Here is a 576,716-nt window from a genome sequence, read left to right as displayed (position 1 = left end):
AACATTAGATTATTTGTATTATATTATTACTAGAGGCCCGTTGCACGAAGATTCGTGCAATAGGCCTTCCTTCCCCTGGCTGCCAGCACCGGTTTTCCTCTGGCACCCGGGACCCAGGCCTTCGCTCTGGCCGCCACCTTCCGTCTTCACTCTGGCTAGGGTCTTTGCTCCGGCCAGAGCCTTGAGTGTTCACTCCGGCCAGAGCACCACTCCTGTAGCTCCCTCCACCCCCTGCCCTTCCCCTCATAGCAGGCGTCCCGCCCCACCCAGCCACTCCGCGCCTGCATATGCAAATTAACCCACCATCTTTGTTGGGTTAATGTGCATACTCACTCCTGATTGGCTGGTGGGCATCACGGAGGTACAGTCAATTTGCATATTCCTCTTTTATTAGTGTAGATTATATAATTTTTGTTACTAGTATATAAAACTAATCTGTAACATAAAAGATCTTGGATTACCTATAAAATTAAGGGATATTATTACTCAGGGCAGGAATCATTTCCCAAATCATGGACACTGGTCCAAACCCTCTTCTGGAACCTGAGGTTAACTGGCTGTTACCTGGAGAGCCAAATTAGAGAACATCTGCAAACACACCCTCTATGGCCACATCCGTGCAGAGGACTCCCGCACACACCACGGGGAGAGCAGGCCCCTCTGCTGCTCAGGCCGGGTCAGAGGGAGAGGGCGGGGCCCAGGCACCCAAGGCATCGCGTCCAACCTCTTCATTTCACACCGAGCAACCTGAGGCCGGAGGGTCATGTGATGTGCGAAGGATTGGCTAATGCACGACATCTGCCGGTCTGCCTTGTGCCCACGGCAAGCACTGGTTACCAGTCATCACACTCCCCTCCTCAGCTGCAAGGCCCCTGCCACGATGCTCCTGCAGCCCCTCCGCCAGCTGCTCAGAACTGAGGGCCAGGCGGGAGCCATCCTCCCACTCTGGGCTTGACCGTGGTCCTAACACAACCTCTGCCATCCCTGCTCCGTGTACACCTGACCCAGCAGAGAGTGGCCAGCCAGCCCATCACACTAGCTCGCGGCTACTATGAGGCCTGTGGTGGGCAAGCAGAGCCCTGCGTGGTGCGGCCACGTGTCCAGGGTTGCCTGGGATGGCCTGGCTCACACCCCCTTCCCAGCTCACACCCCTCATCATTCTCCAAAGTGGTCCCAGTTTGGATAAACATGATATGGCCAACCAAATTCTGCGTCACACCTAATCACCTACAAAACACTTATATGTTTCCTTGTTTTGGGAATAGCTGACATGTCAGGAAAAAGAAACACTGAGCCAGTCACCAGTAGTTTTCTCATCCAAAGGGACTTTCAAGTAATACTGATGCACGTGGGCTTTGAAAGGGCCTGGGAGGGGGTGGGGGGACTGCTCCTGCCAAGCTCTCCTATAGGCTGAGCTTCAATGGGAGGAGCTTTGGGGAGACAAATGGGAGCCATCGCTGACACAAGTTTGAAACCAGAGGCTGATCCTGACTGCATGTCAATTGTTTCATGTTATACTTCAGCCCGTACAAATTCACATTACGTTGCTGAAAACGAAATCTCTGTAAAGAACGCTTCAGTTCTGTTTCTGGCACAAACAACTGGGCCTTTTGGGGTTTATATTTACTCCCTGTTTAGAGGAAAAGAGGAAGTTAAAAACTTTTTTTTTTAAGTTTCAATCAATCCAGGGCTAGACCTTGTGTGTGGCTGCAGCCAACTGTTTATTTCAGAGAAGCATAAATCCCGCCCACTTGGAAAAGCCACTGGTCTAGACAGCACAGATACTGGCTCTGTGTTCAAGAGAAAAATGCTGATCCTGCCGTGCAGAAAGGGAGAGTAGTACCTGGCAACCTACACTGGAGACGAGAAGGAAATACATCATGATGTCAAGAGGGGTTCTGGCTGAGTATAGCGACTTCAAAGGGTTTGAACTGTTTGTCTAGCTTTCTGATTTTCTATAATGATCCTAGTTTATATGCTAATCACCAAGCGGGGAGAAAAAATCACCAAGTTACCCACCAACACCTCACTCCCCGGGGGTAGGGGGAGAGGCTAACAGGTAAGCCAGGCACAGGTTAGGTAGGAGGAGCGGCTCGGAGCAGCTCCTGACCTCCCAGGCCTGGGGCCGGCCCAGGGCTCCGAGGAGTCAGGGAGCAGCTAACCTGTGGCTCCCGGGAGCGAGACAGACACCCGTGGGTCCAGTAGCCACACTGCCCTGTCAACTATTAAAAGGATAGCCTTGTGGTTAGGGCCCCACCTATGCCATCAAGGCTGCCAGGACAGATGGACACCTCGCTGGCTCTCCCACTGGGTGTGTGCCCTGGGACACGTCCATTCGCCTCTCTAGTCCTTTTTCTCATCTGCAACATAGGAATCACAGTACAGTGGCTGTGGGCACTGAGAGAGATGACTCACAGCAAGGGCCCGGCGTACAGTAAGATCAAGATAAATGTAAGCCATTATTAGGTCTCTGCCACGAAACGCCAGCCCTCAAGTGCACTCCCCAAACCATGTGACTGGGTCCCCAAACAACAACTGTCAGAGAATAAGGCCTTTCTCTCCCCTCTTCTCGGCTGAAGGCAGGCCTGGAGCACAGGGTCTGCTGTGAGCCCGGGGCGAGGGGGAGCGAAGGGGGTGGGGCAGCCCAAGGAGGTGGCCAACAGGCCCCAGGGCCCCACACCAGGGGCCAGAAACCCTGCCTTCCAAGTTGCAGGGATTCTCCATTCCTGCCTCCGCCAGGGCTGCCAGCCACTGCCTTGGACAAGGAGATGCGTAACTCAAGGGTGAGCCCTGGCTTGGCAAGGGGACACCAAGCCAGGACCTCCGGGCCGGAGCGCCAAGCAGGCCACCCGCGGAAACGGCGTGTCTGCACGCAGCCCTCACGCGGAGGTGGCATCCCGCTGTCACTGGCGAGTTCAGGTAAGAACAGCCGTGAGCATTCCCCAGCTGAACATTTCAGAGGCCCGACGAACTTCCGTCTGACTTCAAAACTTGGAAACCGTTTTAGGGGCCCACGCTGGAGAGATGGCCTCACGCTTAAAATCACTGCAGCGCTGCCCCGCCAGCGTGGCTCAGTCACGGAACCTCGACCTCTGAACCAGGAGGTCGTGGTTCGATTCCCTCTCCGGGCACATGCCCGGGTGGCGGCTCGATCCCCAGTGAGGGACGTGCAGGAGGCAGCCCACCAACGATTCTCTCTCATCATGGATGTTTCTATCTCTCTCTCTCCCTCTCCCTTCCTCTCTGGAATCAGTAAGTATCTGTGTGTGTGTTTAAATCGCTGCAGTGCCTCACTATGTGGCACCAAGGGCAGCCCCCCGAAGTTCAACAGCAAATCAAGCTGCAGAGCTTCATGGCTCTCTTGAGCCAAAATGCATTACATTCGTAGGTTAACAGAATTTTCTTTCCCAAACTTAAAATCATCTCTTTTTTTTTTTTCATCAAAGATACAAATAAACCGCCTGATGCCCCCTTGGAGACAATGATGACGTGGCTGTACTCATTACAGAGGTGAGCGTGCCCCGTGCTCCTTACGGAAACCCCCCCCTCCCCCCCCCCCCCCGTCCTACGAACACCCTCAGGCCCTGCAGACAGGATGGCGGTCCCCCTGTCGCTGGAGCATGATGTGTGTTGTGTGCAGAGGAAAGCAGCGCAGACACAGTGACAAATGCAGAACTGCCAAATGCCAGGTTTGTTTGTAGCAACAGCTTCCAGTTCCTTCTCGTAGTAAAAAAAAAAAAAAAAAAAACCACCAAAAACTGAAAACCACACTTGCCCCTCCCCCTCCCCGCCTCTCTTTTCACTCTTCCAAAACAGAGCCAGGAAGGGGGTCCTCTGTCCTCCTCCCGGGGTACCCCTGGATGAGGCGCAGGACTGACTGCTGAAGTGGTGACCCACCGCACAGCGCAGCCCAGCGAGCTCCGGACCAGCGTGGGCCAGACAGGAAATGTCAACCTCTATCACTCCCACTCCGGGCAAGTTCAAAACAAACCCAGACCACTCGCGATCTGGGCCATCCAGCGCCAGAATGTGTCCTCAAGCTCCAAATCCAAGAGCCTTGGCAAAAATCAAGCTTCACCACACACACACACACACACGCGCACGCACGCACACACACACACACACACACACACACGCACACACACACACACACACACACACACGCGCGCGCACACGGGGCATTACACAGATGAGGGAGGCGTTAAGAAAAGTCTGCATTACAGATCGCTGGACGGAGAGCGAGGCACTCACTCTTCTGCCCACCGCCCAGCAGGGACTCCAAGCGGGCTCCCACCCACCGTGGTGGAGCCCAGGAGCCCAGCTCGGTGGGAGGAGTTTAAACCACGGCTGTTTCAGCCTCTGGTGAGGCTAGGAACCCGCTTCTAAGAATCTCCAGTTTCAAACTGAAAGGTAAGGCTATATAAGGCAAGGAAGGTCACACACTTCCTGGACCCAAAGCCACACGGAAACCATGGCTGCCCACCACCCCACCCCACCCCACCCCACCCCACCCCACCCGAACACCTCCTCGGCCAGCCTTCCTCTGGCTTTGCCCAGAAATGGGCCGGCAAGTTACAGGTGCCAAGTTGTAGAACTCCTGGTCCTTTTCCGCATCAGGCATCAATGGAACCTCAGGAAGGCTGTTCAGCCCTTTCTTTCTCTCCATAGTAATAGCACTTGGTTGGGGGAAGGGAGGTATGTCTTCAGAAACATTTTAAAAGGGAAACATTTTTGAATGTCCTTGTCTGGTAAGTCCTGAAGAACAAGTAACTTTCTTTCTTGTAAGACCAAGTCACATACTTTTCACTAGTGCTGATGTCGATTCAGAAGACGATGCCTTCTGGTAACCCTTTCAACACATCCAATGTCAAGACAGGGGTGTCTTAACCTCCGCAGAAAGCACAGAGCCTGGAAGGCGAGCGACAGATGTACTTCCCTTCTCCAGAACTGTTCCTTCATGTTAAACATGAAGGATTTGGGCTAAGATGCTCTCTCTCTCTCTCTTTTTTTTTTTTTAATAATTTTTATTGATTTCAGAGAGGAAGAGAGAGAGAAACATCATTGATGAGAGAGAATCATTGATCGGCTGCCTCCTGCACATCCCCTACTGGGAATGGAGCCAGCAACCCCGGCATGTGCCCTGACCGGGAATCGAACCAGCCACCTCTTGGTTCCTAGGTCCATGCTCAACCGCTGAGCCACACAGGCCAGGCGAAGACGGTCTTTGGGGTCCCTTTCTACCCTAAAATTCTGTGTGAAATGCTGTGACTGTGATAACAACAATAATGAGCACTAGAAGTATTTTTGGTACTTTAAAAGATTCAGGAATAACGGACAAGGACAGTGAGTGGCATGTACTGGCAAAGATGACAAGACCGTGTCAGGCTGCAACTGGAAGATTTAAAACAAGCAAATGTCCAACAGTTGTCCCCGTTTGTGAGCAAAAGGTGGGGGAAATCCTAATATCAACTTACACACACTTTTCACTGCTCTGGGACCCGGGGGCAAGCCGATGCCTCACAAGGACCAGCTGCTCCTCCTGCTAAATTTAACGCGCGTCTCAATTCGGTGATCTATTCCCCACAAGGGCTGGGGGTGGGGTGGGGGGTAAATCCTTGGGGAAGCAAACCAAAGCTTTGACTCCACCAGGAGACAGGAGAGCAAACCCCTGCGGAGACATTGCACTTAAGTCTCGGGATGTTCTCAGGGCCGGACCCCGGCTGGGGAGGAGGCCCCAGGGCAGCCAGGCGGGGAGTCGGAGATGCTTGAAGCCGAGTGCGGGGACCGTTCCGCCGGGTGTCAGGACTGCCAGGCCCCCAAGACAATGTCCCTGCCCCACCCGCGAACAGACAGCAAGAGGGGGGGGCGAGCTGGGTCTTTCCTCCGTGGAAGGGGCTGCCAGGACTTCGGTCGTGCAACTTTGGTTGGGGCCCGCGAGTGTCCCTGCGCCGAGAGCAGCCGGGTCCGCCCAGGCGAGGCGCTTCCACTCCACGGCCGGACCCACGGCGAGGGCTGCCCACGGGCCAGCCGACAGCCCCGCCTCTGCACGCCGGGCTCCGCCAGGAAAGCCCCCGGGCTGGTGGGCACGGGCAGGGCAGGCGGCCCACCCCTGTGCGCGGGGCCCGGGGCTGGACTCCAGTCCCCCGCGGAGAGATGGGTCCGAGCCCAGAGGGCCGGTCCAGGTCCCCCCCGCGCCCCGCGCACAGCCCCGGGGCTGCTGAAGAGGAAGTCAGGCTGTCATGTCAAACGGCTGCAGACAGCTGACACCCGCGAGCGCGCCGTGGGCCGGGCGGGGGCCGGGCGGGGGGCAGGGTCCCCGGCTGCGGTCCTTGTCCCTCTCCATCCCACGTCCTCCGCCCGGCGGCGCGGACCGGCCAGCCCTCGGCGCCCCGGCCGCCCGGCGGAGCCCTGGCTGCGCAGCAGGCACCGAGCCTCCCATCCCCCTGCCCCGCGGGTCCGGGGACCGCACACCCGCGCGCCCCAGCACGCCAGCTCCCGGGCGCCCCCAGCCCCTTCCCCGAGCCGAGGCGCAGCCCCGACGGCCCAGGCGGCACGGCGCGGGGGACGGAGCCGGAGCCGGAGCCGGAGCCGCCGCGGCCGGAGCAGGGCGGCCGCACCCCCTCCCCTCGCGGAGTAAACAGCTCGCGGCGCCTCCGCCCCGCGCCCCCTCCCGCCGGGCCCGCGCCCCGCGCCCCGCGCCCCTGCCCGGCCCTACCTGGTCGCAGAGTTTGAGCACTGCCATCTTCCCCCGCGCGCCGCAGGTCCCGGCCGCGGAGGGGGCGCCGGCGCCGGGGAAGCGGAAGGGATCGCCGGGGGCAGGGAGCAATCCGGCTCCCGAATTTGACAGCCCTCCCCCGGCTCCTCCTCCGCCGCCGCCGAGAGGCCGACACTGGCGATGGGGCCCGCGGCGGAGCCCGCCCGCCCGCCTTCGCACAGGAAGTACCGGCCGCCGCCGGCCCGGCCGCCACTGACATCACCGCGGCCGCCCGCCCGCCGCCGGGCCGACGCTGCCTCCTGCCGCCCGCCCCGCGCCTCGCACCCGCCGTCCCCCGACCCGCACCGGCGCCGCGGGGCAGACTGCCGCCTGCTCCCCGCACCTGCTCGCCGCGCCCGGGCCCCGGAGCCGGGAGGGGCGCCCCCCGAGGCTGCTCCTGACCCACCCGGGACCACACCCCGAGGGGGCGAGGAAGGCTGCCCTTCGCATGCCACCTGCTTTCCCTGGGAGATGGGGCCCCGGCCTCTCCCCCGGCCTCTCCCCCAGCCTCTCCCCTAATCTGACACCGAGCTGCCCGGCGCTCCGCGGCGGGGAGGGGGTCCCCCGGGTCAGAGCCGTCGCTCCGATGCTCTTTGTTTCCCGCGGGGAGGCCCTGGACACATGGTCCTTCCTTAGCAGGTGATGCCAGACACCCCTTGAGGAATGGGGCACAGGGGCTCGGCCCTCCCACCTCGTCTCCATCCACCTCCCCGCTAGACGCACGCCCTCCAGCGTCAGCGGCCTCCGGGTTTGGTTTTGGGGAAGAAGCCAGGAGGGCCCGAAGCACCGCGCTGATGGGGCCTTGGAGGGGTTCTGCCTGTGCCGACTCACCCGTTTGTGCAAAACCCAGGTGCCATGCTCTTCCGCCGGCAGAAGGCTCAGCTGTCAAACGCACGGGCTACGGGTGCAATGGGTAACCCACATCGTCACCGCTCATGGCAGCAATCCCACACGGAGACCAGAGATCACAGGTGAGAACTGCCTCTGAAGGAACCCGTGGGCAAGGAACCAGACCAGGCTGGGGGGTGAGGGCAGGCTGCCCTGAGAGAGCTGAGATCCTGGAGGAGGAGTTGAGTAACAAGGGGGTTGGATACTTGCTCCCAGGCAGCCCTGTGTGCCCCCGGAAGGCCATAGAGCGATGCAGGCCCGTGGCATTGAGCCGCAGCCCAGAGCTAGAGTTCCTGGGTCAAGACCAAACACCTGCCTTCATTCACAAACCAAACGTGGACTCTTTCCCTCCACTTCGTCCCCAGAGATTCCACGTTGAAAGGAACTGGGATTCGGATCCTGCAGACCAGGGAGCGAAGAAAGCACACTCCTGCCCTCCACTCCCCACGCCTCAGGGATGCACAAAAGATTGCCTCTCCAAGGCTTTGTCAAGCACAAAACAGCTTGCTCTTGTGGCATCTATTAGGTAGCTCTTCGTTGCTACTGCCTATAGGCCTCCTTATTACTATCTTCCTGCGTGGCTCTGTAAGTGAATTGAGTAGGACACTGACTTCTCTACATAACCATAACCGCCTTTCAGAAGATTGATAACAAGTGATTCCATTGGAGGCTGTGCTCCAGGCCCACTGTGGTTCATCGTGGACGTGCCTATACAGACATGATTTCGGCCTGAAAGGCGGGGGGGAGCCATTCTCAACCCTTATCAGGCCCATCATCCCCTTTTATAACTAGCGTTTTAAATACTCCCCTGACTATCGTGAAATGCAATTCATAAATAATATTACCTACCTATGCAAATTTCAAAAAAAATCAATATAATGTTCTAATTGTATAATAAAGGAAAAATAAAGGAATGTGATTTATAATTAACTAGAGGCCCGATGCACGAAGATTCAGGCAAGAATGGGCCTTCCTTCCCCTGGCTGCTGGCACCTTTCCGCTCCGGCCAGGAGCCACCTTGCCACCTTCCCACGCTGCTCAGAGGCCAGAGCAGCTGGGGTGGTGCCGAACGCCTGCCTTGTCCCCATGTCCTGCCCTGCCCCCAGCCGCTCAGCGCTTGTGTATGCAAATTAACCCACCATCTTTGTTGGGTTAATTTGCATACTCACTCCTGACTGGCTGGTGGACATCACGAAGGTACGGTCAATTAGCATGTTACTCTTTTATTAGTTATATATGTAGTTCCGTAAGTAACTGCTATCGCACAACTCTATTAGAAGACCAAATAAAAATCAGATGCTTGCACCTGTTCGTGGAACCACTGTGAACAAGAGAACTACAAATGCAGACCGATATCAACATGCTGTATTAGCGCCTCAAATATCAGCATCGATGTCCAAGGTGACATGACCTGTGAAAGGCGGAAAGGCTCCTGGTCAAGTTCCAAACAAAACAAAGGGCAAAGGATTGGGCTAAATGTGTTGATGTGGGTGCATTTACCAGGAAGGCTGGCTTTCACGTGTTAGCTCAAGCACTGAAAGTGACTCTGGAGGCTTCCTTAGTTGGTTAAATGGAACTCTGACTCGGTGGTTGTCCATATTCAATGAGATGACAGAACGTCCCTGGTATGAGGTAGAGAAAGAAACCCGAAATGCTATGGAGAGGAGACTGTTGGAGTTATGTTAGCATGTCTACCCATGCGATCTGTATACCCAGCCCCAATCTCCAAGCCCCTAGAGGCCCAGATGATGGTCTCTACACGCGGGCATTGGAAAATACATTCATTAGTAAGGGGAGCAACAGAAAAGCTCCATGGTGGCCGGATATGGTCGGGTAGACGCTTTCATAAAGATGGCTCCCTGATTTCCATGATAATTGGGTCCTAGGATGGCAGGGACAAGGGGCAGCATATAACTGGCAGGGACAAGGGGGACACGTTGGATGGGAAGCACAAATTAGCGCCCAGAGGTCTTGGCCTACAGGGATCTTCGGTAACATCCTAAGTGGCCCCGGGCAGACTTCTGAAATATCCCTTGATCTCTAAAACTGTAGCTCTGCTGTCTGAAGCCTGACTGGGGCCATCAAAATAAGAAGGCATTCTTCTCACCCAGTTTCCATGTGCTGCGCCAGTTCACAGACACAGCCCCTTTTTTAAAGGACAGGTGGGGCCCAGCCAGCGTGGCTCAGTGGTAGAGTGCCAACCTATGAACCAGGAGGTCACGGTTCAATTCCCAGCCAGGGCACATGCCCAGGCTGCAGGCTCAATCCCCAGTGGGGAGAGTGCAGGAGGCAACCGATCAATGATTCTCTCTCCTCATTGATGTTTGTCTCTCTCTCCCTCTCCCTTCCTTTCTAAATCAATAAAAGTATATTAAAAAAAAAACAAAAGACAGGCTGGTGCCCCTGAGGAAAAACCTTGCAGCATCACCATAAACATACACTACCAATCTACATGCAAGCCTTTCCCAACGGAAGCAAATGATGTCATTGCTAGGGTGAGCATGCCCTGGGAAAAAGGAAATACCTACCCAGATGTTTCAGGGATGACCAGACACTGCTTCACAATTAATGGGCCAACGCTCTTTTTTTTTTTTTTAATAAATCTTTATTGTTCAGATTATTACAATTGTTTCTCCTTTTTTCCCCCCATATCTCCCCATCACCCGGTTCCCTCCCCCCTCGTTGTCCTTATCCATAGGTGTATGATTTTTGTCCAGTCTCTTCCCATACCCCCCACACAGACACCTCTTTCCCCCTGAGAATTATTAATCCACTCCCATTCTATGCCTCTGATTCTATTATGTTCACCAGTTTATTCTGTTTCTCAGATTTTTAATTCACTTGATTTTTAGAATCACTTGTTGATAGATATGTATTTGTTGTTCATAATTTTTATCTTTACTTTTTTCTTCTTTTTCCTCTTTTTAAAGAATATCTTTCAGCATTTCATATAATACTGGTTTGGTGGTGATGAACTCCTTTAGCTTTTTCTTATCTGTGAAGCTCTTTATCTGCCCTTCAATTCTGAATGATAACTTTGCTGGGTAGAGTAGTCTTGGTTGTAGGTTCTTGCTATTCATCACTTTGAATATTTCTTGCCATTCCCGTCTGGCCTGCATGGTTTCTGTTGAGAAATCAGCTGACAGTCATATGGGTGCTCCCTTGTAGGTAACTAACTGTTTTTCTCTTGCTGCTTGTAAGATTCTCTCTTTGTCTTTTGCCCTTGGCATTTTAATTATGATGTGTCTTGGTGTGGTCCTCTTTGGATTCCTCTTGTTTGGGGTTCTGTGCGCTTCCTGAACCTGTAAGTCTATTTCTTTCACCAGGTGGGGGAAGTTTTCAGTCATTATTTCTTCAAATAGGTTTTCAGTATCTTGCTCTCTCTCTTCTGGCACCCCAAAAATTCGGATATTGGTACGCTTAAAGCCATCCCTGAGGCTCCTTATGCTATCCTCACACTTTTGGATTCTTCTTTCTTTCCGCCTCTCTGGTTGGGTGTTTTATTCTTCCTCATATTCCAGATCTTTGGTTTGACTCCCAACGCTCTTATCCCCCCAACTGCTGGGGATGTTGCCTGCTGACAGCTTGACATTGACACCCTTGGACCTCCGGTCGCTTGACGGTTCAGTCAGAGGCCACAACGGCTTCAACATAGCAAAGTTCCCACGCTGAGGTAGTGATGTGACCCATTCAACGTTTTCCCTCACCCAGCCATCAGTTTTCACAGCCCCGCAGTGGTTTTCGCCTTGGCCAGGAAGGTGCTTCTGATTTACTTACAAACTCTCTAAACTACCAGCGTGAAGTCGAAGTACGTGACTATGTTGGGTTGGGCTCCTTGGAAACAGGCTCTGAGATGGAGATTGGGGGCAGGCTATTGGAGCGTGGCTCTAGGACCACCCCCTGTGGGGAGCCAGGGGGCAGGCAGGCTGGGCAGAGGTGGTCTGCGATGCAGTTGCAGCAAGGATTCGGCTGATCCTAGGGGGCGACCTGGAGCTAAGATGCCCTTTAGAGGTGTCCTGTACTGAGACCAGGGGTGCTTGCCATTGCACCCTTGCACTGGTTGGATATGAAAAGCGCCCAGGGAGGGGCTGTCACCTTAGAGGAGGCAATGACTTTTGACGGAGGGCAATCCCTGGGGGATGATTCAATGACAAACATCTGAGTTTGCTCGGTTTGCACGGTCCTCCACTTTCCCCACCCATCGCTCTCCTTGCAGGGAAGCCAAACTGCTCACCTCTGCCCTCATCTCCCAGTGGGTGTGAGTGATCGCCGCTGGTGTGGTGCCCTACACAACCCGGGAGGCCAAGCAGGGCGGCCGGGCCTCGTTATCACGCCTTCCACACCGCGCCCGAAGCAGCTTCCCCGCCCCGGGCATCACCTGCCTCTCTCGGAGCCTGTGACTATTGCTCTTTTCTGTCTGTCATTTCATCTTCTCCGTGGTTGGGCAAACTGCGGCTCGCGAGCCACATGTGGCTCCCGAGCCGTGGTTTGCCGCTCTGTTGACTAATGAGTTTGCCAACCACTGCCTTAGGGAAAAACACTTAAAAAACATTTTAATAATGTACTAATGTCTTTAACCTGAAGTCAAAACTTCTGGGTAAGGGTAATGCCTTACAGCAGTGGTCGGCAAACTCATTAGTCAACAGAGCGGCAAACCGCGGCTCGGGAGCCGCTTGTGGCTCGCGAGCCACAGTTTGCCGACCACTGACCTAGACTCTCAATTCCAATAATTACAGGCTGTTGTTGTTCCTTGTGATTAAGCTCCTATCCCAGTGGTCAGCAAACTCATTAGTCAACAGAGCAGCAAACCGCGGCTCGCGAGCCACAGTTTGCCGACCACTGGTCTAGGTAATCCTGCTTGTCCTTCGGATCTCAGTGTCGATGGAACTCACCCCAGGAAGCTCTCACACCACCTCCCAGGTGTGGATGAGGAGTTTCCTCTGAGGCTTCTGTTTGGTGCCCTCTGCTTAGCCCCTCTTGCTGCACGCCGCCCTCGATCCTGTAATTGCTGTTTACTTTCCTGACTCCTCTTTCAGGGCAGGAACTGTGTTTTATTCACCTTTCCGTCTCCAGCTCATTGTATAGTGTCTGACGCAAGGTAGATACAAAACAGAGACTTCTGAATGAATGCAACTTTGAGTTTAACCTGGATAAACCTCCGTTTATTCCTGGTCAAATAAGGCTGAGGATGTCTGTCCTCGATGCCATACCGAGTGATATGGCAGGGGTGGGGTGGGATGGAGGTGGAAGAGGGTATGGGGGAATAGTACATGGTGATGGACATTCGTAAGTCAAATTAAAATGTAAAGGAAGATATAAAAAAACGTGTGTGAAAATGCTTTGGAAAGTGGAAAGAAGGAATGAGAGAGAGAACAGTTGGCATGGCACTGTCGGAAAGAGAAAGCGGCGAGGGGAGGCGTGAGAGACTTGCCACGCTATCATGTGCAAGCCCCATGCCTGTGCCGCTGAAGTGAGCAGGCTCTGTGTCTGGTCTTGAACTAGAACGAGCAGCCAGAATGCTTCAAATGAAGGGCAAGAGGGAAATGATGAGTGTAGTCATGAAGCCATGAGGTCAGTCCATTAACTGATCGGACAGTCTGTGAGTTACACATAATTATTTCTCCCTTTAAGACAAAGTTGTTCAAAATGTTGTAGCCAGGGCTCAGGTAGTCACAGGTTAAGCACACTTCTTCCTGGAATGTCAGTTTTGCTTGGGGACTCAGGGAGGTAGCGTATTTTCCGGCGTATAAGACGACTTTTTAACCCAGGAAAATCTTATAAGCCCAGTCGTCTTATACGCCCAGTCGTCTTATAGTAAAAAAATGTTACCATTTAACCGGAACCGGTTTGGCTCAGTGGATAGAGCGTCAGCCTGCAGACTGAAAGGTCCCAGGTTCGATTCCGGTCAAGGGCATGTACCTTGGTTGTGAGCACATCCCCAGTAGGGGGTGTGCAGGAGGCAGCTGATCGATGTTTCTAACTCTCTATCTCTCTCCCTTCCTCTCTGTAAAAAAAAAAAGTCAATAAAATATATTTTTTTAAAAAATGTTACCATTTAAACCATTGTTAAGTGTACAGTTCAGTGGCATTAAGCATATTCGCACTGTTGTACATCCTAAGTAATTTATTAATTTTCTAATGTGTTTAACCCTTTGCACTTGCTTGCTTTTTTTCTCGATTCCTTTATTCTACTTGGGATTTAATTTTTTAAATACCCCAGATTTTACAAAGCGCGGCAGTAGCATAAAAAACTGGAGTTTCTTTTCATACAAACTTATTTATTTGGATTTTTTTATATTTCAAATTATTGATACATTCAAAGAGTAATTTTAATCTCGACATCCGAGTGCAAAAGGTTAAAGGTGTTACTCATTGTAAGAACTCTATTTTATATTGTGTTCACATGCAGACACACATATAGATCTAATGGAAACAAACATTTTATCTTCAAGGTGGGGTATGTACCAACAATAGGAGCTATTGTAGGTTTTCACCAAAGACTAGCCAGAGAGCTCTTGGGTGGCTTTGCTATTTGCCAGCATATTTTTCACCATGGACATGTGCTGGCAATGACACAGCAGAGAAACAGCCAATGTAAAACATGCACGCAAGTCTCTAGGTCCTTTGGCTTTGTTCTGGATTTCCTGATTAATGATGCATCCAACTACCCAAGGACCAGACACAAAATCTTAGTTCTTTCCTGTTTCTACAAAGAGTTGAGGGTCCTTTCCTATGGGCTCCACCATCACTGCTGGATAGCTGTGCTCTGCAGACTGGACGGGAAACCCCGCTGTGTCTTTGTGTCTCTGAATGTCATGAACTAATTTCCAAGTATCCAGTGAAACCACAGGTAGACTTGGCCAAGCATTTTCCCCCTGAGTTTTTGAAAACATTGCAGATCTTAAGAAATGTACTGCATATGCTCCTCGTTCATTTGCCATTAAATGCTCCAAATCTTGCATTGCAGGAGCTTTACACCGTCCAAAAAAAGCTTACTGAACCATTTCTGAAATTGCTTTCTACAAAAACAGGAAGTCCCAATATACCAAAAGTTAAGTGAATGTGAACTTGAGAGGAGTTGGATTAGGTTCAAAACGTTTGAATTCGTATATCTGAGCAGGATCTAAACCAGGACATTGATTGTCCTTCCTCTTCTGTGTGTGTGTGTGTGTGTGTGTGTGTGTGTGTGTGTGTGTGTGTGTGTGTGTGTGTTTGTGTGTGTGTGTGTGTGTGTGGTATGTTGTGTGTGTGTGTTTGTGTGTTGTGTTGTGTGTGTGTTTGTGTGTGTGTGTGTGTGTGTGTGGTGTATGTGTTGTGTGTGTGTGTGTTGTGTTTGTGTGTGTGTGTGTGTGTTATGTGGTGTGTGGTGTGTGTTTGTGTTTGTGTGTGTGTGTTGTGTGTGTGTGTGTGTGTGTGTGTGTGTACAGTACCTACTCTGTATGCACTCTAAAGTGCAGTGATGAGAAGAAGAAATTCCTGTGTTTTGATTACATTGGATTTGGGGAGGAAAGAAAAGTGATCTTGAGGTTGCCGACTTGGAAATTGAGAATGCACATTGAATCCAGTGACTCTGGTCTTGTTTTTTTGTTTTGGTCCTGTTCTGTGCCACTTGTTAAGGCCACTGAAATGGGGGACATTTACACTTAATGATTCATTTTAAAAATGTATTTCATAGATGACAACATTTTATTGAAAAGAGTGCTTTGCAAAGACAATTAAAAAGTGTGTATAGTGTATGTGATAGACTAATCTTATCTTCTCCCCCCCATTTTGGTTGGGGGTCAGGAGGGAGACTTGAAACTCTTCCAGCACCTAAAAACATAGCAAAAACCTGACATAATTGCTGTGTTCCATAGTTCTTTGGTGGATGATGCAAGATGGTTTAGAGGAAGACATTTTTTGGAGTAGGAAGGCAATGACTTCTTAACAATGTCCTATACATGAGAAGAGGTACTTTTTAGTTCAGTTAATAAAAATTTAACTGAGGGCATCTTATGTGACCAGGTACTGAATGTACTTGGCATCTAAAGATGAATTTGAAATGGGCCCTGCCCTCAAGGAGTTCACAGTAGGGTAACAGGCAAACAAACCATCAGTATTCAAAGGGCTATGTCCAGTAGTGAAAGCTTGTGTAAAATGTGGATTTCGTACCGAGGAGGGCAGGATTACTGTGCCTGGAGTGGCGGGAGAGGATGGTGGTGTGTACAGCACGTGGCACAGTGCCTGGCACACGGTAGAGGCTCAGTAGGTTAGCTCCTTCCTCTCCTTCTTATAGACATAGGGGCTGATCTTTATGTGCAAAGACTATGATGCCACTTGCCAAACATCAAGGGGATATGGAGTTAGGATTCTTTCTTTGGGGAGTAAGTTAGTACTGATTCCTCTGCATTACATTTTTTTTTCATTCTCCTTCTGGGACTAGTGACCAATATTTACGAAATTGCTTACCCGTGCAATGGGCAAGCTGGGAGCAGACAACAGATCTACAAATCAATGCTCAGTGGTAAACTTGGCCCCTGATGTAAGTGTACCGGCCACATTTGCTGAAGGTTCTTCTGTCCTCCTTTCGTTTCAGCAGCAGGAAGCCTATCAAACTTCTACAAGCGGTGCTTGTTAAACTTCCCTTGGGCGTCCCAAGAGCAAAGTGGGTGATGGCTTACTCCTAGGGCTTGGGCGTGGGAGAGGTCGGTAGGGGAATACAGGCAGACTGTGGATTTTCTATCGCAAACACAAAATGTTGGAAGTCTCAGGCTTACTTAAGAGATGTGTGCGCGTGCTATAGCCCCAGATAAGACGGTAAGATACCCATTTGTGTATGTGAACATGCAAATACTGCTTCCAGTTACTTACGGAGCTAAACCAGGTAACATTTTTTTACTATAAAGATAGAATCATAATTAACAAAAGAAGAAACCTTGAATAGCCAATAAGCACATAAAAAAGATGCTTGAGCCGAAACCGGTTTGGCTCAGTGGATAGAGCGTCAGCCTGTGGACTGGAAGGTCCCAGGTTTGATTCTGGTCAAGGGCATGTACCTTGGTTGCGGGCACATCCCCGGTGGGGGGTGTGCAGGAGGCAGCTGGTCGATGTTTCTCTCTCATCGACATTTCTAGCTCTCTATCCCTCTCCCTTCCTCCCTGTAAAAATCAATAAAATATATATTTTTTTAAAAAAGATGCTTGATATCAGCAGTAATCAGAAGAATACAATTTAAAGTCCTAATGAGTTCCTCTTCACACTCATCAGATGCGCAAATACTCTAAGAGTCTAACAATGCCAAATGTTGCTAAGAATGTGAGGCAACGGAACTGGCCTGCTTACACCTGGGATTATGCACACCAGGTAATGCGTAGGAAAGTCACCTAGCAATCCCACTCCCACATGTGAATAAAAAATGCTCATTGCAGTACTGTTTATGGCAGTAAAAAAAAAAAAAAAAGGATACAACCTAGATCCTCATTAACAAGAGAATAAACACAATTAAATACTGAACAACAGTGACAATGAATAAACTAGTCTCAGGCAGCAACATGGATAAATTCCCATAACATTAGGCCAACAGAGCTCTAAAAATATACAACAGTATAATATATTTTATATGAAGTTTGAGACATTCAAAGGACTACTCCATAATATTAAAAATCTAAATATACTCATTGGAATGACAACTATAAAACTGAAGGCAATGACTGTGTTTGGGGAAGGAGGGGTGGAGATGGGAGCATGGAGGGTACTCGGAAGATTAAAATTTTATCTCTAAATTCTACTTCTTAAGCTGGGTGGCTGGTATACAGATCATTATTTATATTTCTGCAATGCTTTTTTCTTGCATGCTTGAAATGTTTCATTAATGGAAAAGAAGAACCCGTTAACAGGAGATCTTTGATAGTTAATTCTATGCCAAGCACTGGGCTAAGCAATGAGACATGTATCTCCAGGTTAATAGAATGCCCAATGACAGGTACTCAATAAACAGTCGGTTCACCCATGAAATGAATAACTATAAGGTAAGACACAGTCAATTCCTAATTGTGGGAACTAGAGTAATAGACATGAAACAAATAGAGAAACGCCGGTGGCTCTCAGCAGTCGCTGACAGAGGGATTCGGGACAAGGATAGGTTTGGGGAGGCAGACATTGAGCTCAGCTGAGTAGCAGGTGCCCTGGGACATCCACGTTGAGAAATATGTAGACGGAGTTGGAAAATAGGAGGATCTTCACCTTGGAGGTTTGTCAGCGGAAGGTGGGCAATGAAAGCCATGGGAGCAAGTGGGGTAATAAGGGGACAGGAACGGATGAAAAGCAAGGAGGCCCTGCAGAGGACTGACAGTGAAGCCTGGGGAACAGGCTGGAAGAGAGACTCACTCCCAGAGTCAACTCCTTGAAAAGTAATTCTAAGGTGAAGTTCATCCTAAATGCTGCCAAAGCACAGAAACAATATTTTTAGCTTTGTTTTTATAGTCATTTTTAAACAAGTACTAAAACAGAACAGTGAAATGAACTCTCATTTACCCATCACCTGCGTTCAACAGCTCTCAACTCAGGGATAATTGCCCTTGTGTAGAGCCCCGTCCACTACATCACCCCTTATTATTCTGAAGCAATCCCAGATATCCCATTATTCCATCCACAAGCGCTTCAACATGGCTCCCTAAAAGGTAATGGCTCTCTTTCCTAAGCACAACCACAATACTATTGCCTTTTAAAAAACCAACAGTAATTCTTTAGTATCATCAAATATTCAGCAGTTGTTAAAATTTCCAGTCATTTCACAAGGATCATAAATGTATTTTACAATTTGTTTGTTTGGTTAAGGTCTACACATTGCTATTGGGTGATAATGTCACTCAAAACCGCAAGTCCCTCCTCCCCCCACCCCATCATCTCTTCTTATTTTTTTTTTTTTTTTTAATATATTTTATTGATTTCAGAGAGGGAGAGGGCAAGAGAGATAGAAACATCAACGATGAGAGAGAATCACTAATCGGCTACCTCTAGCACACCCCACGCTGGGGATTGAGCCCAAAACCTGGGCATGTGCTCTGACTGGAATCGAACCATGACCACCTGGTTCATAGATTGATGCTCAACCACTGAGCCACCCAGGCTGGGCTTTTTTTTTTTTCTTGTCAATTACAGTTGACATTCAATATTATTCTACATTAGCTTCAGGTGTACAGCATAGTAGTTAGACATTCATGTAAAATACCAAGTGGTCCTCCCATAAGTCTAGTTCCACACCTAGTTATCACAGCACTATTAACTACATTCCCCAGGCTGTGCTTTCCATCCCCTTTCCGTCATCTCTTCCTTTTTTCCTTGCAACATTAAACTACGATTTTAACGTCCCATGGAACTAGATCAGGACACCAAGAGGCCATCCAAGGATTTCCTGGGGAGCCATTGATGCTTGGTGGGCTGGCCACGCTCACCTTTGAGCTGAAGTTGGAGCGCAGGTCGGCGCACCCTCTTGCCTGTTGTTGGACGGTCTTGGGAAATCTGTGAGTGCTGTGGGAGAACTTCCATCGCTACAGCTACTTCTGACCAGTAAGGGCCAAGCATCCAAGAACAGGAGCGACCGGCCTTTGGGGGTGCCTTTCACACGGACAGATTTCCTGAGGAGTCATGTCCGTAGATGAAGCAGCCAAGCGTATGTACGGTAGACAGTTGTCCTCAGTCAGAACCGTGACCCTAACATGAAACTCAGAGTCATTGTGAATTATTGACTAAAACTGTGGACAGAAACCCAGCCCCACACAGTCGTTCTTAACACACATTTGATATTCTCGGCGTTTTAGGCAATAATGATGGTTTACTTTTAGCATTTTATCCAGGTGTGTTTGTTTTTTAAAGATGCTGAAACATATGTTTATTTTAGCAGGTTTCCATGAATCCTTGGAAACACCACACAGCTACGTGGGTTTCTTCACGGATGCTGCATTCTGGATTTTCGTTCCTGGAATCAGTCAGTATCGTTAAAATTCTTATTCCTTAAAATCGGAGTTCTATGTAATGCACCTTTGAGGTGATAAATTATGAACGTTTTTTCCTCGGGGCTCGGAGGGATTTCCACGTTGGGACCCACCGAGCCCGTTCTGCTGTGTTTGCACGATGGATGGCAGGGTTTCACGGGATTGGTCCCTTTCTCTGTTGCATTTCTCTGAACTGCCTCATAGTTTACTAATAACGTCACGTGTGCTCTCCAGGAAGCAGATGTCAAAATGAAGCTGAAGGTGACCGACTGAGGTTCGCTGGGAGTGCTGCCTGTGAAAATAAAGGGGAGAAGAACCTCGATGTCAGTCTGGTGGCTATGGAAAAAGAGGGGACGGCGGAAGATGCGGAGAAGCATGCAGCACAGTCCTGAGGCCGTGGCACATGTCCCGGGGCCACCGCACACATTGCTCACGCAGGAGTCCTGTGTTGGCAGAAAGGCGGGGCCTCGTCCCCGGCTGTGCTCAGGGACAGGCTGTGAGCTGCTGGGAAGAGAGTGGTCTGGGTCCGATGCTGGGGTTGCAGCTCAAGAGCCAGCTGGGCTCACAGCTGGGCTGTGAGCTCCTTCTTGAAGGGAGGGCCAGGCCGAGAGGGCCTCCATGGCCGCCACACCACCTCTGTGGGATTCCTACTTTTAAAAGTCACTGCCTTTCAACAATAAAGATTTAAAATAAAATTAAAAAGTAATTTCCTGCCCTAACAGGTTTGGCTCAGTGGGTAGAGCGTCGGCCTGCAGACTGAAAGGTTCCAGGTTCAATTCCGGTCAAGGGCATGTACCTTGGTTGCAGGCACATCCCCAGTAGGAGGTGTGCAGGAGGCAGCTGATCAATGTTTCTCTCTCATCGATGTTTCTAACTCTCTATCCCTCTCCCTTCTTCTCTGTAAAAAAATCAATAAAATATATATATTTTTAAAAAGTCATTTCCTGAGAGAGAAACCAAGATGGCAGCATAGGTAAACACCTGAACTTGCTGCCTCGCACAATCACTTCAAAACTACAACTAAAGACAAAACGGACATCATTCAGAACCACAGGAAGGCTGAGTGGAAATTCTACAACTAAAAGGGAAGAGAAAAGCACACTGAGACTCAGAGGAGCTGCAGAAGTAAAATGCAGAGGTCCAGAGGCGTGCACGTGCGGAAAGGGCTGGCAACTGAGTACGTGGCTGGCTTTTTCAATCTGCAGGGAGACACAAGCTCCTGACTGCTCTGAACTCCAGTTCCGGGTGAGACTCTGGGGACCCAGACTCATACGGGGAGAAACTGGACTGTCTGGCAGCGGGCGGAACGCTAGGGCGGCTTTCTCTCAGAGGTGCTTGCAGCGATTACCGAGGGACACTGAGACCCAGGGGCCTCTTAGGGCAGGGCTGAAGGTCAGCCATTGCTGTTTGCTCCACCCTGTTGATTCTCTGAGACCCCGCCCCACCCAATTTACAACCCCACCCCAGCTGTGTGGAGAGGCTTTTGCATATGAATGGCCTGGCCCTTTGCAATCTAAAATTACCTAACAAACTGCAGCTGGGTCAGAGAGCCCCAGATCTTCCAAAATAAGGCCCAAGGCTCCACAGCAGCTTGCATTGCTTCACAGATGGGCCTCATCTGGGCACCTCCAAATCCCAAACAAAGAAGAGGAATCTGCAGATCTCTCCATAGCCCCTGCTGGGTGGCCTCAGGCAGAGCTAAATTTGTACCTCCTTGGAGATCCAAGAGCCAGTGTACCCAGTGGTCAGAGTGGGACCATCCAGGTTACAACTCCTCAGATCCATAAGGGACACACTCAGGGGGCAGACTCAGTGAGTACCAAAGCCCCACTGAAGCAAGTCCTGCCCCATTAGGGTGTCTCCAGCACAGAAGTTCTCCCATCGTAGACACAACTGATCCTCACAGCCAATTGGCCTGGAGGTCAATTCCTCCCAGTGATACCAACAACAATCAAGGCTTAACTACAACAAGACGGTGTACACAGCCCACAAAGGGGTGCACCAAGAGTGTCCACCTCAGGTAATTAGGGTGGCTGAGCCACTGAGCCCTATAGGACACCTAGCACACAAAGTCACTCTATCAACACAGGGAAGCAGCCAAAATGCAGAGACAAAAAAACAGGTCACAAATGACAGAAATGGAGGAAAGCAAACAACTGGATATAGAGTTCAAAACCACAGTTATAAGGTTACTCAAGAATCTTCTAGAAATTGCCGATAAATTTAGTGAGTCCCTCGAGGGTATGAAAAAGGAACAACTAGAAATTAAGCATACACTGACTGAAATAAAGAATAATATACAGAGATCCAACAGCAGACTAGGGGATCGTAAGAATCAAGTCAAAGATTTGAAATACAAAAAAGCAAAAAACACCCAACCAGAAAAGCCAAAAGAAAAAAGAATCCAAAAGTATGAAGATAGTGTAAGGAGCCTCTGGGACAACTTCAAGCGTACCAACATCAGAATTATGGGGGTGCCAGAAGAAGAGAGAGAGTGCAAAATATTGAAAATCTATTTGAAGAAATAATGACAGAAAACTTCCCCTACCTGCTGAAAGAAATAGACTTAACAAATCCAGGAAGCGCAGAGAACCCCAAACAAAAGGAATCCAAAGAGGACCACACCAAGACACATCATAATTAAAATGCAAGAGCAAAAGACAAAGAGAGAATATTAAAAGCAGTAAGAGAAAAACAGTTAGTTACCTACAAGGGAGTACCCATACGATTATCAGCTGATTTCTCAACAGAAACTATGCAAGCCAGAAGGGAGTGGAAAGAAATATTCAAAGTGATGAATAGCAAGAACCTACAACCAAGATTACTCTACCCAGCAAAAGCTATCATTCAGAATTGAAGGGCAGATAAAGAGCTTCACAGATAAGAAAAAGCTAAAGGAGTTCATCACCGCCAAACCAGTATTATATGAAATGCTGAAAGGTATTCTTTAAGAGGAAAAAGAAGAAAAAGATAAAGATAAAAATTATGAACAACAAATACATATCTATCAACAAGTGAATCTAAAAATCAGGTAAATAAAAAATCTGATGAACAGAATAAACTGGTGAATATAATAGAATCAGGGACACAGAAAGGGAGTGGACTGACAATTATCAGGGGGAAAGGGGTGTGGGGGGTGCGGGAAGAGACTGGACAAAAATCGTACACCTATGGATGAGGACAGTGGGGTGGGGGGTAAGGGCAGAGGGTGGGGTGGGAACCGAGTGGAGGGGAGCTATGGAGGGGAAAAAGAGGAACAACTGTAATAATCTGAACAATAAAGATTTATTTAAAAAAAAAAAAGTCATTTCCTGCCCTGGCAGAAGTGGCTCAGTTGGTTGAGCATCGTCCTGGGCATGGAAAGGTTTCTGGTTCTATTCCTGGTCAGGGCACATGCCTGGGTTGAGGGCTGGATCCCCAGTAGGAGGCGTACAAGAGGTAGCTGATGGATGTTTCACTCTCACATTGATGTTTCTCTCTCCCTTCCCCTTGTTCTCTCTCTAAAAATAAATAAATAAGTCATTTCTTTTGTGTGGGATTGAATTTTCATTAGAACCAAATTATCCCTAGTAGAGTGGAAAATAATTCTGTATGTAGAGTTTTTTAAAGTTTTTTTTTTTTAAGTTTTGTAGCTAAAAATTGGTCTGCTTTGTTTTCTACCAAATTTAAGAGCTAGGAAAGAAAACACAAATTGAACTATATAACATTTTATAATTTCTATATTTCTAAAAGAACAGTAAACAGAATTCAGAGCAAGTAACCAAGCTGGGGAAATAAATATGACAGGCAAGTTAACAGTCTTTTAGCTGGAAAGAAATCATACAACTTGATTAAAAGAAAAACAAAAAAGACATTTGGACCCCAACAAATAGGTAAAAGATATAATTAGATAAGTCTCAAAAAAGAAAGTCTAAAACAAATAGATTGGAATATTTTCAGCCTCACCAGTAATTAAAAATAAGTAATGTTAAATAAGATTATTTTTAACCTAAGAAAGTTACAGAGGTTTAAACACTTATATTACTCAATATTCGTAAGAGTATGATGAAGTAAGTTATTCTTATACATTTCTGGAGATGTGTAAATTGGTGATAATTATGGAGCTCTTATTTTCCCTTAAGAATACATGCTAAGGAAATAATTTAAAATAGAAAAAGGCCTTTAGGCACAAAAATGTTATTTCAGTCAGGACTCTTGATTAGGAGAAACTCTGCTCAAGCGGCTTAAGCCAAAAAGGGTAAATTACATGTTCATATAAATAAACCATCAAACCCTGGAAGGCAGGGTTTAGAGCAGGGCTGGGCAGATTAGATGCAAGAACTCACAGCCTCTCTCTCTCTCTCTCTCTCTCACACACACACACACACACACACACACACACACACACACACACCATACCCCTCAGCATATGATGTGTGTTGGCCTTGTTCTTGTAGCTCTGGGAGAAAACAAAACAAAAACAATGGTGTATAAATAAATTCTTTTTTAATATATATTTTTTAATTGATTTCAGAGAGAGAAAGGGAGAAGGAGAGAGAGAAACATCAGTGATGAGAGGGAATCATGGATCGGCTGCTTCCTGCACGCCCCACATTGGGGATGGAGCGCCCAACCCAGGCATGTGCCCTGACCGGGAATGGAACCGTGACCTCCTGGTTCATAGGTTGATACTCAACCCCTGAGCCATGCCAGCCAGGCTGCACATGAATTCCTAAGTATTGAAGGACTGTGTATCCCAACAATAACCGGAGCTCAGGGACCGTCTCCCACATGGTGACGTGTGGAGAGCGAGGCAGCAAGCGTCTTTGGGGTCACCTCCTTACAGCTGTGCTCCCAAGGGAATGGACTCTGCTCTCCTCCGCCTGGGTCCTGAGCCCGTCACAGAACCAATCCAGGGCCAGCCTCTCCCTGGCCATCTCTCAGCAAACCGCTACCTGCAGCCTTATTTCAGGTCCTCACAGTCCCTCACCTGGACAGCCTGTATTGGCTCCTAACGGGCCTCACAGATGCCATGATAACCCCCACCCCACCCCCACAGGCCACCCACCCCCATTAGTCCACCCTGCACACTGTCACCAGTGCGGCTAGCATTCTTTTCTAAAACACAAATCTGAGGGGGTCCCTCTTGCACCAGCTTTTCGCATTGCTTGCTTTCGAGATGAAGTCCGAGTCCTTGGGCTCGGCCCACGAGCTGGAGGCTGGCTCACCATGCCCTCTCCCTCTGCTTGAGGCTGGCCCACCATGCCCTCTCCCTCTGCTTGAGACTGGCCCACCATGCCCTCTCCCTCTGCTTGAGGCTGGCTCACCATGCCCTCTCCCTCTGCTTGAGGCTGGCTCACCATGCCCTCTCCCTCTGCTCCGACGCGCAGTCAGCAGACACAGCCTGTCGGAGACTCTGTCCTTGCACGTGCTGCTCTCCATGCCTCGGCTGGGCAACCCGTCCGGGCAAGTCCCGCCAGGCTCCTCGTCGGGGTTCCACCAGGGCCTTTGCTTCTGCCTGGGGGCGTCTCTAATCTCCGAAAGCAGATGCCCAGGGAGCCTGCTCTTAGGGGCTCACACAGGTGGCTCTAAGGGCACGGGGCCTACTAAGCAAACCAAAGTCTAAGCCTGTACGCACTCAAGGTTACAAAATCAACACCTAGACAGTCCATCTCAGTCAACAAGGCTCTAAAGCAGGCGTCCTCAAACTACGGCCCGCGGGCCACATGCGGGTGTTTTTGCCGTTTTGTTTTTTTACTTCAAAATAAGATATGCGCAGTGTGCATAGGAATTTGTTCATAGTGTTTTTTAAAACTATAGTCCGGCCCTCCCACGGTCTGAGGGACAGTGAACTGGGCCCCTGTTTAAAAAGTTTGAGGACCCCTGTTCTAAATGATCGCCAATCAAATAATGTCCTTGCTTTGCTCCTGCATCTTCTCTATAAATCTCTCTCCCAGCTCCTGCTGGCAAAGCGCTCCTAACCACTTCTGGTTTGGCACTGCCAGATTCCAATCAGTCTTTGCGCAAATAAGCTCGCCGTGTTTAATGTGCCTCGGTTTATCTTTTCACACGGCTCAGCTCTCACGCAGGCACCCACCAGCCAAAAGCCCAGGACAACGGGAGCCTCAGAGGCCGCCCGGACCAGGAGACCAGAGGGAACGAGCTTTCAGGAACATTCCCTAAGGCTCCTAGAAGGTCCCCCGGGATCAGCAGCCACCACCCACACCAGGGCCACAGCGGGGCTGTGGCTGCCTCGCCCCTGTTTCACTTCCCCTGGCAGGGCACCCACAAAGAATCCGCCTGAACTCCAATCTCTGCCTCGGGATCTCCTTGGGGAAAACCCAGGCTAAGACGCCCAGCTGTGTTCAGGCCGACGATTTCCTGCAAGGTCATAATCTGACCAAAGCAGGTCCGAAGACCCAAAGCCCGAGGGAGGATGGGCGGCTGTTCAGGGAGCAAATCGCCTGTTCCAATATCCCCCTCCCCACCCCCAGGTCTTCACTACCCTATTGTCCAACATCTAATTCTGTTAGGGGCAAAAATAGAATATTGGGGACTAGCTATGGGTACGGGAAATATTAATCACGCTCTGTCAACCGTGATTGCCTTGTTCTGGTTAAAGAAAGGACATTCTAACCTGGCAGGGAGTTGTACCCCACCCCACCCCCTCCTGGGACCTGGCAGTCAACCTTGGCCCTGGGAGTCAACTTAGAACTGCCTATTATCATGGAAAGATTAACTAACAATGGAGTCTCACCCCAGCCTGCACAGCCTACTTCCCCGTGTAATCTTTGTCCTACCCCAGTGGTCGGCAAACTGCGGCTCTCGAGCCACATGCTGCTCTTTGGCCCCTTGAGTTTTTAGCAAAGGCCAGCTTAGGAGTACCCTAATTAAGTTAATAACAATGTACCTACCTATATAGTTTGGCTCTCAAAAGAAATTTCAATCGTTGTACTGTTGATATTTGGCTCTGTTGACTAATGAGTTTGCCGACCACTGTCCTACCCTATATAAGCAACTGGCTTATGGGGGGCTGCAGAGCAGATTGGATGACCTGCTGCTCTCCCATACTCCCCGCAGGATTGGAATAAACTCCCAAATAATTCAACCCTGTCCCTGCTGAATTGGCTCAGGTAGTGACAGGCAGCCCGGAGCCCTTGGTTGTCTGGTTACATATTCTAACTCAGCTAGAACCGGCTTCTCAGGAAGCGGGACCTCAGCGCAGCGTGGCGGTCAAAGCAACACTCAGTCCAGTGTGGACACAAAAGGGGCCGCCTGCTGACCTGGCAAGCTCAGGGGAGGCCTGCGTGGCAGCCTCACAAGCTCAGAGACCTGGGTAACCGCATCGGAGGGTCACTTTCTAACTTAAACAGGCCATGGCAGGTGGTCATGTCCTAGGCCAGGCTCTTTCCTGACAAAGGCGGATGTTTATGTTAACTGTCTATTGTCTTTTTGCATCTAAGATTACATATATTTGGAATGCCAAGGTAATTTCCTTTTTTATTTTTGACTGGTAAGTACCCTATACCCACCTACGTAAAAGAAGTATGTGGCTTTTCCCTTTCCTTTTTATCCAGTCCCAGAGATTTCCCCGTTTTGCTTTCTCCCACCAATGGATTTCATGTAACCCCCTTCCCCTTTCTCCTTTGACTGTAATGTATAAAATAAGGAGCAAGCCCATAGGTGTGGCTCCCTGGTTGAGGGTCAACCCATAAACCAAGAGGTTGAGGTTCAATTCCTGGTCAGGGCACATGCAGGAGGCAGCCGATCGATGATTCTCTCTCATCACTGTTGTTTCTCCCTCTCTCCCTTCCTCTCTGAAATCAATAAAAACATATTTTTAAAAATAAAATAAAATAAAAATAAGGTGCAAAACTGCCATTCCTGGGAGCATCTTCCCAATCCATTGAGATTTTGCTTCCTGGTAATTGTCAGCAGTTTGGCTCAAATTCAGAAAAATTCTCTCAGGTTTGGACATTTCTTACGTTTACACCAGCAACCAAACTAATGCAGATGAAATCGTTACTATCATTTCTCTCCATTAGTGTGGGAATATGTTAACATTCAGGGAATCACTGCAGCCACACTGGTGTTGACGAGTTGAATATCAGCCCTGGGACAACTCTTTGTTCTGTCTCCTGTTCTCTGCACAAAGCAGAGACCGTGCAACGTGGAAAGTAAGAGCCAGGCTGTGGGGTCTGCCATCGGCCTGCGTCCCTGCTAGGTGACCTTGAGGAAGCCACTAACTTCTCACAGTCTCAACTCTTTCAAGTATAGAATGGAGAGCACTCGATTCTATAGGTGTCTTTTTTGTTTTAAATATATTTTTATTGATTTCAGAGAGGAAGGGAGAGGGGGAGAGAGATAGAAACATCAATGATGAGAGAACCATTGATCAGCTGCTTCCAGCACTGCCCTCTCCCCCACCCCCCACCCCCGCAAGGGGAGCCCGCAACCTGGGCATGTGCCCTGATGGAGAATCCAACCATGACCTCCTGGATTCATAGGTGGGCACTCAACCACTGAGCCACGCAGACCGGGCAGTTTCTTAGGATTAAGTGATCAGTGAGAGAAGGTGGAGAGAGTGCGTAAGCATGGGGCCCAACGCATCGCACATTCTCTCCAGACCGAAGCGACTAGTGTAGGATAGTGATCTCCTTCTCCTGCACAAAGGCACCAGGTACAGTCCGTTCTCCAGACAGGAGTGGATGCTTCGCTGTAGCCGGGCCCTGCTGAAGACCTGGGCTTTCGGATTTGACTGCCCATAGCCATTAAAATACAACCAACCACATGAGAACATCTGGTTTCAATTGAAATGATCGTCCCTGTGTCCTTCGAATCAGTGTAGGGTTTTTTATTTTTTCTCCTCTCCAAAACAAGTGAGAGCTTTGTGCTAAATTTGCCATTGCTAAGTGGGTTGAAAACGTTCTTTATTAAAAAGCAAATCGGCCCAAGACGGCCTGGAGGAGAGCGGTCTATCTTGGCAGGTTGCCTTCACGTTAAGTGCATATTTCACAGTCAACTCACCGTGGTAGAGCAGCTGAGACATTTCTCCTGGCCCTTCTGGCCCCAATGATCTAATGCCGAGCCACGCTTCTATGGAAAATATCGCCGTTTACCATTGATGAGTGGGCCGAGCACTGTCTTTAAAATGAGCTGCCTCAACCCAAGAAAGCCTGAGAACGCCTTTCTAACCACGTTAACAATCATCAGATGTACGGTAATATTACCTGGGGAAAACGGGGAAGTGTTTTGGACTTATGCTCCTGACCCTTATGGGTAAGACCCCTTACATGGGCTGAGCCCCTGACTAATGTAGTCACCAATAATACCAAACACCTTGGTCTCCCAGGAGGACCATGGGTGGGGCAAGAAAGTATAATTACACAGGGGTCTCCACCCAGCTTCCCTTTTGTATGACACAAAATCAAACCACTGCTCCTTAGTATGTAAAATTAAAGAGAGGTTTTTGGCTTGTGTGGACACCAAAGAAAGGAACTATCACTACTTGCTCCTGGGAGAGGTGTAGAAAATGTAGCTAAGACCTTGTCTATACAAAAATAAATGGACAGCCAGTTTGAAAGGGAATTGCCATGGCCTACAGCAAAGAATATCCTTACATGATATTATTCTACAATGTCATTATAATTTTTCCCAGATTTGGATTACCCCCATTACTTATAATAGTACCTCCCACCCTTGGGGATCAATAAAAAAAAAAATAAAATAAAATAAATAAAATGAGCCACCTCTCCCTATCAACGCTCACTGAGTCCTATTTGTCGCTATCAGATGTGCTGTTACAATAAACACGCTGCAGTTACATCTTTGCACCTTGTCTAATTATTGCCTTAATAATTCTTAGAAATAGGACGCCTAGCCTATATGGTATACATACTTCTTAAGTGAACATATATTGCCCTCCAGAAAATTCTTCCCCACCTATACTTTCAGCAACAGGGTACAGAAGTATCTTTCCTCCTACTCTCATCAACATGTACATCTTGACCAGTTTGGTAGGTGCAAATGTCATCTTACTGTTTTACTAGAGGCCCAGTGCATAGATTCGTGCACCGGTGGGGTCCCTCGGCCTGGCCTGCGCCCTCTCGCAATCTGGGACCCCACCAGTGCACATTCGGGGCTGGGGAAAGACTGAAGGAGGTTGGCCGACTGGGGAGGGACCTCAGGAGGACTCCAGGGCATGTCTAGCCTGTCTCACCCAGTCCCGATGGGCTGGACCCCAGCAGCAAGCTAACCTACCGGTTGGAGCAGCTGCCCTTTGGTGGTCAGTGCATGTCATAGCTACCGGTCAATGATCAAATGGTCACTTAGGCTTTTATATATATAGATTTGCATTTCTTTAGTTACTCATTAGTTAAGCATCTTTATGTTTGCTTATTAACCACATAGATCCATTAGTCTATTTGAATCTTTTGCTCTTTTTTCTATAGACTGCTGGCATTGTTATTGACTTATATGCATTCTTTTGTTGTTGTTGTTAATCCTACCCCACTAATGGGATTTATGCTCATTCTAAATCAATGAAGGCCCAAATAATGGGACTCTACTTTATTTCAGAATTAGAGAGTCCTATAATAGGAAGGGAACTTCAGCCCAGCTGGCACGGCTCAGTGGTTGAGCATTGACTTATGAACCAGGAAGTCACGATTCAATTCCTGGTCAGGGCACATACCCAGGTTGTGGCTCCATCCCCAGTGTGGGGTGTGCAGGAGGCAGCCAATCAATGATTCTCTCTCATCATTGATGTTTCTATCTCTCTTTCCCTCTCCCTTCCTCTCTGAAATCAATACAAAAATGTTCTTTAAAAAAAGAACTACTTAATTCAACACACCAATTCAACAGCCAGATCCCCTCCAGCAGCTCCACCACAGAGCTTAGAACTTCACAGTAAACATACAGTGACAAAGAAAGAGAGAGAGAAAGAGAGAGAAAGAAAGAGAAAGAAAGAAAGGAAGAAAGAGAGAGAGAGAGAGAGAGAGGAAGAGAGAGGAAGGAAGGAAGGAAGGAAGGAAGGAAGGAAGGAAGGAAGGAAGGAAGGAAGGAAGGAAGGAAGGAAGGAAGGAAGGAAGGAAGGAAGGAAGGAAGGAAGGAAGGACGATACAGTGACAGGGGAGCCACTCCTGAAGGCAGCTCCGTCCAAAAGGCTTCCTTGTGCTGATATAAAACCCACTGCCCCGCAGCTGCCTCCCAGGCGTCCTAGCACTACCCTGGGGACGAAGCAGAACGTCTACTCTCGCACTTGGCAGTGCCCTGGTGTTTGGAGACAGCTATGAGGGCCTCTCCCATCCTGTCCGGCCCCACCTTCTCCACACTAAACCTCCGAATTCCTCATCTGGTGGCCATTGTTGCTGTTCCCTTGGGTGGTTTTTTTTTTTTATGTTCAAGAATGTTTTTTCATTGTCTGCAATAGCAAAAAAAGTGGAAGCAACACACATTTCTCTCTTCATAGAGAACTATTTAAATAAACAGAATATTCATAAATAAAACTCAATTGCTGTGTTGTTTTTTCCTAATATGATCCAGTTTTTCCATGCTCCTCAAAGGGTGAGCCCACAGATTCAGATACTTCCCCAGACCAGACCTTAACTAAAGGTAAGCATGTGGCTATGGCCCAGTGCAAACGCGTAAGGCTGGACATAAGCCCTGACTTACGGCTTTTATATTAAAACCTTCCAACCTACAAGCAATGGCGAAATAACATTGGGGTGTGTGAGCCAGATTTGCCCTCTGAGCCACCAGTTATCTGACTGAGGTAAAGCTAACTGTCACCTCCCTGATACTAAAGGGGCATTATATTATACTAGTATGTTTGTGTACATAAAATATGCATAATATGTATGTCATATATTATATATGTTCTATATAATACATATTTATAAATAATATATTTATATTATAACACATTTATAATTTATACATATCCACACTATTAAAATAGAAATATGCAAATTGACTGTACCTCCACAACACCCACCAGCCAATCAGGAGTGTGTATGCAAATTAACCCAACAAAGATGGCAGGTTAATTTGCATACACAGGCACGGAGCAAAGACTGAAGACTGAAGACGACTGAAGACTGAAGACTGAAGACGACTGAAGACTGAAGAGGCTTGGCTTATCTGCTTTGGCCAGAGCCGCAGTTTGCTGCTCTGTTGACTAATGAGTTTGCCGACCACTGGGCCAGAGCGAAGGCCTGTGTCCCGGGTGCCAGAGGAAAACCGGTGCCGGCAGCCAGGAAAAGGAAGGCCTATTGCACGAATCTTCATGCAATGGGCCTCTAGAGTATTATATAAATGTTGAATTTTACCTATGATCCTAGAAAAACAATGAAGGTTAAGAAACCTACCTCCTGACATACAGATGGCCAACAGACATATGAAAAGATGCTCAAGGTCACTAATCACCAGATAAATTCAAATTACAATTACAATGAATAATTGTAATAAATTCAAATCACACATGTCAGGATGACTATCATCAATAATCAACAAACAACAAGTGTTGGCGAGGATGTAGAAAAAAGGGAACCCTCGTGCACTGTTGGTGGGAATACAGACTGGTGCAGCCACTGTGGAGAACAGTATGGAGTTTCCTCAAAAAATTAAATGTGGAACTGCCTTTTGACCCAGCAATTCCACTTCTGGGAATATATAACCGAAGAAACTCAAAACACTAATTCTAAAGAATATATGTGGGTGGGGGGTGGCAATGGTAAGATATGTACACATATAATACCTTAATAAAAATAAAAAATAAAAATTAAAAAAAAGAAAGAAAGAAAGAATATATGCACCCCTATGTTCATCGCAGCCTTATACACAATAGCCAAGGTCTGGCAATGGCCCAAGTGCCCACCAGTAGATGAGTGGACAAAAAAGCTGTGGTACATCTACACAATGGAATACTACTTTGCCGTAAAGAAGAAGGAAATCTTACCTTTCACAATAGCATGGATGAACCTGGAGAATAGTATGCTAAGTGAAATAAGCCAGTCAGAGAAAGACACATATCATATGACCTCACTTATATGTGGAATCTAATGAACAATGTAAGTTAACAAACAAAATAGAAACAGAAGCATAGATACAGAGAACAGACTGACAGTTGTCAGTGGGGAGAGGGGGCTGGGTGAAAAAGGTAAAGGGATTAAGCAAAAAAAAATACACACACATACACACACACACACACAGAGACAAGTGTGGTGATAGCCAGCGAGAATTGGGGGTGAGGGAAGGGGGAGGTGGGCAAAGGGGGAAATGGCGATGGAACGAGACTTGGCTTGGGCCCGTGGGCGCACAATGCAGTGTGTGGATGATGTTTTATTGAGTTGTACACTTGAAACCCGTATGGTTTTGTTAACCAATGTCACCCAGTGAATTCAACTTTTTAAAAAAAGAAAGACAGACACCTTCCCTCTTGGTGTTCTGGAGAAAGTTTACTGCAAAGAACCACCTTTCCCCTGTGACTTCGATGGCTCACAGGGGTCCCCCTGTTTACACGCAGGGCCCGGAAAGCCGTGTAAGGACGTTGGATTCGGTCACAGTATGAGTAGTAGGGCTGGGAACCGGCCCGACACAATCTACATTTTGTTTGGAAGGATCGCTTTGGCTGTGGTGTGGAGAATCCACTGACTGAGCGGAGAGGGGCCGGAGGAGGCATGGTTTCTTGTGTGTGCCTTTCTTGTTTCTCTTTTACAACTCGGGTAAGAACCTTTTGAGAGTTTTTAAAAATTTCAGCACTGGTGAAATGGACGGGATTAGTCAAGTGTCCAATCAAAGATGCATGAGCTTTAGAATAGTTGCTTCAAAAGTTATTGTAAAGTTCACTCACCCATGAAATGTGAAACGCGTAGGTTGGAAATTACTTCCAGCTGCTCGTGAAGATATATATACACCAGGAGACGAACGGAGCTCTGCGCATGTCGGAGCCCTGGAGGCCAGCAGCTGGGCTCGTCTTCACCGTGCTGCCTTTAAGAAAGTAGGAGTCAGTGACCTTTTCCAAGAAAACCTTATGGAAACTACAAGGCTAGCAAGACAGAGGGAAAGAAGCAAGGGTAAATGCCGTGGTAAGAATGTCTGCCTTTTAGGGATACTTGGTGTGCTCTTAGCAGTAACAATTACACTTGCACATGTATTACACTGGAACTCCACCGTATGATACATACTGCTGGCGATTACACAAAATCTACCACTTCCTGCCTCATTGGTTCAGAGAAGCAATATACCCCATCTCAGTTGGACCAAAATTGGTCTAAAGTAATCATAATCATCCTTCTCACTTTCGGCCCTCCTACCCAAATGGAGGTGGCATGTGACCCACTTCTGGCCAGCGAGGCCTCAGGAGGCATCTGCCTGAGAAAGGTTCCGCTTTCCTGAGTGACAGGGTGCACGCAGCTGGGCTCCCCTTCCCCACTGCTTTCTGCTTTGTACTTGGGCGTGCTGGTACTCCATGTACGACAGCTATGTTCTCCATGTACGACAGCTATGTTCTCCATGTACTACAGCTATGTACGCCATGTACTACAGCTATGTTCTCCATGTACTACAGCTATGTACTCCATGTACTACAGCTATGTTCTCCATGTACTCCATGTACTCTATGTACTACAGCTATGTTCTCCATGTACTACAGCTATGTACGCCATGTACTACAGCTATGTACTCCATGTACTACAGCTATGTACGCCATGTACTACAGCTATGTACTCCATGTACTACAGCTATGTACGCCATGTACTACAGCTATGTTCTCCATGTACTCCATGTACTCCATGTACTACAGCTATGTACTCCATGTACTACAGCTATGTACGCCATGTACGCCATGTACTACAACTATGTACTCCATGTACTCCAACTATGTACTCCATGTACTACAGCTATGTTCTCCATGTACTCCATGTACTACAGCTATGTACGCCATGTACGCCATGTACTACAACTATGTACTCCATGTACTCCAACTATGTACTCCATGTACTCCATGTACTACAGCTATGTACTCCATGTACTACAACTATGTACTCCATGTACTCCATGTACTACAACTATGTACTCCATGTACTACAACAATGGAAAGCCTGGGCTTACCAGGTGGCTGGTCATCCTCGTGAGCCACCAAACCAACATCATCAGACTCTTACCTCCAGACTTTTTAAGTAAGAAATTGAAACTCATATGTTTAAGTCTCTGCAAACTGAGTTTTCTATTACTTGCAGTCAAACACATTTAAAAAAATTTTTTTTTCTTGATTTCAGAGAGGAAAGGAGAGGGAGAGAGAGACAGAAACATCAATGATGAGAGAGAATCATTGATCCTGCACGCCTCCTATTGGAGATCAAGCCGGCAACCTAGGCATGTGCTCTGACCAGGAATCGAACAGGTGACCTCCTGGTTCGTAGGTCAATGCTCAACCACTGAGCCATACCGGCCAGGTGTCAAATACATTTTTAATTGAGACCCTTCCAATGACCAATATTCTAGGGAAACAAAATACCCATCATTATAACTTACAACCTAAAGTGAACGAAATGTACCTGCCCGTGTTCAGCAGCCACTGGAAAAGCTCACTCCTCCTAACTCCCTCCCTTCCGGTTATCACCCAGGAGCATCCCTCCTGACCCCCCCCCCCCCCCCGGCTTCTCTGAGATGGGCCCTGGCTCTTTGTCTTGGTTTGTGTGTAGTGTCTACTGGGAAAGGTAGCTGACGATGGTGGGAGTTCACGGCCAGGCTGAGTAGGGAGTGAGAACCTGGAGCAACGAGATGGACAAACCCAAGAGTACATCTGTCTGCTTTCTCCAGGTGGGCAAGTTCAAGGGCGCGTACTCTGCCAGCAGCCAGTCACGTGCCAGCCCCTCCCTGTGCGTGGATTCCAAGTCTGATTCTGGGTTTGTGAAGAGAGAGCCTGCAGGACGAGAGCGTCCACCTTGATTAGCTCAGCACCAGGGTGAAGCACAAAAACTTCTGAATACAAGCACGTGTTACACATGCCCCGCGGTCTCCGTGTCACGTGACTGACACTGAAGAGGGATTCCGGGACATATTACCTATTAGCCTCCGATCTCTTTCACCTGGTTGGTGTGGAAGGTAAAGAGGTACACCTGGCTTGAGACGCTTTTCCTCTGTGTTTTCTTCTCCTTCCTTCTTTCCTTCCCTCCTTCCTTCCTTCCCTCCTTTCCTTCCCTCCTTCCCTCCTTCCTTCCCTCCTTCCCTCCTTCCTTCCCTCCTTCCCTCCTTCCCTCCTTCCTTCTTTCCTTCCTTCCTTCCCTCCTTCCCTCCTTCCCTCCTTCTTTCCTTCCTTCCTTCCCTCCTTCCCTCCTTCCCTCCTTCCTTCCCTCCTTCCCTCCTTCCCTCCTTCCCTCCTTCCCTCCTTCCCTTCCTTCCCTCCTTCCCTCCTTCCTTCCCTCCTTCCCCCCTTCCCCTCTCCCCTCCTTCTGGTGGCATCTGTAAAGCATTTCGCTTTCTAATTGTGGATCACACAGGGCTTTCATGGCTCATGTTACTGTCTTTCAACTTCCAGCCCCTCTTTCCACCCCCACTCTTAAGTGAAAAATAAAACAAAGGGAAAAAAAGGAGGCCAGTTGGAATTTATTTTCCTCTCTCTGTAGCAGATGTTAAGTTTAAACTTTTTAAATGAGGGAATATTAAAAGAGCTTCTCTTTATCACAGAGCAATAACTCCTGCATCTGAAGTACCAGCCTCAGGGGGGGAACCTCCTGATTTTTGTACTCCGGGTGTGGACGGAGGACTGTGGAACGGGGGACTGGGGGATGGAGGACTGGGGGACGGGGGACTGTGGGACGGGGGACTGTGGGACGGGGGACTGTGGGATGGAGGACTGGGGGACGGGGGACTGTGGGACGGGGGACTGTGGGATGGGGGACTGGGGGACAGGGGACTGGGGGACGCAGCTGGCTCAGCATTTTCCCCATCTCGGGCCTCAGGCAACACTGCACCTCTCGGGGTCTCGGCTTACTCACTGAGGGGGTTCAGAGAAAGAATCCTTGAAGTTGTTCCATCTCCTAAAGAGTCAGTGAACTGCCTCAAAAATTCAAATGCGGAACCACTGACCATTTTTATGGGAAAAGTCACTTTCCCCCTTTTTTTTCAGTTCCTTTTCTCAATAATCAGGGATTAGCTCATTCATCTGGTTTTACGAGGGGTTTATTGCCAATCTCAGTCAGTTGGGTGAAAGCTGTTAAAGTGGATGATTGAGAAGCTGCCCCTTTAATTCGGATGTGGCTTTAATCTGCTTAGAGAGCTGCACGTGACAATGCTATCTGCTTCTCTGCGTTCTCTCCCCTGGCCCACCTTTCTCCCTCCCTCCTCCCTCCCTCCCCCTTCCCTCCCTCCTCCCTGCCTCCCATGTACACCCACACATTTATGATCCTTTTAACTAATTCAGTTTTCCAAACTGAGGTCAAGAATCCTTAGACTCGCCTCCTGCCCAGCAGCTCCTCCGATTCACAAATGCCCCCACCCCCACCCCACCCCACACACCCCACCCCCCACCCCCGTCTCCAGTCACACTCTGACGAATGGCATTGCCCACCCCCTCAGGCTACCGATCCTTGTGGTGGGAACTTGAGTTCCAAGCAGGTGCCTTTCTGGACAACCCAGCTAGACCCTTCCTGCAACCAACAGGGAAGGCTCTGGGAGAGCAAGGGACGAGTTAAAAGAATTTCTTCCGCGCTTTCTCCTCAAAGACTGGCAAGATCCCTGTGCACCCTGCCCCCCCCCCCCCCCCAGAGGACAGAGAGAAAAAGCGAGATCCAAGGTCACACCTCCTCTGTTTAACTCCAGAAAACGCCTGGGGCCATCTATTGAAGACTTCTTTACATTTTACAGCGTCCTGAGCCTCTGATCCTCCCCAGTGCTGTCATATTTCAACAGGTGACAGGCGACTTCGCTGTTGAGCTGTCTAACGAACGGAAACCTGTGCCGGGAGAAACCCGGCAGCCCAGGCACCTGCGCTGGGTTCCTGGTTCTCCCCATCAGCCCCCACCGTCTAGCACACTTTTCTCTCCTTCCCTGGGGGCAGCTCGAAGCTAAGGAGCCACCTGGTTTTCATTTCCGGCCCCCCCCCCCCCCTCGCCCCCCAGACACCCCCACACAGGCCTCTCCGCTGTGTGCAGACACACGCGGTCCCGGGCACATTCTTTCACGGGCCCATGAGGCATAGGAGCCAGCGCTGCCCTGCATGTGAGCTCACAGCGGCGGCCGGCACCCGGGCCGCACTCGCCTTTCGCTTTGCTCGCCCTGCGCAGCCCACAGAGCTGCCACCCGGACTTTGGAGGCCTCACCCCAGCCAGGGCACCTCTCTTCACCGTACACACCGCCAGCGGCTGCGCGGCGGACCCAGGACCCAAACTCAGGTCTCCGACCCCAAGTCCAGTTTATTTTCTCTCCACAGCTAGAACCGGTGCCAGGCGCTCGCGCTCTCTCTCTCTCTCTCTCTCTCTCTCTCTCTCTCTCTCTCTCTTAATATGTCTCTCTCTTAATATGTCTCTCTCTTAATATGTCTTTATTGATTTTAGAGCTAGAGAGAAGGAGAGATAGAAACATCGATGAGAGAGAAATATTAGCATGGATTGGCTGCCTCCTGCACGCCCCCCACCAGGGATCAAGCCCACAACCTGGTGCATGCTCCACCCTCAACCACTGAGCCCCACCGGCCGGGCGAGGCTCTCTTGTGAGATTGGAGACAGGCATGGATCCGGGCCTGGCTGGGCGATGCCGCTCCAGCGAAGGCTGTCTGGGAAGACGCACTGTGACGGGTGCTGAGAGCCAGGCCGTGGGGCCAGGCAGCCCTGCAGTCTGGGCCCTGCCTCCAGCAGCCTGTGCTATGGCATTATCACTGGGGTTGCCCTCCCACGGTGCTTCACGGAGCCACGCCCCGGTGTAAATGTCCTGCAAGGTCTTCAGTGCAGCCGTCCTGGGAATTACTTGACTGCATTGTGACTCAGTAGTGCCATCTGAGAAATGGGCATAATGGCACCCACTTCCAAGGCTGCTGTGGCGCCTGGATAAAACCAAGTCTGTCAAGAGCATAGAAAGCCTGGCCAAGACCCCAAACGCTGTCCCTTTTGAAGCATATCCCCCTCATCCCCGTCTCCTTGGCTCTGTCTCCACCCACTTCTCCTTCTGTGGAAACGTTTGCCTCTAATGAAAATCTTCCCCTCAAGTCCTCCCCATTATCTGCCACTCACATGGCCAAGCCCCCCGTAACCCGCACTATGGCAGTCTGCCATTAACAGTGCAGGTGACCAGCAGGCCCAGGGCACCCCTTCTCTGAGCCTCATCTAACTCATCTGCCAGGAAAGGTTTCCTGTCTGTCCCTTAGGACCGTGGTCGGCAAACCGCGGCTCGAGAGCCACATGCGGCTCTTTGGCCCCTTGAGTGTGGCTCTTCCACAAAACACCACGGCCTGGGCGAGTCTATTTTGAAGAAGTGGCATTAGAAGAAGTTTAAGTTTAAAAAATTCAGCTCTCAAAAGAAATTTCAATCGTTGTCCTGTTGATATTTGGCTCTGTGGACTAATGAGTTTGCCGACCACTGGTCTAGGAGACATGCGATCTCTACCCTCAGGTGAATCATATGAAGCGGCCATTATGCAAATGAGTAAAAAAAGGTGAAGTCGATGTAAGAGGCCCCAAGTTATTATTAAAAGAAATGGCCAGGCTCTGATTAATGCCAAGAACCCATGGGGCTTTTTGTTGTTGTTGTTTTTAAATCCTCACCTGAGGATATTTCTCCATTGATTTTTAGAGAGAGTGGAAGGAGGGAGGAGGGGGAAGAGAGAGACATGGATGTGAGAGAGATACATGGATTGGTTGCCTCCCACATGCACCCTGGTTGAGACTGGGGATCGAGCCTGCAACCGAGGTACATGCCCTTGACTGGAATCGAACCCACAACCCTTCGGTCCGAGGGCTGACACTCTAACCACTGAGAAGAACCGGCCAGGGCAAGAACCCAGTTTTAAATCTGCCTCTGGGAAGGGCAAACCAAATCTAGCCGACAGGGATGGGGAAGAGACCTACACTCCGACACGATAAGAACACGGAAAGCCGCGGTCCCGAAGGCACGGCAGCCACGCTGGCGCCGACCACCCCAGGACTCCGAGGTGAGGAGGGAGAAGGACGGCCGAGAGCCTCCAGGGGGCAACCACCTGGAATCTTCTCCATGTTCTCGCCCCGCTCTTCTCCGTCCAATTTCAAACGAAGAACAGGAGCGGAGTCCTGAAGTCAGACGTGGTGTAGCACACGCCTGGGGTGACCACGGTTCTGCCCCAATGTCTCACCCGTGTGTTTACACGTGGACGCGGCGTACACCCCGGACATCCCCCTGGAGAACCTCCCTGTGATCAGGCCAGAGACGTCCGTTCAATTCCCAACACACAGGCGGCACCTGCCCTGGGCACTGGCCCGAGAGAGACAGGTGGGGCCTGAGACTGGCCCCCGAGACTCACCATGATGGGTGGGGGCGGGGCGGGGGGGCTCTGGCTCTTTGCTTTAGTTTCCATCTCAGTCGCTTTCTTTGCTGTTGCTGTTTCCTTATCTACTTTGTCTTTTCTCCCCTCAAGGTGGGTGAGCGGAAGATGCGTAGATCCAGCATCTGGTAGGAATTTGTAACTCCTGACACTCTCCCTCACCAGCGGGGATGTCTAGTGATCTAGCATTATTTTACAAATTGCTGGCAACAAAGAAAGTACCCACCTCGTTTAAGACTCAGTAATTGTGAGATCACAGAAATAGCCTCTGCCCTCCATCCTGGCTCGGCGCTCTGAACCCCTTGGGATGTGCTGGCTGATAGGAGTGTCTTCTATTCCGATGAGGCAAGGCTGGGTGGCTCCTGGGGTGGGGGGGAGGGGAGGGCTGGTTCAGAAAGCAGCTTGGCACTTTAGCCCCATCCGCTATCCTCCAGGAGGAGACAGGAACCGGAAATAATGGAGTTAATGATCGATCACACCGTGTGACGGAGCCTCCACAAAAGTCCCAGATGCATGGGCTCGGAGCTCCCCAGGTGGTGACGGGGGCAGGGGGCTGGGGCGGGGGGGGGGGGGGGGGTGCTGAGTGGTGCGCCACACCCCTGCCCGCATTCCTCGCCTCTGCTCCTCTTCCATGTGGCTGTTCATCTGTGTCCTTCATCGCGTCCTTCTATAATAAACTGGGAAGAGTGTGTCCCCGAGTTCTGTGAGCTAGCCTAGCAAACTGTCAACCCCAGCGAGGGGGTTGCGGGAGTCTCAATTTATAGCCAGTTGGTCAAAAGCACCGATGACAACACGGGACTTGAATTATATGCAGCTGGTGTCACAGAGAACTGCTTGGCGGGGGAACAGCCCTCACATTTGGTGACCAGAAGTGTCACCGGTGAAGAACAGTAAAGGAGAAACACAGCAGAGGGAAAGGGAGATTTTCCTCCTCAGGAATGAAGTGAGGGAGAGGACTCTTTGCATTTAAAAATGTTGTTGTGGTGCCTTCAAAGAATATTACATTAATAAAAGCCAAAAAACAAAAAATAAAAAAGAGAGAGAAAAAAATAAATAATAAAAAAATTTAAAAAGAAAAAATAAATAAAAAAATAAAAGCCGGCCTTTACCTCTTACAGCCTTTAGTCCACGGTGAGTTTGCCAGACCTCAGGGCTGGTTTCTGCGGAAAAGTCAGTCTGGGTCCAAAGGCTGCCCAGCCTCCAGCCCCGGGCCCGGCCGCTGTTTTCCTGGGCTCTGCTGCCCCCTGCCAGAAGCTAAGCCTGTTACAGAAACAGAATTTTTTTTTTTTTTTTAACAAAGCAGCGGTTTGTATGATTTCCTCAATCACAGGATGAAATAGGATGTCCTTACGCCTTGTGAAAAAGAGCAAAGCATTACTGGCTGTAAAATGTGCCTGCTTGCTTTGCTGCCTGGAGGTTCCTGCACCACAGTCGTCCGAGTCGCAGCGGCAATAATCTGTCTGCAGTAATTCAGGGCGGCGACCCCTCCCCGAGTCCCTCCAGCTGAGCGGCAGGCGGCTGGGCCCTGGGCCGCCGCTGTCCACAGCCCTCCGGGCCAACGGCGACTCCACCTGGAGCAGGGGGGCACGTGGGGCAGGTGCTGGCAGCACACCAATGCAGCACCTCCGCCAGGAGGTTCCAAATGGCGTAAAAGGAGCTCATTCTTTTTTTAAAAAAATACATATTTTTTTAATTGATTTCAGAGAGGAGGGAGAGGGAGAGAGAAACATCAATGATGAGAATCATTGATTGGCTGCCTCCTGCACACCCCCAACTGGGGATGGAGCCCACAACCCAGGCATGTGCCCTTGACTGGAATCAAACCTGGGACCCCCCAGTCCGCAGGCCGACGCTCTATCCACTGAGCCAAACCAGCTAGGGCAGGAGCTCATTCTTGAAGAAAGAGCAGGCGCCAGCCAAGTGAAGAAGGAAGCAAAAGGCTTTTTTATTTTTTTTAACCAATCTTCATTCCCTCTAATTTCAGCAGTGACGGCAGAGGGCTTCTCCCTCATAATAATAAAAACAACAACAAGCCGAAACCGGTTTGGCTCAGCGGACTGAAAGGTCCCAGGTTCGATTCCGGTCAAAGGGCATGTACATTGGTTTTGGGCACATCCCCAGTAGGGGGTGTGCAGGAGGCAGCTGATCGATGTTTCTCTCTCATCGATGTTTCTAGCTCTCTCTATCCCTCTCCCTTCCTCTCTGTAAAAAATCAATAAAATATATTTTTTTTAAAAAAAAACACAACAACAGCAAGCTATATCAATAGCAACAGCTATTACATTTACTGGGCACTATGCCTGGACCTTTTACGTTATAAGCATTATCTCAGCTCATCTTTGCAAGGACCACCACTTACGAAAGGAGATAGATTTGTTACCAAATTCTGTAAGTGAGGAAACAAGCATAGAGAGATCAGGTAACTTGCTCAAGGTCACAAAGCCTCTAAGTGGCACATCCAGGTTATAATCAAGAACTTGAATTTACAACCAACCTGGTTTTGACAAACTCCAGAGCCAACCGGTAAGCCCATACTATATTGAACCCTGTGCTCTCCCCTCAGCACAGGAAAAGCAGGGAGAGGATTCTCAACAGGCGTCTGGCTCCAGCTCCCATCCATAGCACACTGGCCTCAGAAGAGTGAGCCTCCCTCTCTTAGTCCAAGGCTCTACAACCAATGTCAGGTAAGTAGAAGGAGAAGCAATATGGATATATGCCTTCGAGGTTTATGAACCGCATTGACCTAACCAGCCTGTTCAGTTCAGGCTGTTAGAACAGAATACCAGACTGGGTGGCCTCAACAACAAAATTATTCCTCAGTCTGGAGGCTGGGAAGTCCAAGATCAAGGTGCCAGCAAGATCCATTGTCTGGTGAGGGCCCGCTGCTTCCTGGTTTACAGATGACCATCTTCTCATTGTATCCTGACAAGGCAGAGAGCAGAAAGAGACGACCAGCTCTCACATCTCTTCTTCAGAAGGGCACTAATCCCATTCGTAAGGGCTCCACCCTCATGACCTCATGACTTCCCAAAGGCCTCATCTCCTCATAGCCATCACATAAGGGATTGGTTTCAACATATGAATTTTGGAGGACACAAACATTCAGTCTATTCCATAGCCTTATTGGAAAAATCAATTGATTTTCTGCAATAAACGTCATCCTTCTCTTGTTCCTTCATTCTTCATCCTCCCTTTTGGTCTCACCCAGGTTTCAGTGAAGTACCATCCTAGCGGTACTGACCACCTCTTGGCTATCTGTATCTATGCTTAAATAGGTACCTCCATGTGAAGGTATGTTATTATTGATTTGAGTAAAAGAGGGAAGGGAGAAGGGAGGGAGGGAAGGAGGGAGGGAGGGAGGGAGGGAGGGAGGGAGGGAGGGAGGGAGGAAAACATCAATTGGTTGCCTCCTATACATGCCTCGATTGGGGATCGAACCCATAACCTTTTTGGTGTAGAGGACGACACTCCAACAGAGCCACCCAGCTGGAGTGGTACTCCTGTACCTTTTATTATTATTTTCAATATGTTTTTATTGATTTTAGAGAGAAAGGGAGAGGGAAGAAACATCAATATGAGAAACATTAATCGGTTGCCACCCCATGTGCCTCAACTGGGGATCGAACCTGCAGCCTAGGTATGTGCCCTGACTGGGACTTGAACTGTGACCTTCCTGTGCATGGGACAACACTCAACCAGGCACACCGGCCAGGGCTCCATGCCTTTTATGACTGTGTCACGGCCACACCGCAATGGATGGAGTTGCACCCTAGACTATCGCTTCTCAAACTTCCATGTCCTTACGAACCCGAGCATTTACTGAAAGGCAGACCCTTCTTCGGGAGGCCTGGAACGCTACCCAAGAGTCTATTTCTAAAAAGCTCCAAGGACTTTGCAGCTGCCGATGGCCAGACCACCTTTGAGTAGCAATGACCAAGACAGACACTGGCACGTGAGCAGTTCTTCCTTGATCATGCTGCGCTGAGAGATTATCTTCCCAAATGGGCGAAGTATATTCTGCGCTTTGTGACAAAACTGTGCACAGCATCCAGCCGCACAGTACACATTACACACATTACATCCTGTAGACACCAGCTGTCACACTCTACCAGATTTTCACTGTTTGAATTTTCTGAACATGCCTGATTCATTTAGGTCTACTTGTTTCTAAAGTAGCAGTAAAACTATATTTTTATATTCTTTGACATATTCATAGGCAAAATTTTCATGCCTACATTCCACATTATCTTCTTTACGGACTCGGGAAAAGGTATTTCTCTGTCAAAAAATAAAAATAAAAAATCCCTCCATATGCGTCCTGACTCCCACACCTCTACCTCATCAAAAACTCACTCAAGCTACTATCTACTTTTGCTCATCAGCCTCCTTCTGTCAAATCCCAAATTCCTAGTCTACAGTAATAGTGATAAATTGTTTTATGAAATTACACTATTTAAAAACAGCAAATTTAGCCAAATTGGAGGGGGAGTTAGCCATAGAAATAATTAACAACTTAACCTATTTATATATTCCTAGCACAAATTTCAGGATAACATTTCAGACCAAATTGCAAAGCCTCACTCACTAACATGTTAAAAATCTCCTTAAAAATTGTAATACTAGGCCAGTGGTCGGCAAACTCTGGCTCAAGAGCTGCAGTTTGCCGCTCTGTTGACTAATGAATTTGCCGACCACTATACTAGGCCATTAAAAAGTCTATTTGTCCATATGACATGAAAACATGTCCTTTATAATCTTTTTAGATTGTAAAATAACTACTAAAAATAAATTTTTAGCCCTAGCTGGTTTGGCTCAGTGGATAGAGCGTTGGCCTGCAGATTGAAGGGTCCCGGGTTCAATTCCAGTCAAGGGCACATGCCTGGGTTGCAGGATCGATCCACAGTAGGGAGCATGCAGGAGGCAGCCGATCAATGACTGTCTCTCATCATTTATGTTTCTATCTTTCCCTTCCTCTCTCAAGTCAATAAATTTAAAAATAATTTTTAAAACTTAGTTTTTCCAGCATAAACACTAGAAATGTCGCTGGCCTATGCTGGAAGCTAATTCCAGCATGTCATAAATGCAAGAAGTTTCATCAAAAGGTTGATGGAACCTTGAGGATTGCCTGCTGGAAATGGCTAAGGGCATTTCCCCACACCTAAAAATTTGTATAGATGATTGCTTGCTGCCAGAGAGCTGAGTGCATTTTAATCTACATGTTATTGCCTCCTACTGGCCAAACACCTGAACAGCCATAGGCAGTTCCCCCAATCTGACAATGGATTCTGTATACCAAACCTTACCCTTTGATGTATATATCTACCTTGCCTTGGGACAATTTGTGTTAATAAAAAGCAAGGGGTCCAGAGAGACAGGAGGACTTGGTTTCTTTAGCTAAGTCTTCTCTGGCTCCCCAAAATGCCTTCCAAAATTGTTTCATCTCTGGACTCTAAGAATTTACAGCAGCCCCTTCTCCAGATTCCTGAGCCCTTTCTAGATGCTGGAACAAGACCCCTGTCAGGCCTACACTTGTTACTTACTCCCTCCTGCCTATAAATCCCCTTGACTGTCCTGCTAATCATTCCATTTTGTGGCTTCCTAACCACACTCTTTTAAGGAGAAAGGGTCTCTGCCCTGCCTGTCCTCCTCCTCCAGCCATACCACACCCCCTCCCAGAGAACCCAGCCACCAGCCACCCGCTGCTCCCGCCGCCCCCACACTGGCTTCTGCAGAGGACCAACAGCGATGAACACATTTTCAGCTTGCTTTCCCTGGGACTATGCAGAGCTTTACCCGAGGTGTGTCTTAAGTATTTGTGAAATAGTACTTCTAGTTACTTCCTAGGCAATGGCCGACTAAATATGCTCTCATTTTACCCATCCTATGAGTCCTGCTTAATCAATCATCTCAATTTAGGCTGTTAGAGATTTTGCCCTCCAGACAGTATCTGGAGCCACGTTTGGTAGTCACAGCTGGTGGGGATGCTACTGGCATCTAGTATGTAAAGATCAGTGATGCTGCTCACCACCCTGCAACGCCCACGATAGCACCCCCCAATGAGGATTTATCTGGCCCAAATGACGATAATGCCAAGGTTGAAAAGCCCTGTGATAATTGTAGCTTCTGTTCCTTTTAACCTTTTGGGATTTAAAAGGCATTAGAAACCTATATGACTGCAATTTTTTCAGTTTCTTATTTGGTTTTTCAACATTAAGTTTCCTTGTTTGGAAAAACAACCCAGAGGTATTATTTTTAAAATGGCACAACCACAACAGAGTGTAATACGACAGTAACAGAGTCAACTACAATAAAAAACTGGTCTAAAGACTTTAGATATAAGTTTATTCGTTTGGTGGTACGTGATGCTCACATGGCACCATACAACAAATTTTAAAAATACAATATGAAAAAAATTGAACAGCCAAAGAGACCAATTCCATTAGAGGGCCTACAGAAAAACCAACAAAAGCCCACAGAAAGACCCACCCAAGGTTCCCTTAAGAACATTAATTTCTTCCTGTTTAAGTTTGGCTTTAAGAAACACCAAAAGAAAGTGCAAAAGGAAGTTTCTGAAAGATAGTTAAACTTCACATAGCGTCTTTCACGTATCACAAAATGCTTTCGTTATTCAACAAGCATATAAAATAATGCAAATATCTGTGAGCCTCTATTTGGTCCCAACTATGAAGGTCGTAGCCTTCAGTATTTCCTTCATCTCTGTCCTCAAACTATTTGCATCAGTAAAAAGTCACTTAAGGTGGCTAGTAGTCTCTCTTGCTCCACAGTGCCTCTGTCTGCAAAGCATTGATGTTTTCCATAAAAACATGGGCCCAAGCAAACTGAAGTTATAGAAGTACTTGACGTGAAAATATAACTAAATTCCCCCAAGACTGATTTAAAATCAAAGTTTGGCTTGGAGATCTAATTGTGTTCTTTCATTTTCATGATTACTAATTCCTGAAGGCCATCTGTCAGAAACTATAGAGAATAGCAAGATTTCAAGTTGCAAAAACTTCTTAGAAAAATGATTTTGGAAATTGTGGTTTAGTACATACTGACCTGTTGTTACAAAGTTATTTTCTACAAGGAACGTAAGAAGTTACAAATTCTTCCTGGAGAGTCAACTAACGCTCAATGTTGATTTTGTAAGTCAGCCAATTACAAACTGTTTCTCATGGAAGCCTTCAAAGCAGGGGTCCTGGGCGTTAGCAGGTCAAGGAACAAACCTCCTAGTCCCGGTGAGATTCTACTTACAGGGGCAGTCTCCTACGCATGTGCTGCTGCAGAACCTTAGTTCCCCTTAAGAGTTCACAGAAGGGCTAGCATAGGGAGACAAAACAGAACAGCCATGGGTAGAAAAGGACTAAAGCCAGGAAATTAGGAAAAACTAAAAATATACTTAAAATACTTGCCAAAAAAACACTAATTATTGCCTAAATGCTTGGTTCCTCTAGACCTTCATGGCATTTCAGTTTATGCTTGACCTCTATACATCAATTTATCTAAATTACTAAATGCAAAACTAAGCAGACAGACATTTCAGCGGCTGCAATTGTGTATCACAGCACGGAATACATAACATGTACCTAGATGTCTCTCCCCTTCCCCATTAGACTGCATCCAGGGCCAGGGGCAGGTCAAAGGCACCTTTGCATCCCCTACACTAAGCACAGTGGCTGGTACACAGTAGGTGCTCAGCAGGTATTAACTGAACACATTGTTGAGCAGTGGCTTATGACATGGAAAAGAGCCCAAAGACTGGCTTATTCCAGTAGCATTCCTTAGGTAGCCTCACTCCGAATAGGTAGAAAGCAGTTTTAAAAGATACCTTCTCCACTTCCTAAACAAAGACTCCTCAACAGCTGGACATGACTTGAATCACTTTCCTTAAACGTGTTCATAAAGCATTTTGAGAATTCAAGAGATGAAAGGCGCTATGTAAGTGCAAAATAATAATATTCAAGACAGTTCAGCAAAGGTGATATATTTTCTATGGTGATGGAACAGTTGTGCTAATTTGAGATGAACACCCCAATAGCTACTCTTCTCATTGTCATTACCAACAGAACAATAACATTTGACAAAGACACCATATCACTTTATATAGTTTATATTCTGCTACTTTCTATAAACCAGGTGACAGAAAATGAAATTAAGCCATTTATGCTACACAAACCAATACTTTATCAAAGTTCCCGCATTTTACAAGTCATGTTCAAAAAACACACACAAGTTAGCATTTTGTACACAAATGTTTTATTTCTCAATTAAACATTCCCTTTAAACATAGGAATGAATTCTAAATCTTCATAAAGAGGAATTAAAAATGAGATCCCTCCAGAATAGTGTGTGTAGTCCCAGTTTTCTTGGTCACTACTGGCATTTACAGTTTAACATCAACAACAAAGACAGGTTATTTAAAAATCATGCTACTGGATGCCTAGCTCTTCCTCTACGACCAGTTTTATGCTCATCTGCAATGTTTACAAGTGTACATCACCAAGTCAAAGCAAGTATAAGGTGTGAAATAGCTGTGCATTAAACACAAAATAAACAAGAGAATTATAAGATATAGTCAAGTTCATAACGAATATAGGTGTTCTTATCATCATTGTAGATTCTTGGGTAATGTGCTATGAGAGCATCCTGTGAACCAATGTAGATGGAGTTGTAAATTTTCCAATACACATCTCTGACCTTCCGGGCTGGGTGAAACAAACCCTAGAATAAAAGATTCATTATTTCAATTTTCAAAGAACATACACAACCTCAACACAACAAACCATAAATACATGATTCCAAACATTTCCCTTTAAGACAGAACTGCACAAAACTGCAGTGAGCAAAAACAAAAATCTAATTCCCCCGCCCCCACAACTGTTGTCCCATTTGGTACAATGTACCCTATTAAAAATTAGGAACAGTGACTTAATTCAAATAAATTACTTTTCTCATTGAGTAATCTTTTCAAAATCTTTAACCTACCTGTAAACAATACTGCAACATTCTACATGGTCCAATAGCAACTCTCAAGCCCTCCAGGGCTCCCATAACTGCCTGAATCACATGGGGAGAGGTCTCAAACACATTGGGCCATACATAGTTCAACAAGTGATTCAGCGAATCTTCACAACCAAATCCATAAACCCCCAGGGACATGTGTTGCACCACCGCACTAGCCGTCTGTCTGTGTACAAGATCTCTGCGATGGAAAAAAGCTCTGTTAGATACAGTCTTCGTTTTACTGGAAGTATTCACCAGCCCATTCATTAGAAACTAACTGAAGTCAAAATTAAGAAAAAAAGAAACTGAAGTCCAGTGCATGGAGGAGACTCCTCTTCACACCTGACATCTGATATGGAAAGCTTTTAGAGTGACTAATGGTTCTACTTGAGAACTTCTAATAAATCAAATCTCACCAAAGCTAAAAATAAAAAATAAGCCATTATTTTCTAACAGACCTTTGGAAAGAGTAAGACTGTGAGAGCCTTGTGCAGCGTACATTTTAGTGGGCTACTGAATGAATAACAATAATATCTCATCTTAAACTCTATAAATGGAAAATCTTTAAAAGTAATTCAATACTGGGATAAAATAGGTAACAAAATTAAAATCAAATCCCTGACCTCATATGTTTTAAGTTTCATTCAAGAACGCAATTTGGTGCCCTAGCTGTTTGGCCCAGTGAATAAAGTGTGAGCCTGCAGACTGAAGGGTCCCTGGTTCGATTCTAGTCAAGGGCACATATCTCAGTTGCAGACTCCTCCCCAGACTGGGCCCTGGTCAGGGTGCGTGCAGGAGGCAACCAATCAATGTTTCTCTCACATCGATATTTCTGTCTTTCCCTCTCTCTCAATATCAATGGAAAAAGTATCTTCAGGTAAAGATTTAAAATCCTATATAAAAGCCTAATATGCAAATCTACCGAACGGCAGAATGACTGGGACATAAAAATGAGTTCATGCTCTTTGCCCTCAAAGGTAGTAAGAGTATCTTAAAGATAGGAAAGAAAAAAAAAATACTTGAACTTTGCTAGTATCTTTATTTCTTTTATCTATAATAATAAAAGCGTAATATGCTAATTAGACCGGACATCCTTCTGGACAACCTTCCAAACGAAGCTAGGGCTGTGAGGGCTAAGGCAAGCCTCTGTGGCTGGAACCGACTGGCAGGCTGTGGCAGGTGAGAGGGGCCTCCCTCTGGGAGGGAAGCCCGGGTCCAGGTGCCAGAGGAAGCTTGTGCCGGCAGCCGGGGAAAGGAAGGCCTACTCTTGCACAAATTTTGTGCAATCGGGCCTCTAGTCTACTATAATAATCTTACTAAAAAGCCTAGGCCCTAACCAGTTTGGCTCAGTGGCTAGAATGTTGGCCTGCAGACTGAAGGGTCCCAGGTTCGATTCCAGTCAAGGGCATGTACCTTGGTTGCAGGCACATCCCCAGTAGGGAGTGTGCAGGAGGCAGCTGATGGATGGTTCTCTCTCATCTAACTCTCTATCCCTCTCCCTTCCTCTCTGTAAAAAAATCAATAAAATAAAAATAAAAAAAGCCTAGGTGGTCCTCATGCCATAATACCCTCACACCATCACAAGATGGCTGCACACACAGTGGAGGCGGGGCATGGCAGTCACTCCGCACAGCCTCCGCCAGGGTTCCCGTTTCAGGGTTCCCGGCTGCGGCCTACCTCTTTGGGGCAACCCATCGAGGAGCTCCGGATGGGTCAGCAGGGCCTACCTCTTTGGGCGATCGATTGCGGGGCTCCCACACTGTGAAAGGGCACAAGCCAGGCTGGAGAACCCCTCCCCCAGTGTACGAATTTCATGCACTGGGCCTTTAGTGTTTAATATAATAAGCTTCATACATAACAAGGCAGTATTCCTCATTAATAGATTTCCCAAATATTTTTCCTCTTCACTTAATTTTCTACACCTTTATCACCCCTCCACATGATTTTTAACCTCAGTCACACATCAGTGACTGCACTCTTCTCACTGAAGAATATGGAGTATGATTTACTCCTACTTTACTAGCTCCAGCTGGGCAGGCTTATAAAGAACATGATTCTTATTCCGTCCCCAGGCCTTACAAGTTACTTGTGGTAACTTATTGAGTCTGTTAAGTCTCCCTTTTGTAAGATCATTAATGAGTAACTTGAATTTCTAAACAAGTAACTAAATGAATGCGCTCTAATTTGAGTAACTTATTTTTCCTGAAAAATACTAGCAATGAAACAGTCCCTTACTACTTAGACCTTAAACTTTCCCTTACATGTCATTTTTGAGTTTAAAAACTATGTTAGTCCTAGATAGTTAAAGGTATCAGGAATCTACTGTCAAATACCTCAAGCAGTAGTATATCAGTGGTCAGCATCTGAATAATTTGGGGCATACAATGGGAACAGTGTGGCTCTGACCAGCTATGTTCAGTAGTTCAAAAGCCTAACAGAAATCTTTGCTTCATCTGCAGTAACAAAAGCTAAGAAGATCAGGTCTCTGCCACAGCAATAAGACCATGCTCCTCCTTCTCTAATTATTATGACTAGTTAATTTTTAGAACGAAAGTTGATCAATTGCTGATTTTCAAAATGTATTTAGTCTAACATATGAAAGGGAAGGGGGGCCTTGTAGCATTTATATTATTTGAAGATAACAATAGTCATATTTATAGTTTCATTCAGGGGAGCATTCCCCTTTAACTACATCATAACAAACAGGTCACATAATAATTATTTCCATAAATTCTAAAATAAAGCCAAGAATTATAACTATTTTCTTGCACTTCATTCAAGTCACTTACCTATCCATTAAAGCATCTTCAAGTAATGGTGTTACAGCATAAATGTAGTCCTTCCCCATTTCACCGATATATTCGAACAAGAAGGAGAGTGACTTTAACACTCCGTTTTGAACATTGAGTTCAGGAACTCTGTATTCATTCATTAAGGCAGGGAGCACTGTGAAGGGTGAACACGTTTCAGCGACAATAGCTATTGCTACAGTGGTACAAACTCTGTTCTGCCTTTCCTGAACTTTGAGGTTGTTTAAAAGTGTAGCCAACACATCATGAGGGCTGAAAAAAATAAATGTCAGCAAATGTTAGATCACAGGTCAAAACTTTTTTTTAGAGGGAGAAGAAAAATGCAAAGAAATGAAACTACGGTAAGTAATCACTGGGAACTTAGTAATTTTATGATAAAATACAATACTTTAAAGTCACTGGCATTGTTTCTACTTAAGAACTTCATTTAAATTAAAATGTCCCGTTTTAAAGAAAAATTCAAATGTATTCACTTTCGAATGTAATTTTGAGTCTTTAGTAAATTTCTTAAAATATAAAAAAATTTAATTAAATGTTCAGATTGATTGAGTGTTCAAACCATGGCCACTAGAGCAAGGCAACCTTACAGTAATACCCAAACTGAGGTCTCCTATGCCACAACACACACAAAATCTTTTCCTTTTCTATCTTCCCTCCCAAATACATTTACTATAAATACTCTCCTTCTTTAAGCATTATTTTACCACAAACTTAACACGTTAAGCACCCAGCCTGTTTTATCTTCCGGATGAAAAGTATAATGTGTTAAAGAGACACAGGGGCTAAACATTAGCACAACAGGTATTCATTGCGAATTTCTTGACTACATTAACGCTAAATAAATATACTGATGCCAAAAGAGGGGTGGTGTAAGACTTCATCTAATTAATATGACTTTAGCTATGTTTTATTGCTTGAAAATATTTTCTGTTACTAACAAGCCACATGGTACATGTAGTACCTCATTTTTTTCCAATGACTGTAGTTTGGTTCCGACAAAAATGGAAGCAAATAACCTTAGATTTATTAATAAAATAGCTATAATTCAGTTGTCTGTGGATTAATTTTTTAAAAATATTTTTAAAACACTAACATGAGCCCTGAATTATGCTGATTTTTACATTAAGAACGGGCCTTAATATTTCAAGCATTATCCAAAAAAGCACCAACAAAAATTTGAAATTATTTTGAGAGTTGTAGTTTCCCTCTCTGAAAATAACTGATTAAATGAAATTCAAAAACCTCCCATCTGTTTTAACTCAATTGAAAATTTCAATAACTGAAGGTTAGTGGTTAAATGAGGTACTTTCACAACTGCATTACTCACATTATGCCTTAAAAGAAATTTCTGCAGAAACAGAAGCATTTTTTCAACATCACAAGAGGTTTACTACAAAATACATACATACATACATGGATGCCCTGGCTGGTTTTGCTCAATGGTTAGAGTGTTGGCCCACAGACCGAAGGGTCAAGGGTTCGATTCTGGGCCCTGAGTCAGGGGTGTGCGGGAGGCAACCAATTGATGGGTCCCTCTCACATTGATGTTTCTCTTTCTCTATCTCCCCACTCCTCCTTCCCTTTAACTCTCTCCAAAAACAAATAGAAAAATATCCTTGGGTGAGGATTAAAAATATATACATATACATACATGGAAATAAATAGTACTCACCCGATGGCCTTTGCAATATAACCAAATGTGTTGACTGTGGCTCTACGAATAGCTTTTTTGTGAGCTTTTAAGAGCTCCAAAAGCTCAAAGCAAATCCTCATCCACTCCCTTGCTGACACATATTCAGCTCCCCTAAAAAAAAAAAAAAAAAAAAGTTAAATTTTTGTGACAGTAAGCCTTAAAAGGTAATTTACAAATCCAGTTCTCAAAACACAATTACCAACTCACTTTAAAAAATTATTACTCTTCAGAGAGTAGTCTTAAAACTATATTGCTAACCGCCCAGTACCATCTAAATTGAAATTTCACTGAAAATATTAATACTGATAACCTAACCATATATACTTACATTAGCAATGTTATGCAAAGTACATAAAGTGTTTAAATATGAAAACCAATAATGCCTATAAAAATGTTTAATCTCTTACCTGTCAGCAATACGCCCAACAAGATCAATACAATTCTCTTGTACTTTTTCATGCCTGTTCTTTAAGATGGGAGTGAGTCTAGGCAGCAGATCTTTAATTGGTGGAGTCATCTTATGCATACCTATTTAATAGAGCCAACGCACTGTCAATTAACATCTGAACCGCAATCTCTGTTCATTTTACCTTTTATTTAGCAATATAACATATGTGACCAGGCATAAATATAAACTTACAGCTGCCTATGAAAAGAGAAAGGCCCAGATTCTGACCAGACTTAGAATTGTCATTAACTCTTTATTAACAATTTCTGGTTATGCATAGAAATGAAAGAAATTAGTGAAGTGATTTAATAAATGATGGATATTCAACAACAAAATAAGTTTTATTTGGTTCTGAAATGTATTTTGTGCACTGACATTTAAATATGGGGACAGCTTATGTTCTGGCCATACACAATGTAAGCCAGAGGTAGACATGTAAATTACAGCAAAATTTTCCAGAAAGGGCCCCCTTACCCTTTAACTGCAAAACAAACAGATCTCCAGTCTCCCTGCAACGCAGGGCATACTTGGGTGGTATTTATACCTACGAAGAGAGAAAGGAGGCAGCTGGCAGGGGCTCCTGCTCGAACTAAAAGTGCTTGCTCGGATTCTCTCTCCATTGCCTTCCCCACATTTCCCTTTCCCACAATATGGTTTACAACCCCCTGCAAACTAGAGCCCCACAAGTGGCCAAGTAGCTACTATAAGTATAGAGGACAGGACTGAATTGGGGATTGTAGGTAAGTGCTATAGTTGAAAGATGTCCTATACTGCATAAAAACACCTTCCTAAAAGCAAACAGTGGCTGTCACAGCCAGCAATTTTAACTTCCTGCTAGGTTATTTATGCCCTACAGAAGTTACTTTTGCAACAGTCATATTCAATTACAGTGAAGGATTAAACACAAAAGACCATTTATTTCATCATATTAAACTTTAAAAATAAAATACCCAAAAGTAAATGTAATATACTTGTTTTTAGTTTGGGTTAGAAAACTGAATGATAGTTTTAAAGAATTGGATATAAATAAAAATAAAATAAACAACTTGAACGATTCACTTTTCTCCCTGGTTATGTTCCTAACACTTGAAAGAAAGCAGAAAAACCTGCCATTAGCACTTATTAATTTAAGGTTGAATAGATGTATACTTCATCCAAAAATTAAATTAAAACTTGAGCGTTGTCCTCCTGCTCCCAAATATATTTCAGGCAAGACACTTTTTGAGCTATGACTACTCCCACCTCTCCTGCAGACCCTAAAATTGCCCTCTTTTCTCTTTTAAAGTAAAATATAAATGGGTTTGGGAGATAAGACTATTATGACATCACCCCCTGACTTAACTATAATTTTGAAGTACTTTAAAAAAAAAGGTACCGGAAATCATTACTCAACCCCCAAGTATGATTCTATAATTTACTTAAAAAATAAATAAAAGAAAGTTAAAAACCAAAACAAGAAAATTCTTACATGATCAGCAAATTCCATACCTATTACATTTACAATGGCCTTCAGTGCTCCAAGAATGCTGCCCAATACTTCAGGGTACTCTTCACCCAAATACTCATACAAAACAACACCCAAGTGCCCCATCAATTTTTCCTGTAATAAAGAAAATAATGTTAAAAGGTTACTATTCACATTAAAATATATGGTGAAGAAATAAGAATCTGACATAAAAGTTTACCTCTTGGCAAGTCTTCATAACAACAGCAGTTCGAGAGATCAAGTCAGCTGCCTGTTGCCTAACTTTTGCGGATTTGTTATTTAAACGCCACAAAACTGTACCACAGATCTGAGGCAAGTAAGGTTTCACCCGTTTGCCAAGAGCATTGACCACTGTGCCAAACCCGTTCAACATTACTGAGTCCTAAAAAAAAAACATGAGAACAAAAAAATAAACAAAATGAAATCTAAAAATTTGAGGTAGAATGTTTCCACATAGCTAACTGAAAGAGAACATGAACATTTAAAAATTATTTCAAATTCAATTGCTCTTTAGTTATGTGCTGGTAAATAACATACGTTTTTATAGTATGAAAGTCAGTGGCAACTTGTCCTAATTAGTATCATTACCTCTGTAGTCTGTTCTTGAAAAGCATAAAGAATGCCATCAATCAGTTGTTCTTCAAGTTTGTGATCAATATCTGCTGCTCCCAAGTTGCCCATAATCTTCTCAATTGTCTCCATTACCATTTTTCTGTACTGTTCAGCTTCATCTTTCAGATCATCCACGATCCTGGATATAATTTCTGCTGCTCCTACTTTGTTAGCCAACTCCACAGTAGTATCAACTAACTAAAAGGGGGTTGGGGGGAAAACATTGAATTTATTGTTCTTCAAAGGAAATAGACAACATAAAAAGCAAAAATTCTAAAAATACTATTCAGCTAGTGAGCATGCTGAGAACGATCAACTTCTATTTCTAAAACTTTAAGAGAAAGATAACCAAAATAATTTACACTTGAATCTAAATCAAGGCGATTTAAGGTAAGATTACATTAATGTTTCCCTAGCCAGACCAATCATTTCATTAACTAGATAAAGACATCAATTCATAGTTGGGTTATGTACACTAGAATGCAAAATCAATATGGAAGTTAACCTGACTAAAACCCATCTCCTTTCACAATCAAGCACATACAAACTATGAGGTAATCAGGGCAAAAAATAGTATGTAACATGCATTCAAACTAAAACATTTAGTTGAAAGGATTTTAATTTTTTTTTATAATCAAAGCTTACCTGTCGATAATTTCTTCTATCTAAAGCCATTCTGTGTTGCCAGAAGTGTTTAAAAAAGGGAGGAAGAATCTCTGTTTTAATGTAGTTTGCTTCTACACCATCTGTCCCACAGCACTGCTTTACCACCTAAAAGGTTAAAAAACAATAATTGTAAACACAGTCCTGGTTTAATATTAAGTTTTTTAAAATGCTTTAAAACTCTGAACCATAAAACACACCCAACTTAGATAAACAAATCTGGAACAACAACAATTTGGGACAATTACCTTCAGCACAATTTTCTTCATTTCTTCATCAGGAGACTGGAATTCTCGAATAAGGATTAACATCACTTCTCTAGTATAGTAGTTGGCATATTCTGCATCCATGAGAGGAATAAGATACCCAATAGCCTTTAAGAAGGCAGCCAGACCCTATTTTAAAATAAACATGTACGTACTTAGTAAATTGGATTTAAGCTGCCTTAGCTTCAATGAGAAGGAAAAAGAAATAATTGGTGGATCTACCTTTCCTCTGTGCTGGCGGATACCCTTCCATAGAGGCTTTAACACAGAATCAAAAGATTCGATACCGTAAGGAGTTGCTGCTTCAGCCAAGGCAGCAATGGCCAAAGCACTAATGGTCCGAACTTTCTGCTGCTCATCCACAAGACCTATGAAACCAAATACACGTTTTAACTAAGCAACAATATTAATTGCCATATAATCTAACTGCAGAATCTGTTCACATTAGATAAAATTAGGCAAAAGCCATAATAAACTGCAGCCTATTAGCAGATAATATTATAAATCCCATTACAAACTTTATGGTGTTGATGCAGTTAAAGCCCTTCCATTTATCACTCCAAATCAGGAATCCAAATTTAGGACACCTGTCTTATAGACAAATTTATATAACCACTTACCGTGTTCAATGATTTCAACCAAACTTCTCAGATGTGGTAAGATGGCACAGCCCATAAGAATAGCTATCTGCTGTACAATCTTAATACCAGTGTGTCTCGCTTGCCAGGACTTCTTGCTTTTGCACACAGCTTTTAAGAAGGGCAACAGTGAAGGAATGCCCAGGGCAGAAGCTACAACAGCAAAAGCTCTAGCTGTTGTGTTACGAACATATTCATCCATATTATCTATATCGGGTCTCATGGTAGAGATCATAGTAGCCAGACCAGCAGCCTAAAAGGTTAAAAAAAAAAAAAAGGGATAGTCATGAGTTGATAACATTAACCCTCAACCATTTCTTTGCAAATCAAATAATCCCATCAACAGATACAAAACTTTCTTCTCTAGAAATATAATGCAAATACCTTTGCCAAATTAGAAATAATCTCTCGGCCTTCCACTCTAGCATAGTAATCTTCATCAATCAGCAATGGTTCAATGACCACAAGGATCTGAAAAAGAGAAGAAGCTAAATTAACACACCAATTACCGATGCCACCCTTGTAATAGAATTAAATACATTTAGGAAAATTTATTAAAGCATGTCATTTATGTAATCTAAAAACACAAGTACATAAAACTCATTTTACTAGAAAATTTATTTTGTTTTTTAAAAAAACCCATACATCTGCACTTTTTAATTCTACTGGTTTCAGAGAGAGGAAGGGAGAAGGAGAGATAGAAACATCAATGATGAGAATCATTGATAGGCTGCATGACCCCTACGGGGAGAGATGATCGTGACCTCCTGGTTCATGGGTCAATGCTCAATCACTGAGCACACGGGCAATTTAGAATTCTAATCCATAACTGCCACAAGCAAAAACAAATGGTTAACACTAAAAGCCATGCTATAGAAACAAATTTTCTCATCCTAATCAAATATCAATCAAGCAAATGATAAAAATTAGTAATATGAACCCATTTTAGTAAAGAGGGCAAAATGTTACGTCTATCTACACTTATTTTTATATGTGTGATGCATGTTACGTCTATGTACACTTATTTTTATATGTGTGATGCATGTTACGTCTATCTATACACTTATTTTTATATGTGTGATGCATGCTTGTGAAAAGAAAAATGTCTGGGAAGACATGTAAATTGAACATTGATAACTCGCTCTTGCAAGCCAGTAAAATTTCCCTTTTTATTGCGAATGTATAGCATTAGCTATTGCTTTCTAAAGAAATTTTAAATTGCACAAATACATGTAAGTTGGTAAAAAAATTCATTAATTCCTTTCATATTAAAAAAATCAAACCACTAGAAACACTACTTGAGAATAACAAACCTTATGCACATATGGTCGAACTAAGTCATCAAGTTTGTATAATATTCTATCAATAACTTTGACAAGTAAATGACGTTCTTGATCCTCAAGTGTAGGAGACATCAGTAGAGGAAGAATCTGATTAAACAAAGGACCAGCTCCAAATTCACGAGCTTTATCAGTGATCTGACGCAATGCAGCCTGGGGGAGAGAAAGAATAAAAGGTGTTTCTTTGTAATTAAACATTTTGAACAAACCAATTAATCCATAATTGTCTGTAACTTAATCTTTACAGGCATTTTACACAAAGTAGCTTAAGTTCATTCCCATCAAAATTACTCTGAAGTGTGAATTCCTATGACAGAAGTTCAATGTTTCAGTTAATAAAGGGTAACGGAACAATGGAGCCACTGGAGTTATAAAATTCCTTAATCTCCCTGTAAAAGATTGCCCATCTTCAAGCCATATAGGATATTATTACAATTCCTCACATAATCCCACTAATTTCCTTGAGTCTTCAGCATGTTTTAAATGACTTGAGGATAAAAAAAGAGAATCTCATTTTTCAATATCTCTATTAGCATAAAATTCCTTGATTAAAAAGCTAGGTCCTTCTTATTACATACCTTTATTTCACTAATACTATGCCCTTTGTAAAGCTGAAGAGGTTAATACATTTCTAAACATAAACTTATAATTAAGATGGTGACTTAATGAATTGGCACTTACCTTTCTCATTGGAGGTGTACCATTCTTAATTTTTAAAAGCAGTTTCATTATTTTTCTCTCTTTTTGCTCTTCTGGACTAAGTGTTGATTCATCAACATCAACCTAATACAGTAAAAAGAAAATAATTTAAAGGTGGACTGAGACATTATGATTTGAAATCCCTAAATAAAGGTATTATTTTATTTCTACTATTATCACTTACCAAAAGTTTATCAAAGTACTGAATATCATCAGGTTTTAAAAAGGGAAGATTTCCAGATGGTTGGTCGTTGACACTTTTCATAGTTCTATCTTCAGTTTGCATGTGGAAACCAGTCATGCCACCCAAAGGTGTTGGAGTGGCTGTGAGCTTTCGAGCTGGAGTTCGAATAGGAACATAACCAGCTGGAGGAGGAAGTACCTAAGATAGTTAAAAAGACAGTTTAAGATTTTCTTGACAAACTAAAGATGAATGTAATGAATAACAACATTTGCACTTAAAAAATAATTTACAGTTTATTAGCTAGGAAGCTTTTTGCTTGGAGATAGGAATTACTACTATCGACCCCATTTTTCTATCTTGATTGTAAGTTTAAAATATATATGACAAATATTCATATTTCTCATCTGTTAACAAAACTTAAGTATATTAGGACTGTGGGAAATTTAGGAAAATGAAGCATATTATAAAATTCTGATCACTTTCAAACATTAACATATATAAACATGTTGGTTTTAATAATAAAATAAAAATCATCACACCAAAAATCAAGTCTTAAATTAACTCACTTTACAGAAATCAATGCATGCAAACTAAAAACATTTACCAAAGCCTTGTAAAATACACACCATTTGAATAAGTCAAAGAAATTTCACTGAAGATTCAGTAAAGAGGATTTTTCCCCCTCCTGTTCCTATAAAGGAAATCAATGACTGCAACTGACAACACAGGCAGTCAACACAGGTGCAGAATATGTCTACACCCACTTTATGTGGAGACTACAAAACGTTATAAAGCAGAAATTCATAATACTTAAAACAAACCTAGTAAGAGGAAAAATACATATAAACTGTTAAAAAGCAATGGGCATTGGCAGAAAAGGCTCTGAAAAGGCCATAAATGATGTAGGTTCCAGCCCTGATTAGGACACCATCTACATGCCAAGACTGCCTTCAGACTAGCAAATGGTGACCTAGAGCCCCAGGGACCTAGAACTTCAAATTGCTATGGTAAAGAGAGAATATTCTGTGTTCACTGGCAATCCATGAACTTGTTAAGTTAAATACACAAAATCTTGTGAGGCACCAAGTTAAATAATCCTAACCCAATGTGAGCTTAATCCTGGGATCACTAATAAACTGAAGCAGCAAGCTATTCCATACCCACAAAGCAGCATTTCTCAAAGTATATGGTCCTAGAAGTCCATGAGATTTCTCACCTTCCAAAAGTACTAAAAAGTTCCATGTAATTTATTTTCACTCCTATTACTTTTTGGAACTGAAATATACTTGGAAACAGCTATAATGTAATGGTGCTAATAAGTTCAGACAAGGCCAGTGCAAACTTGACTTGTCAATTTCTTGAAAGAATACTTAAAATAAAATTCCTATTTTATATCCTAAAAACCATCACACTCATATTCCATGTTATTTACCTTATATCCTTCTGGAAACATAGCATCTAATTCTTCATCAGAAAGTGGGCGATTTCTCTCGTCAATTTCTCTCTCCCAACGCCAAGCCTGAAGCTGTTCAGGAGTCATACTCATTATGTGACCTACCGGAAAAGCAAACTTCTGTAACAATGCATAGGACAAGTATTTATCACTCCATTGGGTCCTTGGGACACGAGACAGCTAAGAGTTTTTACCTGGAGTAGGGGTAGCCATGTTCATGGCTGGTGTGCCAATTGGTGTTTTCCCAGGGGTCAGAACAGGAGTGCTTCCACCCATCTGACTAGCTGGTGTTTCATCCCAACGTGACTTTCTTTTACTGGCTCCAGGAGTGGGTGTTTCACCAATTGAATCTCCACCTCGATCTGTTCGAGGCGTCTCAGCCCATCCACTTCCATGCCCAGGAGTATCTTAAAAAAAAAAAAAAAAGTGTTTATGTCTCAAGTTTTAACCACTGTCAAAAATTTACTTTTTATTCTCAAACAGCTAACATACTCAAACTGATCAATTTCAAAAGCAGGATATTCCTAAAATGCAGGCCCATTTTAGGTTTAAATGTTTCATATTTATCCTCCCCCTTCACTATTTTTTGTTCCTTTTCCACTGACTTACAGAAACAATACCTGGCAAACATTAAGGAATGGGAAAACAAAGGATTTTTTTAACCACCCTTAATATCACAACCAGAGACAGCCACTCTGTCTCAAGTCACTTTTCATTTCCCCATACAGCTGAGATATACAGCTGAGCTTGTTCTGTATGTACAATTCTATACTGCTTCTTTCATCCATTACATGGCAAGTTCTCTCCTGTATCATTACATATTCTGCAAATAAATTTTTTAAAAATATTTTTATTGATTTCAGAGAGGAAAAGAGAGGGAGAGAGTGATAGAAACATCAATGATGAGAATCACTAATTGGCTGCCTCCTGCACGCTCCCAACTGGGGATCAAGTCTGCAAACTGGGCATGTGCCCTTGACTGGAATCTAACCCAGGACCCTTCAGTCTGCAGGCCAACGCTCTATACATTGAGCCAAACTGGCCAGGGCTGTAAATAAATTTTAATACAGCAGATATACTACAAAATCTTAACTTGCCACAGCTCTCATAAACAGCTTTAAATGGTTAACATAAAAAAATAAGATTTGGGCAAATTTATAAAGACAAAGTAGAATACAGTTTAAGGAGACAAAAATGGGGAGTTATTACTTCATGGATATAGAATTTCTGTTTGGGATGATGGAAAAGTTCTAGAAATGAATACTGGTGATGGTTGCACAACACTGTGAATGTACTTAATGCCACTTAATTGTACACTTAAAATGATGTTTCATGTTATATATACTTTATCACAAAAAAAAAAGGTTATGATCTACAAACTTTACTCCTTCCTAATGTTTTTCTTAAATTTTAATATCCTCAAGAAAGGAAAAGAATTAGGCATGTGATCTGCTCAGTTCTTTTTTTAAATATTTATTGTTGAAAGTATGACATATGTCCCCTTTATCCCTCCATTGACCCCTTCTGGCCTACCCCTGCCACCCGCCCACTGCTCAGTCATTCATCGATCCCTAAAGCAGCAGGTTATTTGCTTGTCTAACCAGAATTAGAAAGAACAGATTTGGAGCTATAAATATACCACTCATCAAGTCAATATTTCACCCAAACAATGCCCAGACTCCAGGAGAAGTACCTCTTTCTGTCTTGGGGGTCTCATCCCATCTGTTTTTACGAGCACTGGAAGTTGCGCCTCCATGGCCTGGTGTCGCATGGCCTGGTGTATCACCTCGTCCAGGAGTAGCAGCTCCCGCTGGTGTGTGACTTGGTGTAGGATCCCATATTTTTGAGCCTGGGGTTGCTCCAGGAGTCTCACTTCCCTTTGCACGACCTGGTGTCTCATCCCATCTTAAGGAAGGGGTATGTCCAGGGGTCTGAACAGAGCAAAAACATTTTATTTCACACACCTACACACCCTCATAAAAGTAACTAAAACATTCCTGTTAAATTTTAAATGTGATCTCACTTGTATGTGGAATCTAATGAACAAAATAAACAAACAAAATAGAAACAGACTCATAGATACTGAGAACAGACTGACAGCTGTCAGGGGAGGGACGTGTGGGGGGGGGGGAGCTGGGTCAACGGTATGATGATTACCAGAGGGAAAGGGGGATAAGGAAGGTAAGAAGAGGGTAAAGAGGAGATAAATGATGATAATGAAAGGAGACTTGATTTGGGGTGGTAAACACAATACAATATATAAGATGTTGTATTACAGAATTGTACACTTGAAACCTATATAACTTTATTAACCAATGTAACCCCAATACACACTAAAAAAATTTTTAACAAATGTTTTAGTTCCATTCTCTATAATTTTTTGTTTATTTATTTTTATTTATTTTTTGTTAATCCTCACCAGAGGATATTTTTCCACTGATATTTTATTTATGTATTTTTTTTTTAAATATATTTTATTGACTTTTTACAGAGAGGAAAGGAGAGGGACAGAGAGCTAGAAACATCGATGAGAGAGAAACATCGACCAGCTGCCTCTTGCACACCCCCTACCGGGGATGTGCCCGCAACCAAGGTACATGCCCTTGACCGGAATCGAACCTGGGACCTTTCAGTCCGCAGACCGACGCTCTATCCACTGAGCCAAACCGGTTTCGGCTATTTATGTATTTTATTATTTTTGTTAAGCCTCACCTGAGGACACTTTTCCATTGATTTTTAGGGAGAGTGGAAGACAGAGGGAAAGACAGAGAGAAACATCAATGTGAAACTCATCGATTGGCCGCCTCTGACCAGGGCCAGGGCCTGAGGAGCCTGCAACCAAGGTACATGCCGACCGGGATCGAACCCGGGACACTTGGGGCCAAACCAGCCAGAGGGACCCACCATCTTTGAGAGAGTGAAGGAGAGAGGAACATCGATGTGAGAGAAACACATCGATCGGTTGCCTCCTGCACGGCCCGGAATAAGGCCTGGGGCCAGGGAGAAGCCTGCAACGAGGTGTGCGCCCCTGACCGGAACTGAACCCGGACCTTTGGTCTGCAGGCCGACGCTCTATCCCAAGTATGTCAAACATGTGGCCCACAACGAATATTTCTGTGGCTCAGCCAATATAACGGTATGTAAGAAACGTTCTAATAAATATTTCATAACTTAATTTTTTACAATATCCTGTTATGCATAATTGTTACAATGTTCGCTAATGACTGATTACTATCATCGTGTTGCATTCATTTCCCGTATGCACAGGCGCACGGTTTCTCTCCACTAATACCAGCAGCAAATATTTTAGCAGCCACGCCATTAGTCTTGGCCTGACTTGTTTGGTGTGCACAACAGAAAATATTTCCCTTTCGGAAAATAAGAAAAATAGGTTTTTACTTGTGTTACGCTTATTAATTTGTGCGGTTATTCAGTGCCTGATAATTTAATGTTCAAGAAAAAATATTAATTTTTATTAAAATGTTCTATTACTTTATGTTAACGATGACTAATTTATTTCAGCCCCTTGTATTCAGCATGTCTCTATAGAAATAAACCTACGTTCCTATGAAAATTGAAGCTTTTGGGGTTTTTTTGCGGCCCACATAAACTTAAACCTTGTTTATTTGGCCCATGTTAGCCTTTGAGCTTGACATGCTTGCTCTATCCACTGAACCAAACTAGCTAGGGCTATTCTCTATAATTAAAAGTTCAAGTGGATTATCGTTCTGTTTAAAAGATACGTACTTTCAAAAAAGAAAAATAAATAATACGTACTTTCTAGCAAATATGTTTACGACTAAACACAATTTAAAGTTTTAACCTTTTGCACTCGGATGTCGAGTGTAACTCGACAGGGTTAGCATCGGTAGCAGCTCGTATGTCGAATTGTATTGAATGTATCAATAATTTGAAATATAAAAAAATCCAAATAAATAAGTTTGTATGAAAAGAAACTCGTTTTTTATTCTACTGCCGTGCTTTGTAAAATCTGGGGTATTTAAAAAATTAAAGCCCGAGTAGAATAAAGGAATCGAGAAAAAAGCAAGCGAGTGCAAAGGGTTAATTTGGAGCAGTGAAGAAAGCCCTCGTCTTAAAAACATTGCATTCTAAGTATGAATCTTAGTTTTGTCATTACTAGCTCTGTGACTTTGGGAAAGGCACGAAGGTTTCTCTGTCTAGATCTGCAACCAAAGAATTTCAGTATTATATAAATAGTTCTCAAAGCCATTGAATTCTAAGAAATACTACTTTTGTGTTTTCCTTCATTCTGTGTTTATATATTTAATTAATATAAGACATTTTGGATCACGTGGGTAATTATAACTAAATATTGCAACACGATTTCAATCCTTAATTTATAGCCCTAGGTGGTTTGGTCACTGGATAGAGCATTGGCCTGCAGACTGAAGGGGTCCCGGGTTCGATTCCAGTCAAGGGCACATGCCTGGGATGCAGGCTCAATCCTCAGTAGGGGGCGTGCAGAAGGCAGCCAATCAATGATTCTCTCTCATCATTGATGTTTCTCTCTCTCCCTCTCCCTTCCTCTCTGAAATCAATAAATATATATATATAAATTTATATTTACAATCACATTTGCATTGCTCCTCTGATGCTGGCAAGATCATTGAAAAAAAATTAGAAGTGGATTTCAGTAATCAAAGGTTCCACAGCAACTTACATAGAGACTAAGTAGTAGGTAAGGGAGGATAGAAGATAAGCAAGTGATAGCAAAAGAGCCTGCACAGTACAGATAATACCCTATGTAGCATCACATTAGGTGATTCAGTGTGATTTGTACTTAAATAATGACAATATTCTATAGGTTTTGTACTATACTTTTTATGTAGTTGTTTTAAAATTGGATGCTCTATCCAACATTGAGTTCTAGCTAGCTTTGTTTGCAAACTTGCATAAACACCATAATAAATTTAAAACTCATTATTTTTCCCTTTAAAAAGATTCTATATCTTACTTAGAGTTGGGAAATTTTCCATTAGGTGAGTAAAGCACATAATTTGTTCAAAATCTCAGTTGGCACCTTGATCTTCCAGAACTATAAGAAAATATATGTCTGGTTTTTAAGCCACCCAGTCTGTTTTGTCATGAGAGCAGACAATACATTTCATGTGAGAAAAACAAATTACAATAGTATTAAAAAATACAATGTAACCACCTCTGCTTGATCCCAACTTGACAGCTTTTTGGGAGTGGCACCAGGAGTCTGATCAGCTGTTTGATCCCAACGCCGTTTTCGTTTTGAGGGAGGCTGGGACGCTGCTGCTCCATTGACGACTTTCAGTTCTCCAGCTTTAGCTTTTTCTGCTAGTTGTTGCCTAATTTCTCTCTGAAAATATTCGAATAATCACTGAGTATCTTTAAAATGTTTTCAATATATTGTTATATCATTAGTACAAACATTTCTATTTAAGGTCATGTTATTCTTCACTCACTCTCCTTCCTATGCTAGTGGTAGTCCTGCTCCTTACCTCCCCTCTCTTCCCTGTATTTTCAGTTTCATACAATGTCTTTCTGCACAACAGATGAGCACGTACAGAATTTATCACAGAGCACCCTACTCTATATAGTGAAATAAACCTCCAGCCAATGGTAGAGAACTAAAATGCTTCCACTGAAAAATAGTTTTATTTAAAACTCATAAACAGCAATTCAGAATATGTAACAAAATAGAAAAGTGGTAAAAAGTGAAAATTTTTAAATTATGTTATGATTATAATTATGTAAATATTATCTACAACATCCCAACAAATGCATTTAATTTATCCTATGATTTTCAAGTGAAGTTCCATCACCCCCACTTAATTTAGACAATTTATTATATATTCATAATAAAGTTATGAAGGCTAACTACTGAAACAAAATGAAGCGATTTCTGTAAGCTAGCAGGAATTCTTCAGAATTCTCCAACCATATCCAAACTAAATTTTATGGGAGAATTAGAGGTTTTTCAATGAATGATTTAACTACTTGGCTTTTTCCTTACATGCTGGTTTCAGGTACACACTATCAATCCTCCACACGGACATATTCACTAGAAGAAACATATGTATGTATATGGCCAAGAGGCCAGGGAATAGGAAAAAAAGCTTTAACATGGGTGGGTGATAGAATTTTGGGTAAGGTTCTTTCTCAACTTTACTTTTATTAATACTACTGAATTACAGCAAATAAGTCTCTCAATCTCAGATTTATTTCTAGTCTTTCACAACCATTAAAATAAAGAGCAGGTTCATACCTCTTCTTTAGTCAAATGCTGCTCTCGCATTACATCCATGTAAGTTCTAGCATTCATTTTAGGATCAGGGGTCTTCCCTCCTGCAGAAAAGAACAGCAACAGGACAAGAGTACAATAAATAAACGATAATTAGGTTCAACTGATTTATCTGCCCTGCTCTAATATTATGTTATTCCATATCATTTAATTTATTTTTTGATGGAAAACTTTAATAATTATACATCTTACTTTTTATTGAGTTTGCTGATCAATTTAACCTGTTTGAACACAAACATCTACAGCAGTTTAAAACAAATATTTTAATGCATATAAAAGCAAAATGACAGCACAGTTTAGTCTTCAGAAGTGATGGGTTCCTGGGTTGCTAATCCGGAATACGTACACTTTCGTGCCTTTGTCTCCATCAGCAGTTCTGACTTCAAGCAGCAGAATAGAAGCCTAGAAAATTATCTCTTTACCATTAGTAACACTTTGGAAAGATATTTATATTCAAAACATTACCTGTTGCAAGCTGTTAAAATCCTATCTACAAATAACTATAACTAGATAAGTTCTCCATACAATGTTCTAGAACAGTCATAGTTTAGAAAATCTGATTTTTAAAAATATACCCATAATCTTATTCTCATGTCAGGTTACTAAAAAGGGCTTCATGCTTTTTAAAGTTTTGTTGACCCAGAAACATTTTTGTCTTCTTAGAAAGTATAGATTACAAATGAAAATATATTACTTGTATATATTACTTTCTACCAGTTATTACGATGCACATAGAAGAGAAGTGGCATACAAAGAGATGTGTTAGTCTCTTGGTTCAAGTTTCAATATTTGCTTTTCAAACTTCAAAATATCTTAAAGAAGCCCAAACAGTATATAACAAGATTCACAGAGGAACACTATGTTTTAGAAATGTGATAATTAGCTATACAGTAGTATAGCATCACAATTTAAGAAAAATAATAAAATTCTAAGACATTTCCTATGCTGAAGATCATGCCCAATTGGTAGTGTCATTCTTTCTGACACTAGCTCTGATAAGACTTCCTTTGGAATACTTTTTCACCATAATCTAGAGAGGATGTGTTGAACTGCACCCTTAAGAATGCAGACAGGACTGGCATATAGCAGTACTGCTGTAGGAAAGAAATTAAGGACAGTTAGTATGGGCCTGTGAATTCTGACATACATGTTTAAATCAATTACAATTATGCAAGTAAAAAAAGAATATCCCTACTAATTCATGCAGGCTGAAAGTCTAATTTGTAAACCTGCAGTAGAATCTCATTTTAAGAAACAGGCACCTAATGTTGATTTTGAACTCACCTGAGGAAAGCTTCCATCAGGCTCACTATGCCCCTTGTGCTGACCTGCACACTAAAATTAGCAAAACAGACTCCAACTATTAAAAATATCAAAGTCTTTGTATACATACTTTTGTTTTCATTTTAAGTATGCTTAAAGCAAAGTAGGTGCACTTACTAAACTATAGTTAGAGAAATATGAGGGGAGCTCTAATGTGAGCAAGTTTCTCAAAAGTAACAATCCTAAAATCTAGGATTTGGAATGAAATCTTTCAAGAATTTGAAAGTATTTTGACCAGAAAAACACATTTGTTCCAAGTATAGAAAGCGTACCCAAAACAAAAGTAAAAGAAAAACCTTTAACCCTTTGCGTTTCTATGGCATTGGCTCATTATTTTCTTGTCCTTCTACCTGGAAAGAAAACTTGTATTATAAAGATGAAGAATATGGCATCTTTGACTTCAACCAAATCTATACACATCTATAATAAGGGGGATTTTAAAAAAGAAAAGCAAATTCATAAGCATGCCAAAAAAAATCAAAGGGCTAAAGACAGCTTAATACAAGCAAATTCGTGAATACTAAAGAAAAGTGGGAAAGAATTACCATCTGCAAAAGGATCAAGACGCTCTGGGGAAATTATCATGGTCCGCCTGTGCTTTTTGTATTCATCTTCCCGGTCAGCAATCTTTGGAGGTCGGTGCTCAGCAAATGGATCATACTGAAAAGAGGGATGTCCAATTTAATACCCACTTTATTAAATAACCAAACAGAATATCTTAAAACAAAAATCAGAACATTATAAAGCATGTAAAATGTTTAATAAATGCCTATTAATAAAAGAAATATTGTTTAATTTTAGGGATAAGTGTTAACATGAAAAAATAATTTAGAAATGAAAAAAATACCCATCCATAGTTCAAGTCTTCATAAAACGATTACCTTTATAAAATTTACTAAGTATTGCCCTAGCTGGTTTGGCTCAATGGATAAAGCATTGGCCTGCAGACTAAACAGTCCCAGGTTCGATTCCAGTCAAGGGCACATGCCTCAGTTGCAAGCTTGATTCCTAGCCCTGGTCAGGGCACAGGCAGGAGGCAACCAATCGATGTGTCTCTCTGTCTCTTGTCCTCCCTTCCACTCTCTCTAAAATCAATGGAAAAATATCCTTGGGTCAGGATTTAAAAGGAAATTAATAAGTATTATTTCTAATTTTCCCAAAATCAACTCTCCTCAAAACATTCTAATAACTTGACTCTTAAAATATAAGGGCTTCCATGGGAATTGAGACAGTTTTCTTTAGCTGAGTAAACTCTGGTTTTAACAAAAACTAAAAAAAAAAGTCACCTGTTCTGTTGACTGTGGTATATCATTAAGCAATGCCACAGGGGCATGATATCCTGGCTTCTTCTGACCGAGCAAACTTGTAGATGATGAGTAGTCATCGTCATCCTGCAATAAAATACCACCAAAAAGCCATAAACAAAACATCAGAATTTAAAAAATTATACTAAGATTCAACATGAAATCAAAAGACTTACTGACAGTGTGAGGTCTAAACCCTTGTTCACAAAACTTACAAACATGTGAGCTTTCAACTCAAAAAAAGTTATTAAAGACGTTAACCTTAGTTTTTACTCATTTAAAAATATTAAATAAGGAATACTTCCTGTGGAAGCCAATTAAAATAAAGTAAGTATGAACTAGAAAAACCTGAGCATTTTGTTTTCTCAGAGAAGACATGATGAAATTTGTTTTTCAAATTTGGAAACTACAGTTTAAAAATCTCCACTTTCCTTGTTTGTTTTTTAACATGATTTAGCCACAGAAACAAGTAAAAGATGTTTTAAATGTACTTGTTTCCCTTATAGTAATATTTAAGCAGAAAAGTGTTGCATTATTTTACTAGTGTAATAAGTACAACAGTGGGTAACTCAAGAACTTACCACTGATTTAAAAATGAAACAACAATTTCTCCTTCAGTTTCTGGAACATATGCACCACTATCTCTTACCAGAAGGTATGATAGGCTTCTAGAAATTTTACCTTTGCGACTTTCTAATTTACTTTTTAAAAAGTGCCAACTACAAAAAATGTGGCTTGTGTGTCATAAAAATAACAAGTTTGATTACCTATATCCATAAAATGTCTGTTACTGAATCATACAAAAAGGGATAGCTATTTCACCAAATTTGGATGTTTGAGATGATCTGACAAAATGTAAGCTATGGGAATATATATAAACACTCAGATGTATTTCAAAATGAAAGTGGTCATCCTCCAGAATAACTGAAACAGGCACGAAGAATCCATTAATAATATCAGTAACAAAACAGCACTGAGCACGCGTCAGATTCAGGTCACAAGGACAGATGGCTGCTCACTATGAAGTCACTTCCCATGTGAGTTACTCTAAATAGATCTCAGTAGTAAGGATTTACTTTATAACAATTAATGATTTGTAGGTGCTTTGCTAAATAAATAAACATAATGGTTCAGAACTAAGAGGAAGGATTCTTTCAACAGTTTTATCCTCCAAAACGAAGATCTCACAATTTCAAAAATGTCTGCATTATTAAGCCAGATGACTCAAACAGAAAATGCCTTTATATTTCTTGGCTCTCCACCAAAAAAATAAAAATAAAAATGCTTGACTCTTGTATAGTTTGTACTTACATCTTCAAGTTCAGTTGCAGCAATTGATGTCACGTACCCAGCAAATCTGCTGTCACTTCCACCATATATTTCCTGGTCATAATAACCTGTAGAATCAAGGCCCACTCCTTGAGCTTCATCAAGAGCTGCCTTCTTGCCTTGAATTTCTCGAATCTGTGCTTCGATATCTGTAAGAAAGTTAACACAGACTTTAATTTCATTTTCCAAAGAGCATGCAACACAATGCATTTACCTACTAGGTATTATTTAGGATACTCTTCTAAATATAGAAACTAAAATAATTATACCACATAAGGGGTTAGAACTATAACTATATAAAGCACTGATCTTTAATACATTTAATGTATCTCCAAATCAATAGACAATACTCACATACAGAACAACAAATTACTCTTACAGTAAGAATGGATTACCAAAGTTTATTAAATTACTGTTGAATTCTAAACCTTTCCCCAACTTAAAAAATAATACAGTCAGTATTGACTAGGGACCAAGAATTAGCACTCAAGGTTATTTTAAACTCAACACTATCAGAAATATAAAAACAGCACTATGGAAAGTGCTCCTCAAACATGAACGTAAAACAAATTGTCTACAGATTTTGTTAAAATGCAGTAGGCCAGGATCACACTCACGTTTCTGCATTCCTAACGCGCTCCCAAATCAAGTCCTAAACAGCTAGACTCACACTGTGAACAGTAAAACAATAAAGGGCAGTCTAAATTCTTAAGCATTGGAATTCAGAACTCTGCATAATTCAGCTGCAACCATCATTACACTTATTAGTTCATGATGATTAGAGTCTGAGATCTGGCCCTGGCCGGGTAGAACTCGGTTGATTAGAGCACCGTCCTGATGCGATCAAGTTGCCTGATACGATAAAGTTGCGGGGTTCAATCCGAAGTCAGGGCACAAAGAAGAATCAACAAACAAATGCAGAAATAAGTGAAGCAACAAATCAATGTTTCTCTTTCTCTTCCTCTCTCTAAAATCAATACACAAGAAATAAACCTGGGGAAAAAGTGTGTATAACTATGGTTTTTAAAAAAGTCTGAGATCTGTAATCAAAACATTTGCCTTCAAAGAAAGGTTCTTTCTCTACTAATTAATACTTCATTTAAACATGTGTGCCTCGCCCTAACTGGTTTGGCTCAGTGGATAGAGCGTTGGCCTGCGGACTCAAGGGTCCCAGGTTCGATTCTGGTCAAGGGCATGTACCTTGACTGCGGGCACATCCCCAGTAGGAGGTGTGCAGGAGGCAGCTGCTCGATGTTTCTCTCTCATCGATGTTTCTACCTCTCTATCCCTCTCCCTTCCTCTCTGTGAAGAATCAATAAAATATATTATTTTAATAAAAAATAAACAAACATGTGTGCCTCGGTTTCCTACAACATAAAGGCTTTTTTTAAGGATTAAATCACCACCACCCCCAAGCACCATGTTTTCTAGCCAAAGGTCTAATATTTAGAAGACGGACATTTGGTGAATGACGAATCAACTCTCCTCAACTGCCCCCCCAAACTTCTCCAATTTTTAATTTTGTCAAGAGTAAGAAAAATTAAAATACAGTGAATACCCATGTATGCTTCACCTGTATTCATCAACTGTGTATATATGAGATAAAGCAAATGTATGTACATATAACTTTTCTAAACCATTTAAAACTCCTAACATTTCTGCATCTATTTCCAGATCCAGGACATTCTCTTATATAAATAACCACAACAGATTTAACATGCTCAAGAAATGAGCATGTTAAACCTTAGTAACATTATCATCTATTATCTAGCTTCCTATCTCGCCAATTGTCCTAGTAACACCCTTTTCCACAATTCAAGCCAGAACCAGGCATTGCACTTAGTTGTCATGTCTTTAGTGTCCTTCAAATACAGACTACTAGTCCTCCCAATTTTTTTTAGTCTTTCCTGACACCAGGTAACTTTAAGTTATAAATTTAAATGTTTCATTGTAATTATCTGGATAACACAGGGGTGTGGAAAAAAACAAAGTTTCTACTGCCAGTGATTTCTGCAGCCTAACAAATGCTTTCATTTTTTCCAGATCATTACCTTCAACTGAATTACACCTTAATACCAGGCACTTTAAAAAGCTAATTTATTAGTTTGCAATGATCCAAAAGGGAAAAGATTCAAATGCTCATCCCAACCCCAAGCTAAGGGAGAAAACCCTCTGTAGTTCCAAAGATGGGTGCGGAAAAAAGGGAGTAACAGTACCTAGACTAAGGCACAGCTGGGGCACATTTCCCTACAAGAGCGAGAGCAAGTCTCAGAAACTCAAATAGAACAGGTTTACTACTGAACTAGCAGCCCCAGTATGTACCCAAATCTCAAAATTCTTAGATCTTTCATAAAATATCTTTAACCTACAAAGTTCCAACTCCTCTGAATCTTTGTCTTTTTTTTCTTTTCTGGCTTTACTGATCTTGCTAATTGATAGGTAATGTAAAATCTTCTACATGTTAAGATATAGACATGCTTTTTAAAAACTAAACTTGCTCCAATTATCTACAGAAATGTCATTATTCAACTGGAAACCTCCCCCCCTTTTTTTGGAGAATTCTGATCTTAGAAACATTTTCAACTACCAGAGAACAAATCCTTCCCTAGAAGGTTGATATTAAGTGAATTAATTAATAAATTTGTGAGCTAGCCAATTTGAAATCTCAACTCATTCAAAAAATTATTTCCAGCCCTTGACCTGGCCTGCGGGATCCGGCTAAAACCAGCTCTCCGACATCCCCTGAGGGATCCTGGGTTGCAAGAGGGTGCAGGCCAGGCTGAGGGACCCCACTGGTGCACGATCGGGGCCAGGGAGAGACTGCAGGAGGACTCCAGGGCGTGTCCAGCCCGTCTCACTCAGTCCTGATCTGCTGGACCCCAGGAGCAAGCTAACCTACCAGTTGGAGCATCTGCCCACTGGTGGTCAGTGCATGTCATACTGAATGGTTGAGCAGCCTTAGCATACCATTAGCATATTATGCTTTGATTGGTTGAACGGATGACTGGAAGACCAGACACTTAGCATATTAGGCTTTTATTAAATAGGATTTGCATTTTAAACTAAGACCTAAATAAACTGAGATTAACCACCACTGGTCACACCTCATACAACCAAATTCTATCCCTCTACTCATTTATCCTTCTGTGCCTTTTATTTCTATGCCTCAGATACTGCTAACTCCAGCTTGTAGCATTTCCTCCTCCTTAATGTGTTTTTATTCTTAATTTTAAATTTATATTGTTTGCAATCTTTTAATCACTGTTCGTTACATATTGCAAAGCATAGACTTTGGATGTTAACCATTCACTGACACTTTTTAGTCAGGTCCATAAGTATCATCTATTCTGCACAGCCAGAAGCAAGCGATGAGCAACGATTTTTCAAATGAGACTTCTAAAAGACATCCAGAAAAATATCTCAACTCTCAGTCTTGTCCTTAAAATTCCAATAAGACAGCTAACTACAATGGTAAATTATTTTACTAAACATTACAGATATCAATTCCTAAAGGATGAACTCGTGATTAACATTAATTCAATAAATTCCTAAATAATTCTAAAGAAAAAATCCTTTTCAAAATCCTCAAGCAACTTTTCCCCTTTTTATTATACTAGCAACATTCATACCCAAGTCCATAAAAGTATACAAAGTAATAACTATCTGAACATAGGAAAATAAAAATCTCAGAATATGCAGAAAAAATAACTATCCCAAACATTCTGCAAGCAAAAAATTAGAGAAAAAAACTTTTCAGCTTTGTGATGCCAAAAAATATCTACTCAAGGGATAGCGGCAAAACAAGCCACGGGAATTTTTGGATAATCCATTTTACCTTTTCAAAACATGAAAGTGTTCACTCACTTGCCAAAGTCAGCAATATCTGAAGAACTGCTGGATAGCAAGATCATGCACACTAATAATTGTCTACATTTGACACATGCAAAAAGGTCCAAAAATTTTTATTTCATTTTAATATTTCAATACTGGAAAGCGTAAGCCACACTGATCAAGGTAAGAAATAATCAAGTTGGTTAAAGAGGATGTTAAAGGCCCTGGCCAGTTTGGCTCAGAGAATAGAAGAGAGAGCTAGAAACATCAATGATGAGAGAGAATCACTGATCGGCTGCCTCCTGCACATCCCCTATTGGGGATGGAGCCCACAACCCTGGGCATGTGCCCTGACCAGGAATCGAACCATAACCTCCTCCTGGTTCATAGCTTGACACTCAACCACTGAGCCACGCTGGCCTGGCAATAAAAGTATTTTTTTTTAAATTTTTAAGTGACAAGATACAACAAAGAAATGTCTTTACCAGCAGCATTATTTAGGATAAAAAGATTATATGGACTTCTTAAACAACATGATGATGAACAACTCTAAATCAAAAATTGCCGGTTTGGCTCAGTGGATAGAGCTTCGGCTTGTGGACTGAAGGGTACCAGTTTCGATTTCGGTCAAGGGCACGTACCTTGGTTGCAGGCTCCTCGCTGGCCCCAGGCCCTGGTCGGGGGCTAGGGCAGGAGGCAACAACCAATCTACACGTTTCTCTCACATTGATATTTCTCTATCTTTCCCTCTCTCTTCCACTCTGAAAATCAATGGAAAAACATCCTCGGGTGAGGATTAACAAAAACCAAAAACATCTCTTCAACAAATGGTGTTGGGAAAATTGGACAGATATATGCAAAAAAATGAAACTAGACCACCAACTTACACCATACACAAAAATGAACTCAAAATGAATAAAGGACTTAAACATAAGACAGGAAACCATAAAAATACTAGAGGAATCCAGAGGCAGCGAAATCTCAGACATACGCCGAAGCAATTTCTTCACTAATACTGCTCCTAGGGCAATGGAAACTGAAGAGAAAATGAACAAATGGGACTACATCAAAATAAAAAGCTTTTGCACAGCAAAAGAAACCATCAACAAAACAAGAAAGCCCACTGCATGGGACAACATATTTGCCAATGTCATCACCGATAAGGGTTTAATCTCCAACATTTACAGGGAACTTACACAACTTAACAAAAGGAAGATAAACAAACCAATCAAAAAAATGGGCAACAGACCTAAACATACTTTTCAAAAGAAGACAGAAGGAAGGCCAAGAGACCATATGAAAACATGCTCAAAGTCACTGATCATCCAAGTGATGCAAATCAAAACGACAATGCGGTATCATCTCACACCTGTCAGAATGGCTATCATCAACAAATCAACAAATGACAAGTGTTGGCGAGGATGTGGAGAAAAAGGAACCCTTGTGCACTGCTGGTGGGAATGCAGACTGGTGCAGCCACTGTGGAGAACAGTATGGAGCTTCCTCAAAAAACTGAAAATGGGACTCCCATTTGACCCAGTGATCCCACTTCAAGGACTATATCCCAAGAAACTAGAAACACCAATCAGAAAGGATATATGCACCCCTATGTTCATAGCAGCACAATTCACCATAGCTAAGACTTGGAAACAGCCTAAGTGCCCACCAGCAGATGAGTGAATTAGAAAACTGTGGTACATCTACACAATGGAATACTACGCTGCGGTAAAAAAGAAGGAACTCTTACCATTTGCAGCAGCATGGATGGAACTGGAGAGCATTATGCTAAGCAAAATAAGTCAGTCAGAGAAAGATAAATACCACATGATCTCACTCATTTGTGGAATATAATGAACAACATAAACTGATGAACAGGGACAGATCCAGAGACAGAGAAGCATCCAGACTGTCAAACCTCAGAGGGAAGGTAGGGGAGGGTGGGGGTAAGGAGGAGAGGTCAACCAAAGGACTTGTATGCATGCATATAAGCCTAATCAATGGACACAGACACCAGGGGGGTGAGGGCATGGGGGGGGGGTTGGGAGGTTAATGGAGGGATGAGGACACATATGTAATACCTTAATCAATAAAGAAATTAAACACACACACACACACACAACACACACACACCAATAACAAAAAAAAATTCAAGTCCTCCTATGAACTACCTCAATTGCATTCCTGTTATATCCTGGATTTACCACAATCATGACTTTCCTAAAATAGAGTAATCTGTTACCTGGGAGAAGGAGGAGGGCATTTTATTCCGTATTCAGTGGAAAGCCAAAGTCAAACCTAGTTCAGCATGCAAAGCCTTCCCTAATTTTATGTTAATCTTAAATTTCTTCTTCTCAGCTCAGGAGGTATCTAATATATGAAAAAGTCCCACTTCCCACTTATCTCAGCCAAATAGATGTATACAAACCTACCCAATTGTTCAAAGGTCATTTCTGTAAAACTATTTTAATACTTCCAGTACAAATTAATCTCCTAGTGAATGCTGATAAAATATTCAGCACCCACATTTACCAGGTATTGGGGATACCAAGGTACAGTTCCTGCACTCAACAATCTCAAAGTGGAAGAGAAAACCTTGACACGATAGAATATTCTAGGTAATATAATAAAGACTTATAGAAGTCTGTAACAGCCAGCATTTTAAAAAACAAACAAAACTAATTCCGTTCCAGGTTACCAAAGATGACTTAAAAAGTGAAAACAGAAATGGGCCATGAAGGACTAGAAGTTCTGGCAAGAAACTATGTAACGACTATGTGTATTTCCACTAAACATTTATCTAAACTCCATAGTGATGAACGGCGTCTTTTACACAGTGCTCAGGTGTTAAACTGAATGTTCCAACGCTTCCTTTATGGCATCAGTTCATTCACATTGACAAAGCCTAATCCCAAATACATCCATTTTGGCCAATCAATGTCAATCTTCCATAGCCCAAAGCTTTTAACTAGGTTTCTAAAACGCAGGAAAACTGATCAGAACTTTGATTCCCTGTCCAAAAGTACCTTCTGATGAAGACCCCAATAAACAAGCACTCAAAGCCACAAACACCCCAAATGAATACTCTACTCCTGGATAAACAAAAATAGCAACGTCTTCACATTTTCTAATTATTCTGCAAAAGGCACGACTGAGGTAGTCTTAAAGATAGAAAAATAAATGCCTCATACACACGTCTCGATTAAGGCCCTGTTTAAATCTTAAATACCCAACAACAAGAATAGCCAAGTCTCTGCCACTCAGGGGCATGTTTCATAAACTGCAGAGAGTTGGACTTCCGTTCCCAACTATTCAAGGCCATACACATTGTGGTCCTCATCAACCTCTCCAGATTCATCCTATTTTTTTCTGACCACAGCCCACTCCTCCAACACCTTCCAGGACTCCCTGCCGAGCTACCGGACGCCATCTCCGGCTCCAATGGGCACCCCTCATCTCACACCGATGACCCTGTTAGACCAGGGACAAGCCATCTCCTCGGGGACACAGCCCCAAGCATAAGTTAGCCACTCCGCTACCCGGGTTCCCAGAACTTCTGCTTTCTAGGGAAGCCTGCATTTGTCTCGTAAAAGAATGACAAGGCCTCCCCATCGGCCTGTAAAACTCTGGGCGGCCTTCGTCTTCACGGCCGCTCACGACTAACCCAGCCAGGCACCCAGAAACGACGGGTGAAACCCAAGTGACTCTCTTGGAAAGCTGGTGTTTTGATGAAAATTTCAGATCGATTACAAGTCGGAACACCAGGAATGGCAGCTCCATTTCCCACGCCTCGTCTTTTCTAAAAGGTGACCCTGTTTCCTGTCATTTCTGGATGCTCCCTACTGAACTCCGGCCTACTCCCACCGTTTTCCTAAGTGTGTGTGCTCCGCGTTCCACAAAACGATCCACTTCCTCAAAAGCTCTGTCCATCATTAATAAACGGTGTCTTTCCCTCTCCCAACAGTGAGTCTCGAAAGAAAAAAAAATGTTTACTAAAAGCAATCGAGAGAGAGGAAAAAAAAAACACATTTTATTCCCAACTCCTTTCACACCAAAAATAAAAATAAAAAAATGGAGACACAGATGAGCCAAGGTTCGGAGTCACGGGCCCCGGCCTGACTATGAACTCGACTCCGGGGCTGCGGAGAGCGGCCGCCGGGCTCGGTGTTTTCCTGCCTCCCGGGGCGCACACGGAGCCGACAGCGGCCGGAGACCAGCCAGCCCCGCTCCCACGCCCGCCCCCGCCCCCGCGCCCCGAAACCCTCCTCGGCGAGCCGGGGGAACAAGGCCCTCCGGTCCGCGAGGAGAAGCCAGCCCGAAGCCGCAGCCCCCGGACACGGAACAAAGAGCCTGTCGGGTGCAAAGGCAGGACGCCATTACGTGGGCCGTGGCCTGCGCCGACGAGACGAGCTGGGCGGCGAGCGCGGGCTCGGCCTCCGCCCTGGGAGCCCCAGGGAGAGGCAGAAACCCCGGGAGGCACCACTCCAGCGGGCTCGGCGGCGGGGAAGGCGTGGGGCTGGCGGGAGGCCGCTTACCTTCGTGAGTCTTGGCAATCTTCGCCATTTTGTCCACTCGAACACACAGGCGGAACTGGCGCTCCCAAGCCCTTCCGCTCGCCGCCGCTGCCACGGAGGAAAATAGCTGGGGGGAGGGGGGAGCGCTGGCCTCTGCGCATGCGCCCCGCGGGAGCGCGCGCCGCCGAGTGCCACGTGACAGAGCGGCTACCGGGATGGAATGGAGCGGTGCATTGTGGGCGGGGGAGGAGCCAGGGTTGGGCCGCGCGGCGGTGTTCGTGGGGGATGCGGGACCGGACTGGCCGGAGGGGCCATCGTGCCTCCGAGGAACTGCCGTGGAGGAAGGTTCCACGGGGACAGTTAGGAACGGCCACTGGGAAAAAACGAGGCTTCCGGGGCTAGAGGGGAGCTCAGGCCTCCTCCCCGCCCCCCAGGCTCCCGGGGAGGCAGCCGGCTGGGGATCAGACAAAGGCTCTCCCTAGCATCTGTCTCAGCTGTTGCAGGGCTTCGCTGTGGAAACATTCCTTCTTGGCGCCGTCATTCAAGGTCTTTTTGGTTTTAAATAAGTGCTCACCATGTGGGTAGGAGTTTTGTTTACAACATGTTCCCAAACCCTATTAACCCTTTGCACTCGCTTGCTTTTTTCTCGATTCCTGTATTCTACTCGGGATTTAATTTTTTAAATACCCCAGATTTTACAAAGCGCGGCAGTAGAACAAAAAACTGGAGTTTCTTTATTTGGATTTTTTTATATTTCAAATTATTGATACATTCAAAGAGTAATTTTAGTCTCGACATCCGAGTGCAAAAGGTTTTATTTAAAGTGGGCAACTGTTGCTAAGCCCATTTAAAACGAGAGGATAACTAGGGAGCGGGGGAGGGGTATATATAAAATGTGCAAGGTCACACAGTTGCTAAATGGCACAGCTGGAACTTTGCCACCCTTTTAAATTGTAAAGCCTTTTAACTATATGGGTTCTTAGAAAACCACTGGTCGTCAGCATTCACGCGGATGAAATGCCTCTCAATCCGACCTAAGAAAAATAAATCCGGAGCTTGTGGATTGGGGAAGACGGGACGCTGGGGAGATGGGACTCTCCGAGAACACGGAAGCTCCAAGCCCTTTCCACACACCTTGCCCCTACACACTTGTGTCCGGCTGTTCCTGAGTTGTATCCTTTTAGAATAAACTGGATCCGAAACCCACCTTAACATACAAGCCCTACAGGAAGAGGACAATGAAGGCAACAAACACCACAGTGTCTGTAGCAAGCCATTCAAACTCGAGGCCGGAGGGCCGCGTGCCTCATTTAGAGGTAGACATCCTTGAGGAAAAGCAGTTGTGTGTGGCTGGATGCCGCTATGTGTGGCAGGGAGCAGCAAAAGGGGATTTAATAAGAGGCTGGTCATATAACCAGGAAGAATCCATTTTTAAAAGATAAACTGAGTGCTCTAAACTAATAATTTCTGGATCAGGAAAGCTGAAAGAGCCCTGTATGATGTCAAACTTTGTAGCCCTCCCTGGATAGCCAATTACCCTCTTTTCTCTTGTTCAAATTTCCGGTTTTCATCACTTGCTCCAATTTCTAGGTTGACTCACTCTAATTGAGCTGTTTTTAAAATCAGCTCATATTTTAGCATAAGCGAGATTGCTGCTACTCCTTCAAGAAGTCATATAGTGCTCTGGCCGGTGTGGCTCAGTTAGTTGAGGGTCATCCCATGCACCACGAAGTCGCTGGTTGGATTCCCAGCCCAGATTGTGAGCTCAATCCCCAGTAGGGGATGTGCAGGAGGCAGCTGATTGATGTTTCTCTCTCTTCCTCTCTCTCCCCCCACACATACAGGAGTGTCTGTATGTCTTTAAAAAATCACAAAAACATCTTTTTAAAAGACTGAATCAAAAAGGTCTCATTGAACGACTGCAGAGGCTAAAACCAATAGTAGTTAGCATATTAATGCAAAAAGACCCGTTGGAAGGCTAATGGACTTTAATATTCAGCAGGGCTGAAAATCAGCAAAATATTGCCCTGCTGTGGGCTCAATGGCTCAAGGCAATTCCCTAACCTGATAATCCTTTACTGTTTACCAAACTTTACCTTTGATATGCCTGTATGTATTGCTAAAGGGCAAATGCGTATTCAAGTGAATAAAAGCAGACAGGACCCAGTTTCAGTATGCTCTTCACGAAAGACACACCCTGGGCCCCAATGCCTTCTAAATTCATATTTCTTGTATAGCATTTTCATTTGTGGGTCGGCCCCTCCTTCAGATCCTGAACCCTCACCACAAAAGGTTGCAGCAAACCACCTCAGATGAACCAATACCAATCGCTGCTGCTTCTTCCGGTATCTTGAGCCCTAGCTCCATGGGGTTTGGGAGTAGTGTCTGCTCCACACTTCTCAGGCACTAGTACCAGCCAAGCAGCGCCCTCCTCCCTTCAGAGACCTAGGTTCCAGCATTTCAGGACCCCTCCACCAAGTCTGTTAGTTCTAATAATTCCAACTTCTTGTTACCCCAGTGCTAGGGGAGTGTGCAGAAGAGTCAGGCCTACCTGCTCTCTCTTTTTTTTTTAATATATATTTTTTATTGATTTTTTACAGAGAGGAAGGGAGAGGGATAGAGAGCTAGAAACACCGATGAGAGAGAAACATCGATCAGCAGCCTCCTGCACACCCCCTACTGGGGATGTGCCCGCAACCAAGGTACATGCCCTTGACTGGAATCGAACCTGGGACCTTTCAGTCCGCAGGCCAACGCTCTATCCACGGAGCCAAACCGATTAGGGCTACCTGCTCTCTTTTGAAAGACTTGCTTCCAAGGTTGGCTGTTGGCTAGCATTTGGGAACTTGGGTTTCAGGAGGGTCCCCCCCACCCCCAGAACCAATAAGACTGTCTCACTAGGCCTAAACTGCAAGCAATATGGTTTATGCTGACCATCAGCTTTCCTTGTGGAGCCTGAAATTTGGATACATGCCAGGTAGAGGGTGCCTATGTGATCAGCTCCAAACAAAAACCCTGGGCAGAGCGTCTCGAATGTTGGCAACAGTCTCTGGTTGGCAACATGTCAGAACTTGTCAGGAGAATTAAGCATGTCCTTGTGATTCCAGGACTTCACTGGGAAAGGGCCTGTGAAGCTTGCACCTGGCTCCCCAGACACCCCACATGCTCCTTTTCCCTGGGCTGATTTTCCTTTGCAGCCTCTCACTGGGAAAGGTCATAGCTGAGTACATCCAGAGGTTGGGTCCTGTGAACCCCCTTAGCAACAACCGAACCGACCAGTGGGCCTGGGAGCCTGAGGTGGTACCTACTTCTTGCAGTTACTATTACTTTCTTATCTCAGTATCCTAGTTTTGTCACTGTAGTTCTCCAATCCCTGTTTAACAACGTCCTTATATTAAATTTTCTTTTAAAATAACCTGTGTAATTTTCCTGACTGGGTCCCTGACTGGCAAAGCCAGCCAGTAAGGGCAAGCTATCTAGTTAATCTCCTTTGATAGTCCGATTTTTATCAGAAATCAACATCTGTAACAGCAGTAATCTATGTAACTCAGTTCCAGATTCAGTCAAGGAAGGTTTGTTCTTTAAAAAATATATTTTATTGGTTTTTTACAGAGAGGAAGAGAGAGGGATAGAGTGTTAAAAACATCAATGAGAAACATCAATCAGCTGCCTCCTGCATACCCCCTACTGGGAATGTGCCCTTGACCCGGATCGAACCTGGGACCCTTCAGTCCGCAGGCTGACGCTCTATCTACTGAGCCAAACCGGTTAGGGTTAGGAAGGTGTTTTTTCTTTTTTCAACCAAACATTTCACAAAGATAGTCCCTGTGTAAAATCATTGAGCATGCTAGGAAGGTTATTCTATTGATCTAAACAGTGAAAGATAGAAAAAAATACATATGGTTTTTATTACAAAAGATTTCAAGCATCCATAAAAATTAGATATAATACTATTATAAACTCTTCATGTACCCATCATCCAGTTCAATTATTATCAACACATGGATTTTATTTCACTTACTTTATTCCTCCACCCACACTGGATTAAAGCAAATTGCAGATATATTTCACCTCTAAGAACCTCAGTATGACTTTCTACTGAAGTAGAAATTTCAGTCGAATTTCCCAGTCTTGTATACTTCTTTTTATAGTCTGTTCAAAATAAAATCCAAATAATGCCCCTTAAATCTTTTAAATCTACAGCAGTGTGCTCTTCCTCCTCCTTCACTTGGCATTTATTTGAGGAAATTGGATCATTGGTCTTACAGAACTTCCCATGTTCTGTATTTGGCGGATTATAATCCCATTGATGTCATTTAACCTGTTCTTCTATTCCCTTTGTAAACTAGCACATCTAAAAGCTTGACCAGATTCAGATTCAATTATTTTGGCAAGAACATTTACTATGTAATATTGTGTCAAATACATTTGACAGCATAGTTGGTTTGGACTCTAAGATACTGTTTCTCATAGGTCTGGGTTGTCTTTAATTTACTACCAATCTTTTCAGATTGTATAGAGACCTTTTAACCCCAATTCATGTTGGCAACAGTCTCTGGTTGGCAACATGTCAGAACTTGTCAGGAGCACTGAAGCTGAACCAGAGTTTACTAACACCTTGAAGCTTATGAAATATTATTCTTTCCTTTGCTGAGAAGTCAAATGAGTACCACACACTGCCATCTATTATAAAGATTCCTTTGTTTGCCTTTTTTTTTTTTTTAAATTGGCAAACTATTCAATTGGGTGGCCTAATTCAGTAGGTATTTTCATATGTCTGGGTAGAGGTGAATGAGAAAATGTTTGGTTAATTTAATAAAAGGAGGCCTTATATTAAGCACATAAGCACATCACGTACTAAAAAATGTTTAACAGGCCTTCTAGTTAACAATCGTTTGAAATAGAACTTAGTAGAAGGTAGCAGTATAATGCCTATATTTTGTAGGCACTGGTAACCACTGTGGTTTTTGAGCAGGGAAGTTATCTGATGAAAATGTGTTTTAATGCAAGACATTACTGGGAATATTTAGGATTTAAGGCAAGAAGAGCAGGAATTGTGAATTTGAAGGTAATCTGATCTAGAATTGTTTGGATACAGCTACAGAACCACCTGAATCGACAAGTTCATCTGTTTTGTATTGAAAGATGTTTGACAAACTTTGTAGTTGGGGATTTCAACTCCACAAAGCATCTAGTGACTGCAATGAACAAAGCAAGAATGGAAAATAACAACCATACATACACACAGCAGCTAATATTTCTGTAAACATAAATAAAACCAAGCCACCATTCTACCCTCAAACTCAAACGCCTTCCCTTTACACATGGGCTAAAACCCAGAGCTGGTCCCATGACCTCCCAGGCACTCTGAGAAAGCCCGCATTGCCTGACCTCATTGGCTACCACTCTCCTCACTCGCTGTGATCCAAAGCCCTTGCTTTTCAACAAGCAGGGCGAGGTTGTTCCTGCCAGGGCCCTTTGCACTTGCTCTTGCCTCCACCTGAAGTAACTTTCCCCCAAATGTTCACATAATTCACTTCCTCGCTTCATTTAGGCCTTTGTTTTTCCCCGACCTGCGGGGTCTTCTAACGGGGGTACCGAGGCGGCGCACCTAAGAGAATGAGAAACAGACAAGGGACGCAAAGAATGGAGGCAAGACAAAGGGGTTTCTGATCAAGCCTCAAAATTTTATTTTTACAGCGTTCCTTATATGTGATTTCTAGAAGGGTGGATGCCTAGAAGGGGTGGGGGCTGACTTAGATAATCAGCTAAAGTCGTAACTATAGATAAAGGGTGTGGCGGTTGAAGGGCGGCTACAGAAGAAATGCTTTGTCCTCAGGCAAGAGGAAGTGGGCCTAGTTTCAGTAACTTACTGAAGGTCAGAGTTAATCCTTTGACCGACTCTTGGTTCCTGACATTTGTTCTCTATGGCCTCCTCAGAGGCCCACCTGCCCACCCTACAGAAAATAGCACCCTGCCTGACCCCGTTCCATCTCCTTGCCCTGCTTTTCCCTACAGCGCATGGCTATCTGACATTGTGTTACATACTAGTTCATGGATTTCCCCCTCTAAAATTCACTTCTATGATAGTCCGGCTGGCTTGGCTTAGTGGTTGATCGTCAACCTATGAACCAGGAGGTCACAGTTAGATTCCTGGTCGGGGTACGTGCTGGGTTGCGGGGGCGTGTAAGCAGCAGCTGATCAATGATTCTCTCTCATCATTGATGGTTCTCTCTCTCTACCTCTCCCTTCCTCTCTGAAATCAATAAAAATATGTATTAAAAACATAAAAGGGCCCTGACCGGTTTGGCTCAGTGGATAGAGCATCCCCAGCCTGCGGACTGAAGGGTCCCGGGTTCGATTCCAGTCAGGGGCATGTACCTTGGTTACAGGCATATCCCAGTAGGGGGTGTGCAGGAGGCAGCTGATCTGTGTTTCTCTCTCATCGATGTTTCTAACTTTCTAGCCCTCTCCCTCTCTAAAAAATCAATAAAATATATATTTTTTAAAAACATAAAAGGGACAGAAATTCCCTGTGGATACACATGTTTAAAAAAAATAGACTTGTTCATTTATCCAGCACCTAAAGTGCCAAAGAGTAAGCGCGCCCCCCCCCCCCCCAACTATTTGTTGATACATTAATCAACTATTTCATTTACCAGGTGTACCGGTTAATAAAGCGGATTTTGTAATCAAAGAAAATAGGATAATTTCAAGAGAAACATCAAAAGTGCTTTATTCGCCCTAGCTGGTTTGGCTCAGTGGATGGAGCGTCAGTCTGTGGACTGAAGGGTCTTGGGTTCGATTCCGGTCAAGGGCACATGCCCAGGTTCCGGGCTCGATCCACAGTACAGGGCGTGCAGGAGGCAGCCAATCAATGATTCTCTCTCATCATTGATGCTTTTATCTCTCCCTTCCTCTCTGAAATCAATAAAAATACTAATTTTAAAAAAGTGCTTTATTCAAAGTAATGTCCATCGCTAGCTAGACATTTCCCCATCTTTCAGGTAATTTGTGGATACCGTCCCAATAGAACTTTTCTTGTTTTAACCATTCAGAGACCCAATTTTCCACTTCTTTGTATGTTTTGAAGTGCTGCTCAGAAAGTGCGTGTGCCAGCGATTGGAAAAAGTGGGAATCTGAAGGAGCAAGATCTGGTGAATATGGCAGGTGGGTTAATACTTCCCAGGCAAGATCTTTTAACGGGTCTTTTAACTGGTTTTGAAGTGTGTGATGGTGCATCATCATGAAGCAAAATTACTTTGCCATGTCTTCTGGCCCCTTCTGGTCGTTTTACGATCAAAACGTGGTTCAAATTGATTATTTGTTATTGGTAGTGATCAGTATTAACGGCTTCACCTGGTTTTAGAAGCTCACAATACACCACACCTTCCTGATCCCACCAAACACAGAGCATTGTCTTCTTTCCGAAGCGATTTGGCCTTGCAGTCTATGTTGATGGTTGACCTGGATCAATCCATGATTTTGTGCGTTTGGGATTCTCAAAATAAATCCATTTTTCACCCCCAGTCACAATTTGATGCAAAAACGACTTTCTTTCATGCCGTTGAAGCAACATTTTACTGATGACTTTTCGGTTTTCCATTTGTCTTTCGTTCAATTGATATGGCACCCATTCTCCTTCCTTTAAAATCTTTCCCATTGCTGGTAAATGATCGGAAATTGTTTGCTGAGCAATGCTTAATCTTTCTGCAAGTTGTTTTTGAGTTTGACATACATCTTCATCCAATAATGCTTCTAATTGTTGGTCTTCAAACTTTCTGGGTTGACTTGGACGTTCTTTGTCTTTCACATATAAATCATCGTTCACCATAAGCTTCTCGAAGTATACGATAACTTTCAACGGTAACTTTCAGCAGCACGTTTCTTCAAAATAATGAATTAAAACTTCCCGCAAATGCTCTTTTTTTGGCACGAAATTCCACATTTTTAAGCGTAAAAATATCTATGTTAACACCTTCAGCAAATTTGACATATGAAGTTTTGAAGCTTGTCAATACAACAAGCTCCTGACCTCGCTGGAGATGGGCGGCGCCGCGAGTTTGGTCCTGGAGGTGGGTACCGGCTTCAGTGAGACGATCATGGCAGCTCGAACCGGTCAGAGTATCCTGAGAAAGGGGGTCTCGGTCTCGGGATGTCGTCCAAAGTCGTCCAAAATAGCATACACATCAAATCACATATATATCAACATATGTGTCACTCCATCTAGTGAAAAAAATCCGCATTATTAGGCAGGAGGTAGTGGTGCTATCCTCCGTTTACAGGAAACTATGGTGTACGAAGGTTCAAGAAGGACCTGGGAACAAAAGGAGGGGGAAATGTCAGGACTTGGTAACTGATTCCCCGAAATGAGTGAACGGAAGCAGTGGCTGTCGGGTTTGTACACAACCAGGGAAACCCCAACCACCCAGGATCGCCCACTCAATACGCTGTTGGCCACGCAGGAGGAAGGCACAAGGAACCAACGTCCCTTCCCTAAGGACGTGGCTCGAGGTTGCCCCCCCGCCACCCTCCCGGGGCTGGCACGGCAGGTACCGGACAGAGGACAGACAATCATTAACAGCAAGCCTGCCCGCCGGACCTGGCACCGGGAGCGACGGCGGGGCGGGCCCGGCACTCACCGGTTTGGACGGTTACACAATTAACCCGGGGAACATCCGGCTTCCTCCCACCCCCGGGCGGCGCTCACGTGCCCGGCCTCGCGACCCGCAGCGGCGCCCTGGAGAAGCGAGGCGGCCGGCGGGTCTCGGGCGGAGGCGGGGTCCACAGTCTGCGAGCGGGAAGCGCGGCGACTCCCGGGGGGCCTGCCAGGGGGTGGGTGTGTCCGCAGCCCGGCGCTCCCTCTGATTGGCCGGCGGGATGACGTGCGCGCTGACTCTCGGCCCTGAGGCGCTGGGAACGTGCGTCAGCTTTACGCAATCGGAGAGGAAGAAGGGGCGGGCCCGGAGGCTCAGGACGGCCGCCCATTGGCTGGGAGGCGCCGGAGCCGGGCGGGACCTGGCCTCGCCGGAGATGGGCGGCGCCGCGAGTTTGGTCCAGGAGGTGGGTACCGGCTTCAGTGAGACGATCATGGCAGCTCGAACCGGTCAGAGTATCCTGAGAAAGGGGGTCTCGGTCTCGGGATGTCGTCCAAAGTCGCCGGTAGCAGCTGGACCCCCGGTTTCGGCGCAGGGGCCTACGCGGAACGTCAGGTAATAAACAACAGGGGCGCCGCGGCCAGGGAAGTTTTCCGCCCGGACCCACGGAGTTGGGGGGGGGGGGGCCGGAGGGGGTCTGTGAGTGGATGCGGACCCGGACCCGGTCTCGGTCCCGGAGAGAAAGGCTTCTTGGTTTCTCCATCGGAGAGACTGGGGCGCCGCGTTGATCCGCGGGGGCCCGGCGCCCGCCAGCCTATCCGGCCGCCCCGCTGCCTCGGTGGCTCCCTGGCCTCGCGAGAGGCGGTGAATCATGGGGCGCAGCCACTCCGGGAGCAGCTGATAAACCGGGCGGCCTCGCCGGCCTGGGGCTTTTCCGCTTTCCTTCCCTCCGCGGGGCTCGGCGCCGGGAGCGAACCCCTCCTCCTGCTGCTCCCGCCCCGCGTGCCGGAGGACCGGGCGTGCGCTCCCAGGTTCTGGTAGAGGTCTTTGCCCCCGCCCTTTGGTTCTTGCAAAACTAAAGGCAGCCGACGTAAGGGACTTGAATTTTTTTCCGCTCCCCTGTAACTTGCAGGTCCTGTAACCTTGAACCAGAGTCTGTCTTCGATTTTCCCGGTTGGTTCCTTTTTTTGGGGGGAGGGGGGGAGGAGGATGGAGATGGGGGGAGGGGGTGGAGAAGGACGTGAACCGTGAAAAATTCCCTGCTTCCACCCCTTAGTTTCTTCTTCCTTACGACAATGTCATGAATGATGCTCGAAAATTGAAACCGGTTGTAAACAATACGGAACGGAAGGGAGGAATCACACATCTTAGTTGAGCTCCAGGGCGTTTAGATTCTATGAAGAATTTTTTTAAAGGCCAACGCATCCTTTTCAGACAAATACTGGTTGAAATGGAAATAAGATCATCTTAACAACGTTTACCCCTGCTTCAGGAAATAACCTGAGGAAGTAGTTCCAAACAAAACACACCGTATGGTGCTTTAGATCTGCTTGTATTACTCTTACAAAACGTTTGGATGGCAAAGAAAACAGTCGCTTTTAGGAAGACAAGTACAATTGCTTTAGTGTCATAATGAAGGCTTACATTTCAAGATAAATATCTACTGTTGATGATAATGAAGATGGAGGGAGTTTGTGAGTTCTTTGCTAGGCAGAAGCATTAACATAGATTCTGGCCTATGAATCATTAACATAGATGGTTATGATTATATTAGTAGATAATACATAGTTATGATACTATTGTACTTACCTAGTTATTAATAATAGTAAAGGAGCAAAGGGAAGGCCAGACATTATCGGCATGTTCCCTGAAAATATTGGGAAGATAGACCTGCCCGGTAAGGTTGGGGTGGCAGGGAAGGTGTTGCCTTTCTCACCCACCTGGGAACAGAGGTCTTTGGCCAGAATGGGCGTAGCCGCTGCCAGCATGCAGAACTCTGGGGAAATGTAATCCCCTAAACAAAGAAGCTTGCTCTCCCATGTTCTTGGCCCTCTTGGGACTCACGTGACTCTGGGCTTATGCGCCTGCTTCCCCGCATTTGCCCCCACACAATGGACTAACGGACTACAGCTGGCCTGATGCTGAACTGGACCCAGCTCCAGCCTGGACAGGGAACTCTGGACACTGGCTTTGCTTCTAGCTTCACTGAATCCCAGCTGCACTTCTACAACTGGACGCAGGGACATGGGGCTTTAGAAACCCGGGAGCGTGATTCCACGGAGGCAAAGGCAAAGCTTTCTACCGTATCTCAGCCTCCCGTGGGGGCCTCCGGAAATTCTTCCAGCGGCACCCCAAAAACCTCACTCCCACTACCAATGGGGGAAGACGAGGTGCATTTTTCTCCGGTAACAGTTATATGTAATTACAATAAATACATATTTAATAATTGTATTATTATAGAGTATTATACATACTCTAACATTTGAGATGTAATATTGGAAGATGAATGACCAAAAAAGCTGTCCTTCATCTGGTCCAGTTTTTATTTCATGGTTTAACCATATATATGATTGTGTGTCTTCTCATATTGCAGTTGAAGACACGTTATTCTTGATAGTGTATGAAAATAGATGTGCTGTCCAGGGCATTGTTTCCATAGTCTGAAAACTGAGCAGGTAAACTCCTATAAGCTTGCTTTAAACACAGGTGTTTCGCTTATGATTATAATTGGATTGTGTACGGGTTTCTCTGAGTGACTGAAGGGATGGTATTACATGAACCTACTACCAAACTCAAAACCATATATAGTTAGAAGTAAGCATCCTATTAACCAGACCCTCAGTTCACCTTTTCAGAGCAGTGATCTCTTTTTTTAATAAAAGTTTATCTCATAGAAGCTTTTTTTCCTGATATTGATTTATCAGAAAATTAGTAAAATTGTGCACAATATCTTTACATAATTGGTTTTTATAATAGATAACAAGGTATTTAACAAAAAGTGGGGAAAGTAGGTAAAACTGTTACAGCAGTTAAAGACATCTAAAAATGTCTTAGAAGGGAAACAGATAATAAGGCATTTTGTACACCAAATTTGGATTTAAGTGTGGCTAACAGATTCTAAATTATTTTTGTGGCTTCTTTTTAAAAGAGGAAGCTAAATTAACTTCCTAATTATTATTTTTTTTATTTTTTAGAGAGAGAGTGGAAGGGAGGGGGGAAGAGAGAGGAGGAGAGAGAGAGAGAGAGAGAGGAGAGAGAGAGAGAGAGAGAGAGACATGAGTGTGAAAGAAACACATCAATTGGCTGTCCCTTGCATGCACCCTGACCAGGGCCAGGAATCGAGCGAGAGAGAGAGAGAGAGAGAGAGAGACATGAGTGTGAAAGAAACACATCAATTGGCTGTCCCTTGCATGCACCCTGACCAGGGCCAGGAATCGAGCCTGCAACCAAGGTATGTGCCCTTGACCGGAATCAAACCTTGGACTCTAGTCTGCAGGCCAACACTCTGTCCATTGAGCCATACTGGCTAGGGTCTAATTATTTTATTTCCACTGCTCTACTTTATTTAGCAGAATATGTGCCATTCACTTTTATTGGTATAATCCCACTTTAAAGTAAACTATAGATTTACTAAAAAAAAAAAAAAAAATCACTTCTTTTAGTATTATCTTCACCTTTAAAATAAGATTTGCATAACACCCTTACCCTCTCTAGGAGAGGAATCTATCTAAAATCTCTTACTAAAAAAGAATATCATGGATATCTTTGAAATATGTTCTTACCATTTATTATAAAATCAACTACTACTTGTGATGTCTTAAGAAAACTTGGAATTCACAAAGCAATCTTGTTTTACCATGTTTTCCTCATTATTTAATTTCTTGAAATGTTCCATCCTTTTGTCCCAGGATGATGGAACAACCGTTCGGATAAGGTCACCCGGTCTCCAATCTGAGAGTGAGACCTAATTTCAAATCTAATAGAGTAGATAAAAAATTAAGGAACCCTGCCCTGGCCGGTATAACTCAGTTGGTTGGAGCCTCATCCTATAAAGCAAAAGATGTCAGGTTTGATTCCTGGACAAGGCACATATCCAGGTTGTAGGTTCAATCCCCAGTTGGAGGCAACTGATCACATCGATGTTTCTCTCTCCCCTCTCTTAAAAAAAAAAAAAAAAAAGGAGAAGAATTAAGGAGGCTCTATGGTTCCAGCTGGGAAAACAACCTCGGTAGATAAGATGAGGTGAAAAATAAACAATGAATATTGTAGCAAGTGTGTGGCAACATTTTGTTGTAATGTGACCACCGACTGAAAGCCAGCGTTTTGGGATTTGGGGAGATTCCCTTTGTGCCAGGAGCTTCGAAGCCTAACTAAGCTGTTATTTTAGTTATGGTGCTTAAGAAGCTTGTTGTTGTGTGTGTGTGTGTGCGCGCGTGCGTGCGTGTGCACTTCAGGAATATTGTAAAGTGGCAGAGCCTTCTAAAGTGTGATAGTCATTTTACAAGCTCTATCATTTGTTTCTCTTAATTTTTAATGTAATCTAAATCACATACTGTTTGTCTTTGTAGATACTTAGCTTCCTGTGGTATACTGATGAGCAGAAATCTCCTACTACATACCTCAGTTTTGCCCAAGGAGATATATGCAAGAACTTTCTTCAAAATTGCTGCACCGTTAATAAACAAGAGGAAAGAGTATTCAGAGAGGAGAATTATAGGGTTTGTATACAGTAATAGTTCTACTAAAGAGCACGTTCTTTTCTACCGAGTATTGTGCCTCTTTTTTCTGGATTCTCTGCTTGTAGGCTAAGTGCTGGCTCTTCTAGAGTGGCCTTTCCATAGCCGTTGCTTTCTATAAACGTATTTTAAGTGGATATAATTACATGGTAATTTTATAGGATATATTTCAACCTTGACATGTAAAGAAAATAATTAAGCTCTTATGACCTGCATTGTTATTGTACATTATTCTTTTCTACAGTGGCACCATTACTAATATCTAGGCCCCAAATAAGTTTAACTAGCTCCCTCACATACACACATACAGAGATAAGTACACACAGACATGCTAAGAGGCCCCTACCATCTAGAATCTTTTTTGTAAAGGGCCAGATAGTAAATATGTTAGGCTTTGTGGGCTATACTGGCTCTGTTGCAACTACTCAACTCTCATTGTAGCCTCAAAGTAGCCATAGAAAATATATAATAAGTAAACGGGCATGGCTATGTTCTAATAGAACTTTATTTACAAAAAGAAGCATTGGGGCCCTGATCTAGGGGTATATGTAGCATAGGATAGAGATTCTGCAGTTCTGGTACCATACATAGTTATTACAATATTATTAACTATATTCCATATCCTGTACCTTAGGTCCCTGTGATTATTTTGTGACTACCAATTTGTAGTTCTTAATCCCTTCACCTTTTTTACCCAGCTCCCAAGCCCCCAACCCTCTGGAAACCATCAGTCTGATCTCTGTATCTATGAGTCTGTTTTTTAAAAAAATATTTTATGATTTCAGAGAGGAAAGGAGAGGGAGAGAGAGATAGAAAGATCAGTAACGAGAGAGACTCACTGATTGACTGCCTCCTGCATGTCTCCTACTGGGGATTGAGCCCATAACCTAGGCATGTACCCTGACCGGGAATCAAACTGTGACCTTTTGGTTCATAGGTCGACGCTCAGCCACTGAGCCATGCTGGCCGGGCATGAAATGTGCTTTTTTAATATAACAATTTATGATAAATCTCTTTGCTCTAGAGCAAGCATGTCAAACTCAAAGGCTAACACGGGCCAAATAAACAAGGTGTAAGTTTATGTGGCCGCAAAAAAACAAAAGCTTCAATTTTCATAGAAACGTAGGTTTATTTCGATAGAGACATGCTGAATACAAAGGGCTGAAATAAATGAGTAATCGCTAACATAAAATAACAGAACATTTTAATAAAAATTAATATTTTTTCTTTGAACATTAACTTACTAGACACTGAATAACTGCACAAATTAATAAGCATAACACAAATAAAATTATTTTTCTCATTCTTCGAAAGTGAAATATTTCCTGTTGCGCACACCAAACAAGTCAGTACAAGACTAATAATGTGGCAATTGGCTGCTAAAATATTCGCTGCTGGTATTAGTGGAGAGAAACGGTGCGCCTGCATGTAAGGGTAATGAATGCAACACAATTATAGTAATCAGTCATTAGCGGACATTGTAGTTCGTTATTAATAATTATGTATAGCAGGATATTATAAAAATTAAGTTACGAAATTTTTATTAAAAATTTCTTACATACCATTATATTGGCTGGGCAGCAAAAATATTCGTTGTGGGCCGTGAATTCGACATGCTTGCAAGTCTAAAGTATATATTTGATCTTTTAAATAACTGAGACAGAGTTCCACATTGATGTACCAGAATTTATTAATCATTTATTACTATCATATTAAGCATTTATTAATGTGTAATCACTGGTAAACATTAAGTTTTTTTTCCTCACAAACTCAATTTTTAAGTGCTGGCCATTAATTAAAATTATAAAAAGTACATCTGCAAGCCAGATCCAGTCTGTGGTGTGCCAAATTATGACCTCTGCTATATCTGTATATTTAGTTCCCTTTCATTTTGTGTTGCTTTGAGGTCACTCATTTCAGAGTATGTATGGTTCAACGTGTCCCAAGTATTTATTGTCTCATTTGCAATAAGTCTTATTTATATTTAATCTAAAGTATATGTATACCATATAACTAAATGCAGTTAACGGTTCTTTTTTTTTTCTTTAAAGATACTCTATGCAGGAAATGTATGATGTTGTAGCAGGAATGGAAGATTACAAGCATTTTGTTCCATGGTGCAAAAAATCCAATATAATATCAAAGAGATCCGGATACTGCAAAACACAATTAGAAATTGGGTTTCCACCTGTATTGGAGCGCTATACATCCGTAGTAACCATGGTGAAACCACATTTAGTAAAGGTAATTGGTTTATTTCTTTTAAATATTCCCAACATATTAATTATATAAAATGGGTTCAAGTGTAATTGATTTAAAAGATTTTCCTAAACTAAAAGAAGAGGAGGAAAATAACCACTAAAATAGGAAAATGAGAAGCTTTTTTTTTTTTCTTCTTTCTGTTGAAGACTACTCACTCACAGGAAAGACTAGGCCACACAGTGAGAAATGTTTTAAGTTAATCTTTGCACTGTTTTGTTTTTTTTTAAAGTGAAGGAAGGGAAAGCTGTGAAAGGATGAAGGAAGGTAGAAAAGATAAATGTGGAGGGTATAAATATTACTGTGGTCCTGCCATGTTCCAGGTACTGAAATGCCAGCTGCTGTGACATGTGTTACATTAACCCTCTCACCCTTGTCAGCAGAGGGTACATGTATAGGAAAGGTACCGACTGCAACACACAAAAAGGCAGGCTCCATAGGGTAATACCCATTTCTTTTGAATTCCTAGAGTGCAGTGACACAGACTTTTACAGCTGAGTTATGTTTTGTGCCCACAGGATTTGGTGGTGATACCATTTTTTGGTATCGGCCAGAGCTAAGCACCTTTGTCATTTCTTTGTCAGGCACTGAATGAATTGTAACTCAGTAGAAAGCGTATGCTTGTTCAGTGAAGCTAAGACCTTCAAGTCCACCCTAGTCTCACTCTCAAAACTTGAACTCCACTTAAAAGACTGTGTTCCATTCTGGGATTTTGCCATTATTGTGAATGTTTTAGAGTTTTTACATACTATACTTAATTGCCTAACTTATAATAGCTATAATTTAAATAGCTACTGATTGGGCTATTTGTAATACTTCATTTGAATTACTCATTTAATCTTCACCACATCCCTTTGAGATTCAAATGTTATTATTCTCATTGTATAGTTGAGCAAAATAAAGCTCAGAAGAGTTAGATAACTTGCCCAAAGTTAAAAGTTTTTATAAGACTCTATAACTCAGTCTTTCTGATATCAATGAATATTTCTATAATCTTTATTCCCTGACTTCAATCTCCTACCACTTAAACTCTTATAACTTAAATCTTAAAATACTGTAGGTGTCTAAAAGAACTTTAAAAATAAAATCGCATTTTCTCCCTCTGGCTTTCTACTCTTCCAGGCTTCTTAACACAAACAGGATAAAGTCAATCGTTTTATTGATCATGGGCCCATCTACTCCACCATCCTTTCTCACACACATAACATTACAATTAATGTCAGGCAGTACCATACATCTTCAAGTTCCATGAATGTACCATACAGTACTTATTCCACAGCCCCATGCCTTTGCATGCTGTTCACTCTTCTTCCTGTAATGAACTTGACTCCTTGCCTGTTAATTCATCAAATTCCAGCTGTCTGATGTTGCTTCCTCCCTTTCCTTTCATATGGAAATCAGCTCCACCTCTGATTTCTCTGGGCTTTTTACATGCTTTATTTATCTCTTAACACTCTAGTATAATTAGTTCTTCATCTGGATTTCTACTTGACAAGATTGAGCTACTTGAGGGAATGGGACGTCCTCTTTTTCCTCTCAATCCTCAGGAACAACACTAAAATGATGGGAGCTATGAGGGTTCCTTGCTTACGAAGATCTCACTCTGCGTTCCTGGGTTATTGCAGATCTAGAGATGCTAATAATAACGTCAGGAAATTTCAACACTGTGGAGGAGGGAGGAAACCATTAGAAAAAGTGATAATAGATGTATTAGATGATCATTGCTAGGTCAGTTTTATGAGGCTTAGAGAAATTAAGAACCTTACACAAATTCACTGTATGTGTCATATTCCAAAACTTTTTCCATTAAAGTAAGCTGCCTCACTTAATGTGCTAATTGTTTTAAGATATACTTGAGAATAACACAACTATATATGCTCGGTTTTCAGTTATCCATGGCTCAAGTACTGAATTATAATACCTAATACACCTTTACTTATAACATGCAATAAAAATCATTATAACCAAGGGAGGAGCAGAAGCCCTGTGACATTTTCTGTGAATTATTAGCTTCCCTAAATGTGCCTGTGACTTTATGTGCCAGTTATAATGTGTTTGTCTACATGAGTCTGTAATGGCCTGAAGCCCTGAGAGTTCTCAGCAGATTTAATAGAGGCAACAGGCCAGTGACTCTTACTGCCTAGTTCAGAACAGAAACATTTTATGTGGCCTAGTTTCTATGGCCAGGGTCTGGTCCGTCAGAACCACCAGCTGAAGGTCATCATCAGAACACCTACTGTGTTCAGCCTCTCTGCTGTTAGGAATGAGGTCTTTGGTCGTGATATCCCTTTCAACATGTAGCCGTAAACATCTGTCCTGGGGCTAGATGACCCGCATGAGTGCACCACTGCCACATTTTGTATCCAGGTAGTCAGAGGAAGGTGCTGTATTGTATTGAGTCTTCTCAGCAGCTGGTTCTCCTACATTGTTACATTCCCTGTAAGCTGCTTATGTGGTTGTAAGAAAGGTAGAATGTATTATCTTAAAATTGGCCAGCTGAAATAAAGATTTTATTACAGACTTTTGGTGTGCTTAGAAATGAGCTGGTCATTATTGAACTATATATATAAAGCCGAACTTAAAAAAAATTTTTTTAATGTTTTTATTGATTTCAAAGAGGGAGAGAGAGGGAGAGAGAGATAGAAACATCAATGATGAGAGAGAATAATTGATCAACTGCCTTTTTTTAAAAAAATATATTTTATTGATTTTTTACAGAGAGGAAAGAGAGAGGGATAGAGAGTTAGAAACATCGATGAGAGAGAAACATTTGCATACCCCCTATTGGGGATGTGCCCGCAACCGAGGTACATGTCCTTGACCGGAATCGAACCTGGGACCCTTGAGTCCGAAGGCCGACGCTCTATCCACTGAGCCAAACCGGTTTCGGCTGATCAACTGCCTCTTGCACACCCCTCCTGGGGATCGATCCTGAAACCTGGGCATGTGCCCTGACCGGGAATCAAACGATGACCTCCTGGTTCATGGGTTGATGCTCAACCACTGAGCCGCACCAGCTAGACTAAATTCAGCTATTAAAGTAGTTAGTATTTCTGAAATCATTAAAAAATACATTTTTTAAAAGTAGTATTTTAATGACTACTATTTTACAATTTACAAATTGTAAAATATTTACAAATATTAAGACATTCACTTGTTTCCATTTTAATAATTAAATTATATTTTTGATAAGCATGTAAATAGAGCATTTCTTTATAAATACCGTACTTGTTATTATGGATGTAGTTGATCTTTGTAATGATTCTACCATGTTAACATCTGATAATTGATTCAAAGGGAATTCAATGAAGAGGAACTGAGGCATAAACTGCAAATCAATTTTTAACTCTTTGGCTCCCAGTTTGAACTATCTGTGGAGAGATCCAGAATGGTCAGAAATTCTGTGCTTGGGGAGGCTATAGCTAGGGAAGAAAAAGTGATTTGTTACTTTGCGGAAGATAAGTTTACCTATGCAAGTCCTTATTTTGCTAATCTGTAGTGTATAGCATTGGGAAGGGACATTATAAACTCTTGAGGGAATAAGTTATCAAAGAGAAAAGGGGTAGAGGAGCTTTATCATTTATTGGCTCCAATAAATGCCAGAAGAGCTGAACACTTAAGGCTTAATTGAGGAGGGTTGTTTTTTTTTAATGGTCTGCTGCTGGGGAAAGTGGTATGTATTCTTGAGGTCAGTTGTCTACTAGTATAATAAGGCCCACATAGCATCTTAGGATAGTAAATAACTTCATCCAAGGTCATAACCCACCCTAACAATGGACTAATGACTGCGGTCTGGCCTCCAATTTTCACACAGCAGAAGGCAAACTCTTCAGTGGGTCTCAGTCAGCATTTTTAGTGCTATGGAATGGGGGCTAGGATGCTCTGCACTGAATCTCACTAAGTGTTGCATTTCAGTGTGCACACAGAAAATAAACGTGCGCACTGGAGAGGTCAGAGGTCAGGCACAAGAGTCAGGGCCAGGCTTCCATAAAGACTGGAGCCATAGAGGCCTCTAGAAATAAAGGATGAGTGAAGGATGTGATTGATCAGAGAAAAATCTTTGGGTAGGAAAGAAGATAAAATTTTCATAGGGATCTGTGCCAGATACCTTAAAATGTTTTAGCCATCTTAGAGTGATGGTATAAGATAGATATTATACTCATTTTGTAGATTAAGGAATTAACTTGTTCAGGATAACTTTTAAGGGGCAGAGCTGGAAATAAACATCCAGAAAACCACTCCGTTTTGCTGCTGGAGGAGAGAACTCCGAATAGCTCAGTGGGTGAGACGATGGAAGAGAGAACAGCCGGCAGCCTTGAGGGTCCCAGGGGAAAAGAAAATGCTTATATTGGCAAGAAGTCGCTTCCTAGTACCAAGCTAAAAGAAGTGTTCATCACCGGTGGTCTGACTATAAAAATATTTGCCTTTCAAAGAAGTCATCCTCCATTATAGATTCTGGACAATCCAAGTGGTATTTATTGCAGCTGTATTTTTTCATTTTGTTCTAGGCATCCTGCACTGATGGGAAGCTTTTCAATCACTTGGAGACTGTTTGGCGTTTCAGCCCAGGTCTGCCTGGCTACCCAAGGACTTGTACCTTGGATTTTTCAGTAAGTCTCTCATATCACAAAGCCCTTCATTTGCTCCAAATATCAGGTGAAGTTGGTAAAAAAAAAAGAAAAAAAAAAGGAATAATCCACTTATTAGAGCCCATTAATATGTCATTATTAATAATCTTACTGAAAACCGTTTTTAAAATCTCAAATTTTTGAGTATTGAATTTCTTTTTCTCTACTAATTTTTTTTAAATATTTTATTGATTTTTTTACAGAGAGGAAGGGAGAGGGATAGTTAGAAACACCGATGAGAAACATCAATCAGCTGCCTCCTGCACACTCCCCACTGGGGATGAGCCCGCAACCAAGGCACATGCCCCTGACCAGAATTGAACCTGGGACCCCTGAGTCCACAGGCCGACGCTCTATCCACTGAGCTAAACCAGTTAGGGCTCTCTACTAATTTTTTTAAAATATATTTTATTGATTTTTTTACAGAGAGGAAGGGAGAGGGAGAGGGAGTTAGAAACATTGATGAGAGAGAAACATCAATCAGCTGCCTCCTGCACACTCCCCCACTGGGGATGTGCCCGCAACCAAGGCACATGCCCTTGACCGGAATCGAACCTGGGACCCTTGAATCCGCAGGCCGATGCTCTATCCACTGAGCCAAACCGGTTAGGGTTTCTCTACTAATTTTATAAGAAAGAATATTAATGAATCTTTCTATTGTATTTCTTGAGACCTTGAATAACAATTCCTTCTCTACTTTCTAATTTTTACAAGTCCATAGGTTATAAGACGTATGCTGACTTTACTGCCAGTTTAATCACTTATTAACACCAAATGAAATTTACACATTGATCTGTATCTTATGATGCAGAAATAAAATGCAAAAGAAACAAATTATGTTTTTAGAATCTAGGAACTGAGATATTTTCTTGTTCACATCACCTTAGCTATAGCACTGTGGCTTTTTCTTTGCCAACAGAATATATTTGCTGCTTATATTTTGCAATTCAGGCATTCCATTTTAAGAAATGATCATATTAATGGTCATAAATTTCTACATGCTGTTCTCAGCTCTTAAATTGCTTTCATTAAAATATTAGTGGACATCAATGGGACAGTTGGGGACATTTGAATTAGACCTGTGTAGATTAATAGCATTATTATCTAATAATATTAACTCCCTCTGTTAATTTCCTGATTTTAATAATTGCACTGTGGTTATAGAATATATTAAGGGAATCTGGTTGCCGAAACCGGTTTGGCTCAGTGGATAGAGCGTCGGCCTGCGGACTGAAGGGTCCCGGGTTCGATTCCGGTCAAGGGCATGTACCTTGGTTGCGGGCACATCCCCAGTTGGGGGTGTGCAGGAGGCAGCTGATCAATGTTTCTCTCTCATCGATGTTTCTAACTCTCTATCCCTCTCTCTTCCTCTCTGTAAAAAATCAATAAAATATATTTTTTTAAAAAAAGGGAATCTGGTTGATGGGTTTATGAGAAATCTTTGTACTGTTTTGCAACTTTTTTGTAAATCTTAAATTATTTCAAAATTAAAAATTAAAACTTAGTAGATATTTGCTCCTTTATATACTACTTCTCAAAGCTTACCTGAGTTCTATCTTGAGGGGATATAAGTTCGTTGTCTACTTTGACATTGAGCCACCTACCCCATCTGTTTTGTGGATCAGTCTTACCTCCTTGCTGCTACTTCAGGTGAGGAAGATTGCTTCTCTTCCTTATTTCCTACTGGGAGGTAGGGAGATCTAAAAGGGGCCCCTTAATAGGAAGCCAGAGTAATAAACATGGGATTCAGCAAAGACTTTTTCCATTTTTTAAACTTAATAAAAGCTGGCTCTGCCTTGAAATGAGTCATTGGTCTTGTTCACTTGTTTGTTTTGCCCACAGTTGTGCTTTTTGCAGTAAATATGATTCCCTCTTCCGGGAGGTGTTCAAAATCTCATCTAGATAGTCCCATCCAGCTCTGCCTTCCACACTGGGCCAAAGAGCCCATTGCCCAGTGTGAACACAGTGCCCTAAGTAGAGATTTCGTGAGAGAAAGACCTTCCCGAGTTAATTGTGAACATTTTCCTACAGGTTTCTTTTGAATTCCGCTCACTTCTACATTCTCAGCTTGCCACATTGTTTTTCGATGAAGTCGTAAAGCAGATGGTAGCGGCCTTCGAAAGAAGAGCGTGTAAGCTGTATGGTCCAGAAACAAATATACCTCGGGAGCTAATGTTTCATGAAGTTCATCACACGTAAAAAGAGGAAAGGACTGAACTGTCACCTACTTGTGACTTCAGTGTATTCACTTTTAGAGCGTGCTTTTATCATTTGCTTTCAGAAGCCAGAAAGCATTTGTTCAGCCCAGCTTTGATTATAAACCTGCACCATCGAAAATTTGCACTTGGAATGTGGAAGCACATGTACATAGAATTCAATCACGTATGATTCAAAGTAATGTGTACATTCGCATATTTACCGTCAATGGGATGTCATCACTATTGCTAGAATACTGACGTCACTCTTCTGAGAGAAATTGAAACTAAATTTAAACCTTTTAGTTATCGCTTTATCCAAAAGAGGCTAGTTGAGATACTCATGTAGTATTACAATGACCGTATCACGTTTAAGTTATTAAATTCAGACTATTTATAACTGTCATAGGGCCTGTGTCATGGGTTAGGATATTTGTGTAATCATCAGATACTTACAGTAAAAACGTTGACTTAACAATACTGTTAATGAAGGTTCCTTGGCACCTTTTTAAAATTGTCCTCATGGTAGCAGGAGATAATTCAATGCTATAGTGAGGTTAGCTCCCCTGATAAACTCCTGGCTTTTTTTGGTGAGTGGTCCAGAGCTTTAAGCTACATTTTTTAGTTTGCAACCCTCTCCCAGGTACTTTGCTCTTTCAACAATGCTGATTGTGTATCAAATTGTGTCTACAACAGTGGCAACGTGAAGAGAAGTCGGCTGCTGTCTCCAGCACCACGCATCCCTATTTTCTATTTATTGTGTATACTCACTTTCAATAATGTATTTCAAACTGGTATTTTTGTATACAAATCAATGTCAGGACTGAAGTGGTAACTTAATAAAGTTAATTTGTTTATTTTTTGTAGTTATTCCGGTTATTGAAATCTTCCTGTCTCAATGTGTATTTACATAGACATAGTAAAGTTTAGTTATAGCATTTAAATCTTTAAAATACTTTCACAGAAACAAATCTGGACAAAATTCAGACTTTTAATCAATGTTGATCACCTTCCCTCCTTTCACTCCATACCCAGTAGCCCTCTTGCATTACCTTTCCAGTTACAGTGCTATTAACTTTGTTTCCTCAGATCAATTAGGGGCCTCGATACTTAGTTCCCTGCATAAATGCATCTTTGCATCACTTTATTGAATACGTTGGTTTGGAGTACCTGATGTATACAGCGGTGAAGGACTCCTATGCCACTCACATGGAACATGGTTGTGCCCTCAACACAGGTGAAGCAGTACCTTCCCACTTACAGGTGAGTTCTCTCCCAGAGCTTCAGCAGTTTGTATGTAATTTGATTAACAGTTTTTTAAAAATGCCAAAGACCCAGTTATCATTTTTCTCTACAGTACTTCTCTTTTGGTGGAAATAGAATTTGTACTTTACCATACTCTTCCAAACACCATGGGTAAATTCTTAGGTTTAGAATCTAACTTGGTGCTTAGGCTGATATTCCAGCATGTAGCTGGTGTTTCGGTGAGGGAACCCTGGAATATGTAAATATTGCCTTGATCTAGCCATCCCTTTGACCCATGAGGTTCATGTCCAGAACCCAGGTCACAGGAAGTGTAGACAGGATATAAACCCGAGCCTTCTGGCTCCACTATCCGGGCCCCTGGGTTCACTCCATCTAGTCCAGCAGTCTAGAGGCCATAACTGTGACCTACAATCGGGCAGCTACGCTTTCTGTATCATAAGGGGGAAGCAACACCCCCTTAACTTCGTGAAGTGGCACCTGGTGAGTGGAATTGGGGTGGGGAGGGAATGCTACTGAGATGAAACCGGTAAGACTTCTCTGTGGAAACGTCCTTGGTTTTTGCCTGGTTGAGTGAGGACATGAAGTTGGCAGCTACATCTGCCATCCTCACCAAGAGGGAAAAGGTAATTTTTCCAGAGAAGCCAACTCAGAACTCTCTAAACCAACCTTGTAGTTGTCAACCTGGCTTGTACATAATTGTTGCAAAAGTTTAACAAGTATTCCCTAATCCAAGGTTGTTCATAGGTTTACAATAATCCATTCAGTCCTAGCACTTAATTTTTTCTCCTGCTAATCTCTAGGCTCCTGTCATTCTGAAAGCAACTAGAAATCTCAAGTCCAGGTGTTTCCCATTCTGTTTCTTCTAATCAGCTAGCTGCAAAATTCTTTTTAGGTGCAGGATTTCAAGTGACTTAGGCTTTTGACCTGTGGTGGATTGTATTTTTCCATTTCTGCCCAAGCAATGTGTGTATAAGATAAGGACAGCGGAAACATTTGCCTCAATGCCCAGCTTACACCAGACTACGCAGCAGGCCCAGGACCTTACTGAGGAGGAGTTCCACCAGAGATCAGGTGCTACAGCTCCAAGATAGACTAGGCTAGTCCCTGGCCCAGATGAAAATAAAAATTCAATGAACTTTAAAACAAATTTTTATTACACAAAGGTCACATAATTGGATATTTCTCTACTTTGTACACAATTATTCTTACTCTCCACAGAAAGGCTGCTTCACTTCTCATCGGGTGATGGCAAGCACTAAAATCCTGATTGTAACAGAATAGTAGTAAACAGGCCTCAGTGATTTACGTTGAAAGCAGTACATTGGTACATGGCTCTTGCACTTATCAGGAATGTACAAATGTATTTTTATTCAAAAATACAAAATAAATTATCTGTAGGCATGGACAATGACAGCAGTAAACCATTGTGTGTTGTCAACTGAAACCAGTAACTGATGGTTAGAGTGATTTTCTTGAACATCAGCCAGCCTTTTCTTCAGTCATTTCCTTCAACTGACTTCTCTGAAGTTATAGGTGAGGAGATGCCCTGAGCTTCCTCTCAGTTCTCAGTAAGACGGTAAAGCACTATTCCAGGGCTAGAACATGCCGCCTCCCATCCCTCCTCCCATTCCACCCATCCCACCCATCCCAGGGTCCTTCTCCTCTTTAGGAATTTCTGTGACCACAACTTCCGCTGTTGTTAACAGAGAGGCCACGCCAGCAGCATCCAGTAAAGCAGTTCTTACAACCTAGGAAAAAGAGTTTGATAAATACCACTTTTTACTTAGTAAAAAACTAAAACTGAGGACTATTAAAAGAATTTTTAGAAAGTGATCAACTACTTACCTTAGTTGGATCAATGATTCCTTTTTCCACCATATTCACAAATTCTCCAAGCATGGCGTCATAACCAATTTCTGAGGAACTTTGCAAAATTTTCTCAACTATCAATGATCCCTCAACACCTGCATTCTTAGCAATGGTCATTGCAGGAATTTTTAGTGCTTTCTTAATAATTTCTATACCTATAAAAAAAAAACAAATTTTAACCACCTTAATTCTTTCTTTTATAAATATTACAACACAATTCAACTCATGAGAGTACTGACATAGGCCAAATCATTTCCCCTGAATATGATGATGCATCTTCATCTCTCGACATCAGTGCTATTGTACTTTTGTTATTCTGGAAATTGCTGTGTGATTTATTGTCCCATTTAGCGGGCAACATTATTCTAACAGACTAACAACAGGCTGCAAATAAACTCAGTTATAAGTTAACGTTTTACCAATTTTTTGATCTTCATTAGTTGGAGTTAATGAGTCCAAGGCTGGAATGCACCGAAGCAGGGCACAGCCCCCTCCCAGGACAATGCCTTCCTCCACAGCAGCGCGGGTGGCATTGAGGGCATCTGTGACTCTGTCTTTCTTCTCATTCACTTCAACATCACTTGTCCCACCAACCTGAAGATTACAATCAGCCCAGTTAGTACGGCTTCTCTGATTCAAGATGCTGACAGCCAAGAGTTAGCACCTAGTTTACTTAAAAGCTTAAATAATAAATATCTCCAAGCAGAAGCTAATCCTCTGAACAAGAGCCCAAGAAGTCAAGCATGACCTCTTTCTTACCTTCAGCACAGCTACCCCATCTGAGAGTTTGGCCAGGCGTTCATTTAGTTTTTCCTTTTCATATTCACTAGTTGTGGTATCTAACTGCTCGATGATTTCTTGAATACGTTTTTCAATCTGAGCCTTGTCTCCTTTTCCTTTCAAGAGCATGGCATCATCTTTGGTCACAATGACCTCTCCAACTTTTCCTAGGTCATGAGGCTGAACGTCTTCGAGGTTGAGAGTCAATCCTTCTTCTCCAAACACCTACAAAAACATCGAAAAAGGAGGTCTCAGTGATGGTTTTTCTATTATACTAAACGTTTATTAATAACACAGCATGCAGTGTCTTAATGAAGAAAAAAATCTTGTTTTACTGTTATTTCTTTGAAATGTGAGATTCTAAGACCACTGAATATAGTATTTTATTGCATTTCCAACTTCTCACTTAACCCTCAATATTTGAGCTTTATGTGAAAAAAGCATAAACTCAGGAAATTCATCGAAGGTCACACTTTTGGTGGAACCAGAACTAACTCTTAAGTCCCCTGTCTTTTTACTGTATTCCTAAAAACAGATTGTGAATAAGGTGGAGAAGGGACTGTGGCACAGCTTAACCCAGCCTGCACCTCCCAGACATGCAACAGAAACAGAGATTAAGCAAGCAGTTCATGTGGCAGTTCTGTGATTGTAAAAAGTGTAAATTCTACATATTAACTTTAGACCTGAAGTGTAAGTAACATTCAGTAAACCACACCCCATTTATGTTACTTACGGCACCACCAGTAGCAATAGCCATGTCTTTAAGCTGGTTCTTCCTATTGTCCCCAAAACCTGGAGCTTTGACTGCTACAACCTGAAGACCAACTTTTAGCCTGTTAAGAACAGTAATTATAACAGTTAAGTTAAAAACAAAGGTAACTATTTGACAGACTGAATAGAGAATAATCATTAAATTTGAGGGTCATCTAATCAGCACTTACCCCATGGGTTCCATATAGTATTAGATTAAGTTGCTATTAAAGTTGGAGCAAGCAGTGCTCTTAATTTAGTGCCTTTTTAAATGTCAATATTGCTAATAGCAATTTGAGCAGGTAATGAATACTTAGACTAGAATACACAATCAAAGAAATGCCCTCTTTAGACCAGATTGAGAAACAAAAGGAATACACAAACGTTAAGACAGCTGGTCTATTTCATTAAAAAGCCAAATAAAAATCAGAGGGGATGCCCTAACTGGTTTGGCTCAGTGGATAGAGCGTTGGTTGGCCTGCGAACTGAAGGGTTCCAGGTTCAATTCTGGTGAAGGGCATGTACTTTGGTTGCGGGCACATCCCCAGTGCAGGGTGTGTAGGAGGCAGCTTATCAATGTTTCTCTCTCATAGATGTTTCTAACTCTATCCCTCTCCCTTCCTCTGTGTAAAAAAAATCAATAAAATATATATTTCAAAAAAAATAAATAAATAAAATCAGAGTGAATAAGTTCTAATGATATGGCAAGTAAATCAGACATCCAACTTTTCAGCTACCAATAAAATGGCCCAATGAAAACTCTGTAAGCCTATTGTTTTTGTTATGTTAAATTTTACAATCTCTAAGGCTTTTTTTAATCCAAAAAGCAAATCCAAGCTAACAATCATTCCAGGATAAGTAAACTCAGAGCTTCTGGATCAGGTCAGGGTGTACAATCTCTAATGCATACATACCTATTTCGTGTGTGCATTTCCATTAAAATAAAATTGGAAAATCTTATGTCTGATATACTTCAATTCTTACATTAAGAGTACATAATTTAGCCCTAACTGGTTTGGCTCATTGGATAGAGCATCAGCCTGCGGACTGAAAGGTCCCAGGTTCAATTCCGGTCAAGGGCATGTACCTTGGTTGCGGGCACATCCCCATTAGGAGATGTGCAGGAGGCAGCTGATTGATGTTTCTCTCCCATCAATGTTTCTAACTCTCTATCGCTCTCCCTTCCTCTCTGTAAAAACTCAATAAAATATATATATATAAAAAAGAGTACATAATTTAGTAATGCCCTAAGATTCTATTTATAGCATTAACATTACCTATCTTAAACTCAAAAATAATGCATTGAACTATAGATTTTAAAAATTAAGTGAATAGACCTAATTTTATTTTGAGTGCCTATTTCTGGTTCAGACTATTCACTCTTTAAAATTTTCTTTTGCCACGGTCAGTCTGCAGGCTCCATCCCAAGTAGGGAGCATGCAGGAGGCAGCCTCTCATCAATGTTTCTCTTCCCTCTCTCTAAAAATCAATAAGAAAACATTATACACATATACACACACACACACACAAATTTTCTTTTAACAGATTATGTAAAACACTGCTGAATACACTTAGATCTGAAACTTTTGATACGGCAGTTGTTTACTGATCTTTTCCCATGCAAAATTATAATTGTGAACATAGTTTCCCAGGAAAATCTTTCTTTAAGAAAATGAAAAAAATTTAATCATTTACCTACAAAATAACTGTAAACACTTATAAAAATAGAAAGATACCACATACAAAATTAGGCTATGAGAAAGTTGCACAAAATATTAAGGACTTTAAGGCCCAATTAAAAAATACACCACCATTCTAACTGGACTAAGGGTACATGAAGCACACATGTGTTACACAGAACTCTAGATACAAACACAGTGGGCGGAGGCACATAATGGAGATTCCTAACATCAATATAAATTATTCACCTAGAAATGTAAACCAAGTATCACTGCTATTACCTATTCAAAACGAGTGTGCTGAGAGCTTCTCCATCAACATCTTCAGCAATTATGACCAGGGGCTTGCGGTGAGCATTGGCAATTTCAAGAGCAGGTACAATGGACTGAACACTAGAAATTTTCTTTTCACTCAAGAGAACGTATGCATCTTGGAATTCACATTTCTGACCTGCAAAACAATGAATGTTTCAAACCAACTTTAGAACTTTAATATTCTGAAAACGACTGAAATTTATGTAATGGAAAAAGCTATAAATCAAAGTTCCGTACACTTCACTAGTAAAAGTCACCGATAAGTTCACGTTTTTCCTCCATTTCTTATGCTTTTTAACTTCAGTAACATACGAATTTATGTTTTCAGAGATATGACACCAACTAATGCCAACAGTCTGACACATAGCAACTTTAAAATATTTCCGTCATTGACTTGCTCTTACCTTTTGCTGTGTTAATAAAGTATGGAGAAATATAACCTCGATCAAACTTCATGCCTTCAATAATTTCTAATTCATCATTCAGTGTTTTTCCATCCTATGAAAATGATCAGAGTTATCTGTATGAATTTCATTAAAGAAACACAAAGACTAACTATAGACCAGGCTAACAAGTTGACCCACTTGTCTTACTTAAGGGATCCAGGTAGGAGTATGTAAATGCCCCATGGCATCCTACTCTACTTCTGAAAAAATTCTCAGAATGCATATCTGAATTAACTGTTACAGCTGGAAGACAGTACCACTTACGTTAGGATGGATTCATTCCTGACAGTAAAGGCTAATAATGCACACAAAGCAGAGTTAAGAACTCTATTCTATATAGGTGCAGACAGTACACATGAAGGAGTAAAATAGAACACTTTTAGAAACATAGAATTTTTTAGCTGACATCTCATTTCAGGCTATCATGGAAAACACACTTGCCTTTACAGTGATGACGCCTTTCCTTCCAACCTTTTTCATTGCGTCAGAAATTATGTTGCCAATTTCTTGGTCTCCATTTGCAGAAATTGTAGCAACCTGAAACAATCAAGTTACCTTTTCAAATTACAAGGTAAGGCTAGTGTTCTCCATCAACTCCCCCTCCTTTTCCTATAACTTCCAAATGGATACATATTGGGGGGGGGAGGGGGCAACAGAGGAAGGGGACTTTGTTTTCAATTTATTATTTGGCTACATTATTTTCAAAAGACATGAAACAAACATGCAATTATTCTTTTAAACAAAACAGTGAAGTAAAGAGGCTGACCCCATTATTTTGTTTCCTTTGGCAAACATGGCAATGCTACAACATACACACAAATGTGTCTTACAGCATGCAGAAATAACATCGCAGCCCATTAAGACTCACATCATGATCACTGAATTATTTTTAAATGTTTTAGCAAGCATTTAGTAAGAAAAATGCTTCCAATGTAGGTGATTGAGTAGTATTATTTTGAAATTGGTCTATGATTTCCATGAAATATTATTAAAATTTTTTACTTTACCACAAAATATTATGAAAAATCCCTACCTGAGCTATTTCTTCAGGGGTTGTCACAGGTTTAGACTGCTTCTTAAGTTCAGAAATCACAGCATCAACAGCTAACATCACACCTGGGTCAAGAATAAACATCATTACAATGCTTCTTCTCTTATGTCTACATGTCACATAAAAATTTTGATTTATATAAATGTTTCCATGCCTTAACAGCCTACACACTGCTTCTGTGCCAGAATTTTTCCAAATCCCATGGAGCTGGATGGCATGCACTGAAACAGGAACTTTAATCAAGTCCCACAATGCCAAAATATTTTGAAAATTATAGGCTAAAAAAATTGAGGTGTACAATTTGCAAAAATCTAAGCATTCCACTCATTCTGTATAAATCATTCCCAATCCAATGTGCCTCTGGAAGGGCACGTGTGGGAGGCAATCAATTGCTGTGTCTGTCACATGGATCTCTCTCTCTCCCCCCATTCCGTCCACACTCTCTCTTAAAAAAAAAAAATCAATGGGAAAAATATCCTCACTCCTCTGGTGAGGACTCAATTAAATAAATAACAAATAGTGGTCTAGCTTCCTGAAACAAGCAATAATAAATGAAATGCAGACCAATAAAGTATGTGTTGTTTAAGAGGTAAGAAAAGGCCCTGATCAGGTGTCTCAGTTGCTCAAGAGTGTAGGCCAAGGTTGCTGGTTCATTTCCTGATCAGGGCACATACAAGCAGCCAATGAATGCATAAATAAGTGGAACAGCAAAATCAATTAAAAAAAAAAAAAAAAAGGAGAGAAGTAAAAATCTGCTGTATTGGGGACAATGGGGGGGTGGGGGCATGTGTGGGGAGGGGTGTGGGATGGGAATGGGGGGATGAGGACAAATATGTGATACCTTAATCAATAAATAAATTTAAAAATAAAATAAAATAAGAAAAATCTGCTGTAAAAAATCCTGTGACATCCTGGGTGACTTAGCTGCTTATTAGGCCCTCGTGACTAAGGTAAAACATCAGAACTGTATAATCTCCCTCTGCTCTAATCCCCAGAAGTTTACTGTTTTCAAGGTACACAGTACATACTGTATCTTCCATTATAATTACTGGCTTTCAGGGTGGTGGGGGAGGTGTAACGAAGACTGACAACAGGAAACGTCTTAGTCACATTCTCCTCCGTAACTCCCTGTACAGTGCCCACCACACGGCCAGGCATTCAATCACTATTTGCTGAAGGAATATCCAACATGAGAATTTTTTATTTTATTGATTTTTTACAGAGAGGAAGGGAGAGGGATAGAGAGCTAGAAACATCGATGAGAGAGAAACATCGACCAGCTGCCTCCTGCACACCCCCTACCAGGGATGTGCCCGCAACCAATGTACATGCCCTTGACCAGAATCGAACCTGGGACCCTTCAGTCCGCAGGCCGACACTCTATCCACTGAGCCAAACCGGTTTTGGCCCAACATGAGAATTTTTAGGAAGGGAAATGAGAATCAACTTCCGAATTTAATGGACAGTTGGAAACAATGCCGGACAATGCAGAGCATCCTACCTCTCCTGATTTCCACCGGATTGGCCCCTTTACTGATCTTCTCAAAGCCTTCCTTGGCAATGGAGCGTGCCAGCACAGTAGCGGTGGTGGTGCCATCCCCAGCCTCTTCGTTTGTGTTATTGGCAACATCCTGAACAAGTCTGGCGCCAATGTTTTTATATTTATCTTTTAAGTCAATGGACTTTGCAACGGTCACACCATCTTTTGTTACTTTGGGACTTCCCCAGCTCTGTTCAATAATCACTGTCCTTCCCTGTAATTGCAGAGGTAACAAGTTACAGAACCACACACTTGAAAGCCTCAACGTATTACCAGATCTACAGCATAAATCTCAGGGCAAGTTCATCAATGATCTTTGTTTACAGAGATCTTCCTGGCAATTGTAATCAGTTATGCTCAAATAAACTCATAAAAACTCAAAATATGAAATTCTTCACGTTATTTATACTTAAGGTTTTCCCAGTGCCTGCTACCTTTAAAGTCATGTGAAAACTTACTTTTAACTTGCTTTAAAATGTAGTTACTAAAATATTAACTGCAAGGCGAGCACAGTGCACTCTTGCAGGGCCATTGAACATTGAATCTCAAGTATGGTGCAGAGTATTGGCAGCTTTTGGTTTGAACCAAAGCTGCTATTAGGGAGGCATGCTAATGTCTTATTTTTTTAAATTCTTTATTGTTTAAAGCATTACATGTCTCCTTTCCAATGCCTTATTTATACAGTTTGGATCACTTTGATATTTGAATTGTTTTCAAACTAAAATGAACCATCACTCCACTGTGCACAACCTTCAAAGGCCTCTTCAATTTATTACCACTCACTCAGCAGTCTCATGTTAAGCGAGACAAAATTTCCAATGTGCTCTGGAACAGAAGGGACAGCAGAAAAAAGTAGGTAAGACTAGAACCTTCACGGACATAATTTAGGTATTACAGGAGATAAGTACCATCCTTCCCTCTACACTTGGTATTTACTGGGAAACAATTCAAAATGGAACAAAAGCTGGCAAGCAAGGTTAACCCTACCTGGAGTTTAAGAATCCATCTTAAACTCTGAGTTACCAATGGATTACATCACACATTATACAAAATGAAGTGTCCCAAATTTAAGTAAGACTCTTACATATAAGAAGAAAAAAAAAAAGATTAACCATTAATGTGGAACTTACATGTAACTTGGGTTCTCTCAAAAACGGATACCCACGTACTGTCCAAGTTCAGCGTGACTATTTGCCATCAGTAAAATATTAATTAACTCACAGAACTATAAATGACAATAAAATTAGAATACGGATACCTTTGGCCCCATAGTAACGGCTACAGCATCGGCTAAAAGGTCTACCCCTTGAAGCATTAAGGCTCGAGCCTCTGCACCAAATTTTACGTCTTTGGCGTAAGCCCGAGTGAGATGAGGAGCCAGCGCCCTGGACACGGGCCGCATCTGGCGCAGGACTGTGTGTAATCGAAGCATTTCTGGGGAGAGGAGGAAACAGGCATGTCAGCAGCGCATCAACACCCGCATCCCCCGAGGTGACGCCCGAGCCACAGAACCAACGTCAGGTGTGAGCCGGGCTGACCTGGGCCCGCCACGATGCCTGGGCCACGGATCGCGCCACGGCTCCAGAACGCCGGGCACCGGCGCCAGGGCCGCCCCCACGCCTGCCCTGCAGCCCCAGCGCCCAGCACCCCTCTCCCCACCCAGGGCCCTAGCCCTGCAGCTCCCGGGGAAAACGTGTTCCCCTTCCACGGCTAAAATGGCCTGCAGAGCCAGCCCGCTCCACACGGGCCCCTGATACGCCGAGGCCGCGGGAAAGGAGCAGGTTACAAACCCGGCGGCCGGCGGAGTAAAAACGTTCCTGACTCTGCAGAAACCTCGGCAAAATGGGTCTGCGAGCCCCGGCGAGGCCGCCCCGCGGGCTGCGGCGGCCCGACCCACCCCGCGCGGCCCCACGTGTCTTCCCATCCGAACGCCCCGAGCAAGGTCAAGGGTGCCGGCGCCGTCCCCCGCCCAGCCCGCGGGGCCCGCGGAAGTCCGCACGCGGCCGCGACCCCCCTCCCCGCGGCCCTGCAGGCGGCCTGCCGTGGGCTGCAGCGGAAGGCCCGAGGGGATGCCCTCCCCCGACCCCACACGCGCTCCGGGCCCGCCCTCCCTCCCTCCCGCGCCGGCCCGGCGAGCGATCCGCGCCGCACGTGACGGGCACCGCATGGACCCGACCCGACCCGACCCGCGAGGCCTGGGCCAGCCGATCCGAGCCTGCGGCGCCGGCGGGAACCCCAGGCTCTCCCGGGCCGACCCGCCCAGGCCCCATCGCCGGAGCGGGAGGGCGGCCCCGGGGCCCAGGGCGGCCGCATACCTGCGGGGCAGCGGCAGGGCGTGCGGGCGGCGAGGCGGGCCGTCGGCGGCGAGTGAGGGACAGAGTGCAGGGCGCACACGGCCAAGAGCGGGGCCCCTCCCTCCGGGCTCCCCGCCCCGCGGCCACGCGTGCGCGGGCGCCGCCCCCGCCTCCCGTCGGCCCCGGCCCGGCAATCGGCACCGCGGCGCGCAGGCCCCGCCCCTCCCTACCCGCGCGGGGGCCCGGCCGGCGGCCCCAGCCTTCTCGGCCGACTTAGGCTAGTTCCGGGGCGGCGCTCGCTTCTAGAACTTTCCGGAAAGGGCCGCGCTCTCGGTGGGTCAAGGGTTAAGTGGCGTCACTTCCGGGAGGGGGCGCGGGGGAGCGTCCTTTCCCCCGGGGCAGGCGGCCTGGAAAAGCCTAGAAGGAGCTCCGCTGTTCTCCCGCCTCCCGGTCGCCGCGGAAGTGGGCTGCGCCGAGGCCTCGGGGCGAATCGCGGCGCGCGGCGCGGCTGCCGCCCTCCGGGGGGCGGGGCGGCGGGGCGGGCGCCTGCGCGCTGGGCGGCCTCGGGCTCACGTGGTGACCGGCGGCGACTGCGGCTCTCTCCTTGCGGCCGCGGCGCGACAGCGGAGCACAGGCGGCGGCGGCGGCGGTCGGAGTCATGGTGAGACCCGCGTGGGCACCGGCCGGCCCGGGGCGTGGGCAGCCCGGCCGGTTCTCGTTGGCAGCGGGAAGGAGTCACTCAGGGACCCGCACCTGCCCGAAGCCTGGGGTCGCCGGCCCCCCCGACCTTTCCCTCCGCCCAGGGCTCTTTGCACGCGCGTGTGCCGCGGGCGTGGGGCGTGGGGCCTCGGGGGGCGGGAGCCGGGACGGCCGCGCGGCCGCCCACCCGCTCTCCCCTGCAGGGCCTTCGTAGGTGGGCAGTGTCGGGCAGAAAGCATGGCCTGGGGCGGCGAGGTGGACTTCAGTGTCTGCTGCAGAGGTCCTGAGCCGGGAGGGGACACATTTGACCTTGGAACAAACGGAGGTTGCCTTGTAGAGCTGGTCTGGCTGATGACCCTGCAGAGGGGATGGGGCCTGGACGGGGCCTGGACAGCGGGACAGTCGGTGGGCTTCCTGCGCGCTCTCCGGGACCACGCGGCGCGTTGGCCGTGGCATTGCCCGCGCGCAGCATCGTGGCGTGCTGTGGTTTCAGACCCGGCCTCTCTCTCCCTCCAGGCAGGACAGGCCTTTAGGAAGTTCCTCCCCCTCTTCGACCGAGTCCTGGTGGAGAGGAGCGCCGCGGAAACGGTCACCAAAGGAGGCATCATGCTTCCAGAAAAGGCTCAAGGGAAAGTATTGCAAGCCACAGTGGTCGCTGTTGGATCGGGCTCCAAAGGAAAGGTAAGCGGGAGCCACGTTGGAACTATTTTTTTATGTGAAGTGGAAGGAAAAAAATAATTCTTGGTTGTTATTAAAAGTAGCCTTTTTAAGTAGCTTGTGTTGTTTTCGGGTCGTTTCCTTAAGTTCAGTCACGTCTGATCTGGCCCTTTAATGAAAATGATTGTAAAATGAGATTGCTCGTTTTATGTAGAGAGTTCGAGAATATGAAAACAAAATGATGCTTTAATATTGCTGAAGGAGGGCTTTTATTTAAGAATCGGTCTCATCTCTAACTCTGAAATTGCCCTGCCTAACCCACTAACCACCTTTTTACCTTCCTTGGCTCACCTGTGAAACTAACAGGTTGGACTGTTCCTTCCAGGTATCCTCCAGTTAACGGGTTAGATCTCAGGCCTCCCCAAGGGTCACCCAGAATACACAAATCATGCCCTTGGGGTCAAATATGTGAACTGCATTGTTGCAAGTTGCCTCCAAGAAAGTTCTAGCAAGGAGCCAGGAATAGGAAGCCCTGTGCTTCAGTCCCTCTCTCCAGATCTGTTTTTGACAAAAGGAAATTGAATCCCAAAAGCAGTATGTTCCAACTCAGGACATTTTTCTTACATTTTTGAATGCTGACTTAAACATGAGCGTGTATATATACATGGTTTTAAAAACTGGCTTATTTCAAACGGTCCATAGGTTATGTTAATATTTACCCATTAAAAAATTAGCTCAAGTTAGCTTTTTCCCTGTGTAACTTCTTGAACTTTTACACTGAAATCAGGTTTTAGTTTAAGCCACCGTGTGGGCATTGTTTCAAAATGTAACTAACTCTCCAGCGATACTTGGCTTGAAGAAACTACAGTTGTAGATATATCACTTCACTACCAAGTCCTTTTTCAACAGTGGGTTTGAGTGAGCACATTTGATTAACCACAGTTCGGTGTGAGTGTTCGGTGAGCCACATGGCTTTGCTAATGCATATCCTTATTTCCTTAAGGGTGGAGAGGTTCAGCCTGTTAGCGTGAAGGTTGGAGATAAAGTTCTCCTCCCAGAATATGGCGGCACCAAAGTAGTTATAGACGACAAGGTGTGTAAACTTAATATATTTCCTTAAAAACTTAGTAATTTAAAAAAGTTACATGTTTGCTATTTTTTTCTTAACTAATGGTTTCTCTATTTGCAGGACTATTTCTTATTTAGAGATGGTGACATTCTTGGAAAGTATGTAGACTGAAATAAATCACTATTGAACTGGCATCATGTGAAGCTGCCCATTCCATTGAAGTTCTGAAATCTTTCATCATGTAAATAATTTCCGTGTCTCTTTTATAATAAACTAATGATATCCAAACTGATGACATCCAGTGTCTCTTAAAATTTAGTTTCACTGTACTGATATAAACATTTCCAAATAAAAATATATAAATAAATGGTTTTAGGGTTCTCTAGTTTATGCTTTTTTTTTTTTCTTAAGTAACCTGCAGAGAATTCTGGGAAGGCTTCAATTTTCACATTGAATTTAGCCTTACTGCATAAATATTTGCTACTGATACAAAGCCATGGATTTACAGTTACATTTCTTTGAGAGGCAATAGGCACTTATTTGAGATGCGAAAGAACAGAATCCATTGACATAAACATCCCAACCTATAAGAGTTGATACTCCCAGAATGGTGGTTTGCAGGTTTTTTTTAATGCATTGGAGAGGAAGGAAGATTACATGCAGGTGGGAGAAGGCAAGATGGGGATTGGATTACAGAATAGTTAAGGCTGGCCTTGAGGTTGAGGGTGGTTGGCTTTAGAGGGGAGTTTGAAAAGAAGCATTTCAAAGGTGTGTGGACCTATTTAGATGCACACAAACAAGACAGGGTTTGCTTAGGCAAAGATAAGCCTTTTTCCTACTATCTGCCTGGGTTGTGACTAGCCACCTTGACCTGCCCAGTTAGGAATTTATGATCAGATCACCCTGTGAGATTTGCCATAGAACCACTATTCTGTCCACAAAGCTGCTGTACACCCATTCAGACAAACCCAAATGGTGTTCCAAAAGAAGGTGAACAGTTGAACAGAAGAAATTTCTGCAGGTGCAGGTAAGCTAACTGATGCTAATTCTAAAGAATGTTAGTGGGGTATGATGTCTGCTTTTTGGTAGCTTTCCAAACAATTTGGAATAAAAACTGCTTTGGGCCCAGTACAAAGATTAATTTCCCCACTTGGAACATTCTAAAGGGTTGAAGAGTAAGATGTAAGGCAGTTCCCCTGTGATGGCAGCTTCAACCTCTAAAAGTACCTCCGTTTGTATTTTCACAATGTTACGGTCTAGTGAGGTGAGCTGGGGAGGGCACTGCCACACAGTCATTTAGGGTCCCAGACTACCTAGGAGCCCAGCTGTCCTGGGGCGGTTGGAGCCACTGCATAGAGGAGGCGTTTATGGTCCAGGTCGAGAACTTCATCCCTCACTAGTGTTAGGAGATTCCAGAGTGGTGTAAAATTTCACTCCTGGGAGAGGCTGAACCATGAAAATGTCTAAGAAACATTTTTTTTAATATATTTTATTGATTTTTTACAGAGAGGAAGAGAGAGGGATAGAGAGCCAGAAACATCGATGAGAGAGAAACATCGATCAAATGCCTCTTGCACACCCCCTACTAGGGATGTGCCCGCAACCAAGGTACATGCCTTGACCGGAATCGAACCCGGGACCCTTGAGTCCGCAGGCTGACGCTCTATCCACTGAGCCAAACCAGTTTCGGCTAAGAAACATTTTTAAAAAGTAAAGTCAACAGGCCCTGGCCAGATAGCTCACTTGGTTAGAGCCATGGTCCTTCTATGCCAAGGTTGCTGGTTCAATCCCTGGTCAGGGCACATAAAGAAGTAACCAATGAATATAAAAATAAGTGGAATAACAAATCAATGTTTCCCTATCAAAAAAAAAAAATATATATATATATATATATATATACTTTATATATAAAGTCAACTAGCAACCTTAACTATATATAACTATATAACAAGCTTATATTGAACTATAATTCATTTGTGGGATCTAGTGTCATATTTTTAAGTTTTATATTTAGAAAAATTTAATGAACATTTCCAGTTTTTAAATGTTAATACAGGAGGGGGCGGGGAGAACAGGAGTGGGCTGGAAGAGGTTAATGGGGGAAAAAGGAGGACCTGTGTAATACTTTCAACAATAAAGATTAAAAGAAAAAGGCCCTAGCTGGTTTGGCTCAGTGGATAGAGCGCCGGCCTGCGGACTAAAGGGTCCCGGGTTTGATTCCAGTCAAGGGCACATGCCTGGTTGCTGGCTTGATCCCCAGTAGGGGGCGTGCAGGAGGCAACCAATCAATGATTCTCTCTCCCTCTCTCTTCCTCTCTGAAATCAATAATAATAAAATACATGATTAAAGATTAAAAGAAAAAGGTTAATACTACCACATAATTAATTTACTTGGCCAAAAAAATCCGAGGCAAGGTGTATAATAGCAACCAGTGGCTGAGTGCCTTCTGTATGCCGGCATGGGCACTGCTCGATAAAAACTACAGGTAACGCCGAAGCCGGTTTGGCTCAGTGGATAGAGCGTCCGTCTGCGGACTGGAAGGTCCCAGCTTCGATTCCGGTCGGGGGCATGTACTTTGGTTGCGGGCACATCCCCCGGTTGGGGGGTGTGCAGGAGGCAGCTGGTTGATGTCTCTCTCTCATCGATGTTTCTGGCTCTCTATCCCTCTCCCTCTCTGTGAAAAATCAAAATATATATTAAAAAAAAGACACTACAGGTAACACGTCAGGAGCATTTTCTAGGTTCTGGCTACTGTGGCCGGTACTTTGCATGTATCAATTGGTTTAATCTTTCAACAACCCCATGAGCTAGGCTACTATCACTCTCATCTTGTCCATGAGGAAGGTGAGGCACAGAGGGATTAAGTGATAGCCAAGATCACCTAGTAGGAAGCCAGGATTTGGATTTAGGTGGTCAACCCCCAGCTGCTACTGTCTAAAACTTCATCCTCTATGGACTTTGGTACTGTTGTCAGCTAATTCTAAGCACTCGGTACACACTTAAATCCTGGTGGTAACCACTGTGGCATGGGAAGGGTGTGTGTGTGTGTGTGTGTGTGTGTGTGTGTGTGTGTAAATATCTGGCAATTAGTAGGTATCTAATACATAGTTTGTTGAATTTAACAAATAGGAAACTGAGTCACAGAACTGGTTAAATAGCTTGATTTAGCTATAGCAGCTAGGGAGAATTAAGATGTGAACCCAGACAATCCTACTCGAGTTGATTACCACCCCCTAAAATCAGCTACAAGCTATTTCTGTATTGGTGATCAAATTTAAGTTTCTTATAAACTAGTCTGATCACGTCTTAAAAGTTGTGTCCCGAAAAATAAAAAATAAATTAAAAGTTGTGTCCCATATTTTCCTTGTAAAATTGAAATCTAAAGGAAGTTGTAAATGGCATGGAATATGGTCTCAACTTTTGATAATGCTCCTATCAGTAAAGTAGTAAGTGTAGGTATTTGCATTTATGTGCAAGGCGTTCCATGGCATTTGTTATACTGAGGGTTAACTTTTGTTTAGGTACAAGAATTATGATTAAAAGCTCTTTTTACAGCACCCAAGTGGGTCATCAGTTTCCTACGTGCAAAGCTAGATAAAGGGCTTTGCAGATCCTAACCTTGTAAGCTCCGGTTTCGCTCTGTTATCAGTGAGATAGCTGAGTGGGAAGAGATGAAGAAACTTGTTCAAGGCCAAACTTGTTCATGGGGCTGGTAACTTGCAGAGTTAGGAATCCAGGCCAAAGGCCCTGGCTTTCCCATGATCCCCCCAATGTTGCTTTCTGAAGACCCAAGTAAATAAAAGAGTTTGAGATCTAAGATGACAGTTTCCAAATCTTGGTTCATCCAAACCTGGTGTACTTAACATTTCAGAGCTCCATTCATAACCTAAATCAGAAGGATGAGAGAATTTAAAAACTTTTTTTCGTTTTGTTTTTTTGCACCACAGAAGTAGGCCTGTGATGCTTGTTTAGCAGAATTGGTAAAGAAAGAATTTTATGCTGAGATTATATTGGGAATAGGCAAAAAAAAATTGTGACACGAGAAAGGCCAAAAATAAGGGCATTGGGGGCATGGGATCAGATTTCAGAACAATATGTTATGTACTGTTTGTTCAACAGAAAAATAAGAATGATGGTAAAAGGTAAACAAACTAGGTATAATTCTAACTGGAATTTCCATAATATAATTTTTGAGCATTTGCCAGGCCTTGTGCTAGCACTTCACATGTCATCTTGCTCAATTGTAATCATAGCAACCCTGTGAGGCAGATCCTCTTTGCCTCATGGGTGCAAGATGTACAGGGAAGTAGAGGAACTTGTTCAAGGTGACAGAAGTTTTAAGTCATAGGTGGGAATTGAACTCAGGTTTGTCTGCCTTCCACTATTCTACACACACACACAAAAAGGGAAACTGAAAATAAAATTACCCAGGGAACTATTCTATTGTTTCAGAAAATATATGTTACAAAAATATCTTATTTTAAAAAATGGGAAATAGGATTTTTTTTTCATTTTTTTATTTCATTGTGGCAAGAACACTTAATATGAGATCGACCCTCAATAGATTTTTTAAAAAATCCTCACCAGAGGATATTTTTCCATTGCTTTTCAGAGGGAGCAGAAGGGAGAGAGGGAGGAACAGAGAGAGAGAGAAGCATAGATGTGAGAGAGATGCATCGACTGGTTGCCTCTGCACATGCCCCCTGACCGGGGCATTGGAAGCGAACCAGAAACCCAGGCACCTGTCCTTGACCAGGAATTGGATTCGAGACTCTTCAGTGCAAGGGCTGGCACTCTAACCATTGTGCAAAACTGGTCAGGACTACCCTCAATAGATTTTTAACTGTAATATTGTGGATTATAGGCACATTGTTGAACAACAGATATCTAGAACTTTTTCATCTTGCTTAACTGAAACATTATGTCAGTTAATTAACTTTCTGTTCCCTCTCCCCCTTTCTCTAGCAACCATCATTCTACCATTTGCTTCTACGAGTTTGACTACTTTATTTTCTTTTTTAAATATATTTTTTATTGATTTCAGAGAGGAAGGGAGAGGGAGGGAGAGATAGAAATATCAGTGATGAGAGAGAATCATTGGCTCTAGCTGGTTTGGCTCAGTGGATAGAGTGTCAGCCTGTGGACTGAAAGGTCCCAGGTTTGATTCCAGTCAAGGGCACATGCCTGGGTTGCAGGCTTGATCCCCAGTTGGGGGCGTGCAGGAAGCAGCCAGTCAATGATTATCTCTCATCATTGATGTTTCTATCTCTCTCTCCCTCACACTTCCTCTCTGAAATCAATAAAAATTAAAAAAAAAAAAAAAAAAAAAAAAAAAAAAAAACAGCCGAAACCGGTTTGGCTCAGTGGATAGAGCATCGGCCTGCGGACTCAAGGGTCCCAGGTTCGATTCCGGTCAAGGGCATGTACCTTGGTTGCGGGCACATCCCCAGTAGGGGGTGTGCAGGAGGCAGCTGATCGATGTTTCTCTCTCATGTTTCTAACTCTCTATCCCTCTCTCTTCCTCTCTGTAAAAAATCAATAAAATATATTTAAAAAAAAAAAAAAACAGTAAAGAGAGAGAGAGACAGAGAGACAGAGAGAGAGACAGAGAGATTCATGGGTTGGCTGCTTCCTGCACACCCCCCACTGGGGACTGAGCCCACAACCCAGGCATGTGCCCTGACCAGAAATGGAACGGTGACCTCCTGGTACATAGGTTGACACTCTACCACTGAGCCACACCAGTCAGGCAAGAGTTTGACTATTTTAGATACTGACCTCCTGTAAGTGGAATCATGCAGTATTTGACTTATGATTGGCTTTTTTCACTTAGCACAGTGTGCTCAAGGTTCATCCATGTTTTCACATGACAGGGTTTCACATATATTCCCCCTAAAATGTATACACACTTTAACAGCTGATAGCTCAATTTTGAAAATGAAATGTATTTTAATAGAAACTGCCATTATAATTATTCAGTGTGTATACATTTTTGGGGACACAATATATATATTGGTTTACTGTTGACTTATCTATATATATAAAAAGCCAGCAACCATAACACAGTAATGACCATAACAACTGGTCGCTATGACGCCCACTGTGGCCAGCAAACCAGCCCCATCAGGCACATATGTCTCCTTTTTTCCCCATTGACCCAAGAGCTCTCTGTGTGGTTAGCTGAGGCTGATCCCTGGCCAGCATTGCAGCTTTACTTATTCCTCTGCTCAAACCTGCTCTTTTCCCATTCTTCCCAGTTTCTGTTCTCAAAAGTATCCTTTAGTAAGTACTGCCCACTACCGGACTCTCCCACCTGGATCAGGGGCAGGGCCGGTTGGCCAAATGCCCCACTCCCTTCCCCCTGGCCAGCCCCGCCCCCCATCGGCCCGCCCCTGATCACCCCCCCACCCCAATAGGATGGCCAACCTCCTGAAGCCCCTCCCCCTGCTTGGCCCCTCCCCAGACCACTGGCCCCCCTCATTAGCACCCCCCACCCCACTCAGGGGTGGGGCTGGCTGGATCACCACCAACAGCCCCTCCCCATGGCCATCCCCACCCCCAATCAGCCTCCCAACCCCAATTGGGGGTGGGGCCCGCCAGCCAATCACCTGCAGCCAATTCCCCCAACCGGGTCTGCCCTGTCATCTCCTCCTCTCGACAGGCCCAGCCCCAATCCGCCCTGATTGGGGGCAGGCTGGCCAGACCCCACCAGTGCATGAATTTGTGCACTGGGCCTCTAGTCTATATAATAAAAGCCTAAGCGACCAATATGGTGGAACGATCGGTTGCTATGATGTGCACTGACCACCAGGGGGCAGATGCTGTGCATTGACCACCAGGGGGCAGACACTCAATGCAGGAGCTGCCCCCTGGTGGTCAGTGCACTCCCACAGGAGGAGCACTGCTCCGCCAGAAGCTGGCCTCATGGCTGGCAAGCACAGCAGTGGTGGCGGGAGCCTCTCCTGGCTCTGCGGCAGCACTAAGGAAGGAGCAGCGAACGGTAAGGAGTGAGGGGTCCCAGACTGCGAGAGGGATGTCTGACTGCCAGTATAGGCCCGATCCCTGTGGAGAGTGGGCCTAAGCCAGCAGGTCAACATCCCCTGAGGGGTCCCGGACTGCGAGAGGGATGTCTGACTGCTGGCATAGGCCTCATCCCCGCAGGGAGCGGGCCTAAGCTGGCAGTCGGACATCCCTCGAGGGGTCCTGGACTGCGAGAGGACGCAGGCCGGGCTAAAGGACCCACCCCCCAGTGCACGAAATTCGTGCACTGGGCCTCTAGTTTTAAATATATTAGTATTACTATGTGATAGGCAGTTAGATATGAGCAGAGCAAGGAGCATGGGTCAAGTACAGAAGGTCACCAGGGTGGAAAGCCCCGGGTGCCAGGGGCAACATGGGAAAACAAGACCTTTTCTCCAGGAAAACCTTTCTTTCCCAGCATATTGGTGGTCATGTGGTTTAGACCTGACCTTTCATATCACTGGTCATTCAGTTCAGATCACCCCCCCTCCCACCTGCCATGTTGCTAGTCATGTGGGTTAGACCCTTAGAGGGGGAACCAACAAGGAGGCCAGAAAATAGCCCCTCAGCATGAAGCCCCCAAGACAATGAGATTTGGACCGACATCAAATACATCTGGACCTCAGCTGTGTTTCAGCTCCAGGCCCAGAAAAGCAGCAAAACCAAATAAGCCACGCCATGGCTGACGTCAGGACCAGCTGCACTGACTAATGACCCCCTGTCCTGGTGTGGACCAATCAGTGATCAACACTGATCCTGAAAGGGCACACCTGGAAAGCTGATACCCATTCTCTCGGGATCCTCTCCCGAGGCCTCCAGACACTCTCCAGGAGAACCCAGCGTGGCCATCTTTCAGGAACACTCGGGGGCCTTTCTCCACCCGCTTCATCCAGGTGCCGTTTCCTCGCCTCTCTCTTTTTCCTGAGCTCCAAGGGCCCTTCTGTGGCCTGCGAAAGTTGTTCTCCGAAGCCCATTCCTTCTACCTCTGTGACTTCCTACAAAGAAAGGGGAGAGTGTTGAGTCTTGCCTCTGAAGTCTTTCTTAGCCAGAGCTCAGGTAGGGAGGTGGCTGAACCAAGGTCTGGCCTGACTCCCCCACCTCACTCTCATCACTCGGTGCTGGTTAGCGCCGCCATAATAACTACGTGCAACTGTCTCCTGTAGTTGACAGCCTTTCCTTTTATTTACCTTCCTGCGACCAGCTCCACCTCCAGAACGTGACAGGTGGGCAGGCAGAAGGTTACCTATTCTCCGTGAAACCGTGAAACCGAATGCAAGGTTTTTTAGACACTGGCCGGGACCATGCTGGATGGCCATCTCAGCGCGGGGAAATAGTCACATGGATGCCCAGATTGCCGTTCTCTGCAAAAAGAGGTGCGATCCTGGTGTCGAAGATGAGACGGTCGCTGCTCAGAATGGCTCTCGCGATTCCCTCATGAATCGACCCAGGGGTGTCTTCCCAAGTCATGCGCCGCCGGTGGCCACTGAACTCCAGCCGATAAGCAAACTTCTCCGCCTGCCGGCGTCCCCATCAGCTGCACGAGGGCGAAGAACCGCTGGTGCCCGGCGCACTTGTCCTGCTTCTCCAGGACCAGCAGGAAGTGGCAGCCGTAGCGGGACTGCAGCATCACCCAGTCCACGGCCCGGGGCAGGTGGATGTCCGAGGCGAGGAAGACGATGTCCTCCCCTTGCAGGGCGGTGACGGCCTGGTGCTGGCGCATCAGGTGGGGCGTCACGGCGTCCAGCGAGCCTTGCCACCGGCAGGCCGCGCCGGGGCACGGGCAGGCGCACCGCCGGAGCGCGCACAGCTCCTCGTGGTCCGCCTTCTGCGTGGGCGCCAGGGCCCTCTCGCAGCCCGAGCCGGCGTGCTTGCACGGGAAGAGGACGGAGTTGGCCACTTTCTCCGTGGCCAGGCTGCGGATGGACCCCCGGGGGCCCCGGCAGGTGGGACAGCAGGTGAGCTTCGGCCGGCAGCTGCTGCAGACCAGGTGGCCGCTCTGGCACTGCAGCGCGGGCGGCACTCGGGGCACTCGAAGAGGCCGGCCAGGTCTAATACTTTTGGTATTTCCTCAAGAGCAAGAAAATCTTTCCCCAAAGTGCTCCATCAGATATCCTTTCATATCTCTTTAGGCTAAATTGAAGTCACATGCTTATTCTTTAAGAAACAAACGAACTGATTTTAGAGGGAGTGAGAGAGAGACTATTGGTCTAAGCCAGTGGTTTTCAAGCTGATATACAAGCTGAGAAACATGAATAAGAAGTATAAGCTCCTTTCCTCAAAGAATAAACATGTCCCTAGTCAGAGAGCTCAATTGGTTAGAGTGTCATCCCCATATACCAAAGATGTGGGTCCAAACCCTGGGCAGGGCATATACCAGAATCAACCACCAAATGCATAAATAAGTGGAACAATAAATTGATATTTCTCTCTCTCTCTCTCTCTCTCTTTTTGAAATTCCTTATGCTACTTTGGATTTATAAAATATTTTCTTCTAAAACTCTTAAGAGACTTCCAGGAATATTTACTTTTATATTTGCTTTCATACTCTAAGACAGTGGTTCTCAACCTTTCTAATGCCACGACCCTTTAATACAGTTCCTCATGTTGTGGTGACCCCCAACCATAAAATTATTTTCGTTGCTACTTCATAACTGTAATTTTGCTACTGTTATGAATCGTAATGTCTAGAGCTGATGGTTTTAGGCTCTAGAACCGCCAGCAGGGTTGCCTAAGACCATCGGAAAACACAGATATTTACATTACGATTAACAGTAGCAAAATTACAGTTATGAAGTAGCAACGAAAATAATGTTATGGTTGGGGGTCACCACAACATGAGGAACTGTATTAAAGGGTCGCGGCATTAGGAAGGTTGAGAACCACTGCTCTAAGAGGTAGAGAGAAAGAACCGCTGTGCAATATTTTCATTAAAAAAAAAAAAAGAAGAAAAGAAACTTTTATCCCTGACCAGGTAGATCAGTTGGCTAGAGCGTCGTCCCAGAACACCAAGGTTGTGGGTTCGATCTCTGGTTAGGGCACATGCCAGAATCAATCAAGTGGGGGCATCGGTAAACCCTGGGTGCTCGAGGGTTTGCTGAAATGATCGCCATTGTGCAAGCTGGGTCAGCCCAAGTGGAACAATACATTGATGTTCCTCTCTCTCCCTCCCCCTCTCTCTAAAATCAATTAAATTTTTTTAATAAAAAAAGGAAACTTATTTGATAGCTTGTTCAAAGTCTTTGGTCAACAGGCAAGACCATCTAGATTTTCTAGTCCCAGCCCAGAGTTATTTTAAATTTTCTATATTGCCTTTGGGAACTCTCCTCCTCCTTTAACCAAAATATTCCAGTTTTCACATTATTACATGTAGCTTATTATTGCTCATGCTCTGTTTTTCTTTTTCTTCTCCCCCCTCCCAATGAACCCTGGTTATAAAAAGATTTTTGCTTAAAGGTCATAATCTGCAGACACAGAGGAAGTAAAATGTGAAGGTTATGAGCTAGAGATATTTCAACCCTAAAGAACAAGGTTTTTCCTCTGAACAAGGCCAGAGTTGACATCGCATGAAACTTTTTGGACTTTTCAAAGAGACGAATGTGTACTTTGTTTCTGAATTAAAAAGCTAACTTATTCCTTTTTTCTCTTGTTCTTATCAGATGCACTGAAACAGTATAACAAATATGGACGTAAGAAAATATTAAGGTGAGCCCCTCGACTATGGGTACCTGATATTTACTGCTCAGAGGCACAGAACATGAGAAATTTTTTTAAAAATATATTTTATTGATTTTTTACAGAGAGGAAAGGAGAGGGATAGAGAGCTAGAAACATCGATGAGAGAGAAACATCGACCAGCTGCCTCCTGCACACTCCCTACTGGGGATGTGCCCGCAACCAATGTACATGCCCTTGACCTGAATCGAACCTGGGACCTTTCAGTCCGCAGACCGACGCTCTATCCACTGAGCCAAACCGGTTTCGGCCAGAACATGAGAAATTTTAACTTAATCCTTGGAGATGGGTTGTCCACAGACCTACTTAGGACTCTGCTCCTCACACTCACCCCATGTCTCTTAGGGAGATAACATTTGGGTGTGACTTGTCACTGTATCTAGTAAGAGAACTGGTGATTTGCACATGTCCCATTGCTAGACACTAAGCAATTTCTGATTACGGACTGGGTCTTTGCATTCTCCTACTTCAGTGCTGAATACATAGTGGGGATCCTATATAATAAAGAGGAAATGTGCTAATTGACCATCACACCCTCACAAAGGTGGCGGTGCCCACAGCCAATAAGGAGGGAATATGCTAATTGACTGTCACGCCCTCAAAAGATGGCAGTGCCCACAGCCACAAGATGGAGGCGCCCAGTCCCCTCAGCCCCGCCGGGGCAGCAGGCGTGCGGCACGGCTGGGCCCACCCCGCACACCTGCCTCCAGTGTCCCCCAGTCCCCTCAGCCCCCAGCTGCCCAGCTGACGCCCGAGGTATAGGCAAGCCTTGGATGGCAGCTGCCCAGCCACCCAGGACTGGCCTGAGGCTCAGGCAAGTCTCAGATGGTGGCTGCCCAGCTGCCCAGGGCAGGCCCGAGGCTCAGGTAACCAGGGCCGGCCAAAGCTCGCGCTGCCAGCAGTAGCAGCAGCAGAGGTGTGATGGGGGTGTCACCTTCCCCTGATGGCTGGGTCACCTCCCACCCCTGAGGGCTCCTGACTGTGAGAGGGGGCAGGCTGGGCTGAGGGACGCCCCCTCCAGTGCATGAATTTTCATGCATCGGGCCTCTAGTTAATAAATATTTGTTGAATGAATAAACCTTTTGTATCTAGAAGATGGTGATGAAATTAAGAATTAAGTCTTGCCGAAACCGGTTTGGCTCAGTGGATAGAGCGTCGGCCTGAGGACTCAAGGGTCCCAGGTTTGATTCTGGTCAAGGGCATGTACCTTGGTTGCAGGCACATCCCCAGTAGGGGGGGTGCAGGAGGTGGCAGATCGATGCTTCTCTCTCATCGATGTTTCTAATTCTCTATCCCTCTCTCTTCCTCTCTGTAAAAAATCAATAAAATATATTAAAAAAAAAAAAGAATTAAGTCTTTGCTCTTGAAAAGTTACCAGTCTATACATCTTCAATAAAACAGTAATCTTACTTAAGGCAAACCAACTTCCTATTGTTAAAACTCTCTGAGCCCATGTTCCAAGTATCTGACAGTTATTCAGTTTTGCACACACTCAGTTTAACCCACCTCTCCTCCGGTCCTCACACCTTCGGATGATGTCTGTGACATGGTTCTCTCTGCATTCTCAATATACCTTTTCGTGTATTTGATAAGATATCTGATGTTTTCTTCTCTTGGAAATCACCCTACTGCATGCACTCTTCACCCACTGTATTCCCATGAGGCATCTATCCTAAAGGCCTCTCTCATCTCAGATCAAAGATTTAAGGTTTCTAAGCAGGGAACAAAAAAAGCTTGCCCAAACTGCCATGATTTCATGACTAAAGAGAACACTTAAAACTTGCAACAAAGAACATTTGACATCCTGTAAGATGTACAACTCCCACCAAGGGGCATTCGGTTGCTCCTCCAGCTTTCTGGCTTGCAACACGAGCTGATTTTGTCTAAGGCTCCATACCAGATGTCCACTGGGTCTCGGATCATTGGCATCTGGGGCCTTGACGCAAACGAACTTGTCATTGAACAAGTCCTTGGCTTTGAAGACGGCGGAGGGTGGAAACATCCTTGGACACGCTGAGCCCCAGTGCAGTCTGATCTGAGAGTGGGTCGATTTCATGCAGGGTCTTTGGAGTTCCAACAGGGTGTCGGCCCGTTTTCCACTTTGCATGCCTAGGGGGATTTCGGGACAGAGTTATGCTTCCGTAGGCATGTGTTAGCGCAAGGTTTACTCAAACAGTCGCCCTCGTTCAAGCTCGGTCCGACTAATGGAACTAACGTAAGCCCGAGGAGACGCGCTCCTGCCCGCAGCGCCGGCCTCCCCACCGCTCTGGGTCCCCCCGCCGCCCCCTCGCCGCCCCCGCGGGGCAGCCGCCGGCTGTTCCTCCTTCTAACCGCCTCCCGCCGCCAGCCGGCCCTTTCCGGGCCTCCTCCCCGCCCTCCCGCCCTGCCCCGCGCGGATCGCGCTGTTCCGCCAGGCACCGCCCCTCCCCGGCTCCCGTACTCGGGGCGCCGCTCGGCCCCGCCCCCCGCGCAGGCAGCGTCCCCACATCCGGGTACCGACTCCAGCCGCCCAGACTCTGGCACTATGGTCATGGCGGAGGGGACGGCAGTGCTGAGGCGGAACAGGCCGGGCACCAAGGCGCAGGTACCGTCTTTGCACCTTTCCTGCGGGGGGGCTCTCGGCGCCGAGCGGCGCCGCGGCTGGAAGTCGGCGGCCCCCGAGAGGAGGTGGGGCCGGGGCGCGGGCCGGGGCCCGGGTGCCGGGCCTGCTCTTCCGGAGCCGCAGCCCCTGGGTCTGGCTGCGCCGCGGCGGCCCGCGAGGCCTGCGGAGCCCCTTTCGGAGGGTGGGCGTGAGCGGCGGGCGGGGGTCGCCGAGGCCCGGGGCTGGGAACCTGTCAGGAGGTTCCGCTGGTGCTGGCCTCTCCCCTGAACCCCAGTTGACCTGCGTCGGAGCGGCGCCGCCGGCCAGGGGGACACCTCCGGGCTTTCGGGAGGGTCGGGGCTGCCAGGGAGGGAGGGCGTGTGAACGCAGCCTTCCTCGTCCTGGCGTCCAGGTCCTACCTGGTGTAGGGTCCTACCTGGTGTAGGGTCCTACCTGGCGGTCCTACCTGGTGTATGGTCCTACCTGGTGTATGGTCCTACCTGGCGGTCCTACCTGGCGTCTAGCGTCCAGGTCCTACCTGGTGTAAGGTCCTACCTGGCGGTCCTACCTGGTGTATGGTCCTACCTGGCGACTACTAGGTCCTACCTGGCGGTGACGTTCCTGCCCGGCCTCCCCGGTCCAGCTGGTGTAGCCGGATCCGGGTGGCATCCTTGACTCTGCGCCTCCTCCTGCTGTTTGCCTTTGGCTACCGCTCTCTGCAGCTGTTCTCTGGTCCAGCAAGTTCTCATCCTCGGGCTGCGACTCGTCAGGGATCATTCCTTGTGAATTTCCTTGTGGTTACGGGTGAAGCACAGGGAATGAACTGATGATCATTTTATTCGCTTTCCGTAGGGCCATAGTTGGGTGAGTTGGTGCTTATTTAGGTCTTGGTTCTTGGGATTTGCAAAAGAGGGATGCCTCACCTTCTCTAAAAAAACCCAAATAGGCATTTAGACTTCATCTGACGAATCTGCCAGCCGAAATGGCTTGCTCTTGAGTAGATGCTCTAAAATTAGAAGAGGTGTGTTAAAATGAAATTTTAAAGAAAAAGGTGGTACAAGTGAAAACAACAACAGCAAAACAACACAGAAACCCATAGAGCTGTGACCCTGTCCCGGAGAATAGCTTTTGGTAGCTTGCACAGAATTTGGGAAAGGGAGTCCTTGCGAAGGAATCTTTGAGATCCAGACACCTGCCCAGATGCATGTTACAGATATGAAAACCGCAGCCCCGAGAATCCACTGCGTTTGCTCAAGGTTCCATAGCTTTGCATTCTTAGTGCACTGGTAACTTTTTCTCTTTAAACAAGTTGCTTCTAGGATTGACTTTTAGAGACTTTGGTTTGAAAGTCCTTATTAGAGTCACATTAAGCTATCAGTTGCTCTGGCAGTTTCGTTGTCATATTACTGGACATTTTAAAAATATATATATTTTATTGATTTTTACAGAGAGGAAGGGAGAGGGACAGAGAGTTAGAAACATCAATGAGAGAGAAACACTGATCAGCTGCCTCCTGCACACCCCCTACTGGGGATGTGCCCTTGACCGGAATCGAACCCCGGGACCTTTCAGTACACAGGCCCACGCTCTATCCACTGAGCCAAACCAGTTTCGGCTACTGGACATTTTTATTTAGGCTTTTTACCCTTTCCAAAATTTCTTTACCTACAAATACTCTCTTAGATATCTTTACTTCTTATCCTGTGGAAACATTGTTTTTTCTTTTATTAAATGATCAACTTTTATATTTTGTATTAAAAAAATAAGAAGTGAACTCACATTCTGATCATTGTCATCCATTTGTATTTACTCAAAAGTTATGAAGTTTGAAAGGAAAGAAAATAATATATTTTAAATTAATGTAATACATCTATCTGCTATGAGTAAGTCATATATAAGAAAGCTCCTTTTGCTTTTTCCATGCTGTCATAGATCAAGGTTGTTAAATAAAATGTGGCAGAAAAGATTAGGGTTAAAAAAAAAAAAAAGACTGCTTACACAGCATGCTGGCTTGTCACATTAATTTCCTTCAGTGAAATGAGTCTATTCCAACATGACTTATTTAGAGCTATCAGAGTAGTGGAGTATCTTCCTACTTTTTTTAAGATTGGTTAGAATGGGAATTGGCACATAGTTGGTTTTCAATAAATGTTTGTTGACTGAATTAGATGAGAACATTCATTAAACCGGATTTTTGGTTCCTCCTTTCAGTGTTTAAAGTATATCACAGGTGTGATGAGGCAGAATATTTAATTCCCAGTTAACTTTTTTTACATCTTTTCTGTATATTACTATGTGTTTTCTAACATTTTAATAACAAATGTTATACAAACTAAAACATTTAAAGGCAAGTATATGCAGAGTGTATTGATAGAAACATTTTTTGAGTATGAATCATATAGGAAGAATTTTAAAATTAATCTTTAATACTATTTAGATGATGTCTAGGAAAAGACATCCTGGAATAATTTCCAGAAAGTTTTCTAAAATTTCATAACAATTAAAAATAAAGTTAGTTCATTTTCATTAATATAGGGAAACTATTTTAAAAAGTGAACAGTCTAAGACACTTACAAAGGTATACCCATCACCTACCTTCAGAACGAAAACATTACTAATATAGTTGAATGCCTATGTATTACATTCTCTATCTTCTACCCACTCCTCCCAACCGATAATGGTGATCATCCTTTTTCTTTATACTTGTGTTATATATGCATTATATCCATAAGCATGCTTTAGACTTTCTTAAACTTTTTTCATGTGGTATCATACACTGTATTCTTTAATTTGCTCCAATTTTTGCTCAAAGTCTTTGGAGACTTATCTATGTTGATTGATACTTATCCATGTTTACCTATAGGGTATAGATAATTTGTTTACAACTACTTTCTCCCCTATTTTTACCTCAGAGACATTTATTGAATACCTACTATGTATTAGGCATTGTGCTACTACAAAGGATGCATAGGTAAATTTTGCTGAAAAATCAAATGGAAAGGTTCTTAATCATTTAGGGAAATGTTTATGAACTGGATTATTTACAGAGGAATTCAGAACCAATGCAAGATGATCCACAAAAATATCCCCCTTATGAGAAGGCTGTTCTATTTGGTGGCTGTTCTATTTTTGATGGAGCTCATATTTTGTTTATATATATTTTATTTTTAAAATATATTTTTATTGATTTCAGAGAGGAAGGGAGAGGAAGAGAGAGATAGAAACATCAACGATGAGAGAGAATCATTGATTGGCTGCCTCCTGCACACCCCACACTGGGGATCAAGCCCACAACCCGGGCATGTGCTCTTGACTGGACTCGAACCGGGACACTTTGGTCCACAGGCCGGCCGATGCTCTATCCACTGACCCAAACCAGCTAGGGCTGTTTAGATATTTAAAACATCATTAGAATTGGAATAATAATTTATAATGTCTGTCTAAAATAAAATAACACTTGTGCTACTAACACTAGCTATTCTCTAGATAAAAACTGATCTGATCAGTGTTATGGTGCCCTGAGATTTTTTTATTTTTATTTTTATTTTTATTAATCCTCACCCAAGGATATTTTTCCATTGATTTTTAGAGGGAGTGGTAGGGAGGGGGAGAGACACAGAGAGAGAAACATCAATGTGGAGAGAGACAGCTATTGGTTGGGGCCAGGAATGGAGCCAGTAACTGAGCTACAAGCCAAGCTGGCAAATCTTCAGGTGCCTGGAGACTTTTAAGTGTAACTTTTTTAGAAGATATTTAACCACCGTAAACAAAAAAGTGGTACTTATCTCCTCAAGTGATACATAAAAGGTTTATGGGAGCCATATTGAAGGATTTGTGGTTGAAAAAATGTAACTTGTAGTTCAATTAAATAAAATCTTGGTGCTCACTTAAAATCCTTGAGTAAAATTTCTTAACTTATTGACTAGAGGCCTGGTGCATGAAATCGTGCATTTGGGGAGGGGAGGGCGCGTCCCTCAGCCCGCCTTGTGCCCTCTCACAGTCCCGGAGCCCTGTGATTGATGGCCCCAAAGAGGTAGGCCCCACCCACCTGCTGCAGCATTGCCGCCTGGTATCCTGGGCCTCCCTCTTTGGGGTGATCTATTGCGCCCCACAGAAGAAGGCCCCACCCACCCGCCGCAGCCCACTGATTGGCCTCCCTCTGCAGGGTGATCATGGGGCAATGCCCAGGCCCCTGACCAATCGCATTGCACCCGCCTTGGTGCCAGAGAGTGTCATAGTGTGGTCGTCCAGATGGTCATTCTGCTATTTGGTAGTTCGGTTGATTTGCATGTTACACTTTTATTATTATAGGTTATTATAGACTAGTGGCTTGGTGCACTAAAGTTATGCGTGGGCCCTAGCCAGTTTGGCTCAGTGGATATAGCGTCGGCCTGCAGACTCAAGGGTCCCAGTTTCGATTCCGGTCAAGGGCATGTACCTTGGTTGTGGGCACATCCCCAGTAGGGAGTGTGCAGGAGGCAGCTGATCGATGTTTCTCTCTCATCGATGTTTCTAACTCTCTATCCCTCTCCTTTCCTCTCTGTAAAAAATCAATAAAATATAAAAAAAGAAAATAAAAAAATAAAGTCGTGCAGGGGTACCGTCCCTAGGCCTAGCCCACGATTAGGGCCATCTTCCCCGGCAGCTGGCCCCACCCCCTGCCACCACCCATCTGGGTTCCCAGTTTGCCATCGGGTGATTGGAACCTGACGGCCGGGGGGCGAGGGACCGAGAGGTAGGCTGGTTCCGCCCCCTCGTGGCCCTGTCTCCGCCACGGGTCGCCCTCTGTGTGTGGGGCGACTGGTGGAGTGAGGGCCTTGACCTGGCGCTGCCTGCATCCCCCGCCATCCACCCCCGAGTCTCTGTTTGCCATCAGGCGATCAGAGCCTGCCGGACGGATGGAAAGACCAAGAGGTCAGCCCTTCTGCCTGCTTGCCAATCCCGCCGCCCGCCACCACCCACCCTGGTTCCCCGTTTGCCATTGGGCGATTGGAGCCTGTCAGATGGGGGAGAAGGGACCAAGAGGTCGGCCGTTCTCACCCGCTTGCTGGCCCCACCCCTGCCATGGGTTGCCTTCTGTGTAGGGCGACCGGTGGGGTGGGGATCTTGGTCTGGCGCTGCCCGCATCTGCCGCCACCCACCCCCAGGTCCCTGTTCGCCATCGGGCAATCGGGGCCTGTGGGCCAGGGGGAGGGACCAAGAGGTGGTCAGTGGCTGGTCAAGCGGTCATTCTGGTCATTCTGCCGTTATGGCCTCTGGGCTTTTATTATATAGGATAACCACAATGCTTACAATATGAGCGCTTTTCCTCTCCTCTAGTATAACTTTGGATTTTTATTAAGAATTGAAGTTAATCATAATGGTGTTGCATCTTGTGTTTTAACCATAAATTTTTTTATAGGATTTCTATAACTGGCCTGATGAATCCTTTGATGAAATGGACAGTACACTAGCTGTGCAGCAGGTAATAACAATAGTTTCTTTTGCAACACCAATAAACTCGTCATTTGACCTTCCTTGGAATAGTTAAGTATTCCTATGTCTTTTCTTTTTTTAAGTAAATCTTTATTGTTCAGATTATTACAATTGTTTCTCTTTTCCCCCCCATAGCTCCCCTCCACTAGGTTCCCACCCCAACCCTATGCCCTTACCACCCCCCCCTGCGCTGTCCTCATCCATAAGTGTACGATTTTTGTCCAGTCTCTTCCTGCACCCCCCACACCCTTTTCCCCCTGAGAATTTTCAGTCCACTCCCTCTCTATGCCCCTGATTCTATTATATTCACCGGTTTATTCTGTTCTTCAGATTTTTTATTCACTTGATTTTTAGATTCACTTGTTGATAGATATGTATTTGTTGTTCATAATTTTTATTTTTACCTTTTTCTTCTTCTTCCTCTTCTTAAAGAATACCTTTCCGCATTTCATATAATACTGGTCTGGCGGTGATGAACTCCTTTAGCTTTTAATTATCTGTGAAGCTCTTTATCTGACCTTCAGTTCTGAATGATAGCTTTGCTGGGTAGAGTAATCTTGGTTGTAGGTTCTTGCTGTTCATCACTTTGAATATTTCTTGCCATTTCCGTCTGGCCTGCATAGTTTCTGTTGAGAAATCAGCTGACAGTCGTATGGGTGCTCCCTTGTAGGTAACTAACTGTTTTTCTCTTGCTGCTTTTAATATTCTCTCTTTGTCATTTGCCCTTGGCATTTTAATTATGATGTGTCTTGGTGTGGTCCTCTTTGGATTCCTTTAGTTTGGGATTCTGTGTGCTTCCTGGACTTGTAAGTCTATTTCTTTCACCAGGTGGGGGGAGTTTTCTGTCATTATTTCTTCAAATAGGTTTTCAATATCTTGCTCTCTCTCTTCTTCTGGCACCCCCATAATTCTGATGTTGGTACGCTTGAAGTTGTCCCAGAGGCTTCTTACACTATCTTCATATTTTTGGATTCTTTTTTCTTTTTGCTTTTCTGGTTGGGTGTTTTTTGCTTCTTTGTATTTCAAATCTTTGACTTGATTCTTGCGTTCCTCTAGTCTGCTGTTGGATCTCTGTATATTATTTTTTATTTCAGTCAGTATATGCTTAATTTCTAGTTGGTCCTTTTTCATATCCTCGAGGGTCTCGCTAAATTTATCAGCCTTTTCTAGGAAATTCTTGAAAAACCTTATAACCGTGGTTTTGAACTCTATATCCAGTCGTTTGCTTTCCTCCATTTCTTTCATTTTGGCTGCTTCCCTGTGTTGATAGAGTGGCTTTGTGTGCTAGGTGTCCTATAGGGCCCAGTGGCTCAGCCTCCCCAGTTACCTGAGGTGGACACTCTTGGTGCACCCCTTTGTGGGCTGTGTGCACAGTCTTGTTGTAGTTAAGTCTTGATTGTTGTTGGTATCACTGGGAGGAATTGACCTCCAGGCCAATTGGCTGTGAGGATCAGCCATGTCTACAATGGGAGATCTGTGCTGGAGACACCCTTATGAGACAAGACTTGCAAAAGCCTCTGTGCTCAGCTTGGATGGGGCGGAGTCTCAGGGTGGAGCAGACAGCAATGGCTTCCTGTCAGCCTTGGCCTAAGAGGTCCCTGGGTCTCAGTGTCCCGTGGTAATCGCTGCAAGCACCTCTGAGAGAAAGCTGCCCTCAAGTTTCGCCTGCTGCCAGACAGTCCAATTTCTCCCCGAATGGGTCTGGGTCCCCAGAGTCTCGCCTGGAACTGGAGTGCAGAGCAGTCGGGAGCTTTTGTCTCCCTCCCGATTGAGAAAGCCAGCCGCGTACTCAGTTGTCAGCCCTCCATGCGCACGCCTTCATACCTCTGCCTTCCGCAGCTCCTGTGAGTCTCAGTGTGCTTTTCTCTTTCCTTCTAGTTGTAGAATTTCCATTCAGCCAGCCTTCCTGTGGTTCTGGATGATGTCTGTTTTGTCTTTTAGTTGTAGTTTTGAAATTGTTGTGCAAGGCAGCAATTTAGGTGTTTTCCCCTGCTGCCTTCTTGATTTCTCCTCATTCCTATGTCTTTTAGCACAAACCAGAATCCATGGAATTAATGGATGGCTATTTAAAACGGTGTTGCTCAGTGGTTGAGTGTCAAACTGTAAACCAGGAGGTCACAGTTTGATTCCCGGGCGGGGCATATGCCTGGTTGCGGGCTCAGTCCCAGTATGGGGCGTGCAGGAGGCGGCCAATCAGTGATTCTTTCTCATCATTGATGTTTCTATCTCTCTCTCCCTCTCCCTTCTCTGAAATCAATAAAAATATATTTTAAAAAAAGGAATAAAAATCACTGTAGCAATAGAAAATTTAAAAAAAAATTCCATTTTGCTCTTTTTATCTTTATTGATACTTTTGTTTCAAGTGTTTGTAATTTTACATTCAAGTAGTTTTTTTTTTATTTTTTTTTATTTTTTAAATTACTTTATTGATTAAGGTATCACATATTTGTCCTCAACCCCCTCCCCCCATTCCCTTCCCAATCCCCCCCACACGCAAGCCCCCCTCCCCCTGTTGTCCGTGATCACTGGTTAGGCTCATATGCAAGCACACAAGTCCTTTGGTTGATCTATCTCCCTTGTCCCCACCCTCCCCTACTTTCCCTCTGAGGTCTGACAGTCTGATGGATGCTGTTCTTGTTCTTCAGTCTATGTTGTTCATCTTTTCCCCTAGATGAGTGAGCTCATGTGATACTAGGAATACACTTATAGGGACTGAAAATGAGACAAGCAATAATGGTTATGCTGAGAGGCAAATGAATCAGTCTGTAGTGAGTTTCTTTCTGGGCCAACAGTTCTTTTGAGTCCCGGTTTCTATGTCCAGCAGTTGTTAATGTGTTCATAACAGCAATGATATTTCAGTTCTGGATGGTGGACAAATGGTGGTATTGCAGGTCCGACCCTCTCTGGTTTGGTCCTGGGCAATCTGCAGTGACGCATATCTGCTGACTGCTAGTATGGCAAGGCATTGTCAGCGTCTTCCATCTCTGGACTGTTTCTCTTCTGACTTCATGGCTGGAGCACTCCTGTCAATTCCTCTCTATTGCAGGAATCCACATGTCTCAGAGTTGTTTTCTTACATCTGATGATTGCTAGCATGGCTGGAAAGGCGTTCTCGTGCATTCTTGGGTTTCTGGTTACCTCACAACTTCTTCCCTGAGGTTTGACATTCTGATTGATGTTTCTCTGTTTCTGGATCTATTTTTTCCCCCATCAGTTTATGTTGTTCCTTATATTCCACAAATGAGTGAGATCATGTGATATTTATCTTTCTCTGCCTGGCTTATTTCACTAAGCATTATGTTCTCCATCTCCATCCATATTGTTGCAAATGGTAAGAGCTCCTTCTTTTTTACCGCAGCATAGTACTCCATTGTGTAGATGTACCACAGTTTTTTAATCCATTCATCTGCTGATGGGCACTTAGGCTGTTTCCAAATCTTAGCTATGGTGAATTGTGCTGCTATGAACATACGGGTGCATATATCCTTTCTGATTGATGTTTCCAGTTTCTTAGGATATATTCCTAGAAGAGGGATCACTGGGTCAAATGGGAGTTCTATTTTTAGTTTTTTAAGGAAACTCCATACTGTTCTCCACAGTGGCTGCACCAGTCTGCATTCCCACCAGCAGTGCACGAGGGTTCCTTTTTCGCCACATCCTCGCCAGCACTTGTCATTTGTTGACTTGTTGATAATGGCCATTCTGACAGGTGTGAGATGGTACCGCATTGTTGTTTTGATTTGCATCTCTCTGATGATTAGTGATTTAGAGCAGGTTTTCATATGTCTCTTGGCCTTCCTTCTGTCTTCTTTCGAAAAGTTTCTATTTAGATCAGTTGCCCATATTTTGATTGGGTTGTTTATCTTCTTTTTGTTAAGCTTCATGAGTTCCCTGTAAATGTTGGAGATTAAACCCTTATCGTTGATACCATTGGCAAATATGTTCTCCCATACAGTGGGCTTTCTTGTTGTTTTATTGATGGTTTCTCTTGCTGTGCAAAAGCTTTTTATTTTGATGTAATCCCATTTGTTTATTTTCTCTTTAGCTTCCATTGCCCTAGGAGCAGTATCAGTGAAGAAGTTCTTTTGGCATATGTCAGAGATTTTTCTGCCTGTAGATTCCTCTAGTATTTTTATGGTTTCCTGTCTTATGTTTAACTCCTTGATCCATTTTGAGTTTATTTTTGTGTATGGTGTAAGTTGGTGGTCTAGTTTCATTTTTTTGCATGTATCTGTCCAATTTTCCCAACACCATTTATTGAAGAGACTGTCTTGACTCCATTGTATGTTCATGCCTCCTTTATCAAATATTAATTGAGCATAGCGATTTGGATCGATTTCTGGGTTCTCTATTCTATTCCATTGGTCTATATGTCTGTTCTTGTGCCAATACCAGGCAGTTTTGAGAACAGTGGCTTTGTAATATAGCTTGAAATCTGGTATTGAGATCCCTCCTACTTTATTCTTCTTTCTCAGGATTGCTGTGGCTATTCGGGGTCTTTTTTTATTCCAGATGAATTTTTGAAAAGTTCGTTCTAGGTCTGTGAAGTATGCCATTGGAATTTTAATGGGAAGTGCATTGAAAGTATAGATTGCTTTGGGTAGTATGGACATTTTGATTATGTTGATTCTACTAATCCATGAACATGGTATGTTCCTCCATTTGTTTATGTCTTCCTCTATCTGTTTTTTCAGTGTTGTATAGTTTTCCGTGTATAGGTCTTTTACCTCCTTAGTTAAGTTTATTCCTAGGTATCTTAATTTTTTTGGTGTGATGGTAAATGGGATTGCTTTTTTAGTCTCTCTTTCTGTAAGATCATTATTGGTGTATATAAATGCCATAGATTTCTTAGCGTTTATTTTGTATCCTGCTACTCTGCCAAATTCATTTATTAAGTCTAATAATTTTTTGATGGAGTCTTTAGGGTTTTCTATGTACAGTATCATGTCATCTGCAAATAAGGACAGTTTTACTTCTTCTTTTCCAATTTGGATGCCTTTTATTTCTTCTTCTTGTCTGATTGCAATGGCTAGTATTTCCAACACTATGTTGAATAGGAGTGGTGAGAGTGGGCATCCCTGTCTTGTTCCTGTTCTTAGGGGAAATGGTTTTAGTTTTTGCCCATTGAGTATGATGTTGGCTGTGGGTTTGTCATATATGGCTTTTATTATGTTGAGGTATGATCCTTCTATTCCCATCTTGCTGAGAGTTTTTATCAAGAAAGGGTGTTGGATTTTGTCAAATGCTTTTTCTGCATCAATTGATATGACTATATGGTTTTTATCTCTCAATTTGTTTATGTGATGTATCACGTTTATTGATTTGCGAATATTGTACCATCCTTGCATCCCAGGGATAAATCCTACTTGGTCATGGTGTATGATCTTTCTGATATACTGCTGGATTCAATTTGCTAGAATTTTGTTGAGGATTTTGGCATCTATGTTCATGAGGGATATTGGCCTGTAATTCTCTTTCATTGTGTTATCTTTATCTGGTTTTGGTATTAGGGTGATGCTGGCTTCATAGAAGGGAGCTTGGGAGTGTCCCTTCTTCTTGAATTTTCTGGAATAGTCTAAGGAGGATAGGTTTTAGCTCTTCCTTGAATGTTTTGTAAAACTCCCCTGTGAACCCGTCTGGCCCTGGACTTTTGTTTGCTGGAAGTTTTTTTTTTTTTTTTTTTTTTTTTTTAAATATTTTTATTGAGGTATTATATGTGTACATATCTTACTATTACCCCCCCCACCCCACACCCACACATGCCCTCCCCCCCAGAGTTTTGCGTCCATTGTTTATGCTTATATGCATGCATACAAGTCCTTCGTTTGATTTCATAACTCCCCCACCTTTCCCAAACTTTCCCCCTGTACTTTGAAAGTCTGTTTGATGCTTTACTGTCTCTGTATCTATCTTTTTGTTCACCACTTTATAATGTTCTTTACTATCCCTAAATGAGTGAGATCATGTGGTATTTTTCTTTCATTGACTGGCTTATTTCACTTAGCATAATGTTCTCCAATTCCATCCAGGTTGCTGCAAATGGTAAGAGTTCCTTCTTTTTTTACCGCAGCATAGTACTCCATTGTGTAGATGTACCACAGTTTTTTAATCCATTCATCTGCTGATGGGCACTTAGGCTGTTTCCAAATCTTAGCTATGGTGAATTGTGCTGCTATGAACATACGGGTGCATATATCCTTTCTGATTGATGTTTCCAGTTTCTTAGGATATATTCCTAGAAGAGGGATCACTGGGTCAAATGGGAGTTCTATTTTTAGTTTTTTAAGGAAACTCCATACTGTTCTCCACAGTGGCTGCACCAGTCTGCATTCCCACCAGCAGTGCACGAGGGTTCCTTTTTCGCCACATCCTCGCCAGCACTTGTCATTTGTTGACTTGTTGATAATGGCCATTCTGACAGGTGTGAGATGGTACCGCATTGTTGTTTTGATTTGCATCTCTCTGATGATTAGTGATTTAGAGCAGGTTTTCATATGTCTCTTGGCCTTCCTTCTGTCTTCTTTCGAAAAGTTTCTATTTAGATCAGTTGCCCATATTTTGATTGGGTTGTTTATCTTCTTTTTGTTAAGCTTCATGAGTTCCCTGTAAATGTTGGAGATTAAACCCTTATCGTTGATACCATTGGCAAATATGTTCTCCCATACAGTGGGCTTTCTTGTTGTTTTATTGATGGTTTCTCTTGCTGTGCAAAAGCTTTTTATTTTGATGTAATCCCATTTGTTTATTTTCTCTTTAGCTTCCATTGCCCTAGGAGCAGTATCAGTGAAGAAGTTCTTTTGGCATATGTCAGAGATTTTTCTGCCTGTAGATTCCTCTAGTATTTTTATGGTTTCCTGTCTTATGTTTAACTCCTTGATCCATTTTGAGTTTATTTTTGTGTATGGTGTAAGTTGGTGGTCTAGTTTCATTTTTTTGCATGTATCTGTCCAATTTTCCCAACACCATTTATTGAAGAGACTGTCTTGACTCCATTGTATGTTCATGCCTCCTTTATCAAATATTAATTGAGCATAGCGATTTGGATCGATTTCTGGGTTCTCTATTCTATTCCATTGGTCTATATGTCTGTTCTTGTGCCAATACCAGGCAGTTTTGAGAACAGTGGCTTTGTAATATAGCTTGAAATCTGGTATTGAGATCCCTCCTACTTTATTCTTCTTTCTCAGGATTGCTGTGGCTATTCGGGGTCTTTTTTTATTCCAGATGAATTTTTGAAAAGTTCGTTCTAGGTCTGTGAAGTATGCCATTGGAATTTTAATGGGAAGTGCATTGAAAGTATAGATTGCTTTGGGTAGTATGGACATTTTGATTATGTTGATTCTACTAATCCATGAACATGGTATGTTCCTCCATTTGTTTATGTCTTCCTCTATCTGTTTTTTCAGTGTTGTATAGTTTTCCGTGTATAGGTCTTTTACCTCCTTAGTTAAGTTTATTCCTAGGTATCTTAATTTTTTTGGTGTGATGGTAAATGGGATTGCTTTTTTAGTCTCTCTTTCTGTAAGATCATTATTGGTGTATATAAATGCCATAGATTTCTTAGCGTTTATTTTGTATCCTGCTACTCTGCCAAATTCATTTATTAAGTCTAATAATTTTTTGATGGAGTCTTTAGGGTTTTCTATGTACAGTATCATGTCATCTGCAAATAAGGACAGTTTTACTTCTTCTTTTCCAATTTGGATGCCTTTTATTTCTTCTTCTTGTCTGATTGCAATGGCTAGTATTTCCAACACTATGTTGAATAGGAGTGGTGAGAGTGGGCATCCCTGTCTTGTTCCTGTTCTTAGGGGAAATGGTTTTAGTTTTTGCCCATTGAGTATGATGTTGGCTGTGGGTTTGTCATATATGGCTTTTATTATGTTGAGGTATGATCCTTCTATTCCCATCTTGCTGAGAGTTTTTATCAAGAAAGGGTGTTGGATTTTGTCAAATGCTTTTTCTGCATCAATTGATATGACTATATGGTTTTTATCTCTCAATTTGTTTATGTGATGTATGACGTTTATTGATTTGCGAATATTGTACCATCCTTGCATCCCAGGGATAAATCCTACTTGGTCATGGTGTATGAGCTTTCTGATGTACTGCTGGATTCAATTTGCTAGAATTTTGTTGAGGATTTTGGCATCTATGTTCATGAGGGATATTGGCCTGTAATTCTCTTTCATTGTGTTATCTTTATCTGGTTTTGGTATTAGGGTGATGCTGGCTTCATAGAAGGGAGCTTGGGAGTGTCCCTTCTTCTTGAATTTTCTGGAATAGTCTAAGGAGGATAGGTTTTAGCTCTTCCTTGAATGTTTTGTAAAACTCCCCTGTGAACCCGTCTGGCCCTGGACTTTTGTTTGCTGGAAGTTTTTTGATGACTGCTTCAATTTCTTCCATAGTTATCAACCTATTGAGATTTTTAGTCTCTTCCTGAGTAAGTTTTGGAAGGTTGTGTTTTTCTAAGAATGTGTCCATTTCCTCCAGGTTGTCTAGTTTGTTGGAATAGAGTTGTTCATAGTATTTTTTGACAATCCTTTGTATTTCTTTGGGGTCTGTTGTTATTTCACCTCTTTCATTTCTGATTTTGTTTATTTGGGTCCTCTCTCTTTGCTTCTTGGTGAGCCTGGCTAGAGGTTCATCAATCTTGTTTATCCTTTCAAAGAACCAGCTCTTGGTTTTGTTGATCTTGTGTATTGTATTTTTGGTCTCTATGTCATTCATTTCTGCTCTGATCTTTATTATTTCCTTTCTTCTGCTCACTGTGGGCTTTTCTTGTTGCTCCCTTTCTAATTCTTTGAGTTGTTGAGTTAGATGATCTATTAGCATTTTTTCTTGTTTTTTGAGATAGGCCTGTAGAGCTATATACTTCCCTCTCAGGACTGCTTTCATTGTGTCCCATAGGATTTGCAATGTTGTGTTTTCATTGTCATTCATTTCCAGGATGTTTTTAATTTCTTCTTTGATCTCATTGATAACCCAATCATTGTTTAGTAGCATGCTATTCAGTTTCCAAGTGTTTGAATTTTCAGGAATGTTTTTATTGTAGTTTATTTCTAATATTATGCCATTATGATCTGAGAAAATGCTTGATATGATTTCAATCTTTTTGAATTTGGGGAGACTTTGCTTGTTACCCAAAATGTGGTCTATTTTTGAGAATGTCCCATGTGCACTTGAGAAGAACGTATATTCCATGGCTTTGGGGTGAAATACTCTGAAGATGTCAATTAGGTCCATCTGATCTAGTGTGTCATTTAGAATTGCTGTTCCTTTGCTGATTTTTTGTCCAGAGGATTTATCCATTGATGTCAGTGGTGTATTAAAGTCCCCTACTATGATTGTATTGATGTCGATCTCTCCCTTGATATCTTCCAGGAGATTTTTTTATGTATTTGGGCGCTCCTGCATTAGGTGCATAAATGTTTACCAGAGTTATATCTTCTTGCTGGATTTCTCCCTTTAGTATTATGTAGTGGCCTTCCTTATCTCTTATTATGGCCTTTACTTTGAGGTCTATTTTATCTGATATAAGTATCGCAACCCCGGCTTTTTTCTCATTTCCATTTGCCTGAAAAATGTTTTTCCATCCCTTCACTCTCAGTCTGTGTGAATCTTTTGCTCTAAGGTGGGTCTCTTGTAGACAGCAAATATATGGGTCATGTTTTCTTATCCATTCAGCTACCCTATGTCTTTTGATTGGTTCAAGCAGTTTTTAAATAGCTGCTTTAAAGTCTTTGTCAGGTAATTTCAATATCTGTGTCACCTTGTCATTCGTGTCTTGTGCTTGTTTTTCCCCATGATAATTGAGATTTTCATGTATTCTTTGTATGCCAACTAATTTTGGATTATATCCTGGACATTTTGAATACTATGTTTACATTCTGGTCTTATTTAACCCAATGGAGAATGTGATGTTTTTGTTATAGCAGGCGTTTGACTTTGTTAGATACAGGTTGCAAGTTCCAACTGAACTGAGATTCCAGTGTCAGTTTAGTTTTCAAAACCTTTTGCATCTGTTGTGTGTGCGTGCGCACCAACCTGTTGTCGGCGTAGGTGGAGGTATATCCATTAGCTCAGTTCTCAAAGTCTGTCAGATATTAATTAGGATAAGATCCATGCATGCACTGTGCACACATCAGGATTGCACCCAGGAATTCATAACCAGCTTTATGGGATTATTTACTTTTAAAAAATGTTTTCATTGATTTTTAGAGAAAGGAAGAGGGGAGAGAGAGAGGGAAAGAAAGAAAGAAAACCATGCCTCCTGCACACCCCCTATTGGGGATCGAGCCCAAAACCTGGGTATGTGCCCTGACCAGGAATTGAACCATGACCTCCTGGTTCATAAGTAAATGCTCAACCACTGAGCCATGCTGGCCAGGCAAGAGCAGTTTTTTTTAAAAAATATATTTTATTGATTTTTTTACAGAGAGGAAGGGAGAGGGATAGAGAGTTAGAAACATTGATCAGCTGCCTCCTGCACACTCCCCACTGGGTATGTGCCCACAACCAAGGTACATGCCCTTGACTGAAATCGAACCCGGGACCCTTGAGTCCACGGGCCGACGCTCTATCCACTGAGCCAAACTGGTCAAGGCAGTTTTTTTGTTTTTAAAAAAATATATTTTATTGAGTTTTTACAGAGAGGAAGGGAGCGGGATAGAGAGTTAGAAACATCGATGAGAGAGAAACATCGATTAGCTGCCTCCTGCACACTCTGTACTGGGGATGTGCCTGCAACCAAGGTACATGCCCTTGACTGGAATCGAACCTGGGACCCTTCAGTCCTCAGGCTTACACTCTATCCACTGAGCCAAACTGATTAGGGCAAGCAGTTTTTATATGTTAAAAAATTATATATGTTTAATATAAGATTTTCCATGTAGTGTAATATTTTAATTAACTATAAGAACTTCTTTGTTTATAGTATATTCAACAGAACATAAGAGCAGATTGTTCCAATATTGACAAAATTCTTGAACCACCTGAAGGCCAAGATGAAGGTGTATGGAAGTATGAACATTTAAGGTAAGTCCTTATGGTATATCAAAATAGTAATAATACTTATTAGTAAAAAACTAGAGGCCTGGTGCACGAAATTCGTGCACTCGGGGGGGTGGGTGTGCCCCTCAGCCTGACCTGTGCCCTCTTGCAGTCAGGGAGCCCTTGGGGAATGTCCGACTGACGGCTTAGGTCTGCTCCTCCGGGGGAGCAGGCCTAAGCCGGCAGTCGGACATCCTTAGCGCTGCCGCGGAGGTGGGAGAGGCTCCCACCACCGCCACTGTGCTCGCCAGCCATGAGCCCGGCTCCTGTGTTGAGTATATGCCCCCTGGTGGTCAGTGTACGTCATAGTGACCAGTCATTCCGCTGTTTGGTCAATTTGCATATTAGCCTTTTATTATATAGGATAATCTTTAATATTAATTATGAGTTACAAATAAAATCATTATTAATTGCAGATCAAAAAGCAACTTCTAAAGCTTTTATATTTTCACTGTTATAAAATTTTCAACTTTGATATTTACTGATTATTTTTTACATTTATGGATTTGGGCCTTATGTTTTTACACAGTTTTCCTTAATCATATCCTTTAACCACAAATGCATTATTTCTATTTACCTACTCATGAATAGCTATCTCTCTCTAGAGGATCATGTCAAGCTCCGGGTATAAGCTTGGTGTCTGATGAGTTACCTATTAACTACTGTGAACTTTAGTCTTCCCTTTGGAAAATATAGATTAATTGTAATCCTGCAATAAGGAGTTTTGGAGCTTTTCATAATATCCTTTGAATGAGAAAACTGATGATGAGTGAAGGACTAGTTAACTAGAATTAACTTTAGAAGCAGCTATATCCTGAAGTTACTAGATGGTTTCTTGAATTTATCAACTTTCTAGTATAAATGGGAGTTGGGATGAGTTGATAGGTTAAATACGGAGAATGCAGAATGAATATATGTTCGTCGGGGTTTGTTACTTTTGAGTTGATTTAAACATAATAAATGTAGCATGACTTTTCTCCAGTAACTTAGACCACGTTTCCTGTGATGAGCGCCTCAGTTTGTCGATGAGGTACTTGTTAGAACTGATGGTGCAGGCATGTTGTCTAGATTGTGTCTGATGGGGAGACACAGTAGTGAGTAACTAATTCGATAGAAGTTTTGAGGGAACATTTAGTATTTTGACCGTTAATGAAGTGAGTTCTTTTTGTGTCATAAAATAGTTTTTGAGCACTTAACAATGTTCCAAAAATTGTTCTGGGCTTGTAATTTAATTCTCAATTTGGAAATTTTAGAAGGAAAAGATGTCATGAAAAAAATGCCCATGATCTGTTCAGTGACAAAAAAGCAAGTTACAGAATTGTGTATATGATCCCAATATATTTAAAATCATCATTATATATAAAATCAAATTTGCTATAAACAATAATTATATTTTCGGAGGAGGTGGTGGAATTATGGAAGACGTTCTTCTATGTTATGATTGAAGGTTTTACGAAGACATGTTTGTAGTCATAACAAAACTTGTAAAATATGTAGGAGTATTAAAAGAAAAAGTGTAGTCTTTTTTGTGTATCTGTTTGTATATGGATATATAAACGCATATAATTTTATACGTAACTGGAATCTTACTGTGAGTATAAATATATATCCTTTGCCAACATTTTATTACTCTTCAGTTGCTAATCATTTAGAATGTTAAAAAAAGTTTTTTATGTATATGGTTTCTGTGAACATCTTTGTACATATATCTGCATATTATTCCGATTATTTAATTAGAATTGGTTCTTAAGAGAATGACTTAATAAAAAAATATACATTTTCTAAGTGTCCTGGTAAATTTTTCTAAAATACTTCTCAGTAAAATTGTATCAATTTTCAGTGTTAAGAGTGATCAAGTTCTTGAACTCTGATATTGAACTTTTTTACGATCATTTGGTTTGAATTTTGAGGGAGGATGGATGGTATTGGTAGGGTTCTGTATTTTAAATTAATATTCTAAATATAATGTGGAAAATACAAATATATTTCATTTATATATTTGAATTTTTAGGCAATTCTGTCTTGAGCTCAATGGACTTGCTGTCAAACTTCAGGTAATATTTTCAAATTAAAGTTATAATAGAAAGTTCTCATTATTCCCCTAATTTTATAACTTAATGTGCTTACAAGACTTATCTAAGATTTCTAATTAGAATTGTACATGGAAATGTAGTAACCCCAATGATAAACTTTTTAATTGCTTTACGTATTAAATGTAACATTTTAACAGAGCGAATGCCATCCAGACACATGTACTCAGATGACAGCGACTGAGCAGTGGATTTTTCTTTGTGCAGCTCATAAAACTCCAAAAGAGGTGAGAATTCATAAAGCAGAATGACTAATAAAATGGCCATAACCTAAATTTGTACAGACTGTGGTAGACAAGTTTTTAGGGGCTTTAGTTCACTCTTTATTTTGCCAGTTGGTTTCGTGTTCTTTGCTGCAAAGTTATTGCCATAGTGCTGTTTTAGAATTTCTTTTTTTTTTTAAATGTATTTTTATTGACTTCAGAGAGGAAGGGAGAAGGAGAGAGAGATAGAAACATCAGTGATGAGAGAGAATCATTGATTGGCTGCCTCCTACATGTCCCCTACTAGGGATTGAGCCCGCAACCTGGGCATGTGCCCTTGACTGGAATTAAATCCGGGATCCTTCAGTCCGAAGGCTGACACTCTATCCTCTGAGCCAAACAAGCTAGGGCAGGATTACTTATAATTAGTATCATTTTTCATAATTGGGCAGTTATATGGAGAATGGATAAACAGATTGTGGTATATACATACAAGGGAATATTTTTTAGCCATGAAAAGGAATGAAGTTCAGATATATGCTACAGCATGGATGAACCTTGAGGACATTATACTGAGCCAAATAAGCCAGACACAAAGGGACAGCTATTTTACGATTCTACTTATATGAAATATCTTGAAAGGGCAAATTTATAGAGACAATAGATTAGAGAGGTTACCAGGGACCGGGGGGTGAGGAGCATGGGAAGGTATTGATTGATGGTATAGAGTTTCTGTTTGGGATGATGAAAAACCTTTGGTTAGAAACAATGGTGTTGGTTGCATGACACTGAATGTAATTAATGCCACCGACTATACATTTAAAAATAGTTACAATGGCAAATGTTGTGTTCTATATATTTTACCACAATTTTTAAATCCTCACCGGGGGATATTTTTTCCACTGTTTTTTAGAGAGAGTGGAAGTTAGAGAGGGATGAGGGGAAAGAGAGAAACATCTCACCTGAACCTGGGCAGGGATTGAAACCTGGGACCCAGGTATCTGCCCTTGACCGGAAATCGAACCCAAGACCCTTTGGTACACCCTCTGCCCAGGCCTTCACCACGCTATTGTCTGTGGCCATGGGTTATGCATATATGCATACAAGTTCTTTGGTTGATCTCTTCCCACCTACCCACCCACCCACACCTTCCCTCGGAGATTCCACATTCTGTTCAATGCTTCTGTGTCTGGATTTATTTTGTTCATGAGAGTCCACATATGAGTGAGGCCATGTGATACTTGTGTTTTTTTGTTTGTTAGATAATTTTTGTTTATTTACCATCACACTGTAATAAGCTGTATTTAGTAGTTACTAATTTAAGTTTCTAAATCCAGTTCATTTTTTCCTTCAAGTGGATCCCTGGTTCATTCTCACTGCTCCTTTCCTTTGATCCTTCTCCCTTTCTGCCTTCAAAAGAACTGAGTGAGGAGATTCCTTTGCAGTTTTATTTTTCCTTTAGTCGGTTTGCTGATTTGCCATGAGACAATAGGTTTTGTTGTTTCTGATAAGTGGAATAGGATAAGACAGGTTTATTAAAATGTAAAGATATAAATTTCATGTTTAATTTCAAAGGAGGTTAAGGAGAAAATTCTTTAGAAAGCTGCTAGGATAATAGGGTGCCAGACACATAATAAAGGATGCTTGTAGGATGTTAGAAGGCAGTGATCCCTCGAGGTATTTGTGAAGAGAAGGAGGCTTCTGGGTCCTTGGTAAAGTATAAGTCAGTGGACGGAGGGCCCAGTATATTCCTACCATAAACATGTTTTTGAGTCCTGCCTAACTGTATGATCTTGCCTGAGTCATTGGCCATGAGTCACTGATAGTCCCTGGTGCTGTGCACCATTCTCCAGGGCTCTCTGTCTTAGGCTATAGAGCTGGGATATTTACATGCTTGCTTACTTGCTAGTAAATCTGTGATCTTTTCTGAACTGGCTGCTTGTTTTGAAAGATTCCTTATCTTTGCCCACAGATAATTTTAAGACCTGGAAGAAGCCTGTGCAGACTCTGCAAACTGACCAGCTTCCGTCTCCTCATTTGTAAAGTCAGGGTTAATGAGCTAATCAGGTGTTCTTTCCAGTGTTGGGAGTGAGAAATTAGGAGATTGGTTCATGGATCTTCTAGAGTCTGATATAGTTCATGGGGATAGTAGTCTTATTTATTGATGTAACACTGAATTTTAGTCATTCTGATATTATAAGGCAATTCTTTTTTAGGATATATTAGGTTTTCGGAATAAGACACACATATAATAAATACACCTAAACTAAGAGGCAGAGCTCTTGGTTGATGCATTTTTCTGTTCTTTCTTTTACAGTGTCCTGCTATAGACTATACTAGACACACACTTGATGGTGCTGCATGTCTTCTGAATAGCAATAAGTATTTTCCCAGCAGGTAAACAAACTTTTAAACATGGCATTAAACTTTTTGGATTTAATTTAAAAGATTGTTGTTTTTAAAATTAAAACTAGGTTCCTGGTTAATGCATTGTATTCTTTAAGCTTTATCTTTTATTCAAGTTTTGAAATTATGGTTATAGTTAAACTAAAGGTAGCAGGACTTAGTTCCCAAAGCTCACAGGCCAGTTCAGTCAAGGCTAGTCCCGGCTGCTGTGTCCTTGTCCAGGGCTCGCTCTCTGACGCTTTAGAGTTGGGATATTTGCACACTTACTTACTGGAATCTCTGTGACAGTCCGCCTCTTAGACAGCATGCCTCAGGAGCAGACTTTTCTTTTTTTTTTTTTAAATATATTTTATTGATTTTTTACAGAGAGGAAGAGAGAGGGATAGAGAGTTAGAAACATCGATGAGAGAGAAACATCGATCAGCTGCCTCTTGCACACCCCCACTGGGGATGTGCCCGCAACCAAGGTACATGCCCTTGACCGGAATTGAACCTGGGACCCTTGAGTCTGCAGGCCGACGCTCTATCCACTGAGCCAAACCGGTTTCGGCTAGACTTTTCTTAGCTGGACTGCTTGTTTTTGAAGGATTCCTTGTCCTTGCCTATTACAGTCCTCATCAAATAAGATCTGGGAAGAAGCCTGTGTATACTGTCTTATATTATTGGTGAGGTTTGTGACTGATCTTTTATTCTATTAAGATATTTGTTATCAGGTGGATCAGTTTGGAAATTTTATTTCCCCCAAATATCATTAACTCTAAAGAGCTCAGATAAAATATGTAAAAAATACTGTTTTTTGCCTCAGAATCCAAATACATTAAAAAAAATATATCCAAAATATGCTGGCAGTTTTTATTTCTCAAAAAAAAAAAAAAAAATCAAGTTTTATGGAATAAAACAATAATTCCTTTTAGTAGTTTTAATCATCTCTAGAGAACAAACTGTTAATGTCATATGTGTATGTTTTAGTAGGTTTTGATTTGTCAGGGATTTGTTTTAATTGCATTAAACTACAACGTTTCAAAACCATGATACTAAATTTCTTAGGCACTGTGGTTACATGGAAGGACCTGGCTCAGGAGCGAACAGGGGTTCTAGTCCTGCTCTTGCCACTTACTAGCACTTGGACCTTTTCCCTAGGTGTCTGTTTCCACACTTGTGAATTTAGGAGATTGGAATACTGTATATTTTTCATAAGATCTGTCAAGCTCTATGAATCTCTGATTTCTGTTTCTAGGGTTAGCATAAAGGAATCATCTGTAGCAAAACTAGGATCAGTATGCCGTAGGATTTACAGAATATTTTCACATGCTTATTTTCATCATCGGCAGATATTTGATGAATATGAAGTAAGTATGTTTTACTAATTATCCTGATGCATTTTTATCAGAATGATGACAATATGTGCTGATATTATATCTCATTTTTTTAGTTTGGGTAGTAAATTAAAATAACATTTTTTCTTCTTCTCTACAGAATGAAACATTTTTGTGTCATCGGTTTACTAAATTTGTGATGAAATATAATTTGATGTCCAAGGATAACCTGATTGTACCAATTTTAGAAGAGGAAGTTCAGAATTCAGTTTCTGGGGAAAGTGAAGCATGAAGGGAATCATATAGAAAAAAAATGTACTGATCACATAATTAACATTAATTATGTACTGTATATATATCATTTTAGACACATCAATCATGTATCCATATTATAGCCTCTTTGTTTAGTATAGGTTTTTGTATGCTGAGTGTTGCCTTTTAAAATGGGAAATACTTTTTAAGTTATTCATGAGCTGTATATTCACCGGTGTGGCACTCATGGTTTTTAAATAAGATTAGTACTATCTGTTTATAATGCCTGTTAATAAAAGAATTTACAGTTTGGTAAAATTGCTGCTAAACAATCATTGGATCACAATCCTCATCAAATAAACCCATCTATAAAAAGATGAGTGAGCTTGAGGTTTCACACAAGCCATTTACTAAAGAAATAGTAATGTTTTTCTTTTGGTTTTACTCCTGAGTTTAGTTAGTCTAGAAAATTCTGTAGCACATAGTTTAGTCTTAACTATTAACTTTTCAAAAATTAGCTAAAAGTGTTTTAAAATTCTGTTTATAGTTTTTGATATACATATATGATTATGTGTATGTCCAAATATAAATCAAATGAAGCATTAGTAATACTGAAATAATCTTAATACTACATAAAGTAAATTCTAGACCCGTATACTTGGAGAGGATTTACTTTTTGCTACAGTGGACTGTTACATACAAGATGGTGATAGTAGTAAGTGCGTGAATAATGTTCCCACTGCAAACCTGCCCTGTCCTTCCCCTCTCATTTTCCTTCACTCCCTCCCCAACTACCTGGCTGAGAAGCTTTTCACCAGACTGAGCTAGTGGTAGCTTATACCTATTTATATTGTATTAATTGCTTACAGACTATACCTCATATTAGCAATTACACTACAGGAGAAATGTATCTGCATAGGCTCTTGCTTATCTTTGTTTTGCTAAATTGCTCTAACTACTTGGAAAAGTTTTAAAACTAGTTTGATTCTCTCTGTTAGTAATATTATTCTTTTTATCTAACCATCAAGGCAGCATTTAAATTGAGTTGAAAAATATTGTAGTATTTATTTTATGACCCCCTCCCTACAAAGTTTATGTTTGAATTATATGCACATGTGATGTTTTTTTGCAAGAATTTACAGGTTCCAGGGGTATTACATATTTTAGACTTTGTAATAATTCAGTGTCTTAAGGATTCGACTGCAAATTTTACAGTCTTATACTGAATGCAGTTTTTAATAAGGCACTGGAGTTCTGATTGCTAAACTGGTTGTAATGAGGCACTGTGATAGGCTAAAAAAATTGTACATGTAGTGAAGAAAATGTATAAATCCATCTCTTGAACAGAGTTAAGCATGGGGAACTTTTTATTTAAAATGGTTATTTTGAAATGAAGATGAAAATGTATTCATCTTGGTTTGTTTATTTTTTTCAAATTTGAGGACATATTTTACATCATATAATGAGACAAGTCTGTACCGCGGAAACGGGAATAGCAGCATTCTGAGGGTGTGTGTGTATCGACGCCTTTCCGAGCTGCCGGTGTGTTTGGTTTGGAAGCAGCTCTGTCCTCGTAGCCAGTCATTCCTTTACCCCAACCCACAGCTATCCTCCAAGAACTTTTACGTCACAGTGAAAGGAGTGTTGACTCTGAAATTATACATTTCTATTAATGTCACTATAAACCTATAGGGATATTAATTTTTACACAAACTTGCTAAATATTGAGAGACTAAACTACTAAGTTAATAAATTATATACAGCAATGTAGCTGTTCTCTCAGATGGTGTCTCAGTGGATTTGTGTTGCAGTGGCTGGGGTTGGCAATCTGGCTAAGTATTTTAAAACACATTTTGAATAAAACGGCTTAGTGCTAATGGGGAAATAAAATACGTTTTTTTAAATTACTCATTCCATCTTCCCTGTGCTGTGTTTGGAATCAATCATAAAAAAAGGGTTGGGTGGTTAACATCAGTTTGTAGTCTTGCTTTTGTACTCATTGACATCCTTGTACTCATACTCACTGCATGTGAAGTTGACTCACTGTACTGGGCAGATCTGAATGGAACAGTCACTGTTTTTCCTTAATACTGTTTACAGACTTTAGAAAATATACATGTACCTAAGTGGTAGTGAAAAAATTATTGGCCCTGGCAAACCATTGATTTTTAAAGTAAGTGTTCTAAAAAGAGGGGAATAGAACACTCAGTTTCGTGTAATGAGGAAGTTAAGCTCCACTTTTTGTTTGGATTATCCAATATAGAGCCAAAAGTTAAATTTTTCTTTGTATAAAGTTACTTTGACTAGTCAATTCAGTCTTCTATCATATTTGGGAAGGTAGCTAACTTAATTATGTTCCTGTAAGTATCATAGTTCTTTTGTGTGTCTATATTTTCTCTGATTTGAGGTCAATTTTGCATTTCTAGAACAGCTCCTCAATTAAATTCTTAATAAGTTAACACTTTTCTTTTTAAATGTGTTCTTTTTTTTAAAAATATATATATATGTATATATATATATATTTTTTTTATTTTATTGATTTTTTACAGAGAGGAAGGGAGAGGAATAGAGAGTTAGAAACATAGATGAGAGAGAAACATCAATCAGCTGCCTCCTGCACACCCCCTACTGGGGATGTGCCCACAACCAAGGTACATGCCCTTGACCGGAATTGAACTTGGGACCCTTCAGTCCACAGGCCGACACTCTATCCACTGAGCCAAACCAGTTTTGGCTAAGTTAACACTTTTTAAAAATCAAAATAAGCCCTAGCTGGTTTTGCTCAGTGGATAGAGCATCAGCCTGTGGACTGAAGGGTCCCGGATTTGATTCCAGTCAAGGGCATATGCCTGGGTTGCAGGGCTCAATCCCCAGTAGGGAGCGTGCAGGAGACAGCCAATCAATGATTCTTCTCATCATTGATGTTTCTATCTCTCTCTCCCTCCCCTTCCTCTCTGAAATCAATACAAATATATTTAAAAAAATCAGAATAACATTAAAAATCCCATGATTACATTGTTAGTAAGGACTGTGCTATGGTTTAAACACATTTACTGACTGATGCCAAATTTATTGTAATAGAACTAATTATCTCTTCCCTGTGTACTTTGCTCACACTAATCACTAAACAATGACACCCTTTTGTCTGAAGGCTTCCTATAATTTTATTTGCACAGTTAAATTCTACATTGTATATGCTTTGTTTTTGCATACTCTTTGGATGTGCTAATGGTTTCTTTGTGTAGTTCTTCCGTGCTATGCAAATGTTTTAGTAAAAGTAGTTGATTTTCATTTCTTGAATGCAGCATATTGTTAACTACAGACACTACAGAGGTATTAGTACAACACATTTAGCAGCTTGAGATAGTCAAAATATCAAATTTGTTTTCTGAAAAAATATGTATTATTTGTAGAGTACACTGTACAACCAGATAATACCAAGCGAATCTGTCAGAGCAGTGATTTTCAGCTGGCGTGCCATAAGAGGTACACTGGTGTGCTGCAGAATTGTGAAAACATGCAGTACCTGACTGTTTAGTCGGGGGCACTGACTGCTTTCCCCTTAGATTGTCGAAGGAAAATAGGACAACAGCCAACACAACAATAGCTGTCTGGTGTGAATGAATCAAAACTGGCACGGCCAGCGTTCAAGGTCCGGAGAAGAGGCTGACGCACAAATGGGCACACTAGACAATAACTGTGAACTTAGAAGGCATGGGGGGCCAGCGGAGGCCTCACTCTCCAGTGGAGTGGCTCCCGGAATGCCCGGACCATTAGCTTTTTATTTACTAGAATACACATTTGCCCTTTAACAAAGCAAACAGACATATCAATGGTGGTTTGGTAAACAACAAAGGGTTATCAGGTTAGGGGATTGCCTTCAGCCATTCAGCCAGCAGCAGGGTAACAATGCTGATTGATTTTCAGCTCTGGCTGAATATCGAAGTCCATTAGCCTTCTAACGGCCTTCTCGCATAATTATGCTAACTACTTGTTGGTCAAGTAGTTAGCATAATTTTACCAATTTTTTTGTCGGCAAAAAATGATTTTTTTGGTGAGCCACAGAATTTTAATAATTTCTTTGTGCCGTGAGATGAACAAGGCTGACAATCGCTGTACCAGAGGGTTATGTTACCTAAAAGATTCAACTAGGAGCCTCCCTCTGAACACAGGGTGCGTATTTTACAGGACATTTTATGTGGGCTGGGAACCTAGTGTTTGGTGCTGTATTTATGTGCAGTTATTTTGAACATCTGAACATAGTTAAGTGTACGAATACAACAAGATAAAATAACGTGATGATTTGAGGGAATTGGACTTTTCAAGCATTGCTTGGAGCAGGGGAAATGTATGATGAATGCAAACGAGCTTGTTAGCTGTTAGTGGGAGGATCATGGGGGAAATGAATGGGCTGCACTAATTCTGAATAAGATGCCAACTTTTAGAGCAAGGGTAGAGACTAAGTCCTTGTTTTTTTTTTTTTTTTAAAAATACATATTTTATTGATTTTTACAGAGAGGAAGGGAGAGGGATAGAGTTAGAAACCGATCAGCTGCCTCCTGCACACTCCCTACTGGGGATGTACTCACAACCAAGGTACATGCCCTTGACAGGAATGGAACCTGGGACCCTTCATTCCGCAGACCGACACTCTATCCACTGAGCCAAACCGGTTAGGGCAGTCCTTGTTATTTTAATTAAATACCAGTGCCCAGATATAGTGCAGTCACTGGGAAGAACCCATCGGTAGAGAGTGAAAGCTCAGGTTTAACAGGATAATAAGTGGAATATGACCCTACTGGTTGGTGTCACATTTCTGAGGCGCAGGGAGAGGCCACAGTCTGTGAAGTGTCAGAGGCGGGGCCTCTTGAGTGGATCTTTCTGGCTGTCAACCTTCTGCAAAGCCGAGGCCTCACGTCCTCAGCCACTCCTCAGACTCCACTTGTTTGCAAGATTTGCAAGATTCCAGGGCTCACCAGAACCTTAGCTCGTTGCTCAGAAGTGAAAATCTTCGCTCAGACGTGGAATGGGGTGTGGAAAGGGGCCAACGTGGTGGCCTGGAAATGTGATGGTGGAGGGGGCCAGGCGGAGGGCCACACACAGGAATAGATTTCTCTTGATGCAAATGTTCTCGACCTGCAGGAGAAGACTTTCATCTGTGAGTTCCCTGCTCTCCCACTGCCTGTGACACCCAACCCTACCGATAAGGACCCATCTGCTCTCACCTCAGCCCTGACAGCCATTGCTCCTCGGCAGGACCTGAGACCCTCTGCTCTGATTGCCCTGAGAGCTTTCCCCCCCAATAATTTATTGTTGAAAGGGTTACATATGTCCCCCTTTTCCCCCCATTTGCCCCCTCCAGGCGTCCTGAGATCTTAAAATCAGACAATTTTAAGGTCTTTGTAGGCCCCAGATTCCACCCACATAAGATTAAAATGTAGCCCCATTTCATATTAAATATAAAACAATTTTTTAAAAAATATTTTTTATTGATTTCAGAGAGGAAGGAAAGGAACATCAATGGTGAGAGAATCGTTGATCAGCTTCCTCCTGCACCTCCCTACTGGGGATCCAGCCTGCAGTCTGGGCGTGTGCCCTGACAGTGACCTGGCTCAGGTCGACACTCAGCCAGTGAGCCACTGGGCCCTTTTTGTTTTGCAGTTTTCTTATTGAGTTGAACTCTTGTGTTTATTTGATTGTTTGTTTGTTTTTTTTTTTAAATAAAATATTTGTGTCACTTGCAGTTTTTTCTCCTTGGCTGTATATTGCTTTCTGTTAACATCTCTGAGTACTTAAATATTGGCCCTTTGTCATGTGATCATTTCTTGATTTCAGTTTTTGTGTACCTTTTGAGGTTGTTTATGGAGTGTTTTTCTGTGTAGAAGTTTTAAGTATTTAGCCTTAGTATTTAGGCAGTCTGTTGTGGCTTCTGTGGTTTGAATTATCTAAATATTTGCTCATACATTACTTGACTATTTTATAGTTTTGTTGTTTACATTTAAATATTTCATCTGGGCCCTAGCTGATTTGGCTCAGTCGATAGAGCGTCAGCCTGCGGACTGAAGGGTCCCAGGTTCGACTCCAGTCAAGGGCACATGCCTGAGTTGTGGGCTCGATCCCCAGTGCGGGGTGTGCAGGAGGCAGCCAACCGATGATTCTTTCACATCATTGATGTTTCTGTCTCTCCCTCTTTCTCTCTGAAATAAAAAATATATTTAAAAAATATTTCATCTGGAATGTATTTTGGAATGAGGAATGAATCGCATTCATTTTAACTTGGGTCGGGCTAATTCTCTCTACATGACGAGGTGGGAAGGAAGGGAGAAACATAGGATGTCAGACTGCAACTGTCTGAGAAGCTGCAAGTGTTAAAAAATGGAATTCTGACATACTTTTGGAAGGGGTTACAAAAGGAGGAAAATCTCAAGACACATGGTTTCCCAGAAGAACAAATTCAAAAGAATGACATGTGGTTAAGGGTCGAATGTTCACAGAAAAACGGCAGAAATGTTAAAACCCACTTTTTGTATGTGTGGCATAAACATTAAACTGTGTGCCTCTAGTCGGGGACAGAAAAAGGAGATGTAAGTGAGATATCCAGATCTGGTCTTTCAGTTTTATAAAGTCACTGAAGTTAAAGACACGCTATTCTCGCTGTGAGAAATGAAGCCATTTTACTTAGCACTCTGTGACGGTGGCCACTGATGCGTTGAGAACACCGTCTCAGGATTAGTGTGCCCAGGAAGACACAAAGAAGTTTACATGTATTTAGTTTTGTGTTTTTTCATAACCAACAAAAGAAATGCTCACGTTAGACGTCAGACTTCCAGCTGTCCATTTGGGTGGCTCTCGGCCAGCCCCCGCCCGGGGCCAGCACTCCTCCGGGCAGCACCGAGTCCAGCACCCGGTGGGAACGCGTGGTCGGTTCACGCTGCCTTCCATGCAGGCACGTTCTCCAATTCCCCTCGCTGTTTATTTAGTGATCTCATTTTTGACGAAAAAAGAATTACTTGATGTTCATGCCTTACTGGTTTGCTTCATGGACCGTCTAGGCCAGTGGTCGGCAAACTCATTAGTCAACCGAGCCAAATATCAACAGTACAACGGTTGAAATTTCTTTTCAGAGCCAAATTTTTTAAACTTAAACTTCTTCTAACACCACTTCTTCAAAACAGACTCGCCCAGGCTGTGGAAGAGCCACACTCAAGGGGCCAAAGAGCCGCATGTGGCTCGCGAGCCGCAGTTTGCCGACCACTGGTCTAGGCCTGAGTGCTCCCTTTGAAACATTTTTTTGAAGCAATTGAGTTCATGGTTTTCAGGGAAGTGACTCTAGATAAAGGGACTTCAAGTGGCTCTCGTGTTCCTGGACTCAGAATTTCCCTTTGGAGCTTCTCTGGAGGAATACAACAACAAAACGTGCAGGGCTGAGTGTGCCATCCTCAGTGGGGCCCCGTGCAACCGGCACCCTTCCCTTCCCCATTTGACAGGGAAGTGACTCTCAGAGAGGTTAAGCAACTTGTTCAAGATCACACAGCTGGCAAAGATGGATGCACCTCCCACCCGTTCCCAGCTGGGGATCTCCTGTGGCTATTTTTTTTTTTTTTTTTAATGTCCTAAATGTAGCCTACCCTTCATTCTTTTCCTTTTACTGCTAGGGAATGGCCAGTCACCTTGTCCTCGAGTTTCTTCCTCATCAGTCACCAGTACTGACTAGCTTTTGCAGTGGGCGTCCTGCTCTCCTGCAGCCTCGCTGTGGCCCGACGGGCCTGAGGGAGCTGGAGGGTCAGAGAGGAGCATCCTGAGGTCAGGTTTCTGTTAACTTCGATTTGCAGACGGGGGTGGTGGCGAGGAAAGACCTGGCAGGCGAGGCAGGCTCTGTGGATCGCCGCTGTAGCTTGAGCGTTGGAGCAGGGGGGCCGAGGAAACGTTAGGTAGGAGAGACTCTGTTTGACGGGGAGGATCTCACCTCTTCTCAGCGAGCAGCGAGCTGGGAACCAAGCGGAGGTCTGACCTCGTTGCCCCATGTGGAAGCTGCGCACGATTACAATGAGTCCTTCGGGCTCTTTCCCATTAGCCGCTCAGGGCTTCAGCCTCCTGCCATCTGCAAGCTGTAGGGTTTACGACGACACGTGATCGCGTTTGTCATGTCCGTCCGTGCCCTCTTCGCCGCTCCAAGAACGCTGAGCCCTCAGCTGAGCCAGTCGGTCGGGGGGAGAAGCCGCAGCAGGCACATCATCCCAGCAGCCACACCATGCGGGCCTTCTCCACACGGGATGTGAGCTCTGATCATGGGCTGAGGCCCAATCGAGGAATGACTTGCGGCATGAAGGACACGCGTGCTCTGCCAGGGCAGCTTGAGCCCCGCCAGTCTGCCCGCGGGGCCCCCATGCTCTTCCCGTGCGGCAGCGCCGGGGTGCACCTGCCCCAGCCGGAGGCGAGCTGCCCACGGGAGGCCGAGTCCCAAGTCAGGGGTGAGGGGAGGGAGGCTGAGTGAGGGCGCCTGTTTTGCTGAAAAGGCGGCAGCGGAGACATTTGGGTCGTGGAGGGTGCGAGGTCCTGCGAAAAGCCGCTGCTGTGCCCTGGAAAGGGGGGTTCCTGGCAGCGGGCTGGGGACTGGCCACGGCGGGCTTTTCTCTTGTGTAGGTTTGCGCATTGTTCCTGTCAGCTGAGCGCTGAGCTAGGGGCTCCCACCAATTCTGGGAACTCGCCAATAAATATTTCTTCTATTAAAATACAGGTTAGCCCTGGCTGTGGGGCTCAGTTGATTGGAGGTTGGCCCATGCACCAAAAGGTTGCTGGTTTGATTCTGGTCAGGGCGTAGGGGGCTTGCAGGAGGCAGCTGATGGATGTTTTGCTCTCACATCGATGTTTTTCTCCCTCTCCCTCTCCCTCTCCCTCTCCCTCTCCCTCTCCCTCTCCCTCTCCCTCTCCCTCTCCCTCTCCCTCTCCCTCTCCCTCTCTCTCTCGCTCTCCCTGTCCCTCTCCCTCTCCCTCTCCCTCCCTCTCTCTTTAAAATATATATATTTAAAATACAATGTACACATAGTAAAATGTCCCTATCCTAAGTGTACAGTTCAATGAGTTTTGACAATTGTATACACTTGTGTTATTTTCAACCAAATAAAGATATAGGAGATTTCTATCACCCCAGGAGGTTCCCCAGGCGCCTGTACAGTTGCTGTACATGAAATGTGTCCCTCAGAAAGGCCTGTGTCGACATCCTGACCCCCAAGGCGGTGGTGTCCAGGAGGTGGGGCCTCTGGCAGGTTTTTGGGTGGAGGCCATGAGGGTGGAGGCCCCACGAGTGGGATTGATGTCCATGTAAAGAGCCCTGCCCCATCCACAGGTGAAGTTATATTGAGAAGACGCCGGAGATTCAGATGGACCACAGCTCTGCCTGCTGCTGTGTGGGTGTCTGAAGACCCCTGAAAGCCCTGGGCGCTCACAAAGAGCGACCTTCTTGTTTCTCCTCATGCAGAGACCTGCCGTGACATTGACAGAACTGGTCCTTAGCTCAGTGGTGAATCCCGGGTGATTAGGTGTTAATGTCCATGAGAGACAAGAGGGTGACATTCAATCCAAATGGGATGGAACCAGCAAGGAGTTACTGAACCCTAAGACAGCAGTGCCACAGCTGCTGTACCAAGGGAAACGGCTGAACTTCACCCCCTCCACCTCTAGGATCTGAGTCTTTTTCATCCTAACTTACAGGTATTAAAAGTTCAGATAATGATAAGGTCAGTCACATTCAACTCCTTAGGCACAGAGTCCAAGTTTTGTTACCTTTTCTTAAAAGAATAGACTAAAGCTGTATGTACTCTAGAACCACTTGGTCATTATTCACTACTGGAGGCCCAGTGCACGAAATTCGTGCACGGGGGCGGGGGTGTGTGTGTCCCTCAGCCCAGCTTGCACCCTCTCCAATCTGGGACCGACTCAAGGGATGTCCGACTGCCCATTTAGGCCCGATCCCACCGGACATCCCTCTGACAATCCAGGACTGCTGGCTCCCAACTGCTCGCCTGCCTGCCTTCCTGATTTCCCCTAACTGCTTCTGCCTACCAGCCTGATCACCCCCTAACCACTCCCATGCCAGTCTGGTTGATGTCTAACTGCTCCCCTGCCAGCCTGTTTGCCCCCAACTTCCCTCCTCTGCCGGCCTGGTCACCCTAACTGCCCTCCTCTGCAGGGTTGATTGCCTCCAACTGCCCTCCCTTGCAGGCCTGGTCCCTCTCAACTGCCTTCCCTTGCAAGCCTGGTCCCTCCCAACTGTCCTCCCCTGCTGGCCATCTTGTGGTGGCCATCTTGTGTCCACATGGGGGCAGGATCTTTGACCACATGGGGGCAGCTATCTTGATCTTGTGTGTTGGAATGATGATCAATCTGCATATTACTCTTTTATTAGATAGGATAGAGGCCTGGTGCACAGGTGGGGACCAGCTGGTTTGCCCTGAAGGGTGTCCTGGATCAGGGTGGGGTTCCCTTGGGGTGTGGAGAGGCCTGGGTGAGGGGCCTGTGGTGGTTTGCAGTCCGGCCACGCCCCCTGGCGACCCAAGCAGAGGCCCTGGTATCTGGAATTTATTTACCTTCTACAATTGAAACTTTGTATCCTGGAGCAGAGCCAAGCCTCCTGCTCGCTCGGAGGAGGCCGGCAGCCATTTCTGTTTGGATTTGTTTACCTTCTATAATTGAAACTTTGTATCCTTGAGTGGAGGCCTGGGCCCGCCAGAGTGTGTGGAAAGCTTGTCTTCCTCTGTTGCTGTGGAAACCCAAGCCTCCCTTCTGGTAGCCATCTTGGTTGGGGTTAATTTGCTTACTCGCCCTGATTGGCTGGTGGGCATGGCTTGGCTGGTGGGCATGGCTTATGTAGCAGTGATGGTTAATTTGCATATTACTCTTTTATTAGAGAGGATAATACAAATGTGCCATGTAACTTAAGGATAATTGTTAGAATAAATGCTTATGAAATAGATTTTAAGGATATGACTGCTAAGTTTATTCTAATAAGACATTTTTTATTTAATTTATTTATTTTAATATATTTTTATTGATTTCAGAGAGGAAGTGAGAGGGAGAGATAGAAACATCAAAACATCAATGATGAGAATCATTGATCGGCTGCCTCCTGCATACCCCCTATTGGGAATGGAGCCTGCAACCCGGGCATATGCCCTTAACCAGAATTGAACCCGGGACCCTTCAGTCTGCAGGCCAATGCTCTATCCACTGAGCCAAACCAGCTAGGGCAAAACTTTTTTTTTTTTTAGATTTTTAAAAAATATATATATTTTATTGATTGTTTTTTACAGAGAGGAAGAGAGAGGGATAGAGAGTTAGAGACATCAATCAGCTGCCTCCTGCACACTCCCTACTGGGGATGGGCCCACAACCAAGGTACATGCCTGACTGGAATCGAACCATGGACCCTTTAGTCCGCAGGCTGACACTCTATCCACTGAGCCAAACGGGTTAGGGCAAAATGTTTTTTAATAAACGTTAAAAGCAAACTGTACAAAGAAAGTAAACTTACACAAATCAAATAAAATGAAAAGTGACTGGTGTCTGCCTCGGTGTTCCTTTAGTCACGTACAAATGTCTAGCCCTGCTTTTGATGTTGCGAATCCCCTGCGGGCAGCGTGGCACCGGAGTCTGCCTGGGGGCACCTGGCCCGGGAGGAGCTGTCTGGCGGTTCTGAGTCCCTTTTCTGTGTCTCGTCACCAGCTCATGGCGTGTTGTGGCTCAGAAGTCATGCTTGTCTTTACCAAAAATCCAACTCTTGGATATGGAGCTGAGGTTCACCTAAAAACCCAACAAAATTATTTCTGCAAAGATTGTGGCTAGCTGTTTCCACAGAATAATTCTGAGCAGAATATTCTTAAGAGCCTTTATACCTGCAAAGGTGAGGGTTCTGCATACGGTACAGGTGGAATAACACTGTGCCAGTCCCATCCACAGTCCATGGAGAAGGGCCCCGTCAGTCACACCAGATGCATGAGAACACACATACAGAAATGTATACAGCACATTGTAAACACTTGTACTCAATAAAATGATAGCCCAATAACAAATGACATTTTATTATTCAAGTGATCTTCTAATGTCAACACCAACGCTAATAAAGATATAGAATACGTTGAATCCGTCAATGGCAAAGCCAGCTGTCCTTCCCTTGAAGGTGCCCACATTTCAAAGCCAGCTTCCATGGAGAGCTGCGGAGCCTCTGTTCTGTAGGCTTTCCGTCTTTTCCTGCTGAAGTCGGGGCGAGGCGCGGGCACCCCCCCCCTGCCCCCCGAGCAGAGCACGGAGGCAGAGAGGGACCCGCTGGGCCACCAGACTCACCCCCGTGCTCTGGGCGCCTCACTCCTGCCGGATGCCGGGCTCTGGGTCCCCACCTGCTCCTGACAGCAGCCGCGAAACAGAAGCGCCGTTCACATCTGGGCGGGTGATGTCTCCCCGTTTCCTACTGTTCACAACGTAAAGGAAATCAGATCCACTCTGCCTGTCAACTGGGTTTTTAAAGGTTGAGATTGGGCTCTTTCCACACTGAGTGGTGAGGGACGCTGCTCTCTCTCTCTCTCTCTCTCTCTCTCTCTCTCTCTCTCTCTCTCTCTCTCTGTAGTCTATTAGGAAGCACAACGTTGAAGCTCAATGGGTTAGCACAGGGCAGGAACATGGCGACCCTTGAAAGCAACGACAACAAAAAGGACTTTTTTCAGAGAACGTTTTAACCAGGAAGGTTTTAACCGCTCTGTGTGCACACCACGGCTGGGCCCGCGGTTCCATCCGGGAGAGAGGCGTTCCTTCGTGAGCCCGTGCCTGCGTGCAGGGCGGGCGCTGCTGTCAGTGTCATTAGGACTCGCTCTCTGAGACCCTCCAGCGGGGTACAGGGCTGGCTGAGCCCTCCCGTCTTCTCGCCGGGTGATCACGAGAGTCCGCCTTGTCCATTCGTGAGAAGATGACGCGGGGCCTCCGTCAGCGCCCTACGGCGGCGTCTGTGCACACAGGTGCTTTTGTGTGGGAGCAGCGTAAACATGCGTCTAGATGTACAGATGTGTTGATTATTCTTCCTTGTCTGGGAGGCTGAGCCCACGTGTGCGCGGTTAGGAGGAGCCCGAGCCTGGGAAAATCCGAGGTGTCACATACATGCAGACGGAGGCCCACAGAGAGCCGTGGCCGGTGGGTGAAGGACCGTGTGCAGGGCCCTGGGCCGGCTCCCTGTCACATACACGTGACCTGCGTCACTCCGTCCTCCTGGTCCAGCGGCCCGTCGTCCAGGTCCCGCAGGAGGCCCAGCCCCGACAGGGCGGGCCCCGGCATCCAGGGCGCCCTGGAAGGAGGGGGGAGGCCCTCGGGCGGGGCGCCGTGCTCGGTGGGCTGGGACGTGGCCGTGTCCAGGCCGATGCTCCTGCTGCCGACTTTGTGCCTGTCTTCGCCTTTCCCGTGCCGGCTGGCCTTCCTCTGGAACACAGACAGGCAGCGGGAGTTAGAGAGATGGTGCCTCCTGTCCCTCTGCCCGCCGCCCGCGGCCTCCGCCCCGATGTCCTTTCCCTGCTTCTCGTCCGGGCCCTGCTCATCCCAGGGCCAGCTCAGCCCTTCCCGGCCCCCCAGCCCCATCCCCGCTCTGTCTCACACCCCTGGGGAGCTTCCGGGCGCATCATTCTCATCACTGGCCCCTCGGTTCTCTGTCGACACGTCTGGGCCCCTAACGACACTTCAGAATAGAGAAACCGGTTGAGATCACACCTCGGGGAGCAAAGAAGGGTCGAGATACACGAAAGGTTCCATTTTTCTTCTTGGTGTTAGTTGGGGTCTAACCATAGAAAAAGTGTTCTAGTTGCCCAGCCAGGGTGGCTCAGTGGTTGAGTGCTGACCTATGAACCAGGAGGTCATGGTTCGATTCCCGGTCAGGGGACATGCCTGGGTTGTGGACTTGATCCCCAGTAAGGGACGTGCAGGAGGCAGCCGATCAATGATTCTCTCTCCTCATTGATGTTTCTCTCTCTCTCCCTCTCCCTTCCTCCCTGAAATCAATAAAAATATATTAAAAAAAGAAAAGAAAAGGCGTTCCAGTGGCCGCCTCACACCCATTTCACTTAGGAATGGGCTGCACAGAAGGTCACGGCGCGGTCAGGCCGAGTGGTGGCGTTCAGAGTGTTCACTGCGAACTGGGGATGCTCTTGGTGCCATTCAGAGAATTTCCTGAGGGCTGGGATGCTCATCGGGATGCTTGCTGAGGGCTGGGGATGTTCTTGGTGCCGTCAGAACAGAGAGGAGAACGTGGTCTCTGCCCAGGAGACGCAAGTCGTAAGGGGTCTGAGTAAGAGGAAAGCTCAGAGAGAGCTGGTGGCCGTGCAGTGTGTGGCTGTTCAGACTCCTGATGGCATGTCCACCCAGGGCTTCCTTAGTGAAGGACCGATACCATGACGTGGACTAGAATACCATCAGGTACTCTTAGGCACAAACAACGGGAAGTAAAAAAAAAAAAAGATAAAAAGTTAAAAAGAAAACCAAGGCCTGGCCGGCATGGCTCAGTGGTTGAGTGTTGTTGACCTATGAACCAGGGGGTCACAGTTCGATTCCCGGTCAGGCCACATGCCCGGGCTGCAGGCTTGGTCCATAGCTGGGGGCGTGCAGGAGGCAGCTGATCAATGTTCTCTCTCATCATTGATGCTTCTATCTCTCTCTCCCTTCCTCTCTGAAATCAATAAAAATATTTAAAATAAAATAAATAAAAAGAAAACTAAAAGGGATAGATTTAAAAAATATTTATTTATTTACTTTTTTAGAGAGAGAGAGGAAGGGAGAGGGTGAGAGAGAGAGAAACATTGATGAGAGAGAGAAACATCCATCAGTTGCCTCCTGTACGTGCCCTGACCAGGAATCAATCCAGGACCGGAAAGACGCTCCAACCAACGGAGCCCACCCCGCCAGGGAGAAGGGACACATTTAAAGAGCCATTTCCCAGTTTACAAAGAAGGTATTTGCGGAAAGTTCACTTGTATGTTATTTGGGAACTAGGATTACGTTTTCTTAAATGTAAGAGCTAAAATTATAAAACTCTTAGGAAAAAACCCCACAAACCCTGCAAGTCAGGTGCCTAGTCTTGCAAAAGTTGGCTAACCCACAGGTCTGTTGAACTGCAGTGTACAAAGTACACAAGTATTTTCTGCTGGTTTTCAAGGCAAACACACAAAGCAAACAGCTTTATGAAAGCGGGCTTTGTGGGCTCCCACGGAACGTAACGGCTGTCCAGGGGACGGTTTGTGCAGGAAGCTGAGCGTGGCCCCGGAGCCCTCGGGCAAGTTCAAGGGAACGAGCCCACTCTGGGCCGCTTCCCCACAGAAAGGCCCGGCTTCCCGGTCCCGAATCAGACGCAGTTGGGAGGTGCTGGCATTTCCCAGCGCCCCCCTCGACTTCATCCAGTGCAGACACTAGATGGCAAGCCCTATTCCTTTTCTCTCATGCACCAAATGCGTTGAGTTTAATGTGCGGAGTGGAGCGGGCAGATTCACTCTTCCCCCGGGCACAGGGTTTGAGCAAGGCCTGTTCTCCTGGCACGGGGACACCAGCCGGCGAGGAGCCAGCCTTTGGGCTGCAGGCAGCGCCGATGGGCCCTGCCAGACGGGGCTCCTTTCCCAGGCCTGGCTGCCCGCGCCCTTTCCCACGTGCACAAAGCGCCCATTCATCGCGAACGCCCTCCTGACGCTGCATGAATGAACACAAACGGGAGGGCGAGGGCCTGGGCACTTGGCTGCCGGGCCTTTCCTGCCTCCTCAGCACAGAGCCAGAGGTCGCTTCCGCAACAAATTCCCGATTGTGTCCCCGCCAACAGAGGCCCGCCCTCACCCATCAGTGCGGACTTTCTGAGTGAAAACGGGTACCAGTCAGAGCAACGCGCTATTCCGAGCGATTCCCTTTCAGGTAAGTATTCAGGGAACGGCCACCACATGTAAAGGTCAGGTATCAGAAGATGACAAATCCTTCCCCCGGGAACTCTAAAAATGATTTCAGAACACTTCCCTTTTTCCTCCCGTGACTCTTAATAAGTACATCTTCAGCAGAGACAGTGCCTCCCCCACCCCACCCTCCCTCCAGCCTATCTAATAAAAGAGTAATATGCAAATTGACCATCACTCCAACACACAAGATGGCTGCCACAAGATGGCCAGCAGGGGAGGCAGTTGTAGGCAATCAGGTCAGCAGGGGAGAGCAGTTGGGGGGACAAGGCCTGCAGGGGAGGGCAGTTAGGGGCAATCGGGCAGGCAGACAGGTGAGCGGTTGGGAGCCAGCAGTTGATTGGAGAGGGTGCAGGCTAGGCTGAAGGACACACACACACACACACACACACCGTGCACGAATTTTGTGCACCGGGCCTCTAGTGTGAAATAATAGCTTTTCCAGTCAATCCAACTGCAGGGCCTGAGGACTGAGCACGCCGGAGCCTGCAGCCCGGCCGGCCTTGGGGAGCACCTCCTCGAACCCCTCACTCGACAGAGGGAGGACCCAGGCCCAGAAAGAAGGCGGGCTTGGTCCAAGGTCGGGGCAGGGCTGGCCTCGAACTGCAGGCCCAGCGTTTCACCTTATTCTTCCCACACGCATCTCACCCACACCTACCGAACATACGAGGCGAGTTAACCATCTGCGTGTTCCCAAACGAAAACTTCCAGGTATCTTACAAAATACACGTTCGGTGTGGAAGACCTGGCAGGACCAGAGGGAAAAGCAAAACCCACCCACAACCCCATCTTGCAAGAAATCGCTGTTAAAATGGGGTGCGTTTTACTGTTTTCTTCTCTAAAGAGCTACGTATTTGCGTTTGCACACGGGTGTGCAGCTCACCTTTCCTCTGAGCACAATATTTCTTTTTATAACTTCTTTTCTAATATATATATATATATATATATATATATAGTTATTATTGACTTCAGAGAGGAAGGGAGAGGGAAAGAGAAACATCAATGATGAGAGAGAATCATTGATCGGCTGCCTCCTGCACGCCCACTGCTGGGGATTGAGCCCACAACCTGGGCTTGTGCCCTTAACGGGAATTGAACCCGGGACCCTTCAGTCTGCCCTCTATCCACTGAGCACCCAGCCAGGGTGCATGTGTAGGTCTATTACTGTCTTGGAAACGTCTCTAAGACATGGCGTGGAGGGAGAGGGGGACTGAGGGAGCTTGTTGGTGCAGACTCGTCAGTGCGGTCCCTGGGGACGGGCCACCTCTGGCGACTGTCTCCTCCTGGTCCTGGTGAGGAGAGGGAGCCGCCCGCACAGGGACACGCCCCCGCCGGCCTGAGGACGTGCACACCTGCTCCTGTCAGGAAGGAGGCGGGAGCGGTTCCTCCTCCGTCGGTCGGTCGGTCGGTTGGTTGGTCGCCTTCAGCTCAAAGTGATCCTGCTGCCCCAGGGGCCGTTCTGAGAGGCCATCCCAGTCCCCTGGGCCCCGGCTCAGGGCGGGCGGCCTGCACTGGCATGCCTCGGGCGAGAAGACCATTTCCATACCAACACCACGCTTCCCACCTGTGCTCCCCCAAATGCTCCAGTGTAACAGCCAGCCCCGTGGTCGGCAAACTGCGGCTCGCGAGCCACACGCGGCTCTCTGGCCCCTTGAGTGTGGCTCTTCCACAAAATACCACGGCCTGGGCGAGTCTATTTTGAAGAAGTGGCGTTAGAAGAAGTTTAAGTTTAAATAATTTGGCTCTCAAAAGACATGTCAATCGTTGTGCTGTTGATATTTGGCTCTGTTGGCGATTGAGTGTGCCGACCACGGAGCCAGCCTGTCCAGCACCGTATTACTCACCTCTGGGGTCTGAGCCGCTGAGTTCCACATAGCGGGCCTCTGAAGAAACACCACCTGCTTCGTAGCCAAATTCCCTTCGCTGCAAATTAAAACAACAGCATTAGTCTTTGCGGATTAGTAATTCCTTTTTTTAACTGTAAGAGGACATGTATTTGGTTAGTCACAGAGGTATAAAAAGGGATTCCTGGAAGATGAGTTCAGGAAACAGGTTATAGAGGGAAAGGAAGGGCCCCAGGAGCTGGGGAGTGAGGAGGCTCCTGTAGCCTGCCTGGGGCAGCGGGGGAGAGGGGGGGAGCGGGAGGGGAGAGGCAGGGGCAGGCGTGCTCCCGGGATGCGGCACTGGGTCCTCCATCCGAAGGGTTTAAGGTGGAGAGTTTAGGGGAGGTCCCAGGAGATCTCAACAGAACATTCAGCAGTTTCACAGGTGTGTCCTCTCAGGGTTGTGGTCTCCACCGATGGCTCGGCCGGCACCGGGCCGGGGGTCTTTATTCAACGCAGCTGGTCCTGCGGGCAGCTGTGACAAGCCTGGAGCTGAAATGCAACGTCCCATCCTGACTGGCAAAGCAGGGCGGTGGGGCGCAGCTGGATGCTGGGGGCGGCTGGCTGCCAGTCATCCCCGCCAGCGGCCGGCTTTGGACGCGCTGCAGCATCTCAAGGCCTCGGGCCTGCTGGTCGGAGTCCCCACTCGCCAGGCTCCCGATCCTGAGGCACGGCCACTGGGTGGTCCGACACAGTGACACGTCTGGCCTGTGGCTCTGAACCAGCGCTCCCGCGGAGCGAGGGTGAGGCTGTGCACCTCCGTGATGAAGGTCTGCGTCGCGATGCTCTCCTCCGCCGCCTCCTCCATGTAGAACGCCCATGGGAGGTAACCATTCTCAGGCACGGCCCCCTGGCTCCTCGCTGCCAGCCCTGGCTTCCATGTTCTGATTCAGAATCAGGGCGAGCTCAAGAAACCTGTCAAAAAAGGACTTGGGCTCCAGCTGGTTTGGCTCGGTGGATAGAGCGTCGGCCTGTGGACTGAAGGGTCCCGGGTTCGATTCTAGTCAAGGGCACATGCCTGGGTTGTGGGCTCCAACCCCAGTGCAGGGCGTGCAGGAGGCAGACGATCAATCAGTCATTCTCTATGTTCCACACTTGGCAGGAATGTTCCTTTGTAAAACAGTCCTTTGTAAAAAACCTTCCAGTCCAAATAATTAAGAAATCTACATATATAAAAAGGCTAATATGCAAATTGTCCGCTTGGGAGTTCGTCCAGGAGAACGGGAGTTCAGTCACTCGTTATGACGTATGCTGACCACCAAGGGGCAGCGCGGAACATGGTGGGCGACCAGCGGCGGCAGCGGGGAGCTGAGGGAGTGAGGGAAGGAGGAGGCAGGGAGGTGGGGAGGCCAGGCCTAGGGACCCTACCCTGCACAAATTTCGTGCACCAGGCCTCTAGTAGTTTTATACAAGTTGCAGCTGGAACAAGGAAAAAAAATTCCTTAAAACTGAATGTGGGTCCAGCTGGTGTGGCTCAGTGGTTGATCATCAATCCAGGAACCAAGAGGTCGACAGTTCGATTCCTGGTCAGGGGACATGCCTGGGTTGTGGGCTTGATCCCCAGCAGGGGGTGTGCAGGAGGCAGCCGATGGATGATGTTTCTCTCTCATCGATGTTTCTATCTCTCTATACCTCTCCCTTCCTCTCTCTCTAAAAATCCATGGGAAAATATCCTGGGGTGAGGATTAAAAAAACAAAACGGAATATGGTCATTACCAAAGAAAATGTGAATGTTGAGAATGTGTAACCTCACCTGCTAACATCACTACTTTCACCTCTATGTCCCCTCCTAGTCCTTATCACATGTGTGCTTCTGCATGTCTGTAACCGTCGCATATTTGCATTTCTGTGTTCTATGCTCCTCACGTAACACCCTTTCCTTGTTTGTGCACTTGATCAGATTCTTAGCAGCTGGATAGTGTCTCAAAGACTTAAGATACTGAAATGTACTCTCTTTCTTTATTATTGAACAATTAGGTTGTTTCCAGTTTCCTGCTAATTATACAAAATGCTGCCATAGAAATATGTCTCGTCTTTCTAGTCTTATGACTCGAGGAAATCTTTTGAAGTAAATTCTCAGAAGCGGGATTATTAGGCCAAGAATGTTTAATTAGAATTTTTGTTTGCATTGTCAAATCTGCCTTTTAAGAAGAAGAAGAGGCGGACTTGGGCCGCGCGTGAGGAACTTGACGTAGATTTTCAGTCGAGGGGCTGGAGCCGGAGCTAGTTTTCTCTCCAGATGCTCCTTTGTGGGAGCTACTCAGTATTCCCCTTAGTCAACCACCCTCGTGGTGAGTGCCCTTTGCCAAAGACCGTGTGGGGTTTGGGTTTCTCTGAAGTGTATTCAGAGTCTCCATGGATTTAGGGGAAGGAGTCTGCAGCTAATGTTGCTCAGTTACGACTTTTATTATGCAAAAAACCAAAACCAAAACCCAAACCTCACTATCAGCTCTTTTTTTCTGGAAAACAAATGCAACATTGAAACTCTGGCCCCATACCATTGAGTGCCCCACACTTAGTGATTCTGCTGAATTTTGAGAAACAAGCAAATCTTCTGTCAAAGTGGTCTTCGAGACTTCCTCCTCTTCCTCCTCCTCCTCCTCCCTCTTCCCCTTGTCCTCCTCCCCCTCCTCCTCCTTCCTCTTCCCCTTGTCCTCCTCCCCCTCCTCCTTCCTCTTCCCCTTGTCCTCCTCCCCCTCCTCCTTCCTCTTCCCTTTGTCCTCCTCCCCCCCTCCTCCTCCTTCCTCTTCCCCTTGTCCTCTTCCGTCCTCTTCCCCTTGTCCTCCTCCTTCCTCTTCCCCTTGTCCTCCTCCCCCTCCCCCTCTTCCTCCTTCCTCCTTCCCCTCCTCCTCCTTCCTCTTCCTCCTCCTCCTCCATCCTCTTCCCCTTGTCCTCCTCCCCCCTCCTCCTTCCTCTTCCCCTTGTCCTCCTCCTTCCTCTTCCCCTTGTCCTCCTTCTCCCCCTCCTCCTCTCCCTTCCCCTCCTCCCCTTCCTCTTCCTCCTCCTCCCCTCCTCCTCCTCCTTCCTCTTCCCCTTGTCCTCCTCCCTCTCCTCCTCCTCCCTCTTCCCCTTGTCCTCCTCCTTCCTCTTCCCCTTGTCCTCCTCCCTCTCCTCCTCCTCCCTCTTCCCCTTGTCCTCCTCCTTCCTCTTCCCCTTGTCCTCCTCCCCCCCTCCTCCTTCCTCTTCCCCTTGTCCTCCTCCTTCCTCTTCCCCTTGTCCTCCTCCCCCTCCTCCTCCTTCCTCTTCCCCTTGTCCTCTTCCCCTCGTCCTCCTCCTCCTCCCTTAAAATCCTCACATATATATCCAGTCTTGAATTTTTTGGATTTTAAGTTAGGAGAGGTCTTCAAGAATTCATTTACTTGTACTTCCTTTAAAAAAATTTTTTTTTTATTGCTTTGAGAGAGAGAGGAAGGTGGGGGGAGAGAGACGGGTTGTTGTTCCACTCATTTATGCATTCATGGGTCTACTCTTGTCTGTGCCCTGACGGGGCTCAAACCCACAACCTGGCATTGGCGTCTGGGACGATGCTCTACCCACTGAGGACCGGCCAGGGCTGTGCTCACTGTTCCTTGGCTCACCCTCCTGGCTGCGTGTTGCTTCAGGTTGCCAGAGGGAGGAAGTGTCCTTGGCGTTCATGCTGCCACTTCCCACCTCTGCGTGCCTGCGGGCACCGCTAACGGGCACCGCGTTCTGGCCTCAGAGCCTTCGCTGCGGACCGGGTGGCCACTGCAGGACCAGCGCAGCCGTGCGATGGAGGCCACTGCCCGCCAGCCCTGCCTGCCGCCTGGAACCTTCTCTCTGAACCTGCCTGGGAGCTCTGCTCTCTTATAATCCGACACCACAGCCTTCACACACCGCTCCCCTCCTCACCCACGGCCTTTACCATGTTCCCTGCCTTCCTCTCAGCGCTGCTTCCTCTGGGAGCCTTTTCAGATCTCTCCCCTCCCCTCCCCTCCCCTCCCCTTCCCTCCCCTCCCCCTTTAAGTGTTAACACCTGAGATACGCTACGTGTCTGCCGTGCACTGTGGCCTTTTGAAGGACCACAAGCCGCTATGATGCCCAAGATTCTCTCGCCCCAGCGGAGCTGATGCTCACCCCTCGGGGCCGGGTCCCCGGCTGTGCGGACCCCAGTGCAGGACTCTCGGTCTGTCTGCTCTGCATTAGCTATTTGTGACCGTGCTTTCTCCCCAGCAGTGAGCTCCCGGCAGCCGGAGTCTGCCCCTAGAGAGGGTAAAACACGGCCTGTACACACCAGGCACTCAGTCAACACTTGAGCTGAAGCGAAGAAGCATGCTGTTTACTAGTAAATAAGACGCAAGAGCGAGGATCAGGTGGAACGTAAGTGAGCTGGTTTCCGAGGGGCTGGTGGGCAGCTGCTTGGCCACGAGGGACACAAACCCGCTCCCAGGAAGCTGCCCGCGAGGCCCCCGCCTCCCGTCAGCCCAGAGGGAGCGGGACTGGCTTTTCTGATCGGTTTGGCGTCACCGTGTACATTCATGAATTGCCGTGGCTTAGTGATTGCCACTTGGAAATGAGATATGAAACCAACGTTAACTTGCTAAAAGCAGAATCATCAAGTTAAACTTTAGCTTGCCCCTTTGTGGTTGGTGGTGTGTGTGGTCGGGAAGCCGGTGCCCGGGGACCCCGCCCTGGTTCTCAGGTGTGTGTGGGGGGAAGCCACAAAGGGCGCCGCACGCTCGGCTCCTCCAGCCCTTCCCCCGGGACAAGGTTCACATTGATGCAGAAGAGTGATTGCTGCGAGTGCACACGGCAGACAAAGGGGCTATTTTAAAAAGCGCGGCCTTATCAGAACGCTGCTCCCGGCCAGGTGACACTGAGGGTAGGTCACCGTGATTACACCATGCCGCCCAGAACTTCAATCAGAGGGGGCGGGGAGGTGCGTGAGAGGGCCCGCAGGGGCCCCAGCCCCCCTCCCCGTGCACACGGCAGCTCCTGCTCCGGCTGGCACTCAGGGTCAGGAGCGGGTCTCAGACACGCCAGGGCCTTCGCTGCTTCTGGGCTCAGGGGTCAGGAGGCCGGGAGCCTTTCTTAGAGGGGCGCGGAGTCTGACCTCACAGTGAAAGGCCACCATTCTCTCTTGTTGTTTATACCTTGTCCTTAAGGAGCAGAATTTTATATTCTCAGTGAAGTGTCACTGGATTCTAGCATTCTTTCTTTAAAAAAAAAATTTTTTTTTTAATTGATTTCAGAGAGAAGAAGAGAGAGAGAGAGAAACGTCAATGATGAGAGAGAATCATTGATCCGCTGCCTCCTGCACGCCCCACACTGGGGACCAAGCCCACCACTCGGGCATGTGCTCTGACCGGGAATCGAACCGTGATCTCCTGGTTTATAGGTCACCGCTCAACCACTGACCCCTGCTGGCCGGGCTCTCTTTCTCTCTACTGTAAGGTTATAATCCAGTGCTTATGAACGTGCATTCTAATCACCTTGGGTTCTTGTTTAATTGCACGACCCTGCCCCCTCCCCCACTGGTATTTGGGGAGAGGGGAGTGACTGTGTTTTGAGGTAGCCACACAGCGGGAACTCTGGCTCACTTCCATTGTACTCCTGGGGTTATGTTCAGATCAGCAATATTAGCTCCTAGTTCCGCTAATTTGATCCTCTACCAGATTTGCCCTAAAGAGATTGTCAATTTTCACCTTGTTTTCTTTTTTAAAGGAAAAGAATCGGGCCCAGTTGTATAATTGCACAGCGACAACGATTAAGAAGGGATTCTGGTAAGTTCTCCGGGCGGACAACGATCATCTTGGACCAACGTAGTGATATCAGATGACCACACTGAGGTTTCCATGGTAACCAGCTTTGACCGTTGGTGGTGTGATATTGCTGAGGATAGTGAAGTAACACCCTTCACCTGGAAACCCGCTGAGACAATGCCTTCATGCAATCTGGTAACGGGATATGCGGGAGTAATTAAGGAAAGAAGGAGAAATCACCTAATGAATAGACCATTCAGGTAGGGCTTAGGTAAGAGAAGAGCAGGGGAGGTGAAATGGTTTAAGACAACGATTGCACATGAGACAAAGGTACGTGAGGAAGAGCCTTTCACTGGTGTTTGCACAGACAGGTGGGCTCCCAGGGAAGAGGGTGTGTTGGGAGCTGCCTTCACCAGCAGAAAGAGGTGGACATGGAGTCCGGAGGGCTGGTCAACCTGGAAGGCTCTGGCAAGGGTCAGAGCCAAGCACCCACTGTCTAGTGGAGACAAAGGGAGCGGAAGCAATTTCTACCTTTTAGTCTCATGTAAATCCTTGCTGATGGGCTATCATCGAGCTATTATTGGAATTGCCTGCTTAAGGGCTATGGTGTATCCCACAATCTGAATAAAAGGGATCGCAAGGCCAGAGCAAAGCGGAGTCCTTCCTCTTGAGCTGGGCTCCCGCCTGGCCCCCAGTATTTCCAAATTAATATTTTCTTGTCTAGTCTCTTTTATTTGTGTGAGGCCTCCTCCAGAACCTGAACCCTGAACCTGAACCCTGAACCACATGGGACATGGCAGGGGTGGGGGACACTCGCAACTGGCAGCCCAACGTGGGGTATTCGCAATGGTGACAGGTACCGGTCTTTCTGGGTGTGAGCATGCGTGTAAGTGTGCATCTTCATAGCGTCGTTAATTACCGCTGTTTCTTCTACTGGCTTGTAAGCCTCAGTGCTGATTTCATGTAGCGTGAGCTACGCTATTGACGTCTGCTGAAATATCACGATGTGGGACAAGCTGGGTTATCATCCTTGCCCAGGGTTTCAACTTCATAGGGACTTTGGTTCTGCTAAAGAATTAGGTCCCGTCCTAGCCGGTTTGGCTCAGTGGGTTGAACATCAGCCTGTGGACTGAAGGTCCTGGGTTTGATTCTGGTCAAGGGCACATGCCCGGGTTGTGGGTTCAATCCCCAGTAGGAGGTGTGCAGAAGGCAGCCGATCAATGATTCTTCCTCATCATTAATTAATTAAATAAAAAAGAAAAAGTAATAGTGTCATAGAGCTCGTTCCTGGTGATACTGTGATTACAATGAGATTTGTTTCGTTCTGGCTCGAGAGATCGGTTGGATAGAGTCGTCCCCTTACGCCAAGGTTGTGGGTTTGATCCCCGGTCAGGGCACCAAAAAACGAGAGATTCGTTAAGCTCAAAGCCTGGACCATTCTTCTAGTTTCAGAGACTAAACTCTTTCAGGCTCTATCGTCCACCCCACCAGGTTGACCTGGATGCAGTCTTTTTCTTTATGTAAAGATGACACGGCCAACTGTCAGGACTGGCTGTGCGCCCCGTGACAGCCACAGGGCCAGCGCGTGTGAACAGGAATCCACAGGCCGAGGATAAACAGGTTTCGGCAGCCATCTTCGCGGTCAGATCCCGGCGAACCTTTACCCTCATCCTATACTGTCTACCGTGCAGCCGCTTACCCAACACAAAGGAACAAAGTAGGATGATGTGATGATGTTGCAAAATGTTCCTGGCACAGGAGAGAACAGTTGGCCTGGGGGTTCTAGTGTTCCTTGTTGCATAAGGGCGATTACGGTTGAAATACATTTTTCTTCTGCCTTCTATCCGGGGTCAACGGCAGATTCCTAACTGGGGCCCTGCCCACTGGGGACGCTGCCTTTTAACCTCAGTGCTACTGAGGGTTCCATCTAACTTTGGCAGTCTACACGCCCCCCTTATTGGTTTATTTTTTATAAACTAATTTTGTTTTATTGAATCCATTGGGGTGACTTTGGTTAATAAAGCCATACAGATTCAAGTGTACAGTTCAATAAAACATCTGCACACTGCATCGTGCACTCGGCACCCAGAATCAAGTCTCTTCCCATTTATCCCCCCTTGACTACGCCCGCCTCCCCCACCCCATGTACCTCTGTCGCCATACTGTCACCCGTCTCCGTATTTTTGTTGCTGAATCCCTTGTTTCAGCCTGCTCTGCAACCCCCCGCCCTCTACGCTCTCTTATTTTTCATACGACTATGGAGCGTACAGACGAAAGGACTCCATAGCCCTCGACTGGTGACTGTATTATACGACACAGTACATAACCCGGCCTGGCCCAGCCCGAAGGCAAGCCCCTGGTTATGGACGGGGTGTACCTTGGGGCAGGCTCTATATGCAGCGTCCACATCTTTTCATTCACTGACGGATGCTTTGCTTCTTATTTGTGTGTGGAGTTTACTGGGGTGACATTGGTTAATGAGATGATATAGGTTTCAGGTGCGCAGTTCTACGACTCATCACCTGTACACTGTATTGTGTGTTCACCACCCCAAGTCAAGTCCCCTTCCGTCACCATCACCCCCCATTACAGCCTCTTCCACCTCCCCTCCCCCTCCCTCTGGCATTCACCACACTGCTGTCTGTGTCCATGAGTCTTCTTTTTTCTTTGCTTAATCCCTTCACTCTTCTCCCCCAGCCCCCAGCCCCCTCCCCTCTGACAGCTGGCAGTGTGTTCCCCGTCTCCCCGAGTCTGTCTCCACGTTGTCAGTTTACCGTGCTCACCGGATGCCACACCGAAGTGTGTCCGATGGCCCTGGCCCCTCCCTGACGAGTCTAAGTCACCCAGGGTCTGGTCATGTGGGGGATGTCAGCCTAACCAGCTCCTGTCTGTCCACTGGGCGCGCTCCCGGCGACTCAGGTTGCTTGGTTTGAAGACAGAATCCTGAGCGTGACCGCCGTACTGAGATCTGACAGGGATGTCACAGCGTTTGAAAAGGTGGGGAATGACGCTCCGGGGAGCTGTCACTCACAATGGGAGCCGTTACCAACAGATCTCTGAGAAGAAAAGCAGGTGAACCGCTCTGATTCCTTCTAATCCCCCTTTCAAAGCTTGAGCTGGTTCACGCCGTACCCGCCTCTGTCCCTCTCCCCACCTGTGTTATAAAGCCACGTCAATCAAATGCCTTTGGAGTGGGGGGGACCTGGGACACGGGGAGGCTGCTAAGCTGGGAACACCAGAGACGCAGGAGGCTGGGCGAGGCGGGAGGGAGCGGCCTCCCTCGGCCACACCAGCCCAGGTGCAGTGCTGCCCCTGCAGGGAGCCACCAGCCCCGCAGGACAGCCAGCTGTCAGTCAAGTCCTGGATGCCAAATAGGGCAGAGGGCACGCCTCCGCCCAGGACAGGAAAGCACTTCCCACAGAGGACTTAACAGGTCTCCCCCTCTCGCTCGCTCTCAAAAAAAAAAAGACTACAATTCATGTTTTCCTTCCCTGGGACGGAAATAGGAAAAGGTAGTAAAAGGAGACAAGGGCAAGTTGGTGTCCATGAAGGGATGACATTTTGGTCCTAACTTTCTAACGTAGGCACTTGTTTCGGGGGGAACAGCTAACAAGCCCATGCTCAGGGGAAAAGGAACCCATCACACTGCAGGACGAATGGAGGCAGGACGCCGCCTCCTCCATGCCGGCCTCCAGGGTTCTGCAGGCCTGGCCCCAGCTGTGTGCTGGGTGGGGGCAGCTGTGCACGGGCAGAGCAGAAGGGCAGGACCTGGGGCCCCACAGCGTGGGCTGTGCCTCTCTGACTGCAGGTTTATGTCGACTCAGTGTTCACTCTGGGGAAGAGTCAACCAGCACCCTGAGTAGGAAAAGGGGAGTGCGGCCTTCTGGTGGGGTGCCGAGGCTGAGGCTGCGAGGGGCTGGGAGGCAGGCGGCTGGCCTGAACTCGCCTGCCCTGGGGGAGAGGGCGGAGCCGCTGGCACACACCTGACCGAGGGGGTGAGATCTGCCCATCTCCAAGGCCTGAGAGGAGAGGAGAAGTCAGGGGATGCCTTTGGGGGCTTTACATAGGATTCCTTCAGCGGAGTTCGCTGACGCGGAGCTCTGACTTAGAGCGAGAAGGGAGTGCGGGAGGAGGCGGGCGTTACCTGTCCTGTCTCAGGATCGGTGTGGGCAGCACGCCTGTCAGGAGCCACCCAAACTCGGCCAGCGTGTGCAGCAGGGGCGCGTAGTCCGTCTTGATCTCGCAGCCCTGCGGGACAGCCAGAGCTCAGGGCCACGGCCGGCAGCCGCGAGGGGGTCAGGCCAGGGCGTGGGGGTGCTGATGGGCGCCCCCTCCGGCAAGTTCACTTTTGCTGGTGCCGGCTTCCTGGCTGCCTCGAACCCTGGCCCAGCGGAGACACTGGGGTGGGGGTGGGGAGGTGTCAGGGCCTCCGGCTGCTCCCCAGAATCTGGGCTTTCCTGGGTCCATCCCCTGGGCCTGGTCTGGCCTCCAACACTAACGGGGGTGGGAGTGGGAACCTGTGTTTTCAATGAGCTCCAGGTGGTTTGGATGCCGGTAACGTGCAGGCCCCGCGCTCAGAAACACGTGCTGGGACCGAGGCCGGGACCGAGGGCCGGAGCGGAGAGCGGGAGCCGGGAGTGAGAGGTGAGAGGGGCTTGCGACTGGTTTTGATTTATTTTGAGCTTAAAACTGGAATGGGTTTTACTGGGCGCATTACCTCTTCCCCCAACCCTGTCCCCTCCTCTCCCTGGGATTTCTGGCTTCCTGGAAACAGGGACTGTGTCTCCGCCCTTGTGAGGCCAGAAAGGCAAACGCGTCCACAAAAGAGCCGCACACAGTGTGCCTGAATTCGGCCTGTCCCCTCGGGAGGCCTGTCCCCTCGGGAGGCCTGTCCCCCTCGGTTCGGAGGGCGGCGGTGGAGGTTCGGCTGCTGAGAGGGAACACCCTCCGGACACCTTTGCCTCTGGGAGTTCACAAGGTCAGACCCCAGGTCCATTGGTTGCTGGAGACGAACGCCAGCCATCGTGGGAATTTGTTCCCGTCCCACCAGGCGCGGGCACTGCGTAGAGAGCCTCAGGGCCCGGGACTCTGTTTGGGTTCAGGCCAGCCTTTGGGGACACACTGCCATTCATGCCCAGATCATGGTTGTGCTGTCTTTTCACCAGGTGGGCGTCGGGTACAGCACTGCTCCCCCAGCGGAGAGCGGTTTGCTCCTGCGTCGAAGGCTGCACAGACGGCGGGAGGGGCGCACCGTGCCAGCCGGTGAAGGCCGTTAACGTAATATAAGGCTGGCCAGGCCGGCCCGGCTCCGTGGTGGAGCGTCAACCTAGGAACCAGGAGGTCACGGTTCGATTCCCAGGCCGGGCACATGCCCAGGGTGCGGGCTCGATCCCCAGTGTGGGGCGTGTAGGAGGCAGCCGATCCATGATTCTCTCTCATCATGGATGTTTCTATCTCTCTCTCCCTTCCTCTCTGAGATCGGTAAAAATATAGTTAAAATAATAATAGGAAACTAAATATAAAAGTAAAGCCGAGTGGCCAGCCCACGGCCGTTTACCTCGATAACAGTCCACTGCTCCACCACGATGGCGTCATTTCCTGTGTGGCTGGACCCGGGCAGCCTGGAGCCTTCTTCTTCGTAGACGAAGAACCCGTCCAGCGCTTTAGGCACGTGGTCCCCTGCGAGGAAGAGGATGCAGGTGAGAAGAGTTGCAAATACGAAGTGTTTTTTAAAAAAAATATATTTTATTGATTATTTTACAGAGAGGAAGGGAGAGGGAGAGAGAGTTAGAAACATCGATGACAGAGAAACATCGACCAGCTGCCTCCTGCACACCCCCCACTGGGGATGTGCCCGCAACCAAGGCACATGCCCTTGACCGGAATCGAACCTGGGACCCTTGAGTCCGCAGGCCGACGCTCTATCCACTGAGCCACACCCGTCAGGGCCAAAGTGTTTCTTAAGACCAGGGGTCCTCAAACTTTTTAAACAGGGGGGCCAGTTCACTGTCCCTCAGACCGTTGGAGGGCCGGACTATAGTTTAAAAAAAACTATGAACAAATTCCTATGCACACTGCACATACCTTATTTTGAAGTAAAAAAAACAAAACGGCTAAAACACCCGCATGTGGCCCGCGGGCCGTAGTTTGAGGACGCCTGGTTTAGAGCGTCCCAATCCTTAACCCTCGTAGGAAGCAGAAAGGCCAACAGCAGATCCCTTAGTAAACACTTGTTATGGCTCCATCAGCAACACCCCCCTCCTCTCTGAGGGTTAAATTTTTGTTGCCAAGGTCAAGACAGTGTTATACGTCAGCGAGTTAAAATCAAACTGTAAACACGAAAGCGACAACAACCAAAACAAGATAAAATAATACCCTCCGCGGAGAGGCAAGTCGATTCCCTAAGCCCAAGGAGCGCCTGGGAAGAAACCACACCGCGCGTTGTGGTCTCTGATCTGTCTGCTGTCTGCACGTTGGTTCTACTCTTGAGAGAAACAACATCAACCCTATTAACCCTGGACATGTACGGGTGGGATAGGAACACGAATGTGAGGCAAGATTACCTCAAAAATACAAACGTGGAACAATGCTTTACTTCAATGACGCTTTAAAAAAAAAAGAATGGTGACAGGAAGATCCTGAACGGAAGGCATTGTGGAAAGGACGCCTGCTGGCAGGCAGTTTCCGGGGAGGGCCCCTCGGACCTTTTCTTGAACGGCTCCCAGGGACCACCTGGCCCCAGCTGAACTGACTTTATGGGGGTTCTTTTGTCTCCAGTTTTGCAATCGGACGCAGTTTTCCCACGGTCACGTGTGGGTTGGACGTTCTGGCTTTCACGTGGCGCGATGTCACATCCACGCTGGCCTGGCGGACCGTTATCCCAGGAACACAGGCCTGCGAAGGTTTCAGGGCTCTGCTAAGCTTAAATACAAGCGAGGCAAGGGTGCTTTCCATGTAATTCGCAGTTTTAACGAGCAGGCTTATCCACCTCAAGAGGAAATCGTTGTGCCACCATCTGCCCATCGCTGACAGTTGAGGCGGACCATCACGAAGGGTTTATGCTGTTCCGAGTGGTGTGCGGGACAGTTTAAGGTACTAGTTGGAAATGGTTTTCTGAGGACAGGAGAGGCCCTATTTCCTTTTAAATGTACCTGACCATTGTCACACCAAAGTGACCCGAAGAATCTTTTTACTTTTTAAATATATTTTTATTGATTTCAGAGAGGAAGGGAGGAAAGAGAGAGAGAAACATCAATGATGAGAGAGAATCACTGATCGGCTGCCTCCTCCACGCCCCCCTACTGGGGATCGAGCCCACAACCCAGGCATGTGCCCTTGACCAGAATCGAACCCAGGATCCTTTAGTCCCCAGGCCAGCGCTCTATCCACTGAGCCAAACCGGCTAAGTCTCTTTCTGATTGTAAGTGCAGGGCATCACTAACCACCATAAGAAATGGCTACGTCCTAAGTCCTTTAGTTAGAATGGGCGTATGAATTTTAAAAATAATGATCTACTTTGATAACAATGTCGTTATTTGTGACCCGTCTCCTTGGGGATTCTGTGACATGAGACCCGTGGGTTTTTGTGGCTCTGCCTCTGTTTTCTTGTTCTGAGTACCAGGGCTCCCGGGACTGGTATACTTCACTATACACTAAACTATACACTTCACTCGAGAGAGACCGGCGTCCGGGTGTGCCAAGGCCCGGAGCGCCGCCTCCGGCCGAGCAGCTGTCTTTGCTGGGGCCGTGCGCCCTGCAGTATTCCCATGTCCTCTGGTGCCTGATATGGAAAAGGCGCAAAGCACGGACCCACCACTTCTCAAAAAACCCACAAAAAACCTTTTAAAAGCCAAATGCCACCCGTGGCAAAGGAAAGTGTATCGATGAAGGATGGTCTCCAGGCGCAGTCCTAGTGAGTGCAAACCTGGCGTCCTTTCCAGGTTGTCCATGTGATGTAAGGAAACGGGTCCCCCTCTGCCCTCCAGAGGCGAGCGTCACCCTCGGGGGAGGTTCGTCTGTGAATTCTGTGCGCCCCGGCACAGGCCACACCCCTCGGGGCCCTGGCACAGGCCACACCCCACAAGGCCCTGGCACAGGCCACACCCCTCGGGGCCCTGGCACAGGCCACACCCTGCAAGGCCCTGGCACAGGCCACACCCCTCGGGGCCCTGGCACAGGCCACACCCCGCTGGGCCCCGGGCCCTGGCTGGAGAAGCACACGCTTGAAGGGTTCCCAGGGAAGAGTTTACGTGTCTGGACAGGTGATCTGACATGTTCCCTTCGGCCAGAGGTCGATGTCACCTCCAGCCGGACGGGGAACATGCCACGGCAGTCTCCCACAGGCCCACGTGCCACTGTTGGCATTAACCTGAGGGCGGGGGCCCGACGGAAGACATGGCGGGCAAGCCCATGGGGACTGTGTTTCCTCAGGAGCTCTGTCTGCAGAAGGAATGTCAGCCCGTCTCTGCCCTCCCCGCACCGCCCCTCCCTGCGTCATGGCAGCAGCTCTCACTCCTCCCCCCTCCTCACCCCGCTGTGACCCACTTCGCTGGGTGAGGCCAGAGAGGTTCTTTCAGGCCAGACTCCTCCTTTTCATGTTTAAGGAATAATTGGAATAAAAGTCCTGACCGGATGGCAAACTGCCTAAGAGCATCCTCTCCACTCGGATACCCCCTTCTGGCTGTGTGCGGGGCACACGCGTAGCTCTGGGCCTCAGTTTCCTCATCGGTGAAAGGGGAGCAAGCAGCCCTCGCTCAGAGCGCCGCTGTGGGAGTGACCTGAGTTAGTGAGTGGGAACTGCTGAGAGCAGTGCCGGCACATAGTGGGTGGCACACAGTAGGGACGCGTGTCAGCGCTCGTTGCACTGGTTGTCGGTGAGACTGCGCGGAGGGGCCCTGCTCCTCTCCCATCCCTGGGCGCCGTTCTCTCCGCGACTGGCCTCCCAGCTCCTCTCCCCCCCAGAGCTCGTCCACATCGGGCCCCCTCCCAGCCTTCCGGCTCCGGGGTGGTCACAGACTCCTGACACCCTCCACGCACTCTGCCCGTCACGCTCATCACCACGCCCTGCGGGTCCCATCACCACACTCTGCTCCATTAGGACAGTGTTTGTCCCTGCCGGGTGCCCCGTGGCCGGCTCTGCGTGTCCTCACCATCGTGAGCCCGGGGCCTGGCACACACATGTATGTGACGTGAGTAAGTGCACGTGTCAGTGTCTTGACCTCACTCCTCGTTCTGACACACACACCCCATTCCACGCGAGCATTGCCACAGGCGACGTTGGCACTGGCTACCAAGTGAGGCCAACGGAATTCACCTGGCGGAGCGGGAGCTGCAGGTGCGGGTGGTGCTGACGCCGGGAGGAGGCTGTGCTCTGAGGACAGTGGGGCTGGTGAAGTGAGTGTGTGTGTGTGTGTGTGAGTGTATGTGTGTGTGTGAGTGTGTGTGTGTGTGTGAGTGTGTGTGTGTGTGTGTGTGTGTGTGAATGTGTGTGTGAGTGTGTGTGAGTGTGTGAATGTGTGTGAGTGCGTGTGTGTGTGAGTGTGTGAATGTGTGTCAGTGTGTGTGTGAGTGTGAGTGTGTGTTTGTGAGTGTGTGTGTGTGTGTGAGTGTGAGTGTGTGAGTGTGTGTTTGTGTGTGTGTGTGTGTGTGTCAATGTGAGTGTGTGTGTGTGTGTGTGTGTTTGTGAATGTGTGTGAGTGTGTGTGTGTGTGTGTGTGTGTGTGAATGTGTGTGTGTTAGTGTGTGTATGTGTGTGTGTGTGAGTGTGTGAATGTGTGTGTTTGTGTTTGTGAGTGTGAGTGTGTGTGTATGTGTGAATGTGTGTGTGTGTGTGTGTGAGTTTGTGAATGTGTGTGAGTGTGTGTGTGTGTGTGTGTGTTTGTGAGTGTGAGTGTGTGTGTGTGTGTGTGTGTGTGTGACCAGCGGGCAAAGCTGCCCAAAGCTGCCGTCTCCTCCCACGGCGGCTGCCCGCGGAGCCTCTATGCTCCAGACCAGGCATCCTCAAACTGCGGCCCGCGGGCCACATGCGGGTGTTTTTGCCGTTTTGTTTTTTTACTTCAAAATAAGGTATGTGCGGTGTGCATAGGAATTTGTTCATAGTTTTTTTTTTAACTATAGTCCGGCCCTCCAGCGGTCTGAGGGACAGTGACCTGGCCCCTGTTTAAAAAGTTTGAGGACCCCTGCTCCAGAGGACCAAGCGTCTGTCTGTTGTGCAGTGGTTGGTGCTCCTGGGTCCATCTGGGGGTGTTACCCCACCGGGGCGCCCACGTGAGTGTGCGGTGGCCCAGCTGAGCATGCTGGCAGAGGCCCGCAGCGCTGGGCCGGGGTGCAGGGCCTGGGCAGTGGGAACCCTCGGCCGCAGGGAGGGGCTTTCCCGAGAAGAGGCTTGGAGGTTGGGGAGGGCTCGGAAGGGGACTGGCACTCCCCCGCAGCCTCCCACCGCCCTGCCCACGGGAACCGTGAAGTTCCTGGTCCTCTCTGACCCGAGGAAGGTAATGAAATGCCAGCCGTGGGGTGACATTTCCAGCCTGAGCGTGCCTGCTTTGCTCCTCATTGCTGTGGTGGGCTGACTCCTGACAGCGTCTTGGAAGAGGGTGGAAGGGACGAAGGCAAGGTGCCCTGTCCCCGGGCTTCCCTGTCGCCCCAACAAAGCCACCAGCCCAGCCCTGCTCCCTCCTGCCAGAGCCACACAGGCCCTGGTCCTTGGTCACCACCCCCCACTGCTCCCAGTCAGGGTGACACACCCAGGGGCTGCGCGGGGTGTGTGTGTGTGTGTGTGTGTGTGTGTGTGTGTGTGTGTGTGTGGTGGTGGAAAATGTCCTGAGACATTCCCCTGCCAAGGAGAGAGCCCCCCACCCCCTCCCCACCCCCACCCCACCCCCAGGATCCAGGATCTCTAAATAGCCTCGGAGCTCTCGGAACAAAGCCCTCCCGGCCTCTCACTGGCAACTGCTGTGGCTAATTTTATGTTCATGGGCAAGGGCCTGGAAGGGGCGTGAAAGGAGTCTTTCTCGTTCTGCCTGCAGCCGTTAGTCACAACCCACAATTTGAAATGGCTCCAACTCAGACTCTTTGGAGGGGAAGAGAAGGGAGAGGCAGGGGGAGAGGGGGAGGGGGAGGGAGGGAGAGAAATATGAAGCATGACCGCCCCCCAAATAGGAGGTCCGGGCGAAGAGCACTGTGACTGCACAGAACCAGCGCCGGGAAAGAAAGCCTCAGACCAGGAACTCCGAGGGCGGGCGCTGGCAGTGTGTGTGTGTGTGTGTGTGTGTGTGTGTGTGTGTGTGTATGTGTGTGTATGTGTGTGTATGTGTGTGTGTATGTGTGTGTGTGCGCGCGCGCGTGTGTGTGTGTGTGTGTGTGTGTCCCTGTGCACATGCTGTGGCTTACGGAGTTCTCACAGCGATCCAGTGGGGGTATTGGTTAAGTTTTAATGAACTGATTTGAGTACAGTTGGTATACAGTCTTAAACGGGTTATATTGGTTTCGGGTATGCAATATAGCGATTGGACATGTTTATGTCTTACCGTGTGACTGCCCCCCAATTCTAGTGACCATCTGTCCCTGTGCAAACTCATCCCAGTGATACTGACCATTTCCCCTTCACTCCCCCTCCCCCTCCCTTCTGGTAGCCTTCCCTGTGGGTCTCTGAGTTAAAGGAGGACTGTTTTTATCCCCCTTTGAGGAAACGGGCTCCGTGAGCTCAACTAACGTCTCCAGATCCCACAGCTAATAAGGAGGGAGCATCGCTCCGCTAATGAGGAGAGAAGCTCGGATTTACACCTGGCCTGTCTGACCTGAAAGCCCATGCTCTTCCTATTAGATCAGCTTGGAAGAAGTTCCCAAGAACCAAAAAATTCCAAGACATCTTCCTTGAGCAGCTGCTGTGCCCAGCGCTCTGCCAGCGGCCGCGTTTCCGGGTGCTGCCGTGGGCTCGGCCCTCATCTTGGTTGCTGGTTAGAAGGCTCCACTGGAACATACGACTCTTGCTAATTCAAAATATTCATCCAAAGTCTTTAGTTGTATTAGTGAAGTTATCACTACGCTGATTTAATGATAATAAGGTATATCGAGATCTCATCTTATTTACTTCTTCATTCTTTTCTCTAACCTCATTGAGTTAGGGTCCCCAATTATTGTTTTTCGTTTTAAAAAATGTTTTTATTGATTTTAGAGAGAGAGGAAGAAAGAGGGAGAGAGAGAAACATTGATCGGCTGCCTCCTGCACACCTCCCTGCTGGGGATCGAGTTCACTACCCGGGCATGTGCCCTGACCGGGAATCGAACCGTGACCTCCTGGTGCAGGGTCGACACTCAACCACTGAGCCACATGGGTAGGGCCCTATTCTGGTTTTCATGGCCCCCATCCTTCTATGTTTCCAGCGTCCTTAATATCTATTTTTCTTTTCTTTTAGCTCTAATCTCTTTTTAAAAACACTTTCCCTAGAAAGTCATTTTTGGAGTTTTGTTTGTTTCTTTGTTGTTTTTGTGATGTAGATGGATGACTACAGATTCCTTTGTAACTAAAAGAGGAAGGCTAGAGACAGATGAAAGATGGGGGAAGGCAGAAATGAACATAAGATCAATATCATTTTCTGAAGCAAAAGTTACTTTTCAAGACAAAGTATAGAAAGAATCAGGTAGGTAGTGTCCAAAATTGGGATAGTGTCATCGTTTGGATAGTAATTCTCAAATGCCATCGTAAGCCCCGATTGGGTTGTTGGAGTACATTCATTTGGCAAGTCCTAGTCCATCACACAATGGTCTGTCTAGTCCTGACAGTTACAACCCAACAGCAAACATCACGTTAAATTCTACCACCGGGATTTAAGATTTTACATGGAAGCTACAGAGCTGTGTGAGGACTGGAATCTATTTCCCCAGGAATAGTATCTGTCCTTTCAGCCACAGAACTTGAGAGGCAAACACATTTCTACCCACTCGAACGTCAGGTCTATTTTTAAAGAATCTAACATATCATAATTGAAAACTTACCTTTTGGTGTTTCCCAGCACACAAAGCAGTCAATTAGAGACAAGCCTTGCTTATAATAGAATGTCGTTAACTCCAGCCAGTCGGCATCAAGTGTGCTAATGACGGGTCCTTTCCTCGTGACCTTCATGGACAGGACGCCCTCCTGGTAGGTCCAGCCGGTGGGTTCATCATCAAACACGTTGAAGACTATATACAACTTGTTATCTGAGGGTAGGCATTCAGAAGGAAGAAAGAGGGAAGAGCTGTAGTTTCATTGAAAAGATTCTTAAAATGTTTTTTATTAATCACGAGCTATTTCAAGCACAGAACAAGCATAGAGAATAACAAAATGACCTACCACTCACCTTTTTCAAATCTTAACCATGTTTCAAATGAAGTCATGTTTGCTTCAGACTTTTTTTAAGGGGTTGAGAAACGGATATAGCTGAGGCTCACTATGTAATCTTCTCTTATCCTATTCTCCAGAAATAGCTACTATAGTGAACTTGGTGTTTATCACTCTCATGCAAGCTTTTATTCTTTTAATATAGATTTATATGCCCACAGATGGTATACAATATTTTACAGTTAAAAAACTTCTAAAAAATGGCACCATACTATACATGCCAATCTTTAAATTGATTTTCTTGTTCAATATTATGCTTTTGAAGTATAGCTAACACTTCATAGATCTTAGTCATTTAGTTTACATAGTATTCCAGTCTACTATTCTCTATTGATGGACATATACACTGCTTCCAAATTTTTGTTACTACAATGATTACTCATGTCTCCTTGGACACGTGTGAGAGCCGCCCTAGAACACATACTTAGACATGGAATTGCTGGGTCATGTCTTACTCTTTACTGTAAGTTGGTAAATTCTTAATTTGGGGGGCTGACGGACCCACATCCGTGATTGTGTTTTAGAAAGTCTAACACCACTTGCGGTACAGACACAAGTACTTGGTATGTGTGTTGTGTGCATTTTTCTGGGTTGAGTCTCATGAATTTCACCAGATTCTCTAAGAGGTCTTTTGTAGGTACCTGCTCCCCCCCCTCCCCCCGACCCCTCTCAGTGGTTCTGAGAACCCCTGCCACAGAAAGTTATTAGGAACGATATGATTTAAAAACAAGCTATTCAGAAAGTGGGATCTAAAGACGGACGCACATTAAGTAGGTAGCCCAGTGGTCGGCAAACTCATTAGTGAACAGAGCTGCAGTTTGCCGACCACTGAGGTAGCCTATTGGGTTTAGAACTTAAAGAACTGGAAAATGACTCTAATCAAGGTGACTGGGCACCAGCAGCTGAAAGGCCGCAGTGGGGGAAGCGAGCGGCATTCTGACCACAGCCCCGCCGCGTTCCCTCTTACACTCCTAAGGGTTTTACAGGAAGGCAGGGAGGAAGCCAGCGTGGTGGTGAGCTAGGGGCCCGTGGGAAAGGGCAGGGTGGTGTGGGGCGATGGGTGAGAGGGTGAGTTGGGAAATGCTCCTGGTTTTTTAAAGGTGATTGTGTGGACCGGGGTCCCATGGGTCTCTGTCAGGTACAGGATTTCAGCACGTCTCAGACCCACCCAGCGCGCTCCCGTCACCGCCGTGAGCAGCCGCAGCAGCTACCTTAGTGCAGAGCTGGGACAGCCAGGCCCCGGGCTCAGCGCTGGGCAGACTCTCTGGCTTACTTCTCACAGCCCCCTTTCCATAAGGGGGAAGTCCTCTTCTTATCCCAGAAGTTAAGCACATCCCTAACTCTAAGGTTATACACAGTCTTTGATTTTCTTTCCTAGTGCTTTTTTTAATTTGTTAAATATTTTTCCATTGATCTTTTAGAGAGAGTGGAGAGAGAGGGAAAGACAGAAACATCGACGTGAGAGAAACACATCGATTGGTTGCCTCCTGCACGCGCCCCGACCAGGGCCCCGGCCGGGTAGGAGCCTGCAACCAAGGTACGTGCCCTTGACCGGAATCGAACCTGGGACCCTTCGGTCCGCAGGCCGACGCTCTATCTGCTGAGCCACACCGGCCAGGGCTCTAATAGTGCTTTTTAAAACATGCCTGGCAAGGTCTCAGAAAACGCCAAACAGTCCAAACACGTGAGTAAAATACGCTCAGTTTCTCCCCAAAGACTTGCCAGTGGCTGAGAACAATAACAGGACCGTTTAAAGATACTTTAGGTGCGGGCACTGTTGTCACATGAATTGTTTCACCAGGACGCGCCATTTTCATGTTCTACGTGATGATCAAAGGAGGGAGTGAACTTCAAGGGTGAGCACCATCCACGCAATGGGAGAGGCCCGAACGAAAGTCCTCACACGCGGTTCACAAGGTCACACACCAGTCAGGGCAGCCTTCTTTAGAGAACCAGTCTCCCAACTCACAGGCACAGCTGGCGTCACAGGGGAGCTGGCGAGGGACTAAGTGGAAAGCAGTTCTCAACACAAAGTGTCCTTATGGGGGTGGCTGTCAGGCCACGCCAGAGACGGCTGTTGGAAAAACTGTCCTACCTTCTGACTGTAATGATTTTAAAGAATAAGACGAGTTTATACTCGTTTATTTAGTCCCCATAACCTTTAGAAACTTACTTTGCCTAAAAAACATACTTTGTAGCCCGGGACAGCGTGGCTCAGTGGTTGGAGCACTGGCCCTCACACTGGAGGGTTGCGGGTTCGATCTCTGGCCCCGGTTGGGGCACATGCAAGAGGCAACCAATCGAGGTGTCTCTCTCACATCAATGTTTCTTTCTCTCTCTCTAAAAAAAACAAAAAAAAACAAAAAAATCAATGGAAAAAAATATCCTTAGGTGAGAATGAACAACAAAAACCAACAACTGCCGAAACCGGTGTGGCTCAGTGGATAGAGCATTGGCCTGCGGACTGAAAGGTCCCAGGTTCGATTCCGGTCAAGGGCATGTACCTGGGTTGCAGGCACATCCCCAGTAGGGGGTGTGCAGGAGGCAGCTGATCGATGTTTCTCTATCATCGATGTTTCTAACTCTCTATCCCTCTCTCTTCCTCTCTGTGAAAAATCAATAAAATATAAAAAACAAACAAACAAACAAAAAACCAACAACTCATTTTGCTAGGTTTGACCGAACAGAGGTTGTTCGTACTCATCTTGTCTGTTACCTTCTCCCTTGGCCGTGGTGGAGGCCCTGGGGCTGCCGGGTGGCTCCCGCTGGCAGGGCCCGCCGTCCTGGTGGAGTTCTCCGTCCGCCCCACTCTCCCAGGGCTGCCCGCCGAGGGGGCCTTCGCTCCAGCTTCGCCCGTTCTCCTCCTCAGAGGAGTGGCGCCCCGGCAGGGCGGGCTCTCCGTCTCCGTGGAGGTCGGTCCCGGTCCCGTTGCAGAACGGCGCGGAATGCTGGGCTAGGAGTCCCACAAACCTCCGTCCTCGCCTAGAAGATTCATTGATCTGAGGTTTCAAAAGAGACGGTGGAACAACATAGGAATTTCATGTCAGTTGATTGCCAATTAACCTTTAGGCGCGTTAAGGAAGTCCATTAGAACAAGGAATCCGTTTGCTGGTGACTGAAGACTTCCTCATTAGCAAACCAGCAACCTGTGATGGAGCAGCCCTGACTGGGCCACACTACTAACGTGACTTCCTCAGACAGTTCAGACAATTTAGAAAGAGCGAAAGCAGGAGTCCTGCTTTTCTTTAAAAGGTTACTATTTGGGAAGAACTAGTAATTCTATAGCATGATTTTTTGCAGACCTTTTAACCAACGATCTCTCTAGTTGAGGCAAAATTAAAAACTATTCCAAGAAACCCTCAAAAATAACATTACCGCACACATCTGAATGAATACAAAGGACATTAATTAAAAAGCAAAAAGATATGCAGTCGTTCAAAAATAACATCTGACAATCCATTGTTTGATGTGGGTCAAGAAAATTGCTAACAGGCAGATCCTTGACCGACGTGTGTGCGTAATGCATGAACCCAACCCACACGCCCCGTCCGAGGAAGCCTCTGACTGCTCGTACCCTGACGCCAGGGTCGCCTGCCTGGGCCAACCAACACCATCAGCTTCCTCTGTCCGGGGAAGACGGGCCAGAACCCCCTGGCACGACCCCAGAGGCACATTCCGGACCCCGAGCGGCCTCTTCAGAGCACTCCTCCTTCCTCTGCCTGCGCTTCATTTCTCTGTTCCTTCTGTGCCCACGTCCCCCACCCCCCCCCCGACCCCCAGGGTGTGAAACGGGCAATTACGTGGAGGGCAGGATGAGTCTTACCACCTTTGTATTGGGATGTTTTGTACCTGTAGGTGCCTATAAGTACTCGTTAGAGAAGTTAAAGAAAGAGCAACGTCTTTTATGTGGTCACCGGTTTAAACATTCACATTAACGGTTTTATTTTTATATGTATGTACTATAGCCCTGCGCACGAATCCGTGCACCGGTAGCTCTCTGCGGGGCCTGGCAGCTCCGTGCCCGCTGTCCAGAGGCTCTCCGCGGCCCAGAGGCCCATCTGCGGCCGGGCGCGGAACGCTTGCCTCATCGCTGTGGCGACGGAGCAAGCATTCCGCCAGGTCGCTCACGCTGCCCGCTCTCAGCAGCCGCTCCCCAGGGACTGGGCGACTCCGGCGGGGCTGAGAGGACTGGGCTCCGCCATCTTGTGGCTATGGGCACTGCCATCTTTGTGACGGAGTGATGGTTAATTTGCATATTACCCTTTTATTAGATAGGATTTATTGATTTCAGAGAGGAAGGGAGAGGGAGAGAGAGACAGAAACATCAATGATGAGAGAGAATCATTGATTGGCTGCCTCCTGCACGCCCCCTACTGAGGCTGGCGGGCATGTGCCCTTGACTGGAATCGAACTGGGGACCCTTCAGTCCGCAGGCCGACGCTCAATCCATGAGCCAACCCAGCTAGGGCTACATGAACGGTTTTCAACGTTACCTGGGAGGGGAAGGGGAGGTCATGATGGAGGTTGCAACTCTGAACGTCTAGAGTCAGAAACGAAATGGCAGGAAGAAGGGGGTAACCCAGAGGGCAGTGTCCATTAGAGGGGGCGCCCATCCTGTCGCTCCGCTGAAGAGGAGAAGACGGCGGAGGGGGACGTGTGGGTGTGCGAGCTGGGACAAAGGACTACGCGGACACGACGCCACTGACTTAGTCCTGTGTGAGCTGGGACAAAGGACTACGCGGACACGACGCCATTGACTTAGTCCTGTACGTTAGCACCGACGGGGACCAGTGCTCGAAGCCTGAACAAAATCACAGGCTGTCTTCACATCAGGTGCCGGGGGAGGAGAGCGAGGCTCCAGCCGGGGAAACGGCCGTTCACCGCCAGGGCTTCCTCTAGTCTTACACGCGGATTTGGGTGAAAAAGCGAAGAAACCTCTTTCTATTATTAGAAAGTTTCATCTGGAAAAATCCGGTAACAAATAGACTCTGTTCATTGTTTTTTTTTTTTTTTTTTAAGTTGGAAGATTGATATTTTCCAATGTTATTTTTATTTAAAAATCCTGGGCAAAAAGCACTTGTGAACCTACGTTTAAAAACAGAGCAAACATTGATATAATGTTAACATGACTTAAAATCTAGCGGTTCAACAGCCAACTCTTTATACGACTCTTTACACGCCTGGCGTCCATCCACGGCTCCTGTGCGCACACGGGCGACGCTCCGTGTCCCAGGCGTGTTTCCTGAACCGTCTCTCTTTCTGAAACAACACGTTACTCTAATTGCTGGAATAACAGCACTTTCCTGTTTCAGTGGGTCTGGAACCGTCTCCAGGAAGTCAGATGCAAAACAAGAGCTCTGACGGTGATCCATTGAGACTAAATGAGTCGTTACATTTTTGTTTTCAAAAGAAATGTTCTGGAGTGGATTTACCCCCAGAAAAAAGAAGTTCCCAGAATAGTAGTAGTCAACAGTATGTGTACGTTGTTTATAAAAGCCCAGTCTCCAGGCCTGCTCCTGAAAAGCCTTTTTCATTGCCGGTGACTTTACATCAGCAGCGCTGTGACTGGCTGTGCGCAGCCCACAGCTGGTCCTGCCCACACCGTCACTCACAGCCTAGGAACAGTCATGGGAGCGTGAGCAAGTCCCGCCGTTTCTTCCTGGAAAGGAAATGTCTTCGTTTCTCGATTCTGTTCATTTAAATAAAAGCTAAAATCTTCCAAGTATGCCAATGCAACACAAAAGAAAACTTCAGAGTAAAACCCCATCACTTTGGAATACTTGTGTTAAGCTTTTTCCTTGATTTTAATCAACCTACATAGTGTTTCATTTTCAAGTTTCAATTAGGTGATACTGTATAGGGGCTTAATCTCAAGGAACAACAACAGCCTGTAATTATTGGAATCGAGAGTCTAGGTCAGTGGTCGGCAAACTCATTAGTCAACAGAGCGGCAAACCGCAGCTCATGAGCCGCATGTGGCTCGTGAGCCACAGTTTACCGACCACTGGTATAGACTGACGGTCAATATAGTTGCCATGCTCAGTAACCATAAATATTCCATTGTATTGGTGGGCCACTGCCTCCTTCTCAGTTTGCCAATTACTGAGAATTTGGCCTCTTATTCTCTATTCGTTAACATATTTTTGTATGGAAATGACTTTTCCCCTTCTCCATGAATCTCTTGGAATAGATTCCTACAGAGGAAATTATTGAGTCACAAAATAAAACAGGATTTATAATTTGTATTACCAAACTAATATTCAGGAACACCGTGCTAAGTTATTCCAATGCCAGTTGCAATGTATGGATCTTTCTTAAAGCTCACCTGACGCTGGAGTTCATACTTTCAGCGTAACTCCTCAGCGAGTCCTGGTGCAGTGGTTCTTCTCAGCTTTTACATTTACACTAAAAATGATCGGTTAGGCCCTAACCAGTGTGGCTCAGTGGATAGAGCGTCGGCCTGCGGACTGAAGGGTCCCAGGTTCGATTCCGGTCAAGGGCATGTACCTTGGTTGCGGGCACATCCCCAGTAGGAGGGTGTGCAGGAGGCAGCTGATCTGATGTTTCTCTCTCATCGATGTTTCTAACTCTCTCTCCCTCTCCCTTCCTCTCTGTAAAAAATCAATAAAATATATTAAAAAAAAAAAAGATCGGTCAGGCTGACCCTTTGGCCAAATGCCTCTTTGTGACTGTTTCCTTCTGTAGCCACTGCTGATGGATTCTGTGTATCCATTCAAGACTGGACATCGCTTCATATCGATTCTGAAACCAGGTCCCCAGAGGACACTTGTTGCAGAGTTCATCTGGATTCTTTAGTTTTAAGCTTAGTTTTCCTAGTATTTACTATATCTATATACGAAACTCAAACTCCTCAATCTATTTATAATTGACTACGTCTACTCTTTCATTTCCTTTCAGAGTTTTCACACTTAAAAATGACCTCTTTATCTCATTGGAAACCTGTGGCATGTGCTGCCTACAGAACAGTTGCCCACGTTCCCCGTGGCACTTACTAAGTAATGGTGGCTCCCGCTTTTATTTATTCAGGTTTGTCAGGAACCTTCTATGTGTCTAAGTTTATTTCTGGCATTTCCATTCTGTTTCATTGGCCTCTGTGTCTGTTTTTATACATGACAAAGTATAATATGTTGTTTAACTCTGCACAATTTGGTAACTTCGATATGTTTTAAATTCTGGTAGAATAAGTCACCTATTATTTCCCTGTTCTTTTTAAAAAATATATTTTATTGATTTTTTTTACAGAGAGGAAGGGAGAGGGAGAGAGAGTTAGAAACATCGATGAGAGAGAAACATCGATCAGCTGCCTCCTGCACACCCCCTACTGGGGATGTGCCCGCAACCAAGGTACATGCCCTTGACCAGAATCGAACCTGGGACCTTTCAGTCCAGGGCGCTCTATCTACTGGGCCAAACCAGTTAGGGCTTCCCTGTTCTTTTTAAACAAGAAAGGAAATTGATGGAGAAGAACTACCAACGATTTCTCAATATCCCATGAAAACAGTGTATACATTTCGTACCTTTTCTATCAGTTCTTTTGCTACGTCGTTTGCTTGGGTCTCATGCGTTAGAGGACATTCCTCAATCACCAGCCGTGGGCGTCTCTGTCTGCTGGGCGCTGCTGAGAGCTTCGGGCTGCAACAGAGAATAGTTCAGGGTCGGACGCCGGAAGCCGACTGCTGAGTTTAAGCTGATTTGCTCTCGTGAAAACGCATGAGCAACAAGTAAGGTCAAAGCAATCGTTTCTTTGTTTTGTCATTTCAAGCCTAACGGTTGTCTTCTTGGGCAAAAATACCAGAAAAACACCGTCACGTTTATTTATTCAAATTTCAATTTAAATCTCTATTAAATTAATTTCCAAAAACACAGTCACTTTTATTCATTTAAATTTCCTTAATTTAAATCTGTTACATTAATTTCCAGTTTAATATAGCAGAAAAATTTCACGTCTGTTGTTTTAGCAAATGCTCTGAGAAGTGATTTTGGGTGACTGGTATACCTCGTTATTGTACAAAAGCACAAGTGAAAATCTTACTCAAAGGCACATCAATATTGTCCCGTGTTTTTTTTTTTTCTTCTTCTTCTCTGAGTTTTACCCTTGCCTTAGTCCTCGCCTTGTCAGGGCACTACTGAGTCTATTTTAGGCGACGCTAAATGAGAAAAAACACTGTGTACGTGGCTAGTAAGGTCTGTAAGTAGGAAATGTGCTCCTACTGTGTGACAGGTGGCGTGTTTATCTGGGAATGCCCGAGGAGGCCGCCGCCTGTGCACCCCCTCGCACACGGGTCAGTGGGCAGTTACTCAGGGAGGACAGTGTCCCCTAAAAACACACCTAGAACATGTTTAAAATGTTCCCTTTCTTCAATTTTCCTGCTTTCCCTCTTTTCTCCTTATTTCATCTTTTCTTCTCTGCTGAGCCCTTTCATAGTAAAGGTGGTTGATTATTGGTCTACTACCAGAAAGAAGAAAACACAGGTTTTACCTTGGTCTTTGAGATGGGTTTGACAGAGTTGAAGAGCGGCTTCAAAAAATGAAATGGGAGCCAAAGAAAATGGGTCTGGTTATTCTCATCGCCGGAAGGAGCAACAGTCTCTGAAAACTTTCAAACTTACAAGCGAGTCTGGCAAAAAATGGTTGCAGTATTGTTTGGGAAAGTAACTATTGCAAAAAGTTCAAAAAATGAAGTAAAATAAATGGCTTTTACCTCCTATTTAAAAAAAAAAAAAAAAGCTGACAAGTCCAGCTGGTGTGACTCAGTGGTTGAGTGTTGACCTATGAACCAGAATTCCTGGTCAGGGCACATGCCTGGGTCGCGGGCTCAATCCCCAGTGTGGGGCTGATCAATGATTCTCTTCATCATTGATGTTTCTCTCTCTCCCCCTACCTTTCTCTCTGAAATCAATACTATATCTATCTATCTATCTATCTATCTATCTATCTATCTATCTATCTCTGATAAGAGCTCTATCCCGTTTGTAAGAACGTGGCATGGAGGCCTTGGGAAGAACCGTTTTAGAAGGCAGAGACGGTGTCTGTGCCCGTCACAGAACAACCCGGGCGGTTAAAAATGCTCAGGGAGAGCGGACCCGGTCCAGGCGTGCTCTCAGCCCCGGAGGACTCGGAGCTGCGCTGCCCTGTGAGCTCCACGTGCGTCTCCAGGCTGCTTCCCTCCCCTTTGTGGGGCTTCCTCACCTGGGACCTGCTTGTCTGCAGGCTCTGGACCCAGGGAGGCCTTGTAAGGGAGGGAGCGTAGCTTCCTCCCCCCACCCGGTTAACCACTGGAAACGTGCCTGAAGCCCCAGCCCCATGCGGACCCTTCATTCCCATCACGTGGCTCAGACTTTCTGTTCTTTTAGCCAAAGAACACTGCCCGTTAGCAGCCTCTTAGTGCGACGGCCTCCGTGGGCAGCAGGCTCACCTTAATTTCAGGCGCGACAGCACCACCCTGTACAGGTGGCTGGCGGGCAGGTGTCTCCGCTGGCGCACCGGCTGTAGGACAGGGTGGATCGCCCCCACCACGTAGCCTTTAAGGTAGAACTCCTCCACTTTTGTCACTATATCTGGGAGGGAATGGATCCTGATGACTTCCGGGTTTGGTGACGCTGAAATGTCAAATGCAGAGAGAAATGTGCACACCCATAAAATTGAATCATGTATTATTTCTATCTATGTGTGATAATACTAATGAGCAGGAAACCTATATTTTCTAAATTTATTTCAGAGAAAAGCAACAGTAACCTGATGAGCTGGAAGACATAGAATTATTACCACTATGTCTTTTTTGTTGTTAATCCTCACTGGAGGGTATTTTTTTCCATTGATTTTTTGAGAGTGGAGGGAGAGAGAGAGAGAGAGAAACACCAATGTGAGAGAGACACCTTGACTGGTTGCCTCCCACATGCACCCCAACCTGGGGGCCAGGGATGGAGCCTGCAACCAAGGTACATGCATGCCCTTGACTAGGAATCAAACCTGAGACCCTTCGGTCCAAAGGCTGATGCTCTAACCCAGTGGTCGGCAAGCTGCGGCTCGCGAGCCACATGCGGCTCTTTGGCCCCTTGAGTGTGGCTCTTGCACAAAATACCACGTGCGGGCGCGCACATACAGTGCGATTGAAACTTCGTGGCCCATGTGCAGAAGTCGGTTTTCGGCTCTCAGAAGAAATTTCAATCGTTGTACTGTTGATATTTGGCTCTGTTGACTAATGAGTTTGCCGACCACTGCTCTAATCACTGAGAAACAGGGCATCAGTATGTCTTCAAGTAAAGATATAATGCCTTAGCTGTTTGTTTGTTTTTTCCAATTAAGCAACTTTATTGCTTAGGAATTCATTTGACTATATTTCCATTAATAGATATTAAAGACATATACACAAGAAAAACAATACTAAGTTGAAGAGCCAACTGTTTTTATGATTCTGAACAAGATGAGATGCATAATTCTTAAGAATAAAATTCATACAAATCTAAAATTAAAAATGGGAGAAATAGTATTTGTTAAGCAAGAATTGTCATTTCCAATTACACTTCTAAAGCACCGTGTTCGCTTTGTTTTTTAATCTTCATCTGAGGATATGTTTTTATTGATTTTACAGAGAGGAGAGAGAGAGAGGGAGAGAGAGAGAGAGAGAGAGATCAATTGCCTCCCATACGTGCCCTGACTGGGGAAGGAACCCAAAATCTAGGCACGTGCCCTGACCAGGAATCGAACCCGCAACCTTTTAGTATATGACGCTCCAACCGACTGGGCCCCCTGACCAGGGCTAAATCACCGGGCTTTGTTTCTCTGGGAAGCTAAAAATATGTTTTTTTACAGCACTTATATAAATGGTCGAGTAAAGGAATTGAAAAAGTAGAGGAATCCAGAAGTTCTTTTCAAAAAGTAAGAATTCTAAATGCACAGGAAATTCTAAATTCACAGGAAATTCCCATGTAAAACTGAAATGCCACCCACGCCTCCCTCGGAACAGGGCAGATCTGTAGGCGCTGCACCGCGGTACCGTCTGCACAGCAGTTAGTCCAAGGGAAGGGGTGTTACCTGGACAACCTGTGTTCCGGCAGTACGAACCTACAAACAGCTCTCTGTCACGGCAGTTCCCATTTTCCGGAGAGCAATCGGGAACTGGTATCTAGAAGTAGACCTGCAGGTTGAGTACCTCTTGAGTCAGAGAACATCTGAAATCAATTCCAGGGGTGGGCATGGGCAGTGCCGGGGGCCGGCCTCCCTCAGCGGGGTCGGCGGCATCCAGCGAACACGGCTGCTGCTGGCCTGAGGACAGGAAGGAGGCCGAGGAGCAGACAAGGGGGAAGGCCGAGAGGAAATCCCCTCCTGGCCCGTGAACATCCAGGCCACGGGACAGAGATCCCCCCTCGGCGGGTGTCCCTGCCAACTTCTCACACGAGAGGCCAGCGCTCCATAGAACAGCCCTGTGGACCAGGATGGACCCACTTCCTCCGATGTCCATCCTCCCTGGCATGGGAACGGATCTATTCATAATGTTGTTCTCATCATTGTGAATAGGAAGAAGGCCGGCGCGGCCCTGGGCTTGGGAGAAACAGCTGGCTTTCATTGTGAAATGACCCAGTTCTGCCTGCCGTGTGGCAATCGCTCTGTGAGTCACTGGGTTTTACCATTTTCCAGTATTTTTATTCCCAACCCTGATTTCCAAACAAAGGAACTGAAAAACGATGCAACAGAACAAACTGTTAAGACTAGGAAACAAACATTAACCTAAACTTCTTTTTGGAACTGTATACAAAGTTTTAAAGAAAAGTTCAGTTTTTAGGGCATCTCACGGCTTATGGTAGAAAGTGGAAATGCGTGCGCATGACACGAAAGACTCCCCACCGCCGGGCCTCCGCCTACGCTCAGCTCCACGCCTGCCCCGCCTCCTGCACATCTGGCTTCGCAGGCCCGGCGCTGCCCTGCACTTCCTTCCCTGCGCCTGTCTCTCCCCATGCCCCCTGTTTTCCTCGGCCACAGGGCAGGTTGGAAATACGGTTCCTCGGGGGAACGAAGAGGTGAAGTGATTGCAGAACGGCGGGAGAGCCATCAAGGTTAGCGAGTGGAAATAAGAAAAGCCAGGTCAGCACGTTCAGGGCCACTGTACAGGTTATCTAGGCCTTCGAGGAGAGAGAACAGGGACAGGACACGCAGGCAGGCTGTGGAACTGCTACTCCTCTGCTCATAAAAGTGGAGAAGAGGGTGTGGGGGGATACATGGTGATGGAAGGAGATGACTTTGGGTGGAGAACACACAATACAACATACAGGTGATGTGTCACAGAATTGTGCCGCTGAAACCTGGATGGCGGATTTCTGTATAATTTTATTTACCGATGTCACCCCGATAAATTCAGTTAAAAATATTTTTTGTTGTTGAATGCCAACTGTAATTTAAAAAATAATTTTAAAAAAGTGACGTGGTCAAGAACCTAGTGAGAGTGCAGCTAGGGAGAGTTCAAGGTCATGCTCACTTCAGAAGGCTCTGGCTTCAGGCCGCACTTGACATGTCCCCGTTGATGATACTACAAGGAAAATCCCCGTTTGCGAATGAGGTGACAAGGAAGGAGGGGGAGCTCCGCTGGGTGGAATCAGCTCCATCTTGGAGTGAAATCCGGATGGATTTGGGAGGGGACGCAGCACAGACAGAGATCGGCCTGGGGGGCTGGGGGCGGGGGACCCTGCTCGCCTGGCTTCTCGGCGGACTCGTGTGGAGTCGCTGTTGGGTCCTGTGCCGTCTCAGCCAGTCTCCTCTGGCGGCATTGCTTAGAAGGAAACCCCAGAAACCGAGAACTCAGGGCTGGGGGACGTGCCCTCTCCGGAGCCCCGGGTTCGAGTCAGTGCTCTGCCTGGTCTCTGGACCTGGTCACTGTCCCAGAGGAGGGGGCAGTGCAGCAGCCAACATGCACAGGCATTTAATGAGTTCAACAGGCACTCGAGACATATCTTAAACATCTGTAAAGATCACGTTTGCTTGGGGCCCGTGCCATCTGATAAATAGCACTCAGCATAGATATGACCATTATGGTAAGTGCTTAGGAAATCTATAATAAAGAAAGCGTAACATGCTAATTAGACTAGACAGCCAAACGACCTTCCGGATGTCCTTCCAGACGTCCTTCCAGACATCCTTCCAGACGACCTTCTGGATGAAGCCAGGGTGGCGGGGGCCAAGGCAGAGGTGGTTAGGGGTGATCAGGCTGGCAAGTGAGTGGTTAGGTGCGATCAGGCAGGCAGGCAGAGACAGTTAGGGGCAATGAGGCAGGCAGGTTAGTAATTAGGGGCGATGAGGCAGGCAGGTAGAGTGGTTAGGGGCAATCAGGCAGGCAGGGGTGGTTAGGGGCGATCAGGCAGGCAGGTGAGTAATTAGGGGTGATCAGGCAGGCAGGCAGGCAAGTGGTTAGAGGCGATCAGGTGAGCAGGCAGGCAGGTGAGCGGTTAGGAGCTAGCGGTCCCGGATTGTGAGAGGGATGTCCGACTGCTGGTTTAGGCCCTATCCCTGCAGCAGTCGGACATCCCCCGAGGGGTCTCAGATTGCGAGAGGGTGCAGGCCGGGCTGAGGGACCCCCCACCTGTGCACGAATTTCATGCACCGGGCCTCTAGTACTTAATAAAAGACTAACTGAATAAAAAATTGGACAGGACACTTACATATTCAATGAACAGAGCTCCAGGGTTGCTAAGAGGGTTGAATACGTTAATGTTTGTTCCTAGAAGATACCTGGCAGGTAGTGAGTGCTTTGTCAGACGAGGCCCTCCCTGTTAGAGAGGGAACCCGTTATTTCACTAACAGCATGAGGCTCCAGGAGCAAATCGCCTGGGTTCCCATCCTGCTGTGCCATTTCCCAGGCAGTGATCTGAGGGAAGGTCTGTCCCTCTGAGACACGGGTAAATGACTGTATTAACTTCACAGAGTTGCTCTGATAGTAACTGTAAGACATGAGCCCAGTGCCTGGCACGCAGCACACACTCAAACATCAGTGAGGTCCCTGTCTGTTGGTGGCCCAGCTCTGAAAACGATCATTTCAAACGAAGCTGCCCTCAGAGATAAGTCACTGCTGGTTTAAAAAATCTCCAGGAAGAAGATCTTTGCAGGGATTTGGATTTGTTCCGAAAACATGGCCTGGCTCCCAACCTGCAGAGCTCTAATCAAGGCCCCTAACTCATACTCCAGGTTAGAGGTCAGGTCCCTAGCTCACACTCCAGGTCAGAGGTCAGGTCCCTAGCTCACACTCCAGGTCAGAGGTCAGGTCCCTAACTCACACTCCAGGTCAGAGGTCAGAGGTCAGGTCCCTAACTCACACTCCAGGTCAGAGGTCAGGTCCCTAACACAGGCCCTGAACCTCAGGTCCCTAACGCACACGGTAGATCACAGGTCAGGCCCCTGACTCATGCTCTGCATCTTGGGCCCCTAACTCACACTAATGTACCCTGTTGAGTGTCATGGACTCAAAGGCCCAAAGGTGCAACCAGGCCAATAACACAAAGAGAGGAGCTGTGCTGGATGAGGCTGGGGGACCCTCCAAACCTCATCAGAGAGGGCAGCAGCCCAGCCACGTGCTGCCGTGTGGGCGTGTGGGCCCCGTGTCATTAGATCTTACCCAAATCCACATTCTTTCGTAATATCTTTCCATTTTTAAAGGTAACAGTTAATTCAAATATTTTAACACTGCACACCAGTGAGACCTGTCCGACGGCTAAAACATGGCCCAGGTCTCGCTGGTTTGTGACTTCTGCCCTGGGTCAGCTCAGAGCCCTCCCAGGCCTCGGCCCGGCCTCCTAGACCATCTTAGCTCGGCACCTAGACACAGGGAAAGGGGTCCAGGGCCTCCTCGTTGGTGGGTGGGAGGGAGATGGTCACAGGAGGCTGCGGGCTACTCCATTCCTTATCCTACATCGGGACTTGCTTTAGACATGCCAGCATCGGTCAGGAAATCTAACCCAGGAGCAAGAAGAGGGGACATACACTGGGAACTGTATGTAGAACTGTCCTCCAGGTACTTCCCTCGATTCTTACTACTTCCCTCGATTTAAACTTACTAATGTTTTAAACGGTGCTGAGATGAGACAGGAGCTGCGAGGTGGGAAGAGCTGGGTGCAGGCAGGAGCCCTCTGTGCCGACCAGAGGGAATTACCCCGGCTCCGCGAGAGGCTCAAAGTGGGGCCAGGCCTTCGATTTGGTGTCTGAGACTTGGGCAGTGACATCAGAGGCTCTGCTACTCTTTAAACACGGGACACTAGCGGGGAGGTGGCAGTTGTTTTGGCTGGAATTTGAGCGGCACCGGCGGGCCCAGCAGCTGCAAGCCATCCTGCCCTCAGCTCCCTCCCATCGTCCTCAGTTCTTTGGGAGAAGGAACAAGTGGTGTCCTTACAGCATGAACGGGTGTGGCTGGGACTGTTCAGTGAATGCTGTATGGTTTGTAAAAGCTTTATTTCACCTCACCAGGCTCTTGTGAAGAGCCGATGGAAAGAAAGCATTTAGTAATTTGCGTTGAAAACGATACAGAGTGGAGTTTTATGATTAAAATCAAAACACGCTGAAGGTTAAGCAATAGCCTATATTTATCCTTATAGTTTCTAAAATAAAATAAACAATGGGCTTTTACATGCTCCTTTGCTTAAAGTCTTCATAGACAAGGCCACCTGTTAAAAACAGAGACGTCACCTCCCAGTGTAAAGCTCGGAGCGTGCTCGGACGATGTGGCGCCATGAAGACAGCCCATGGCATACACTTGCTTTGCCCGCAACTTACTTCTGAACATGAGTGTGCAGTTTTGAAATATTTGTGAAACATCGTTTCCTCAGATAAAATCCAATGTGCAAACACTGGCAAGTTATCTATCTATATAAAAGGCTAAGTGACTGACCATCCGTCCGCCTGCCCATCCAACTGACCGGTCAGTAGATATGATATGCACTGGCAATTTAAAAATAAACGTTGACTCGCGTATGCATGATATTTGTCCCCATCTGACGCTGGCCTCCCATTTAAATTAATTCGAAGACAGTTTCCTGTGATGCCAGCATTTGCGATGACTATTAATAAACCACAAGGACAAACTCTAGACAGAGTAGGAATATTCCTACCTGAGCCCGTTTTCGGACATGGTCAGTTATATGTTGCTTTCTCTCGAGTTCGAAGAGCATGTGACGTTACAGTTAAAGTTGTAAATACTTCATCACAAGGGAAATTAGTCAAGCATTCTGAAAGTGTTTTTACTCTTAATGTGGTATACAGGGAGATATTAGAATATGTTTAATCAATTTATCAGTCATTGTTTTTATCAATGTTGTTTTTATAACATGTTTTTGTTGTTTTTATATCATGTCTTTGTTGTTTTATCATGTTATTGTTTATTAATCAATTTATATATTATTTTCATATACATTTTTCTAATTTTCTTTCATCTCTGACACTTCTATTATAGAGAAAGGGCGGATAGCGATATTAAAATATTTCTTCTAATTATTTCCTTTCAATGTGCACGAATCTGTGCACCGGGCCATTAGTTTTACCATATTTTCGAAAAGGAACAGACTGTCAATGTCCTATATTCTGTCTAGGAATCAAAGTAAAAAAATACTAAGTAACATAGACCAAGTGCATAGTTTGTGCCAGGCACTATGCAAAATGCTCTACATGCCTGATCTTTGTTTTTGATTGTTGTTGTGGGTTTTGTTTTGTTTTTTGCAATTTTCAAAGGTTTACTGCTGATTGTATAATACAATAAATATGGCTATACATGTCTAATCTTAACGAATCCTTACAACACTCCATAAGGTAGACATCATTATTCTCAGATGAGGACACTCGGGAAGATAGAGATTTGATAAATTACCCAAATTGCCACTAGTGGTCAAACTGTCATTGAACTGACAGAAAGACTGCAGGGCACAGGGACCGACAGGAGAGTAGAACGTCATTGATTCGGATTGTGCTAACTCAGAATTTGTGAAAATTCAGACATGAGCTGGGATAAAGCTTTTGGACCACAAAAAATTGTTAAACAATTGGTGTGTGGGTATTAAAAGGAGCATCTGGTTAACTTATCAAAATGCTTTAAGTTACTTAGAAATATAAACTGCTGTATAAATAACATCCAAATGTGTAATCCTTTACGGTTTCTTAAATATATTTTTATTGATCTCAGAGAGGAAGGGAAAGGGAGAGAGAGAAACATCAATGATGAGAGAGAATCATTGATTGGCTGCCTGCCTCCTGCACGCCCCACACTGGGGATCGAGCCCACAACCCTGGCATATGCCCTGACTGGGAATCTAAGGTGACTTCCTGGTTCATAGGTCAATGCTCAACCACTGAGCCACACCCGCCGGGCCCTTTATGTTTTCAATGCAAGCTGCCATTTTTGTAGTCGCTCATTAATATATTTCATTGAAGCAATATAACTGCAGTTGTGAAATACACTAAAACTCTATTGAGCTCTGTGGTTCATTATTACAGGCAGATACAAGATCAAATTCTGACCATTCGTACCTCCTGCTGCCTCCGCTGTGTGCCGCACCCATCTGCCTGCTTCATCAGGACTTCCCAGACAGAACCTAACGTTTTCTCTGACTGCTGAGTCTGTACATCATGTCTTTCAGCCTTGCTTGCCTTAACCGCACTTCCTACTTAGTCTTTTTAAAAAATATATGTTTTTATTGATTTTTTTTTTTGGAGGGAGGCAGAGGGAAAGAAAGAAACTTTGATATAAGAGCAAAGCATCAATTAAAAAAGAAACAGATAGAGAACCAAGATGACGGCAAAGTTAAACAACTAATCTGCTGCCTTGCACAACAATTTCAAAAATACAACTAAAAGACAAAATGTCTACCACCCAGAACCACGGGAAAGCTGGCTGAGTAGTAGATTTACAACTAAGGAGAGAAAGGAGCACAAATGCTGGAGAGCTGAGGTACGGAGGCGCGAATCAGGCTGGAGGCAGGCGACTGGGCGCGCGGGGAGACAAGCTCAACCCGCAGGGAGACAAGCTCCTGATCACTCTGAAATACAGTTTCTGGGGACACGCGGGGGACCCAGACACCTACGGGGAGAAGCTGGACCCTCAGCCATCAGTCGGAGCGCGAGAGTGACTTTTCTGCAGAGGTGCGCCCAGCAATCAGTGTTTACTGCACTGGAGCATGGGACGCGGGGACTTGAAAATGCAGAAAGGCAGAGAGGGCTCACGGCAGCCATCGCCGTTTTCCACGCCCTAGCCTAGTGACGCCCTGAGACCCCACCCAGCCCTGAGGCCCCGCCCCTCACATTCTACAAACCTGCCCAGGCTCCACACAGTGGCTTTTGCATATAAATGGCCTCTTCTGGCAGCTTAACCAAATTAACTGCAGCTCCAGTCAGACTGCTCCAAAACCGCCAAGCAAAGGAAGAGAAAACTAGTCCTTGCTGTAGCTCCTGCTGGGGGACACACAGTACACAAGGGTACACCAAGAGTGTCCACCTCAGGTAACTGGGAGGCTGACCTGTTGAACCAATAGGACACCTAGTACACAAAGCTACCCTACCAACTCAGGGAAGCAGTGAAAATGAGGAGGCAAGGAAACAGATCCCAAACGAAAGAAATGGAGGAGAACAAGCGACTGGACATAGAGTTCAAAACCACGGTTATAAGGTTTTTCAAGAATTTCATGGAAAAGGCCAATAAATTTAATGAGACCCTTGAAGATATGAAAAAGGACCAACTAGAAATTAAACATACACTGACTGAAATAAAAAATATTATACAGAGACCCAACAGAAGACTAGAGGATCGCAAGAATCAACTCAAAGATTTGGAATACAAAGAGGCCAAGGATACTCCTCCAGAGAAGCAAGAAGAGAAGAGAATTCAGAAAGTTGAAGATAGTGTAAGAAGCCTCTGGGACAACTTCAAACGTACCAACATCAGAATTATGGGGGTGCCAGAAGAAGAGAGAGAGCAAGATGCTGAAAACCTATTTGAAGAAATAATGACTGAAAACTTCCCCCACCTGATGAAAGAAATAGACTTACAATCCCAGGAAGCACACAGAATCCCAAACAAAAGGAATCCAAAGAGGACCACAGCAAGACACATCATAATTAAAATGCCAAGGGCAAAAGACAAGAGAGAATCTTACAAGCAGCAAGAGAAAAACAGTTAGTTACCTACAAGGGAGCACCCATACGATTATCAGCTAATTTTTCAACAGAAACTATGCAGGCCAGACAGGAGTGGCAAGAAATATTCAAAGTGATGAATAGCAGGAACCTACAACCAAGACTACTCTACCCAGCAAAGTTATCATTCAGAATTGAAGGGCAGATAAAGAGCTTCACAGATAAGAAAAAGCTAAAGGAGTTCATCACCACCAAACCAGTATTATATGAAATGCTGAAAGGTATTCTTTAAAAAGAGGAAAAAGAAGAAGAAAGATAAAAATTATGAACAACAAATACATATCTATCAACAAGTGAATCTAAAAGTCAAGAGAATTAAAAATCTGAGGAACAGAATAAACTGGTGAACATAATAGAATCAGAGGCATAGAATGGGAGTGGATTGATAATTCTCAGGGGGAAAGGGGTGTCTGTGTGGGGGGTACGGGAAGAGACTGGACAAAAATCATACACCTATGGATAAGGACAGTGGGGGGGAGGGGAGGTAAGGGCAGAGGCGGAGTGGGAACCGGGTGGTGGGGAGATATGGGGGGAAAAAAGGAGAAACAATTGTAATCTGAACAATAAAGATTTATTAAAAAAAAAAAGAAACAACCTCAGCAATAATAAAAAATGCAAACTTGCCCTAGACAGTTTGGTTCAGTGGATAGAGCCTCGGCCTGTGGACTGAAGGGTCCCAGGTTCCATTCCGGTCAAGGGCACGTACTCAGGTTTTGGGCTCAATCCCTAGTAGGGGGCGTGCAGGAGGCAGCCAATCAGTGATTCTCTCTCATCATTGATGTTTCAATCTCCCTTTCCCTCTCCCTTCCTCTCTGAAATCAATAAAAATATATTTTTAAAATGTAAAAAAAAAAAAAAAAGAGCAAAGCATCAATCAGCTGCCTTTGGCACGCCCCCTACCGGGGATCAAGCCTACAGCTCCGGCATGTGCCCTGACTAGGAATCGAACAAGCAACCTTTCGGTGCACGGGATAACACCCAAGCAACTGAGCCACACCAGCCAGAGCTACTCATAGTCTTTTTTATAACCTGTTAAAAAATTTTGGGTGGGGGTAGATATGTACCATACCAAAAAAATGCACAAAACATACTTAAAACTGCCACCACCTGGGCCACCACCATCCATTCAAAAACCAGAAAACGGGGGCACTCCAGACGCTCCCCACGCTCCCCATTTCACCCTTCCCAACAACAACCCCCCTCCCTGCCTGCGCTCCCTGAACGTGAACGGTCATCTTTCCTTGCTCTTCTTTCTTTCTTTTTTAAAAATATATTTTATTGATTTTTTGCAGAGAGGAAGGGAGAGGGAGTTAGAAACATGTACCGTATTTTCCGGTGTATAAGACGACTTTTTAACCCAGGAAAATCTTCTATACGCCCAGTCGTCTTATACACTGGAAAATACGGTACTTGCCCTTGACCGGAATCGAACCTGGGACCCTTCAGTCCATAGGCCGATGCTCTATCCACTGAGCCAAACCAGTAAGGGCTCCTTGCTCTTCTTTCTAGGTGACTATCCAAGTACGCAGCCTGGAACACTATAGCTCAGTTCTGCTAATTTTCTGAGCTTTATAGACATGGAATCATACGGTGTGTACTTTTGTGTCTGTCTGCTTCCACTCGGCGTGATGTTTCTGAGATGCACCTGGTGTGCAGTAGCCTGTGTAACTGTGCTTCGCTCCTTGCCAGGGCAGCATCGCGGAGGCCGGCAGAGGACTGCCCGTGGCCTGCTCGGTTGCATGTGCTACAGTTGCACAACAAGGCCCGAGATGAGTGGCGTGACAAAGCCCACATGGCTTGCAAAGCCCACAAGACTGACCGTCTGGCCCTTTGCAGAAGTTCGCCGGCTTCTGCAGGGCGGTGTTCCATGGTGTGAGTCTCCTACGGTGTATGTTCCCTGTCTCTCGTTCTGGGATTTCTGAGTTGCTCACACTTGGGTTGTTACAAACGGCGCTTCCGTGAACGTTCTTGGATGTGCCTGCCGCAGGGTGCACACGGGCCCATGTTTCTGTTGGGTATATGCTCAGCGGACTGGACAATGCCAAAGCAGTTTTCCAACGTGGCCGCACTGGTTTCCCAACACTGCAGGTTAGTCATTTTGGATGACGTGGAGTGCTATCTCACTGGGGCTTTCACATGCATTTTTCTGATTATTAACAAGGCCGAGCACAGTTTCGTGTATCCGTTGGCCATTCGGACTTTCTGTTTTACGAGCCACCTGCCCACATTCCTTGGCCATTTTCTCTTGGGTTGTTTATCGTTTCCTTACTGGTACCGTTTGTAGTTATAGTTATAGAGTCTGGACACAAACCCTTGCCTAAACCCCACTCATCCTTTAAGTCTCTGATGAGGTGGCACTTCTTTAAAGGGTCCTCCAATCAGGGGGTGCTCTCCTTTCTGCTTCTGAGGCCCTCACGCCTCTAGCACGTTCCTCGGCCACCCCCGTGTAACATGCCTGTAACGGAAGGGCCCTTTCGCCGCCCGCGACTCCGTGGGACGCCCCTCCTACTGTAAGGGGCACCGTTGTTCCCACAGTGACTCAGGCTCAGAACCGGGAAGTGATCCCGGATTTCCCAGTCTCTCTGTCCCTTCATATCCGCCAGCCCAGGCTGCGTCCCTCCTTCCCAGTGTCAGCGACACCTGCCCCTCGCATCCCACCTGTTGCCGCCCCTCACACGCAGGTCCGCGTTGATTAGCCTTGACCACTGCAAGCAGTCTCCTAACGGTGCACCCTCCCTCCCACCTCTTCCCCTCCAATCCCATACGGATCTTCTAGAAACACTCCTCTGTGTCTATCAATTCCTTGTTCAAAGCTTAACCGCCGTTGCTTCCCCAGGGCATCAAGGAATCGCACCTTAGGCAAGTCAGGGCATCTTCACAGAAGACATACAGAAATCATATGAGTTTACTGTTGTCAGCAGGTTTGATAAGACCAGGACAGGTTCTGGTTCTAATAAAGAGGAAGCAAGCTAGAGGCCAGCAACGCTTTACTTAATATGTTTTCCATAAACCCGCTGAATGACACCTCACATAGTTCGGATGAGGAAGCTGCCACCTGTCCTGCGGGCTTTCAGTATGGCAGGGACTCCTTTCAGCCGTAACGCTGCACATGCTCTGAACATCCTTCCGGCGTTATTACTTAGATGGTTTTCTAGGCTTGGACAGCGAGGGAAACGAACCTTTTGGATAGTTTGCAGAGTTAATTTAACTCTTCATTAATAAGGTATATTTAGCACACTCATATATACGTCCTCACACACGCTGATACACAATCACATATAGATTAGACAGTAAACCAGGAAATTTATCGCCAAAGTGCACTGAAACCTCCCTAGCGCATTGGTGGGCCTGGCATAACAGGAGGTATACCAGTTAGACTAGTTACCTTTGCATTACTAGTTAGACTAGTTACCTTTGCATTACATGCTCACTCAAGTGCCAGGTGCCTGTTCAAGTAGACGATCTCCTTGAACCCTTAGCATATCTCTGTCACGTCAGCACCATTAGAGCCCCCGTTTTACAGACGAGGAGACTGAGACAGAGCGACGTTTACAGACTTGCCACAGCGAGTGAGTGACAGCGCCTGCATTCAGAGCCTGGGAGCTGGGACTTCAGAGCCTTACATGCTTAACGACGATGACATTATTTCTCCCATAGGGATGTAAATAATGGTTCAAAAAAAAAAAAAAAAGACCAAGTGTGTGTGGGGAGAGAGAGAGAGAGAGAGAGAGAGAGAGAGAGAGAGAGAGAGAGGAGAATGTATTTGAATGGAAAAGAAATAGGTTGTTCAAGAAATCACAGCCCCACAACAGGGCCCTGGACAGTTCTCCGCTCGCCCCACTGGGACTTCACTGTCTGTGGCCTGTGTTTGGAAAAACAGAGGAAGACAAGGCAGGAGGCAGGCTGATCAGGAGCGCACAGCGGTCAGCAGACTGTGGTGCTTCCTGAGAGCCTGCTCCCTGCGCGGGGGCCTCGGAGCGGCCCTCCTGACGGGAACCCCAGCGCAGCTGCCAGCGCCAGATGCGGGGCGCAGGCTCCCACCTCTGAATGCTGCAGTGGCAGGGAGAGGTCGGAGAAGAGGGAGGAAGGTGGTTTGTGGAGCTGGGCTGGTGTCGTTTTGGCTTCTGAGTGGAAGTCAAAAACAAAACATGTGGGCTACCTGGAGAGAACAGCGGGGGCGCCTGGACCAACAGGAGCCGGGGCAGCTGGCAGACACGGGCCTGCGCTGTGTGTGAGCACTGGCGAACTCTGCCCACGCCTGCCCTCTGTGCGCAGTGTCACAACTGTTCCTCCTGCAACCCCCGTGTGGAAGGCGAATCCCATTCCTTTCCCAGAGGGGACTTCCTGATCTAACAAACCAAGTGGCTCTGACCACGCTGCAGGGCTTTCTGACGTCAGGGTGACTGCAGGCACACAGGTCTGCCTGAGATGTGTAACCCTCACATCCGGGGAGGAAATCAGGAAAGAACTCCAAGTGACCCTTAAGCTCTGCGGCCCCATGGGGGATCCTACAGCCAACCTTCCGGCGCGGCCCCAAGTGGCTCTGGCCTGAAGTCTATGAACAGACAAGGGCTGAAGTGTAAGGGCAGGGAGTGCATGTTTGTGTCCTACGGATTTGCAGAAACGAGTCCTAAACAGTCATCCACAGGCACGATCTAGGGAGAAGACAGCACCGCATCCCGGACATGTTCTCCACTGAGGTCTTCGGGAAAGTCCAGGCAAAGTTCATCTGATCGGTCACTTCTTTGACCACCATTATCTTAACCGACTGTTAACGTTCCCAGTCAAAAAGGAAATGCAGGATGCGGACATTCCTCCCTTGGGCGGCCTCGGCCCGGGTGGGAAGGGACAGGCCCGTGGGAAAGCGGCCGTGGCGGTGTGCGCCCCGGAGGGCTCGCTGGCTGCCGGCTCGGGTTTTGACAAAGAAAAAGGGGCTGCCCCGCGTCTCGCACAAAGATGCTCTGTTCCGGGCACGCCGAGGAGCAGAGCCCGCGGTTAACCCGCCGGGACCGTATGCCGAGCACAGACCTCCCACCCACTGGAACAATGCGTGGCTTTTTAAAATCAAAAGCATCACTTTGTCATGGGAGCTTAAAACACGGACGTCTGCACACCCCAGCAGCAAGCAGGACGCGCCGACGTGCACGGCTGGTGTCCCCTGGCTGGAGAGACGGCTCCGTGCGAAGCCTCAGGGTCACAGAGGCAGAGGCACGGACCCCACGTTCCAGAAGGGAGCGAGGCCGAGTGTCTGTGGGGTCCGGCCGCCCTCCGCCTTCCTCCCTCGGGGCTGCCATCTGGGCTTGTTTGTTTGTGTTCCCAACTTTCTGGAACAGGGAGCTGCTCTGTTCGGGACGGGGCACCAAGACTTACAGAAAAGGCTCTTTTCTCCCTTTTTACTGTGCGTTCAAGCTCCACATTTAGTTTGGTCAAAAGACCCAGTAACCAGCACCATCACCACACGGAACTCAACTGGGCACTCCGAGCTGGCCCAGCAGCCCTCCCCCCCAAGATGCCAGGAACGTTCCCACGGCTCCTTCCTGTGCCTTCGGGTCTCTTCCCAAACACCCTGTCACGAAGGCCCATTATTTGGCCTGGAAATCAGACCTGTTTCATGGATCCTTCTACACAGAAGCACTGGATTTAAAAATGAGAAAAAAAATATTTCTAAGCCGTTTTCCTAATTTTATAAAGCACCTATGAGCCATGTTACAAAAAACACACAGAGCCAACAAAAAGTCTTCCCGTATGTAATTCAGAGACAAAGCATTCTTGTCAGAGTGATTGTACAATCTGATGGTGAGCACTTCACACTTAACAAGCCGACACTTAGAAAACCCCAGTGAGCCCCTTATCTCTGAAACATTCCCTGTAGCCAATACAATAGAAGGAAGAGGTACCTTGTAAAGTAAAATCCAGCAGCACGTACTCGTAAGCAACTTCTGTCTTTGTTTCCACTTGCGGTCTCTTCAGGGTGGAGAATATTTTCCCAGGGCTGCTGTCCTCGGGGTCGTCCAGCTTCCTGAGCCCGCACCCCATGGCCAGATCTGCGAGGGATTAGCGTGCGGGGCAGGGCGGGGGGAGCGGCAAGTTCAGTCCTTCAAGCTGCAGGAAGGCGGCTACGGACTTCGCTGCTGAGCCTTTCCCCGCCAAACCAGAGATGCTCCAGAAGCAAACATCTGAGCGCAGAGAGAGGAGCCCAGGACTCTGCCTACCCATGTTTCTGTGCAGGCGCCGAGCCCGGCATGCTGAGCCGCGGCCGGAGGCTGGGCTGGGTCTTGGGGAGCAGCTGCCAGCCTAGCGGAGACTTTCCATGCCACGTCGGTTACAGCCGCCCCCTGCCCGCCGGCGGCACCCAGGGGCTTTGTCTCCTCCAGCTGGCTGGGTGAGGACAGAGGTGTCCCGAGCGGAAATAGAGAGGCGAGGGTGCAAGTCAGATGGAAACACTTACAAGCAGAGGGTACATGCAGCCACAGGGGAGTGCGGTTCTTTCTCTCTCTCTTTTTTTTCCTCTTTTCCTCTCTTTCCTGTGCCCACCCCCTCCTTCCTCCCCGCTACTACCAAGAAGGCAAGGGGGGGGGGGGGGGGGAGGAGAGAGAGAGAGAGAGAGAGAGAGAGAGAGAGAGAGAGAGAGAGAGAGAGAAGGGATGAAAGAAATGGATTCTCAACATGTTTGGAAACAAAAATCTTTTCCAGAACGGAAGTCAGCTTTATGAGGAAACTTTCTGGAGTCTAAAAGCAGAAAAGTAAAGTGTTTTTTTTTTTTTTTTAAAACACACACAAACACTTGAACACTTTTGAGGATTTCTTTCGACATGAAGGTTCTTTTTATGCTGGAAAAATTACATTCTAATTAAAACTGCCAAATAGAAAATAGAACAATATTGAAATATTTTCATAACCAGACTATTTAATTGCAAAGGGAGACAGATTTGTGGATAATGAGTTTTCCCAACATCCTTAAAGTTTAAAATACTCTACTAGGAGACAGCCTATGACGGCAACTAGCAACGCTCTGCAGGTCCCCAAGCATCTGTAATAAGAAAACCCCTCACACCACATGACTGACAACTTACTCCTTCAGTCTTACAAACTACCATTTACCGCAAGGCACGCACAGTGTGTGACGGACCAGTTGTCATGAGTGTTTATTGCATTTTCCCATTGACAGGCCAGGGGCACGAAGCGTCCAAGACCAAGAGCCGTGGAGTCGGACGGCTGGGGTTCAGTCCCGCTTCTGAGGCCTCCTCGAGACGCGATCTTGGGCAAGTACTTGACCTCTTCGAGTTTCAACTTCCGTCCTATAAAAATGCAGTTATTAATAGTACTTACCTCATAGGCTTGTTATGAACGTTGAATATGAGATAATCTTATCTCACATCCTAGCACTATGCCGGCCTAATAGCACAAAGTAAATTTGTTCGTGCGCTTACATTATGAAATAGGGTTGAGAGTAGTAATAGGAAGGAAGTGATTCTGCCACCACTCCCATCATTTACCAAATAAACCCCCATCCCATTTCAGATGCTAGAGAAGACAAGCCTGAAAAGGTTGTTTCAATCACATCGGAGAGTGCAGTGAAAACTCTCACTGCCAGGGGTGGGGGCGGGTGGGTGGGGTGTGGGAGATGGGGGGTGGGCGGTATGGCTGATATAGTTTGTAGATCACTATGACCTCTTGTCTTTATTATTTATTTAAATTGAATAAATATTTATTGTTCCGATTATTACAACTGTTCCTCCTTTCCCCCGCCATAGCTCCCCTCCACTCGGTTCCCACCCCACCCTCTGCTCTTACCTCCCCCGCACTGTCCTCATCCATTGGTGTACGATTTTTGTCCAGTCTCTTCCCGCACCCCCCACACCCCTGAGAATTATCAGTCCACTCCCTTTCTATGCCCCTGATTCTATTATATTCACCAGTTTATTCTGTTCATCCGATTTTTAATTCACTTGATTTTTAGATTCACTTGTTGATAGATATGTATTTGTTGTTCATAATTTTTATCTTTACCTTTTTCTTCTTCTTCCTCTTCTTAAAGAATACCTTTCAGCATTTCATATAATACTGGTTTGGTGGTGATGAACTCCTTTAGCTTTTTCTTATCTGTGAAGCTCTTTATCTGCCCTTCAATTCTGAATGATAACTTTGCTGGGTAGAGTAGTCTTGGTTGTAGGTTCTTGCTATTCATCACTTTGACTATTTCTTGCCACTTCCGTCTGGCCTGCATAGTTTCTGTTGAGAAATCAGCTGACAATCGTATGGGTGCTCCCTTGTAGGTAATTGTTTTTCTCTTGCTGCTTGTAAGATTCTCTTTTTGTCTTTTGCCCTTGGCATTTTAATTATGATGTGTCTTGGGGTGGTCCTCTTTGGATTCCTTTTGTTTGGGGTTCTCTGTGCTTCCTGGACTTGTAAGTCTGTTTCTTTCACCAGGTGGGGGAAGTTTTCTGTCATTATTTCTTCAAATAGGTTTTCAGTATCTTGCTCTCTCTCTTCTTCTGGCACCCCCATAATTCGTATGTTGGTACACTTGAGGTTGTCCCAGAGGCTTCTTACACTATCTTCATATTTTTGGATTCTTTTTTCTTTTTTCTTTTCGGTTGAGTGTTTTTTGCTTCTTTGTATTTCAAATCTTTGACTTAATTCTTGCGTTCCTCTAGTCTGCTGTTGGGACTCTGTATAATATTTTTTATTTCAGTCAGTGTATGTTTAATTTCTAGTTGGTCCTTTTTCATATCCTCGAGGGTCTCGCTGAATTTATCGGCCTTTTCTAGGAAATTCTTGAAAAACCTTATAACCGTGGTTTTGAACTCTATATCCAGTCGTTTGTTTTCCTCCATTTCTTTCGTTTGTGATCTGTTTCTTTGTCTCCGCATTTTTGCTGCTTCCCTGAGTTGGTAGGGTAGCTTTGTGTGCTAGGTGTCCTATATGGCCCAGTGGCTCGGCCTCCCCAGTTACCTGAGGTGGACACTCTTGGTGCACCACTTTGTGGACTGTGTGTACAGCCTTTTTGTAGTTAAGTCTTGATTGTTGTAGGTATCACTGGGAGGAATTGACCTCCAGGCCAATTGGCTGTGAGGATCAGCTGTGTCTACGCTGGGAGAACTTCTGTGTTGGAGACACCCTTATGGGGCAGGACTTGCAAAATTGCAAAAGCATCTGTGCTCAGCTTGGATGGGGCGGAGTCTCAGGGCTGAGCAGACAGTCTTGGCTTCCCGTCAGCCCTGCCCTATGAGGCCCCTGGATCTCAGTGTCCCTCGGTAATCGCTGCAAGCACCTCTAAGAGTAAGCCGCCCTCGAGTTTTGCCCGCTGCCAGAGAGTCCAGTTTCTCCCCCAATGAATCTGGATTCCCAGATTCTCGCCTGGAACTGGAGTTCAGCGTAGTGGGGGAGCTTCCGTTTCCCACCCGCTAGAGAAAGCCAGCGGCGCACTCAGCAGTCAGTCCTCTCTTCACGCACTCGAGTGTGCCTCCAGACCTCTGCCTTTCGTGACTCCCCTGAGTTTCCGCTTGACAGTCCAGATTCCCCCCATATAAACCTTGGTCCCCAGGGTCTTGCCCGGAGCTGGGGTTCAGTGCAGTCGGACCTGGGGTTCAGCGCAGTGGGGAGCTTTCGTTTCCCACCTGTTAGAGAAAGCCAGTGGCGCACTCAGCAGTCAGTCCTCTCTTCGCGCACTCGTGCGAGCGCCTCCAGACCTCTGCCTTTTACGACTCCCCTGAGTTTCCGCCTGACAGTCCAGATTCCCCCTGTATAAGCCTGGGTCCCCAGGGTCTCGCCCAGAACTGGGGTTCAGTGCAGTCGGAACTGGGGTTCAGCACAGTCGGGAGCTTTTGTTTCCTTCCTGCTGGAGAAAGCCAGCCAGGCACACAGCCGCCCACGTGCGTGTGTCCGTACCTCAGCCTTTTGCAGCTCCTCTGATTCTCCGTGTGCTTTCCTCTTTCCTTCTAGTTGTAGAATTTCCACTCAGCCAGCTTTCCTGTGGTTCTGGATGATGTTTGTTTTGTCTTTTAGTTGTAGTTTTGAAATTGTTGTGCGAGGCAGTAATTTAGGTGTTTACCTATGCCGCCATCTTGGTTTCTCCTCCTGACCTCTTGTCTTTAAATAGTTTACTTCTCAGAAGTGGTTTTACCAGAGGAAAATTCCACAGTCCTTCATTCTCAAATATGAGCATAGTTTGTGGTAAGCAATTTCTGGGTAAATCTGGCTGGAAAGACAGCAGACTCTGATCCAGTATGACTTGTTTGACTATTCACAGTGCTTTCATGCCTGTCATTTTTCATGCTTTCTTTTGTATGTTGGGCTGTGAGCTCCTGGGTGGTGAAAAATGAAATATTTGAAGTTCACTAGTTTTTATTGCAGTGTATAGAGATTATTTATTATGTACTCACTGTATTAAGTGCCTGCTACCTTCCAGGCACTGAACTGGATACGGGCTGGGTATACAAGATGGCTAAACATGCCCTAGAGAAATTTATGGTTTAATGGGGATGGTAGACTTACAATTTCATTTTGATTTGGTAGCTGCTGAGATAAAGCATGCATGGGACACTGTAGAACCCAAGAAGAGGCCTCCAACTCAGCTTGGAGGATGATGTATGAACTGTCCTGGAGGTTGAATATGCACAAGATAGATAAGGAAAGGTGGGAAGCTCCCTGGCCAGGTAGCTCAATTGGTTAGAGCGTCATCCCAATTTGTCAAGATTGCAGGTTCAATCTCCAGTCAGGGCACATACAAGAAGCAAACAATGGATGCGTAAATGAGTGGAACAACAAATCGATGTTTCTTTCTCTCTTTCTCAAAAAAAAAAAAAAAAAAAGGGTGAGAAGCATGTGTCAGGAATCATGGAACAGTATGGCATACACTTGAAAACAATGAAGCAGTTAAAAATTACAAAAATTTAAATTTTGAAAGAAGACTAAGCTCTAAGGGAGGCCAGAGCTAAGCTCTAATGGGTCATAAGCAATACAAAGGGAACTTGATCTTTATTTTGTAGGCAGCAAAGGAGAATCAAATAATCAAATGAAAAAAAAAAAATCAAAGGAGGAGTTTGAGGTAGTCAAGTCAGTCTGCATTTTCTATGAGTCACGGGGGCTGCTTTGAAGAAGGTGGTCATCATGGGAGCAGGAATGGAGGGAGGCCAGCCAGTCAGGAGAGTATTGCAGAAGTCTGCTTGATAGTTGATGACTCATTAAGCCTCTTCAATGTGAAGAGGCTAGACATTAGTCTAGTAGATGACATTTGTGAACTATCAACCAGTAAAGGAACAGTACCAAGAATACATAAAGGCCTCCTGCAAATAAAGAAAAGGACAAGCCAATAGAAAAGTATATATGTGTAGGCACTTCAAAGAAATATATATAGTTAATAAACATATGAAGAAATGGCTTAATTTCACTTCTACTTAAGGAAATGCAAATCAAGACCACAGTGAGATAACATTTTATTGTTATAAAATATACATAAAATTTACCATTTTAACCACTTTAAAGTGTACAATTCAGGCATTCAGTACAGTCACTATATCAGTGGTCGGCAAACCACGGCTCGTGAGCCACCTGCGGCTCTTTGGCCCCTTGAGGGTGGCTCTTCCACAAAATACCACGTGCGGGCACGCACGTATATTGCGATTGAAGGAGTACCCTAATTAAGTTAATAACAATGTACCTACCTATATAGTTTAAGTTAAAAAAATTTGGCTCTCAAAAGAAATTTCAATCGTTGTACTGTTGATATTTGGCTCTGCTGACTAATGAGTTTGCCGACCACTGCACTATATTATACAATGATCGTCACTATCTAGCTCCAGAACTTCCTCATCACCTTAAGAGGAAAACCCGTATCTTTAAGCATTCACTCTCCATCCCAACACTCTCCCACGTCATGGCGACAACTAGTCTCTTCTGTCTCTATGCATTTGTCTATTCTGGGTATTTCATACAAATGGAATCTACAATATGTGGTCTTTTGTGTCTGGTTTCCTTCATTTAGCATAATGTTTTAAAGGTTTAGCGATGTGGTGGCATGTAGCAGCATGGATTCCTTTTTCATGGCTGAAGGACACTCCATTGATGATCTCTTCATCAGATGGAAGACTTTTGTGTTGTTTCCACCTTTTGGCTATTGTGAATAATGCTTCTATGAACATTAGCAAGATAGCATTTTATACTTGTTTGGCCAAAAGTTAAGTAGATAATATCTAAGTATTAGAGAGGCCTCCTTAGGGGTATGTTGCTGATGGGGATGTAGATTGGTTCAACCATGTTGGAAAACAACTTGGCACTATCTTTCAGAATTGAACACTTTCATCTCTATGATCCAGCGATACCACCCCTAAGTATATACCCAAGATCAATGTTGGCATATCAGTACCAGGAAGTATATATGAGAGAGCTGCACTAGTGTCCTTAAGAGGAAAAACTTGAACCACTCAAATGGGCACCGACAGCCATTTGTTTCACGGAGTTCTGCCATAAAGGGGAGGAAAGAAATGGAGCAGCAGCGGGGGTTGAGGATTTTTTTCAAGATAGGAAGAAACAGCATGTTGGTACGATGAAGAGAGATTCCATGGAAAAGTAAGGGGTGGGGAAGAACTGTTGGAGAACCGGATTTGTTTCCTAGTTCTGGAGGGTGTCCGTACCCTACAGTTCTAAGTTTTACCTATCCTTCACTTGCCCTTTTTCAATGGCTGGATCAAACAGAGCACTTCAGCTAAATACCCAAAGGATGTCTGTTGTGCTTATCGTAGCTCCTATGGAGAATTTGATTGGTCCACTATACATATCACCACAGAAATCAGATCCAACGTACCATATGCCCCCATTCATAAATTATTATAAGGCAGTCAAAATGAATTGAGTTACAAGCAAAAGCATGGATGAATCTTAGTAACAAAAGGTTGAGTGAAAAAGGCAAGTTGAAGACTACATGCAGTATGATGGCCTTTTAAAAATGTTTAAATCCAAGCAAGATGAAACAGCCTGTTGCTTAGACATACTATATGATAACGTGGATGCAAAAGTACAAAATTGGACAGTGATTATCACCTCTGGGAGAACAGGAGAACAAGGAGAAAAGGAGCACACTAAATCCCTGGTAATCTAGTGCAGTGGTTCTCAAACGTTGGTGTGCATCAGGATCATGGAGAGCTCATTGAAACCTAGACTGCAGCCTGGCTGGTGTGGCTCAGTGCTTGAGTGTCAGTCTTCGATTCCCAGTGGGGGCCTGCAGGAGGCAGGTGATCAATGATTCTCTCTCATCACTGATGTTTCTCTCTCTCTCCCTTCCTTTCTGAAATCAACAAAAATGTACTAAAAACAACAACACCGATATTGCTGGGCCCCACCCAGAGTTTGATTCAGTAGTTGGGGTGGGGGAGCCCAAGGATATGCATTTCTAACAGGGTCCCAGGTGTCGCTAATGCTGCTCTTCTGGGACATTTAAGAGACCCACTTCTTTTAAAAATATTTTTATTGTTGAAAGTATTACATATGTTCCCCCATTGACCTCTTCTAGCCCGCCCTGCCCCTACCCCAGACCCTCAACACCCTATCGTCTGTGTCCACGGGTGATGCATATGCATATGTGCAGACAAGTTCTTTGGTTGATCTCTTCCCACCCACGCACCCTCCCTGGCCTTCCCTCATAGGTTGAACAGTCTGTTCGATGCTTCTCTGACTCTGGATCTATTTTTGTTCATCACTTTACGTTGTTCATTATATTCCACAAATGAGTGAGATCATGTGATATTTATCTTTCTCTGACTGGCTTATTTCGCTTAGCATAATGCTCTCCAGTTCCATCCATGCTGCTGCAAATGGTAAGAACTCCTTCTTTTTTACCGCAGCGTAGTATTCCATTGTGTAGATGTGCCACGGCTTTTTAATCCACTCACCTGCTGATGAGCACTTGGGCTATTTCCAAATCTTAGCTATGGTGAATTGTGCTGCTATGAACATAGGGTGCATATATCCTTTCTGATTGGTGTTTCTAATTTCTTAGGATATATTCCTAGAAGTGGGATCACTGGGTCAAATTGGCAGTTCCATTTTTAATTTTTGGAGGAAACTCCATACTGTTCTCCACAGTGGCTGCACCAGTCTGCATTCCCACCAGCTGTGAAGGATTCCTTTTTTCTCCACATCCTTGCCAGCACTTGTTGTTTGTTGATTTATTGATGATAGCCATTCGGACACCCTCATTGCCGTTTTGATTTGCATCACTTGGATGATCAGTGACTTTGAGTAAGAGAGCCACTTCTAGTTCTTAGTTCTTAGGTTGAGTTGCAGGTTCACAGGTGTACCATTCCATTTTATTACTAAATGACTATTTAAATGAGAGAGAGAAAAAAAGAAAAGATGGCTAGTCATAGACCAAAGATGAGAGCATGCCTGAAGCAAGGATTTATATTAATCCAATTCTGGGCTCCCAAAGCATCCCCTCCAATAGAGCTGGAGTTCCGTTAATAAAAGCAAAACGGAAAAAAAAAACCAAAACAAAAAACTGCTCTAGGAACCCCAGGGCCATTGAAGGAAATTACTATAACTACTTTGTGAAATAAACTGGAAGGCTGATTCTTCCTTATGTGCACAGTGACCCCAGAGGACATTCCACCTCCCTGGACCTACATCATCTTCGGCAAAGACTTGCACATTTCAAATCTACCTTTGTTGTTGATTCAACAAATACTGAGGGTGTTTAAAGATCTCCTTCACCTTTCGGTTCTCATCCTTCCCCCAGGCGCTCTCGGTAGCTATTTCCTCCCTCCCAGACGTGTCCACGGTGTTCGGAGGTGAGGTTAGCTGTTCCAGGGCCCTGCGGTGACCAGGGCCGCCGTGAGGGCAGGCTGTGCCCTGCGGTGCCGCCCCCGGCTGGGTTGTGAGAAATGCCCAAACACCACGTTCTTGCCCACGTGAGCTCAGCCTGGAGGGAAAACACATCCGTACACGTGAAATGACAACCCAAACGGGCAGACAGGACGCTATGGGAAGACGAAGACTTACCACGTTCATAACCTCCCCGCCGCCAGCTCCGCTAAGCGGACCCCTTTCGGCTGCGGCCACTCACAGCCGCCGGGGCGACGTTGGAGCTGGCGGGGCGGTCCGGTGCGGCGCGGAGGTGGGCGTGGCCCGGGCGACGGGAGGGCGTGGCCTGGGCGGCCGCAGGGCGTGGCCTGGGCGACGGGAGGGCGGGCCCGGAAGCAGCGCCGGCCCGGCTGCGCATGCGCGCCTCCCACGTGCAGCAGCGCGCCCCTGCGCCGGCTTGGCCGCTGGGCACCATGATCCTGCTGCGGGTTTGCGCTGCGCGGCGGCTCGGACGCGCCGCACCTCGCGGCCTCCCGCTCCCGGAGCCCTGCCGCCCCCGCCCCTGCAGCTCCGGCCCTCGCGGCGCCCGCGACGAAGCCCCCGAGGCGCGCGCCTGCTTCACGACACCCATTTTCTACGTGAACGCGGCGCCGCACATCGGGCACCTGTACTCGGCGCTGCTGGCGGACGCGCTGTGCCGCCACCGTCGCCTGCGGGTTCCCGGCGCCGCCGCCGCCACGCGCTTCTCCACCGGGACGGACGAGCACGGCCTGAAGATCCAGCAGGCGGCCGCCGCGGCGGGCCTGTCCCCGACCGAGCTGTGCGACCGCGTCTCGGCCCAGTTCCAGCGGCTGTTCCGGGACGCCGGCGTCTCCTGCACCGACTTCCTCCGCACCACCGAGGCGCGGCACCGCCGGGCCGTGCAGCACTTCTGGGCGGCGCTGCAGGCCCGGGGGCTGCTCTACAAGGGGCTCTACGAGGGCTGGTACTGCGCCTCCGACGAGTGCTTCCTGCCCGAGGCCAAGGTCAGCCGGCAGCCCGGCCCGTCGGGGGATCCGTGTCCCGTGTCCGTCGAGAGCGGGCACCCCGTCTCCTGGACCAAGGAAGAAAACTACATCTTCAGGCTTTCCCAGTTCCGGGAGCCGCTGCAGCGCTGGCTGCGGGACAGCCCGCAGGCCATCACCCCCGAGCCCTTCCGCCGCACGGTCCTCCAGTGGCTGGAGGAGGACCTGCCGGACCTGTCCGTCTCTCGCAAGAGCAGCCACTTGCACTGGGGCATTCCGGTGCCCGGGGACGACTCGCAGACCATCTACGTGTGGCTGGATGCCTTGGTCAACTACCTGACCGTGGTCGGCTACCCCAGTGCTGGGTTCGAGGCCTGGTGGCCGACCACCTCCCATGTCATAGGCAAGGACATCCTCAAGTTCCATGCCATCTATTGGCCTGCCTTCCTCTTAGGGGCCGGCCTGAGCCCGCCACGCCGCATCTACGTCCACTCCCACTGGACAGTCCGTGGCCAAAAGATGTCTAAGAGCTTGGGCAACGTAGTGGACCCCAGGACTTGCCTTGACCGCTACACCGTGGACGGCTTCCGCTACTTCCTCCTCCGCCAGGGCGTCCCCACCTGGGACTGTGATTACTCTGAGGAGAAGGTGGTGAAGTTGCTCGACGCTGAGCTGGCCGATGCGCTGGGAGGCCTCTTGAACCGGTGCACTGCCCAGAGAATCAACCCTTCTGGGACCTACCCGGCCTTCTGCGCCACCTGCTTTCCCAGGGAGCCGGGGCCGCCGGGGCCGCCGGGGCCGTCAGCCCGCGCCGGGGCAGAGGACTATGCTCTGGTGAGTGCCGTGGCCGCTCTGCCCAGGCAGGTAGCAGACCACTACGCGGACTTCCAGATCTACAAGGCCCTGGAGGCTCTGTCCAGCTGTGTCCGGCAGACCAATGGCTTTGTCCAACGGCACGCGCCCTGGAAGCTGAGTTGGGAGAGCCCCGTGGATGCTCCCTGGCTGGGGACTGTGCTTCACGTGGCCTTGGAATGTTTGCGCATCTTTGGAACTTTGCTGCAGCCTGTTACCCCAAGCCTGGCTGACCAGCTGCTGTCCAGGTTGGGGGTCTCTGCCCCAGAGAGGGGCCTTGGGGAGCTCGCTTTCTTGCCTCGATTCTACGGACATCCCTGCCCTTTTGAAGGGAGGCGGCTGGGACCGGAAACTGGGCTCTTGTTTCCACGACTGGACCAGTCCAGGGCCCGGCTGGTGAAAGCCCATAGGACCTAGAAACCCCGTTCTTGTGGTTTATGGCTGTGGTAAAGGAGCCAGTGTGTTATTTTGCATTTCAGGAAAGTCATATTAATGTTTTCTGAAGTGTTGCATCGAATGAGCACCTAAGCGATGTCCCTGTGAAAAGAGGTTTAAAACCCTTCAGGTGCCCAGCCCTGACTCTTGTTTTCTCTGCCCATTCATTAACCACTGCCCTTTGTAAGCCAGTGTCTCCGGATGTCTCTAGGGGAAAGCTGGGTCAGACAGCTTTGCTGAGACCGTTCTTTCTTATGGTGCCTCCTTCCACACCAGTTAGGTTATTTGCCCAGACTACCTCTCATGGCTTGTTTTCCATGGGCTGGGCCCGGGAATCAGAGTTGGGGTTGGAGGCCCCCTACCTCAACTTTAAGCCCTACTTTGTTATATATGTTGGGTCTCCTGTTAAAAAGAGATTCTTTTATTAACTTTTAACAAGTCAGTGTCCTAGACTAGATGATTTTTATCCATGTTTGTATTTTCGGTTCTTAAAATCATGACTCCCTATACTTTGTTAATATTAGCAGTCCAATAGTTGTGCTTTGTAACACTACACTCCAACCAGTAGATGGCTCTAGTCTCACATGTGGAATTAGGACGGAGGTTCAGTCTTGAGAAGAAATTTGTTTTCTGCTTTCTAATTTTGCAGATTTTAAGAAAAATTTTATTGCTTTTCTTAAAATGAGGGATAACTGCAACCACTGCTGTTTTACAGGAAGCCATAAAAAAGATCAGAATCCTCAGTTTTCTTCAGACTACTGAAAAAGGACCTTTAGTCTAATTAAATATTTAGTGTGCTAGTAAGTAAATATATCACGTTTGTTTGGACTATGATAAATTATAAAGCTCTCTTGAGGTACTTGGCATGTTAAAAATTTTAAACTTTAATAACAGTAAATTTAGAGGTATGATTTAAAAAAATCTCAAGTTGTTCAAAAGGGCAGTATTTTATATTTTTTAGTCATCATTTTGTTATTCACACACATAATTTACCTTATATGATTTCTTTTGGTCAACATCGATAATACAATACAGAAATTGTAGAATAGTTACTATAAATGTTAATACATTTACTTTTAAGTAGTTTTTACTGATTATTTCTTATGCTCTTTTAACTTGTTATTAAAGTTTAAAAGTTTGTAAGTACCTTATTCAGATATGTACTGTTGCATTTGTTGAAGGTGGTGATGAAGGGAGGAATGATCAGTGCTCCAAGAATCTCAAACTGGATGCAGGGATCTCTTCAAGGCTCCATAAAAACACAGAAAAGATGTTAAGGTATTAATTATATAAGGACTGCACACAGTGAACCAGCATTATATCTGATAGGTGATTGATTAGACAGCCAGGCCAAAGTTGAAAGTGAGAACTTGCCTTGAAATAGCCATTCTAAGCATGGTAGCAAGCAGAGAGGGCTCATTATGAAGTAAATTATTAGGTTGCTAGTTTCCAGATTTATTCTGTGTGCTACTATTTAGCTCCAGTTTCTATTAAGAGATTTGTTTGCTTGGAAACAGTTAAAAAAAGAATGCTTGAAAGTATCCTAAAGTGGAAGGACGTTTTGACAAATGTTCCTTCAGACCTGGATTTTCCAAATGACATATTCCAGTTACCTGCTGGGATTCGTAGGGCAGGTTACTGGGGCCTAGGATCGAGTTATCTCCTAGGGCTGGACCGAGCAGAGTAGTGGAAGACATGGGATGTGTTCACAAGAAGGAAAACAGACTTACAACCAGTGGAATGATAACCTCTGCCTTTGCAGTGCCCCGTGAACGGTCTTACAGTTCCTATCATGAATGGAGAGACAGTGTCTTCCACTTGACTGAGCTTTCCTGTGGCCTAGTGCTGGTCCGTTCACTGGAACTTTGCTTGCTGGGTGTTAATGGGGTTCCTTTTGTGCAGTCTGTCACTTGCGCAGGCATTTTAGCTGGCTACCAGAGTATCTGTGGTACTGGAGGGCACAAAAAATAGGGGATTCAAAGAGGAGAAGGTATTACAAAGACAAGATACTGTGAATGAAAGGTGTGATATGGAAGATGAACCAGTTTGATTTTCTGTAGGAGGTAAAGCAGATAGCCTTCGGGTACTGGATGTATCCAGTTTGATCCAGCACTTTATTGGTAAGAATGGCAGGTAGAGGATGGGTAGAACTTAAAACTGGAGGACATAGCACTTCCAAGAGAGGGCATCCTAACCACTTGGGAGAAGATGTTAAACTTGTAGACATCTAAGAACCCCCCTTCTCCAGAACTGTTAACAGCTTATCTGGCATCTTTGGGTCCCTTGACCAGAAAAGTGTCTCCCAAATAATCCTCTTGAGCTCTCACATTTTCATTGTAGGTTATTCTTGGAGACAGTGTTGCAGGAGGTTATGACAGAGCACTGAGCAGGTGTTCACAGGATGTCCGTTACAGTGATAAACTATCAACTTGGTAGACTACATTCCTGTCTATGAAGTCATGCAGGAAGTTGTGGGCAAAGGACAGTATGTGTTAAGTGGCACCATTCGATATCAGAGGGCTTTTCCACAAGTGAACTCATAGATTGGGCACCTCTGAAGCCAGGAGACCTGTGGCTATACGGAGGTCAGGAATAGACAGGAATGTGCAGCTGGCGTGGTTCAGTGGTTGAGCATCGACCTATGAACCAGGAGGTCATGGGTTGATTCCCAGTCAGGGCTCATGTGCAGGGCTTGATCCCCAGTGTGGGGTGTACAGGAGGCAGCCAATCAATGATCCTCTCTTTTCTCTCTCTTCCTCTCCCTTCCTCTCTGAAATCAATAAATAGACATTTATAAAAAAGAACAGGCAGGAACAAGAATAGATACAAACTGATTTCACTGAAATCTCAAGTTATTCTGGAACTAGGCCTCATTTTTCTTAAGGACCTGGGTGACTATAGGGGCTGAGAAGAGCCTGAAAAATTTACTGGTAAGTTGATCAAGTACTCAGGAAGGCCTCGGCTGAAATATGGGCCCTGAGGCACAGGCCCATTTCCTTCATTTTGCAGGTGTACCTGTGAACGGAACATAGCTCTTTAGATTTGGGAAGTTCTAAGACCAAAGTAAAGCCAGTAGTTGGTCAGGTTGTAGGGCTCCAAGTAGGATGACTTATAAAGTAACAGGCAGCATGTGGCAGTACCAAGCATTCAACAGCTTCCTCCTCGGGCATTATGGAGGGATGTTTCCTGGATCTCCCACTGCCCAACCCCTACTGAGCATGGCTGCAGTGTTGGCCTGCATTAGTGGAACCTTGAGTGATGGGGATGCCTCCCGACTAAGGTTTGGTCCATAAAGCTGCTGTATAATCTATAATTGCCTCCTGGAGGCAATGCCCCCAGAGTTCTACTGGATATAGAACCGTCCTTTTTTTTTTTTTTTTTATATTTTTTATTGACTTTTTAGAGAGGAAGGGAGAAAAACATTGATGAGAGAGGAACATTGATCAGCTGCCTTTGCACAGCCCACACTGGGGACCGAGCCCCTGACATGTGCCCTGACTGGGAATAGAGCCAGTGACCCGGTGCATGGTTCGGCGCTCAGCCACTGATCCGCATTGGCCCAGCTGGAATGACTTCCTGTTGGTGAGGTCTAGGGGGCTGTTCACCTTGGTGGTCCTTGGCCTCTTTTGCCGGAGTAAATAATATCAGTGGATCTGAAAGGGTGTGGACATACTGACAGCCATGTGTCTATTTTTGCAGCAAGGTTTACTAGTTCATAGAGCTTCGGGGGAGCTAGGGCACAGATTAGGGTAACCAAGAGCACAGGTTAGGGCAGTGATGGGCAACCTTTTGAGCTCGGTGTGTCAAACTTCGCCAAAAAACTGAGCATAACTCGGGTGGTGTGTCACTTTGAGGAAAAAAACATTATTTCGCAAATGTTTCATCCTCAGGAGCAGCAAATGTCTCATCCTCGGCATGCGGCCGCCTCAGCGGCTGCGTGTCATCAGAAATGGCTACGCGTGTCAGTGCTGACATGCGTGTCATAGGTCCGCCATCACTGGGTTAGGGGGATCAGTTCTAGAAAAAAGCCTCTTGCAAAACTAAGTATCAAATATGTCATTTCAGCACAACATTGTTAGTCCTGTCCCTTCCTCTAACAGGAAGTTGGGATAGGATTGGTCAACTTTTATCAATAGTAACACCAAATTTGAGGTTAATATTGCTGGAAGGGCCAGAACCAAGTTAATTCGGGTTAATTAGTGGGGATTTTAACTTTTTCAGAAGAGCGTCGTCTTCTTTTCTGAGACAAAGGAATAAGGGAGCCCAGCCTAAGCTGCTTTCCTCTCCGCACTCTCCCACCTGGAGATGAATAGGCTCTTCCTTCGAGTTCAGCTAGTCCTGGCTAACCCAGCAGAGCTCCTCTCAACTAAAGAAGCCATCTCATAGGAATCACTGACCGCATTTAAAATACCTGCTTAAAATCACATGAAGGCAATCTGTTTTACTGACATTTTCATGATAAGGGAATTGGGAAGAGCTATCTGCCAAGAAGATCTTTCAGTGCTTTGACAACTAGAAATGGTATACTCTGTACTGTGCCTCTTCCCATGAATAGTTATTGGGAGGTTCAGCCACATTTGAATCTTTACCAAAGTAAGTTGAGGCTATAGTATAGAAGTTCCATCCTGGGCTGTGAACTGAATTTAAGCTCCATTTGGTGTACAACTCGCCAATGGATTTTAAAGTCCACAACACTTCCTCACTTAAGAACAAGATGATATACGATGTCAGGATGTTTCAGGAAACCAAGTGTGCCATCTGCAAGAAGAACATTCTAGCTCCCAGGAGAGGTGAGCCCTGCCTTCAAGTCAGTAAGGATTTGGGGATGAAATGTCTGCAGGAGGCCTGGAAGACTCACTGGGTAAACTGGAGGGACAGCTTTAGGAATCCCTGTGGAAATGGATGATGCCACTTTTCTTAGTGTACGGTGTGGTGAAATGGTGCTGACCTCCTTATGCTAGTCCACTCCTAAGGCTACGCCTTGTGCATGTACCCCTCGTTAACTGACAATCACTGGTCTGAATTTAACATGAAGATAAACCTTCAAAAGCTAATTTATGGTCGTTATAGATTGGATCATAGTTCTATTAATAAATACATTCAATAAAAATATGACCAATTACACATTTTTTTTTTCCTGATTAAAATATTTTTTAAAGGGTAATATCTTTTACTTTGGAACACATTAAGATAGTTTCAGTACTTCGGCTTCCTTTGAACTAGTCTAGAAGTGTCTATTGATTAAAAAGCTATACATTAAAAAAATACAGAGTTCACAAGTGTGTTACACATTTTAGGTTATCATTAAAATACAAATAGAATGTATTTCATTCAAGCCATATGTAATGTTTGAACTCAATCCAATAGAAGACAGGAGAAAAAAAGAGCAAAGAAAAATGAAAAATTTGGTAAAAGAAAGCCCAGAAGATGGTAGAAATAAATATAAATATGTTTGTAATTGTAATAAAATAAAACATCATAGGATGAACCTCTCAAAAGACAGCAATGTTCAAGCTTAAATGTGAAAAGTTAGTTATACGTAGTTAAAAAGTATATACTTAGCCCTAACTGGTTTAGCTCAGTGGATAGAGCATCAGCCTGTGGACTGAAAGGTCCCAGGTTCGATTCCTTTTAAGAGCATGTACCTTGGTTGCAGGCACATCCCCAGTAGGAGGTGTGCAGGAGGCAGCTGATCAATGTTTCTCTCTCATCGATGTTTCTAACTCTCTATCCCTCTCCCTTCCTCTCTGTAAAAAAATCAATAAAATATATATTAAAAAAAAGTATATACTTAGACATAACAGAAGATATGACATGAAGAAACACTAGGATATATTAATCAAAGGAAAGCTGGTATAATATTAATAGTAGACTATATTGAAGGGAAAATTGTTACTAAAGATAAAGTGAGAATGTAAAAGGAATAATACCAACAGTTATAAGAATTATGAACTTGTATGACCTAATAACATAGCCTCTAACTGTAAAGACCCAAAGCTAAAATTGAAAATGATAAATGTTCGTATGCAAAAAACCACAAAACAAAAACCAACAAAAAACTGCCTTTCATGAGTTCAGAGAAACCATGCAATGAGAAAGTCAAGATAACTCACCCTAGATGTTAACACTCAGCCTAATGCTCACTACCAAGCGGATCACTGCTCAGTGTGAACAATGAGTTTTATAGCAGACAAGGTTTTGGACCAAGACTCACCTTTTCCATGCATGTCTCTGTGAAAATAACTTACTTTTTGAATAGAAACGTCAGCAAATTACTATTTCTTCAGTAAACCCTCCGTATGGATTAAACAGGGAGACACTCCCGGCCATAATTTTGCCATTTTAAAAGTTGTTGTTCAGGAATAAGCGAAGGAAGGGAGAGAACCCAAGTTCTATGTTGCTTATTTGTGTTCCCTCATTTCCTTTCCCCGTAACGTTGTGAAGCAGTCTGTCCCTTTAACTGGAAAGCTGAGGCACAGAGAGGAAGGAACGTGGCTAAGGTTACGCAGCCTGTGAAGCAGGAGAACCTAGACTTAAACTTGTCTCCGTGCCAGAGCTTCAGCACCGTCCACGGCGTCAAAGCCACAACCAATCAGTGAGTACCTATGAAGGCACTGGATTGTGGAGGAGGCAGTAGCACAATCAGGTCCAAGACCTAAAGATGAAAAGTCTACATAAGAATCCTTAATTGAAGTATACCAATGATTGTTTCCAAATGAAGAATTAGTTCTTGATAGCTAGATTCTGAAACAGATGACTGCCAAAATAGAAACTTAGAAAAAAATTACTTTTACCATAATAGATGATATAATTCTCTTTTGCTTTCAATAGTTTCCTTTATTATTTTAAGCCTGCTTATATGTGCTGGTGTAAATTTTTAAAAATGTTAACTACAGTTTCTATTTTTATTTTTCCTTAAGATTATTTTCTTTTTTAAAAATATATTTTATTCATTTTTTACAGAGAGGAAGGGAGAGGGATAGAGAGCTAGAAACATTGATGAGAGAGAAACATCGATGAGCCGCCCCCTGCACACCCCCCACTGGGGATGTGCCCGCAACCAAGGAACATGCCCCTGACCGGAATCGAACCCGGGCCCCCCCAGTCCGCAGGCCAACGCTCTACCCACTGAGCCAAACCGGCTTCGGCTAAGATTATTTTCTTATTTTCAGAACAGTGTCCCAAATTCTTGGCTCCAACAGTTCTCCTCTAAGTGAAAGTATATTATCATATCCATGAAGCTAAGTATTTTGAAATAACATTTTACTATTTGATGCTTAAAATACACATTTATCTCTATACATGAAAACATCAATATTCAAAAGTTTTATTTGAATTAACTATTATAGTAACAAGGCCAGAGAATTTTATTAGAGGTTACAAACACTGAAACTTTCATTTCATACATACAGTTTCAATACAAATGAACTTACTAAAAAACTCATCTATTTATTAACAATATAAGTTCTATGAATTACTGAACATTTATTACTATATTCGTGACATCTTTCCTAACAAGCCTGCAGAAACCAGATTAAACACCTTCTCACTCCAGTTATTACCAAAGCATAAACCACTCCATTAGCTAAAATGACACATACTGGAAAATTCCTGGTAAAATATAACCTTATATATATGACAATCAAAACATATTCTAACTTTCCCAAATTAGAGACTTTATTGTGAATTGCATAGAGAATGCTCTGTCATATTGTACATGTTTTATGAAAGGTAGCTATGATGTTGGCCATGGGCTACACCTTAATGAAGTATGATAAAATCTATGTTTATATAAAACTTAGCTATCATCTATATTGTATTTTAGAAAATGTATCAAAAGTTCTTGCTAACTTAGAAGGCCAAGAACACCTATATCTTTATTCTATGTTTTAAATGATTTCATCAGAACTCTAAATTCAAGCTACACAGTCCCAGAGTTAGCAAGTCACAATGGGCACTTTTTCTGCACGGCAGTCTATTTCTTGTTAATAAATCACACTGATATATGTATTATAAATAATATATGACTTTTTTATTATCTTCAAAAATCACTAAGAAAATGAATTTATGAAGGCTTTCATAAAGCAAAGAATCTTCAATCCTGGTAAACTGAAATTACTGCACTAAATTTATATTTAAGTTTCTATGAAACTTATTTTATGGACACTCCCTCCATTCTTAGAAAGCAAAACTTTTTAGTCCTGAGTTTAGTTTCATTTATAACTCATTACTGGAATGCATTTAAGTAAATCAATTTACAATGTGTAAGAAGCCCATTTTGATATTATAGAAGAAAATTGTAAGTATTAAAATAAAGTATTGGAAATATGTGTGGTTAATTGTATGAAAGCTGATGGTGGGATTTTTACTCTATTTTAGGATTTGGAAGGAATATTTTTTGTTAAATATAACAAAAATATTTTTAACATTCATTATAACATTGTCTTACCTATTATAAAAAATTGTTAGTTAATGATCTTCAAAGTAGAAAGTTTTTTCTTATTAAAATGTCCACATTAAGTCAACCTCTAGAAAGTAGTTAATTCATAACAAAATTTAAATAAAACGTTTTTGATGTAACTGATGCCATTAGTTTTCTAGCCTAAGGAGAGTATGTAGATAGCACTTCTTCTTTTTTCCATAATTCATGGAGACCATCTAAAAGTGGAGCTATCAGTTCTGGGGCACAAAACCCAGTATAAATGTATAACTGTGTGTACCTAAGCATAAAAATTTGAAACTCAACCTGATCTCAGACAGAAAAACAAAGGAAATGGTGAAAACTTAATGTTTAACATCAAGGGTAGTGAGAAGAGCACTAGCCAAGTTCAACCAAGTTGTCAAATCTCATCATTGATACATTTGTAGAGGTAGATGTTTTTGGAATATTCAACATGTGAAGGTAGGTAAGTCTGAACTCAACAGTTTTAAACAAGTCATTCTCTAAAGGCAAAACACAGCTAGAGCACAGGCATAAAATCTATTGGTAAACAGGATTGTAGCTGGCTTTATTTTCATTTTTCCTTTGGCATAGACATTAGGATAGTAAGTGTATTATTTTAATTGCAAACTTCCTACAAAGAGTTGGAATTAGCATGAATAAAAGAATCTCACAAACTAAGACCTGAATGGACGCTAGAAAGGGTTACTGACAGTGTCACTGTGTTGAGTCTGACATGACATATGCAGTGAATGGCTTCTACTTGCTAAGATGCTATAAGAACCCTTATACTTCTTGTGTGAATGACCAAAAAGGGCCAAAATAGACTTGGAGATACCTTTAAGTATAGTTAAGAATAGTGTCATCTTTGTCCACAGTAACTGGTATAAGATAAATGGTCATAATATGACAGGTTTCCACATGTTACATATACATATTATTTTTAAATGTATTAATGTCTAGCAAAGTTTCTAATGTAAACCTAGAGTTTATAAAAAACATTTAATATAGGTAAAACATACATTAACCTAAATACAGTGAAACCAAAATAATGTAGAAGCTAGAATCTTTTACATATTATTTGAATTTTCCATATTACAACAAATGGCCTGTTAAATTCTCCATATTACAAGAAATGGCCTGTTGCTATGTATATTCTGTATATGCCATGACTGTGTTTACATATATGAAACATCTGGAATAAAACTAAAAAACCCAAACACCAAAGATGTTTTTAAGTAGTTGTTTTTGACATTTTCATGTTGAGAAAATAGCCAGATGATGACTGAATTTTTCAAACTTTATCAATATATGTTTTATACATATCCTTTGTTCTTGTTACAGATTACAAGTCTATATTACTTAAGTGTGTGTGAAATAATAGAGGAAACCACAATTTTATCCTGCACTTCCAATGTTCTTCATACTAAGATTTCTTTAATTTCCTTCAAAAAAAAAAAAAAAAGCAAAAATATTTAACAGTAAGCACATCCAAAACCCTCATATTGTTACCAGACCACATATGGGGCTGGTTGTTTTCTATTATTGGATGAAATAGTTATCCAAGACTCTACTTACAGAGTCAAAAGAGGAAGGTGGAGTAAGAATTGAATCCTTTGCTCTGAAATCTTTTCGAGGAAGAAAATGTGGGCTTTGAGACATTTCGATACGTCTCAAACCTACAGAGGAAGGCTGAGAAAAGCTGCTTCTCACAGAATGTAACCTTGGTTCCCATTAAGAGATTCAAAGGAAATTAGGGTTTAATGCATTTTAAATGGGTCTTATTTTGTAATTACTTCAGGGGAAGATTTTAAGAATAATATGTGAACTGGGCCTGGATTTTGAGAGACTAGATGTGCTTTAGGCAATGACCTGCTGCGGGATGGGGAGGCATTCTAAGGCGATAAAAAGACTCACTAACAGGGGTCTGAGAAGAGTCATATCTAATAGTATTTCTCAATTATTAGGCTATACCTCTTTTGTGCTATCCCTGAACTTTAATAAAGATTTGTTAAAAAGAAGATTTATGTAGTTAGTGATATACAAAATTAGAGTCCTAGGATTGAGAAAGCAACTATGCAGAGAAAATTAGGGAGTTATTAATGAACTTTCATATTAACAGAGTAATAATTTATCCTATTGTTAAGTAAAACATCCAATGAATACACTGTTCCAAGAAGTGATTTTTATTTGCTCCATGGCTGAGCATTAGGATTGCTAGAGATACGACTTTGCTCAAGACACCTGAGTAGGAAAATTATACATTTTGACTAATGCCTACTTCAGAGCATCAGTGTTTAGCCAAATTCTTTTGCCTGAATATCTTACCATTTGCTCTGCCTGCTTTAAATGATTTGAGTTTGAATGTTGTTATTCAAGAAAAATGCGAGCATCATGGAGAGCCTGAGTTTATTTCATAAAGTTGAATAGAAGTTTGGAAGAAGCATGTAGGCCAAACCAATTGCCTAGCCTGAATCTGACAACAGAAATTTAATATCAAATGTTCTGGTAGTTCTAATAACTAGCAACTGCTATGTAATTAATGGAAATGAACTAAACCGTCCAAAATAAAAAACAAAATCTCTCTAAAAAGGGATGTTTAATAATATACCATTGTACTTTCCATGATTTGGGCATATTTGACATTCTATTGATCTACCAAGACTCTGAGCATGCCTACTAACAATCAATGAAGCAACTTGCCAATGCTAGGGTAGGTAACTGTCAGGAGTAATTCCTAAACACAACGGGTGAATTTTAAACAGACTTTGATGCTTCTAGGGTTAAAAATGTTTTAAATAGTACAATTACACAGTTATTCACATTACTTCAGGATACTTTGTGAAGTTCCAAAACAGTCTTCTACCCAGAAAAGAAACACTTATGAATGACTGTAAAATAAAGATAATTATCAAAATGAGAGTGGTGAGAAAATTCACTCCAATGACACGAGGCTATCTTTAACTTTAGGCATTGTTGCAATTTTTGAGCTCAGGAGACTTCAGTAGGCAATTCTGTTAATGAGCCACTCATCTTAAAACCACACACATTTTGTCAGTATAAAAGGTGGCATGAATTTGGTACTTGTCATTAGGATGTTAAAAAATTCCTAAATTTATAATAATCCTTCCCCCAAATAGCAAACCTTATGTGGACGGTTTATACAAAAACTGATAAATACCTATATTGCAGTTGTTAGCAAGAAAAATGGAAAGAAAGAAGAAAAGCAACTAAATGTTCATTTGTTTTTCTTGGTGGACTTTATGCTTTCAAAAATGTGGAAATGTGCCATGGTCTCAAAATATAAAGGGTAGATGGTACCACCTGTAGCTATCTTTTGCGATCAGAGGGATTAATGTTTTTCTGGCTAATTTAGGAGGTCTTTCTTAACTTGTCTTCCTTCTTATATTTCCCAGAATACTGAGTTGTGTAACACCTTCAAAGAAATTTTTTGATTAATAATCTAAACTAAACTCTAGAATAATTCTATTTCTACTATTTTGGTTAGGAAACTGTTCATACTTAGGTTATTTGATAAAAGCATGATTAAACAGATTCATGTTTATCACAATTTGCTTATTTTAGAATTATCACACTTTATTTTACAACTGAAATAATTTCTGATTCAATCTTCCAGATGCTTAAGGGATTAGAATATGCATTTTATTTGTGTCTAAGATTTAATTTGTATTAGATTTAATTTTAGTGATCCAACAAAAGATAACTCTTGGATGAGACAAAAATTATTTCTGAAAAGTGCTGTGTTTTTTAAGATCTTTCCCTCTCACCCTCCCCACTCTCTTGGCTCCTTATAGGTGACAATTAGTAATTAGGAGTTTGGGGTCCTACCACTTAATAGCTATGTCATCTTAAGCAACTCTCTTAACTTTTCTAAGTCTTACTTCTCTCATAAAAATTTGCCTGATTATCTCAAAAAATATTAAGTGGATAAAATGAGATAATGTATATGAAGTGCTCATAAATTGTAAGGTTGCTATATAAACTTAAGGTATTATTTTTGCCTTGGAAAAATATAGTAAGCAAAAATGTGATATTCTAAGTATGCTTTTATAACAGATTATCATCATCATCAAAGTTAATACAAATTTTATTAGGAATATTTTCATGGACTCTAAACAATCTTCAATAACTTAACCAAAACTTTTCTTTAGAACTACCTAGTAATTATATAGCAAATTTAGTTACAGGGTTAAGTTATCAATATTTTAAGACTAATATCTTAATACTATTTCCCAGTTGTAGACTCTAGTTCTTAAGTATATGATTCTATGATTTTATGTTTATAACATAAGGAAACAGGCTTATACCTAAATATAATTCTATTTATATAGCTGTATCAGTGGCTAAACCAGAAACCGTAATGTTTCAAGGGTTAAAGTAACAGAGGAGTTCAGGCCTCTCTCTTATGGCTTAATACCTTCTAGATGATATATATATATTTTTTTTTATCTCAGTATAATGTTACATTCATCTTACAATATATTAATAGGGTAACCTATTAATTTTCCTGGGACAGTGTTGGTTTCTGCTAATAGTATTATTACAGTTTCATTTTTGAAAATAGTCTTTGAATATGATGATTTTATAGATTTATTAATATGATAAACTTCTTTGTTGGTCAATAGCATATATTTCAAGAATTATTTTAGTTATTTTTGGTGCCCCTTTTCAGTTTCAAGTGTCCTGATTTAAATGGTAAATATGTAATTTCTGCAAGAAGAACTTGGAGCAGAGATCAGCAAAGTAAAGAACTTTCTGACTACTTATAAGGAGCAGCAGTCAAAGCAGAACTTGCTATGATTGATAAACACCAAAGGAATCTGTCTATCGGTAAGTAGCCGTGATTTCTATAAAGAAAATCATATCTAGTCTGTCTGCTGTTCATCAGTGAAGGTGGGAGTGAGATTCAAGAAATAAGTGCTGGAGAACAAGGACTCCTAACTCTGAATCCAAATTATCATATTTCAGGTACTAATATTCATATTGGAACTTGGCAAGTCTCTGAGAATGCAATTACCTGCGAGAAAAGATGTAGTTACATTCTTACACACAACCCTATTCTGACATACACTGATACAAGCTTGTCTTACTATAATATAATAAACTGTACTTTATTAACAATAGATACAAGATTCTTTTGGAACTGCATGATCTGAGATTAAATCATGTCAGTGAAAACTATACCCTTAACCTAGTGTATGAAGATGTTTAGCTTGAAGGATGTTTAATAAAAAAAGTAGATGAACTAGATGATTTTTATGAAGAAATGATCGTTAAAATTAATTTTGGATATTTTCCCAAACAATTCAACATTTAGAAAAAAATAAGGAAAGCTGAATTCTCTGTAATGGGTATGCAAAATGAAAGCAAAGGTGACGAGTTAGAAAGTTATTTTCAAGAAGCAAGTAAGTGGATTAAGTGCTCTCAGGATAGTGCTATTAAAGGAAGATCTAACATCAGTGCTAATAATTTTTACTTACAAAACAAAAACTCTAGAAATTTCATTGTGGAACTTAGTCTATTTACATTTCTAAAAACTGAGAATAATGAATGTATATAGAATCTTTATATGCTAGTATATGTTCATATGGCCTATTGGTCTCATGAAGCAATTTGGCAAACATGTTCATTATGATTTTAAAAGTAACATCCTATTTGGCTCACCAGGAACAACTTGGGGTCTATGTCCTATTATTTCTGCTGCTGCTGCTGAGCATGGAAGACATTTGGGGATGGAAGAGAGAGATTTATTAGGGTAATACCCATATTTATGGATTTACCCTTTCTGTTCTAAATTAGGAAGTCGCTGAAAGAACTGCGAATGTATGTAAGGTTTTTTTTATACTAGTACAGAAATTTTAGTGGTAACACTGTGATTTGCTCTGTAACTTTTGAACAATGGCTTTCCTCCCTATTTCCCAATTTTATAAGACTTGGTTTTAGAATCAGAATTTAAAATTTTCCTTTGATGTAAGAATAGTTTTGCTCTTTACAAAAACAATTGTCCTTTAAGAATAACATTAAAAAAAACATATATAATTGAATATATTGGTAACATATAAGAAGAAAAGGTGAAAGTATTAAGGCATTCTAAGAACAATAAAATACAGTGGGATATTAGCCAATGTTATGTCAGAGGTGAGTCCTTCTTTTATCAAAACAATTCTATTAGGTGATCCATATTATATAAAATTTGAGACCAAATGGCTTCTGTTATAGGAAGGCTGCAGCATTATCTCAAATGTTAGAGAAGAATTTTAATATAGTCATAATAATCACATGAAAAGGCAAGAATACTGATCATGTTGATGGTATTTCTAATATTTGAAAAATGTTATCAAAAAGTATAAATACTATGCAAATTTTGAAAACCATGGCAGAAAAAAATTATAGAGTAGCAGTAACAAAAAATATTAGACAAAAGCGTATTAAATGACAAAATAGCAAAGCAGTAGAACTAAATCATTAAGATTAAATATATGCTAAAAAGCATTAAAGTATTAAAATTCTATTACAATTAGATATGACTCTTATCCCAAATATTAAAATAGATATTAATATGCAACATAACTTGTAAAAGGTTGAGAATAACACAAAGCAGAGAAAATGAAAGACATCTCACTATTCTCATTGTGGTTATTATTTATGGAATGGATAAAATATGTAGAAAATGTCACAACATCAGATTAACACATTAAAAAAACCAACATGCCACATCTACCTAAATAATTTTGTAGAACAGCTGAAAAAGCAAATTTCATCAAATTTAGACAGTTTATAGTGGAATAAATAAGTATGGCGAGGATTAACTAACCCTACGTTTCACAATGGGCAGCTTCTAGCCGGTTGGTTGAAGCTGGGTCTTGGCCACACAAGGATCACTGGACAAGAAATCAGTTGAGCTGGACTAGAGCTGCCCATTTGTCTTAATAATGAATGCTCCACACTGTCTGTTAAGAGAAAGAAAATATAGATCAGAAAGAATGCATGGGGAAGCGATAAGTATAAATTAAGAGTAGGCGAGTGCAGGAGGACATCAATGAACATTTATTGAATACTTGCAGAACATGTGACATTAATTCTGTTAGTGTGTCATGAAGTGAGAGGCTAGATATTAGGAGGGGCCAGAACTCAGGGGAGGCTTGCTCACTGCTGAGAGCTTATCTCTGTCTATCTATCTATCTATCTATCTATCTATCTATCTATCTATCTATCTTATCCATCCATCCATCCATCCATCCATCCATCCATCCATCCATCCATCCATCCATCCATTAAAGCTGGGGACTGAAACAAGGGCTTAGGATAGAAGAAGCCACAGGAGAGCGCCCTGTCTCCAAGGACCCCTTTGCTCACTAAGTCAGAGCAAAGGGGTCCTTGGAGACAGGTTCAGGGACTTAGGTCTGGAACAAGCTGCCGCTGTCCATCGCTCCCTTGGTTGTGAACTTTGTGGGTCCCTTAGAATTTAGGAGATACATGCCTGTTGGGGAAGAAGGGGAAGGGAAAGGCGCAGGTGTGCTCCCTGCAGGGAGAGCACGCCCTGGGACCTTTGTTTGAGAATTGTTTTTTTTAAAATATATTTTTATTGATTTCAGAGAGGGAGAGGGAGAGAGAGAAACATCAATGATGAGAATTATCGATTGGCTGCCTCCTGCACGCCCCCTATTGGGGATCAAGCCCGCAACCCAGGCACTTGCCCTTGACTGGAATCGAATCTGGGACCATTCAGTCCATAGGCTGATGCTCTATCCACTGAGCTAAACTCGCCAGGGCTGTTGTTTTTTTTTTTTAAATGTGAGCACCTTCTTTTTTATTTTGTTTGAAACTCACATTGTAACCTAGGATAGCCACTCATGTACCAAGAGATTAACATAATTTCCAAAGCATCAGGATCATCAAGAGAATCTGGACCTATGGGAGGTGGAGCGTTTTGAGAGTTTTTAAAGGCTGAGAGTTTAGGGGAGAATCTCAATAGAATATTCATCAGTTTTATGCAGATGTGCCAAAATGAGATTTATTCCCTTAATTTCACATCTATGCTTGGGTGCGGTTGGCACATGGCACTAATTTGATTTCTGCTATCTGTCTCCCTATGTGGGGTGATTTAAGCTATTTACTCTCTGGTTGGGGAGGAGTCTAAACCATTCACTCTTAAGTGTCCTTGGTTAGGGAAGATAGGATTTTGTGACTCACTAGATGCCTGTAAACTGGCCATTTAACGAACTGTCTGTTTCCCAATTCTACTTGTCATGTCTTACTAGCCTGTCTCATTTCCCACTCAGACTTCCAACTCTAAAATCTTTTAGGCGTGATGATAAATTATGATCTGCCTTCAGTAACTGCTTCCTGCTGACAAGAGCTGTGGTCCTGGCCTACATAGGGTATGGAGATCTCTCTGATCTAAGGAAAACAAGGGAATGGGATTTGAGACTGAACAGAGAGGCTGTTAGCTGATTCTTCCAAAACAGGGGGTAGTCCAGAATCCCTGAAACATCATTCATCATCTTATTATGGAATTGTATCATTCCAGAAGTGAAGTTGGCAGATTGCTTCATATTTCATTGACTCAATTAATGCAGTTCTAAAAATAAGTCAGTTCAGTTAAATTGTTAAGTCTCACTTCAGGAGGCCAAGATGCAGATGATCTCCCAAAGTGAGACCTATATTGTGTAAACAAGCAGTCAGGTATTGAGTAAGAGGTATGCCTATGAAACAAAAGGAAAACAAAGGTTAATGATCACAGCAATTATAAAAGGGTTTGATTCTGTAAGACTTGTCAGTCCAGAAGGTTTTAGATGGAAGGTTAGTTTCTTTTGCTGGAATGAAAGTAAGCAGTGACAATCTGGTCTTCCTTATCTGCAGTTTGGATATCTGGTGATATAAATTCTGCATGGTTTATAAAACATCAGTCATTAAGATTGTTTAACTTTGAGCTGTCTCAGGTCCTTTGGCTATAATTTGCAAGTGCAAAGCTCAGAAAAAAAATTTTAGTTCTCAATAATTCCAAGTCAAAGGATAGGGGAAAATGAAACATCAGTTTGGAAGAATACTAGAAAAAAAAAATCAGGATCCAATTCAGTTTGTAGGTGAAAAATAAAAATTTGGCTAATATCCACAACTGCGTATTATAGATTCTATTTTTATTTATTCACAGTCAGGGCTAGATTCCATTGAAACATAATTCTCCCCCCACCCCCAAAATATCACCCTAATTTTTATCAAAGATAGCCAAATCAAGACTATTTACTTCATTAAGTCAAGTTTCCATTTAGACTTATTTGGTTAAAACAAGAATAGCAATGGATCATAAAGGCTCTCTCAAATCTACTTTGCTGGAATCTCATAAGGAATCTCCAGACTGAACCTTAATTAGCCCCTCAGGGCAAAGGAGCCAAAACACATAGTTATCATCAACATTTGCCTGAAATACCTATAGATTTGGGTGAATTTCTCAAGTCCTGGGGGTTCCCAAAATGTCTTGAGGTTCTTTCTTTGCCATCTCCTAGGAAAAGACTTCCACAAACCATGTGAATAAGCAAGGTGCCAGGCCATCTCCAAGGGGTTTTTATTGGCTTCCAAAGTCAATCTTAATTTATAACTTAAATCTTTCTTGTGACATCCAGAGTCTAGGCATGTCTACTTACAATCTATTTTAGACTATCTCTTTTCTAGTGTTACAGTATAAATGTTTAGTATCCTATATAATAAAAGCCTAATATGCAAGTTGACCAAACAGCGGAACTGGCCGCTATGATGCGCACTGACCATCAGGGGGCAAGACGCTCAACCCAGGAGCTGCCCCCAGCCCGCAGGTCCCAAGCCAGCAAAGGCGGGTGCCAGTGTGGGGCGGGGGGTGGTGTGGGGGGGGGGAGCGGGAGGCCCGATTGCTCTGCCAGTTGCTCCACAGATCGGCCCTGATCACCAGCCAAGCCTAGTCACCCTACCCATGCATAAATTTCATGCACCGGTCCTCTAGTATAAAATAAGGAACAGGTCAACATAGAAACAAGTTGAGTTATAACATTCCTTCTATTTTTGAAGACATCAAGTGGTTTTAAAAAAAAATGATTTTAAGAAGGGAAGAGAGTTTGGCAGAAGGCCATTTATAAAGTTGCCCCAAACCCAAAATGTACCCTTTAAAAGTTGGCACTGGTAGGACAGGCATATAGATATCTATGCTCTATTATAAAGAGTAATCCCATATATCTGTATCATCCTGAGATATTTGTGTGTGTGTGTGTGTGTTAAGATTAGTTTGAGTCAAAGAAACAACCTCGTTGATACTAGTTTTTTGGTATTTTGGGCATAGGCCAGCTTCTAATTTAGGGAATCAAGCTGTTGCATACCTATGTGAGATTCTGAATAGGTTCAAAATTTTCCATATTTATTCCAGGATCTCTAGAGCAGTACTGTCTGATAGAACTTCCCAAATTGATAGAAAAGGTTCTAGATCTATACTATCAAATATGGTAGCTACTAGCCTCATGGAACTATTTAGCACTTGAAATGTGGCTAGTTGTATTTGGGGAACTGAATTTTAAATTTCACTTGATTTTAATTACTGGTACTCTAAAATTAAAATTAGCTAGCCTCATGTGGTTTGTGGTTACCATATTGGGGACAGCATGGTACTATCATCTAGGCCAGCGATTGCCAACCGGTGGTCCGCGGACCATGGTGGTCTGGTCCATGAGGTCTGAAAGGTTGGTGACAGCTGATCTAGGCTATATCAACCCACTTACTGCCACTTCACTAGGCAACCTTGACTGTCAGGGAGTTAGTCTTTCAATACTTCTGCCTTGCACAATGTTCTTTTTGTAACACTCATAGAGAACATAGTATAATTTACTGAATTTATAGAGATTTGTGACTAAAATATGACAAACTTTTGGAAATGATCTATGGATGCTAGAAAAGAAATAGTTTTCTCTTTGCAAGGTACAAAATTCAATATGTATTATTCATATATATTTTTAGGTCTTACTTATTCAAATCATAAAGTTATGATATTAAAGTCTCCCAGTTGCTTTTTTCTCCTGGTATTTCTAACAGCTTTTAACTTTATATTTTTTGATGTTACATTAGACTTGTTTATTCATTATAGATTTACTCTTTTGTCACAATAAGCAGGCCTTCTGTATCTTGCTTAATGTTTTTTACTTTGAAACTGACTTTCTTATATTGTCATTCTTCCCCCTCCCCCCAATGTTGTTCCTTTTTTTGATACATATTGATTGGCAATGACTCAACCTAGTGTTCTTTGCACTTTTGAAGCTAATTTTTGTTTTTATTAAAGTACTATATAGTTTTAAAAGTCAAATAGTGGTTAATGGGTAAATAAAACAGGGCTCCAACATTCTCCTCTCCCTCACTCCCACTCCTATCCCACTTCATTTCTTCACAAGTGGCCACATTCACTTGAGTTGTTTCTTCTAGTATTTACTTCCACATTTCTATATATTTGAATAATTCCATTGCCTGAGGGCCCAGATTTTCATTCTGGGCTGCCTATCCAATTACAACTCTGAAGATGACGGGGAGGCTCAGCAGTGCTTTCAGCAGTAAAAGTCCTAATGAGATGTGCAGAGTTGTTACCCAAGGGCTCTCACTACTACGATATGCTGCACAATATGCTGCTGAAGAGGTTGGCCCCTCCACTTGCCACTTTGCTGTCTGGGGAACCAGAGGTGCAGTACTTGCCCTGAGGACCATCAACCTAATTGCCCAGAAAAGACCTGAAATCTTTTTTTTTTTTTTTTTAAATTTCTTTATTGATTAAGGTGTCACATATTTGTCCTCATCCCCCCATTCCCATCCCACCCCTCTCCCCACGCATGCCCCAATCCCCTGTTGAACTTAACCGTTGGATAGGCTTATATGCATGCATACAGGTCCTTTGGTTGAACTCTCCCCCTCCCCCCACCCTCCCCCTACCCTCCCCTATCCTCCCTCTGAGGCCCGATAGTCCGATCGATGCCTCCTTGCTTCTGGTTCTGTTCTTGTTCCTCAGTCTATGTTGTTCATCATTTCCCCTAGATGAGCGAGATCATATGTCACTAGATATATACTAATAAGCACTGAATGTGAGACGAGCAATAATAGTTATGCTGACAGGCAAATGAATCAGTCTGTAGCGAGCTTCCCCCTGGACCAACAGTTCTTTTGAGACTCAATTTCAATGTCCAGTAGTTCCTTATGTGTACATGTCAGCACTGACCCCCCAGCTCTGGATGGTGGACAAATGGCGGTAACGGAGGTCCGACTCCCTCTGGTTTGGTCTCGGCCGAACCCAGGGGCACGGCGTCACCCGGACTAAGGGGCACGTGGCCTCACCCATACCCAAGGGGCGCGTGGTCTCACCCGGGCCTGGGACCCAGCCTCACCCGGATGGATCCAGGGGCACACGGCCTCACCCGGACCCAGGCTCTGGCTTCACCCGGACCCAGGGGCACTTGGCCTCTCCCAGACCCAGGGCCACTTGAGCTCACCCGGGCCTAGGTGCACGAGGCCTCATCTGGATCCAGGGACACATGGTCGCACCCGGACCCAGGGACGCTTGGCCTCTCCCAGACCCAGGGCCACTTGGGCTCACCCGGACCTAGGTGCACGAGGCCTCATCTGGATCCAGGGACACATGGTCGCACCCGGACCCAGGGACGCTTGGCCTCTCCCAGACCCAGGGCCACTTGGGCTCACCCAGGCCTAGGTGCACGAGGCCTCACCCGGATCCAGGGACACATGGTCTCACCCGGACACAGGGACGCTTGGCCTCTCCCAGACCCAGGGCCACTTGGGCTCACCCGGGCCTAGGTGCACGAGGCCTCATCCGGATCCAGGGACACATGGTCGCACCCGGACCCAGGGACGCTTGGCCTCTCCCAGACCCAGGGCCACTTGGGCTCACCCGGGCCTAGGTGCACGAGGCCTCATCTGGATCCAGGAACACATGGTCTCACCCGGACCCAGGGACGCTTGGCCTCTCCCAGACCCAGGGCCACTTGGGCTCACCCGGACCTAGGTGCACGAGGCCTCATCTGGATCCAGGGACACATGGTCGCACCCGGACCCAGGGACGCTTGGCCTCTCCCAGACCCAGGGCCACTTGGGCTCACCCGGACCTAGGTGCACGAGGCCTCATCTGGATCCAGGGACACATGGTCGCACCCGGACCCAGGGACGCTTGGCTTCTCCCAGACCCAGGGCCACCTGGGCTCACCCGGGCCTAGGTGCACGAGGCCTCACCCGGATCCAGGGACACATGGTCTCACGCGGACACAGGGTCGCTTGGCCTCTCCCAGACCCAGGGCCACTTGGGCTCACCCGGACCTAGGTGCACGAGGCCTCATCTGGATCCAGGGACACATGGTCGCACCCGGACCCAGGGACGCTTGGCCTCTCCCAGACCCAGGGCCACTTGGGCTCACCCGGACCTAGGTGCACGAGGCCTCATCTGGATCCAGGGACACATGGTCGCACCCGGACCCAGGGACGCTTGGCCTCTCCCAGACCCAGGGCCACTTGGGCTCACCTGGACCTAGGTGCACGAGGCCTCATCCGGATCCAGGGACACATGGTCGCACCCGGACCCAGGGACGCTTGGCCTCTCCCAGACCCAGGGCCACTTGGGCTCACCCGGGCCTAGGTGCACGAGGCCTCATCTGGATCCAGGGACACATGGTCGCACCCGGACCCAGGGACGCTTGGCCTCTCCCAGACCCAGGGCCACTTGGGCTCACCCGGACCTAGGTGCACGAGGCCTCATCTGGATCCAGGGACACATGGTCGCACCCGGACCCAGGGACGCTTGGCCTCTCCCAGACCCAGGGCCACTTGGGCTCACCCAGGCCTAGGTGCACGAGGCCTCACCCGGATCCAGGGACACATGGTCTCACCCGGACACAGGGACGCTTGGCCTCTCCCAGACCCAGGGCCACTTGGGCTCACCCGGGCCTAGGTGCACGAGGCCTCATCCGGATCCAGGGACACATGGTCTCACCCGGACCCAGGGACGCTTGGCCTCTCCCAGACCCAGGGCCACTTGGGCTCACCCGGACCTAGGTGCACGAGGCCTCATCTGGATCCAGGGACACATGGTCGCACCCGGACCCAGGGACGCTTGGCCTCTCCCAGACCCAGGGCCACTTGGGCTCACCCGGACCTAGGTGCACGAGGCCTCATCTGGATCCAGGGACACATGGTCGCACCCGGACCCAGGGACGCTTGGCTTCTCCCAGACCCAGGGCCACTTGGGCTCACCCGGGCCTAGGTGCACGAGGCCTCACCCGGATCCAGGGACACATGGTCTCACCCGGACACAGGGACGCTTGGCCTCTCCCAGACCCAGGGCCACTTGGGCTCACCCGGACCTAGGTGCACGAGGCCTCATCTGGATCCAGGGACACATGGTCGCACCCGGACCCAGGGACGCTTGGCCTCTCCCAGACCCAGGGCCACTTGGGCTCACCCGGACCTAGGTGCACGAGGCCTCATCTGGATCCAGGGACACATGGTCGCACCCGGACCCAGGGACGCTTGGCCTCTCCCAGACCCAGGGCCACTTGGGCTCACCTGGACCTAGGTGCACGAGGCCTCATCCGGATCCAGGGACACATGGTCGCACCCGGACCCAGGGACGCTTGGCCTCTCCCAGACCCAGGGCCACTTGGGCTCACCCGGGCCTAGGTGCACGAGGCCTCATCAGGATCCAGGGACACATGGTCTCACCCGGACCCAGGGACGCTTGGCCTCTCCCAGACCCAGGGCCACTTGGGCTCACCCGGGCCTAGGTGCACGAGGCCTCACCCGGATCCAGGGACACATGGTCTCACCCGGACCCAGGGACGCTTGGCCTCTCCCAGACCCAGGGCCACTTGGGCTCACCCGGGCCTAGGTGCACGAGGCCTCACCCGGATCCAGGGACACATGGTCTCACCCGGACACAGGGACGCTTGGCCTTTCCTAGACCCAGGGCCACTTGGGCTCACCCGGGCCTAGGTGCACGAGGCCTCACCCGGATCCAGGGACGCATGGTCTCATCCGGACCCAGGGACACTTGGCCTCTCCCAGACCCAGGGCCACTTGGGCTCACCCGGGCCTAGGTGCACGAGGCCTCATCCGGATCCAGGGACGCATGGTCTCACCCGGACCCAGGGACGCTTGGCCTCTCCCAGACCCAGGGCCACTTGGGCTCACCCGGGCCTAGGTGCACGAGGCCTCACCCGGATCCAGGGACACATGGTCTCACCCGGACCCAGGGACGCTTGGCCTCTCCCAGACCCAGGGCCACTTGGGCTCACCCGGGCCTAGGTGCACGAGGCCTCATCCGGATCCAGGGACGCATGGTCTCACCCGGACCCAGGGACGCTTGGCCTCTCCCAGACCCAGGGCCACTTGGGCTCACCCGGGCCTAGGTGCACGAGGCCTCACCCGGATCCAGGGACACATGGTCTCACCTGGACCCAGGGACGCTTGGCCTCTCCCAGACCCAGGGCCACTTGGGCTCACCCGGGCCTAGGTGCACGAGGCCTCACCCGGATCCAGGGACACATGGTCTCACCCGGACCCAGGGACGCTTGGCCTCTCCCAGACCCAGGGCCACTTGGGCTCACCCGGGCCTAGGTTCACGAGGCCTCACCCGATCCAGGGACACATGGTCTCACCTGGACCCAGGGATGTTTGGCCTCTCCCAGACCCAGGGCCACTTGGGCTCACCCGGGCCTAGATGCGCGAGGCCTCACCTGGATCTATGGACCCCTGGCCTCACTCGGACCCAGGGGAGCGCGGCCTCCCCCAGACCCAGGGGCGCTTGGCACCTCCGCAAGAGTCCCGCCTCTCCCCGCAGGCATCTGGGTCTCCCATGGGTCCCCAGAAGCTGGATTTCAGTGTGATGGAGAGCTAATCTCCCCTAGGTTTTGAACAAAAGCCCCTTTCCCCCGCCACCAACCAGACCCACGCGCCTCCACACCTCATCCCCTCCCATTTCGCTGGTTTCCTCTTCCCTCTTAGCTATAAATCTACCATTCAGCCATCTCTCCTGTAGTTCTGGATGGCAGAGGCTCTGTCCTCCATTCGTGCCCCTGAAATTGCTGTGCGCGGTGGAGTTCGCAGTTCCTTTGTTTAACTTAGCCGCCTTCTTGATTCTCCTCTGTCAAAATGGCTTAAAGGGCTTGAATGTAAGATGAGAACTCCTAAGAATCCTCCAAATCGGTGTTGGCGGCCTCCGGGGCCTCGAGGATCTCACTGCGCAGTTCGGCCAGGTCGGTGGCGCGGATGCGCCCCTCCTGCAGAAAGATGGTCTCTTCCTTCACAGAGAGCCGCTGCGCCGAGTCCGCGGCCGCCGCCACAGCAGCTGCTGCGGCGCCCACGAGCCCATGGCCCCGGCTGCGGTGCTGACTGAGAGGAGCAGCCGCCCGGTCTGGGGAGACGCGAGCAGCAGTCGCCACCCTCACTAGTCCATGTTCCAGTTGTATTTCCGAAACTGCCATGTGAGGCAACACATCAGCCTTCACCTCCGCCGTCATCTTTTTCGAATTCCCCAATTTGTTCTTCTTAATCCCTTGAATTCAGTCAACTCTACTGAGGTCTAGTGGCGCCGGGAGGTGCACGGAGAGGGCGCCCAGGCCTCCGTCCGGTGTGCGGGGCGCGCGGCCCGCGGAACCAGGCGCGCGGGGGCCTCGCGGCGGGGATGGGCGCTGGGCGGCCGCCGGGCTCCGGGCGCCGCTGCCGCCGCGGCGTCCCCAGTGCCCCGGGCCGGGCGGCCTGCGGGGGCGGCGCAGTTGCGAAACTGAGTGAGTATCTACAGTTAAGTCTTGATTGTTGTTGGTGTCACTAGGAGGAATTGTCCTCCAGGCCAATTGTCCATGAGGACCCTCTTTGTCTATATAGGAAGAGTTGCTGTGCAGGAGACATGAGGCTCCTGTGTCTGTGTCCCTCTGTATTCCTTGCAAACACCTCTGAGAGAAACGCGCCCTGGAGTTTCGCCCGCTGCCTGGAACTGGGTTTCAATGTAGTTGGAACTGGGTCTCAGCGCAGTCTGGCGCCTTTGTCTCCTTCCCAGCAGGGCCATTCAGTGGCGCAGGCAACAGTCCCTCCTCTGCGCGCCCTCCCGTGTGCGCCTCTGGAGCCGCCGCTCCTCTGTGCCTCTGCCCCACAGGCCAAATTCATTCCCCCAGCATGTGCCTGGCTTCCCAGGGTTTCGCCCGGAACTGGGGTTCAGTGCAGTCGGAGCTGGGGTTCAGCACGGTCCGGAGCCCTTGTCTCCTTCCCGCTAGGGCAGTTCAGTGGCGCAGGCAACAGTCCGTCCTTTGCGCCCCTTCCTGCGCGCGCCTCTGGAGCTCTGCCTTCCGCCGCTCCTCTGTGCCTGCGCCCCACAGCCCAGATTCATTCCCCCAGCCTGCGCCTGGCTTCCCAGGGTTTCGCCCGGAACGGGGTTCAGTGCAGTCGGAGCCGGCGCTCAGCGCAATCCGGAGCCTTTATCTCCTTCCTGCCAGTGAACGCCGGCCAGGCCGTCAGCCGCCCCTTCCTCTCCGGCTCCATCCTCCCCGCAGGCGCGCGTGCTCGAAGACCTGAAATCTTGAAGCAGGGAATCGGTCTTTGTGAAATATAATGGTCCCATCTATTTTAAACTAGAGAAATTGGACATCACGGTTCATTTGGCGTCCCAAGCCAATACTGCTCAGATTCTGGCAGAACTGGAGGAATATGTCAGAGGTGGATGCTGACTTGGTTCTTTGTGCAAAGTCGTGCAGGCCATTGGAGGGTGTGCATCAAGGTGGAGCAATCTGCAAACTTCGTGTAAACACATTGCCTGATCTCATCCAGACCAAAGCAAATTATGGGGTCCAAGAGGTGATTGTTGTTATCAGGGACATCTTCCACAAATATCCTAACAAGTATGAAACTATCATGGCCACTGTGTGGGCATTTACACTCATTGGATGAGCCAGACGCTCAAGCAGCTAAGATTTGGATTTTGAGAGAATATGCTGAAAGCACTGACAATACAAATGAGAGCTTCCTGAATGGTGTCATCCTGCTTACTGCCAGAGTTAAGCTGTTTCTCAAGAAACCATCAGAAACACAGGAGCTGGTACTGCAGGTCTTGAGTTTGGCAACACAGGGTTCTGATAATCATGACCTCTGAGATAGGACTATATTTATTGGAGGCTTCTCCCTATGGACCCTGCCACAGCGAAAGAAGCAGTCTTATCTGAGAAGGCACTGACCTCTGAGAAATCAGATCTCATTGAGCCAACTTTGCTGAATGAGCTAATCTGCCACATTGGTTCTTTGGCCTCTGTGTACTACACCCTCCCAATGCTCTGTGGAAGGAAGTCATGGACTCCATTGCAAACACTTGCCAGTGCATCACAGAAACATTGATGCAGGTAGGAGCCCTGTTGGCAGCGCTACCGCCACCATGAAGAACAGCTTTGGGTTATCCCCTTCTCAAGGTGACCTGAGGGGCCTTTTAAACCTTGACCTTGGTCCCCCAGTCAATGTGCCACAGGTGTCCTCCATGCAAATGGGAGCAGTGGATCTACTGGCAGTGACCTTGGTGGGAGGCAAGGGAGGAAGTCCAGCAGTGCGACAGTCCTTCATCCCATCATCCATGTGTGCAACCTCTGCTCCTTCACCTACTACTGGTATGGTCAGCAGTGGTCTGAACGATCGATTTGAACTCTCTATAGGGATAGGTATGGCACATGATGGGTATGTGGCTCTTAAGGCTATCTGGCTGCCTGCAGTCAAGGTTAAAGGCTTGGAGATTTCCAGAACGTTTACTCATCAGCCAGGACACATCTATATGAAATAAACGTCACCAACAATACTCTGCTGCACATGATAGACTTTGCAATCCAGTTTAACAGGCATAACTTCTCCCTCTCAACACCTTGGGCCCAGTCATGAAAATAGAACCTCTAAAAAACCTGCAGGTGGCTGTGAAAAACAACATCGATGTCTCCTACTTCAGCTGCCTTATCCCAATCTATGTGCTTACTGTAGAAGATGGCAAAATGGAGTAATTATTGCCAATAAAAATGAACTTTAGTTTCAGATTAAGGAATGGCATTTCAATGCTGTCTCCAGCAAGCTGCAAAACAGCATTTATACTATGCCAAGCAGAATGTGGAAGGGGAGGATCATGATGTACCAATCTCTGAAGCTCATTAATGGCATTTGGATCTTGGCTGAGCTACGTATTCAGCCAGGAAACCTCAATTATACACTTGCTGAAGTGTAGGGCCCCAAAAGCCTCTCAGTACCTCTATCTGGTCTACGACAGCATTTTGAAAAACTAGTAGACTGGTCACCAAGATTGGTGCAGGCCAAGAACTCTTAACTGGAAGAAATTGTATTGCCATGTAGAATCTGAACCCAAATACACTGAGGCCACCGACCAAGGTAGTAACTAGTCTAACCTGTGCTAACTTTAGGGCACATCCTGCTGGATAGTTTAGCTTCCTGTGACTATTTGTAACCACTGCTTCAGTCACTTCCCACCTCTTGCTGCTGCTATTTGTCCTTTCTTGTGGGCTTCTCCATATTGTGCCAATGCTGGATTTTTAAAGTGCAGTTTGATATTTTGTAATTGAGAGCTCATTTCAAAAGCATAAAAAGACAAAAAATATTAAAGCAAAAATAGTGTCACTTTAAAAACATGTTTAACATTCTTTGGAAGTTGCTCTTATCCTATAGGTTACCAGTTCATCCTCTATTGGAATTATTCAAGCAAAAAAACTTCAATCATTTACATATATGTATATATTTAAGATGTGTAACTGAAAATAAATAGCACGTATCTAATATAAAATGGCTAATTCAAGAGAAGTATACTTATAGAAAATATTAACATCAAAGAAAGTCTGTTTTACATTTTGATACAACTTTAGTAACACTGTAGACTTTGAGACTATGTCAAAATTAGGGTTTTATTTCATGTTTGCAGTACAGTGATAACAGCAGCGAAGGAATGCAGTGACGACGGTGAGGGGATAACAGGGTGAGGAGGCTCCTTAAAGTTGACTGTTTTAGTATGGGGTTCCAACACCTGGGATGGGTCAGAAGCATAGATATGAATGTGAAATAGCTAATCTCCTTCATTTTACTGTAAAGAGTGTGTCCACTTTCCTTACCAAAGTACCCTGCAAACAGGATTCAAATGACCATACTGTTAATCAGTAATGATGCAAGAGTTTACTAAGAAACTAGGTCAGATGGGAATAAGCAGAATTCCCTGCTATATAGCAGAGAGTTGAAATCTATTGAATATATACACACATCTAACTAGATGATCACTCTTTGGCCTGGATCTGATTTAGAGCACAATTCCCAAACTGGAAGAGATTAAATATTTTCATCTCCCCATAAAATTTATTTATTTATTTTTAAATTCTCACCCAAGAATATTTTTTTAAGAGTGGTGGAGGAGGGGAGGAAGAGAGGGCATCGATGTGAGAGACATCAATCAGTTGCCTCCCGTATGTACCCAGTTAGGGATGGAATCCGCAACCTAGGTATGTGCCCTGATTGGGAATCAAACCTGCAACCTTTTTTTTGTAACCAACAGCCACCTGGCCAGGACTTATTTTTTATTTTCAATTTTTATGGAATTTATTGGGGTGACACTGACTAGTAACATTATATAGGGTTCATGCGCACAATTCTTTAATACATCATCTATATATTGTATTGTCTGTTTACCACCCCAAATCGAGTCTCCTGTCACCATTTATCTCCCCTTTACCCTCTTCTACCTTTCCCTCTGGTAATCACCATTCTATTGTCTGTCAATGAGCTTTTTAAAATATTCCTTCACCTTTTTCACCCAGTCCTCTCCTCCTCTAACAGCTGTCAGTCTGTTATCTGAGTCTGTTTCTGTTTTGCTTGTTAGTTTATTTTGCTCATTAGATTCCACATACGAGCAAAATTATATGGTATTTGTCTTTCTCTGTCAGGTTTATTTCACTTAGCATAATACTCTCCAGGTTCATCTATGCTTTCACAAAAAGTAAGGTTTCCTTCATTTTTTACAGCTGAGTACTGTTCCATTGTGTAAATGTACCACAGCTTTTTTATCCATTCATCTACTGATGGACAGCTGGGATGTTTTCAAATCTTGGCTATTGTAAATAATGCTGTAATGAACATATGGATGCATATATTCTTTCAAATTAGTGTTTCCGGTTTCTTGGGATATATTCCCAGAAGTGAAATCGCTGGGTCTTAAGGCAGTTTCATTTTTAATTTTTTAAGGAAACTCCATACTGTTTTCCAGTATGCATTCCTACCAACAGTGCACGAGGGTTCCCACATGTTCACCAACACTTTTTTGTTGATTTATTGATAGCCATATTGACAGATGTGAGATGATAGCACATTGTGGTTTTAATTTGCATTTCTCTGATGATTAGTGACACTGAGCCATCTGTATGTCATCTTTGGAGAAGTATCTATTCAGATCCTTTGCCCATTTTTTCCATGGAATTGCTTGCTTCTTTTAGCTGTTGAGTTGTGTAAGTTCTTTATAAATTTTGGATATTAACCCCTTATTAGATGTATCATTGTATGTTCTCCCATTCAGTGGTTTATCTTTCCACTTTGTTCATTTTAGATTTCCTTTGCAAAAACATTTCAGTTTGATGTAGTCCCATTTGCTTATTTTTTCTTTTCCCTTGCTCAAAGAGATATATAAAAAATATTACTATCAGAAATATCTGAGATTTTATTGCCTGTGTTTTCTTTTAGGATTTTTATGGTTTCAAGTTCTACATTTAAGCCTTTAATCCATTTAGAGTTTATTCTTGTGTATGGTGTAAGAAGGTGGTCTAATTTCATTGTTTTGCATGTGTCCGTCCAAGTCTCTAACACTATTTATCGGATGGACTATCTTTATTCCATCATATGTATGTTCTTGCCTCTGTCAGGTATTGACTGCAGTGGCATGGGTTTCTTCCTGCGATGCTCTGCTTGTGAAGCTTACTGGATCCTGTTCTGTCGTTTTCTGAAGCTGGCCACTGGTTGTGCTCGTTTTGGGGCCTTTGGGAGGAACTCTGGGGCAGACCTATGTTAGACCTCTGACTGGCCCAGGGAAGGTAACCTGTTTGGAGCTAGAAAGCTATACACAGTTTATAGCTACTTCTGCGGGGCCTGGGTGTGAACAGTCAGGACCAAACTATGCACCAAGATTGGCTTTTATTAGCACCAGGCCCGGGGGCAGGCCAGCAAAAGTCTCAAGGCACCCAAGATCTGTCTCCATCTGCCGGCTGCCTGTAAGATTGTCACTGACAGAGCCTCTGGTGGTTCTGGAGTTGCATGAGTGAGGTTCTCAGTGAGCCATCAGGTGGAGGTGAATGGTTCTCACCAGACTATACAGGTTCAAACTGAGTGCCTGTGCTGGGTGTGAGGCCCTCAGCAAATGTCCCAGGGTGCACTAGGTCTAGCTGTCCCGTGCAGGGGCCCACAGGCCTTGGTGGTAAGTCGGGGTCTTACAGAGTAATCAGGGTGAGGCCAGTAGAGTTATAAGGCCCAAGCCAACCAAGAAGGGCTCTGCATTGGTCGGGTATACAAAGAAAAATAGCCCCCGTGCACGACCCACAAAACTAAGTCTGTTCAAGATTCTGCCAGGAGCTGAAGCTCAGCAGGGAGGGGCTCTGGCAGTTGGGAGATTAGGGCTAGATCTTCTGTGAGGGGGAGGTCCAGTCAGGCTTCAGAGACGCTGGGAGGAGTGGCCCCTTTCACAGAGCCACACAACTCCGCCTGTCCTGGATTCTGCCCAGACCTTGGCAGTGTGGGTCCACCAGGAGTTTGGAGGGAGAGGCTAGCATATCTCCTGTTAGGGGTTGGCGCCAGTTAGGTTCATGGGAAAGTGGGGGCAATGGCCCTCACTACAAAGCCACACCAGTCACTGATACCCCTGAGTCTGTCCAGACCTCTGTACCCCAGCCCAGGCAGCTGACTCCTCAGTAGTAAATGAGCTCCACAAGGTGGGGTTACAGGGGACCTAGAGGGCAAGGCTATTGTATTCCCTCAGGGCGATGCCATAAGGGAGTGCTCCACCCAAGAAAGATGGTGTGGGAAGAGGGACTCAGCACAGGGGTCCCGGTGGCTGTCCCTTCAGCTGTCTTCCCAGCGCCACAGACCCCAGTCTCTGCTCACACGATTCTAGTCTGCTCCGCCCTCCCTCTGCCAAAACCCTGGGTAAGTGGTTGCAAATGAGATTTTGTGCATTGGTCCTTTTGAGGGCACTGTGTCTCTAGAGGACTCCTGTTTCTCCCTGGCAGACAGAATCCCCAGTGATTTTCACAGCCAGATGTTATGTGGGTGCTTCTTCCTGGACCTGGTGTTCTGGCTGGGAGCCCAGCTTGGGGTTGAGACCCACTCTTCTTAGGGGTAACCTCTGCAGCTGAGCAGTTGGAATCTGTTTCCACCCATGGGAGCAGGATCAGCCCTTTTTGCATCTCTGCCCTTCCTACCAGTCTCGATGTGGCTTCTTCTGTAAATCCTTAGTTATAAGACTTCTGTTCAGCTTATCTTTAATTGGTTATTCAGGTTGCTTGTTCTATAATTTAGTTGTAATTCCAGTTTGGTCCTGGAAGAAGGTGAGTGTAACATACTCTGCTGCCATTTTGGATCTTCCGCCATAAATTTTATTTTCTATTAACATAGATAATAAAAATCTGAGCATATGAAATATCTAGGCAAATTCATAAAAACAGAAAGTAGGTTAGAGGTTACTAGGGGCTGGAAGTGGGGATGAGAAATTATTGCTTAATGTGTACATTTTCCATTTGGGATTATTAATAAGTTTGTAAATAGATAACTGTGGTGGTTACCACTTAAGTTTTCCACTTAAAAATAGAAAATGTTAAGTTATATATATTTTACCATAGTAAATAAAGCATTTTTGACCATGTGTGGTTTATTACTTATTTAAAAACTAATAGAAATTACAGTTAATTTGGGGTTCTAGTTCCTTCACATGAAAGAATTCACTAATTCTGTATTTCTGATCACAAATGTGATATAATTCTCCAAAGTTGTTCCTTTCAGAAGAGAAAGTTGGAAAACTTGAAATATGAGCAAGAAAGAAAAATAGAAAAAAATAGTCAAAACAAACTTCTTACTTTAATTGGTTCAGGCTGCATCACAGGTGCAGGCATAGCAATGGCACTTGAAGCATAAACCTGGTGATATGTTCCTTGAACTCCATGATCAGAATAGGGCTATTAAAAAAAAGAAATGTATTGCCTTTCATTTATTATTTAAGAATATTTATTCAGCATTGCTACACAGTGGAGAAACACAGATGGTAAACACATCTCCCTTCTTTAACTTACAGACTGATCTGGGACAGACAAGTAGTCAGATTACCGTAAGACCTCTAAGACAGGTTTAGGGGTCCATGGGAGGAAAGATAAGAGCTACTTGATTTAGCTTAAGAAAGTTGGGGAGGTAAAGTTTTCTAGTGGAGTTGAAGCCGGAATTTGAAGAATCAGGGAAAGAAGATGGGAATAGTATGCACAAAGATGTCGAGGCAACCAAGAACACATCTCATTTGGAAGACCTGCGTGGGTTGCCTGGGATGGCTGGAGGAAAGAATATACACTAAGAGAGAGCTGAAAGAGAGACATTAGAGTAAAAGGTAGGGAACAGATCATATAAAAGCAGATTTTTGGCCTCTCCAACAGATGGTGGAACCATTTATTGAGATGTGGAATACAAGAAAAGCAAGTTTGATGCTTATGTAATTGTGTGTAAGGGGGTTGGAGAGAAGAAGTTAGGTTTATAATATAGGGTGTCACCCCCAAATGTATACAAACTTTAACAGCTGATAGCTCAATTTTGAAAATAAAATATATTTTAATAAACACTGACTTTATAATTATTCAGTGTGTTCACACTTTTTTGGGACAACCTATAAAATTTGAGTTATTTGTAGGACTTCTAGTAGCAGTGGTATACTGTTGATAGAAAGCAAAATGGCTCCATCTAAAGTGTTTTCTACTTAGCAACCTACTTTATTAATTAACTTATATCTTTGCCTACACCTTCTACCAGAAACAACATTAAAATAAAAGCATGCATATAACATTTTTATGAAAATATCATAGAAATAGTACCAGCTAATATAAGTAGTAGTTCCAGAAAAATCTTATTAGAGTCCACTGGTTTAATACAAAGAGTAGATTGTGGCTAAAAATCTAGTGTTAAAGAATTCTTACCTCACTTCTCCCTCCCCTTGAAAACCAGACAAAAAAAAAAAAAAAAAAAAAAGAAAAAAAAAAAAGGAGAAAAAAAAAGAACCAAAGATAGATTAAAAAAAAAATGCTATCATCAATTAAACAAGGAAATACCCATTATCCCCAAACCATGAACAATATAGAACATCTGACAATGCTGTGCAATTTGGGACTCGTATAAGCGAGGACTATGAAGCTTCCTCAGACTTCAGGAAAAATAAAGATTTGCTTAAAAATCAATGTTTTAAAAGATCTATTGAAAAAGTCTCAAATGTAGGGGTATTTCAGGTCAATGCAGCAGCACAGAGATCCAATTTCATGTTTAATAGCAGGGGATATGGAATTGAAGGAGAAATCATGTTTTCATCATTTTTAAAATCTACTGCCTTGCCTTATAGCTGAGGAACACTGCTGAAGGTGAAACAGGTTGAAGGTAGAACGGGAGGTAACAATTACTACAACCCAATACTGAAAATTATTCCCAGAATGCTAAAAACCAAGGGAAGAACATCTCAACCAGGAGACTTACAACACAGTGGAAAGCAGCTTCAGACAACAGCCTGATCTTCCCACCCTCTATTTTGACAAGTAGCTGGTCTCAAGTAAAAATTAGCATAGAGGTGAAAAGGAAAAGCAAGCACCTTAAGCATGCATTACTGCCTCTGCTCCAGTTACATTAAGGAAAGACAAAAGTTGAAGGAAAGGGTGAGAAATTACCCTAGAAAAAGTGGTAAAGTTCAGATAAATATAATTCTTTTGAATCTTAAAGAAATGATAATAACATGATTTCTAAAAAGGAGCTCAAAAGAGAGATTTTAAGCCAACATAAATTTATAGACAATGATGTAACCAAAGTGGCAGAACTTGAGATAAAAAAGATTAAAAATAAAAGAGATAAGTTGATGCCCTGGCTGGTTGCTCAGTGATTAGAGTGCTGGCTTGCGCAACGAAGGGTTGCAGTTTTGATTCCCAGTCAAGGGCAAGTAGCTGGGTTGCAGGTTTGATTCACCACATGGTTGGGATGCATGTGGGAGGCAATCAATCAATGTGTCTTGATGTTTCTCTCTCTCTTTCTCTTCCCCCCTCTCTTCCTTTCCATTCTAAAAATCAATGGGAAAAATATCCTCTAGTGAGGACTAACAAAATAAAATAAAATACATAAAAGAGATGAAAGCCTGATTAGTCATAATAAAAATAGAATAAACACAATGAGAAATATAGTTACCTTGAAAAAGTATAAAAACAAGTACCATGATAAAAAATTACCTGAGAGATGATAGATATGAAAGACAAAAAGTGATCTAACATATGCATAATTTGTATTCTATTGTTTAAGTCACCCAATCTGTGGTACTTTGTTCCATCAGCCTTTGTATAAACTAATACAAGTATCAAGCAGTTGTTTTGTTTTTGTTAATCCTCATCCGAGGACACTTTCCCATTGATTTTTAGAGAGTGGAAAGGAGGGGGAGAGATAGAGAGAAACACTGATCTGAGAGAGACACATTGATTGGTTGCCTCCCACATGTGCCCTGACCAGGGCCAGGGATCAAGCCTGCAAGGGAGGTATGTGCCATTGACGGGAATCGAACCAGGGACCCGTCAGTATATAAGCCGATGCTCTATCCACTGAACAAAACCAGCTAGGGCTCAGCAGTTCTCTTATAGCTAGTCTTATTTTCTTTCCAATTTATAGACAAAAACATGTTGAACAAGAATATAAGAACTCAAAGAACATAGCATCCATGTGCCTTCTTTAACAAAGAGTACTTGCAGATGCAATCAACCAAGTGATACATGGAGGATGAGACGAATAACGAAGAAATCCCAGTAAAGGTATTTTTTTAGTAATCCTTAAGATCCAACTGTGGAATTTACTGTTCAAGAACAAAATTATAATGTTATAAGTATTAGCAATATAAAAATACTACAAAACATTTAAATTGGGAGGTGGGTGCTAATTTCCTAATCTTTCACAACACTGATTTAAAACATGCATATACAGTTCCTGGAAAATATATGGTAAGGTTATTAGTAATGGTTCAAAAATATAATTTAAAGACATGCTAGTCACCATCTATAGTTATAAAATAAATCTGACTTACATTTTTGAAGGAAGAATTTTTAAAATATTGTTTCTTGACTTAGTTTTTATGTGCTTTTAATTGACAGAATGTTAGTAACAATATAGATTGATAGACAAATCAGAAGCAGTGTTTGGTATCTTACTCTTAAAAGGAGATGGAGTTAGGAATGATCCTAGTAAAGTGAACAGCTGATTTGAGAAATGATTCTGAACTAGTTAGTGAAGAAATCTAAGATGAAGCATTCTTAGATATAAAAAAGGGAAAAGATAAGATACGCAGCTTCAATGAAGGTCTTGAACAAATACTTTTAGAAAAAGAAATAAATGTAAGATAAGGTAGTAGAGATAAATTACGTACTTCTGGAATTGAAGCTTCCATCAGAGACAGCGGAGGAGGAACGCATCCTCCATCTTGTGCAATTTCCACTGGTTGATAAAAAACCTCAGACGGTTGAAGGTATAGGAACGGAGCAGAAGAGGCAGGAGACTGAAACACAAAACCATAGTTCCAATTCAAATATGATTAGTTATTTCATTTAAACCAAATGATTTACCCTACAGATGAAATATTTGTTTCATATTTTCCTGAAGTTCTTTTTCAAGGATAGCTTAGAAATATCTCAGCAACAAATTAGGAACTCTGGGTTATAAATTCTAGTGGTGTAGATGTCATTAAAAAACTGTATCACTAGTAAGGACTACAAGTTCGTAGTGCTTCAGAACCTCATCTATAAGCTCAGATAATTATATGAAGATCCCTACTAAAGGCTGTAATAATATAACTGATGGTATTTAAACTATCATAAACATCTATCCTCAGCTTTGTGACTTCCCATGGAGGTGGGAAAATGTCAAAAAAGATGAGACAATCTTTCGGTGGGACACTATTTGTTACCGAAGTTGGGAGATGGAATACCTAATTGAGAGCACAGGTCAAACAAGCAAAATCTGAAGGCTAGAAAATGTTAAAATTTCCAATAATGCTAATAAAATAGAAGTAATTTTTCATGTTTATGCAATACTCACTCATTTATAAAATGCTTTCACTTACATAGTCTCATTTGATCTTTACAAAAATCTTATGAGAAAAATTATAAAGGGATAGTAGTCTCATTACTTCTATTTCACAAATGAGGAAGCTGAGAAATATAGTGATTAAATAAACTGCCAAAGGTATCACAGTTAATAAATAAATGAGAAAGGTCTCTAACCTAGTTCTCCTGATTTTAATATTCATGCACTATTCACAAAAGCACAGTGAAAATGTTAATGTTTACCTGAGGAACACTCCACTGCCACTGACCTGGTAGACACTGTGCAGGTGCCTAAAATGAAAGAAAAAAGACCCCACAGATAATAAACAAGGGTTAAACTGGATTATCTACGTGCCAAAGAATGGAGTTGGACCCCTATTTCTCAAACTGTATACAAAAGTTAACTCAGAGTGGATCCAAGACCAAAATTAAGATCTAGAACTATAAAATTATTACAAAAACGAGGTCATAAATCTCTATGATTTTGAATCAAGCAAATTTTAAAATTATGACATCAAAAGCACAAGCAACAAAGCAAGAAAAGAAAAAAGATAAATTGAACTTCATAAAAATTAAAATCAATGATGTGTTGGCAAGGATGTGAAAACATTACATAAATTGCTGGTAGGAATATAAAATGGTACAGCCTTTTGGGTAAACAGTATGACACCAAAGGGTTAAACACAGAGATACTGTATAAACTCAGTAATTTGACTCCGAGGTGGTAAGACCTAAGAGAAATGAAAACATGTCTGCACAACAACTTGTACACAAATATTCATAGCAGCATTATTTACAACAGCCCCAAAATGAAAAGAAAACAAACCCAAATGTCCATCATCTGATGGATAGATAAAATGTAATATATCTATATAATGGAATATTATTCAGCCATAAAAAGGAATGAAATACTGATACATGCTACCACATGGACAAATCATGAAAACATTACATTTAGGTGAAAGAATAATCACAAAAGATCACATTTTTATTTTATTTATTTTGGGGGGATCAAATGATATTTTTATTTTGAATGTTAATATTTGAAGGAGTAAAATATTATTTTTAAAGAAGATCCTTTTTAAAAAATTTATTTTATTGTTTCAAGTATTACATGTAGTAGTACATATATCTCCTTTTTTTTTCCCCCCATTGACCTTCCCCCAGCCTCCCCTACCCCCTGTCGCATGCCCTCATCCCACCCCCTCAGTGTCCTGGTCCATTGGTTGTGCTTACATGCATGCATACAAGTCCTTCGGTTGATCTCTTTCCCCCACTCCCCAACACTCCCCAGCCTTCCTACTGTAATTTGACAGTCTGTTCGATGTTTTACTGTCTCTGTATCTATCTTTTTGTTCATCAGGTTATAATGTTCTTTATTTTCCATAAATGAGTGAGATCATGTGGTATTTTTCTTTCATTGCCCGGCTTATTTCGCTTAGCATAATGCTCTCCAGGTCCATCCATGCTGCTGCAAATGGTAAGAATTCCTTCTTTTTTACCGCAGCGCAGTATTCCATTGTGTAGATGTACCATAGTTTTCTAATCCACTCATCTGCTGATGGGCATTTAGGCTGTTTCCAGATCTTAGCTATGGTGAATTGTGTTGCTATGAACATAGGGTGCATATATCCTTTCTGATGGTGTTTCTAGTTTCTTGGGATATATTCCTAGAAGTGAGATTACTGGGTCAAATGGGAGTTCCATTTTTAGTTTTTTGAGGAAACTCCATATTGTTCTCCACAGTGGCTGCACTAGTCTTGCATTCCCACAGCAGTGCAAAAGAGTTCCTTTTCCCCTTCATCCACGCCAGTACTTGTCGTTTGCTGATGATAGCCATTCTGACAGGTGTGAGATGGTACCGCATTGTCGTTTTAATTTGCATCTCTCAGATAATTAGTGAGTTGGAGTATGTTTTCTTATGTCTCTTGGCCTTCCTTCTGTCTTCTTTCTTTTTTTTTTAAAAAATATATTTTTTAAATTGATTTTTCACATAGAGGAAGGGAGAGGGATAGAGAGCTAGAAACATCGATGAGAGAGAGACATCGACCAGCTGCCTCCTGCACACCCCCAACCGGGGGATGTGCCCACAACCAATGTACATGTCCTTGACCGGAATCGAACCTGGTCCGCAGACCAACGCTCTATCCACTGAGCCAAACCGGTTTCGGCTTTCTGTCTTCTTTCGAAAAGATTCTATTTAGGTCCCTTGCCTATTTTTTTTATTGGATCATTTATCTTCCTATTATTAAGTTGTATGAGTTCCCAGAAGATCCTTTTTAAAAAATGTATTTTTATTGATTTCAGAGGAAGGGCTTAAGAAAATATTTTAATAAAATATATTAAAAAAAACATTTGAAATAAAATGATTTATATATAGATTTGATAGATAAATGAAATCACTATTTATGAAGTGAGAAACACAAAGGACATAAAACCTGACTAAACCATGAATTACCTGATCTGATTAGCAAAAACTGATAAAGCTATCAATCTTGAATTTGTAAAAAGAAAGGATAAGGGACTATTTTTATCAAAATGGGAATTTTAAGGATAGACTGATGATGAATATATAACTGAAAAGAAATATGTGAAGTGAAATTATTTCTTATATTGTAAAATATATTACAAATTGGTACCAAAATCTTTCCTAAATATATGAAGGCAACATACTTTCAGTTTTATACCTGCAAGTAGAAAACTGGAGTTAAAGTATAAACTTAAGTTGCATTAGGAAACTTCCAGAATACGTCTGCTATGTCAAGTGAGCTACAGCTATACGTTAATCAATAAAAAGGAGCTGGCTGAATAGGGTGCAAGCAGAAAGTGACTTTACTTTTTCACCCTCCAATTTAAAAGCATTGTGCTGAGCTAGTCTTCCTTCCCTTGGATAGAAATTAGGACAGGTCACCTTTGGGTGTGGTTGAACCCAAATGCTGACTCTCTAGTTGGGAACTTTTAACTCCAGGGAGACCACTCTAGCCCTGGATTCTAGAAGTTTACTTTACACAGATTATTTCTCTACTAAGGTAATTTCTCTAGAGTTGTGTTTTTTTTTTTTTTTGCAAGAGTTTCTTCTGTGAGGTTCACACCTTGCTCTTGGGAAAGGAACCTCTGCTTGCTGTGAGAAGTTTAACTCCTTCGCATACTGTTCCCACTGCAGACCTTCTCTCCTGGCTCTGGCTCCCATAGAGCACTCCAGCTCTTTCTTTGAACTTTTTTAGGAGAGGTCGGGTCCAAGTGGTACCATCTCACAAATTTCAAGGAATATTAACAAGCTTAGTTATTTTCAGAAGTCCTCTTCACTTGGTTGAGGAGAAAGGGAAGTGCCATAGCACTCTTAACTCTCTTGTTAAGCCTCCTCCTTACCAATCTTCCCTATCAATCTCATCCTGTATGACACTGTTTACTCCTATAAACCCCTGTAAGAAAACCCCACACAAAAACATTGCTATCAAGGCTTAACTATCTCTTTAATTATTAGAGTATTTGCATGAGAAAGAATAAAATGAAAGATACCAAAAAAAAGGACTAAAGTGATCAAGAAGGATTTTCACTGTACTAATTTAATGTTTACCTGGTAGTGATATGCAGACTGCTGATAAACAGGCTGAGTTACCATCACAGGGGAACTAGATATAGAACGTGACTATGAGAGGAAAGAAAATGGAAAATTATTTTAGGCAAAATTCTTTAAAATACTTTACAATAAAATTTATCTCAAATTGTTACCTAAACCCAGGCAACTTATAGTTTATTATTGAAAATGTCATTTTCCAATGGGCAGTCAGACATCCCTCTCACAATCCAGGACTGCTGGCTCCCAACTGCTTGCCTGCTTGCCTTCCTGATTGCCCCTAACCGCTTCTGCTTGCCAGCCTGATCACCCCCTAACCACTCCTCTGATTGATGCCTAACTGCTTGATTGATGCCTAACTGCTCCCCTGCCAGCCTGTTTGCCCCTAACTGCCCTCCCCTGCAGGCCTGGTCACCCCTAACTGCCCTCCCCTGCAGGCCTGGTCACCCCCAACTACTCTCCCCTGCCGGCCTGGGTCCCTCCCAACTGCCCTTCCCTGCAGGCCAGGTCGCCCCCAACTTCCCTCCTCTGCTGGCCTGGTCACCCCTAACTGCCCTCCCCTGCAGGCTTGATTGCCCCCAACTGCCCTCCCTTGCAGGCCTGGTCCTTCCCAACTGCCCTCACCTGCTGGCCTGATCACCCACAACTGCCCTCCCTTGCAGACCTGGTCCCTCCCAACTGCCCTCCCTGCTGGCCATCTTGTGTCCACATGGGGGCAGCCATCTTGTGTGTTGGAGTGATGGTCAATTTGCATATTACTCTTTTATTAGATAGGATAGAGACCTGGTGCACGGGTGGGGGCCAGCTGGTTTGCCCTGGAGGGTGTCCCGGATCAGGGTGGGGGGTTCCCTTGGGGCATGGGGTGGCCTGGGCGAGGGGCCTGTGGTGGTTTGCAGGCCAGCCATGCCCCCCGGCGATCCAAGCAGAGGCCCTGGTATCTGGGGTTTATTTATCTTCTACAATTGAAACTTTGTAGCCTTGAGCAGAGCCAAGCCTCCTGCTCACTCTGTAGCCACAGCCATTTTTGTTGGGATTTATCTATCTTCCATAATTGAAACTTTGTAGCAGAGGCCAAGGCAGGCCAGGGCTGCAGGAGCTTGGCTTCCTCCATCGCCGGGGGCAACTCAAGCCTCCTGCTCTCTGCAGCTACGTGGCTGCCGCCATTTTTGTTGGGATTTATTTATCTTCTATAATTGAAACTTTGTAGCCTTGAGTGTAGGCCTGGGCCGGCCAGGGCAGCAGGGAAGCGTGGCTTCCTCCATTGCCTGGGGAAACCCAAGCCTCCTGCTTGCTGCAGCTCCGTGGCCGCAGCCATCTTGGTTGGGTTAATTTGCATACTTGCTCCTGACTGGCTGGTGGGCGTGGCTTGTGGATGTAGCAGAGTGATGGTTAATTTGCATACTACTCTTTTATTAGATAGGATATAGATTTGTACTTGTCTGTGGTTGACACTTTTTGGAAATAAAATACTTTAAAAATTGATGGTAATAGATGGAAACCCTTCTAAAATGAAATTACTTACAGGCCAAGGTGGTGGGACAGAAGTTACCTCTGGAGTATGAAAATAAGCAACACCATTATGATAAGTGTAAGGATATCCAGTTGAAGTTGTTAGGTACATTGTTCCAGCTGCTGGCATTATACTGGAACCTAAAGTAAAGATTACATAATAATAATTGAAACGCTAAATTTAACTTTAACACTGTAATTTCTGAACACTGGAAAATATTTATCTTAATGTACCTATATAGTTACATTAGGTATATTGTATATTATGTTTTTAATTCCATATGTTAAAATATCTTTGAAGTATAAATTTTCAAACTTACTACCTTAAAACTTTTATTAGCTTAAGGTGCATAAAAAAGAAAAAAGTTTAATAAGGAATACTAAAATTTCACCAATTCAGATTTTAATATCAGTAAAATGAAACACAAAGTTAACAAATAGATTATTAGCAAAGTCATTATTTTTACAATGTAAATTATATGTATTTTATTTACTATACAATCACTATAGTGAAGTTCCTAAGATTTTATTAAGACCATTTATTTGTAAAAGGCCAATAATGAGGGAGGCAGTGAAGTTGGAGGAGATTCTACTTTCTGGAAGTCATTTTGTTTCCACCCTACAAATTCTAAATTGATAAATACCAAATCAAAATTAAACTCCATATCTGTTAACTTCTAAGTCAAAAACAGAACAGTCCAAATGAACACAACCTACTAATTTGTCAACGGATGAATAATAAGTACCTAATGTCTTAAACATTTCAGTAGACACTAGGACAGACATAAAGAGTAAGAAAATTTAGTTACTAATTTTATGTGACATTGCTCCTTTTAGCTGAAGACTCTGTTAGAGATTTTAATAAATATTATAGCTAAAATCTATAAAGAGGCCTAATTTAATAAATTAGAAGAGTGAGGAAAAAAAAGAGAAGAGTTGAAAGCATTATTGAAATTTGAGGAAGGCACATAATTTCGCCAATTCTTAAGCTTTTGAGACTGTTCCTTCTGATAATTATGACACATGTGGTTGGGTTATAGAACATATATAGAACATGACACATGTGGTTGGGTTATAGAACATAGTTTCTGATACTGGGTCTATATTTTAACTTTCAGTACTTTCACTATAATTTTAAGTTACTTTTCTAATTAGAAAATTTTCTAATTAATGATTCTAAATTACTTTCAGTTACTTTTGCAATTTTAAATATATTTTTATCTGATTTTCCCGTTAAAGGTGTAACTATATGGAATATATTTAAGCATCATTATTCAGGTAAAATTTCCCCTACCTGCCCCCCCTCTCCCCCCCAATCTAGTATATATTAATTTGTGATGAGAAATACTCATTTGGCCACCAACTTTGCCAAAGTAACTTTATTAAATGATAGGAACCTGATATTTTAATGACGTTCTACCAAAAGTTTAATATTTAAAAAAAGAACCATGTAAAAATATTGAAAAATACATAAGGTGTTAATACATACGAGGGATCCCTACTTGTTGTTTTCTTATTGCTGGACCAATGTTTAGTTTCTTATCCTTATAATTCAGTTTTTCAGCCTAAAAAAAATAAATTATTTTATTATTTTGGTACTATTGTTTATAAAAACAATTAAGGAAAATTAGAAAGAAACACTTTACTTATTTTTTAAAATATATTTTTATTGATTTCAGAGAGGAAGGGAGACGGAGAGAGAGATAGAAACATCAATGATAGAGAATCATCAATCGGCTGCATCCTGCACACCCCACACTGGGGATGGAGCCTGCAACCCAGGCATGCGCCCTGACCGGGAATTGAACCATGACCTCCTGGTTCATAGGTCGACGCTCAACCCCTGAGCCACGCCGGCCGGGCAGTAAGAAACACTTTAAAATTCAGACTATAACATTCTTTGATAGTATCAAGTTACAGTGGAAAGGGCAAAGTTTTTGGATTTAAACAGATCTAGGTCCGAATCTATTGCTCTGATCCTAATTCCTCATCTGAAATTCAGTCAATCCTCTATTCATGGATTTGGGAATTAATCTACTCATTAAAATTTACTTGTAATCCCAAAATCAATACTCATGGCAATTTAGCAGTTATTAGCTGGCAATAGCAGAGGTGAAAAATGTGAATTGTCTGACACACATGGTTCCAGTTGAGATCAAAGAAGGCGATACTGTCTTATTTCAGCTTTTATACTGTAAACAAGTGTCCTTTTGTGGTCTATATAGTGCCATATGTTTTGCATTTTTGTCTTTATGTTGGTGATTTTGCTACTTAAAATGGCCTGTGTGGTGCTGAAGCGCTGGTCAGTGTTCTTAGGCGTAAGAAGGCTGTCATGTGCCTTATGGAGGAGAGGTAGACTTAATTCAGGCATGAGCTGCAGTGCTGTTGGCCATGAAATCAATCTTAATGTATCAATAATAAATACTAAGTATGTCTTTAAACAGAAGCACACAAAATAAAGTTATGTATTGATTAGTTGATGAAAATATTGTGGGCAGAAGCTTGTGGGAACCTAGCCGTATACTTCTTCTAGAAACATCAGTTCAATATTTGCTAATTCAATATTTATGGTAACTTTATAGAACATTGCTACTATAAACAAGGAGAACTGAGTACGTATCATTTAATATACAATTCAAAATCTATTTTTTCTAAAAAATTAAATGTCACATTTGCCAAATTTAAGTTATTACCCCAAATTACAGGCTACAGATATTTTTAATATGAATGTTTTTAGTTCATATAAAGATTTTCATAGGAGGGGAAATAATCAAAGATAACCTCATTCTAGAAATCCATATGTATAGTGTTTTTTAGGAATTTAAAGTGCTATTAACACTCAGAAACTATCTATCCTCACATTCTTAGCTTAAGCAAATAAAGTAAAAAATTAGATTACAACTCCACAACCATACTCATGTAATGATTTGAAATTTGTTTTTCTGCAGATAGTTTATCTTTAATGCTTTTTAAAATTAATTCAATTTTTTGTAGGCTAATGTCAATCTTAAGATGCAAATAAGTTAAAAAAAATTTTTAGCAACTGATCATTGTACTAGAACTGTACTATTAAAATAAACACCACAAAGAATTATTTTGAAAGAAATTCCAAAAAGAAAGTTAAATACGTTAAAATATCTTACCTCTTGTAAAATTTTTTGTGCATCTTCTTGTGTTTCAAAAGTGACGAAACCATACCTAAATAAATGAATTATTTTCTTAGAACATTACTTTAGAGTTATATTAAAATTAAAAAAAATTGGTTTTTAAGAATGGGCCACTACAGGAGTGAACATTTTTCTATGGTGTATCAGTATAAAAAACTTAGGAGAATTTTTAGAGGATAGTGAAACTTAACACTATCACTTCCTCTTAGAGTCAGGGGACTAAAAGAAAAAAAACTCAGGGATCTTGAAATAGTTTCAGAGCTGAACTGTGTAAGACAGAAGAGCATGAGAGATACATGTTTTGGCTTACAAATTAGGATGCAATAAATTTCAGTCCAGAGCAATAATCTGTTTTTAAAATAATAGAGGTTTGGCTTAAATAGAAAAAAAATTTTTTAATTAAAAAATTTCAACACAAAAAAACTTTTACATTGGTAAATGAGTATACAAATACATTAATTACTATTATGAGCACATATCCTATCTAATAATAGAGTAACATGTAAATTACCATCACTCCGCTATGCCCACGATTGGGCGGCGGGAGGCTGGGGGGCGGGACTCGGGGTGGCCTATCCGGCCATTGAGAGGCACGGATCTGCTGCCACTGAGGGGGGCTACCCTGCTGTTGAGAGGCGCAGGGGGTGGGACTCCTGCCCCCTGTGCCTCTCAACGGCCAGATCCGCGGCCGCTGAGGGGGCCTGCCGCGGACACCCAGCTGCGCCTCTCAACGGCAGGGTAGCCAGGTGTCCGCGGCAGCCCCCCTCAGCGGCCGTTGAGAGGCACAGGGGGCGGGAGCCTCTCAACAGCAGGGTAGCCCCCCTCAGTGGCCGTGGACCATCAAAAGTCGGGGAGCTGGGTGCAGGCACCCAGCTCCACCGCGAAAAGCAAAAGCATGTAGGGGACCCTACACGTGCATGATTCAATCATGCACTGGGCCTCTAGTAAACTGATAATACAATTATGTATTTCCTAATCAAATTAAACTAGAAATAGGTACAATGCAGACTTTACACCTACTTTTCATATATAATTGTTACTTTCAGAGTATAATTCATATAACATTCAAGATACAAATACATGTTCAAAAAAAGCCAAAACAGACAAAAAGAAAAAAAGAAATAAAAAGCATATCCCTCCAAAATGTAATTTCTATTTAGATAACTTAAGGAAACTTTTTTGAGTAGTGTGATGTTTCTTATTTTCTTAATTATTGTATAAAGTTTCTTTTTTTTTTAAACAAAGGAATTTCTCTTTTTTATTTGGCTAAACATTAAACATGGGTTAAGGAAATATTTTTACACTGAATTTTTTGGTAGAACATATACACCACCCAGTGGAAAAAGCATAAAATAGTTTATATGTATTTCTATGTGATTATCCTATATAATAAAAGGCTAATATGCAAATCAACCAAACGGCAGAATGACAGGTCGCTCTGATGCACATTGACCACCAGGGGGCAGACTCTCAATGCAGTAGCTGCCCCTGTTGGTCAGTGCGTTCCCACAGGGGGAGTACTGCTCAGCCAGAAGCCAGGCTCATGGCTGGTGAGTGCAGCGGTGGTGGCGGGAGTCGGACATCCACCAAGGACTCCCCGACTGTGGACTGTGAGAGGGTGCAGACCAGGCTGAGGGACTGCCCCCGCCCCCTCTGAATGCATGAATTTTGTGCATCGGGCATATAGTCAATGATAAAAATGGATATTACCAAAATGCTGCCAATTCTATAAGCTAAACAAAAGATATACAATCTTACTTTATCCTACGACTAGAGGCTTGGTGCACAAAGTTTGTGCACTCAGTGGGGGAGGGTCCCTCAGCCCAGCCTGCACCCTCTAGCAGTCCGGGACCTCTTGCTCCTTACTGCTTGCTGCTCCTTAACGCTTGGCTCACTGCTCCTTAGTGTTGCAGAAGCGGGAGAGGCTCCCACCACCACTGCTGCGCTTGCCAGCCGTGAGCCTGGCTTCTGGCTGAGCAGCGCTCCCCCTGTGGGAGTGCACTGACCACCAGGGGGCAGCTCCTGCACTGAGTGTCTGTCCCCTGGTGGTCAATGCACCTCACAGCGACCAGTCATTCTGCCATAACGGTTGCTTAGGCTTTTATTATATAGATCATTCATCAGCCTGAGGAAGTAGCTCATCTGTTTAGAAAAAACCTCTCTGCAGAATCCCATTATCTCTTCCAAAGTACCCACTTGTCATGTTGTTTGCCCCTTATATAGTTTTCTATCACTTCATTGGTCCATTCTCTTATGCTTATAAATACACATGTCTGGCCTCTCTTTCAAGAAAATAAATACAATCTTTCTCTGATCTCCACGGCCTTACCTATTTTCTTTAACTTTTCAGTCAAACTTCTTAGGTAAGTACACTATATAAACTACCTTTTTCTTCTCTGAAATTTGACTTTTGCATATAGTAACCCACTAAAACAGCTCTAAGGTCATCAGACATTTCTAGACAAATCCTACTGCTTTCTTCTCAATTTTCATTCTCCTTGATTAAGAAATTAAAAATTATTATTGAGTTATATTTCTCAGATTAGTTATATTTCTCTTAATGAGGTCTCTGAGACCTAGAGATTCCTATATGTCAGCTTTTTTCAAATAAAGCTCTCTTTAGTCTAAAGCAGGTATGTCGTTCCAACAATATCTGATTCCTTTAGCTTCTGGTTCCTTAGCTATTGGACATTATCTACTCAACATTAAGTGCTTGCTATGTAACACTGAATGGTTCCTTAGCCCATGCAAGAATAACTCCTAATAAATTATAGTGTCCCCCTTCCTCCAACACACACACACACACACACACACACACACACACACACACACACACGAGATGAAAAGGTAGGAGGAAAGAAGACTGCACAAATATCTCCTTTGAAAAAATGGAACCAAAGTAAGTTAGCATGCAAATTCTAGTAACCCAATAAAAACACACAATTGTTAATTCTATGTACTATCTATAGTGATACTAACCCTTTAGACACTCCAGCTCTGTCATTTACAATCTTCACTTCTTTTACAGACCCATATTGGGAAAAAAATTTTCTTAAATCATTTTCATTTGTCTAATGGCATAAAAAGACAAAAACATTTTTTAATTGATAAAAGATGTAAAAACTCATGCTTGTTTTAGAGACAGAAAAGTTTACAAATAAATAATATGAATGAATTTAAGAATACCTCTCATTAAAATAGTGGATGAAATCACTAGGTTATTAAAATCAATATATGTAAATACTTTATGCAGTAACTACATTGTTAAACATAGTTTAATAGTAAAAAGTTTTAAGCTGAATTGTTTTAAAACTACAAAGAAAGTTCAGTATTTAAAGGAGTTCTTATTCTCTAGTTGGCCAGTTGAAAAATATAATTATAGTAAGGAAATTCAGGTATCCCATGCTGTTCGAAGGTTCGCCTTACACCACGGCTTGTACAGAAGACCTACATTAGTACCTGTTTTGGCTAACCAAAAGAAATCCAAAGAGGACTTCTGCTTTTACGAGAAAAAGCAAAAAGTGAAAAAGTTCAGCTTTTGTTTTGCAGCAAGCCCTTATAGAGGCAGTGTGCAACCCAACAGAAAGAGGGACCCTGCCAAGCTCCTTCCCTGGAACTGCACTCAGAAGCTCAGCATCAAGCTGCTATAGCTCTGAGCTGTGCCTGCAAGCATCTGTGCTTTCTCTCAATTTATTTTGTTTATCCCTGAGCAAGATGTGTCCTGAGGTGTCAGAAAAGCCTAAGAGAGTGCATAAGGATGCTATGCTTAGCTTAACACTGGATGTAATTAAACGTATTTGGTATGGTATTTTGGGGGGCCTGGAAAACATTAAAAAATTTTCCATATGTATTTATGTCCTCGCTTTAGAACATTTCAGTTTATGAAAGGTTTCATAGGAATGCTCTACTTTCATAAAGTGGAGGAAACATGTGTTCCTAGAGGGCTCACATGAAGGCAGTGGAACTAAGTTATGCTGGCCTACACCAGTCACTTTTAATCGGCATAGTATCCTTAGGAAAGGAATATATTTCCAAAAGCACGTGAACTCAATTTGTGATAACAATGAAGTAGTTAAACGATTTAAAGTTTTTGGATGCTTTATCATACTCAATATACATTTTAGCTAAAAAGACATTATAATATTCAAAATAAAAATTTGAATTATAATTAGACTATAATGTATAAGATATCTACAAAGATAGTTTTGGCATATCTAGTTTTAGCTAGTCTCATAATAGACTTATATCACCTTTCTTGCAGTATTTATACTAACCTAGAGGCCAGGTGCACGAAATTCGTGCATGGGGGGGGGATGTCCCTCAGCCCAGCCTGCACTCTCTCCAATCTGGGACCCCTGTGGGATCGGGCCTAAACCGGCAGTCGGACATCCCTCTCACAATCCAGAACTGCTGGCTCCCAACCTCTTGCCTGCCTGCCTGCCTGATTGCCCCTAACTGTTTCTGCCTGCCAGCCTGATCACCCCCTAACCACTCCCCTGCCAGCCTGATTGTGCCTAACTGCTCCCCTGCCCTCCCTTGCAGGCCTGAACACCCCTAACTGCCCTCTCTTGCAGGCCTGGTCACCCCTAACTGCCCTCCTCTGCAGACCTGGTCCCCCCCAACTGCTCTCCCCTGCTGGCCATCTTGTGTCCACACGGGGGCAGGATCTTTGACCACATGGGGGCAGCCATCTTGTGTGTTGGAGTGACGGTCAATTTGCATATTACTCTTTTATTAGATAGGATAGAGGCCTGGTGCATGGGTGGGGGCAGCTGGTTTGCCCTGAAGGGTGTCCCGGATCAGGGTGGGGTTACCTTGGGGTGTAGGGCGGCCTGGGCGAGGGGCCTGTGGTGGTTTGCAGGCCGGCCACATCCCCCGGCGACCCAAGCAGAGGCCCTGGTATCTGGGATTTATTTTTCTTCTACAATTGAAACTTTGTAGCCTGGAGCGGAACCAAGCCTTCTGCTCGCTCCGTGGCCGCAGCCATTTCTGTTGGGATTTATTTATCTTCTATAATTGAAACTTTGTAGACTTAAGCGGAGGCCTGGGCCGGCAAGGGCAGGTGGAAAACTTGGCTTCCTCCATCGCCCGTGAAAACCCAAGCCTCCCTCCTGCTCTCCGTGGCCTCAGCCATCTTTGTTGGGTTTATTTGCATATTCACTCCTGATTGGCTGGTGTGGGTGTGGCTTGTGGGTGTAGCAGAGGTATGGTCAATTTGCATATTACTCTTTTATTAGATAGGATTCATTGCAATTTCATTTTCTGGTTCAGCTATAACTGTTTGCCCTTAAGAGGATCTTTAAATATCCCTAGAAATGTTTTTCTTTATAGACATAGGTAAGCACATGTCTAACAGCAGAGCTAATGCCTTTTGAGTTCCACTGCTACCTTACTACTTAAATATACTATTGTTTTTTAGTTAGTAACCTAAAGCCTGCTAAAGTGGATGATGACTAATACTGAGTTAACCTGAGAGTAAATGAATGACTTTTATTTCAGTAAGTAGAAAATGTAATCAACACCAGAATAAGAATTTCTACTGGAGATTTGAAAACAAATTAATTCAAAGTATTTTTTGGTAAAGAATCAATAGCTCAATTTTGCAATTCAAACTTAAGGAGACAGAAAGTCAAGATGATTAAGTATTATAGAGAGATGGGCTTTTAAAAAAGTTTTAAAAAGTTTGACTGCTTGGGGCTACAAGTAAATGTTTCATTGTGGGAATTTATCTATGATTTTGGAAAAGGTTTAAGTATAAGGGAGGGAACTCTAGCAGTTACCCTAAAGCTATGACTGCACTGTAACAATATAGCCTCCAAAATTCATTTTGTAGTTTTCACTAAGTTAGAATACTGTAGCCATACAAATGTTTAAATTTATTGATGATTAATTTTTCAAAATTAACTAAGCTGTTTTAATATAAATCCTGAACAAGAATAATCAACTTGAATATTAATGGTCTGCCATTAATATTTTCCATAGAAATAAAATCTTTTTTAAAATAAGCATTTCATAAGAAATCACTTTTATTTTTAGTGAACCATTCTTATAGTTGCTTAAGATTGCACTTAAGATATCCTTGCATGCCTTTTCTGTAGGAGTTTACTATAGGGGAATACTGTAAAACATCTCACAAAGTATGCCTCTCTGAAATAGCTGATTACATTTAAACATATTACTGTTAAGATGCTTTATTCTGACAAGAACACAGGCCTGTTTGGGTGATCAAATTTTAAGTTAGGTGATAGGAAGCAATTTGCAAAAGATGAAAGTCTAGGAGGGTACTCAGGAATCTGAAATAAAAGTTGGGGTAAAGAAACAGGATTTCATAGGACAACTTTTGTGTGTTTTTTTTTAGTCTTCTTTTGCAAATTATAATCACTTATTTGGGCTACTGGAGTACTATGCAAGAAAGTATAATTAATAAGATATGGTGAAATGAAGAATATGGAGCTATGAGTCAGGAAAGTAGGATTCTAGTCTTTATGCTGTCACTAAGTAGCTAGGAGACTTATAGACAGGTCAGTGAGCCTCAATGTTCATGTATGTGAAATTGCACAATTATATATGCTCTATTTAAACTCCATTGTTTTAAAAAATATTCTTCATATTAAGACATTTTGAAAACTATTAATCACGGTACAAATAGCAAATATGTTATTATTTTTATAGTTGCACAAGGAAACAATTTCTGAGAAATAAAATAACTTCTAATGCAAAAATTACACCATGTTGTACACTGAAATAGGTACCTTAAAGTCAATTCCTCCTACGAAGATGCGATTAGGGATCACTGTTCCATATCTTGGGGCACTTGTTGGGTTATTCAAAGGCACAGGTGACGCAGGATTAGGGGATGAAGACAATGAATCTGTTTGTGTCTGATTTGATGTTTGCTGTAAAATAAAAATTCTTTTTAAATTTTTAGCACTGGATATCATTTTATTTTTTAAAAATGTTTTTATTATTTTATAAAAAATATATTTTTATTGATATCAGAGAGGAAGGGAGAGGGAGAAGGGAGAAACATTGATTGGCTGCCTCCTGCACACCCCCTACTGTGGATGAGCCCACAACTCAGGCATGTGCCCTGGACCAATCGAACCCAGAACCCTTCAGTCTGCAGGTGGACACTCTATCCACTGAGCAAAACCAGCTAGGGCACACTGGATATTACTTTAAAAAAATATATATTTTATTGATTTTTTACAGAGAGGAAGGGAGAGGGAGAGTTAGAAACATCGATGAGAGAAAAACATCTATCAGCTGCCTCCTGCACACCCCCTACTGTGAATGTGCCCGCAACCAGGGTACGTGCCCTTGACCGGAATCAAACCCGGGACCTTTGAGTCCGCAGGCTGACGCTCTATCCACTGAGCCAAACCAGTTAGGGCAACTTTTTAAAAATATATATTTTTATTAATTTTAGAGAGGGAGAGGGAGAAACTGATAGAAACATCAATGATGAGAATCATTGATTGGCTGCCTCCTGCACGCCCCCCACTGGGGATCGAGCCTGCAATCTGGGGCATATGCCCTTGACCAGAATCGAACCCAGGACCCCTGAGTCCACAGGCTGACACTCTATCCACTGAGCCAAACAAGCTAGGGCTGGCTATAACTTTTGATGCAGGCTGAAAACATGTATGTTTCAAAAAAGATAAGTCATTTAAATAAAATATACTTTAGACTTTAATTTTATCCTAATTTATGAAAATTATAATGAAAGCTAACAAATTTTTGGGGCAACAAAAGAGAGGAAATGTAGAATCTACTCCATCATAGATAAAGTCTTAAATATATTAACACTAGAGGCTCGGTGCACAGATTCGTGCACCGGTGGGGTTCCTCAGCCTGGCCTGCGGGGATCGGGGCAAAACCAGCTCTCTGACATCCCCTGAGGGATCCTGGATTGTGAGAGGGCGGTTCTCAGGTGATGCACCCCGGAATCAGGCTCCCTCCTCTCTGTGTCTAGGATGCGGGTGAAGCAGATTCGGGGCTAACAGTGCCCCAGCAGCAACCTAACCCACAGCCGATTCCACGAGGAATCAGGCTCCCTCCTCTACTGGTCAGAGCGTCTGTCCCCTGGTGGTCATTGAACATCATAGATACCAGGTGAATGGTCAAACAGTTGGACAGTCGCTTAGGCTTTTATATATATAGGAACTTATGTTAATTATTAAGTATACCACTTAAATATTATAGCTATTTAAATACTGTAAGTATTAAGGAGGAATTTTAAACTCAAAGAAGTTTGAGAAAGAGAAAAGTAGCCCTGGAAAGCTAGGAGTTGGCCTGGCATAACCAACTAAGTCCTGGTGGTGTTAGGTGTTGGTCTAGACTTATAGCTAGGCTGTGGTATTCTCTTGTTAACAAAACACCAACAAGGCTACTCTGTGATTGTGATGGATTGAGAAAAAAATAAGACCACTCCATAATCAACGTCTGAACATTGGCAAAAACAAAAGCACTGTCCAAACCACGAGAATGACTAAACATCCCTCTATTCTGGCTGAAATGAGTGACTGCTCCTCCTTCTTTATCAGCTTTCGCCTTGATCTATATTTCTTGCCTACAAGAATTAACATACTAATCAATTACTCCCACATCCTGACAACATGCATTTCAGAGAAAAGCCCTCTTCCTTGAACTCTCTCCAAAAAATGCTTACCACAAGCCTAAACCCTGTAAGTTCTTTTTAACAACATCTTACTGAGAACTCCCGTGGTGTATACCCTATGAAGGGCAACAATTTAATAGACTCAACTTTATTAAACTATAGATGTGCTCCTGGCAGTTTCTGGCCAAAGAACATTGGCAAGTTAATAAACATTGACATTCAAATTTACCGTTTTTCAGTTCTAACATTATTTTTTAAAAATGCACTTGTTGGTTTGAAGGTTTGACTGATTTCATTAAAAATTATACTATACCTAGCCGTGGATGGGTGGCTCAGATGGTTGGAGCATCATCCTGTATACAAAAGGTTGTGGTTGATTCCCCGACAGGGCATATACTTAGGTTGAGGGTACAATCCATGGTTGGGGCATATACCGGAGGCAACTGATTGATGTTTCTCTCTCTCTCTCCCCCACTTCCTCTCTCTAAACATATCCTTGTGTGAAGATTTTAAAAAATTATATACCTATAAGTATGCATTTTTATACCAAATAATTGAGCTCAGTGTATAGTCACATGTTCAGTTCTGTCAGGAGGCCTAATTTAGATTTTAATAAATATAAGCCTTTGCACAATGGCAAGGTAATAGACTCTTAAGGTACATCTAAAGAAAGAGGACTTGGGAATAGAATTTTGAAGAGAAACGAATTCAAGAACTTGCTAATTATTTTCCTTCTAGGAACACTAAACACACTTTTGGGACAATCTAACATACTAAATGAGTTCTTAAAAAAGCTTTAAGTTCATAATTTCAATTCTCTGAGAAACAAATACATAAAAATGAATTTCAATTTAGATAATGGAATTGTTCTTTTTCACATTTTGTCTCCTCTTTCACTTCATTAGCCAATAAAACCATCATCTGTAAATTAATCTTTGCAAGATGTACAAACCACTAGGCCAGTGGTGACTATGAGGCTATAGGCTTCTGAACCTTATGGGCTCTATTCTCCATACTGTCTTAAGGGGAAAAAACACATTCTTTCTAATATGGTAGTTCACAAAAACATCTATTAAACCACAGAGAAGTCATCACATTTAAAAATTACTATATTGTTGTTTCCAATTGAAGACATTTGGAATCCAACGTTAATATAAGAGTCCTCTCTGGGCATTTGGAGTTTATTTGTAACTTCACTTGTAGGACACAGTACCTCGAATAGATGATTTTGGGATGCTTAATTTTATTTTTCAACTATGGATTGGTATTGCTAGAAAAAAGTAGGATATACTCTTGTCTCTGCGTGTTTACAAGTGTAGAAATTATCTATTTGCAAATTTTAAAAAAATCAGTCTTCATGAAATTTTCTTACAAAATGAGTTCAATGGATGAGCTCATTTGTTCGCAAATTTGTTTAAATAAAAGTCACCCCCATTTTTCTTATCATCGAGAGAGGGGTGGCATGAGCCGAAGTGAACAGAGTGCTTTACTTCCAATCTCGAGAAACTAGTTAAGTGACACTGGGGGTGGGGAGGGGGAAGGCCAACTTTTTACATCCAGGACACTCCATCCTCGTTTCTAAGGCTCCTGCTCTGTCGTGGGTTCCACCTGCTCCTTCTCTTGACCCCTTATCCCTTTCCAACACGATATTTATTACGTTTATTGCCTGTCTCTTCCCACTACAAGGTCCTGTGCACAAGGGAAGGGGTTTTGCCCGTTTCCTTCACTGCAGCAGCTAAAGCAGCGATGGGACCCGGCAGGGACTCGGGAAATCCTGGTTGAACGGACGAAATCATTTCTTCTGGCTCATCGCATGCCAACCAGCGGTCTGTGGGCTTTAGGATACAGTATGAGGAAGAGCCTAGAAAAGACTCGAATGTGAGCAGGGAGAGGCGACACCTCGGGTCCTTAGAGAAGGGGAGTTAGACGCCAAAGCCTCCCGTCCCGCCGGCCATCGCTTTGCAAACGCGCGGAAAGGCCCGTGTGCGGCGTTAGGTGCTGTGACCGGGTTACGAGGAGGGTCCTTGGCTCAGGAAGCTCCCAGCACCGCGGGGCTTGTGAAAAACGCCCTCCAAAGGAATGCGCCTTCGCCACCGCCACCCGTGGAGGAGGAACCTTGACCCCTATCCTCCTCTACTGGGCCCGCGGAGACGACAGGAAGGGGGCGGCTAACCGTCGCAGTCACGGCCTCGACGCTCCGTCCCCTGCGAGGCCAGCAAGTGGAGGCACCGGGGGACATGGCCGCGGAGACAACTTCCTCGGGTTCTCGCGGGTCATCGTGAATTTGGGCGCCGACACGAGGGTCCACCCCCTCCCCACCAAAGTGCGGGAGGGAAAAAAAGGCTAACCAGCGAGAAATTTTGCCCCACAACAAACCCGCCAGCAGCCGTGGCGGGAACCCTCAACGGCACCGACCCGACGTCGGCCTCGTGCGTGGCTCACCCCGCGGCCTTCGCGTCGCGCGCGCTGATTGGCTGCCCCGCGGGCGCGGGGCGGGGCTGCGTGTGGCGGCGGCCGCTCCGCCCCTCCCCCGCCCCGCCCCTCCCTGGCCCCTCCCCCTGCTCGGACCCGTGCACTTGGTGTTGGGGTGTCCCGTCCAGCCTGGGCCCTCCCCCGCGCCCTTCTCCCAGGCCCTCGGGCCCCCCACGGGCCAGTCGAGGAGGGAGGAGGCGCCGCCCCGACAGCCCCTCGCGGCGGCCGGGCTGAGTCGCGCTGGAGCGAGCGAGCGTCAAAGCCCAGTTTGGGCGGGAAAGCGCTCTCTCTAGCCCGGACCCAGTGGGGTGCACAGGGCCCCGCCCCCGCCGCCCCCCCAAACCTCCCGGCCGTTTCCGAGGTTCCCCCCCAGCCTGCCTGGACCCGGCCAGGCCCAGCGGCCGCGCCTTCCCGAACCCACGACACAATCCGACGGGGCTGACAGGGCGGCCCGGCCGCTCTTCGCAGCGGTCGACGGGGCCGCTGGTCCGCTGGTCCGCGTTCCTCCCCAACCCCAGAGCGGGCGTTTGGGCTCCGGACCTGCCCCCCGCCCCGCCCCCTTCTCCCCGCCTCCCAGGGGCCCGGGCCGCGCCCCGTCCTCACCGCCGCGGGCTCGCTCTCCATCTTCCTCCGCGCCCTTCGGAAGCCGGAGCGGTGGACAGCCGTCTGGCAGCTCCGTCGCGTCGCTCCGAGGGCCGCCCCCTCGCACAGGGCAGCTCTCGCTCACCCGGGGCTGAGCTGCCCCTGGGAGGGGGCGGGGGGGCGACGTCGCGGGCGGCGCCGCGGGGGGCGGGGCGCGCAGGTGGGGGCCGAGGCCGGGCCGGGCCGTCCGGGCAGAGCGGGCCGGCGGGCGGGCGGGCGTCGGGGCGGGTCGACGGCGGGTGCTGGGCCGCTGTCGTCGGCTCTCGGCCGGCCGGCGGGCGCGGAGGGCGGACGGTTGAGCCAGCCCCATGCGCCGCCCGCCGTGCCCGCTGGTCCCCTCGGCGCCCCGTCGGCCTCTGGGACTGGGGGTCGGGGAGGTTGCGGGGACCTCGGGCTGGACGAGGTGCGGGCGCCGTCGGGAGGCCGGAGCCAGCCGCGGGGGCGGTTCCCAGAGGCACACGCTCCCCGCGGGGACCCCGGGACCCACCCCGCGGGCTCGGGGGAGCCCAGGCCGCCGCGCTGCACCTGCCGTCCCGTCACTCATCCCGCCGGGCGGGCGGGCGCGCGGGCGGGCGGCGGGGCAGGGACTCTCCCCTCGGCCCAGCCCGGGCTCCCGCGGGCCCGACCCGCTGGGCACCGCCGGGACCCGCACAGCCTCGGGAGCCGGGCGGGGTGAGGCCTGGGCGCCGTGTGGCCCGGGGCTCTCCTCTGAGAGGCGCTGCTTTGGAAGACATATTTCTAAAGGAGAGCGGAGATCGTCCTATGGGCGACGGAGGACATAATGCGTAGCCCAGCTGTAAATACAACGAGATAACCTTATGTCTAGGCAAACTTATGTACAAACATTTTTAAAAGGTAGCTGAGAATGTGTTCTATTGGCAAAATAGGACATAATGCATAGCCCAGTTGTAAATAATTACAACGAGATAACTTATGTCTAGGTAAACTTAGGTACACATATATTTTTTATTATTTTTTAAAAATATATTTTATTGACTTTAGAGAGGAAGGGAGAGGGAAAGAGAGATAGAATCATCAATGATGAGAGAGAATCATTGATCGGCTGCCTCCTGCACGCCCCCTACTGGGGATGGAGCCCACAACCCGAGCATGTGCCCTTGGCCGGCATGGAACCTGGGACCTTTTAGTTCACAGGCCGACGCTCTATCCACTGAGCCAAACCAGCCAGGGCTGTACAAATATTTTTAAAAGGTAGCCGAGAATGTGTTCTATTGGCAAAATAGGACATAATGCATAGCCCAGTTGTAAGTAATTACAACTAGATAGACTTATGTAAATAATGGTGGTTATTATAGCTGCCATTTATCAAGACCCCACTTTGTGCTTTATAATCAACCTACTTAATCATTTCGTCCTCATAGCAATCTTTCAAGTAGTTTCTCCTGTTATCTTCATATTACAGGTGAAGGAATGGAGATTAAGAGATTAATTTGGCCAAGGTCTAAAGCTATAGGAAATTTAACTGGGGGGCCTCTGATAACAGTTCACGATTTTAACTAACCATTTTGTCATGTATTTTTAAAGAATCAGCAGCAATGATTGTTGAAAGTAGTAACTTTTGTTCTCTACTGTAAAAGTTTGACTGGGTTATTTTAAAGGGTGAAAAAATTAACAGCATAAATATGACAATGTTTTAATCTGTTTAAAGATTAGCTCATAATATTATTTGCTAAAAAAATAAAATGGGAAACAATTTTTGTTAATTGAATACAGTTCAGCTAAAGTAGCCTAAAAGTCTGCATGCAATATAAGTTCATTTTCTCAAGTTTTAAGTGTCTGTGGAAATAAAGAATACAAATTAAAACATATTCTAGAGCAGAATAATTTTGTAATACCATTGATCTTTGGGCATTTTCCTTGCAGTAATGATGGGTTTGCTAGCTACTACTATCCTCTCTTTTTCCTCAGTCTTTTTTCTTTAAACCTTTAAAAAGTATTACAGATGTCTCCCTTTCCCCCTCTTTGCCCCCCTTCACCTGGTTCCTGCCTGCCCCAGGCCTTCACCACCCTGTTGTCTGTGTCCATAGGTAATGCATATATGCGTTTAATTCTTTGGTTAATCTCTTCCCAGGCCCTTTCCCCACTTCATCAGTCTGTTCTATGTTTCCATGCCTCTGGTTCTATTTTATTCATCAGTTTATTTTGTTCATTAAATTCCTTATTCATTTATTTTGATTTTTAGATTCAGTTGTTGATAGACTTGCATTTATTGCCATTTAGTTCATTTTTTTAAAGGTACATTTAATTTAATATCAAAAATGCGATACCAAAGGCCCAAAATACAATGAAGGAACACATTCCCCCATTAACACCACTGACAATGCTCTTTCAACATGTGTCTGTTGAATGAAATGGGGGTTTAATAAATTTCACTATTAAAAAATAACACAGTGAGTCTCATCACAGCCAATATCCTTATACAATCTAGTCGTGAAATGAATGTTTAGATTGCTTCAAACAGTTTAAACCTGAAGTCTGATACCACACCTTCATGTTTGTACAGTCCTCAGTAAAATTATCTACAGTATTAGCAGCCATTCAAAGGACTGACCATTGATTCTAACCACATTGATTTAAGGCTCAATCAAGTAATAGAGACCCCAAAATGAAATGGTTAAATATATGAACTACTTGTACCGATATATATTTAGTTTCTTAGCAAATAAAACCTTAAAATGCAAAGCTCTTCTCATTTGAATTTTGATCAAGAAGTTCAACAACAATCATGAAGTCCACAGTCTTCTAGGCAAAACTGATATACAGTGTCTCTAAGTCACTATGCTCAAGGTTAAGAGTGATGCATATTCCATTTTTACATTTTACTGGAATTTTACACGTTCAGTTTATGATTTTAAATCTCCAGGTTTTCATTCCTCCAAACTGTCTGAAGACACAGTGTACCAAAGACTTAAGACTTCTGTTTCTCCCTCTATTTTCTTCAAACAGAAACATTTCTTAAGCGTCTACATGTCATAGAAGGAGAATTTTTCGGAGGTGGCCACTTCTTCGGAATAGTCCAATGCCATCAGGCCTTGGAAGCAAGGGGAGGGGGAAGAGAAAAAAGCCAAAACACAAGGTTCATCTGGTAAGTTTTACATTAACCATTACAAGCTGGATAGTATAAGAATGTGGCTTTTGTGGCTCAAAAAGTCTGAGTCGTGGTGTGGAAACGAGTACGTGGCTGTCCCACCACAGCTTTCTCGTAGTGGGACTGTCAGGGAAGTCTTGACTGGGGAGTATGATTTGTTTACCTATCAGGGGTAAACTTCCAGGCATCCAGTTCATTCTGGGCTTGTTCCAGTTTGTCTTTAGTCTGTTCCAGTTCACCTTTCATTTTTAGGAAAAACAAGTTGACGGCAGGGTCTACCATGGTTGATCTCAGCTGGCTGGCACTGGGCTGCTGGACTTGCTTGAGGTACTGGGTTTGAGTAGTGCGCTCTTGCATCTCTTGCTCCTTGGTTGCTAGTGGCATTCATTACAAGGATGTTTTCCATTCGTGCAGACTCGTGCTGCTGTTGCTTTAGTTTTTCTTCCCATTCCCTTAAGCCAGTTACATCATTAGAATACAGATCTCTGTACTTGCCCTCCAAAGCTTGCACATATGCTTCATACTGTTTCCATCTTAAAATTAACTCATCTCGTGCCATAACTTTGAAGTCTGTCTCACTCAGTCGAACCTTGTTGGGAAGAGGTTCCTCCTTGGTCATCTTGAATCCTCTCCAGCCAGAGGCTGCACCAGTGCTACCCAGCATCCCCCTCCCAGCCCCCTGCCGACCCCCGTGTTCCCTTGTTCATATTTTTGATGTTTTATTGCTTTTTCTTAAAGAAGACCCTTAAACATTTCATGTAATAATAGTTTGGTGGTGATAGCTAAGGAGAACTCCTTTAGGTTCTCCTTATCTGACCTTCAATTCTAAACGATAGCTTTGCTGGGTAGAGTAATCTTGGTTGTAGGTTCTTGCTTTTCATCACTTCGAATATTTCTTGCCACTCCCTTCTGGCCTGCAAAGTTTCTGTTGAGAAATCAGCTGACAGTTGTGTGGGCGCTCTCTTGTAGGTAACTAACTGATTTTCTTTTGCCGATTTTAAGATTCTCTGTCTTTAACCTTTGGCATATTAATTATAATTTTAATACATTTTTAAAGAATTAGCAGCAATAATTGTTAAAAGTAGTAACTTTTGTTCTCTATTGTAAAAGTTTGGCTTTGGGTTATTTTACTTTCAAGATAAAGGATTAAAAAGTAAACAGCATCACTATATTTTAATCTGTTTAAAATATTAATCTGTTTATTAATCTTAATGAGACAGATTAATTAATTTGTTTATTAATTATCTCAATATTATTTACCAAAAATAAAATGAGAAACAACTTTTGTTAATTGAATACAGTTCAGCTAAAGCATCCTAAAAGTCTGCTTGCAATATAAGCTAATTTTTTCAAGTTTTAAGTGTTTGTGGAAATAAAAAACACAAACCAATCCAAATTAATATATATTCTAGAACAGAATAATTTTGCTGTTTAATATAGTTATTTTTTGAGCATTTTCCTAGTAGTAATGATGGGTTTGATAGATATTACTATTCTCTTTTCTTTTTTTTACTAAAGATACTTACTTTTGAAGACTGTATTCATTCATTAATTCATCACAAATTAATCAACAAAATTTAGGAAACACTTGACTTTATTTAAATGCCTATGTTGGTGCTAGGAAGATATGCTGTACATAAGATATGCTAATATTCTGCTCTGCTTCTAACTCTTTTAATTCTTAACACCAAAAATATTTTTTTTTATTTTAAAGCTTAAATAAATTATGTAAGACTATCCAATTCAACTTAGTAGACAAGTATAGAGTTCCTATTATGTGTAGTACATAATGCTGTATGCTATGGGAGATAAGGGGATGAATAAGATCATACTCTGTCTTTGAGGTGTTTTCTTTTTTCTTTTTTTTGTTCCTTTCGCTCCTTTTTATTTCCTCATCTCCTTCTCTCCCCCAACCTTTCCCTCCTCTGGCTTTTTCTTCCCTACATAGGGAAGATACTTCCCGGTGGCTGCCCCCACGGAGTCTGAGCCTTTGAGGTGTTTTCAATCTAGGGAGAAAGAAGAATTACTAAAAATAAATAATCATTACATCCTTTCCTCATAGCTTAATTCATTGTGAACAAATTCCTTTCATCCTCAATGTGTTTGAGGAATTTCTCCTCATATTAGGACTTATATTTATCTAAACTTAAGAAGGAAATGAAGCTTTGCCCATTTTTTTAAAGAACAGGAACTTGGTTAAAAAGTTGAGGTAGACCCCGAGCAATCAAATAGTTGAAGGCTGCCAGTGAACCAAACATATGCCTCACAACTGGAGGCATATTGAAGCAGGACCTAAGTGTGGCATCTTCGGGTTTACCACAGAACTCTTACAAATTGGGAAGAGAAAGGCATTCAATACAATGGAAACCTAGGCAAAACACATGTATAGACAATTTACTGAAGACTAAGTCTAAATAGCCAAGAAACATTTGAAAGAATGCTTAGTAATCTGGAAAGTGAAAATTAAAATACCAATGGAAAATAGTTTTATAGCTATAAGATAAGCAGAAATGACTACAGTATCCATTAAGGTAGAATGTGAAGTGGTGTGATTATTTGGGAAATCTATCTAACATTTATCTATTAAAATAAAAAATACATATACCTTTAGACCTCAAAATTCTACTCCTGGAAGTCTATCTGGTAGAAATTAAACAACTGGTTCATAAATACATGTGTACAAAAATGATTACTACAACAATGTAGTGGTGAAAAACTACAGAAAGAAATTGAATTGCCTAAATAGAGCAATGCCCCAATAAATTATGTTCTATCCATACCATGGACTATTATGCATTTATTTAAGAGAATGAATTAGTTGATATTGTAGATGAGGTGGTGGGATTCTTATAAAGTATTATTGAATGAGAAAAGGAAGATTGTATAAAAATATTTCCACTCCTCCCACTTTTTAAAAATAAATCAATAACAAACACACATTTCATATGTTATGTACATATATATGAATGTAGGCCAACGCTGAAAAGGTGCATGCTAGGTTGTTAACTTGAGTTACTTTGCAAGGAGTGGGAAGGTTGATGTGGGTGGAGAAGGAGAGAAATGTCCAAGATATGTAAAAGAAGTTAAGAAAAAGGTGTACCAAGGTCAAGGTTTGATTCCCGGTCAGGGCACATGCTGGTGTTGCTGGCTCAATCCCCAGTGTGGGGCATGTAGGAGGCAGCCAATCAATGATTCTCTCTCATCATTGATGTTTCTATCTCTCTCTCCCTCTCCCTTCCTCTCTGAAAAAGAAAAATTTTTTAAGAAAGTATGCATATAATTATATTTATGCTATCATTTCTAAACCTAATAAGAAAGGCAGAATCAGGAGCTAACACATTTTGCAGGAAAGAAAAATGACAAAAATGTGTTAAGAAATGGAAATAACTATACATAATTTTACTGGATATACAACATTTTTTAGTTTTTATTTGTTTAGTAAATGTTTATTTGTTATACAAATCAAACAGTATTTGACTATTTGAACCAATTGCATGGTTGTGAAAAGCATAGGGCTTAGCCCTAGCTGGTTTGGCTCAGTGGATAGAGCGTTGGCTTGTGGACTAAAGGGTCCCAGGTTCGATTCCGATCAAGGGCGCATGCCCGATTGTGGGCTCGATCTCCAGTGTGGGGCATGTAGGAGGCAGTCGATCAGTGCTTCTCCCTCATCATTGATGTTTCTATCTCTCTCTCCCTCTCCTCTGAAATCAATAAAAAATATATTTAAAAAAAAATCATAGGACTTTTAGTAAGTGTATGTACCTATCAGGAGAAGCTAACTTATACTACAGTTAACAAATGACCCCCAAATCTGAGGGGCTTACCAGAAAGGCTGCTTTATTGCTCATGTTACACATCCACTATAGATTGGTTTGAGCTCTACTCCATGCTGTTTTCACTCAGGATCCAGCTTCTATCTGGTACCCATTAATCTTGTGGCAGAGAAAGATGACGTCATGGTTAAGCATATGCTGGCTCTTAAAGCTTCTGTTTAGAAAGGGCTCTTCCACTCATCTTTCACTGGCCAAGCAAGTCACATGGCTGAGCCTGCTGTCAATGGATAAGGATGTATAACCTTCCCATTGGGAGGTCAGTAAACATCTCCCCTGAGTATGAAGATCTGCGTCAGGACAGAGGGTTAATGAAGTATTTCCATGTAATCATATTAAAGCTTGGTGAGTGAGGAGAATTAGATGAGAAATAAGAGAAAAAATATATTTTTATAATTAAATAAAAGCTATTTTCTCATCTATTGGGTGTACAAGTAAGACATACTTCTTTGACTTTAACTTAGTTTCAATCACAGATAACAAACTATCCTTTACATATTCAGAAAAGAAACAAATGAAAACCCTTTAATCCATATTCTGAAGCTAGGAAAAGTTAAGGTAGATAAAGGAGTAATATATGATTTTACCCACATATTTTATTTTTCTGAAGTTAGAATTTACGCCAGAATTTATGTTGATGAGAAATATATCATTTATCAAAAATCAGAAAAATATTCCTTCCTTTAGAAATGACAGTATAAAAATAATAGTATTTGGTACTTTCCCCCCCTAGAGTTTTAAGTATTTGCTTATAAAGAATCTTCCAAGTCTGCCGAAACCGGTTTGGCTCAGTGGATAGAGCGTCGGCCTGTGGACTGTAAGGTCCCAGGTTCGATTCCGGTCAAGGGCATGTACCTTGGTTGCGGGCACATCCCCAGTAGGGGTTGTGCAAGAGGCAGCTGATTGATGTTTCTAACTCTCTATCCCTCTCTCTTCCTCTCTGTAAAAAATTAATAAAATATATTTTAAAAAAAGAATCTTCCAAGTCAATTATATATGCAGCTATCAGTTTAGTTATTAAAATCCCATTTTGGCTAGAAGAAAATTTAAAGAAGGCTCTCTAACATCTCATTTATACTATATGTAGTATTCTACCATGTTTTAAAAATTACTTTTATGTAGTATTCTACCATGTTTTAAAAATTATTTTTATGTAGTATTCTACCATGTTTTTTTATCCCACTTCACAGTTTAAGTTTGCTGCTGTGTAATAATACAGATTATTCCTGCAATATGCTTTATTTTCCAAATCTTTCAAAAATAATTGTGACATTATCTGAAAAGCTTCACCAGTACATTTTATATAGAACAGACTAGAGGCCCAGTGCATGAAATTCATGCACTGGTAGGGTCCTTATTGGCTTCCGGCTGCCAGCTGGGTCCTCCCTCCCTTCCCCTGGCTGGCCCCACCCCCTGGTCGAACTCCTGGTCGAGGGGACAATTTGCATACTACCCTTTTATTATATAGGATAATGCTAGCAATCTAGCTTTCACCAGACCCTTGGTATCAGATGAAATTTTGTTTAAAAGAAAGGACTCACTTTGTTTTTAATAGCTCCTCATTTTGTAAAGCAGATAAACTTATATTGTGCTTAACAAGAGAGCTGTACATCTGAAAACTTACTGGAAACTAAAAAGGGGTTACAAAAGAGACCATACTTTACCCTTGTCTTATATTTTAATTTAGAAAATGCATTACAACTTTCTGTTTATTTGAAGTACTAGTGCACTCTGCTTCTTCCTCTCAAAATATTTGAGGTAGAATGCAACAAAGCCACATTAATAAGGTTAACAAAATGGGGATGAGTCATACATTATGAAGGAAAGGAGTGTATTAGAGAAAGAAATATGACCATATTTTCTTCCAGTGGGTCCTAAGAAGCTGAAAAGCATTAATAAACTTAATGTCTTGGCAAAAATTGGAGGAAAAACTCTCACACATGCAGATGACTTAGATTTGGGGGTATGAACCTGGGATGGGTAAGAGGAGAAGAAACCTACATCATATTAAATCCTGCATGGCAAGTGTAACACAGGGAATTGATTTTAAGAGGTTTTTTTTTTTAAAAAAAACATTTTATTGATTTTTTACAGAGAGGAAGGGAGAGGGATAGAGAGTTAGAAACATGGATGAGAGAGAAACATCAATCAGCTGCTTCCTGCACATCCCCTACTGGGGATGTGTTCGCAACCAAGGTACATGCCCTTGACTGGAATCGAACCTGGGACCTTCAGTCCACAGGCCGACGCTCTATCCACTGAGCCAAACCGGTTAGGGCATGAAGAGGTGTTTTTTTATAACTTCATACCTGGCAGGGATTCAAGTTGTCAAATAAAATATAGAAGCAAGTTTTCTTGGGGGCCTCATTATGCCATTCCAGTAGTATCTTTAAATGCCTCTGTGGCTTATGCATTGGTGGGGAGCATGATCTTGACATGAGCTCCAACTCCAGGATCCATGGCGAAGTAAGTTAATACACAGATAATAAACCAACACGGAGACACCGGAGGACATGCTTAGAGAGAAAAAGGGAGAGAAACATTGACCATTCCTCCATTGGAGATCAAAACCACAACCCAGGTATGTTCCCTGACTAGGAATCGAGCCAGTAACCTTTCAGTGCACTTTGAGCAAGCTAATTTGATCTTTAGTTTCCTTATCTGTAAAGAGGAGCTCAGAGGATAACCTGGTACATAGAAAGTAGTTAGCAGAAAGACAGTTCTCTTCCCCAGCTGTGATTTCTTGGTCATGTATGGAAAGTCTTAATGTTCTCACTGCAGTTTTCTTAGGCCCAGGGTCCTGGAATGACTTCCCTGGGCTAGAAGGACTACATGGACATAGCTGGACTTTGTTTCTGGGCTAGGTGTTTTCTAGACCTAGCCAGGTTCCTATCAGGTGTCTTTTAGTTTAGTTGTAGATTTCAAATTACCCTAATATACAATTGTCCTAATTTTGCAACAGATTGCTTTGGGTCTGTTCTGATTTCTCTCCAAAGGTAGAATTCTAGTATCTTGGAAGATGAGAAATCCTATTGTGTGGGAGTGACAGAGCCATTTTTCTTTTCTAAATATGTTTTTATTGATTTTAGAGAGAGAGGATGGGAGAGGGAGAGGGAGAGAAATAGTGACACGAAAGAGAAACATTGAGTAGCTGCCTCCCACCTGCACCCCAACCGGGGACTGAACCTGCAACCTTGGCATGTGCCCTGAATAGGAATCTAACCAGTGGCCTTTCAGTGCATGGGATGACACTCAACTAACTGAGCAACACTGGCCAGGGCCAGAGCCATTTTTCTTTATTAGAAGTGGTTGTTTGATTCAGTCAGAGGACTGCAAACATGAAGATTCTGTCTGCAAATATTTATTTATTTATTTTTAAATGTTATTTTATTGTTACAAGTATTACAAATAGTAGTACATACGTCTCATTTTCCCCCTCATTGACCGCCCCTTGGCTTCCCCTACCTCCCAGCACATGCCCCCCCCTCCCCCCCAGTGTCTTGCATCCCTTGGTTATGCTTATATGCATGCATACAAGTCCTTCGGTTGATCTCTTACCCTCCCTCCTCCCAACCCTTCTCTGCCTTCCTGCTGTAGTTTGACCGTCTGTTTGATGCTTCTGTGTCTCTGTATCTATTTTTGTTCTTCAGTTTATGATGTTCTTTATATTCCACAAATGAGTGAGATCATGTGGTATTTATCTTTCATAGACTGGCTTATTTCATTTAGCATAATGCTCTCCATTTCCATCCATGCTGTTGCAAATGGTAAGAATTCCTTCTTCTTCTTTTTTTTTTTTATAGCAGCCGAGTATTCCATTGTGTAGATGTACCACAGTTTTCTAATCCACTCATCTGCTGATGGGCACTTAGGGTGTTCCCAAATCTTAGCTATTGTAAATTGTGCTGCTATGAACATAGGGGTGCATATATCCTTTCTGATTGGTGTTTCTAGCTTCTTGGGGTATATTCCTAGAAGTGGGATCACTGGGTCAAATGGGAGTTCCACTTTTAGTTTTTTGAGGAACCTCCATACTGTTCTCCACAGTGGCTGCACCAGTCTGCATTCCCACCAGCAGTGCATGAGGGTTCCTTTTTTCCACATCCTCTCCAGCACTTGTCATTTGTTGATTTGTTTATGATAGCCATTCTGACTGGTGTGAGATGGTACCTCATTGCCGTTTTGATTTGCATCTCTCGGATGATTAATGACTTTGAGCATCTATATTAATAAAAGCTTAATATGCTAATCAGACTGGACGTCCTTCCAGACGATGCCGGGGCTGCGAGGGAAGCCCAGGACCCAGGTGCCAGAGGGAAGCTGGTGCTGGCAGCCGGGGGAAGGCCTACTCTTTTTTTTTTTTTTTTAAATATTTTATTGATCTTTCACAGAGAGGAAGGGAGAGGGACAGAGAGCTAGAAACATCGATGAGAGAGAAACCTCTATCAGCCGCCTCCTGCACACCCCCCACAGGGGATGTGCCCGCAACCAAGGTACATGCCCTTGACCGGAATCGAACCTGGGACCCTTCAGTCCGTAGGCCGATGCTCTATCCACTGATCCAAACTGGTTTCGGTGGAAGGCCTACTCTTGCACGAATTTTGTGCATCAGGCCTCTAGTGTTTTCATATGTCTCTTGGCTTTCTGTATGTCCTCTTTTGAAAAAGTGTCTATTTAGGTCCTTTGCCCATTTTTTTTTATTGGATTGTTTATCTTCCTTTTGTTAAGTTGTATGAGTTCTCTGTAAATGTTGGAGATTAAACCCTTATCGGAGATAACATTAGCAAATATGTTCTCCCATGCAGTGGGCTTTCTTGTTGTTTTGTTGATGGTTTCTCTTGCTGTGCAGAAGCTTTTTATTTTGATGTAGTCCCATTTGTTTATTTTCTCCTTAGTTTCCATTGCCCCAGGAGCTGTATCGGTATGCAAATATTTATTAAGCATCTATTCTGTGCCAAGCATGGTGCTGGGAGCTTTAGATATAGCAACAAAATAGAATCTTTATGCACATGGAGATTACATTCTCCATTTCAATGGGGCAAAGATAGGAGGTCAGCATGACAATGCAAAAGTATGTAAACAATGTCACAGACAGGACAGTTTATTCAAGTGATAAAATCCTATGAGAAAGTAAAACAACAAAATGAGTAACATGGTATAAGTGTGGGGTTGAAAGGGCAAGCTGAGATTTGTGGTCAGAGAAGACCCCTCTCTGGTGGTGACATTTGAATTGCTAAGTCATTACTCTTATTTACCTTCTTTCTCCATCCCCAACCCCTCCACCCCCAACTTCCAATTTGTCAACCAAGAGATTGCAGCATGTTACTTGGTGAAAGGTTGGGAGGAGGCATTGTGGATGATAGTAATTTGGAAAGAGGGCTTGTTAATGGAGGGGTAGGAATGTGTCAGTTTGGCTGCTGACTTAACCAAATCTCATAAACCTTTCTCTCAATCTGGGGAATGTGGCCATAGAGTAGAATCTGTCCCTGAGTAGGAGCAGTTTCAATGGAGGTTTTAAAAAAACTGCAAACATGAATACCAGGAGAAGTTTTCTGAGCTTATGCTTGATCAGGGTCCAACTGAGAAAAAACAGAATGAATTAGACTAGCAGTCGCCAACTGGTGGTCCGTGAGGTCTGAAAGGTTGGCGACGGCTGAATTAGACAACAGCCTTTATGAATAGACACTCAGAGTGGGCTGTGTGTGTGTGTGTGTGTGTGTGTGTGTGTGTGTGTATTTACCATCACCTGAGGGTGAGAGAGAAGGCTGCTAAGGGTGGGAAGAGATAAGAGAGGAGTCCAAATGGATATCATCTAGTTGGAACAAAACTGAGAGCCCAGAAATAAAACCACATGTATATGGGCAAATAATTTTTGGCAGAGGAGCCAAAAATATACAATGGAGAAAACAAAGCCTCTTCAATAAATGGTGAGTGCTGTAGAAGCCAGAAATAAACCACAGTGCTAGTTGAATATCAGAAAAATGATAATCTAAAATGTTCTATTTGTCGAGGATAGTAAGTGAAAGTACTTCCTATACAAGATAGATGAGAATTCCCTGAACTGATGGAGATGAAGGGCATTATGGTTGTTTGAAGTTTGCATGGCCTTTCACTTCCTTCCTCTACTGTGGGTTATAAAGGCAGATAGCAGAAAAGGAAACTTTAATTGAGTTTCCCCCAATCTTATAAACAAAGAAAGAAAAAAGCATTTGACATTATGAATGCAGTTCTCAGAATCTCACTAGAGGGCAGTGTTGGTTTTAAAACCATAGGTTGCTAATCTACAGTACATTCATTACTGGGCTGCATTTGTATATACAATGAAAAGGTAAACTCAAGCTTTCTCAGTCTTACCTAAAAGTTGGTAAATATCAACTCCCGAGGACCTCATCCAGGTCTGGCTGGAGCCAGATAAAGCAGTGAAGAGATCCCTGGAGGAGTTGAGTGGCAGATTCTAATTTCAGGTCCTGCACTAACTAGTAGATAAGACACTAAGCCTCCTTAGGCCTTCATCTCATCTGCAAAAGAAAGGGCTGCCCTATATGGTCCTTAAATCTCCTTGTATTTATAAAATTCTGAGATTTTAAATTCTGGGTCTAAAAGGCTGAAGAATTTCTCATGTTCTTGGCCAAAGGAACAAGTAACTTCTCACAGTATTAAATTATTAATAATTAAAATATAATTTAATGTTATAAGAAATTTAATATAGATTCCAATATTAAACAGCCTTTAAATCAAAAGGTCAAATCTTCTGTTCTACCAGGGAAATCTCAGAGCCATCCTTTGCATCTATGTGAGCAGTTGTGGTCAATTTCAGTGACTTAATGCATCATCCAAAGACATCTCTCCTCTTGGTTGCTGGCTTGCTGGAAATGAGCAAAATATGTTTACACAGGGTGATCTAGAGAAAGGAGGTTGATCCATTATCAAAGAGGGATGTTTCATAAGAGACTAAGTCCCTCACCTCACCTTGTAGTCAGCCAACATTCATCATAATCGTGCTTTGCTAAAGGTCACTCTCCACAGGGATTTAATTAGTTCTGTTTCCTATTACCCTCACCTCTTTTATCTGATGCGCTTCCCTTGTCAAATTTATTCGCATTTCAGAGTGAACGGAAAATCTCTTTATAAAATCTTAAGCAAATTCTTCAACTCTAGGGCCCCAGTAAACCGTAGTTTATTTCTGCTTGGACTTGACTTCTAAGGGGTGACTGAGAGCCAATGAACCGCTGATGGTGGAAGCTACACTCCATTACCCCAAACGTTTTGACATGAATACGCACCGCTCCCTTCCCTCCAAATTGCTTTGCTTTGCAGAGGGAAGGTTTCCTCCCCCGGCCCCCTCTCTTTCCTATCCCGCCGTTCTGTTGGATTTTCGGGCTTATTTCGAATATCCAAACTTCCTGAAATCTTCGCGGCGCGCCGGCGGGTGCGCACACACGCTCGCATCCTGGCTGGGGCACCCGCGCCCCCCAGGCGGCTCGTCTCGGAGCGCATTCCATTCTTAGCGCCCGGGCACGCCCCTCCGCTGCGGGGATTGGCCAGCCCGACCCGCTCGCCCAGGCGCGGCTCCTGAGAGGCCCAGCGGCCTGCCAATCCCACGGCTGTCAAAACAAGGCTTCCCTCCCTGTCACAACAGAGCGGAGCGGAGCTGAGGCCGCCGCCGCCGCCGGTCCCGAGGTAGCCGCGCCGCTGGCCGCCGGCAGGTGACGGGGGCGCGGGGCCGCGGTCTCCCGGCTCCGGCCCCTCTCCGACCGCGCGCGTCCCGGCCTCGGGGGCCGCCCAGCCGGACGCCGGTGCCTTTTGTCTGGCGCGGAGCGGGCGTTCGCATCGCATTCCGGACACCTCCCTCTCCCTTCGCCTCTCCTCCTCCCTCCGTTCACCCCGCTCCCCACCCGCCGTCCCAGCGGACCGCCGGCCTCCGGCACTGAAGCCGCGGACGTCTCCGCCCGGCGATGCCTCCGCTCCAGAAAGTTGCGGCCGCGGCCGCCGGGCGGTGAGACAAAGTCCGCGGGGCCGCCTCCCGGTGCCGGAGCGCAGCGTGCCCGGCGGCCGGACTTGCTGCCGGGCGAGCCGTCTCCCCGCGGAACCCGAGGCGCCCCGACATGGCCGAGGGCGCGGCTGAGTGGGAGGGTCCCGCGCTGCCCGACGCGGCCGGCGGCGAAGACGACCCCCGGGCGGGCCCGGAAGGCGGCCCCGGGGACGGCGGGGCGGCGGCGCCTGCGGGCCGGTGGAGGGACCGGCGCAGCGGGGTGGTGCTGCCGGGCGCCGCCGGGACCCCGGCGGACGGCGAGGCTGGCCTCCTGGAGGCGGCGCGGGCGACCCCCCGGCGCAGCAGCATCATCAAGGTGAGCGTGGCGGGCCCTGCGGCCGGGGCGGGAGGGGGAGGTGCGTGGAGGTGCGCGGTCGGCTGGGTGCTCGGCATTGTTTGCTCCCACCCCTTCATTTGCAAACCTTCCTGCCTCGCCGGAGGTCCCCAGACTCGGCTCTTGGCCGTGAGAAGCAGGAGCGACTTTTCCCCCGACAGTGGAGGAAAAGTTCCCTCTGCGTCTTTGCATTTCGATGGCTCTTTTCCTCATTTCCTCCGAAAGCGGCACTGAACCGTTGATGGAAGGCGAAGCGGAGGATTCAATAGAAATGCAGCCCCGCGGGGGTTGCGCGCTGCTCTCCAGCGAAAGTCCTCCCCCCGCCCCCTCCACACACAGGAAAGCAGTGTGCCCTCCCGTGAAAAGAAAAACCCTCTAGATTCAAACGGTCCCCAAAGCTAAAGAAGCGGGAGTTTTCCTGGTGGCAGGCAGAGTTTTCAGTGGACCTTTCGGCAAAGCACAGAGCGATGGCGGGGCCCCGAGTTTCCGCGCGGGGAGAGTCCCTCTCCCAGCCCCGTCCCGGGCCGGGGTCGCCACCACATCCAGGGAAAACGCTTCTCTCCATCCATCTGGCACGATTTCTGTGAGCCTCGGCCCGCCCTTTCTCGCTCGGTCTTCCTTCCACCTGGGGCTTGTTTCCTGTTTGAGATTTCATCTTCTGGATGCAGGACATCTGGGTAAGGTCTCCTGGCAGTCAGAACTCTCCCACAGGCTCTGGGAGAGGGCCTCTTAGCACAAATGCATGGGAGCAGTCACGTGCCTGTGAGAATGAAGTCCATTTTGGTAAGGCAGTCAGTATGAAACTATACACACACACACACACACACACACACACACACACACACACACACACACATGCCAAGGATGACAGTGTAAGACAGACTTGGCACTTACTCTTCAGGGTACATGGTGTGATGATACATTTACAAGCCTTGTTTAGGTTTGAGCTGTGTAACCACCACATGATGCGTGTCTCTTTCTAAAGCTCTGAATTGGAGCTCCCAGCACCAGCGTGGGCAGACTGCGCCCACGGTACAAGCTCCAAGTATGGTCTAGGCTTCCCCCCCACACTGACACATGGACGTTTAAACCAACAGGGAGATTTCTATAACAAAAGAAGAGCGGGTGGTAGTTGCAAATAACCTGTAGTAGTTTTCTCTTACTTTGTGACTTCTGGCTTGCGAAAACAGTGTTCTTTTCTGGGTGTGAATTTGGATTGAAAGGATATGATTACTTTTCCCCCTTTTAATCCACAGATCAGAAAGCATATTGTTTTGAAGTTTAAAACACATAACAATTAGGAGACATACATTTCCCTTTGTTTTTTAAAAATATTTTTTTCATTGAGGTGTAACATTATATTAGTTTCAGGTGTACAGTGTGATTTGATATTTGTATACGAAATGATCACCATAAGTCTAGTTACCATTCGTCACCATACATAGCTACAAAATTTTCTTTTTTGTGATGAGAACTTTTAAGACTTCTACTCTTAGCAATTTTCAAATATGCAATATAATATTATTAACTATAGTCACCATGTTGTACATTAATCCCCGTGATTTATTTATTTTATAATTGGGAGTTTGTACCTTTTGACTTCCTTCACCCATGATGCGCACCTCTCCACCCTACCAGTCTGTTCTCTGTATCTTTTTTCTTTTCCTTTTAGGTTTCACATAAAAGTGAGATCATGTAGTATTTGAGGAAACACAGTTTGGATTTTAAGATATTGATACTAAATGTGGTCCTGTGTGTGAAAACAAGCACCACAAGATAGTTTAAAATATACCATCATAAAAAGCAGTGGGCTCTATAGTGTTTTAAAAATAAAATAAAAGGAACGGAGTATAGGAAATATACAAATCCTTGTACTTAAATTGCATTTTCTAAATTGTACCATGTACTGGTGATGGTGCCTTTGGGTTTTGAAGTTTCTTTTGCAGACAAGAAAAGAGGGAGGCAACTTGATCTTTTCTCTATTTAATAGTAAAATAAACATCTAATAAATGGCCTATAAGAATAAAGATGCTAGAAAATGAAGTGAATTACTATTATTTAAAATTAGGTTTTATTGAAAAAGTGATATATACGTATGATAAAGAAAATGAAATGTTGCAAAAAAGTATGAAGGAAAAATTCTTAGCCACTCCACACTCTCACTCACATAGTCCACCACCAAGGCTGTTAACACTTTCTTCTGTATTCTTCCAGAAATATTCCATGCATGTATAAGCACATGTATCTGTACATATCTGTAGTGAACCATTGAAGCTTCCCTTTTATATAACAACAATTGGTTAGAGTTTTACAGACCTTATATCTTCAGATTTGCTCTAAACATTTTTGATGCCTGGAAGGTTGTCTAAGGTCATTGAGATTGGTCAGTTAATTGCCAAGTATAACCTGGTAGGTCATAGGTGGTGGTACCGGGGGTCTGTTCCCAGAGGCCTTCATTCCCGTCCAGTGGGGAGAGAACTCTGTTTCCCTCCCTCATTGATATCAGGGACCTTTCTGTTGACATGAATCTGTTGCCCCCTGGTTTGTTTACTTAAAGTAGTAAAAATGGAAGTTTCTTAAAAAGGTCTAGATCACATAAGAAATATAGAGCACATGTTCTGTGTAGACAGCAAATGCACTCTTCATAGTATTGCCAAGAGTGCTTTTTATTTGGCATTGAAACATTCACAAAGAGAAAGAATTTTGTTCATTTTATATTAATCAGTCTATTAAATATTGTTCCAAATAGCCTGAGTGCAGTAATGATTAGTATTCATGATAATCCCTGAGCCACTGAAAGATTATGACTCATCGAATATTAAATTCTTTTCAGCTCAAATAAGGCATTGTTTCTATTCTAATTGATTGAATGCAAATTCTCTAGTAACTTGAATATTAGATGAATCAGAATAGTGCATTTCTCTATCATACCAGAAAACACTGTCTTGTATATTAATAAGAGGAATGTTTTTAGCCAATTTGCCCTCTCTAATTTATGAAAACATGTGTTTAGTTGACAAAACAATTTCCTTTATAGCTGATGAAACAAAACATCATTTATTTTATACATATTCTTTTTATTACAATTGTGTTCCTTCACTTATATGCCTAGTCCTAAATTAAAAAATTTTTAACAGAATTAAACAAGGTTCTCTTTAAATTGTCCATTTTCCCTGTGTTATTTAAAAAAAAAAAATCCTCACCTGAGAATATTTTTCCGTTGATTTTTAGAGAATGTGAAAGGGAGGGAACGGGGATGGGAGTGGGGGGAGAGAGGGAGAGACCCAGGCCAGGATGGAGACTGCAACCGAAGTACGTGCCCTTGACCAGGAATCGAATCTGAGACCCTTGCCGATGCTCTGATCACTTGTATCTCATGGACATAGGTGTGTGGGATGAAGATTCTGGAGCTGGGAATGAGGTGCTCAGACCTGCGCTGAAGCAGCTAAAGTAATGGCTCCAATGTTGTTCATGTCTCATTGTTTCATATCATGGTCAGACTCATTTTGTCATGTTCATTGTGGGGCTGGTGTGGTGGGTTTCTGAGTTGCTATGTGCCTTGGTTACCTGTTGACCCATAGCAAAATTATGGCTCTCCTCCAAGGAGCAAAGGGAATTTTAGTAATTCTTATTAAGTGCTGCCTACCATGAGCCTTAAACTAGGAGTTTTCATACGTTAGATCACTTTATGCTCACAGCGAATCTCTAACTCAGAGAAGGAAGGCGCAGAGAGCTATTGATATGATGCAGATTCATACACGTGTCTGCTTAACTGGAGAACTTGAGCTCTTATGCTGATTCTCCACAATCCGTGACTACTTGCTAGGTTAGAAACAATATGACCATATAAGAGAGTGGCAGAGGTGTCTGAATCTGGGTCCCAAATCTTGTTGGGTAAGTTCTTCTTCTCTGCCCATCCCCCTCCCCAAATCAGAACCCACGGAGATGGATGACACCAGAAAGGGATTGCAGATTTTCCAGTCTTTGGTCATTTTGTTAGCCCTGCACTGTATTTTAAAAGCAGAGCCCCTTGGCAGGCGTTCTACTTATTACCACCAACATGTGGAGTGCACGCCTGTTGTTTTACATCAGGCCCATTCTCCCGTGCTCCTGCAGACAGGCGAGGTTGGGTAGGGATGTATTATTTTTAAGGCTGATATACAGGGGAACAAATACCAGGTGTAGAACATGTATTACTCTATGAAGTGATGAAGTAGGGAATCTTAAATTGGAGCTCTGAAAGCATTTTTTAATAAGAGACATTTATGAAGGGAAGTTAAGTAAGAATGAAAACTGACGTAAACATTTTAGATACCCTATAGGTTACATAGGCTTCTATAGATTGGTCTGGGAATGAATCAGCACTTATAGGCTTTTCTTGTAGAAATATGTATTAAAAGTTCTAAGTAACTTATGGGTGAATTTTGGGGACACAATCTGACTGTACTATGGGGCGGGGTAGCCTTGGCTCTAAGGGGTGCCATGAGCATGTCCTGTGGCTTCAGTCAGGGTGCTCCTCTGAGGTGTGAGCCAGCTGTATAATAGCATTGAACTTCTTGGGGTGGATCTGTTTTATAATCCCAGTAACTTCAGTCAGAGTGTTGACCTCCTCTGAAGTTGCCATAGTCACGTGGTCACATTTCACCTTAGAAATGGTCACTTCTTCCTGTGGTGCCTCGTTGATGTCATTTCTCATAGCCCCTCTCACGAGAATTATGAATGAAATTCACACAAACAGCCTTGTCATATTTGGATGAAAGATTTTAGAAGTGCCTGTTGATTAGTTTTTGCTACTACTATGAGAATTTACACTGTTTGTTTTCCTTGGAAAATATATTATGGTTCAAAAAGTATTAAGTGAATTACACAGCCTTTGAGGGGTTAAACAAACATACATTGCAATTACAACTGAATAGTTGTTTTCCTAACCTTTTCCTTTTTGCTGGAGAGAAAACATGTAATGAAATTCTGTACAGTAAAATGTCAATGGAACACATATTGCCGGATAACACCTCAGGCACAGTGGGGTGTTATGAAAAGACATCAGGGGACAGCCAACTTCACCTTTTCCTTCGTGCTACTGAACAAACAACCCTGTAATGCTTCTAGGTAATGCTGGGGCGACCACAGGCAGTAGGGTTGGGAGTAGCGGGAAGAAAGAACTGCAGCAGCCTTCCCTGCTTCTGGAGTGACCTCTGCTGAGCATTAATAACAGTGAATATTAAACATAATTCTATTTTCAGGGGCCATATCCAAAGAGACATGTATAAGATTGAACAGTAAAAACATATCCAACTTAGGAGAAACCAAGATGGCGGCATAGGTAAACACCTAAACTGATGCCTCGCACAACAATTTCAAAACTACAACTAAAAGACAAAACAGACATCATCCAGAACCACAGGAAGGCTGGCTGAGTGGAAATTCTACAACTAGAAGGAAAGAGAAAAGCATACTGAGACTCAGACAAGCTGCAGAAGGCAGAGGTACAGAGGCGCATGTGCAGAGAGGGCTGGCAACTGAGTATGCGGCTGGCTTTCTCAATTGGGAGGGAGACAAAAGCTCCTGACTGCTCTGAACTCCAGTTCCAGGCGAGACTCTGGGGACCCAGACTCATACGGGGAGAAACTGGACTGTCAGGAAAGAGAAAAGCACACTGAAACTCAGAGAAACTGTGGAAGGCAGAGGTTCTGAGGTGCGCGCACAGAGAGGGCGGGCAACTGATTACGTAGCTGGCTTTCTCAATCGGGAGGGAGACAAAAGCTCCTGACTGCTCTGAACTCTAGTTCTGGGCGAGACTCTGGGGACCCAGACTCATTCGGGGAGAAACTGGACTGTCTGGCAGCGGGCGAAACTCGAGGGTGGCTTTTTCTCAGAGGTGCTTGCAGCAATTACCATGGGACACTGAGACCCAGGGGCCTCATAGGGCAGGGCTGACGGGAAACCAATGCTGTCTGCTCTGCCCTGAGACTCTGCCCCATCCAAGCTGAGCACAGAGGCTTTTGCAAGTCTTGTCTCATAAGGGTGTCTCCAGCACAGAAGTACTCCCAGCATAGACACAACTGATCCTCACAGCCAATTGGCCTGGAGGTCAATTCCGACCAGTGATATCAACAACAATTAAGGCTTAACTACAACAAGACTGCACACAGCCCACAAAAGGGTATACCAAGAGTGTCCACCTCAGGTAACTGGGGAGGCTGAGCCACTGGGCCCTATAGGATATCTAGCACACAAAGTCACTCTATCAACTCAGGGAAGCAGCCAAAATGCAGAGACAAAGAAACAGGTCACAAATGAAAGAGATGGAGGAAAGCAAACAACTGGATATAGAGTTCAAAACCACAGTTATATGGTTTTTCAAGAATTTTCTAGACAAGGCCGATAAATTTAGCGAGACCCTCGGGGATATGAAAAAGGACCAACTAGAAATTAAGCATACACTGACTGAAATAAAAAATATTATACAGAGCTCTAACAGCAGACTAGAGGATCGCAAAAATCAAGTCAAAGATTTGAAATACAAAGAAGCAAAAAACGGAGAAACCAAGATGGCGGCATAGGTTAAACACCTAACCTGCAGCCGGGCACAACAATTTCAAAGGCACAACTAGAGGTCAGAACGGACATCGTCCAGAACCACAGGAGAGCTGGCGGACTGAAATGCCCACAGCTGGGGGGAAGGAGAAGGCCACGGGGACAATCGGGGGAGCCGTAAAAGCCTGAGGTATGGAGAAACTGGCGGAGACACGAGCGCGCGCGCCTGCGGGGAGGATGGAGCCGGAGAGGAAGGGGCGGCTGACGGCCTGGCCGGCGTTCACTAGCAGGAAGGAGATAAAGGCTCCGGAGTGCGCTAAGCGCCGGCTCCGACTGCACTGAGCGCCAGTTCCGGGCGAAACCCTGGGAAGCCAGGCGCAGGCTGGGGGAATGAATCTGGCCTTGGGGCGCAGGCACAGAGGAGCGGGGGAAGGCAGAGTTCCAGAGGCGCGCACGGGAAGGGGCGCAAAGGACGGACTGTTGCCTGCGCCACTGAACTGCCCTAGCGGGAAGGAGACATAAGCTCAGGACCGTGCTGAACCCCAGTTCCGACTGCACTGAACCCCAGTTCCAGGCGAAACCCTGGGAAGCCAGGCGCACGCTGGGGGAATGAATTTGGGCTGTGGTGGCGGAGGCACAGAGAAGCGGCGGCTCCAGACGCGCGCACTGGAAGGTGCGCAGAGGACGGACTTTTGCCTGCGCCACTGGGTGGCCCTGCTGGGAAGGAGACAGGGACGCCAGACTGCGCTGAGACCCAGTTCCAACTACACTGAAACCCAGTTCCAGGCGAGAATCTGGGAGTCCAGATTCATTAGGGGAGGGACTGGACTGTTTGGCAGTGGGCGAAACTCCAGGGCGCGTTTCTCTCAGAGGTGTTTGCAAGGAATACAGAGGGACACAGACACAGGAGCCTCATAGGGCGGGGCTGACAGGAAGCCAAGGTTGTAGGCTCCACCCTGTAGCTCCGCCCCAGCCAAGCTGAGCAGAAGCTTTTCCCTGCTGAGTGCCTCAGGTAGTGGCTGACCCACACTACATTGGAGACCCAGAAACGAGGGCATCTAGTGGTTGGTGGGAGATGACACCAGATTTCAATCACTTGCATAAGGGAGGCATTCTAGAGGCAGACTCAATGAGCGCCAAGGCATTGCTGCATCAAAACCCGGCCCACAAACATGTCTCCTGCACAGCAACTCTTCCTATATAGACAAAGAGGGTCCTCACGGCCAATTGGCCTGGAGGACAATTCCTCCCAGTGACACCAACAACAATCAAGACTTAACTGTACAAAGGAGGACCAAGATGGAGACATAGGGCGGCAGCCTGATCGTTGCCTACCACAACAATATTGAGACTACGACGGGAGAGTAGAGCAGACACCAGCCAGAAAGACCGGGGGGCTGGCTGAGCAGATGCTCTACAACTAGAATAAAAGAGAGGGGTACGCAGGATGATGCTGATGCCGGTGACCCAAAGTCCACACTTTAAGAACTATGGCTCAGGCGACACAATGGCGGCCTGGAACGTGCTCGGCGCAGTTCCCCCGGCGGTCTCCGGCTGAGGGGACGTCTCCACTCGCTGCCGAGCACGGACAGACGAGCCCCTGGGAGACATGGGGTGGGAGACTCCGTGCTTGCTGACCTCCGAGTCCTTCAAGAATCTCAATGCCCCGAAGTGGCCAGGTGCGCACGCTCAGCGACCGGCCACCGTTGCAGACCCAAGGGCCGACGCAGCGACACCGGACCAGCCCACCGCCGTGCACCGGGCACACCGGAGCCTTGCCGAGCCCGCCACCCAACGAGTTCTGCGGCAGCCGCCCTGGAGCTCTGAGAAAATGACCGAAGGAATTGCTGAGAGGGAATTGACCAACAGGAATTGGGATCAAGAAGACGAAACCCCGCTGAGACCCGAGTCCAGGCGAGCCTGCGAGCCTCTGGGCTCAGATGTGGTCACACGCCTCTGGGTCTAGGTGAGGCCTCACGCCCCTGGGTTTGGGTGAGGCCACGCGCCCCTGGGTCCAGGTGAAGCTGGATTCCGGGTTCGGGTGAGGCCATGTGCCCCTGGGTCTGGGCGAATCTGAACCCTGGGTCCGGGTGAGGCCGTGGGCCCCTGGATCCGGGTAAGGCTGGGTCCCGAGTCCGGGTGAGGCCGTGCGCCCCTGGATCCGGGTGAGACCACGCGACCAGGGGTCTGAGAGAGGTAACGTCCCCCTGGGTCCGGGTGAAGCTGAACCCCGGGTCCGGGTGAGGCCGTGGGCCCCTGGATCCGGGAAAGGCTGGGTCCCGAGTCCGGGTGAGGCCGTGCGCCCCTGGATCCGGGTGAGACCACGCGACCAGGGGTCTGAGAGAGGTAACGCGCCCCTGGGTCCGGGTGGCTTCGTGCACCTAGGTCCAGGTGAGGCCACGTGCCCCTGGGTCTGAGAGAGGCCACGCACCCCTAGGTCCGGGCGAGACCATGTGTCCCTGGATCCGAGTGGGGCCTCGTGCACCTAGGCCCGGGTGGGGCCGCGTGCCCCCGGGTCTGGGGGAGGCCAGGCGTCCCTGGGTCCGGGTGAGACCATGTGTCCCTGGATCCGGGTGAGGCCTCGTGCGCCTAGGCCTGGGTGAGGCCACGTGCCCCTGGGTCTGGGAGAGGCCAGGCGTCCCTGGGTCCGGGTGAGACCATGTGTCCCTGGATCTGGGTGAGGCCTCGTGCACCTAGGCCTGGGTGAGGCTACGTGCCCCTGGGTCTGGGAGAGGCCACGCGCCCCTGGGTCCGGGCGAGACCATGTGTCCCTGGATCCGGGTGAGGCCTCGTGCACCTAGGCCCGGGTGAGGCCACGTGCCCCTGGGGCTGGGAGAGGCCAAGCGTCCCTGGGTCCGGGTGAGACCATGTGTCCCTGGATCCGGGTGAGGCCTCGTGCACCTAGGCCCGGGTGAGGCTACGTGCCCCTGGGTCTGGGAGAGGCCAGGCGTCCCTGGGTCCGGGTGAGACCATGTGTCCCTGGATCTGGGTGAGGCCTCGTGCACCTAGGCCTGGGTGAGGCTACGTGCCCCTGGGTCTGGGAGAGGCCACGCGCCCCTGGGTCCGGGCGAGACCATGTGTCCCTGGATCCGGGTGAGGCCTCGTGCACCTAGGCCCGGGTGAGGCCACGTGCCCCTGGGGCTGGGAGAGGCCAAGCGTCCCTGGGTCCGGGTGAGGCCTCGTGCACCTAGGCCCGGGTGAGGCCACGTGCCCCTGGGTCTGGGAGAGGCCAGGCGTCCCTGGGTCCGGGTGAGACCATGTGTCCCTGGATCTGGGTGAGGCCTCGTGCACCTAGGCCTGGGTGAGGCTACGTGCCCCTGGGTCTGGGAGAGGCCACGCGCCCCTGGGTCCGGGCGAGACCATGTGTCCCTGGATCCGGGTGAGGCCTCGTGCACCTAGGCCCGGGTGAGGCCACGTGCCCCTGGGGCTGGGAGAGGCCAAGCGTCCCTGGGTCCGGGTGAGACCATGTGTCCCTGGATCCAGGTGAGGCCTCGTGCACCTAGGCCCGGGTGAGGTCACGTGCCCCTGGGTCTGGAGGAGGCCAAGCGCGCCTGGGTCCGGGTGAGACCATGTGTCCCTGGATCCGGGTGAGGCCTCGTGCACCTAGGTCCGGGTGAGGCCATGTGCCCCTGGGTCTGGGAGAGGACAAGCGTCCCTGGGTCCGGGTGAGACCATGTGTCCCTGGATCCGGGGGAGGCCTCGTGCACCTAGGCCCGGGTGAGGCCACGTGCCCCTGGGTCTGGGGGAGGCCAAGCGCGCCTGGGTCCGGGTGAGACCATGTGTCCCTGGATCCGGGTGAGGCCTCGTGCACCTAGGTCCAGGTGAGGCCACGTGCCCCTGGGTCTGAGAGAGGCCACGCACCCCTGGGTCCGGGCGAGACCATGTGTCCCTGGATCCGGGTGAGGCCTCGTGCACCTAGGCCCGGGTGAGGCCATGTGCCCCTGGGTCTGGGAGAGGCCAAGTGTCCCTGGGTCCGGGTGAGACCATGTGTCCCTGGATCCGGGTGAGGCCTCGTGCACCTAGGCCTGGGTGAGGCCACGTGTCCCTGGGTCTGGGAGAGGCCAAGCGTCCCTAGGTCCGGGTGAGACCATGTGTCCCTGGATCCGGGTGAGGCCTCATGCACCGAGGCCCGGGTGAGGCCACGTGCCCCTGGGTCTGGGAGAGGCCAAGCGTCCCTGGGTCCGGGTGAGACCATGTGTCCCTAGATCCGGGTGAGGCCACGTGCCCCTGAGTCCGGGTGAAACCGTGCCCCTGGGTCCGGCCGAGACCAAACCAGAGGGAGTCGGACCTCCGTTGCCACCATTTGTCCACCATCCAGAGCTGAGGGGTCAGTGCTGACATGTACACATAAGGAACTGGTGGACATTGAAATTGGGTCTCAAAAGAACTGTTGGTCCAGAAAGAAACTCACTACAGACTGATTCATTTGCCTGTCAGCATAACTATTATTGCTCGTCTCACATTCAGTTCTCATAAGTATATATCTAGTGACATATGATCTCGCTCATCTAGGGGAAGTGATGAACAGCATAGACTGAGGAACAAGAACAGAACCAGAAGCAAGGAGGCATCGATCGGACTGTCGGGCCTCAGAGGGAGGATAGGGGAGGGTGGGGGGACGGGGAGAGTTCAACCAGAGGACTTGTGTGCATGCATATGATCCTATCCAACGGTTAAGTTCAACAGGGAGTTGGGGCATGCGTGGGGAGGGGGGGGATGGGAATGGGGGGATGAGGACAAATATGTGACATCTTAATCAATAAAGAAATTTAAAAAGAAAAAAAAAAAAAAAAAAAAGAAAAGTTGATAAGAAGGATTTTATTATTTCCATGCCCTTATGAATAACTAGATTCTCTTTACAATCTTTTTACTGACGCTTTAAGAGAAATGGAAAGAGTTAATGTCCTGCTGACCCTGTGCTTGGCTAAAAGGCACATCACCTTTATGATGGAGTAGAGAAGCGACAGTAACTATAGCACCTGCGCATTTTAATTGTTTGACGAAAGAAGCTTTGGGCCCAGTCCACATCTGTAAGCATCTGGTCCCTAGCAGATGAGCAATGTGAAAAGCTGGGCTGAGCTGTTTGCTTTTAAATGGGAAGGAATACCAGCTACAACACGTTTGGTTTTTCTTACCTTGGGATTGAGATTCAACCCAGAAGTTAATCTTTTGTCTGGACTTTTCAGTGTCTTTCCGGAAGTCAACACTTTCAATCGTTGTGTGATAAAATTGAATCACACCATCTAAGTACTCCTGTTAAATTAGAACAAAAGGAAATCATATCATTATGCTAATAGTTAGGAGTGAAGCAGTCATGGGCCTCGTCACTCAAACTGGATGTGTGTCAGTCTCTGTCTACCCCCAGTCTTGATAAGCCAGACATTTCAGCTGCTGCAGTGACAGTTTCAAACCTAGAATGCTTGGGTATGGGGCAGTCCATAGTTATAATGGCACAAGGCTTTCCTACCAGATAGCCTTGTATTTGGACATTCCATTTGTGGAGACATCACAAGATAAATATCAAGTGTCTTGAGCAACTTAGCTGTAAAATGCTTCTATTTCCAAAAAAATTAAACTGCTAAATTGTTACAGAGTTTCTGTTTGAAATGATAAAAACATTTTAGAAATAGGGTGATGATTATGTAACATTGAGAATATAATTAATGCAATTGAATTGTATATTTAAAATTATTAAAGTGGAAATTGTTGTTATAGATATACAATTTTTAAATTAATAGTGTAATATACCAAAATCATCAACTTGTACATTTTTATTAGTAATTGTATGATATATAAATTTATATCTCAATAAAGCCAGATTTTTAATAAAAAAAAAAAAAAAAAAAAAAAAAAAAAAAAAAAAGAAGCAAAAAACACTCAACAGGAAAAGCAAAAAGAAAAAAGAATCCAAAAATATGAAGATAGTGTAAGGAGCCTCTGGGACAACTTCAAGCATACCAACATCCGAATTATGGAGGTGTCAGAAGAAGAGAGAGAGCAAGATACTGAAAACCTATTTGAAGAAATAATGACAGAAAACTTCCCCCACCTGGTGAACGAAATAGACTTACAAGTCCAGGAAGCGCACAGAATCCCAAACAAAAGGAATCTAAAGAGGACCACACCAAGACACATCATAATTAAAATGCCAAGAGCAAATGACAAAGAGAGAATATTAAAAGCAGCAAGAGAAAAACAGTTAGTTACCTACAAGGGAGCATCCATACGACTGTCAGCTGATTTCTCAACAGAAACTATGCAGGCCAGACGAGAGTGGCAAGAAATATTCAAAGTGATGAATAGCAAGAACCTACAACCAAGATTACTCTACCCAGCAAAGCTATCATTCAGAATTGAAGGTCAGATAAAGAGTTTCACAGATAAGAAAAAGCTAAAGGAGTTCATCACTACCAAACCAGTATTATATGAAATGCTGAAAGCTATTCTTTAAGAAGAGGAAGAAGAAAAAGATAAAAATTATGAACAACAAATACATACCTATCAACAAGTGAATCTAAAGATCAATTGAATAAAAAATCTGATGAACAGAATAAACTGGTGAATATAATAGAATCAGGGGCATAGAAAGGGAGTGGACTGATAATTCTCACAGGGGAAAGAGAAAGCGGGGCTGTGGGAAGAGACTGGACAAAAATCGTACACCTATGGATGAGGACAGTGGGGGAGGTAAGGGCAGAGGGTGGGGTGGGAACCGGGTGGAGGGGAGCTATGGGGGGAAAAAAGAGGAACAATTGTAATAATCTGAACAATAAATATTTATAAAAACAAACAAACATATCCAGCTTAAAGTGACTCTAAAGAGAAATAAGTGGCGGGGGTAGAGTTTTTTTTGAGTTTCCCATTGGGAGTTTCCCATAGGCTATTAGGTGGAGAAAGAGAATAATTTGATTGTGACCTACAATCTACATCCAAGGTAGTAAATTAGTAAACCTTATTATAGTAACACCTGTGAGTTTTACAAAATCTCATGTTTTTATGTGTTTTAATGATGGAAAAAAGTTGATTTGTATTTTTATTTATCTCTTGTTTAGCTTAATTATCTCTCTATCAGTTCATCTCTGAATCCCAATTCCTATAATAGGATACAATGGGCAGAATTTATTGTAATTAATGAGTATTCTAACGGGATAATAGCTATTAGGACCAAATGTTCAACTTCAGTAACAACAACATTCTGCTTTAAAAAAAATATATATTTCTTTATTGATTTCAGAGAGGAAGGGAGAGGGAGAGAGAGATAGAAACATCCTCCTATCTAATAAAAGAGTAATATGCAAATTGACCTTTACTCCAACACACAAGATGGCTGCCCCCCAGGTGGTCAAAGATGGCTGCCCCCATGTGGACACAAGATGGCCGCCACAAGATGAAAGAGAGATAGAAACATCAATGATGAGAGGGCATCATTGATCAGCTGCCTTCTGCATGCCCCACACAGGGGATCCAGCCCGCAATCCAGGCATGTGCCCTGACCAGGAATTGAACTGTGATCTCCTGGCTCATAGGTCAATGATCAACCACTGAGCCATGCTGGCCAAGCTATATATTCTCTAAAATAATATTAATTTAAACCTTAGCTATTGTGGATGAAATAGCAGACATTTTATGGTTATCTTAAAAACTAAGTTTAGTTGGCAAATAAAAAAAATTCTAAAAGCAGTTTTCAGAAACCATCTTAAACACATTGTGGACCAGTAGTTTTATTGCTAGCTTTACCTAGTGGCCAGATATGTTTCTATTGAACGAGTACAAAAAACATTTTACATAAATGTTAAAGGCATGCTTTAAAATTAAATACCCATTGCATTTTGAAGTTATTTATTACATGTTCTTACAAGCTAATATCTTTGAAAAGAATTCTCGTGATTGGCCACAAGCCTTAGAACAGAAAACACTAGAACTCTCGTGATCCATCCGCAATGTGTTACGGATTATTTGAACACATTTTTTTTTCATGTAAAATGCCCATGATTTTACATTAATATTGTATTCCACTTTCCCTTGAGAGGAGTGGAACTCCTGGTAATATATTTTTACTCTTTGAGCATAATCAGCATCTTTACCATAAAGCAAGAATTTATGATCCAACGTTGCTATAATTTATACAAGCTAGGGATGGACAGTTATTTAATCACTAAACCTTGATGTGATTTATTTTATAGTTTGATAGTTTTGTGTTCCAGCATCAATAAATCAATAAAGAGTATCTGAGTTTCTGATCCAAGGAAGTTGCAGTTTTGTTAAGTGCAATGGATATGACACTATGCTATTGAGATTTCCTCCCAGTTACATTTGAGGTAGGTATAGTTTCTCACACATAGCAGGAGTTTGGTAAATATTTGTGGAATTCCATTACACTGAAAGACTGTTTAATCATTTAATTCCTTTTTCCTTGGTAGACATTTCAGTCAATATGTGGGAAAATTCAAATAGATGATTATGTCATGAAGTTACTGTGCTTGTGTCTGCTTTATGATCCTGAAGGGTAAAGTGCCATTCTGCTGTGAGAGATACAGTACCGTGGCCAAATGGTATCCAGAGGTTCGTTCTCATCACTTGGAGGGTGGCCAGGTGGTTAAAGCCCAGTCAGCTCTCTTGTTGAAACCCTTGTAAGTCAGCTTTAATTACCTATCTGTGGTTATGTTAAATTATTGAAGGATATAAAACTTTGGCTTTTTCTTTCTCTCCTCCCTCCTTTTTTAAATCTCTTATTATAGCATCTGCACAATAAGGTATTTAGTCATAATCTAATGTGGATTTTTAAAAAATAATAAGGCTTTTTGCCAACATCTGAAATTGAAAAGAAATATTTTCCCTAATACATTCTCATGCTCAATTAGCATGGGATCAAGCTGAGTTTGTGATAGATGCAGTAGTGTGTGCGTGTGTGATGTGTGTGCACGATTGTGCTAGACGTATTGGAAGTCAGAATTCTCGACAGCAGGTGACCTTTTGATGCCCAGTTTTCTATGTTTTTTGGTTTTTTTTTTTACAGCTGGGGTGATGGGTTTTACCCAAAGACATGTTCATCATAAAAGTAACTGCGTGGGCTGTGAGAAGTCACACTTAGAAGTGTTAGTGGTTAAGCTTGACCACAAGTTGAGATTTCTGGGGTTTGGGGAGAAGAGAAAGAAAAGGATCAAAGTGTGCTAGAGGGGAATGGAGTCAAATGGGGCCATATTCATAAATGGGCAGGGTACATGGCTCAACAAATGTTTCTTTACCTGGATCATTCTGCCAGAAGTTGTATATTTGGGAATTCAGTTCTTAAAAATTTTGACTGCTTTTGGTTCTTCTGGAGAGTTTTAACTAATGAACACCTCACACCTTAGCACACCTAACAGTAATTGCCAAGCAGACAGTCCTTTGAGCCCAGAGATTCCTGGGAAGGACCCAGGAAGGATTGGTCTGGGTTGTTGGTAGGCATGTTGGGTATGAAAAAATGATAAGCTTTGTCTATTTTGTTGTCTATTTTGTTGTTCTCCCCCCCCACACTTTAGCCCTAGGAAAGTCCAAGGAAATTCTTCATAGTTGCACCCTCAGCATGACAGGGTCACCAATACAGAGAAATGGGTTCTGACAGACAGGTCATCATAGGAGTTGGTGTAATAGGATGGAAGTAGTTGCAAGTACTGGGATTAGCCATCACAGCTTAAAACAAACCACTCTAAGATTTCAGACATTTAGGGGACCACGAACTGTTGTGTTACCCAGGGGCGGCCTTCCCTACTGCTCTGGCCTACCTCTCATGCCCGGGCTAAATAGGGGAGGACTGGGAGGGAAGAGGTAACCTTGGAAGGGGATTGTGGTTCCTGAAGAGAGCCTGTTCCTTCCACTTTCCTCATTGTCGGGGGAAGAGCTCATGTCTTTTTCTGAGGTTGGGAGAGAAAGGACTCGTGAGAATCATGTGCAAAAGGAATGGTGGTGGCATCCAACAGTCCCCTCTCTGCCAAGTTTCCCAGTAAGTTGGGTCTGAAGTTCATTTTTTCTCGGGAAGGTACTGAGTTATTGGACCATCAGAGCCCCTGTTGCCAACCTCAGTGTGGAGAAGAGACACTGTAGAAGATGGCCAGTCATCTTGCTGGTGCCCCACCCCAGGAGGCTGTTTGGGCAGAGGGACTCTAGCAACAAAAGGCTGGGGCAGGGGCTGGGTAAGGAGTGGGAGGAAGAGGTCAGTGCCCAAGTCGGATCCCTAACACCAGCATGATGAGTGTGCAGGAAAGGGTACTGTGGACAACCAGCAGCTCCACAGAAGCCAGCATTGGGATGCCTGCCTGAACCGTCAGTTCAGTGTTAACTCAAGGAGCACAGAAAACCAACTGCATGGGGTGGGCAACATCCCTATTGGGCCATCGATGGGGAGACCTTGGCTTCTCCTCTACCTCTTCCAGTCCAACCCTAAAAGAGAAGTGCAGGAAGGAAGAAAAAGGGAGTAGTGGTTTGAGTAGACCCACCCTGGCCACAGCCAGCCACGACAACCACCATCCTAACATACCTTGGGGGCAATGGGGTAGAAAGAGGAGCTTGAATTGAGCATGCAATTAAAATTATAAAATGAATAAGACTTGGTTTTTTAAGGACTTGAAAGAACCCTTCTAATAACTGAAAGACACTAAGACATTGTGGAATATGAGAGATCTATTGGTAATAACTGGAGTTCCCAGGGGCCAAGAGGATCCAAGATACAAAACTGGGAAGGAACAGTTATAGAATTGGAGAGCTTAGCGATCATTCTCTAATTCTGTACCTTTGTTTACTAAGCATGGCCGTTCACCATCTCTCCTATTCTTCCAGGGAGCCATTAGAGAGATTGTTTATGATACCATGGATAGATAACGGGGGGTTCTTTTAAAAATCCATGGTATAGAGTAGAACATGGCCAAGATCTTAGATTATCTTTCTTATAGTAGCCTGACAAGACATAGCTGTGATTATTATTATAACCTTATGCATGAGGAAGCCAAGGCTCTCAGAGGTATGGAAACTTCTTCCAGGTCTCACAACTGTTAAGGATGTGTGTGTATGGTAGGGTGGGAGTGAGGTGGGGGGGAAGGACTGAATCCCTCCACCCCCATTTTCTTTATTCCCCCAAACTGCAACCCCCTGTACCCCAAATTTCCAAAAACAAACAATGATTTAAGAATATATTGATCTGGTTGGAACGAGGCCAGGCAGAAAACAAAGTTAAGGTGGTTCAGCCTTGCATTGTTCTACAATAAAAGCAACCACCATTTATTGAGCTGGGTGCACATACATCGTTTTATTTAAGTTGGGAGTCAGAGGGATCTAAGAAACAACCATAGATCTGAGGTGGTTGTGTTGGCACTTCTCCTAGATTGGAGGTTTGGGTTTCTTACTCTTTGAAACCTACATTTTAGCAATCTTGAATACTAGTTTCCTGTTGCTGCTGTAACCAATGACCACAAACTCAGTGTCTTCAAAGAAATTTGTTATCTCACAGTTCTAGAGGTCTGTCTGAAGTGTGTCTCACTGGGCTAACGTCGAGGTATTGGCAGGGCTGTGTTCCTTTTGGGAGGTTCTAGGGGAAGATCTATTTTCTTGCCCTTGCAGCTTCTAGAATCTGCCTGTATTTTTTTTTTTTTTTTATCATGGCCCCTTCATGTTCAAAGCCAGCTTTGATATTTTTCTTGTCTGAAATCTCATCTTAATGAAAGTGTCTAATGAGGCTCTTTTTTTCTGCTTCAAGTTGATTAACTTTTTAGAAAAAGCCTCCGTAATACCCCCCTTGACACTAACTCAGCCTTAGGGGATACCTAAAACTGGTTAAAGGCATTCATTAGAAATAACTTTCTCATTAATTTAGCTGAACTGATTTCACCTTATGATTAACTAAATCTTTGTGTGTGTGTGTGTGTGTGTGTGTGTGTGTGTGTGTTTTAAATTGAACAAAGGCCTCTTACAGCTAATTACTTAAGACGCCTGGAATCAGGCCCAGAGTGGGAAACTTTGTGACTGTATACAAAATGTGAATGAAAAATTTAAAAAGTCATGTCTGACCCAGACTCCGCTTTTCTGTGTTTAGGTTTCTGTTTTCCTTGTTAAACTGTAAATTTCTTAAAAGCAAGAACTCTTTTAAATTGTTTGGTTTGTGGGACCACAAAAGGAGAGAGTGTAATGCTCTATAAAGATGGGGCATTAAATAAATAATGACCCAACTTGCCCTAGCTGGTTTGGCTCAGCAGATAGAGTGTCAGCCTGAGGACTGAAGGGTCCAGGGTTTGATTCTGGTCAAGGGCACATGCCAGGGTTGCGGGCTCGTTCCCCAGTGTGGGGCATGCAGGAGGCAGCCGATCAATGATTCTCTCTTATCATTGATGTTTCTATCTCTATCTTCCTCTCCCTTTCTCTCTGAAATCAATAAAAATAAATTATCCATCTTAAAATAAATCCTTAATGTTTAGGAGAGGAGTGAACCATAAAATTGGCAACGATTATTCAACTTATGGGTAACTAGAGGCAAGGTGCATGAATTCGTGCACCAGTGGGGTCCCTCAGCCTGGCCTGCGGGATTGGGCCGAAACCGGCTCTCTGACATCCCCCAAGGAGTCCTGGATTGCGAGAGGGCGCAGGCCAGGCCGAGGGACCCCACTGGTACACAATCAGGGCCGGGGAGGGATGCGGAAGGTTGGCCAGCCAGAGTGGGACTGTGGGAGGGCTGCAGGGTATGTCCGGCCCTATCTCACTCAGTCCCGATTGGCCGGACCCCAGCAGCAAGCTAACCTACTGGTTGGAGCATCTGCCCCCAGTGGTCAGAGCACATCATAGCGAGTGATTGAGCGGCCTTGCATATCATTAGCATATTATGCTTTGATTGGTTGAATGGCCCACCGGCTGACTGGACACTTAGCATATTAGGCTTTTATTATACAGGATACTGTGGTTAAGGGGCAAGTGCGTCTATTTCTTTCTGCGTCCTTTCCCACCAAGGCTGCTGAGAGTCTGAGCCTCTTTCTGGTCTCCTATCTTGGGTGTGGCCACTTGCCAAGTTCTTATGGGTGAAGTGCAAGTTAGCGGGTGGAAAAGAATATAAAGCTTGTAACATTTTCTGTCTCTTCCTAAGGGACATCTCATTAGATTTAAACATAGCTTTCTTTATTATTATTTTTGGTATCATGTATTTTTAAATTGACATATAATTGATATATAATATAACATAGTAATTTCACATATACAACATAACGATTCAGTATTTGTATATATTGCAAAATAATCACAAAAAGTTCAGTTAATATCCATTACTGCCCAGAGGAGAACTTTTAAGATATACTCTTTTAGCAACTTTCAAATATACAGTATTATTAACTCTGGTCACCATGCTGTATGTTACATCCCCATGACTTACTTATTTTGTAACTGAAACTTTGTACCTTTAGACCACCTTCACCCATTTTGCCCACCCCATACAATCTGCTTCTGACAACCATCAATTAAAAAAATTTTTTTTTAAAGATTCTACATATAAGTGAGATCATACAGTATTCCTCTTTGTTTGTCTGATTTATCACATTTAGCACAATGCCCTCAAGATCCATTCCTGTTGTTGCAACATACAGTGTATTCTTGTATAATTATTTATTAATTATTTTATTATTTGCCATATGAACAACTGCAAACCTACTTTTGCCTCACTATGTGATATGTATATATATCACATCTTTATTCATTTTCCCATGTACATTTATGATGCAGTGAACATGGGGGTGCAGATATTTTTTTTCGAGTTACTATTTTGTTTCCTTCGAATAAATGCTCAGAAGTGGAATTGCTGTATCCACAGTGTCCTTTATTAAGGCATCCTGAAAGAATTGGAAATTTGGCTGGAATCCTTGAGAAAACCAATCATGCATTCAATCTGAAGGGTTGTAATACGAACTGGAGATAATATATTGCTCCTGAAAGACAATGGGCCTAATCCTGGAAGTTTAAAGGTTATATGCCCTCTGAGAATATACAGGTAGCATTCTAAGTTTATCGGCTATGACCTTGATTTTGACAAGAAGTAAATATATTAGAAACTACCCATAACAATGGGATATTATCATGTCCTTTGTTTATTCCTTACTAGTCTCACCTCACAAACCCTGAAGAGAGGGAACACATTTTAGACCTTTTGTGTACTCTATAGCTCCTAAGTGTTAGGCACAGATTGATTTTTTCCCCTCATATCAAAATAGAGCAATTTATTCAAGACACTGAATAGGACCTGTTGATTCTCTTGGAAGAAACGGGTTACTACACGCAAGGTGATCCTTTTCGTCGGAGCGCTGAGGGTGCGCGGGGTTGGGGGACAGACGGATGTGGATGTGGATGGACCAGGGTGGGGGCACTGCCAGAGAAGCACAGTTGGCTGGCACGTCTGACACAGACAATAAACACCGCAGGAGCCAGAGTTCAAAACCCTGAGGAGGGGTGGAGGGGACGTTTGTGCATTTGACAAGAAACATGATTTGTGAAAAAAGAAAAAAAAAAGTGGAACAGGTTTAAACGGAGGAAAGTAACAAGAATGAAGCAGACCTGACGTCGGACAAAGTGCACGTCACCCGCCCCACCACCGAGGCACAGATTGATTGATTTCTCTCTCTCAAGGAAATTAAGATGACTGTTCTCTTCCATGTTCCTGAAAGGATCCTTGACCTGAGCTCATGCGGTCTACCATTGCTAGGTTCACTTAATAGGGACTTAATCTGGGCAGGGAAGAGGACACAGATTTGAGAGTTAGATCTGGAATTCTGGACTCTCAGCTTTGTTACTTACTAACTGTGTGATCATGAGCAAGTTTTTAAAATTTTCTGAGCCATGGGTAAAGTGGGAATTATGATGCCTATCCTGCAAGTCTGCTGTAGGCCTAGAGGTGAGGAATGCAGTAGATCTATGTAGATTTATTTCAGGTATATTTTAGGCTGTCTACCTAACTAGCAGTTCTATTGATAAAAATAGTGCCCATTGGGTAGTAATGGCAAATACATAATTCTACAAAAATCTTTATGACAGTTTATGACTCTCTCAGCAGCTGTGGTCAGTATTTTCCTTCGGAGTGGCTTCCCCCAACCTCATAACAGCAGTGTCCTAGTGTGACAAGAAGCAGCCCTATTGGCTGCCACCATTTCTTTATCTTATTCATTCAGTCAGATTATCCTTCTGTTATTTTAAGATAACACCTTCTTGCCCACAATCACTTACGGTAATAAGTGTGAATATGGGCCACGTCTGGCCTCCAAGCCCTGTCATCTACTTGCATCTCATTCTGTGAGATCCAACTAACATAAAAACAATGTTAACTCTAGGTAATTACATATAAAAGCATTTCTTAGTTATGACAGATTTTGACATTCAAATATTGAAAACTGAGTTGATATGTAATAATACATATGACAGGGCAAGGAAGGATGTGGGCTTTGTGTCTCATTATTCAATGTTTCATATTATTAAATCTTTAAATATATGCTTAATATCTCTGCTCTGGAGCCAAGGCCATTGAAATTTGACTCTAATAACAGCCTTTTTGGCAATGCCCATCAATTTTTTTTTTCATTCTATAATACATTTGGCAAAACTACTTTTAATGATTGATTCACTCATTTGTTCATTGATGTTTCTGTTATTTGTGACAAAACTATACTTTGTAATATCGAAATTCAAAGGGGAGGAAGACATTCTTTATACCCAGTGTATTAAAACTATAATCGCAGAGAGAGAAGAGGTACTATGAAAAAGATACAGATCAGAGCTTCAAACCAGTGCTTAAGAATGTTCACTGAATAGATAAATGTAGCCAGGCCTGTATATCTTTTTGCTGGATATTTCCACACCCCTGGATTTGCCCTTCTCTGTATTCCCCACCTCATGAGTAGCATCCCCCTGCCCCCCTAATTATCATTACTAGCAACCAGACCTCATCTTTGGCTCCTTCTTCTCGCTCCCATCACATCCAGTTTATTACCATGTTCTCTGGGTTCTGTCTCCTGAATAGATGGTTCTTACTGTTGCTGTAGTTCAGGATAATTCCACTTGGCTTTTATCACCACGGTATCTTTGCCATGACTTCCCACTGCCCAAGGAAAAAAGTGCACATCCCTTCCCATGGTTCAGGGGACCCAGTACAATGTGGACCCTGCTTATCTCTCCAGCTGCAGGTCCTACCGCTTCCTACCTCCACATTCTATTCTGTGAGGTGACACTTTATATAAAGCATAGTGCCCTGCCCACAGAGGCTCAACGTATGTTAAGTATTCTTATTATTCTCCATGTGCCTTCCCTGGACGTGGCACGGCTGGAAAAATGATTTTAGGAGAATTACATAAGTGGAAGGGAGAGACGTTGAGAGTTTGTAAGAGGATATAATAGAAGAATCTAGATGCTGGTAACTAAATGGATAATGGATACCATTTTAGAGATTAAGAAATTATTAAATCCTTTACATTTTTGAAAAACATTTTTTTGGGGGTTGGTTTTGAAAAACAGTTGAGTGGAGCATACCAAAAAGGACTCCATTGGATCTTATTGTTTCCTGAGATTGTGATCTACTTTAGAAAAGTCGCCATATTCACTCTTCAGGATTAGCATTGTTTTTCAAAGCCCTGCATATGGTCATGGCACTGTTGCTAAGTGTTTACTTGGCTACAGAATTTCCTTAGATTGTGATTTGTAGTCAATGGAAGATGATGACTCAGAGCCCATGTAACTGCTTTAGCTTATTGGTCTTTATCTTTACTCGGCCAACAGTCTGTTTCCATTACTCTCACATTAGCACATGTGTTTGTGTATAAGGGAGGAAATAAAATTTAATTTAGCCAACATTTTGTGTCTAGCATGACAAATACTTTATCAACTGAGGTTGAGTCATTTATGCAAAGTTTTCATGCTTTAGAGATGAATAGAGAAAAGTTGGTCACTGCGGTTATAATATGGGTTGGAAGATGTACTTTCATTAGTTTAGAGTTAATAGATCTTTGTAAGATATCAGTATCTCAGTGGTGTTGCTTTATTTAATGAAACCCTTTGTAGGAGATTGGTTGGTTTATCTGATAATTGTTGTCAGATATCTTTGGGATAGTATAAATATTACATAAAGGGGTTTCGTATATTGTTAAGAGATTTTGATGATCAAAATTACCTTAGAGTTCAAAACTTAAGGAAACTAATAGTAAAGAGAAAACCAAAACATTTTACTTAGTGCGTTTGAATTTTTAAATTGGATTCACGTTTTTAAGTTTTTGTTAATTCAATATATGTTTGATTTAGTAGAATTACTATCTAGCATAGGATTTCAAGATTTTTATGCTTGGATGGTTACTATTTAACAGTCAAGTATGGGTTTTGGAAACACATCCAATAATGGTAATTTAGAAATTTAGAACAAATCTGTCAAAATGTCTCATAGCTTTGCCATGCCCAAGTATCCATACAGTGATATGAAATGCACTTGTATGCGCAAAGATTGATTGCTGTGCTCACTTTTATAATTAGGTACATATATTCATAACTGAATATTCTAATCACTGACAATTGGGTAAAAACAAACACTAAAAGCTGTTATACTCCCTTAAGAAGCGTATTAGGAACAGATGGAAACAGTGTCTTTAATTGTCCTAAAACAATTCTGTCAGTGGTCACCACTTCCTTCAAAAGTTAGCATCCTGCTGAATCCATTCATTTTTTCCACAGGCTGCCAACTGATTGTGCAATTGCATGCCATTTGGCACCAAGCATTTATGATGCTGTTGTTACAGGTTGCTTACTAAACAGAAGAACGAAAAATAGAAAGTGTGGTTAATAGAAGTGCTGTAGGTAGGACTGTCAGACAAAATATAGGATGCGCTGTTAAATTAGCATTTCAGTAAACAACACATCATTTTTTAGTATAAGTATGTCCTATGCAAAAATTATTCAGTGTTTATCTGAAATGCAGATTTACTGGGCATCCTGTATTTTTATTTGCTGAAACTGGCAAGCTTAGCTGTAGGTGATTGGGTGAAATTTAGGTAACAGTCCAGGAACAGATTTTACTGATGGAACAGAATTTTTCCTTAAAATTCCTCCAGAATCGAATAAAGAATATCTTGATCACCCAGCTGCTAAGTCATTCTGGAGCTTTGATTTAAACCAGGGAGTCAGCCTCAAGCGCCATGCTCCATCACTGCCTTCATATACGGGTGTTTGCGTCCGTGAAATTAAAAGTAGTTCTTATATTCCATATTATTTCACCCAGTGTTATATTGAAGTTTTGCATAATTAAAGTTATTAAAATACATCTTTTATTTTACCCTAAGAAAATAACTTAATAAACTGAAATTTTTTCTTTTCTAAAGTTAGGTTTCTTTGACTTGAGAGTTTTCAAAAAACATGCAGATTTCTGCTGTTCTATTTTAAGTGGTGTTCATTAGTGTAACCAAATGTTTTTGTTCGCTGCATGATTAATAGTGCTTTGCTTTAAAATTTCCTGTTAAGACTAAATTACTGTGTTTGCCCTGATTTGGACTGCACGCTGCTCAGCTTGTTTCCTGAGCTCGGCTGGCCGCTGGCTCTTCTGCTGGAGCTGTCAATCATCCAGGGCTCTTTCCCTGCCCAGGGCTCTTTGCTTGCTGCAGGGCACGCTATTTCTCTGTGAGTGACAGTGGCTCCTCATTGACTTAGCCCTCATTAATAATTAGTCAGGTACCACATGTGAGATCTTGCAATAATTCATGATCTGCATTTGTTCATGTATAAATATAAATGCATAGAATCTAACAGCCACAAAGGACTTGAAACTAAACTTCTTAAATACAAGGATGAAAACATTGCAAGCTATGATAGTCAAAAATAAGCTCTTGAGAATGGTTGAAAAGACTTAGCATGAGCTTTATTTTATTTTATTTTTAATATATTTTATTGATTTTTCACAGAGAGGAAGGGAGAGGGATAGAGAGCTAGAAACATAGATGAGAGAGAAACATCGATGAGAAAGAAACATCGACCAGCTGCCTCCTGCACACCCGCTACCGGGGATGTGCCCGCAACCAATGTACATGCCCTTGACCGGAATCGAACCTGGGACCCTTCAGTCCGCAGGCCGACGCTCTATCCACTGAGCCAAACTGGTTTCGGCAAGCTTTATTTTAAAATACCTTTTCTGCTTGGATCAAACCTTTCCCATAAGGACACTGAATAGTAATAATCAATTAGAATATTGAAGAGTAAAGAAGGAGACATTAATTAAATAACAGAAAAACAAACTAGGAACTATTTAGAAAAATGATAAGGGCTTATTTACTAATTAATTTACACTGATATTGTACTATGGCAGTAAATGAACTAATGTCTTTAAGAGTTTTCTTCCTTAGTCTACATTTTATATTAAAAAAAACACCCTGTGGAAGAATCTAATGAGATGCTAATGATCAGTATAAAAGAATGACAGATATGAACAAGATAGAATCCCTTTGACCTTACGAAGTTGACAGTTAAATCCAGTAAAGAACTTAAGATATTTGGAATAAAAGATGAAATACTTGGTGATGCACAAGTGCCCAGCAATTTGCAAAATAATTATTTCCTAACGTAATCTGACATAGGTAAGAAAGAATTAGTGCAAATATTTAGGGTAAGAAAGAAAAGTTGTGCAAATATAGTGATTTGACAGTAAAAATTGGCAAGGCAGAGCCATAGATGGATGACAGACCCTCATGGATGTTTTATAGATTTAACATATTGATGATAAAAAATGGATCCTGTTCTTCGGGAAGGATCTGGGGATGGTGCAGTTGTACTGCTGGTCCGAGACTTATGGCTTCTTTTCCACATTTTATAACTATGAAGTAGTGGGCTGGGTCATTGAGCAGATGTGTGTGTGTGTTCTTCGGTTTGCATGAATGGTATGTACTTTGAATTCTCAAAATAGAACTCCAGTTTATTTTCGCAGGAGTCTCAGTGCGAAAAGCTCTATTTCTTAAATATGGCCACAAGGCAGTGGGGAGGAGTGTTTACTGAAGGAGCCTGTGATTGTCTGCAGGCACCGGCGTAAGTATGTTTCCATTCCTGCGCCGGGGAATAATCTCATTATTATACCTGAGCAACATTTAAGTCAGTTTCTTTTTTTAAAAAAATATATTTTATTGATTTTTTACAGAGAGGAAGGGAGAAGGATAGAGAGTTAGAAACATTGATTAGAGAGAAACATCGATCAGCTGCCTCCTGCACACCTACTACTGGGGATGTGCCCGCAACCAAGGTACATGCCCTTGACCGGAATCGAACCTGGGACCCTTCAGTCCGCAGGCCGACGCTCTATCCACTGAGCCAAACCCGTTAGGGCAAGTCAGTTTCTTAATGCTTGTTTTAATATTGTAAAAGCAACAAGTGAACATGAAACAAGAGTTAATATAAGAGTATATCCTGAATAGTAAGCCCCAGGCCCCCAGCACTCCAGAGGCAATCACTGCTCTCAGTTTCCAGTGGTCTTTATTTTTATGGGGAGAACAGTTTTTATTTTACTTCTGGAAGGTGTAAAGGTGGCTGTAGTTCCCCAGCAATGCAGTCAGCAAATAATCTTAAAGTTCTCTTTCCAAGGTGACTTTGAAACATGAGTTTTGAGGAACTGGATTAAGCACTGACCTAAAAGACATAGGTACTTGGATTTCTGCGAAGATATGTTCTCACTGATACTGACGTTTGGAAGAACTGAAATTAAAATGTTCATCCTGATGCTAAAACGGGAGCTTAAAGCGTTGGCTATAATTATGCATTTATGTTATTTTCTGAATGATGCAAGAGAAAATATTCAATAGTTTTAGGCCACCAGAACACGTTCCTCCCTCTCAGGGCTGCCTCCCATGGTATTTGTGCTGAGAGGACAGCTGCGTATAAGACAGTGGGAAAGTTGGTAGCCTCTCTTTTAGAATAAGCTTTCACACACAGCTTCAAACACCTTTGTGGTTTGGGCTGTATTTTGACAGTTGCTAAGTAGCTTGACTCAGAGCATACAGCTGTGCAATTCAAGATGATTTTTCCTAGCCCAGTCTCTAAAGAGAGCTAAATGAAATAAAATTATAATCAGACTTTTAAAGTAGTAAAGTTGACCAAACTACTTAGGATCCATACAGTAGACTGAACTGGATGAATGCGGACTAAAGCACAGAAATTCACTGCTGCCCTGCAGCATAGCAGTGAACTGAAGTCCGATGAAACCAGGTAGGTTCCGTGGGAGGAGACGGACTGACTTTTGGAACTGTTTCATTGAAAGGAAAACACTGGGTTTGGGAGCACGCAGCCCTCCTGGCGCAGTGGGTGTTTGGCACCCAACCACTACATTCCAATATGAGCGAGCTGTTTAGCATGAAGAATAAGGGAGGCTAAAATTTCTGAAAAGGGCGAGGAGGAGGAAATGTCAGAATGCAACTTACCTGGTCAAGTGGGAACACTTCAGGATTTGAAACTTAGAAATGGGTTCTTGTGAAGGAGAAATAAAGAGAGCTCACTAGTAAAGGTTTCCTATCCCGGGACGTTTTCTTGTTGCTTTTCCCGAGATAAGGACTAGGCCGAAGCGTGTTGGATGTAGATGTGGGCGGTCATTTAGTGAGGACTGTCCTGGGCCGCTATCGGAGAACACTGCTCATGACAGAAAACAGAGAAGGGAAATCAACAAAAACCTTGGGGCAAAGATATCCAAGGCAGATCCCGGACAAGAGCAGATGGAGAAGAGAAACGAGAACTAATGGCTATGGAATTAGATGCGGTCAGGATTTTTCTGGGCAGGTGGGGCCATCCATCAAGTTAGAAGTATTGTGTTGCCTGGGAATCGGTTTGGGCCCGATCCCTGGGTCTGGAAAGCCAGACCTTTACCTGGAGAAATAGGGTTATGGGGGCGGGGGGGGGAAGAAATGCTGCCTGCCTGGGGGTAGAGTGGGAAATGAAGAGAAGGAAAATTCCTTTCTTTAACTAGAGGGTATGTCCCTGCAGCCAACCTGCCCTTGCAGAGCTTATGTCTCGGTGATCCCTTTCACAAGGTATATCTTAGGCCTAGGTGCTTGACTGAGCTGAGGCCAAAGGTTTGACATTGAGAGAACTAAAGGGTAGGCGGGGCTCTGTTCCCAAGGCCACAGTCCACAGGGTATAACCCTCCTCCAGGCCTCCTTTAATTCCCTGGACGATGGGAGCAGGCAAGAGACTGGCAAATGCAGGGAACAGTAGGTTTGCAGGACCATTGGCATTTTGCCATTTGTATAATTTAAAAACCACAACAAAATAAGAATAGACCTGGCCAGCAGGGCTCAGTGGTTGAGCATTGGCCTATGAACTAGGTCATGGTTCGATTCCCAGTCAGGGCACATGCCTGGGTTGTGGGTTTGATCTCCAATATGGGGTATGCAGGAGGCAGCCGATCAATGATTCTTTCTCATCATTGATGTTTCTGTCTCTTTCTCTCTCTCCCTTTCTCTCTGAAATCAATATAAATGTATTTAAAAATAATAATAATAGAAAAGAAAATAGGCTTTTTTTTTGGGAGGGGTCTTTCTTAACATTGTGGACGGATCACAAGAATTCTTGCTTCATATTACACAGTGTTTTACAAAGTATCATACTTTAAAAAGATATTAGCTTGTAAGGACATGTAATAAATAACTTCAAAATGCAATGGGTATTTAATTTTAAAAGGTTCTTTAACATTTATTTGTACTCATTCAATAGAAACTTACCTGGCCACTGGGTAAAGCTAGCAATAAAACTACTGATCTGCAATGTGTTAAAATTTGCCTTGAATAAAGGCACATTTGCCTATCTATATAATCAAACTAATTATGAGATGTCCATTGACACAGAGTAATGGACATTTAAAAATATATCAATATTGCCTTTCCCCCCTCTAATTACTAAAGTAATACAGGCTCAAAGCAAGAAATTTGGAGAAACACAAAAGCAGAAGAGTTCTATTTTAAAAGAAAATATCATGGTTGGGTGGGGTGGACAGGAAGAGAAACTTCACAGACCTTCAGGGAATCAAGAGGGTTCGAAGAGTACGAAAAAGGGATTTGGACACATCTCCTTTAGGGTGTGTGGAATTGGCCTGCAATCAGTTTGGTTGAATGGAGAAAGATCTACCAAAGAAAGATCTCTCTGGAGAGATCATTAGACTGAGAGTGGATATCATTTGAGAGGCTGGTTCAAGGTCACTGAGGTGCTTCTGCAGGGCCCCTCACCATGGAAGCACGAATCTGAAATTGCCGTCTCACCCACATGTTCAGTGTTTCCATTCAACACAAATATCATCACACATGGTTGGCAGCCAGGAAACCGGCCCGGTCACCAGGTAGTGGCGTGCCCTTGGGCAAGAAAATCTGTTTGAGGTTCAGCAGTGCCCTCATTAGCAGCAAGATGGGATAGATCCCATCTGCTCCCAGGTGCAGTTCCTCTCTAACCCTTGCTGTAAGGCATTGCTCTCACACTCCCTTTCTGTCTCACCCCACGGTCTCCTCTTGCCCCTGAGGTAATCAAACTATTCCCAGTGAGCTAAGTGCATTTACAAACATATGAACTTAAGAAATGCAGCACTGATTAGAGAAGGTGTAAATTCTTCCTGGAATCCAGAATGTGTGACGACTAAATTGTTTTACTAAATATGAGTGTACGTTTGTGGGAAATCGAGAACCACCTATAAGAGATGGAAACAGCCCAGACGGGTGTGGCTCAGCTGTTGAGCATCAACCCAGGAACTAAGAGGTCACTGGTTCGATTCCCGGTCAGGGCATACACCCGTGTTGCGGGCTTGATTCCCCAGTGTGGGGCCTGCAGGAGGCAGCCAATCAATGATTCTCTCTCATCGATGTTTCTGTCTATCTCTCCCTCTCCCTTCCTCTCTGAAATCAATAAAAATATATTAATAATAATAAAAAAGAGATGGAAGCAAAGAAGCAGGCTTTCAGTTTTTAGTCATATCTGGAATGAAAAGAGTTCAGATTGTGCAGTAGTTGATAAGAATATGGGTGTCATAACTGGGATAAACGTGAAGGCTGTGTCTATATCTGGGGAGTTATCTTAAAGAAGACAGATCTTTACAACAACTACACCTAGCTACTCAAGGTCTTCATTTTCTGTTGAATGTGAATGCAATTATTTTGTTCTGTGAGAGAGGACTTCTGGAAATTTTAGACTTTGAGAGCAGTTCTCTATATAGAAATACATAGTACAAATAACACAAAAAAACTTAGTACAGATGTTTTTGGTAATGACGTGGCTTATGACTTTCAAGCAGCAACCAGCCTAGAACCTGAAAATTTTTCCAACTGCGCACCGATGGAAGTATAGACTAGCTCGTTGCGAAGGGAAGCAGTGTTATGTCGGGCAGTTGGGGTCTGTATTTGAAGAAGCATATGAAATAATTGGTGTTTATGAGAAGGCGTGGTTCCAGAACCACCATGTTTAATGTTATTGCTCTGGGAAATATTTCCTGTGATCCAAGTCATGACAAGAAAGACTTTTTCTTTTTTTTAAAAAATATTTTTATTGATTTCAGAGAGGAAGGGGAGGGGAGGGAGAGAAACATCAATGACAAGAGAGAACCACTGATGGGCTGCCTCCTGCACGACCACACTGGGGATCAAGCCCCAAACCTGGGCATATGCCCTGACCAGGAATCGAACTGTGACCTCCTGGTTCATAGGTCAATGCTCAACCACTGAGCAACACTGGCCTGGCGAGAAAGACTTTCTGAATGACACCTAAAACCCAAGTACAAGTGGCAGCAGAGAGAAGAGATAGGAACAGGAGAAAGTGGTGAAAAGCAGCAGAGACAGTGGGGGAGTAGAGACAGTGTCTCCGGGGTGTGTGTGTGTGTGTGTGACTTCACATCTCCCAGCCTCCCCTGGAGGTCCTGGTGCTTAAGGAGGCTGGCAGAGGAGACAGGTGGGCACAGCTACAAACAAAGTTCAGGGAGCCTTTTAACCCCCCGAGGTGACAAAGGAGAGCTGTCCCTGGTTCCTTCGCCTGACTCCCTCGCCCCTAAGCTCTTATGATTATGTATGATGATGGAGTTTCTGCACTAGTGTGAGGCTGCATGACAAATGGCTTGTGGCCTGGCATTAGGATTTGCCATTAGTAGTGAAAGGTGAATGCAGAACGATTTTCAAATGACGCTTCTTATGTGTGTAAATGAGGATGGTTGATATTGATTTCGCTGTGCACTTGCAAACTGCAGCAAATGGAGTGAATTAATTCAACGACAGGCTCTGGCCGTGTTTTTGATGTACTGGGTGGTGATAGCTGGAGGTAGGAGGGACGTAACAGCATGCGGAATGAGGGTGAAAATGTCATGTGCCTCTCAATTCCTGGCAACCCCTGCTGCACAGCTGCAGTGTGGCGGGTGGGGGAGGGGCGGGGAGGCTGTCCGGGAGATGGCACCGCTGTGTGCAGCAGCCTGCTCCGGCCGCCAAGCTCTGACACATCAGCTGGAGGGAACCAGTCTTGGCTCTAGATTGTCATCTGATTACATATTACTTTGCTGCCTTTGTAACTGTTATCTGTTTACCATGCCTCTGGAGTAAGTCTTCGTGCCTGTAGTGATTAAAAAGTGAGCAGCCTTTGGCGTGCTCATGCATCTGCATTGACGACAGATTAAAAAGAGGATTAAAAACAGTCCGTAGTAACTATCTTTTTAAATCACCTTGCTTTCAGAATTAATGCGTCGTATTGCTGCTTTTCATGAACCAGTATTCCATTTTTGCACAGGTTGATTTTTAAAAATATTCAAATACATTCAGAAATGTTGAGAGTGCCAGTAACTGATCATTAATATTATGAGTCTAAGGTGGTAGGGTTGTTGGTAGCTTTGGCCAACATTCTTTCTTGAAATCTATTCTATTTTGGCCTGAGGATGAAGCCAGTTGGTCTCTCTAGGAAACAGAGCTGGGCTTGAATCCCAGTACAAATATTAAAAAAATTTAAAAAAAAATTTACATAAAAATTATGTAAATATATATAACAGAACTTACCATTTTAGCCCTTTTTAAGTATACAGTTTTGTGGCATTAAGTACATTCATGTTGTGGTGTAACCATCACCACTATTCATCTCCAGAACTTCTTCACCTTCTCCAACTGGACCTCTGTACCCATTAAACAATAGCTCCTCCCCCCTTCCCCCAGCTCCTGGCACCTACCATCCTACTTCCTGTCTCAATGTATTTGACTGCTCTAGATGCATCATATAAGTGGGATTATAAAATACTGGTCCTTTTGTGACGTCTCATTTCACAGAGCATATTGTCTTCAGGGTCCCTCCATGTTGTAGCACATGTCAGAATTTCCTTCTTTCTTGAGAGTGAATAATATTCCATGTGTGTATCACACTTTGTTTATTCACTCATCTGTTGATGCGCATTGATGTTGTCTCCATCTTTCGGCTACTGTGAATAATGCTATGAACATGGGTGTACAAATACCTGCTCAAGTCTCTGGCATAAATTCTTGTGGGTATGTATCTATATAATAAAAGCCCAGTGACCAGAATGACCAGAACGACCGGTCGACCAGTCACTATGAAGCGCACTGACCACCAGGGGCCAGACGCTCAATGCAGGAGGAGGGGGAGGGTGGCGCAGTGAAGCCTGGAGGTGCATGCTATGGCCCAGAGATCCCAGGAACCGCAAGCCCAGAGCTTGCTTTCCAATAAAAAAAAATAAACTGAAAAAAGAAAAAAAAAAGAAAAAGCGGCCTGATGCCACCACCCTGGGAAGAACGGCTCCAGGAGGGAAGGCCTCCCCAGGCCCCGCCTGGCCTTGCTGGGGTGCTGCGGGCTCGCAGGCGCTCACCAGTGATGTGCAGGAGGCACAGCCCCTCCGACTCCAAAGCCGTCGCACCGGCAGCTGCTCCCTGTCCAGCTCTATGAGGGACGCAGTGCTGCCCGGCCGCCTCAGCTCCAACTTCCAGCTTCTGGCTTCCTGCCCTACCCTTCGTGTACTATGTGCGCTTTCCCGGCCAATAACACTGCAGCACAGCCTGAGAGTGGCAGGACACAGCCACCAGTGCTGGCTGGGCATTGATTGGGCTGCTGACTGATGTCCATGTGCAGTCACACTGTGTGCTTACATTTGTAGGGAAGCAGGGCAGCCCATTCCTGCCGCCCGCCTCACCTTCTAGGCTAAGAAAGGCCTGCTGATCTCCATGTTTCTCCTCCCGTCTGGAATCAAAACCTCTTGGGGATGAATGATCCCAGCGATGGCCCCAACACACGCTCGGTGTCACTGTCACAGACATTCCCAGTCATTATAGCCCGTTCCTCAGTCCGCAGTGCCCTGCTCCACCCACTGCCACTCCTCACCTGTCAACCCCTGAGGACCACCTTATGTTATCCTATCTGAAATGTGAGCAAGTTCTCAAATGCCCCCTGGCAATAGCTCCCTTGCCCTACCTTTCTTCCTCTAAAAGCCTTGCATTTTAAAAATATATATTTGATTGATTTCGGAGAGGGGAATAGAGATAGAAACATCAATGATGATAGAGAATAATTGATTGGCTGCCTCCTGCACGTTCCAAACTGGGGATCGAGACCTCCCCTGGCCCCTCCCTCTACCATCAGGTCCCCATGGCAGCGCAGCACGGGGGTGGAGGGTGGGGGGGGAAACTGCGGGGTGGTGGGGCGCCGAGGGCAGCGTCGGCATCTGGCATCTGTTCCTTCTGTGTCCAGCCCGGCGATAGTCACCTCCTCTTCCGACCCCACTGGGGTCTTTGGGCCCTGATTGGCCTGGCCCTCATTGGCCCCGATCGCCTGCCAGGCCTAGGGACCCCACATGTGCACAAATTTCGTGCACCGGGCCTCTAGTATATCCATAATAAAATTGCTGGATTATATGGTATTCTATGTTTAATTTTTCTGAGGAGCTGCCTGCCCTTTAAAAATTTTTTTTTTTTTTACTGATTTCAAAGAGGAAGGAAGAGGGAGAGATAGAAACATCAAGGATGAGAGAGAATCATCGATTGACTGCCTCCTGTACACTCCCTACTGGGGATAGAGCCTGCAACCCGGACTTGTGCCCTGACTGATAATTAAACCATGACCTCCTGGATCATGGGTCGATGCTCCATCACTGAGCCATACCGGCAGGGCGAGGAGCTGACTGTCTTAGTGAGTTTGAGCTGCTACAACAAAAGAGCATACACTGGGTGGCTTGTAAACAACAGAAATTTATTTCTCACAGTCCTGGAGGCTGGAGGTCTGAGATCAGGGTGCCTGCATGGTTGGGTTCTGTTGAGGGCCCACTTCCTGGTTGCAGATTCACCCCCTTCTTGCTGTGCCCACACATGGTGGAAGGGGCGAAAGAGCCCTCTGGGTCCTCATTTTATAGCGCACTATTCTCATTCATGAGGGAGCCACCCTTAGGACCCAATCATCTCCCACAGGCCAACCTCCTAATACCACCACACCCGGGGGGTTAGGGTGTCAACATATGAATTTTTTTGGGGGTGGGGGGCAGCACAATCATTTAGTCCATAACACCACTAAGCTACTTCCTGGGACACATTGTAATCTCTCAAAGCCCACTGTCCTCATGTGCAAAATAGGAATAATATCCCTTTTCTGGAGTGGGTTTTGAGGGATGGAGACAATGTAGGTGAAACTCCCGCATCATTTCAAGAGACCGTAGCGACAAGAAGATAGTTTCTGCCCAAACCTTGCTGTATCCCACCTTGGCCTGTCTGTAGCACCCCTTCTTGCCAGGCTCCCTCCTGCTCATCCCGTAAGACTTGCCCAGGGGCTGCTTTCTCCAGGAAGCTGTCCCTGCTTCTCCCCAAGCTATATTACACGCCCCCTTTTATGCTTTTATGGCGCCTCTGTGATTACACCTATCATGTTTTGTCTCTTCAGTTCTCTGTGTCCCGTTTGTACATTCGTTCAACACATATTGAATATTTACTCTGTACTCACGGCTGGGGATTTAGGGTGACACAGACACACCTAGAATCTGTCTGTGGGGAGGCCCTTCTGGACCAGTTTCTCAGGGTGTCTGAGAGACCACCTGCATCCCAATCCCGTGGAAGCTTTGGGGGCCAACTCTGGGACTGGGCGCCTGCATTTTAAATACTCACCTTGGATGGCTCTTGTGCATACCTGCCTGTGAGTCAGGGGATCCCACGAGGGCGGGCTGTCTGTCAGTTCAGCACCTCATCCTTAGCCCCGCGCACAATTCCTGGCTCTGTAGGTGTGTAGGAAATACTACAGAAGTGGGCACTCAGAACTGAAATGAGGGTTGAACTAGGCCCTTATGGGTGCCGCAGTAGGCGAGGCCAGCACTAGATATAAATTAGTTTGAATTATTTAAGGGCCTGAAATCACTAACCATTAGGATATACTTGACTTAATTATGGAGTGGCTCGATTGGATGGCTTTTTACATTTTTTGGTATTAATCAAATGCCATGCTGTCCCCATTTTTGGCTTATTGGTTTACAGCTTAGGCTAAATAGCATTCTGAAAATTTTGTTTAAGATAAAGACAGAATTTTTGCAGCCAGTCGTATGGTCATTGTGAATATTCTTTTGGATAACCAAATTGGTCAGGCACTATGACAAATATTCCTGTGTTAGCTGAGGCCCTCTTTCGGCTAATATCCTAGGAGCAAATAACTTAATAAAGCTCATAACTATTCAGGTTAATAAACTTATTTCCTCATTGAGTTCAGGGAAAATTTTGATAAACTAAGCTCTGGACCAAGAGGATAAGACCTTTCCTTGCATCTGTGCTTGTGTTGGTGCCTGACATCAGTTTCCTCTCATCCGAAATGCTTGCCCTTTCTTCTCCGTCTAACTAAATCCCACTCTTCACTCCCTCTTTGCCCTTTTACCCTAATTGCTATTTTTTTTTTCAGAGCTGGAGACACTTAATTCCCCCCCCCCCCCACACACACGTGGGTTCTGCCCTGTTTTAGATTTTGGTACCAATCCTGTTCTTAAAGACTTAGTTTCATTGTTCATAACAAATCAACCTGTCATTGGTTTTGCAATGCCCTGCGTGATTCTGATAATAGATTTTTTTCTTGTTCTTTGTGACAAAACTTATTCTTCATTGCAGTTCTTCCAGTTATTCTGGGCCTGGGTCCCACTACTTGGTTTCTATAATCTTCTTTGGAATAGCCTGGTTGACTGGGTTCTGATTTACACGTTGTCATGCCTCCTTAATGCCCAGAGCTTGGTTACTCGGATCTCTAACTCTGCTAGTTGCTTAACAGGCTTACCCACTTGATGTCCTTTACCCATCCCAAAATAGCTCCCCACTTGGTGAGTCTGTTTAGTCTCTGTGTTCAAGCCTTTCTTAATATGGCCCATCCAGTTTCAGTTGATTTGGAGAACTTACCAATATTTGTGCTTTTGATTACTAAAAGATTAATGTCCTTGTTAACCTCTATGTCTCAACCAGTTATTCAGATGTGCCTTTCGAGCACAATAAAATATGCCATTTCAGAATGCTACTGAGTAAGGGCATCTTTTTTATTTAGCTTGGTTGCCTTTTTTTTTTTTTTTTACCCAAAACAGAATTCAGCCATATCTAAGCACCGCCCATTTCCTCCCATTGCATTCACCTTACCTTTTAAGGTGATTCCAAACTGACCTTGAAGAACACAGCAGGCAATTAAAAAAAATGTTTTTATTGATTTTAGACAGAGAGGAAAGGATAGTGAGAGAAACATCAATGTGAGAAACATGGATCAGTTGCCTCCTGTACACAGTCCAACCAGAAATCAAACCCGAAACCTGGTTATGTGCCCTGACTGGGAATCTAACTAGCAATCTTTTGGTGCACAGGAGGACGCTCAACCAACTGAGCCACACCGGCCAGGGTCAGATCTGGAATATTTTAAGTTGAAGAGTTACAGCTAGCCCAGTGGTTTATGTAACGTATATGACATGAAAACCACTTTAAAGGACAGTTCACTGCTTTGTTGCCAAATTTATATAATCAACATACAGATGAAGTAGAAATGTGCCATTATTTTGCCATTATTTGTAATAGTTGTGACTTAGCATTTATTATCTACATTATTCTCCATGATCTTTATTCTGTTGTTTAGACTACTTTTTGAAATACATTCGGATGAAATGCATCTGTCTAACTTCAAGAAGATTGTATATTTAGAATTCCCATACTTTAAAAGTATTTATTGAAAATTGAGCAGTTTTATAAAAAGATGTCTTTGATAACAATGAAGGAAAAAGTCAGTAGATACATAGAATTTTATAGCTGAAGGGCCCAGAAAGGTCACCCAGGCCAACTGTCTGCAGTGGAGGCCCAGGGATAGCATGTGGCCAGTTGTCTCTGATTTCCTCCTTCATTCCTTCCCTGACTCAAGGCTGCCTGGCATGCTTTTAAATCGCCACCAGTCCTACCCCTGCAGAGAGCATTAGCTGTTTTCCCCAGCAACGTCATTTTTCTCCCAAGGTTAAACCGTGCACAAAGCTTGTTCTCCGACAGGACCGGCACGTTGAATAAATGGCTGCAGTGCCACTGATGAGGACTTCTGACCTTGAAACCGAGCTGCAAAACCCATGATCAGCTGATTGGATCAGCTTAGTGAGGTGAAAAGCTAGGAATTCCTTGCCAACAAACAACCTATGTAAATGTTAAACGAGAAGAAGTCTGCTTTCCATGTGGTCATGAGTCACTGGTTTTCTAGTGGAGGTCATTTGAAAGGAGAGGGAGCAGTGATAGATACAGCCCAACACAGAAAGATTAGAATGATAAAATCTGACTTCACTTTGGGCTTATTGTGACTAGTTTAGATATGCACTTGTAGGAACTTGATATAAATAGACCAGGCGGGAGGAGACCATGCTAGAGAATGAATAGAAAGTGCAATGGCAAGGACATATAACAGGCAGGAGAGCAAGGAGCTGTACTCAGTGCTTTGGCACAATCTAACCATGTCTATGAGGAAGTTGACAGATGGTAAAAGGGATAAAGGAAAGAAAGGAAACTGAAAGGTCCCCTATTTAGGGGACTCGTCCTGCAGTTTCTTCTTCTTTTTTTAATCTTTCTCTGACTAGCTTATTTTCTAAAAAATTCCTTATTGTTTAAAGTATTACAAATAGTATCACATATGTCTCCTTTCCCCCCCATTGATCTCTCCCTGGCCACCCGCCTTCCTGCACAAGCCCTCCCCACCCTAGTGTCTGTGTCCATTGGTTATGCTTATATGCATGCATACAGGTCCTTTGGTTGATCTCTTACCCCCTCCCTTGCCTTCCCTCTGAAGTTTGACGGTCTGTTTGATGCTTCTCTGTCTCTGGATCTATTTTTGTTCATCAGTTTATGTTGTTCTTTATATTCCACAAATGAGTGATATCATGTGATATTTATCTTTCTCCGACTGGCTTATTTCGCTTAGCATGATGCTCTCCATGCCCATCCATGCTGTTGCGAATGGTAAGAGTTTCTTTATCTAATCAGAGAAATGGGTAGGAAGCCAGGCCCTCTCGCCCCTGCTGAGCACACCTCCTGGGATGAGAAAGGGTTAGATGGGTTCTTTCCCTGAGCTTCCACTTCCATGGGGATGGGCATGTTTGGGGATATTGAAGTAGAAGTGTTTTCAGTTGACATACCACTTGGTGTGAAGGAGATCACAAGGTAAGAGGGAAAACGGAAGAGCAGCACAAAGAACACATGTTTTGGAAACAAAGGAATCTGAGCTCAACTCCTGGCACTTCAGCTCACTCGCTCCACGCCCTGAGACAAGGACAGTCATTCAGGGTTGTTGTAGCTCCTCTTTGTAAAAGGGAACAGTTGAGGTGAATTTCCTGTGACCTATGTGAAGCTTGGTTAACGAAACCCCCTGGGAAGGGCCTGCTTGTGTCTTCCCAAACCATATGTTTTAATTAAGCCTCTACATTCTGATTTCTCCTCTGTCACACTTCCCTTTGGACGGGGTGGCGCTGGTGTGGCCATGGACATTTTTGGGTTTAGTATTAAATATTTATGTCCTCTGTATTTTAAATTGTATTATTTTCTTATTTCTGTATTATGCATACTATTTTTTTTCTGAAAGAGAACTTCCTAAATTGTATAGACTTCATTCCATATACTATCCGGGTGGACCCTGGCTCACCTCATAATATTCTTACTAAGATTAAGTGAAATAATCATGGAAAGCACCCTGTTATTGCTACGTAATAACCCACTCCCAAAATTTAATGGGAACAACAACCACTCTACTTACTCTCAATTCTGTTGATTGGCACTTTGGCCTGGGCTCAGCTTGGTGGTTCTTCTGCTGGTCTCTCCTGGGCTCACTCCTGTGGTCATGGTCAGGCGGTGGCTTGGCAGGGACAGGATGATCCAAGGTGACCTCACTGAAGTGGCTGGCAGTCAGGCTGCCAGTCAGATGACCTTGTTTCTCCTTCCTGGGGCCTCTCCAGTGGGCTAGCGCAGAGCTGCTCACGTGGCATAGCATTTCAAGAGGGCAAGAATGAAAGCTGCAAGGCCCACAACTCCCACAGTACATTCTAGGGGTGGAAATAGACGCCTAGAATGAGCCACAGAGAATTTGTGTCCATTTTTAATCTGCCTCAAAGTCTGTGCCTGAAGTAGAAGATGCTGCTATATGTTAGCTTCATTCTTCCTCTTCCCACCTTCTTAAACAGTTAAGTTAAATAAAATTAGTTTATTTTTGCTGAAGTCAAAGAAACACAACCTGAAGAGAGGCTTCCACAGAAAAAGAGACAAAGAACTAAGGCTCCCAGTGATGTGCTTGCTACTTAATTTTGTAAGTTCTTTTCCCCCCGGTGTTGAGAAATACTTGACATAACAGCACTATATAAGTTTAGGGTGTAGCATGATGTTGTTACCGGGAAACCCCCGGTTGGGCTTGGGCTGCCTGTCGCTGTGTTCAATAACGAAGGCAGGGTTGGATCATATTAGATGTTTATTGAGAAGGCCAGTCAACCAAGAAGACAGGGTGCTTACAAGCATCAAATCCTGCCTTCTAGCAAGATGCAGGGGACAGGATTATGAAGGGAAAGGGGCTAGGGTGCTACATGCAACCCTGGGGGTCTGTGGACGTCAGCTATTGTTCTTTAGTCAGCAGGTGATGAGATGATGTTTTGACTCCTGGTGGGTCGTCTGACCATGCTTATCGGTTCTGCTTGCTGGATTCACAGCTGAGGCCTTGAAAAGGAAACTTAAGAAAAAGTTAACCTCCTATTCACATATAAGAAACGTAACCCCCTATTCACATAAATATATGTGTTCTAAGATTTAAAATAATACAATTACTTTTCAGATTAATTCAGGTGCTCTATCTATTAGATTTATAAGTCCCCCCTATCAATATTGTGAAGTGATTACCACAATAAGTTTATTTAACATCTGTCATCTCATGTAATTTTATATATATAGTTGTGATAACAACTCTTAAGATTTATTTTCTTAACAACTTTCTTGTATATCATACAGCATACTGTAGTCATCATGTTGTACATGACAACCCTAGTACTTACTTATCTCACAACTGAACGTTTGAGCTTTTTCACCACCTTCCTCCAGTCCCCCTGCCCTGTAAATTCTTAATCTTTCAATCAATTCATACTTTAAAAAAGAATGCTTAGGATTTTTATACTTTAATAAAAATATGTAAGACAAAGTTCTAAACTTTATGCAGATGATCTCAAGTAAAGAATTTGTTAAAGAAAGTTTGATTTTGAAATAAAAGTAAATTAATAATTTAAAATATAGAAAAAGGGATATGTTTAGCAGTTTATCAATAAAGGCTTATGGCACTCTTATAGTTTAATGGAATTTTACACATGGTATTAAGACAGTTCAATAAAGCAAACTCCTAGGATTTTCTCCTTTAAGTGATAATTAATTGTCTGCTTGTTGGGTAATTAAATCAATCAGTCTAATCACAGCTTAGTTACATGCTGTTCTTAATGATTTAGATAGCATCTATAACTTTTAAGAGCCTGTTAAATGGTTATGAGAATCAACCAGGTCCTCCTGGTGATGCTTGATCAGCATCACAACTAATAACAATCATTTGGAGAATTAATTTGAAACTCTTGGTCTTATATAGTTGACAATAATAAGTGTTTCTCTTATGAATAATGAAGTCTTTATGAGTATTCAAGAGATACTAATGAGTGAAAGAGATACAGAAATAAAAGGAAAAAGAAGTACAGCTGTTAGTTTTCTTTAGTTTCAAAGGACATAAAACAAAAAATTGGGAAACTGCTGGCTCATATAAGGAGAGTCCAGAGGAAGAGTTTAGGTGTAGCTGGATGCGTGGGTCCTCGTAGGAAATCAGGGCCCAGCTTTTCTCTCTTTATGGTTTGTTCTCCTTCATCTGTGTTGGGGCCAATCTCAGGCTTGATATGGGAACAGTTTGGCTGTAGTAGTAAATCTCTGTATCCTCTTAGGTTTAGGTGCGGAGAGAAAGCGTGGTTGCTTAGGAAAAGCTCCCGAGATTCTCTCTGATTAGTCATGTGTCTGTTCATCCCCAAGCTGGTATGACCACGAGCATGGGGCACGTTAGTTACCTCAGCCCTGTCTTGTGCCTCACATGCTCTTTTGGAGCTGGATGGGGAACCTCACCCAACCCCATAAACTGAGGCTGGGAAAGAGTGGGTCCCAAACAACAAACGAGGGCTGTTGCTAGAAGCAGGGCAAAGCTATGATGGCAAACCAAACACAGTTAAGGTCTATTACAAATGTAACATCCATATTCCTGGCATAGAGTAGAAACTCAATGATGTGTCTTGAATTAGAGGTGGTTGTAGGCAACATATATTTTGGGTACTTTTTTTGTGTAGTTACTTTGCTCTCAGAATTCTGCCTAGTAGATTAGATAAGAATTTGCACTTTCTGGTCATTATCAAAGCATTTGTTAATGATTATGTTCCTTCCAGCTAGTTATTGAGCAATAATAATGGTTCCTATTTTACAGATGGAAGACACTATATATGATGAAGAGGCTTGTTGTAATGTTGAACAAATTAGAAGAACATGTTTTCTCCATTAGGAAATTTTATAAATTCTGTTTAAAAAGCATTCAAACCAGACAGCTATATTTGCCCCAATCAGTTTTAAAGGTATAGTTTGTGACTGTTAGATAATAGATAGATATATGCGATAGATTATTGCATATCTTTGGGTAACTTGTCATGTGATACTTTTTGTAGAAATTTTGGATACAATTGATGTTTTACTTTAAAAACCAGAAGATATTCTAATCTATTTTATAGGTTGGTAAAATCCAATCAGACATGAGTTAGCTCTTGCCAGCCTGGCCTGTTTAATAAGTTCAGGGGCTTTATACCATAAAGTATCATCAAGTTGCCTTTTATTGTCACAGATTACAGTATTAATAGGTGATCATATAACCAATCATTCAAACCAGGACATTGTTGTAAATGAAAGGCAAAAATTACACTAGGAAACCAAGTGTAATTGGGACAAACAAGGATTTAGAGTCACCCTATGCATAAATAATATAACTTTCATTAGCTGTAAACTTAATATTAAATTCTATATGAGGGGCAGTGTTAGAGTATTTTTTTTTTTTATTCTGTAAAGCACTCTGAGAAGTGAGCTGTTAGGCATGTGACGTTTTTGGCATGGATTGTTTGTCCTTAAGAGATACCACATTTTAAATACATACAGGTTGTGATAGCATTGGAAAGTCCCACTGCTTCCTTCTGCATTTTATGGCAGAATATTTAATAATAGGAAGAGTTAATTTTTTTTGAGTGATAGATTTAGCTCTCCAAACATGTTCCAGGTAACCAATTCAGTCCGTGTAGACTGCACAGGTACACTCTGAGACGAATGTCTGATGAAGATACGGATCTTGATGGCATAATTGACAATACCTCAATGAGGCAGTGGAGGTGGGAAGAACACTGAGAGGTCTGCACTGTTTCCCACCATGTGCCCTGCCAAGTTCAACATATCACAGGGAAGTTAGCTTTCTCATGTCCTTATCTCTCTCTCTGGGTGGCGTTTAAGATTTTAGTATCATGGTAACTAACAGAGGGCCAAAGACTGAAGGCAACAAATGTCATATTAACGCTTCCTTTTTTTGTTGCTCTATTTCTGTTGTTTATTTTTTAAAAGAATTTTTTAATACTCTCTTTAAGTATAGTTTTTGTTCTACTATAGTCATTTAATAATATTTAATGGTGTGAATTCATGTCAATAGCATTTTAATTTAATTTAATTTTTAAAATTAAATCTTTATTATTGAAAGTATTACATATGTGGCTTCCCCCCCCCCCCCCATTGACCCCTTCTAGCCCATCCCCACCCAGGCCTTCACCACCCTGTTGTCTGTATCCATGGGAATAGCATTTTAAAAAGCCATAAAGACATGTTAAAACTTAGCAATTACAGAAACAGTTGGGGGTTCTCCTTGTGAAAGCACAGTGCACATAGTACTTATCTTCCAAGTCATTTGCGTGCTCTTAATACTAATTGCACCTCAATCTGAGCAACTTTACATTAAGCCATTTTATTTAAAGTTAGTTGCATCTTGAGCCCACTGCACTGAGACCCTCTGATTCTGCATCATGACTTGTACCTTAGTGCTCATTAGTGCTAGAGTCAAGGTAATAAGCAGCACCCATCTTCTTTTTATAATTGAAGAATCTAAGGTAGAGCAAGATAAGTGACCTGCTGAAGGGCAGAGAGTTCAGAATGAAACCCAAGGTGCGGTTGCCCAATGCAGTGCTCTGCTGGGAGGTCTTCCTCCAACCTGCAACCTTTTTGGAACACGGGATGATGCACCAACCAACCGAGCCACCCGGCCAGGGCGCGGGTATGATTCTGGTCCTACGCTTTCTAAGACACGGCTCAGCCATCTAGAGTCCTTTCTTTTTGCCTTCTGTGCTTGGCTTATGAGGCCCTATTAATCTGGCCCTCATCCACTCCTGTGACTCTGTTTCCATTATGTATTCAGTCCATTATCTCACCATGTGGCAGGCATGTGCCAGGCGCTATCCTGGAGGCTGGTGGTAAGTGATGAAGAAGGCAAAGGAGATCTCTGATTTTACGGAACTTACCTCTTAGTGGTGTAGGTAGATTCAATTAATTAAGACTGTTTCCAGCCGACTTAAATGCCATGGGAAGACAAAACAGAATTTTAAGACAGAGAGTCCTGGGGACAGTGGACATTTGTGCTACCATCTGAGTGAAGAGAAGGGGCAGCCTCGCCAAGAGCCAGGAAGGCGTAGTCCAGGCAGAGAGAATGGGAAGCACAAAGGCCCGGGCAGGGAGAGAAATCAGTCCAGAGGGGCTGGAGCACAGAGAGTGAGGGGAAGAAGCACAGAAGATGGAATTAGAGCCGTGGTTCTCAACCTTTCTAATGCCGCGACCCTTTCATACAGTTCCTCATGTTGTGGACCCACAGGTTGAGAACCGCTAGCAGGGTCGCCTAAGACCATCGGAAAACACAGATATTTACATTACAGCTCATAACAGTAGCAAAATTACAGTTATGAAGCAGCAACGAAAATAATTTTATGGTTGGGGGTCACCACAACATGAGGAACTGTGTTAAAGGGTCGCGGCATTAGAAAGGTTGAGAACCACTGAATTAGAGAGACAGGCAGGTCAGGTCATGTAACATCCCAGTACGTCCCCAGCTTCCTTTCAGGCAATCTCCTCACCGACTCGGCCTGATCATGCCCTCCAAGGTGCCTTTGCTGTTTTCCCTGAAATGTTTCCTGTTCTCCTTTCCGTGTTTCAAAATCCTGTCCATCCTTAGAAGCCCAGTTAAGGTCTCTCGCTTTGAATGTAGCCCACACTGGTCTCATTCTTCTCTGAGTTTCTACGGCTCTTCTGGCTGTCTCCCATTTTGTGTGGTGGTCTCCCCTGCCTCCTTATCTGCTGAATTGTGGTCTCCTTAGGGAGGAGGACTGGGTCTAATACTTCTTTTGTGTCCGTCTTTATTTTCTTTATTTTAAAAATGTTTTTATTGATTTCAGACAGAGGAAGGGAGAGGGAGGGAGAGAGAGAGAAATATTGATGAGAGAATCATTGATCAGCTGCCTCCCACATCCCCCTACTGGGGATGCAGCCCACACCCCAGGCATGTGCCTTGACCAAGAATCGAACTGTGACCTTCTGGTGCATGGGATGATGCTTAACCTACTGAGCCATACTGGCCAGTCTGTGTCCTTTTTTAAAAGTTCGGTGCAGGGTTGGGAATATATTAGATACACTATTTGCTATTTTAGAGGTTAGCTGAGGATCTTGAGTTGACCCTATTGTAAATCTGTAAAATCAGTTTTAACTAAAAAAAGCCGAAGGAAACTAATACAGAATAATATTGAATGTAATCTGTAAAAAAAAAAAAAGCCCAAAGATAGATAAAATGCTAATTAGTACATTAAAGTAAATGAAACATGTAAATGAAACCAAATGTCATACTTCAAATGATGTATTTTCATATTTTAAATATTTATTGTAGATTAAGAGGAACAAAATTGAATTACTAAGGAGAAATTGATGATAGCTTTTTTTAGATGAAACACTAAATTTATCTCGAACATTTGCATTGGCTGAAAATGTTCTGTGTGAATAGCAAGAACAAAGCTCTTGTTTTCATTACTTTTTTAAAAAAAGAATTCATTATATTTCCTAGTACTGTCGCATGAATGAATTTGTTACTTATTCTGCTTGGCAAACAAAAATAGAGCTAATTCACCTGAATGTTGATGTAGCAGATGCTGCCAGCCCCAGCTTTGTCCCCGGGATCCTTCCCCTGCTCCAGTGGCCTTCCCGCTGTCAGCACCTGCACTGTGTCTGTGGGCTGCATTCCGAAGGTCACTTTGCCCTTGGTCAGCAGGTCAGTTCTAGGGAATGACTATTCCCCCTTCCCCAGCAGACCTCATCTAATAACTCTGGGGCTGGCAGAAGGAATACCCCAGCTCCCTCAGTCTCAGCGGGGATCACTCTGAGCCTGTGCTTTCACTCTTCCCCAAGGTTTCTCCAGGAATCCAGCTCCAGACACCTCCCCTGGCAGCTGATTTGAGAGCTCACCCTTTATCACATGCTTTCCCTTTGTCTTCCTTCCCCACTTCCTTACCCTTGTTTCTTGCCCCCACCTCCACCCCCAAATGCACTTGAGTTTTTGTCTTGGGGTCTACTTCTGGAGAACTCAAACTAAATCCCAACATTGGGTATTACTGTCATGACTAGTAGCCCGTTTGCATGAAGATTCGTGCAATAGACCTTCATTCACCTGGCTGCCTGCACCAGTTTTCTGCCGGCACCGGGGACCCAGGCCTTGGCTGTGGCCACCGCCTTCTGTCTTCTTTCAGGGTCGGGGCTTGGCCCCGGGCGGTGGCCTTGGGCTCGGCCGCACCCAACATCCCTGCTAAGGATCGCAGGAGCCAACCCCCAGTGGTTTCCTTCGATCCGTGCAGGCTCCCTGCTGGTGCCCAAGGCCGGGAAAGCCTCGGGCGGCTTTGGGCTCGGCCACACCCAGCGTCCCTGCTACCAATCGCAGGAGCCGACCCCCAGTGGTTTCCTGAGATCCGTGCAGGCTCCCCGCTGGTGCCCAAGGCCGGGAAAGCCTCCGCCCGAGGCTTTCCCGACCTTGGGCTCGGCCGCACCCAGCGTCCCTGCTACGGATCATAGGAGCCGACCCCCTGGTCGTTGCCTGCGATCCATGCAGGCTCCTTGCTGGTGCCCAAGGCCGGGAAAGCCTCCGCCCGAGGCTTTCCCGGCCTTGGGCTCCGCCACACCCCATCGTCCCTGCAACGGTTTCCTGGTGGGCGTGGTTGGTGGGCGTGGCTTGGTTGGTGGGTGTGGCTTGGGCGTAGCGAAGGTGCGGTCAATTTGCATATTTGTCTATTATAAGGTAAGATAATTCTATGTACCTCCCAGATGAACCCTGTGGAGATCATGGTTTAGGAATTCTCACCTGGTGTTTTGAGAGCTAAAGAAGGCCCCGCAGAATCAATAGCACACACTAATGGACTGGACGACTTATCTAGCAGGATCTGAGATGCATTAGCAAACAGCAAATCTGGCCTTAGGAGAACGCCCCTGACTTGAGCCTGGAGAGTAAGACTCAGGTTGGGATGAAAAACCGTCCTCACGCAATGCCAACTTGGACTTGCTGCAGAGCTAAGGGTCCAGGGAAGAGGAGGTTTGCAATGCCCACTTTTACTCTTTCTTTTCTGTCTTTGCCAGATGGATGTTGGCAGTGATTTCATCTTATTCTTTATTCCTAATCTTCCCCTGTGCTATACACATAGATAGTGAAGACTTGTTGATTAGTGGGCTGCTGTGTCCTGAATATTTTGATGTCAGGAATATATCAAATTCTGTTATATGGTTTAGCATCTGTGGGTCTCTTTTGCACCATAAGGTCCCTGGTCTTTGTTGTTATTACATTACAGATAGAGCATTGTCAAATATTCCCTTTTTGCCCAGCTGCCATGGCTCTGTGGTTGAGTGTCGATATATGAACCAGGAGGTCATGGTTCAATTCCCCGTCAGGCCACATGCTATGGTTTAGGCAGTAGGGGGCATGCAGGAGGTAGCTGATCAATGATTCTCTCTCATCATTGGTGTTTAACTCTCTTTCCCCCTCTCTCTTCCTCTCTGAAAGCAATAAAAAAATATTTTAAAAAAGATTCCCTTTTTCTCTTCAAGGAATCCTTGTCAAGATTAGCTTCTAATTATTTTTGAGAACTAGTGATAAAATAGTGATGAAATGAGTACTATTCTGATTACTTTTTGTGCAAGGCCTTGTGAACGGGGACTTTCCTTTGCTAAGGAAATCATCAGTCTCCACTGGCAGTTGCTACTGAGATACCCCACTCTGCACCTTGCTTCTCCGGCTGTGGTTTGCTAGGATCCCCAGGGATCCCTCTCCCCTATTTGGCTCAAGGATTACCAGCGTGGCTCACCATCCCCAACTAGACATCCTTATCAGCAATTCCTTAGAGATGTTACTCTGACTCTTGCGGGGATCTCACGGAAATACTGGTACTCATAAAAAATTAGAGAATTGTTATATGCCGTGAATTGCCTTTCTCAGTTCAGAGTCATACCTCTTTAACTGCTCCTCATCATTTCAGTCACAACTGTAAGAGTGTACTCTATAATTTAACCATGACACTAATTGATCTTGTAGATAAAATACCAAATTATAATTTAACAAGGGACAAGGTAAACTTAAAACACCTGCCCATTACCACATTAGACATGGGTGTAGTCTTAGCTATTGTAACTCCTTCTGGAAGTTCTATGAACCTTTTGTGTCCATAAAAACTGTATACTCTGCATACGCTTATGAATATTGCTTCATGCTAACCTAGTGTTCATATATGTGTTTATCTATTTCAATAAATTGCTAGGCATTTCCTGGCAAGCGAGCTGACTACCATAGCATCTTTCTTATCAGCCGCCGCTTATCTGGCAACTTCAACCAGATGGAACCCGGCCGAGAAACACTCCCAGCTGCCTTTACTCTGAGATGACCTGAAGATACCGCAGGGTCAGTGCGGCACCTATTCTAGGTCTTGCCTCTCTGCAGAGCCCCTTGAAGACTCCCACGCAGAATCTGCTCTGGTTTATTTTACACACGATTTTAACAGGTTCCGTTCGGTTAATACGATTTTCTGGTTAGGAGCAAACTAGAAAGGGGAGGAGAAAAACACTAAGAAACTATATTAATACTTAGATTATTAAACTAAGTGTGGAAGAGTGGGCTTTAGTCACATTTTAATTGAGAAATGGGTAATGATTGTGTTAGAAGGCTTCAAATGGACCATTTATTTTGAGTACTTGATGATGTGCCAAGCAATGCAATCTCTATGGTCACCTCGTCCACACATTGTCTTGGAGATGGATCATCATTCTTGCCATTTAAGAACAAGAAAACCACTGAGGCTCATAGGAGGGAGATGAGTTGCTCAAAACCAAGCGGTAAGTGACTGAGCTGGAATTAAACCCAGGACCGAATGATTTAAATGCTGTTTCCATCCTACCAAGTTGCTTTCCATATGGAACATTCCATAGGGCACTTAGTGGAATTCTTATTTTGAGAGCAATACACTCCTTAGAGGGACTTAACAATAGCCTTTCCTGACTCTCCTGAAACGATAGCTGTTGTCCCCACTGAATGGCTATGCAGGAATCTTGATTATTTGGGTTTATATCTGCAGAGGATCTTTCCCACTTGGTGTGGATTCAGTTTGTGACGTGGACAATACTGTTTCTGGCCTCTGGCCTGACTCCCATAGTCGTGTATTTGCTCTTTGAATGTTTGGGTGAAGGATCGAGGGAAGGACGGAGCAGCCAGGAAAATACCAGAATCCTTTTCAGGATATTGTGGCAATGGCATTAGTGATGCAGTAATGAAAGAGAACGAATAGTAAAAGTGATTTCTTTGCTGAGCCATCACCGAGGCAGACACCAAAATAGATGTGACGGATGGAAGTTTTGATGTTATCCCAGTGTTTGGTTTTAATCCCTCTCCAGAGGCAAGAGCCCATCGGAGGAATGTATGCTGCAATAGAAAGTTTCATATGGCGAGGCTTCTCACGTAAGTCAGGGATCACATGAAAGAAAACCACACTACTTTCTAGCTGCTTATCCGATTCAGTAAAAGGCTTTGAACATACATTTTTGGGTAGTTATTATTTATCAGAAATCACAAATGATAGGAACCAAACTTTGTCAGACATGAAGGAAGGGTGATGAAAATTCTAGCGTGGCGCGGAGGCCATGCAGCACTGTGGAGTTCTTGTTCTGCTTTTCTCTGGAGGCCACTGGCTTTAGTTCTACTGAACTTCAGATAAAATGAGATTAAAAAACCCTAATTAGAGTTTGTTTATGCCAGAATTAGAATCAGTAAAGCAAGCAGAAACTGGAGGGAACTCTAAGGGGACGCCTCCCTGTTTTTAGAATGTTTCATCTGCTGTGAATTCTGATCTCGTCACTTACAGCCGTCAATCCATTGGATTCCAGAGGGAGGCATGCAGGCAGTACTCATGCAGGCTCGAACCCTGTCTAGTCTTGCATCTTGGTGAGCCAGACTGACTTTGGTTTTTGACTTTAGCATGAAATGTAGACCAGAGGCCTGTAGAGTTATCTATCGTGCATTTCCTTTTTCTGGAGTTAGACTCCCAGCCTAGACCCGTTGAATCAGAATTTCATGCTGTAGGGCCTAGAAATGTTCATTTTAAATATACACCCGACCCCGTGAGTCTTATGCATGTTTGGGAACCACTGCATAGGCCTTCGAAGTATGATAGCACCTCCCAGATGTGTGGGACTTCTAGCCTCGGAGGGCGTTACCGTGTTGGGAGGGAGGGATGAGAGAAAAGTGTCAGCCTTGTTGCCAGATGGGAAGGGGTTGGGGGCCTGGGTGAGAAAGGGGGAGGGATGTAGAAGTACAAATTGGTAGTTACAGACAGCCAAGGAGAAGTAAAGTACAGCACAGGGAATACAGTCACTAGTGCAATAACTATGTATGGTGTCAGATGATACTAGATTTATCTGGGTGATCACTTTGTCAGTTACATAAATGTGTAATAATGGAGTTGTATGTCTGAAACTAATACAATGTTTATACATTAATATAAGTGTAGATATTAATATATATTAACTAATATAATAATTTATTTAAAAATAAAAATAGATAAAATAATGGGAAAAATATGTCAGCCTTAAAGAGTGGAGGACTTTGAACCTTTTTATTTTACTTCCTAAGAGGAGGGGCGTGTGGCCTCCTGAGGCCAGAGGGAATCGTGCAGGGCAGATGCTCTAGTGTTCATGGGCACAGATCATTGATAAATGCAGACCGCCCGACACCAACCTGTGTCTGCTGAGAGTGCTGTGTTAGTTTCCCAGGGCTCCCATAACACGATACCACAAACGTGTTGGCTTGAGACAGAAACTGGTTTCATCGTAGTTTTGGAGGCTGAGGTTAAGGTGTCAGCAGGTTGGTTCCTTCTGGAAGCTCTGAGCGGGAATCCATTCGATGCCTCTCTCCTGGCTGCTGTCATCAGCGATGACAATCCTTGGGGTTCCCTGGAGTATGGACACCTCACTCCAATCTCTGCCTCCATCGCCACACCCTCTTATCCTCTGTGTGTCTCCTGCTCTTCCCTTTGAAGGACAGCAGCCATTGGATTTACCACCCACCCTAATCCAGGGTGATCTGGAGACTTAATTAGTTACATTTGCAGAAGCCTTTTCCCGATGAAAGTCACACTCATAGATTCTGGGTGGACATATTTTTGAGGGTAATTAGTTAACCCACTACAGGGATCTGCTTTTAAAGAAACTCCCCTTGTGATTCTGATACATGGCCGTAGGATTACACTCTTAGAAACCTCAGGCAGGGGTGTCAGTCTTTGGGTCTGCCCAGGATGGATTCTTTTGCACTACAAACATTTGAAAAAGCAAGTCATGGTTAGAGTTTTCTGTAACAGTGGCCACTAATTACAGAGCACCGTGTTAAATGCTTTAATGTACATGATTTTGTTTAACAGCCACAATACTTTGAGAAGGGTCTCATGTTGAAAGGGTAAGACATTGTCAGTGTCACACAGTAGGTGGCAGTGTAGGGATTTGAACCCAGGTCTCTCTGATAGTCAAGCTAGAACAGTGAACCACTTTGTTATGCAGTCTCCAAACACTTGATTCCTCTCAGGCATCACTGCTCCAGGAAGTCTTCTTGAATTCTCCCTTACCCACCCCCGCGCAACCCCCTCAGACAACAAAATTCACAACCTAAGTGAACTGAGGTGGTCTCATTAGTGGCCCCGGCCTTTAGTACTCTGCAGAAGTCTCTGGTTGAGCCCAGTGCTAACCATTCATCTGGTAGGGCAGCTGGGACTGCAGTGCAGATGTATTTGACAAGGACATCTGTGCCTGTCCCTCTATGCCAACAACCCCACAAAGGCCCGGAGACGCTCTTTAGGGGGTCAACCCCGTGACCTTTCAGAGCAGCGTGCCTTCAGTTGGTGAGAATCTGGGTGGTACTTAGCTCCTCTGACGTTTAGTTTGCTCAGCTGTGCTGCAGCTTTATTGTTGTTGATACTAAATTCTAGTCTGGGTTAAACCCATTTTGTGAGCAATGCTTTGACCAATATTTACTATGCAGGAAGACATACAATTTAAAAATGTCAGTTGACCTGAAATAGTTTTTTATGTTTCCTCGCCCCCCTCTTCCCCCCCGCCCCCCCCCAGACCTAATCCAAGAGCTTTCTGCTTAGTTCTTCAGGTCCTTCCGTGACCTTCATTTAGTTTTGGGCGGCAAGGTTCCTGCTCCATGCAAGTAGAGGAAGTTCTTTGCATTAAATACAGAAAAATACAATACTGATCACCTGTGTAATTCTTTCATACCAAGTGTGGAAGGCATTTAAGGTCTTGAATCTTGGCCTGCCTGCTTCATCCCTCCTCATTTATATTCTCTCTAAACTCTTGGTAGACATCAATGCCAACCATAAGTTTATACCAAACAATGTGATTGGCACCCCTTACTAGGGGGCATTGTGTTCTAATGGTTAAGGGGTACGCTGCAGATGCAATTGCTCTAGCTCTATCATTTACTATCGTGTGGCCTTGGCCAAGATATATAACCTCACTAAGCTTCAGTTTTCCCATCTGAAAAATGGGGATGATGAGGACAACAGCGACGACAGTGAGGATGAGGACAACACCTATCTCATAGGGTGAGTTCGAGGATTAGATGAGATAATCCTTATAAAGTTCTTGGCACTTACTAAGTTCTCAGTGTTAGGTGCTTTTGTAATTACTGTTACTGTAATAAATGTTATTTTATTATTTTTGTTGTCTAAACTCTGCTTTCTCTATTCTGTTTTGTTTAAAATGTATATAAGATAGACTTAAAAAAAGAGTTCTCATTATAGAAAATAAACCAATGACTACAGGTTGATTGGCTGAAATACAATTATTTGGATAATAATAGACACTGATTAGGCTCTTAATAGGTTAGCACCATTGTAATGTATTTCATGTGCATGAGTTCATTTAATCATAGTATGGTAAGAACTATTACTATTACCCCATTTTCCTGATGAGGAAACTGAAGTATAGAGAGATGAAGTAACTTGTTCAAAATTTCCACCATGTACCATGTTAGAGTCACTCCACTGGCTTCAATAGTGGAAAATAATGGAGGGAGTATTTCCAAATACTTATTTCTGTGATAGAATTATTTAACATGAAGTTTACATTTATTCAATAAAAATTTGTCACTAGAAAATAATTCAAAAAACTCTCCTGTTAATACATCACTAACACGCATCCTTTGGGGTAGGGGTAAAAAGCCTCAGTATCTTAACCTCTAGGTGGGAGCCTGCAGACATGGAGGCTACTAGGCCATACACCCAGCATGAAGTCCAGTGACCTTGGCCAGTGGAGGAACAGCATGAACCCTGCAGCCAGAGGTCCCATCAGCTGTGATGGGCAGAGCCCTAAACTCTGGTGGAGAACTCCCTTGATCAGAGAGGCTTTTCGGGCTGTGGCTGCTCATAGCCAGGCTATAATCGGCCTCTGCAAAGGAGCAAGCTGGGGCATCTGCTGCCCCCACCCATCTGGCTGTGAGGTTTAGGCATATGCAAATAATGGAACCCTTATTTGTGGCAATCCCTGCAACTTATGAGTCACAGCTCTCCCATCCATATGGTCTGCAATGTCACTCAGCCAGGGGTGGGCGTGGGGGGGGTAGAGCGTTCAGATTCAGGCAGTCTGCCTTCGTTGCCTCTGTGTCTTGTCACTGTGTTAGACCACCTTCCTTGAAGAGGGAAATCTTAAAAAAATAAAATAAAAGAACTGAATCTGGTATGTCAATCTTTGCCAGATTCTTGGCACACCATAATTAGGGCTTAAATTGGGATGCAGAACATTCTGGACAAGACTTCACTGGATTGAAAAAAATAAAACAAACCTTTGAAGTTCAGTGACTCAGCATTTCTAGTTGTTTAGCTGTTTGTTTGTTCATTTGTTTATTTCTTGTTGATCTCCCAGTGTAGTTCATTTCATTTTCACACTCGGTTGTTAAATGATAACATTTTCTTCTTAGACTAGGGAATTATTTTTGTATTTGCTAGCATTGACATGAGTAACATGATACTATTAATAGTATGCAGAATGGTTCTTTAACCAAAATGTAGGCATAATTTCAAAGCAGTCTTATAACATTTTACTTATATATTTCCTATATTATAGTACTTGCTCAGGATAATGGCTACTGGTCAAAATAATGACTGATCCAAATTTCAATGGCTTGTAGGAAAATTTCTATAGTTAATATACAGGCCCAAGTCCTTCCTGTTTTTTTTTTTTAAATTTTATTTTAGCCTCCTTAGCTTTCTTTATTTTTCTTTTCTTTAAAAAAAATCTTTATTGTTGAAAGTATTACAGATGTCCCCCCCGCCCATTGACCTCCTCCACCCTGCACCTGCCCCCCCCCCCCCTGACCACCCAGACCTTCACCACCCTATTTTATTAAAATACCTTCCTGGTATTTTAAATGTTCTCACTTTGTTAATATTGACTCATTGATATAAACTCTATTTCTTTCTTCTTTCAAGGGTAAATATAGATGATAAACCATTTATTTGATGGTTCATCCAAACACTTATACTTTAGTGGGGAAAGGAAACTAGATTATTTTTGAAAATTGCAATTTGAAGATTGATGAAATGATTTTCATGAAAGAAAAAAGTAATTTTTATAATTATAATAGTTACTAGGGGCCCAATGCATGAAATTTGTGCACTGGGTTGGAGGGTCCCTCAGCCCAGCCTGGTCCCTCTCACAGACTGGGAGCCCTCTGGGGATGTCCTACTGAAGGCTTAGCGGGCCTAAGCCGCAGTCTGGCTTCCCTCTGCGGGAGGCGACTGGGCTGATCAGGGGAAGGCGCCAGCCCAATCACCCCGCTGCTGCAGCCACTGCCAGCCACTGCAGCCGCCAAGGTGTTTTCATCAACATGGACTCCAGTCCCTTTACCATGAAAAAAATGACAACTTTCTTTAGGCATTTTCAAGATGTGTCTTTCATAGGATATGACATTTCTTTCTTTTTTTTTTTTATTTTATCCTCACCTGAGGATATGTTTCCATTGATTTTTAGAGAGTGTGAAAGAGAGAGAGAGGGAGAGACAGAGAGAAACATCATTGTGAGAGGGACACTTTGATTGGTTGCCTCTTGCATGAGCCCTGACCTGGGCCCTGGCCAGGGAGGACCCTGTAACCTTGGCACATGCCCTTGATCAGAATTGAACCTGGACCCTGCAGTTGGCAGGCCGAGGCTCTATCCACTGAGCCAAACTGGCTAGGGCAGGATATGACATTTCTTAGCCCTCCAGCAGCGGACCTTCGTTTTTTTTCTCCAGGAGTGTGATGGAAAAACCCTAGATCACCTTCTTGGATTCTTATTACCCAAGTTACCAAGAACATTGCAAGTGGTGGCATACAGGGAGCTTAGCCAGTAAGTGGTCAGAAAAGGTGTTTACGCTCGAAATGGTTTGGCTCAGTGGATAGAGCATCAGCCTGCAGACTGAAGGGTCCCAGGTTTGATTCCTGTTAAGGGCATGTACCTTGGTTGGGGGCACATCCCCAGTGGGGAGTGTGCAGGAGGCAGCTGATTGATGTTTCTCTCTCATCGATGTTTCTAACTGTCTATCCCTCTCCCCTCTTCTCTGTAAAAAATCAATAACATATATTTTAAAAAAAGAAAAGAAAAGGAAATGTGTTTCCTCTGCAGCTCATGCGCAGAGGACCCCCTGCGTTGTGTCCACTGGGCTAGGGGCATGCCCCTAAGGCCAGCAGCCCACGTTGTGTATGCTGGGCTGGGGGCGTGCTGCTTGGTGCCAGCGCACGCGCAAGTGGTGGCAGGGCGGGAACATCTGCCACATCGCCATGGCAACGCGGCGAATGTTCCCACCCCACCCCCAGCCGCTTGGCGCCTGCGCCCATAGGGTCGGAGTGGCCTGAGGCGTTCTGGGACCCCGGCTGCTCAGGGCCTACAAGCTAGGAGCGGCCTGGGTCCTGAGGATGTTCCCGGGACCCAGGCCGCTCAGCACCTGTGTATGCAAATTAACCTGCCATCTTTGTTGGGCTAATTTGCATACTCCTGATTGGCTGGTGGGCGTCGGGAGGTATGGTCAATTTGCATCTTTCTCTTTTATTAGTGTAGATAGTTTAGAAACTTTAGAATATGTAAGTAAGCAAAAAGAAGAAAATAAAATAATTAAAAACCTTTCCATCCAGAGATAACCAATGTTAACATTTGGTTTTTATAATGAAGAGATTTTTAAAAATTACTATTTACTACAGAGAAATATATTAACAGGAAATGAAATGATCTGTTTAGACTAACTTTGATAGATTTTTCAAAAGAGGTTTGAGTTCTATAAACCATTAAAAGAAAGTAATCAAAAACCTCATCTGAAATTTTATTTTATTTTATTTTATTTTTTATTTTTTATTTTTTTTTCTCATCTGAAATTTTAAAAGGCAAAATTAAGCAAATTAAATGTTTCTTACCTAGATGTTTTAGATTTAGATTAAGTTTATGATTTGATAGCTATATTTTTGTATTATGTAGCATAATTTTGTGTTGAGATACAATTTGCATATGATACACTGAGGTTTCTTATACATTGATAATACGTAGTATATTTGTACCTGTTTGCTAGGGTTGGAACATAATTGTATTAATTTAAATATGTAATAGTCTAAATAATCAAAATGTCCTTAAACAGTAAAATAGATAAATAATGGTTTTCATTATTATATGGAATACTATGCAGCAATGAAAATGAGGCTGACTACAGCCATGCACAGCAATATGGATATCTCACCAACAATGTCTGAAAGAAACCAGACAAAAAAAGATCTTTTTAATCCTACCTGAGGATATTTTTCCATTGATTTTTAGAAGAGTGGAGGAGAGAGGGAAAGATAGAGAGAAACATCGATGTGAGAGAAACACATCGATTGGTTGCCTGTTGCATGAGTCCTGACCAGGGCCTAGGCCGGGGAGGAGCCTGCAACCTAGGAATGTGCCCTTGTCTAGAATCGAACCTGGGTCCCTTTGGCTCTATCCACTGAGCCAAACTGGCTAGGGCCTGTGTGATTATATTTATATGAAGTTCAACAACAGGTATAACTAAACTATAGTTGGGATAATCAGGATAGGAAGTCAGATACTTGTTACTTTTGGGGAGCTAGAAGAGGTTAGTGATTGAGAAAGGAAGAGGGACCATCAAAATGATCTATTTTTTGACGTGGGTGGTGGTTATATAAGTTTATTCATTTAAAAAATAATTCATTGAGCTTCATTTACATTTTATATATGCTGCTGTATGTATACTTCAATATGAAATGCCAACAATTATTAAAAAGTCATACATATGTGGTATCTATTCTTTGCTAGCCACATAACATTCACTCTGCATATTATTTCCTCAGGGAAATAGGAATCGCTGTACTATCATTCATTCATGTTTCCAAGAATGCATTGGGGTTAAAAAAAAAAAAAAGGCGGAACTGCTACCATTTTTTTCTATTGTGATAGGATTTCTAACTCATTTAAATATTTTCTAGATGATTGATAAATCTTACTAATTCTGTGCACAGCAGATGCGGGAGACAGGCTGGTATTGCTGTTTCCCTGGTTCAGATAAGGAAAACAAATGCGGGGAGGGTGAATGTTTGCCCGAGCCTGGAACTGGAATGCTGTTCTTCTGACATTCCTCAGTGCCGTCTGATTATAGAACTCTGCTACAGTCACAGAATTATCTTAGAATTTCAAAAAACCCCGGACTCTCAGGGAAAAAAAGATCTCCATAGCATGAACAGGCACGAACTATAGAAATATTGTTGTAGATTAAATTGACATTTGCATCTAAGAGCTGTGGATAAGCACGTAACGGGTGGGAAGGGCACGCGTTGATTCAGCAAACATTTCTGAGCACAGGATATTGCCCGCCTCCAGGGGAATAGACCCAGGAATATGATTGTAACACAATGAGATAAGTGAAATGATGGAGGTTTGCATAAGACTGTGGAACCAGAGGAGGGGCCACAACCAGCTTCATACGAAAGGAATGTCTGGGAGGTCTTCTAGCAGAGGGAGGTCTAAATCCAATGTATAAGGTCGCACAGGAAAGTAGATAGGTTAGATTTCCTACATTTTCCCCTTGTGATTTCTTCCCCTTCTCAATTTTAGTAAACTTTCGATTATCAGAGAACATACACCTTTCAGAATTAGAAAGACCAGATTGAGTTTTCAGAGATAATAGCTGATGGTAAGCTCTGGGAAGATGGGGGTCTTATTAATACTTTGTGTTTTTTCACAGGACCCAGCAGTATAGTAGTTTGTGTATTAAGACCATGGTGGGCATGGTTGTGGAAGATTTTGTACCTTCTTTCTCCAACGCATGCATAGCCTCTGCCATTATCAACACCCCACCAGATCAGTGCATTTGTTAAAATTGATGAGCCTACATTGACATGTCATCATCACCCCAAGTTCATAGTTTACATTAGGTTTGCCCTCGGTGTGCACATGCTATGGGTCTGGACAAATGTATAATGAGATGTGTTCATTATGGTATCAGAGTATTTTTACTGGCCTAAAAATCCTCTGTGCTCTGGGGAAGGGGCTATTTTTGGTAACAGCAATTTATTTATTTTTATACCACATTTGCCTTATTTGTCAGCAAATCTAAAGTGCTGAGCTGTTAGGTTCAAGGTTGTTCAGATGTTTTATTGCAGTCATATTCTAATACCATTAAATCATATGTATCAAAATCCAGTTGCAAATAAATTCAGCCGGGCTGCATAGAGCCTTTTGATGGTAATAATTTTTAAAATAGGCTATGCTATAGATCTTATCTATAAATGAGCTTGACCTCCCAAGAAGCAAAATCTCATGTATATTACATAATGTACAAACAGGCGCCCTCCCAAGGTTGACATTTTTGTTTTTCAGGTTATCTGCATCATCATGTCCTTTTAATTAGGTCCAGTACATGACCTTTTGTTTGTAAATAGAGGTCAGGCCTAACCAAATTTCAACAATGAGATGCAGTTACAGAAGGGGAATATAATAGCATCAAAGCCTTTATGAAGAAGTATTAGTTTTTACTCTCAATAGACATATCCTAGCATCTCCACTCACTATAAGGTGGCTCTCTAAAATATTTTATAATTACTAGTACTGCTGGAGTAGTTAGGTAATAAACAGATCGTTCCTAAATCTTGTCTCTTTTTTTTTAATAGGAGTGTCTTGAAAGTTCAAATGGGAGAGAGCAGGGCATTAATGATAAAGCAAAAGAAGCAACATGAAGGTCCTGAGTTTATTCATAGATTTTGAAAGTTGATCGTACCATTTAAAAAAACAGTAAAATGGAAAATATTGGCCCATCTTACATGATAGCTGAGGGAAATATATCTTGAAAGTCGTACTATCACACCTTGCCCCTTTTCCATGTCACCTAAATATTTGTAACAAACTAATAATGGAAATGAAAAAGCACTTCTAGTCCAGAAGTAAATGGCAAACAGTTCAGCAAGTGAATGGTAACCCATTATTAGCCAATATAGTAGCTTAATTTATCCGCCCAGACCCGATTGATTTAACAATGATTGTAATTCTCAAACATGAAAGCTTATTGAAATTCTAGTGACACGGTGCACAGATCTGTGCACATTGAAAGGAAATTAATTAGAAGGTGGTGGGGTGGGACTGGGTGAGATGGGCCGGACACACCCTGCAGCCAACCTCCTATGGTCCCTCCCCAGCCGCTGCACCTGGGGCAGCTTGAAGGGTGTCTGCAGAGTGAGCGGGGTCCCTCTAGGAGGTGTGATCCCTTGGCCTGGCCTGCGGGGATTGGGCAGAAACTGGCTCTCCGACATCCCCCGAGGGGTCCTGGAGTGCAAGAGGCCACTCTGCAAAGTTGCTGTCATACAGGGTGTGGAATGCAAACACAAGTGTGCAGTAAACCAGATTCGGGGCCAGCTGTGCCCCAGCAACAACATAACCCACGGCCGAAGGTGGAATCGCATGGCCCCACGAGGAATTGGGCTCCCTCCTCTCTTGGTTTTGGGGTGCGTCACCCAAGAACCACCACCGCCAAGTCACTGCAGCTTGGCAGCTCTTGTGTTGAGCGTCTGCCCCCTGGTGGTCAGTGCATGTCATAGCGACTGGTCGGTCAGACACTTAGCATATTAACCTTTTATATATATATATATATATATATATATATATATATATATATATATATATATATATATGTAAACAAGAAAATGCATGCAAGTGAACTGCCTTAATTTCTTAGAGCATATTCTGAAGTCAATGTTTCTGAAAGGTTAACATCAGTGAAGCTAATTGCAATCGTGGTGACTTTGCAATGGAGTTCTTAAGTAAGGGCCCTGGAGGGACTTCTTCGCCGGGGCCCTTGAACTCCTTAGAATTGTTGCCTTTCTTAGGGACAGGCGTGGTCCTCCACTTTTATCAGGTTCTTTAAAAAGTTAAGAATAATTGATTAAAACCAATGTGATCAGTGTGTGCTTATTAGAGATAGTGGGTAAACAGTTGGAAACATAAGCTTATAAAATACATCCATGTATACAGTAACAAAGAGAAAGGCGCTTACATTTCTGGGAATGCAGTAAATGATGCCTGTGTTATTCAAACGCGTGCATAGATTATTTTATTCTCTTGGTTGAGACGCAAAACTCTTTAAAAAAATAATTTTTATTGATTTCAGAGAGGAAGGGAGAGGGAGAGAGAAATAGAAGTATCAATGATGACACAGAACAATTGACTGGCTGCCTCTTGCACGCTCCCTATTGGGGATCGAGCCCGCAACCCGGGGCATATGCCCTGACCGGGAATTGAACTGTGACCTCTTGGTTCATAGGTCGGTGCTCAACCACTGAGCAACACCAGCCAGACGAGATGCAAAGCTTTTATTTTCTCTGTGCCATGTTGCCTGGCTCTGTGACCAGTGAGAAATCACATTGTCCAGGAACAGAGCTGTGTGCAAATCAGAAGTTTGGGCTTTTTGCTCTTTATTCGTCTCCTGTTACCACACTTTGCTTGAACCACATCACACACAGTGAGTGATAAATAAAACAAGGTGACCTGGGAGCAGAAAGAGTTGACTCGTCGTTGAGAATGAGCTTACTGGATTTTAAATGGGTTACTTCATACCCTAGGAACAATTTGCAGCTGTTACGTACATTTTGCTTTTTTGTTAAGAGGCAAGACAACAGGAATTAAGGTTAGCCTATCTTTTGAAATATACATGTGTTTTGTTTTTTTTAAAAAATATGTTTTATTGATTTTTCACAGAGAGGAAGAGAGAGGGACAGAGAGTTAGAAACATCGATGAGAGAGAAACATCGATCAGCTGCCTCCCGCACACCCCCCACTGGGGATGTGCCCGCAACCAAGGTACATGCCCCTGACCGGAATCGAACCTGGGACCCTTGAGTCCACAGGCCGACGCTCTATCCACTGAGCCAAACCGGTTTCGGCAGATATACATGTGTTTTAATGGATTTTCATTTTCTTGGGTACAAATAAACATAACTCGATGGAATTCCTTTGGAATTGATTGGTGATCTTGGATCTGTGGGAAAGTGTGTGTGTGTGTGTGTGTGTGTGTGTGTGTGTGTGTGTGTGTGTATTTAAAATGCGTTGAAAAGCTACGGTAGAAAAGTAGTGCCTCCCTCAGGATCAAATTGAAGTCTCCAAAGCATCTTTAATCCTCAGACGAGACTCCCAAGTGCTCTCTGAGACTGTGCATGGCCAGGTTGGCGGAGGGAGAGGCAGGCTTTCTCCAGTTTCCCTGAGAGCTCAAACGGGCAGCCAGCTGGCTGAATCTGCCCACAGACATGTTTTATTTGGCCCATGCAGTGCTTTTAAAAATTTTGTGCCAACATTTTAATAGGAAGATTTCACATGCTAATCTGTATTTCTGGCTTGTCTTGAGAAATCGGAAGATAAGGGAACAATTGTGTGGAGCCGAGGGGCAGCTGTCCTCTCCTTCTGCAGCGCATTCAAGTGCCCCTCTTGCCCCCATCTCACCAAGAACTTATGCAGTTACTTACCTGCGGGACTGCTGGAGGTGTCAAACTGCATGGCGACTGGCTGAGGCTGCCTGTGAGACTGCCTTGATGAAGAATAAGCAGGTCTTGTGTCACAGCTATCTTCTAAGCCTTGAGAGCCTTATTATTTATTGTTATATTGACATCTGGCCAATCGAATACTTTTCTGTTCAAAAGATTTAGCATTCCTAATTTGGTTGACGATGGATAGTGTGTGAAGATGAAGAGAACATAAATGGCTTATTTTTCCTAACAGATATCGAATTTCTGTTATCTATCAAAGCTGGTCTGAAGCTGTAATTTTAGTGATGCTATAACTAAATTGTGCTTGGAATTTGATCATGGAAATTTTTTTTTTTTTTTTTTTGCGTTATGAAGAAGAGTTGGTTAGTTAAAAAGGCATTGAAACATGTTTATAGTTCCAGGACATTTTAATTTCTTTTGCTTTGAAGTGCAGTGTACAAAATCCTGGGGAAAATTTAATAGATTTTGCGTTGTCTGTTTAGTTCACGAGGCCGCAGATTTCTAATTTCTACATGTTCAAATGCTTTGGTCAGGATGGAGGGCCAGGCAAATTCCAGCAGCCTTCTTTCCCCGTTCTTCCACTAAATACTGAAGACAGAGAAATCTTGCCAAAACTCATATTCAGCTTGTTTGAGGGTAAGCCTTTATCTTGTTATCTGAGGACTATGTAAACCATTTTTAATTCCAGTAAATTCTGCAGTTTAGTTAGGATAGAGGGACTGAAACATGAGGTGTTTAGTCATGTTACAAATGTGAAGGTAATTAGTGTTTAACTTTTAAAGGAAAAATAAAACTTTTCCAAGTGTGGTTACTTGAAGCAATTATATATCCTTCAAAACAATTTAGTTTTCACATACTGCTTGATGGGCAATGTAATAAAAGCATAATAGCATAAAAGCTCAGGGGATTTGAATGTGGCAATGGCTAAATGCTTAGCAATGAGAATTATTGTCCAACTTTAGGAATAAAACCTCCACAAAATTATAAATGTCCACATCAGTAACACTTTTGTGTACCTATAAATCATTTTGGCAGTCTTACTAGTATTTATGAACAAAGAAGTCATCGACTGATTATGAAATTAGGTGTATTATTTTTTTTTTTACCCTTTCTCTTTTCTCATGGAGACAGCCATGGGACTTTGAATAAACCACTTGAACTTGTTAAGTTTCCTCCACTTAACTTGTAAGTTTCACCATTTGAAGGTTCTGGGTACAGAGCATATTATTTCTGTGATTTTTCAGACTGACCAGAGGAAACATCTATTTTTATGTGAAAAGTAAAAACAAGATAACTTAAGAGAGTTTACTGCTTTTCCACTTTTTAAAGTTATATGATTGTCTTACTTGTCTTTAGATGTTCTAATATATAATGAAAAACACAAGGAAGAAATTGAGTTCCTTTCCTAGTCTCCTAGAAAAAAGGCAATCTACTCCAAAAGACCTAGAGGTGAGAATATGCCTGGCTAAGGTTTCATCTACCACAGCTAGGGTTTAAGATGACAGCCATTCATGTACGGAAGAAAAATAGAGCATTTATTGGAAGAAAGAGCAGTGTGTGTGTGCATATGTGTTTGAGACCTAGTTTTCAGTATCAACTCTGCCACCAACCATGTGATGTGGGCTACTTATTTAACCGCTAAGCCTCAGAGTTACTCCTTTCTGGGTATTGTCTTGATTTTAAAATGTCGGGGTTGGGATTCATAACTGCTATGGCCCCTTTAAATTCCAGTTGGCAATTTAAGTGCATATATTAGTGTTTCTATTAGTCTGCACGCTCCAGGCGCTGTCTTACACATTTCTTTTGTATGTGTATGTTTTAAAAAATCTTTTTATTACAGAGACTTTTGAACCTGCACAAAAGCAGACAGATCAGCTTAATGAATTTCTTAGGATTCATTACCCAGCTCCAACTATCAATCCATCAACTCATGGCCAACCCTACCCATCATGCCCCATTCTCTTACCCTTCTTTTATTTGGAAGTATTCTTAGATAGGTCATTTAGTCTGTAAATACTTCATATTTATTTGTGTTTTTGCCTCCAGGAACCTAACATAACACCTTGTATGCATTAGATAACAAGAAGATAAAACTTAAAATTTTATTTTATTTTTTTGTTAATCCTCACCTGAGGGTATTTTTCCATTGATTTTAGAGAGAGTGGAAGTGAGGGGGAGAGACACACAGAGAGAAACATCGATGCGAAAGAGACATATTGACTGGTTGCCTCCTGCAAGCACCCTGACCAGGGTTAGGAATCAAGCCTGCAACCGTGGTACATACCCTTGACCAGAATCAAACCTGCTACCCTTCAGTCTGTGGGCTGATGCTCCATCCACTAAGCCAAACCGGCTAGGGCCAATTTTAAATAAATGAATGAGAGTGGGCTGGGAAAGGGTAAGTGATTAGGTACCCCAACCCACACCCCAAAGTATACATGTTTTAAACATTTAATAAAATTTGTTAACCTTTAACTTCTCAGGATGGAGGAGGAGGAGAAGCCAAGGTTTCCACTTACTGGGAAGCCTTATGTGGTTGGAATATTAAGGGGCTTTTTAAATTCTATTACACAGAATCACCCCAGCGTGCTCCAAGAAGTATGGTAGAAGCCAACTTTATGGGTGCACCATCCAACTTTATGGGTGCATCGTGAGGCAATATCTTAGTGGCAGTACATGGTACAATCTAAAGGCCAAATTGTGGCCACTTGATTCACTGGGAACTTGAAAATTCACAGTTAAGACTTGACCTGGCAAATTCATTGTATTTTACATTTTCTATTACCTGTTTCCTAAATATATCTCCTTTACAATAGCCTCTTTACCCCTCTTGCTTTTCTTTTTATTATTTTACTAAGAATGCACAAGTCCTCATGGGAGTTTTGCTCAGAGCATTGATTTGGACATAATACATTTTAGCTGAAGTATATGTGCTTGCTTTGGATATATTACTTCCAAATATATAGGCAATGTAGTTTATATAACATCATTAATAAAACAAGAGTAAAAACTCAAAGTAAAAAGTCTCCCTTGGTACACACTGAATGATTTGGACAAGAATGTTTATAGCATTATTTATAATATTTTAAATGGCAAAATTCTATTAACAAAATGGATAAATGGAATATTATAAAGTAATGAAACAATAAAATATGGCTCTCTGGAACGATATGGGTGTTTTTTACAGACATAATGTTAAGTGAGAAATTATATATTGGGTTTCACTTATATCAGGTTAAAAACCAGGCAAAATGAATTTGTGGAATCGGACTCCAGGGTAGTGGTTAACTTTATGAGGAGACAGGTGAGGACTGGAGGGACACTAGAGAAGGCTTTGGGTGCTGGAAATGTTCTCAATATCAATTTTATTTCAAGAATCCTGAGAAAGTAAAACATTTTTCCTATCCAAAAAGTATGGACCTATTAAAATTTGGAGGGCCTTTGATATACTTTCTAGGTTTCTGAGGTACCACCTCAGTCTGACATTAGGGTAATTTGATGGAAAGGTTTAAGAGGCATTGCTTCAAGGTTTCAGCTCCAGGGTGGATATTTGCATTTTAATAGAGAATTCTTCAATTGGTTATGAAGCAGCTAGTAAAGAATTGTGCTTTTTGGGTTTAGCTCCAGGCAGTAGGTGCTGGAGCAATAAAGTCTTCCTGAATTGTACATTTGTATATTCTCTTAGTTTGAAAAATGCTTTCACGTACATTATTTTATCTAATTGGATTGTTACATCAGCCAAGTTGAGTACAAGCATGCAAGCTGCCTGCAGCCCAAAAGCAACCACGAGGCATGCAAAGAATTAAACATTTCAAACAGTATTACACTTTAAAATAACTGAAATGTAAGTCCCCCTCCCAAACCAGTCTCCTAAATCCCCAGTTCCCTTCTCTGTGGGGGATTTCTTTAATATCTTTCCAGAAATATTTTACATCATGCACCAGCTCCCATCTTAGGGTATGATCTCCTTATATTCTTTTTTTTTTCATGTACAAATGAGTATACAATACTATTCTGATTTTTTAAAAAAGTGTAGTGTTGCCCAGTGGGTGTGGCTCAGTGGTTGAGCAGCGACCTATGAACTAGGAGGTCATGGTTCAATTCTCGGTCAGGGCACATACCCAGGTTGCAGGCTCGATCCCCAGTGTGGGGTGTGTAGGAGGCAGCCAATCAATGATTCTTTCTCATCATTGATGTTTCTGTCTCTTCCTCTCCCTTCCTCTCTGAAATCAATAAAAAAAAAGTTTTAAAAAAGTGTAGTGTTTTACATTGGAGTGTAATGTTTTATTGTATGAGGTATGCAACATTTGTTTAATTACTTCCAATGAGTGACATTTGGGTTGTCTTCAGTACTTTGCTGTAATGGAGGATGCTCTCAGGAATATCCTTTACAAAATAAGCATTTTTTTCTTTGCCCACATAAGTAAATAACAAATAAATGCCTAGGAGTGGAATTGTTGTGTCATAGGCTAAATGTTTTTAGTTCTGTTAAATACCATAAAATTGCCCTTCAAAGAGATTTTAACTGTGCTTTGTAGAGTAACTTTTCCCCTACGTGATAGTCAGTTCTGCACATGACCAATTTTTAATTTTTAAAATGTACTTTTTATTGATTTCAGAGAGGGAGGGAGAGGGAGAGAGATAAACATCAAGGATGAGAGAGAATCATCAGTAGGCTACCAGAGATTGAGCCCACAACGGGGGCATGTGTCCTGACTAGGAATCGAACCATGACGTCCTGGTTCATAAGTTGAACACTCAACCGCTGAGCCACACTGGCTGGGCCATGACCAATTTTAAAAGTTTGTTAATAGATAGTGAGAAAAAAGGTTTATGTTTTACTTGTAGTTATTTGGTTGACTGAGCTTGTACCTTTTTATTTTAAGTATTTCAAAGTTACTTGTAATATTTTTTTTTTGTAAACCCTGGTTATCTTTCTCTTCTAATTTTCTATTGAGTTATTGGCTTTTTTTAAAAAAATTTGAAAGGACACATTATATATTAAGGATAGGAAATTAATCAAGTAATTGCTTATGGTGTTTTCGAGCAACCATTTACTCTAATATTAGGTGAAATATGCTTCCTTTGAAAATTAAAGGTTTCTGAAGCAGCGGAATGTCACCAGAGAGAGAAAGGAGACTGACAGGAAAAGGTCAGGAGATTGAGTCATGGATCTGGTGCTTTCTAACCTTATTTATGATCTTGGAAAATTACTTAATGTCAGGGAGTCTCAGTTTCCTCAATGATAGAGTAGAAATGATATAATACTTCCCCATAGATTCATGAACATTTAGTAATGTGGGGGAGGAACAAACTTTCCTCTATCCTCAAGGTTTTCTCCTGGCTTGACATGAGAAATATTAGCAAAATAATCAGATTTAATACATACATATATATCAAAACCCTGCATACATGAGAGAGTCAGAGATCCCCATGCAGTAGAGGTTCAGAGACAGAAAGGGAACATGAGTATATAAGGCTTTTTGAGCTAGGGATGAGGTAAGATGGCCTGGAGGCTTAAAAAGGTCATTGTAGGATGGTAAGAGCATACTGATAATCTCTGATTGAAAGGCCTCTAGTTCAAATTCTTCTAGGCAGTTAAGTGTGGGAGGCAGAAGTTCCTCCTAAGTCTGCAGCTAAAGTTGCCTTTAGGTCAAAACAATCTGCATACCACTTAGGTACATCTTGGGGTGACTGGTCCTGGACCCTCACAGTTATATCACACATGTGAAATGCTCTATAAATAGCACTAAGTACATGTTAGTTTTTATTATTGGTTTGATAACTTAGCTCTCTTGTACATTGGAATATAATACTTTGGAAAAGTTCAAATGTCTGCCTTCAGTTACTTTTTAGAAGACAAAATGAATTATCATTATATGTCAGATATTTTTCTGCCTTTAGCTCATCTCATGATTCCTGCTGATTCAGTAATTAGGAAAGGCAATTTTTTAGTCATGGGACAGAAAGAAAAAAGAAAAGAAAGGCTGAGTAATAAAAGATGATACTGTATTGAAAAGTGATATAGTTATGATAAAGTGGTAGATTTGTATCTTCTTCCTTTATTCAAAATTTCAGTGGGAAAAATCTGCTGAAGTGCAGTTCTTTTATTTGCAGCTTTCATAGATTATAAAAATACAATGTTTTCAGGTTATATATGTGTGGAGAGAATGTGTAGAGTTAGAGCTTTCAAAATATTTGATCTGGAAAGAACCCAGACATCTTCTAGCCAGATGCTCGTTTTTTTTTGAGATGAGAAAGTCAGAAATTCTGAGAAGCAAAATAACTACCTTGAGTCATGTGGTCACTGAAGAACAAAAGGGAAGAACTCCTTTTGTGTCCTCTCTTCCAGCTTTGAGCCCCTTTCACCAACCATCCTATGACATTTTGGATGCATAGGTTGCGTGTCTACATGTTTGGCATTTATGACAATAGCTATACTTCTGAACTTGTCAAATGAGCAGATATTTCTTGAACCCAGGGGTTAATAAATTATAGTTAAATTTTGCTTTTTTGGAAAGAATATTTTGAGCTAGGTTAAGAAATGGCTTTAAGATTCTTATCTTTTAGTTTATACTGAATTTTAATATTCTAGCAAGCCTTTTAAAAAAAATCCTCTAGCAATCCCTTTAAAATTGTTTTTTCTCTATTAACTTTATGCTTTCTTACCGAAAAGCTGCCCTAGTCAGAGGGGGCTCTTCCCCCTTTGGCTCTTGTCACACTCGCAAGAAAGAATTCACACATGTGACAGAAATAAGTGTTGAAGCAAAGCAGGTGAATTTATTAAGGAAGCAAATGCATATATTAAGAATGCACTTGACATAAAGCACAAGTGGGCATCTCAGCTAGTCTGAGAGCCCTGCCTGTGGGGGTTCAAGGGTTTTATACTCCCCACCCCCATAGATTTCAAAGTTTCCCTGCCAGATATCTTAGGCAAAGGACTAGATTTCAAGGTCCCCCTTTTATATTGTTTCAGCTTTTTCCAGAATTTATGAGAACATCTGATGATTTTATCATGATAAGTATCAAGACTGCTGACTTCTTTGTTCAGTGGGTGAGATAAACTCTCCCTTTTACCCCGCCCTTCCCCTCCTCCTGCCCTAGCAGCTATCTGTCCTGTCTAGCAGGTAGTAAGGAGAATTCATTTTAGGAGAACTCAAGTAGGAAATGTGTTCAAGTTATTAAGTTATAACAATATATATTTTTAATTGATATTATTCAAGCGAAATATATATTTAAAGCCTTTAAAGTTTAGTTTAGTATAGAAATCTACCAGTGACTAATAAAAGTATTTCTATTTTTTTCTCCTTACAAATCTTAGTTTTAAGTTAAATGTTGAAATTAGTGAAAAAATATGAGATTAATTGACACGTGCTTTCTGTTGTTGAAGGGGTGATTTTAATTTATTTTTTCTTCAAACCATCTTGATTTTATGTAAAATATTAATTGAAATGAGTTTTGCGTGGAGGTTTTTCTTCTAGAATAAGAAAAAAGCCTGGAGGGGCCCCTCCGACCTCCTCACTCACCTTTCTAAGAGCAAAGGCAATGCCCCAATTTGGTGATAGTATCTGAAAGTCATTGCCATTAGCTAGCACATCCAGTTTTGATATCACAATAAATAGAGTAAAACACAGTGTTTAACAACTTCACCTTGGACAGTGAACATTCTGAAAAGTGAGAGAAGAGCCAACAGGGGAAGTAAGATGAGGTTGAAAGCTGATTTTCCCAACTAAAAAATTGAGAACAGATCAGTTTCTCTATGCTGAGAGTAATTGATATTATCAACATTGTTTCCACTGTAATCCACAATTTTTATTATAAAAGTGTTATGTAATAAGATATTAAAGGACATTTAAATATTTTTCTAAATCTCAGACAATAGGAGGAACATTGGTGAGAGCCAGTTGCCAAGGACAACCCATTTTCTACTTTCTCCTTCTTCTTAGCAACAACATCGCCAACCTTTGAATCATAGCCAACCTTTGGATCCTTGCCAACCTTAGGAAATCTCCATCCTTGGAAGCTGAATAAGTGAAGCCATTATTTACTATAACAACATTTATTCCATAGACATTTAAAATGAAAATAGCTTTAAAATTTAAAAATGTTATACAGGCTTAATGTAAAAATTCTAATTATAAAAAAAACTTTCTGTTGTAAAAAATGATAGCTATAAAGAAGAGAATAGTAAAGTATATGATTGCCTAACAACTATACTGTACACCTGAAATGGATACAAAATAATATTGAATTTAAACTATAATTGAAAAATAAAATTACAAAAAGAGAATGATGTAATTTCTAATCCCACCACTGTTAACATTTTGGTATATATTCTTCAAGAGCATTTTGGCCCTGCTGTGACTCAGTGGTTAAGCATTGATCTATGAACCAGGAGGTCAAGGGTGCGATTCCTAGTCAGGGCATATGCCCTGGTTTCGGGCTCAATCCCCAGTGTGGGACCTGCATGAGGCAGCTGAATCAATGACTCTCTCTCATTGTTGATGTTTTTATCTCTCTCTCCCTCTCCCCTCCTCTCTGAAATCAATTAGAATATGTATAAAAGAGCATTTTGTACTTTGCAATTTTATTTTTTTGCTATATATTTATCCTGGGTATTCTTCCAATCAATAGATAACCAATGTTATTATTTTTAATGGATGCATATCATTCCACTAAACCAGGAGTGGGGGACTTTTTTTTTTTTCTGTCAAGGGCCATTTGGATGTTTCTAACATCATTAGCGGGCTATACAAAATTATTAATTTTTAGCCTGCTATATTTGGTCAAACATTTAATTAACTTACCCCTAATGCCTTGGCAGGGGCAGACCAAATGATTTTGTAGGCCATAAGTTACCCACCCCTGCACTAGACCGTTAACACTGTAATTAATTTAGATAGTTCCCAAATGATGGAGTTTAGGGTTGTTTCAGTTTCTTTTTTCCTGGTATAAACAATGCTACAGCTAATATTGAACACTTACTTTTCCAGACAATGTGCTAGATGTTGGGAATATAAGGCTACACAGTACACATTTCCTACATTCAGGGACTCAAGGAGAAAAGGCACAGAAACCTCTAGGAATTGAAATACTGTGAGATCGACGACAACGGAGCTGTGCATGGGGCCAGTGTTGGCACTAAAGGTGGAGTGACCCCCTCTGCTTGGGAGCATTGAGAGAAAATGGACCAACTTTGAGAGTCTTAGGCTAAAAGGATGGGCGACTGTTTCCCAAGAGTCACCTGGGTAAGCTGGTTAAGATCGCTCCTTCCCAGTTTTATTTCTTAGAGAAGGTCAAAGTAGGGCCCTAGGTGATTCTATTGCAGGTGGTCTGCTCTTTCCACTTTGAACATTAAATTCAAAATGGATTAAGGACTTAAATGTTAACTCAAAACCATAAAATCCTAGAAGAAAGAATAGGCAGTAAAATCTCGGACATTTCTCATAGCTATATTATTTCTGATATATCAACTCGGGCAAGGATAACAAAAGAAAAAATAAGCAAATGGGACTACATCAAATTGAAAAGTTTTTGCACAGCAAAGGACACCATCAACAAAATGAAAAGACAACCCACTGAATGGGAGACCATATTTTCCAATGATACACCTAATAAGGGGTTAATATACAAAATTTATAAAGAACTCAAATAATTTGACACCAAAACACCAAAAATTCAATTAAAAAATGGGCTAAGAACTTGAATAGATACTTCTCCAAAGAGGACATACAGAGGCCAATAGACATATGAAAAGGTGCTCAACATCACTAATCTTAGAGAAATGCAAATTAAAACCACAATGAGATATCACCTCACACCTGTCAGGATGGCTGTCATCAATAAATCAACAAACAATAAGTGTTGGCGAGGATGTGGAGAAAAGGGAACCCTAGTGCACTGTTGCTGGTAGGGGAAGTGGAAGAGGGCATAGAGGGGATAAATAGTGATGGAAAAAATAAAAAGAAAAAGAAAATAGGCATAGGGCATGTGAAGGAACTAGGGCAGAACATGAATTGGAAGGGGGGTTACTGCCAGATGATGAGGACTTTGACTATCAAACCAAGGACTTTAGATTTTATTTGGTAGGTGATGTGAAGTCATTGAAGGTTTTGAGTGCCATTATTAGAACTGTGTTTTATGTACACTAATCTGACAGGAATAGTATTATAGAAGAGTTTTCCCAGATTCTTATGTGGAAGCAATTAACTTATTGGATTGCTTATTGTTATTATTTTTAATCCTCATTCAAGGACACATTTTTTTATTGCCTCCCTTATACTCCCGGCCCTGGGCATGGAACCTGCAACCTAGGTATGTGCCCTTGACTGGGAATCGAACCCAAGACCCTTCAGTGTGTGGGCTGACGCTCTAACCACTGAGAAACACCATCCAGGGTGGATTGCTGATTATTTTTATCAATAATAAATCCGAACTAAATGCTGGCTGGGCAGGGATCAGTGCTTCTCAAACTTTAACATGCCTACGAATCATCTGGAATCTTGTTGAAATATAGATTCCTATTCAGTAGATCTGGGAGGGAGGCTGACATTCTGCTTTTTTAACAAGTTCCCAGGTGATGTTGAGGGCCATGATCTATGGACTACACTAGCATAGAAGACTTGTTAGTAGAGGGTTTTCGATTAGGGAGGATGCCCATTCTATTCTTTACATGTGAATGTGTCTACAGTCTTAGGATTTCAGTAAGTTTCCTTTGCAATCTATTACTTTTTGGTGTAACTACATTGTGGGTTGTTTGCTTTTTTGCTTAGTATGCAATGCTTTGCCAGCATATCAATTTCATGAGATTATTTGTGGTATGGTTATATATCTACTTTATCATCCTTTGTCAACATCTATTTTTCTGCATGCTTGTACATTAGTAAATTAAGATATGTTTGCTGTCTCTAGGAATGGCTGTGTAGGATCAGCAGGTCTTGGATTGTGTGTTTGCCTAGAGCTGAGTATTTCTACGAAGAAGCACAGGCCTGGGCATTAAGCTACTTTAAGGTGTAGCCAAGTTGAGACACAGTGCTTTTCGCAGCTCGTGGAGCAGGGTGAGTTTTTTAGTCAGGCGGACTTGTGATCCGGGGTCACCTCCTGAATCACGTCTCCTCATTTTTCGAGTGAGGGCGATGGTGTTCCCCACGGTGCTATGAGTGTTCATGAGGTGACACGGGATGGCAGCACCGAGAGCTGCAGTAGAGAAGGTGTCTGCTGTGTGTCAGTTCCGCTTTCTCCTCATAGTTCCTCGCTTCCCTTGCAACTTCCTGGCGTGATCAACTTGGAAGCAGTTTATCTATTTCCCTTGATAAAAATGTTTAGTTTTTGTTTCTTACAGAAAGGGGAAGTAATTTAGAAATTTTGGCCCAGTAGACTTCCCTTCTGATTAAATACACAGCAAGGCTATCTAATGAAAGAAAGGCAACTACCCAATTAAATTACCATTGAGTTATCACATTAGAAAATTTCATTATGTTTAAACAGTACACGTTTGAAAAAAATGTTTTGCACAAATTTGGTAAACAACCAAGAAGCACTTCAGTAATAAGTTGGGTCCCACCATACAAGGGCTGTTGGTATTTAGTAGAAGCAAAGCTTGGAACTTTGCAGGTTGGTGTCATGGAATGATCACGAGAAGCAAAATTACTGTGTGAAATATGGGCCTTCAGTACGAAGGCTTGAGGGAGAATGAAACACGTCAGCCAAGCTCTAAAGCTGGTGGTTTTAAAGTCTAATGGGACCATAGCCTGTGCAATTTAATATGCCTGATGTTTGTTGCCATTCTCATAGTTTACACTTAAACCAAAGCCATTGCAAACTGCTCAATATTGGGGCTATTTGTCTAGTCCATAGGGCTTGATATCCTACCACAAACGACATGTTTTTTTATTAGGTTGAATTTCAGATCTTGGCTGGCGTCCTCCCAGCCTTTGGCCTCCGCTTTGCCTTGGGATAAGTTACCAAGGATGTTGCTAGATCCGAGGACAGGAACACGCTGAAACAGGAAGCAGGACTGAAATAGACACTGGAGACACCTACCTGCTGCGTGGAATTGCCAGCTCCCATTCGGAGGCCCTGTGAGCTTGTAACTCATCACCAAATTTACTTTGTTTTATTTTTGTCAGGTTGGCATTTCACACCCCAGAGATGCTTAATGTGTCATTTGCAAAATTTGAAGCATCAGATTACTCAGTCTCTTCTAGGCCGTTTATAAAATACTAGAGGCCTGATGCATGAAATCTGTGCAAGGGGCTGGGTCCTCGCAGCCCTGGCTGCAGCCTCGGCCCTCTCGGCTCTGGCTGCTTTGCGGCCCCGCCCCCCATCTACTGGTCTTTCTGGAAGGTCATTTCGGAAGGTTGTTCCACTATCTGTTATAATTAGCATATTAGCTCTTTATTATATAGGATACAGCGAGGCTGATGCTTGCATCACTCCGGGAGCCCTCACGCTTTGCCCTTCGTCCATCTTTAACTTTATGTTTATCCTTAACTTTATGCTCTTTTCCTGTTTCAGGTTCCCGATAGAACATTTCCCATAATATCTATAATTCATTAAAATTAGTTGTGTGTGTGTGTGTGTGTTTTCTTATTCTTTGACTCCAACATCCTGGGTTCAAATCTGAGCTGTGGCACTTACAAATTGGTCCCAGCCTCTGTAATTATAGTACCTACTCCCTAAAGCTGTGCATATTGCATTCTGCTCTACAAATGTTCAGAGCTGGCTGCCATTCCTTATAGACTCACAAAGTCTCACTCAGTGTGTTATTGTCATCACCATACCAACATATCCTCTCTTTGACCAAAATGACCAAGGTATTTATATCTCCTTTTGGTCACATGCCCATATACTCTTCAATTTAATGAGCATGTAGTAGACAGCTCAGGTAGCGTTTTCTAGGCACCAGAAATAGAGTGTTGAGCAAGAATCTCCACTAGGAATAGAGTGTTGAGCAAGAATCTCCACCGAAACCAAGCTTTGCTTCTATTTTGGTAAAATTGTATCAGCAAAAATCTCCTGTGACCTTTTAGTCAAATCCAAAGCATTTTTGGTCCTGCTCTTATCTGATGCTTTGTAATATTTGAAACTGTTAATTATTCCCTTCTTTAAACTCTCTTTTCTTGAATACTCTAATACCACACTTTCTTATGATTCTTTTTCTAGCTTTCTGACTGGTTTCTCTGCCTGATTTATCTGCCCTTTATTGACCTGATTTATCTGCCCTTTAAATTACTTTTTTAGGTTTCTATTTCTGATCCATTTTTTCTTTTTCCTTATTCTTTTCTAAGATTGTAAACTGGGATCGTGTATGTCAAACCCAGAATGCTCTTGTGCTCTTTTGGCCTGAACAGAATTTAAAAAATTTGTAACGCATTGTTAGCTTATAAAAATTGAGAGATTTCATCTAATAATTTGAAGTTCACTCAAAACACACACACACACATATCTCATTTCCCCCCAGTAGCTTCTAGTAGTAATTACATGCTATGAGACCAACATATTTCTTTATATCTGATGCTCCATAGGCATCACAGACTTCATTTGTTCAAAATTGAACTCATTATCTATTTTATTTTGTCTTTCTTAGTCTAATTAATAAAATGCTATTTATTAAGGCACTCAAGCCAGGGTCTGATGAGGGAGAAGTCTAGACCCTACATTACCTAACATAGATGACATTCCCTCTACACTTTAGTGCCCATGGCTACCAGGGTCTTCTCATTACCTGTATCCCCTACCCTGCACCATGGGATCCACCCGGGAAGACCTCTAGCTCTCTGACATGGTTCTTACTTTATTTTATTTAAATAAAATATATTTTTATTGACTTCGGAGAGGAAGGTTAGAGAGAGGGAGAGATAGAAACATTAATGATGAGAGAGAATCACTGATCAGCTGCCTCCTGCACAGTCCACACTGGGGATGGAGCCCGAAGCCTGGGCATGTGCCCTGACTGGGAATTGACCCATGACCTGTGGTTCATGGGTCTATGCTTAATTACTGAGCCATGCCGCCAGGCATGGTTCTTATTTTAAACTAGAGGTCCAGTGCATGAAATTCTTGCACTGGTAGGGTCCCTAGAAGCTGCCGGCTGCCTGCCAGCGCCTCCCTCCCTTCCCCTAGCCGGTCCCACACCCTGGTTGAACTTCCTGACGACCTCCCAGTGGAGGGGACAATTTGCATACTGTGCTTTTATTATATAGGATTATATAGGATACTAACTTCCATGTTTTTGCTATCACTTTAGTAATTTCAGCCTTCATTTGATTCCTTTAAATGTCACTTATTTTAACAAATATTAATTGAGTTTTTAATAATAAACACTCAGCTACTGTGTACTAGGCACTGGGGATAAAGTGTTGAACAAAACAGCACCTCAGTTCTCATGGATCCTACGTTCTAGTGGAGGAGAAAGACAGCACATAAATAAATGTAATATTAGTGATAACTTCGGTGAAGAACTCTTAGATACCTATCTAGTAACTTATATACACTTAGGTAGTCTTTTCGCTTATTTAGACAGTCTAAGGCTGAGAATAAGAGCAAGACTTTGGAGGAACTGAATTACTGTCACACAAACTCATATGTCATACCTAGGATGCTTTAGAGTCAGCATCTGGTTTGAGCCATCTGGAGCTGAGTGTCTACTGGCATTCAGCAATAATTAATTCTAGGGGAATAGTACAGTTTTGCATTTTCTATGGCCATTTCTATTGGGAAAGTAGTTTATAAAATAGTAGAAAGTTTATGAGCCTTAATTAAATGAAGTCTTTCAGCTGGTATAATCTGATAAGCTATAGAACTTCCTAATGACCCCTTGCTATTCCTTGACTGCACTACGAAGGCTCCTGCCTCAGGGCCTTGGCATTTAAGTTCTTTCTCCCAGAAATATTCACCTCGAGTTTTGTAAGCTTTGCTCCCCACTTCATCCTTTACCATACTACCAAAATAGTGCTTTTTCTGTCTAGTCCTTTACCCTGCTTTACTCTTCTTTATACAACTTAACACCTGATAAACATGTTTGTTATCTGTCTCCCCACTAAAATGTAAGCCCTGGAAAGCAAGAATTTGTGTGTTTTGATCCCTGCTATTCCTACCGTCTAGAATTGTAAATAGTATAGTACATAGTCAATAAATATTCACTAAGTGAATAAGTTGATGCAAAAAAGTTCACTGACTTTGCAGAGGAAATGTTTTTGAATATATTAAGTAGGACAGATTAAGTGATAAGTTTAGGTGAAATGGAGCTACAAATTGTGATTGCTTTTATAAGAGAAGTAAGGTAAGTGATATTAACATTAAGTGGAATGTGCTCTTGGAGGAAATAAACGAAATCTAAGTTGGGGGAACTAAGAGAAGAATGAGAAAAAGGAATGGGCAGACAATTTAATGTTACCATTTGAATACATTGTCCAAGAGTCTAAATATTCAGAAATGTATGCCTCTCATGAGTGCATGAAAGAACACACGGCCCTTGGGCTGTGGGATTATTGACTGATTTAGTCCTGGTATGAAATTCCTGAAGAATCTGGGCAAGATGAATTGAGTGATTAGCGTCTCATTTCAGTTTTTATTACTACCTGTTAGTCTCTTGTGCTCTTATTGAGTAAGCTTTTATTTTTCACTCCACTAATTTTTATCAGTTGCATACAAAATGAAAGGGTTGCTATAACTTTTTCAGAACAAGAAAAAACTTTATTTTCACCAGCCAGAAAAATCTAAGGGCTTTTCTGGAAGATGCTTTCCTGAAGGTGCAAGAGGAAGTTGGTTGAAGTGAGTACACTGTCCCTTCCCCAAAGTTTCCACATCTACATTCAACATTCTTTCTCTTACACCTCACCCATGGCCAGCCTCTCTCTTACTCAGCTTTACCAGCTGGATTTTGAAAAAATGTCTCTAAACTAGAAAAACAAAAATGGCTTAGACATATATACATTGAGAAATGATGTTTTTGGGATTGAATCTGTGACTAGCAGGTAATTTACTCAATAGTAAAGATATGTTGTTTCTAGAGCGTGCCCCTTTCCTGGTAGGAACTACAGACAATAGAAATCACTATTGAGGAGACATTCAATCTCTTTTATTCATCATTGCTCAGTACAAGTTGAATGCTTATTAAGTGTATTATAAGGTAGTTGAATACCTTATTATACCAAGTTGAGTAAGAAATAAGTTTATAATCTATCAGAAAGGACAAAGCATATATATAATCACTGCAATACAGGTGAGTACTATAGTAAATGAATAAAATAAAAGCTGATGAGGTGTACAAGATAAAGGGATTGCTTCTAGTCAAGATTTAGAAAAGGCAAGAGGCAGGAAATGGTGTCTGTGTTGGATCTAGAATAAGGTTTGCTGATAAATGGAATGGAAATCCTTCTGAGCAGGAGTATGGAAGTGGAAAAGTAAGGGTCATGTTAACACAACACCAATGTTCTAGAAGAGGCAGAAGGGGATGAAGTCAAGAGACAGGGTAGAAGATTTACCTGTGATAAAAAGGAAGGTTACTTCCAATTTAGAAAGAGGAGCAAAGACTGACAGGGCAAATACAGCAATTTGCAATAAAGGGATAGAGGAGATTCTTTCATAGCTTCAAGCTCATTCGATTAGGGGAAAAGGTAATCTGTTGAGAAGGAGGGGGATGGAAGTTGTCTTCAGATCCACTTATTCCAAGAGCTTTACTTCTGAGATATTTGTATTAAGAGCTTACGGCCTTGTCCAAAGTGACAGTTTGATACAGGAAACTAGAACCCAGGTCCTGTGACTTTAGCTCAAGTGTTCTTTCTTTGCACAAGTCAAAATCCCCCAAAGACCTGTATGCTCAAAATAAGCTTCCAAGTTAAACATTTCTCATCAAATAAGTAGCTTTGATCTGTGAACATGACAATGCAGGCTAAAAAGAAATCAGATGCACTCTATGAAAGCCTTTTTTTTTAGAGGAAAAAAAGGAGATTTATTGCTTTCCACGGAAAAACCACAAGAGAAGCAGTGTGTGTTCAACAAGGACAGTGTTCTGGCTGGGGCCCAAGACTTGACTATTGGTGTCCATAGGGTAATCTTGACTATCACAGTGTTTCTGTGGGCCTGGTATCCAGCTCTCCTGCTACAGCCAAGAAAGAGAACTTGGGGTCTGTACACCTTGAGATGGATAGTTTCAAACCACATCTTAGTTTTGGTTAATTTCATGGGTTTTGCATAACTGAAAGTTAGACATTCAGAATGGTTTCTGGTCATTCATGCCACTTGGTTATCCAAGGATGGAGGTGGTAGCTTCAGTAATTGTTGGATTTCAGGCAACATGGCAAGTTTAGGGTTGACAGCTGTCAGTCTCAAGAGTGACTGCAGCATCGATTGCTTCATTGGTGTTGCTTGAGGGACTAAAAGAGAATAGAGTTAAGGTGACAGAGGAACAAGTTTGGGTAGACAGTTTATCCCTTTTCTTTATCTCTGGCAGAGGTAACTCGCCGCTTGTTTTGTAGGCTGAAGAATGGTTTACACAGATATAAAAAAGGAACTTACTGGGACAGGAAGAGGTTGGATATACCACTCTTGGCATTAAAAAATGGCAAATGCTGAGCTTTCCTGTGTGTGCTAATAGACCGAAAATCTCCCTGAGATAATCCTTGGGCCAGCATATGGGGAAACATTGGGTTAAGTCCTGAGAGTGGAACTTGGATTCTAAGTGAGCTGAGACTCTTCACAAGAGGGGTGTTTTAGGTTCTGAGGCTTTCCAACCAGGGTTTCTGTTCTGAGGTTTAGTTGAGAGACAGACCTTAGCACCCAAGGCAGGAGGTTGTTGATTCTGCACTGGTGTTACTGTTGATCTAGAGGAAGCTACATGTTGCACAAAATTCACATCTAATACCTGTTGACACGGTTCATGAGATTTCACAGGCTGTGAGGCAGTTAACCTAAATAGACCACTTACGAAAAGTACCAAAATACATTTTGGTTCACCAGTGCACCAACTGATGTTAGCATGTTTCAAAACCATTTTTATCTTAATATTGGTCTATGTTAGTTCGGAAAAGTCATAATTCTTAGCTCAGAGTTGGAAATCTTTGCTTAAAGTATCAGATTTAGAAGCAGTATGGTCTATATTGCAAGTACTTAATGTCATCTACTGTTTTGGTACAAAAGCAACTACAGACAACATGTAAACAAATAGGCTTGCTCCTGTTCTAATAAATCTTTATTTAAAAGCAAGTGGTGAACCATTGCCTGTTGACTGTCACTCTAGTCCAATGACTATATTTTATTAAATCTAAGTGTGTGGCTAAAGGTTCCACAATGGCAGGCTTGGGACAGATATTTAAATATCTTCCTTTCTACTCCATTAAAAGCTAAACAAAAAATTGTTTTGATTATTAAATAATTGCAAAAGAACATTTATTTGACATGTAGGAGGTATAAGAAGTTACAATAAATGAACATCTGTGTAACCATCACACTGTTTAAGTAAGAGAATGTTAGCATTTCCTTTGAAGCTCTGAATGGGCCCCTCCCTGACCCTTCCCTTTTCCTCTCCACCCCTGAGGTATCCATCCACCTTCCTGAATTCTGGGTTCTTTATTGCATGGTTTTCTTCATGGTTTCACCCCAGTGTGTTTATAATCTTCTTATAGGATTTAAAAGTTACTTTAAGATGGTTTTATTTAATTTCTCCAGTATTAGAAAGTTTAGAAAAAGATGGCCAACTTTTTACTCTGTGCATAGCTGCAGATTTCTCTTTTGGTTTATTTTTGGCAACATGCTGAGAAGGTTGAGGAAGCCACAGTGGGGTGCCTGTAGTATGTGACTTAAATTCACTTTGTAGCCCATTCTTGGGTTCTTGCACCAGAACAGAGAGTGTCATGGGCTGACAGACAAGTGTAGGAGTTCAGCGGCTTCCTCCTCCCACCCTCTTCCTGAGGAAATTGCTGCGGTAAACCAGGGCTGCTTCTAGGAATGGCAAGGCCTGTTGGCCTGACGGTGATTTTATCTTTGAACTAAATGCATATGATAGCACCGTAATGTTTCCAAGTTCTCTTTATTGGAGAATTTTTAAAAGAAATATTTTTTTGTGTGGCATAGTATAACCAAAAAAGTCAATCTAAGAAATCATATTTGGTCAGCAATTAAAAACATAGCCATAGTTGGTTTGGCTCAGTAGACAAAGCATCGGCCTGTGGACTGAAGGGTCCCTTGTTCGACTCTGATCAAGGGCACCTGCCTGGGTTGCAGGCTCGGTCCTCAGTAGGGGGCGTGCAGGAGGCAGCCGATCAATGATTCTGTCTCATCATTGATGTTTCTATCTCTCTCTCCCTCTCCCTTCCTTGCTGAAATCAATAAAAATATACTAAAAAAAACATAACTAGTTCTAATATTTGTGAAAACTAGATATGTGACTTAGATATTAGAATATGACTTAAATGGATACATTGCTTTCTAGGTACCTAGAATATTTTAGAATCTATTTTTTTTGGGGGGGACCTGCCTTTTGTGACTCTATATGAAGAGCATTTTACAATCTACTTACACAAATGCTCCAGTTTTTCTCATACAGCTCTAGCTTGTCCCCAGGATAGTTGCTTGGGTTCGGGAATTGTCCAATGGATGGATGATGGTGCCATTTATTGAGACAGCAAAAATAGCAGTGGTGCTTATGAGAGAAAATGATTCCGTTTCAGACTGATAATTTGAGTAACCCATGGGACATCCATTTGGAGATACGAAAGAACATCCACAATATTAGCACTGACCAAAATTGGAACAGGGTTTTTCTGTAGTACTAAGTATATTAAAGAGTTCTTGCCAGATGCTTATTAACTTTTGCTTAAATGTTTCTAGCAATAGAGAGTGAATTACCCATTCTATCATGGAGCAGCTAAAATAGTTCAGATGCCCTTCCTTATATTGGTCCCGAATCTGCCTTGCTCCTAAATCTTTATCCAGTGATGTTTTCGTCCCTCTGACTTTGGAGCCATTCATAGCAAGTCCACTTTCACTTTCATGCCTCAGAAGGAACTTATTCTCCAATGTTCTCTTCCTTGGGCTCAAGGTTACCACTTCCTCATTTAACATGACTGCAGTTGCCATGCTTTCTAACTTGTCTTCTTTCCTAGGCAGCTAAAACACACGTTAATTAATGCTCAAAGCTTCAGTAGTAAAGGGAATAAGCATTTCCGGATCACGTTTTCATCTAATGACATTAAATATTGCAACTCCCTTTTAAAAACACCGTATTTGTAAGCAGTACAGAAGAGGTGATATTTTTCTCTGAAATACATGCTTTTCTCTTTTATATACCCCATTATAGTATTTAAAATAACAATTAGATTTAAAGATAGAAAATTTATGTAAAAATGCATTATACTTTGTTGAATAAAGATCACTTATAATTATCTTAAGAACTTATCTCATTGTGGAAAAATACTGGAGCTCTTCGCTTCAAGAGCGAAGATAGTGTTTATTTAAAAGTCTGTAACTTTATAGAAGAGTATAGTCATTTAAAAAAGGCCAAACGTGAGATTTTTGTTATTCCTCTTGTGGAAGATTTAATTGTTAAAGAGAAACGTGGCATTTGGGGTTCCCACCGCTTCTGTTCCGGAAGGTATGCGCACATTTGGATAACTAATCTCCCCTTTCTTCCCTTGGAAACTGTTCTGGGCCAGGGATTTTTTGTTTAGATCATGAATCAGACGTCAGAGGAGAACTGGAGAGTCTCCTTTAGGTACTTGGCGGAGGCAGGCCACGTTTCCATATATAGCTGGAAAAACCTTTGTCGCCCATTCTGGCTTGAGAGAATGTTGCTAAAAGCTCATTCCTGAGTTCTTTTTTTTTTTTTTTTTTTTAAGCTGGGCAACAGCAGCGGACACTGACAGTTTGTGCCCGGAAGAGCTGAGATTGGCTCCAGCACCGAGGACGGGCTGTGCGTGCGGAGGACCCTGCCCAGGTGTCCGGTCTCTCCGCTCACAGCACCCACACGTGGGTGGCAGTTGTTGGTTCCCTCCTGGCCCGCTTCCTGGCCTCGGGACCCCGGGGGCAGCCTTTGCAGCAACGAAGCCGGGCAGTGCCCGCTGTCCCCAGTCCCAGTCAGAGGCTCCTCATTTGCTCTCCGAGGAGGAGATCTGTTTGCAAAGCTCCCTCTTGACAGGACATTTGGAATTTTGGATGGTGGCCTGGAGGTTTGGAGAGAGGGGTTCTCCAGGGAAAAGCTGTGTGGGTAGCAGCCAGCTTCGAAAGTTTATGCTGTCTGCGCTTTGACAGGGGTCACGTGATGGAGTGAATGTTCTTTGGGAAAATGAAAAAGCCAGCAGACCTTCAATTCTGGCTTCGCACATACCGCGACCTCCCGGCCCCAGAGCGGGGAAACAGTGGAGCTCTCCTTGCCCCTGTCCTTCCATCTCCGCCCGCTACAGCCCCCCTGGGCTGCCAGGCCCCCCTTCGAGTCCCAGCGAAACACACCGTGCTTGGAGCTTCACCCTCGCTTGAAGGATGGAACTTGGGTCAAGTTAGTCTGTCTCTTTGGACTTGTTTTCCTCGTCTGTGAAGGAGATTTAGCGATGCCTACTGCACAGGGTGTCCGTGGGGGATTAAACGAGATTAGGTGGGTTAATGTATATAAAGGGGTGGACAGATCTCCTGGGGGAAAGCCAGTATGTTTAGTCACAAGAGCACGGACTTCGGAATCATTCACATTTGGGTTCTACCCCCTTCTGGTCTTTCCCAGTCACACGGTCTCTCACCGAAGGTGCCCGCATGTTCCTGCTCGGTGATCCTCAACTTCACTCTGTGCCAAACAGAATCCTCCTCAGAGGGCGGTCTCAGGGTTTAAGTGGACCCTCTTGCCCCACGTGGGCAGCACTTAGTAGGCACTCAGCAAACAGTAGCCCCATTTCCCAAGCCCCCTCCACCCACCGCTCCTCAGACCCACTCCTTTTCCTGCGCCGTCAGTGTTTGTTGGTTTATAACGCCCTTCATTTCATCTTGTTTCTCACTGTGTATTTGCCTCTGCTCTACTTGATGGCGGAACTTGGAAACAAAGTCTTCGTCTCTTTGTTCTAATCGGCCTCACACATTGAACTGCTATTCGTTTTTCCCAGCAACCTGGGAAAATTTCCTTAAATTCTCTTAAACTTGAACTCCAGGTTAATGCAGAGTTAATTTCTGAATCTTTTCCGCTCAACTCAAATGCCCTGCAATAAATTACTGCAGAAGTAAATAGCTTGTGGTCAACGTAATGCATATTGCATTTGGTAGTTACTTCAGAGGCCAGTACCTCTGTGTCCTCATGGTGCCGGGCAAGGTTGTAAAAGAGAAGCTAGAATGAGTAAAGACTATACAGAAATGAAAGCTTTACACTTCGATATAAAAATTAATGGACATAATGATCACTTAAAACAATCTAAATTTGCATACACTGTAATATGAATCATGATTCAGAATTTTGGGTGCAGTGTTCCTTATTTAAAAGCCCCAAGAGCAGATGTATTGATTCAGCCATCTTTCATAGTTTAGCAATTAGGAAAAGAGAACCTTTTGAGAGCATATCTAAAAAAATCAGATTTTCTTCAATTAGAAGAAATAGGAAAAAAAAATCAGCTTTCCTTCAGAGATGATAAAGGTTTAAATGCCAATTAGGACTGTGTGGCACAGTACATTTTATTCGCCTCTAGAAGATCATCCATTGCTTGCAGGTATCATGAGTATTAAGTAGGCAGAATTCTGGGGTCTGATACTGTGAATCATCCCCCCCCCCTTTTCTTTCTCTCTCCAGTATCCTGCTTAATTTGTGTGGAATGCATAATATACAGAGTCAGGTACCCGAGCACGTTTAGATTATAATGTTGATTGGAACAACAGGTTGAGAATAGTTTTCAGTAAATTATTGGGCATTTGCTCAATGACTTGCAACACAGCCTGTGCCTTTTGTCCCAGGCTCCAGCGGCTGCTGTTCCGCCAGAACACACCGAGAGGCATTCCAAGCCCCTCCCCGCCCGCTGCAGGCTTCGCATGCATGGCAATCTGGGGAAAGTTGTGCTTGAAGAAAAGGGAGAGAGGCGCTACAATATCGCCTATGGTAACCCGCCCGGGTTATTTCCTAATAACCTAACGGTTACTTCCTTTAAGTCTCATTAAAAATAGATCTGCGTGGCGGCATTGGGCGCTTACGGGAATACTGAATCTATATCCGAGGCCTTAGCTCTCACCCGAAGGGGTGGTTGATGATGAGGGTGCTGTCTGTGAACATTAACTTGGTTTTCTGACTAGGCGAGGAATATTGAAACCCTTTTTTTTTTTTTTTTGCTAGACTGTCTGATTTTGGTTTGAGAAAGGTTCTCTGACTTCAGCATCTGCACTGAAATGCATAGAGATAAAGTGATTGGAGCAAAGCTGAAACTACGTTTTCGCATAGAGGGTAGAAGGTGAATAGCTTTCCCTGTGGTGTGACGTCACGGACGTCCCACTTTTTCCTGTGGAGGCAAACGCCTGTGTGAAAAGACTCGAACGGAAGGCTTTCGTGTAGATGCTAATCACGTGCGGTACTCCAAGTGCCACTTTGCCAAGTGAGCACCCCATCCCCTGCTGAAGGTGCCATTCTCTCTTCACCAGTGATACCAGCGGCTTCACCCGTGATACCAGCGGCAGCGGAGGCTGCTTCACTGGGAAAGCTTTCCAGCACACAGTGCACAGAAAATCAAGGCGGCAGCGAGCAGCCGCCGTGTGCAGGGCTGTGCCGGGCTGGTGGCTTATTTTTGATAGATAACAGCTACCAGTAGTTCGGGGGGCAAAGGTTCGCTTCTCCACTACAGCCCCCTACCAGGTTACAATGAGAGTAAGGCTGGACCAAATTCCATCACACACACGCACACACACACGTTTTAGATGTTTTTAGGGAAACGTTTATCAGACAGCTTGTTCTCTAAACTTGATGACGTTGCCCGTGATCAGGGGAAAAACGCTTTGCCCACACATTGGCGACAGGTTCCCCAAGGCCGGTAAGACCATAATATTCTAGGGGAGGGTTCAGTTACCTCTTTCCCGGAATCCGCCAGACCTCCTGTTGCACATAGGATTGTTCAGATCAGCCTTCAGTGCCATCGTGGAGGGTGGAGGCGGAGGGGCTCCTAGGTGCCTCTGCCTTTTCATGCGCGGTGGGGAGTGTCTCTGTAATGTTTTCTAACCACTTCACGTACCCTGAGTATCACTAATTTTGCCACTGACAGTCCATTTGAACATCCATTATACTAAGTAATAAGCCATTGCTTTTACCTATGAAAATTCACCCCTAACATTCATTAATTAGACTCAGTAGTAAAGCCTCTGGTTATGACCAGAGATGAAGAGATCTGAAGCATTGGTGGTAGCCACTGATATCGCGGCCTTTCTCAGTCCAGGAGTGTGAGCCCCTGATTCAGGTCCCTGAGACACCTGAGTGTAGCTGAAGTTAATTCACACATTCATAATGTTCAAGCACTTGAGAGTCAATTATAGACAATGAGTAACGGGGTACAAAGAAAAACGTGAAAATCTGATTTATATTTTTTGTGCAAATGCATAGATCTTACTTGCTTTTGCATTACATTTTTATGTTGAAACATCTCCTCAGCACATGAAAGAGAGACTGTAAAGTAGCTCTATCCAGGGAGCACCCTGTGTGACTCAGGGTGATCGTCGGTTATTTAATAGACATTTATTGAGTACCTACTGTGTGCAGAGGATGCAGAGATGATGGGCACAGCCTTGCTGTCAGGTCGCTTTTACAGGTTCGGGTAGGTCACCACGCAAGGCAATTGCTGCACCACTTAGGGGCGCCCTCTGCTACCCTCGAACAGCAGCCCTGAGGTGCTGCCTGGAAGGAGCAGACAGTGGCTGAGCAGGGCCTGTTGCTTCCTCCTGAGTTACCTGGGACATGACTCAGCTTGTTGGGATTAAGGGCTGGATAAAGGAGCATTTGTTTAAAACATTGTTAAGGACATGGAACTCTTCCCAAGAAGCCAAAATGCCGTTCAGAGTGCCAGCGAGCCTGCGTTCTTGCTTGGGCTGCACTCCCAGCTTGCAGTGCAGGTAAGAACGGTCCCGTATTTCTAACGAGATGGAAGTGATTAGAAAACTGGGAGGTCAGCCGGGGCTTAATCATCTAATAATCTGCTAACATTTTTTTAAAAATTTGGAAACAATATTGAGTCACATGATTACAGCTGATCTCAAGGATCATTCAGTATAGAAGTAATGACATTGTTAATGCAAAATAAAGCAGCAGGATTTGTATGTAAACAGTTCCATTTTACAGAAAGCCAAGATCTCCAGATTTTATTTCCAGCCCGTATTTAAATGAAGAATGAGTTCAGAAGGGATTTTAAGTGTGAAATATGAAAGAAAGAGGAGAGATGGTCTGAAGACACTCTTTTCAGGAACTCCGTGGCTAGTGAGAAGTTTTTGCCTAAACTTTAAATTTTACTTTCTAGAAGGAGATTAAAAAAAGAAGGTCCTGGTGATTGAGGACAGGAAGCACGCAGTGAGTGATGGGTGCTGAGAGTTACACAGAAACAGGTGGGACTCTTTCTGAGCCACAGGTGCTCCTCACAGCTGTGGCTGGCTGATAGTGGCTGGCTGATGGTGGCTGGCTGATAGTGGCTGGCTGATGGTGGCTGGCTGATGGTGGCTGGCTGATAGTGGCTGGCTGATGGTGGCTGGCTGATAGTGGCTGGCTGATGGTGGCTGGCTGATGGTGGCTGGCTGATGGTGGCTGGCTGATGGTGGCTGGCTGATGGTGGCTGGCTGATAGTGGCTGGCTGATGGAGGCTGGCTGATGGTGGCTGGCTGATGGTGGCTGTCTGATGGTGGCTGTCTGATGGTGGCTGTCTGATGGAGGCTGGCTGATAGTGGCTGTCTGATGGAGGCTGTCTGATGGAGGCTGTCTGATGGTGGCTGGCTGATCTGAGTGAAGATGTTGAGCCCAATGATGACTCCCAGCCCCACAGCATTCACCTCCAGGCACGACACCCTGTTGGGTCTGAGATGGCCAATTTAAACTGCATACCAGATACTGCGCCAAAATGTTACAATGAAGGGAAAATCAAGGATGGACTCTGATACCCAGAGCTTAGGAAAATAATTTACACTAAAACATTATCGCTGAACATACACCTCACTAAAGAAGAAATACAGATAGCAAGCATGTGAAAAGATGCTCAAAATCATTTGTTGCAAGGCGATTGCAAAAACAATGTGATACCACTACACATCTTCTAGGATGGCAAAATCCTCCTTCCCCCTTGCCCCCCCGCCCAAATCTGACAGTACTAATTGCTGGCAAGGACAGAGCAACAGGAACTCTCATTCATTGCTGGTGGGAGAGTCTGGCAGTTTCTTACAAAGTTAAAAATACCGTAGTCTTACCGTACAATGCAGCAGTTGCACTCCTGGGCATTTACCAAACTGATTTGAAAACTTACGTGCACATAAAAACCTACATGCGAATGTTTATGGTAGTTTTATTAGTAATCGCCCCAAACTGGAATCAACTAAGATATTACTCAATAGGTCAATGGATAAACACACTGTGGTATATCCATACAAAGAAATATTATTCAGTGATCAAAAGAAATGAACTGCCAAGCCTCAAGAAGATGGGTGAATCTTAAGAGCATATTCCTAAGTGAAAGTCTACATTCTGTGTGATTCCAATTATACATCTGGAAAAGGCAAAACTATAGTGACAGTTAAACTATCAGTGGTTGTCAGGGGAGAGGGGACAGGATTGAATAGATGAAGCACAGGGGATTTTTCAGGTGGTGAAACTATTTTGTATGGCACTGTAATTGTAGATGCATTATACTATGCATTTGTTAAAACCCACAGAACTGTATAGTACAAAGAGTGAACTTTAATAAATAAAAATTTAAAACCTAATTTAGGAAATCAAGAGTCCTAGGATTGAATGCAGAATGTGACCAACCAATGTGACAATATTAGAAATAAATGAAACAACTTCACTGAAGGGAGTTATGGTAAAAGGTGCTGACCAAAGTAGCCTTGAAAATGAGTGTGTAAGACTAAAGGCAAACAACTGAGTAGAAAAATTAGACCATTGTCTACAAGAGATCATAATGAGAAGAGACTAATGACAAAGATGTGGAAAGGGTTTGGCTGGTGGCTCTTCTGTAGGCACTGAGGAGGTCTCAGTGAGTTGGTGAGTGAGTGCATGGGAAAATTGTAGTTTAAATACAACTAATAGGCCATTAACATTTGTGATGGATGTCCTTGGATTTTTCTAATTATCAGACTAGCATATGCTTTCCTTCGTTAAATACAGACTTGAGAAGATGTGGGTACAGACTTTTTCCTTGGCTGTGAGTAACTCCAACAAACCAACCTTGCATTCCCAATGTTGTATTTGTGATCTCACAGAATTACAAATCACTGCATTGCAGAGCTTACAGCTCATTCCCAAATACTGGAAGCTAAACGTGTTCAGTCTGGGAAAGCCGGGAGGCTACTGTATTCACTTGGGGAGAAGTTCCTTCCCAGAAGCTGAACATGGAAGACTGATTAAGTAATCCGCTGGCCAGAACTGAACCGCCCCACCCAAAACTCAAGCTGATTTTTTTAACTAACTGGTTTTTAAAACTACCCCAACACACTTCCCAACATGTTCTGATAGCATACAGACAAACCCACCACAACTAAGAAGAATTTATCCTTTTACTTTATTACCCAAGTATATACAGATTTTTTCCCTAAATACTTAAACATTTTCCATGTGTATTATCGATAACTCAGAAATAAGTGGTGATATTTGAACAGAGAACACCACAATGTGCCAAGCATGGGCTAAGCCCACTTCTGGACCTTGCACTGCCATTTTACTTCCCTAAGCAAAGTAACAGGCTTACTTATTTGTTTTTTACCCCAGTCTTTTCTGTTAGGACCTTTCCATGTTAACATGCTTTGTCTCTGTGCAATGTTTTCTAAGTGTCAGCCATTCACGGCTATTCACTATCATGTTCTGTGTTTTTTTTTTTTTTCGTAATAAGCTTTCAAAGTCAGATTGTAATTTACTTGATCTTAAAAATTCTTTTTAATTTAAATATATTCATATGAAGTTCCTCTTATTACCATTAAAAACCCCCACTATCGATCGCTATAAATGTAAATAGGATGAGACATCTTTTTGGATTTTCTACTATTAGCCTGTGCACTTCCTGAACCTGAGCCGATTCTCTTTTTCTGAAACATGAGGGCAGGAAATGTGCTGGTTATCAGTTCTTGCAAACAACCCCCCACCCCCCAAAAAAAATGCAGTGATTTGAAATAACACTTTCTTACTGTCTCTCCTGGGTTTGTGGGTTGACTTGGGTCTGGTGGTTCTCACTTGGGGTCGCTTGTGCTGTTCTGTGTGCGGCCGGGGCAGGAGTCACCCGCAGGCTGGATGGGCTGGACGCCACGAAGGTTTCTCTCGCTGCTGGGCAGTGGGAGCTGACGGTCACCGGGACTTCCCTAGGGACTGTGAGGTGCCCCGTCCTCCTCACACGGCAGCTGGTTTCAGGCCTAAGTGTTCGCAGACGTCTGGATGGACACTGGGGCTTCTGATGACCTACCCTCTGAAGTCCCAGCATGTCTCTCCCTTCCTGTTGGCTAAGGGGCCACTGAGGCCAGCCCAGGTTCCCGGAGGAGAATGGCAAGGGAGTTGTGGTCTCCGTAGTGTACCCCAGCTTCTGTTAGAGTGTGGTAAAGAGTGGCTCCAAGCTTAGACGCACTCCGAGAGGCCGTCAGGAGGGTGGGCGGAACAGAAGGGGGAATGGCTTCCTCTCGGTGGACCTGCATGTTACTTAATTCGGTCTCTGTCCACCACTCACCCTCATCTCCGTGCTGCCAGGGGTGGCCAGCCCCTCCTCAGCGCATTCACCCTCTCCTTTGTTGCCTTTGGGATTTCGAGTGTTAATTTGCCTGTTATGTTCTCATGTTCTCATTCTGAGGGCTGCCTTCTGCCCTTTGCAAATGCTGGTCATACAAATAAGAAACCAAAATGCCAAAGGAAGCATTTGTAACAAACAAAATGATCTTTTTCAGGGCAAACAGCCAGGCATTGGAGAAGCCAAGCCAGAGGGCATCTTCCCAAACATCCTGGAGAAATGGCTACGCTGGTTTCCAATGTAGACACTTCTCGGGCTCCTTGGGAGGACTGCGGGGAGGAGGGGTTCTCAGCAGCCCACTGTCTTCATGAGCCAGATTTCTCATTCGAGTGTGTCAGGGCGAGGTAGCAACGTTTCCCCCACAGGCTGGACGGCGCGGCTGTTTCTAAGATGAGATTATTTGAGTACAATGTCTGTAAGTTTCATGGAAAAATGGAAGGTGATGTGGTTTGTCGGTAATACTTATAGTTAGCATTCATGAAGTTGTGACAAACTCATGTGAAAATTGATAAAGAAATATGGTGTAGTTTTTTTTCTCTTTTAGAAAAAGCACAAAGACGGAACTTTTTTGGACATATGCACACAATATTAAACTTAGATTTGGAACCAAAGTCAATTTTAATTGAAATATGATGGCCTGAAATTTTTTTGGAATGGTATATTGCTTTAGATATGCATCTTATTATGTGTATATATTTCAATTAAAGGTATACAGTTTCAGAACCTTTCTTCATACAAGGATCATTTTTTTTTCTCTTTAGACTTGCTCAATACATTGTGTTGTGGATAAACATGCAGAATGATATATTAGCCCTTCATTTTGGACAAAGCAATTTTTTCTAATGTACTTTATCACTCAACACAAATGACTTACCTTGACTCTGTACTCAGTGGCTTTAAGCAAGCAAATGCTGCATATTTGGTAGTCAGTCCTAACTGTGAAGAGCTGTTCGCAACACAAAAATTCTTTCTTGACCCCATTAGATTTTAAAAGAGGCATGATAGATATTAGCCAGTGCTTGGAATATGTTTTGGATAAGTATCTGAGGTGTTCTGAGCGGAGTCCATGCTATCATTGTTGTCACTGGTACAGTTTTTAGCTCTGAAGATTTCTGAAATGGATTATTTTTTGAAAGCATTGCTAGCACAGCTAGGGACCTGTTCCCTCTCTCGCTCTCTGAATTACACTAGATCCCACAATTTAAAAAGTTCTTATGAGAACAGTGATGAAACGTTAACGATGCAAGTGTATTTTTGAACTTTCATTTTGTGTGTGTATTAAATCACTGATGAGTCACACCATCTCTACTTTTGTTTAATTTCAAGATTAAATTCAGTCACAAACATGATATTTATAAAGAGTGGTTAATAACTCAGATGTTACAATAAAAATGAAATAGCAAGATCCATAATTATGTACACAGCTGGGCACAACAATGTACAAATAAACATACCTAGAAAAATGTCTGGAGAAAATATACTAGCATGTCAATAATTATTGCCTTGATAGGTTTGGATAGTCTTTTTTTCCCTTTGGTGATTTTTAAAATACTTTTCTTTATTGCTAAGTTTTCTAGAATTAAAATATTTTAGCATGGGCATGTGTCCAATAACTAAAGAAGATCCTGTAAAGGCTAGTGTTTATGCTTCAGCTGAATTGTTAGTTTTTAAATTATATTCATGAATAAACAAAGTTTCTAGGTCAGCCGTTCTCTGGCTTATTTGTGCCACAGTGACATTGTATAGGGCTCTCCCCCACTTTGGTTTGATTTATTCATATTAATGGTCTTGTAAGCTCTTCAGGTGGGGACGGCTCCACCTCCCTGGTGAAGAGGCAGTCTGTTCCTCTGCTGCTGAATGGAGATGCCTCCCTCCTCTGCTCTTTGCTGGGCAGCCCAGAAGCCTCCATTCTTCACTTGGAGTGCCTGCAGCTCCGTCGTTAGCAGGGCAGCAGGAGTGGCCTGGCCCATGTCTGTGACTCACACGCCCTGGGATGCTAGCAGGAATTCCTTCCCCTTCTGTCAGCTCTCCGAAGCTTCAGGAGGTGAGGTGGAAGGGAGACGAGGGACTAGAAGAGCTTTTGTAGGAATAATTGAGAGCTGGGCATTTGTATATTTTGATTTTAGGATAGAGGACAGGCAAGCTCTACATGTGGACTCTGGGCCGGTGGGGATTCTCATGAATGATCGTGTGAAAGGTGAAACTGCTAAGTAATCAGCAAAGTGAGGGTATGGAAGACTCTGTACTGTGTCCCTTTCAACCTTCTCATTCTTGGACTTGCATCGTCTTTCACCCTTTCTCTACTCTACCAGTGTGAGGCTGTAGAATCTACTTTACCAGTGTGAGGCAGTAGAATCTACCAGTGTGAGACTGTAGAATCTACCAGTGTGAGATGGTAGAATCTATTAGTGTGAGACTGTAGAATCTACCAGTGTGAGGCGGTAGGACCTATTAGTGTGAGACTGTAGAATCTACTCTACCAGTGTGAGGCGGTAGGATCTATTAGTGTGAGACTGTAGAATCTACTCTACCAGTGTGAGGTGGTAGGATCTATTAGTGTGAGACTGTAGAATCTACTCTACCAGTGTGAGGCGGTAGAATTTATTAGTGTGAGACTGTAGAATCTACTCTACCAGTGTGAGGCGGTAGAATTTATTAGTGTGAGACTGTAGAATCTACTCTACCAGTGTGAGGCAGTAGAATGATGGGTGGGGAGAAAAGAAAACAGTACACTTAATACCAGTTCGTTTATCGAATCAAACTGCATAAATTTAAGTTGTTCTGTTGCCATTTTTTCTCCTGTGAAAAATATCTCATTGAATAAGTCATTCCCATGGGGTGAATCTGCATGGAAGAGTGTGCAGCAATCTGTGCAAATGACTGCTCGTCATAGACCTTCTGGAGTAAAGGAAGTTCCATTGCCACTGCTCTGCGCGGCTGCAAACACTAAAAGTGATTGAAGTGGTTTGAAATGGAAAACGTGCCTTTTGGGTTCTTTCAACTAGATTATGCTTCTGTAAGAGAAGATAGTGGCCTTTTAGCATCTATGATTCACCACATATCCCAACCTCCAATTTTGAAGAGATGCTTTAGAAAATATCAGTCGAGGAGGAACTTCAATTACTACATTGCTTCAAGGAACCGTGTAATTTTGGGCATTTGAATTCCCGCTCCCACAGATCTGATCTTCACAGAACGGAACACATGCAAATGATAGGACTGGATGCAATCTCAGATGCTCTGCAGTCAAGCTGTTTGGTGTAGTGTCTTGAGGGAAAGATGTTTGGGTTCTTTTATATTTGATGACTTTGAATATGTGACAATTAAGGGGTTAAAAATGAAATAACTGGGTCTTTTATTTTCCTTCTTAATAATTTATTGTGCAAAGATACCTCATTTTTTTTTAACTATACCTTTTTCTTTGGCACTTCTAATTTCCTTGTAAGGGTAGGAAAAGTGATAGAAGCTCGTACATCTCTAGTCCACTGATTTGTATCAAACAACTGCTTTTAGCAGTGGTCAGGCCTGATGAGCTCTGAGGTACCAGTGTTGAAGGGGACTGCATCGTCCGGTAGGTCATCTGCCTCCACAATGGTCAGAGAACCATTCAGCAACGGCCAGGACACATCTTGAGGGGCATGCTTGGGATTTTTAAAAATTGCATTTCTATTTTCCAGTTCTTACCTAAGGAGGAGACCAGTGCTATCAAAATTGTTCTATCTGGAATAGGCTTCCTGTGTCTTCTATTACCTCCTTTCCTATAGAGATAGTTTCCCGAATGACATAGAGAGTTGCTCTTTAGGATATTCATGCCTTTTTTTGGATCAAAGCTCTGAGTGAGCAGGGGCTGTGCACAGCAGAAGCATGAGGATGGTTGGCTGGAGAACGGCAGGGAAGGGGAGTGAGGGGTTTGGGCTAAGTACGTTTTGTGCTTGCTTTCTTCAATCCCACAGGGGATTGAAGATCCCGTGAATTCTGGCTGGAATAAAAACAAGGACCCACCTCAACAGGAAAAGGGTAGGGGGCGGGTCTCAGAAGGGAAGATGGAGACTAAGCCGCGTCTATTACCAGCAGGGCCAAGCCCGGGCTATCTTTGTCCCTATAAACATGTTTAGGTCTGGCAGGTGGAGGCCATTTTCTTGTTGCCTGGCCTACCTTAGAGCAGCAGTGTAGAATTTTTGCTGTGATTTGTAAGACTCTGAGGACATTTCATGTTTGTTTGTTTTTTTTTTGAAGAGCATACAGTCATTGACCTGGACTGGAACTACAGGGGGACCCAGCTGTTGTGGGAAACAATTTACAAGGCAGACTACACTGGCTGGTCCTTAATTGCATGACTAATTTCTCCATCCAAATTGCACGCATTCTTTTCCCTTTCATGGCAGAAGCTCCCGTACCTTTCCACAGATGGTCTGGTGGGTTTCTGTCTTCCTGTTGAGAGGCGGCCTTACTGAGGAGGATTTCACAGCCATCAGGACAGACCCTAGCCCTCCTCCGGCGAACCTGTCTACCAACAAACCAACCGACCAACCCACCAGCTGATCTCTTTACCATAGGACAGGTTTACTTAAATTCAGAGTGAGGCATAAATGTTATTACTACAAGCTCCGCTGAACATGAAAGGGAAAACGGAGAGGCCAAAGAAGTTGGGAGAGGAAATTAAAACCGGAGGGCTGTGGTTTTTTACACACTTTACATTTGTATTCCCACTTTTGTTTAGGGCTAGACTGTCAAATATCTTTCATGGATCAGGAATGGCCTATTTTAGAAGAAATTCGGTTGAATAGCAAAGAAGTAAGACATGGTGTGACTCAAGGACCCAAAGAAATAGCGTTTTCTCTGGTTTCGGTTTCTGTGCTTCTCCCCACACTTTCTCTGTTCAGCCATGACTACTTACAAGGATTGCAGGGCCCCCTGTTACTCAGTTGCCTTTTCCACAGAGTTACCATCCAGGACATGTGCCTGGTGTCAGCACTGAGCCTGTGGAAGGAGGGGGTGCTGGAACCTGGGGGTTTTCTTTAGCTTTTGATGGCTTAGGAATTGCAGTCCCAGGACATCTCTGCTGCCATGGACCCAGTTATTCCCCATGTCTAGGTACTGATGCTTTCTTATAACTCACCGTGTGTGTGTGTGTGTGTGTGTGTGTGTGTGTGTGTGTGTGTATATGTGTGTGTGTGTGTGTGTGTGTGTAAAGGTGGTTTTAATTTAAGAGCTCTTCCTTAGTCACCTACTATGAGTAAGACACTTCCGGGTATTGCAGGGGTTCAAAGTGAGGCTGGGCTGTGGCCTTGAGTTAATGTTAAAGAGGGAGCGATGGGGTTCGGGATGGTGGAGACCTGGAAGACAGGAGTCTAAGCCCTTCACTGTGCATGCTAATAGGGGAGGTCACATCCAAGGGGAAGGCACCTTGCTCAGCTCTGCTGGTTGGGCTTGGGTTTCTCCTTTGGCGAGGCTTAGGGTCCATGTATAAAAAGTGAGACATGAATAAAGAAAATATTTAAAGTATCCTCTCCTAGAAACAAAGCATATATGAGTGAAACAGTTACTGGTTCCCTGCTTTTTAAAAGGCTTGTGACTTCCTAGTCAATTCTTGACTATTCAGGAGTTCGTTATCTAGTGGGAGAATTATCTAAGTTGCTCTCTTTTTCTCCTTTTATTTCTGTCTTTCATCTGATCTTTGTGTCATTTCTATATACTAATTTATCCATAGCTGGTAGAAAAAAAAATAAAAAGATGAATTGCAGATCTTTAGAAGGATTGGTGAAGAAAAAGCTCTGATGTTTGGGCAAAATGAGGGTGATTGGTGAATTGGTCATTTGTTCTGCTTCCTCATCATGATGGCTAATGACTGATGGGAGTTCATGGCCCTGGGCCTGCTGAGTGACTTAGGTCAAGGTGTGTCTTGGGCAAGAGTGGGAGGAAGGTTTTTGATATTCATAGTTTTTCCTTATTTTTATATATTGTCCTGAACTATGGCCTGCATTGTGCAGTGGTTTTGTAAAGCCTTTATGCTTTCTTTTTGCATACAGTATTTACATTTCTGAGCCTAAAATCCACTTTCTGCAAGAGTAAGCCGGGTTAAAAATGGTTATAGTCGCAGAAATACATGCTGTGAGATGCTCCCAGGAACCTGTAAGGCAAATGTTGTGAGAGCATTTTGGTTCAACAGACTTAACTCTAATGCATCTCAGCTAATTAGAATTTATAGCAACTGTCATTCAATATTAGTGGCTCTAGTTAAAGGATGAGTACTTAAAAATGAATGTGGTTCCTTCTCTTATCTCAGGAAAACAGTTGGGTTTGCCAGCAAGTGGTTTGTTGTTAGGATGCCTTCTAGGCTATAAATGGACAGGAAACTGTCTTCCAAGGAATCTTTTTCTTGAGCTCTTTTAAAAATAGAGTGAGGAAGGGATCCTATGGTGAAATGTCTAATGGCTCCTGAGTCCACTTTCAGTGAGTTCATGGAAGGTTATTAACATGCAGCTGTAGTGGGGAGTGTTCATTAGAGCCGAGGAGGAAATTACCGTTCATGCTCTTGACCTTGTGAAGGCAGCATCGTCACACCTACACCCACACCCACTCCCACCCACCCCCACACCCACGCCCACACCCACACCCACTCCTATACCACATCTACTCCCACACCCACTCCCACATCCACTCCCACATCCACTCCCACACCCACACCCACACCCACACCCACTCCCACACCCAAACCCACACCCACACCCACTCCCACACCCACATCCACATCCACACCCACACCCACATCCACATCCACATCCACACCCACTCCTATACCACACCCACACCCACACCCACCCCCACGCCCACACCCACACCCACTCCTATACCACATCTACTCCCACACCCACTCCCACACCCACTCCTATACCCACTCCCACTCCTACACCCACTCCCACATCCACATCCACTCCCACTCCCACACCTACACCCACTCCTACACCCACTCCCACATCCACATCCACACCCACTCCCACACCCACACCCACTCCCACATCCACTCCCACATCCACTCCCACACCCACTCCCACACCCACACCCACACCCACACCCACACCCACACACACACCCACACCCACACCCACACCCACACCCACACCCACACCCACACCCACATTCACATCCACACCCACACCCACACCCACTCCCACTCCAAGGAATTTATGTTAAATAAATTCCCACTCCTATACCCACTCTCACTCCCACACCCACACCCACTCACACTCCCACTCCCACTCCCACACCCACTCACACACCCACTCCCACACCCACACCCACACCCACACCCACACACACACCCACACCCACACCCACACCCACACCCACACCCACACCCACACCCACACCCACACCCACACCCACACCCACATCCACAAGGCCTTCCCCGTAACCACAGCAATCAAATCAGGAGGTTTCTCTTTCTCTTTCCCTCTTACACTCAAAAGCACTAGTAAGCAGATTGATGCTATTTGAGTGAGTACTTCAGGTAAGAGAGGCAGACGTTTAAGTTCTGACCTCTGCATAAAGTTTTGTAAGCCAGTTTCTTTCTTCATCTCAGTTCTCTCATCAGCTATTTCTATGGATTGTGATCACCAAGGACCCTGTGACGTTTTTTCTCTGCCATATCAGCCTCTAAATGTAGATGTTGTTTGATAAAGACATTTTGGAAATAAACTTTAGACATGGAATTTTGAAAACAAACACAAAGTACACACAGTTACAATGAAATATTAAATAGAAATTAATCAGGTGTTTGATATTAAGGATTAAAAAGCTTAAAATTAATTAGTTCCCAAAGAGAAAATGCTATAAAATAAAACCAAAGGAAAGATAAAAATAGGATTTTTTTCCCCATGGAGAGATATGACTGACTTGGGGCTCATACTGTCCCCTAAGTATTTCAGATGATATTTGTTTTTGTCTTTTTCCATTGAATTATTTTTCTTTTCTTTTTTTTTTTGGAGAGAGTGGAAAGGACAGGGAGAGGCAGAGAGAGAGAGAAACATTGATGTGAGAAAGACTCACATCGATTGGTTGCCTCTCACCAGGGCTGGGGATTGAGCCTGCAACCAAGGTACATGCCCTTGATGGGAATCAAACCCAGGGCCCTTCAGTCTGTAGGCCGACGCTGGCTAGGGCTCAGACAGTATTTGGATGGCTGTGTTGCTTTGCACTTTGCCCTTGGAATGGGCCGGGCAATGATTCCAAGGTTGGTGATGAATAGAGAGGTCACTTCCCAATGACCCTAGAACAGACTCATACCTTCAACTCAGATGTGACAGCTTCATGTTTGTGTGTCACAGATATCTCAAATTTTAATTTAAATTTCTTGATCTTCCCATAGAAATATGCTTCTCTTCTGGTCTTTAGAAGTAAAGAATATTTCTGTCTTCTTAGAATTTTGGGATCCACCTTTGACACCCCCCTCTACATTCAGTGCATCATAGTGACACATTGTTGTGCTTCCTTCCATTTCTACCTGGCCACTGGGCTAGTTCAAGCCACGTACCTGCACAGATGTAGTAGCCTACCTGATCTCGTAACTTCCATGTTTCCCTTCCCTCACACTCTTCTCACACAGAGGTTAGGATGTGATACAAGCTATACTGTGTAGTGTGCCTCGAGCTAGGATGTCTGAGACAAGATAGACATCAGCCCTCTCAGTCCTCTCTGACGGCTAAGGTAGGCAGCAGGTCCTCGCTGCTTGGGCTGTTCTACTCTCCCCCAAACATGGTTTCTGTTTTGGGCCCTGAACTTCATTTGTCCCATTTCCCACTAACAGATAGGAGGGAAGGGGCTGAGGTTTGAGTGATCTGGGTGGGATGGAGCATTGCTAGTTTCCAAAGGCTCTCAGGTGACCTAAATGTGTAGCCAGGTTTGAACACCACTGTGCTATGGATGTGTTTCTTAAACTGTTTAAATGAAAGCATATTTCTACCTTTCTCTACATTTCTTCTTTGAAAATTCATAAGAAATACTCTGTGTTATGAAGGACGTATATCCAATTAAATAGACCTCAGGCCTAAAATAAGAGCTAAACACTTGCAAGGTTGCATAGTTTCAAACGTCAAGCCTGGGTTTGGTGTTGCTATTTCACATGCGACTTACAGTGTTTTGGTGCTTAATGAACATAAATGAAAGGAACTTGGGCCTGTCACTCAGAAAGCAAATGAAGTAACTGACACTTTAATGATTAAGTTGACTAAAATGTCATAATTTTTAGTGAGGAAATTTCTTGATTAAAAAAAATCATGTGTTTTTAGTTTTCAGAAGGAGACTAGATTTTGCTTTCCAGATGATATAAAAATCTGATAGAAATCCATTGATTTAATCAGGCGATTTCTGTGTTTTGAAATAAAGCTACTCATCTGGCATTTTTCATTAAGGCTTGACAACAGCTGGCTGCCTCCCAGAATGCAGTATCGTGTCAGAGATTATTGTATAAAGCCCTGGATCAGCTGGCATTGTATTTACTTAAAGTGATTATGTGTACATTTCTTCACTCTTGGGCTGAAAAAAAATGCTGAACTTGGGTGAGGAAACAGTATTGCTTCAACCACAAAAGGCCATTTCTACTCCGCTATGTTCCACCTAGGAACACTGTCTTTCCTGTTGGGCCTAAATAGTACATTTTATTTCAATTGTTTTAGCAAGTTATTTTTAAATACTGTGACTTATATTTTGGTTGAATTATGTGGCTTTAATGAAGTGATTTGGTAGCAGTATTTAAGATCAGAATAGCATCATTTAAACTACTTAAGTATACACATCTAGGAGAGTAGCTGATTTTATTTGTCCTTTCTGTTGATTTCTGACTTAGAGATTTGAGTGCGTGAGCTTTTAACTTAAACACACACACACACACACACACACACACACACACACGATTATTACATCTCTCTATTAAGCAATCACTTCCTAAAGTTGTGGGGTACCCATGTCTTGCTGAAAGTTCTGGAATTCCAAGGGCTGAGATTAGACTAGACAAAAATATATCGCTAAGTTCAGATATTTTATTTAAAAATTAGAAATTCGTGCACAGGTAGGGTCCCTAGGCCTGGCCGGTGATCAGGGCGGATCTGTGGGCCAAGCAGCAGGGCAATTGGGGGCCCCACTGGCACCTGCCTTGGCCAGCCTAGCGCCGCCCGCTCACCAGCCCTGCCCCCACCGCCGGTGGTCTCCTCCCTCTGCGGGGCAACCGGCGGGGTGATTGGGGGGCCTCCACTGGCACCCACCTTGGCTGACCTGGGGCCTGTGGGCTGGGGGCAGCTCCTGTGTTGAGCATCTGCCCCCTGGTGGTCAGTGTGCATCCTAGCAACCAGTCGTTCTGCTGTTCAGTCGATTTGCATATTAGACTTTTATTATATAGGATACCCAAGATTGCAGCACTAGAAGTTCACTAGCAAAGTACCCAAAGGAGTAACCAAACTAGGTGTTTTCCTTTTACTCAAGCTAAGAACTGAGATAGGACACACGTGCCCATGTGGACTGCAGTAATAATTTTCTCAATGAAGGGAGTGAACTGCTTTTGGTTAAAAATTGATTGTATGGTGATGGATGGTAGATAGACTTACAGTGGTGAACACTGTGTAGAATATATACTTGAAATATATACTATCATGTGTGCCAATTTTACAATCAGAAAATTCAAAAATGTATTGAATACAAAAGAATTGATTAAATAAAAGAAATGAGGTTTTGTGCTTTGATTGTGATCATTTTTACCATGGAACCAGAAGGTGGGATTTGTCCAGCACCTCAGTGCTGCTGTGACTCCCAGTTACTGTGTGGGTTTCTAGCCCTCACGATGTTACTTTTCTCTCTCTCCCTTCCTTAGTTGGGAGAAAATAACAAAACCTCATAGATACTAGTATGTCTCATTGCAAACTTTACACTGTGGCCTCGCTGGGACCTTTAATAATGTTTGGAATTTTTTTATTTATTTATTTATTTATTTATTTATTTATTTATTTATTTATATCTTGGGGATCCCTGTCCAGTGGCTTCCAAACTTAGCTGCTTGCAGAGGTCCCCTGGTGAGCGGCTTTTGGTTAAAAGTTGAACCCCCAATTTTGTCCTGGACCTATTGAGTCAGAGTTTCTGAGGATGGCGCTGGGGAAATCTTTCTGAGTGAGGTCAGCCTTTCCCTGGTTCGGGGAATGGTATTTGGATGCCCCTGGCAATCCACCCTCGGAGACCGACGCTTCTCAATTCCATCCACGTTTGTAAGTTCCCAGTCCTAACTTTCCCCTTAGAAAGTGATGGGTCCTTTCTTTTACCCCAAAACTAAGGCCACCCAAGAAATATCCTTTATGTTCCCTTTTGTTGACCTCAGAAGTGTCTCCAGAGAGTTATCGTCTTTCTTTGAATTTCATAGGAAAGGGGTCCTGGTCAGAGAGTAAACTCCACGTCTGCCTTTCAGTTTATCCATTTCCATCTTTAGTTCTCTTTGTATCACTATGTAACCTTCCCCCCATTTTTTAAAGTTCATCTCTTTTCTTAGCCTTTGGACACACAGATTTCCCCTATTGGGAAAATTCTTCCTCCTATAACCCTGCTACCATTGAAATGCTCAGTCTTCCCCGCGCCGAACTTCCAGAGAGAATGATTGATTTCTTCTTTTTTAAAAAATCTCTTTATTGATTAAGGTGTTACATATGTGTCCTTATTCCCCCATTATTTACCAGTAAGTTTTGTGACTCTTATTCTTTCCACTCTAAACCTACCCCCTCAGTAATTTCCTCTAATTATGAAATCAATTTTCTTTTCTAGCAGTTAGATTGGTGTTTCCAAGCAGGATATAAAAAGTATGAGTACTGTGAAAAGAAAAGGCTTTTCTTTATCTTCTTTAGAAAATAAAATTATAACTATACAGAGGATGCATGAATTTTATCTATTATGAACATTTAATGGGTAAACATGGTTGCCCCAGTAAAGATTTGGGCCTCCCCCCAAAGATAGGATGAGAAGACAAATCTGTCCTGATTTTTCGCTGACATGTTCATCACAGGTTCTCTTGTGTAATGGTCCGTGACTAGGTAAGGCATAGGTTTTGGTATCCAAGGATGAATACTTAGTTTATTGCAAGAGGTTTTAACCAGACCTCTCCTAATTTGGAAAAAATTTCTGTTGCTATAATGTGGGAATCCATTTATTACTAGAATATCAGAAAATGTCCACATTCTCTGGAATTGCTCACAACTTATAAACTTTTATTTTTATTTCTTAATTTATTTTTATTTACTTTCTTAAATTAAAAAATTATGATGAAAGTATTCCATGGAAATGATTATCAAATAGTTCTATAAGGCATATAAAAACCCCCAATGTATTTAAAAAAAAATCTTTATTGTTGGAAGTATTACATATGTCCCCTTTTTCTCCCCATTGACACCTTCAAGCCGCCCCTGCTCTCCCCCCAACCCCATCCCAGGCCTTCACCACCCTGTTGTCCGTGTCCATGGGTTACCAAATATTGTTTTCTCTCTTTTCTCACTGCCTTGTCCCACCTACTAGTAGAACCATTTCATTTATTTATTCAATTAATATTTATTACATAATTACCATGTGCCAACTGTTCTAGGTGCTGGGCATGCCATTACCTCTCCCTTTTGTTTCCTAAATCCACGGCCTCTTCTTTTTTGGTTTATTCCTTTGTTTTGGTGGAGCATATCCTGTAGTGGCTTCTTGAGAAAGGGTGCTTTGGCAATGACTTTTTTAGACTTGGTATGGACGGGTGGACTAATTCAGTGTAGGATGATCAAACAAGTTGGCTAGAATTTTCATTGAGACTCCCACCCCCAATATCACTATACATCAATCTTTTCTCGTGGCAGTGTAGTGTCCCCCAGAGAAGGATCCCCAGTTTCCTGCTATGGGAGTGCAGTCTGAAGCCTTATTTCATCCTCAAAAGTACTTGCCCTCTTTGGTTTCCACTGTGCCTGCTGAGTTTGCAACCCCCATGCTTCCCTTTCTCTGAGGGTAAACCTCAGATTTCTAGTGTCTGGTAAAGGTTAGGACTTGGGAGCTACGGTGTACTGGTAAATGTTTAACAACCAGCTCACTTGAAAAATCAAAACAAAACTGATTTGTAGCATTTGCCAATTTCTGTCCTACTCCCGCTATGGTTGATTTCAAGCTACCAATGTGAGGTCACTGCAGAGTGACTCTTGCTGTTAAAAGCCACATGAAGTCCACCAATGATTGAGAGTCTAAAACCCCTTCATTTTAGCAACTGCTCTTATTTCATCTTCCCAAGTACCCAGTGTCTCCTTTTCCTAAGCATTTCCAGGAGCAAATTGGCTCGCTTCTTGTAGTCATTGGCTTGACTTTTCTTCTCTCAGCTCAAATGTTTTCTCCATCTGCTTTCCATCTTCAAATGTTGGATCATAATCACCTCTTCATTTTGTTGCAGTTGGAGTTTGTGTTTTTGTTTCCTGTTGTCTTAGGGGTTTTAGAATTTTGAGAGAAGAAGGGAGTGAAAAAGTCTTTAAGTTGCTATCACGATCCTGAAAGTGCTAGTCATTTTTCTAAACACCAAATAGAGTTATAAAATGATAACATGTTGTTAGCAGTATTTTGAATAATCTTGTCTAAATCTTTAAAAATCTAATCTACCTAATAAAAGAGTAGCATGCTAATTGACCATACCTTCACGATGCCCACCAGCCAATTAGGAGTGAGTATGCAAATTAACCCAACAAAAATGGTGGGTTAATTTGCATACACGGGCACCGAGTGGCTGGGGGTGTACCGCACCACCCCTGGCTGCTCCTGGCCTCTGAACAGCATAGGAAGGTGGAAAGGCGGTGGCTCCGGGCTGGAGCGGAAAGGCGGCTCCGGTCAGAGCGAAGGTGGTCCTGGCAGCCAGGGAAAGGAAGGCCCATTCTGGCACGAATCTTCGTGCATCGGGCTTCTAGTTTATAATATAATAAGCTGAGAAGTAATTTTTGACTTTGCTACATAGGCCAAGTTATTCAGTGCGTATACACATTGCAGATCAGGGCATGCTTGGAAATTACAGCAGTGGGATTCTGAACTTGAAAGACATGAAGGATGTGGATTACTTGAGAGAGCTACCAAGTTTTGAGTTATCTTGTACTCAACCCTCACAGTTCCTCTATCAGATAGTATAGCCATAGACAGGTGTTATTGAGTTGTGAGGTAAGTATTTTGTTGGGAGAGGTTGGGTGAGGGTGGGGATGAAGGCATATTTATTCAGTTATCAAATTAGAAATACAGAATATCCCAATCAAGTGTGTGCCCCTTTTAGGTGTTAGTAGTTGCTCTTTTTATTTTGTGGTTGATGATGATTTTCAAGACAAGTTAACACAGTGGTTAAGGCATAGGCTCCTCAGTGCTCGTGTCCCAGAGTGTGGCTCTGCTGGACACTGGTCATGGGACTTTGAGCAAGTTTCTTCACCTCTTGGTGTCTCTGTATTTCATCTTTAAAATTAGGATCAAATAGAAACTCTTCATAGGCTTGTTGTGAGGATTGAGTTAGTATGTTAAAGCACTTATGTGAAGCATAATAAATGATCAATACATAGTAATTATTAATTGTTACTGTTGTTGGCACTAGCGATAACAAAATCGGTATTGGTTAAAACCTGTCTACTTTTAAAATGTACATGAGTATCATTAAAGTCATACATAAACACACATTTTATTGGAATGCCTTGTTGTATGCGATCTATATTTTGTAGCTTTATAACTCTTCTGACAATTTAACTTAACAGACATAAATTGAGTGTCAACCATGTATGATTTTTAGTACGCTAAATGCTGAGGTTATAGAGTTTCCCAAATGAACTTAATTTGGAAAATAATTAGAACCTTTCCTCAACCTTCACACCACAGTGAACTCCAGATGGATCAATGATAACATGTTGTTAGCAGTATTTTGAATAATCTTGTCTAAATCTTTAAAAATCTAATCTACCTAATAAAAGAGTAGCATGCTAATTGACCATACCTTCACGATGCCCACCAGCCAATTAGGAGTGAGTATGCAAATTAACCCAACAAAAATGGTGGGTTAATTTGCATACATGGGCACCGAGTGGCTGGGGGTGTACAATAGAGCCCTAGAAGTACTCGTAGTAGATCGGGGTGAATACTTAATGCATTTGGAGTAGAGGAAGTTTTCCTCCTTCTTGACATCAAAATAAAAAACCTTAAAGTAAAAGATTGATACATTTGACTAAGTAAAATTTTAACTTCCGATTGAGGGAGGAATACCCAAAACAAAGTCAAGAGTGAAACACAAACCGGGAAATAATGAGAGTACATATGACAGACAAGGATGAATTTAATTGCCAATCAATGGTAAACTGGCAGACAGCCTAGAAGAAAACTACAAGCACAGGCCATTCACGGAAAAAGAAATTACAAATGGTATGTAAAGATATGCAAAGGTCCTCACTAAAATGTAAAGACATTTAAATCAAAAGACATTTTTCATTTATTGGGAATGAGGCTGCTGGTGTGGGTGCAGGGCGGGAAGAGATGCCCATGTGAATTTCTCCAGCCGCCAGTCTCGGGAGAATATCGTTTGGGGGTGCAGTTATCTTGGCGTCAGACCTGAGTAGCCAGGCTCCTCCTTATCTCTGCTTTCAAGATACCCTCTTGAGCGCTCTTCCCTGCACTTCTGTTTCCTTGGAAAAGTGCCCTGGCAGGTTTTCTGGGATTTAATGATGCCTTCCATCTGTGCATTAGTCACAGGTAGCAATCATTTCATATTCAGATGAGCCACGCATGGGCAACATTTAAAAAGTCTTCCTTCTGAAAAAGCCCGAGTTGGCTGGTGTGTGGCCCTTCCGTGTGTCAATGAAACGTTCACCCTGTTTTCTGAGGCCGTCTTCTGAAGACCCGGTGCACATCTTTCCCAGGGGTCCCGTGTCTAGAAAACAAAACAAACCCTTGGAGCTTCGGGGGGAGAATGGGACTAGATGGGTTGGTTTGTGGGTTCATTGATTCACTAAATATTTACTGAGTACTTACTGCGTGTCAGATACTGTTCTAATCATTGGGGACACAGGAGTGAACATGTTTCCATGGAGCTAAATTTTAGGGGAGTAGAGACAGACAATTAACAAAATAATAATTTAATAAAGAAAGAATTTCAAATGGCTGCTATGAAGAAGATAATAAAGAGAAGGCAATAAAAAGGAGAGGGATGGAGGTGGTCAGATAAATAGATACCTATGCATACACATTAGTACCTCTCAACTCTACTGTTCATCAGAATCACCTGTAGGACTTAATAAAACATAGATTGCTGGCCCCTCCCAGAGAGTTTGAGACTCAGGATGGGCCTGGGAGTTTACAATTGTAACAGGTTGTCCTGTGCTGCTGCGGCTGTGGCTCTGGAGAAGCACTTGGAGAACCACTGGCAGAGGGTGCAGGGCGGTCCCAGAAAGCCTCTTCAAAGCGGTGGTGCTTGGGTAGAGACCTGAGTGATGCGAAGGAACCAGTGATGTGAAGATCATCAGTGGTGAGGTGGGTGAGGTGGAGGGTGGGAATGAAGAAGTGCTTTCCAGGTAAAGCAGAGAAGCGGTGGTCTGAAGAGAGCAAAGAGGCTAGTGAGGCTGCTGTGTAGTGACTGGAAGGGACAGTGGCAGCAATGAAACCAGGGAGAAAGAGGGGCAGAGGGCAGGTCACGGCAGCCGTGGCTCTCCACCCTGAGAGCACGCTTAAATAAAGCAGTGCCGGGCCCGCCCTGCGGACTCCGATGTCATGAATCTGCGAGGCACTTAGGACTTGTTAAAAGCTCCTGAGGCGATTCTGATGAGCAGCCAAGACTGAGAATGATGGACACGGCCCTTTGAAGCTGGGTAGGGGTAAGACTTTATTTCAAGGATGATGGGAAGCCATGAGCAGTAGAGGACACTGCTGGAATGAGTTTATAAGGGTAGTTAAGAGGGAATAGGAGGCCAGTTAGAAAATATACCATTTTCCCAGTTAAAGGTGTTGTTGGATTAGTGCAGGTGGTGGTGGTGGTGGTGAGAAGCAGGAGGCAGGATGGTGGTGAGATTTTGGGGTAGAACAGAAAGGACTTGCAGACAGGCTGGGTGTGAGGGATGAGAGAGAGGAGCAGACTCAACTACCATTCCAGAGTCACTTTCAACCTTTCCTAAAAGGCTTATTGGAGTTAACGTGTCCACACTAAAAAATGTTTTTAATTTTTCCCCAAACCTGGGGCCCTATTGTACCCTGTCCAGCACCTGAACCCAGAGACCCCTGACCACTCAGGAAGGGAGGTGAGACATGACTAATATTCTGAGAGATTGTTTTCTGAGCATGAGCACGAGTGGGGCATTTTTTTCAAAGATCGTGTATTGTATGGTCACACGGATTTAAACAGGTAAGGATTTATGGCATATCAAGTGATGTTAAGAAGGTCATTGAACTCAGGAAGGGAAGAAGGTAATGAAAAATTCATTATTAGCCATATTTTAAACTCCAGGTCCAGTGCCTTGAAAATCCGTTTTATACTACGAACATCAAAGTCAGCATACACGTTTCTGGAGGAAATAATTGCCAATGCTAATAGGATATAATTAAAAATTTTTTTCAATATTTCTACTGAATCTCTTTTGCTAAATATTAAGTAGGCAGAATAGTAAGATAGGAATGTGGTTCATATGTGGACATTGGCTTTTTGACTTCACTCTAATGGTTGCTTAACATTCTCCTATAATGAAATTGTTTCTAGTAATAAAATTGCATTGCAAAAACTTCCTAGATTATTTGAGGCCAAAATTAGACACCTAGAATAACAAAATAATTCTTGCCTGAGGGCTGCTGTAGATGAGAGAAGCTGGTTGTGAAATCATTGTGACCGTATTCTCTCCTGTAGAATGCTGCTGAGGAGAGGAGGTTCATCGTGTTCCAGCTAAGAGTCTGGAGGTGGGAACAGTAGTGAAAATAGTGGGCTGAGAAGGTCAGGGGTACAATAGGTTGCTTGACTGGAGTGGCTATAAAATTTATGGCTCATAGTTCAGTTTGGTGAAGGTTTATTTACGAAATGAACAAACATACATGCTTTCATACCATGCTGGTTGTTGAGATGATAATGGCTTATAAGTACCGGTAGTGTTCTGCCATGGTTGTCTATTCAGCCTCACCCTCAGCCTTTCTTCTGGGAACAGTGCCCCCTTTCCTCTGGGAATGGCTCAAGCTTCCAGTGGTTACTGACTCCTTCCTTATATGACCCTGTACCTTCGCTTCTCCCATCCTTTCTCTTACCTGGGACACAGTGGACTGGCCTGGAGTGGGCATCTGACTCAAGCTGGTCCTTCTCTTGAAATTTTCAAGTGCATTGGGAAAGAGTCAGTTCCTTTTGCGGTGGGGGGGGAGTTCATGAGACGTGAAACCCAGGGGCATCTGAAAGCCAGGTGTGCTGCCCAGGGAAGGAAGCCCAGGGAGTGGGTCAGATCATGGAGAGCATACTTTCTGCAGCCAGAGTGATCAGTCCCTTAATAACAGGACACTTTAGGATGCTTCCTGTATATTTTCATTTTGCATAATCTCATTTTAGCAGGGTCTGTCACATACCAGAAGGAATCCGGACAAACACACAGGCACTGTATATAGGAAAGATGTTTTTATTAAAGTCTAGAGGCTGTTGGCAACCAACTAAATCTGAGGTTTATAACACTCTGAACTGGTTGGACACGACTGAGGACCATGGACTTGTGTCTGTAGAAATCCTATGGATTGAGTGAGTGATTGATTGGCTTGGACACTTGAGGCTGTTTATTGGCACTCTAGCCAAGCAGTGAAAGGTTGTGTCCTGTCTTAGATCTTCCCAGCCCTGTCAGTACTCTCCTGATGATCAGCTAAAGATTTGATAAATTACTTTTGCCTGAAGTGCAATTCATTGATAATGGCTTATTTTGTTTCCTTTCCCAGTTAGTACTTACCTTTTAATTCGTTGGAGTGAGTTATTTGTGGATTTAAGGTCTGCCATGTGATAGATACTGCCATTTATTTCATTGAACTCAATCTTCAAGACAATCTTATGAGGTAGAAATTGTTATCCTTATTTTATAGTAGAGGAAAACTAAGCACATAGAAGCTAGGCAGCTTGGCTAACTGAGGTCATATGGCTCAGAGGGTATAACTCAGTAGACACTGAACAGCACTACTTCCTTCAAAGTAGGCTATTGGCCTATTTGAGTTACCTCCTTACCTGCCATTAGGAGGGAAGTGGGCAGTGGTTGCCATGGTAATCCTAGGGACCATAAAGTTTATGACAGCTTGCCATGCATCAGGATTAGCCCAGTTGTGCCAGAGTCTTACTATCAACCAAGAGTCACTCAACTACACACATAGACTGAGTGAAGGTTGCTTGTGTGCCATTTTGATCAGAGGAGAATTCCTTAGGGTTATTGGGAATTATTAGGTGTTACCTTATGGTGATTCAGAACCTATGGGGCCTCTAAATGACTTCTTATGGTTCTGAGTCCTAGAGGTATATCAGAAATAGTTCAGACCTGAAACCTTTACAGGGACCAGAATCATGCTCTTGCTTACATATTAATAGAGCAATAGTCAATATCTCATCGTTAACTCAATTTTAGAGGTATCTGGGTTAATTAATAGAGTGCTATAGTATTGATATTCTTCTACTGAATTGAATTAAATCTGTATGGATTAAAATATTTTCCAAGTATTTTTAATAACACTGTATATTCCAGAGATTTAAAAAAATGTTGTCCTCACCCTGGCTGGTGTTGCTAAGTGGTTAAAGCATTAGCCCATGGACCTAAAGATCATGGGTTTGATTCCTGGTCAAGGGCATATACCTGGATTGCAGGTTCGATCCCCAGCCCTGGTCAGGGCTTGTGCAGGAGGCAACCGATTGATGTTTCCCTCTCACATCGATGTTTCTTTCTCTCTCTCTCCCTCTCTCCCTCTCCTCCTCTCTCTTAACCTCTCCCCCTCCCTCCTTCCCTTCCACTCTCTAAAAATCAACATTAAAAATATTCTTGGGTGAGGATTAACAAAAACATTTTTAAAGAAGTTGTCCTCTTTTTGCTAGCTTCCTAAGTAGACACTAATGCCATAGTGAAATAAAGCCACATGGATCTTGACTGGCGCACAACCCAGAAACCATGCATACCTCTGTCATGGGACAGAGCTGAAGCATCTTGCCTTGTGTATATGGTCGGGATTTTGTTTTTCTACTTTGGCTGTGACCCAGTATAAAATACGGGGGCTGACACCCCATCATTGGGGTACATGAGTATTTAGAATTGAAGGCTATGAGAGACAATATGAAGAGGACAGTGGAAAGAAAGACTTATGCTTTGCCGTCCCAGCTGTAGAACCTTGATCCCCATTCCTCTTGGCCTTAGAATGAGGTGACTGAGAGAAATGATCTGCAGGTCCAGTTTCAGCTTAAAACCTGGAATTCTCTAATGCCAGATAATTGGAGACTTGTTTGCTGGTGTCTGATCACAAAGCTTTGGAAACAGAAGAAAACCCTACACGTTATGTTGCTCACTGTGTTGGGATAGACACTGAGGCAGGAAGGCCTGCAGAGAGCCTCAGCTTAGCTTCTCTGATGACCTGCCTCCTGTTTCCTTCAGATGAGGGGGAGAGATTGTCATCTCCTGCGTGTTTCAGCATCTGTGGTTTCTTTCATGAAGAAGCGTCATAGTGGCTGTCAAGAACCAAGTGGTGGTTTAGTTATGCCGTGGCATCGTGTAATACCATCATGTGTGCACCTGAGAATAAGTGTTTCAGAAGCACTTGTTTGCTTAAGTATGATTATATTTAGAAAGGAGGTGCTTTGTGAGGGATCCCAGCTCTATACCTCTGTGAGTTTCATGTCTAAGCTCATTAGCAGCAGGGACTGTATTTGGCATTTTGCCATATGCACTGGTTCCTTGATCCTTTTCATGGCAATTATGGGAGAACCTCTGACAGGTGATAATGATAAAAGTATTGAAAAAAATATTATCTTTCAGATAAAACAATTGAGAAATGTTTTAAGCATTTGAGAGTGATATGTTGAGAATTACCAAACAAAAATCAGTAACAATTTCAAACTCCAGTGGGCATATCCATATTCATTCTCTAGGCAGTGAACATGCTAGTTACTATCAGAACATTCCACATTTCAGGAACAGGTGTCACCTTCATGAATCGTTTCCTTCCCATACCTATGCCCGTGACCTTAGCTTAGGCATTTATCACCACTCTTCTGGATTATTGTAGGAGTCCTCTAGCTTTTCTCCTGGCTCACATTCTTCTAAGTACCACCTTGCACCTCATCAGATAGTCCGAACCCAGCTACGATCAGGTCAAAGTCTTCAGAGGCTTCCTGCTGTTCAGCAGGTAAAATCCAAACCTCACCCCGTAGCACTGAAGGTCACTGGCACTGAAGGTCACTGGCGGTCTGGCGGGACTCCAGCCGTGTCCCTCTTCCCTCTCCAGCCAGCACTCTAAGTCCTAGTGGATTCGACTACCTGCGTTACTCGGCTGTTCTCTGTTCTTTCCTTCATAGGCATCTGCTATGTCACTTCTTCATATATTGCTCTCCTTCCATCATAATCAAGTCAAGCCCGACTGTTCATGCCTTCTCAGAAGCCAGGACCTCTGTTATTCTTTCAAATTCACTCGGTGGGAGTAACATTCTGTCCTCTAACTCTGTTAGAATACTGAAACTCACTTCTAAAAGCATTATGATTGTTCCTTCATGTTATTGTGGTTGCTGGTATATGTATGTTCTTTATGTTATATCCTTTTACTAGATTGCAACTTTTTGGGGTAGGGGGTCTTGTCTTTTGTTTTTGGTTTTATTTTTCCTTTGAATAGTACCTTGCATGGAGTTGGCCTTGCCAGTTGAATGGGCCAGTAGATGAAGGGTTTTGTGGTGAAACCCCTTCCCTTGAAGTTTCTTTCTTTGATCTAGAAATTTCTCACTAATGTGAGATTGGTGAGTTTTGAGTGATCTTGGGTATATGTAGGTGTATTTTTGTGCCATTAGGCTGATAAATTGCTAACCACTGGTGTTCTAGGCTGAATCTAGTTCTTGGGTTGCTGATCCTCTCACCTGTTCTCAGACCATCTCCTCCACAGGGAGCAACCACCCGCCCCCGGCCATCTGCCTCTGTTTACCAAGGGTCATCCCCCTGGAGAGGCCCTCATCTGAGTCAAGCGGTACACGGAAGATGATACTTTCTATGCCGTATTTTGCCTACATTCTTATTTTCTTGGGCATACTCCCTCGCTAAGTTAAATTTTGTAGTAATTGTTGCTTTCTGCTACTTTTATTTTTCACCTTTAATTCCTTAATTGTGACACATGGGACCTGCAAAATGTTTCCCATGTTTTTAAGTTGTCCTAAGGCAGATCTACTCCGTTAAAAGACTACTTTTAACCTTCTCAAGTTCAAATGCAAAGTGATCCCAAGTTTATATCCCAGATCTTAAATGGTCAGAAATACCACTGTATCTCTGGCCTGTCAATGTTCTCATATGGTTTCCCTCTACTTGGGTACTGGTTCCTATGTTGTTCAGGTTCAGTTTATTAGCTGGTAAGTACTCTCTGGTTAAGAGTTTGGTGGGATAAAAGATTAAAAGATGAGTGAATTGAACTTTCTTTGAATGGGGTGGGGTGGGAGGCAGACTAGACTTCTGCATGTCCATATTATTTCTAGCCTAATTTTTGAAATACTATATGTATATCTTCTTTAGAAATCATCATGAGAATTTGTTAGTGAAAGAATGTTGGATCAAAGCCATTAAGCTAGTGTGAAAATTTAAATCAGTAAATACTGGTTTTTAATAACTATTATGGAGCCTGTTTGAGCAAGGGGCTGGAGAACTAAAACATAAAGAAAATATAGCCTCCTCAGAAATAGAGAAGAGGATCAGTAGGTTTCAGGAAGACCATACTGCCTAAGGAAATCTCTCTCACTGTCTTCACACTTTATGCTACACATATATAGCAAGTTCTGTGACATGTTATTATCGAATGTGTCATATTCTGGCTAATCAAATGTTCTAATCTCCAGAGAGTGACCCTAGATATTACCAGGTTACAGAGAATTTGCATAAAATGAAACACACAATGTTTGACCACATTGATCTTCCCTTTAGAATGTATTTCAAGATTTTAAAGTACCACCTTGATTGTCACTGTAAATATGGATTAACATGATGTTAAAAGTCACCTATGATGAGAAAGTATAGTAATAATAGCTACTGTTAATTAAATGCTAATTATGTGTAAGAGTTTAGCTTTCCTTCTGCAGTCCGCACATCATCTCTGGGATATGAGGTATAAATATTTCTCTCTTTTCTGCATCCAGCGCAGCTAGAGAGCAGTCCGGTTCCTGAGTAGGGGCAGCTGGGGATTGAGAAAATGAAAGAAAGAGACAGACACAGAGATAGAAGAAAAAAGCTGGGGCCAGTTGGGACAGCTGTCCTCTGATGGAGAGACAGTGACCCAGAGCCGATACAGCGCGTTTATTTTATACAGCAAAATACCAGGAAGTTTTACTAAAGCCCAAGACAAAGGAGATTATGTGCATTCTTGTGGCTTCTTTGTAATCGTCACTTCTGGGTGGGCCTGGATAATCGTGTTTATTCCTGGTGCTTGGCTGGATTTAGATAATGAAACCCATCCCCTTGGTGCCTGAGCTGAAGGTCAGGCTGACAACACACCTGCCTCTGGCAAGGTATGTTTCCAGGGCATGACTCTGCCTGGCACCGCTGGATTCAGATGACAATCAGCTCAGGGGCCTTTCCTAGGCGCTCTCTACAGTGAGGTGTGAAGTGAACTCTCCTCTTAGCACAGGGTTAAGAAACTGGCCCACGGTCACTCATGTAGCTAGTAAGTGGTGGACTTGGGCTTCCTACCCAGGCAGTTTGGCTCCAGAATCTGTGCTCCTAACCAGTAATGTATCTTGCCTCTCAATCACTCCAGTGTTCTCCAACTTTGGTTTACTAGGAACCATCTTGGGGAACTGCCGACATGCAAATTCCTAGGCCCTAACCCTAGGGAGCTGGATTCGATCCATCTGGAGCTGGGCTTGGGAATCTGCATATGAACACGTGTCTACACGATTCTGTAGTGCTGCATCTACACTCTGAGAAATACCTGCTGGAGGCGGTAGCTCAGGTTTCTGTAATGTATATACATGCACATAGACATCTTTGTAACGTTATCTCCCACACCACAAGAATTTCTACTCCAGTATAGTGTACTGGGACATATTCTAGACAAAGAGGTAGAACAGTCCCCCTACCCCTCACCCCAAACTAGCTATGTGACTTAGGCCAGATTAGTTGTTTTAGAGTTCTCCAGGGGAACAGAACCAATAGAATGTGTAGATAAATGTATAGGCAAAATCCCATTGGTAAGCTCATCAGCAATTGGGCCAGTGATTACCACTATATAAAAGATGCACCAAATGTGTGACCAGTGAGACACCCTGACCACGGAAGGCTCTGGCTTGGCTCACCCAGAGTTGTTCTACCCAGTGTTTTTTAAAATGTGAATTTCTGTTAGTTACTAACAAATTTCAGATTTCTTAAAAAAAAACTGATGATCTGGCGACATTGCATGGCCACAATGGAGCTGAGTCACAAATGCCACCTGTGGGCGGGGCCTGCTGTCTCTCACCCCCCTTCCTGTATCTCCCTCACTTGCCTCATGGCATTTATCTCTTATTTCTGTGAGCTGCGGAGCCCCTGCAGGCATTTGAGCGCTGGGCCCTTGTTTCACTGGCTATTTTCTGTGGCGGCTCCACCTCTCTGATTAAAAATGACAGAGAAGTGGGGTTTCTGAAACACAGGAAAGCCTGTGTAGTTGGGAAATGGCTGTTTCTTTGGTGTGTGGGCTGGCGTACCTTCGTTTGAATGAATAAAAGGGATGCCTTATACTGCTGCCATCTTTCTTCGTTAGGAGGTGAGACACATTGTGAGCTGGGTTCTTCAGAGTCACTGAGGGGGTTGCTGGGAGGAACACTGATGTAAAGAGAACATGCTAATTGGCACAGAGTGGAATCAGTGTATCAAGCACTTTAAAATGTGCGTGTTGCCCCTCCTATAGCAAGGCTAGTTTTATAGGAAAACAGAGTGGGCAGTGGTTTGATAGTACGATTTCAAAGGTGAAATAGCCTCATAAGTTGCCCAGTGTTCTCTGAAGGCTGCAATTACCTTGACCAGGACACAGCCTTTTATTTCCCAGTGGGAAGGGAAGCAGGGGCCTCGGAGGGGAGCAGCATGGCCTAAACTGACACAGGAACATGCGGTGGTGTTAGATCTGTACAGCAGATACATGTCCACGGGGACTCGGGGAAAGATGAAACTCGGGGCCTTGTAAGTGTGGAAATAGCAGAGGGAAAAGGGTAGAGAATTGGAGGGACTTGGAGAACCACTGACGGTGAAGTGTAGCTCTCCCAGCCACCTCCCCCTTTTCTATGTTAACATGTCTATGCTGCTTTTTCTGTTCTTTTGACAAAATATATATAAATTGCCTTCAGGGCCCCCAAAATTAATTCCATCAGACATATGGTTTGCAAACATGCTCTACTTTCCTGTGTTTAAAAAATGTATTTCAGATGTGTAGCATTATTATGGTGTCTCTAGAAGTCATCCTTCATAAAAGTAACTCAGGAATGTTAGACTTGTTGTCAGCTTCTTGGCAAACAGTGTTCGATTATGTATTTATGCTCCACAAGATACAAGGTTTTGGAAATATTCTGGAATGTTTCCAGATTTCATTTTGGAACTCAGAATTTGGTTATTCTTTATTAATTCCAATAAGTACTAGTTTATAATAGTCATAAAGGTGTTAGCTCTGAATGGCTGCTGTATTCAATTTCAGTGAGAATGCTTTTGCTGTCACTTTCCCAGAGCATATATTTGAATATTGAATTCTGTGTGCATAGTGTTTTTCCTTGGTAGTTGGATTCCTGCAGGTGATTCATATGACGATCATCCAGAGAGAGAATGCATGTGTTTTCATGTCTAACGTTAGGTTTTCTGCTTGGGAGGCACATGCTTGCCTCTAGATTTTCTATTCTTAGAACACTTCCGATTTTTCTTGTTTCTATTAATTTTGAACATATTAAGGCCATCATTAGCTCTAGCCAGTTGCTTATTCTCATCTTGAATAGATTTGTAGTTTTCTTATTTTTAAATCCGTCCAGTGGTTTATTTCTAAATCCCCTTTCCTTTAAATCACAGAAAGAGAAATGTTATACTTTGCAAAAGTTTTATGAGTCCTATGCTGTCTTTGGAGAAATTTTAGTAAATTACTGGCTGCAGCTCTTGGAAGATTGGTTATGATGCCATTCAGTTGGGAACTGGATGGAGTCTTGTTTGGCTCAGAGACAAAATAAGCTTTGGTTCTAGGGCCATGACAGTGAACATCTTTTTCCTCCAACCGGATGATAGATTCTGTGGGAGGCGGTTTTGAAAATGAAACTTCAGACCTCGGGGGTTACTTGTGATCTCCAAGGACTGGTGAAAATGGTGCTTGCCCTCAAAGGCTGAGATCCTTTCCGCGTCTCCATTCAGGTAAGGATGGAGAGTCCCAAGAAATGTATTGTTTTACAAAAATAAACAGATGGGCTTGGAGGAAGACTATTTGTTTAAAGAAGTCATTCTAGTGTAGTGAGAAGCCTGAATAATTTGTGTTTAAATAATAGAAGACATTAAATTATCCTTGGAATTTAAATGGCATAGTATTTAGTAAAGTTTTTCTTTTTAAATGAGAGAAAAATAAATTGTAAAAGACCCAGTCCTAAAAAAATAAAAAGACTCTGCCCTCAGAGTAGCTTGCAGAGTCTTCTCCTAGGCTTTTATCTTTATTCTTGTCCTCCTTCTCCCCTGACAGATATAAACAGAAAGGGAAAGATGGTACATGTGTTCCAGGGCCACTCAGGGCATCAGCGGACAGACCACCCATGGACCCAGGAGCAGACTGCGAGGCTGAGGGGCACATGTGCAGTGTGGGGCATTTACAGAGGAAGAAGCACAGATGTTGTCTGTGTCACCATCTAGGTGACCACAGGTGCAGCATCCAGGGTGGTTTGAAGAGCTCTGCTTAGTTTTTTTCTTCAGCTCAGAGTTCTGAACCACCCGTCCTGTGTGCTGACTAATGCCCACAAATTTCTTGTGCCAGCGTCGGTCCTCGAGGAGGTCAGATCCTGGGCAGAACGGAACTTGGAGGAGGAGGTTGCTGCTGCAGCTTGGAAAGTGAAGGGTCAGGGAGTTGACAGGTGCTGACAATCGGGGACCCCGGGAGGGTGTGTCCCCTCAGCCTTATGAAAACCCGATCTTTTACTGCAAGGGAGAATGATTCTGTTATGTTAGATACTTCATTCACTTTTCACTCACTCATTGATAACTGCCTTAAGTTTAGGAGAACCTGGGTATCATTAGATACATACTGGGACCTGGAATACATTCTAACACGAATAGTTAGAACTGAAATGATAAGTCTGCTCAAAGATAGAAATGCCGCCTTCTATTCTGTTTATTTTAGGGATTTCTTTAGTGACTCTCTGATAACTCGTATGAGTATTTATTATCTAGCTTTCAGCTAAAAAGATTTGTCTTCCTCATGGTTCTAAATGAAAAGGTAAGAACCCCAGAGGGAAAATGATGTCTTCTCTCTTGGTTTATTTTTGTACTAATAAAATGTCAGTGCTTTGAAAATGTTGAACTTTATAATGCACAAGTACTTTGAATTATTTTGTTCAAGAGAGAGAAGTATGGAGAGAAATTATATGCTTCCTCATGTAGCTCAAAGGCCTGTTTCCTCTGAGCTGGGAAAGTTAGTCACCTTGAGTGACTTCTGGTCTCCCTTGTCCTTGGAAGGCCCACTGTCTTCCACATGCTGAGACTTCCTACAGCGCCCCCTGATGGCATGTGTCTGCTGAGTCCCTCTCAGGAGAGAGGTGAACACAGCCCTTACTGAGCTCAGTTGTCTTTTATTTGTTACTAGTGGCCCGGTGCACAAAATTCATGCATGGGCGGGGGGAGGTGGTATCCCTCAGCCCAGCCTGCACCCTCTCCAATCTGGGACCCCTCGGGGGATGTCTGACTGCTGGTTTAGGCTCGATCCCTGTGATCGCCCCTAACCACTCTGCCTGCCGACCTGATCGCCCCCACTTGCCCCCCCGTTGGCCTGATTGCCCCCACTTGCCCCCCTGCTGGCCTGCTCGCCCCCAACTGCCCTCCCCTGCCGGCCTGATTGCCTCCAACTGTCCTCCCCTGCCAGCCTGATTGCCCCTAACCACCTCTGCCTCAGCCCCACCACCATGGCATTGTCCAGAAGGACATCCAGAAGGTATCCCGGAAGGTCTCCCAGTCTAATTAGCATATTACCCTTTTATTAGTGTAGATTCCAGTGACAATGATTTACCCCCAGGAAACTTACATGTCTACTTTGCTTATTTGAATATTTCTAGAGTTTCAAGGCTCTGAAATTATTTTCTGCTTTTAGGGTTTAAAAATCAAGCTGTTTTCTTATATCTACACAAATAAATTGGATTGTTGGACTTCTGGTCTCAGGAGAGCTGAATCCGAGTGGTCACATAAAACCCTGACTCTGGAGGCCCCCGAGGCCAGTCCAGAAAGCTGAAATGCACCTCACAGAATTGTCAGAGACCTCTCCATGGTGACAAGAGCTGTCATTTGGGTGTACTTACTAGATTTTGGACTCTTTATTATCTGAAGGCAGTCCACTGGGAAGCAGGGAATAGAGTTCAAAATCCTTTTCTTTGCATTGATGGGCTTCCAGCATACCATGGTGACAACTTAGTTTTCCAGTTTTAGTTTCCAATTCTCTACATAAGAATTGTTTTGTTTGGTCATAATGGTCTATTTATGGTTCCCTACAAATATACCTTGCATCAGAAGAAAGTTTTATTATGATATAATTCACATTACCATACAATATTTAAAGTGTGCAACTCCGTGGCTTTTAGTTCACTCACAGAGTAGTACAACAATCACAACCAGTTTTAAGACATTCTCATTACACCCTCACCCCCCAAAGAAAAACCAACTCCATACCATTAGCAATCACTCGCCTTTCTCCCTCTACCCACCTTTCTGCAGCCACTAATCTATTCTCTGCCTCTAGAGACTTGTGTCAGCTGATCATTGTCCTATTACACCACTGTCAAAGTCAGTAGAGGGTTGGAAGAGCAATGGGTTTTCCTTGGTTCTGTAATCTCAACATTCTTCATAGCCTCATATATGATTATGTTTGAGATGCAAGAGGTAATCAGAGTGCTATTCTGTAGATTCTCTGATGGCTGGGTCAGAGGTAGCTGTATTAGAAGGTCAGAGTGAGTGGTTTAAAAAGACAATTTACACTTAATCACCTTCAAAGTGTACATGTGCATCTAGAATTTATTGTACTGTACACTTTTATAGAGTGTGTGCAGTGGCAATTTATATTTTATGAGATGAGATATCTGGTTTCTCAAGATTGGCCTTGAGTTAATTAGGTGGTACCATCTTCCAGATGTGTGAGATCATTCCAGGAAGGTCCCTGCTATTTATGGGTGCTTCTCCTTTGGTGCTGGAGGTAACTTTGCACTCCCCTGACCTCCCTCAGCACATTATCTGTCTCGTGCTGAGCCTGAACTGCTCTCACTGACCTCCACCCTCTGGTGCAGCTTAGCGTTGGCTATCTCCCTCTCTATCTCCCTTCTTGGTTTTCACATTGTTTGACTCACAATGTTCTCTTAATAGCTATGGTAATCACTGGTGTTGGGCAGCAAGTATCCCACGTCTCAGCTTCCTGGACAGGTGATAAGATTGCACTTCCCGCCATCTCTGGTGCAGAAGTAGTGCTTGTCCCTTCCAGGCGGAAGCGTTGAACAGCTACGTGTGACTCCTGCTTGTCCTGCTGGTAACTGTGATCTGGGCTGAGATGGAGTCCGAGTCCTGAACGATTGTGAAAGCCTGACCTGCCAGAGACCTGGAGCTTGAGTGAGAAATAGATTTTTGATGCTTTAAGCGGTTGAGATGTGGGGTTATTTGTACACAGCATGAACCAGCCTTTCTGACAGATGCACTCGGCCTGCCCTTCCAATGCCACAGCCACCAGCCACCGGTGGCTACTGGGCCCTTGAAGTATGGCTGGTCCAATTGGAGATGTGCTGTAAGTGGAAAACCACACTGGATTTTGAAGACTTAGTGTGCCCAAAAGTATACCAAGTATCTCATTAGTAATTTTTAAATGTTATGTACATGTTGAAAGAATATTTTGGATATATTGGGTTGAATAAAATATATTATTAAAATTATTTTCACCATTTTTTATAAAAAATTATACATGTGGTCCAGCTAGCATGGCTCAGTGGTTGAGTGTCAACCTGTGAACCAGGTCAGAGTTCGATTCCTTGTCAGGGCACGTGCCCAGGTTACGGGCTCGATCCCCAGTGTGGGGCATGCAAGAGGCAGCTGGTCAATGATTCTCTCTCATCATTGAGGTTTCTATCTCTCTCTCCCTCTCCCTTCCTCTCTGAAATCAATAAAAATATATTAAAAAATTCTACACGGGTCTTGCATTATCTTTCTGTTGGAACGTGCTGCACTGAACCATCAGCCTGTTGAAGACAGGAGCTCTGTTGGTTTCGCCGTTGTTTTCCCACAATGTCTAACGTATCCCAGGACATGAGATATGTTAAACAGATACAAGTTTAATGGTGAGCTATGTCTCCATTCATAGTTAAGCATTAAAAATAATGCAGTCTTCAACACAGAGCTTATCTGTATTTTTGTGTTTGATAATCCCCTCTTTTAGTTCCTTTAGCTACATAATAAATCCCTTAATCTTTAAAACCATCAGAAAATCGAATGCTATGCCTTTATGTTATGTTCATGTGATGTGTTTTTAAAATGTTGCACACTGCAAGAATGCTGGGCGTGGTCGCTCCTTATGGCTAGCATTTGCTTATCTTTGTAAAAATAACCAAGAAATCCTTGAGTGTTTAGTCATAATTGTGACCTTTATTAACTTGCCAATGTCATCCATTTATGTTGTGTATTGTATATCGTCTTGCCCTCTGTATGAGGCCTTGAGCTACAAATCAAAAGGAAACAGGAGGGAGGAACTGAGCAGCCCCAAGGGCCTTCTGCAGAGTCAGGTGGGGGGACCCACCATGGGAGGAAGCAGTGCTCTCAGGGTCTAGATGCGTAAGACAGAAAGCAAGGAAGCGGTGAAAGGAGCCCTAGAAAGTAGCCATGCGTCTTTAAAAAACAAAGGGTGAAGGAACAAAGCCACAAGATGCTGGAAAGAATATTAAGCACTTAATGAATTATAGCTATTGGCATAAGATAGTGTGAACCTAAAGGGAGGAGTGGAAGGCCATATACTAGGCTGTCCCATTGGCTAAGGACAGGAGGGAGAGGTGGCACAGAAGAAGGGAGACAGATGTAGAATAAGCAAGGACTTGTCCACACCAACTTATGTGTAATTTTGTTTGCATAAAATCATAGATTATGTATACATGCATAAAGAGACATACATGCCAGCTACCAAAATATTAGCGATGAGTCTCTCTCTGGATAGTGGATGAATTTCAGGTGATTTTAAAAAATATGTTTTTATTGATTTTAGAGAGAGGAAGGGAAAGGGACAGAGAGATAGAAACATCAATGATGAGAGAGAAACATTGATCATTAGACTCCTGCATGCCCCCCCCACCAGGGATCGACCCCGCAACCTGGGCATATGCCCTGACTAAGAATCGAGCTGGTGACCTCCTGGTTCATGGGTCAATGCTCAACCACTGAGCCATGTTGGCCGGGCCAGGTGCTCTTTAAATTTATTTGTTACACATTTAAAATTTTCCCTAAATGAACATTAACCGTTTGTATAATCAGTAAATAATCTGACCCAGCATTTTCATTTATGAGTAACATCAGGACAGAGTTTAAAGACTCAAGCAGAAGTTGTCTATTTTGTTTGTATCCTGTTAAAACAACTGTCAAATTATTATACGTTTAAAAAGATAAGTACTCAGAAGAAATGTACTAAGTGATGCATTCATCGTGGTTATAAGGGACTGGTCTAAATGTGTGTATTTACCGGCATGGTGGCCTCTCCCACCCCCCTTCTAACTGGAAAAGGAAGTGGCTGGTTCAGGGCATGGAAGTGTATTATTTATCTGAAAGCGAACATTTCTTCAGAAAGAAAGAGAATGCTTTTGTAAGATTATAGAGGATTTGGGATTGATGCCACGAGGGTACATGCTGAGTAATGTCAGTTTTCGAGGCAGGCTGCCAAGTTTTGTCAGAGAAAGGCAAATGTGGGGTTTGTTTTGCAATATCTGGAAAACTTGGAACTCTAATTTCTTGGGAAATCTTTCCAAGATGAATTTAGTGTGAAGGCATTCTACTTCTAAAGATTACATGCAGCAAGAGGAAAGGAAAAACCAAGAGTAATAAGATGTGAGATGAAAAAAAGGTTTTTTTCTCCCTGCCCAAGAGATTGTGACCTTGTTGAATTCAATTGTGTCTGACACCCTCATAAGGTGAATTTCACTGACATGCCTGAGCAAGGGCAAAGAAATAATCCTTCATGATCAGTTCACTTTCTCCTTAAAACATGTGCAAAAGATAAGGTGTTGTGTATGAAAAGCATTCTGAATTGCTGGGGGATCTTGAGCAAGTCATTTAAACTACCTGGCTCCATTTTTATTTTCTCAGTTATCTAATCTGGAGGATTTGGATCGTAAAACCTGCCGTGGTCTTTCCTAAAACACAAACTATTTAATGAATAGTTTTTACATATTCATGTGCTGTTCATTCGTTATAGATCAGCTATATATATAAAACATATCACTCGAGGATATGTTTTTACTGATTTTTAGAGAGAGAGGATGGGGGAGAGAGAGAGAGAGAGAGAGAGAGAGAGAGAGAGAGAGAGAGAGAGAGAGAGAGAATCATTGATGTGAGAGAGAAACTTTGATCAATTGTCACCTGTGAGTGCTCTGACCAGAGATCAAATTCATGTGCCCTGACTGGTAATAGAACCTGCGACCTTTTGGTGCTCGGGATGATGCTAGCCCAACTGAGTAATGTGGTCAGGGCACTATATTTTTTAAATCAAGGTCTAATGCTGCCCTGTTTTGAAGTGTTGTAGGTGAATATATCACTGCCCTCCATGAACTCCCCAAGAGTACCTTTGCATGGTTGTCACAGGGTTGTGGTGATTGACAGGAAGAATCGGACCCATCTGGCTTATGTTTGTATCTGTAAGGTGGCTCCAAAGAACAAGATTCAGCAATATTCTCCTCATTGCAGGGGCAAATGTCCCTTGCCCTCAGGTCTTCTTGGAGCTGCCCTGCTGGTGGTGACTGCCTGCCTGGGTGGGCTATCTGCTCAGGTTCTTCAGGGCACACAATCTGGGTCTTTGTCAGGCGAGTCCTGGCTCCTCTGAGAGGCTCCTAGCCAGGCGGTGCCTGCAGGTGTGAACTGGGAAGCTGTCTGTAGAAGGCTCCAAGTGCATTTTGTTCTGGACTATTTACTTCCTTTCTTCCTCATCAGTTTAGGATCTGGTGGGAATCAATCCAGCATATCTTTGAGCAGCTTTTGAATTGAAGGTGAATTCCAGGTGACCTTGAGACATGACTGTCCCAAGAAGGATGATATTAAGTCTATCTGATACGTTCACCATACTTCAGTTGAAGAAAAACTGTACGGGTTATTCATTAATTCTGTATTTATTGAGTGCTTACTATATGCTATGTTGGTGACAACAAGTATGAAAGAATAAAGCAAAACAATGCCATAGAGAAAGGCTGGAAGGAGATGCTAATTAAGATCGGGACAGCTTCACCGAGGAAGTGACATTTCTCCTCGGGGAAAAGAAGGAGCCATTCCTGACAAGAGGCTGGGATATTCCAGGCAGAGGGACAGCATGGGAAAGATGGGGATGAGCCTCACATGTTCAAAGGACAGAAGGAAACCAGAGTGGCCACAGGGCAGCACGTGGGGGAGAATGGCAAGAGCCGAGGCCAGAGAGGTGGCCCGGTGTGAGGTCAGGTGAGCCTTGCAGGCACAGGTTTGGATTTCACTGTAAGAGCAGTTAACCTTTGTAGGGTGTAAGCAAGAGGACACCCGCTGATTTGTGCTTCTCCTGGTTCCTCTGGCTGTTTGGTGGAGAAAGGATGGAAGAGTAGGGAGAATGGTGGAGCTAGTAATCCAGTCATCCAGCTGAGAGATGATGGCGGGACTCAGACAAGATTAGTGGCAATCGAGAAGTGTCATGGCTTTGGGACACATTTTAGTGGCGAGCCCACAAATCAGAGTTAATTTGCAAGTACAGAGAAGAGGCTGACTCACTGAATAAAGAACATACTGAGCACAGAGTTGGTCTCTACAGCCATGTGTGTGAAGTGCCACAGGGCTTGTGAATGGATGCATCTAGGACAGTGGTTCTCAACCTTTGTAATGCCGCGACCCTTTAATACAGTTCCTTGTGTTGTGGTGACCCCCAACCATAAAATTATTTTCGTTGCTACTTCATAACTGTAATTTTGCTACTGGTATGAATCGTAGTGTAAATATCTGTGTTTTCCAATGGTCTTAGTCTCTACCTAAGGTCACGACCCACAGGTTGAGAACCGCTGCTGTAGAGCCTAAGACCATCAGAAAACACAGATATTTACATTACGATTCATAACAGTAGCAAAATTACAGTTATGAAGTAGCATCGAAAATAATTTTATGGTTGGGGGTCACCACAACATGAGGAACTGTATTAAAGGTTCGCGGCATTAGAAAGGTTGAGAACCACTGATCTAGGAGAATAAGAAAAAGCACTAATCGAGGTTGATTCCTCTGTTTTGGACTTGCATAACTGGATGGATGGTGGGGAGTTGTGGGGAGGGACTGGCTTGGAAGCCCAAGTGTCCTGTTTTGGCCATGTTAAGTTTGAGCCTCTTACATATTGAAGGGGAGAAGTCAGAGAGGTTGCTTGGCCCTCAGTGGGAAGGCCCAGATTGGAGATTTAAATTTGGGAATCATTGGCACAGAAAGCTAAATAAAACTCTACACCAGTCCTGTAATTTATCTTGCGTGTGTGCTAATTTCAGTCAGGAAAAAAAGCTCTCCCTTATGAAAGGAGATGGTAATTATTACTTATTACTGGGTCTTTTTGTAGTATTTGATTATCAGTCAATTCGAATCACCACATCACTTTTATCTGCTAATTAGAGTTAATTTGCAAGTACAGAGACTAGGCTGACTCACTCAATAAAGAAAACACAGAGCACAGTGTTGGTCTCTACAACCATGTGTGTGAAGGGCCTCTTCGGGCCTTTTCAGGCTCAGGGCTGCTGAATGGATGAGGATTTAATTCACAATTTTTATTCTTTTTCATCACGAAGCCACTGGCTCTATTCTCTCCTGGTATTGTGTACTTTTGGAGGAATGCTATCGGGGAAATTCTGTCCCCCACTCACGCTCCTCGGAGCTGTGCCTTCAGAAGCTGTTGCTGCTGGCGGCCCGGAGGGTGGGAAGTAGCTGTGGTGATAGCCCAGTGCTCCACCTCAGTGCGTGTCCACACAATGCCTGGCACGGTGCTCGCTGTCTGGCCTAGATTGTTGCAAAGTCATATTCAAACCCCTGCAAAGTAGGCATTTAAAAATATATTTACTGATTTTAGAGAGGGAGGGAGAGGGAGAGAGAGATAGAAACATCAATGACGAGAGAGAATCATTTGTCAGCTGCCTCCTGCACACCTCACACTGGGGATCAAGCCCACAACCCAGGCATGTGCCCTGACCGGGAATCGAACAGTGACCTCCTGGTTCATAAGTCAATTTTTAGTCTGCCAGGCTGTTAAATTACCAAAAATTCCCCTTAGTTTATTCTCCAAGGCCTTTTTTCTCCTATCAACCCTTTTATGTCCTTCTGGCCAGATACCCAATTAGCTCCCGCCCACATTTCTCTTTCTGAAAATGGTCCTCCAAGGGACCCACGCCCCACCCTCTGATGCTTCTGCTTTCTGTCTAGGTTTCAGCCCCACCTCCCTTGCCATGCCTGCCTTCGCCCAACCATGCCCCTCTACCACACTCTAGCATTGCATTAGTTAAACAAACTCACATGCTTTAACCTTTCCCGTCAGTGTTTTCCTATTTTGTCAAAACTCAATCTTGGCTTTATCCTAAGTTATAAGTTTCTGAGCCAAATTTGTCACTTGTGGTCACTTTTTCCTTTTTCTCTTGCTCTCAGAGCGAGGAGCAGAGGTTAGCAAATTTCCTGCTTCTCACCATCACATCCAGACTATTTGTTCATTGTGTTTCGAACTCCACTCTATCCTGTATCCCTTAATTTTTCCATCTTATATTCAACTCATACCTTCTGCTAGTTTCTTTCCCTAGTAGGAGTCTGCTTTTGCTGACTTCCTCTCTTTCTCGTATTATCTTCAGAAGCCTGAACACTTACCTGGTGTTTCAATCCTTGCTTGAGAGATCTCTGGCCTCTGGACCTAGGCATAGCCACATTCCTTGTCTGAAATGGTCTTCTCAGACAAGATCAGTAATGGTTCCGCCTCTTCTCAATCTTCTCTCCCATTGGATCTCAGTTTTATTCGCACTGTGGCATCCTTACCACATCCATTGCCTTGACATGCCACGTTGGCCTCACCGGTCTCCCTATTCATATGGACCTTTTGGCCCACCATTTAAACTTGGTTCTTGCTAGCTTCATAGCCTTCACACTCTGGTTCCCATGCCCTATTTTACTTGCTCTGCAAATCTCCAATTCTGAGTAGACTTCACCATCTGATTTCTCTACTTCTGCTCTCACATTACAGAGTAAAAAAGTCATAAACGCTGATTTTTTTTTTACCACTAAAATATGCATATAGTGAAAAGTCACATGGTTAGTTAAATCAATGACTCAGTAGCATCACCAAAGACTTGGGATCTTTCCACTCTCCCCTGACCCTGTTGCCCCTAGTGGGTCAGCTTCAGTCCTTAGTAGTTGTCTTCTTGAGTGCGAGACAGCTGCTGTGGTTCAGGGACCTTGTGGAGACAAGACACCACAGAAACGTTGTCTGATTGGTCTCACCACAAACAGCAGTCCACAGTTAGACCTGCTCCAGCACCATTGCAATCTCATTGTTAATTAGCTCCCAGTTGTGTTCCCCACTGGAACTAGTCTGGGTGTCTTCCAATTGCAATTTGATTAAGCTCTGCCTTTTTTTTTTTGCCTCAAAAATTTCTCCTGTATTTGCTCTTATTGTTTCTACCTACCCCCTCCTTTTTACCCACTCATGACAAGTGACTCTTCCTGCAGCCTGGTGCTGAGCCCGTCACTTTTAGTTCGACCTCCTTCTAGTGGGTGCCTGGAGTTCAGACTCTCGTGTAGCGTTCAAGATCCTTCATAACCTGGCCCCCTGCTACATTTTCAATCTTTCTTTTCTTATTCCTGCTCATGACTTTTCCTTAACTCTGCGAGTGAAATTACTACACCCTTTAATATCTAACTCCAATGTCATTTATTGTAAAATCTTTCATCTTCTCTCTCATTTCCAGCAAGAAATTATAGCCTTTTCTGAATTTTCAAGTCAATTCTCTTAGATAGGTTTTAATTTTGTGTAATTATTTTTATATCCCTCCACTACTGATTGCTGTATAGCCTTGGTTTTCAACATTTCACTATTTTCATCATTTGAACAATTCTTCAAGTACTTGGTTGTTTTTAGTTATGGTTTATACTTTTTTATTGGTCTCTGATCCTACCTAAACTACTATTATCTGTTATTTGCTTAGAAGACATCTGGCTTTGGGGCCTCCTGGGACTACATAATTTTGCCTGGAAAAAGCCCAACACTGTAATGAAAATCGTTCCCCTGGGTATGTAGTTCTAGTGATATGAGGTTGTTTGTGTCGTTTCAGTTTTAATACAGAGATAGCAAAAAGATTTAAACAAGTATCACCAAGTTAACATTGAGGTACCTGTTTTTTTTTTTTTTTTTTTTTTTTTTTTTTTGATGATTTCACCTTTATTCTTACTTTCATGGAAAATTGTTTAGACCCACTGGTGGTAAATCTCGCTGATAGTTTATGATATTTATGCTTAACTAATGTTAGCTGTGTATAATAGCACGTATTTATTTTCCTAAGTCTACACATGGTGTTTTCTTTTTCTTTTTTTTTTTAATTTAAATTTCTTTATTGATTAAGGTGTCACATATTTGTCCTCATCCCCCCATTCCCATCCCACCCCTCTCCCCACGCATGCCCCAATCCCCTGTTGAACTTAACCATTGGATAGGCTTATATGCATGCATACAGGTCCTTTGGTTGAACTCTCCCCCTCCCCCCACCCTCCCCCTACCCTCCCCTATCCTCCCTCTGAGGCCTGATAGTCCGATCGATGCCTCCTTGCTTCTGGTTCTGTTCTTGTTCCTCAGTCTATGTTGTTCATCATTTCCCCTAGATGAGCGACATCATATGTCACTAGATATATACTAATAAGAACTGAATGTGAGACGAGCAATAATAGTTATGCTGACAGGCAAATGAATCAATCTGTAGCGAGCTTCCCCCTGTACCAACAGTTCTTTTGAGACCCAATTTCACTGTCCAGTAGTTCCTTATGTGTACATGTCAGCACTGACCCCTCAGCTCTGGATGGTGGACAAATGGTGGTAATGGAGGTCCGACTCCCTCTGGTTTGGTCTCGGCCGAACCCAGGGGCATGGCGTCACCCGGACTAAGGGGCACGTGGCCTCACCCATACCCAAGGGGCGCGTGGTCTCACCCGGGCCTGGGACCCAGCCTCACCCGGATGGATCCAGGGGCGCACGGCCTCACCCGGACCCAGGATCTGGCTTCACCCGTACCCAGGGACGCTTGGCCTCTCCCAGACCCAGGGGCACGTGGCCTCACCCGGGCCTAGGTGCACGAGGCCTCATCCGGCTCCAGGGACACATGGTCGCACCCGGACCCAGGGACGCTTGGCCTCTCCCAGACCCAGGGCCACTTGGGCTCACCCGGGCCTAGGTGTACGAGGCCTCACCCGGATCCAGGGAAACATGGTCTCACCCGGACCCAGGGACGCTTGGCCTCTCCCAGACCCAGGGCCACTTGGGCTCACCCGGGCCTAGGTGCACGAGGCCTCATCCGGATCCAGGGACACATGGTCGCACCCGGACCCAGGGACGCTTGGCCTCTCCCAGACCCAGGGCCACTTGGGCTCACCCGGGCCTAGGTGCACGAGGCCTCACCCGGATCCTGGGACACATGGTCTCACCTGGACCCAGGGACGCTTGGCCTCTCCCAGACCCAGGGCCACTTGGGCTCACCCGGGCCTAGGTGCACGAGGCCTCATCCGGATCCAGGGACACATGGTCGCACCCGGACCCAGGGACGCTTGGCCTCTCCCAGACCCAGGGCCACTTGGGCTCACCCGGGCCTAGGTGCACGAGGCCTCACCCGGATCCTGGGACACATGGTCTCACCCGGACCCAGGGACGCTTGGCCTCTCCCAGACCCAGGGCCACTTGGGCTCACCCGGGCCTAGGTGCACGAGGCCTCACCCGGATCCAGGGAGGTACCTGTTTTTTTGAACATTACCCAATTCTACTGAGTCTACCTTTAAATTACTGTGAAATAGATCTCCTCTCCATTTGCACTGCTGGTGCCTCATTTCTGACCCTCACCACCTCTCTCTGCCACCAGTTTCTTCCCATTTTCTTCTGCTTCTGCTACCCAAACAAATCTGGTGATTTTACTCCTCTACTTATACACATCTTCTGACTCTCTGGTGCTTCTAAAAGTAAGTCAGCTTCACTTGTGGGACCTCAAGTTCCCTTTAGACTCCCAATTGTTTTCCCCCAAGTTCAGATCTTGCCACTTACTCAGCTGTGTCTCCTGTTCCAGCCATGCTGAGAGTGTCCCTACTCCCAGAAAAGGCCATGATCATCTGAAGCCAGAAATACCCTCTTCCCTTCTTATCCTGGCAAAGTCCCATTGATCATTTCAGAGCAGCTCAAATATCACCGTGTCTGTGAGGCCTTTCCTAATGTCCTCAGAGAGTGGCTCCTTTTCTATTTTCCTCTATCATTTCATTCATTCATTCATTCATTCACTGACTCATGTATAGAAATCCAGTTGGTGAAAAATGCTGGGATACAATGACATCTGAGTACTTACATATGGATTGTAAAAGGCTGAACAGGGAAATGCACAAGAAAACGACAATACGGAGGGAATGGAGGGGATCAAATTAGAGAAACCTCAATGCATTAGAAAGAAATATGCAGGCTTAGTACCTGATTAGATGTGGTGGAATGCAAAAAGTGTGTGCTCACGTGGTCTTTCCTTGGTGTGTGCACATGGAGAGAGCAAGCAAGTGAGCTCTCTGGTGTCCTTTCTTATAAGGACACATCCTCTGGGATCAGGGCCCCACCCTATGTCCTTGTTTAATGTTAATTACTTCCTTAGAGGCCCCATCTCCAAATACAGCCACACTGGAGTTGAGACTGCAACGTGTGAATTTTTGGGGAACACAGACATTCAGTCCCTAACATACGTAGGAGTCTAAAACGAACAAACAAAATAAAAAGGCAGTGTGTATCTGGGCTATTTTTTTGGCTTTCTATTTCCACTTCCACTGATGCCCACTTTTCCAAATTTAAGTGCATAATCCCAGAAAACAATTAGGAATTTGCTGAAGGAGAGCAGAGATAAAAAAAAGTATAGCTTTTAAATGTCTTCAAGTCTCCCCCTGGAAACAAACTAAATGTCCTTCAGTAGATGAACGAATAAAGAAAATGTGGTATACGCATACAATGGAATATTGTTCAGCATTAAAAATGGAGGAAATCCTGTCAGATTTGAGAACATGGATGAATCTAGAAGATATTTTGCTAAGTGAAATAAGCTAGTCACAGAAAGACAAATACTGTATGATTCCACTTCTATGAGGCATCGAAAGTAGTTAAACTCCAAGAAGCAGAGATTTGAATGGCCGCCGGGAGCTGGGGAAAGGAGAACTAGGGAGCTGCTCTTCAATGGGCATAAAATTTTAGTTAAAGGAGATCAGTAAGCTCAAGAGATGTGGTGCACAACCTTGTGCCTGCGGATAAAATACTGTGTTATGCACTCAAAATCTTGTTAAGAGGGCAGTTTGTGTATTGACTATCCTTACCACAATAATAATAATGAAAACATTCCCCATGCTTTCTAAGAAATTAAACTTATTTCTCTATTTCCTGATATCTTTCTTTCTATTTTATTTGGTACTTTCCAACTTGTACCATGATCCTTCAGTTTAATCCAAATTCTGTTTCTAGAATTTTGTGAATTTCAAAAGTTTGGAAACTACTGACTACTCTGGATAATAATCAGTTCTGGGACTCTTACATGTGTAAACTTTAATATACCATTTCATATTTTAAGTGGGTCCGTCATTGTTTTGATTCCTTTTGTGACAGAAATGTGAGGTAGCCTGAGCTGTTGAGAGGGAGTTGGGAATTGAGTGACTCGCTCAGGATACTACCGGCCAGGGTTGGAGCCTTGAATGAACTTGCTTCCACTCTTGGCTGCAAGTCAACTGGTTTCTCTTCAGAAAAGAAGAGCCTCAACAATTTGTTGATTCAAGCCTTCTAAGTATCAGTATTTTTCCATTAATAGTTTTACTTGTCTAACTTTAAGGCATAATCTTTCTCTTAGCTAAATGGCTGCTTAATTTTCAAGAGGAAATTTAAAAAATTGGCTTACAATGGAATAATTTTGACAGAATCGATTTTAGTTCTCTGTAAAATATTTTTCTTCCCTGTTATAGCTCTGTTCAAGTGAGGAGTTAGGGAGGCGGGAAGTGCCTATTTTCATTGTGAACTTCCTCTTGAGTTTATAAATGGGCTGCTGAGGAGCTCCTTGCAAGAGGGAAATCCTTATTTCACTTAAAGTGTGATTACAAATATGTAGGTCAGTATACTTATTCATTGATTTTAATTTACTTAGCACTTAGTAATATTAGGTTGTTTTTCTGTAAACGATTTATTGGCACAGATCCTGGCATATGGACAGGACAGAATTAATGTTAGCTGCTGTTTTTACTATTGCTATTGCCAGACTCTGTGCCAGGACTGAAGACAGAAGGCAGATAAAAGGACACTCTTGCACAGGGACCAAAGCCTGGTGTGAGGCCTGTAGTGATGGCGTTAGAAGGACCATTGTTCTCTGCAAATAAAATTTTGGCTATTTTGTAGGTTGGATTCAGAGCTCCTGCTGGCTTATCCTCCAGGTCTGTGCATTTTATTTTAAAGTAATATGCAGATCTACAACATGCATCTGCAACATGCACAGAGGATGACTAAATATTTTCGTTATGACACAGCATTAAACAGCTCCTCTAGTTAAAAGGTTCCCTCTGCTTCCCAGGTTTTTTATTTTACTTTATCAGTTGCATCTTCCATATCCCTCCCAGGGAAGCATAACTGGAACATAACCCTAGTGGTGTTTATATTAAGCCTCATCTATATTAAGCTTTGATAACCAAAGCACAAATCTTGTTTTGCTGAAGAACTTTTTCGATTTGTTTTTATTAGTGTAGCGATTAGGCAGTTCTGTGGAAAATAGGTGCTTTCCAGTTTCTTGAAAATCTAAACATGTTTTAATGGTTTGTTTCAACATGTTTAACTTTCTATGTTTCAGTAGCTAAAGACATATTACTAATTAGAAGACAAAGAAACTCGTTTGAATTACTTTATTAATTTTACATTTATCCCTGATGGTAATTTATAGTTAGAACAATTTGGTTATCATGAAAACATTGGAAACTAACTTTTCTTAGCACCTAAAATGGTAGTGTTCAGATGTGTTACAAAACCTTCAACAGTGACTGGCTCTGGTTTTCAAGGAAGTGGAGGGTACATTTTAGAAAACATGTTCAGTATTAAGAAAAAATATTAAAAAAACCCATTTAAATGTGGTTTGCCAGATCCTCAATAGAAAGAGGATCATGTTCGCAATTTCTTCCTGCTAAATATTTGGATTTTTTAATAATGGGTTTCTTTCCTTTTAATGGTTGTCTCCTGGGTGGTCCATAATATTGACTTGGTTAGATTTGCAAAACAGATTAGTGTTTCAAGTTTGAACACAAAAAAAGGCAGGACATGTTTCTGCTGACATCATAGTGAGAGGATGAGAAGGCCCTGTGAAATGCCAGAGAGAGGATTTATCTTATCTAGGAAAGTCTGCTGCATTAGAAATGGGCCTGTTATTACTTCATTGGCTTCTTCTACAAAAGAGTTTGGAAATAAAACCTTATCGGCCTAATTCGAAAATAAAAGGACAGTGAAAGGAATTTGGCCTTATCCTTTCTTTTATATTTAAGCACGGTTGATTTCAGCTACATTTTTAAGAATACTCACTTTCATTTTGCACATTCTTTAATGAGAGTTTAATGAGTAGCCATATCTCAGATTAGCTCAGGAATTTTGGAGGCATTTAGAAATTCCTGCGCATCCCCCATGGGCAGCTGAGTGCTCTGGAGAAAGGGCCAGGTGGGGTCAGAGAAGCCACGGATGACGTCCTGATTCTGTCGTCTACTTGCTCTGTAACTGTGAGCCAGTTGATGAAGCTCCCCACATCTCCATTTCTGCACATGTAAAAAGGGGAGTAAATAACCATGTCATAGATTTGCTTTGAGAAGAAAGCAAAATCCATTATATAGACCATCTTGCAGTGTTTTGTTAGTTTTAGTTGGCATCCTTTTTTATAAAAATAAATTTCAAAAGTTTAACATCATGTGATATTGAAGATAGCTCACAGAGTGAAGTGAAAAACAGTCTACGCTGGGGGTTGGCCAACTGCAGCCCTCTGCATTTCTTATCAATATGGTTTCATTACAGCAGGGCCACGCGCATTCATGGAGGTATAGTCCGTGGCTGGCTTCACACTCCCATAGCAGTGTGGCTGTGACAGAGACCCTGTGGCTCATCAAGCCTGCGGTGTTTACTGTCTGACCTTTTCCAGAAGAAGTTTGCCAACCCCTGGTCCAAGCTGTTGTCAGGGTTGCTTAATGGATATTATGAAGTGCCATGGTTTGCACAAATGGGAGGACCCACTTTAAGTGAGACGCCATGGGAGCCAACTGCAGTTTCACTTAGCTATTCCCGGGTTAACCAGAGGAGTCTCAGGGCTATCTGTGATGAGTGGCGCGGTCCCCTGGAACAGTGGGGAATAGCACGTCCAGGACCGACAGAAGGGGCTTGGCCAGGGCTTCCTGTGGTTCAGTTTCGGACTGCAGAGGCCCTGGAGACCGATACAGATCTCGCCATATGGCCTCCTCTGTCAGCCCGCAGACACGGAAACATGGGAACAATCGATAGTCTCGACTGGAAGTTCTGAGAAGTCTCCCTTCCACTTTCCACTGTGAGATAGATTTGGGGAATGTCAGAGTTCTTTCGGTTAAATTGACGTTTGGGGAGTTAGGCGATACAGTAGTCATTCCTGAAAGCTGTTTGATGCCTTAGTATTTACAAAGTGCCCCCATTTCCACAGTTTTATTCAAATATTACCATCACCCTATAAGTTTAGACGCATTGTAATTTTCCTTTTACAGATGATGAAATGTCAGTTTCCAAGAGGTTAAGCCAATGGTCGGCAAACTCATTAGTCCACAGAGCCAAGTATCAACAGTACAACGATTGACATTTCTTTTGAGAGCCAAATTTTTTAAACTTAAACTTCTTCTAACGCCACTTCTTCAAAATAGACTCGCCCAGGCTGTGGTATTTTGTGGAAGAGCCACACTCAAGGGGCCAAAGAGCCGCAGTTTGCCGACCACTGGGTTAAGTCATTCAGTTCTGAAGGGTGGAGGGGGGACTTGGATTTGTCTTCTGACTTCATACCCTGTGTCTCTTCTGCCATGTCATTTTGTCTGATGTTCCCTCTAAGCCAAGTTTAATTAAAAATGGGTAAAATATACAATCTTATTAGCTTATAGAGTAAGCACCCAGATTACCAGTTTATTAGATTAGAAAGAAGGATATCTAACCCAAGGTTTCCAGCTGTGGGCCATAGGGCTCAAATGGCCCGCATATGTACTTGGCTTAGCCTACTCAATATGGACCTATACATGTGTTTTAAAATTTTTTTATTTATTCTTTATTTATTTTTAAATTTTTATTGTTGACAATATTACACGTGTCTCTACATGATTTTTTTAAATACATGGAATTAGTTGTCATTAATCACCTTTTAGTTTCCATTAGCCTCTGTCACTCGTTACTGGCCTCCCAGACAAACCCTTCTTCAATAATTGATAGTACCTACCCTTTCTTGTAGGCATTTGAATTTGTGACCCCCGATCTAGACTAGAATACTCACTTTGTGAATGAGGAAATGAAATTCAAAGTAGTAGGTGATTTGGCAGCACCAAATTTAGGCTGCATTGTGTGTTAAAGAGAAACTGAGGGACAGAGAGGGAGCTGGAGATGATCATATGTACTGGGGCACTGGGAGGAGAAGTGTGGGCTGGGGCCACCCAGACTCAGTCTCAGGAGGAACATGCAGAGGCTGATGAGCGTGGATGGGTTAACGGAACAGATGGTGGCACCTACCCCGTGATGAGAAAGGGTGTCAGGGATATAAATGGGCTGAGTGAAGCAAAGAGCATATCACTTACTTTTTCTGAAGTGTAATTTTGAGAATGGATTATATAATTTAAACCCCAGGAGATAAATTATATCCTATTGACTGAAACAACTAACTGGCAGACTTGTAAAAAACACACACCAAAAACCTGTAATAAACAATGAATAGTTTCCATTCTTGTTTAGAATGAACCTCTAAAAATGCACAAAGCAAAATGTTAGAGGAATACATTTCCATATGGCTATGTGTTGTTCTTGTTATTGTTTATTCAATAACTAGAGGCCTGATGCACAAAATTCGTGCAAGAGTAGGCCTTTGCAGCCCAGGCGGCTGCCAGCTGCCTCGATCCCTCCCAGTCACGGCGGCTGCGGCCCTGGCTTCGTCCGGAATGTTGTCCGGATGGTTGTTCCACTGTTCGGCCATCCAGTCTAATTAGCATATTACGCTTTTATTATTATAGATTCTTTCTGACAGTGTGCTGGGTGTAGGGCACCATCCTAAGCAGTGGGGAGTATCCAAAGGCAGAATCACCAGTCCCTGCCTTTTGGTTGCTTTTGACCTTGAGGAGTTGAGGAGTTAAGATAGGAGGATAAGGAAAATTCTATACAGCGAGGCCCATGTGAGTTAAGGTTTTGGCAGTTTGGGGAAGGAGACTCCACTTCTCCTGGCTTGATCTGGAGGCAGACTTTCTGAGGGATGAGGACTAAAGATTTGAATGAGACCTTGAAGGATGAGGAGGATTTGAAACACCAAAAGAAATGGTGGAAGTTTCTTCAGAGGGGTCAGTGGGGGGAGGTACAGGGGCCGTTAGCTGCAAGGAGACACGTGATTAGAGTGCACGAACTTCCTGATGCATAGAGGAGTGAGCTGGACGGTGAGAGGGGCCGAGTTGGGAAGGGCCTGGACTCTCAGACTAGAGAATTTGCATTTTATAGATATGGTTTCCCCAGTTGACCAAGCAAGCTCGGTGCCAAGATTGTGGTGTACATTTAAAAGGGTCTGGGAATGGATCGCTCTCAGTGGATCTTATAAAATTTCTTTGTTAATAGTTGAAACTTAGAAGACAGTTTGCTCAGGAGAGAATCCCAACCTTTCTAAGTACAAATAGCTCCCCAGACTCTCAGCTGGAGTCCACGTGGAGAATCAAGGCCTAACATAGATGTGCAGAGACCAAAGTACCACACGCAGGGCGGAAGGAAGCACAGAGGAGTGCCTGCCAGGAGCAGGTCACTGTTGCAGAATTCTGTTTTGCTGAAGATAAGATTGCATCTGGAATGCCATTTCATTTTCAGTCTCTGCATATGCCCATGGGAGTCACCTTATATCGGAGTCCTTGTAAAGTCTCTCATGTTACGGGGCACCAGCTCACTTACTTTATTTTGAAAAGCCAAACACTATTTGGAGAAGACACTGTAGACTGAAATGACCTCAGTCAGTGCTATTTTTATTTGCTCATAGAGGTATGCTGACATGGTGAACAACAAAAAAGAGGCAAAGTTTATTCCTGGAGGTCTGAGCTTGCAATTGCAGGTGCTGGATAGAACTTCAAACATGCCTTTGAAAGCAGCACAGTCGGTATTTTTATTGTGGATGTCACAACTATACACCTCAGGATAAAAGGAACACAACTCTCTAACCTAATATGACTGGAACTCGGGGTTGTAATAAAATGTCCAGGGAGGGTAGATTCAGAAATCATTTCTCTAACAATTGATATGGATGGGAAGATGTACTGTTTGGAAAACTGTGTGATGACTTACAGTTTGGGTAGAAATGGAGGGTCTGGTACTCACTCCAGTGGCCAACACTCGCTGGAAGCGTGGTTGATGCATCCCCAGAGGTGCATCCAGGGCACAGAGTAGGATGGTAAAGTGGAGGCTGGGTCTGTGGATAAATCAGATAGCCAGCACATGGTGGAGTTCCCATCCAGTCCACGGGACCTTCTGCCCACCCTTAGAGTGCAGGGACTTCTCTAACCACAGCCCCTCATCCGCTGCCCCGCTGCTTCAGCCGCCTCCTGCCCTGTAGAGTTCTTGGGTTGTGTGAGTCAGTTGCCATTTCCCCACATCCAGGAAACACATATTACTTGAAGTCAGCGATTTTTAACCTTTTTTATCTCATGGCACACATAAACTAATTATTTAAATTCTGCAACACACCAGTACAACAAAGAAAATAGGTGTAAGTTTGATTCATCCACATTGGACGGCTATTTTGTGTTGGCTGTTGTCATTTTTTTATTTGACAATCTAAGGGAAAAGAGGTCAGGTATTGCATGTTTTAACAATTATTTTTTAAAAAAATTTTCTTTATTGATTAAGGTACTACATATGTGTCCTTATTCTCCCCCCCCGCCCCATTGCTCCCTAACCCCTCCACTCATGCCCTCACACCCCTGGTGTCTGTGTCCATTGGTTAGGCTTATATGCATGCATACAAGTCCTTTGGTTGATCTCTCCCCCTTACCCTCCCCCTCCCCTACCTTCCCTCTGAGGTTTGACGGTCTGATCGATGCTTCCCTGTCTCTGGATCTGTTTATGTTCATCAGTTTATGTTGTTCATTATATTCCACAAATGAGTGAGATCATGTGATATTTATCTTTCTCTGACTGGCTTATTTTGCTTAGCATAATGCTCTCCAGTTCCATCCATGCTGTTGCAAATGGTAAGAATTCCTTTTTTTTTTTTTTTTTTTTACAGCAGCTGAGTATTCCATTGTGTAGATTTACCACAGTTTTCTAATCCACTCATCTGCTGATGGGCACTTAGGCTGTTTCCAAATCTTAGCTATGGTGAATTGTGCTGCTATGAACATAGGGGTGCATATATCCTTTCTGATTCGTGTTTCTAGTTTCTTGGGATATATTCCTAGAAGTGGGATCACTGGGTCAAATGGGAGTTGCATTTTTAGTTTTTTGAGGAAACTCCATACTGTTCTCCACAGTGGCTGCACCAGTCTGCATTCCCACCAGCAAGGCACGAGGGTTCCTTTTTCTCCACATCGTCGACAGCACTTGTCGTTTGTTGATTTGTTGATGATAGCCATTCTGACAGGTGTGAGATGATACCACATTGTCATTTTGATTTGCATCTCTTGGATGATTAGTGACTTTGAGCATGTTTTCATATGTCTCTTGGCCTTCCTTATGGCTTCTTTCGAGATGGGAAACCATAAAAATATTAGAGGAAACCACAGGCAGCAAAATCTCAGACATATGCCAAAGCAATTTCTTCACCGATACAGCTCCTAGTGCAATGGAAACTAAAGAGAAAATAAACAAATGGGACTACATAAAAAAAAAGATTTAAAAAAATATATTTTATTGCTTTTTTACAGAGAGGAAGGGAGAGGGATAGAGAGCTAGAAACATCAATGAGAGAGAAACATTGATCAGCTGCCTCCTGCACACCTCCTACTGGGGATGTGCCCGCAACCAAGGTACATGCCCTTGACCGGAATTGAACCTGGGACCTTTCAGTCCAGAGGCCAACACTCTATACACTGAGCCAAACCGGTTAGGGCTAAAAAGCTTTTGTACAGCAAAAGAAACCATCAACAAAACAACAAGAAAGCCCACTGTATGGGAGAACATATTTGCCAATGTTATCTCCGATAAGGGGTTAATCTCCAACATTTACAGGGAAGTCATACAACTTAACAAAAGGAAGATAAACAACCCAATCAAAAAAAAGTGGGCAACGGACCTAAATGTTTTAACAATTCTTGTAGCACACCAGTGTACCTCTCAGGGTGCACAGGTTGAAAATCGCTGCTCTAAGTAATTCGGTTGAACCTCCTCACCCCAGGCCTGAGGTGAGGGGTTAAATCCTTCCCCACCTCCCTCTTTTTTGGGGAGGATGAGGCTCACAGCACAGCAGTAGCTTTCTCCACCTATTGCCCTTTACTTTCCTACTACCTCCCCTTTGATGCCTTCAGTGTGGGTGAAGGGGTAAAGGCCACCACATTTAGGTCATGCGCAGGGGTCTCACACTTCACTTTGGAGTAGATCAGCCATGTCTAGGACTGCGACAGAAGCTGGCACTGAGTTAGTTCTATTTTAACAACTGTTACAAACATCACATGCAATCCATATCCCTGAAACTTTATATATTTAGGTTAACATAAGCACATCCCCCCACCCCAATTATCTCAATGGGAATTATGGAAGATTGCTTTATATTTGGGATTTCTTTCTATTTGGAGGTATAAGACATGCTTTCTTTGGAAGTTTTTCTGATGTAGAAACATGTCAATGATTTCCATGAAATTTAACCAGAGGTTATTTAGCTTTAAAAACTAACATCTAAATTGGGTAAATAAAGCTACTTCAAGTTTGGTAAGGTGTGCCTAGATTAAAGATAAAGTTCATACTAGAAAATTTTTTCATTCAAGTCCTGATAAGTTCAATAGAGTCTCTTTTATGGAATAAGTAATTTCACATTTGATTTTCTTAGACTTTTTAATTTGTCCTAATGGTGCGTTTCTTTTAGAATGAGCTCTAAGGCATGTTGCCTTTCGTGTGTGTGATCACCGAAGCAGACATGTTCTAGAAACACATCTTACCTGGTCTCCTTATCGAGTCAGAGGACCGGTGAGAAAGGGGTCTTGTCCTCTGCATTTGGAAACACGGCATCAAGCTGTCACTCTCCCAGCATTTTCCCAATACCTGCCCCATAGTTTTCGGTTTTGAATGGGTTCAGTGAAACTCTGAAGCCTTTATGTGTGGCCCATGTCCATGACATTGATGAATGACAAATATTAAATTTTGTCTCTTCCGGTGCAGCTGTGTCGTCATTTTGCTCTGTGTTCACTGGTAACTTCAGCCTTCTTTAGGTTATTGATGTAGTTTCATGTGCTGCCATTTTAGCTAAAGCCTCTTTTGTTCTCTCTTGTGAGTCTCCTAAGAATGGACCCATTTTGAGAACCAGTGGTTCCTGGGGTGTGGTGGGCGCAGGGATGGAGAGATGGGGCACAGGGCATTTTTAGGGCATTGAAAGTATCCTGTATAATACTGTAATGGTGGACATGTATTTGCCCAAAATCTATAGAACTCGGCAACACAAAGAATGAACCTTGATGTAAACTATGAACTTTAGTTAATAAAAATGTATCCAGTTTGGTAAATGTGCCGCACTAACGCTAGCTGTTAATAATAGGGGGCAGGGAGTGGATGGGAACTCTGCGTATTTTCTGAACAATTTTTCTGTAAATCTAAAACTGCTTAAAAGATCAAGTCTACTAATTTAAAAAGTTTCCTGTGAGGATCAGTTAGGTGCACAGCAACTTTACTTCTGCAGAATCTCTGTGAGCATATTCTTTTCAGGCTTACATAATACAGTTAAAAAAACCCACTTCTCTCTCTCAAAGAGAAGTAATCAGTCGAACAAATCAGTAGTTATCAGAATTCAGGCTATGGTACATCCTGTTTTTCTAACTCCTGTAATTTACCAGTAAAGTAACCCAAATTGCACGAGGAAGGGAGCACATTGCTTGCTTTAAAGGATGCATGGATGCTGTTAGGGCCCCGTTATAACACCAGAGGAGAATCTGAGCGCAGATTTGAAAGCCTTACCTGGAGGGAGGGAGGGAGGAGGAGGGGAGAGAGAGACTGGGGGCGGGGATGGAGGGACTGTGCTTTGTTCTATTACCCAAAGGAGACACACTGTAATATTAATTTTAGTGTAGTTTTTTTCTAATTAAAATATAGTGAACAAACAATATTATATTACTTTCAGGTGTACAGCATAGTTATTTAACATTTATCTCCCTAATGAAGTGATCGCCATGGTAAGTCTGGTAACCACCCGGCATTGTACAACGTCATTACAATACGATGGACTATGTTCCCTGGGTCCTACCTTGCTCCCCCGGGACTTACTTATTCTATAACTGGACATTTGTACCTCAGATTCCCCTTCACCTTTTCCACCCGCCCTCTCACTCCCGTCCCCTTTGGAAACCATTGGTTTGTTTTCTGTATCTATGAGCCTGTTTCTATTTTGTTTGTTCATTTGTTTTGTTTTTTAAATTCCACCTCTAAGTGAAATCATATGGCATTCACCTCCTCTGACGTATCTCACTTAGATATTTCCACATTTTTATACATTCATCTATCAGTGATCACTTAGTTTGCTTCCATATCATGGTTATTGTAAATAATGCTGCAATAAACATAGGGGTGCATATATGTTTTTTAAATTAATGGTTTTGATTTCTTTGGATAGATAACCCAGAAGTGGAATTGCTGGGTCATATGGTAGTTCTATTCCAGTTTGTTTGGAAGACTCCATACTGTTTCCATAGTGGCTGTACCGATTTGCAATTCCATCCAAAGGGCACTGGGGTTCCCGTTCTCCACATCCTCGTCAACGCTGGTTATTTGTTGTCATTTTGATAGTATCCAATCTGACAAGTGTGCGATCATTTCTCATTGTGGTTTTGATTTACATTTTTCTGACGATTAGTGATGTTGAGCATCTTTTCATGTGTAATTTGACCATCTGTATATTTTCTTCAGAAAAATGTCTATTTAGGTCCTCTGCCTACTTTTTAATCAGATTTTTATGTTGAGTTGTATGAGTTCTTTATATATTTTGGATATTAACTCCTTATTGGAGTTATCATTTGCAAATATCTTTCCAACTCAGTGAGTTCCATTTTCATTTTGCTTATGCTTTCCTTAAAGAAAACATAAGCAGTAAAATCATAGACATTTCTCACAGCAATTTTTTTTCCTGATATATCTCCGCAGGCAAGGGAAACAAACAAAACAAAACAAATGGAGCTACATCAAACTAAAAAGTTAGCACAGCAAAGGAAACCGTTAACAAAATAAAAAGACAACTTACTGAATGGGAGAACATATTCATCAATGCTATATTTGATAAGGAGTCAATATCCAAAATTTATAAACAACTGATAAAACTCAACACCAAAAAAAAAAACCCCAAACGATTGAATTAAAAAATGGGCAAAGGATCTGAATAAACACTTCTCCAAAGAGGACATACAGATGGCCAGTAGACATATGAAAAGATGCTGAACAGCACTAATCATCAGAGAGATGCAAATTAAAACCATAATGAGATGTCACCTCACACCTGTCAGAATGGCTGTCCTCAAACAGCAAGTGCTGGTGAGGATGTGGAGAAAAGGGAACTCTTCTCCATTGTTCGTGGGAGTGCAGACTGGCGCAGCCACTGTGGAAAGCAGTATGGAGTTTCCTCAAAAAATTAAAATGTAATTGCCTCATGACCCAGCAATTCCACTTCTGGGGATATATCCTAAGAAATCCAAAACTTGAATTCGAAAGAAAATATGCTCCCCTATGTTCATTGCAGCGTTATTTATTATAGCCAAGATTTGGAAGCAGCCCAAGTGGTCATCAGTAGATGAGTGGATAAAAAAGCTAAGCGTAGTTTTTCCTGCTTACTCAATACCAAGTACCCACTCTGTGCCAGGACACTCCCACTTCCTCTTTTTTCTGGTCTTGGTGTTGATTCTCAAGTAGCAGCTGAGTGGTTTCTTGTAGTCTGCGGAGGTCAACCTTGGATTCCCAGAAGTGACAGGTGATGACTTTCTCTTTCCAACCTGCCACAGAGCTGCATCATTTCACATACCGCACTCCTCCAGTTCTAAACAATTAACCAGAAACGGTTCTTTGTTAATGGAGCTGTTCTCAGCATTGGATGTTCTTGAATTACACTCAAGAGAGGCCTTTCATGGCCTTGCACATGGTAATGTCTGTTTCAGGCAGGCAATTCCTAAAGGCCAAGGACTTGAATCTCTTTAGTTCTGTGTTTGACAGAGCTACCTGGTTTCTGGCATTTAACTAGGTTAGATTGAATCTGGTGAATTATAGGTTTGAGGGAGCATGCTATTCCTGATCTTCATCTTCCATTTCATGAACCTGTGGAGTGCAGCCATCAGAGAGAGGAAAACAGAAGAAAGAAGGCTTTGTGTTAGTCGGACAAGGTTTTGACCCATGCAGTGAAATTTCAGGAGCCGCAAGAAGGGTCTCTTTTCTCCCTCCAAAATATACTGAAGTCTGATTCCTTTAATTCTCTAATTAATAATGGTTTAGTAATACTTCAATCAAGGATGGTCTTCTGTTAAAATATAAATATCTCCTGGGTATTACTCTCTTCAGTTATAGACTTTATGTTGAATGAGTTGCTGAACTCAAATAAGGCAAATGAAAAAGGAAGTCTGAGGGTCTGGTGGCCTGATTCAGGTGGGAATGATGTAGAGTGGTTCTGAGGGTAACAGTAAATGAAAAGTGAGGCCAATGGAAGAGAAACTTCTAGTTTAATCAGGTTTCTTTGGGAATTTCCTTGAGAAGAATTGAACAAGATGTGTGCATATTATATCAGTATGTGTGCATACATGTGGTGTGTGTGTGTGTGTGTGTGTGTGTGTGTAGGGAGGCAGGCAGTACACAGTGATGCTTTCTTAGATACCCAATATGCCACTCATGTAAAATCACCATTTATCTTTTCTTGGTCTCTAGCCTGTTGCACAACCATGTATTTATTGGCCACCCAAACTACTTCCTCTGGTCATGGTGGCCTCCTGTTTCTGTGGTAACATAGGAAATCAGGACTGTGGATAATGTTGCATCAGAAAAGCTTTTATTGCCACTTGGTTTAAGCTTGACAGAGAAATTGGCTGCATAGCACCTCCACAGAGCGATCATCCACTGACTTAAAATGACCCTGTCCCTATGCCCGAACCCTCCACAATTAAGATCTGCTCATTCTCCAAATCCAAAGAGTACTTACTCCTTGGCTTCTATCTCTCCCCCTTCTGACAACCTTTATCAAACAGATGACACATCGAAAGTGGTAAAGAAGATTTACAAAGATATGGTTGGAAAAGAACCAAAAAATGATGGTGAATCACTTCAGAACCAGCAACAGAGGAAACATTGCCAGCCTTACGCCTGTGGGAACAGAGGAAGGAGAGTTTGTTGTTGGACCCAGGTGGAACTCAACCACTTTCAATGCAATGGCTGGGCTGGGAGAGAGCAGGGCAGAATCAATATCTTGATATTTCTCTCTTCAGCTGATTCCTTTATTGGCGGAAGAACCCCAAGAGAAGTATGAAGACCAGGGTTCATAGAGGTCAGCTTCCTGGGGCACAGAGCAGGGCAGAGAAGGGTAGGGAATTGTTTGGGAAGGGCAAATGGAAAACATGGCACTAGCACAGTGTCCCTATCTATAAAGTGAAGGTGTACGCTGCCAGGATTAAATATAACGATCTGTAAAAGCATTTAGTACAGCACCTGGTGCATGGTAAGTACCATATAAATGTAGGCTAGTGATAGTAGTAGTAGTGGCAGTGATAATCAGATTAGGATATTTTTACTACATTTTACCTGTACCATCTCTAAGGGGCTCTCCTGGTGCCCTAATCATTACCTTTCATTTCATATCCCAGCATTATTATGAAATGGACTTAAGTAAGACCTGTTTGCCTTGTCCAGGTCACACCTGCAGGTATAAATTTATAGCCACACGCCTCTTTAATTTTGATAGGTGGAAATGTAATTTAATTATCATTTTAGCTATGCTGAATTCTGGAGATTACATGTATAAGGCATTATAGCCTTAACTAGAGGCCTGGTGCATGAAATTCGTGCACTCAGGGTGGGGGCGGGGGGTTCCCTAGCCTGGCCTGTGCCCTCTCACAGTGCGGGAGCCCTGTGATTGATCTCCCCAAAGAGGCTCCTTGATGGATTGCCCCAAAGAGGTAGGCCGGAGCCAGGGGTCTCACCTCCGCACCACGTGAAGCTGCTAGGACCCGCCTCCATGGCTCCGTGTGGAGCTGCCAGGACCAGCCTCTGCGCATGCAATGTCAAGTCCCCGCTCAATGTGCGCGCCTCGCCACACATGCAATTCTGCCCACCCATCCACGCATGCTCGCTGCGCACACAGCCTCCTGGTGATGGATTGTTAAGGCGTGAGGGCATCACAGCGTGAGGGCGTGACGACCACATAGGCTTTTATTAGAATAGATGGGCACCCATAACAAAGAAATACCCAGGTGTGTCTCTTTCTCAATTTTTACCTCAATGTCACTTCTGGCGAGGAGGGGATGGAGCATGAGCTTTAAGTTGAATGGGTAGGTGTACGGCTAAGGACATTAAATAGAACCAACATCCCCTTACTCTTCCCCTCCCTCCTCTTCTGTATACGTGTGTGTGTGTGTGTGTGTGTGTGTGTGTGTATCAGCAGAATGTGTGAGTTGTACCTAAGGCAGAGCAGTTGCAAATAGTTATGTTTGAGAGGTTGATCCATGTCATTGTTGCATGTCATTCAAGTTTGCTCATTCTCATGGCTTTAGAGTGTTCTGTGAGATGAATATGCCACAATTTAGGTGATGTGTGTAAGTTGTTTCTAATTTTTGGCTTTTATGAACAGTGCTGCCATAATCATTCTTACACATGCCTTTTGAGAACACATATTTGCATTTTTGTTTTGTATATATCTTGAAGTAGAATTGCTGGGTAACAGGGAATACATACATATGTTTGATTTTAGAAGTCCAGTTGCTCTCCATTGCACACAGAGCCCACATGTTTGATTTTAATAGATGCCAGAAAATAATTTTCCAAAGTGATTGTACCCATGTACATTCCCACAAATAGAATATATTTTGAGATCTGTAAAATTCTGTTAAATTCATAGTATGATTTTACAAAAATATAGTTGGAATCATGTGAAAAATGGGTATGTTTTTCTCTTTTGTTGACATCCTGTTTTAGTTATATTCTTAGATTGCAAGGCACAGCTCATTTTTGTGAACCTAGCTTGTTGGCAGGGGTTGGTTATGGTAAAGATTCATATGCACACATATTAGAAAAAGCTGCATTGTATTGCTTTAGGAAGGTCATAAAAATGCACAGGGCCAGGCTGTTGGATCTGGAGTGTTCTGTTGATTGTGCTTGCTTCTTCCTGTAAGGTGTGCTGGTATCCTGGGGGTGGGCCAGTCCAGCCTCTCTGGGCCTGTGTTCAGGAGGAAGTTACCATAGGTTCTACTGTGAGCCAGCATCAATTCTGACTTGTGGTCATCTCTTCCGGTTGCTCCCCTGCCATGTGCCTTGCAAACATTTGATTATCACCTTTCCTGAAGGGGAGCTACTCTGTGCCACCAGTCGTTAGGGCTTCCCACCTCTTTCCGAGCTCTGTACCGTTCCTGAGCCCATCCGCCTCTGAGCGCTACCTGTTCTCATCCCTTTCCAGGAGCAGGCGCCTGCGCCAGTGGCTGTCTAGATCCAGGGGTTGGTAGACAGCCTTTGTTTATGTTAGATGCGAGGTGAATTACACAGAACCAGAAGAATGTCATAAGAAAATTTCAGCAACCATTATTTTGAAATAAGAACATGAGATCTTTTTTTATATTAGATATCTTTTTAAAAATATATTTTTATTGATTTCAGAGAGGAAGGGAGAGGGAGAGAGAGAGAAGAAGCATCAGTGATGAGAGAGAATCATTGATTGGCTGCCTCCTGTACGTCCCACACTGGGGATCGAGCCCACAACCTGGGCATGTGTCCTGACTGGGAATCAACTGTGACTTATTGGTTCATAGGTTGACGCTCAACCACTGAGCCACACCAGCTGGGCTATAATAGATAACTTAATGAACGCAGATCTCTGCTAAGACGTACTAACGTTTTTGTGCATCTTTATAGCTTAAAAATCAAGGGGTGGGACTTGCCATTTGTGCTGACTTAGTCTATGCTGGTTAAACGAGTGTTGATTAAGGAAGGAATCTATTATGGGTGCAGGGAGGACCAGTCTAAACAGTTCTGAACTTCAGGGAACCCAGGCACGGAAACCATTTATTCCCGAAACCGCCACCTCCTGGGGTTACTTCCTGGAATCCTTTATTGGCTCAGCGAGTTTAATGATAATATGGGACGTGAAAGCCAACATTTATACTCTTGCTTTTAGCTTCTAGACTCACAAGATAGAGGGCCTGTCTGTTTCACCTGCTCTGCCTTCTGGAATTACGGAGAGTTCCCCTGGGGAATTTCTTGGCCCAACTCATGCTTAATGTTTTTAGTTAATGCCCACTCTGTCATTGTCTCTGTGGTTGGCGGGAGAATATATGGCCTATGCAAATACATTCCTACTTTACATTCTTTATACAGACCTCCACAAATATTTCCGTAGCTCCTCTGAACGGGAGGCAGAGCTGTGACAAACTGTTGTGGTGGGAAAAGGTTGGGCTTCTGCTGACTTGAAGACCTCGCCACCACAGCACACAACTGAAGATCCTAATTAGAGAATGCATGAAAGATAACCTGACCTGGTGGCATGATTTACACGCGTGATGCTTTTCTGAAAGTGACCAGTGCTAGTTAATGCAAGTGCAGGACCAGTCGTCTTGTTCTAACAGGGTAACTGGACTAACAGGGTAATTAAAAATCGGGACTAACATGTCATTTCACTGCTGTATTCCTATGAATAAATTAAACTTTAAGCATTATTTAAGGCTACAAAGTAATGTATTTAGCATTTTTTTACAGCAAGCCTGGAAGCTGGGCCTATTTCTAGAAGTGTTCTGCTCAGTAGCTAGCCTTTTTTGGAAACAGTTGATTTTAAACACTTGGTTTATTTAAATTACTTTTTTTTTTTTTTTTTTTTGCTTTCGAGAAAGATTGAAAAGAGTTACAGGGACGTTTAGTGGCTTAGTCATCCAGTTCCTAATGGATCATTCACATGTACCGATGCCAGGGAACATTTAAGTGATTAAAATGTTCTGAATGAACTTGTCATTTGAGAGTACTCTTTGAATGAATGTCTTTATTATATTGAATGTATCCTACTGGTATGCTTTAGGCTTGCTTCCAAGATTAATTCATAAGTGGCTCTGGGTAACTTATCCACAGAGTGTGTGTGTCTGAATAAGTCCATGATGTATTTGGTTAAAGAATCGTTGTGGCTCTTGAAAGATATACAGGAATTTAATAGTCAGTATTGTTTATCAAATCTAGGGTGGTCATGTTTAAATAATACATTAAAGAATGAGATGACTCATTTTATAACTTTTTATAGTTAATCAATCTTAAATACTGAAAAAAATAGATTCTTAAAAATCTCTAATATTTAAAACTCAAGTTACATATGTCAATCTCAGTCTCATATACAAAAGATCGAAACTTATAGCATTGTTTACCAGCCTAAACACCTTCTGCATCTTTTTGTGTAAGAGAATAGATTTGCCATGTTATACTGATTGTTTGAAATTTTGCTTCTGTTTCCAATTTCAAATTCTTAAAAAGGTCCTGCTTAGCCAATGAACATGAGAGTGCTTACTTTTAAATTAGCCGGTGCTGCAGAACATGAAAGAAATCAGGAGGCCATTAACATACCCAGAAATGGTCCTTTCCTAGCCCTCAGTTGCTGAGATAGCTTAGTGAAAATAAAATATGCAAACAAGACGGGGGAGGGAGGTGAGTTTTAAAACTATTTTCTTTTAAAAATTTCCTTCCTTCCCACCCTCCTTTCCTTCCAACCCTCCTTTGTGTCCCGAATCCAAGAGCGTTAACTAGAACTTCCCATTCAGGATCTTCCCCGTGCCAAGTGCGGGGCACAGGGAGGTGTGCCCTCGCCCCCTGCGCGGGCAGTAAGGGAAAAAGGGGAATTACAGCACTTTCACCACCGGACTTAATGCCCTCTTGCAGCAGGGTTCCCGGTGACCTCCCGCAGAACACTCTGCTCTGCGACGGGAGAAGAAAGCTCTCTCAGGGGCAGAGGTGGAGACGGCAGTTCATTTACACCCCAGGGGCCCTCCAGGTCCGTGCTGGAGGAAGGCCATTCTCCCCTCATTCTTTACTTCTTCATTACAGAGTGTTTATTGACTGCCCGCCTATGGTAGACACTGAGCTAGGTCCCGGGGTCCTGCCCACAAGATTAAAGTGTCGAGGGGGGAGGCAGACATTAATGAAAGATTCACACAGATGTCTGTCGACACAATGGGATGAAAGGTATGCCATGCGTGTTCGTGTGTAAAGTGCGGGGGCTGGTGAGGGAAGCCTGGGCCTGGGCAGCTGGGCAAAGGGGGCAGAGGAGGCGGCTCCAGGTCCCGGCTGGTGGCTGGGAAAGTGACTGTCCCACAAGCAATGCCAGAAGATCCAGGGGACTGAGGGCTTCTTTTTGGCCGGGCAGATGGCATAGCTTTTCTCAACTCAGACGGTTCCTTTTTAACATGACGGGCACATCCACATCTGGACGATACAGTCCGCGTGTGCACATAGAGCTGCTTAATGAATACTCACTGAAGTGGGAGAGCTGATTAAGACACTTAGGGCAGCAGCTGAAGGATGCTTAACACATTCAGAGGTGATTCCCGAGTGTCTAGAGAAGCATGTGTTAAACAGAGAGGAGAGAGAGGCAGTTCAGCAGTTTCTGCCCTTCAAGAGAAGCAGCCCAAAAGGACGGGGGTAGTTAAAGTGCAGGCGAGGCGTCTGATGACAGAAACCAGGAGAAGTCAAGTCAGTGACGTCAGGATTCAGAAAGTATTGTCATTATGGTTGAGAGTGATAATGACTTTGACTTTATGGAGATCGGCAGTTCATCGCTCCCATTAAATGTGTGTGTGAGTGTGTGTGTGTGTGTGTGTGTGTGTGTGTGTGTACGGGTACATACATACTTGAGGACAAATTTAAATATTAAATTTTGGTGAAACAGGGCAGAGTTTCAAGATTTAGTTCATGGAAAAATATAAGATGCCTACATTTGAAGTCCAAGTAAACAAAGAATAATTGTTATACACATGTCCCAAACACCCTACAATAGGACACCTTTCCTCCGAGAACTCACTCATATTTTAAACCGTGGCATATACAATGTTCATATTTATGTTTATTCTCAGTTCATTCCTGCTCCACATATCTTCAGAATCTTAATCTGGAGCCTCCGTGAGTGTGCGGGGACATGATGAAGGTCCCTATCCTGAGGGTCCTGGGGCCGCTGACTCACAGCCGAGGCTCTTGGTCGGCTTCTCTCTCCAGGGTTACTCTTCCGAGACGGAGCCTGGAGCATTTGCTGACTGTGCTGCCTGCGGAGCATGGAAACAGGCTGCCTTTGCCGCGAAGGCCTCTCTTCTGAACGGTGGCCCCGGAGCCTCTCACCAGTTTCCTAGGACATCTGCTTCCTCTTCTTAGGAGAGATCTCTCGGGGAGGGATGGGAACCCCTGCAGCCCTGCCAGACCAGTTACCCAGCTCAAGGTGTGTAGACGCCGTGGAAGAGAAACAACCCGTGAAGATGAAGCTTAGAAGGCAATCTACACACACGAATTGTTGCTTTGGGCGGCAGGAGTTTAAAATGTTCCTGAATATTGACGATGATGTTGATGAATTAAAGAATAGAATCTGATTGGGACACATGGAAGTAGCTGTAATATGCATAATGATTTGTTCTTCTAAAGAGGAAAGTAGAAATCCAAACACTGGGCTTTTAATGTGAGGGATGATGTGTCAGATGAAATAATAATAAAAGCGTAATATGCTAATTAGACTTGACAGCCAAACGACCTTCCGGACATCCTTCCAGACGACCTTCTGGAACCACCAGTGGGCAGGGGGCGGGGCCAGCGAGCCTGCTCTGCCAGGCCAGCCATGGCAGTCCTGGTGCCCTCCCTTTCTCAGAGGCGGCTAGAGAGGCCGTGGTGTGGTCCTGGTGCCACGCCTTCCGCAGCATGGTCCCAGAGCCTCCGCCGAGGCAGGATGGGGTGTGACTTCAGTGCCTCAACCTCCCATGGCCCCTCTCCTGGCCAGCCCAGCCCCAGATCGCCCCTCCCCCCCACCAGTGGGCAGGGGGCGGCGTCAGCACTAAGGAGCAGTGAGCCCGGCTTCTGGTTGAGTGGCACTCCCCCCCCCATCCCTCCTCCCCCTCCCCCCTCCCCCAGGCTCAGGGCTGGCGTGAGCCTCTCCTGCCTCTGTGGCAGGCGGGCGGTAAGGAGTGAGGATTCCTGGACTGCGAGAGCCCTGGACTGCGAAAGGGATGTCTGAGTGCCAGCTTAGGCCCGATCCCCGGGGGGTCCTGGACTGTGAGAGGGCAAAGGTTGGGCTGAGGGACCCTCTGCCCCCAGTGCACGAATTTCATGCACCGGGCCTCTAGTTATCTATAAACATGTTTTGTGAACCATGAAGTCCACATTATTAGAATTAGTGGATGCCCTAATGTGAGTAATTTATTTTAAACTTTAAATGTTAGGACATTTTGCATGACAACTGTAGACATCAAAGCCAGCGAGTGGTGTTAAAGATCTGCTGGGCTCTTATTTCATGGATGTGGCTTAAAGAAGGGCAGTGATTTGTCTTACGGTTCCCTGGCTAACTAGAACCTGGCCTAGAATCCTGATATCCAGGTAGCCTCCTAGTGCTCTTCCTCCTTCACGTGGCTACATCAGTTTTGAAGTTTCCACGATGGACCTCAAATCTGTGTTGCTGAAACTTTCACACATGGAACTGGCGGTTACTTAGCATATTGCACATACAGCACATACTATAGTCCAAAGGGATTATGTGGTGTATCAGTTCCCTGCGGCTGCTGTAACAAATGAACATGAACTTGTTGAATGAAAACATTTTTCAAAGCTCTGGAAGCTCGAAGTCTGGAATGGAGCTGCCAGCAGGGCTTCCCTCCCCAGTGGCCCTGATGGGAATCCGTCCCTGCCTCCTCCAGCTTCTGGTGGCGGGTGCCATTCCCTGACTGTGACCACGTCACTCCGATCTCTGCTTCTGTTTTCACATCACCTTCCTTCTGTGAGTGTGTCCCATCCCCTCTACCTGTCTCTTACAAGGATACTTGTGGCGGCATGTACAGTCCACCAAGATAATCAGGATAATCTCATCTTAAAATCCTAAATTTATTCACATCTGCAAACACTACCATGTAAGGTAATACAGGTTCCAAGGGACTCAAGTCTTTGGGGATCACCATTCAGCCCAGAGTTAGGAAATACATTTCCTTGGAAACCTATACATTTAACCAAAAAGGTATTCTATTCCCTTCAATTATCTGAACCCTCTTCTGATAACCTCCTAGCTATTGAGCTTTAAGGGCTTTGGGAGGTCAAGAACCCATACAGAATGGCTGGAATTACCAGTCTCAACAGCAACCACTGACATACATGTGTGTAATTCAGTACACATATTAAAAACACCAACCTTACAATGTTATAGGCAAAGAGGAGCCCACTGGTGTACAGTTCCACTGAGATGATGCAAAGAAAAGATGGTGATTAAGTACCATTGTTTCTCAAAGTACAGAAAACCTTGTATTAGTGGAATGCTAGCCCTTTCTCTTATGAGTCTGTTAAGCTGATTTCATAAAAAACCTAAAAAAAAAAAAAAATACTTTCAGCACCTGGATGAACGAAAGATCAGGATGAAGTTCAGACTCCACTACTCATCCTCCAGAACTACTGATATTTCCTAATTAATTTGTAACTCACTCCCTGACGACCTCCAAAAGTGATAGAAAGTGGCTTATCATGAAAGACATGCCATTAGAAATAAGACTTGCAGCGATTATAGAGGGAAAGGGAAAGAAATGTGCCCTTTGAACCTAGAGGATGAACAACAATACTAATAATGAGTACTTCTTCCAAGCTTCCCGGCAGCCAGGGCAGCACAAGGCTCACACGTAGTGTTTTCTTTCCTCCTTCCCATCCAATCTGAGATTGTGAGGGAAATGGTAGTGACCACCTCCAGACTCACTTATTCTCTCCAGACACAGAGTTAATTTTGATTTACAATAACATGAGCTCTTCCAGTTTTTACATACTATGTCACATGGGCTTGAGTAATTTTGAGCGTGGTTTTAGATTTTTATACCGTGATTCTGAAATCAACCTGTGGTAGTAACCGCTATGGCTAGGGAGACTGTTATCATCCTTTACCTGTGAGCATTTTTTTAAGGTCGGTGCTTTTTCTGCAAGGTCGGTTTTGTTTCCAGCTGAATCCCATTACTTGACTCATGGCACCTTTTGAGTAAATCTTCTTACCCGAAGGCTCTAACCATGTCTACGTACCAGGTTGATAAATAGTACCCTGGCAAGTGGTATGCTGTTGTATTCAGCGTTGCTTCACTGAAAATCTATTGACTTTCCCTAGGAAAATCTGAGACAGCATTCCATAGGTGGTCTGAACTTAAGGCAAACGTGGGCAGTGAGTAGACCAAGTCTAGACAGACGGGCAAGGAAGCCGTGGGAATGCGCGTGAGTGGAATCGTGGTTAGACATCAGCGCACCCGCGCAGCTGGGGACTGTGAACGTGTGAGGGCGTAACGTACCGTTTTTATATAGCTGAACCAAATTAAGACGATACTTTGTGTGAGCGGTAAACGTTTCTTTCTTAAGGTTGAGAACTATGGTGGTGGCTAATTTTCCGCGCAAGTCGTGCACCTCTCTGTGAGAGCTTAGTGTTCTCTGCAGCCAGTTCCGCACGGGAGACAGTGAACCCCACTTTCCTCGTGGCCACAGCGTCTGCCCGATGCCCCTGGGCTGTTTCAGCTTGTGCACCTCTGCTCCCAGGCTCAACCGGAGCATCGCTGCTAGGAAAGCATCTCCGAGCACATTCCACAGGGATAACTGGTTAATACAGTCGGGGGCACAGTCTAAAACAATGAACTGGCGGGCTACCTATGGGGGCATGCGCTGGCTTTGTGATTCTCTGGCTGTTTTAGGTAGAAAAGTTTGGGCTTGAAAGTCAATGAAAGAAAAATACCACATGATCTCACTCATTTATGGGTAATAAAGAACATTACAAACTTGAACAAAAAGATAGATACAGAGACAGTAAAGCATCAAACAGACTGTCAAATTACAGGGGGAAAGTTAGGGAGAGGTGGGGGAAGATAAGAGATCAATCAAAGGACTTGTATGCATGCATATAAGCATAACCAACGGATGCAAAACTCTGGGGGGTGAGGGCATATAAGGGAGTGGGGTGGGGGGTGGCAATGGTAAGATATGTACACATATAATACCTTAATTAAAAAAATTGAAAAAAAAAACTCTGAAAAAAAAAGTTTGGGCTTGAAAGAAAAAAATCTGTTTCAAAAGAATGGGAATAATTTATTCATTCCAGAAATAATTATTGCACACGCTATATGGTATTTTAGACACTGGTCATACAAATGATGAATAATACAGTCTACAGTCCGATGGGGAAGATAGACAGTTTCACGTTAACAAAGGAAGGAAAATGTAATTACGTATGTGATTAAGGTAGCGCAAGACAATGCGCACACTGTGTCTGAGAAATAAAGTTGTTGCCGTCGGTTTGGAAATGTGGGAGCCAGAATTCTGAGCACCATCTGAAATCACTTTTTATGGGAAAGGAGTTATTCTCAGAATGAAACATGAACAATTTATATATATGTGAAGGTAAACTTATTTCATAACTTCACATGACATAATCTTTCCAAGATTATAATGGATTTAATATGTTGGAAAACATTTTTTGTGAAAGAAACGTACTATGACTCTGACATGTGGATTAAATTTTTTTTTTTTTAACTTTCAAAATTTCAACAATGCTCTAACAAACATCCTGTGAAATAGCGACACGCATGCCTGGCTCAGTGGGAGGCAGATGCTGTTGGGAGGGACAGATGCATGGTTCCAGTCGGTAGCCACACATTTGAAGTTCTGGCTGATCAATAGAGTCTTTCACTTCCAGGGTCAAGGTGATAGAGAGTGGGTTGGAGAAGGAGTCAAAGAGCTACACGCTACAGTTACTTGTGCTGTTCACAAAAAGCAAAGGCGTTTGTGTGAGGAGATTGCTCTCCCCCAACTTGAAAGCACTGGCCTTTGCCCAGCCTGCAGCTCTCTCTCCCTCCTCGCTGGAAGCCCCACGTTCATAAGCTGCACCGCTCGATGCCACGTGAGCGCCAGGGCTGGGGCTGGTGGAACTGGTCGAGGGTCCTAGGTAGCTCTGCATCCAAACCCCAGCTGCGACTCTGTCCAGCTCTGTGACCTGAGCTCGTTATCTAACTTCTTTGATTGACAGCTTCCTTGACTGTAAAACGGGGGAGAATAAAAGCTCCCTTACAGGGTCGTGTGAGAATGAATGGGATGGCCATGGCCAAGGCATCCTGTACACTGTCTGGCACTTGGTCGGTTCTGCTGGGTCCTTAAGGCTCAGCCCTGAAAGCACCCGGGGTCACACAGCTCAGTCTCGGGTCATTTTCATGTCGTGTTGCCTGTACGTGTCCCTCCTCCCACAGTGTAGTGAGAATCCTGAGGGCAGCAAACCCACTTCATGCTTCTTTTCTGCCTTCCACTGCACCTAGCGGAGTCCACATACCAAACCAGCACTTAGTAAATGTTTCCATCCAACTTCGGACTTTTGGAAAGTTGCTTAAAATCAGGGGCCCTGACGGCATGGAGGGTGGTGCTCTTTCACTCTGTGCCTCCACAGGTTTCGGTCCAGGGGTCGTGAAGGGTGGCAGGAGGTGGCACCAGAGAAAATCAACTCTTAAAATCCTGATGGTGACTAGGAAAATAAACCATTATGTTATTTGATAACCTGTGTGCATAGCCCAAATGCATAATGCCTTTCATTATGATTAAAAGTGCAGTGACGTGTGTGATGCCCACTTAGCATGATCCAAAACACAGTGGGACTTCACCTTCATGAGGAACAGTAGTCATGGGGCCACGACCTTTGGTTCTGGCCAATTTGAACATCTGCTTCCTCCAGGGACAGTCTGGAATTATCTCGTGGGACTCAGCCTTACAGCTGGGCTGGGAGCAGAGGGCCTGGGTGAAATGATGATATCTGAGAAGACCCAGGTCGGCTGAGCGTGCAGGGTGGCAATGCCCTTGCCCCACGAACCTGCAGATGCTGCATTCGGTGCCGTCAGCACTGATTACCTATCATAATAAGGGGATCTAGGAAAAATCTTGCACATAGGCGGTCCTCAATACTTATGTAATGAGTGAAAGGAGAAAAAAAAAAGAGATGTTTTCTTTGCATATCTCCATGTAACCCTAAGATTTCCAAGCTGATCGTGGGCATTGTTCTAGCATAGTATTAAGATTGGGACCGACCCGTGCTGTATGTTGTGATGATACTTAGCTTACTGATGTCTCAGCTCTAAGAAAATCTTTGCTTCTGGCAATAGGGCCGGATAATGGGGTTCTTCTCTGTAATGCTTTTGGAATAATATAGTTGTCCAAAATGCTGAACTTTGTTCAGCAAAGTTATACCCCAAAACAGATTTTTAAGCAAGTTTATGTGTATTCCCTGAGCAACACTGCTCAAACATTCATTCATTCAACAGTAAACAAGTATTTTATTATTCTAGGTTGTATGTGAATTTCAAAGATAAATAAACTCTTTTTTTACACTTAAAGACATTACAGTTATTCATGACTATAATTTTATATCTTGAAGTTATTGATGGTTAAAAATTACTACAATGAGTGATAAAATATTTTTACACTAATATGTCATGATTCCCCATAAAGGAAATTCCCACTTGGGAAAGAAAGTGGGCTGATCAACAGATCTAAATGTCTATCCCATTGGCAGTTACAGTATATTTCTCATTGCAGACTAATACTTAATTTAAGTCTGTTTTTAATGTGAGTTTGAATATCATTTTTCCTTAAGTCTTTTTTTAAATGTGAGTTTGAATATCATTTTTCCTTAAGTCTGTTTTTAATGTGAGTTTGAATATCATTTTTTTCAGTTTTGGCGCAACCCTGAGAAAACACTGGAGTCCTGGACTTTTGCCTATACTTTGACTAGAGCTACCAAGGAGGACTTTTCCTGGATGGCCTGGGAAAACTCCTATATAAACAGCAAGAACCCTGATAAATGAGTGTTTGGGGGGTGGTAATTATCACATAACTTTTATGGAAATCTGAATAATATTAGATTGTAAATTTTAAAAATAGTGATCAATAACCTGTTTAGGTGACTTGTCTAGAGCCAGTGGACCACAGATTTTGTTCAGATTGTAAATAGAGTCTGTCATATTTGTGCTGGGGTCGTTTGTTGTCTCTTTATAGGTTTGGTTTATAAGGCCAGTCTCAAAGTCTTTTTAAAAAAAGGATTCCTGGGCACTGTGTCTGGGATCTTGGTAGAAGCCATCAGGTGGGTGTAGATATCGCTTTCATAGACTCAGGAAGTATTTTCACAGTGTCCTCTTGGGAACAAAGTATATTCCTGGAACAGAGTTCCGTGATCCAGAAAACTTGAAAAATTCTGGCTAAGACAACGTTCTTCTGCAAGATTTCTCAGAGCCTTTAATAAATAATACACACGTGACTCTCAAGACTGGGATATCTGATGCTGATTTTCACAGACTTTTTTTTTTCTTTCTGGAGCTTACTTTTCATGGAGCACGTTTTAGGAAAGTTGGGTGTCATGGTTAAGCTTCTTATAGTTACAAATGGCTTAGAGAGGGGGCTGAAGGGAGAGAGGGAATCAGTGGAAGAGGGTAGTTATTGTTCCTGTGTTCAAGGGGAGGAGACGGAGGCAGGTGTTAGTGATCTGCTCCTCATGGGTGGAAGGCAGATCCTCAGATCGTGCATTGATAGCATCACACATTTAACAATTTGAAGAAATAAAAAAATATATGGAAGGAGTTTAATAATTTTCTTAAAAATATCAGTCGTGCAAAAGTTTCCTAACCTCATTAGAACTTTTTATTTTAGGAGTGAGAAGGTTTTTAGACTATGCAGATTTCAACAGGAATGGAGCTGGATTGCTACTGGTCTTCTGTGGAACTTCAGATGAACGTATAGCTATCAGATGGTGGCCCCTCTGCTTCAGACGCCTTGTAATCAAACCTGTTGGGAGGGTTTATCCTGTTTTCCACTTAGCAGAGAGAAGGAATATTTTTATTCTTCACACAGTTCCTTTTTTCACTCTATTTCCCATCCCCTAACTCCCCCGTAACCCTGACTAAATGAAACTGGTTATCCTTCATGTGACCCTGGAAGAGAGGCCCACAGTCCCTTTTTGACCCTGGAAGAGAGGCCCACAGACCTTGTGTACCTCACATCAATGTTGACCTTTTTTTATCCATGGAGAGGGGCATTAATTGCCTGCTTTCTCACCAAGTCCCTTGGCTTTTGATGTTCAGAGTTGTTATAAAAGCGAACTTGAGGTTTCATGGAATTATTTTCTTTGACTGAGGTGACTTCTCAAGTGGCTTCTTTCTGCCCTATTCATTTGGACGGTTCCATCATGGAACTTCCTTTTTCTTTTTAGCGAACACATATTTTATGTCTCTTTAAAGAGGAGAGATTTCAAACAAGTATATAATGATTTTTCAAACATCTGAAATTGGATACAGTTGGATTCAGAGTAATAAAGAAATGAACAAATAAATGAATGATAATTCTTGACTTGGTGTATTTATAGCATATCGATGAAGGAATAACTAGGTTTACTATGCTGTTCACAGCACCGTCATGAATTTTCGCTGGTGTTTGAGATTGCCCTCAAGCTGAGACTACAAGTAATTCATCCTCCTAAAGACTCCTGTGGGACTTTGCTGATGGTTCTCATGTTTAATAATTTTTGGCATTCCCCGTTGCTTATTGTACTTCATTGTATGGGTCCAACACTAGAAAGTCAGATTGATTTTTCTGTCTTACCAAACTGAGAAAACATAATTATTTTAGAGTATAATTTAAAGATTTTCACAAACACATAACACATTTTCTACTTGATAGCTTCATTAGAAATTATAGTTTTCCTCGGTGAGGATGAGAATTGCATTGTTTTGGATATAAGTTGCTTCAGTGGCAGGCATTTTTCTGTATTGTTATCATTGTACCTTTGAGGAACAGCCAGAAGCAGGAAAAGCACTGTGTTAGACAGACAATAGAGGGAATACCATGTGGGCCGATGGCTGTGCTTGGCATCACCAATGGGGATTGGGAACCCTTTGCCAACTACAGGCAGGAGGGAGCCCCTGCAGCCAGTGCCGGATGTGGTCATGCTCCCAGCCATGCCCCTTTCTGTCTTGCTTTCGTTGAAATTGGGGGCAGCGAGCACTGCCTGCTGATGGTGCTGTCGCCTCGCTCTGTCCTCCAGAATTTTGAATCCCAGAATTGCTGAAAATGAAGAGATTTTCTCAAATTAGGAGAAGGAGTTCAGGAAGAAGTTTAGGAAGCAGAGAAAGCGGTAACGAAGGTTTTAATAGCCTTCCCCTCTTTGTGTGGGGTTAATGTGGTTTTAAATGTATAAGTGCAAGGTACTAGCAATAACATGACAATATTAATAGTAGTAGTATCACTTATTAGGCACTCACTATGTGCCTGACCAGTGTCACTGCCTCACGGTTGTCATTGCAGTTAACTTGCTTACCTGCACTATGAGGTAGTGCATTGTTAGTGTTACTAAGGAGAACACAGTGGCTTAGAGAGTTTGGTGGAGCACCTGAGCCGAGCTTGCACAGTGCACGACAGACGATTCCAGCCAGACCATTTCTCCTCCACCTCCTCTGCTTTGACCCAGGAGGCATGGTGGGTAACTGTACATGGACCAGTGAGTGTTGAAACAGGGAGCATGGACTTCCCATGTTCATAGACATGAGGGTTTGTCAGAGAGTTGCCATTTTGTTTCATTTTAAATTTAATAGAAAGGTTCAGAATTGGTGAGTTTAGTTAAAATATCAATCCTATATAATAAAAGCCTAATATGCTACGTGTTTGGTTGTCCGTTCAACCAATCAAAGCGTAATATGCTAATGATATGCTAAGAGCGCTCAACTGCTCCCTATGACATGCACTGACCACCAGGGGGAAAAACATTCGACTAGTCGGCCAGTTGCTATGACGTGCACTGACCACCAGGGGGCAGATTCTCCAACTAGTAGGTGAGCTTGCTGCTGGGGTTCGGCCAATCAGGACTGAGCAAGACAGGCTGGACACGTCCTGGAGCCCTCCTGTGGTCCCTCACCAGCTGGTCAACCTCCCATGTCCCTTCCCAGCCCTGATCGTGCACCGGTGGGGTCCCTCGGGCTGGCCTGTGCCCTCTCGCAATCTGGTACCCCTTGGGGGATGTCAGAGAGCCAGTTTCGGCCCAATCCCACAGGCCAAGTGGAGGGACCCCACTGGTGCAAAAATTCATGCACCGGGCCTCTAGTTCCTTAATAAGGTGCCCTAAGTCATGTTTAGACAAAATCCTGTATGTCATATCTTAGTTACTTTAGCAGTGTAATCCTATATAATAAAAGCCTAATATGCTAAATGTCTGGTCAACCAGTGACTGGTCAACTGTTCAACCAATCAAAGCATAATATACTAATGATATGCTAAGGCCACTCAACCACTCACTATGACATGTACTGACCACCACCAGGAGGCAGACAGTTGACAGGTCGACCAGTCACTATAACATGCATTGACCACCAGGGGACAGACGCTCTGACTGGTAGGTTAGCTTGCTGCTGGGGTCCGGCTGATCAGGACTGAGTGAGATGGGGCCAGACATGCCCTGGAGCCCTCCCCCGGTCCCTCTCCAGCCTGATCGTGCACCGGTGGGGTCTCTTGGCCTGGCCTGCACCCTCTCGCAATCTGGGACCCCTTGGGGGATGTTGGAGAGCTGGTTTCAGCCTGATCCCACAGGCCACTCCCCTCGGGAGGGTGCCAGACTCAGGGTTCATGGCTGGTGAGCACTGCTGGGGCAGCGTGAGCCTCTCCTGATCAGGACTGATTGGGTGCGAGCCTATGGCAGGTACAGTGGGAGCGGCAGGTAGGAGCTGCAGGTGGTGTTGGATTGCAGGTTTCGGCCCAACCCCCACAGGCCACCCAGAAGGGCCCCACCCGAGCATGAATTTGTGCACCGAGCCTCTAGTGTTAAATAAATATATTCTACTTTGTGATTGAATCATTATTGAATTTTTAAAAATATGATTTGGTTTTAATGTGGTGAATCAGTAGAGTGATTTAGGGATTGAGTAATGACCTGGGATGCAATTATCAGAATATTTTCAGGAAGTGCTTATTTAGCTTAAAACAACATTTTTAGTATTAGAATTGGTTGCTTTTAAAGGTTGATATCTACTTTATTTGGAAACATGAGCAACATTAAAGGAAGGAGTAAGATTTTATATTTATCAACTAGAAGGATTAATCACTAGCAGTACTAGATCTGTTCTCACATGTCACTTTTGGCTTTATGTTATTGTTATTCATAAATGTGTCTTGTTTTCCCCAATTAAACTGGAAGCACTTTGAGGTTGTTTTTTTTCCCCTCATTTCATAGGCCCTGAATAAATATTTCTATCACAAATGACTGAATATTTACTTGTCACTGTCTAACTTGTGCCTGTTGATATGTTGGGTGACAAGAAAAAACTGACGGTAATTATTGCATCAAAAATAATTTGAGCCCGGCCAGTGTGACCCAGTGATTGAGTACTGACCCATGGACCAGGAGGTCATTGTTCGATTCCAGATCAGGGCACATGCCTGAGTTGGGGGCTTGATCCCCAGTAGGGGGCGTGCAGGGGGCAGCCAATCAATAATATTTCTTTCTCATCCATGTTTCTACGTCTATCCCTCCCCCTTCCTCTCTCTCTAAACATCAATAAAAGCATATTAAAAAATAATTTGAGAGCACCAATCACATAGCATTGTTATGTAAGGCTATAGGCCCAGGTTAGCTTTATTCTTTGGGCATGTGCCATGAGTCTGTAAAATTCAGTGGACGTGAAGCTTACTTCTGCATGTGTATTCAGAGAGACATAAAATATTGATTCCCCTCCTTGGAGAAAAAGGCAATTTAATGACTACATTTTCTTTGTGATCTCTATGACAGCTTTATCACAGATGTCTCCAAAAAACTAATCATTTTCTAAGAACAAGTCTGTCTTGTGTGCTAACAGACTGTGAAAACCTGTCAGTTTCTTTTCTTTTCTTTCTTTCTTTTTAAACCAAAAGCCAAAAGAAGTCAGCCTTTAAATATTTGGACGTTTTTCTCTGAGATGTGGCTGAACTAGGCAAACACACTGGCGTTAACATTTCTAAAGCAGGCTCAAAATAAATGAGATTTTTTAAAAACCAAACTCCTTCCAATCCCTATATTAATTGTCATTTTAATTAAAGCTGCTGTGTGTCATCGATGGCAGGAGATTGCCCCAGAAAGATAAAGTGAGACTGTGTGTGTCGCTGGCTTTTATGAAGGGAAAGCTAGTATTCAAAAAACCAAACGGACAGATAAACTTGCCATTACTTTAAAAAAAATTTTGCCAAGCATCAGGTGAACCACATTATTAGTTGATTAACATCTTTTTCTTTAGATTATTGCATTTTCTAATCTAATTTAGGGTGGGTTTCCTGGTTTGGGGGCTTACGCTAGTGTGTGCTAGAGTCTTCTAACACAGACTGCTTTAGCGAGATAAGGGGATCTGGAACCAGAAATCACTTTTCATTTGAAATTTTATTTATTCAGGTTCCTACAAGGTTGTGAGATCAAACAAGAATAAACTTGAAAGAGCTTTGTCAAATATTACTTACCATCTTAATTACTAATGTCTGGACAACCAAGTGCAACGCCTGTGTTTATTCAGCCCCTCCTTCGGACTCACGTTGCTCTCGTAGGAAATTGGAAAACTCTGGTGTGAGGGTTTAAAAGCTGAGAACTGGGACGTGGGGTTTGCTGCTCCAGGAACCCTAGCTCCCATGTCCCAAACTTTACAAATCACATCAATACCAGTCAGCAGGTAGGAGCAAAGAGCCGTGTCACCATTCCGCGCTGCTGCCAGGCCAAGTTGACAATGCATTTTATTGGAGAATAGGTAAATTTTGATTCCTGTTAATGCAACACAAAAGAATAATTTTAATGGTGGAGATGGACGTAGACCTGAACCTCCAAGATAAAATGCAATCAGGGAAGCCCTGAAGGCTATTCAGTGCCCTTAGCACACACAGTTCCCAGGAGCAGCATGCACACCTGCCAAGGCCTCATCTTCATGAAAGCCCACAGGGTTTTCACGTGGGGGGATGCAAGTTCTCCCCGCAGAGGCTCTCACTGGCGGCTGTGTTTCCCAAACAACGGCCCCTTTGCTGGAGGGACCCCGCTGGAGGGAACCCCGCTGGAGGGGACCCGCTGGAGGGGCCTGGACCTCACTGGCCTGGAAGTACATGCAGATGGGGATTTGGAGATGCCAGGTGTCCCAGCGCAGCTGGTTTTACCCATAGAGTTTCCTCACAGGAGCCAGGACAATGCACGCCCCTGCGGACAGCGCCTGAGCTGTTGTGTTCCCATCATGCATGTGCAGGCCGCCCATGTTCAGAGCAGGCGTGGTTGACTGAGGTACCCAATGCCCGACTGCCCAAACCTGGAACTCTTTATCAGCTTCCTCTTGCTTACCTTCGTGTGGCTTTGAAAATCACCCATCTCTCCCTGTTTCAAACTTCCTTCACTTTTCTGATTCTCCTTTTACATGAGTTCTTGCTACTTTTTTTTTTTTTTTCCTGAGTCCCAGGCCCACCCCCTCAAGCTGGCTATTGCCTATGATTTGGTTCCCAGCCCTCTTATTTATTTACTAGAAGCCCGGTGCACGAAATTCGTGCACAGCGGGGGGTTGTCTCTCAGCCCAGCCTGTACCCACACACCCTGGCTGGGCCCACCTGCTTAAGGCAACAAAGTTTCAATTATAACCCCAACACAAATGGCTGTCGGCCTCGGAGGGAGCCCCAGGCTTGGCTCCGCTCCAGGCTACAAAGTTTCAATTGTAGAAGGAAAATAAATTCCAGATACCAGGGCCTCTGCTTGGGTTGCCAGAGGGTGTGGCCGGCCTGCAAACCACCACAGGCCCCTCGCTCAGGCCGCTTTGCTTCCCCTGTTGCCGGCGGCAACCCTGGCCTGCTCTCTCAAGCTCCATTCTGCCGCCATTTGTTTGAATTTGTTTACCTTCTATAATTGAAACTTTGTAGCTTGAGTGGAGGCTTAGGCCTGCAACGGCTGGCAGAAAGCTTGGCTTCCTCTGTTACCTGGGAAACCTTGCTCTCTGTGGCTGTAGCCATCTTGGATAGGGTTAATTTGCATACTCGCCCTGATTGGCTGATGGGCATGGCTTGGCTGGTGGGCGTGGCTTATGTAGCGGAGTGATGGTTAATTTGCATATTACCATTTTATTAGAGAGGATTCATTTATTTATTTTTGTCTGGCTGACTGTGCATTAGAATCACCTAGGAGTCACCTGCTACGAGTTAAGTTACAGACTTAATGTCCCTTTATAATTCAGTGTATATTCCTAAAAAACAAGGGCATTCTCTTATATAACCACAATACAGTGATCAAAATCAGAAAAGTAACAATAATACTATTATCAAACCTATAGATTTGACTCAAATTTTATGAATTGTGCCACTACTGTTCTTTATAGCAAAGGGGGGAAAACAATTTTTGTGGTTTAGGAATTCACTCCAGGATCACAAGTAGCTTTTTGCCCTCATTTTTGTGGTCTTTTAATTTGGAACAGTTCTTCAGTATTTCTTTGTTTTTCATGACCTTGACATTTTTGAAGTGCACAGGCCAGTTATTTTGGGTTTGTCTGATGTTTCCTAATGATTAGATTGAGATTATAGATTTTTTGGCAGGAATACTGCAGAAATGATGTCGTGCCCTTTTTGAATGTCTCATATATCAGGGCACATGATACCTACGTTTGCCTTTTTTTTTTCTGGTTACTTAGTTAACCTGTCTGTAATATTTCTATAGTGTAAATTTCTTCTTCTTATAATTACTAACTACCCTGTGAGGAGATACTTGGAGGCTGTGAAAATAAATAGATCTATTGTGGATAATAAGGGTCAGGTTCTACATGGTTGAAGGGGATCATACATATCCTATATAATAAAAGGCTAATATGCAAATTGTCCCCTTGACTGGGAATTCAACCAGGGGGCAGGGCTGGCTGGCTAACCTCCCACGGCCCCTCCCCCCGGCTGGCCCCATCCCGATCAGCCCCCAGGATCCAGGTGGGCCAGCCTGACCCCACCATGCACAAATTTGTGCATCGGGCCTCTAGTAGGAAGATAAAAGCCTAGAATGAACCCATGTAGTGTTGGATCAGGATTGGAGATAACAGTTTGAACACATGGTTTTTATATCTTTGTAGATATAGGTGCATATCTATCTATATCTATCTATCTATCTATCTATCTATCTATCTATCTATTATCTATCTATCTATCTATCCATCCACCCATCTATCCTCCTAGCTCTGTCTTCTAAGAGGATAAAGAAACAATGATAACTTGGTAGAAATCATATCTTGTTTTCCAAATACCATTCTTTGATTAAATCAACCAGATATTTTTTTTTTCTTGCTGGGACAGATAAGGAACAAGATAGATTGGAGCAGTTTGTTTCCACACAAAGTAAGAAAGTGAGCTGAGAATGATGGAGACATGTCCAAAGGACACAGGACAGGAGCCACTTGAAGGGGTAACTTCTAGCCAAATATGGAGCAATTTGAACATAAAAATAAGTGGTAATGATAGGTAGAATAAAATATGAATCTATAAGTCCATACTCATATAAATAAATAAAGGGAGAAAGAGAAAAGAAAGCAGGAAAAATTAATCCTTATAGCAGAATTCCAACAAATAAATGCAGAAGGAATGATTGAATGAAAATTACTATTTATCAGCTACTAAAGTAATGGTTGTTTGAGGCCAACATCAACAAATGGATTCTTCCAACTTTTACTAATGTTGGATTTGCTCTTTCTGACATCTCCCTCCTCCATCATTCAGTCCACAGCTTTCAGCACACAATTAGGTCCAATATGTCCCCACCCTGGCCTTCCCTTGGCCCAGCCTGCCATGTGCCTGAGTATCGAAGACCAGGAAATACCTTGCTCTCCCATGATTGGATTCATATCTTACCCTGTCTGTTCAGATTCTTCAGGCTTCCCGAGGAAAGTGTGTACCAAGATGAGAGCTAGAGAGATGCCCAGGGAGCATCTGTCCAGCTCGGCTAATGTGAGTGCGTTTTCAAACACACTTGGTAAAATCCAGATAGGAAAGGGTCTATTACAGCCCTCTGTTTGGGAGCAGATAAAGGGAGTCTGTTGGGGGAAAATAAGACATTTGGACCTCCTCCTTTGTCATAGTTTGGTAGTTAATTTCTTATTTTACCATAAAGAAAGGTTTTGAGAACAGCCCTTAGTTGTTGCTGTTGTTTTTGTTGTTGTTCTATTTTGTTTTGTTTGCTTCTCCCCCTTGGTTCACAATTCAAGAGACTTGAGGTGAGTGAGTATTTACTACTCAAAACGTTGCTACTATATCATAATAAAAGCAACTGTAAGACTAATTACTGAAACACAGAAATGTTTAAGTAAACTCTTATTCACAAGCAAGCAACTAAGCAAAAACCAATTCATACAGCTTGTTTTATGACTTGTTATGGAGTTCCAGTTCCACTACCTTGCAAATGTTTCTTCAGAGCAGATAGGGCCACACTGAGAGGCTGAATTCTGTTACCCTTATCACAACTACCGGGCAACCCCAAATCTTGTCATTTATTTATTATTATTATTTTTTAAATTTATTTATTGATTAAGGTATTACATATGTGTCCTTACCCCCCCCCCATTACCCCCCCCCCCCTCCACTCATGCCCTCACCCCCAGCTCCTTATCTTTCTCTTTGTCCTGAACATTTGCCCTGTTGTCTGTGTCCATTGGTTAGGCTTACAGTATATGCAGGCATACAAGTCCTTTGGTTGATCTCTCCTCCTTACCCCCACCCTCCCCTACCTTCCCTCTGAGGTTTGACTGTCTGATCGATGTTTCTCTGTCTCTGGATCTGTTTTTGTTCATCAGTTTATGTTGTTCATTATATTCCATAAATGAGTGAGTTCATGTGATATTTATCTTTCTCTGCCTGGCTTATTTCACTTCGCTTCCAAATCTTTTTAAACCAATAGGTGGGTACTGGGCCATTTAGAGTCAAACCTCAGATCTGTCTCCAGAAAGCCTCCCTGGATCTTATATTCTGTTCACGCTTGAGTGGAAAGTGTCTCTAAAATATTTTGCTACTTCACATATTCTTTTTTTTTTTAAAATATATTTTATTGATTTTTTACAGAGAGGAAAGGAGAGGGATAGAGAGCTAGAAACATCGATGAGAGAGAAACACCGACCAGCTGCCTCCTGCACACCCCCCACCGGGGATGTGCCCGCAACCAATGTACATGCCCTTGACCGGAATCGAACCTGGGACCCTTCAGTCCGCAGACCGACGCTCTATCCACTGAGCCAAACCGGTTTCGGCAACTTCACATATTCTTGACTATTTCTCATTTGACTTATGAGAATCCATTTCTAGATTCTTCATATTAGTTAATAAGCCACGAGTTTCACCAATTAAAACACATGGCCAACATTTATTATATTGATGGTGAAAGTCTTAGGTTTTAATATGGATAATAGAAGTACTTATAATAAAAATATAGATAATAGAAATATTTACAGTGGTTGCTTTCGGAGTGTCGCTTTCTGATAGGATAGGGGCCGAATGTGGATCTTGTTTAGGGCAACCTGTTGCCCATAGTTATAACTTGAATTAACTAGCATGCACACAACATTGCACTGCCCACACTGAAGTTTTAAAAAGCAAGTTACACGTTGTAATGGAATCAGGAGAGGAGGGAATGGCCTAAGCACCAAGAGACTGAGGAATCCCAGTTCCAAGATATTCTTGATGAAGGGCATTGGGAAAGCATTACATTCTATAATGCCATCTTCGAAATTAAAAATGCGCACTCGCTATTTAGAGGTCAATGCCCTGCAATTAAACGATCTTAGCTCTGACTGACCCTGCATTCCCAAACTAGGTTGACCACAGAGTCCTTTATTCCATTGCCCCTTGAAATTAGTTTTCCTTGGGATATACTTTCGGAAACAATGCTTCAGAGATTATAGAGGAAGCTTTTTAAGTCAGCGTCCACTTGACTGACACTCAGCATGCCCTTCCTAAAGCTTGAGGTTAAGCATCCTCTATCACATGCTCTCCCATCACTTGAGTTGTGTGCTTACAAAGTTAATTGAGTTTTTCCAAAACCTGTTTATTCCAATTCTACTTGTAATTGCAATTGCATAATTAAACAATGGGCAATCGTATGAATTGTGAGTATAAATATAAAGCTATTGTTTCTTTGAAAAATAAATGGAATGCTTTGAAAAGACACAGTAAAAGAGACTCGCCGAAAGTATTGTTGAATTAGGTGAGAGCAGGGCAACTTCTAAAGATTTGGGGAAAAATAATATAAAAAGACTTCTTGGGTAGATTGCTTTGCAAGTATCTTTTAATTTATTGATGCATTTTAAATAAACTGAAATGTATCATTGTTTAAGAAAGACTGGATAATTCAAATTAGTGGAGCTATAATCAAAGCCTTACATTTAAATAAAATGAAGTATATATATAGCAATTTTTATTATTTCCTGCTTTTGCTGAATTTTTTATTTTATTTTAAGTGACAAATTATAGGCCCTGTGGATATCAGATAAAAGGCTTTGTGTTCTAGCAAGAGAATTAACGAGGAGCCGTCACAAAGGGAGTGTACGTATTCTCTGTTGTATGTTTTTAAATATTTAACGCAGATTTTGTCCATGTCTCTTGAGCCAGACTCAGTTGTCTTTAAAATGTTAGCCCCCACCGACATGTTGCCTTCTTTTTTTCTGGCTTTATTTTACGTCTGTGGGGTTGCTTAGTGTCCATGATGCTGTTAAAAAATGAGGGTTAGGCCCCGCCAGTATGGCTCAGTGGTTGAGCATGGACCTATGAACCAGGAGGTCACGGATCAATTCCCAGTCAAGGGCACATGCCTGGGTTGTGGGCTCGATCTCCAGTAGGGGGCATGCAGGAGGCAGCCGATCAATGATTCTCATCATCGATGTTTCTATCTCTCTCTCCCTTTCCCTTCCTCTCTGAAATCAATAAAAAACATTTTAAAAAAGAGGGTTAGCATTTTAATTTTTTTTGGGGGGGGAGTGGTCCATATTTGTGTATCCTTTTGAGTCCATTCCTCTGTTTCTGGTTTTGTAGCTGGGAATAGATTTTATTTGTCACTAGTGTATTTTTTCAGTACTTGTAGTACAAGTTCTTGAAAGCATGTGCAGTTAAATAACATGTGATTTCTATCTGCGTTCTCTTGGGCTTGATTCCATGGCAGCCCACAATGAAGGTGAAGGTTATGTTGCTATTTAAGAATTTTTAAGATTTGTACTCATATGTGCTTTGTAAACAAAACAATATTTTATTGTAGGCCAGTTTTTTCTTTTGAAACGCATAACACAAAAATCATTTTGAACTCAGCCTGTGTTTTCACAGAGATCTGTAGTTTATAAAAGCAGTGAGGTAAGGAGATGCTTTTGTTTTGTACAAAGTGGAACAAAAAGAGAAAATATGGCCTGGTCCTTGCATTCAGGAAAAATAAAAGGGGGACTCAGACTAATTTGGAATTCACTCATTTTTTATCTTATGTTTTTTACGTTATCCTAAGCAGCATGGGTTACTGCTACCAAATACCCTATTAACAGTCCTGCAGACTTTCTAAGAGCCTTCTTATGGGATGTTGAAATCTTGTACCTGTGGTTAGTGACATAATTTTCTTGTACCCTGTGGAATTCATACACGATTACTTCTCATGGGAGTGAGTTGGAGTTAGGAAGAGGGAATGGACCAGATGTGGACATTGTGTCCTAAATAGTACTCAGTACCCAAATCCAAGACTAATATTTACAATAATGTTTCTTTCAGGTGGACTTCTTTTTTTGAGTCTTATTTCATAATAGAAGTCACAAACCATGCTGGTGTTGCCAGCCTAGAGAGCCAGGTGAGGGATGCAGGGGAAAATACAGGCGAACAGAACAGGGTTTTTCTCTGCAGAGGCTCATTTGAAAAACTGGCTGTTGGGCTTCTCGGACAATGAGCACAGAGGCCCCTTCCGGTGACTATGTCACAGGAGGAGACGTCGCAGCTTCTGCTCTCCGAGGATGCAGCCGTGAGAATACTCTGCCTGGCATGAGAGCAAAGGAGGCAGGGAAGGGAGGCCTCTTCTCAGCTTTGCCCCAAGGCCTGGCGTTGGGTCTTTGTCCTGGTGGAGACAGGAGCTGCAGAGAGAAGCGTAGCGCCCACCAGGGCACAGCGCATCCCGACCACCACTCGCTGCAGGTGGAATTTCCGCGCTGAGGTTTAGGAGCCTTCCCGTGAGCTGCTTTCCTTTCCTGCTCCTGAAAGGCTGTCCTCGTTCAGGGCCAAGAGGAATGAGGCAGAGGTACAGCTTTCAGTGCTGTGGGCTCCCTGGGGAACCGCAAAGCTGCAGGCTCACCATTGTTGGAGAAAACATGTTCCCACACGTGGTGGGTTATCTACTCAGTAAATAGGACAAGGAAAGGGCAGCAAGCAAAGTGTAAGGACGGGTTGAAAACCTCCCCAGTAGGGGCTTGGGGAACTGCGTGTCTTGCATAAGTTGTGCCCAGTTTGAAGTCTTCTTAGTGCAATTCTAAAGCTGCTCTGTGGCTGACAGCAGTGTTGGGCGAGATCTCTTCCTCCCCGTACAGATCAGCATATCTCGAAAATAAGCCGCTGGACTTCCCTCTGCCCAGCATGGCAGGGGAGGCTCAGAGACTAACCCTCTGATGGGAGAGGTCTGCGAAATGCTTCTCTACTTGACAGCTTTGAATTGCACGTAGCCCTGCTGGTCTTTCTGGCTTTCTCAGAGAAAATGGATTATATTCTGCTCCCTTCACCACTGAAGTCCAAATACAATCATTGCTATTTTCTTGTCTTGTGGAGTATATTTTGACCAAAATAAGTCGGTAATGTACTGTTTTCAAAGTCCCAAGCACAGTTGTCTTTGTTTTTGTTGTTGTTGTTGTTACAATTAGTAATTCATGTCTTGTTCTTTTTAGGCAATTGTAGGATTTTTCAGTCAGCCAGTAATTTACTAAGCACATACCATGTTTTATGCATTGTGCAAGGAACTGGGGCATACAAAAGAAATCTGAGGCACAAATCATGTCTTTATGTAGTTACAGTATTTGTAGGGCAATGAACCCAAGGCAGAAAGAGAAAATGTTCCACTATGTAGTGTTCACGACAGGTAGGAATTAAATGTAAGTAAATACTGAATGCAGATGAATGAATGAATGAATGAATGAAAAAAGTGTTGACTTAAGGAAGACATCTTCACTGACTGTAATGTGCCAAGGAATAGATAGAATATGAGCAGAGCCATGAAGGATGAATAGACCAGAAGTGTGTGTGTGTGTGTGTGTGTGTGTGTGTGTGTGTGTGTGTGTGTATGTTGTTCCACATAAAGAGAGCAAAGTTGTAAAAAGGTGAAGTTGAGGATGGACTATGTTGGGACAGTGAGAGGAGAGACCAGCTGACCAGAGGACCAGTTTAGTATTCAGGAAGATTAAAGAATGAATTTGGGCATTCCCCCTTCATTGGTAAGTGGACCTCAGTTCTGTACCTATTTCCAGGTAGGGGTTCATGATTGGTCTAATCCACTCACAATTCTATTTCCTCCTTTGCAGACAGACCAACTCTGTGATCTCATTCTGGCCAAGCTGAAATTGCTGATGGCATTTCTGGAAAAGTTTTTGTTCACTTGATACAATGTTGGAACCCACTCTCCCCCTCCCCCTCCCTTGAATGAAATACAAAGACTAGAGCATACCGCAATTTTGCTACCAGGAGGAAAGGCTAAGAAATGTTGTCTCTGACACTGCTAGACTGCTGTCTACACTGGGTTTCCTGTTACGTAAGAAAGACCAACCTCTGTTCATGTAAAACACTTCCAGTCACGGAGTTAGTTATTTGTAGTGGCTCAGCATTATTTTAAGAAGGCTAACCTGTAATAGTGTGTAAGGGGAATCTGACGGGGTTGTCATACAACAGAGCTTTGAGGTGCGGACGTTCTAGAACAAGACCTATGGCAAGGGGCATAGGAAGGGAGGCAGTCATCTTCGAGAACAAGCAAAAGGATTCAATGTAGGTTCAATGAAGGAGAGAAGAAGCCAGATAATGTCAAAGTTTCTAAGCAGGAAAATAAATGGAATAGCCATACCATTTTGGGGATAGTTTGATGATGACAAAGATTAATGTTCTTCTGAGGCATGTTGAGTTTGAGATGATGATGGGACAGCCAAGTGCAATTGTGTTGTAAATAGTTAGAAATATAGCATTTGGACTTAGGTGAGCCTGTAGGGTACTGATGACCTTGGACATGGACAGGGGAAAAAGTATGAACCGATGCTTCCAGCTGTGAATTGTATAAACATGGAGATAGAGAAAGGGATAACCCAGGGTTAGATAATTAAACAGGCTGCAATGTCATCCAAGCAAAGGGACATCAGTGGTTGCATGCTGCAGGGATAAATGATGTCCTCCTCAAGTATCCAAGGCTCTAGGCGGGTCAAAGAAGCCGAGGATCGAGGACAGAAGTAAATCTGGTAAAAATAGGATACATTGATTTCCAAGAGAGGCGTTTTTACAGAAATAAGAGCCATATATCAGCTGCCCACATCTAAGAAGAGAATGGGTTAGTCAGTGGGAAGGGAAGGGAGTGGAAGCTGAAGGCGGTAGAGAAAGATCATTCATTAAGGAGTTGGGACTTGAGAAGAAGGGCTGATTCTTGCAGGGGTAGAAGACTTAGCAAACGATTGAGGTCCAGGAGGGAAGAAGTTAGTGGAAAGGTCCAAACACAAAGTAAAAGTCTGTAAATGGTGTTGGAGAAAGACTTTAGTTTTAGGGCGGCTCAGATGTTCCTCTTAAGGTGGAGGCAAGGAAAACAAGGGGGCTATGGAAACTAGTAAGTGGGTACCTCTTTCTCCACAGAGTTGGTGAGGTCAGGGGTTAGAAGCTGGGCTGGTGGTGGGAGGAAGTGGAGGCAGAGCTCGGCGGGATTAACTCTGGATCGGCTGTTCTGAGGATGTGTGTTAAAGAGGCATCTGTGCAAAGATCAACAGGCCAAGACTAAGTGAGATGGTGCGAATCTATTAAAGGTGAGGCTGTTGAGTTTGAATTTTCCCCAGGCTGGACTGAGGCAGCAAGCAGGAGCTGTGGAGAGGAGCCAGCACCTGGCGGAGGTTTCATGGGGAGCTGTACAGGTGAGGGAGTCTAGAACAGTGTCCCCGGGAGGGAGGAGAGTGAGCAGTGAGTGTGCCAGGAAGAGGGAGGGTTGTCCAGAGGACAGAGAACAGGTTTGGAGGGCATGTTGGGGGAAGTGGCAGAGAAGGTGCTGAGAAGAGTAAACACAGATCTCACACCTGGAGGAGGACCTTGAGGTGCTGAGGACACAGTGGCTTGTTGGAAGAAGAAATTTAATTCTTGTTGTAATATTCCTCCCTGCTTTTGGGGGAGAAAAACACTTGGGCAAAATGACACAGCATTTTTATTAAAAACTAGAGGCCTGGTGCACGAAATTCGTGCATGGGTAGGGTCCCTAGGCCTGGCCAGGGATCAGGGCCATCTGTGGGGCGGCCAGCGGGGCAATTGGGGGGCCCCGCTGGCACCCGCCTTGGCTGGCCTGGGGCCTGCAGGCTGGGGGCAGCTCCTGCATTGAGCATCTGCCCCCTGGTGGTCAGTGTGCATCATAGTGACCGGTCATTTCACTGGTTGTTCCGCCGTTCAGTCAATTTGCATATTAGGCCTTTATTACAGAGGATATACTGGTGTATTATTTACTTAGAAATACATTTAGGTGGAGTATGAGTTAGGCACACATCTAATGTGCTTAATCTCACGCTGGTGAGACTTCCTAGCCATGGAAGAGAAAGCTGCTGCTGCTCCAGGTCCAGCAGTGTTTTGCCCTTTCACATGTTCACACGCATTCCTGCTGGGTTCAGCCTTGGGTGCCCCACAGTGTTCCCGAAACCTGCCAGTCATTCACAGTGGCTTCTCCTAGTAAATCTATGAAACGCAGTTCTTACAATGTCTTTTAACAAGCTTACTACTTTAATGAGAGAGCAGATGGCGTGTTGCATGACTTCCTAACTTGTGTTACTTCCACACTATAATAGAACTACATAAAAAACTTTATTCTAAACTCAGGAGGAAGTCTGTGAAACTCAATATTGTATTAGTGTAGGCAGAAAGTTAAACTGCTTGTAATTTGCATATGTTGTCCTAATTTGTATTGCATAGGATATTTTCACTGTGGAAATATTTGGTGTGTCAGTCCATCTTGCCTTACAGAATTTCCATTTTGAAATTGAAAATGAAATAGAATAATTATTTTGCATGAACGTATATTTAAATAAGCACTTGAGAAGTAACCAGGAGTCAGAGAGAAGGGGGGAGACATTGATGGCTATGCATTCTGGAGGAATGAATTGCAATGGCCAGGAATCAGTGGTTTAGCCAGAATCAAATGTTAACCTTTAATAAACAGACATTGGCTTGGCAACAATCTTCTTCGGGTTCAGATGAAACTATAAACAACTGAAAATTGTCAATATTAGTACATAATTGTCTATGTGAGCTGAGCCGTGATTATTTCTGGAATAAAATACTCAGGGCTGAGGTGAGAAGTAAGGCGGCACAACAGTCTTTGAAATGAGCCGGGCAGGGCACATGTGCCACCTCAGATCTCACCACTCCTTTTCAGTAGTGAGGAGTCAAAAGCTTCTTGTTGAGAAGACTTGCATTACAGTGGTAACGGTGCAGTGACCGTATATTATCTGTCTCTTTTGATGTTTTTATGGTGTAAATTTGAGGTCAGCAAACTTTGGCCTGCAGGCTTAGTCCAGCTGCCCCTGTTTTTGTAAATAAAATGTTATTGGAGTACAGCCACCTCATGTGTTTATGTATTATTTATGTCTACTCTTGAGCTACAGTGTCAGAGTTAAGCAGTTTTAACAGAAACTATATGGACGGCAGAGCTTAAAATATTAAATATTTAACTTTTTTACTGAAAATGTTTGTCCACTCCTAGTCAAACTTTTCTCTTCTAATATTTTTTAAACCTGATAGCCTGCTATTGTTTACATGTCAAGATGGAATCAAATTACTAAAACGCTGATTCTATCTCTTAAAGAAGAAAGAAGTAAAACCCCTGTTCCTTGATTTGTAGAACTCTTCAGACAGCTCATATATAAATGAAATAACTGTATAATGTGACACTTTATAATCAAGGACTAAATTGTGTGATAGCAGCAATAAAACCTCCCCTGAGTATTCTGTATAATAAATATAAGTGAATTGAAACTCATTTCAATGTGGTCAGAGCCAGAGTTCTCAAAATGACAAAGTGAGCACACTAAATCTGAGGACGGGTTGTGTCTTTACGAAGGAGAGATGGGAGCACCGACTCTCTGCCACACAGCTGTGTGGTGGGGTGTGGATAGCCAGGGCTCTAAAGAAGTCTGCAGCTCTTCTGGGGCGTTGGAGGGATGGTATACCAGGCTCTTTGAGTGTGGACTCGAAAAGAGGCAGTTCCTTCAGGATAGTCCCGTGTTCAGCGTGGAGGATGACCCTGCAAGTGTTTCTGAAGAATGTACTAGTAAAAAGGACCCAGGTAGGAAGGCGTGGGATGGAAACAGTGGATTTCTATCTTCCAGGACTAAAGAGAAATGGGAGAAATGGCCTGTCACACAACTGAATACATGTGGGGGGAAGGGTGAACTTGGAAGGGGCACTAGAAGCAATGATAAGTTGGTGTGACCTTACATGTAAGCATGAGCAACACCAGATGGTGTATCTGTAATATGTTTCATGTACATTTAGTTTTGTACGGTGACTTTCTTGCATTATAATAAAGCAGGCCCCAGCATTAAACAAGGGAAGTATTTCTGGTCTATATTGAATTGGCTGTTACAGGAAGGGGAGGTTAAAATCAGAGAGTGGGGTACCCACTCACCTTGCATAGCTCTTTCACAGGAATGTTGGACGGTTAAGAACCTTCTATAGTAGAACCATTTTGTGACACTGTGCCAACTACAAAATGCCGTATGGATCAGAAGAAAGGAGAGGTCGATGTAGTGGCCTCAACCAGCTGGGGAAAGCTTAGTGGAGAGCATTGGATTTTATTTTCGTTTTTGGAAAAAGTATGAATTTGGTTTGATTGAGAAACAAGATGGTGACGCTGTGACCTGAATGAGCATAGTTTGTGTGGAAGAAGAGCTTGGATGGAGTGAATGGGTTATGCCCAGGGTAGTAGAGCAGAAAGAGGGATGGGGAGAGGAGAGAATGGATGGAACTAAGGTTTTGGTCAGCCTGGCTTCTGTGATTCCATTGAATTATGGATTGAGTGTTTAATTCTATGAAACATCACCTGAAGTAAAGCACAGAGAGGTCAGGTGGTGAGAGCAGGTCTGCCTAGTTTGGGAATCTCTGGGATTGTTGTGTTTGCTCCTGGTCATAATGAATGACACATCACAGTCCCAGAGGGAAGGAACACCACGCACTGAAATACCACAGCCTAAATCCTTTCTCTTAACAAGCAGCGCCTATAGCCTTCTGGCCGTCTGCTCCAAACCTTTTATATAAGAACTAGAGGCCCGGAGCACGAAATTCGTGTACAGGGGTGGGGGGTAGGGGGGTCCCTCAGCCCGGCCTGCACCCTCTCGCAATCCGGGACCACTGGCTCCTAACCGATGACATGCCTGCCTGCCTGATCACACCTAACCACTCTGCCTGCCTGCCTGATGCCCCTAACTGATTGCCTGCCTGCCTGATCACCCCTAACCTCCTCTGCCTCGGCCCCTGCCACTGCGGTTTCATCTGGAATGATGTCCAGAAGGTTGTTTGGTTGTCTGGTGTAATTAGCATATTATACTTTTATTATTATAGGTGTAGGGTTTATATAAAGTTACCTCCTGATTTTATTTCACTACAGAGTTAGTTGGGAATCTCTTTTCTTTTCAGAGTAGTCACAGAGAAAGAAAAATGGCAAAACTAGGACCCTTTCTCTCATTTTCCCAGATGGACTTTCCTCATGAGTATTGCCTTTTTAATGACGGTGGATGGTAGAGCAAGCTTTTCAATGTAGTTTCATGATAAATTCTCCTAAGTCAGAGGGGGTTCTCTGTAATATCCTAGGACATGGCAGTGGGGTTGGCAAAGGCTGCTAAAGCAGCAGGTGCTTACAGATCCAGAATTCCCCAGCTCATTAGGACTGCTGGAGATCACAGCATCTTTCACGCCTTTCGAGTGAAACTTGGCACCTCCAGTTTACTACTGTGTGGTGGTCACACCATCCCTGACTTCCTCAGTATTAATAGATGGCACCTTCCATTGAATAGTGACACTGTGTGGAACTGTGCCAATAATGATGGATTGGGAGCCTGAAAGATTCTGTAGAGAAGAGAGTAAGGGGATGCCAAGGAAGCCTGTTTTTTCATAACGAAAGAGGTTAAATATGAGCAGTTGATGGGCACATCCATCACTCCGTGTCACTCTTGCCTGGAAGAGCTGGCATGAAAACAGTGAGGAAGGCATTGGCAAGGATGAATGCCCAGCACCTGGATGAGTGTGGGCTTCACAGGCTGGCTGGTTAGGCGGGGCCACGGGGTGAGGTTTGTGACTTGTAAGTTGGCTTCCTGTCGTGTTCATTCTGATGTGGAAAGGGTTCTGGCTCATGCTTGCCTGGTCGGGCCATGGAAATGCTCCAGCTTAATATTCAGGCCCTCTGTCTGCCAAGTCCTGTTTTTTTTTCCCTTCTTCTTTCTTCTTGGTTGTTATTGTATGTAGACAATTGTGGGTGAGATTTGGAAGGAATAAGAGACTTGAGGAAGACAGACATTACCAAAAAAATAAAAGTAACTCTTTTCTGTATCCAACGGTGTGACTAATATTTCGATGCTTAAAGACCTTTTATCCTTCTTGCATCCTTTGGGGCGGGGGGGGGGGGCAGGGGGTTGTAGGGAGCAGAGGGGGAGAAGGGAAAAAACAAAAGAAAAAGGTGTTTTCTATTTGAGTATAAAATAAAGATCTAGTAAAGACATCATTTTGGGAATCTTGGGAGAGATACAAAGAAAACAAGAAAATACTTAATAGAACTCTATTAGTTTAAAGCCTAATGTGAAAGATTCTTTTGTCTCATATGTGCCACGAGAAGACTTTATGTCTTAGTAGAGGCCTGGTGCACGAATTTATGCACTTGTGGGGTCCCTTGGCCTGGCCTGCGGGATTGTGCCCAAACCGGCTCTCTATCATCCCCCAAGGGGTCCTGGATTGCGAGAGGGTGCAGGTCAGGCCGAGGAGCCCCACCAGTGCATGATCAGGGCTGGGAAGGGACATGAGAGGTTGGCCAGCCAGGGAGGGACCGTGGGAGGGCTCCAGGGCGTGTCTGGCCCATCTTGCTCAGTTCCAATCAGCCGGACCCCAGCAGCAAGCTCACCTACTAGTCTGCCCCCTGGTGGTAAGTGCACATCATAGCGACTGGTCAACCAGTCGACTGTCTGCCCCCTGGTGGTCAGTGCACATCATAACGAGCAGTTGAGTGGCCTTAGCATATCATTAGCATATTACGCTTTGATTGGTTGAATGGCCGACTGGAGGACTGGACACTTAGCATATTAGGCTTTTATTATCCTACCTAATAAAATGGTAATATGTAAATTACCATCACTCCGCTACACCCACGATTGGGCCAGCAGGAGGCGCAGGGGGCGGGACTCGGGGTGGCCAGGGTAGCTGATTGGGCCGGCGGGACGCTGAGCTTGCGTCGCCAGTGGCGGCGCGAGCTCAGCATCTGCGCCATGGCTGTGCTGTGGAACAGAAGGGGCCTCTGGGGCAGCGAGCTCACGTCCCGCCGCAGACCATCAAAAGCGGGGGAGCTGGGTGCCTGTCTGCTCCGGCACCAGGCCTTTCGGAAGCCTCCGCCATGCCAGAGGCTTCCAAAAGGCCTGGTGCACCAGTGGACAGGCACCCAGCTCCCCCGCGATCGAAAGCAAAAGCATGTAGGGGACCCTACACGTGCATGATTCAATCATACACTGGGCCTCTAGTATAGGATAACATTCCTTTGACTTAGATGGTGGTATTTAAGTTAAGACTTATACATACCAGGTATTATTTACTCGGCCAATATGACTGATCTGAAATTATTTGGAATTAAAAGTTCCTCTCTCTAGCTTTCCCCCTAAAAAGTCCCTGTCTTCTTTTATTATTTTGATCCCCTTTGCCTCTTCTTTCCTAGTTCTTCCTTTATACTGAAGGAGATTTAGAAACTCTCTCTTTAGAGTCTTTTAAGGTCCTAGATTAAGCAGTTTGTTACCCATTCAACACCTTTGTGAGCTATTTTTGATTTTCCGAATTGATTTTCTTCGACACTTGGAGTGGCTTCTGTTTCCATGCCTGGACCCTGACCGATGCAGCCCTTCAGTAACCTAGCTGTGCGCTGAGAGGACCTTCGACCCGGTGGTGTGACGGAGGAGAAGGGAAGGAGAGACCCGTCAAAGGAGGAAGGGGCAGCGCAGTGACCGATTAGGGACAGAGGCAAAGGTCAGGGGACATCAGGCAGTTCAGATAGTGGTGACAGCCACTGAGGGAGGGAGGTGGCCGGAAGGGGAGTGGGCTTTGGGGTAGAAGCTTTGTGCTCGGTGTAGAGCACGTTGGAGAAGAAACTTCACGATTTCACGGGCTCTGCCTTTGCCTTTCACTCCTAAATGCATTACCGCTGCAGGAGTGTTGGAGGCGTTGCCTTTCTCTCTTGGGGAGGGGATGGGAAGGAGTTCAGAGGGAGCAGAGGAGGGCAGTGTGGCCCAGAGGGGTGCCCTGGGCACCTTACCGAGTCTGGAGCACATCCTTCCAATGCCACCAACTGCAGCTCTGTCGCTATAACCTTTTGGGGGAGGGTCGGGGAGGGGAAGAAGGAGCTGGTTGCTCAGGACCATCCTTTGCCAGTTGGACAGCGGCCCTTCACCAGGACTGCGATGGGCAGGATGTTTCTCTTGCCAGGGCAGCGATTGCCACAGGAGAGCTGTGGAGGAGGTGACACCCGCTTCCCGAGGGCCTAGAGGGATCAGAGACATTTTGGGGACCAGCTTTTGGGATCGGACTTAACAAGCAGAGCAGCAGATCCTGGAGGGCTGACTCCCCGTGGGTTAAGATAGTTCACAGTGGGGATGTCGCCTTGCTGCCTGGGGCTGGAATCGTGTCCTCAGTGTGTGTGTGTGGGGTGCTGTCACAATGAGCCCCCAGGGACACAAACAATCCGCATCTTCAGAAACAATGTCTAGAAATATTAATGACCCCAGATGCAAAACAAACATGAAATCATTCTGGCAGTTCCGAACGAGCACATGACGTGGCATTCGTGATGTTCTGTGTATGTGAGTGGGAAAGAGAAGAAGAATCCAATGAGCGAAGACAAACAGGAAGTTCTCCCCTCACTCTCTCCCCACATCCTTCTCAGTCACGTTGCGCAGGTCGAAGGTTCTGGGAAGAAGCAGCTAGTGCTCTGACCTGCCTTCTGCAAATATAACGTTTCCTGTTTTGTAGGAACTTGGGGCTGAAAAATGCTCAAAACAATGGATTTCAACTCGAAAGCTCTTACTAGTCAGAAGCCTCAAGAACTGCTGGTCGAAGCCTGTGAGTGTGTGTGTGTGTGCTTGCGAGCATGCACAGGAGAGAGAGATTCCAGATGTCCACATTGTTTCCAACTTCCAGATAACCTCCAGTTAATTAAATAATTGATTCCATTGAATGTTAAATGCATCAATAGTCTATAGTTTCCCAAACGAATCTTTGACTTCCTGTGGTCTTTTTTTCAATTCTGAGTGAATTAGGTTTTGCTGGACATTTATGTTATGTCCTAAAATATGGTGAGATGAAGTATAATTCTCTCTGCATTGATGTTTACATGAATAGACTTGTATTTGCAACAACCTCAGTAATATAAAATTAAGATTAACTGCTGACCTCGGAGCCAGCAGATTTATCGATAAGGGTTGAGTAACCACCTTTACATTTCTCCTTCCCTTTTCAACAAAAGAGGAAAGCTCCAGAGTTGTCATAAAATCGCACTTATTTGCAGCGATGAGGATGAAGCTAATCCTGTGTCATCAGTAATCACTGTTCTCACAGACACACTGGGACCTGCTTCGCTGGCAGCCTTGGCTCCTTACGGCTTTCTAGCCCACCTCCGAGCCCGGGCTGGAAGCTGCATGGGGTGGACTGGTTCCAAGTGGGAGAAAAAAAAATTGCCTTTGGAGAGAGAAGGATTATTACAATTTCCACGTGAAATTTCCACCACTTCTTGCCTTCTGATGGAATGGCAGTTACACTAAGCTGCCTCTGCTGTGATTTTCACATTAAGAGCATTCAAAGAAAGGGAGAACATTCTTACCAACAACAATGACCACTTCAGTCACATTTCTGTCCTCATGTGATTGATCTCATTATCAATTACCTGCTAATTAAAAGCAAAATAACTGGAAACATTTTTCCATCAGGGAAGTTCTTGGTGAAATAGTTTTTTCTTGTCCTTACACTGTCAAGCCGCTCTCCCACCCAAAGGGGACGGAGCGGCTGTAAATTGCTGTCCCATCGGGGGAAGGACACCTGCTTCGTGTGAAACATCAGTGCAGACAAAGGGAACGTTCCTGCCATCTGGTCTTTAGAAACGAACACTTGCCCTGGCCTTGAATCTGAATCCTCTCTGCTGTGTGGTCTCGGGCAGGTTATTTCATCTCTCCAAGCCTCAGTTTCTCCATCTGCAAAATAGGGATAGTCAACCCTCCCAAAGGCCTTTGAGAGAAGTGGGCCATGTGGGTAAAGGACTTCCATGAAGGAGAACCTGGGACAATAGTAAGGTTTAAACTACAGAAGCTGTTTTTCTAAAAAATATATTATGCTACTTATTATTATTTTTAAATCCTCACCCAAGGATATTTTTTCCAGTGATTTCTAGGGGTTAGGGGTGGGAAATAAAAGAGAAACATTGATGTGAGAGAGACACATTGATTGGTTGCCTCCGGAACTTGCTCTCCTCCACCCGCCTGGGGCTGGGGAACCTACAACCAGAGGTATGTGCCCTTGACCGGGAATCAAACCCATGACCCTTCAGTCCCCAGGCCAATGCTCTAACCACCTAGCAAACCGGCCAGGGCTATGCTGTTTGTTTTTGTTGACCATTCGCATTTGGCAGACTGCTTACTGCATTACTAAACTTTGTCTTCATCGAGTAGTCCCTGGGTGATGGTTGAGACCTCACAGATTAGATATAATTGTTGAAGTGGTGGGTGTGGCCGACTCTCATTTGGACCCTTAGATACCACATTCTGCACCTGTATAGCTTTAGCAGCAATGGCAAAAAATAAATAAATTCCCTGTTAGTCTGTGCTACCCACAAGCCTCGCTTTGGGCTTTTTGAATAAAGATAAGATTTTATGCTTGAGCTTCTGAGTGAGATAGCACCTGGGTTGTGTGGGGGCCCTGGTGAACCCCAGCGGCTTGCCTTGCATTGTGACCTGAATAATACTTAACAAGCAGCAGAATTAAAGTTGTGAATCATTCTAACAACTGCTTTTCTGAATGGAGAGGAGCCTCTGTCTCGTAGTAACTCATACTTGTGGTTCTGAATTAAGATCCTTGGTGCAGGTGATTGTTTTCCTCTCAGACATTATTGAGAGCCAGTTTACAATGTTACATGGAGAGGCTGTGATCACGCAGTCAGGAGAACCAGGTGTTTGGGCTGTGGGTGGTGGTGGGTTGCAAGGATGAGCTATTGGGATATGTCTAGGATGGCTCCTTATGTGGGCACGGGAGGGAGAAAGTCATTTATTTACTCTGTACTGGAAGCTGTGTTTACATTCTTTCATTTTATAATTTTTTAGGGAGTTCCATCATTTATAATTTAGATTTTTTTTTTTGTGGAGAACAGATTTGAGTACAAGATCTAAGAAGATTTTAATTTCTACCAACCTCATTGTAGTCTTATGTTTGAAAATTTAAGCGAAATTTGTTTCCTGGGCCAAAAGGAGAGTGCTATTTTAGTCTTGCCAAAATCTGCCAAAATTTTATTAATTATTAACCTTGACTCAGTTATGACTGTGTTTCCTTCTGTAAGATTGTAAGTAATTTAAATCAAAGACTGAACGAAGGTCTCTGTCCTCAGGCACATGAATTGCTGGAACAACTTACTGGGAACCGTTTGGTACAGGGAAGGTGACGGAGGCAGAACCATTAATGGCTGGACAGATTTCTCTGGCCCAGGGACCAACACCAGGTTCCCTATGACACACAGAAGACACTGGAACATGGTTTCTGCTCTAAAGTCCACCCACCTGGAGGATGTGTAGCATGATCAGTAGCACACTTTAGGTAGATGGATAGATTTGCCTGGGGCGTGAATGTTGAAAACTCACAAAGCCCCACAGAAGCCCAAAAATCAGGGGCCAAAAGCTGCGTAGTGATAACAAGAAAAGAGAATATTAGAAACTTGAAAGCTTAAAGTAGATATGAAAAAACATGAGAGAAAGAAACTTAGGGTTGGAATGGTAATCGGGATTTAAGTGCGATGACAAACCAGGGTCATAAAAGATCCATCCCGAGAAGCACTGCGCCTGGGAGACTGGAGGCCACCGTCCCCTGCACTTAGTGCTGGGCTGACAGGTGATGATTTGCCAAGGTAAGTAGAACCGCTCGGTGCAGAAGGAACCGGTTCAGGCTGTTAAACTTCAGAAAATAGGGTACATGGGGAAAACGAAAGGCATTGAGATTTTTGAAATGCAAAACAAAAGACTGAGGGGCAACAAAGATTTCTTCTTCAAGAATACAGCCCCACATGCAAACACATACCTTATGTGGAACCCGCCCTGTGGGAATAGCGAACATTCAATACCCGCTAAGATTCGAACAGAGAGAAACACTCCCCATCATTTGAAGGGGTGAGGAAGAATTTTTAGAAATGACAGTGAGACTGTAGAGAAGGGCATCCCCCGTGGTCCTCTCTGGATTGGTTTGGTGTCCCCTTGCCAAAAAAAAAAAAAAACCTCTTTAGAAAACTTCTTTCTTCAGTTTAGAAAAATTCTATAGTTCAAGGGTATTCTCACTCCAGGATGGGTAAGACTAATGGTTTTTCTAGTCCAAATAGTCAGAAAAAATTATTTCATATCTTGATCATCTAATTCTTGCAGAATTCTCTTTAACGATTGCTCGGTAAATGTCACTTCCACGAAATGACTTTTACATTTAGAATCTTGGTAAGAAATTTTTTTTTTCCATATCCTTCAGAGTAGTTTTTTTTTTAAACTTCTCCAAATATTTGTCTTGTCAATGACTCATTATTTTCTCATCCTATTAATGCGTGTTTCCTTTGTTAGCCATGATAGGGTTGTATTGTTGGCTTCATGCAAGGATGCTGATTGAACACCTGCGAGTGTTTGCTTCATTGATATTGAGAGAGAAAATGATTTGTCTCCCTGAGAATGAATTATTGCATTTGTTTGTGGCTGTTAAATAATTTAATAGAATTTATAGGGCCTGTTTTCCTGTGGTTAATCCTTGGGCAAATATCAGTCTCTGCCTCTTCTGGAAACGAACAGGAGAAAGCCATCTTCTAGTTTGCCTTTTGCCATTTAGATGTTGAAAAGACACTGAATGATTTAACAGTATACCCTTTTGACATCTGAGTATGCCTTTAACTTAAACTTGAGACAAAGGAAAATATTGTTATAAATACTGCTTTTTACGATAATTTTTTAGAGTTTTAGGTTCATAGCAAAATTAAGAGGAAGGGGAAGAGACTTCCCAAATTACTCCCCACCCCCCAACACACACACACACACACACACACACACACACACACACACACACACGCAGAGCCTCTGCAATTGTCAACATCTGCCTGAGTGGTGCATTCGTTACAATAGAGGACCCTGCACTGACAAACCATGATCACACCAAGGTCATAGTTGACATCAGAGTCCAGTCTCAGGGTTGTACATTCTGTGGCTTTGGACAAATGCATAATGACATGCATGTACCATTACATTGACAAACAGTATTTCCACTGCCCTAAAGGTCAGTGCTGCCCCCACTCCAGTTCCAGTAAGTCCTCAAACCCACTTCTCTCGTGTGCCCCGCCTGGTTTAGAATACTCTGGGCTGCCCTGCACTCACCATCTAAGAATCTCTTCCTTACTAGCTTTGTTTTGCAAAATCCATTCTCCAGCAGATACACACCAATGTATATATTCAATGTATGAACTCCCACCTTTCTGCCTTAAAACCTCCACAGACTAAACTCCAGACTTTTTAGCAATGGCTTTTACAGCCCCACCTGATCTGGCTGCTCCCGCCCCTCCGGCTTCCTTGCATTTTCCCCTTCTCTCACTGTGCACTTACCTGCTGTTAGTGTTACTCCAGGACCTGCTGTGTCGTTTCTTCTGCATATTAGTCTGCAAATACTACGAGAACATTCTTCTGATACTATTTGCCTGGCAATTTGTCTGGCTTATATGTTAGTTACTCAAGGGACCTGTAGGACCCCATGGCCATGTACATTAGCCCCCTCTACCTAAAATATGTATTTTCTTTCAGAGCACTTCTTGTAATTTTTAATTACGTGTTTACATGATTATCCTTTAATACATAGTCTTACTAAAAGTGCCTTTGTAGTACACCTACTGTATACCTAGCTCAATACCCGACACTAAACTGAGTCTCTTTAAATGTGTATTGAAAGCGTTTTAAGTATTCAAACATTATAAGGAATTTTTTTTTAATACCATATCCTCTTTTTTGTGGCTCCTGAATTAGAGGGGCGTTTTTGCCATGGAATATAACACTGTGAGGAAGAGCTAACTAGTGGAAGTTACAGTCCCTTTTATTCAACATTCAGTGAGAGAAAATAATTACATGGTGAAGGGGTGAGAACATACGCTGGGAACTAGAGGACTGTAGCAGTAAAATGCATGCTAGTGTGAGCTTATAGAAAGGAATTCACCAGGAAAGGAACATCTGGGTTTGGTGTTCAGCCCTGCCCCTGATTTATGTGTTTTGGCCAGTTATTCCATTTCCTTGTATCTTAAATTTTCCCATCTTGAAAATGGTGTGGAAACCTCCTGAGAAATGGATGCGGAAGCCCTTTGAAAGCTATAACACTCCTTAGAAATGCGAGATGCCCTAACTCTTCTTATTTTGATCTTCATTTATGAAAGCAAAGTGGTTTACTTGGAGGGTGTTAAAAGAATAATGAATCTAGCCACTCTGTGGATAAGACTTGTGTCACATTCTCTCAGTTTATACAAGTTTCTATGAAGAAACCACCTCGGGGTGATGATAGGAAAGTAAGTGACTGGAGTGGATTCATTATGGATTTCCCTTTTAATTCTTTACAAGCTTCCTGATAGCAATGCTAATTAAGTTTACATATGTTGAGGTGTCCAATCTTTTTTCTAAGAGATTAATTAGAGATTAGTCTCTAAGCTATTTGTGCTTTTTCATTGTAAAGTGTTTTGTAGAAATGCTGCTTTAGGAAAATAATTGTAGACTATAAATGGTTTCATTAAGTACTTTATTTCCCTGTTATCCTACCAGTTCTATAGTAACAAATGACTTTAATGTTCTTTTCACTGATAATTTAAATGAGATCTAAGAGCCGAGACCTTGTTTTGAAATAGGGTTAACTTAATTGACCCAGCATGGCTCGGAATCCTTGCTGCCTATGATCTTTTTATGATTAATTTCTCAGGAAAGTTCTGTAATGTGAATATTTTTCTTTTATTTCTTCACCATGGGATTCGCACTCCCTGGGATAAAGTATCTTAGCCTTTTCAGAGAACATTCGTCGGGGAATTAGAAATTTATCCTCTGAGGGGCTGTGCCAGTCAGTTTCATCAGCAAATGAGAATTCAAAGCCCGTTAGTAAAACTAATGACCTTATGTAACCATTCCCGATTCAAATTGTGTTTTAAATATCTGTGCTCAGACAAATTGATAGCCTAGAGGTCAGCGCGTGTTCATTTGTAGTCCTGTAAAAGGCTGTGCGATGACCATCCCATCTTTAAAACTGCTAAGATAAGCAAATCTAACTACTTCAAATTTCACAGGGTTTTGTAAACTTCTCTCTGTGCCAAGAAAGCAAGCCACCTGGCAGTTGTATTTTTTTTTTTTTTAACAGTGAGCCAATGCTTAAGAATATACACCAGAATTCACTGTTACTATTTCAGCTGAATTTGGCTCAGATTTACATGGAACATGAGAGCATTTTATTCCAGTTACCATTTCTTATGATTCTTATGATTCTATTCTCATGCTGTAGCTCATATTCTCATGAGACAAACAGCCTGGCGGTTATTGCACAGACTGAGTGTATTTTGATATATTGACAAGCCTTATTATTCCTGAGTGCAAAAATGATTCAGAAAAATATTTTCTATTTTAAGTAGCATCCAAGTAGAATATTGGGTTCATTAGTTGAAGTTTATGATTCATGACTTAAATGTAGAGAGTTAAGCCCAGTTGGTAGAAGAGTGTTTTATGTGCCAAGATGGACAGAAATTACTTCCTGAGGTGGGGTTAATTGAGTGTAGATAAGGAACGTCTATTCAAAAACGGACTCCATGGCTAGAGTTAAAGAAATAAAGGGGTATGGGTTAGGAGACAATGAAAGACAGCTTTGTGCACTATAATATATATTTTAAAAACTTGTGTGTTTAGGAAGACAGAATGCAAAGGCAAATGTGGAGTCACCTATCTAGACATGAGGAGCGTGAAGGCTGCACTTTGTATTGGATAAAAATGGTTGGAATTTTTATAATTAGGATATGTACACTGAAAGATTAAAGTTCTTATAACCTATATGGAGTTCTTGCCGAATCTAATTTCTTTGAAATGTATTTAAATCCTAATTTAATACAGCAGATTTGAATCTCATTATCAGTGGAGTGCATTTAATTGAAATTAAATTGATTTAAACAACTAGTCAGGAAATCTCAGTTTAATCTCCTTTTCTTCCTTTGGGAACGTCACCTACTTACACCTACTCTCTAAGCTTACTGGCAGCAAAGCTTTGATTTAAGAGGAGACATACACTCCATTTTCATTTAAATGATTAAGTGCTCATGAGATTAATTTTACAGGCACATTATAAAATTGAATTGTGCTTTGGACATTCTTTCTGCCAGGGCTTATTAAAGTCAGTAGTTCTAAAGTGTAAGGTTCTAAAATAATTTTCAAATCAAAGAGTTAAGGGATACTTTGTCACACTGGAAGAGGGATGCATTAACCAGTCCCAAGAAAAATAAATATTTAATTGTTTTTAACTAAAATAACATTGGTATAATTATTTTAATAAAAATAAGCCCATGAACTTTGATATTATAAGCATTTTAGTTATGCCTCAAGTAATTCTTAAAAAGATATCAATTATCTCTACAAAGTACATCTTTTTGATAATGAGGTAACTATAGGACTAATGCTATAAGTATTTTTTAATATGTTTTCTCATAATATAGTATATGCTAATTTTAAATAATTTGAGCAATACAGAAAAAAACTAATTGGATAATTCTACTTTTCCCCTACAGTTAACCCCTGTTACCAATTAGAATATATCCTTTCAAAATTGTCATATGCAAGTAATGAGATCTTTGGCTTATATATCCACAATTATGCTCAAATATAGTAAGTTTTGCTTTGTTTCTTTTTGATTTTGATGAGAATGCTTCTAAATCTCTACCAGTTGATATGATATTTCCTCTAGGATTCTGATAAAGGATTTTTTTTCATGTTAAGGAAGTTTTCTTCTCAGTTTACTGTGAGTTTTATTGGGAGATTTTGTTGTATTTTATCAAGTGCCTTTGGGAAATTTATAGGTCTGGTCATATTGTTTTCCTTTTTTTAACCTATTTATTTATTGAATTACATTGATGGATTGCCTAATGTTGATTCATGTTTGCATTTCTGGAATAAACCTGAATTTTTGAAGAATTTATTGGTCTTTTAATACATTGCCATATTTTATTTATCATAAGTGAGGTAGATCTGTAATTCACTTTTTTGGACTTTTTTGCTTTTCAAAGTGCTTTAGCATGTTTTCCCCCTTTGGTCCTGAAGTAGCCCTATGAATTATACCAGAATTAAATTTTTTTGCAAATAAAATCAATAGACATAGAAACTTTTGTTTGGCACAAAGTCATGCAAGTAGGTGGTGATGGTGAGAATAAAATCCATTAGTTCCCAGTCCAATGTTTTGGGAAGAAGGAATTTATTTCAGTAATTTTTTATTTTATTTTATTTTATTTTTTAATTATTTTTTATTGAGGTATTATATGTGTACATATCTTACCATTACCCCCCCACCCCACACACATTCATGCCCTCACCCCCCAGAGTTTTGCGTCCATTGTTTATGCTTATATGCATGCATACAAGTCCTTCGTTTGATTTCATAACTCCCCCACCTCTCCCTAACTTTCCCCCTGTAATTTGAAAGTCTGTTTGATGCTTTACTGTCTCTGTATCTATCTTTTTGTTCATCACTTTATAATGTTCTTTACTATCCATAAATGAGTGAGATCATGTGGTATTTTTCTTTCATTGACTGGCTTATTTCACTTAGCATTATGTTCTCCAATTCCATCCAGGTTGCTGCAAATGATGAGAATTCCTTCTTTTTTATGGCAGCATAGTATTCCATTGTGTAGATGTACCACAGTTTTCTGATCCAGTCATCTGCTGACGGGCACCTAGGCTGTCTCCAAATCTTAGCTATGGTGAATTGTGCTGCTATGAACATAGTGGTGCATATATCCTTTCTGATTGGTGTTTCTAGTTTCTTCGGATATATTCCCAGGAGTGGGATTACTGGGTCAAATGGGAGTTCCATTTTCAGTTTTTTGAGGAAACTCCATACTGTTCTCCACAGTGGCTGCACCAGTCTGCATTCCCACCAGCAGTGCACGAGGGTTCCTTTTTCTCCGCATCCTCGCCAACACTTGTCGTTTGTTGATTTGTTGATGATAGCCATTCTGACAGGTGTGAGATGGTACCTCATTGTTGTTTTGATTTGCATCTCTCGGATAATAAGTGACTTTGAACATGTTTTCATGTGTCTCTTGGCCTTCCTTCTGTCTTCTTTTGAAAATATTCTGTTTAGGTCTGTTGCCCATTTTTTTATTGGATCATTTATCTTCCTCTTATTAAGTTGCATAAGCTGCCTGTAGATGTTGGAGATTAAACCTTTATCAGTGATAGCATTTGCAAATATGTTCTCCCATGCAGTGGGCTTTCTTGTTGTTTTGTTGATTGTTTCTTTTGCTGTAAAAAAGCTTTTTATTTTGATGTAGTCCCATTTGTTAATTTTCTCTTTAGCTTCCATTGCCCTAGGGGCAGTGTCAGTGAAGAAGTTCTTTTGGCATATGTCTGAGATTTTGTTGCCTGTGGATTCCTCTAGTATTTTTATGGTTTCCCGTCTTATGTTTAAGTCCTGTATCCATTTTGAGTTTATTTTTGTGTATGGTGTAAGTTGGTGATCTAGTTTCATTTTTTTGCATGTATCTGTCCAATTTTCCCAACACCATTAATTGAAGAGACTGTCTTGACTCCATTGTATGTTCATGCCTCCTTTGTCAAATATTAATTGAGCATAGTGGTTTGGGTCGATATCTGGGCTCTCTATTCTGTTCCATTGATCAATATGTCTGTTCTTGTGCCAGTACCAGGCTGTTTTGAGAACAGTGGCTTTGTAATACAGCTTGAAATCTGGTATTGAGATCCCACCTACTTTATTCTTCTTTATTTCAGTAATTTCTATCAGTAAGGTATTTATAGGCTTTGAGTTTTATTACCTCAAATAAAACTATCCTTACATAGTTTCCTTTCTCATTTTTTCTAAATGAAGACAATAGATTGGTTTCCACTTTGACCATGAAGTTTCCACTGGGTATCAGTGGGGAGGGAGGACAGTCATCCTAAAAGAGTCCCTGTGCTAAGAGTGAGTATGCATTCTCTTGAGACCTGCCATCTGTTCGTTGCACTGGACAAAAGCTTATGTTCATTTAATCAGAGGTAATAAAATGCGGATTAAAGTGTTAGATGGTACTAACCCATTCTGGAAGTTTTGGATAAAGCTTGACACCTTTAATCAGATTCATCTTGGTGTTCAAGTCAAGCTGGCTATTTGAGCCAAAGCTTTTACATGTCTATGGTAACTGGTCATGAAGGGCATAGTCTATTATCAACGTAAGAGAAAAAATATTAAGGATGTGTTTGCACATTCCATTGGGTCAGGAGAATTGACATTCTGTTTTGTATGTGATTTACCTTATGGAAAGCTCGGAGATTGCTCTTAGGGATTTATTACAGAAGAAATATTCATTTGGGAAGTGTAAAATAATTTAAATGTAAGTGTTAGAAGCTATAAAGACTTAATACAAATGTAAGAAGTTGTCTATTTGTTAATTTACACATCTATTTATTAAATGGTAGACTAGACTTCTCTAAGTCTAGGGAAAATTAATTTGGACTATAAATGAAGTGTTTCTTAAGTTTGAATAGACATACTTTTATCAGTATAAAATTAACATTTAATCTCCATGTCCCATGTCACACACATTTATAAAATGTTTTTTTTAATCCTCACCCAAGGATATATTTTGTTATTTATTTTAGTGAGAGAGGAAGGGGGAGAGAGAGAGAGAAATTGATCAGTTGCCTTCTGTACGTGCCCCAACCACTCATCGAACCCCCAACCTTTCGGTGTATGGGAGGACGCTCCAATCAACTCAGCCACCTGGCTAGGGTTAAAATGTTTTTTTTTTTTTTTTAAATATATTTTATTGATTTTTCACAGAGAGAAAGGGAGAGGGATAGAGAGCTAGAAACATCGATGAGAGAGATACATCGACCAGCTGCCTCCTGCACACCCCCCACCGGGGATGTGCCCGCAACTAATGTACATGCCCTTGACCGGAATCGAACCTGGGACCTTTCAGTCTGCAGACTGACGCTCTATCCACTGAGCCAAACCGGTTTCAGCTTAAAATGTTTTTTAAAAATAAATTCATTATTTTTAAATTTTCTATAAGATTTTTTTCTTAATGAGAATTTGTTTTATGTACCCTAATTAGAATTTATAAATGATATATGTGAACAGAAACCTTGTTCTTAGCAAATATTTCATAGAAAACAGTGAATTCCTGGAAGGTGACCATTTTTCAAATAAAACTTTATGCCCTGAACAAGGCTGATTATATTTCTTGTTTCTAGTTAAGTTAATATTAACTCTAAATGATTTTCTAAATTGAGAAATAAATGGCATGTAACATTGTATTAGTTTTAGGTGTAGAGCATAATGATCTGATATATGTATATATTATGAAATTATTAGCAGAATAAATGTAATTAGCATCCATCACCACATATAGTTACATTTTTTCTTGTGATGAGAACGTTTCAGATCTACTCTTCTAGCAACTTTCAAATTCTAAATGATTTTCTTATTTTTATAAATCACCTCTGTTTCTGAAACTCATCCTATATAATAAAAGCCTAATATGCTAAGTGTCCAGTCATCTGTTCAACCAATCAAAATGTAATATGCTAATGATATACTAAGGCTGCTCAACCACTCACTATGACATGTACTGACTACCAGGGGGCAGACGCTCCGACCGGTAGGCTAGCTTGCTGCTGGGGTCTGGCCAATCATGACTGAGTGAGAAGGGCCAGACACACCCTGGAGCCCTCTCGCAGTCCCTCTCAGTCTGGCCAACCTCCCGCGTCTCTCCCCAGCCCCAATTGTACACCAGTGGGGTCCCTCGGCCTGGCCTGCGCCCTCTCACAATCTGGAACCCCTCAGGAGATGTTGGAGAGCCGGTTTTGGCCCGATCCCGTAGGCCAGGACGAGGGACCCCACTGGTTCATGAATTTGTGCACCGGGCCTCTAGTCTTCTATAACTCCCTATGATAACAAGTGGTAGAACTCACAGAGTTTTGAAATATGTTGGGTATTTCCTTTCCAGTTTAAAAAATGCTGTATTCAAGTTTGGATGATTAGAGGATATGTTTAAATCCCAAAAGGACTGAAATCAATGTAAATTATATATTGGTGTCTCATAGTTGATGGTAAATACTCCCATTAAAAATTGAAAAGCCACAAAAAGGGAGGAACTATTCTGTGGAATGGCTATTTACATTTAGCACACAAAGAAAATGTGAAATTTTGTCAGGAACATTTGTGAAATGAACTCCACTTAATAATGTGCCATTCTACTGATATTTTAATTTTTTAGATAAAGTACTTTAATTAAATGTGCAACGTTAGAATGAAAAAAATAAAATTATGCATAGATTTAAAGACCTAACTAATTATTTATCAATTTCTGATGGATGCCCTAATTAAGCATCAAGTTATATATGCTTATCCCTATGGTGTTGCATCTAATCTTTACAAAAATACACTGAAAGAGATGCAGTTGGCATAGATGTTAACAGTATACGTTTACATATTCTTCATTACAGATTTTCTTTATTCAGGGGCCATGACATGCTGCTTTCCATAAAGAGTGCCTTTGATTAATCCTCACTCCAGAAACAGCAAAGTCGGGGCTGGCAGGAGTTCAGCCAGGGTTCCTGGGCCCTGCTGGCTGGGAGCCTCATGAGAAAGGACAGAATCCTATCTCAGTTTCCAGGCCCGCTCTGCTCCTGGCACCTCTGCTGAGAGTCGCACAGGCTCCCGATGCATTTTAATGCCGTGTTTTTGAGGGTGATGTGGATACCTGTGCTCGAGGAACAGGACTGATAGCAGCAGGTCATCCCTCAGAGGCCGTGGGATAATTGTCAGGTGACCTTTATTGGTGTCTACCGCATTTTGTTCATACTGGTGCTGCTAAGGCACTGGGCTGGGGCATCTTCTCCTGGGTCTTAGAATCAACAAAACCAGGCGTCGCATCTAGCAGTGGGGTTAATTGAAAGGTCATGTTTTTGACTAGAGTAATGGGAGTGTGAATGTTCCTTGTAACTGAATACAAAGTGAATTGCAAAGGACACAAGACGTGATTCGTGATTCGTAAGCTTTAAGGGAGAAATGAGGCTTTCCCCATGAAAGCAATTGACATTATAGGAAAGCATCCTGATGGACCTGACGGAAATGAAGTTGAGAATAGAAAGCTCATTGGTCAGTGGGGTTTCGTAATAAACAATTGAAGGTTTGTGCCCTAATGCTGGGGGTAGAGGTGGAGGGGGGAAACAGAAATGACAGGTGTCCCCAGAACAGTAGGAGGAAGTGGGTATCTGGTGATGCAGGCTTCCAAGGCCATTATTCCACATGGTTTTCTCTATGTCCAGGTCTCCTCATCTGTATGCACTTAATGTCTCATTGGAAAAGAAAAACAATTCCAAACAGGTGAAACAGTCTTTGATGCTACCTGTGAGCATTTGCAATGAAAGGTCAGTGATTTCCATTAGGCTTTAATGAGTTTACTCCTGGAATGAATCACAGAGATGAAGGAATATAGGAAAAGGTTCAGGAGAGGCAGTTCTTTGCTTTTACTCCACCGTTGTTGAAGAAACATCATCTAAGTAGGTTTGTTTCAGGTGTTAAATAAATAACACTTTAAACACATAGATCTGGATATAGTGTTTCATAAAAGGTATTTTGGTATGCTTCTATTTCTTGATACTTCCCACTTCTCTCCATCCCCTTTATTAGTAAGCTACCTTGTACCATCATTTCTTTCCTTTAAAGCTACAGGAGTCACCTACTCTGCCATCTTCAGTTTTATCCACATTATATCCTTTCAGTGCATGTCCAGAAAGACCTATGTGAGATAAAAATCAGACTTTATATCAATTTCTTCAACTCTACATTGTGCTAGTCCCTAGCATGCAGTAGGTACCTATCATTGTTGTTGAATTAAGGAATGAAGAATGGAGACCAGAGGTCTCTCAATATTCAAGGTGAGGGCTCATTTGGATTCTAGACTATATTGTCACAATCCTTTGAAGATTTTATGTATCAATCAACCTTTTGTTTCTGAGTTTTGCTTGGAAGTGCATAAAACCAGAATGAATTAGTGTTAGGAGTTGTCTATAAGGACAGATATAACCCTTACGGTGAAAAGAAGGTTTACTGTCTATATTTCAGTTGTCTTTTCATTATAATCTAATAAATTTTTGTGAATACTTTTTAAAGAGAACTCTTCAGAACTAAGTTTTCACCACCTCTTACACTAAGAGAGAAAAGCAAATGTCATTTTGAGAAATCTGGATTTCTGCATTATGAGACAGATTCCTTTTATTCACAGTTTGACACCTGCTGTTTTGATTGCTGTTCTTTAGAGTTTGGTAAATTTGTTCTGTTTTAACAAAGAATCATTTTAGAACTCTTCACTTTTTTAAAAACAACTTGTCAAAAAAGGAAAAGAATATGTGACAAAATAGTTAGATGTTTAAACCTGCTCATCAGGTCAGAGGTAGGGAAATGCGGGCGTTATGTTTTCTTTATCCTTACATTTTTGTACAGTGATTCGGTATACTTCTTTTGGTGATAAAACATACATACCATAAAATCCACCATTTTTAAGTATACATTTCTGATGTTAACTACATTCACTTATTTTTTCTTCTGCGTCAATATACTTTTTCCTGAAATTGTTATGTAAAAATAGTTCATAGTTTCATGATTGAGACCCAAAGCTGGGCGTGTATCAAATGGCAGTGTTGTGAGTTATGAAGAAAAGAGATTTTGTTTGTTGAGTTTTTGTTAAGAAACTTGCAGTATATCCAACTAAACTGGTCGTAGGAAGAGAAAAACCAGTGGGAACTTAGGAAAACCAGCTTATTAGTTTGAATGTATGTGTGTTTAGTTCAATTTTAGTTTAACAAAATATGTTTAGGGAGCTGTAAAGCCTTCACTGCTGTAGAGAAATCTCATTTAATTATGGTTCCTAATAGTAGATAAGCAACAATGTAAAAAAAATGAAAATTTAAAAATATTAAAATATTTGTACATTTCCCCCTAATATTTTGAAATTATTTCTAAGATTTGAAATCAACCCTTTCATCATGAGATTAGATAGAAATAATCTTTATGGTATGATATAGATATTTTAGAGACAGTGCTCATAGTCAAATCAATGTCTTATATTGTTTTAATAAAAGAATAAAACATATGTCTGCTACATTACTATTTATGAGACTTGTTGATTCTGATGATTAAACACTTTATTTAAAGTATTGATTAATTTAAGAAAACAATAGATCCAAAAGTATTATCTGAAAATGTTAAGAGACCATATAAACAAAATTTGGTTTATTTTTTATTATTATTATTGTTATTATTTTGTTAAACCTCACCGGAGTGGAAGGGAAGGGGAGAGACAGAGAGAGAAACATCGATGTGAGAAAGTCACGTTGATTGGTTGCCTCCCACGTGCACCCCAACCAGGACTAGGGATGAAGCTTGCAATCTAGGTATGTGCCATAGGCCAGGACCCTTCAGTCCACAGGCCAACACTATTCACTGAGCTAAACTGGCTAGGGCTGTTTATTTGATTATTTAACCTCTTTAAAGGTGATCCCTTTTGTGAAATGATAATTTGGAAACTTCAACATAGAATGTTACGAAATAAGATTGAGCTCCATGCCTGACTTATTCTTGGACCCCTTAGAATACGAGGCTAAGCTTGAATTTAGGGGACTTTTCACAAGATGCTGTTCGTCCTAATAAATTTAAACTTTTCGGTAAGCTGCTCTAAGAGAAATGTGGGGAGGGAATTGGTACTTTAGCCTTTCCCCTTAATTCCAGAGTCAGAAAGTTTAGCTTTGCGATAAACAGGGAGATCCCACACTTTATAATAATCTTTTGGATAGGCCTTCTGGTTACTGGAGACAATTCAATCATCTAATAAGCTGAAAGCTGACGAGAGCATGCCTGAACTGAGAATGAACTTGGTTTCTCTTGGAAAGCGCAAAAAGTGCCTGTCTTCTCAATATACAGATAACTGCAATGGATTTGTTCTCATTTCATCATCCAATATGTTTTGTATTTATCAACAAGGAAGATTTATAACCCAGACGTCAACTTTTTTTCATTTGGGGATATCCCTTGTCTGTTTACCTGAACAGTCTTCCTTCACCAACAACCTGCCAACATCTTCTTGAGGGGAAAAAAGATTTGGGTGTATGGGGCTTGGCAAAGGGGCCATGGTGGCGAAGAGGCTCAGAGGGAGATTTGGAGTCATCCATCTTCCCTGTCCACTCTGACAGTCTCATTTTCCCTCCTCCTGACTCTCCAGAGCCAGTGCATAGTCTGACCCTGAAAGAGCAGACCTAGAGGAATCCGAGTCCTGAAACCCTTCTAGCATATTTTGAATAGAAGTTATCTTGGCTCTAGTCAACAGCAGACAAGCTAATTATTTGTTCACACGTGCTATGATCAGTTTTTTGCTCATTTGGGGCTTTGTAATAATTTTGGATTTTGTCCTTTGTGAAATGACAGCCTCAGAGCATATCTTTTCCACTGGTTCCAAGTTTTAAGGCATTTTTGGGAGAAGTTTTATAATCATGCGGAAATTGCAAGTCAAAGCAAAAAACGAGTGTTATAATAAGGGCAGGTGGATTCTTTTGTAGGCTAGATATAAGACATTCATCTCTGGGAGGCTTAACTTACTAGGAGAGAAACTGTCTTGACTTAAGGAGATTTAAGGAGATCTCACCACAAAGAAGAGAGGCTTATAAGAGAAATCTCTTCTGAAAGCTGGAGTTTTGTTCTCATCAACAAATGGTGGCTCAGATCACGAGTAGAGCGTCAGGCTTCCAAAAAGAGCATCAGGTCATTGGCATCCAGGTACTCCTTGTTTTTAGATATCTGTACGAGTAAGAAATACACTTCCGGCCTGGTGCAAAGTTCACAGAAAGCTTCACAAAACTCCTCCTCGGTCAATGTGTTATTACATTGAAGGTTGGCGTAATAACACATAATAGTGCATCGGGTACAGGAACTATGACATGCACTTAGAGGAACGCTAATTTCCCATCTGAAGTTTGTTAGGAACTATTAGACGTTTTATAACTCTGTTGACAATAATCTTATTTGGAACATGATCTGCTAACATAAAAATAAATTTTAATGTGAAAGCTCTCATTAGCTTAAATGACTAGTCAAATGGTAGCTTTAAAAGCTTGAGTCACTGTCTAATTTACCCTCACAATTCACAGTTTCCCTCTCTAGTTTACTTGCTAGATTAATCCCATCTCAGCAGTGCCATTAGGTGCCTGCCTTGATGGTGTGGAAAAATACACACAAGCATCTGATATTCCCGAGCGTGTGGGTTGTGACGAATTTAAATGTGTTCTAACAGCGCCTCTGCATATAAACAATTGTTTTTAACTTAAGGATGAGGAATTTGGCCACTATGGGATAATTAACAATAACAACCCTCTGGAAAAGCAGGAGCAAAGTTCTTTAATGCCACGGCACCGAGAGGCAAGATTCTGTCATCTAAATTGGGTAACTTATATCTTTGTCACTTTAAAAAAGATATGTATTTGAGTTCATGGATCAGCCCACCAACATTCTACAACTAAAGCAAAATTTGTTTCCTTTTCACGGGCAAGGTTGTAGTTAATTGACTAATAAATCATTGTGCCTTTTCCCAAGTCATCGGATAGGGAGGCTCTTACAGGCAAGACCACAATTAAATGAGGCCTTAGTGAAGAGATTCCACCCTGTTTTAAAAGGATGCTGGTGAAGGAGGCAGCCTAGACTACTTTGGCTATACTTTTCAGTACCATGCGGCTGTTTTTAAACATTTGTCTTAGGTGCTCAGAGGTCAGAATGAATAATTTTTTTTATAATCTCCGATGTCCTGGTCCGTGCCTACTGATGGTCCTCCAATGACCACATGTATGAGCAAATGTTCCTCTTCCTTCAAAAAGAATGACCTTAGAAGCACTTACAGTTTACAAAGAGTATAGGTGCATTTTCTCTCTTGAGTCTCATAAGAACACTCTGTTGTGGAGAAGGATTATTCACTCCTATTTAAAGCAGAAATAAAGATTCAGAGAGGGAAGCTAAGTGACGTACAAAGGTCATACTACTGAGTGGAATAATGACAATTGAGGCTAGTTATTTTTGCTCCTTGTGCACTCTCCTCTTTGATATGCTTACAACATTGGGCACTATAAGATGCATGAAGGTGCTTTTGGGAAAGTTGTTTCTGGGAGAATTATCTGAATTGACGATGTGGTTGGGAGCATTATTAACTTGAGTTCCTGGTCTGAGCAGAGGAACGTATAAAGAAATATCCTGCTTTAAGTGGCATCGGTCAGATGTTCAGTGCCAATGAAGTGGGAGTGATAGACACAGTGGACAGTCTAGGACTCAGATGAAGCCCATCATCTCATAATGAAGAGTATTCAGAGGACTGGATGTATAGCTTAGGAAAGACAATAAGAAGGCCTAGATACACCCAAGGAGGAAATAGCCACAGGAAAGAATTGACCTGGATAAGACACACGAATCTGAATGGTTGAAATGAGCATGCTTAGGGAAGGGTGAAATGGGCTGAGGAGACCCGGTTTCAGAGACTTAAGTTCCAAGCACACTTACAGGCCTGGGGGAAAGGCAGGGTGCACATGTTCCCTGTGATATCTATGGCAGAGGGCTTTGACACTTAACTTCCATTGGAGGGACCTTACAAGTTAGTGGAGCTAGTCATGTATCTGCTTGGTTCCAAGCTGGGGCTGCTAACAAATAGCAGTAGACTGAGATGCAGGTGCAGTTCCCAGAATGTTCATTTCAATTGTGTACCTTGGTCTGAAAATTCACTCAAGCAAGAGTTATTGTCCACTGTTAGCTCTCAATCTGACTTTCAATACCCTCATGTTCTTCAAAATAGTTTGAGGAAAAAAAAATAATCCTCAGTTAAGCTATAGTGTAAGCCCTTTTTGTAATGTAAAGTATGTTAAGGTTAAAATCTCCTATTTGAACTCGTTTTAAGTATTCAACTTATGGGGTTGCTAAGTACCAATAAGGAAAACTTTCAAAGGAAATCCAGCTCTATTTCTTTCACCCACCTATATGGACTCAGCTAGGTTGTCAAATTGCCAACATGTAGGGTTTCTTACAAAATTGCTTTAATGCGCAAATGAGTGATTTGCAGTTAGCTTAATAGTGCTTGATTTTCCTTCAAAGAACACGCAGGCATTTGAAAAATAAGTATTTTTCTGAACCAAATAACATTAATTTTCTCAGCAGTCCCTCTTTTCTGAAACAGTGGAGAGGAACATTCTAGGCCAGCCTCCGTCCAAACAACCGTCCTGTCTGGATGGAGTCTGAGGAGCCCACAGAGTGTTACTGAAGGCCCCTATTTTCTGAAGGCCACGGCTTCATTATTTCCCAATTATTTTGCAGGATCCCGCGAACCAGAAGGGCGGCGGCCGGAAGAAGACCGTGTCCTTCAGCAGCATGCCGTCGGAGAAGAAGGTCAGCAGCGCCAGCGACTGCATCAGCTTCATGCAGGCCGGCTGCGAGCTCAAGAAGGTGCGGCCCAACTCGCGCATCTACAACCGCTTCTTCACCCTGGACACCGACCTCCTCGCTCTCCGCTGGGAGCCGTCCAAGAAGGACCTGGAGAAAGCCAAGCTTGACATCTCGGCTGTCAAAGAGATCAGGCTGGGCAAGAACACGGAAACGTTCCGGAACAACGGCCTCGCCGACCAGATCTGCGAGGACTGTGCCTTTTCCATTCTCCACGGGGAAAACTACGAGTCCCTGGACCTGGTGGCTCACTCGGCCGACGTGGCCAACATCTGGGTGTCGGGGTTACGGTACCTGGTTTCTCGGAGCAAGCAGCCCCTCGATGTCATGGAGGGCAACCAGAACACGCCCAGGTTCATGTGGTTGAAAACGGTGTTTGTGGCAGCCGACGTGGATGGGAATGGGATCATGTTGGAGGACACCGCGGTGGAGTTGATCAAACAACTCAACCCCACCCTGAAGGAATCCAAGATCAGGTTAAAGTTCAAGGAAATCCAGAAGAGCAAGGAGAAGCTCACCACCCGCGTGACCGAGGAGGAGTTTTGTGAAGCTTTCTGTGAACTTTGCACCCGGCCGGAAGTGTACTTCTTACTCGTGCAGATATCTAAAAACAAGGAGTACCTGGACGCCAATGACCTGATGCTCTTTCTGGAAGCCGAGCAAGGAGTCACCCATATCACCGAGGACATGTGCTTGGACATCATTCGGAGATACGAGCTTTCCGAAGAGGGGCGTCAGAAAGGATTCCTTGCCATCGATGGCTTTACCCAGTATCTGTTGTCACCGGAATGCGACCTTTTCGATCCGGAGCAGAAAAAGGTCGCCCAGGATATGACCCAGCCGTTATCCCACTACTACATCAGCGCCTCGCACAACACCTATCTCATCGAGGACCAGTTCCGGGGGCCGGCTGACATCAACGGGTACGTTAGAGCTTTGAAGATGGGCTGCCGCAGCATTGAGCTCGATGTGAGTGACGGTCCAGACAGCGAACCGGTCCTCTGTAACCGAAACAACACGAGCACACAGCTGTCCTTCCGAAGTGTCCTGGAGGTGATCAACAAGTTTGCCTTCGTGGCTTCTGAGTACCCGCTCATTCTGTGCCTGGGGAACCGCTGCTCGCTCCCCCAGCAGAAGGCGATGGTCCAGCAGATGAGAAAGGTCTTCGGCCCTACACTCTACACCGAAGCCCCTTCGCCGTCAGAAGCCTACCTCCCATCACCCGAGAAACTGAAAAGGAGGATCATCGTGAAAGGGAAGAAACTGCCTCCCGACTCAGAGGCTTCGGAAGGAGAGGTGACAGATGAAGACGAAGAAGCCGAAATATCCCGAAGGATGTCGGTGGATTACAATGGTGAGCAGAGACACATCTGGCTGTGCCGGGAGCTCTCCGACTTGGTGTCGATTTGCCAGTCTGTTCAGCACAGGGATTTCGAACTGTCCCTGAGAAGCCAAAACTACTGGGAGCTGTGCTCCTTCAGCGAGTCGGAGGCCAGCCGCATCGCAAACGAATACCCGGAGGATTTTGTGAACTACAACAAGAAGTTCTTATCCAGAATCTACCCCAGTGCCATGAGGATTGACTCCAGTAACTTGAACCCACAGGACTTCTGGAACTGTGGCTGCCAGATCGTGGCGATGAATTTCCAGACGCCGGGCCCGATGATGGACCTCCACACGGGCTGGTTCCTCCAGAACGGGGGCTGCGGCTACGTGCTCCGGCCGTCCGTCATGCGGGACCAAGTGTCCTACTTCAGCGCCAACACGAAGGGCGTGGTCCCGGGGGTGTCTCCTCTCGCCCTTCACATCAAGGTCATCAGCGGCCAGAACTTCCCCAAGCCCAAGGGGGCGTGCGCCAAAGGCGATGTCATCGACCCCTACGTGTGCATAGAGATCCACGGGATTCCAGCGGACTGCGCGGAGCAAAGAACGAAGACCGTGCAGCAGAACAGCGACAACCCCATCTTCGATGAGACCTTTGAGTTTCAGGTGAACCTCCCGGAGCTGGCCATGATCCGCTTCGTGGTTCTGGACGACGACTACATCGGGGACGAGTTCATCGGGCAGTACACCATCCCCTTCGAGTGTCTGCAGCCCGGCTACCGGCACGTGCCCCTGCGCTCCTTCGTGGGGGACGTCATGGAGCACGTGACCCTCTTCGTCCACACGGCCATAACCAACCGCAGCGGCGGCGGCAAGGCGCAGAAGCGCAGCCTCTCGGTGAGGATGGGCAAGAAAGCCCGCGAGTACACCATGCTCAGGAACGTCGGTCTCAAGCCCATCGACGACGTCTTTAAAATAGCGGTGCATCCCTTACGAGAAGCCATAGACCTGAGGGAGAACATGCAGGTAGGAGAAGTCCCTGCTCGCCTCCCGGGCCCCTGCTTTTACTTGGACCCCACGCTTGCCAGTGAGCATTGTGATTTAGGAATGATCTGATTCCTCCAACAATGATCAGAAAGGTGGAATGTACCCAGTATCACTGAATGACGTTCGTATTTTATGTTTCTAATTGCAATGCTGTGTTAACTTTGGCCTGCACTAAGCTGGTTAACGGAGTATCACGGTAGCAGAATGCTGCAAATCTATTAAATATCCCTAGTCTATGACTAAACTGACAGATGGGAATGTGTGTATGAAATGTGAAAAGAATATAAAATATTACATATAAAATATATATACATACAAACACATGCATAACCATTACAACTGTATATATAAAATATTTGCCGATATGAACATGGAAGGTAATTTGAAGTCATATAAAACAAGTGTAATGCCTATTAGATTTTGTTGCTTAAATGTACAGCAATAATAAATTACTCCCCGCAAGAGCAAGCAAAACTAAACAAACAAAAATGAACTTGTTGAAAACTATTTAGTCTTCTCTTAGAAATGTGGTTTAATGGAAAGGATATAGATTTTTGATTAAACTCCTTGTGATCTTGAGCAAATTATTTTAGGTTTCTCATCATCACTTTTCTTCACATAAGGTAAGAAAAATGGTAATACGTACATCACAGGATTATTATGAGAATTAGAGGAGAGTGTGTGCGGATGGCCCAGTCTCAGCAGATAGAAATCCAGTGTTAGTTTCCTTCCTTTCATTAATGTTTGGAACCAGAGATGGCTGCAGACTTCCTTCTTCAATATTATTGGATGCACTTACTCCAGGCTCATGTCACTGTGCAGCCATCTGACACCAAGTCCTCACGAAGCTCCCACGTGTATGACCCAGCCGTTATCCCACTACTACATCATGTGTTGGTTTGCAGAGGCGGCAGTGGTGTATGCATGAGAGAAAACAGGAGGGGCACGTTCTTCAGTGCACTTCATTTGCCCCGCTAGCTAACAGCTTCCTATAGCTCTCACCAAAGAACCCTACTTTCAAAATAGAAATCCGGCTTGAAGTGGTTAAGTAATTGTCCAAATATGACAGTGAATAAATAGCAATGTTCGGCTTTAAATCCAGAATTGCTTGCTATGGAGATCCATGACCAGTCATGGTTGTTAGTCACATGATGTTGAACTTCATACTCATCAGTTGGTGAAAAGATTACTTTTACATTATTTCACAAAGAAGTTCTAGGATAGGCTTAAAACAATTTTAAATAGCCAAAATGCCAAAAGATAATATGGTTTGTAAAGATTACTTAAAAATAGGCTCTAAATAGCAGCATCTTCTACTGACTTTCTGACATAATTCTATAACTAATATATATCCCTATATTACATTAGTTGTAAGTCAATTTTACATCTAACTTAATGTTAGAAGTAGATTTTATATATTTCTATATAATTCTTGAAATATATACATTGTATATATTATGTATTTAAAATACATATTACGGCCCAGCTGGCATGGCTCAGTGGCTGAGCCTCGACCTATGAAACAGGAGGTCACGGTTTGATTCCTGGTCAGGGCACATGCCCAGGTTTCAGGCTTGATCCCCAGTGTGGGGCCTGCAGGAGGCAGCCGATCCATGATTCTCTCTCATCATTGATGTTTCTATCTCTTTCTCCCTCTCCCTTCCTCTCTGAAATCAATAAAAACATATTAAAATAAAATAGATATTAAGGAGAGTTGGCTATGGATAAAGTTTTTCCAAGTATTATTGATAATTTATATCATCTCAGCATAAAGTCCTTGGGGGTTACAGATTACGTGGAGCCTAATGAGTAGAGAAATGAATAGTTTCATTGTCACTAAACCCATGAGGCACATATAGGTTTGGTGCTGTTCACCATTAATAAAACAGAATAGGTATAATTCTTATGGTTTTAAGTGAATTTTTAAAAGCCCACCTAACAGGGCTCTTAAATGCAGTTCTTCATGAACTGTGTGTTAGCACTCGCGTCTGCCAGGTGCTTTTCTGCTGGGATGACAGAGGAATACCACTGACGGTGAGTCAGAAGAGGATGGTATTTGACAGCCTGCTACCCCGAGGGGGAAAGCTCAAAGGAGATGCGCTGCATTGTGCCGCTGCTGACATGTTTTAATGAGCATCATGATACCAATCAAGTACGACACTCATGACCAGCCAGTGCTGATGTGTGTGACTCTTCCAGGGCTCTGCCTTGAAAAGCGCTGTGTAGCCTTGGGGCATAATCTGAGTGGCTTTGTGGCATATCTGTGGCAGTTGCTAGAAATGGAGGAAGATGAAGTATGACAGTGAATTGGCTCTGGGTTACCTTTGTGCACATCACAACGTTTTTGGTTGGTTATAATCCAGTTCACGTTAAATTACCCGTGCATTTAAGGGAGTGCTTTTAATGAATGCACTTCTGTGTGAACCTAGAAGTGCTGGGGTGATGTGTCACGTGGTCAGACGTGTGATTCCGTGTTTCCTTGCCCACAGAACGCCATCGTGTCCGTGAAGGAGCTGTGTGGCCTTCCTCCCATTGCCAGCCTGAAGCAGTGCCTGTTGACTCTGTCCTCGCGGCTCATCGCCAGTGACAACACTCCCTCCGTCTCCCTTGTGATGAAGGACAGCTTTCCTTATCTGGAGCCGCTGGGGGCGATTCCAGACGTGCAGAAAAAGATGCTGGCTGCTTATGATCTGGTAGGAAGTGATGACTGTATTTCTGATCTGTGTGTGTGTCTGGGAAATCGTAAGGAGGCGTTTTTGAGGGACTCTAATGAATGACACTGAGTGATGGCCTTTGAAACCCGAGCTGGGGATGGAGGCAGGGCCAGCCACTTGGCTTCCCCTAAGCCCCGGGCAGACCTCTCAGGCTGTGCTTTGAGCCCCGAGCTCCACAGGCTGCAAATGGAAAATCACTTTTAGCAAAGAATGAATTATTGATTAAGTCCTCGAAAGCATCCATATCCCATCATCTAAATAACGTTAGCCAACAAAAGAGCCATTTAATTGCACACCCATAGGAAGTGAACTTAAACCTCTATGCTGCCTTATGATGGTTGAGAAAACATTTTTTTAGGGATTTATATTTTTAAGCTAATACTATTCTCTAATTTTTCTGAATGTGTAATGGATTTAGGTAGCAATTAAACTTAAGAATAACTATTTTTCCATAAAAAATTAGTAGCAAATAACAAATTGGAAAATTTTGTAATGTGTAAGCCAGATAAAGTCAATATCCTTAAAATAGAATGAGTACTTGAAAATTGATAAGGAAAAATATGGAAAAGAAAATCTTACATTAGTCAGGATCAAGTTCAGCTTCACGAAGCTAAAATGCAAGCTAATTATGGCTTAAACAGACAAAGTTTTATTCTCTCACATAAAAATCCGGAGACCAGCCATCCAAGGTGGCACTTCTCCCAAGTTCTTAGGCACCTGGGCTTCCTCTGGCGTTCTGTTCCACCGTCCCCACCCCATCCTCACGGTGCAGAACGGCTGCTGGAGCTCCAACCATAACATCTGCATTTCAACTAACAGGGAGCATAAAGGGGAGCTGTAGGCCATATCCTTGCCCTTTGAGGACGTTTCTCTGAAATAGCATAGGTAAGTTTTGCTCATATATCAGCCTGGAGTTGACACAAAGACACAGTCAGATGCAAAGGAGGATGGGAAATGTCCTTATTTCCAAATGTTCAACTGAAAGTACATCTCTTCTGTTACTGAGAAATAAAGGGATAATGGGTATTAAAGAATAACAAATAGACCTGGTTTCAAGGGTGAACGGGCGATTCATGTGTCTCTTCTACCCAAAAATATAATGGAAATGTAAAAACATTTAACCTTGAAATACATTTTAAATGAAAGATATTAAAGAATTGTAGTGGCATACTTCCCCTCTCCATTAAATCGGCATTATTTTTTTAAACAGTACCTCTGATAAGGAATTTAAGAAAATTTAAGATACTGCCATCCATCTACCTCTAGTGGGAAAATAAGTTGATATAATTTAGGGGGAGAACAATTTGGAAAGAGAATTTAAAATGTTTATTCCGTTTGATCTATGTATTTCCTTTCCAGAGAATTATTCTCTAAGCCAACAAATTTGTACATAAATATTTGTATTTTAAAATGTCAACATAGAGGGGGTGGTTAAATAAAATATGGTAAACCATGTCATGCACTCCGTTGAAACTATTAAAATCATGCATTGGAAGAATATGTAATGATGTGGAGAACGCATATCGTGTTTTGTGAAAAACTCTGGCTCCAAAAATATACCTTATAGTATTTTAACTGTATTTATATGTCTCCACATCTAAAATGCTAGCAGGATATTATTATTGGTTTTAAATAAGAGGAATTTTATTTTCTTGTGTATGCTTTTCTCTATATATTTTTGTATTTACCAAACTCTTTACAATGAACCTGAGTAATTTTCCTAGTTCAATAAAAAGAAATGTTAAGGAAGAAAAGAATTATACTAGTATTTTACCATTAAAAAAACAAGTAGATAACATTTGGGATTAACATCCTGTAATGGAAAAAGAAAAATACCCCACAGAGTGTATTCTGCTTATGAATGATGGACCCTCTGATAAACTCTACTCCATGGTTGCGGGAGGAAAAGTTCGCTTATTGCCTATATCTCATTTTCCATGAAATCAATTTTTCCTCATAAAAATGGGGACTGAAGGCTATTCAGTGAATAGGTATACTTGCCATCTAAGAGGTGAAATTAGGGTGCTAGTTGCCATAGAGACAGTGGAAATCACTTAGTCTTCCAATTCCCTTGTAAGCGAAGAAAGAGAAGTTATTGCTGAGCAGGAGCCTGGTGCCCTGGAGCTGGGCCTACAATGAGCAGCAAAGCACTGGGCAGTGGTTCACCGTGTCCATTTCACATCCCCGAGGGTCCAGTGCTGTCTGGTTTTTTCAGTTTTACCTGCTGGACATCAGCCATTTCTCATTTAGATTTTTAAAATGCAATTTTTAATTGCAGGCATAGTATGGTTTCCAAAGCTTAAAGTAAAAGCCACACTGGAAAGCCGAAATGCTTGTAATGATATCTTGGTTGATAGTTGCTTATGGAGTGATTTTTTTTATTTTGTTAGGAATTTGAGTGGAAATGTCCTTGTACCAAATGGTAACCTCAGCAGATTGTGCATGTGATCGGAAACACTGTTGACCTCTCTGTGGTTATTTCTTTAGGGAGTGGGGTGGGTAGGGACAGATATGTGTCATGACATTCTTGACCTCAAATGTAAAAATGGATTTTTACTTTCTAGGATCTGAATTGTAATGGTTGGCATCTTTAATACCCTTGGTGTATTAATGTTAGTATTTATTTAAAGGACGTCTCCTAAGATACTCAGTAGATCCTGAGTGATCATTTAAAAACATAAATCAGAGCAGGTCACTTTCCTGCTCTAAAATCCTCCAGTGGCTGCCCATTACAATGAAATGGAAACTCTTCACTGTGACCTGTGGGTCCATCCATCAGCTGGCCTTGCCCGCCTGTCTCCCCTGCCTCTCCCAGCCTCACCCTCATACTCTCTCTTCGGCTCACTCTCTGATTCAAAATGGGCTTTCTTTCTCTCTTCAACCAGACCACGCTTGTTTGCATCTCCAGGCCATTTTATTTGTGGTTCCTTCTGCCTAGAAAGTTCTCTCTTGCAAGGATAGTTGCTTCATATCCTTTAATTCTTAGCTCAAGGGCCATATCCTCAGAGAAGCCTTCCCTGCCCTGGCTGGGGAACTCAGTTGGTTAGAGTGTTGTCCCAATACCCCAAGGTTCCGGGTTTGATCCCTGGTCAGGGCACATACAGGAAGCAACCAATGAATGCATGAACAAGTGGAACAACAAAAACTCTTCCTCTCCTCCCCTCCTCCCTTCCTTCTTCCCTCACTATCTGTGCCACATCAGCACGGCCAAGGATGAACCTGAGGAGTGGCAGTGAAGGATTGAAGAAAAGACAGAAAGAGAATACAGCTGGGGCTTGGTGGATCTCCTGTGCCTGGATGAGGACACAAAAGACCCAGCCTGCAAGCTGATGCTTTATTTTATAGTCTGATTAAAACAAGGTAGATTAACATGTACACAAATGTTCTTGTTTTGGCAACGCTTGCTGCACCTCCCACAGCCCATTAGCTACTTAGGAAGGAATTAGGGAGGGCTACAAGGTCAGGCTTAATTATGCTAGGAGAGCTTTGCCTTCCAGGCTGGGACTTGTTTGTGGCCCTGCCACAGGTCAGTCTGAGGCTTGACCCCAGAGCTGCTCCCTACAACTCTCTCTCTCTTAAATCAATAAAGACAAGCCTTCCCTAGCCTCTGTTCCCACCTGTTACTCTATGACATAACTCTGTTTTATTTTTATCATTCTACTTAGCAGCTTGGAAAAATATTTTGCTTGACTTTTTGTTTAATTTCAGTTCTTCTCCTTTGTCTCTGAATTTGAATGTATAACTTAGAGAGGGCAGAGACCCTGTCTGTCTCACTTACTACTGTTATCTCTAGCACCTAAGACAGTGCTGGCATGTTGTAAGTTATCCATTTATGTTAGTTGAATAAAAAGAAAACAAAAACATCTATTCTTGGTGAAAATAGTGTAGTTCTCATGCTATAAATGAATGTGGTGGATCTTTAAATCCCCTCTGTTTACCTCTGTGACACCACCCTAGCTAAATTTTTTCCTGTCTTATCCACAAAGTTATAAACCAATAGACTAAGGTGAAGCTATGGAGACAGTAAAAAGACCAGTAGTCGAAAGGGGCTGGGAGAGGTGGGGAGAGAGAGAGAGAGAGAGAGAGAGAGAGAGAGATGAGTAAGTGGCACAAGGGGGGAGTTTTAGGGCAGAGAAACTATTCTCTGTGATATTGTAAAAGTGGATACATGTCACTATGCAACACAAAGAGAGAACCTGGATATAAACTGTGGACTTTACCTAATAATAACGTATAAATACCTGCTCGTGAATTGTGATACATGCACCACACTAATGCAAGATGATACCAGTAGGGAAAACTGGGGGTAGGTGGGGTGAGAGGTTATATGGAAACTCTTCGTTCCTTCTGCTCAATTGTTATGAAAACATAAAACTTCCCATAAAAATAGTCTTTAAAAACCTTAGAGACGTTAATAAGAACTTACTTGGATGACTAAGGCGGATGACAAATCCAGGGTTTATTTCTTGATGGTGGCGGTGGTAGGGGGCAGGTATTCTTAAATGAACAGTTTGCATGTTCAACCTACACTCAAGTTGCCTAAAAGTTTAAATTTCTCAAATGTGGTAATGAACTATGTATATGCCATCCAAGAGAAAAAAGTTGTAACCACTAAAAAAATACAGAAAAGAACCTGAAATCATTCTGAACAGATACAAATGTTTGGCTTATTTCAGTATCAAAAGAAACAAATCAGGAAACCAGGTAACCTTCATTTATTGAAAGCCAAACTAATTGTATCAATTTATACTACTGATCAAAAGGAAATAAATGAAACTGTTCTAGAAAACATTGACCCTGAGTTCATCTGCACAGATCCTTTTCTAAATTTAGGTTTTCCCGAATGACCTCTGTTGACCCTAGCCCTTACCAAACTTCTGGCTAATTTAAGACTTGGAAATATTTCCTCTTAAGGGTTTTAAAAGTCATTCAGTGTTAACAGTCATTTTAAGTCCTAGCCATTTTGGGTCAGTGGATAGAGCATCAGCCTGCGGACTGAAGGGTCCCAGGTTCGATTCTGGTCAAGGGCGCATGCCTGGGTTGCAGGCTTGATTCCCAGTAGGGGGCATGCAGGAGGCAGCAGATCAATGATTCTCTCTCATCATTGATGTTTCGATCTCTCTCTCCCCCTCCCTTCCTCTCTAAAATCAATAAAAATATATATTAAAAAAAGTCATTTTGACATTAGTATGGCAATTATAATTCTACTAGAGGCCCGATGCACAAAATTCATGCAAGAGTAGGCCTTCCTTCCCCCGGCTGCCAGCATTGGCTTCCCTCTGGCACCTGGGACCCGGGCTTCCCTTGCAGCCCCGGCTTCATCCGGAAGGTCGTCTGGAAGAACGTCTGGTCTAATTAGCATATTATGCTTTCATTATTATAGATTGTAGCATTAAATCAAAGAACCAAAAACTAAATATAACCATAATAAAATACTCTTATTTGTATGGCATAATTTCAGAAGATACCTCCATACCTCCATCCCCTATCCTATTTAAAACACATGGCTGCTCTCTGCTCCATGGTACTTGAAATTTCAAAATTACAATTAATTCCTTTGAGTTAAAAGATATTTTCTCCCTTTTATATGTATTTTAAAATATATTTTTATTGATTCCAGAGAGGAAGGGAGAGGGAGAGAGAGAAACATCAATGATGAGAGAGAATCATTGATGGGCTGCCTCCTGCACACCCCACACTGGGGATGGAGCCCACAACCCAGGCATGTGCCCTGACTGGTCAACCACTGAACCACATCAGCAGGGCAAGATTTTTTATCTTTTTTAAAATGCAAAAAAAGTCTCCATGATTAATAGCACATTAGGTTATTGGTAATCCGTACCTTTGATTCTGTCCTATAAGCAAGTTTTAACCTGGGAAAAGTAAGAGATCCCAATGACAAAGGGTTCTCCAAGTCTGGGTAAGGTGAGCCAGAGGTTGCTCAAGTAATTGTGATTTTTCTTGGGAGCAGTCCTGTCTACAATCTCCCTTAACACACCGAATGGGCATGTAACTATGTAAATGCCCAGCTGGTATTAGTGCAGCTGAAGCAGAGGTGACTTTCCTGATATCGAACACGTGTCACAGCCAGAGACGGGATGTGACAACTTCTGAAAGCATGAAAGCAAACTGGGAATGTTATTGATCAGTAACCCAGGCACGTAGAATAGTCTCTGAAAGTGGGCAGTGTTCCTTGCGGGATTGGAACACACAGAGGAGAGCTATGGCCGCTATAGACGGCTTGCCGCAGTGCTGTCTTGGTGACTCTGGTCCTCAGGAAACTTGTTAGTAACGGCCCCAAGAACTTAAACTCAGAACATTATTTCTGTCACTTGCCCCTTTATTGCACTGTGATTCTTTTGGCCCAGGTCTCTGAAACAGTAAATGTCACTTCCCCACTCTGGACTTTCACTTTCTCTAAGAAAATATCCCACTGAAGCACGTATAGCAGAGGCTGTGGGAGGTACCCCACACCCTGTGTTCCAGTTCTTACGTTCAGGACAGACGGCCTGGTGAGTCCAGCCGGGTCCTAGGAGTCTGGGATTGGCGATCTGCTCATGTTCCTCACCATTTAATACGAGGTCATAATAGTGGATGACTACACTGGACAATACTTAGCAATTTCAGCAGGATAATGTCAAAATTTGTTTGAATAGGTTTGACTCTTTTCTTTCCACAATGGTGTTTTTATGCATGTAGACTGAATATTATTTTAGAAACCCATTTCTAGTCCCAGCCCTAACATTTTACTCTAGTCACATTTCTACATTTGGTGACAGGACATCACTGGGGTGTCTAAAAAAGAAACATATCATCTTTTTCTTTAGGTAGCTGAATTTACTTTTTGAATGTTCTCACCTGTCTAATTTTTCATGCATAGTCAAAAAGTATTTGCCTAACATATTTGGTCCTTTTGAATGTTTTAAATTAATGTGAGAACTTTTGCGCAGTTAGTGTTTGAATATAGCATTCAGAGGAGGAATGGTCACAGGGGACGGCAACTGGAAAAAAGAAACCCGAAGCATTTTCTGAAGGTGACTTTTGTGTGGACTTATTTATCATTAACATAAAAGTTAAAACTTTACTGTGGTAAGAGCAACAGATTTTCTGAAGTTAAAGAAGAAATGAAAACATTCTAGAGAACACGAGTCAAAGGTTACTTAATCTTTTACTAAGCGAGTTGGGGTGGGATTTGGAGAGCAGTTGATTGTGTTAACATGACCAGGAATCTAGCAAAAAGAGCTAATTGCTATCTTTAATCACTCTTGCAATGGGATCAATATACTGGCAGGTATCCCAATTAAGTCAACCATAATGAGTTTGGTTAAATACATTCTCTTCTGTCAGCATTATACTGAGATATATTGAGTCTCAAGATGGGAAAAAGTGGTTGGTATGTAGTTTTGCTTATTGAAATTAACTTGAATTGTGATTAGATAAGGAAAGATACTCTTCTTCCACCCCCCTCTTTCATTATGAAACAGACATGGACATTTTGTTAATTGGCATTTCAAACACTATGTTGGCTGTGTAGACATGGAACCCAGAGAAAGAACAGCCTGCATGCATGTGCTCATCCAGAGCATGTTATTGAAAGACAAGATGTTGAACACTTAGTGCATTGAAACTTCCTTTACTTGTGGGCGTGGCAAGGACTTCTGACACATTTTCTGTGTAATGAGGGTATTGTCAGCACCTCAAAGGCTGACAACATCTCCACTTGGTACCAAGTTCCCAAAGACACTAGGTATCAGAGACATGTTAATAAGTATTTCGGGCCGGCGTGTTGTGGAATATTGTGCCTGTCTCCTCAAAGTTCACTTTCCTTTCCTGGAATTCATGGTCTTGCAACACTTTTAGTTAAAGGCAGTGTGAGGCAGTCCTGCAAATCTGGAGAAGGTTCAGGAAGGTTAGTCACCTGGTAATTTTATGAATTAGCTAAATTTTAATCATAGCTGGATAAAAATCAAACATTTCTAATGATTAATCAATAGATAGCTGGAAATAGAGCAACTGGAGGAAAAAGCAAAATGATCCCTCTTTTCAGAAAGCAGCTCCCGGGAGCTCCTGTTGCTATCATGATGTGGAGGCAAGCGTCCTTTAGCCGGCTCGGTGCGAGTCCGCTTGTCCTGCGCTGTCATAGGCCCGGCTTGGAAATGTGACTCAGAGCTGGTCCCGGGCCAGAGAATACCCATCATACACCAAGGCAGTGGATGTCTGGTCAGCTTGCACATGTTCGGACCTATTTGTGTTCTTCTTTCACTGAAAATTAACACCTTTGATAGGATTGCCTTTGCTTAAAAACAAAATCTATTAACATAGCTTTTATTGGACTTTCAAAAGAAATTAAAAATGAAAGGGAAGTATCTTCATTCTAGTTAGCAAAGATAGTGCAACAGCAGTCAGATTTAAAAATGTGCCGGGTTTAATAAAATCCAAATCTTATATTAAGCAATCTGAACAGCTGAGCCATTACAGAACCAAACACTAACACCCAGTGTTTTGGTTAAAAGTAAAGTAAGGGATTGATTAATTATTTCACTGTTCTCAAGGGGAGGGAACAAACTAGGTCTAGAGTAGATTGTTTTTTTTTTATTTTTATTGACTCACACATTCTTCTGTGATTGATTTTCCAAATTTGATAACCCCTTTCTGAAAGAAAGGGGTTAAGTGCAGTTCTTTCTAGGTTTCATAGGAAGAATAATTATGTTGGTTGATGCATGTTGCAAATTAGACTTGCAGGGAGAAGCAGTCATGGCAAAAATGTATTTTCCTGATGCTTTACTTGATGAATTCTACTTTATTAAGTGTTAGTCGCCCACTTGCACTTGCAATAGGAATTCTGAACTTCAATATAATATCTGTATTACAGAACAACTTATCAGCTTCAGTCTGTGCCTCAAGAATACCTGGCTTCTGGACTCAACTCTTTCACTAACTAGCTGTGTGGCTTAGATAAATCCATTTGAGGCCCAGTGTTTTCATCTATAAAATAGGATAGTCCATGACAGTTCTTAAAGTGATTTCTAACTATACTGTTCTGTGGTTCTAGGAATTTAGATATAATTCAGAAGAAAATGGGAATCTGTGGAAGGTTTATGAGTCACGCTGTGATGGAAGTTCATCTTTTCGGTAACAATAAGTAGTTACATGAACTCTGCAGTGATCCTAGGCAATTAGTTAAATTCCCTATGGAGAAGAGCAGGAAGGACAGCCTTTTCACACAGATTGGATAGTTCAAGCCGTCTCTGAGGAAAAGCATTACAGTTTTCATTTTAAGTAAATGATTTAAATCTTAACTGATAACCTTATATACCCTCATTGAGGACATCTAATGCATAAAGTAATGCCGTCCTTTACCTGTCTAAGTCCTTTTAGATACAAAGCTATGGCAAGGAAATAAGATCCGTTGGGAGATATGCTATCACTGAAGCAAAGAAAAGCTCTTTGTGTTACAACAGGCAGAGGCAGCTGGGAGCTGGCAGAGACATCAGATATGCACACAGGCTACTGCCAGGTTCTATCCATTGAGCTGACCAAGCGCTGGCTGCCTAGGTGTCCTGCCTACCAGCCAGGGGGTTGCCTGAGGACATGCTTCTCACCTCCTCTCCTTGGCTTTCGCACCTGGTGTGTCATTTCTGTCAGGATCTGTAGACCTAAGAAGGAGATAACTCACATAAACCATTTTTCCTTCTTGACAACTTAGATAAATTACTTAGCTGGGGAAAGGTTGAAATTGTTCATTTAAATGTGGCTTGGAAGTATTGGTACATTTCAGCCATTTATCTTACTTGTTTTCTCTGCAACTACTAAAGTTGACAGTTGATTGTGGAAAATAGAATAAAATTATTTTTCTCGGTACAATGGAAAGAGTTATCATGGAGAAGATCAAATGCTCCTATGAGAAAAGTGCCCATGAGCAAAAATGTTAAATGCTGACAATATTAGTGGTGAGGTATGCTATTTAATAGAAGAATAATATGCAAATTAACCATCACTCTGCTACACCCACAAGCCACGCCCACCAGCCAATCAGGAGTGAGTATGCAAATTAACGCAACCAAGATGGCTGTGGCCACAGAGAACAGGAGGGAGGCTTGGGTTTCCCTGGTGATAGAGGAAGCCAAGCTTTCCACACACCCTGGCCGGCCCAGGACTCCGCTTAAGGCTACAAAGTTTCAATTATAGAAGATAAATAAATCCTAACAAAAATGGCTGCTACCACGGAGCGAGCAGAAGGCTTGGCTCTGCTCCAGGCTACAAAGTTTCAATTGTAGAAGATAAATAAATACCAGATACCAGGGCCTCCGCTTGGGTCGCCAGGGGGCATGGCTGGCCTGCAAACCACCACAGGCCCCTTGCCCAGGCCGCCCCATGCCCCAAGGGAACCCCCACCCTGATCCGGGACATGCTTCAGGGCAAACCAGCTGGCCCCCACCCCTGCACCAGGCCTCTATCCTATCTAATAAAAGAGTAATATGCAGATTGACCATTACTCCAACACACAAGATGGCTGCCCTCATGTGGTCAAAGATCCTGCCCCCATGTGGACACAACATGGCCACCACAAGATGGCCAGCAGGGGAGGGCAGTTGGGAGGGACCAGGCCTGCAAGGGAGGGCAGTTGGGGGCGATCAAGCCTGCAGGGGAGGGCAGTTAGGGGTGACCAGGCCGCAGAGGAGGGAAGTTGGGGGTTACTGGGCCTGCAGGGAATGACAGTTGGGGGGACCCAGGCCTGCAGGGGAGGGCAGTTAGGGGTGACCAGGCCTGCAGGGGAGGGCAGTTAGGGACAAACAGGCTGGCAGGGGAGCAGTTAGGCATCAATCAGGCTGGCAGGGGAGTGGTTAGGGGGTGATCAGGCTGGCAGGCAGAAGCGGTTAGGGGAAATCAGGAAGACAGGCAGGTGAGCAGTTGAAAGCCAGCAGTCCTGGATTGTGAGTGGGATGTCCGAGGGGTCCCAGATTGGAGAGGGTGCAGGCTGGGCTGAGGGCCCTCTCCTGCCCCCCGTGCATGAATTTCATACACCGGGCCTCTAGTTTTAGAATAAAAGGTGTGACTTTTACTGATGGATTTCAGGTTTTCCTTTAGAGAGTGTCACAGGGATGCTCTTTTGTGTTGATGTTAAATCCCTCTGACTGTGTCTTTATGAAATGATCTCTTAGGCATCAGGAAAAGCAAACTTCTTACAATGTGGGATTAACAAATACTTACTTGGGGATTTTGAAGAGGACTGGAATCGTAGAATTTGTTGTATGTTTTGGTCCTGACTTTATTTTACCTCAAATAAGTAGTAAAGTTTGAAAACATGATTTTTTTTATATCGAGTGTTATATTTTCTATGGGAATGACTCTGTTGAAAGCTTTATAATTATTTTTCAGTACTTAATGGGAATGGGAATGGAGAGCATGTAAGATTATAGAAAAATGGAGTAGCCTGGAATAAAAGACTAGACACAAAAAAAGAGATTAGAGTTCAAAAAATATAATTATGGATTTGAAAGTGATAAATAACTATTTTATTGTGCATGCATGTGTGGGTAATAGATGTGTAGAAGAAATAAGTATTACAAAGTAAAATAGAAAAAAGGTAATTATATAAATGCATAGGTGAATCTGGGTATATAAAGATGCATAAGGTAAGTTCCCTGCTCTCCTGGAATTCAATTTACTGGAGAAGTGGAGGGTGGGAGGTAAGAGAGGTAAACAATTAATTGTAATGTAAGATAGAAAAAAATTTGTGAGCATACTAAAAAAATAAATAAATAAAATGTACTGGGAATTTGGAGGTAAAAGAGGGAGGGAAGGGCGAATCAGGATACTGATGGGAGAGGGGCATTGAAGTGAGCTTTGGGCCCACTAGGATTTGACCACGAGAAAAGGGAATAAGCCACGGGAGAGGCAGAGATTGTAGGTAAAAAAGGAGTCATTAGGAATGGGTTCCTGAGAGAAGCAGGGCAGAGGTGGGACTGAAAGAAGAGGACACTTGTTCTTAGGTTGTTACAAAGAGTTTTTGGATGCAGGGAGTATATTCTTTTCATTCTTAACACTGAGAAGACACTTAGTAAAATCCTGCAAAGAAAACTGGTCAACAAATCAATAGTGTGTTTTTTTTTAAATCAGAGAATGCTATTGTATATTCTCTACTTAGAGCAAAATCAAGAGAAATGAATATTTCTTTTGCATTTGAAAACTTGTAATCATAAACCACTTTATATTTGGAAGTGACTATACAAGACTATAATCTGTTCTACAGCATTTGATATGAAAAATGTCTTACTCAAGACCTTTCATCTCCACTTTGAATTCTACCTTGAACTAACTCCCTTCAGAAGATTGAGCCAGACAGATAAACATGGAATATTCAGATGAAATGGGACAGCATTTATTGAGAATAGAAGTGTGGCTGGAAATTCAGGAACTCTTAGTTTGCCTATTGGTTGACTTTCTTTAATCATTTCTTCAAAAGGGCCCCAGTCCCTTGTCTTTCCGGTCGAATTTTTACCTACTATCATCTTTCCCCATCTTCACATACAGATTTTTCTTTTCTTTATCTCTCCAACAGTCGTCTTATTTCCCCTACTTCACTCAGTATATTATTTACCTCTTAGACATATTTGCTTTCTGCCCAAATGTGGAGGGCAGGGACAACCATTTCAGTGTTGGTACCTCAAGATCTGTTAGCTGCTGGCTCTGAGACCTGACCCACTTCTCATTATTGCCATTGGAGCCAGAGCCCTTCTGGAGGGACAGCCAGACCTCGGCCAAATCCAAGCTGACGACTTCATCTCTACGCTCAGCAGTCCTTGAGCTCATCACTAAGTGATTCCCTGTTCTGATTCCCATTGCTGTTGTTTCAATGCCACTTGCCTTGATGTTGTAGTTACCTTTGGGACGAGGGAGTGGAATAAGAGGTGTTCCTGGATGCCATCTGAGGCTTAAAGAATGTGCATGCATGTATTCCACAGTTACTTGTTTGGCATCCATTGTGGGAGAGGCAGGTGGCATAACTAGAGCAATCAAGGTAGGTGACTCTAGCTGTGGTGTTAGATGGGTGAGAGTTGGAGCAGAGGTTATCCTTCCCTCTCCCGTTTCTTGGGGTTAAGGCCATGGTTCCCCATTGCTGGCCATATCATGTAGGTCTCTATGCGCACTCTTTCCAATGAGCCAGTGTAAGGATTTCTGACAACCACCTTTCTGATGTTTGTTTTGTGACAGATGATTCAGGAGAGCCGGTTTCTCATAGAAATGGCTGACACAGTCCAGGAAAAGATTGTGCAGTGCCAGAAAGCAGGTAATCTCCGCCCACTCTCACCCACCATCCTGCCTCTATTCTGTTTAGAAATCATCATGATCATTCTTGGCAGGTTTTTTTTTTTTTAATTTGTGTTCCTACTTCTAAAAGTCAAATATTTTCTGGCTTTAATTTTTTCTATCTTAATTACAATTAATTGCTTACCTATATTATCTCTCACCCCTCACTCTCCAGTTTATCCTCTGAGTTACATTTAAGTCTTTGTTTAGTACAGTGTATATATGGGGGATGATGTCTGAAGATTTCTGGAGAGGAGGGGGTTTCTGAATCTGCTTTTGTGGGTTTGGAGCCTATCAAAACCTTTTCCTACTGATAGGAAGCTATGGGTCCACACTGCCTCGTAAGAACCACTTCATTTTGCAATTGGAAACATAATCCTTTTAATCTTCTAGGCTTTTACCTCATTTACTTGTCCTCATTTTAGAACGTTCTTTCTTTAAGGACGGGATGGGCCCCATATCTGTGAGGGCATGCCTCTAATTATGTTTCTCTTTACCCAAAGCCTGTACTTTCATTTTTCTTGCACCCATGTCTCCTTGGTCCACACATACAATAATGATTATGATGAGGATGATGGAAATAATGACAATTGCTTGATATATATGCATATGATATACTAATCACTACATTATGTTAATTAGTCCTCATAACATCTCTGCAAGGTAATCATCATTATATCCAAACTACAGATGAGGCATCTGAGATTCTGAGAGGTTGAGTGGATTACCCAAGATTCCATATTAAAATGTGGTAGAGCTGAGCTTTGAACCCAGACCATACTTTAACCAAAGAACTTATATGCATATGAGCATAGCCCATGGACACAGACAACCATGCGAGTGAAGGCCTGGGGTGGGGCGGGAGCCAGGTGGTGGGGAGCAAAGGGGGGTAAGTGCGGTACATCTGTAATACTCGCAACAATAAAAATAAATTTAAAAAATTAAAATGATGCTCTATACTGACTGACCAGCAGGCTTATATGTTTCAGTCAACAGGAGGCACAAAAATAATATTACCAAATACTTGTTATATAATGCTCCTATGTGCCAGGCACTACTTTGAGAGCTTTAGATGTAGTGACTCCTTTAATCTTCACCACAATCACTTGCGGTAAACCTTCCTGTTATCACCATTTTACCAAGAAGGAAACTGACTCGTGGAGTTTCAGAGGCTCACTCTTGCTCACAGATCTGGTGAGCGGTGGAGCTGATGTCAGCCCCGGCTCCACAGTCATGCTCTTACCATGTGCTGTTTGAGATGTTAGCACCAGGAAAGTTACCGTGGTGGCAGCTGCATTAGTCAAAGCAGAGCAGCTGGAGCAAGGAGGGTGGTGGGTCATCCCTCCCTCGAGTGGGCTGCTTCCAGTCCACTTAGATAGATGTTCCTGGTCACAGGTCTCTGCAAGCTTCCCTCCGGGAAGTTATGTACCGCAGTGGCCCTGCCTGGAGGTCATCCTTCAACCAAAGACATTATTAGTACGCTCAAACAGGTCAGCATGTCTGATCTGGGGAAGAGAAGACTCGAGTGGACTTTAATATCTTTCTTAAGATATTTAAAGGGCTTCTCTGAGGAAATGAGAGCAGACCTTATTGGTCTGGGTCTAGGTAGCTCCAAGGAATGAATCGAAATTCCAGGGAAGAGAGACTTTGGCTGGATGTCGGTCAGAGCTATTCAAAGATGGAATGAGCTGCCCCGAGAAAGGATGATCCCCGTCCTAGAAGCTGAGACAGAGGCTGAAGGGACAGTTGGCCGTGGTGCTGTTTTTTACAGTATTCAAGCGTGGGAGAATGGTTGAACTAAAAGTCACTTTCAAGTCATTCCCAAATCTGAAACATTTGGGTGTTTCCAGGAATATTATCTTTAAAAAACCTTTTTATTTTCACTCCACATTTATTAATTACCATTGTTATAGACGTGGGCTCCAGGGCCTACTGTCAAGCCGTAGGGCTCATAGGAAAAGAGAGGTATTTGCATCCATCACATACGGTTGCCATTCACGCATTACTCCATTTCGTATGAAAACCAGGCAGAGGACAAATAAGACGGATGTAACCCGTTGGAAGAATTTGCTTCTTACCTTCTCAGGTTTATGGCTACTGGCTCTTTAGAATGTAATTTAGTCTAATGCATTGATTATTGTTGGTTTCCCCCTAAGAATAGCCATTTGATGGGGATGAACAAATTGGGAAGGTGTGTTTAATTTAGGGAGTTAGAGATTATAAGAGAAGGACAGGAATGGGAAATTATATTTTTACTGATAATATTTTCATAAAATGCCTATTTTTCTTCAATATATGCTAAGAATTCTTACATGTTCTCTTTTCAAAGGGATGGAGTTCCACGAGGAACTTCATAATCTGGGGGCAAAAGAAGGCTTGAAAGGAAGAAAACTCAACAAGGCCACGGAGAGCTTTGCGTGGAACATTACAGTGCTGAAGGTGAGCGAATGCCCAGGTGCCCCTACCTTTGTTTCTCTCCCCATCTCTCAGCAGGTAGAGAAGTACTGGTGGTTAAATACGGTGATTTGCATGTTTAGGTAACATGTGGCCTAATCACCAGGTCATGCTCTAAGTGATGGGGAGATGCATGCTGGGATTGACATGCCTCTGCCCTGATAGGGCAGTGAGGACAGCACAACCTAATTCAATTCTCTTGCCTGGTGTGTGTGTGTGTGTGTGTGTGTGTGTGTGTGTTTACTCACATAACACTTCTGTTCAAGTCAGTACAGCTGTTCTTGTTTGTGAAAAGAAGAAGGCCAGTGCTCGCTTCGGCAGCACATATACTAAACTTGGAATGATACAGAGATTAGCATGGTCCCTATGCAAGGATGGCACGCAAATTCGTGAAGCATTCCATATTTTTTATTGAAAGAAAGAAAGAAAGAAAAGGCCAAATGTTGCAGGAGAAGGACCCAATGCAAGTGACTGGAAGAGCCTTAAGCTTTAGAATATCTGGAGTCATGTTTATTTTAAGAACCGACTTTGTAAATACGTTTATATTTGCAGATAGCTTTGGAAGTCATTTTCCTGAGATTATGATCTGCTCCGCTGAAAATTAATTTCAGGGTTTTAAGTAAAGATGATACTGGAATAATTTGTTTTTGACATTGTGATAGGAGAAAAACAGCCACAAACAAAATTAATCATTGCTGACATTTCAAGAATACATACTGTGTGTCAGGTCCTGTTTTATAAGATTCATATGATTTAGCATTTTAATACAACAACCCGATACTGTTATTATTCCCATTTCACAGGCAAGAAAACTGAGGCATTGAAAACGTGCCCAAGGTCACTCAGCTAGTAAATGGTGGAACTGGAGTCTGAACCCAGGTGATCTGCTCCAGAGCCTGTGTCTCTAACCTGCTGTGCAGGGAGAGGCACATGTTTATGTGAAAGTGCTAGGTGATTTGTAAGACATATCACAAATGTTTATTAAAAATTCAACTCACAGATAAGCCCTACTGTATAATGGGCTCTATGCTAGGCATGGAAGATCCATGGAGAACAAAAGAGATACAGACCCTGTCCTCATGGATTGACACTCTGGGGGCAAGGAGTGGGGGTGGGGGGATAAGTCTCATTTGCCTAACAGGCAGGGAGGAGCTCATGACAGCACTGGAGTACAACATGCCAGTGTGAACTTGGATGCAAATGCTTTCTGTTCCGCCGATATTTATTTATGTGGCTTATTAATCTGCTGGTCACTGAGAAAAGGCTAGGACCCCAATAGCGAAAGAGTAATACCTGGGCCTCCAGGTCTAGTCTACAAGGGGTGACAGACATAAAATCACGGCCATTGATTATTCAGCACTTAATATGTGACAAGCACTCAGGGCTCAGTCGTTGATGTTCATTTCCCCTTTTCTCAGTGCGACAACTGTGTGACCTTGAAACAACCATGTCATTTCTGATATTGCGTCTCTCCCATCTCACAGAACAGCAGTGAGGCCTAGGGAGGTTTGAGTTTCTTGCCCTCCGCTAGTAAATGGCAGAGCTGCGATTTTTAACTCATGCCCTTGTTCTAACCGCTACCTTGAGCTGACTCGCTCGATAATATAATGAATATGAATTGTAATTGCAGTGTCCACATTTTCTAAGCCAGAGGTCAGGACTTAGAATCCAGCGAGGAGGCTGAAATCAAGACGGTCCTGGAAGCTCCTATGCACGCGTTTTTCTTTAATACGTTAGCACCATGCATGGGCCCAGAGTAGAAACTCATCTAGCAGATCTCTTGCATTTCCCCACTCTTTTACCATGTGCCACTATCCAGCTAGACCCATCCCTTCCCTCTCTCTTTCTCTTTCACTGCGGAGCACAAAATCCAATTTCTTACACAGCCACCAGGTCCACTTGGGTCGAATGATGATGCGTGTCTCACGCCCCTGTCTTCAGTATCTTTTCCAGATAATCCCTGGACCGAGCGGGATAGCTCCTCCTCACCTGCCCTCACACATCAACAGTTCCTATCATCACTCCTTCCTCCAGGTTGTCCTTCAGAAATAAGTTTTGTTTGGTTATTAACATAGTATTCAAATGTTACAATGGGAACTTTTCTAGATCTTTAAGTCTTCCAGAAAAAGATATTACAACTTCACTTGCATAGCCAACCTGCTGGTAGTCAGTTATCACTAATTTTGGAAGTGTTTCACTCATGAGAAGCCTAAGATCTCCTTTGGAAGAGAGACATGAACTTATACCGTGTCACTGACAAAGCACAGTGTGCTGTGAAGTGGAATTCATTTAAAGTCTTGGACCCCAGACAGAGTGTTTAGACCCTTTCAACCCAAAAAGAACTTCACCATGGCGGGGGGGCGGGGGGAGGGGGCGGGTCATACCTAGACAACTGAAATTCGAAAGGAGCGAAGAGTAGTGTTTCACTGAGCATTCTCAATATATATTTTTCTAACTTGGCCTGTTGATGATTTTAAGGAAATAAATTCCATTACTGATTTTTATATTTTTAGAAATTTGGTAAAAAATAGTCAATTTTAGCAGCCTGCAGGTGTCAAATAGAGATATATGAAAATAATATTGAAGAAAGTTTATAGTTTAAGGCATTTCAGTGTGTGTCCTAAAAAACTGGGTCTCTTTTATAGATTCATGTCCAGTTGATAGGACTAATCCTTTACCACCTAACTTTTTGGCTTTTTGCTAAGCCTTTGCTCCTTCTGCTTTGTCTGGACAACACTTTCGTTTTCCTTGGAAAGAGCTGGAGCTGAAGCATCTGACTTGTCCTCTGGGCACTTGTGTTCTAAGTCAGGCAGATCTCTCAGTTAATCCCCAGGTTTCAGGCACTCACAACCCCAGGGACTCACCGCAGCCGGTAAACTACCTGGATGTCCCTGTAGTGCGGTGCTTCCTAATAGCGTTTGCAAACACATTTGAGGTCTCTGCTCTTTGTTGAAAGACACAAGAAGAAGGGAAACAAGGTGATGGGCTATTGGGAAAAGCAAGAACGAGGAGAGGCATCGCTCTCTGAAAGACTGAATGTCAGCGAGAACAGTTCCCCTTAACTGAATGGCCAGAGATATTTTAAATCATTTCATGAGATACTGTGTATGGGGCGAGAGGTGATTAAACCAGGCTCTCTGGCAGCCCATAGTGATCATGTGTGTCCCGTCCCACCCGGGGAGTGCTCTGGGATTATAGAAGGAAGGGACATGGCCAGTGTCCTCCATGTGTCCATTGAAAACTCCAGTGGTGTTTTGGTAGCTGCTGGCTGTTGCGGTGGGAGCCAGAGAAAGGCTAGGCTTTGTCCTGAGCCAGCTCATTCAGCGATTTATGATAATGTCTAGAAATAGGTCCCCAATTACAAGAATGCATTAGCAATAAACTATTCTTTATATTGACATTACTATCAATTATTAAACCGGCGGTCAAGGGCACAGACTCTGGAGCCAGATGCTTCTGGCTGCGTGGCCTTGGGAACACTTTCTTTTGTCTCTGTGCTTCTCATCACTCGGGATAGGCTAGGCTGTGCTGTGTAACAGAGATCTGGGGACTTCAGTGGCTTAAAACAATGGCTTATTTCTAGCTCGCAGGGGTCAGCAGGGGTCACTTAGGAACCCAAGCTAACGGGGGCTCTATCTTAGCAAACACTACAGTCCTAGAGGTAGGGAAGCACAATTGGTTTTCAACACCTCTGCCAAGTAGTGTCACATGTCCCTTCCACTCACATCTGATTGGCCTTAGTTCTATCTGTAAAATGGGTATAACAACAGTATCTTTACAGGGTTACCCTTAAAATTATTTAAGATGTTGTAAGAAAATCATTCAACTGCTCATTTTAAGCACTGAATGCTCTTTATTAACAATAAAAACACTTGTACAGCACTCTGTGCATGCCAAACATTGCTTTATAACTCCTTTAGTCACTCACTTATTAACTCACTTAGTCCTCACGCTAACCCTGAGGTGGATGTTGGGGCACCTGCCTCGGGTGGATTGCATGCACCAGTATCTGCTCCCCTTCCTTGAGGGAGTGCACACCTGCACCGCTCCACTGATGTTGGGTATGACCATTGGCTCTTCTGGACGAATAATTAAATCAATGTCAATGAGGGAGAACATCAACATCCATCGGCTGCCTCTTGCACGCCCCCTGCTGGGGATCGAGCTCACAACTGGGGCATGTGCCCTGACAGGGAATCGAACCAGGGACCTCCTGGTACATAGGTTGCCACTGAACCACTGAGCCACACTGGCTGGCTACATTTATTTTTAAAATTCTCATTTGATTTTTTTATTTTTATATTTTTGCCTACTGTAAGTTTTAAAAATAATATGTGAATTTTGGCAAGCAGTTATGGTATTGTCATGCTGGCAATGTTTGGTGACTAGAAGTGGGAAGGGCAAAATAATAATGACGCCAAAATGGAGGGTGTGATTATGGTGGCAGCCAGTTTAGTCTCCCTCAACCCAGCAAGCTCTAGCCTCACCTGTAATAGCAGCAGCTGCTTTCAGCGCTTGTCATTTATCACCACGAAGAAGGTCGCAGGTGAGAGAGAATGGACGAGTTAGTTCTAGAAAAACAGGTTCAGTCTCACAGGTCAGTGCCATTATCTTCATACACAAAAGAAAAGGCCGTCAGGCCTTGGGAAGTGAAGAGTATACATTTAGAAGGCGTAGCGTCTACTCCCGGGGTTTATAAGCTCAGTTGGCTATGTCTGTACTTGGGCGCGGGGTCTGAAAAGGTACTCCTAGACCTGTATTTAGGACCTTGTTATTGTTTGGCTTATCAGTGCGGAATAAATAGCTTTCTCTCCCATGTCAAGGAGGGGATTTTATTTATTTCCCCTCCACATGTATAAATAAGGAGGTCCAGACTATCACAGGGGCTTCTTCTAACTCCTAATCTGGAAAACTTAATTTTGTGTGTGTGTGACTTCGTACTCACCCATTCAGCAAAGATCTGAGTTCCTGCCGGGGGCTGGACTGTGTGCCTGGGGGGTCCCCTGGCTCATGGAGCTGGCGGTGCCGTGGGGGAGGCAGTCGTTGAAGGACCACACGCTGCCCGTTCGGTTTGCCTGTGATGAGTGCCGGGGGGAGAGCTGCCTGCGTTCCTGAGAAAGCTGATGGGTCTGACCTAGCGGGAGAGTCAGGGAGGTCTGCTACCAGGAAGTGCCTGTGCAGCAGAGAGCAAATGTCTCCAGCCTTTCACGGATTCCAAACCCTGCCTGTATCTTGACACTTGAGTGTGGTTGCCAAAACAATCTGAGAATGACGGTGAGAAGAAAACACCGCCAAGGTGCTGGCCCTCCTTAACCCGGCCTGGCTCATTTAATTACCGTCATTAGCATCGCTGCTCGTTTCTTATTATAGGAAATCTGGTCATGAGTCATATTGTTCATCACAAGTGAATGTAATCACCAACCTTCTAAAAAATAACCTGTAGCAGTGGTCTGTGTCCCCATAAAACCCCACATGTGTTCCCATAAAATCCATCGGACAGATTCTAGTTGCAGGGGAGGGTGGAAGGTTGCTTTGTGAGAGATTTCTGTGATTTAAGGTTGAAAAGATTTAGAGAGAGAATTAAATGATAGCTGTATTAGTGCTAGAAAAAACAGCAAATGCTTTTTTTTTTTTAAAAAAGTGTAATTAATGCATCTTTAATAATAAACAAGCCGCAAATCTAAAACCCATTATTTCAAGCGGCCCTGCTCCAGCAATACAGGACGGTTGGGATGGAATGTTAATGCTTTCAGCAATAAGCAGGCTGGTCACACGCTGTCCCCGTTTCTGCCTTGGGTGCCTGCATCCCAGCTGTGCCTCCAGGAGTTCCGTGGAGATAAAGCGAGGCTGTTGACATGATTATGGGTGCACAGACCACTCAACTTTATCTCCAGTACAACTAAATTTAGTGTCTCTGGGAGGTACACTTTTTTTTTTTCCAGATGAAAGCAGCATTTTATAATGATTCTGAATAATTTACACGTGGCAGAATCTTAATGAATAGCTATTACAGACCAGAGACTTGGCTCCAACTTGTGATGTTCTAGAGCAGCGGTTCTCAACCTTCCTAATGCCTCGACCCTTTAATACAGCTCCTCATGTTGTGGTGACCCCCAACCATAAAATTATTTTCGTTGCTACTTCATAACTGTAATTTTGCTACTGAATCGTAATGTAAATATCTGTGTTTTCCGATGGTCTTAGGTGACCCTGCTAGCGGTTCTCAACCTGTGGGTCGCAGGTTGAGAACCACAGGTTAAGAACCGCTGCTGTAGAGCCTAAGACCATCGGAAAACACAGATATTTACATTATGATTCATAACATTAGCAAAATTACAGTTATGAAGTAGCAACAAAAATAATTTTACGGTTGGGGGTCACCACAACATGAGGAACTGTATTAAAGGGTCGAGGCGTTAGGGAGGTTGAGGACCACTGTTCTAGAAGGTCTTCCTTTTCTTGCAGGAAAACTTTCTTGAAAGAAAATGTTTTCCTTACACACCCAGTCTTAGTCTAAGATGCGTTTCCAGCGGAGCGGAGTTGGATGTTTTAACTGTGTTAACTATTTTCTACAATGATGGAAGAGGAAAGAAGACACCGATAACAGAAGCGTTTCACTTTTAACGTCTTCCAGCCCTCTCGGTGTTTTCAGACATAAGCTCCTCCACTTCCCTGTCACTCTCAGGAGGAGTGATACAATGAACTAATTTCCTTCTTCTAAACAAATCAGAGTGTGAGCTCACGTCTCTGAATGGATGTGTACGTGGGATGTGTACATTGTCAAGTAAGAGCAAATCCAGATTCAGGCAAACTGATGCTGTATTCGAAAGGATCATTGCAATATGGCGAAGGAGACCATTGCAGTAAGAAGGGAGAGCGCTCCTTCCATAAAATCTAAGTGTCTCATAGGTCAGGCAGAAAGGTTTTTGTTTTTGTTTTTTACTCAGAGGGTCAAATAAGCTAGAAAAGACCAGGGATGGGGAGTGGGTGGCTGGGTGGTATGAACCTGGGAGCATTAGAAGGGGCTATATGGCCCTGGCCACTGTGGCTCAGTTGGCTGAGCATCATCCCATGCACTGAAAGGTCTTTGGATCAGTTCCAGGTCAGGGCACATGCCCAGGTTGTGTGGTTTTGGCCCTTTTTTCTCTCTGACATCGATGCTTTTTTTCTCCCTCTCTCTCCCTCTCCCCTCCTCTCTCTCTAAAATCAATGAAAACATTTGTTTAAAGAGAAGGGGCTGTATGCTGGGGGAGGGGTCAAGTTCAGGAGCTTAAAGGAAGGAAAGAAGCTTCACTAAAGTTTGGCCAAGGCAAGAAAGCAGGTATTTTACCCAGTTCACCTTCATCATTTCTGAAAGCTGTGTGTCTGGCCTTGACATCGGTACCCGGGGCCCTCTGTGAGTCTTATCTAAGTCATATGCGGAACGGAGGGCCTTTGCAGTAAGCCATCTTCCAGAACACAGAAGAGTGGGGGTTTCTTAACCATCCCTGTTTCCAGGAGCACGGGGCTCAGGTAAAGTTTAACATTTGTACACACACACACACACACACACACACACACACACACACATAAATATGCACATAAAACGTTACATGTGTGGGTGTATGTGTATATACACACACAAGTATATATCTGTATATGTAAATATGTAAAGGATACTTTCTTTTAAGAATAATGAAATTAGATGTTACTCTTTTAAAGCCATATTGAAAAGATCATAATGGTCAGCAAGAAAATTTTTCCCCAATCCAGAAGTGGTTACCTTCCAATTGAATTAGATTTCTTTGATTTCAGGTAGATCCAGTGTGCTCAAATGTCCATCATGTATGAGATGACATACTCAGACTGATAGACTGGGAAGTGGGGGAGACGCCCAACCCTGTTTCCCGCTGGTGAAACAATATTGTAGTATTAATCATTCCCCACAGAGCAGCGATGTTTTAAGCATTTGTAGTAAGTGAAGGCACCTAGTCCCCAAAGCAGAATAATTAGGAACTTACTTTTCCTCTTAAGGAAAACCCATGGCTTTATGAAAAGGTTAGTGATACATATTTTGAAAAACCCCCTTGGATTATTTTAAAGTAAGTTCAGATTCATGAAAAATGGACACATGGCTCTTCAGGAAATTATTGATGAAGGCAAGAAACATCCATTCTTATCACCATTCTTATCATTATACTCGTCATATTAATTTTTTGAGAGAAGGTATCTTCTGGAAGGACAAGACTCCCTATCACAGAACTGGGACTTAGAATTGGGTCTTAGGCTTTTGCACCATCAGATGATGTTATGGGAAGGTTATAAAATCATTAGGTAGGGGCTGCTTGCTTTCCGAGACAAAGAAGTGTAGACGTTTCTTCTCTGAAGAACATCCTTCGCTTTGCAGCAAAGTACGCTAACCCCTTCTGATTTGGCTTGTAAGTCTGCCAGGACAGCTCTGTGTTCTGAAAACAGCCACGGTCTTCAAGTGTTTATTTAAAAGACTCTGTTCTCAATGGACTGTTGAGTCAATGGACTCAGGGATCGAAAGTTCTTTAATTGCTTTACGATGTAGTCAGGATAAAACATTGCCATCTGAATCTCTCTGAGGTATGCCTAACCAACCGGAATAGTCTAGCTCTCCCAGTCGTCTGCTTCTCAGCAGCTGACATTATGGAACAACTAGAATAATACGCATTGGTTTGTGGATCCTGTTGCCTGAGAAATAGTAATTCCTGGGGCCCAGAAGAAGTTCCTGATAAATTGCTAACAAATCTAGTTTTACAAAGTTGAGCTCTCTTTTCTTAAACATGCATTAAAAGATGTATTTCTCACATACATTTAAACTATACTAGAAACCATAAAAGTATGGCCTGGGTTTCAGCAGTTACTTCTCAATCATTGCCTTGGGGCACAAACATGGGTTTGTCTCACGGTAAGTTTCTATTTCTCCAGATTTAATTGAGCTTCACTTTTTTTTTTTTTAAACAAGGATATATGAGGGAAGGTTGGATGACTTAGAGAGTTCATTGTGTTCTCCAGTGGTTCATCATCATTATTATTTTTAAAATATGTATTTTTATTGGTTTCAGAGAGGAAGGGAGAGGGAGGGGGAATCTATTGATTGGCTGCTTCCTGCACGCCCCACAGTGGGGATGGAGCCTGTACCCTGGGCATGTGCCCTGACCTGGAATTGAACCATGACCTCTTGGTTCATAGGTTGATGCTCAACCACTGAGCCACACCGGCTGGGCTCTGGTGGTTCATTACTGAATCAGCACTTTATTCCTGCAGTTGGCCTGGACGAGGACATTTTCAAAATCTGATACTAACACTCGAGAGGTTTTGACCGTTTATTTGCAGGTGAAGTCCTGGCTGGTGGCACACCCGTCCCAACTCTCTCACCTTCCCGATGGCTCTTTACACTTCCCACACAGGCCGTAGGAAACAGGCTCTGTTGTTTCCTGGGGATTTGATGTCAACCAAGAAGCTTATACCCAAGGCTGCCAGAAACGAAGCTGGCATGTACATGCTTGTGTATGAAAAGTGTGCTTTAGTAGTAACTGTGTCCTAATGTTAAAGCTGAATAATGAGACTAAAGATTCTTAACAATGTGCATTGTGTATCCTTGGAGTCAGCCTGTGGAGCCTTCTCATGTAACCTGAAACCAGAGAGGGTGGGAGTGGGGGGAAGCCAGCAACTTCCTTCCTGTTCTCTTTTCTCTGGAATACATTTTGCCTGGGAGAGGAAGAAGGTCATTGAAAGGAACAGTTATGTATATATTGTGTGTGTGCTCATGGGTGTGCATGTGTGTTATAACATAGCCCTCTGGTTTTTATATTAACTATCTATTTATTAACCCCAATCATTATAAGCCCTGTCATGATACGTGTAGATATAATAATAACAATATTGGAGAAATAGCTTCCTCTGCGTTTTTGATGATCTAAAGCTGTTTATTCTCAGTTGTTCTTATGAAAAACACAAATATGTGTATACCAATATAATTACAAGCACTTCCAGGGTGGAAATTCCATGTCTGAATTTTAGAAAGTACTTTCTTAGCTAGTGAGTTACAGTTCTGTCACTCAGACTGAATCATTTTAGTAATCCTTCACTTCATAATCACCACCTACAGATTATTGGGTTTATCTCAATAAGTATAATTTTGTTCCAGAACTTCCTCTCTGGTAAGACAGAGAGGGAGCAAAGAGTGAAGTGATCGCCACTGTCCTTCTTTTTTAAATAATTGCTCCTGGGAAGGTCATTTCCTCTGGCTCCGTTGTCAAGGATTCCCAGGAAGAGTTTCCACAGGAGACCTGAACTGTAGCTGGCCTTGGTAATTAATTACATGAGACTGTGAATGTCATTAAAGTTAAACATCAGTACAACCAAAATGATCTACGCCAGTACAATCATTATTGTTGTGTTTTTTTTTCCAATACAAGTTTTTAAAAATAATTTTTTAAAAACTGATTTTAGAGAGAGAGCAAGAGAGAGATAGAAGCATCAATGATAAGAGAGAATCATTGGTTGGCTGCCTCCTACATGCCTCCTACTGGGGATTGAGCCCACAACCCAGGCATATGCCCTGACCGGAAATTGAACCATGACCTCCTGGTTCATGGGTCGATGCTCAACTACTGAGCTACACCAGCTGGGCACAACATAGGTTTGTTTGTTTTTTAATTTTTAAAATAAATCTTTATTGTTGAAAGTATTACATGTGTCCCTTTCCCCCCTATTGCCCTCTCCCCCTTCCTACCCCCCCAAGTCTTTACCACCTACTGTCTGTGTCCTTGGGTTATGCATATGAGTTCATTGGTTGATCTCTTCTTCCTCCATCCTCCCCTGCCTTCCCTCTGAGGTTTGACAGTCTATTCAATGTTTCTATGTCTCTGGGTCTATTTTTGTTCATCAGTTTATGTTGGTCATTAGATTCCACATACGAGTGAGATCATGTGATGTTTATCTTTCTCTGACTGGCTTATTTTGCTTAGCATAATGCTCTCTGGGTCCATCAAACCCCTGCATTGGCCAGAACGGCCACATGCTACCATGTAAGTTGTTCGCAACATGGCTCTAGGGGGCGCCATTCCCTTGGAATCTACGTATGTGAAGGGCGCCTTCTAGATTTGTCATATACCTGTCATGAAGCGTAGCCTGAGCTTTTTTCTACCTCTAGTCTTCTGTTTTCCATGGTACTTGTTATTGATATTAGTTGTAGTCATTGTCTTCCTACTGAAGTTTACATTTATTAGAAGTCTTAGTAATTTCCAAAGGATCCATGTGCAGTGGGCCATCTTTCTGCGAACCTGTAGCTTATTTGTGTATTGAAGCATGGTGGAGAAGCTCAGCAATCGGAGTGTTCTCTTCATCAGGTGAGGAAGGTGTCATTTGGGGCTTAGCTGGATCTTAACTTCGGATTTGACAAACAAACATGGCTGGTTCTGTTTGTAAGTCCATGACAGAAACAAAAGGCATTGGGAAAATCACACCCAGTCCTCTTTTTCAAATCTAATGCAACCTTCTTGTCAGAGAAATTTTAATCAGTTTTTTTTTTTTTTTTTTTTTTTTTTTTTTTTGTCGTTCAGAAAAACATGCTCTTAAATCACTGAATGGGATTGGAAAACAAACACACACACCTTTTTGATAGCTCAAGTAGATTTCAGTGAGACAGATGTGGACTGGCTGTCTGTCTGTCATCTGCAGGGAACTAATCCCACATCTTGGTCTGGATAGAAGGTCCCCAGTGTCGAACCTTTGCTTAGCTCTGTACCCCCACATTCCATGCTCCTGCACTCCCACAGTCCTGTGGCTCCTGGAACATATATGGCAGTTTTAGGGTTCCATGCCCTCGCACATGCTGTTCCTGCCTCATGTAATGCCTTTCCCTCCTCAGCCAATGGACCAGCCTCTCTCCATCTCCCAAATCCAGCACAAGTGTTACCTGCTACCTTTCCAGGGAACATCTCCCTGCTCTTTTCTCTCCATGCTTTTCATCTCCCGCTTCCCACCCAAACCAGATAATCAGACAACCTTTTCGTGCCCTTCTGCAGCTTCCGTAGTTTCATTCTGGTGTCCCCCTCCCCCTCACTGTGGGGTAAGGCTGTCTCTCCAGCCCCTGCACTGAGGTGTGTCTTAGCATGGCGCTGAGCTTAGATTGAGGAAACAGGGTTTCAGAAACTCACCAGTTTGTTCAAGATAACACAACTCACTGGTTAAGCAGGGGACTGGATGTGACCCTTAATCCCTGTGACCCTAAAGCCTGTTTTATCATCCCCGGCCATGGGGTCCCGTGTCACCATTTGATGGCTGTGTGCCACTGACTTGGGAAGGTGGGCATTGCTGCTGTGCTTGGCCACTTTATTTCCTCCTGGGGTTGACATTTGGACCTCTTCCTTCCTCCTGAGTTCCTGGGGACTTCGGCTTCCCTGGCCGATTCTTACTCAGGATCCCCGGTTCCTGCCAGGGTATTCTGCCTTCATGCGCACTGTGTGGGTAATTTGGTTTTAGCTTTTCCATCAATAGGCCTAACACCCAATTTGCTTTTTCATCCTCTGGGTACCCACCTTTTTCCTGTCAGGCAGCTAGTGACTACTCTCAGGGTTTCTCTAGAGATGCATTGGGTTCCAGGTTGCTGCTGCAGCTCCCTCTAGCCTTGTCCCTTCGTTGATGGTGTGTGCGAGCAGTGTGTGCACACGTCCCCAATTATCCTATATAGTAAAACCCTAATATGCAAATCAACCAAACAGCAGAATGACCGGTCGCTATGACACACACTGACCACCAGGGGGCAGATGCTCATCGCAGGAGCTGCCCCCTGGTGGTCAGTGCGCTCCCACAGGGGGAGTGCAGCTCAGTAAGAAGCCGGGCTCACGGCTGATGAGCACAGCGGTGGTGGCAGGAGCCTCTCTTGCCTCTGTGGCAGCGCTAAGGACCCCTTGGGGGATGTCCGCCTGCTGGCTTATGGACATCCTAAGCCGACAGGCAGACATCCCCCACGGGGTCCAGGACTGCAAGAGGGCGCAGGCTGGGCTGAGGGACCTCCCCGCCCCTACAATTCTAGTGCCCATAGTCAAGTTTTTGTCATTGCAATAGAAGCACATGCTCAAGACGTGTTCGTTGAATTGAATTGTTTGAATGTAAACCTAGAAAAGAATATTGAAATTTGCCTAGTGCAGTAAGACTTGAGTCGCTCTTGCCTGTCGTTGTTTCTAAGAGGACTGGAAGGAGACCCTTTGTCACTCCCTGGGTTTCTTGTCTTTCCCAGCATGGGGGAGGTAGCATTAACCAGCCAAGTGACTGGACTTTAGAATTTTTAATATGATCTTTATAAAACCTGGGTATCATTCACCTTTGATTTCCTTTCTCCATTTGTGAGTCAGCACCATCTTCATCACTGTCACTGTTTAAGAATTCATCGTAAGAATTCGTCATATCCCTTGTGCTGTGAATAAATGAAAATGCCTTGGAGTTTACTCTCCTTCTTAGAATTCACTTGTGCCCCAAATAGGCAAACTTTCTCTCATTGGTCTTAGTTACACTTAAAAAAAATCTTCTAATCTTGGTTTATGTTATTTTTAACCAAAACCAAAAAATTATTAAAAAACTTGTGTACACCAGAAAAAAATTGGGATTTTTTTTTTGAGGGGGGATCAAGATATTCACTATAAAACTTGAATGAAGCATATGACTGATTGGAATTGAAGAATTTGATTCTCTTTCAAATATTTTTCTTTAATATAGAGTGCAGTTTAGCAACAACAATAAAAAATAGCTATAAAATGCTTATTCTCTGCGAGGCAGTGTTCCAAGTGCTTGATCCTTATTAACTCATTTAATTTTAATAACAACCATATGATGCAGGTAATATTACTATTTCTAATTTTCACATGAGAAAACTGAGGGGCAGAAAGGCTAGGTCAATAGCTCACCTTTAACCAGGTCAGGTAGCTGAGTGGCGGAGCCAGCACTGAAACCCAGGCAGCCGGGACCTGGAGTCCTTGTCCATAGTATGAGCAGACTGCGCCTCTGTTACACAGTGACTTCACGTGTAATGTGTGAGAAGCACATTGACTACAGTAAAGCCATACTTTATAATAATAATCAGAACCCTAAACTTACAAATATATAAACACAGGCGGGTCTCCAGGTGATCAGAGAAGGGTTTCTTACTCATTATACAACAGGCACACTGCGCCAGAATTTTAAACACAGGGGTTTCAGTGTGATTGGCTATAGATAATTTAGCCTGAGACACAGATTGGAACATTCAAAGAGGGGTGACTGTTACGGGCTGGATTGTATCCCCCCAAATGCCTATGTTGAAACCCGAACCCCACTGTTTGAGAATGGCACAGTTTTAGGGCCGGGGTCTCCCGGAGGTAATTAGGATAAAATGAAGTCATTAGGGTCGAGCTTAATCCCCTGGGACTGGTGTCCTTACAGGAAGCAATGAAACAGAGACGCACACAGGGAGATGATGCCATCTCCATGCCAGGGAGAGACGCCTCAGGGGAGGTCAGCCTGCCACACCTTGACCCTGGCTCCGAGCCTGCAGAACCGTGAGAGACAAATTTCTGTTGTTTAACTTACCCAGTCCGGGGCCCTCCGGTATGGCAGCCCTACGAGACTAATGCACTGCCTGTCAGTCAGTGTGGGCTGCTCTAACAGGAACACCACAGGCTGGCCGGCTTCAGCAACAGGTTCTGATTCTCACAGCTCTGGAGGCTGGACATCTGAGAGTAGGGGACCAGCAGGTCACCTGGGGAGAATCCCCTTCCTGGTAGAGGGATTCTCTTACTATTACGAATATTGAGGTTTTTGCATTCTTTCAGTGTTCGTTTTTTATATTTATGAGCAATGTTACTGTAAAATAGTATAGCCACATTTGTATTCTCCACAGCCGAGATAATTAATTTCAACTCCAACTTTTCCAAGTACAAGAGAAAAAAAAGGATCATAACATGTGGGTAGAGGAGGAAATTCACTATGGTGCGTTAATACCCTTGAAGGTGACATTCGTGGGAGACTTTGTTAAAATATGCAACTTGAAGGTGAGGATTGAAACCATAATATGTCCTGGTGAGGGGTGTGCCTTTGCTGCCGATCCTCAGGGTCACCTTTGAAGGAGCTGAGCAGCGCCAGGGGCCGTGGCCTCCTGTCTCTCCTGAAACATCTCTGGCAGGTGTCAGCCTGGCTGTTCCAACACGGAACTATGGCAAGTTGAAGAGCAAGGAAGAGTGGCCGCTGGGAGCCCGCCGGTAGATGGTCAGATGGCTTCAGTGTTTATTCTGAACGCCCTGATGTGATTGTATAGTGAAGCAGCACCACACTCATCAGCACATGACATATCCGAATATTGGTAACCAAATACTTTCCTCGGAGGAACATCGCTTCTCCAGTCTGTAGGGTAACACAGTTCTAACGTCCTGTCTAGGTGTACACAGTTGCTTTAATTTGTCTCTAGCGAGGTTGCCTTGCCTTGTTGAGGAGGTCATTTTCCTTCTGACATGCCATCATGCTTGTGTCAGTGTCCACCTGCTCTCTGTGTTCCAGCCATGGGTTCCTCAGCAGTTCTCCAAGCACCCCGTGGTTACTCCTGCCTTCCGGGTAACCGCTCAGTGGCTAAGCTCTGGGATCATTTTTTCCCCCTTCAGGTTTCTTATAAAATGAGGAAAGATGCACACAGTAGGGTGATATGATCTGCTGCCCTGGGCCATGGGGATTTCCCAAGGGGCTGACTGGAGGGAGCCACTCTTACCGGCGCGCTCTCCCGTTTCCATGAGGATTCCAAACCCGAGGTGCTGACACTCATTCTGCACTAGTAGCAAGTCCAAAATGGCAGAACTGTTTCCTCAGGGGACTGGCGAGGGCGGGAAGCTGGGTTTAGCTAGTATGGCGTGTATGTGTGTGTGTGTTGTGTGTGTGTGTGCGCGAGTGCGCGCGCATGCTTTTCACACTGATAATTATAAAACGGACCATTGCCCTCTACCTTTTCATTTCTGGTGGATGTTTCAGGCACAGCAGGATGGGAGAGGGGCAAAGGGAAGTATCTGCGGGGTAGACCTTTTCAATTGCCCTTCAACTCACATATCTTCCTTATGGTGAATATTCAGAAATGCATAGCACTAACAGGCTTGTTAGATGCTAAGTCTTGCTCATAAGCCCTCTCTAGTAGAGGAAAGATCTTTATGTCTTATTACTATCAGCAGGTTGATTAAACCTGAGAGCTTTATATCATATTAGATTGAGTTGTGCATGTTAAAATTTTCCAAACAGCAAGTAGAAAGATCCTGTTCTATATGTAGCATTGATATATTAACCTATTTTTATTATATAAAATAAGCATTTATTGGATTTTTTTAGTTATCATATTTTTCTTTCACCAAATTATGAAAGCAAGTAGCTAGATTATTTTTTGTCTTCGAAGAGGCATGACTATTTCAATTTTGCTAAGATATTTTCCGTCTGAAAATGTGTGTACACAGCGTTCACTTCTAATTTAAATGCTTCCTTATACATGTTGGTGATACATGAATGTTTTTTGATGACTTGGAAGTTTTCAGGATTTATTTGAGGTCACTTTTATGTAAATAGAATGATCAAGGTTCAAATCCACATGGAAGCAAAGGAATAAACGCAATGGTTTTGAAGGCCATTTCTATCCCCATTAGAGCCCAAGCTTTGTGCAGACAAGAACTCCCTACTAGGCCCCCAAACAGGGGCGCCACCTGGTGGACACAGTGAGAATCCTTCATTTTCTGGAGTTTGTCATAAATGCATAGACCGTAGGAAATCCCTATATTTTACTTTTAAGTTTAGGTAGATTTACTTATGTATTTAAATTCATATGCTTAACAGTTTTAATTTCTGTATAACTTTCCAACTTCCTAACTATACTCGGCTCTGAAATAAGGGGGAAGCCATTAGGACACAAGGAAGACGAAGTGAGACCAACCAGTCCAAGAAGTAGAGGCTTTCAGTTATTTCTCCTTATGTTTTGTCGTTGTCCTTTCCCAGTTCATTGTTCAGTTGTGTGTATTCACATAAGAAGCCTTTCATAAGAGCCTTCCGCTCCCCTCCAGCTCCTCTGTTTCCCATCTCTCTCCCCACCTACACATCCCATCTTCTTAACAAGGTTGTGTTTGCTCTCCCTGCATCCACTTCCTTACCGCCCACACTCCTTAGCCTACTTTCATCTGTCTTCTTCCCTGACACTCCATGAAATCACTCGCCAAAGTTGCCAGTCACTTTGTCACAAAGCTTGTGGACACTTTCAGTTTCTATCTTATTTGATTACTTGGGAACATTCCACATGGCTGGTCACTCCTTCCTTGCCTCCCAGCTTCCCCGGGTTTCTGGGACCCCCTACCTGGTCTTCCTCTTATATTTCTGGCTCTTTCTCCCCATGAGTTTCTTCAGGTTACCCTTCGTCTGCTCTTCTATTAAATGCGGGTGTTCCTTTAGTTCCTAACCTAGTTCTCTTCTTACTTCATTCTTTTGGGGTCATGCTGTCCATGCAAATGGTTATCCTCTCTGTGCTAGCAGGTACCAGATTGTACCTTTGGTTCCTGTGTCGCTCCTTGTCTCTAGGTTACCTGCACTTGCCACCCCTCCCTCTCAACTACCCACCAGGCATCAGCACACTGGGGAGGGCTGTCAGCCACAGCGAGGTCGGCATGTCGCAAACTGCGCTCAGCTCCTGCCTGCCCTCAGTGACACCTCTGGTATCCCTCCCCGAAGGAATGAATGAATGGCAACTCTGAGTATCCAAGCCAGAATCCTGGATGGATCATGTAGCCAGTAATTGAAGCAATGGAATCAGTAAACTTCTTAAAGTGAAACCTTACCAAGCAAATACCAACCAGAATGCATTTTTAAAAACATCCTTCTAAAATGAGTAACTGTCTCTGTAGCCCTTGTCTGCTCAGGGGCTTGGAGCATCCTCCTCTGTCGCGCTGTTGTGAATGATCTTTCTGAAATGGGAAGAGCGTGAGCTGGCTAAGTAGAGGTTTCTAGAGAGGCTCCTTCTGTGTTTGGCTTATGGCACTCACTCTAGGAGCCTGAATTCAGGTTTCAGGGTTATTTGTTATGCAAGGAAAGCTAATACTATATAATAACGGTCTAATATGCAAATTGTCCCCTTGACCGGGAGTTTGACCAGAAGTTCGACCACGGGTTGGGTCTGGCCCACCAACCGCCGTGGCCCCTTCCCACAGCCATCACCCCCCATCACCTCCCCACCTCGATTGGGGGCGGAGCCGGCTGGTCAACCTCACGCATCCCCTCCCCTCGGCCACCTGGCCAGATCTGGGCAGGCTGTCCGGACCCCACCCGAGCACGAATTCGTGCACTGGGCCTCTAGTTTGCAATATTGGAATTCGTAAACAGTACTTGTTTTTTGTGCCGATGCCTGTCCATTCATCACTGCAGCTGCATTGGCGATGCAGTTAATTGCCGTTGTCACCTTCTGAAGGTCGGTATTAATCTTCTGTCCTTTCTTATTAGAGCTGCTGACGTAGAGGCAGGTGATCACAATAATGGAAGGGAAGAGCAGAGAGCAGGGGACCCACAGGCAGCGGCTCCTCACCGTGACTGCAAGGGCATGTCAGGGTGCCAGCATCATCGCACAAACCGGAACTCACCAAGCTTTCTGGGTTGTATCTTTAAAATGACTCAGGGTTTCCTGTTATTCAGCTCACTGTGTGGAAGCGGAGTTGTTGGCATTTTCTGTGAGGGGATTAGGCTCGCAGTTGTTGCGCAGCGCGGACAGATGGCCTCTTACCCGGAGCAGCCTCGCAGGAACCTGTCTCCTGGCATCTTCAGAAACCCATCGGGTCTGTCACAGAAGCTAGTGCTCGTCATTCACTTCCTTTGGTGACAGATGACTTCAGTTCATTTTTACTTTCTCATCTGGCTTAAGCGGAACAGCTGTTTCAAATTGTTTTTCCCACTCGCGAGGGCTGCTTTGGTGTTTCCCACTGACCGATGTTGAAACCTCTGAATGACAAATAAGAACGTGAGCTTGTGGGGCCCGAGGGTGTCACACTCCGGGGTTCCCCAAGGACAGATCCTGCAGTTGTTACTCTTTTTATTTTAATCATTATGGGGTCTCTTACAGGACTAATGGGGGGTCAGTCTTTAATTTTATTCTCTGTAACAACTGTCCCCCCACTTCACCATCTTGTCTTTTATGAGGCTCAAAGTGGTTTTGTTTCCTCATATTTTATAAGGAAAGTACCGTAGACATCTACAACATTGTCATTATCGATAACAAAATGTTGCAGTTATAGAAACTTTTAACTTAATTTTCTGTGTGTAGAATAATAATAATAGCTAACAATCATTAAAGTTTGCCATGCATTCCAGGCATTGTTCTCAGTGATTCACCGGCATTGTCTACATGAATCTCACAATAAGCCTAGAGATGGGTACAATCATTAGAGCCATTTTAGGGACGAGTACACTCAGGCACCGAATGACCTTGCCCAAGGTCAAAAAGCCAGGACTTGAAACCAGGTAGTCTGGTAGTGGAGGTCACAGTATGAGCTCACCTATCGAAGAGCAATGTGGTCACAATTCAAAGCCTCTAGATCACATGGTTATTACATGAGAGAAACGTGGACCCCTGAGATTCAGAGACTTCCTTCGTGGGGCCTAGAGTCCTGGCTCTGCTCCTGGGCTGTGCGCTGCCGTCTGGGGCAGCCCCCTTGTGCGGGCACTTACTAGGGGCTCCTGGGCACTGCAAGGGGACGCAGTGTCCGGAGACCTGAGAACCAGCTGAAGAGCCCTCACATCAACAGCGTCCTTTAAATGTGCAGCTGGTGCCGGCAAGAATTTCATTCTCATAAGACCTCCTTTTTCTGGACCTGCTCTATTAGGGCTCATGATGATGTCTTTGAGATGAAAAGCAATCATCTTCTCTGCACTTCTAACGCAGATGATCTTCCACCTTTGCTTTTGTATTTCAGTTTTCTGAAAAACTGTCTCAGAGGAAAATTATTACATTCTTCCGAACTCTGAAATTTGCCACGTTGAAGGCAAAAATCAGACATCAAAGTACTTTTGTGTGGGAAATTCATGGGGTTCTATCAAGGATTTTTTTCTTTTTTAAACCCAATAGGTCTTAATCTATTTCTTCTTTGTATTTCTAAGATCTATTAGATAACATGCTCAACATATCATATAATGTGCCTAAATACAGTGAAGAAAAAAACATCTATTGTCCTGGGAAGCAGGCATTATTAGTTATTTCCTTTATACTATTTCCTGTGTGAACCTGGGCAATACATTTACTTAGATGTCTGGAGTCCAGTTCTTGATCTAAAAAGTTAAAAAAACATGCATTGTAGCTGTCCTTCAGATGTCTCAAACTTTTTTTTCTTTATTGATTAAGGTATTACATATGTGTCCTTATCCCCCATTGCCTCCCCCACTCCCCAATCATGCCCTCACCCTCACCCCCTGTGTCTCAAACTTTTGAAATAATTGCTAGGAACTCTTAGCAGAACAAAATTATACTGTCATTAAATGATACTTTATTGAGTATTTTCCACATTGTGTTTTTTTAGGTTCAAATTTCAAGGAAACAAAATAAATTCTATGTAGAAAAGATGGAATGTATTAGGCCATTTTTGGTGCTGCACCCTAGAGACAGCATCCTTCCAGAACATTCTCCGGTACTGTTTCTATCTGTCTCTGTCCGACTGTGGGGGCACTGAGAATGTGGGGCGAGCATCACAAGATCCTCACACCCCGTTTTACTCACTGTAAGACGCCCGGAGAGGAACGAAGGCGCCTCTCTTTCACGTTGTTGCTCATTTGTCATTTAACCAGGGAAGCCTCGTCTGGTCTCCGAGGCTGCCGTGCCCTCACAGCATCACATCCCTTTTCTCTGAGCACGGACACAACTTGTGTTTCGATAGAACTTTATTTTTATGGCGTTTGATTGATGCCTGTGTCCCTAACGAGACTGAAGTTCTATGTGATCAAGAAGGACATCTGTGCTCAACACCATATCCCTGGAATGTAGTCTGCGGGTTCTGAAGTGGGCGTGGCACTGCCCCCAGAGGGCATCGGAGGTGACTGGGAGGTTGTGCACTTGGTGGTGGTGGCCAGGGATGCCGATGTCCTGCGCGGTAGGACAGAGCAACATAACAAAGAATTGCCCCCTGTCCTGCAGTTCTTTCTTACGTCCTGCCAGACGAAACTCTCTAAGATACATTTTGAAGGACTTTAGTAAATTGTATTAATTTTTTTATAAGAAGTTATGTGAAAGGTCCAGTATATGAGGAAATGGTAGTTACTGAGAGGAATGTCTAAATGAATAAAGATATTGTTTCTAAATTGTTGGATAGTTTCTAAATTGTTGGATAATGTATGCACTCTGGGAATTCCGTCTACTTTATTGCATAATTACAATACGTACAGTAATCCTGGAGCAAGCTGGGGAGTGCAATTGGCTTTAATTTGATTCTTCATTTGCTGTTATTGACAGTCCATGGTAGGCATTCCACAGTGTCCTGCAAAGTGCAAGTTGATAGTATCAATCACAAGAAGAACGTCCTTTTGGGTATTTTTGAAGATTTGGCAAGTTTGGTGGGATGTACGGGCATAATTTATTTCCTCACTTGCTGGATTATCAGATTTTTTTCTCCATGGGGAGAGTCTGACTTGTCTTGGCATGTTATCCCCTTCCTTTTATTATATGCAAATAAGTCTGGTCTGTTGCTATTATTTGTTCGTATATTAGTGTCTATCTGATATATCTGCATTTTCATTTTTTAATATATTTTGTGTGTGGGGGATGGCATCTGATCTTATTTCTCTTTTACATGTAAATGAATCCATATTGAGTAAGTGTGGGCATCTGCCTACTTCATTATGGCTTTGTGTGCGCCTGCCTAGGCATTTACATATTGCAATACATATGATTTCTTCTTTCTTTTTTAAAAATATATTTTATTGATTTTTTACAGAGAGGAAGGGAGAGGGACAGAGAGTTAGAAACATCAATCAGCTGCCTCCTGCACGCCCTCCCCACTGGGGATGTGCCTGCAACCAAGGTACATGCCCTTGACCAGAATCGAACCTGGGACCCTTCAGTCCTCAGGCCTACACTCTATTCACTGAACCAAACCAGTTAGGGCAGATTTTTTTCTTTTTAAAGAATATATTTTTATTGATTTCAGAGAGAGAGAGAGAGAGAGAAACATCAATGAAGAGAGAGAATCATTGATGGGCTGCCTCCTGCACACCCGCCCCCCACTGGGGATTGAGCCTGCAACCCAGGCATGTACCCTGACCGGGAATCAAACCGTGACCTCCTGTTCATAGGTCAATGCTCAACCACTGAGCAACACTGGCTGGGCTTAAGCCTATTTTTTTAAGAAACCTTTTAATACAAAGGTTTTCTACATACAATACAGTTATCATTTTGAAGCAAATAGGGTTCTTCATTTCTTCAACATCCAAGTTAATCAAGATTTTTTGATGAGAAAGATATTGTAATAATGTAGGATGCTAGCTGAGAAAGAAATGTTGAAAAGATCTTATTTGTCAGGTCTTTAAGACATATGGTTTCAAATTTAACTTTGAATACAATTTTCATTTTGTTGAATTTTAATAGAGTATAACATCAATATTTTATAGCCTTTTGTATGTGTATTGAATATGGCATTTTTCTTTACTTTGCAATGTTGTTTTCTCTGTGGCATTAAATTATTCTTAAAATTTCTTTGAAATATCTTATATACTTTATAAGTTATTCTTCAGAACTGGATTCTCAGATATTAAGAAGAATTATTTATTTTTTATTTCCATAGTCTTCAGAAACATTTGATTGAGTTTATGACCAATACTAAAATGTATCAGTCACAAAACTAATTTTAAAAAATGAACTTTATGTAAAGCTATTAAATCTAATGGCTCAGGTGTAATTCCCTTTTTGTTCCTGTAAAAATATAATAATTTAATGTCATTACATAGTAAAGTTTTGAAAAGCAGTGTTGGTTTTGAGTGAGAATTTCACAAGAGTAACATAAAAGCTCCATTAAGCCAATACTCTTAGACCAGAGCTACTTTACATCTTGTCATCTATATTTCTTGCGTGTTCATAGAGTAAAAATTCGACTTTTTAAGTAGTGAGTAGAACACCATTCAAATATTTGGTTGCCAAGGTGTTGAAAAATAATAAATCTGAGCGTTGATTACTAAATGCAATGGAAACTTCTGTTTTTGTGCAATTAAGGTATTCAGTACATAATCTAATGGCTGCACCTCTGGGCCCTGTAACTTATCTTGTATACATTCCCTACACGGCCACGTTTTCATCCTGGAGAGCCAGAATTCCAGGCCATCTTTGCCTAGTTTTACCCAATGTTCCAGAAATGTAACATCAAGAGACTTAGATCTGTCATGACATCAACACACCTGCTATTTTAATTTTTTAAATAAAGGGCATTGTAATAGTTGTGTCCATCTCTTCAGAGTAAAATATTTAGTCTCTTTAGGTAATACAGAAATTCCCCCAACAGCATGGTTTTTGAACTAGTAAGATGGTAATAATGCATAGCTCACCCAGGTACGGGCTTTTCAACCAAAAACTAGCTGGAAACAAGTAAAGAGCTGCTGTCTGCCACGCTGCAGCATCATCCAGGGTGACTGTCGCTGTGGGTGTGGACTCCCACGGGGAAAGAATGTCAGGGAACCAGTCTGTTCTTGAGTGTGTGCTGGGAAATACCCATACAAGTTGTGTAGAGACAGAGCTGCGTTTGTTTACGCGTGGAGCTGTGTGTTTGTGAGGGTCTCTCCATTCCCAGAGCCTCAGTGAGCTGCTTTAAATACTTGTGGTGTTCTCGGAGGCAGCCCACGCATTTCCTTCCCACGTGACGAGGACACTAGTCAAGATGTTCCCCTGCTCTTCCGTGCGCTGACATCACAGGGGAGTGCAGTTCATGGGAAAGGGGGTGTGAAGGAGCCACGGGTGTCTTTTGTAAGTTACTCTACCAGATTGTAGCCCAAACTGTTTTCCAAGTTTGGGGGAAAGGAGGGGACTGCCTTTCTCAGTAAGAACAGGACTAACAAAAATCCCAAATGTCTTTGATGGATAATAAAATATATTACGAAGAGAACTTACAATATAACTAATAATAACTTACATTTAGAATTCCAGCCCCTTTCATGGTTATGATATAATGAGATAATGTGGGCCAATTGATTTGCACTTCGCATCTTGTATTCAACAAATGTGAGCTTCTATTTAGTGTTGTGAGAGCATTTTATTTTCAGTCATACATTTATTAGTAGTAATAAAAATTGTGGTGGTATTGTAGGGCAGCCCCATTTTCAATCTAAATTACATCAGATCTTTCTTGACTTCTAGATAATGTATTTTAATTGCAATTTAATGCAGTTGGAAGGAGTTGGTTATGAATGCCTAATGTCTCTTTATCAAAAATTAATTACTAATTTTTAAAAATATTTTTTTATTGATTTTTTACAGAGAGGAAGGGAGAGGGATAGAGAGTTAGAAACATCGATGAGAGAGAAACATCTATCAGCTGCCTCCTGCACACCCCCTACTGAGGATGTGCCCACAACCAAGGTACATGCCCTTGACCTGGAATCGAACCTGGGACCCTTCAGTCCGCAGGCCGACGCTCTATCCATCGAGCCAAACGGGTCAGGGCAGTCATTGCTGACTTTTTATTTACAATCAGTATCGTGATGGCTCTGTGGTTTTCTATAGTCCCCAAGTGTTACCTTTTAGATGTGTTGGGATTTCCATGGACTCTTCCTTTCAGAAGCCACATGACTCTGGGGCCGATTGCTGACCACTGCTCTGGAGACTGCCGGAGTCCCACTGCCCCATCTGCATCGGTCTGCCAGGGTTCCTCCCATTCCTCTCACCTTCTTCTGGGCTGAAGAAGTCTTGCTAATTTCCCCTGAAGCATCCCTAGTACCAGAGAGAACTGCCGTTCCCGAGATTGCTCGCATACCGGGACATGGCAGCTCCTCCACCTTTCTTCCAGGTGGAGTGTTCATTCACTTTACATTCTGGGCCATGACAACCCCAGACTTACTTTAGTGCCCACGAGGTATTTCAGTCTACGTACAACCAAGCAGGGCTAATTCTCCCGGGTTCTCTCCTTCCTCCTCCTTTCCCAAGACCTCTGAGCATTTCGGAACGTATTCTTTAGAAATGCCCTCAACAGTGCTCCTTAAATGCCTACTACACACCAGCACCTGCAAACGCCTTCGCTCCGTGGTCGGCAAACTGCGGCTCGTGAGCCACATGCAGTTCTTTGGCCCCTTGAGTATGGCTCTTCCACAAAATACCAGGGCCTGGGCGAGTCTGTTTTGAAGAAGTGGCGTTAGAAGTTTACGTTTAAAAAAATTTGGCTCTCAAAAGAAATTTCAATCGTTGTACTGTTGATATTTGGCTCTGTGGGCTAATGAGTTTGCCCACCACGGCCTTAGCTGATCTGAATACCTGACACATCTGTGGAACATGACACACAGGTCAGCGATGTTTTCAGGGAGGAGGTATGGTATCAGGTGTCCAGTGAGGAGGAGTTTGAGGAGTGGCACAGAGAAGAGAGGGATGCTGTTGGCCAGGGGAAATCACTGCACAAAAAATGGGCCCAAGTTAACACTCAGAGGAATGCCAGAACGGGGCTGTTAACAACAAACTCCACCCTCTGCGGTGTTTTCGAGGACGAGTCTTTCCTGGTTCTGGTGCCGTCAGCAGCAGGGACCAAGGCATTGATTCCTTGAACCACAGAATAGAAAGATGACCTCTTGTTTGTCCTATTAAAAAATAGAAAACAATTTTTTTTCATGAATGGTTCAGTGTAACTCTTCACAGCGTAGCCTTGCACTTGTTCTCCTTCTATTAGCTGGCCGTTTCACGTCTCTCCCATTGTTCTCTGCCCCTGTCTTCCCTCCAGGACACGTTGTCTCCTGCTAGCAGGAGGGGAGGGAGCTGTTCTGGGCCCTGGCACACACTGTCCTCTCCTATTGGCCATTGTTTCCTGGAGAGACTGGCTTCTATTGAGCAGAACTGGCACCGTCTGGCATGTCAGCCTGGATGCCCACCTCTCAGGCTGACGAGACGACACTCTGACTGGCTAATTAGATTCGTTTTATAACCTGCCGCAGGGAGCGGATACGAGAGCATTCTGAGTTCACGAGTACTTTCAAGCTTGATGTGTTTCCATGTTTCACTGGTCTCTTGCAATGAAGGAAGATGCCAGTTTTGTTTGTGTGACGCCTTTCAAATTCTTGATGAAAATTTCAAAACTGAAAGAAAAGGGAGCTCTTAAAAGAAATACTCTCAAAACGAGTGCAGGCATTTTCTCTTTATTAGTACAGTTTGGATTTTCACAGGAATCTTTCCATTTGTAAAAATAGTAGCAATATGCATCTCTCTACATAGACTCTTGCAGATACATTATAAACAAGTCAGTAAAAAGTAAGTAATATATGCACAATACCAAGATATTTGTTATAACAGACCACATTAGGTGCTTTTCATATCACCTTGTAGCATAGTTTACTTGTGGGTGTTTGAATCACGAGTGGCTTTTCAGCGTATTTTCTTTCATGTTTAGGACTGTGAGGGAGGCAGAAGGATGTTTTCATTTTTATAAAAGAAAAAGTGGCCCAAGAAGAAACCGTTGGAGCTCAAAGCAAAGCGGAGACCCTGGCTGTGCTCCCGCCAGTGTGCGGTTGGTGTGCCCTGCCCCCTGGCCTCCGGGTTCCATCTCTGAGCCCTGACAGTGGTGCCACGGGGGTAGGGATTCCCTCTTCATCTGTGTGTTTCCTGGGTAACCATGACAGGGAGGCTGCAATGTGCTGTGTGGAGCACGATTGGCCTTGAAGAGCAGCTGTGTCAGGCCCTGGTTAACACGGCAGACTCTGGGGCCAGCTGCTGGACTTGACCGAGACCCCAGCTCTGCACTTACAGCTGCATGACTCTGGGAAAGGCGACCGCTCTGAAAAAAAAAAAAAAAAAAGTGCCAAGCTAATAGGGATGTTGTGGCAAAAGGAGGAATGACATCCATGTAAAGCACAAAGGAGAAATGGCCTGCACAGAGCAACTGCACGTTGTATTATTATTACTTGAGAATTGCGTTTTCCACACTGGACGTGACTTTGTTTTGCAGCGTCTGGCGGGGACTCACTGGGTTTGCACTGATAAGAACGGATTCCCCAAGTTCTGCTGGTGGAGTGCGTATTTCCCTTAAGCGGTCTATATCTGACGAGTGCTTGTTCTTCAGCCTCCTAAATGGATAAAAATCTGTGGGCACGGTGAGTGGAACAGGCACTGCCCACGCGGCGGAAGACCTGGGCTGCAGCCAGCGCAGTCGTGTACCCGCTGTGGCTGTGACCGTGGGGCAGCCACGCAGCCTCATCCAGCTCAGCTTCCTTCGCCCTCCCGAGGAGGCTGCACTGTGCAACTTCCCATCCACTCCCCATCCCACTCCACGACGGAAGTAATCGGGTTGTTTCCTTTACCAAAATGTTAGGCAAAGCAAGCCCTACTTACCCATCTCATCTAATTAAAGGCTGTTACTAGGAGGATCTAACTTTCATTACGTCAGATAGAATTGACGAGTGCCTGTATAGATCTACGGAATGATATATTCTGAGGCATTTATAAAAATACAAGTTTCCTCCTACATCCTAAGGAAAGCAAATTAAAGCAATGAACCGTGCATCATGGAGCACCTTGCATGGAATGGATGGCTTGTCCTTGCGCGGGTCCCTGCCTTGTGGAGGGACCGTCTGTGTAACCCTGGTCCTCCCACACTGTCCTCACGCCGTCTGTGTAACCCTGGTCCTCCCACACTGTCCTCACGCTCGGGCATGGCCCTGAGGACGGAGAGCGGAGAGAGGAATTGCTTTCCCTTTTGTCTGTGCACTGTGGGAACACATCCGGGTCTCCCCACACAGAGCGCTCACTCCCGTGTGTGTACTTGACCATTATAACAAGGAAATAAAATAAAAAAGAAAACGAATGGGAAGATGTATTTCTCGGGCACAGGTGCGACAGCTGACGATGTCCTGTGGTCCTCGGTTGCTTTGTGCTTTGATTGACATGCTGAACCTCTCTTTCTCCATCAGTCAGGTGGGAATGTTGTCCTCAGGATGGAAAAGACACAGAGTGCTGGCAACTAAGAATTTATCAAGCCGGGCCGGCATGGCTCCGTGATCGACCTGTGACCAGGAGGTCATTGTTCAATTCCCAGTCAAGGGCACATGCCTGGTTGCAGGCTCGATTCCCTGTGGGGGCCATGCAGGAGGTAGCTGATCGATTGTTCTCTCTCATCATTGATGTGTTTCCGCCTGTTTGCAGGGCCAAGGAGACCTGCTGAAGAGCGCGAAGAACGAAGCTCTGGAGAACATGAAGCAGATCCAGCTGGCGTGCTTGTCCTGCGGGCTCAGTAAGGCCCCCGGCGGCACAGCCGAGGCCAAGGGCAAGCGCAGCCTGGAAGCCATCGAGGAGAAGGAAGGTGGCGAGGAGAACGGGAAGCTGCGGCCCTGAGCAGCGCCGCCGAGTGCACCGTCCTTTGTGTCAAAGACTGTTTTTTTCCTTCTGGTTTTCTTTCCTGAAGCTTTTTAGACTTTCACAAAAAGATGCCATCTTTGGGATGTTGGATGTAAACAGGTATTTTCACAATGTCAGTATTTTAATGTAGTTAATTTATCTAAGTTAAACTGCTTAGTAGTAGTGTTTTAAATTCTGAGATGTGTGAACACACCCATGTGTGGATGTGGGTAGGTGTGTGTGTGTGTGTGTGTGTGTGTGTCAGAGAGAGAGAGACAGAAAGGGACAGAGATACAGAGGGAGGTTGAGATCCTGTTAAAATCCATGCTTGTATTGCATTATTCATTTAGTAAGTTATTAATTAATGTATCATTTTAGGAAAAATTTGTTAACCTAAAATTCTAAAGAGCACTCACTAGGACCTGTTGCTGTGTTTACCTTTACTTCTCGACCTTTGTCATTTAATTCAGAGATGTTGACATTGCTTATTATTAAAGGAAGCCAAATTTGCCAATGCATAGGTATTTTGATGATTACACATAGATTAGCAAAATTCCTAACAATCACAGTAGAAATAAAAATGAACGAAAGATAAACAAATGATTAAAATTTCTGAAAAGATCAGAAAAGTCATTTCTTCAGTTAGTGAACTCTAAAATATTTATTAAATAAAATCAATTTTTAGAAAGTTTTATGTAGTTGTGTACTAAACAGATAGGATATCTGTGGAAAAGCTGATCATTAGTGAATTTATACCCAGCTATGTGGTACTCTGAAGCACAGTAAGAGCTCTTTTGTAATTAGAATTTTAATGTGACAATAATATTTAGTTACATTTCAAGTTTGAGATTTGTAGGAAGGTCTCATTCTTCCAAACTGGGAGCCTAGCATTCATTTCTATAGCAGAACCGGGCAGCTAGGGGGTCTGGGGGTCTTGGCTTTGATAGCATTTAATTTAGGGTACTAAATTGAAGCTTAATGATATTGTTCGAACAATATGTCATCACGTTGAGCTGGTATAAATTCTGTGGGTCAGATAACATCTTCCTAGTGATTTAAGAAGTGATTGATTACAAAATGTTTATGACATGATTTTAACACATGCAGAAAAACACGAAAAGAAGCAAATGACTAATTAGGGTACATTTATAATGGCATCTGGATCATTTTTGCCCTAATATTTTCATAATGTTCTTGAGTGTAATATGTTTGTTACCTCCAACAGAACTAAATGTTCTATGGTTATGAAAATATATTTATTTAAAACATTGCTTTTATTTTGAAAAGCTTCTTAATTAATTTGATTAACAAATATGCTAATTTGGGGGAACCTAGGGAAGATAATTATTGAAATTTTGCAAATATAAACATTTTCTTTAGCTACCGTGTTATTTCTGACTTCTTAACACTATTATGTCCATGTTGCACATTACTGAAAGAGTAAAGATCTGAAACAACACTTTTCCCTTTTTGTGTGAGTTAATTGAGTAAAGAATGATAATTAAATTGGGTTATTATGTAAAAAAATATGTTAAAGGGTATGCTATGTCCCATGGACCAGATATGATGAAATTTCCCCGTGGATTTAACCGGGTTCTTGGGGAGGTATGTGAGAGCTCATTTGGTAGGTTTCCAAATGGTACTGAAATAGCCTGAAAAACCTTTGGGGGTAGGGTGGTAAATTTTTATTTTTGTGTTATTTATTTCTGAGAAGCACTTACTTAATAAGAATTTTAACCCTGTGCTTGTCATATGCGCTGCTCAAGCCTTTTGATGTTCAGAGCCCTTGTTTCTGGTTTTTCCCTTTAACTTGCATCTGGCACTAAGACGGCTCTGCCTACCTTTGCCCCTGAAGGTAGTCCCATTACGCGCTAGTAGCTTTGTTGGTTTAGGGTTCACTTGAACTCTGCAATTCCCTCGAGTTGATTTTTGTGTATGGTGGAAGGCAGAGGTCCATTTTCATTTTCCCCAGCATGGACCTTCAGCGACCCCGCCCGCCTACTGTGAAGATGGGCCTCTGTCCACGGCTCTGCAGTGCCAGCCCTGTAAAAACTGCAGCACCGTGTGTGTGCGTGTACGTGTGTGTGTGTGTGTGTGTGTGTGTGTGCACCCGCACAACTTATTTCTGGAATCTCGGTTTGGTTCCATTGTTCTGTGCCTGTCCTGGTGACATTACCGCCCTGTCTTAATTACTGTAACTTCATAATGTTTTCTATCAGAGAGTATAGGTCTCCCCACTTTTTTTCTTCAACATGTTCGTGGTTATTTCTGGCTCTTTGCGTTTCGCTATATACTTTAGGTTTCCAGTCTGTTCACAGGGTGTATTTCTCCATTTATTCAGGACTTATTTAATTTCTCATACTACCATTTTATCGGTTTCTGTGAAAGATCTTGCATGTCTTTCATTGTGTTTATCATTCGGTGCTTGATGTTTTCCATACTGTTAGCAATAGTAACATTTTACAATTTAAATTTGCAAATTGATTACTCAGGGTGTGTAGAAAATGTAATAGGTTGTTTTGTTTTCATCGTGATCGTGTTTTCCTCATTTGTCTGCTGGGGAAACCAGGCATGACTCTGTGTGGGGGCCCCAGAAGTTGCACTTACTGTCCTTCAGTTCGGTAACTTTATTGCTCACAGTCATTTTAGCAGCATCTTGCCCGAAAGATAAAGGGAGAGTAAGTCACCCAAAATATGTTTAAGTCGGAGTTGCTTTAAGCTTAAACCCGAGAAGTTCCAGGGGTGCAGTGAGGGGGTTTATTCCCTCAAGTTTTTGTCCTGGTGAACGTGTTACTAATATCCTGGTGTGTCATTAGGCATAAAAGGACTTCTGAATTCTTTAAATAAGTCTTTCTAAATTCTTTTAAATTTCCCAGGCCCTAATGGGAATATACATAGGGATATATTGGGATATGTATGTATGAATATATATTTGTTGATAGATTTGTTTGTGTCTGCATTTGTCCATTTCCAAATACGCCACATAAATATTGTCCTCTCTTCTGTACAATCTCTTTATAAACAATGCATACATGTTTAGGGTTTAGGATTGCTAAAACAAACATACTAACAGCTCCTGGCACATTGCTTAATAGTCCTTTTTATCTGTCTTTTGTTGACGCAACCATAGGTTTTAGCATTTCTCAACAAAGAATGCACAATTGCTTGATGGGCCAAACAAACCACTGAGGTAGGAGGGGATCATAGCAGCTTTTACAAGAACATTTTCCAGCACTTCTTATCTCTGCAGAAAGCAGTGGAGCGCAGCTGAATGGAGATGCCAATCAAACAAAGCCGCAATCTCACTGCTCAGTGGTTAGAGGCTTTGCTGGGTGGGTAGCTGATATTAATGTCATAGATTCTTAAGGTTCTCTTCATCCGTTTCACCTGGGAGAGGGAGCTGCTGCTCGCCAGCACATACAGGGTGAGTAATTTGACTGTGGAGCCGGAGCGACCAGATTCCAGATGTTCTGCTCAGTGTTCGTCGTCAGGACAGCCGTACCTGGGACTCCAGGGATTCTGACGTCTCTTCTCACACAGCACAGTGCGGCCAGGCACGCAGGCCCAGGAAGGTGTGCAGTCCCAGCACTTGGCTGAGAAGGCCTGATTGACGATCGGATTCCCACTATTCTGGCCTCCTCGCCATACTTGGGTCTGGTTTCCGTCACGGAGCCTGTGAAGGCCTTTCCTCCTCTTGCCAGAGCAGCAGGTGGGCGGGTGGACAGGATCAGGTGTGCAGGACGGCCTCCCTTTCCGCATTTCTTCTCTCCTTTCAGGGAGGTCTTCCCGCTGCTCCCGCCACCCTCGGGATGTTTCTCAGGATCTGCCCACTGACGCCCTTCTGTGCTCCCATTTTCATTAGCTTTGCAAGCAGAAATACCAGGCTTTCTGGAGAAAATGTTACAATCTCAGTCAGGCCACCACACAACAATAAGGCAGGTAACACTGCGAGTTTGCTCCTGCACCAGAACAGGCCTCTCTCCCTTGTAGCTTCTTCATTTGACCTTGACTCCGATGAGCCATCCCCGCCTCTGACTGCTTGGTTCTCCCATTTGCTCTCCGGGCCAGATGTGCCCACAGACCCCTCCCCTGTGCAGACAAAGGCTTTTACCTCAAGGCGGTGTATTTTAAGAGCCACCAAGAGGGTTTTCTTCTTGTTGAAATACCACAATGAATTTCTTTACTATTAATTTCTCTGTGCTATCAGAGGAGAAATTTAACCTCATTCAAAAAGATCAAATTATAAGAGAATATGCCTAATCTGTATATGGTATGGTTTTCACAGCTCTGAATTAAACATCTTAATTCAGACTGCTATTCAAAAGTATTCATTGAACATTTATTATGTACTAGGTACATTTATTAAACACACATTATTGAACACCTGTACTATACTACTAGGTACTGTACTTCATTGCTTGATGGCACCATTAATTATAAGATGCAGCCTTATTTTATGTACCACGTAAAGTTTTTTTTTTAAAAGCTTATCAGTTCAATAATAATATATCAACTAAAAGACACATCCGGCTTAAAAAAAAATGGGTAAAGATGTCCTAAGGAGCTTATAGTCAAATGAAGGAAGCAGAGATATTAGTAAATAAGGTTATAATACAATTGATAATGCAACCATGAGAGATAGGCAAGTTACATAGTAGCACAGAGGAGGGAGGGATGGGCTCCGGGGTACACATAAGGAGGGCACACTGGGTGTGTCAGGGAAATTTTCATGAAAAAGCCTATGGGGCCTCGAAGGGGAAGAGGTTTGTAGGTAAAAACAGTGGAAACAAACATTTCCAGCAATGCTGTCAACGATAACAGAGCGCGGCGAGGTCTAAGGTGATACAGCTGAGCGCTGGAATGAAATGTGCGTGGGAGGAAAGTGACGAGGGGGTGCAGCCCCAACGCCTTGCGAATTGGTCTGTGTGTATTTAATGGAAAGCCCCCCAAAGCCCAAGCAGAGTGAGGCATGAGCTGGTCATTTGAGACTTGAATTATTGCTATAATAATGATCGATCAGGCAAGTACCACATAGCAGACCTTGGAGTAGGTCTGGGAATTCAGGGGTTGGCACGTCAGAGTTGTCCCATGTCCGGCGTACAGTCAGGGGAGAAGATAGGTGATCGAATGCAGCAATCATTGTTTTCTTGACACCGAATATGACACAGAAACAAAGGGGCAGGTCGTGCCGTGAGCACAGGCTCTGTGACCAGGTGTCCTGCGTTCACAGCCAGCCGCCTCTGCTGAACGGAAGGGGAGTTCCACTGAGGGTTAGAACGTAAGCAGCGCACACGCCTCATGAGCTTCCTGAGAGAATTAAACGGGAGGCGTGCCGGGCATGTGATAGGCACTTAATAAAAGTGAATTCTTGTAGGTGTCATGATGGAGGAGCTCCTGGGTGTCTCCCAAACTAGTCCAGAGGGAGTCTAGGGAGACACCCCACCAGAAGGGAAACCTAGGCGGAGACCTGATAATGGGACCAAGTGAGTGGGGGTGGAACATATGTATTATATACACACACATATATTTTACATATGTTACATGTGTGAAATGTGTAATGTATATGTATCATTTCACTTCTCTTCCCTGGGATCAACAATTAAACTATTATCACACAGAAGACTTGTCTCAGCTCCTTAGCTGGGGAGAACCCAACATAAGCTAGTTGATGTCAGGATTGGCTCTAGAAAAGCCCTTAGGATGGCTTCTGGAACAATCACTCACTAGTCAAATGGCACCAAGGACCTATTGCTGGTGGCACGCAGACGCTCTCACACACACCTGGGGTAGCTCAGGCCCAGGCCCAGGCCCAGGGAGAAGCGGAGTAATTGCTTTAGCACCTGAACGGCGTGGGTTGTTGGTAATGTAAAGGATGCAGCCCGGCTGTGGAGATCTTCAGGAAGGAAAGCAGCGGGCTCGGTCCCGGGCCCACCCGCGGGAGCCAGGAAAGCCGGGCTCCTTCCGGCCGCCTGGCACCGTCCTCTCAGGGCCCGGAGCCCGGGAGCACCCCGCCTGGTGGGAGCTGCAGGGACTGAGGCGCAGGGGCGGCAGGGTTCCCGTGCAAAAGCAGTGCCCGCTAAGGAAGGCGTGGAGTGGGAACATTCGGATGGATGAATCCAAAAGACCTTGGCCCTCGGAGTCTCCGAACCCCGAACCCCGGGCCAACAGCAGTAGCCTTTCCCCCCCCGGGAGGGTGGAGGGAAGCAGCTGGCTTGCCCTGGAGCCCCTCCCAGGCCTGTGCTGAGGAGGCGCCTGGAGGAAGACCTCGTCCCTGGAGATGCACCCTCACCCCCACCCCCAGTCCTGCAGGACCCCGTAAGTACCTTCGCCCCAGAGCGCAGTGCGGCCTCGGGGGGACCACAGCTCACTCACTGAGACGCTGGCTGGGATGGGGAGAGGACTGGGTGGAGGGGACAGAGCATAAGGCGCGACAGGAGGGTGTACATTCCCCCTGGAGAATTCTCCTGGAACTCGAGTTCCTGGGAAGGGCAAGGACGAGGAGCTGATTATTATAGGCCGTGGGACGGCTCCTTGAAGCTTGAACACAATGGTCCACAGGTTACAGAAGGTGGAAATGCCTGGGTGGGAGGGGGGGCAGGTCAGGAGTCTCAGGGAGCCCCTGCTTTCTCTGAGTTCCACAAAAGCAGCTCTGCCCCAGCTGCTGTGTTCCCATCGTCCACACACAGTGTCACCTGACGGGAGGCTGCTGCCGCCGAGGGGGAGTGGGGAGCACTAGGTTGGCTGCTCTCCAAGGCCTTTTCCAGCTCCAGCTCGCCATGGCACTGGGCGGCCAAGCTCTGGAGTCTGCCTGCCAAGGTCAAATACAGGCCTCACCTTTTCTGAGCTTCAAGGCCTCGGGCAAGATAATTCGCCTTCCTTGGCATCAAATGAATATGTAAAAAGGAAGTAAAAATAGTATCTACCTAATAGAATCATTGTCTTAAATGAGGACACATGATAATTACAGCACAATATCCAGCACATCATAAATGTTCCACACTTATTATAGAAATACTAGAGGCCCGATGCATGAAATTCGTGCAAGAGTAGGCCTTCCTTCCCCCGGCTGCTGGCACTGGCTTCCCTTTGGCACCCGGGACCTGGGATCCGGGCTTCCCTCACAGCCCCAGCTTCGTCTGGAAGGTTGTCCAGAAGGATGTCCAGAAGGAAGTCCGGTCTAATTAGCATATTACGCTTTTTTTAATAATAGATAGGACTGTCCAAGAAATAAGTTACTTTAGCCAGATTAGATTCAGCGTCGATAGGTGATGCTGTTATGGCTATACATATTTAAATAATCTTTAAACAATACAGGATTTTTTATATCAAAGTATTTAATGTCCACATTCTAAGTAGTGCCTTGTAGAACAACAGTATATTAACCCTTTGCACTCGCTTGCTTTTTTCTCGATTCCTTTATTCTACTTGGGATTTAATTTTTTAAATACCCCAGATTTTACAAAGCGCGGCAGTAGAATAAAAAACTGGACTTTCTTTTCATACAAACTTACTTATTTGGATTTTTTAATATTTCAAATTATTGATACATTCAAAGAGTAATTTTAATCTCGATGCTAACCGTGTCGAGTCACACTCGACATCCGAGTGCAAAAGGTTAAGCCTTGTCGTCTTTATAGGTCCCAAGTGGTTGAAGATTGACAGTTTTGTTTTCTACACATGTAAAGAGTAACAGTGTTCAGAAAAGGCTCCAGGGAGGTGGCAGTGACATCTCTGTGAAGAAGAGGTATCCGCTGGTGATTTTCTCCTGCACAGTGTCCAGCTTTGACCTTGACTTCTGAGCCTGGGTTCCAAGATAAAAACCAGAGACGGCAAGTCAGAATGGCTTCCTGGTTTGGTTTCTGTTGCAACAGAACCACTCAGCTAAGTCCTCAGGACGCCTATGAAACCCAGACTGTGACAAAGTGTTCATGCAATAGGCCACGGTGTCACTGTACTCAGACCCGCGGGCCCTGTGAGCATGTGAACAGCAGAGATTAGTATTTGTTGTCTTGGGGTAGAGTTAGAGACACAAAAATGAGAAGGTTTGCTCGTATCTTCAGTGAGGATTTTATCTCAGACATCACACATCAGGATTTAATGGTATTTAACGTTTAGGTGATCAGTTGCTATTTTCTCTCTCTCTTTACATTGTATGTACCTGCTAAAAATAACCATGTTCATGTAGCAATCTTGCCATGCCTGAGCCATCTAATCAAGTATTTCTATTGCGTGTTCATCTTGGCTTTTTCCTTCCCCAGAGTTTTACCTGGTAAATCCATGGACAGGAGGCTGGAGTCTGAAAGGCTTCTTTCGCACTTAGCTCATGTGGTCCCAGGAAATGTCACAGCATCTTTGGATTCATTCCCATGGCAACAGGCAACTCCGCCACAAAGGACCCGGCTAGCTGTTCTCTCTAAGAGCTTTGCTCTATCTTCGAGATCCAAAGCGATCTCCGTTGTTAATTTTAACACACCGCGGTGCACGGTGACTACAGCGATGCCTCACACCTTCCATTCACCTGGGATGGGAAGGCAATCGCTGCCGCTCACGAAGGAGGCGACATGAGAGTTGGGGGGAAGGGCTTCTCGGTGCCATGGGATTGAGGGTTTGCGTGGCTGGGAGGTGAGGACCCAAAAGGAGTGAGTGGTGCCCTGGCTGGTGTGGCTCCGTGGACAGAGTGTCAGCCTGTGGACTGAAGGGTCCCGGGTTTGATTCCGGTCAAGGGCACATGCCCGGGGTTGTGGGCTCGATCCCCAGAAGGATGCGTGCAGGAGGCAGCCGATCAGTGATTCTCTCTCATCATTGATGTTTCTATCTCACTCTCCCTCTCCCTTCCTCTCTGAAAAAAAAAAAAAAAAAAAAGGAGTGGATGGGGACGAACAGAAAATAACGAACTAGGCACTGCTAACTGGAACAGGCACATACACAAACATCACAACACAACAGAGCAACACCAGGGCAGAACCACAGCTGCTCTGCATGCTTCAACACCGGCGTGCAGAGGTTTCTTTTCAGCCACGCTGACTGTGGAATTAGTAATGGAGATGAAAGCCATAATCAGCGGTGTCTTTTCCACCACGTGTCTGTGCTGGTAGGGCTATTAGCAAGGGCCACTGTTTGGGGTATGACTGTTTTTCTGTGCCTGGAACCTCATTATTTTATCACATTTTCCATGAAGTGTACAGGAAAGCAAATTATTGAAGAATTACTGGCTGAAATCTATGAAAAGATTCCATTTCATGCCTTGTGAAATGGAAACAAATCTGCAAGGCTGCCTGAAGGAAAGCCTTGTAAAACCAAACAAAGCAAAAAACCCAATGCCGCTCCAACCCCGACAGGCTAGTCCAGGGTGGGACTCATTTAAAAAAAAAATCTCCAGGTGATTTCAATGTGTGACCAAGACTGATTAGCTTAATCCCCTTAGAGATGATCATCATTTCATTTGATAAAGAAACTAGAGGCCCAGTGCACAAAATTCGTGCACTCGGCGAGGAGGGGGGCTTGGAGGGGGAGGCAGCGTCCCTCAGCCTGGCCTGCGCCCTCTCACAGTCCGGGAGCCAGCAGCCAGACATCCTTAGCGCTGCCGCAGAGACAGGAGAGGCTCCTACCACCACCACTGCACTCACCAGCCATGAGCCCGGCTTCCGGCTGAGCGGCGTTCCCCCTATGGGAGCACACTGATCACCAGGGGGCAGCTCCTGCATTGAACGTCTGCCCCCTGGTGGTCAGTGTGCATCATAGTGACTGGTAGTCCTGCCATTCAGTATTTGCATATTAGCCTTTTATTATATAGGAAGTTTAATTTATGTGAGCCTACATTCCAGTTTTCATCAAGATGCACTGGGTGTTTCTGACATTTTGAAATGTATACATACATAGACTTACTCTCACTAACTGCTCAGAATCATCTCATTAGCAGGGAAGAGACCACTGACCTTGGGCAGAAAAGGAAAGTGGGGTACCTTTGACTCAATGACAGTTGCATTGGTGACTCCCAACCTGCTTGTACAGCAGATGTTCTTGTCACTATCCCATGCTTAACATCTTCATCAACAGCAGACAAGCAGGTCATAGTCCAGAAAGCCTGGGCGCAGACAGGTGAGGGACAGCGGTGGTGACATGTGAAGGTTTGGGCGTATAAAGGTTTATTGTCGCTCTGATTGTTAGTTTCCCAAGGATGTTGTGACAAAGGACCACAAGTTGGGTGGCTGAAAACAAAAGAAATCTATTCTCTTGCTGCCTGGAGGCTAGAAGTGGGACCCCAAGGCTCTTGGCCATCTCCTGCTCTCCTGGCAGGGGCTGCATTGCCCCAGTCCCTGCCTCCTCCTTCATGTGGCCCCTTCTCCGGGCCTCCCTCTAGGTCTCTCTCCCAAACTTCCATCTCATTTTTTTTTTTTAAAGACACCGACATTGGATTTAGGGTCCATCATAAATCTGGGACGATTGCATCTCCAGATCCATAACACATTACATCTGCCAAGATCCTACGTCCACATAAGGTCACATGCTGAGGTTCTGGGTGGACAGGCGTTTTAGAGGGACCCTATTCAGCTCGCTCCACTCTGCAACTGACATTGGAGACACTAGTCATCCCTCAGCGAGAACACGAAGGCTGCTTCTGTCCCACATAAGACTCACACAGCATGGGAGGAGCAGGGGGGAAGCAGCAGCTGAGAGGCAGCCTTCCTGGGAGCCCTGGAGGGGCACAGGGGGTCCTCAGGGAAGATTCTAGAAGACTTCCAAGTGGGACACAGAAGTTACCTTTTGCTGCCAAGGGATTTAGTCACTGTGTATAGCGACGTAAGAAAACTTGTCTTCCTGCTTGTACACGTTGGCTCAGTAGGAGTTTATTGCATATTTGGGTTTTGCAGGCATTAAACAAGCTTGGGGGACAGAGAGGAAAAGCTGTGGGCTCTGATCGGAGGAGCTGACCACCTGGAGTGTGAAGGGAGCTTGTCTCCTGCACAGGAGCTGAAAGGGCTTATGGGAATGCCAATTTACTTGTCAGGCAAGGGGTTAGAGCCCAACGAACTACACAGAGGAAATGGGCAGAGACTCGCCAGGCAAAGAGACCCACCGCCTGAGGATCTGAGCTGTGCAGGCGTAGGAGGCTCCTTCCACAGGGATGGACCTGGACCCCAGGGGGAGGTGCCCTTTGCTCCCGGGAGATCCACAGGCGGAGGTGGGAGGGGAGAAATCTGCCGCTGTCCCCAGGAGGAAGAGCTGCTCCATGCAGCGGGTGTTTGCCGGAGGTAATGGAGGTGGAGAGGTGGAATTGCCTTGGCCCTCTGGAAACAAAGTCGGCCACAGGACCAAAAGTCCACAGGGAGAGGAGGGGAGGGGAAGGAAAGGAGGGGGGAGGGGAGGGGGTGGGAGAAGGAGGGAGGGCAGGAGAAGATACCAGAGGCCCATTTTTTGCTCATTGAACCACTTATTCCACTGCCAGCACTATTTATACTTGTCCCTTGAGTTAATTCCCATCCAAATTCTAGAATGTTCCCTTTATCGTGGAAAGCAATGCATCTTGTTTTCACAGACCGACGTCTCAAACATTTTGTGAGTTCTGATTCGATACCTTTATTTTTGAAAGACAGTTTCAATGGCTAAAGAGTTTCAGGTTTCTCCCCACCCCCACTTTCCCTTTAGTACTTTTAGGATGTTTCTCTACTGTTTTCTAGCTTGCACTGTCCTTCCTCTCTCCAGATGAGGCCGAGGTGCTGCTTAGAGGCCTCTCTCCTCGATGAGGCTGAGGGAGTTTTCTTCTCCTCATAGTTTGTGTGAGTTTTCGTTGTTGTTTTTTAAATCATGAATGAGTATTAAATTTCTCAAATGCTTTTTCTGAATCACTGGGTGCTATCCTGTGGTTTTTCTTTCATAGTCACCTAATGCAATGGCTTACATGAATTGATTTTGTAATTTTGAACCAGCCTTGCATTTCTGAGATAACTCCATGTGACTGTGATGTATTCTTCTTTCACATGGTGCTGGATTTAATTTGCTATTTTGTTTAGGATTTTTGCATTTATGTTCTTGATGCATTTTTGCATTTATGGCCTAGGGCAGTGGTCAGCAAACTCATTAGTCAACAGAGCCAAATATCAACAGTACAACGATTGAAATTTCTTTTGAGAGCCAAATTTTTTAAACTTAAACTTCTTCGAATGCCGCTTCTTCAAAATAGACTCGCCCAGGCCATGGTATTTTGTGGAAGAGCCACACTCAAGGGGCCAAAGAGCCCCATGTGGCTCGCGAGCCGCAGTTTGCCGACCATGGGCCTAGAGTTGTGTGTGTGTGTGTGTGTGTGTGTGTGTGTGTGTGTGTGTTGGGTACTATTTTCATCTAGTTTTGCTAATGCTTCAAAATATAAACGATTTTCTGAAAGGGATTGTATAGGACTGGTGCCCTTCACCTTTATTTTTGAAAGACAGTTTCAATGGCTGAAGACTTTCAGGTTGCTTCTCACCCCCACATTCCCTTCAGTACTTTTAGGATGTTTCTCTACTGTTTTCTAGCTTGCATTGTCCTTCCACAAGGAACACACTGTCACTCTTATCTTTTTTAATCTGTGTGCTTTTCAGATTTCTCTTTAAGACTCATTTTGAGAATTTTATTATGGTGTACCTTGTAATTTTCTTCACAATTCCTTTTTTATCCCTTTCTCTTTATTGTTGCCACTATTATAGATGTCCTCATCCCCCCACTTTGCCCACCCACCTCTACCCAGCCCCTGCCCCCCCACCCCCACCCCCCAGCAGCCTGGCCATCACCTCACAGTTGTCTGTGTCTATGGGCTATGCCCGTGGTCGGCAAACTGCGGCTCGTGAGCCACATGCGGCTCTTTGGCCCCTTGAGTGTGGCTCTTCCACAAAATACCACGGCCTGGGCGAGTCTATTTTGAAGAAGTGGAGTTAGAAGAAGTTTAAGTTTAAAAAATTTGGCTCTCAAAGGAAATTTGAATCGTTGTACTGTTGATATTTGGCTCTGCTGACTAATGAGTTTGCCGACCACTGGGCTATGCATGTATGTTCTTTGGCTAGTCTCTTCACCGTCTTTCACCTTGACATTGCTTGTGCTTGGGATATGTTGAGTTTCTCGATTTGTGGGGTTATAGTTTTCATCGACTTTTGAAAAATTTTGACCATTACTCTTTAAAATACTTTCTGTCCCTTTCTGCCCTTTCAGGACAATAATTATTCATACATATTAGTTAGCTCCTTGAAGTTGCCCCACAGTTCCTGGATGCTCTATTCATTGTTTTCTCTTAATGTTTTATTTTAGATAGATTATATTGCTATGTCCTCAAGTCCACTGATCTTTGTCCTAGATGGCATGACACTGCATTATGTTTGACATTTTCATAACAAGTTAAAAAAAATACTAATGAAGGGACTTAACTAACCTGGGAAAACATTCTGCCCAAACAAGTATTTCTTTGTATAATTCTTCATGGGAACATTGCTTTTCTAATTGTTGTCCTCTTGTGACATGTTCAACACACACACTCACACTCACACACACACACTCACACACACTCACACATTCATACACTTACACTCACACATACACTCACACTCACACACACTCACACACACTCATACATTCACACACACTTACACTCACACACACTCACACACACTCACACTCACTCACACACACTCACACACACTCACACTCACTCACACACACTCTCACACACACACTCACACTCACACACACTCACACACACTCACACACACACTCACATACACACTCACACACACACTCACACTCACACACACTCACACACACACACTCACACACACACACACACACACACACTTACACACACACACACACACACTCACACACTTACACACACACACACACACACACACACACACACACACACACTCACACACAAACACACACACACACACACACACACACACACACACACACACACACGTGGCCTTAGGTGCTCTATGTGTTTTGCAGCGCACTCCCTCTGTCCTCTTTGGGACCGTATCTCATCTGCAGCCAGACTGGCTTTGACAACAGTAATAAAGATGCGCGTTAACATTTGTAAGGGTTTGAAAGGGGACTGCACATCTACCTCCCATATCTCTGTGAGCGCCCGGGAGGCAGGCAGTGTGAGTGATGGAATGATCCCTGAGGCCGGGGTGAGGGCACAGCATCTGGGCCGGTGGCTGCCCCAGGCCCCCCGGTGGGTTGGCATTGCAGGGCCGGAGGGAGCCAGGCCCTCTCAGCCCAGCCGCAGCGACCTCCGTGGATGCGTCTCCTTCGTGCTGGAAGAAGGAGACATTATTTTGCTCTTTCTATGGCGAGAAACTGTGCATGAGTGACAATAGCTCTGAAAACAACCCTTTTAAAATTGCCCCCAGTTCCTGTTAAATGTTACTGCGTTCACATCGGCACTTTCATCTATCAACATCCAAACCTACTTTCATGGTTAGCTCATTGTGTTGAATTTCCAGAGTGCTGAGCCGAAAGCGGTGTTTACCTTTCCAGGAAGAGGGAATCCACGAAATGGCACAACAGGACAGCTTGGTGCCACGTCGTGCCTCACTCCTCAATGCAGGAGGCATTTTAGGGCCACAGGGTCAGCAGTGCGGCTTCTCGGGTCCTAATTATCTTGATAGAAACGGAAATTCTTTTCACCTTGAGGGATGGCTGGGCTATAAACTAGGAACATTTTACCTGTGAACTTTCTACCTTCAAATCTTCACTCTAATATATCCTCTCACCATTTTAGTACACGAAACCACTTACATATGCTGCAAGAATTTAGAGTTAACCACCCTCCTCCCCCCGCCCCCAACCGTGGACCAGAATACCAAGTGCTAATTTCTCAAATGCCATGTGCAACAGGCCAACTATCAGAAAGAGGGAAAAAGACCTTCCCGTGGACTCACTGCCTCACTGCCTATTCCCCATCCGGAAGGAGAGACTGACCTTAGAGGCTGAGCGACCCCTGCCCCCTGCCCTCTGCCCCCTGCCCCCTACCCCCTGCCCCGTCCTCACCCTCAGCTCTTCAGGTAGAGGGAACAGTTTAGGGTTTTTAGATCATTGAGATGTTGTAGCCTGGCTTTTCCCCAAGGTCAGTGGGCTTGTGGGTTAGAGGGTTAGATAAGATAGAAGTGGGCAGACCCAAGAGACAGAAAGTGATCTTCAGAGACCCGGGGGGAGTGGGTTGGACGATGGAGCAGGGGAGTGTCCCTGAGTGGCAGCGCCACACCCACCTTGCATGCATCCGGGATGGCTTGGCAGTGACTGGCACTGACGCCAGGAGCTGAGCCCTGGGCGTGGCGGCGAGGACGCCTCCTGCACCCTCCGCCCCCCCCCCCCAACTGGGGATCGAACAGCAACCCAGGCATGTTCCCTTGACTGGAATCGAACCTGGGACCCTTCAGTCTGCAGGTTGACGCTCTATCCACTGAGCCAAACCAGCTAGGGCTTGACAAAGATTTTCATTGGCCATGAGTTGGCCAGTCTAGTCTCTTTCCCATGTCTAATTAGCTATTTATCAGGTGGTATGGATACAGCTGTAGGGCAAAAAGGCAGTTGTAGAAGGAGGATCCTGGCTGGGAAGGCACCCCAAAAGGTATGAGCCACTCAAATGGAGGAGCAGTTCTATTTAACATGAGATCATGAGCACACTATCGGAGCTCTCTCCGTGGGACAGTGGGCAATGGTTCATTCAGGCACCGCACTGAAGGCCAGGACGGAAGGAGAGTGCTTGCTGTGTGGGGGAGGGGTGGGGATGGTGTCTCCTTCAGCAGGGATGCTGTGAAGGCCGTGTAGGCGGTGCATGCTCCATCTCTGGGCACCCTGACCTGTAGCAATGTGCACGCGGCTCCCCTGCCATTTTGCCAAGTGGCAACCTTGTTCTCTGCCTTGCTTATTAAAGAGTTCATCACTTGGGTGGCATTTAGAAATGTTGTGCCACGAGGCTGGAGTGACCCTGGAACCAATGCCTGCCACCTATGGGAAGTGATGGAGCCAGACAGCCCTGAGCAGCTGAGCAGCGGGAACACCCATAAGGAAACCCCAAAGAGGCAGCAGAACACGACCAGAGTCCCCAGACTCAGCCACTGGGAAAGCACCATCGTGCTGAAATCTCCATCGGGCGCTTCCCTGCGGGAAGATGAGGTGCTGTCATCTGCTCTACTCCCGTCTGCTCGCTACACACTGTCCCCTGCAAGAAAGGAAGCCCACAGAGACTTTCTCATGCCTCGTCATTTCAGTCAGATTGCTTGGGAAGGCCCGTTTCCGCCTGTCGGCCTCCTGCAGCCGTCACAGACTTTACAAGTGCTGGCGAGCAGTGTTGTTGTTGTTTCGAACATGTGGTCCCGGCCCAGAAGCCTCAGCATCGCTTGGAGATATGAATCCCGGGCTGGCACAGCGCTGAGCAGCACTTCAGCGGGATCCCCCGCTGGACGTGTTAACACAGTTGGTTTCTCCGCCACCAGAGCTGCTGACTCAGCAGGTCTGGCATGGGGCTTGGAGGGCAAGTTTTTCTTTAAGAATAGTTTCCACCCAGAAATGATTTGTCAACGTAGTAGGAGCAGTTTTTCGCTCAGCGAAGCAGCATGTGTTTCGTATGATCCTTAGGAGGACGCTCTCCAGACAGCTGGAGTGTCTGCATCGAGATACAGAGTCTGCACGTGGCCAGCTTTCTCGTTTCTAACGCTGCTTGCTTTGGGATGGTGCAGTCTTACGAAACCTTTCTGTAAAATATCAACCAGAAATCCATCAACAGCGCACAGACCTTGTTTCTAGTTCAGATGAAAAGTCAAGTGAGACCCTGGGCGTTGAACACTCCTCTCCTGAAACGTGCCCATCCTCGGTGCGTCCACGCTGCTCGTAGGCCCGGCCATGCTGTGCACACGCATTGGGAGTGCACGGCTACTCACACGGGCGGGCCAGCCAGCCGGTGACTTTGGGAACACGTGAGTCTCATGCTGCTGGGACTGTGGGCACCTCCACCGCAGCCGTTACTGACCACCCTGCCACCCTTGGAGACACAGGCTTACGTTTTGTAGTGAACATGATGGAGGGCAGCCACGCCCCACTTTGCCCCCCTTTCCTATGCACTGACGTCACCACACGTCATTGTCAGGCACCACACAGATTCCAGGATGTGGGAAATCAGCGGAGCTAGAGCCACGGAGCCACAGAAAACACCTGGGAGGGTCTTACGAGGGGACTGCAGTTCAGTCCCTGGATTTGAGTCCAAAACACAGACGATGCAGCAAAGAATCATCTGATGGCCTTTGTCCGGGCTCTCTGTGATCCCATGTCGTGCAGTTGCCGGGCGACTTCAGGGGCCCTGCTCCCTCGGAGCACCTTCCATGCATGCATACTTGCGGCCACTCAACAGCCACATGTGGCCGGTCATTGTTTACCAAAGAGAGTCTGATGGATGTCTGTTGCCACAGGTGTTGGAGCAGATGCTGTTTTCCAAACATAGTAGTATCACATGGATGACAAGAGTACAACATAGTTCCGTGCTAACCCCTGTGACTGTGATTTTCCTCCAGTTCTTAAGGAGATTGCATGCACAGTATTTTTTTCTTTTTTTAAAAATTTAATAAATCTTTATTGTTCAGATTATTACAATTGTTTCTCCTTTTCCCCCCCCATATCTCCCCACCACCCGGTTCCCAACGCCCCTCTGCCCTTACCTCCCCACTCTGTCCTTATCCATAGGTGTATGATTTTTGTCCAGTCTCTTCCCGTACCCCACACACAGACACCCCTTTACCCCTGAGAATAATCAATCCACTCCCATTCTATGCCTCTGATTCTATTATGTTCACCAGTTTATTCTGTTCCTCAGATTTTTAATTCACTTGACTTTTAGATTCACTTGTTGATAGATATGTATTTGTTGTTCATAATTTTTATCTTTACTTTTTTCTTCTTTTTCCTCTTTTTTAAAGAATACCTTTCAGCATTTCATATAATACTGGTTTGGTGGTGATGAACTCCTTTAGCTTTTTCTTATCTGTGGAGCTCTTTATCTGCCCTTCAATTCTGAATGATAACTTTGCTGGGTAGAGTAGTCTTGGTTGTAGGTTCTTGCTATTCATCACTTTGAATATTTCTTGCCACTCCCGTCTGGCCTGCATAGTTTCTGTTGAGAAATCAGCTGATAATCGTATGGGTGTTCCCTTGTAGGTAACTAACTGTTTTTCTCTTGCTGCTTTTAAGATTCTCTCTTTGCCTTTTGCCCTTGGCATTTTAATTATGATGTGTCTTGGTGTGGTCCTCTTTGGATTCCTTTTGTTTGGGGTTCTGTGTGCTTCCTGGACTTGTAAGTCTATTTCTTTCATCAGGTGGGGGAAGTTTTCGGTCATTATTTCTTCAAATAGGTTTTCAGCGTCTTGCTCTCTCTCTTCTTCTGGTACCCCTATAATTCTGATGTTGGTTCGCTTGAAGTTGTCCCAGAGGCTTCTTACACTATCTTCAACTTTCTGAATTCTCTTCTCTTCTTGCTTCTCTGGAGGAGTGTCCTTTGCCTCTTTGTATTCCAGATCTTTGAGTTGATTCTTACGTTCCTCTAGTCTGCTGTTGGGTCTCTGTATAATATTTTTTATTTCAGTCAGTGTATGTTTAATTTCTAGTTGGTCCTTTTTCATATCCTCAAGGGTCTCATTAAATTTATCAGCCTTTTCCATGAAATTCTTGAAAAACCTTATAACCGTGGTTTTGAACTCTATGTCCATTCATTTGTTCTCCTCCATTTCTTTCGTTTGGTATCTGTTTCCTTGCCTCCTCATTTTCGCTGCTTCCCTGAGTTGGTTGGGTAGCTTTGTGTACTAGGTGTCCTATTGGTTCAATGGGTCAGCCTCCCAGTTACCTGAGGTGGACACTCTTGGTGTACCCCTTTGTGGACTGTGTGTACAGCCTTGTTGTAGTTAAGTCTTGATTGTTGTTGGTGTCACTGGGAGGAATTGATCTCCAGGCCAATTGGCTGTGAGGACCCGCTATGTCTATAATGGAAGAATTGCTGTGCTGGAGACACGTTTATGGGGTAGGACTTGTTCCAGTAGGGCTTTGGTGCTCACCTCTTGAATGTGTCCCTTATGAGAGTGGTTGAAATCTGGTGTCGTCTCACACCGACCACTAGATACACTAGTGTTTGGATCTCCAATGGGGTGCAGGTCAGCTACTGTCTGAGGCCCCCCAGCAGGAGCTACGGCAAGAACTACAATTTTTTCCTCTTTGCTTGGGCGGTTTTGGAGCAGTCTGACTGGAGCTGCAGTTAATTTGGTTAAGCTGCCACAGAACAGGCCATTTATATGCAAAAGCCGCTGTGTGGAGCTTGGGCGGGTTTGTAGAATGTGTGGGGCGGGATCTCAGGGCGGGGCAGGGTCTCAGGGTGTCACTAGGCTAGGGCGTGGCAAACGGCGATGGCTGCTGTCAGCCATCTCTGCCTTTCCACGTTTCCAAGTCCCTGTGTCCAGCCCTCCAGCGCAGTAAACAATGATTGCTGGGTGATTGCAATGATTGCAACGACACCAGATTTCAACCACCTCTGCAAAAAAGTCACTCTCACTTTCCGACCCGATGGCTGAGGGTCCAGCTTCTCCCCGTAGGGGTCTGGGTCCCCCGCGTGTCCCCAGAAACTGAATTTCAGAGTGATTGGGAGCTTGTCTCCCTTCGGGTTGAAGAAAAGCTGCCCGCCCAGTCTCCCGCCACCAGCCCGATTCGTGCGCCTCCGTACCTCAGCTTTTCAACATTTGTGCTCCTTTCTCTTCTTAATTGTAAATCTTCCACTCAGCCAGCTTTCCCGTGGTTCTGGGTGGTAGACGTTTTGTCTTTTAGTTGTATTTTTGAAATTGTTGTGCGAGGTGGCAGTTTAGTTGTTTAACTTTGCAGCCATCTTGGTTCCTCTCTCTGCATGCGCAGTATTTGATGTCGCCCTTGCCCTAGACCTGGGATTGTACCAGGAAGCAATGATTCCCACATGAAGCAAGAGACCTCGCCTGTTGACTGTCAATATTGAGGGTCCTGAGGTTGGGTCCTCCCCAGGGCCGGAAGAGTTATGGAGTTACAGGCAACATTTTCATTGTTGATTTCTTGAGGACTTCAGATTGTAAAGGAGATGGAAGAACACACACACACACACACACACACACACACACATACACAGAGTTGTGTGTGTGTGTGTGTTTTTTTTTTTTTTTTAAACTTTTCCTTACCTTTACTGACAGCCATGGAGAAGTACCCGGAGAGGAGAGAAGGGTACAGCCACAGCCCTTCATAGTGCAGGCTCCCTCTCAGGGAGGGATGTCAGGCCCGAGTGGCACCAGCCTCCTCCACAGGGAGCTGTGTCCTCCTGCAGCTTCCCAGTCCCTCCTCTCAGAGTGTGTGGCTCTACCCCAGTGGTCGGCAAACTGCGGCTCGTGAGCCACATGCGGCTCTTTGGCTCCTTGAGTGTTCTAATGCCACTTCTTCAAATTAGACTCGCCCAGGCCGAAAACTGACTTCTGCACATGGGCCACGAAGTTTCAATCGCACTGTACATGCGTGCCCACACGTATTTTGTGGAAGAGCCACACTCAAGGGGCCAAAGAGCCACATGTGGCTTGCGAGCTGTGGTTTGCCGACCACTGCTCTACCCTGTCCTCTCGTTGCAACATGCATTTCCTGTGAACGCTGTTGTGTGAATGGATGAAGAGATCGGTTCGGTTCGTTGGCCACACCTGGCTGCCCTTCCTTTCGGGAAGGTCTGAGAATTCCAGGTGGTATCTTTTGTGTGATTTCTGGATCAGTTCAGGTGCAGTCAGAAGATAGAGACCAGACTAGCTGTTTGACTAGAGTAACTTTAATAGAGAATTGTGAACTAGGGATAGAGCTGTTAACTGGGTACCTGGGAATGTGAGAAGAGAATGCTGATGGACCTCAGAGGTAGCAACTGCAGGAAGCAGCTTCCACCCTTAATGACAGCAGGGGCAGAGGCCTGAGGGTGAAGTTGCGAGGAGGAGGGAGGTGGGCCTGTGGAGGTGCATTTAGGTGGCTGGAGGGCCATGTTCAGGACTCAGCAGCGAGGGCTGCTGGCAGGGCTGTCTGGCCAGGTGCGGAGCGCCCCCGGGGTGACACTGGGATTGCAGTGTACAAAAAGCAGCCAGGATCAAGAAGTGGGCCTGCCCCTCCTTCAGCTGGGCCTGCCCCTCTAAAGCCCCCTCGTGACAGATCCTGACAGGGAGTCAGTGGGCAAAGCAGAAGTTGGATTTACAGTCACAAGTCCCTTGAGCTCCAGAGAGAGTATGAACATGGGTTTGGAGCTGAGCGACAATAACATAATAACCAACATATTTCTTAAAATACTTGGGGTTTATATAAAAAAACTAGAGGCCCGGTGCACGAAATTCGTGCACTGGGTGGGGGGGTGTCCCTCAGCCCAGCTTGCACCCTCTCCAATCTGGGACCCCTCAAGGGACATCCCTCTCATAATCCAGGACTGCTGGCTTCCAACTGCTCACCTGCCTGCCTTCCTGATTGCCCCTAACCACTTCTGCCTACCAGCCTGATTACCCCCTAACCACTCCCTGCCAGCCTGATTGATGCCTAATTGCTCCCCTGCAGGCCTACTCCCCCCCAACTGCTCTCCCCTGCAGGCCTGGTCCCCCCCCAACTGCCCGCCCCTGCAGGCCTGGTCCCCTGCAACTGCCCTCCCCTGCAGGCCTGGTCCCCTGCAACTGCCCTTCCCTGCAGGCCTGGTCACCCCTAATTGCCCTCCCCTGCAGGCCTGGTCCCCCACAACTGCCCTTCCCTGCAGGCTCAGTTGCCCCCAACTGCTCTCCCCTGTAGGCCTGATCACCCCTAACTGCCCTCCCCTGCTGACCATCTTGTGGGGCCATCTTGTGTCCACATGGGGGCAACCATCTTTGACCACATGGGGGCAGCCATCTTGTGTGTTGGAGTGATGGTCAATTTGCATATTACTCTTTTATTAGATAGGATTAGGACCCATACCAAATGTCCATCCGCAGATGAACAGATAAACAAAATGTGGTGTATATCTAGTCACTGGAACATTATTCAGCCTTAAGAAAAGAAGAAAATGCTGCCACGTGCTACAGCGTGGATGAACCTTGAGGACACTGGGCAAAGCAAAACGAGCCATTCACAAACAAGCCAAAACTGACTGACTCCACTGACAGGAAGTACCTAAGGGGTCAAATGCATAGAAACAGAAGGAGTGGTGGTTTCCAGGGGGCGGGGTGGGGAGGACTGGGAGTTGTATAACGGATACCGAGTTTCACGTTTGCAAAGAAGAAAAAGTACTAGAGAGCTATTGCACAACAATCCGAATGTACTCAACACCACTGAGCTGTACTTAAAAATGGTTAAAAAGCTTTTGTTCTTTTTTTAAACCACAATGTTAAAAACTATTAAAAAGTTAGGACACAAGTATTGGCTGTTTCTCAGGCATTTTAGGTTTCTTTACTCTGTTTCGGCCCTGACTTCCATAGGTTTCTTCTCAGTACTTTGTAGGGAGTCCTTCTTCCTTACCCAGTATTACTGTGGGATAATCTTTGGTCTCTTCTTTATTGTTACTTTAATCATATGCGCGATACGAATGATAAAAGCAGGCAACTGTCTATGAAACGTGGTTGCAAAACAGCACAGCGTCATCCTGCAAAAGGCTCTGCTTTGCAGCCGCTTTTAAGATCCTGTGTCCTTAGAATGGCCCGAAGTGAAACAAATTGTTTAGGAAACCAGCGAAAGCATTTTAATTCGGTTTACAGGACACTGAAATGCCTTTGTTGAAATCGTGTGTAGTGGAGCCAGGTTTATGCTGTTCCGTGGCCGTTCTCTGCTACATCGCCTGCTGGAACCGATCTTCGCCTTGCGGCCTCAGAAACCTTCACAGTAAACAGTCCACCACTGGACACCGGGTGGAGAGTGAGGGGAGGGAATGGCATTGTTTTAGCTTTAAATTTAGCCTCGTCCAACGCCGTCTTAGAGCACACGATGAGCTTGCGAGGCACCAAGGCGTCCCCCTCCCCAGGCCGGAGTGCATTGGGGCCATTCCAGGCGGATGAGAGAAGGGGCCTAGGAGAGGGGAGAACGAAGCCCACAGCCCCCTTAGCGACTCATCCTGTGTGACAGGCCTCGCCACGGGCCTTTGTAGTTCGCCCATGTCTCCTCTGCGGCAATTTCCTCCTTCCCTCCCCGTCTGGTTACATCATTCCGGGAGACAGGGACCAGCTGGCCTCGTGCACAGGGGCTTTTGTCGATGTGAGCATGACGGTTCCGTGTCTTCGAATGCTCTGCTGAGCAACATTGTCCTCTGACTCGGCCCCGTGCGTGTTCTTTCTATGGCCCCTCCGTGACCTTTTGGCTGCTTCTCTGCATCCTCTGCGATGTTAGCGTCCTGCTCCGAAATGGTGGGATTCTAGTGTTCATGGAACGCTAACACATTCCCAAACAAGTGTGAGATCAGTGGAAGCATTATTCATTCCTATAGAATATTTATTTAAAAATACATTATTATTATTATTATTAAATCGCCTTCTAAATCTTCCTGGCTTTTATGACAAAAAGGAAAAAGATTACTCTTACCACTTACTGCAAAGCGAGCAGCTCTTGTTAACTCAGGTAGAAAATTAGCTTCTCTCTGAGAGATTTTAAATCTCTATGGCAAGTAGGATAGAGATAATAGAAAATACATAAATATATGTTGGCGGAAATGAGGATCAACTGGGATGAATATAATTATGAGAGTGTTTCTCTATATCATAAAAATATTTTTTGTTATTATCTTACTTTCTTTAAAAAATGTAAAAAAGGAAGTCAAAAACACCTGAAGTCACACCATTTTGAGGCGTCAGGATTTAACATTGTAGTTATCATCTTTCTGAGTTTCTCTTTGTATTTATTTTCATGTAATTATAGTTTATTTTAAATGTGACATACCACTTTTTAAAAAAGATTTTCATGTTGATTTTTAGAGAGAGAGGAAGGGAGAGCAAGAGCGAGAGAGAAACATCCGTGTGAGAGCAAAACATCTATCAGCTGCCTCCTGTACGCCACCTTCTGGGGACTGGGCGCACAACTCCGGCACGTGCCCTGACTGGGAACTGAACCAGCAATCTTTCCGTGCCTGGGACAATGACCAACCAACTGAGCAACACTGGCCAGGTCCATATCACTCTTTTCATTGGTCATGTTTTAAAAACGTTTTCTGTATGTATTCTTATCATCATATGCTTTCCCTTCTCCCCAAAATAATCAATGTATTTATTCTTCTAGTCCTTTTCCACAGACATGTAGTCATATTTGTATGATTTGTATGTATTTAAAGACTTGTCACTGTTTGTTTTAGAAAAAACCACGTAGTCTTTTATGCATCTTGCTTTTCTCACTAAGCAAATCTTTATAGAAATGTCTGCCAGGCAACCTGTATAGATTTAACTCGTTTATTTTCATGGCTGCATGATGATAGTTCAGTTCAACCAATCCTCATGTGTGTTTGTAATTCTTAGTTGCTTTATCATGTTAGATCTTCAGTACGTGGTTCTACAGCTAGCAATATATCAGAATGGGGGCACAGGAGACATGAAATCTCTATGCCAATAAAATGAAAGTAAATGAATTATGCACTATACACAAAAATCTAGGAAACAAACTACAAAGGAAATAAAAAGTACAAGACAGGAATTAATAAAGATGAAAACAGACAATAATGAATTAGAACACAACATTTAAAAAATGGGAAGGATTAATAACTAAGTCCAAAAGCTGGTTCTTTGGGGAAAAATAATCAATAAAATTGACAAATCTCTGGCCAAACTAACAAAGAAATAAAAGAGGAAGCTTAAACATACAAATTAGATATTACAAGATGGAAGTTCAGAAGAGAAACTTTTAAACAATAGAAAAGACTACTTTGCACAGCTCTCTGCAAATAAACTGGAAATAGATAATTTCCTGGTATAATCTCATCTGCCAGTAGATATGGAACGCCTATTAGACCAATTAATAGAGAAAAGAGAGAAATCAAGGTACACTCTAATAAAGCCCACGCAATTTCACCTAGGAATTTATTAAAACTTTAAAGATCAGTTAATCCTAGTAGCATTTAAACTATTCCAGAGCATGGGTAAAAAATCTCCCCCAAAATATTCTATGAAGTAAATTTATCCCTAAACCTGACAAAATCGGCACCAAAAAATAAAAATGCTGGTCAGTCCCATTATGACCATCAGTTAAAATGTTCTAAATAAAATATTAGAAAAACAAATCCAACAATGCATTAAGAAATGGATATATTATAATCAAATGAAGCTGTTTTCCTGCAATGTATATATGCAGCATTTATTATTTTAATAGAAATAAGGAGAAATGTCATATAATCATCTCATAGACGCAGAATAATAATTGGGCAACACTCAACGTTAGTTCAATAACATATAAAGTAATAGATACTTTATAGCTTCTATAATTTACTTTTAGCTTACCAAATTGTTATAAATATATTTGCATATGTACGTGAATTTCCAAATGCCTTTATTGTTTGCAACAATATTGTTCTGTTCTTTACTCACATTCTGTTTATAATAGCTTTATCAGAAATCCAATTGTAATTATTTTTTTGTTGCTAGTGTTTAAGGGAGATGTGATTTCGTGAGTTTCTCAGGAGGGGAGGACAGGAGTCAATATAGTTTGCATAGCCTCTCACTCCAAGGCTCTCTCTTTTTTAAAAATAATTCTTTATTGTTGAGAGTATTACATGCTACCCCCCTCCCCAGTAGACCTCCGTCAGTCTGCTTCCCTCCACACCCCCCCCACGCCCCCCCCCGCCCCCCCGCCCCAGGCCTTCAGCACCCCATTGTCTGTGTGGATGGGTTATGCATATTTGCATACAAGGTCTTTGGTTGATTACCTCCTACCCACTCACCCTCCCTCACCTTCCCTCTGAGATTCCGCATTCTGCTCCATGCTTTCATGTCCCTGGATCCACTCTGTTCTTCAGTTTATTTTGTTACTTAGATTCCACATATGAGTATGATCATGTGATACTTGTCTTTCTCGGACTGGCTTATTTCACTTAGCATGATACTCTCCAGGTGCCTTCATGCTGTCTCAAAGGGTAAGAGAGTCTTCTTTTTTTTTTACTGCTGCATTGTATTCCATGGTATAAATGTACCACAGTTTTCTAATTCACTCATCTACTGATGGACACTGGGGCTATTTCCAGATCTTAGCTATTGTAAATTGTGCTGCTATAGACAGAGGGGTGCATACATTCTTTCTGATTGGTGTTTCTGGTTTCTTAGGATATATTCCTAGAAGTGGGATCACTGGGTCAAATGGCAGATCCATATTTAAGTTTTTGAGGAAATGCCATACTGTTTTCCATAATGGTTGCACCAGTCTGCATTTCCACCA

At 43.9% G+C, this 576,716-nt stretch overlaps 9 protein-coding genes, 1 non-coding gene and 2 pseudogenes across 25 annotated transcripts; 6 read left to right on the top strand and 6 right to left on the bottom strand.

The window, feature by feature from the left end:
* Positions 1-46,426: 46,426 nt before the first annotated feature.
* SF3B1 (splicing factor 3b subunit 1) lies at positions 46,427-80,128 on the bottom strand. 5 transcript variants are annotated; one of them, XM_008146496.3, is made up of 25 exons: positions 80,012-80,122; positions 71,631-71,797; positions 70,302-70,406; positions 69,561-69,675; positions 67,657-67,736; positions 66,577-66,747; positions 63,094-63,331; positions 61,595-61,807; positions 61,380-61,501; positions 59,948-60,145; positions 59,746-59,847; positions 59,038-59,217; positions 58,109-58,195; positions 57,707-57,977; positions 57,309-57,454; positions 57,069-57,215; positions 56,803-56,928; positions 56,134-56,355; positions 55,745-55,927; positions 55,548-55,659; positions 54,019-54,139; positions 53,591-53,722; positions 51,898-52,170; positions 49,091-49,307; positions 46,427-48,826 (listed from the first exon to the last, which is right to left on the bottom strand). In XM_008146496.3, exons 1-25 carry the CDS (start codon positions 80,037-80,039, stop codon positions 48,668-48,670), a joined length of 3,915 nt encoding a protein of 1,304 aa, XP_008144718.1. In that variant the 5' UTR covers positions 80,040-80,122; the 3' UTR covers positions 46,427-48,667. The 5 variants fall into 5 exon arrangements, with proteins under 5 accessions (XP_008144718.1, XP_054578941.1, XP_028008973.1 ...); XM_054722966.1 differs by lacking the exon at positions 49,091-49,307 and having other exon boundaries at positions 80,012-80,128; XM_028153172.2 differs by lacking the exons at positions 69,561-69,675; positions 70,302-70,406; positions 71,631-71,797; positions 80,012-80,122 and adding an exon at positions 68,039-68,686.
* On the top strand, positions 79,994-103,262 carry COQ10B (coenzyme Q10B). Of its 5 annotated transcripts, none has more exons than XM_054722969.1 (6): positions 89,138-89,202; positions 91,181-91,262; positions 93,156-93,305; positions 95,375-95,567; positions 100,091-100,192; positions 102,242-103,262. In XM_054722969.1, exons 3-6 carry the CDS (start codon positions 93,181-93,183, stop codon positions 102,407-102,409), a joined length of 588 nt encoding a protein of 195 aa, XP_054578944.1. In that variant the 5' UTR covers positions 89,138-89,202; positions 91,181-91,262; positions 93,156-93,180; the 3' UTR covers positions 102,410-103,262. The 5 variants fall into 5 exon arrangements, with proteins under 5 accessions (XP_054578946.1, XP_054578943.1, XP_054578944.1 ...); XM_054722970.1 differs by lacking the exon at positions 89,138-89,202 and adding an exon at positions 90,927-90,992; XM_054722971.1 differs by lacking the exons at positions 89,138-89,202; positions 91,181-91,262 and adding an exon at positions 79,994-80,015.
* Positions 103,263-104,802: 1,540 nt separating this feature from the next.
* On the bottom strand, positions 104,803-114,683 carry HSPD1 (heat shock protein family D (Hsp60) member 1). Of its 2 annotated transcripts, none has more exons than XM_054723567.1 (12): positions 114,626-114,683; positions 113,360-113,535; positions 112,063-112,315; positions 110,544-110,626; positions 109,952-110,047; positions 109,469-109,562; positions 109,032-109,200; positions 107,054-107,153; positions 106,300-106,545; positions 105,960-106,134; positions 105,517-105,695; positions 104,803-105,419 (listed from the first exon to the last, which is right to left on the bottom strand). In XM_054723567.1, exons 2-12 carry the CDS (start codon positions 113,531-113,533, stop codon positions 105,267-105,269), a joined length of 1,722 nt encoding a protein of 573 aa, XP_054579542.1. In that variant the 5' UTR covers positions 113,534-113,535; positions 114,626-114,683; the 3' UTR covers positions 104,803-105,266. The 2 variants fall into 2 exon arrangements, with proteins under 2 accessions (XP_054579542.1, XP_054579541.1); XM_054723566.1 differs by lacking the exon at positions 114,626-114,683 and adding an exon at positions 114,417-114,558.
* Positions 114,684-114,756: 73 nt separating this feature from the next.
* LOC103290627 (MOB-like protein phocein) lies at positions 114,757-154,355 on the top strand. 3 transcript variants are annotated; one of them, XM_054723571.1, is made up of 9 exons: positions 114,757-115,056; positions 115,611-115,775; positions 135,556-135,618; positions 146,566-146,666; positions 148,693-148,735; positions 148,912-148,998; positions 151,292-151,371; positions 152,618-152,729; positions 152,857-154,355. In XM_054723571.1, exons 1-9 carry the CDS (start codon positions 115,054-115,056, stop codon positions 152,986-152,988), a joined length of 786 nt encoding a protein of 261 aa, XP_054579546.1. In that variant the 5' UTR covers positions 114,757-115,053; the 3' UTR covers positions 152,989-154,355. The 3 variants fall into 3 exon arrangements, with proteins under 3 accessions (XP_054579546.1, XP_054579545.1, XP_054579543.1); XM_054723568.1 differs by lacking the exons at positions 114,757-115,056; positions 115,611-115,775 and adding an exon at positions 130,034-130,157; XM_054723570.1 differs by lacking the exons at positions 135,556-135,618; positions 146,566-146,666; positions 148,693-148,735; ... (2 more) ...; positions 152,618-152,729; positions 152,857-154,355 and adding exons at positions 116,755-116,844; positions 116,941-117,112 and having other exon boundaries at positions 114,776-115,056.
* Positions 125,159-129,502, bottom strand: LOC129150784 (E3 ubiquitin-protein ligase SIAH1-like). Its single transcript, XM_054723489.1, is given in 3 exon segments — positions 125,159-125,360; positions 125,362-125,908; positions 129,400-129,502. Coding segments are annotated over 3 exon segments (852 nt in total).
* Positions 154,356-166,123: 11,768 nt separating the features above from the next.
* Positions 166,124-215,536, bottom strand: RFTN2 (raftlin family member 2). The gene is made up of 9 exons (XM_028153168.2): positions 214,959-215,536; positions 199,322-199,505; positions 197,424-197,538; positions 192,602-192,884; positions 189,501-189,704; positions 182,065-182,186; positions 180,652-180,755; positions 170,749-170,827; positions 166,124-166,406 (listed from the first exon to the last, which is right to left on the bottom strand). Exons 1-9 carry the CDS (start codon positions 215,095-215,097, stop codon positions 166,167-166,169), a joined length of 1,470 nt encoding a protein of 489 aa, XP_028008969.2. The 5' UTR covers positions 215,098-215,536; the 3' UTR covers positions 166,124-166,166.
* Positions 215,537-224,328: 8,792 nt separating this feature from the next.
* Positions 224,329-227,298, top strand: MARS2 (methionyl-tRNA synthetase 2, mitochondrial). The gene has a single exon (XM_008146552.3). The coding sequence runs from the start codon at positions 224,334-224,336 to the stop codon at positions 226,131-226,133; it is 1,800 nt and encodes a 599-aa protein (XP_008144774.3). The 5' UTR covers positions 224,329-224,333; the 3' UTR covers positions 226,134-227,298.
* A 786-nt stretch (positions 227,299-228,084) lies between these two features.
* On the bottom strand, positions 228,085-283,070 carry BOLL (boule homolog, RNA binding protein). 5 transcript variants are annotated; one of them, XR_008557396.1, is made up of 12 exons: positions 282,020-282,272; positions 277,979-278,122; positions 274,206-274,297; positions 271,203-271,257; positions 269,549-269,624; positions 268,073-268,200; positions 266,551-266,622; positions 263,217-263,264; positions 262,298-262,426; positions 258,738-258,836; positions 241,427-241,562; positions 228,085-228,102 (listed from the first exon to the last, which is right to left on the bottom strand). XR_008557396.1 is itself a non-coding variant. In XM_008146489.2 (11 exons), the coding sequence occupies exons 1-11, from the start codon at positions 282,083-282,085 to the stop codon at positions 241,539-241,541; spliced, it is 933 nt and encodes a 310-aa protein (XP_008144711.1). In that variant the 5' UTR covers positions 282,086-282,272; the 3' UTR covers positions 241,238-241,538. The 5 variants fall into 5 exon arrangements, 3 of the variants coding, with proteins under 3 accessions (XP_008144711.1, XP_054578755.1, XP_028008968.2); XR_003619508.2 differs by lacking the exon at positions 228,085-228,102 and adding an exon at positions 232,701-232,806; XM_008146489.2 differs by lacking the exon at positions 228,085-228,102 and having other exon boundaries at positions 241,238-241,562.
* On the top strand, positions 245,287-253,913 carry LOC103290584 (AP-1 complex subunit beta-1-like; annotated as a pseudogene).
* Positions 283,071-286,228: 3,158 nt separating the features above from the next.
* LOC103290560 (pre-mRNA-splicing regulator WTAP-like) lies at positions 286,229-286,700 on the bottom strand (annotated as a pseudogene).
* An 11,200-nt stretch (positions 286,701-297,900) lies between these two features.
* Positions 297,901-550,541, top strand: PLCL1 (phospholipase C like 1 (inactive)). The gene is made up of 6 exons (XM_008146488.3): positions 297,901-298,247; positions 500,799-503,273; positions 505,784-505,987; positions 519,224-519,299; positions 521,649-521,758; positions 550,119-550,541. Exons 1-6 carry the CDS (start codon positions 298,005-298,007, stop codon positions 550,305-550,307), a joined length of 3,297 nt encoding a protein of 1,098 aa, XP_008144710.2. The 5' UTR covers positions 297,901-298,004; the 3' UTR covers positions 550,308-550,541.
* LOC114233382 (U6 spliceosomal RNA) lies at positions 522,079-522,182 on the top strand. The gene has a single exon (XR_003619535.2). It is a non-coding gene; the product is annotated as a U6 spliceosomal RNA (small nuclear RNA).
* Positions 550,542-576,716: the final 26,175 nt, after the last annotated feature.

The sequence above is a fragment of the Eptesicus fuscus genome, chromosome 11 (assembly GCF_027574615.1).
Source record: "Eptesicus fuscus isolate TK198812 chromosome 11, DD_ASM_mEF_20220401, whole genome shotgun sequence".
Lineage (NCBI taxonomy): Eukaryota > Metazoa > Chordata > Mammalia > Chiroptera > Vespertilionidae > Eptesicus > Eptesicus fuscus.
Note: the sequence above shows the minus strand (reverse complement) of the source record. Positions and strands in the feature narration are given on the sequence as shown.

What these genes read in the sequence shown, in the direction of transcription:
- SF3B1 (XM_008146496.3), bottom strand. Translation starts at nt 80,039, where the DNA reads ATGGCGAAGATTGCCAAGACTCACGAAG. An exon ending in CTGCAACTGAACTTGAAGAT is followed by an intron (nt 70,407 to 71,630) that starts GTAAGTACAAAC and finishes ATTTTATTGCAG; the next exon opens with GATGACGATGACTACTCATC. An exon ending in TTATGAAGACTTGCCAAGAG is followed by an intron (nt 55,660 to 55,744) that starts GTAAACTTTTAT and finishes TCTTTATTACAG; the next exon opens with GAAAAATTGATGGGGCACTT.
- COQ10B (XM_054722968.1), top strand. Translation starts at nt 88,871, where the DNA reads ATGACGTGCGCGCTGACTCTCGGCCCTGAGGCGCTGGGAACGTGCGTC. An exon ending in TGAAACCACATTTAGTAAAG is followed by an intron (nt 95,568 to 100,090) that starts GTAATTGGTTTA and finishes ATTTTGTTCTAG; the next exon opens with GCATCCTGCACTGATGGGAA. An exon ending in CTTGTACCTTGGATTTTTCA is followed by an intron (nt 100,193 to 102,241) that starts GTAAGTCTCTCA and finishes ATTTTCCTACAG; the next exon opens with GTTTCTTTTGAATTCCGCTC.
- HSPD1 (XM_054723567.1), bottom strand. Translation starts at nt 113,533, where the DNA reads ATGCTTCGATTACACACAGTCCTGCGCCAGATGCGGCCCGTGTCCAGG. An exon ending in CCCCTGAAGAAATAGCTCAG is followed by an intron (nt 110,048 to 110,543) that starts GTAGGGATTTTT and finishes TGATTGTTTCAG; the next exon opens with GTTGCTACAATTTCTGCAAA. An exon ending in ATGGGGTAGCTGTGCTGAAG is followed by an intron (nt 106,135 to 106,299) that starts GTAAGAAAGAGG and finishes TGTAATCTTCAG; the next exon opens with GTTGGTGGGACAAGTGATGT.
- LOC103290627 (XM_054723571.1), top strand. An exon ending in GACTTGCTGTCAAACTTCAG is followed by an intron (nt 148,736 to 148,911) that starts GTAATATTTTCA and finishes ACATTTTAACAG; the next exon opens with AGCGAATGCCATCCAGACAC. An exon ending in AGATATTTGATGAATATGAA is followed by an intron (nt 152,730 to 152,856) that starts GTAAGTATGTTT and finishes TCTTCTCTACAG; the next exon opens with AATGAAACATTTTTGTGTCA.
- RFTN2 (XM_028153168.2), bottom strand. Translation starts at nt 215,097, where the DNA reads ATGGGGTGCGGGCTCAGGAAGCTGGACGACCCCGAGGACAGCAGCCCT. An exon ending in CCGATCCTGAGACAGGACAG is followed by an intron (nt 170,828 to 180,651) that starts GTAACGCCCGCC and finishes TTTAATTTGCAG; the next exon opens with CGAAGGGAATTTGGCTACGA. An exon ending in CAGCGGCTCAGACCCCAGAG is followed by an intron (nt 166,407 to 170,748) that starts GTGAGTAATACG and finishes TCTGTGTTCCAG; the next exon opens with AGGAAGGCCAGCCGGCACGG.
- MARS2 (XM_008146552.3), top strand. Translation starts at nt 224,334, where the DNA reads ATGATCCTGCTGCGGGTTTGCGCTGCGCGGCGGCTCGGACGCGCCGCA.
- BOLL (XM_028153167.2), bottom strand. Translation starts at nt 282,085, where the DNA reads ATGTCCCCCGGTGCCTCCACTTGCTGGCCTCGCAGGGGACGGAGCGTC. An exon ending in TCGAGGCCGTGACTGCGACG is followed by an intron (nt 278,123 to 282,019) that starts GTTAGCCGCCCC and finishes TTTATTTTACAG; the next exon opens with CAAACATCAAATCAGACACA. An exon ending in AGAGCTGGAGTGTCTAAAGG is followed by an intron (nt 271,258 to 274,205) that starts GTTAGTATCACT and finishes TCATTTATTTAG; the next exon opens with GTATGGTTTCGTCACTTTTG.
- PLCL1 (XM_008146488.3), top strand. Translation starts at nt 298,005, where the DNA reads ATGGCCGAGGGCGCGGCTGAGTGGGAGGGTCCCGCGCTGCCCGACGCG. An exon ending in GGCGCAGCAGCATCATCAAG is followed by an intron (nt 298,248 to 500,798) that starts GTGAGCGTGGCG and finishes ATTATTTTGCAG; the next exon opens with GATCCCGCGAACCAGAAGGG. An exon ending in GGAACATTACAGTGCTGAAG is followed by an intron (nt 521,759 to 550,118) that starts GTGAGCGAATGC and finishes GCCTGTTTGCAG; the next exon opens with GGCCAAGGAGACCTGCTGAA.